This window comes from Homo sapiens, chromosome 12 (genome assembly GCF_000001405.40).
Source record: "Homo sapiens chromosome 12, GRCh38.p14 Primary Assembly".
NCBI classification, from domain to species: Eukaryota; Metazoa; Chordata; class Mammalia; order Primates; family Hominidae; genus Homo; species Homo sapiens.
This window is the reverse complement of record NC_000012.12, coordinates 12,103,585-12,573,485: the sequence shown is the minus strand read 5'-3', so window position 1 is coordinate 12,573,485 and position 469,901 is coordinate 12,103,585. Positions and strand designations below refer to the sequence as shown.

Genomic DNA, 469,901 nt, shown 5'->3' with positions numbered 1-469,901 from the left:
TCTTTTTAGCTTTTTATTTACTTTTTTCCCTACTACCACTATTTTTTTTAATTATAAAAGTAATTTTCAGCCTTTTAAAAGATAAATACACCTGAGGTTAGAAATGACAATTCTATTATTATTCATATTTTACTTCACTTTTATTAAAAGACTTGTCAAAATACCCTGACAAGAGCTGTAAGTGTGTGTTCCATCTAATACTGAAAATAAAGTTTCGGCTGTAAGTAGTAAAAATCTCTCCTGAGATTGCAACTAAGAAATTCTCATTTCTCATTTGTCTAATCCCTATTTGTTATGAATTGTTTTATTAAAACAAAACAAAACCTTAGACTGCTTGGCAAGTCATTAGGATTTTTGTAGGGTTTAAATATTCTACATCTGCCTCTAACAAGATTATCCGACTTTTCTCCTTCTCTGAACAAGCTTCTTGAAACAGTGGTTTATATTTCACAGTTTCCATTTTATTCCTTCTTACTCCTTCTTCGGCTCATTGCAATCTTGCCTTTGCAAGACTGCCTTCAGCAAAAACCACTCTCTCCCCAGTCAATTTATTGCTAAATCAAAGAAATACATTTTCATCTTTACCTTAGGGGACTTCCCTGAGGTATTAACCCACCAAAAACACACTCTTGCCCTGCTTGAAACTTTCTTGGCTCTCTTTCTGTAACAGCCATTTTCACTGCTTTCTTTTCTACTTCTCTAGTTTCTCCTTCTCAGTCTCCCTATGAGCTTTTTTTTTAGATGGAGTTTTCCTCTTTTTGCCCAGGCTGGAGTGCAATGGCGCAGTCTTGGCTCATTGCAGCCTCCGCCTCCTGGGTTCAAGTGATTCTCCTGCCTCAGCTTCCTCAGTAGCTGGGATTACAGGCATGCGCCACCACGCCCAGCTAATTTTTGTATTTTTAGTAGAGACAGGGTTTCACCATGTTGGCCAGGCTGTTCTCGAACTCCTGACCTCAGATGATCCACCCGCCTTGGCCTCCCAAAGTGCTGGGATTATAGGCGTGAGCCACCACACCCAGCCTATGAGCTTCTTTAAACCTCATAATTCCCTTGATTGCCAACATTTTTTTTTGCTTCACTTTCCCTGTGGTCACATCCGCCATTCATGTCTACAACTGAATATGGTGAATGAATCCAAAATCCTTGTCTCTTACCCAGACACTGCCTCTGACCTTCGGACATTGATAAATGCAATAACTCACTCCTCTTGAGGTTCCATAGGCCCCTTGAACTTGACATGCTTAAAATTCAATTTCTTACCTTTTCTCTTCCCAAAATAAGCAGCACCACCATCCACTCATTTGCTCAGAAACCTGGGAGTTACCCTTGACACTGCTTTTCCCCTTAATAGCTCATGTCTAATTGGTCGCAAGGTCCTTTTGATTCTAGCTTATCATCTTGTATCTGTCTTCTCTTTTCCATTTGGTTCTCTAACTCGTACAGTTGTTTCCTGTCTTGCTTTACGTCTGCCCCACCTAACCATTCTCTGTATGGAAAAGTGTGAATCTGATCTTTCTTGTTTAAAAATTTTTCAATGGCTCCTCCATTGCTTGCCTTGAAAAAAGTCCAAATCCTTTGATATTTTAGACAGGGTTTCACTGTGTTGCCCAGCCTGGAGTGCAGTGGCACAATCACAGCTCACTGCAGCCTTGACTTCCTGGGCTCAAGTGATCCTCCTGCCTCAGTCTCTGAGTAGCTGGGACTACAAGCATGTGCCTCCCCAACTGGCTAATTTTTTTTTGTTTTGTTTGTTTGTTTTTTGAGACAGAGTTTCACTTTTGTTGCCCAGGCTGGAGTGCAATGGTACGATCTCGGCTCACTGAACCTCTGCCTCCCGAGTTCAAGCAATTCTCCTGCCTCAGTCTCCCGAGTAGCTGGGATTACAGGCATGCGCCACCATGCCTGGTTAATTTTTTGTATTTTTTTAGTGGATACAGGGTTTCTCCCAGGCTGATCTCAAACCCCCAACCTCAGGTGATCTACCCTCCTCGGCCTCCCAAAGTGCTGGGATTACCTTACAGGTGTGAACCACCATGCCCAGCCACACCTGGCTAATTTTTTTAAAGTTTTTTTGTAGAGACGAGGCCTGGCTACGTTGCCCAGGCTGTTCTCGAACTCCTGAGCCCAAGTGATCTGCCTGCCTTAGCCTCCCAAAGTGCTGGGATTACAGGTGTGAGCCACTGTGTCCCACTGGCAAGTTAACTGTAAACTGAGAAGATTAATAGTTATGAGAATTAAATGAGGTAATATTCAATAAATGCTAGCTATTATTTATTATGATTAATATCCTCAGTCATGTCTTTGAAAATAGTACTATCATTTCCTTAAGATAAATTCTTTTTTTTTTTTTTTGAGACAGAGTCTAGCTCTAGCTCTGTCACCCAGGCTGTAGTGCAGGGGAGCCATCTTGGTTCACTGGGCTCACTGCAACCTCTGCCTCCCGGGTTCAAGCAATTCTCCTGCCTCAGCCTCCCGAGTAGCTGGGATTATAGGCATCTGCCACCACTCCCGGCTAATTTTTGTATTTTTAGTAGAGAGAGGGTTTCACCATGTTGGCCAGGCTGGTCTCGATCTCCTGACCTCGTGATCCACCTGCCTTGGCCTCCCAAAGTGCTGGGATTACAAGTGTGAGCCACCGCACCCGGCCAAGATAAATTCGTAAAGTAGAATTGTTGGGTATGCATTTTTAAAGACTTTCATAAGCATATTGCCAAACTGCCCTCCAGAAGAGTTATACCTGTTTATATTCTCACCAGTGCTAATGAGAAAGTCTGTTTCTCCATATTGTTAACTCAACTGTGGGATTACCGGTTTTTAAAATAACTGCCAAATTGATAAGTGAAAAATTGTCTAGTTTTTATAACTTATTGAGTCTGTTTAACAAATCTGCTGCAGAAAGATCAGATATAGACTGATAATATAGAGTGTTGGCCGGGCTGGTCTCGAACCCCTGACCTCAGGTGTCAGACTGGCCAAAATGGTGAAACCCCGTCTCTACTAAAAATACAAAAATTACCCAGGTGTGGTGGTGCGTGCCTGTAATCCCAGCTACTCAGGAGGCTGAGGCAGGAGAATCGCTTGAACCTGTGAGACGGAGGTTTCAGTGAGCTGAGATCGCGCCACTGCACTCCAGCCTGGGTGACAGAGCGAGACTGTCTCAAAAAAAAAAAAAAAAAAAAAGTGTTACTGCTATTTACTTTGTTTTGATTGTACATCTTAACATTCATGTTTTTCATCTCCTTCAGGACTGAGAACTTACACATTTTTGAACTCCTTTACTTCCCTCTTTCCTTCCAGTTCCTTAGGAATGAGCATGCACTTGTGTAATTGAGTTGAATAAAATTTAACACATATTTCCTATTAAACTTTAAAGCTCAATAGTCCAGTTTCTTTGTATACCTTTCCATGGGGAGCACAGAGTGCTGTGCTGAGTGTTGGTGACCTGTTTGGAATTCCTTTTTAGTCCCTAACTAGCTATACAACCTTGGGCAAGTCGTTTAACCTCTTTGGACCTTCATTTTCTTACATGTAATGTGAGATGGTACCAGGTAATTTCCTAGGTATCTTCTAGTTCTCACATCACGCAGGTTAACATTTTTCTTCCAAGAAGTTCCTTCCTACTTTGCTGTAAATATTGCCCTCCTCCAACATAGTGTCATCTCTGAGGCAGAACTTGCTTCTTTCTAGAACTGTAATTTGTTCAGTGTCATGAACCCTAAGATAACAGTAGCAGCTACTATCCCAGAAGTATAGCCAAGACTTTAATGTGAAGTAGGTCTTATTCACTTTTTTTGTGTGTGTGATAAAATCCTTTGAAAGTTTGTTGCAGCTGTGCATGGTGGTTCATGCCTGTAACCCCAGCACTTTGGGAGACTGAAGCAGGAGGATGGTTGAACCCAGGAGTTCAAAACCAGCCTGGGCAACAAAGCAAGACCCCATCTCTACAGAAAAAAAGTTTTATTTATTTATTTTTTATTTTTTTGAGACAGGGTCTCGCTCTGTCGCCCAGACTGGAGTGCAGTGGTGCGATCTCAGCTCACTGCAAGCTCCCGGGTTTACGCCATCCTCCTGCCTCAGCCTCCCGAGTAGCTGAGACTACAGGCGCCCGCCACCACACCCGGCTAATTTTTTGTATTTTTAGTAGAGACGGGGTTTCACCGTGTTAGCCAGGATGGTCTTGATCTCCTGACCTCATGATCCGCCCGCCTTGTCCTCCCAAAGCGCTGGGATTACAGGCATGAGCTACCGCACCCGGCCAAAAGTTTTAAAAATTAGCCAGGCATAGTGGTTTGCACCTGTAGTCCTAGTTACTTGGGAGGCTGAGGCAGGAGGATTACTTGAGCCCTGGAGGTTGAGACTGCAGTGAGCCATGATTATGTACTCAAGCCTCGGCAGTAGGAGACCTCATCTCATTAAAAAGGAAAAGAAAAGAAAATCTGTTGAAAGCTAGGGACCCACTCACAGAAAAACATGTATAAGCATATATACACAAAATTTTAGGGGGCTCTTAGACCCTCTGGAGCCCATCTATATACTCTCTAGGAATCCACAAATCCTAGGCTAAGAACATTTGACTTAGGAACATTCAAAGGATCCTTGGAGATTAACAAAATTGTCAAAAACTCTCTCTTCCTATTGGAAAAGGGAGCTGTTATATTACCTAAAAAATAGAGAATATTAAAACTGTTTTTGCTGCTGCAGCTGAAGCCATGCATATGCTCAGGCTTCAGAGGAAGTTTTCCTCTAATGTCTTTTGCTGTGGCAAAAAGAAGGTCTGGTTGGCTCCCAGAGACCAATGTTAACTCCCATCAGCAAATCCAGAAGCTGATCAAACATGGGCTGATCATCCGCAAGCCTGTGCCTGTCCATTCCCAGGCTCCTTGATGCCAGAAAACCTTGGACCATCGGAAGGGCAGGCACCTGGGCATAGGTAAGCAAGAAGGTACAGCCAATGCCCAAAGGCCAGGGAAGGTAACCTGGATAAGGAGAATGAGGATTCTGTGCCAGCTTCTTAGAAGATACTGTGAATCTAAGAAGACTGATTGCCACATGTATTACACTCTGTACCAGAAGGTGAAAGGGATTGTGTTCAAAAACAAGCGTATTCTCATGGAATTGTCCGCAAGCTGAAGGTAGACAAGTCCCGCAAGAAGCTCCTGGTGGACCAGGCTGAGGCCCACTGGCCTAAGACTAAGGAAGTGTGCAAACTTCATGACGAGTGCCTCCAGGCCAAGAAGGAGGAGATCATCAAGATGTTGTCCAAGGAGGAAGAGACCGAGAGATAAAGCTCCTCCTTTCTTGTCTATACATAGTGGCCTCAGTAATTACATAGACCATTCAAACAAAACAGGCTTTTATCTGCTTGAAAAAAAACCCAACTCTCTAAAACGCAACCTTTTATGCTTACTTAATTGCAAATGTCCTCTTCATAAATCAGATCATGTACTAACTGCTTAAATCTTTCAGAATAGAATCTGAACTCCATACACTATAAGGTACTACATAATCTGGCTCCTGCCCACCCTTGTTTTATACTTTTGTGCCCCACTGGCTTCCTTTGGCTCTGGGAACACACCAACTCTCTACAAGTCACTCTGTTTCTGCTGAACGGTCTTAGAGTGACCTGTTTTCTCTACCCTGACCACTTCCCCTGTTGCCATCCTTAAGGTCTCAGTTCAAATGTCCCCTCTTCATTTGAACTTCCCCCACCACCTTCACCCCTACCCCAAGTCACTCACTATCACCTCACCCAGTTTTTTTTCCCTGTGTAGTCCATCTTGTCACAGTCCAGGCCGTGGTTTTTGTTTATTGGCTTATTGTCTTCTCTCTCCACTTGAATGTTAGTTTCATGAGAGATAGGTAATCTTATTTATAACCATATTCCCAGAGCTAGGTGCAGTGCCTGGCACATAAGGGTAGTAGGCACTCAATCACTGTTTGTCAATGAATAAACTTCAGCCAGGGATGGATTAAGTAAGACCTTAAGAGGGTCTAAACACTAAGGATTATGGTGCTTCTCCCCCATATTTAATTCTAACCAGCAATTTTGGTGCTCCTTCCCCATATTTAACTCTAACTAAAAAACAGTACTAAACCACACACTTACATGTACTGAAGCAAAAATAGCTTCTTTCTAGATTATCTGATTGTAAACCTTGGACTCCCTGCCTTGCTGGTGCCCTAAGTGTATGTGCTCTTCCTCTGTCTTGGGGGAGTCTAGCACTCACTCAGTCCTCTAGATGTGTTGGACACTGTTTTAGTTTAAGATTGCTTATGACTACAAAAAACCTTGCTGGGATATTGATGAAAATTACGTTAACTCTATAGATCAATTTGGGAAGAAATGACATGTTTATTGATTCTTCCAATCCATGAATATAGTATGCCATTCCAATTATTTGTCTTCTTTAATTTCTTTCATCAGCATTTTATAATTTTCATCACACAGATGTTGTACATGTTTTGTTAGATTTATATGTAAATATTTCACGTTCTTTGGAGCAATTGTAAAATGGTTCTGTTTTTAATTTCTGTTTCCACATTTTTTATTATTATTTTTTATTTTTTATTATTTTTTTTTTATTGATCATTCTTGGGTGTTTCTCGCAGAGGGGGATTTGGCAGGGTCACAGGACAATAGTGGAGGGAAGGTCAGCAGATAAACAAGTGAACAAAGGTCTCTGGTTTTCCTAGGCAGAGGACCCCGCGGCCTTCCGCAGTGTCTGTGTCACTGGGTACTTGAGATTAAGGAGTGGTGATGACTCTTAACGAGCATGCTGCCTTCAAGCATCTGTTTAACAAAGCACATCTTGCACCGCCCTTAATCCATTTAACCCTGAGTGGACACAGCACATGTTTCAGAGAGCACAGGGTTGGGGGTAAGGTCACAGATCAACAGGATCCCAAGGCAGAAGAATTTTTCTTAGTACAGAACAAAATGAAAAGTCTCCCATGTCTACTTCTTTCTACACAGACACGGCAACCATCTGATTTCTCAATCTTTTCCCCACCTTCCCCCCCTTTCCATTCCACAAAACCGCCATTGTCATCATGGCCCGTTCTCAATGAGCTGTTGGGTACACCTCCCAGACGGGGTGGTGGCCAGGCAGAGGGGCTCCTCACTTCCCAGTAGGGGCGGCCGGGCAGAGGCGCCCCTCACCTCCCGGACGGGGCGGCTGGCCAGGCGTGGGGCTGACCCCCCCACCTCCCTCCCAGACAGGGCGGCTGGCCTGGCGGGGGCTGAGCCCCACCTCCTTCCCGGACTGGGTGGCTGCCGGGCGGAGACGCTCCTCACTTCCCAGACGGGGTGGCTGCCGGGCGGAGGGGCTCCTCACTTCGCAGACGGGGCGGCTGCCGGGCGGAGGGTCTCCTCCCTTCTCAGACGGGGTGGCTGGGCAGAGACGCTCCTCACCTCCCAGACGGGGCGGCGGGGCAGAGGCGCTCCCCACATCTCAGACGATGGGCGGCCGGGCAGAGACGCTCCTCACTTCCTAGATGGGATGGCAGCCGGGAAGAGGCGCTCCTCACTTCCTAGATGGGATGGCGGCCGGGCAGAGACGCTCCTCACTTCCAGATGGGGCAGCCAGGCAGAGGGGCTCCTCACGTCCCAGACGATGGGCAGCCAGGCAGAGACGCTCCTCACTTCCCAGATGGGGTGGCGGCCGGGCAGAGGCTGCACTCTCAGCACTTTGGGAGGCCAAGGCAGGCGGCTGGGAGGTGGAGGTTGTAGCGAGCCGAGATCACGCCACTGCACTCCAGCCTGGGCACCATTGAGCACTGAGTGAACCAGACTCAGTCTGCAATCCCGGCACCTCAGGAGGCCGAGGCTGGCGGATCACTCACGGTTAGGAGCTGGAGACCAGCCCGGCCAACACAGCGAAACCCCGTCTCCACCAAAAAAATACGAAAACCAGTCAGGCGTGGCGGTGCGTGCCTGCAATCGCAGGCACTCAGCAGGCTAAGGCAGGAGAATCAGGCAGGGAGGTTGCAGTGAGCCGAGATGGCAGCAGTATAGTCCAGCTTCGGCTCGGCATCAGAGGGAGATCGTGGAAAGAGAGGGAGCGGGAGCGGGAGCGGGAGAGGGAGAGGGCTGTTTCCACATATTTATTGTTAGTATGTAGAAAACCTTTCTTAGTAAAAGAAAGAAATGTACTCTTCGGTGAAGTAAACTTGTTTAGTGGTTTCCCCTTCACCTGCTGGGCAGGTAACAATCTATTTATTCTAACATTCAAGTACCTCCACAATGTGCCTCTGTATCTCTTAAATTTAACCTCATACCTAATTGCTAAATACCGATTTCTACTGCTACTGGGTTTACTCTTCTGTCACTTGAATACACCTTACTCATTATTCATTCCACCTCCATGTCTTGGCTCATTGCCATTTGCCCTCTGGAATCTTCCCTCCACTGGCTTCTTCACTGCAAACTAAATCTGAACTGTCCTTCAAGGATAAGGTCAAAACTCTTTATAAGGTGCCTTCCCTGATAATCCCAGCCTACATTGCTCCTTTTCTCCCCTGATGTTTTTTTTTGTTTGTTTGTTTTTTTTTTTTTTTTTGAGATGGAGTCTCACTCTGTTGCCAGGCTGGAGTCTGGAGTGCAGTGGTGCGATCTCGGCTCATTGCAACCTCCACCTCCCGGGTTCAAGTGATTCTTCTGCCTCAGCCTCCTGAGTAGCTGGGACTACAGGCGCCCACCACCACGCCTGGCTAATTTTTGTATTTTTAGTAGAGACGGGGTTTCACCATGTTGGCCAGGATGGTCTCGATCTCTTGACCTCATGATCCACCCGCCTCGGGCCTCCCAAAGTGCTGGGATTATAGGCTTAAGCCACCACGCCCGGCCCCCTGACTCTTTTAACCAATATTGTACATCACTCAATCATTGATTTCGTTTTTAATGAGCTTTAATATACGTCTTGTTTCCAGAAATAGATGAAATACCCTGAGAGACTTCTATGATAGCTATGATGGCACCACATCATACATTACACAAACTTAATTGTGTAACTGAGGAAAGGGGAGAAACGTTTCAAGCCATGTCAGTTAAAGCAAGGTTACTGGAACTTTGGCATGCAAAGGGGATACCATTAATTCTCATGAATCTTTCCTCCAGGCAAGATCCATGCTCTGTACCACTAGTAAAAGGACTATCTTCTTCTTCCTTCCTAAAAATCCCAACACCTCCAACAAAGGTCTACAGTTAGATTTTTAGGGGTTTCCTGGTAGAGCACAAATAATCCCAAGGAAGCTGCAGTAACACCTCCTGGCCACCAGAGGACAGGGAGCAGTGGGAGAGATTTGCTTCCCCTAGCAAAGTCTTCAAGAGGCCAGAGGCACAGGCTCAAAGTTGCTTCTCCATCTGTGGCCTTCAGGCTTTACCTACTACTGCCAGAGGTGCTAGGGTGCCTCCCATCTTCAAATGGGCTTTTTTTTTCCCTCCTATAAAAGATGGGCCAGAAGTTCCCAGGGCCATACCCCGCAACACTAACCTTCAATGATTACCAATCATAAGGAATGCCTTTAGTTGCAGGACTTAAAGGCAGAAAAGTAGTAACAGGGGTGTATTATCTTTCGAACCCACCCAAACCTGCTTATCAGTTCTTTTGCTAGTGGAAAAACGTGCTTTAGGCAGGGTGCACATGGATATCCCACAGCAAACAGTGCCTTTAGGGTCTAGTGTCCCAATCCGGCACATTGTAAATGGAATATTTGAAGAGTTAGATTATTCCTACACATAAATTCTGGCTCATGGAGCAGTCCACTCGCAGGGTGCTTTTCCGTCATTAATCACATCTTTGTTATGTGATATCCACGTGAGTACTTCTCAGTAGAAGCAGCTTCATGCTCAAATGCTCAAAGAACATTGGAATAAAGCTCCGATTGTCCTATTCAGTGATTCCAAGTCCTGGTTTGTCACCACCTCAGGTCTCTCGTTTTCCAAAGTGCATAATGTCATCTCAAAACAGACATTTTAATGAATTCAAATAATAAAATGCACGAGGTATGTGGAGTTAAATCAACAAGGGTTTTGTACCTCTCAAGAGGCGGTTAACCCCTGGTCTTATTTAAAGATGTTTCTGCGCTGCCTCCTGTAGAAAACATTTTTAAAGAAAATGTAGGCTGCTTATCCTTGTATTTGTAAATATAAGCAAAGTAAAGTAATGTAGGAACATTTATGTGGGGGCTTTCAACCATAAACATATAGATAGCTGAATGCCTGACAACAGTAGTGTGATTTTTCTTGAAGTACCTGTAACTTCTCTCCTGAGAGATGGCAGAGCCTTGCCTTTTGCATTCGCCAGACTTTTTACAGAGCGAGTGTAATTCTCTCAAATCAGTGTTTGCGTTTTTTGACGTTGGTGAGGCAGCTGGAAACAGCTCAAGGAGGAGGGAAAGGTTCTGCGTCTGGGTGAGGGAGAAAACCCTCCGATACCTGTTGGGGCGCAGCACTGGAGGCGGACACCCCGGCCCGGGGGTCGGGGCCGCGAGCCCGGGGGTAGGGGGCGGGCGCGCGGGCGCGGGAGGAGGAGGAGGAGGAGGGAGAGGTGGGGGAGGAGGCCGCGGGGCCGCCTCCTCCGGCAGCTCCGGCTCCTCCCAGCGGCGCCCGCGGAACCTGCCTCAGAGTCGCCGGACTCTGGAAGGGAACATGACCTGACCCCTCCCCGAGCGGCCGGAACGAGGCGCGGAGCCGCGCTCCGGGCTCGGGCGGCCGCGGGATGGGCGAGCGCGCGGCCCCGCCCGGCGCCCACCGCCCTGCCCTCGCCTGTCTCCTCCTTTCCCCGGGGCTCCGCTGAGTTCATTCACTGGGATTGGTTTCAAGTGACGCCATCTCTTTATTTTTAAACCAATGACCTCATCCGCGCTTGAAGTTTCCTGACCAGCGACTCTTTCTCTTTCCCCCAACCCCCCACCCCACCCCCCCGCCTTTCCCCCTCTTTCTATGTATCAGTGTTTGGGGGGCTTTAATCAGTTTTTAAACGATTATTACCACCTCTCTCTCCCCCCCAACCCCCACTTTCACAACGCGGCCCCCCACCTTTACCTCCCTAAGTTCTTCATCTCTTTCGACATTTTTTTTGAAGGCTGATGGGGGGGAGGGTGGAAGAGAAAGAGTGAAGAAAAGTTGCGAGCGTCTCCTCTCTTCCTAAGCCTCCCGCCCCAACCCACCCCTCAGAGAAGGAGAAGATAATATACTGAAAAGAAGAGGAGGAGGAGAGCGACGGGACGGGACGCGAGCGGGAGCGCAGCCGCCCTCTCGGCTCCGCGGCGGCGCCTCGCAAGTCCGGGAGGCGAGGGGGGCCCGAGGGGAGACGCCGTGACAACTTTCGTTTCCCTCTGAGGGAATTGGGAGGTCGGCGGCCCCAAAAGTAAGTGGCCTTGGCGGGCCGCGCGGGGTGTGCGGGCGGGAGGGTGCGGGGCCCGGGGCGCCCTCCCGCCCGGCCGCATGGACGCTCCGCAGCGCGCCCCGACTCCCGGTGCCGGGCGCCGCGCTCCAGCCCCGCCGTCTCTGCCTTCCCGGGCGTACCGGCCACCCTTTCGGGAGGCGGCGTGGGGGCGACCGCGGCCGGGGGCCGCAGGAGCGTTTGAAGCGGGGGTGTAGGCCTGGCCGGAGGCTGGCCGGAGCGGGAAGGGGGCGTGCGGCCGGGCGCGGGGTCGCAGTGGGTGCGCTCCCGGCCGCTGCGCGGCGCTTGGACCGGGCCCCGCCGAGAGGAGCGGCCGCCGCGGGACGCGGCACCTTTGCGGGCGAAGCTGCTCACTTCCAGGCGCGACTGTTACACAACACGCCTGCCAAGTGGGGCCCTGGCCTGACTGTTCCCATTATCCCCAGTTCGCCTTTGGTGTAAGCAGCGAGGCCACCTGGGTGGTGACGGTGCTGCTTTCTTCAACCAACCAACCGAAAAAGCCCTCAATTTTCGGACAGGGGCTCGGGTCTTGGCGTTGGGGGGCCCGACGCCTAGTGACTTCTTTATTTACACTAGCTGCAAAACGTGAGAAATAAAAAAGCCCAGGGTCTGTGTATCACGTGTAGTTTCATGTAATGAAACACCACAGAGGGAAATATTTTCAGATGCTGGGTTTATTTCCTAAAGAATACCAATAATGAACCAGAGAAAAGGCAAGTAGATCTGAAAATGAATGGATACTGCAAAATCCTAAAGAAGTTTAGGAAACATCAACTGCAAGGATTCTTGGCGTTTTGAAGTCGTGGGTGTCTCAGATTGGAGAAAGCACACCTCTAACCAGCCTGTGATGAATAAGCTGGGGAGGAAAAAAACCTGTTGCATAATCTCATTTGCCGTGGGGTTTGCTGTGCCATCCCCTTGAACCAAAGGGAAGTGAGTTAAGATGCAGGGTTTTAAAACTCTCTGAAGTTTTTATTTACCCAGCGCTCTGGCTCCCACTTCTGTTTTAAAAGATTATAAGTAAATACTCTGCTCTTTCAAGTGAACCAAACCTATCAAACCTGTTTAGAAAATAAACCAGGTATGTTTCTTTCTCTTCTTTCTTTTCCGCCTCTGTGTGTGTGTGTGTGTGTGAAATTTACCATCCATGCAAAAGTTTAGGACTAGTGTTTGGGGAACTGAGACTGTCAGAAAAATGCCTCTTTATGCCACTCACCTTATGGGGCTGATGGAGAGTCCACGTAAAGGATAACCGTTTCCTCAAAGGATTTATGCTGTTTCACCTCCATCAAGAAAAGGGCTTTTTAAAGTTAAGGTAAAATTTTAAAAGAAAAGATTTCGTACCAATTGAATTAATTACTCTTTAATACCTACTTTTCCTTGAGTATCACATATATTGGTGGATACCACTTGGGAGGCTCGTGGAGTCTATTTGGTGAAGGCAGCAGCTTGGAGAAGTAAAATGAAAAGCAGAATGTATGGCTCTGTGTAGGGATTTTAGTAAAAATGTGAGTAGGCACGGTGAAAGGTTTTTGTTTTTTAAAATTGTGGAATTTACTGAGTTTGAAGACAATGTGGAAAGTTGCATTAAAATTTTTTTTAATTTGGCTAACATTTACAGTCTTATGTAAAAATATAGGCTAAATAACACCAGCCCAAGAGTTGGATTTTAGGTAAAATAATTTTTGCACTTATCAAAATTCTACATGGGGGAAAAATTAGAAATGAATTTATTTTGAATTTTGTTAGTGTGAATAGTGTTTTGAAAATAACTCGGTTCAAGTACTATAAATGTACATTCAGATAAAAAATGTAAACTGTGGTAATTAATTTTTTTTTTCTTTTTTAGTATTAACCTCTGCTATATCAGCAACTCAAAGTACAATATCTCATTTGGCTTGATTATAGTGCCAAATGATCATAGTGCATGATTATGGAGGGGGCTAGGAACAGAACTGCAGAATTATCCAGTTTTGCTCCTTTTTCAATTTAGAATGCCCTATCCTTTCGTTCAGTTTGGTGATTGTAAGTGTGTACCTATAAAATAAAAATAGACATGTAAAATTGGGGATTGGAGTCTTTGGGCCAAAAGCTTAATGGCAGTAACTGAGAAGGCAGTAAAAGAGGAGACACTGTTACCCCGGTTCTTTTCCTTTTTCCTACACGTTTAAAAATTATTTGTGGGACAGTTGAGAGTGGAAGTGAGGCTGAGATGGGAGGGGGGAAGAGTAGGTGTGAGAAGGTTGCAGAGTTTAGGTAGGGATCAGAATAAGAGGCAGGATTTATGTGTTAGTGTGTTTTGATGCTATTTTCTGTAAATCCCTGGACTGGGAATTTAATTTCATACAGTGTTTAGCATATGGGATTAATATATTGATGAAGCAGACTTATATAGCTGTCCAGTATTAAATTTTTTCAATTTTCAGCTAATCCTAAAAATCCTACTAAATATAATTTGCTAGAATTACCAGTGTAATAATTTATCCTAGAACTCCCAAGTTTTCCTAGACAAAAATAATTTTCTACTTCGTGTTACCTGAACTAAAAATTTCACTGGACATTCAGTGTTTTTAAAATGCATTAAGTTCTCAAGCAAAAGGTACTTTAATTTGAAGAAGTAAATTAATATAGGGTGAACTGATTTGGATCAGAATCCCAAGAAAATAAGGAGATAACTTAGAGGAAATAAAACAGATTTTATGACAGATTTCAACAGATGAAAGAAACTAGTTAAAAAGATTTCACAGGAAAAACCATAGTTGGTGCTTGATTGGCTTTAAAAGAAATTTACTGATCATTTAAAACGGAGATATTCACCATCATAAAAGAAAATCCGAATGTTGGCTTAAACAAAAACATAATTAGGAAAATAAGTCTTGCCCAAAGCTACATATGATAAATTCCAAAGCCAGATGTCAATTTTTTTTTTCTGATTTTCTTGTGTTGTAGACAATCTGTTATTTGTATGCATTTCATTATCCTTGATGATCAAGGGTTGGCTGTGTGAAGAGAGGTTCATAAAGGTTGGCCGAATTTAAAGAAGCAGGCTCAGGCTTTAAGAAGAGCTGGTTCTTCTACACAAATGGATTGAGACAGGGAGTTAGAATTTTAATCAAATAAATAACTGGAGGAAACAGTGGCTCAAAAGAAGGATGTAAGACAGATTACCTTGGACAGGTACAAAGAAATAATAAAAGCTTGCCAGGAGTATGATCAGTAAGGAAGGGAACAGAATACATCTTGCCATGAAAGGAAAGAGGAATAAGTGGAAAAATGCCCTCTGATACCTCAGCAACAAGAGAGAGGAATGAAACTTCACGCCCTTCTTGACTGGGGTTAGAAACATCATTATAGGTATTGCCACAAAGTCACAAGATTTTTTTATTACATTAAAAAATGTAGGCCAGGCGTGGTGGCTCATTCCTATAATCCCAGCACTTTAAGAGGCTAAGGCAGGAGGATCACTTGAGCTCAGGTGTTGAGAACAGCCCTGGCAACAAAGACCTTGTTTCCACAGAAAATCAAAAAATTAGCTAGGTATGGTAGTAGTACGCAGCTGTGGTGCCGGCTACTTTGGAGGCTGAAGTGGGAGGATCTCTTGAGCCTGGGAGGTCAAGGCTGCAGTGAGCTATGATGGCACTGCTGCGCTCCAGCTTGGGCAACAGAGCAAGACAGTGTATCAAAAAAAAAAAAACATATAATCTTGAGGGATAGTGATTGATAGGGTAAATTATGAGCATTACTTATATGAGAATGTAAAATTTAAAATTGTCAGAAATAAAAAGAGGGATTCGCTGTAATATCATGGCCTATTTTGAGTTATTTGAAAGGGAGGGATACATTATAAACTGAAATTATTAACTGAATTTCTGGATTAACTACTGATAGGAATCAAGCAAAACATTTGTTAGCAGTATGCTGTTTACATGTGCTGAGATGGATTCCAAAAGTTGGGGACACTGGCCCATGTTATGGAGAACAGGATTATAAGAATTTTAAGGGAGATACATACATATGCAAAGATAATTACCAGACAGCTGGCAAGTGCCAAATTCAGGTACAAAAGAGAAAGAGGGCTCAGGGAGGTAATCTTCATAGAGATAATAGAATTTGACCCTGGCCTTAAAGATTGGTTAACATGTGTATGGAGAGAGGGAAGTGGGGGAGGCGAAAGGCGGAAGGTATTCACCCATCTCATTCAGCAAATTTATGCTGATCCTCTACCAAGTGCTAGACCCTGGCCATACAGTGGAAAATAAGAGAAAGTTTTTGCCCTTACGTAACTTATATTCTAGTGGGAGAAGACAGGACAATAAACAAAGACAGTAAACAAGTAAACAGTACATTAAAAAAGTGATGTTAAATAGTGGTCGGTAGTAAAGGTAATGATCAGGGTCGATAAATTGCACTTATTCTGTGAATCACTTGCTTTGCCTATGATAGTCTAATGAACAGTCTTCATGTTATAACTTTTTAATATTCATGTGCAGTCCAAATGAATTTGAATAAAAATCTACACATTAACCAGTTTTTAAAAAAAGAAATGGGAATTAAAGAAAAAGAAACCTATGTGACTTTTTTTTAGGTCAAAGCATGGAAACTTAGATTTTTTTTTTTTTTTTTTTGAGACGGAGTCTTGCTCTGTCGCCAGGCTGGAGTGCAGTGGCGCCATCTCGGCTTTCTGCAGCCTCCGCCTCCCGGGTTCAAGCGATTCCCCTTCCTCAGCCTCCCGAGTAGCTGGGACTACAGGCGTGTGCCACCGCACCCAGCTAATTTTTTTTTGTATTTTAGTAGAGACGGGGTTTCACCACGTTGGCCAGGATGGTCTCGATCTCCTGACCTCGTGTTCCACCCGCCTTGGCCTCCCAAAGTGCTGGGATTACAGGTGTGAGCCACCACACCCGGCCAGAAACTTTAAATTTTTTTTTTAATGCCTTGTTAATGTATCCACAGTTCTTTTGCTGCCATTTGCTAAGAATCTCATGTTTTTTTACAATGAGATTAATGTCATTGTTTACTGTTCAGTTAGCTTTTTCACGTATTGGGCTATATTCTTAGGTTAGACTCTCTGTTAGGAACAATAATCACCATAGTGTCATAAAGTGAAGCTAAATTCCAAAGATTGTTTTGTATGGGAACATACAAAAGAAAAGATGTACAGACAATAAACTGTTAGGCTTAATTACCAATAGGTAAAATAGGGTAAGGGATGACACCTGTTCAACTCTTGTCCCTATGGCATATTGTTCCTGTATTACTACAAAAAGTAAAAACCTGAAGCAAAGATGTTCCAAAATGGGGAAGTCTTGATCTTTCCTGTAGTTATTGGACTGCCAGGTTTGTTTTGTTATTGTTTAGAAGATGTCCTTCATAGTGGTCAACTAAAAACTGATATTATCAGGAGCTATTTCATGTTTTGGGGCACATTTTGTTCTTCTGAAGCATTCTTTAAGAAATATGTGCCCTTCACTCTTTTTGCAGTTTTTAATTTTTTTTTTTTTAATTAAAGATGGGGTCTGTCTCTGTCACACAGGCTGAAGTGCAATAGAGCAATCATAGCTCACTGTAGTCTCAAACTCCTGGGCTCAAGCAGTCCTCCTGCCTCAGCCTCCCAAGTAGCTGAGACCACAGGTGGTGCATGCCACCACACCCGGCTAATTATTATTATTTATTTTTATTATTTTTATAGAGATGGGGGTCTCACTTTGTTGCCCAGGCTGGTCTTAAACTCCTGGCTTCAAGCAGTCTTCCTGCCTTAGTCTCCCAAAGTGCTAGGATTACAGGCACAAGCCACTGTGACCAGCAAAACTTTTTTATAGGTGAAATTGAGGTAAAGGATTTTAAAAAGTGTTGATATTAAGTGTGTCTATAGAACCAAATCCCTCAAGAATTATTCTGTATGCACCTAACCAATTTTCATCTACAAAATACTTGAGATAAACCTATGGGAAACAATTTTAATACAAGGTAGGAAATTCTTTAGTGCTCTCTTGATTTCCTCCTAAACTAAATGCTTAATTTATTTAATTTTTATTTTTTTGAGACATGGTCTTACTCTGTCGCCCAAGCTGGAGTGCAGTGGTGTCATCACAGCTCACTACATCCTTGACTTCCTCGGTTCAAGGGATTCTCCCACCTCAGCCTCCCAAATAGCTAGGACTATAGGCATGTGCAACTATACCTAGCTAATTTTTTATTTTGTGTAGAGACAGGGTCTTGCTATGTTGCCCAGCTAGTCTTGAACTCCTGGGCTCAATCAATCCTCCCACCTCGGCGTCCCAAAGCATTGGGATTACAGGTGTGAGCCACCATGCTTGGCCTTAATTTAGAAAAGAATTACAGCTATAAATGCTGTGGGTCTGTGGTATGTGTAATAAAAGTTAATCTGACTTGTACTCCTCAAAAATATTTGGGAAAGACAGAAGAATTCAGGTTTGTTTTAATGTCTATGTATGTTGGGGTGGGGCAAATTGCGTTTATAGAAAAAAGATGTAATGGTATGGCAAGATAATTAATATTTAATATATCCATTATTTCTCTTAAAATAAATGGGGAAAGATGTGTAGAGAAGTATATGCTACTTACAGTGTGCGTTGTACTAGTTTTTAAATACACAGTTTATATCCCAGGATAGTAGAGTAGGCTTTTGACAAATGTTTGTCAAATAATTTCAGTCAGTTCTTACACCTGTTGCTTTTTATAGCCGTTCCATTATATCTCTAGCTTAGAGCACTGTGTTTTGAGCTTTGAGTTGCAGTTTGCAAGGGGTTGACTTATAGTCTTGGGCATGGACTCTTATTTGAGCCATGTGCTCACTCTAGAACGGGGTCTCTGACCTCACCTCCAGCTTTGACCCTGTGGCTGACCTGACTTCTTCTTTTCCAAAATGATGGGTGGTTGTTTCCAGTCACCTTTTTCGGCTCACAGTGTAACAGCTCCTTCTCTTCCCGAGCAGCTGAGCTGTGTGCTCTTTGGATCACTTCTCAGAATACTAAGGTATATGTATTGCCATGCTGGCTTATTTTGTAGTGGGTTTATTTGTTGTTGTTGCTTGGTTTTTGTTGTTATTGTTTGGTTGGTGGAAAAGAAAATTCCTCGAGAAGATAGTTCTTGACTTGTTTTGTAAACTGTACATGGTATATGAAGCATAGTATTATTTCCTCTTCCTTCGTAGCTTTAGTTAAACATCTTGGGTTGACTTGAGAAAGAATTGGTAAGAATGATATTTTGATAATACCCACCAACCAAAAACTAACAAAGACTTTTTTTTTTTAATTGAGACAGTTGGGAAACTTGAAAATGGAATATATATTAGGTGATATTTAATAGTTACAACCATAATGTTTTCAGCTATAATAGTCATATTGTGGTTATGTTAAAATATTTTCATGTGTTAAAAATACATATGGATGTACTTACAGGCAGAATAAAATGATGCGAAATGTTCATTTTAAAAAACTTCAGGATGGGCACAAACACACAGAAGTGGGAAATGAATAAAAGAGTATTGATAAATTTTTGAAAATTGTTGAAGCTGAGTAATGGGTAAGTTGGAGTTTGTTATTTTTTTTACATTTGTGTATATTTGGAAATGTCCCTAATAATGATTTAAAATATATAACCAATTATAACTGTAGGGTAAGAAATTAAATGCAATAAAATTGTGTTGTTGGGTTGGGTATGAGGGTTCATTCTTATGATCCAGTACTTTGGGAGGCTGAGGTGGGAGGATCGCTTGAGGTCAGGAGTTTGAGACCAGCTTAGGTAGCATGGTGAGACTCTGTCTCTGCAAAATAAAATAAAGTAAAATTATATGCTTGGACATTTGAGCTAATTAGCTAATCAAAAGTCTGCACTTGGCTTTTTTTTTTTTTTTTTTTTTTTGAGACCCAGTTTCACTCTGTCACCCAGGTTGGAGTGCAGTGGCGCAGTCTCAGCTCACTGCAATCTCTGCCTCCTGGGTTCAAGCAATTCTCCTGCCTCAGCCTCCCAAGTAGCTGGGATTACAGGCGTGCACCACCACACCAGCTAATTTTTGTATTTTTAGTAGAGATGTGGTTTCACCAGGGTGGCCAGGCTGGTCTCAAACTCCTGACTTCAAGTGATCTGCTTGTCTTGGCCTCTCAAAGTGCTAGGATTATAGGTGTAATCCACTGCTCCTGGCCTGCACTTGACATTTTCTATAAGTTCTGTTTTTAGTAATAAAATTTTAAGAATAAGGAAAATTTCATAGACACATCGTAAGAGGCCAGGCATGGTGGCTCATGCCTGTAATCCCAGCACTTGGGGAGGTGGGCGGATCACTTGAGGTCAGGAGTAGACCAGCCTGGGCAACATGGTGAAACCTTGTCGCCACAAAAAATACAAAAAATTGGCTGGGTGTGATGGTGCACACCTGTAGTCCCAGCCACTCGTGGGGCTCAGGTAGGAGGATCACCTGAGCCTGGCAGGTCAAGGCTGCAGTAAGCCATGTTAGTGCCAGTGCACTCCAGCCTGGGCAACAGAGTGAGACCCTGTTTCAAAAACAAAGAAACAAAACATCATAAGAAGTGTTTAAAATGCTTAACTTTGAGATCTTGTAATAATAGTGTACCTTGTAGTTTATAAATTGCTTTTACATATTTTGTCTCTTTTATCCTTGGAAGACATGAGTTACCCATTTTACAGATGAGGAAACTAAGGCCTTAGAGAGATGAAGTAATTTATTGAAATCCTAAAGCAAGTAAGAAGTGGTGCTAGAATTGGAGCCAAGATCTTCTGATTCATATTCAGGTGTCCATTCTCTTGTATACATATACTTAAAAGTGCTATTTTTTTGTGGTACTATAAACTAATGGTTTTCAAACATTTTGGTCTCAGGACACATTTATACTCTTAAAAATTTCTGAGGACCCCAAAAATCTTTTGTTTATATAGACTATGTCTGTCCATACTTAACATTAGAAATTAAAACTGAAAAATGTTTAAAATATTTATTTATTTAAAAAATAACAAACATTAGGCCAGGCATGGTGGCTCATGCCTGTAATCCCAACACTTTGGGAGGCTGAGGTCAGTGGATCTCATGAAGTCAGGAGTTCGAGACCAGCTTGACCAACATGGTAAAACCCCGTCTCTACTAAAAATACAAAAATTAGCCAGGTGTGGTGGTGGGCGCCTGTAATCCCAGCTACTTGGGAGGCTGAGGCACGAGAATCGCTTGAACCCGGGAGGCAGAGGTTGCAGTGAGCCGAGATCCTGCCATTGCACTCCAGCCTGGGCGACAGAGCGAGACTGTGTCTCAAAAAAAAGAAGAAAAAACAAAGAGGGTTGATATAAATAATATGCTTTTATGAAAAAGGTATTCCAACACACACAAAAAAATCTGGTGAGAAACATGGCATTGTTTTACGTTTTGCCATTCTCTTTAGTATATTTCTTTATAGAAGATAGCTGGGTTTGCATAATTGCTCCTGTATTCAATCTGTTGTGATATGTTGTTTTGGTTGAAATACGTGAAGAAAACCTGGCTGCACACGGATACATAGTTGAAGAAGGGTGGGGTATTTTCATAGTCTTTTCATATAATTGTGAATATTTTTGTTACACCAAAATTCAACAATTGGTAAATGCTTTTTATTTATTTATTTATTTTTTTGAGATAGTCTCGCTCTGTCGCCCAGGCTGGAGTGCAGTGGTGTGATCTCAGCTCACTGCAACCTCTGCCTCCCGGGTTCAAGTGATTCTCCTGCCTCAGCCTCTCAAGTAACTGGGATTACAGGCACGCACCACCATGCCCAGCTAATTTTTATATTTTTAGTAGAGATGGGGTTTCAGCATATTGACCAGGCTGGTCTCAAACTCCCGACCCCAAGTGATCCGCTTGCCTCGGCCTCCCAAATTTCTGGGATTACAGGCGCAGCCACCGCTCCCAGCCAGATTCTTAAATATTAGTTGCACTGCTGAATCTGAAGCCATGTCAGTGAATTTTGTGTACTCTGTAACATTAAAATCCACTGGTCCATCTTGCACTTTGAATGGATCTTTGACCTGTGTGTGATTTTGTAACTGCATACATTGATCATTCAAAAAATAATGGTTTACTAAGCTGACTGGGCACAGTGGCTTACGCCTGTAATCCCAGCACTTTGGGAGGCCGAGGCAGGTGGATCACGAGGTCAGGAGATCAAGACCAGCCTGGCCAACATGGTGAAACCCCGTCTCTACTAAAAATAACAAAAATTAGCCAGGCATGGCAGTGCACGCCTGTAGTCCTAGCTACTCGGGAGGCTGAGACAGGAGAATTGCTTGAACCTGGGAGGTGGAGGTTTCAGTGAGCTGAGATCGTGCCACTGCACTCCAGCATGGGTAACAGAGCGATATTCCATCTCGGAAAAAAAAAAAAAAAAAGGTTTACTAAGTTCTGCACATCTTTGAAATGTTGGCACATTTGATTATACAATATTAAGCAAATCACAGTCATTAATATCACCATCAGTCTCATCCAAAAAATCTTTAAGAATTGGGAAGTGGTCAAGATCTTGGTGGCGAATTCAAGTTTTCCAAAATACCAGTTTTCTCTTGAAAGCTTAATTTATATCATTGGCAACAGATAGTGCCCATTTTTTTTTTTTTTTTTTTAATACAGTCTCCCTCTGTCGCCCAGGCTAGAGTACAGTGGTGTGATCTTGGCTCACTGCAACCTCTGCCTAGCTCAGATTACACGCACCACCACGCCTGGCTGATTTTTTTTGTATTTTTAGTAGAGATGGGGGTTTCGCCATGTTGGTTAGGCTGGTCTTGAACTCCTGGCCTCAAGTGATCTGCCTGCCTAGGCTTCCCGAGGTGCTGGGGTTACAGGTGTGAGCCACGGCCAGCAGCCCAATATTGCCGGTTTTTCTTAAAGTGACAGGTTCACTTTATTCATTTTAGAGAAAATGTCTGCCAGATACCAAAGTCTGAATAAGTGTAAATTGTCTGCTAGTCAAAAAAGCAAAAATGGTGTCCTATGAAAAAAAAAAATTGTATAAATGCTTTTCCCCAAGATAATCATTATACTTAGGTATGCAGCAGAAATGCTTTATGTGTGCTTCCTATTTCATCATACAGAATATGAAAAAGGCCAAGTTCTCAAGAGTTGACGTTTTAAAAATTAATACCTTTTATTATTTTATCAAGGATGTTGTTAAGTGAGACTGGCTTTTTTTTTTAATTATACTTTAAGTTTTGGGGTACATGTGCAGCACGTGCAGGTTTGTTACACAGGTATACACATGCCATGGTGGTTTGCTGCACCCATCAGCCCGTCATCTACATTAGGTATTTCTCCTAATGCTATCCCTCCTCTATCCTCCCAATCCCCAACAGACCCCAGCGTGTGATGTTTCCCTCCCAACAGACCCCAGCGTGTGATGTTCCCCTCCCAGTGTCCATGTGTTCTCATTGTTCAACTCTCACTTATGAGTGAGAACATGTGCTATTTGGTTTTCTGTTCCTGTGTTACTTTGCTGAGAATGATGGGTGAAACTGGGTTTTTAAAAAATGATAGGCAGTAAAGAATATACAAGTATATGTTTTCTTAGCTGTCAGAGTGATAGATACATCATCACCACATACCGTGCATCCTCGACCCACTGTTGTACACTCATGAGGGAATGAAAGTGAAAAAGACAGATAACATCTTCATATTATCAAAAATAGTTTTATAGATCCCTTGAAGGGGTTCCTTCCTCATCTCTGGATCACACTTTGAAAACTGCTGGTGTAAACTAGTACCATGTGCTGACATCTTTTTAGAGCAGTCTGATACACATTTTTTTTTTTTTTTTTGAGACGGAGTCTCACTCTGTCACCCAGGCTGGAGGGCAATGGCGCCGTCTTGGCTCACTGCAGCCTCCGCCTCCCGGGTTCAAGCGATTCTCCCACCTCAGCCTCCCAAGCAGCTGGGATTACAGGCACCCTCCATCATGCCTAGCTAATTTTTATATTTTTAGTAGAGACAGGGTTTCACCATGTTGGCCAGGCTGGTCTTCAACTCCTAACCTCAGGTGATCCACCTGCCTCAGCCTCCCAGAGTGCCACTGCGCCTGGTCTGATACACGCATCTAAATCAATAAAGTAACATGTCCATCTTAGTTGATGAATTTGTCAGGGAGAAGGGACTATGTTAGTGTGTAGGATGAGCCATGTGGCCAGATACTATTATGGGTGGAAGGTCATATAACATCAGAGCGTGTTGGATAAAGGGTAGACAGAAGGGAAGAGTCAGTGAGAGCACTTTATAACATAAAAAAGTGAAAATTTGCTCTCCCTATTTTTTTTTTTTAATAAAAAAGCACTGTGGCCACATATATACACACATATCTGTTCATACTTACTTATTGTATTCAAAATCCAGGGTACTGAGTTATTTTTTTTCTTGAATGACAGAATGGGAGAGATGGTAACATATGTGAGAGGAGAACGGACTGCTCTTGGCAGTCATTTGTTTCATCCAGGTGGGGAGACTGTTATTTTTTTCTTTTGGGAGAGCTAAGGGATGGCAGAAGATAAATGAAAGAAGAATGGTAAGAGTGAATGGAGTAGGCATTAGTGATTATGGAAATAGCTATAGGCAAAATGAGGCTGTGGACAGAGAGTGGAGCTAAGCATGGAGGGCACGGAGGAAGACTCCAGGATCAGCTGGGCTCCCCCATGTGCTGGGCCTGGAAGAATGGGACTAGGGAAGTGCGGGGGTGGGTGCAACAGGAGTCATGGAGATGCACATATAATTGAAGGATTTCCATCAAAACACGGTTAAAATAACTATACTAGATAGTCTGCCTTTTAGCAACTTACCAGTATTCCATTTCTGTTAGTAGGAATTGTGTATTCAGTTACACAGGGGAAAGCAGCAGTGCCACTTTTTCAGTCATCTTGATGACTGGGTTGTATCCCTAATAATGATGTCGATGGTAAAGAGGCTAAAGCTAAAATTAGGTTTTGGGTTTTGGGCAGTTACTCATATTTCATTGAAAATGAAAGACTAATTGTATTTTTATTTTAATAGAGAAAGATATACATATGTGTGTATTGTCTGTAATTAAAGTACACTCAGTACAGTGTTCTCATTTTTTTGCCCTAGGGGTTTTTCAGCTTGGGGTCTGTCACCCTAGTCTCTGCTTTTCATAGGCTGAGGGATAAAGTCATGATCATGATTAGAAGTGGAGGACAACCCACTTGAAATCCCCTCCTGATGATTTCCCCTTTTCTCCACGATTGCAGACCTGCCCTGCTTACTCTAAGAGCAGTATGTTAGCTGGCCGCTTCTGTAGGATGGTTTGGGAGAAGGAAGATAGTATCCTGGAGCAGTTCTTGACACCTTTAGATTATTAAAGGTTGGGAGGAACACAGCAAGAAAAAGGAAGAGATCTATTGCAAAATATTTCTTTTTTTTCTTTTTCTTTTTCTTTTTCTTTTTTTTTTTTTTTTTGAGACAGAGTCTCACTCTGTCACCAGGTTGGAGTGCAGTGGTGCGATCTCGGCTCACTGCAACCTCTGCCTCCTGGGTTCAAGTGATTCTCTTTCCTCAGCTTCCCGAGTAGCTGGGATTACAGGCACGTGCCACCAGGCCCAGCTAATTTTTGTATATTTAGTAGAGATGGGGTTTCACCGTGTTGGCCAGGCTTGTCTCAAACTCCTGACCTCAGGCCGCCTGCCTCGGCCTCCCAAAGTGCTGGGATTACAGGCATGAGCCACTGTGCCCAGCCAACACTTGTTGTTTTTAGCTGTCCTAATGGGTGTGACGTGATACCTCATTGTGGTTTTGATTCACATTTCTCTGGTGATTGGTGATGTTCAGCATCTTTTCAAATAGTTGGCCATTTATATATCATCTTGGGAGAAATGTTTATTCCAGTCCTTTGCCCATTTAAAAATTGGATTATTTGAGTTTTTTGTTGTTGAGTTGTAGGATGCCTTTTTCTTTAATGTGAATCAGCTACTTAGAACTCACAGATTAGATGTGATATAGTTCAGGGATACAAAAATGGAGTGAGTGGAGTACAGTAACTGTCATCTCTGCTTCTTCTGCTATTACTGGTACTGCTTAGTCAGGGTTTCATACTCCAAAGAGGATTTGGAGGGCTCGGGTTGATTCTCTTCTTCTTCCCTCTCCTCATTATATGTAAACCAGAGGGATGGACTAGGTGATATCTAAGGTTTTTCCAGCTCTAAAATTGTAAATTTTGCAAGCATTGCCTTTTACCAGCTAACCTCTTGTGTCTAAGATTTCCTTGGAATCTCAGTATTATCTAACTTCTACACTGAGAAATCTTTGTTGCCAGCCAATAGCTAGAAGGTAGCACTCCACCAAAGCTTTGTTGGATCTTTGATTTTCTAACTTTTGATCTTACTTATTTTCCTGCTTATAGCATGGTATCACCTCAGAATCCTGGGCTTAAATATTTGTTTTTTTAATGCTGCTGTACACAAGTCCTATGGTGGATATGGCCTGGAGTAGTAGAGCTTGTACTTACCCTGGAGATACACAGTAGTATGTTTTGCTTTTTTTTTTTTTTTTTTTTTTTTTTAAGCCTACTCACAGTCATAAGGAAGTAGAAGGTGAAAAGTTCATTGGACAATGTATTTTCTTTTTTTTTTTTTTGCTTTTTTTTGTTTGTTTGTTTTGTTTGTTTTGAGACCAAGTCTCGCTCTGTCGCCCAGGCTAGAGTGCAGTGGCGCTATCTCGGCTCACTGCAACCTCCACCCGGGTTCAAGCGATTCTCCTGCCTCAGCCTCCCAAGTAGCTGGGATTACAGGTGGGCACCACCACGCCCGGCTAATTTTTGTATTTTTGGTAGAGACGGGGTTTTGCCATGTTGGCCAGGCTGGTCTCAAACTCCTGACCTCAGGTGATCCACCTGCCTCGGCCTCCTAAGGTGCTGGGATTACAGGCATGAGCCACTGCACTGGCCTGTTATTGTTTTAAATACATAGAGCAAACAAAACACCAGTCCAAATTCAGTGAATTTTTATTTCTGTTAAGAACAGCTATATTTTCATGCCAGGTATAAAGAAGTATTTCTAAACTGATTTATTTGTTGTCCATGGCTCTCATATGGACAATGATATCATGATGTTAATTAAAGGTAAGAAATAATGTGATTGTGGTTGAGGCTTAAGGGTACTGCTAAGATAAAATTATTTTTAGGTTTCAAGCACTTGATGTTTTTAATTTTTTGTGTCTTATAGATAGTATCTGACAGATAGCCAGTCTTTAGGGAGCTTATTTTAGTTATGGAGTTATATATTATTGCCATATGGTGCCATGACTTAAAATGTTCTCATGCTGACAATACTATAGGAGGAATAAAGTAAACAAGCAAAATCCAGTAAACCAAATAGGAATGGGTAAGCAATATGTAGGGTGACTCAGAATGCATGAGATGTTGGTAGTGCTTACACTAGAACACAGCATGTCTATCTAGTGTTGTCTTTGTGCTTGACCATCTGTGACATCTATATTGCTTTCTGGCCTATTGCCAGGTCTTGATTGACCATTACCAGTCCCTTCTTACAAAATACTAAAAACACCTGGGTGTGTAAATAGCGGAGGTAATGGAAGGACTGAGGCAGCTTCAAAGAACTACATTGTGGAAAGTTGCCATAATGGTCAGAGCCACCCTTGTTCATTCATTCTTAACTTTGGTTATACAGTAACTCAAGGATTGAAATATATTTGGTAGCACTGACAGTTTCATTGCAAAATATTATCTAGGCCCTTTGGGGCTACTTATCACCATCCATCCCTCTGAGCATAGGCTGGACATTTAATTGTGAAAAAACACAACCACGAAACACAGGTAAAGTAAAAAAGATAAAACTAAACCATGGGTGATCATTAGTAGACCAGAATTCATTAACATAATCATTATCCAGAGGGTGCAGAATTTCCCCCCCAAATGATAGCATTTCATAAATTTATAATATTGTATAAATAACTCTCAGATGTTTTCATTATCCATTTATTTTGCATGGGAAATATAACTTATTTTTATAGTGTAATTTCATTTGGGTTTCTAAAAGTACATGATGTTACTGTTATTACATCAATATCATTTATAACAAGTTCTTTTCCATTCAGATATTCAGAATCCACATATTAAATATTAGATTGGTACATTATGGCTCTAGAACTGTGATTTGGTTACCATTTCTCTTACCGGCTTTGAATTTGGTGGGGAAAGATTTGCCAGGAAATGAGACTGAAGCTGTCATATAGTTTTGGCTAGATTGTAGTTTATAGGATATCGTTAGACTTTATTTATCCATGTACTCTCTTATCTGTTATTAGGGTAACTTAAGATTTGACCAGGATTTGTTTTTGAATTTTTTGGAGCGATGGAAACGTTCTGCATCTTGATTGTGGTGATGGTTACATTACAGTGTACATTTGGTCAAAACTCATAGAACTGTACACCAAAAAGCATTAATTTTACTTTATGTAAGTTAAAAAATAATGCTTTAAAAATAAATGTAGTGGCCAGGCGTGTTGGCTCATGCCTGTAATCCCAGCACTTTGGGAGGCTGAGGCGGGCGGATCACCTGAGGTCAGGAGTTTGAGACTAGCCTGGTAAACATGGTGAAACCTTGTCTTTACGGAAAAAAAAAAAAAAAAAAGTACACAAATTAGCTGGGCTTGGTGGTGCACACCTGTAGCCCCAGCTACTCAGGAGGCTGAGGCATCAAGCTGAGAATCGCTTGAACCTGGGAGGCAGAGGTTTTCAGTGAGCTGAGATCATGCCACTGCACTCCAGCCTGGGTGACAGAGCGAGAATCCATCTCAAAGTAAACATAAATTTAGTAAGATTACTGGATGTGAGGTTATTATACAAAACCTATATTTCTATATAACAGTAATCAGAAAATGAAATGTTTAGATGCTGTTTATAATAGCATCAAAAAATATCAAATGCTGGTAATAAATCTAAGAAAGATACCTGAAACTTTTACAGAAGTTTATATAAGTTGATTCTAAAATTCATATGGCAGTGCAAATGGCAAGAATAGTCAAGGTAATATTAAGGAAGAACAAAGTTGTAGGATTCACACTATTGAATATACAGTGTGGAATAAATGAATGGATAATGGAACAGAATAGAGCCCTGAATCAGACCCATATATGTAGATACTAATTTATGATTAAAATGGCACTTTACAGCAATGTGGAAAGAAAGATCTTTCGATAAATGATCCTACGTCAATTGCCTATCTGTATGAAAAGAAAAAGAAAACTAATTTTGGTCCTTGCTTGCCATCACTTACAAAAATAAATTATAGGCTAATTGTAGATCTCAATGCGAAAGGTTAAAAAAAACTAAAGCTTCTAGCAGTGTTCAGCCATATTCGTCATCAAAAAATGCTGAATGAAACCACAGTGAATTACCACTACACACTGATCAGAGTAGCTAAAATTGAGAAACAAACAAAAACTTGAAAATACCAGTATCAGCATGGGTGTAGAGCAACTAGAACCCTCATGTATGGATTCTGGAATTGTAAATTGGAATAACTGTGGAAAACTGGTTGTATCTATTATACTAAAGTGTTACATACTTATGCGTTTAACCTAGCAAACCCACTCCTAGGTGTATACCCAACAGAAATGTGTACTTATGCTCACCAAAAGACATGTACAAGAATGTTCATAGCAGCACAATTCATAATAACTCCAAGCTGGAAACAACCCACATGTCCATCAGTGGAAGAATAGATAAATACATTGTTGTATATTCAATGAGATACTAGGTAGAAGTGAACATGAAAAAACTCTTGCTACTTACAACAACATAGATATGAACATAATTTTGTACAAAACAGTTCAGACACAAAAGAGCTCAAAAACAGGCAAAACTCAGCCATGGTATAAGAAGTCAGGTTCGTGGTTACCTTTGGGGAGAGAGATTAGTAGTAGGAAGACATATGAAGCCAACTTCTGGAGTACAGGTGGGTTTCTATTTCTTGATCAGGATGGTGATTACATGAGTGTGTTAACCTTATAAAAATTCTTTGAGCTGTACATTCATGATTTGTGTATGCTTATTGGCATATATGTTATACTTGAGTTTTTACGAAATTTATTTTTAAATGCTTTGAGTTAACCACAGGAGTAAGTGGCATACAAGATTGTATTAGTTTCCTTTTTCATTAGTAAAGCTTGTATTATCAATGCTGTAAGGGAGAAAATTATTTGTATTACAAATACAAATAACTGGCCTCATAAATAAATAGAACAGGCTTAGCTTCTTTCTTAACCAAATCCAAACATTCCTAGGCTTCTTGAGTTTTTTATTGGTTTTGTTTCTAGGGATAAACCAATTCTTTTTTTCTCTTCACAAAAGAATATATTTCTGGAAGTCATTCTATATCAGATAGACATCTTTCTTTTTACATGTCCATATGGTATACTACATTGATATAATAATATATTTAGCCAATTTATCACTCATTAACTTTGAAGTTGTTTCTTTTTACAGTTATAAACATGTTACAGGGAAAAGTATTTCACATAATATACTTGGGCAGGTATTTATATAAGACAAATTATTGGAAGTAGAATTTCTAGATCTCAGATTATGTGTATTCTATTTACTTTTTTATCTTTTTGTTTGAAAATAATTTTAAATTTACAGAAAAAAATAAAAGAACAGCATCTACTATTACCAGTTTGCCCCCTTTGCTTTATTACTTGCTCTCTCTTCATATTTATATATGATACATTTTTCTGAACCATAAGTTGTACACATGGCCCACTATCCTCAAGCACATCAGCAGGTCTCCGAAGAACAAGGACAGTTTCCTACCCACAGTACAGTTGTCAACCCCAGTAAACCTGACATTGATTTAATACTTCTAACTAGCCCACACGTGTATTTCAGTCCTGTAAGTTGACACAACGACATTCTTCATAGCATTGTACTGTCTAGTACAGTCTTAGTTTGCTTGGGTTGCTATAACAACCTTAGACTGGGTAGCTTATAAATAACAAATTGACTTCTTATAGTTCTGAAGGCTAAAAGTCTGAGATCAGAGTGCCAGCATGATCTGGTTCTGGTGAGGGCCCTCTTCTGGGTTGCAGAGTACCAATTTCTCATCGTATACCCAAGAAAGAGAGCTCTCTGGGGGTCCTTTTTATATAGCATGAATCCCATTCATGAGGGCTCCACCTCATGACCTAATTACCCTCTAAAGGCCCCAGTTTCAGATACTATCACAATGGACTTAGGGTTTTAATTTAAGAATTTAGTGGGGACACAAATATTTGGTCTTGCATACAGGGTCCAATTGAGGATCGTGTTCTACATTTACTTGTGTCTTTAGTTTCTTTACATCTGGAGTCATGCCTTGGCCTGCCTGCCCTTTTTAAAAATGACAGTTTATTGAGATACAATTAATATACCACCAAATTTACCATTTAAAAAAAGTTGAGATATAATTTCAGTCGTAAAATTCGTCTTTGAAGGTGTGCAATGCAGTGGTTTTTGGTATATTCACAGTTGTGTAGTAATCACTACTATCTAATTCTAGGACATTTTCATCACCCCCAAAACAAACTCTGCACATTAGGTCATACACCATTTCCCACTCCTCCCAGCCCCTGGCAACTGCTGATTTACTTCCTGTCCCTATGCATTTGCCCTTTCTGGGTATTTCTTTTTTTTTTTTTTTTTTTTTCTCTTTTCTTTTTTTGAGATGAAGTTTCGCTCTTGTTGCCCAGGCTGGAGTGCAATGGCGTGATCTCGGCTCACCACAACCTCCACCTCCCAGGTTCAAGGGATTCTCCTGCCTCAGCCTCCTGAGTAGCTGGGATTACAGGCATGTGCCACCACGCCCGGGTAATTTTGTATTTGTAGTAGAGACGGGATTTCTCCATGGTCAGGCTAGTACCTAACTCCCAACCTGAGGTGATCCGCCCACCTCGGCCTCTGAAAGTGCTGGGATTACAGGTGTGAGCCACGGCACCCAGCCTTTCTGGGTATTTCATATAAATGGATTCATATAATATGTGGTCTTTGGTATCTAGTTTCTTTCCCTTAGCATAACGTTTTTGGGGTTCTCCCATATTGTAGCTGGTATCAGTATTAATTCCTTTTCATGGCTAAATAATATTCCATAGTAGGGATATACTGCATTTTGTTTATCTATTCATCAGTTGATTAATTTTTTTGGCTGTTTATAAATCTGCTGTGAACATTTTTATACAAGTTTTTGTGGGTCCATTTCCTTTCTTAAATTATTTTAGATTTGGGGTATATGTGCAGGTTTGTTACATGTGCATACATTTTCAGTGCTCTTGTATTTACATTTTAATCTGGATGTTATATCTCACTTTACAGAATTTTTTTCACAGTTATTTCTCTCTAGGGTTTGTGGTGGAACACATGTAGACAGAGAAATAGTTGTTAGGAAGACATAGACCTGGTAGTTTGTCACTCTGAAGTGGGCTGTCAGCTGAAAAGCTTGAAGACCATGGGTCTAGACAGACAGCTCATTCCAACTACAACTATCATAGATTGACCAACTCCTGAGAATTTATGCCATTTACCTACCTTACTGGGCCTTCCAATAAGATAGACTAATTTTAATAAGAGTTTCTTATTTTCCCTCCTTAACGCTTTGTGGGAGATACTGTTGGGTGGAAATAATGTCAGTGTAACCTTGTCAAGGCCTGTACCTCTTTTATTCTTCATGTTTGTATTTGTGTGGGGCAGGGGACTGTGTGTACCTGGGGTTGAAGGGAAGATGAATTGTCTTCCCCTCTGCCTTTCCCTCTAAAATCAGTGCCACAGTGAGAATCAGCAAGTGGCCAGGTGCGGTGGCTCACGCCCATAATCCCAGGACTTTGGGAGACTGAGGTGAGTCAATTGCTTGAGTCCAGGAGTTTGAGACCAGTCTGGGCAACATGGTGAAACTCCAGCTCTACTAAAAATAGAGAAATTAGCCAGGCGTGATGGTGTGCACATGTAGTCCCAGTTACTCGGGAGGCTGAGCTGGGGGGATCACCTGAGCCTGGGAGGTTGAGGCTGCAGTGAGCCATGATCAGCACCACTGCACTCCAGCCTGGGCAATCAGAGTGAGACTCCTGGCTCAAAAAAAAAAAAAAAAAAAAAAAAGAAAAGAAAAGAAAAGAAAAAAAAGCAACTGTCTGCCTCCTGAAGAAAGATGAATCTGTGCTAAGTGGCCTCCTGGCAGGAAGCAACCAGCCTTTAGGGACCAGCTGACAGGAAGTTGCCTCCAGAATTAGTAGAAGTTTGCTGGCTGGTGGTGTCGCCGCTCCCTCCAAACCTCTTGACCAGGGGTTATTTGTGAATACAAAGAGATTGTGTAGCACCCTAAGGAGTTGGGGTAGGAGAGCGTCCAGAATAAATACATAGGTGGGATTGACCACCTCCTCACCTCCTCCTGTTGACTTCTAGATGTCACCACTTGAAATTTTTCTCTCCCACTCTTGCTATGTGATCTCACGGAGCCTTATAGATATCTTATGAAATTGCTTTAAAATTGTATCCTCCAAAGATTCCTTGAGCAAAAAGCCTTGCACAGTATAGATGTTCAAAAACTGTTGTGTAAGTGAAGGAAGCACAAGTTAGACCCACTGTACAAGGGAAATAGCTGAATGAGCATTTTCTAACCTAGTGTTCCTTGTATTGGATGTTAATATGTTACGAAAACTCCTGACTCTGGTTAAATACCATCTTTAAAAATTTTTTTAATTTATATTTTTATATATTTTAAGACAGGGTCTCACTCTGTGGCCCAGGCTGGAGTGCAGTGGCAATCATAGCTCACTGCAACCTCTATCTCCCGGGCTCAAGCTCCCCAGTAGCCTTGCAGCAACCTCCATCTCCCAGGCTTAGCCTCACTAGTAGCTGGGACTACGGGCCCCTGTCAGCACACCTGGCTGATGTTTTTTTTTAGTTTTTTTTTTTTTTAAAGTAGAGTCGGGGTCTCAGTATGTTGCCTAGGCTAGTCTCAAACTCCTGGTCTCATTTTCTTTTTTCTTTTTATGAGACAGAGTCTCAGTCTGTCGCCCAGGCCAGGGTGCAGTGGTGCGATCTTGGCTCACTGCAACCTCCACATCCCAAGTTCAAGTGATTCTCCTGCTTCAGCCTCCCCAGCCTCCCGAGTAGCTGGGACTATGCTACCACGCCCGGCTAATTTTTTCGTATTTTTTAGTAGAGACGGGGTTTCACCATGTTGGTCAGGCTGGTCTTGAACTCCTGACCTCAAATGGTCCACCTGCCTCGGCCTCCCAAAGTGCTGGGATTGCAGGTGTGAACCACTGTGCCCAGCCTTTTTTTTTTTTTTTTTAAATAACTGCTGGCCCAACCTTGAGAAGGGTGGTGACGTCCTTTATTTAATGTAATATAGATTGGCTGGAGGCCCGAATCTTGGTTTCCATCATCATCCTAAGTGAAGTTTTACAGGATTGGATTAGAGAGGAATTCTAAAGGGCTGTATGCCCTTGTGATGGTGATTAGCCGTTAGTAATGGGAAATTCCTGGGTGGAGATATTTATTTAACGTGCATTCATAAGCCGGTGAACACTGAACTCTATCTCTCCCAAGCTTTAACAATCTTTCCTTGACACATCTACACCTAAACATTTGTAGATTTTTAAGAAGAAAGATTGGAAACTAGATTGCTTCACCCATAAACCCTGTCTTATTAAACCCTAATTGGGCTCTGTGCCCCAGCATATCCTTGCAGTCTTCTGTTGGGTATCATAAGTGAATTGTTGTGCTCCTTTATTATTATTCAAATTATAGAGGCTGTGACATTGGAGAACTGGATCTCTTACATAATAAAATATTCAGAATTCCAGACTTTCAACATATAAAACATCGTAAGCAATAGATTAATCACAGTGTTACATGTGTCACCAGATTTCTCCTCTGCTCTCTCTTAAACTGCCTTCCAAGTGACCTGTCCCTTGTGACAGTTTTTTAGGAGAAGGTAAAGGATCCACCTCTGCTTGTTCGTGTGAAAAATACTGATGCCTGGGCCCATTCCTCAGAGATTCTGATTTATCATTCTGAGGTACATCTGGATATTTAAGAGCTCCCAGATGATTTTAATGTGTAACTAAGGTTCAGAGCTACTCTGTTAGCCAAAATGCTCCTCCATTTAATCATGTACTGAGTTGTTCCCTTTTTAGCAAATGTTAGAATTTACAATAGGTGGGAGGATTACCTGAGCATTTATTACATGCTTTATATTTTATTACATACTTTAACTGTCTTACTGTATTTTCATGGTGACCCAGGAAGTTGACAAGCATTTGCTTCGAGGGTTCCTCCCCCTTCACTAGAGTCCTGCCGAGGCTGTTGCCTCACCATTTGGTTCTCTATTTCATGCCTGGCATTTCATCTGTAACTTCATGGCAGGCTGGCATTTTGGTGAGGGCAACTCTCCACAGCCACACCCATTAAGTGTTTAAAAGGGTGCATTATTTCTCATCTTTTGAAATATTTTGCGTTCTGTGTTTTTCAGGAGCCTATTAAAATTTGCAGAATGTTTGGTAAGCTCTCTAGGGTTGTGGAAAGCACACTCCCTAGAAGCTATTTTCTGTCTTTTACCACTGATGAATAGTGTGACTTTGAATAAATATGTAACATTTTGTAAAAGGGACATTATTAACTTGCCAGAAGACATGCACTAGACTAAGTGGAAGTCCTTCTTTGGCTATGAAATTTCAGTAGTCTCTGACTTTCTTTAATGACGTGACATGACTGACTTCCCATTTCTCCTCTTACCATTATTTTCAACTCAAATCCAGCTTTTATGCCTCTATGTCCTCCAGGTAAGAGAGACTGAAAATCAGTAGGTCTTGACAACTGATTAAATGTGAACATTGAGAGAAAGACCAAAGATGTCTTTAGGATAGATGTCTTTAGCCAGGCGTGGTGGCGCACGGGGATGCATGTTTTCAAACCTGCCTGATTCTCTGAACCTCCTGGGACATTTGTTAAATATGCAAATTCACAGGTTCCACTCTAGACCCACGAATCAATCTCCAGAGGTGGGCCTGGTTGGGCATTTTTATCAAGTTTCTAAGTGATTCTTGTGATCAGGCAAAAGTGGGAAATTGTGCTATAGGAAATTGAATCTAGTTGGTGCTCGATAAATGAACATATATATATATATTCTACTAACTCATTTAATTTTTTTCCTGGAGTTTTATAGATTAGCTAAGATCCACACCCCAGAATTAGAAGAATGAACACTATTTGCAAGAGAAAAAACTGAACATTTATTATCGTGTTCTACTTAGAGGGGCTTTCAGTCTCTGATACTTAGTGATGCTTATGTGACACTTAAATATGTTGATAGCAAATGGTGATAGGTTTCTTTTGAATGTATTTCATAATCTGTCCAGTAGAGAATTAGACTGTGGAGCTTTGTGAGCATATTTTTAGGGTCTATGCCGTGGACTATGTTTTAGATGAGATGGTGAAATTAGATATTTTGGCATTTAGCCATTGAGTTTCTTAATAGACAGTTCTATGGTCTGGTTTATATTAAGTTTCATCAATAGCAAGCTTACTGTATTTGTAATGATTTTGCTTATAATTTTAATTTTGAATATGTGTTCTTTGATACTGAAGGTTACATTTGGCAAAGGAACATTGCCTGGTACTGAATCATATATAGTTATATTGCTTTGTGTAGAATACATATGAATGTCTTTTACCTTGTAGCATTGCTGTCATAGGGCTATGTAATTACATTTAAAAACTTTTTAAAAATTTGCTCACACTATAGTCACTGTTGGATGAATGTCATGATAGTGTATTAAAATTCATTTAGGTTTCACTTTGACTTCCACATCTTTTTTTCATGACATGACATGAGTTACGTCTTATTAAAAATATATATAGTTTTCTGTTATGAAAGTTATCTATAAAATAGGAAACTTAGAAATTACAGAAAAATATATTGAAGAAAGTCATCCTTGAAGAAATGTCAACCTTCAGAGTCTACCTATTTTTCAGCCTTTTATTTCAGCCTGTTTTTTTGAGATGGAGTTTTGCTCTTGTTGCCCAGGCTAGATAGAGTGCAGTGGCGTGATCTTGGCCCACCGCAACCTCCACTTCCTGGGTTCAAGCAATTCTCCTGCCTCAGCCTCCCGAGTAGCTGGGCTTACAGGAATGCGCCACCATGCCTGGCTAATTTTTGTGTTTTTAGTAGAGATGGGGGTTTCTCCATGTTTGTCAGGCTGGTCTCGAACTCCCGACCTCAGGCGATCCGCCCACCTCGGCCTCCCAAAGTGTTGGGATTACAGGTGTGAGCCACCGCATCGGCGTTTTTTTTTTGAGATGGAGTTTCGTTCTTGTTGCCCAGGCTGGATTGCAATGGCAGCGATCTTGGCTCACTGCGACCTCTGCCTCCCAGGTTTAAGTAATTCTCTTGCCTCAGCTTCCTGAGTAGCTAAGATTACAGGCATGTGCCACCATGTCCGGCTAATTTTTGTATTTTTAGTAGAGACAGGGTCTCACCATGTTGGCCAGGCTGGTCTTGAACTCCTAACTTCAGGTGATCCATCAGCCTCGGCCTCCCAAAGTGCTGGGATTACATGCATGAGCCACTGTGCCCGGCCTATTTCAGCCTTTTATTATGTCTAATTATTCTGGTTTATAAACAATGACCTAATTAGTAAAACTTGAGCCTGTACATAGTGCTCATTTTGCTTTACATTAGCTTATGTGAAGCTGGGACAGAATAAGACATTGAGATATTTTCAGATATTATTCTGGTGCAATAATTCAATCATGTAGTCTAGATAGCCATTTTCATGGGTACTTTCAGTGCCCATGACATATAATAAGGGTATATCTTGTGCCAGGCACATTGCCTTGGATTTAGACTATTAACAGTCTCTTGGCTCTCAGGTTTTATAGTTACCATTCTAGACTGAGCGCATCCATAGGCAACTAAAACTGTATGGTACTGTAAGGAGACTAGTCAGTCAGTCTCCTTAAATCTATTCTCACCTCAGTCCATTCTGAATAGAGTTACCAGAGTGAAATTCTCTTAGTAGTGTTCTTATGTTATTTTCATAAAGCGTACAGTGGCCTAGATGGCTTTAGACTTCAGGATTCTTTACCATCTAGCCCCTTTTACTCTACCAACTTATTTTGTTACTTGTTGACATAATCTGTAGCCAGGAAAGCCTGCATACAGTTTGTTATCCCTCTGTCTTTGCTCATGCGTTTTCTGCATCTGGAATCATCTTCCTCTCTTCTCTCTGCTGGTTCATGTCCCTATTTTCTTTCAAAACTCTCTTTGAAATTTACATTTTTCAGGAAGCCTTTCTCTTTGGCTTGCTGGACATCTGACCGGCATGTTATCTTTTCATATTTGTTCAAAATGTCATTTTCAACATTTACTCAACTAATTAATATCAAGGACTTGCCATCAATTCTCTTTTTCCCTGCATTGGGTTAGAAACCTAATTTAACTTCAACACTGACATATTGGTATTTTAGAGTGGGAAATTGAGACTTTGATAGGAAGGTGTTTGTTGCTGCTGCAGGTAATGTGCCTGAACCCAACTGACATTACACCCAGAATTATAGAGGGCCAAGTATAGTACTGTGTAAAAATGACAGAATAACCTCTTAAAAAAGAAAAAATAAAAAAGAATAGCAAATAGAAACACCATTCTCTCAAACTTTGATTTGTAGAAGCAGATGTTTTGTAAAAAAAAATTTTTTTCCCCTTAGACTCATTGATATTTATCTTCTTCTATGGGATATAGCCCATTACTATTTGTTTTGCTATTAAGATTGTTTGGGAAACCCTTCTAAAGAATCAGACAACAGCGTTACTGGGAGCTGAGGTAAGGAGAACTAACAGCTCACCGAGGCTGGTGGAGGAGGATGGGCAGGGCTGAGCGGCTGAGCACTGGCACAGGTGTCCGTCCTAATGTGCCAGGCAGACTCTTGATGAAGCCAGCTTTTTCTGCATGTGCAGAGGTTATTTCTGCTTTTAGAATCTGAGCACTAGATTATAAAATAATTCAGATCTTGTTTGTTTTCTAAATAATCTAGTGTGAAAATCCTGAGAATTTGTGTCTTCCTGTGAGGCTTAGGTGGAAGTCTGACTTAGTATCTGGAACATGAGGTATTTAAGGGCTAATATAAATGTAAAATATTGAATTGATGATCTTTACTTAGTATAACCAACCATGTGTGAAACACCAAACTGGAAAAATTTTACCTTTCTCCTCCAAAATAAAACTTTTTTTTAGAGTAACAAATCAAAGATTTTAAAGGCTGATAGATGATAAAATACCTGAATTCACGGGTGACTGTCTCAAACCAGTCTGGAAAATATTACTTGTTATAATAGCAGTACATCAAGGGACTTGGCAGTTCCTCCTCAAAAAATAGAAAATGAATGTATGATAAGAGCTTAACATCAGACAGGAAGAGGCTTGGTTATACTCATGAAGAGAGAAATTAAGATGAATATGAGGATGAAGAAACAGCAAAGCCTCTAAGGACAAAAGAAGGGTCCAGAAACTACAGTTAGATGATGTGATGGAGCCGAATTATAGAAAAAGACAGTGGAAAGGACAAAGTGGAAAAAATAACCAAGGGATGAGGACAGAGAATGTTCCGACTCCCGTCTGGGGCTACTCCGCTAGCCTTTAGTGTCCTTGCTTTCCTGTGGTGCTGTGATTCTTCAGCCTAGGTCTTGGCCTGTCACTTTGTGGTACTTTGCTCCTGATACAGCTTCCTGATATCATTAACTTCCAGGGCCCCAGCAGGGGGAAGTGTGCGGACAGATGCAATGACTTAAATTAGCACAGACTAGGATCCTGCAGTGAATGAACAGCGATGCTGTTGCTGCATCTTTCTCTGCTACCTGGCCGCCCTTTCTTTTTTCCTTACCTGGTAGAGTAACAAAATCCCCAAAGGGGTCTCCTGCATACTGTGGGATTGGAAGAGAAGTGGAAATAGTTGCTCAGAGCAAGCCTTGAAAATCCCCTGTCACAAAGGAATTACCTGGAACAGTTACCCCAGAGTTACCCGTTTTAGTTTGTGTGTTGTAGGGTATAAACTCTCACACCATAATATGACTGCTTAATGATAAGTCAGCCCTGTCCCTGTTAGGAGACTTTGCTGAGAACTGAGGCACACTTACAGCAATATCTTTTTGTTCTAAGTGAAATAATCTTTAGATATTAGTGATCACTGAATTCCTCATTATACAAGTAGGAAAAACACAGGCTTGGGGAATGTCAAGTGACACTGTATACGCCATTTTAGCATTTTAGTAGATGAGTTGAAATTAGGAACAAGGTCTCCTGAGTCCTAGTCCACAGTATCTTTTAAAAACAATAACCTCACTTGTCTCTAAATTCCTAGGGTTAGTTTTGCCCTCATGGAGCAAAGAAACTGAGCAGGCCTAGGTTGTAGGTGACTGGCACAAAGAGACTGAGAGAAGGAAGCCTGTGGTGGAGTGTTCTGTGATTTTAGAGTTTTTGTAGCTCCTGCTTTTGCTGTTGAAGCTGAGCAAGGGGCCTGCAGCTACCCCTGGGCCTGGCTGGTGTCCCATTTTTGAGGCCCCAGAGTTATTTTTAGCCGCAGGGCCTTGGAAGCAGGTGTGGTCCGGGCTTGAAGGCCACGCCTGGAATGTGTTCAAACCTTGTTGTGCATGTCTGCTTAGGAGCTGAGAATAGTGACGAAGCCATTGCATATACTTTGTTAGAGGAATTTGCACTTTTCCAAGTGAGAGCAATGAAAGTCATCTTGCGTTGCATTTGTGACACTTTAAACAGGTTTATTTTGGAAACTTTATAAATTGAATGATCTTTTACAAGTATTAGTGAATATAATTAAAAAATACATTAGCTATAAATCCTTTGTATACCAAATAAACTTTTGTATTATAAGAGTCATACCCTAACTGACCTATTTTTAAAGTCTAGCTTCATAGTCATAAACATGTGATTTAAAATTTCATTTTTCTCACTTCCCCCACCCCTCAAACATTATTGCTGTTTAAAATAATTCTTTATAAATCCATTTCAGCTTTTACCTTGAGGGTAAACATTAATTTCCATACATTACATTTGTTCATCTTCTTTGTTTTTTTTTTTTTTTGAGACAGAGTTTCGCTCTCGTCCCCCAGGCTGGAGTGCAATGGAGCGATCCCGGCTCACTGCAACCTCCGCCTCCCAGGTTCAAGCGATTCTGCTGCCTCAGCCTCCCGAATAGCTGGGATTACAGGCATGCACCACCACGCCCAGCTAAGTTTTGTATTTTTAGTAGAGATGGGGTTTCACCATGTTGGCCAAGTAGTTCTCGAATTCTTGACCTCAGGTGATCTGCCCGCCTTGGCCTCCCAAAGTGCTAGGATAACAGGCATGAGCCACTGTGCCCAGTTCTCATCTTCTTAACCTTTGCCCACCCAAACTTTTATAATGGTCCTGAGAAGAAGGAGTACAGTAGGACCTGGTAATAGTTCCTGGGTCTGAATGTATGTCATGACCTTATATTAATATTTTTCATAATTTCCAAGGTTATGGAAAAGAGTATGACAATTACGTTTAATTACCTAAGTAAAACTATTACTATGTTTTATACATATCCATCGTATGTGTTTGTATGCCTGTGGGTGTTTGAGGTTCTATTTTACCTAGCTGTTCTGAGACTTGACTTTATTCTCAATATATCATGACCATCCTTGGCTGTCAATAAGTATATTTTTACACCATCGTTTTTAAATGTTGCATACCATGTTGCAGGATTTATCATAATTTATAAGTTACTTAAGCCAGTCTGTCCCTTTCTTATACATGTAGGCCTTTTCCAGTATTTTTTCATGTGTATTTTAACTGAAAGATAAAGCACTTTCTTGTAAGTCACTTTGTTTTGTTTTTTTTTTGAGACGGAGTCTCGCTCTGTCGCCCAGGCCGGACTGCGGACTGCAGTGGCGCAATCTCGGCTCACTGCAAGCTCCGCTTCCCGGGTTCACGCCATTCTCCTGCCTCAGCCTCCCGAGTAGCTGGGACCACAGGCGCCCGCCACCGCGCCCGGCTAATTTTCTGTATTTTTAGTAGAGACGGGGTTTCACCTTGTTAGCCAGGATGGTCTCGATCTCCTGACCTCATGATCCACCCGCCTCGGCCTCCCAAAGTGCTGGGATTACAGGCGTGAGCCACCGCGCCCGGCCTTGTTTTAAGATGAGTCTCACGCTGTCATCCAGGTTGGAGTGCAGTGGTGTGATCTCGGCTCACTGCAGTGTCCACCTCCCAAGTTCAAGCGATTCTCCTGCCTCAGCCTCCCGAGTAGCCGGGATTACAGGCCCATGCCACCACATCTGGTGAATTTTTGTATTTTTAGTAGAGACGGGGTTTCGCCCTGTTGGCCAGACTGGTCTTGAACTCCTGACCTCAAGTGATCCACCCACCTCGGCCTCCCAAAAGTAGTTTAAAGGAGATTCTTGAAACTACCTCCTTGTTGTGTAGACTTTTTTCATGCATATGTCTTGCTTAACATGTATTTGATATTTTACTACGTTCCATATTGTAAAACTAAGATTCTCTTAGTAGATACAACACACTTTTGGCATTGGAAAAATTCTGGGAAAAAGTGCTGGGATTACAGGCATGAGTCACCATGCCCAGCCATAAGTCACTTTGAATTTATTCTGTGAGCCATTTTGAAATTATCTTCAGGAGAATGTAGTTCAGCATTCTAATTTTATTTATTTTAGTACTAAGAGATTTAAAATAGATTAAATTATGGAATATTACTATTGTGAGCTTGAGCTTGAGTGCAGGTGGGTGAGAAGTTTGGTGTCGGTGTTGCATTCCATTGCTTGCTCCTAGAGCCTTCCAGTCCTGTTTGGAAAAATTAAATTATAACCCCTCTCCCCTTAGACTGTGTTCCAAATTGTTCAGATGTTTACTCTGGTCTTAATACCTTTAGTCAATTAGTTCTTTGTCAACAAAGTATACTATATCTTTCATGTATTGGAATTTTGTTGTTCTGGGGCTGGTGTGGACTAAAGGAGGGGGTGCATATATTAATAGATAAAGATTATAAACTTATTTTAGTGTTATCAACCCCTTCAATATAGTAATCTAACTTGTAAAGGCCTTGTGTTAAGTATTTGATCCTTCTGACAAGGAGAGAACCTTGAAAGCATTTAAAAAATTTTTAATGTAAAGATCCTTTAAACTACCTCCTTGTATAGACTTTTTTCACACATATATCTTGCTTAATGTGTCTTTGATATTTTACTACATTCCATGTTGTAAAACTAAGATTCTCTTAGTAGATACAACACACTTGTGGGGTTGGAAAAAATGTATAATATTAACATTAATAGTAATCTTTCTTGTTACAGGATTTCTTTTCATTTCTTTGCCAAGAAATGCACTGTATAGGAACCACAGTTTCTCTCTTTGTAGTTTTAAGGAAGAAATTGTACTAAATTTTCTTATATATATGTTTTTTCACACTGAAGCTAAAAGTTCAATTGCCTGCCTCAAAAGCATGGACAACAAAAGCAAAAATAGACAAATGGGATTATGTCAAGCTAAAAAGCTTCTGCACTGCAAGGGAAACAGTCAACAGAGTGAAGAGACAACCTACAGAATGGGAGAAAATATTTGTAAACTATACATCTGATAAATAGTTAATACCTCAAAAACATCAGGAACTCCAACAACTCAATGGCAAGAAAGCAAGTAACTTGGTTGAAAAATGGGTGAAAGACCTGACATTTTTCAAAGAAAACATGCAAATGGCCAACAGGTCTATGAAAAAATGCTCAGCATCACTCATCATCAGAGAAATGCAAATTAAAACCACAGTAAGATAGTATCCCACTCCTGGTAGTATGGCTGTTTTCAAAAGACAGAAGATCAGTGTTGGTAAGGATGTGGAGAAAGGAAAACCCTTATACACTGTTAGTGGAAATATGAACTATTTATAGCCATTATGGAAAACACTATGGAGGTTCCTCAAAAAAAATTAAAAATAGAACCACCATATAATCCAGCAATCCCATTACTGAGTAAAGAAAATGAGATGTTTGCATACCCATGTTTATTGCAGTGCTATTTACAATAGCCAAGATAAGGAATCAACCTAAGCGTCTATCAAAATATGAATGAATAAAGAAAACGTGGTATATATGTACACAATGAAATTCTATTCAGCCTTAAAAAATAAGGAAATCCTGTCATTTTCTACAACATGGATGAACCTGGAGGACATTGTGTTAAGTGAAATAAACAAGACACAGGAAGACAAATACTGTGTAATTTCACTCATATATGGGAGCTGAAAAAGTTGATCTCATGGAAGTAGAGAGTAGAATGGTTACCAAAGGCTGGGATGTTTAATGGGGAGGGGAAGCCTGGGGAGATGTTGGTGAAAGTAAATAATTATTTAGGAGAAATACGTTCAAGGATCTATTGTACAGCATGGTGACCACAGTTAACGAGGATATATAGTATTCCTGAAAAATTCAAGGAGTGGATGTTAAGTGTTCTCATCACAACAATGATGGCTATGTGTGGTAATGCACTTGTTAGTAGAATTAACCATTCCACAGTGTATATCTACTTCAGAATATCGTGTTGTACATGATAAATACATACAGTTTTATCCATTAATTTAAAAAGTTTGGCCGGGCACAGTGGCTCACGCCTGTAATCCCAGCACTTTTGGAGGCCAATGTATGAGAATTGTTTGAGCCCAGGAGTTTGAGACCAGACTAAGCAACACAGTGAGACCCCGTCTCTACAAGAAATAAAAATTAGCCAGGTGTGGTGGCACATGCCTGTGGTCCCAGTTACTTGGGAGACTGAAGTGGGAGGATCACTTGAGCCCAGGAGTTGAAGGTTGCAGTAAACTGAGATCATAGCACTGCATTCCAGCCTTGGGTGACAGAGCAAGACCCTGTCTCAAAAAACAACAAAAACAAAAGTTCAGTTTCCTGGAAATGCATCATTTCCAATAGATATAACCATAGTTCTGAACAAAGCATGAACACCTGCCACATCTTTTATTGGTATTTGCCCAATTCAGCATTATCTTGGCTAGTATATTCATTGGCCCCAGAAAGCTACAATCTTCCAGGTATCCACATAGCTCAGTCTCTTACCACTCTCCTCTCTCATGTTCTCAAGGTAAGGCCTTCTGTGACTACTCTGTTTACAATTTAACAGCCACCCCCGCACACCCTTTGCTCTTGCTCTATTTTTTCTCCCTAGTTCTTATCGGCGTCTATCATAGGAAATGTTTTGTTTTTGTTGTTGATCGTGTCCCCCATCACTAAATTAGAAGCTCCAGAAAGGCAGTAATTTTTGCCTTGTTAATTTATAACCAGGCAGTACATTAATAACTTATAAATTATAATGAATACTTTTTTCATTTATTGCTACATTTTCACAGTGCCTGGCACATATTAGGTGCCAAATAAGTACTTGTTAGTTGACTGAATTAGTTACAGTAGGCCTGATGAATTATAGTGATTTGGCAGATGTTCAAGAAAACCAGGATGCACGAATTAATCCCCATCTGACCTCTGTTTGGCTTGTTCTAAATCTTTCTTCTCCTGCCTCCAGCCTACCTTTACTGAAAATACCCTTCTAAAACATTTTCTCCTCAATTCTCAGATTAAGCCAATCCCTGGCCGTATTTCCTCTTGCCCAGTAACTTCATCCAGGGATCCTTCCATTTCTACCCTCCCAAGACCACCTCCATACACCGGCCCCTCTCCCAGTAGGTAGGGTCCTGAGTTTTCAGGCAGCGTGTCTGGAGGAAGCATTAAGTGTAGAGGGGTAGGTGAAGGAGCCTGTGGGCCAGGAGGAGTGTGTCTAGGATACATACATGGGTGGCAGAGGGAAAGAGGAAGGTTGGGAGGGGGAAGGAGGAGGAGAGCTCAGGTGGGTCAGGGAAGGGGAAGCGGGTGAAACAGGTGATCATAAACAGGAAGCAGTACTAAGAAAAAGACAAGAGCTCTGATTGAGCCAATACCAGGAGGGGAGTGCTCCTTGCCCTGAACAGAAACTTTGGTGAAGGCTTCTCACAGATTTGGCCTCTGCCTGGGCTGGCCTGTGCCTAAAAGCGCAGGCATTATAGGTAGTCTTTGAAGGCTGACTGCTATTCCAGCCTTTATCTGTGGGTCCTTGAGATGTATGTAAACAACCTGAACCTCTGATTGGAGGGGCGGCTTTCAACAGTGTGGTATGTCAGTGCGAGGCAACTGGGTTCTACGGTGCGGATAACTGCTGTCTCCAGGTCTAGTATCATCTAAATAGTTTTGCTTCAAGCAGTCTCATTATTGCCATCACTTGTCAGAATATGTGTCCTCAATTTTTGGGTAAGGAAATATGATCAGACATTAATAGGCAGCTAAAAAGCACATTAAGTTTGTAGTTTTACTTTGTTTTATACTTTTATAAATAAAAGTACATATTATAAAGTATATATTATACTTTTAAGTTCTGGGGTACATGTGCAGAACATGCAGGTTTGTTTCATAGGTATACACATGCCATGGTGGTTTGCCGCACCAAGTTCTTAGCTTTCTTGATTTTGGTGAGGGTGGTTTTTTGTGTTTGTTTTTATTTTTTTAATTGAATATATTTGCCAAATACCAGAGCTCAGAATTTCTATCAAGTTTATCTTAACCCACAGCTTATGAGATAAAGTTGCTTTAATCTGTGTAGCATTGAGGCAGTCAAAGTCTAAGGAGTTCTTGTTTGCTTGCAGATATGATAGTCTCCTTTTTTCCCTTTTGATTGGTTTTTTTCCTGTTATTGAAAGCCTGTGTTTAGGGCTCTATTGAAAGGCATTTCGGTATATCTTGTTGCCTGTTTCTTCAGTTTTGTTGGAGGGAAAAAATTTAAGTCAGGCTTGTAGTTTAATAAAAGTAAACTTCTCACCTGATTATATCCTTTCCATAAACTGAGAATTTGAACTTGAGCTCTAGCCCAACCAAATAAAACTAAATCCCTCTCCTCACTCAACAGGCCTGTTAAGCACCCCATAGCTATGGGATCCTTTTCCTTTCCCTGATAATTTCTCTTTGTAAAAGAAAATGTTTAAAATGGAGTTGTGCCTCTCTGAGTGGGACCCCCCGCTTCCTCCTGGAGCCCCATCCCCTGCTGTGGGCCTTGATGCAGGCCTTGGGAGTGGGTGTTTTAGGGCAGCAGTAGCAGTAGCAGATGAAACTATTGCTGCCAGCAGAAAATAACCCATGGGTAGAAAGAAAAAAATTGTGTGTGTGAGCGATTATCACTTTTTTTCTGAGTGGGATATAGTCAGTGTCAGTATGACTGACCTAGAACCCAGGATCATGTTTGGGAAGTTGAAGAGAAAAATCATCTGGGAAGCAGAAGAAGATCCTTAATATAATCACGTAAAAATAATCTTAAAAAAAGGATTCTCTGGCTAGGCACAAATTTTGAAGTGTACAAGTAATAAAAATCGAAACAAAACATTTTCCTTTTAAGTAATTAATGGCAAATACTGGTTTTATACAGACTTTATGTTGTTCTCTTAGTTGAAACAGGCCCTACCTGTTCACTTTAACATAAAAATAGACTTACAGTTCTTAAACATAACTTATTCAGTAGCATACTTCATTGATACACCGTATTTGTGCAGAGTTGGATATAGAGTGAATTTCAAGAAATAAAACTCCAGTGATTTCTGTTATAGTCATAAATACATTTCCATAAGTAACCAAATGGAATCTAAATAAAAATAAATTACATATAAAAACAGACAAAATTGTATATTAAAGGGGGAAAGTTGTTATACAACTTGTGTTAAATATTATAAAATATAAAACATAAATCATTTGCTGAAAGGTAAAAATATACCAGAAATGGTATTTCTTTAGGAGATTTGCTGATTTTCTTCCATGATCTGTAGTCATTTTGTTATACTAAGATGTTGACTCAGTTTATCTTTATTCCTAGATAGTCTTTTAAAACCTTTATTTTGAACTTGGGATACTTTGCAGTTTTTTGTGTAGTAGCCCTGATTAAGGTTACCAGTCTTCAGTTTGATAAATACTGCCTTGCTGACTTTAGGTTATCCTTTAAAAGATAATTTCCATAACTTCATGAATGTTCACCATCACATTTTAACTTTCTTTTAAGCCAGAGTAGTTATAGAGGGTACTCTCTAACTAGTATGTCATAAAACAGGCCAGCTGTGGTGACCCCCAGCATTTAATTTGCTAACCTTTTGAGCACACTATTATGAGTTACTTGTCAGCTTCTTAGGTACTCTAGTATGTAATTCTAGGGGGGAAAATTGTGTGTGTGTGTGTGTGTGTGTGTGTGTGTATACATATATTTTTAATTTTTTGTAGAGATAGGGTCTCACTGTGTTGCTCAGGCTGGTCTTGAACTCTTGGACTCAAGTGATCCTCCTGCCTTGGCCTTCCAAAGTGCTTGGATTACAGTCATGAGCTACTATGCCCAGCTGGAGTTATCTTTTAAGTTTAAGAATTTCGCCGGATGCAGTGGCTCACACCTGTAATCCCAGCACTTTGGGAGGCCAAGGCAGGTGGATTACCTGAGGTCGGGAGTTCGAGACCAGCCTGACATGGAGAAACCCCATCTCTACTAGAAATACAAAATTAGCCGGGTGTGGTGGCGCATGCCTGTAATCCCAGCTACTGGAGAGGCTGAGGCAGGAGAATCGCTTGAACCTGGGAGGTGGAGGTTGCGGTGAGCCGAGATGCGCCATTGCACTCCAGCCTGGGCAATAAGAGTGAAACTCTGTCTCAAAAAAAAAAAAGAATTTCTACATGTTTTATTTAGATTTCCAGACATGCATATATGCAAGGCCCATGGAAATATAGATTGATTCATTTTCTAATTAAATGTTGAAAAAAATGAGATTCAAGTACTGTAAGTGAAAGAAAAAGCAAGATGCAAGACAGTGTCTATACTTTGTAACCATTTGAACAAAGAGAAGGAAAAGTGTGTATATTTGTGCTTCATTCTATATTAATTTAAAAAAATCTTTGGAATAAATTAGATGAGACTACTAAAAGTTGTTACCAGTTAGAGGGCAGGGTTGGGACCCAGGCAGATGGAGGATAATGGTAGAAGAAGGATTATGAATATATTTAGTTTTTTTTTATTTAAATGTATTTGCTGAAGTTTCAATATCGTGGCAATTTTAAACACCTTTATTGATGTATAAGTGACACAATAAACTGTACACGTTCATACTATGTATACATTTTTAGACTTTTTTTGAACCATATGAATATATTACCTATTTAAAAATCTAAAGAAAGTATTTCAACTTTAGCAGCTGGCTAAATAAATAGATAAATAGCAAAGCTGGTCTGCTCTGGATTTTGTTCTATGGACTTGAGCCTTTGTGGTTCATTGTAAAAATTTTTATTCCCCTTGACTTATAGAAATTCTGGGTAAGATTAGCTTGGTGATGTTGCAAGCAAAATATTCTCTTGTCATCTTTCAAATCTTACCTAATGCAAAGGATTTTGAAAACAAAACAGTAACTACAGAGAAATTTTTAAAATTAGACTCATAGCCAGTGATGGAGATTTAACCAAAATTCTCTAACTGTAAATGAAAGAGATTAAGGCCATTGTTACTTTACCCTCCATGATCCCTTGGCAGGGCTCTGCCTCTCACCTCACCCATTTAGCACTACAGAGAATTAGACCTTGGGCATGAAGTCCTACCAGGAGGACTCCAGCTGGCCTCAGTACAGCACTGAAAGAATGGAACTTCACCCTCACTTCACTTTTACCCCTATGCTTCACTTACATCCTCAGCTTAGAGTCACTTTGACCAGAGCCTTTCTTGGTCAGGGAAAGGGTCTTTTTATATCTGTAACTAAGCTCTGATTCTCTGGGCAAGAATGACATTCTCTGCTCTGTAGAACTGTTTGTTGTAACCTGTCTTTGGGTTTATGAGAATTGGCTGAGGGGAAGCAAAGATGAGAACTTTCTAATTCAACTTTTGCATGTTTGCTGACTTCTCCCTCCTTTTGTCCCTTGATCTGCTAACCCAGATAACTGCTTTGTCCCATCCGGATTTTATCTCTTTGAGAGGAGCCAATCAGACTCAGAGACCCAGTGCCATTGTTGGAATCAACTTGCTCTTGTTCTCGGATTTCCACTTTCTGTGCCACCTGGGTACCCTCATGGACAATTGGCATCATTCTTTCCCAGTCCAGTTCCATTATGGGAACAAGTACTTAGGGAAAACAGGGCAACCCAGTAGTAGAAGCCCTGGTTTGGGAATCAGACAATCTGAATACAGGACCTTACATTGCCGTGAACTCTGTCACTGAGCAGGCAGAACCTGATTGAGTGGTATGGCTTTGGTAGGCGCTTTGCAGAAGTTTATTAGTGGATTGACTAGGACAAATTCTCTCTTATAGTTCCTTCAGTTGAAAATAGAGATGACTTTTGTACTTCATTACCATAAAGCTATGCTAAAAATAATACATTAATGAAAGTTGTTTCTTGGAAAATAAGAAATGGAAATATAATGTATTAAATGGAGCTGGTTTGTAAAATATGGTGTGGTTGAGACAGTATCTCAGGTGCCTTCTAACTCCCTGTGTGTCAGCCTCTGTGAGAAAGGGCACAGTTTGGTTGCAGCTGTACTATAGGAGGATGGAATTACATCTGTTTTTATCTGTGAGTGATGTCTTTCAGATGCCAGATGCAAGCCAGCTTTGTTTGCCATTGGCATCTGTAGGGTATTTTTCCTCCTGTCTATGATGCATAGTTGCTTTTTTATTTACCAGCTTTCAATAAATTAGATAATTTTGTTCTCAGACCAAATTTGAAGAGATGAGGCCACTATAATGTCTCCATTTTGTAGGTGAAGAAACTGTGGTTTAGAGAGGTTATGTGATTTGTCCAAGGTTGCATAAGTAAATGGCAAAGCTACATCTCTTTATATCATGCTCCACCTTCTGTCTCCATGCTTTAGCTTCTAATTTGTAAGTACAAAATTAGGAAACATGATCTAAAGGTTTTTAAAGGCTCTGACATCCTGACCTGAAATCAGCTAATCAAATATTTATTTAGAATCTTAAACTGTTTTTGGAACAAGGAAGAATTTACCTACTATAATAATATATTGAGTATGTTATGTCCAAAGTACTGTAGAAGTAAGAAATATAATAAACTTTTGCAATCAAATATTTACCCTCTAGGCTGGGTGCGGTGGCTCATACCTGTAGTCCCAGCACTTTGGGAGGCTGAGACAGGTGGATTGCTTGAGCCCAGGAGTTTGAGACCAGCCTGGGCAACATGGCGAAACCCTGTCTCTACAAAAAGTACAAAAATTAGCTGGGTGTGGTGGTGCGCGCCTGTAGTCCCAGCAACTTGGGAGGCTGAGGCAGGAGAATCACTTGAGCCTGAGAGGCAGGGGTTGCAGTGAGCTGAGATTGTGCTACTGCACTGCAGCCTGGGTGACAGAGCAAGACCCTGTCTCAAAAAAAAAAAAAATTTACCCTCTAGAAGTTCAGTGCCAGAAGTAGACATGTAGTTTTATGTAGTAGAGGATTTCATATAAGCAGAGATGGACCAGGGGAGATAGGAATCCGAGAGTATTGAAGGTCAAGGTGAAGTCCAAGCAATAAGCGCAAAACTTCAACTAGTGTTAATTAGAAAGTGATTGATTAAAGGAGTTTGGCAAGAAAGGGAAGCACTGGGTTCAGCTTTAAGGGCTCTCTATGTCTGGGTTGCCAACTTAGAGTTCCAGGTTAAGGGGTGAGATTTTTTTAAGACTAGGAGTTAGTGATTCTCTGAAGAATGAAGCAGGAAAAAGTGAAGGATAAGCTTACAGGGCCTTAAGCAACTTGGTGGTAGGGAGATGGCCTCCGGAAGGAGACATGACAGGGCCATGGCTGTGAGCTTCAGCACTTCACAGGCCTAGCTCAGCAGCTGCTGTGACAAACATATCAGTTGTTTTTGTCCTTCCTCTTCCTTAAAAGATAGCTGAAATTTATAGAAACTCCAGTTTTCCTGCATCTTCTCTCCTCCGTGAGGGCAATTTTAAAAGGCTGCTGTTTGCGCCCTGGTACTCGCGTGAGCTCACATGTGCACACACATACACACATATACACCTACCCATTCATCGCAGGAATTCTCAAGCCATTTCAGAAAATATTTTTTTTTTTGTCCTGGTAACACAGGATTGCTAACTTTGTCCTCAGCTGCCATTCTTTGTGGGATTTCAATAAATAAGCAAATAAAATATAGGAAAACTATTTGGAATAATAATACTTCAAGCAGCTTTTTGTAGCCCTTTTAATTCAATACTACAGGTCATTTAGTTCTGAGCCCTAGGTGATTATAATTCATGATATGTCTTGTTTTGTTTTCTTTGAGTTTTTACATTTTGAGGTAAAATGGAATTATCACTAGCACATTTTTCTGAAGCCATACCAATTTGTCCTTTTTATTTGTTTGTTCAAATGAAGCAGTGCATCAAGTATGGAATTAGATTAATGGAGTAAATATTATGAATCATACACTCTCTCTAATCTGACACTCTTTCTTCTTTTTTTGACCTCACGTTTTGTTTTCTGTCTTTCTCTCTCCGCGTAGGCTTTCAGTCCAGTGTAAAGCTGTTGGAGCGCGGGAGCAAAGGTAAAGAATGATGTAATGCGCTGGCTGCTCCAAAGCATCTTTTGTTGTGGAATGGTTATTCCAGTCATCTCTTTATGAATCAAATGTGAGGGGCTGCTTTGTGGACGGAGTCCTTTGCAAGAGCACATCAACGGGAAAGAGAAAGAGACATTCACTTGGAGGGCTCTTGCTGAAAATGGGTTTAACTCTCCTTTTGCCAGTCACCACCAGCCTGACCTCATACACTTTTAGTACAATGGAGTGGCTGAGCCTTTGAGCACACCACCATTACATCATCGTGGCAAATTAAAGAAGGAGGTGGGAAAAGAGGACTTATTGTTGTCATGGCCCATGAGATGATTGGAACTCAAATTGTTACTGAGAGGTTGGTGGCTCTGCTGGAAAGTGGAACGGAAAAAGTGCTGCTAATTGATAGCCGGCCATTTGTGGAATACAATACATCCCACATTTTGGAAGCCATTAATATCAACTGCTCCAAGCTTATGAAGCGAAGGTTGCAACAGGACAAAGTGTTAATTACAGAGCTCATCCAGCATTCAGCGAAACATAAGGTAAACGCTTTCCTTTTTGCCTTTTCAAAATAAATGGACACACTGAATGAGGAATAATTTTAATTGAAGCCTCCTCTTTAAGTAGAGAAAGTAATTTGAGGAAGTTTTGGTTGCTTTTTAAATTTTGGTGCCTTGTGGTACCTCAAAATAATTTATTGTCCATATTGCCACATTTAATAATATTTCTAAACTATGAAGGATTAACTTGCTTTAGTTTGGACAAGTGCTATATTTTCTTGTGGCTTGCTAAAATGATTTTATTAAACACTATTCTATATTATCTGCAAATTTACTGAAAGGAAAGTCATTCTTTTCAAGTTCTTTGGAAAGAAAGTAGGAACTAATTATTAGGGGTGCTTTTTATGTGTCATAACACATGTGGTAACATTGGTCAAGACTTAATGATATCTTCAAGGGAAGTTATTCCTGGGATACTAAAATGTTGTCTGTGTGGTGAGGAAGTTGGTTTTTTTCTTCACAAATACAAATGAGCTCATGTTTTAATTTAAATAAACAACTGATTTCTTTGTTAAGGTGTAAAAGTCATTTTAAAAAAAGTTTGTTTAGGTCCAGGGTTATGTTTATTTTGCATATTGTTTGGTTTATTATGAACTTTACCATTTTATAGTATAAAGGATTTAAAACCAGGGAATCGTGAGATCACCTACACAGAAATAGCATCATTTTGGTTTTTAAGAGTTTTGTATGTGTCTGTCTCGTAAATTGACTACATCTCATTTTTATTCAAATTATTAATTGAAAACAGGAAGCAATTATTCGCCCCAGCACTGGTAAATGTGAGATCTTAAGCAGTAGTTTGAGATTACTTTTCTCACCTTCTTCCTAACAAGCCTCATGTTTGCATTTCAGGTTGACATTGATTGCAGTCAGAAGGTTGTAGTTTACGATCAAAGCTCCCAAGATGTTGCCTCTCTCTCTTCAGACTGTTTTCTCACTGTACTTCTGGGTAAACTGGAGAAGAGCTTCAACTCTGTTCACCTGCTTGCAGGTAAGGCTCGTGATGGAATTAAAAGGACTCAGAATCTTGCTGAGCTGTATGAGTAAGCATATTTCACTGTGAACTCAGTACAATAGATCATCCCAACTTTGCTGTGTAAAATGATTTATTTATAGCTTTTGATTGATGTCACCGTTCTATTTAACTTGAATACTATATCATTCTTCCACATAGGTCAGTGTATTTTTGACTTGGCTCAAGTGCCTCTTTGCTTGCTATTAACTGGTAGTGCCACATAGATTTGCACACCCATATGGATAGCTCAAAGCCAGCTGCTTCTGTCTGCCTTTTTCCATTCACCTGTGATGTAAGAACACCAAATGATGAACATCTCAGCTCCTGCTAGTTCCCACCCCTGTGGCAAGAACCAGACCAATATTACAGTGTCAAACTCTTACTTAACATTTATAGTTGGAGCGGACTCCAGAGATAAGCCTTATGGTCACCTTTCTGGGCATTATAAACAATGAAATAGGGGGAGAATGTGTGCAGAATGTTTCTTCTGGTAATTAGGGGAATTGTTTTAAAAGTTACTTGTATATTTTTATTTGTTTTATAATTAAAAAAAAGTCTCAACGTAGAAATGCTAAGCAACCAGATGATCTTATAAAGTGTGTGGGAAGGACCAAATATTCTATATCTCTCCTGGAGGACGGCATTGTAGGAGTTAATCCCATCAAATTCCAAAGAAGGCTATTCATCCTTTGCTTCTCGTTTTGCAAATGAAAATCCTTTCCCTTGCCCTGTGGGCTCATAGAGCTGGGAATATAGTTTGACAACACACAGTAACCTTAACATAAAGCTGCTGTGTTGGGCGGATTCAGCTTCAGTGATAGGCAAGAGTGCTTTTAAACATTTGGTCTAAGAAAAACAAAACATTAAGATTAATTAGTTGTTGGTGTGTTAATAATTTTAAACTCTGGGCAGGTTTAGATAAGATTTCCATGTCTCCAGTTCTCTCTCACAAGCTTTTCCTCAGTTCTCTAAGAACAAGGATAGTTCATCTTTTTCAGATTGTCTATCTGTACACCTTTCATTTATGCTGTGATTCCGTCTGATCTTTCAATTAGTGTTCTTAAGTGAAGCCAGCTTGTCTTAGAATGTAGTTTTCAGAAGTCTGTAACTGAGAATTATAATATTAGATTCTGTCTCTGTTGATAGACACATTCTTTTACTGGGAGTATGAGTGTGTTAAATGTAACAGCTATTATTAGCATTTCACTAAACTAATTGGGTGAGTTTAGGAACTCATTTCATGTTTCAGGTGGCCACTGTGTGAGGGACTTTACCTTGGAATCCTGTTAATGGGATCAGGGTTTTTCTTTTCTTTTTTTTTTTTTGAGACAGAATTTTGCCCTGTCGCCCAGGCTAGAGTGCGGTGGTGTGACCTTGGCTTGCTGCAACCTCTGCTTCCCAGGTTCAAGCGATTCTCCTGCCTCAGCCTCCCAAGTAGCTGGGATTCTGAGCACCTGCCACCACGCCTGGCTAATTTTTGTATTTTAGTAGAGACCGGGTTTCACCATGTTGGCCAGTCTGGTCTCGAACTTTGACCTCAGGTGATCTGCCTGCCTCGGCCTCCCAAAGTGCTGGGATTACAGGCATGAGCCACCACACCCAGCCAGAGTCTTTCTTAAAGAAGCAATATGCCAAGATGTGCTTCGTGACAGAGTGGTTATCCCACCATGTTCTTGTTTGAGTTACTTTTACCCTATGGGGAGACCTTACTCAACATCTCGGTCAAGTAGACAGCCCCCCAGAGGAGTGAGCTCACATTGAGTTTCTAGCACAGGTGCTTTAGCTACTTGTACCCTTTACTCCTTTACCAAAGAGCATTCCTTTGTTACCTGGGAAGGTTCTTAATCTATCCTGTGTAGCCTTGGGAGGGGCATTCACTGGGCAATAAGGAAGAAACAGGACTGCCTGATTAGCTATGTCAACTCTAGGGACACGTGGTGTGACACACTGAGTCAGAACACCCTGACATCCCTGTTTCAAACAGGAAGTGTTTCTTAGGCCTAACGGCAAGTCCATGGAGGCAGCACCAGGAGCCACATTAAATGTATTAGTAGCACCATATCTTCATCCATACCTCCAGAATCCTGTGTTTCTATTAGCTTAGGAGGTGACTTCAGAGTCTGAATTGCTTGTTTGGGAATTTCTGAGCAGCTGGATTTCTTGTGACACCTAAGAGAGGGTTCTAGATGATTAGAAGCCTTCCCAATCATCCAAAAGCAATTGGGGATTCTCTTGGTTAGTGAATTTTTTCGTCAGGGTAGGTAGATAATTGGGGTAAGTGGATAACAGTATTGGAGAAGGTTTGGCCATCAATTCTTGGGAAACTGTTTTATTGCAAAGGTCCAGCTGCTCAGAGGACAAGCCAGGGATGTGGGACAGAAGGACATATTGACAAAAGTTTCTTAAATATTTTGGTTGGGGAGAAATAACTGAAAAGCACCCTAGTTTCTCACAGGGGCTACTGTAAGTTACAAGGTCACTGGAGACAATTTTCACTACAAACTGCCCCTGTGACTTTCAACAGTTGGAGATTGTTGTCAGTCTCGTTTGGACATGGTAATAGAAAGACAAAGTGGTTTCTTGGAATAATTTTTCCATCGGTTTAGAACTTTCAGCCACCTTGAGAAAAGAAAGCATCAGATATGTGAGATGGTTTTTATGGTCATTAGCTATGGCAGTGAGGAATTGTGGCCCCACATCTACTCACACTCTCAGGGCTACCTTACCCACGGAAGAATGACTGTGAATAAGGAGAACAAGAGGACTCCCAAGAAATTGATAGCAGTATCTTAACGAGCTCTTTTCCTTCAAACAAGAGGAGACTGACACTTACCTGGAGGACCTACTTACATGGTCATGAAAAATGAAGGATTACTGAAGGAGAAGGAAGTGGGATTTGGGGAACCTCTACAGGAATGCAGTGGGCTTAGTTTTTTAATATGGACCAGGTCTTGTTTACCTTTGTGTTCCCGCAAGGCCTAGCCCTTCTTAAGTTTTCAGTAAATATTTTGATATTAGCTTACCTGAAGGTTTTATATTGTTTATATTTCCTATGATTTATCAGTCTAGAATATAAGCATATTAAGCAGTGATGAAGTCTGAAAGTAGAGAAAACTTCAGATTGTTTCAAAATAGGTGATTTGGAAGGTGTATTTATTCTGATAAAGCAAATATATAGCTGCGATGGGAAAATATCTAATATGAAACTTTCTTCATCCATATAAGCAGATGTGAAGATGGTATTAAAATCTGATGAAAATGCTGCTGTAGTGAAACAGTGCTAATTTTCTGTGGTCCTTAAATACTGATATTTGATAAAGAGCTAACAACCCTAGAAATCTAGCTCCACTCATAGGAATACGCAAGTCCTTGAATTCATGTTAATTGAGAACAGTCAGAATAATTATTGTATTTTTAAAAATGTAAATGTAAATTGATTGCTCTAGTCATTAGTAAATAACCTACTAACCAAGTCAAACTAAGCCATAGCATTGTTTCACTCCCAGTGGATTAAAGGGTTTAATATCAGTAGCAGCTGGGTGTGGTGGTGCACCCCTCTATTTCCAGCTACTCGGGAAGCTGATGGGGGAGGATTGCTTGAGCCCAGGAGTTCGAGGTTACAGTGAGCTGTGATTGCAACACTGCACTACAGTCTGGGTGACAGAGAGCCTGTCTCTAAAAAAACAAAACACAAAATTATCAGTAGCAATCTCATCTTAAAAAAAAAACAAATTTGGATGCTTTAGAAAGTTCTCCATTACTGCCCGGCCATGGTGACTTACACCTGTAATCCCAGAACTTTGGGAGGCCGAGGTGGGTGGATCACCTGAGGTCAGGAGTTCGAGACCAGCCTGGCCAACATGGCAAAACCCCATCTCTACTAAAAATATAAAAATTAGCCGGGCATGGTGGCATCTGCCTGTAGTCTCAGCTACTCAGGAGGCTGAGGCAGGAGAATTGCTTGAACCCGGGAGGCAGAGGTTGCAGTGAGCCAAGATCGCATCACTGCACCCTGGTGTAGGCAACAGAGTGAGACTCTGTCTCAAAAAGAAAAAAAAAGTTCTCTATTACCATTAATGGGTAGGTAATGGCAAACCATTGTTTCCTTTTTTTTTCAATTTTGAAGTCAGGTTATTGAATAAGTACAATTTAAAGACCTGCATATCTTCCCCACAACCCCCCTTGAAATTTAGACTTAAGAATTCATATTGGCCAGGTGCGGTGGCTCACACCTGTAATCCCAGCACTTTGGGAGGCCGAGGCGGGCGGATCACCTGAGGTTGGGAGTTCGTAACCAGCCTGACCAATGTGGAGAAACCCCGTCTCTACTAAAAAATACAAAATTAACCAGGTGTGGTGGCGCATGCCTGTAATCCTAGCTGCTCAGGAAGCTGAGGCAGGAGAATTGCTTGAATCCAGGAGGTAGAGGTTGCGGTGAGCCAAGATCGCACCATTGCACTTCAGCCTGGGCAACAAGAATGAAACTCCATCTCAAAAAAAAAAAAAAGCATATTAATAGAGTAAAAAAATGGGTGTAACATAAATGTATCATAATAATGATTTTATAATCTAGGATGGGCTTTTGGAAGGGAAAAATGCTGTAATTCCTATTTGGCTAAAAAAATTAACTGGGTTTCTCATAATTTGAAAAGAATCTAATTCTATTGAGAATATTTCAGGAAAGCTTATATAATTAAGTATATTAAATAATTAGAATTATAGGAAAATATTGGCAGAATAAACTATATATTTTTTCTTTTTAATAAAGTCCTTTGTGTCTGATAAACTATATTTTGAACTTGTAATGAGAAGTCATAAACGTAGAGAAGACCAACTTCCTGGGAGCAATAGGTAATCTGGGTATAGAAATTGTACAAGGTGCCAGGCATGGTGGCTTATGCCTGTATTCCCAACACTTCAGGAGGCTGAGGCAGGAGGATCACTTGAGCTCAGGAGTTTGAGACCTGCCTGGCCAACAGAGAGAGACCTCGTCTGTACTAGAAATTTAAAAAATTAGCCGGGTGCGGTGGTATCATACCTATAGTCCCAGCTACTTGGAAGGCTCACTTGATCCCAGGAGTTTTGAGGTTGCAGCGAGCCGTGATTGTGCCACTGAACTCCAGCCTGGGCGACAGAGCAAGACCCTGTCTCCAAAAGAAGAAAAAAGAAATTACACAAGGTAGAGCTAGAGAGAGGTAGTGCCATGCTCTATGCCATGTGCCGGGCCTGTTCTTGTTTTTTCTCCTGCAGATGTAAGATTTAAGATTGAGGGGAAGGGGAGAGATGGGGATTGGAGAATCCAAAAAAGGAACCATTTTCAAGGGTTGGTAATATCTTTCGTGTTACTGCTAAACTTTAGATATTGACTAAAGAAAAAGGATCAGAAAAGAGCAGGAGGAAGAAAAACTAGGTCCTAGTGGTAAAGGTATTACCTGAGCACAGGCTCTGTATCTGCATCTGCAGAAGGTTTCAGGGTCTTCTGATCAACTCAGTGCCATGCCCACACCCATTCCCTAGGTGATCTAACATCTGCATTGAGGAAATCCCTTTAAGCTGGAAAGAACAATGGACTAGGGGTCAAAGCTGTAGCCTGTGTTTTCTGTGTGTGTCTCTGCTCCTTATGGCAACTTTGGATAAGTCATTTAACCTGAATTATCTTGTATTTTTTCAGCTCCTAAAAAGAGATAATAACGCTTGCCTTATTATGAGGATTGTATTAGACAATGGATGTGAAATTTCTGTATCAATAGTCTAAAAGACTATCCTTCAAAAAAAAATAAGAAACTTATCAGTATGAGTTTGAAAACCCAAAAAATCAGTTGCCAACATTGATTTATTGAGCAACTTTTTTGGTGTTTTCAACAACCTGCAGAAAACTAGTTCTCTGAAAAATAAACTTGTTTCTTGGCTTTTACTTATTCACTATGTATCAGTTTATTCTACTTGTCTATTTCTAAGAGCGCCAGATTAGAAGTAAATATATGTGAAAAAAAGGAAAACTATTGAATTTGGGCTTTTATTTTATGCTGACATATGGAAAAGAGAGTAAATGGGTTAATTTAGTAGAAATAAAGATCAACCTGCATGTGAAAAATGCTGTTCTACTATGTCCTTCTCTTTCCCCAGTACAGCCTGAGTAAAAGCAAAAGGGCTCTGCCAGGCTTATTAATTCCACAGCACTCCCTTCTGTCCTGTGATGCAGCACAGAATAACCCTACAGCGATTGCGGGAGAAAACCATAAATGAACCACAGACTTCAGCCCTTTCATTTACAAATGAGGAAAATAACAGAGCTGCTGAGTGACTCTCCCAAGCTCTTGCTGCCCAAGGCCCACATCCACAAGTAATTCCAGAGTCTTCTGGAATTTTGTCAGGAGGCTAGATTGGGAATCAAGGGTGCCCATTTCAGATCAGGCTTATTCTGAAAGGCTCTTTTTGTAATAGCTCTTTCTCAGTCTTTTTGAGAATTTCAGTCATATTCTTCATACTTTATAGAATATAGCAATCTATAAAAATACACTGTATATAAATTGTTTTAAAGCATTAAACTATGTTAGCCAGAAGAGATCATCAAGTAAAAGTCTACTCTGTTTTATGCTGGTGTATAGCTGTGAATAAGGATAGAAGATACCATTTATTAAGAACACAGCAAAGGTCTTCGATTAATGTTTGCTATGGTTAAAGGCCAAATACTCATTTCTTCGTTTTGAGTTGAACTTAACTATTGTAGTTAGACCTACGAGTGAACAAAAATGTATTAGACTCTACACATTTTCAATTTAATAAGGATCTAGATTCTGATGACAGTTCTGTGTAATAAATGTATACTTTTGGTTTAATAGAATTGATTACTGTCCTTCCTCATGGAGGTATGATAGAACCTGATCTTCCTGGTTATGGATTTTGCTCTTTGTGCTATTACCATAAATTCTGTTATCTAGTTTGGTGTTTCTTCTCCTTTGTCTGGAGAAGGGAAATCTTCAGTAATTCCATTTCGAATCCTGTAGAACTTGGTAAATGAGATTGAAATTAATGGATTTCAGTAAAAGTATGCCAATTATTAAGGAACTGGCTGCTCTTGGGTCTAAAAAACTACAGTGACTGAGAGTCACTGAAAACAGACTAAAAATAGATGCTGTATGCACACATACACACACAATGGAATATTCAGCCTTAAAAAAGAAGGAAATCCTACCATTTTGCAACAATATGGGTGAACCTGGAGGACATTATGCTAATTGAAATAAGCCAGACACAGAAAGACAAATACTGCATGGTATCACATGTGGATCTAAAAGAGTCAAACTCATGAAAACAGTAGAACGGTGGTTACCAGGGGCTGGAGGGCTGGGGTAATGGGGAGATGCTGCTTAAAGAGTACAGACTTTCAGTGATATGATGAGTAAGTTCTAGAGACCTATTGTACAGCATGGTGACTACGGTTGACAATAAACGTACCATATACTTCAAATTTGCTGAAAGAGTAGATCTTAAGTGTTCTCACCACAACAAAAAGAGCATGGCTATGTGAGGTAAGGTAGTCATTCCAAGTGTATATGTATATCACATCATCATGCTGTACACCTTAAACAGATAAAATTTTTGTTTGTTAATCATACTTCAATAAAGCTGGGGAAAAAGGTGCTGTTTGCTCACTGGCTGCTGTGTATTTCTGGCTCTGTTTCTGAGTCTCAGTTGGCATGAATTCGTCTAAATTGGATCATCTTTTCTCCGATTGCTATCTGCCAGTGTGGAGAGTCAGTCATGTCTCTTCCCAGCTACCAGTGGCTAAGACACATGCTTGAGATTGTCTTTTGAAACAAACAGACTAGAGAGCCAACTAAAGCTTAAAGATAGTCCTTTGGTTCCCCATCCTGATATTGTGCACAAACCAAACAAAAGCATCCCAGATGACAACAGTGACATCAATCTTCCCTTGCCCCAGGTGGGGCAGCTGTGTAGTCTAGAGAAACACCAGGTCCAGCATATTCTTCAGCCCTTTCACTCACTCAGCCTCTCAATATTTGATGGGTGCCTCCATGGCTGTGCCTTGGACTGGGCTCTCGGGGGTGAAGATATTGGAAAAGCAAAAGGCTTGCCCCTGCCTTTGAGAATGTAGTGGTTAATTTGGGGAAATGCACCTAAAGTGGATGAAAGAAAGAGAAGTATATGATCATTTGCTAAAATGTATGATACAGTGATAAGGGATGATTCAGAGTAGTCTGCAGAAGTCAGGGAAGACTTGATTAGGGCAGTGGAATTTTAATCAAACCTTGAAAGATGAGGAGTAAGATTTGGGTAGGGAGGGTTCTGCGCATTCTGAGGGGGAAAGAACATGATTAAAAATGTCAGGAATGAACATAGATTTGGAGGGGCAGTGAGCAGACCAGAGTGGATTTTTTGTGAAGGAGAGAAATGGGAATTGAGAGGACATGAGATCAAATTATGTAAGCTCTTTAAATCAGAAGGAAGAATTTGTACTTTAAGGTGATGGGTATTGTGAGCTATTGGAGATATGGCTGCAATACCTGTCATCTCTTAGTCACCAGATCTTTCTTCCAACCTCTTCGGTCTGTCTGGTTTTCTGGTCTTCTGCTACCATGAAGTCAGTTGAATGTTATTCCTCCCCCAGGTTGCTCCAGGAGCCTCTTAACTGATCTGTTCACATGCTCTGTCTTGCCACCTTCCAATCCATTGCTCACACTGCAGCCAAAGTTACATTTTTATTTTGTGTTTTTAACTAATTCAGATTACATCACTTCCCAGTTTAATATGCATCAATAATATGCAGTGCTCTTAAGATAAGTTACAAAATTTTTAACTGATTCACAAGGCCCTGCAGTGGCTGGCTTCTGCCTACCTTGCTAACTTCATCCAGTGCCACTTTAAGTCCTCAGTTGTTGTTTTGCCTCAGCTCCTTAGGCCTCCTCCCTGTTGCTCTAAACCTAAGACATCATGCACCCTGGGCCTTCACAGAGGCTCTGTCCTCTGCCCTGGGCTCTTCTCTCTGCTATTTACCTAGTTGTTTTCCTGCTAGATTCAATGTGGTTGTCAAGCCTTCCCTAGCTACCAGGCAAAGTTGGTTTCCATATGCCTTTGGCCACTTACCATAATTAGTTAATTATTCATCTAATTATTTGGTTAAAGTTTATCCCATAAAACTGTCAACTCCAGAGAAGGCTCTCTGTCTTGGTCACCACTGTTCCATTACCTAGCGCTATGTCAAACTCATAGTAGGTGCTATTAAGTGTTTTTTGAACTTATATGTGAAACGCAGTTATCCCTTTCTCCCTCACTGCTCTATGACGTCTCTTGTCAAAATGTGTAGTTGGCCAAAGAGGAGGACTGTACACAGAGTGGAATATACAGAAGTGGTCTTAGGGGAGAGCCTGTGGCTAGATGGCTTAGAAAGCTTTGCGCTTCACATGGATAGCCTGAGAAGTGAGCTGTATAGTGTGATTCATGGACAGTTTACAAGTTAGTCAGATTTTATTCTTGAATAATTCTCCAGACACTAGACTTGTATTCCTTTTTCCTCTTGACTCATCAAGTTTCCCCTATGGATAATCTCATTTCATTATCCATTTTGATGATGATTATAGACATGTCCAGCAGCCACACCATCCTCATCTGGGGTATAATCATAGTTGGTGTCTCATTGGTTTCCTATGGGATGTGCCCTGATTCCCTGAGCCATGGAGATATATTACGGGACTCTCCACACCGGTGTGGAGTCCTGCGCCATTTAGGGGCATCAGAAAAAATTTTCTTTCCCTTTTATGTAAAGTCCTGTGGATACAGCAGAATCATAGTAAGGATTCAGTGTCGCTTTTGGATAACCAAAGTGACACTCGCCAATTTTATCTTTTTTCCTGTAGTAGAAGAAAAAATGTTTTTTTCTTGCCCTGTGCCTCCTCACTCACCCTGAGAGTCTTCTGGGGCATTGTGGTCTAGGAATAGGAAGCAGATTTTGTGCCCCCACCCACACCAACTAGCTTTTGGCTTTGAATGGAATCAGGAAATCCTTCGGAACACCAAAAATATACAAGACTTATGTCCATCAACAGCTATTCATTGTAACAAGGAAGGATTCAATAAACATTTATTGAATTCTAATTATGTGCCAGGCACTATGCTAAATGCTGAGGTAATTACAAAGAATTATGGATAATTCTTATCCATAAGCAGCTCACAATAGCTGGAGAAGTAAGACGGGTCACAACACATACACAGTTATTTCACAGTTACTAGGTCAGTGGTAGGTACTGCCAAATGATTGGTATAAATTTTATAGAGCCTCTAAGCTGGACCATGTCTAGATACGCTGCTCAAGGAAGTTTGTTTTTTTTTTTTCTTTAAACGCAACAGAATTAGGGAAGATAGTATCATGAAACTTTTGTCTTAGTGGTGAGTATGTGTAGGTGTTCAGAGGGTTTGAGTGTAAAATGTATTTTGTTGATCCTGGTAAAAAAATTTTGGGACCATACTGCTATAGAAGAGGTGTAACTTGTGCTTGCCTGTGGTTTAGAAGGAAATACAAAATGGATTGGAAAGGTTGACTTTTCAAAAGCCTAAAGGCGGGAAAGCACAGATGTGTTAGGAAAATAGTAGGGAGACTCTGTGACTCTGGCTCTCCTACCTACAGAGCTTGTTAATTCTGTTCAGCCAAGTGGTAGATTCTGGCTGTATTCCTTTTGATGGGTTATTCTGGTTGCAGTCTTTAGAACAATCTTTGTTTCAGGACGTTTAAGAGGAGTTTTTCTGGGCATAGTTATGTATTGCCAATTTAAAAGATCAGCAGAATAGTTACCAGTCTACATCTTCTGAGAACTCTTCCTTCTTGAATAACACATCTGGATGTTGCTGATGGAGTTGATTTAAATATTATCCTGAGTTATAAGATCTGGACATTCTGAGTCATAAGAAATTATAAGTTGCATAATTTTAGTGTTTAGTGATTTGTCTGCTGGTGCTTTGAAAATTTTTCATTCATTTGTTGTGTATGTCATAACTGTTGTGTATGTCATAACTGTTGCATATGTCCTAATACCAAAATTAGATAGAATTTCCCATTTCCCAACTGTGTCACGTGATAGGGTTGTTTAATATAGGGCAAGCTCTTTTGGAGGTGTCATTTATGGGATAAGTTTTGTGAGATGTAGGCTACTTGTCAGCCTTCCTGAAAGAGAAATGCGTATCTATCCACTCTCCTCTTGGTCTGTGCTCCAGTAGATGGGGGTGGATGGAATAAGAGCTTTAAATTAATGCTTTAGATCATTTGGGATTTTTCTCTTTAGTATGGCTCAATTGGAGAGTTGGCTATATGGGAAAAGGTGGAATGCTGCTAATGCTGTGGAAAAAATGCTATGCTCTCTACCTTCCTAGGAGTAATTTACCAAACCTGTGTGGCTTGGCTTATCCAGACCAAAGTATCTACATTGAAACATTAGTTACATATTTTGTTTGCTTTCTTTAGGGGTATGAAATTATGTTGCTTTTTTTTTTCTTTTCTTTTCTTCAACTAGTTTCAACTCTCCATGTTTACTGTCTGCTGATCCCGAAAGAATTGTGACCATACTTTAGTCTGTTTTTGAGTGTCTAGAGAATAAAGTTGCCTAAATCAGACATGTCAGACTGAGGCATAACAGAATTACTCTTAAGAGCAATTAAAGTACTTTACTGCAAAATAAACATTTTCAGTATTTTCCATTTTTAATGTTAGAGTTGTCTCCTTTGTGTGATGGTAAAGCAACAGATTTTCTTTCCAGTATGGAGAGAAGAGAGAACTGTCCTCTACAGGTGAAGGTGTACTCTAGTTTTTCACATATATTCTAAAATAAGCAAATGAAAGGATTGTGTTTATGTTACAAAAAGGGAGTTTTGTTTTACAAAAGAATTAAACTACTTGAGAACTACAAAAGAATTTAATGGCTGGGCACGGTGGCTCACGCCTGTAATCCCAGCGCTTTGGGAGGCCAAGGCGGGCTGATCACCTGAGGTTGGGAGTTCGAGACCAGCCTGACCAACATGGAGAAACCCCGTGTTTACTAACAATACAAAATTAGCCGGGCATGATGGCGCATGCCTGTGATCCCAGCTACTCGGGAGGCTGAGGCAGGAGAATTGCTTGAACCCGGGAGGTGGAGGTTGCGGTGAGCGGAGATCGCACCATTGCACTCCAGCCTGGGCAACAAGAGTGAAACTCCATCTCCAAAAAACAACAACAACAAGAATTTAACCGCATAGTTCAAAAACTGTGAAACCATATGAACTATATGCAGATGATTTAAAATACAAAAGTTAAATTTGCATATGACTTTTTAGGAAAATGTCTTCCATAAAGTAGAGCTTTATATCAATATTATTTCTTTGTATAACCATGGAATCCATTCACAATATAGGGTGGGAGGGCAGTTCTCTTTGATTCTGCCTTCCTTGAAGGCGGCTCTGCCAGTTGATAAATCCCTAGTGACTTGCTCCCTATTTAAATGAAGGCATGAGTGGAAAGGCCCTCTGTCTCTCCCTGCAGGAAACCATCTTTAAAGTCATGGAACTGCTAAAAGGAGAGGGATCTATTTTTAGAACTTTGGCCTTAAAAACATTTTAAGAATATCAGTAAGCCACAGTAAAGTGCTACTTTTGTTTATTATGTAAATATACTTTCATTTAAAGAAAATACTGTGATATATAACTGATTGCATGGGTGAGAGGGAAGAGAAAAGAGTGACTAATTGGAATTGTTTAGTAGAGTTGTTATATGTATTTTATTTTACTTGGCAGATTTTTCCCCCCCAAAATGGAATGGTGGTTCACGTTTGCTTTTACAGAAAATCATATTTATAATTGGAATTGTGAAGGAGGTGATCTTAAGGGAAGACGTTTTCATGGCTGAATTAGGAGAAGGTGTTATCTAAATGAGGAATGCCTTAGAAGCTGTACCAGATGTTTTCTGTGTCGGAAGTAGTATCTATGTTTTTATTTGTAAACATGCATTCTTTTGGTTGGATTTATGGAAGACTAACAGAAACATGGGTTTTAGCATTGCGGTCTGGCTGCCTGTGCATCCACAGCTGTAGAGGCCAAGACGCTTCTCTGCCTGCAGGGACTGCCCATCCCTGTTTCTCAGCAGGCTGGAAATAGCTGTGTATTTGTCTTCCTTCCTCTTAGCACAGATACTTCCAGAGTAGGGGGCACAGTCATTCTTAGGTTCAGGTCCATGTTAGGGAAACACATGTGGGTTACTATGACTTTGTTTTCTGCATTCCCAGATGATAAACAGCATAAAATTAGGAATAGGAGAAACTTGGCAAGATTGGACAGTGAGCCAAGTCTTCAGACAACTTTAAAAAATAGGCGCAAATTTTTTCAAGAAGCTTATCAGTTTTTCGGTACTGCTTTTCACAGTAAATAGCGGATAACGGACTGATGTTATGTCTTGTAATGGAATCTAGCTTGGAGTCCCTGGGACAACAAAGTTATGATAAGGGCAGATAAGAGGACGCTTGATTCTTTGTCTCCGTTAGCCATTTGGAGCAGAACGTTTGCATAAATGAACTTTTCTTCTGAAGTGGATCTTGTTTGTAAGAGAACTTACGAAAGGAAGAGGGACATTTTAAGCATGTTTCAAAACTGAGTTGCTGGTGAGGCCACAGTTAGTTTTTAGAGGTCCAAGGGAAATCAGGCAGTGTCTCATCTGTTGTTAATTAATGAAACGAAACTGGAGTCACTAGAGTGCAGCAGTGAATGAAAGGTCAGTGAATGGAAAAAACTGTCAATGAAGGAGGATGTCAGCAGAGTGGAACATTGTCATAGATAAAGATCAGTGAAAATGTGCTCTGGCTGAGGTAGGGTTTTCTGGAAGTGACTGGGAGCCAGTCTGGGACATTTCAAGCCAAACTGAGCACTAAATGAATGTTCTGATTGCAGCTAAATCTGTTAAATATTTTTAAATATTTGTTTGAGTTTGTTCTAGATATCAGTTGAGAAAGATTTGTGAAAAAGAGGCTTCTTTTTGTTTTATAATGTGTTTTACAGTGTAGTGTTGTTTTGTTTGGCTCTTTTGTTTTGAAGCTGAACAATGGTTTCTTTCTCTCCTTTCTGTTCTCTGTCTTAGAACTTTCTAGAGCCACACTTACTTTTGAGGTCCACTGAAATCAAAGTGATCTAGGATCACTGTACCAATTAACGATAGAACTGGACCTCGAACAGCCTGGCTGATGGCTCAGTTTATGATTATTGCAGAATTGCATCTCCTCTGAAAGTTGTTCTGTGGGGGGTGACCTGACAGCCAAGGTCTACTACCAACTTGTAAATGGTGGTCATGAACAAACCAGTGACCATATTTACATTTCAACCAGTTCATCTGTAAACTTTGTTATTGGTGTCATGTGAAATTGCCTTTAAAGAGATTCTCCTTTCTCTGTTCTTGTCGGATCTTCTTCCTTCTCCCTCATTGAAGCCTTTGAGCGATATAGCTTTGGGGAAACAAGGCTCTTCCATCAGTTTGGGAGAGGACCATGGCCTTTTTAGCCTGGTCACAGCTGGGGAGGCCAGGACCCCATGAATATCATCAGCAAGGCTGTCCCTGCATCCAAGGGAGAGTTGAAAGTAATTCCATAGGATTTAGAAAAGTAGACTTATAACCTGGCTCTTCCGGTTATTATATTACGTGATTCTGAGCCTATATTATGTGATTCTGAGCCTTATCTATAAATGGGATTAGTAGTAACACCTATCTCATAGGGCAGCTGTAAGAGTGTGTAAATACCTATAGAGTGCTTAGAGCAATGTTTGTCACGCAGTAAGTGTTCAGTACATTCTAGGATTACATACATTATTTATAAAAATAATCATTTATAAGGTTCAAATGAAATTCAAGTGGTGTTTCCTTGGATTCTCTGTTTTCTCTTTGAGAACATTTATTGGAATATTGTTTTGTTGGATGTATGTATGTATTTTTTTGAGACAGGGTCTCACTTTGTCACCCAGGCTGGAGTGCAGTGGTGCGATCACAGCTCACTGCATCATCAACCTCCTGGGCTCAAACAGTCCTCCCACCTCAGCCTCTCAAGTAGCTGGAACTACAGGAATACTCCACCATGCCTGGCTAATTTTTTCTTTCTTTCTTTTTTTTTTTTTTTTTTTTTAACAGAGATTGGGTTTATCCATGTTGCCCAAGCTGTTTTGTTGAATTTAAATGACAACCATTCCAGGAACTGTTTTAGAGCCAGAATTGAAAAATATATGAAGACAGTTCTTTAGAGAAACACCAGAACTGGCAGGGCGCAGTGGCTCATGCCTGTAAACCCAGCACTGTGGGAGGCCAAGGTGGGTAGATCACTTGTGCCTAGGAGTTTGAGACCAGCCTGGGCAACATAGGAAGGACCCTGTCTCTACAAAAATACAAAAATTAGCTGGGCGTGGTGGTGTTCCCCTGTAGCCCTGGCTACTCGGGAAGCTGAGGTGGGAGGATCACTTGAGCCTGGGAGGCAGAGGTTGCAGTGAGCTGAGATCATGCCACTCCAGCCTAGGCAACAGAGTGAGACCCTGTCTTTAAGAAAAAAAAGAGAAACACCAAAACTACATGTTAATAGACACCACATTAAAATTTAACATCATACAATTTAATTGTAATTAAAATAGTGCCTGACAGTTGTTAGGTTGGGTAGGTGTAAGAAAAGCAAAGAATGATGAGAATCTTTAACATTTATTGTTACAAGAACTACCTTGGGGAAAAAACTCACTTAAATAATGACTGTGTTATTCAATTAGAGAGACTGAAAAGGAACAAAACACGAATAGAAACAAAAGCATAAATTCTAAACAGTGGGCACTTATATACCAATATTGGCTGACCCCCTTTTTTTGAGATTGTCTGTGGGTTGTACTTGTAAGTACAGGAGTTCTGATTGACTCCATTTCAGTAGTTGCTTTGACCCTAGCGTAGCATTTTGTAAGTGTGAATTCTACTAGCTATTAATATATTTTAGGGGGAATTCCATGGTCAGATAAGTTTGGGGAAACTTACTAGACTTCAATAAATGAAACCAGTTTCTTTGAAAATACTTTTTAGAACCTTTAGTAAGTTAACATGTGCTCTGACTCTGCCAGGGAGCTAGGATATACAATATTTCTCTCACTTTTTAGACCGCTATCCTGTCTGTCAGCTTCTTGCAGGACGCCAGTGCTCTGGGGCACACTTTGGGAAGTTAACCTTACAGGCATTCCTTTTTCCACTTTTTGTCTCAGATGAATACTAAGGAGGTGTAGCTAAACAGCCGCAGCTCAAAGGTGGAGGAAGGCCCCACAGATGGCGCTAGATACTGAATGTTTGATCACCGTAACAAAAAAACGGGGAGGCCGAGGTGGGCAGATCACCTGAGGTCAGGAGTTCATGACCAGCCTGGCCAACTTGATGAAACCCTGTCTCTACTAAAAATAAAAAATTAGCCAAATGTGGTGGCATGCGCCTGTAGTCCCAGCTACTCGGGAGGCTGAGGCAGGAGAATCGCTTGAACCCGGGAAGCGGAGGTTGCAGTGAGCCAAGATCGCGCCACTGCACTCTAGCCTGGGCGACAGAGTGAGACTCTGTCTCAAAAAAAAAAAAAAAAAAAGCAATAACCAGTGATACCTCCTGAGTGCTTTACTATACGCCAGGCACAAAATACTTTTGATATACTAACTAATTATCTCAACAACTCTGTGAGATAGGTGTGATCATTATCCTCATTTTATAGATGAGGAAATTAGAGTAGGAGGGGCTTAAGTAACTTGACAAATCAGACAACTAGAAAGTGGTAAAGCCAGGACAGGAACTCAGGTACAAGGGCTTGTGTTCTTACTTCCTCTGCTGTATGATCATGGGGCTTGCCCACATGTGTATGCTGTATGTACCGTGGCTTCTACGTGTGCATGCATGGGGCGGTGTGAGGGTGGTATTCTTGGACAAGAGAACGGCATGGAAATGTGAAATAACAATGAGTTTTATGTGGCTGGAGGTCATCATTGGAAACGGTAAGAAATGAAACTGGAGGCCAAGGCAGGTGGATCACCTGAGGTCAGGAGTTCCAGATCAGCCTGACCAACATGGAGAAACCCCGTCTCTACTAAAAATACAAAATTAGCCGAGGGTGGTGGTGCATACCTGTAGTCCCAGCTACTCAGGAAGCTGAGGCAGGAGAATCTCTTGAACTCGGGAGGCGGAGATTGCAGTGAGCTGAGATCATGCCATCGCACTCTAGCCTGGGCAACAAGAGCAAAACTTCGTCTCAAAAAAAAAAAAAAAAAATGAAACCATGAAACTGTAAGGTGCAGGTATCCTGAGGGCCTGTGACACAAAGGAATTTGTGATTTCTATAATGGATCCATGTATTCTGCCTATCAGATTACCTTAAGAACTTCAGTAAGTGGAAGAGCTTTAACTGCTTCTGTGTTAAAAAATATATAGAAAGACACTTGGTCAGGTTGGAGGCCAGGCCACTCTTTTTACATTCTGCAGGTGGCATAGTTGTCAACTGCCTACCATTCTAACTTGTTGCATTGAGGACCCTGCACTGAGCCTAGACAGTAGAGACAGGCGTCTGGCTGAATTATGCTTGAATTAAACATAATACAGGGCATAATGAAAGATGATTCCCTCTCAACTTCCTGCACTTCTAGCAGTTTTCAAGGGCATATTTTGTGTGTTTCTTGAAGTGGGAGAAAGTCTAATACAATATAACTCAAAGAGATGAAGATAAATACTTGAGTCAGATTTCAGGATCTTGTTCAAGGCTCAGTTAAAAAGGTACTATCTTCTAATAAGACTTAACATGTTATTTGTTGTTTTTTTATTTTTATTTTTGTTTTTGAGACGGAGTGTTGCTCTGTTGCCCAGGCTGGAGTGCAGTGGCGCAATCTCGGCTCACTGCAACCTCCGCCTTCTAGGTTCAAGCGATTCTCCTGCCTCAGCCTCCTGAGTAGCTGGGATTACAGGCACCCACCACCATGCCTGGCTAATTTTTGTATTTTTAGTAGAGACGGTTTCACCATGTTAGCCAGGCTGGTCTCGAACCCCTGACCTCAGGCAATCCGCCTGCCTCGGCCTCCCAAAGTGCGGGGATTACAGGCGTGAGCCACCGAGCCCTGCCTTGTTTTTAAATTTAATGTTAAAAATATACGAGGATCCCGTCATCCAAATCTCCTTGATTCGGACTTAGTGAATAGCGAGGGTTTGAATAGCAAGGCGTATATCTGAAAATTTATCAGAATCTGTTTGGTGTTTGGGTTTGGACAGCAAGGAATATTTAGATTGGAAAGCAAATAACCTTACTCATTTTTTCTTTTCCCGGAGGGAGTGAAAGCACCTCCTTTGGCTACATAGATTTCACTCCATTGAGTGGTGGCAAGACTGTGACTTAGTGAAGGTCATAGAGCAGATCATTGTAAGGACAGGACTAGAAAAAACTGAATTCTTCTAATTCTGAGTTCAGTAATCTTGCCACAAAGCCTTCCTGCACCCTAAGCAATTAGTCTGTCAGCACTTCTTTATAGTGCTTGCTGAGATGAACGGGAGCTCTCCAGACATCAGTGGTAATTATGGAGACCTTGACTAACTGCCCAGGGAATCCCCAGAACTTGATAGAATATTCGTAGGTGGGAGTATGTTTGTGATACCTTTGCAGTAAAAAATTTGTATGGTAAGAAGATTTAAAGTTAGTTGTAGAAAGAATTTTTGACTCGATCAATTTTATTTTGAAGAAGTTGCATTCAGCCTCAGTTTTCATTTCTTACATCCCCATTCTGCTTCTGTGAATTATTGGCTTGGTTACTTGCTACTAACTTTAAATCCTCTTTATGTTTTACAAAAAAAAACATTTGCATGGGGAGTGGGGAGCAAATGTTGTAGGGTATGTGAAGATGAAGAGAATATCTGAGAGAGAGGAGTCATTCATTATAAGTGCCTTCAGGACTTGCCTATCCCCATGGTAGCGTTATAGGCCAGGCCTAGTGCTGGATTATGCTTCAGTCTTAGCATCAGCAGCTGTAGCCAGGAATAGGTGTGCAGTGATATCCACTTGGATTCGTGGGTTTAAACTGTTTGAGCAGTTCACAGAAAGCTGGTTTTTATTTTGTGCGTGGCATAATTTTTTATAATTTTATAATGTTTATTCTTAGGTGGGTTTGCTGAGTTCTCTCGTTGTTTCCCTGGCCTCTGTGAAGGAAAATCCACTCTAGTCCCTACCTGCATTTCTCAGCCTTGCTTACCTGTTGCCAACATTGGGCCAACCCGAATTCTTCCCAATCTTTATCTTGGCTGCCAGCGAGATGTCCTCAACAAGGTGGGTGCTTTGAAAATATCCTTCATTGCTGGGTTTATATTGTTAGCTGGAGAAACAGCAGTTACCCATTATGTCATTTGAAACACACCCCAATCTCAGGAGCTGCTATGCCATTCTCAGTGTGCTCCCCAGGTAACAGTTGCGTCATCTCTTGGAGTGTTAATTTGTTTGATGTTACTTTTTACTGCAGGAAACCTAAATTATTGTCATGTCTACTTGTTCTTAATAGGTCCAAGAGAACTGAAATAGGACAGGATTTTTCAGAAGTTTAGCCTTATATTCTTAGGGTATTAATTGATCTATTATAATTGGGCACTCTCAGGCTGTTAGTTCCTGGATTATCACACATTTAGAAATATATTTATTTATTGCAACATACTAGAAAGGGATGCAGGTTGGGCTTGGATTGAGGAAGGTCCTCATGATGACTGCTGGCTGGGGGTGGGGAAAGGTGTTAAAAAGATGGTGAGGACAAAGGCTGAAACTATGCACTGCCAGCCTCCCTGGGTTAAAGCTCTTTGGAGGAGTTTGGTTGAGAAGGAAGAGGGAAGAGCATGGATTATTGATGAAAAAGACACGGGCCCTACTGGACAAAGCGTGCCCTAATGGAGGAACACATTGGATTGAGTGAGGCCTTTGTATATGATGGTACAAGCAGAACAGCAATAGAACTATAATCTGACTCCACAGCTTGTATGCTCTTAATTAGTAATGCTGCAAAATAGTGCTCTTACTGCGTGGAAAAGTGATTTTTCTCTAAAATCTCTTAATTTACATCACCACAAATTGAAAAAGCAGTCAGAGATCTTAATTCAACTATTGGTGATTTACAAGTGCTATTTTCCTATGCAAAGGGAAGAACCCCTTAACACGTTCTCCTTGAGTAACTAGAAGAATTGGGCTGATTGTAAAAATAAGCTTCCAGACTGGCTTTCTTTAGCACCTGGAAGGCAAGGCTTTCTAGGAGGAAGAAAAATACCCGATCATCGGGTCATTGGGTAGCAATAAGGCATTCTTTTGTGAGTGTGTGTATGTTTAAAACTCCTGCCTTTTCAAAATTTTGCCTCAACACTGTGTTGTTAATATGTCTGCTTTTACTGTGAGATCTGCCGATTTGAGATTTAATAGCTTATGCTTGTACCGAGCCTTTCTGGTGGGGTCACAATGCCTTTGAGTGTGCAGTTATTATTAATTCTTTTTAGAGATAAGCAGGCTATGTTACAGAAAGCAAAATTAATTTCTTAAAGTCCCATGCATTCCTAGGGCAAAGCTGGAGCTGGTTTATTTAATCTTCAGATCAGAAAATAAAATAAAATTCCTAGTTAAGAATCCTGTTTAATCCTGGTAAACCTTAACCAGCCATCAGCAGGTCATTCCACAAGTAATTGTGTTACAGATAGTTTTTGTTACTTTTGACACTCAGTTAAATGACACATTCATTTTGCTGTATACCTTTTTCAGATTTAATAAATATGTTGGTTAAAAAAGGTGACAGCAGTTAAACCAGAATTTGGAGTTGAGGATGGGAAAAATAGTAGTTTTCTTTTTTTAACTCTGGCTTCTAAACATATACAGCACTAAGCAGGATACATAGGTAGATGTATCGAGAGGAAATATTTGCAGTGGGGAGAATGGGTTTGTGGAAGTTTATAGGACAACACCTTGGGCAAGGAGTTATTATAGAAGGCTTGTCAGGAAGCACCCCTAAAATAGATGTATAGACTTTTATTTTTATTCTGCAAGGATGGTGAGAAATAAGAATAAACTATTAAGCTGGATAGCTTTGAAAGCAGTGAATATAAATTTATATTTGTGGCTCACACACTTTGGAATCCTAGCACCTTGGAAGGGTCAGGTGGGCAGATCATTTGAGCTCAGGAGTTTGAGAACAGCCAGGACAACGTGGCAAAACCCCGTCTCTACAAAAATTACAAAAATTAGCCGGGCTTTGTGGCCCTAGCCTGTAGTTCCAGCTACTTGGGAGGCTGAGGTGGGAGGATTGCTTGAGCTTGGGAGGCAGAGGCTGCACTGAGCCCAGATTGTGCCAGTGTACTCTAGCCTGGGTGACAGAGCAAAGCCCTATCTCAAAAAATAAATAAATAAATAAATAAATAAATAATAAAAAATAAAATAAAGAAATGCATGTTTGACCTCTAGGTTCGTTGTTGACAAAAACCTTAGCGTTGAAGGAGATTTCAGAGATCATTTAGTCAGCCACCAGCATTTGATAAGTGAGGAAATCAGTATTCCAAAAATGTTACATGAATTCCCCAACATTATCCAGTTGAGTTTTAGAACTAGATTTGCCTCTTTTTTACAAATAGTATTAACTAACCTATCATCCTGCTGAACTTCGTGATTTATACTTTCCAAGAGAAATAATATGCTTCTTTTTTTCCTAAAGATCTCCAAAAATGAAAATTTTATAATCTTCCCTAACAGTACAGTTCTTTTTATTAAAATTCAGAAGTTGAAGTCTTTACAAACAGTAACCATGAGACCACTAATATTATTAGTGTTTTGTTTTGTTTTGTTTTGTTTTGTTTCTTTGAGATGGAGTCTTGCCCTGTCACCAGGCTGGAGTGCAGTGGCATGATCTCGGCTCACTGCAACCTCCCCCTCCCGTGTTCAAGCAATTCTCCTGCCTCAGCCTCCCGAGTAGCTGAGACTACAGGCACGCACCACCATGCCTGACTAATTTTTGTATTTTTAATATAGACGGGGTTTCACCATGTTTGCCAGGATGGTCTCGATCTCCTGACCTCGTGATCCGCCCGCCTCAGCCTCCCAAAGTGCTGGGATTACAGGCGTGAGCCACCGTGCCTGGCCTATTAGTCTTTTTTTTTTTTTTAAATGAAGTGCCACCAAAATATGTTAGAAGCATGTCACAGAAATTTTCTTGGGAGAATCATAATGTTTCCCATTTAAAATGCTGGGCTTTTTATATTATTGCATTTAACCCTCATAATAGGATTAGGAGATACATTTGCCCTGAGCTAAGTCACTTACCCGAGATTATGTCATGGACTTCAGAGCTAGTCAGTGGCACAGATCAAATGTAAACCGAGGCTGCTGTAATTTTAAGTCCCATGCTTATATTACACCAAAAATGCCCATCTTCTGGAAAAAGGAATTCTCTATAGCAGGCTGTTACGAAGGACTGAAATCTTAAGTCTATTGAGTCACAATGGAGAATTTCTTTCCCTGTTTTTTCTGCAACATCATCTATACCAGTACCGTCCAACAGAAATATAATGCAAGTCACATACATAATTTAAATTTTTCCAGTGGCCTTTAAAAGTAAAGAAATGGGCAAAACTAATTTTAATGTTTAAAAATAACATATTTAACCTAGTATATCTAAAATAGTATTTCAACATGCAATCAGTATACAAAATTACTGAGATATTTTACAGTCTCTTTTTGTACTGAGTCTTTAAAATCTGGTGTGTATTTTATACTTACAGCACATCTCAATTTGGAGTAGTCACATTTTAGGTGCTCAGTAGCCATGTGTGGCTTGTGGCTGCTACCTTATTGGACAGTCTAGGTCTCAGCATGTATTAATTTTTACTGATGTTTTAAAGACATGGTTCTTTTGTAGAAGACCATAAGAGGTCATCGGTACCAAAAACATACTTTTATTTTCCTTTTCCCTCACAACTGTACTTTGTTTCTCAGAGTGTGTTCTTTCATCCTCTAGTCTTTGTACTAGAGCTGAAATGGGAGCAGCTTATTGTACTAAATAAAAGTCATCTGCTGATGCCTAGTTCATATTTGAAATGAGTGGGATTTGAGAAAGAATCTCTGGTTACTCTGTGAAAGACAAAAGTTCTTGATTGCTTTTCTCTCTTATCAGTTACAATTTCAAATGCAGACTTTTGTTCACATTTAAATATATGCAGCATATGACTGACTTACCTATTGGGAGTAGTTATTAAGCAGAACTGTATCTGAGGTGAACCACTGCAGCTTCTTTTCTAAAGGAGCTCTGCTGCCTGCTCCTTCTCCATTTAAATAATCTGCTGTCAACATTTTTTGTATAGCTTCTTATTTCAGCCTCTTAACATGCAAAATTGGTTTTCCTAGGCTTTCTTATTGTTCTGCCTGGTACACAGTAGGAAGACTGACTGCTACATTCTCTGTTGTTTTCTTAGAAGAGTTAGGCAACAAATAGCCTAAACACAATATAGGCTAAGAATGCTTTCAGAGTTTCCAGTGGAAATATATGATCTAGGAACACAAAAGCGTGTCAAAATTATCAATAAAATATTTCTTCAATGTCTATGATGTCACTCTATGTAGAACACCATACAGTGTTCAAGTTGGTTAGACAAGACCTATTCATTAAACAACAATTGACATGACAAGGTGACTACAGTGTCCCTCCCAGTGTGGAAGCAGCACGGCATGATGGTTGAGAGCCAGCTTTAGGGGTGGACAGTTTTGCATCCCAGTTCTCCACCTTACCAGCCATATCACTTCAGCTGTTACTGCATCTCAGTCTCTTTACCTACACGCCACAATAACTCCGGCCTCCTGGTGTTCATGTAACATTCAAATGAAATGGCATATGCCAAGCACAGTTCCTGGTTTATAGGGACACTTGTCATTGTCATCTTAGGGTAGACTATGCAGCCTACTAGGGTGAGTAGTAGATACAGTGTGTTTTGTCGTTTGAGGAAGGCTTGATGGAGTTAAGTAGGACTTGAGGCCAGTTTTGAAGGCAAATGGATGGGCAAATGCAAAATTAGTCATGGAATTGACTTCAGAAAGAAAAATTACAATTCTTTTATCTAGAATTGAAATGCCTGTGGTTATTTAATGAGATCTCTGTCCTCAGCCTCACTGAACAGAGAGAATTTGACCAAACAGAGCAGTTTCATTAAGGCCATATATTAATCTGTTCTCTCTGTACTACTTCACAGTCTGCATCAAAGGATCATAGAACTCATATTTAGAAATTAGTCTGACTGCAGGAGAAAGCTTATTTCAGGGTTAGGAGAGAGAAAGTTTTCAAGGGAGAAAAGTTGTGAATGGAAATCATAATAATAAAATGAAATTTGTCTTGGTTTACAGATAATCATTTTTGAAAGTTTACTCAACTGTGTGTTGAAACTAGAATCACTATTTAAATCCTTAGGGGGAGTATGTCTTCACTTTGCAGATGAACCTCGCCTGCTGTATTCAATGTAATTTCCCTACTTAACACCAATTAGGAGAAAAGACAGTTTGGATTAGTGAAAAATATACATCATGGGCTTTTTTTTTTTTTTTTTTTTGTAATGGCTTTACTGAGATATAATTCATATACCATACAATTTACAAGCAATTTTTACAACAAGATAAAATAAGAGAACTAACATTTCAGGGGACCCTATATTATGTGTCAGGCACTTTATTATCCTCATACTGGCTTTACAAAATACACATCATTAGCCTTATTTTACAGGTGAGGAAATTAAAGCTACCGGAGGTTAGGTAACCTTCCCAAGATCACCCAGGCGATGAGTGGTAATGCGCTGGGCTGTGCTCTGGTTTTTCTGGGGCCGTTACCCATGTACTTTACTTTATTCCGTGCCACACTGAGATTCCACACTAACCACTAATGAATTGTTTCCAAGAAGAGATCCTTTAGGAGTTTGCTTTAATAAATCGATCAGTCTTCTCAGTATGGCATTTGATAAAGTTCTGTAGCTTGGCAGTAAAACTCTTTAGCTTGATATTTAAGACCTTCCAGGACCTAATACCACCTTTTTAGTTCTTACCTCTCCTGTTCTCTTCCTCTGCTCATCCTCTTTCAATGTCTGGACACACTCACCTAGTGAGTGCACCCCAGATATTTCTGTCCTGTCCTTGGTCTTCATTCATTTTCTATACTCCATCTGGAATGCCTCTACCGCCATCTGAGCTTCAGCTGACAATTTTAGTTCCCATTATAAATAGTCTTCTCAGAATCCTTCCCTTTGGTTTTACTCCTGTTTTCCACTGCCATTTTGTTTATCCTGCTACATTATATTCATCGGATACCTCTTTGTATCATCATTATTCGTGCAACTGTCTTACAGTTGCTAGTAGACTATTCATCCCTCAGTGAGAACACTTGCTTTTTTATGCCCCAGAATACCTTGATGCATAGTAAGCCCTTGGTGATTATTTTTCAAAATAAATAGTTATATCCTAATTTGTAACCCATGCAACTTGTATGAAATGTACATGTCCTTAAACATTAAGTAAACACACCTTCTGTTAATTTACTCAGAAAACCTTCTGTTAATGAATTTGAGAATCTAAAATTTTCAACCCAGGAAAAACAGTCTTTTTTAAATTATGAAATGAATGTAAGTTAATGATATTTTACAGTGACTTGTAAAATGAAAATGTGCAAGGAACATATATGAAGGTTTCTCATTAGAAGATGCTAATAAACCAGTTACTAGATACTGATTTTAGTCAGCTTCAGGGATAAGGGTTCGTTCATGTATTCGCCCAACAAATGTTTATTGAGCCTCTACCATGTGCCAAACAGTGTTCTAGGTGCTGGGGGTACACCAGGAAATGAGACAATAATCTCTGCTTTCATTAGCTTACATCCTAGGAGAAAGAAACTTGATAGGAAGCATAATAAATAGGTAAATTACATAGTATAGTACAGTATGAGTGCTATGAAGAAAACAGGGTAAGAGGGCTGGGGATTACCTGTGAGGTGTGGGTTGTAATTAAATGGGTGATCAAAGTGGCCTAATTGAGATAGAGGCATTTGAACAAACACTCAAAGGAGGTCAAAGAGTAAGCCATTTGAATATCTGGAGGAAGAGCAGTACAGGCAGAAGAAGCCACCAAGGCAAAGCACATGTGGTATGCTAAAGGAAGAGCGAGGCCAGTGTGGCTGGAGCAGAGTGAGCATGGGAGAGTGTCGTCAGAGAGGTAACAGGAGCAGATCCAGACAATACAAGATTTCTGCATAGGACTTGGAAAGACGGGAGCTTTTACTCTGAGAAAAAGAGTTCAGAGGGAGTCATTGGAAGGTTCCAAGCAGAGGAGCAACATAATCTGACTTACATTGTTAGGATCACTTTAGCTTCTGTGTTGAAAATAGCCTGAATTTCCTACTGGATGGAAGCAGGAAGGCCGGTTAGGAGGCTCCATGGTAATGTGTTGAAGTCAAGGTGGCAGTAATGGTGAGATTTGGGCTCTATATTGAAGGTATAGCCAATAGGATTGGATGGTAGGGGTGTGTGAAAAAGAGAGGTGTCAAGGAGACTCGGAGATGCAGTTGCCATTAACTGAGATGGAGTCTGTAGGAAGGGCAGGAGTCAGTTCTGGACACGCTGAGTTCGAAATGCCTGTTATACTTCCAAGTGGAGATGTTGAGTAGACAGATGGATGTATGAATGGGGCAGGGGGATCCCTGAAGGAGGAGGTATAAAGGTGGGAGTCATTAACATACAGACAGTACTTGATGTCATAAGAGATGATCAGATAATTACTAAGAGGCAAAATATAGATGAGAAAAGGATTGAGCCGTGAGCACTCCCACCCTGAAAGTCTGGGGAGTTGAGAATGACCCAACAAAGAATATTGAGAAGTAAATATTGAGGAAGGAAGGAAATCAAGTAATCAGGGAGGCAAATAAACAACGTGTTTTCCAGGAGGAAGGAGCAGTCGAGTGTGCCAAGTAGTACTTTAGGTCAAGAAAGATGAAGACTGAGAATTGGTCATTGGATTTAGCAACATGACTATCGCTGGTGATCATTGAGCAGTTTTGGTAGAGTGTTGGGGGTGAAAGCCTGAATGGAGTGGGTTCAGGAGATAACAGGAGGAGTGGAGCTGGAGATATCAAGTAGAAGGGGTTCTTTCAAGGAATTTCAAAGATATGGGGTAATGGCTGGAGGGAGACGCGAAGCTGAGAGGAGATATTTTTAAGGTGGGAGAAATAATGGTTTGTTTGATTGCAGGTAGGAAGAATGATCCTGTACAGTGGAAAATTGATGTAGGAGAAAGGAGAATCACAAAGCTATGTTCTTGAGCAAGAGGGGATGGATTTATTTAGCAAGCGGAGGGATTGGCCTTACGAGTATGGACAGTTCGCCCAAAACAGCAGGTGGGAAGGCATTATATCTGGGCGCATTTGCTGAGAGATGGGTAAATGTGGTGATGGAAGTCTATCAAAATTTGCCTCTGACTGTTTCAGTTTTTCCATTGTAGTAGGAAGCAAGGTCATTCTTCAGCTGTGAGTGAAGATGAGTGGGGACATATAGGGAGTTTGAAGAAAAAGGGAAACAGAATGGCATATGGGAAAGAGAAAAAGTGAATGGACTGGGGAAATACAGAGATTGCTGAGGAGTATGAATTGAAAGTTAGATCAGGTAGCATTGTGGAGTGTTTTTCTCTGGCCATGTTCAGTGGCATGGGCAGTGCTGACTAGGTGGAGAATTAGACTTAACTAGGGTTGTAATCTTGCCAAGTGAGTACGAACAATTGATGAGGGCAGAGGAAGTTGGGGTAAAAGGAAAGGAGTGATTGTAATAACTGATTATAGAATTTACATTGGGCAAGGAAGGCAGACAGACATCATGGGGATGAAGGACAGAGAAAATTAGTAGATCATCAGACTGTAGGTCCTCCTGCAGGGGTTTACAGATTCTGGGTGTAGTGTAGTATAAGAGATCTTGAGTGAGCTGGAAAGTGGAAGGGTGCATGAAATCAAGATTATGGAGGGTTTGTGGTAATTGGTAATGACAGAGACCAGGCTAGATCTCATGAGAGTGAGAGGCCAAGATGAGGAGTTCAAAGAACTGTGAGGCCAAGGTGTTGGAAGGATCTTTGAAGGCCAGTGAAGAAGGATTATCTAATCAGTAGAAAGTGTGTATTTGCAGACTTAGCACAAAGTTGAGCTAAATATTTAACAGCATATGGTGACTGCTCTCTAGAAGCTTAAAGATTATGATGTTTAATTATAGGGCAGAGTAAATATTCAGTTGTGTATGTTTTATACAGCATGCTGAAACTAAACTGAATGAATTATATAAATATCTTTTTATAATTTAGTAAGAAGTCATTGATACGTATCTATAAATAAAAGCAATCCTTATTCCACAAAAGAATCAGACTCATTCTTCATAATTATAGTTCCATCTCAGTTTCACCATTACAAACAATAAGATGAGTCAGGTATGGTGGCACACGCCTGTAATCCCAGCTACTCGGGAGGCTGAGACGGGAGGATCACTCGAATCCAGGAGTTTGAGGTTAGCCTGGACAACATGGTGGGACCCTGTGTCTTAAAAACACCAACAAAAATTAAGATCCCCTCCCAGCCATTTGTATTGAAGTTTGTAAAAAAAAAAAAAAATTAAAAAAATCAAGAGAGCAAACTAACAACAGTTACATGAAACTTTAGAAACTTTCTTAACTGACTCCAGAGATTTCACGACATCTTTTCCCCACATCTTTGGAAGGTGAATGCCTGCTGCATGAGTGGGCTCTTTGCTGTAGCACGTCTGCCTCCACCATTTGAATAGTATACTTACCAAGAATCAGTTGTGTTTGTTCTCGAACTTTAGGCCACTGGACTTGTTATTATAATTATGTATGTTAATTAAAATAGGACATACACCAATGAAATGTGAAGGAAGAGGGATGCTTTTCTGTGACCTAAGTCAGGTGTTTTGGAAAGATTCAGGAAAGACAGATTGCCATATATATGTTTGTCAAATTAGGTGGGAATAAGGGAGCTGTAAAGTATTTGGGGGACAGTTTTAATCTAGAAGGCTTTGGCACTGATAGTGTTTTACAAGTTCCTGCTCTTCTTTAAAAAATGAAAAGTAGAAGTGGTAGATGCACTTAGGTGTGATTTGCTTACGAACTCCAGTCAGCTAACCTAGAAAACAAGAAGCTGTGGTCCTGCATCAGAAATCAGTGTATTCATGCATGTTTATTTGTTTTAAGTTAAAATGATGTTTCGAGTATGTATATATCATTTTTAATGATTTCCCCCTTAACTGACTTTTTCCACTGACTACCAATCCAGATAAGAAGGCACTTATTTATGATATTTAATTTAGTAGCCAAATTATATTAAGTATTTAAGGGTTTTTTTTTGTTTTTGGTTTGTTTGTTTTTACAAATTGTACTTGTTTTATTTATCAAGTCCCATCTTACTATTCCAAAAAAATTTTCAGGTAGCATCTGGATAGTAGATTTAATCAATAGACCTTTTAAGCTAAAAATTTTATAAATAAAGCCATTGAAATTATTTAATTTTTTCTCAGTCCATTTTGCGTTTAAAATATTTTACTAGCTGCATACAGTAGCTCATGCCTATAATCCAAGCACTTTGGGAGGCCAAGGTAGGAGGATCGCTTGAGGCCATAAGTTTGAGAGCAGCCTGGACAATACAGCGAGACCCTGTCTCTACAAAAAAAATGTTTAAAAATTTGAGGGGAGCAGTGGCACATGCCTGTAGTTCCAGCTACTCAGGAGTCTGAGGCAGGTGGATCACTTGACCCCAGGAGGTCAATAATTGAACCCACATCAAAGGGTGGTTGTGAGAATTAAATGAGACAGTCCATTTAAATGCTTAATACAGTACCTGGCACATTGTAGGCATTCATTAAATGTTAGATATGATTTTCTTAATCAGTACCGTGTGTCATTGTCTAATTAAAAGGTCTCTAACAAAGGTGCTCAATAAATATTTTTTGACTTAATATAGGTTGTCATTTCTTTAAAATGTAGGCTATTAAGTTTACTTGTCAGAAGTGTACATCGTATTTTTTCTATGGAAAATCAATTTTGACAGTCCTTATTGACTTGCAACATGTTTTCTCTTAGAATTTCCTGTTGTCTTTTGATTGTGTACAGTGTGTAACACTATTAGAGTCACCTCATTTCTCAGAAACTTCTGTAATTTCTTCATTATTGAATTGAGTGGATAGGGATATTACTAATTCCTTTACTTTTAATTTAACATATCTGTAGTACCATTGGTGGAAAGGAGAAAAATGTAGTACCGTTGGTGGAAAGGACTATTGGTGAGAAAGTCCTCAAAGGCTGATTTAACTCCAGTGACCCACTTCTGTTCTTACATGAGTGATCCTGAATCAGTTTCTGCACCCTGTTGTTGATCAGATAGTACTAGATAAACTCACCTTGGGTTCACACATAGAAAAACAAATGTAACCTTTGCTACATGTACAAAAGTTTAAAGGTTGTAGTAAATACCATTAAGATCTACGTAGCCTGATTGTTAACCTAACAGAAGCATGAGACCATCAGAAGACTTGGGCTCTGGCATAGCTGAAGGGTGTTGGCCAATCTAAGAAATCCACCTAGTTCCAAAAGCTGTTTATTGACATTGTCATCTCAGAGATAAGAGATGGTTGCATACACAATCTGGATTTATGCTGTCCACTTTTTTGTTTGTGTGTTTGTTTGAGATGGAGTTTTGCTCTTGTTGCCCAGGCTGGAGTGCAATGGCGCGATCTCAGCTCACCACAACCTCTGCCTCCTGAGTTCAAGCGATTCTTCTGCCTCAACTTTCCCGAGTAGCTGGGATTACAGACATGTGCCACCACACCTGGATAATTTTGTAGTTTTAGTAGAGTTGGGGTTTCTCCATGTTGGTCAGGCTGGTTTCAAACTCCCGACCTCAGGTGATCCTCCTGCCTCGGCCATCCCAAAGTGCTGGGATTACAGGCATGAGTCACTGCGCCCGGCTGCTGTTCACCTTTTATGTAAAATAAAGTATATTTATTGTGCCAAATGTAGTAAATGAAGAGATTAGGGAACTGGCATGTTTCAGAAGGGTAATATAGGAAGAAAATTGCCCATTTTCTTTCAGGTAGTTGGAAAAGATTTGTAGAAAAGGTAGTATTCCAAGAGAAGGAAGAAATGACCAAGATTGCTTAGACTAAGATAATTATTCCAGGCTTGGAACGTCTCCTGAGAGGCAGCAGGGGGATGACTAAATGAAGCGGGTTTGTGTGGGCTTGCCTGCTAAATGGTGGATGGATGTCAGTTGAACAGATTGTTTTGAGTGCAATTCTATAGCTGGGCTGAAGGTGCAAAAACAAGACGCGGTCCAAGATCTTACTCATTACTTCATTACATAACAGGGGAGATGAGAATTATCTGTTAATGGTAACACACTATGGTAGGTGCTTAATTAATGGTGTGAACAAAGTACTTTGGAAGGACAGAGAACTGAATGGTTAATTATGCATGAGTGGGAAAGAGTTCACAGATGAGGTTAAAGTAGGAAAAGTGGGAAGAGTGTCTTCTGGAAGAAGGACAGGGCCTTCTAAGCACAGGAATCGTGTGAACAGAGGGTGGGTATACATTTGACGTTGGGGGTGCTATATGGGACAGGAGCAGGAAATGAGACTCAAGGAAATGAAAAGAATGTGGATAAAGCACCCAGCTTGGGGTTAATCATAACAAAGATTCCTCTAGTTGTTCAGAACATGGTTTGGAGAGAAAACCACTGCAAACTTCAAGAGCTCCTGGTGGCTTTTTTGGTTATCTTGGCTACTGAGCAGTGAATGGGTATAGAGAGGAGAGAGGATCAATGGAAGAGGTTATTCCAAAAGGATTTGGCAGCCATTTGGATGAGGGTCATGGGGAAGAGAAAGGAGCCCCATTTTATTCTCGAGCTTAGTTGGCTGGGTCGATGTTATTACCCTAAACCAATTTGGGGATTACAGAGAGGAGGCAGGAGTTGGGGGCAGAAAAGGGAAAAAGAGAATATGTTTAGTTTCTGACATTTTGAATGTGAAGGGCCTGTGGAACATCCTGATAGTCAGTAGGTAGTTGGAGATACGGGTTGGAAATTTAAGAGGACACACACACACACGCCATCAGCATGTAGAACTGGTAATTAAGACTACAGAAGTAAGTGCAGCCTTCAAAGAGAGTATTTAGAGTGAGAAGAATGACTAGAATTGTATCTTAGAGAACCAGCGTGTTCCGTGTGGGAAGAAAATGTTGTGTGTCCATATATTCTAAAATCATATAAACTGTTGTTTTCTTTTGTATTCTTTGTTCCACTTCTCTCTCTAGTAATGAAGATAATAGAGACTTGACTATATGAATGATGTGTGGGCTTCAAGCATACTATTTTAAATAGCGTTTGTTGTCCTTAAATTTTTTTTTTTCTTTAAACTTGTCTCTAGATGTCATTTTGCTAGGTTTTTGGACTTCACTGATCTGAATGAATTATATTTCAAGGAAACTGGGCATTTTTATCATCACATTAAACTTCACTCTTTCAGAATGATCATGTTTACTATATTATTAGTCACTTTAACTGCTACTCTTTCTCTCCATAGGAGCTGATGCAGCAGAATGGGATTGGTTATGTGTTAAATGCCAGCAATACCTGTCCAAAGCCTGACTTTATCCCCGAGTCTCATTTCCTGCGTGTGCCTGTGAATGACAGCTTTTGTGAGAAAATTTTGCCGTGGTTGGACAAATCAGTAGATTTCATTGGTAAGTAGCTCAAATAATATTGCAGGTCCTGTGGGTGATCGTCTCATGTGTAGGTGAACCCCCTCAGCCCCCCATTTTTTCTTTAGAGAAAAGGAGCCTATTTCAGAGATTTCAAAAGTCTGAAAACAGCACGTGGTGCAGCTTACTCATCTGGTGGTCAAGGTGACGTGTGTGTCACACTGTCCCTAAGGACTGGCCTTGTGACATTCTAGCTAACATTTAACACCACCAAGGTTAAGCTTCACAGGATCTGTAATTATGTATTTGCAGGTGTTTGAAAATCAGTTAAGCTTTTAGGGTTAAATTCTTCCCCCAACTTTTTCAAATCCTATACAAGCCTTTGGGAAACTTTGGTAATATTCCCTGTTGCCTTGTTGCTGTGTTTTTTACAGAGAAAAGTCAAATCTTTTGAAAACAAATCCCATTACATTTAAGTCTTTATGTCAGTGTTTCTGAGCCGGGGTCCACATGCCAATAATTTCAGGTAGTGTTTGATCTAACAGAATTTTCACACACACACACACACACACACACACACACACACACTCTCATTTGGTTATTTTCCTGGCAATGGTCTTGACGGGATCTCATCTGTGCCATACTTTGTTGTGCTTCCTGGGCTTGTTCAATTCTGGAGCTTCTCTGGCCCCTGGGTACTTACTGCTGAGGCATTTTGGTGCCACAGGATCAGATCTGCTGGGTGGTAACTTGGTGATGTGTATTTGGAATGTGGCTTTAGTGGACAGTGGCTGAGCAGAGGAGAAACACTGCTAGCTCCTGAGCAACATACCACAGTGACTCTTGATGTTCCATGTAAGGAATTTTTTTTCCCCCAGTTACATAAGTTGGAGCACCCTAATCCATAATTACTCTGAATTGGTTACCATTACCATAATTAAAAATAAAAGAACTAGTTCTTTCAAAAAAGTGGAATTGGCCAGGCGCGGTGGGTCACGCCTGTAATCCCAGCACTTTGGGAGGCCTAGGCGGGTGGATCATGAGGTCAGGAGATTGAGACCATCCTGGCTAACACAGTGAAAACCCATCTCTACTAAAAATACAAAAAATTAGCTGGGCGAGGTGACAGGAACCTGTAGTCCCAGCTGCTCGGGAGGCTGAGGCAGGAGAATGGCATGAACCCGGGAGGCAGAGCTTGCAGTGAGCCAAGATTGCACCATTGCACTCCAGCCTAGGCAGCAGAGTGAGACTCTGTCTCCAAAAAAAAAAAAAAAAAAAAAAAAGTGGAATTGGCCAGGCACAGGGGCTTATGCCTTAATCCCAGCACTTTAACAAGCCGAGGCAAGCAATCACTTGAACCCAGGAGTTCGAGACCAGCTTGGGCAACATAGCAAAACCTTGTCTCTACCAGTGCACCTGTGGTCCCGCCTACTCGGGAGGCTGAGGTGGGAGGATTGCTTGAGCCAGGAGGCGGAGGTTGCAGTGAGCTGAGATTGTGCCACTGAACTCCAGCCTGGGCAGTAGAGCCAGACCCTGTCTCAAAAACAAAAAGTGGAATTATGTATATTAAGCCCCATATTATAATTTTCACCTGTGAGGGGAATATTCTATTTAATGCTTTTGGAACTTTAAGTAATTCCAAAACACTTGCCTTTTTTTCAAGATTTCCAGGTTGCTGAGGGTTTCATCTTCAATTAGGATTCATTCTGTGAAACATCTGAAGATAAATGACTTAGTTCATATTAAAGTAATCACAAACAAATGGCCAGGTAGCTCACGCCTGTAATCCCAGCACTTTGGGAGGCCGAGGCTGGCAGATCACCTGAGGTCAGGAGTTCGAGACCAGCCTGGCCAACATATAGTGAAACCCCACCTCTACTAAAAATACAAAAATTAGCTGGGCGTAGTGGCACATGCCTGTAGTCCCAGCTACTTGGGAAGCTGAGGCAGGAGAATTGCTTGAATCCAGGAGGCGGAGGTTGCAGTGAGCCAAGATCGCGCCACTGCACTCCAGCCTGGGTAACAGAGTGAAACTCTATCTCAAAAAAAAAAAAAAAAATCACAAACAAACCCCCACAAGTTAACACACACCCTCCCATTGTACTTCTAAAAAACATTCAGCAAATCATTGTTTTTGTCTCTTTAAAAAATAACAATTGGCTGGGCATGGTGGCTTACGCCTGTAATCCCAGCACTTTGGGAGGCCGAGATGGGGGGATCACCTGAGGTTGCTGGAGTTTGCGATAGCCTGGCCAACACGTCTCTACTAAAAATATAAAAATTAGTCGGGCATGGTGGCGGGCACCTGTAATCCCAGCTACTTGGGAGGCTGAGGCAGGAGAATCTCTTGAACCTGGGATGTGGAGGTTGCAGTGAGCCGAGACCACGCCATTGCACTCCAGCCTTGGCAACAGAGTGAGACTTTGTCTCAAAAAAAATAAAAATAAAAAAAATAAATTACGGTTAATGTTCCCATTGCACGTCACTTCCAGAGACATTGGCTCTAATTTCAGCTAAAAATCAGATATCAAAATCTACCTAGAAGAGAACATGATTTTCTTAAGTCATGACAATGTGTGGGCTTTAGGAGACAAAGTTTAGTAGAAAAGAGAAGAGAATAGAGAATATGAATAACTTTGCTCCCAACTTATTTTTTCCTTTCATGGAAGATATTGGGGTCATCCTGCCACTTTCATTCATACAAAAGAACTTTAACTACTTTGCAACTTGGTTAAACACATACACACAAAATACATATTATAATTTATTTGTAATATCTGCAAATACTTATCAGTATTTCATTTGCTTGGTTCTATTAGAGCCATCATCCTTATCCCACCCAAGTAATTCAAGGCAAAATCTCCAGGCCACTTTTTGAATTCAGCCCATATTCACTACAATTGCTAAGTCTTCTCCTCTGTGGGGTTTTTTGTTGTTGTTCTTGCTTTTTATTTACTCAAGCAGAAGAAAGACACAAGAATGATAACCCACATACATACAGAGTAGTAGAATGGCAAGAGCTAATTATTCTCAAACACAAATTCTTAAAGATAAATGTAAAATTTTTTTTTAATTTTTAAATTTTTTTATTTTTATTTATTATTATACTTTAAGTTTTAGGGATCTGTGGGGTTTTAAGCCATGGTTAGTGATAGCATGTCATTTGAAGATGTACCCCCTTAATGACTTACAGGCTCATAGTGATTTTTTCTTTTTTGTTGTTGTTATTTAGATTAGATTTGGGTAAGTCTCCGGGTTGGTTGGAAGGACTCAGGTTTATGTGGAGTTTTGTCTTTTAGTTAATGTGCCAGTAACAGAGTTTGCCCGTTTGTGCTATGGGATACTCATGAGGTGCCCCCAAACCCAGCTGGCTACATATACAGCCTCTTGCTTCCTCTTCACTGTCTCCTGGGCTCTTCCTCCAGCTCTCCTCATGCCAAACTCGTGACTGCATGGACACAACATAGGGAGGTGATTAGGACCATGTATTTTGGAGGCAAACTGTCTGTATTTGAGTCCTGCCTACCCTGGTTATTAGTGAAGTGGTTTGAGTAAGTTACTTCAAACTTCTGTGCACTTCAGTTTCTTGATCTGGAAACTGAAGGTAATATACCTACCTTACAGGGATATTGTGAGGATTAAAATAGATAATGTAAAATGAAAAAAAAAGAAAAAAAGTAAACCAAAAAGATAAAATAAAAATAAGTAAAATAGATAATGTCCATTGAACACCTTGTAAAGTACCTGACTCATAATTGGCTGTTAATAAGTATTTTAAAAATTGTTATCTGAAGTTCCTCCTTTTTTCTGTCCTTTGAGCTGGACTCTGTAACACCTCTTAGTATTACTTCCTTCTTTTTAGCTTTTGTAACTTCTCATCCTCACTGCATCTTTGCCCTTTTCATTTGCAGTTCTCTCTCCCCTTTCTTAACCTAGATTTTAGCCTTAATTGCGGTAATGGCCACCTGCTTGTTTCCAGTTTTCATCATCATTGCCTTCTCGTTCTTTATTCAGAAACCTGAAGAGGCTTCTTAGTTTTCTGCGTTAAAAAGGTAGCCTTGGCCAGGTGCAGCGTGTGTAATCAATCACAGCACTTTGGGAAGCGGAGGCGGGAGGATTGCTTGAGGCCAGGAGTTTGACACCAGCCTAGTCAACATAGCAAGATCCTGTCTCTACAAAAAATTTTCAAAAATTAGCCAGGCATGGTGGTGTGCACCTGTAGTCCTAGCTGGGAGGCTGAGGCAGGAGGATCGCTTGAGCCTAGGAGCTCACAGTTACAGTGAGCTATGTTTGCACTATGGCACTCCAGCCTGGATGAACAGAGTGAGACCCTGTCTGAAAAAACAAATGTAGCCCTTAGCCTAACATTCCCACCACCCTCAAACACCTGCTTCCCACCTTTGAAACCTTCTCAAACCTTCTCTCTGGTTTCTTCTCCAAGGCAGGCTGTTTTCGAATGAGCACTTTGCTCAGTCCCACTGCAGGGCTTTCTCGCACACATTTCCCTTCTCCTCTCTGCCAGTTGTGTGTGTTAAATTAATTCCTTTGCTTGAAGACACAGTTTAGGGCTCATGTCTCCCAAGATGCATGCTGGTGAACCTCAACTCCAGTATAGTCACTTGTTTTTTTCATTTTTAAAAGACGTCATCAAAAGAGTTGTGGTTATAAAAACAGTTGTAAGCACATTGCAGAAAATTTGAAAAACAGAGAAAAGGAAACCTATAACCTCAACATCGTAACGCATGTTACTGTCATTGTTTTATTTCCTTCCAGCCTTCTTCTTTTTTTATTAAAATCTCTTTTGAAAATATGTATCAGCCAGTATCAGCTGGATGCCTACCATGTGCCTAGCGTTAAGTCTTTTGGGGGATTGTTAGAAGCAAGCAAGATCCTTCTAGGTCCTTATAATCTAGGTTTTGAGATAGATAATTATTAAAATTAATGAGAGAGTATTGTCAACATTAAAAAACAAAAACCCAGACTCCTTCCAGTAAGGATTTGAAGCAGTTTTCAATAATAGGTTAGAACCAAAAGATACACATATTCTCACACATACACATTATAATGGTATAAAGGAGCAATAATCAAGTAATAGGGGCTAGGAAATGTACAGTAACTGACAAAAAGTCTGAATTGCTACTTCTTATTGAAATTGAGTAGAAACCTTAGCTTTGAGCTTCTTAGCAGTAGGGCAGAAAGGGAAGGAAACACTGAGAGTAACGTGGGGTAAATGATAGCTGAGAAGGAAGGGGATGCTGGAGGCACAGGAAGGCATGAGACTGTGTACACGAGTTTATATGTTCTTACTTGTATAGCATGCAATTCTTTGTTTGAGTGTTGCTTGGTATTCATTTGTTAGTGTTTTATTGTGTTTGGTTTCCTGATCTAGAAGGGAAGCTGCTTGCTGCTTAATTATTCATATGCTACCCAAAACCTGTATGTTGCTTTATATATGATGAATAATTATGTTATATATAATAATCATTACACTAGAAACTTATATTTATAGCATAGGCAGTGAGATTGAATAGCTTTGTATTATTCAGCTGCCAAAGTAAGATTCTTTGCGCATCTGTTAATCGCAAGAATTTTAACACAAGGTTCAGTAGACTTTTGGTAGTATCTACCAAGAATGAAAAGGGGAGAATTCAGCTTCATGACTGAGCACACATGTAATTATTTAGAATTGAGGCAGTCATGGAACTGGCCAGAATGTTAGTAGCTTCCAGGCTGTGTGGAATAACCTCGTCCCCTGCCACATGTACATATTGTTAAGCCCCTCAGCAGTGAGAGATGGCAGCACTGCTTGGATTTCCTTGGTTCTTTGGTTCTAACAAAGTGTCCGTGAGTCCTTCCATCATGTTGTGGGGAATTGAGATAATGCCATAAGACAATAACTCCTGGTATCAAGGAAGGGATAAAAGTTCTCTTGGATCTCATTAAAGTGACCTGCTAAACCTGATTCATAGCCTATACAAGGTTTTCTTCTAAAACTCAGTAAATAAAGTTGAGCCATTTTATGACATACAGAAAAGTTGCTTAAAATAGGGAGGCCAGGGGCAGTGGCTCACTCCTGTAATCCCAGCACTTTGGGAGGCTGAGGTGGACGGATCACTTGAGGCCAGGAGTTAGAGACCAGCCTGCCCAACATGGTGAAACCGCAACTCCACTAAAAATAGAAAAATTAGCCAGGCGTGGTGCTGCACACCTGTAATCCCAGCTACTCTGGAGGCTAAGGCAGGAGAATCACTTGAATCCGGGAGGCGGAGATTGCAATGAGCCGACATCGTGCACTCCAGCCTGGGCGACAGAGCAAGACTCTATCTCAAAATAGTAATAATGATTTTAAAAAATGTAATTATATTTCTTAGGTAATCAGGGAAAAATTTGAAGTGTCAGATAACAGGAATATATTAAATATTACCCATATCTTAGGGGAAAATACTAACATAAGTCAGGAAACCTGAGTTAGTAGTAGCTTGCTTATTAACGAATTGCTTATTAACAAACAGTTTTGGACCCCAGTTGTCCTGCATGTCAGTGGTGAGGGAATTATCTTCCCCTGCCTCCTCAAAAGAATATTGCGAGGATAAATATGATATACACAGATGAGATTTGCGTAGAGGTTTTCAGGTGGAAGACACTGAGTAAGTAAATGGAAACAAGATTTCACTGCTGAACAAAATAGTTAGTAGTGACCTTTCTTGCATTTGACTTATACAGAGAAAGCAAAAGCCTCCAATGGATGTGTTCTAGTGCACTGTTTAGCTGGGATCTCCCGCTCCGCCACCATCGCTATCGCCTACATCATGAAGAGGATGGACATGTCTTTAGATGAAGCTTACAGGTGAGGGCAGGAAAATGTCTTCTGTGATTGGCTTTTCATTTGACCTGAAACATAAAGAATGATGAGGATGGGTAACCAAATTAAAGCAGATCATGATTATTTTAGTCACATTTTTTACAGGTTACTGTGGATTTTTTAATGGTCTTGTGAAGATTGGAAAAGAATGCTGTTTTACTATTTAGCATTAATTCTGCCTTCACATGTGTCAGACTCATCCTCAGCCACTTTTTATGTTTAAGGAACAACAGATCCAGGCAGAGATCTCTATCCTGTTACATGAGTTTATTGCTTTCCCTAAATGCAAAAGTATCCTTTGTTTTAATTTGCATATGATGGGGGGAAGCTCTAATAGAATGCTCACTGCAGAATCTCTGTTCTGCTTCAAACTTTGGATTGCTGGGAAGAAAAAGCCTCATAAATGCAAATATGAACCAGATTAACTGTCAGACTCCATTCTTCAGTAAAATTTCCTACATTCTAGAGTCGGCCAGATTGTGTGTGTGTGATTTTGACTGGGTTGCCTCCAGTCTCTGATTTGTCTGACTCCCCTGCATGTATCGTTGGGTAGAGATGGTTCATTTTTATCTGATAAGGAATCAAAAATATAGAGACTCATGGAGCAGGCCTGATTTAACAGTTGGATTTTTTTTTTCTCAAATTGCAAAGTTTGGAAAACAGAAATGAGCTGCCCAAACAGCTTCCCATGTTAAGTCAGCAGCCTGGAGGACGTGGGTCCTCTGGTCATCTGCACGAGCTCTCATGCCGCCGTTCAGACCTCCCTGAGGTCCTCCTGCTCCATGTAGAAATCAGAAGAAAAGGCACCCTTCTATCACGTTATGAAGTCTCATTATGAGCACCCTACATTTATACTTGTTATTCTTGAGCCAGTTATTTCTATTTTTGTGAATTTGCTTTAGGTTACTTGATTTCCAAGTTTTTTTTTTCCTTGTTCCTTATTCAAATGCAAATTTTCAGTGTAGTTCTACTCCTCCATCACCTGAAAAGTATCCATGAGGTGCAGGGGCCGCTGAAGAATTGGTCTGTCATCTCTGAGTCTTTATTTCCTCCATGAAACATGAAAGCCATCTAGTATTAGTTTTGATCCTTTGATGAATCTTTTTTTTAACATAGTGGTTACAAAAATGGACCCAGATATTTGACCAGCCTGGTTTTGAATCCAGCACCATCATTTAGTAGCTGTGTGATTTTGGGCAAGTCACTTAAGGATTCTGTGGAGCTATATGATGGGGATAATGACACCCACCTGATAAAGGGTAGTTCTGAGGATGAAATGATGATTCAGTGCATAAGCACAGTGCTTAGCACACAGAGACCACTTTGTCTTGGTTAGTCTGTCATGTTGACTATAAAAAGAAGTGTTGCTTTGATACTTTGATCATCTGATACCATCTTCTTTTTGTCATTAAATTTAAAATGTGAACTGTCTTGAGAAGTGACTGGTGACTTTAAGAGGGGATGACATTGGAAATTGAAGAAGGAGAGTGGCTGTTATACTGTACTTTTGATGGTAGCACTGGTGTGTGTGTGTCAGGGGTGTCCTTGGTGGTGAATAAATAATCATCTCTTGGCCAGGCATGGTGGCTCACACCTGTAGTCCCAGCACTTTGGGAGGCCAAGGTGGGAGAATCACTTGAGCCCAGAAGTTCAAGACCAGCCTGGGCAACACAGTGAGACCCTTTCTCTACAAAAGAAACTTTAAAAATTAAAATTAGCCAAGCGTGTAGTCCTGTAATCCCAGCTACTCAGGAGGCTGAGGTGGGAGGACTGCACGTGCCCAGGAATTCGAGGCTGCAGTGAGCTATGATCATGCCACTGTATTCCAGCCTGGGCGACAGAACAAGTCTCTGTCTCTTAAAAAAAAAAAAGACCACCACCAACAAAACCCCATACCATCTCTTATCAGCTGCATTGGGAGCCCTGGGCCTTTGAAAATAAGGAGACAAAAACTAGAGCCTTTGGGGCCCAGCTGCCTCTTCTGGCATACTCCAGGATGTGTGCAAAGCTTCCCCAGTGCCTAGGGCCTTTGTATTCTCCACCTTGAAGCATCTCCCCGAACTTGTAAACCAATCATCTTCCAAAGTTTTTGAGGTCTGCCTGATAATTCCCTATCTCATTTATTCACTTAATATTCTTAAGATAAAGTGTAGTTGTAAAATTCGGGTTTTTGTTTTTTCCTCTCTCTGCAGATTTGTGAAAGAAAAAAGACCTACTATATCTCCAAACTTCAATTTTCTGGGCCAACTCCTGGACTATGAGAAGAAGATTAAGAACCAGACTGGAGCATCAGGGCCAAAGAGCAAACTCAAGCTGCTGCACCTGGAGAAGCCAAATGAACCTGTCCCTGCTGTCTCAGAGGGTGGACAGAAAAGCGAGACGCCCCTCAGTCCACCCTGTGCCGACTCTGCTACCTCAGAGGCAGCAGGACAAAGGCCCGTGCATCCCGCCAGCGTGCCCAGCGTGCCCAGCGTGCAGCCGTCGCTGTTAGAGGACAGCCCGCTGGTACAGGCGCTCAGTGGGCTGCACCTGTCCGCAGACAGGCTGGAAGACAGCAATAAGCTCAAGCGTTCCTTCTCTCTGGATATCAAATCAGTTTCATATTCAGCCAGCATGGCAGCATCCTTACATGGCTTCTCCTCATCAGAAGATGCTTTGGAATACTACAAACCTTCCACTACTCTGGATGGGACCAACAAGCTATGCCAGTTCTCCCCTGTTCAGGAACTATCGGAGCAGACTCCCGAAACCAGTCCTGATAAGGAGGAAGCCAGCATCCCCAAGAAGCTGCAGACCGCCAGGCCTTCAGACAGCCAGAGCAAGCGATTGCATTCGGTCAGAACCAGCAGCAGTGGCACCGCCCAGAGGTCCCTTTTATCTCCACTGCATCGAAGTGGGAGCGTGGAGGACAATTACCACACCAGCTTCCTTTTCGGCCTTTCCACCAGCCAGCAGCACCTCACGAAGTCTGCTGGCCTGGGCCTTAAGGGCTGGCACTCGGATATCTTGGCCCCCCAGACCTCTACCCCTTCCCTGACCAGCAGCTGGTATTTTGCCACAGAGTCCTCACACTTCTACTCTGCCTCAGCCATCTACGGAGGCAGTGCCAGTTACTCTGCCTACAGCTGCAGCCAGCTGCCCACTTGCGGAGACCAAGTCTATTCTGTGCGCAGGCGGCAGAAGCCAAGTGACAGAGCTGACTCGCGGCGGAGCTGGCATGAAGAGAGCCCCTTTGAAAAGCAGTTTAAACGCAGAAGCTGCCAAATGGAATTTGGAGAGAGCATCATGTCAGAGAACAGGTCACGGGAAGAGCTGGGGAAAGTGGGCAGTCAGTCTAGCTTTTCGGGCAGCATGGAAATCATTGAGGTCTCCTGAGAAGAAAGACACTTGTGACTTCTATAGACAATTTTTTTTTCTTGTTCACAAAAAAATTCCCTGTAAATCTGAAATATATATATGTACATACATATATATTTTTGGAAAATGGAGCTATGGTGTAAAAGCAACAGGTGGATCAACCCAGTTGTTACTCTCTTAACATCTGCATTTGAGAGATCAGCTAATACTTCTCTCAACAAAAATGGAAGGGCAGATGCTAGAATCCCCCCTAGACGGAGGAAAACCATTTTATTCAGTGAATTACACATCCTCTTGTTCTTAAAAAAGCAAGTGTCTTTGGTGTTGGAGGACAAAATCCCCTACCATTTTCACGTTGTGCTACTAAGAGATCTCAAATATTAGTCTTTGTCCGGACCCTTCCATAGTACACCTTAGCGCTGAGACTGAGCCAGCTTGGGGGTCAGGTAGGTAGACCCTGTTAGGGACAGAGCCTAGTGGTAAATCCAAGAGAAATGATCCTATCCAAAGCTGATTCACAAACCCACGCTCACCTGACAGCCGAGGGACACGAGCATCACTCTGCTGGACGGACCATTAGGGGCCTTGCCAAGGTCTACCTTAGAGCAAACCCAGTACCTCAGACAGGAAAGTCGGGGCTTTGACCACTACCATATCTGGTAGCCCATTTTCTAGGCATTGTGAATAGGTAGGTAGCTAGTCACACTTTTCAGACCAATTCAAACTGTCTATGCACAAAATTCCCGTGGGCCTAGATGGAGATAATTTTTTTTTCTTCTCAGCTTTATGAAGAGAAGGGAAACTGTCTAGGATTCAGCTGAACCACCAGGAACCTGGCAACATCACGATTTAAGCTAAGGTTGGGAGGCTAACGAGTCTACCTCCCTCTTTGTAAATCAAAGAATTGTTTAAAATGGGATTGTCAATCCTTTAAATAAAGATGAACTTGGTTTCAAGCCAAATGTGAATTTATTTGGGTTGGTAGCAGAGCAGCAGCACCTTCAAATTCTCAGCCAAAGCAGATGTTTTTGCCCTTTCTGCTTCACTGCATGGATACAGTTGGTAAAATGTAATAATATGGCAGAATTTTATAGGAAACTTCCTAGGGAGGTAAATTATGGGAAGATTAAGAAAGGTACAAATTGCTGAGGAGAAGCAGGAAACCTGTTTCCTTAGTGGCTTTTATCCCCTCGGCATGCGATGGGGCTGATGTTTCTATGATTGCCTCAGACTTTCACATTTACTAGTAGGGCTGAGAGAGGCTTTAGTGAGGAAGGAATATTCAGAATAAAACGGTTGAGAAAGCTGAGAAGACCATTGAGTTTTGATCAGTTGTGAATAGAGTGCAAAGCCATGGCCAAGCTGTTTTTGGAAACGCTGGCCGGCGTGTCTTCAGTGGAAAAAGCAAATCAAAATGGAGCGAGAGCAAAGGGGCGTCCTCAGTCCTCAACCTACAATCACTGTATGGAATCGGTCCTGGCAGCTGAACATAGGAGGTCACTGGAACAAGTGATAGTGCAGATTGGCTTTCAAACATCCTCCTGGCTTGAGTTTTATCAGCTACAATGTGGGTCCTCTTTTGAAGCCTTAATTCACAACAGCAGCTTTTTGGGGGTGGGGCTGGGCGGGTGTTGTCATTGTTCTTTCCCTTCCTGTAAGTGTCGCTAGTTGCTGCCTCGTATCTCAGGTTTTTCTCTGTTTTTGAGAAATGGACAGTTTTTTGACCAGGATGTGACTTCATGTTTCCTATGGTGACTTCTAAAACCAGCACAGAATGATATGACTCAACACAGACCGACTTGGTTATGGGGATGATGAGCCGCACAGACCTCACTAGTTGTGCACAAATAATGTGCTATGATGGGGTGTAAAGTGAAGGCAGAAGAGGGTCAGCCGCATTGTTATGATACTGGGAAAGTGCTGGTCAACGATTTGAGTTAGTTTTTAGATATACATTGAAATCTTTAATCAGACATTCTCAAGTTTCACACAGTAGTTTTTGATGTTATGTACACACACACCAAATGTGTAACAGTTCACCACTTCCAGAGTGTGGTCATGCCCAAAACATGTTTAAGAAAGGAAAGCAGTAGCTCCTTGCTAACGATGTTTCAGGAGGTTTGGGGGACTTGGTTTTAATGAGCTTCTGTCATTTAGGGCTTCTCTTGGCCATGGTCCCCCTTCCTTCTGGAACTGTGATGTAGTCACATCCTACAGCCTTTAGTGCTGGTTCACTAGTGTCAGATAATCAGTTCTTGGAATCGAGACTGCCGTGGCGAAGGGGTGGCCTCGGAGGCAGGCTCTGGAGCTGCTTGGATGTCTTTAGGTGGGGTGGTGGCTGGCTCTCTTCAGCATGTAATTGGGGAAACCCTCGCGTCTACTAGGGGTGATACAGATGGTGATTTTAAAGAGCAAAACTAGACTTCTATGTGAGAAGTGCTGGAAAATGATTTAGGACATGTGTAAAGTTAGATGGAAAGACTGTAAATGTTTAATATGAATATAGTGTTCTTTTGAAGTAAGGCCAGCTGTTGAACGGTTAAACTGTGCATTTCTCATTTTGATGTGTCATGTATGTTAATGTATGAAATGATTAAATAAAATCAAAACTGGTACCTGTTTATACATAAATACGAGAAAAGACCTATCTTTGCAGCCATAAACTCGGTGGGAACACCACCACTCAAGTTGCCAAAGGAGGCAGTGGTGAAACCTGTCCTGTTCTCACTTAAATGAGGATTTAGCTCAAAATAAAGTGGTGGTGTCATCAGGTTTATTCCGTGTTCTGTCATTCACATGGAACACCGGATGATTAGCTAACAGTTTAGTGCCAGCCTTCATTCTTTACTGTGTACGTTAAATGCACACTACAGTGAAAAAGCCTAAGACACTTGGTAAATATTTTCTAGCTGACTGATTCCAGAACACACAAGTACATGGTAGGAAAAAAAAGGCCAGCTACACACACATGGCCCATTTCGATATAACATGTAAATGATGTTACGATTCCTACAGGAAAAACAGGAAGGGCAATTGTTGAAGAGCTGTCCTTTGTCCTTGCCACATACATCTCAACAACCTCTCTGCTCATGACACTAGATTTGATGACTTATGAGACTAGAAACTTAGTCTCATCAGTTTCATAAAAATTAGGCATTGAAGGAATAAAGCTTCAGTGCAAACAGATGGAATATTGACTACAGAAAGAATCACAGGTGACCTTGAAGTTGGTTGAGTTGAAGTTACATTTAAGAAAATTTATAAGAAAGATTGGGCCGGGTGAGCTAGACTAGAAGAGCTATCTTGGCCAGGACCCTGCAGAAAAAGAGGTGGAAGTGAGATAGAGGAATAAAGGGAATTAGAATAAATCAGCCTCCAGAGATAGAGGGTAACAGGAGGAACAGTTGTTTCAGTGAGAGGCTTCCAATGAGAAGATGCAGATCTTGGGAGAGCCTGAAGTTCAGGCCAGTTGCTGACAGTGCTCGGAGCCCCTTCATGACCAGCCTCAGCAGGCTATTGTTGGAGGACTGGTTTGGATGTGACAACTACAATTAGACCAGGAATTAAACTAAGAGGGGAGGCTGGGGGCGGTGGCTCACGCTTGTAATCCCAGCACTTTGGGAGGCCAAGGCAGGTGGATTACCTGAGGTCAGGAGTTTGAGACCAACCGGGCCTACCTGGTGAAATCCCTTCTCTACTAAAAATACAAAAATTAGCCAGGTGTGGGTGCCTGTCATCCCAGCTACTTGGGAGGCTGAGGCACGAGAATTGCTTGAACCTAGGAGGTGGAGGTTACAGTGAGCCAAGATTTCGCCATTGCACTCCAGCCTGGGCAACAAGAGCGAAACTCCATTTTAAACAAAAAATAAACTAAGGGGAAATTAGTGAGAGGTGACAGCGCACTGGCAGCCCTCACACCCCTCACTCACTCTCAGCACCTCCTCTGCCTGGGCTTCCACTTTGGCGGCACTTGAGGAGCCCTTCAGCCCGCCGCTGCACTGTGGGAGCCCCTTTCTCGGCTGGCCAAGGCGGAGCCGGCTCCCTCAGCTTGCCGGGAGGTGTGGAGGGAGAGGTGTGGAGGGAGAGGCATGGGCGGGAACCGGGGCTGCGCACGGTGCTTGCAGGCCAGTGCGAGTTCCAGGTGGGCGTGGGCTCAGCGGACCCTGCGCTCGGAGCAGCCAGCTGGCCCCACCGCCCGAGCAGTGAGGGGCTTTTAGCACCCGGGCCAGCAGCTGCTGTGCTCAATTTCTCACAGGGCCTTAGCTGCCTTCCCACAGGGCAGGGCTCAGGACCTGCAGCCCGCCATGCCTGAGCCTCCCCGAACTCCGTGGGCTCCTGTGCGGCCTGAGCCTCCCCGAGCGCCGCCCCCTGCTCCACAGCGCCCAGTCCCATCAACCAGCCAAGGGCTGAGGAGTGTGGGCACAGGGCGTGGGACTGGCAGGTAGCTCCACCTGCAGCTCTGGTGCAGGATCCACTGGGTGAAGCCAGCTGGGCTCCTGAGTCTGGTGGGGACTTGGAGAACCTTTATGTCTAGCTCAGGGATTGTAAATACACCAATCGGCACTCTGTATCTAGCTCAAGGTTTGTAAACACACCAATCAGCACCCTGTGTCTAGCTCAAGGTTCGTGAATGCACCAATCAACCCTCTGTATCTAGCTACTCTGGTGGGGCCTTGGAGAACATTTGTGTCTAGCTCAGGGATTGTAAACACACAAATCAGTGCCCTGTCAAAACAGACCACTCGGCTCTACCAATCAGCAGGATGTGGGTGGGGCCAGATAAGAGAATAAAAGCAGGCTGCCCGAGCCAGCGGTGGCAACCCGCTCGGGTCCCCTTCCACACTGTGGAAGCTTTGTTCTTTCGCTCTTTGCAATAAATCTTGCTACTGCTCACTCTTTGGGTCCACACTGCTTTTATGAGCTGTAACACTCACCGCAAAGGTCTGCAGCTTTACTCCTGAAGCCAGCGAGACCACGAGCCCACTGGGAGGAATGAACAACTCTGGACGCGCTGCCTTAAGAGCTGTAACACTCACCGCGAAGGTCTGCAGCTTCACTCCTGAGCCAGCGACACCACGAACCCACCAGAAGGAAGAAACTCCAAACACATCCGAACATCAGAAGGAACAAACTCCGGACACGCTGCCTTTAAGAACTGTAACACTCACTGTGAGGGTCCGCGACTTCATTCTTGAAGTCAGTGAAACCAAGAATCCACCAATTCCGGACATATTAGGAAGGTGTAGATTGAGATGTGAAGAAAAATAAGACAAAATTGGAGCCGAGTGTCCAAAGAGATTATGTGAAGGGTAGAGGGTGCATATGGGACTAGTTGATGGAAACTTTTTAGTCTCAACACGTTCACTGTTACTTTATCTTAAATACTCCTTTGGTTTTGTTTTTCTGAGAAGCAGGAATGTTTTAGATCTAGTAAACAAAATTTGTCTACGTAATTTTTCTGTGAATATTAGTCTTCTGCATCTAGAAATGGAAGCAGGAAGTAAACTATTTCTAGCTTCTGTGGGACCCATTCATCCTTGAACGGCCTAATTATACTTGGTTATATCTTTAAAGTTGCAGAATCAACTGGAAAATCACAGCATTGTCCTGGAAGATATTTACAAGTCAGTCATATTGTTGTACTTTATTTGCAGAGACAGCAATATGCACTTATGTAAAAACAGTTTCATTCTTTTGGTTCCAGCTCAAACACTAGAATCCGTTTGAAAATGCTGTCCCACAGGAAATGCAGGATGTGGCCGGTAGAAGCAATGTGACAGGCAAATAGGGTAACCTGAAGAGCATTCAGTAATGGTCTGTGTTCTCTGTCAGAATTATGACAATTCCAAAGACCAGAATGAAAGTACTTGGTGCAGAAAAGCTTTTCGCATAACTCATGCCTCAAGGAATGAGCCTTGATTGGTGAAGAAAATTGAGTCAACGGTAAATTCCATCAGATCTTACACTGACATTGATAACCCTGGAAAAATCCCGGAGGCATGGACACGCACACACCAGCATAACGCTGGTCATCCTGGCAGGCAACTAGATCTAGTTGCCAACTTTTTTATCTTTTTGGTTTGAAGCATGTGGATAATTATCTGGCTACCCTTTCCCTCTGTAGCCATAGCATTTGAATGGAAGAGACATGCCTGGTGTGTCAAAAAAAAAAAACCCACATGAAATTCAATGTTATTTATGACAGCAGTCCCCAACCTTTCTGGCACCAGGGACCCATTTCATAGAAGACAATTTTTCTACAGACAGGGAAGCAGGGGGATGGTTTCTGGATGAAACCGTTCCATCTCAGATCATCAGGCATTAGATTCTCATAAGGAGCGCAAAACCTAGATCCTTCACGTGCGCAGTTCACAATAGGGTTCACGCTCTTAGGGGAGTCTAATGCTGGGTCTGTTCTGACAGGAGGTGGAGCTCAGGCAGTGATGTGAGTGATGGGGAGCAGCTATAAATACACACGAAGCTGGCCAGGTGCAGTGGCTCACGCCTGTAATCCCAGTACTTTGGGAGGCCAAGTCGGGCAGATCACGAGGTCAGGAGTTTGAGACCTGCCTGGCCAACATGGTGAAACCCCATCTCTACTAAAAATAAAAAATTAGCCGGGTGTGGTGGCGGGCACCTGTAGTCCCAGCTACTCGGGAGGCTGAGACAGTATAACTGCTTGAACCCGGGAGGCGGAGGTTGCAGTGAGCCGAGATCGTGCCACTGCACTCCAGCCTGGGCAACAGAGCGAGACTCCATCTCAATAAACAACAACAACAACACGTGAAGCTTCACCTGCTCATCCGCCGCTCACCTCCTGCTGTGCAGCACACTTCCTCACACGCCACAGATGGGTACCAGTCTGTGGCCTGGGGTTTGGAGACCCCTGATTTATGGTAAGTTAGTGAACAATAATGCCACCTCCTCAGAGGCACTATATAGTTCTTAACAAAGGAATGAAGCGAAAGGTCAGGGAAAGAAAAGCAAAACTACTCTCGTGATTAAATTTCATACCTAAAAAGTCCACAAGAAGAAAAGTTTTCATTTCTCCCTAATCCATCCTTCAATCTTGAGTATCAACATTTTGAATAATTTCTGCTGAGCACTATATATCTGGGTTTGGCTGAAGTATAAACAAATCAGGAAGACCAAGTTTCCCAATTGCACTAGAATTTTAATACATGTCTGGTCACGTCTCTGACAATTCCTGGTTTTGCCTTGGGAATTACTAGGGGAAATGCCAAAGCTAAGTAAGTTCTACAAATCAACACAAAAGTGGCATACGTCATTCGCCCCAGGGCCATTAGTTTATGTAACCTTGTAAAACCGAGTTTGTAATACCTATAACGTAAGGGTAACAGTACCAACCTCTTTCATAACTGAAGAAGCCGCAAAGAAATACTCAGGATACAGAAACATATATACAGACGCACACATACATAAAATCAAACTTTTTTACTCAAAAAGCAGATTCTCCCAGACTAAACTCATTTCTAAACGGAGTTTCACTCTTGTTACCCAGGCCAGAGTGCAATGGCACGAACTTGGCTCACTGCAACCTCCGCCTCCCAGGTTCAAGCGATTCTCCCACCTTGGCCTCCCAAGTAGCGGGGATTACAGGCACCAGCCACCATGCCCGGGTAATTTCTGTATTTTTTTTAGTAGAGATGGGGTTTCACCATGTTGGTCAGGCTGGTCTGGAACTCCTGACCTCAGGTGATCCACTCGTCTCGGCCTCCCAAAGTGCTGGGATTACAGGTGTGAGCCACCGCGCCCGGCCTAAACTCATTTCTTGAATGTACTCCTATATCAGGGTATGGAGTCCTTGAAACTCATTTAATGAAATGTTTACTCTGTGCAGAGAATACTGGGTAGGTATCTAGGTTCAAAATATATTTCATATTTTAAGGATGTTATCATCTAAGACACAGGAAACTATATATGTGTGGTCTATAAAACCATATATAGCGTTACTAAGAATAAAACTTTGAGGGAAACAAAGACATGAAGGCCAGTTTCTACCAACCTTCCACTTTGACCAGGGAAACCAGGAGACTGCACATAGAGGCCTATTTGACTGTGTTCATCAACAGAAATGAACAGATTGCAAGATAAGCAAAACAGGCTCTAGAAAGAAGCAGCCAATGAACAGCTAATTTATAATTAAAAGGAAGAAAAGCAGCTGCACCTTGGGAGCTCGGAATTTAGTCACTACCAAGACCCAGGGCCACTGCTCAGAGACAAAAGGTAAACACGCTCATTGTAGTCAAGATGTATCGGAATCACAGACTTGGAATCTTAGAGCTGAAAGGGGCTTGAGAGCCCACCCAGACCTGCTCACGCTGTAGGAAGGCGGAAACTGAGGCTCAGGGAAATGAAATGGCTTGCCAAAGATTAAGGCTAGAAACGTCCAGCCAAGGGCTCTTTCACAACTCCTATCCCTGAAATATCCCATAACGGCCAGATAGGTCATGGGGTATTAACCAACAAAGAGATCCAGCATAACTGCTTCTTGAAATACAAATCACTCAGACTCCCAGGTTCCATCAGGAAATAGCAAAACATGAGAGGGAAAGGACTGGTAATGCCATGTTACCAGTCAGAGGTTCCATCAGAAAAGAACCACTAGGAATGATGTAGAAAGAGAGGATTGTGAAAGCGGTTTGAGCAATTAGAGGGGCTGGTGAAAGTCTCGGTTCGGCTGTTTCTTCTTCACCAGACCACAGGCCAGGCGGTTGGAAAGGATGGTGAGGGAGAGCAAGTACGACTGAGACCTGCAAGCCACAAGCTGGGACCTGCACCTGTCTCTCATCAGAGCCCGTGCTGGTCTCTCATCCCCAAACCTTCATCCTTGTGGCTGCAGACCAAGAAGCTGGTTCTCATACCCGGCCCAGGGTCTGGAAAAGCCAAAGGCAGAGTTCTGCGGGAGTGGGAGGAGCCGTGGGCCCAGCGGCTGCCCACACCACAAGTGCAGGAGATCCATGGTAACGTGCACGTGATGGAACAGGGCCTGACCTACATCCACTTCCAGTGAATACACATGGCTGTTGCTCTACTTCCACTTCCAAACCTCATGCAAATCTCTCTCGTGGCCAACCCTCACCAGAGAAACAAACAAGGAAGGGAATTCTGGGAACACAGTTCAGTTTAGCCAAGTTCACGACACTGCAGAAACCACAACATGCCATCAAAATATTAAACTAACTAGAATTCTTTCCGGGAGTATTGAATTTGCCTATTGTTCTTCTGCCATACTTCTCCGCTTCCACCCAGTAATAAGTAGCCTATCACCTACTCAGGACCCCAGTCTAAGTGAACCCCATGTTTTGTCTAACTTCTACTTTAGAAGTAGACACAGTTGGCTGGAGAGCTGGCTGACTGCGTGGTTTGTTTGTGCTGCACTAGGTCTGCCATCCTGCCCTGTGCCAGCCACTAACAGCTGCAGCAGTGGAAAGGCTCGGCCCTCGCAGGCTTGAACTGCCACCCACTCTGTGCTTTCATGTGTCACCTGTATTAAGTGCAGTGAGGATAATGGCACCTAAGCTATTTTTGTAGCTCTGTAAACAGCCCTTCATTCCTCGAAGCTACAAACATATCCCTGTGTTCAGAACCAGGTTCTGTATACTCCAGAAGAAAGACAATGATGGTGATGTCTTAAATATACCACTTTTTGTCAATCTAGGTGAAAGAAATATGAATATTCATTGTATTATTCTTTTGAATTTGAAAATGTAAAATTAATTAATTTTTTTTAATTAGCTGGATTTGGTGGCACACACCTGTAATCCCAGCTACTCAGGAGTCTGAGGCGTGAGGATCCCCGGAGCCCGGGAGTTTGAGGAGTCAGTGTGCTATGATTGCGCCACTGCACTCCAGCCTGAGCAACAGCACAAGACCCTGTCTCAAACCAAGATTAGAATCAGATCAAGTTTAGCCAAGATACATTAAATTAAGCGCATCAATTTTAATCTTGTGAATCTACTGAAGGCTCTTTCTGGTATCTGAAAACACACCTCCCGACGCTTGCAGGAACTTAGGGAACAGGGTACAGGCCTGCATGCCGTCCTGGCCCCAGCGACTCCCTTCAGCTCTGACTTTTAGTCTCAAGGTGTCTGCCTAGGTCTGCTCCTCACATTCCACTCTTTGCTTCTCCAGTCCTTGCTTCCATTAGAACACCTATGATGTGTAAAGTACGACACTAAGCACTTTTGTTGTTACTCAAATAACTTCCTTTCCTAAACTCCCAGAGAAATTCAGCAGCTTTTTGAGCTTTTTTCTTTTCAGAAATGAAGGCCTGAGGCTATACGGCCATATTTGTATCCCTGGCACAATATTGGACACATCAAATGGGTTCAAGAAATGTCTGTGGAATGAGACATCTCTGCAGTCAAAGAAAGCTAAACTATGTCTGCATCAAGGAAACCGGTTATCAGTGGAGATGAATCTGATGAGGGTGTGGAAAGGAAGGCTTCAGCTTCTGATGACGACTAAGGGACACCTAACCTGACAGTCAACAAAATGCCAGTGTTCCACCTGGGCAGGAAGACGCGCCCCAGATAAGGGCTTGGTGTGACGGAAACAGTCAGGGTAGAAACAGGAACAATACAGAGACCTAGATTCAATTAGTTTTTCAAGTTGACCACACATAAACCAGACAGCCTACTGAAAAGTTCATGAGGGCGTTGAGAACACAGAGCTTCGTAAAATATTTTCCCCTTGTCTCCATATTTTTATTCCGGTACCTGGACTGGACTATATACTCTCAATTAAAAAAAAAAAAAAACTAAATAAAAATAATTCTCAATGCAGAGTTCTTCAAAGAATTCCTAATAATTCACACGTTCCAGCTTCAGTTATCACCGAGAACTGGTTAGGTTCCTTCCACACCGGGAAACTGCATCAAGGAAAAGAGCTGGGCAAAGTCAGATTTTCATGCCAGCCGGACTCCTTCGCACCCACTTTCAGGGAGCCTCCCGCCAGCCTCCAGACCTGGTCAGATGATATGACCTTAGCTCCACACGTCCTCAGGGTGTCGGTGTCTGGGGCTCCCAGCCCCAGGCAGGCCGGGCAGCAGCTACAGCCTGAGCTCGCGGTCGGGCTTCATGCTGAAGGGCTCCAGCCGCTCGCCCTCGGGCAGCATGCTGTTGAGCCTGTCCAGCAGGGGCACAGTCTGGTCGATGCCCATCTGTATGCGGCGGAGGATGGCGGACATCTCGTTCACTTTCTGGATCTGCTCGGCATACTTGGCGTATCTTTTCTGGCGCTCCTGCATGAAGCTGAACAGAGTTTCTACAGACAGATCCATCTGTGGATGGGAAAGAGAAGTACATTATACCTTGTTTAATCAAGTCCTCTCCGCAGGGCCGGGTGTCCAGCCTGTGAGGGACACAGTCCCGCAGATCCAGTGGAAGCTGACAAGTTTTACAGGAAGCACCCAGGGCTAAAAAGCCCTTCAGGGACACAGCTTTATCAACTGTTGTGCCAGAACCACCTTTAGAAGAGAACTGAGAGGGGACTGTCCCTGGCTCTATGTTCTGGGAATGTGCGTTATTTGTACCTTGTTGAGATCCTGAGATTTCTATCTCCCTATATGAGGGGAATTCTGGATGTGGAAATCAGTCAGGCCAAGGCTGAATCTGGCTCTGTCACGTGTATGAGCTGCTAATGCTTATCCTTTGTGTCTCAGGTTGCTTATCTAGAAAAAAACTAGGAGCAGATGGGCGTGGTGGTGTGTGCGTGTAATCCCAGCTACTTGGGAGGCTGAGGTGGGAGGATGGCTTGAGTCCAGAAGGTCGAAGCTGCAGTGAGCCATGATCATGCCACTGCACTCCAGCCTGGGCGACACAGTGAGACCCTGTTTCTAACAACAATAACAAAAATCCCAAACCCCAAAATGCATGTTCTTCACTCAATCCTTCTCTTCCCTGGACGGCTGCAGTTTGGCGGACACTCGGGGAACACTGCAATGGAAGGGAGGCTCTCCCTGCCAGGGCCAAAAATGCAACCAAGGCTCCCGTCCTTACAACACACCACATTTGTCAAACTGTGAGGACTATCTCATGTGCCCTTCTCCCCCATTAAAGAAACTGCGGGCTCTGGGCTGCCCTTGCGTGACTTCTTCTCTTCCCCTTACAGAGGCTCTTTAGTACCCATCACCCAGATAAAAATAGAGAGAGAGACCGCCATCGTGTTGGGCACTTGCACCCCTTCCTCAGCATGGACCCCACTTCCACCCCCTCACCCCTTGTTTCTTTCCCAGGCCAGGAGAAAACAGCTCAACTACTGAGGCCCACACTCCTATCCCAAGGTTCCCAGGCTCCTCCAGCCCTTCCTTCTGGTTTATTCCTGGAGCACGCCCCTTCCCGACCTTGCATCAGGACAAGGGCTCAACACCCGGTACCAGAGAGCCTCTGAAAATGGCTTCGAGAGACACAAAAACAAACTCATGAAAACACGGGGGACCAAAGCCAGCCCCAAGAAAAAATAATTTCCCTTTTGCTATCATCTGTGGGGAGGGCAGGAGGGGCGGGAGGCGACCGAAGCACATCAGTGTTGCTGTCCTCTGGCGGGCCTCTTGCTTGAGTGCCTGCAGGGCAGGAGGAGCAGCTAGTTGGGCACGGGGAGAAGGAGAAGAGAAAAAAAAAAAAAACATGGGAGTGAGAAACTCCAAATAATGTGGAAACAATGCACACTTTCCGGGGTTCTCTGCAGCCCTGTCTGGCGCTCAGCACTTTGGAAGTAGTGAGCCAGGAGAGTCCTGTGGTCCTGACAGTCACCCGCTGGGCCTTTTCAGGGTGGCCTTGCAATGAGCACTGAGAAACACTCCACACACCTGAGAGACAGCGGGGCTCGTGGGAGCCAGGTGGAATCCTGAATTGGGAACCTTCTCGGGCATCACATTTTACTTGGCAGGGCATTCCTGGCCCTCCACCCCGCAACCCTACCAGACTAGATAGATGCTTGAAGAGTTTCTATCTGAAATGGCCTCCAAGGCTCTAACTTATCAAGTCTAAAGTCCTTGGCAGTCAATCCATCCCCGATTCACACCTGATGAAGACTGTTCACAGCCATCTTCACAGGTACTTGTCAAATGGCATGTACTTCCCTACATGTTTCCACATCCAGCTGGGGCCCGTGTTTAATGTCTCCAAAGCTTTTGTAAAGGCACTTTCTGTTAATGCTGAGATGAGCACACTGAGTTCAAACAGGTTGTTCATGCGTGCTGACATCATGTCTTACTTCCATTATGCTCCATGGAAGAAAAAAACCGCAAGAGGAAACTTGAGTTTGCGTGACTTTGAAGATCTCACAGTGACAGAACCTACACTGGACCCCAGCTCTCCGAAGTCCAGCAGCTCCCCTCTTTTACACATATTTCCTGAGCAAGACCCTGTATCACTGGTGCTTTATGAGACTTTTGTTGGCACGTGGCACTGCATTAAAGAAGACTAGATCACATGTAGGGAAAGTTATTACCTTTTAAATGTTTCCCCCATTCTTTGTTGCAAAGAAAGTCTCAACTTGGTGCAAGCAACAATGGACTATCTGGAAAAGGATGGTAAAACTGTTGATGCCTATTTTTGATGTCTCTGACCTTTGCTCTTGAGGTAACATTGTCCTTGATCCATAATCCCTACCTTTACTCCACGAACCCCCAGACACATGCTCATTGTAACACATTTGATGTGACTGTAGGCAGTAAACCAGTATCTCACACAATTCTGAATCACCATTTTGACAATCTAGGGATATATCCTTATTTGCCTTTCCTATTTCTATTTTTGGCACATGGATTCTAACAAGATAACATATATACTAATTGTCTTCTGGATAAGCAGAGGTGTTATGATATCACCTAGGGTTGCCTCACTGAGCACCCATAGCCATTCAAAAGACCCAGCTTGGCCAGGCGTGGTGGCTCATACCAGAACTTTGGGAGGCTGAGGAGGGCGGATTGCCTGAGCTCAGGAGTTCGAGACCAGCCTGGGCAACACGGCGAAACTCCGTCTCTATTAAAATACAAAAAATTAGCCGGGCGTGGCAGTGTGCGCCTATAGTCCCAACTACTTGGGAGGCTGAGGCAGGAGAATCGTTTGAACCCAGGAGGCAGAGGTTGCAGTGAGCCAAGATCGCACCACTGCACTCCAGCCTGGGTGACAGAGCGAGACTCCATCTCCAAAAATAAATAAAATAAAATAAATCCAGCTTCAGACAGGGCAATCTAACCATCCAAGCTGGAGCTAAAGGGCAACCACGAAGCTGTTTGTGAAATGGATAGTCACAATTTTTGTTCACCACACTCATCAATCCATTCATCTACCAATAAAACAACGGTTAAGATTGCAAGTTCAGGAGTCAGACCACCTAGGTTTAAGGGCTACCCTCGACCCAGTATCTATGTGATTTTAGAAAATTACCCAGAAGGCTGATTCCATGAGAGCAAGGATTTGGTGTGCTTTAAACCCTGCTATATCTCCAGTACCCAGCACATAGCAGGTCCTGAATAAATATTTGTTGAATAAATGAATGAAAATATACGTAAGCCTCGGTTTCCTCATCTGCAAGGTAGTGGGGATAACAAGAGTGGCCACTTAAAAGACTGTCCTGAGGATTAAATGAGATTCTGCAAGGAGAACATTATCATCCTGCCCAGCACACAGTGAGCACTGGGTAAGTGTGAGCTATTACCACACAGGCAACAGACAGTTATTGAGTAGCATCACGTGCCATGTGCCATGCACTATGCGAGGTCCTAGGATAGATATTGAGAACCAAAACTACTTACACCCACACAGCTTACCGTGTACATTAACATGAATTTTCTTTTCCACTGTTTCTGTTAACATGACTTTACTATTCCAGGAAACTCAGGCCCAGAAACATATAAATTGCAAATAACTTTGTTTCAGGAACTTAAGAAAAATTAAATGAATAAACTAGCTGATTTTCAAATAGAAAGTGAACAACTCTTTATTCTCCACAACTCTTGCCTCAAAACCCTCGCCTTGCCGTGACACATGACCAAGTTATAATCAGTGGTGTGTGCATGCAGAAGTCTCTCCTGGCAGCTTCCAGGCACCTTCCTGGAAAGGCAGCCGGCATGCACTCTTTGTTGCTTCTCTTCTTCACTGTCCCCTCCTCCACTCTGCTGCTGCTGAAATGCAGGTGCACCCCATGTAGACCATGAGAATAATGAAGGTTACATCTTTGAGTTGGCAGATCATGAGCTAGAAGCAGCCTGGGTCCATGAGGATGTTTATGTGTAAGAGGAGACCAGGCCTGAGAGAGATGAATAAACTTTCATTTTGTATAAGCCACCATCATTTGGGGTTTCTGTAACACTAGTTAATATAATCTTATACTGACAGATAGGAATGCTGGCCAGGTGCGGTGGTTCATGCTTGTCATCTCAGTACTTTGGGAGGCTGAGGTAGGAGGACCACTTGAGCCCAGGAACTCAAGAGCAGCCACGACGACACACTGAGTCCTCATCTCTACAAAAAATAAAATAAAAATTAGCCAGGTGTGATGGAACACACCTGTAGTCCCACCTGCTCCAGAGGCTGAGGTGAGAAAATTGCTTGCTCTCAGGAGGTCCAGGCTGCAGTGAGCTGTGATCACACCGCTACACTCCAGCCTGGAAAAAAAGAGCAAGGCCCTATCCCAGGGGGAAAAAAAAAAAAAAAAAAGAATGCAATAAAGCCTTTGTCTTCAAGGAACTCATCATTTACTCAAGCTCATACTTCAAACTTTGCCCTACAGATTCATATACCATCTCTGGGGCAGTCCATTTCAAAGGACAAGTGAAAAAGAAGGGGAGGTTATTTGAGCATAGAACTGCAGGCCTCACTAAGGTTATTAGGCATCTGTAGAATGTGCTCAAAGTTGTTCCAAATACCTTATATGGATGGTGCGGGCCCATCTGCCTACTTGGCTGGTCCACTCAGTACATGAACTCAAAATATTAACAAATAAAATCCAGAAATATACAAAAAGGATAATACATTATGACCAAGCAATGCTTATGTCAAGGAGACACACTTTTTCGACATCTGAAAAATCAATCAAAGTAACTTGCCATTTCAACAGAATAGAGGTTAGAAATCTATGATTGTCTCAATGGATATAAGAAAAAGCACTCAAAAAACTGAACATGCATTTATTATGGAAATTTTCAGCAAAGTAGGAACAGAAGGAAACTTCCTCAACCTGATAAAGTGCATCTATGAAAAACTTCCAGCTGACAATACAGTTATTGGTGAAAGACACTTTTCTCCCTAAGATTAGGAACAAGGCAAGCATGTCTACACTCTTACCACCTCTATTCAACATTGTACTATATGCAGTAGCCAATGCAATAAATTAAGTAAAAGGCAAAGAAATTAGAAAGGAATAAGCAAAAGGGTCTTTATCTGCAGATGACATGATAATACACTTAGAAAATCTTTAAAAATCTACTAAAAACTACTAAAGTGAAGTTAGCAAGGCTGCAAGATACATGGTCAGCATACAGAAATCAATTGTATTTCTACATAACAATGAATGACAGGACAGTGGAATAAAAGAATACTATTTACAACTGCGTCGGCAACATGAAATACTTAGGGAAAAATTCAGCAAAATATGTATAAGATCTGTACACTGATATTACAAAACATCGCTCTGAAAAACTAAAAGGGATCTCAAGAAATGAAGTATATCATGTTCATGGATTGTCAGATTCAACACGGTCAAGGTGCTGATGCTTGCCAAATTGATTAAGAGGTTCATTTGCAATCCAAGTAAAAAGTCTAGAAGGCATTGTTTTACAGGAATTGGTAAGCTGATTCTTAGTACACAGAATGGCCAAAATAATTGAAAGAACAAAGTTTGAAGACTTACAGTACTTGATTTCAGGACTTACTATAAAACTACAGTAATCAGGATAGTGTGGTGCTGGCATAGAGACACACAGATCCATAAAACAAAAGACAGTGTAAAAATGATCTAAAAATATATTGTTAATTGATTTTTTTATTGTTGTTACAAAGATCTCAAGGCAATTTAATGGGGGAAAAAAGTTTTTCAACAATTTGTGCTAGAATATCTAGATATCCACAAAGAGAAAGAATGAACCTGGAGCCTTACATCTCACAGTGCATACACAAGAAATTAATATGGAATGGATCACAGACCTAAATATGGAAGCTAAAACTATAAAACTTCTAGAAGAAAATATAGGAGAAAAATCTTTGCTACCTTGGCTGGACTCAGTGGCTCACGCCTGTAATCCCAGAGCTTTGGGAGGCTGAGACGGGTGGATCATCTGAGGTCAGCAGTTCGAGACGAGCCTGACCAACATGGTGAAATCCCGTCTCTACTAAATACAAAACATTAGCTGGAGGTGGTGGTGCATGCCTATAGTCCCAGCTACTTGGGAGGCTGAGGCAGGAGAATCACTTGAACCTGGAAGGTAGAGGTTGCAGTGAGCCGAGATTATGCCATTGCACTCCAGCCTGGGCAACAAGAGCAAAACCCTGTCTTTAAAAAAAAAAAAAATTGCTACCTTGGGGTATGCAAAGATTTCTAAGTTTCAAAAAGTGTTAACCATAAAATAAAAATGGTTAAATTGATTTTCATCAAAACTAAAAACTTCTCTTAAAAAGATACCATTAAGGCCGGGTGCGGTGGCTCATGCCTGTAATCCCAGAAGTTTGGGAGGCCAAGGCAGGTGGATCACCTGAGGTCAGGAGCTCGAGACCAGCCTGACCAACATGGAGAAACCCTGTCTCTACTAAAAATACAAAATTAGTCGGGCCTGGTGGCACATGCCTGCTAATCCCAGCTACTTGGGAGGCTAAGGCAGGAGACTATCTCTCTCTTTTTTTTAATTCTTTTTTGAGACGGAGTCTGGCTTTGTCACCCAGGCTAGAGTGCAGTGGCGCGATCTTGACTCACTGCAACCTCCACCTCCCAGGTTCAAGCAATTCTCCTGCCTCAGCCTCCCGAGTAGCTGGGATTACAGGCGTGTGCTACCATGCCCAGCTAATTTTTTGTACTTTTAGTAGAGATGGGGTTTCACCGTGTTAGCCAGGATAGTCTCAAGCTCCTGACCACATGATCCACCTGCCTCGGCCTCCCAAAGTGCTGGGATTACAAGCGTGAGCCACCGTGGCCAGCCAGGAGAATCTCTTGAACCCAAAAGGCAGAAGTTGCAGTGAGTCAAGATCGCACCACTGCCCTCCAGCCTGGGTGACGGAGCGAGACTGTCTCAAAAAAGAAAAAAAAAAAAAGGAAAGAAAAGAAAAGAAATAAAATGAAAAGGCAAGCAGCAGACTGAGAACATTTCATAATATTTTATTCCCTATGAAAATAATGGGCAAAAATAAACAAAGAAAGAAAAAATTTCACTATATATCAAATGACAGTCTTACATCCAGAATGAATATATCAATAACTCTTATAATTCAACATTAAGAAAAAATCCAAAATTTGGGATTGTTTCAGGAGAACTGAAAACATTACTGAATTATTGTTCTTGAGGGGGAAATATGGGCTAGAAATGGGTTAGAGGCTCAGGGAAAAGTCCTGCAGGAGATCACCTGGAAGTGGGATCTCACCTTCTTGGGACAAAGGAGCCAAGGAGGTGTTAAGAGTAAAACTATTAACAGTGTGAAGCTTGTGCCCTTGGGCACTGTTAAGCAAGATGGACTACAGATCAGGAAAACAAAACAAAACAAAACAAAACAAAAAACAGTAGGCAGATGTTACCCAGACAATTGTCACAACAGAACTCCTTTGCTAAAGCCCTGACACAGTGTGGAAAGAAAAAAATTCTGTTCAGTTTTCAAATTCCTCTAAGGACTCTGGAGACTTCTAGCTTATGACCACGGTTATCCCGAATCCTATCCTTTGTCTCTGGATAGTTACTGCTGCCAAATGAGGAGCGGCTATTCATGACACTGATGCCCACTGAGGCTGTACATCTAACCTCAGAGGGCCCTGTTTCAGGGAAGCAGCTGTCCTGCCTGAGCTGGAGTGGCAGAACAGAACTCAATTGCCTTCAGATCCACTGGCTTAAATTTGCAATGGTTCAAGATTGAGCCAGAGCTTTTACCTCCTCTGTGGGCAGACTACCCAGACCCTGCAAATGACCTGTTTAGACATCTGAAATCATTCCTGAGCTCAAGCTGAGTGACTCAGAGTTTGTGGGGAGGGGAGAGAGCTTCTATGGAGTGCAGTGGCGCGATCTCGGCTCACTGCAGGCTCTGCCCCCCGGGGTTCACGCCATTCTCCTGCCTCAGCCTCCCGCGTAGCTGGGACTACAGGCGCCCACCACCTCGCCCAGCTAATTTTTTGTATTTTTAGTAGAGATGGGGTTTCACCGTGTTAGCCAGGATGGTCTCGATCTCCTGACCTCGTGATCCGCCCGCCTCGGCCTCCCAAAGTGCTGGGATTACCGGCGTGAGCCACCGCGCCCGGCCAAACATTCCAGTTTTCTAACTAAAATATACATACATCGCTTATGGATAACGACAGTAGCATCAGACAGAACTGAGTCAAAATCTTGCTTCTGCAGATGACTGATTACCTTCATGACCTTAAGCCAGTTACTTAACCTTGCTGACCCTCAGCTGCTCTGTCCCCTAAAATTGGTGAAATTGACAATGCCTACGTCATAGGGTTGACGTGAGAATTAAATGAGATAAAATGTATAAAACTCCTAGAACAGTTCCCAGGAAAAAGGAGCTCCATAAGTGATAAAATATATGTGAACTGAAACAGAAACTCTGTCTAGAAACCTCTTTTACATGAAGAATGAAAAAGCAAGATAAGAAATGTAGTACATGAAAGCAGAATAAAAAACCGAATGACATTTTGTGATATCCAAATAGACACAACATATCTATTGTGAAGGCAGGAGCTTATGTGGACGCCTCATCTCGGTTACATTAACTATCTTCAAGGCTTACACAATCACTCAGATGACAACTTACCATTGTGTTTTTTGCTGACATGTTTTATTTTTGTTCTGTACTTCTGCTACTGAAAATCTTACAGCAGAGTCACATTACTCATCCCACAGTTTCCTGATAGAATCATTTCGCACTACGTAATAACTGAAATCATTATTTACCTACAAGTCCTTCCATGTGTTTTTAATCTATATGTTTAGCCATGAGAATAACTATTACCACTGTTTGATGCTATCCAATATGGTAAAAATAAAAATACATAGGCGTACATGCGTACATGTATATTTTTCAAAAAATATTTTGAAAGCAAAACCAAAAGCTTTAATAAATGATATCCTCTCCAACAAGAGAGTACGGTGCTTCAAAAACTTTTGTTATATAAATTTTCCTCATAAAATAAGCTTTGATGCTGGTTTGAGGCAGATGGGTCATCCTATGAAAGATGTCACTGTGGTTTGTTATTTGGAGACAGGGTCTCGCTCTGTTGCCCAGGCTGGAGTACAGTGGCCTGATCATAGCTCACGGGAGCCTTGAACTCCTGGGTCCGAGCAATCCTCCCATCTCAGCTTCCTGAGTAGCTGAGACTACAGGCACATGCCACCATGCCTGGCTAATTTTTATTTTTTGTGGAGATGGGGTCTCAAGATGATGCCCTGGCTGATCTCCAAACTCCTGGCCCAAGCCATCCACCCGCTCAGCCTCCCAAAGTGTTGGGATTACAGGCATGATCTACCACACCTGGCCTCACTATGCTTGATGTAGTTCTTTTCAAAGTAAAGGTAAATTTTCCAAATTAGTGACATACTACAAGGGCTTATTTTAAGTTAGAAAAGATGTGCAACATAACAGTAAGAACTTCATAAAGATAGTGTACAACTTTTAAATTCTAAAAACTTAAGATGTAGATATGCATGAAATGATCAAAAGCAAATTTAATAACCCTCATGGTCAAAAGAAAAATGAGTAGGTAAGCTGTGTTTCACAGTTAACAAAATTCACATCCATATGATCAATAGACTTATTTTTCTATCCCCAAAATACTTAAGTTTAAAAGAAATGTTAAAAACAAAAAAGACTGCATATGGACTTAATCAAGACTGCTTTTTTTTTTTTTTTTAAGACCGAGTCTCACTCTGTTGCCCATGCTGCAGTGCAGTGCCACAATCTCAGCTCATTGCAACCTCCACCTCCTGGGTTGAAGCAATTCTCCTGCCTCAGCCTCCCAAGTAGCTGGGATTACAGGTGTGTGCCACCACGCCTGGCTAATTTTTATATTTTTAGTAGAGACAGCGTTTCACCATGTAGGCCAGGTGGTCTCGAACTCCTAACCTCAGGTGATCTGCCCTCCTCGTCCTTCCAAAGTACTGGGATTACAGACGTAAGCCACTGTGCCCAGCTCAAGACGGCATTTAAAAAGTCACTCATCTTTCCCACCCTTTAAAGGTAATGTTTAGCTTTTAATGTGGTGTCTGTCAGTTAATGTTAGTCTCAAGGTCAATTTTTATTTGATCTCAATAGATATCTCACTTTCTCTGCACTCGTTCTACATTTAAATTCCTGTTCCCCAAGGATGTCAGTTTAGGAATATGGAGGCTGGGAGGAGGAGGCATGATGGATGGTTCAAGGTCAGCTAACCAAAGGCTGCCTCTTTTTAGGGTTCTAAATCCATTCCCAGCTTTGTTCTTTCTTTGGGTGGATTTCCTTCTGGGTTCAAAATGTAATGAGCAGGCAGTGATATGTAATTCTGCTCTTTTATTGTAAGTACTTTGTAGCTAAAGAGGCTAAATGGAAAAGTAACAATTCATCCTGTTTTACAGCTATTCAAATAATACATTCTGAAGTCAGTAACAATCTGTTATTTGAAGATGGGCATATTGCTGATTTTTAGCAATGTAAGCTCACCCTTCAAATCCCTGACATCACTAATAATTCATTACCATTAACAAAGTAAGTCAGAAGGCCTGAATTTAAATTCTACTAGTTGGTGAACTTGGGCAAATCACAAGCTGACTCTCAGCTTCTACTTTTTAAAAGTGGGGATAATAATGGCTAATATTCATCCTACCTCACGGCAGTGTTGTAATGGTTATAATGAGATAATATATGTAGGATGATCTGAAAACAGAACACTGCTATAAACATGTATGTTTATATTATTCTAACAATGAATGGCAAAGTATGCTTGGAAGTTCTGTTTTTCATGGTAGTAAAACTAAAAAGTTCCCAAATCATAATCACATTAAAAGAAAACTGCTACATATTTTATATAAAGCTTCAATATCCACCCTTCTCAGATGTTTCTGAAATTCAGAACTACCAATTCTCCCAATTAGGAAGCAGTCAGCCTAACTATATAAATCAGTACTGTCCCTAGGGCAAAATCTGGCCTTGGAATTATAACTGAAGCCATTTATCCAAAGAAGATATACAAATGGCCAGTAAACACAGGAAAAGATGTTCAACATCACTGGACATTAGAAAAGTGCAATCAAAAGCAGAAAGAATACAACTTCACACCCACTGGGATGGCTCAAATTAAAAGGCAGACAATGACAAATGTTAGTGAGGGTGTGAAGAAACTGGAACCCCTGTGCATTGCTGGTAAGCATGTAAAATGGGACAGTCATTTTGAAGAGCAGTTTGGCCGTTTCTCAAAAAGTTAAACATAAAGTTACTATACAGCCAGCAATTTCACTTCACATGTATTCCCAAGAGAAGTAAATTATATGTTCACCCAAAACCTTGTACACAAATGTTTATAGCAGCATTATTCATAATAGGCAAAAAGTAGACACAACCCAAATATCCATCCACTGAAAAATGGATAAACAAAATGTGGTCTATTCATAGAATAAAATATTGTTCATCCATAAAAAGATATGAGATACTGATATAAGCTACAACATGGATAAACCTTGAAAACATTATGCTAAGTAAAAGAAACCAGACACAAGGGCCACATATCACATGATTCCCTTTATATGAAATACCCCCAACAGGCAAGTCCAGAGAGACAGAAAGGAGACTGGTAGTTGCCAGGGGATAGGGGAATAGAGGTATGGGGAGTGACTGCTGATGTACATAGAGTTTCATTCTAGGCAGATGAAAATGTTCTGGAATTACATAGTGGTGTAGCTGCACAATCTTGCAAGAATACTAAAACCACTGAAATGCACACTGTAAAAGGGTGAACTACGTGAATGATAACTCAGTTTTAAAAAATAATAAAATAAGTGTATTCAAATACATTCAATTCCTTCTCCCAGACCCCCGACAGATACCAGTAATGCATCATGGTTATTCTTTAAATCTGACTTGGACTCAGAACCCTTCCTGACACTGAACCCCAGATGGCCACTTTCGAGTTTACGAAGATGAAGAAACCTATTTGGGAATCCAGGACTAGGCACTATGAAAGTGGCTCTAAAACAAATTGTTGAGGCTAAGTAAAACATTTTTAATCCTAAAGGAAGGTGGTAGCTGAGTCTGCAAGAGGAACAGTCCAAGGTAAAAAGCTGTGTTCATAAGATCCTGGATCTTTACATTAGCCATACCATGCATCGACTAACCCCAAAAGGAAGCGTGAGATGCCAGTTCTCAGCAATTTCCTTGAACCTTTAAGCCTGCTTATTTTTAAATGGACTCATACTGACAGCATTCATTTTTTAAAAAATAAAAACTATATATTTACAGCACACATGTTTTGACATACATATACATAGTGAAATGATTTCTATAGTCATGCTAATTAAAATATCCACCTCCTCACATACTTACCATTTTTTGCTTCTGACACCTTCTTCAAGACCTTTCTTCCAGTTTGCAAACCCGGTGCTTGTGTTTTTATACATCGGCTATCCCGATTTGGTCTTTGACTCATGGTATTAGCTGTCTCCACTCCGAAGAGTAGGAGGCCCATTGCCACAAATCAAGATATGGCACGTTCTAGCCCACCTGCCACCTCTATCCCCACCAGACCATGGCTACTTGACCTGCAGTAGAGATTCAGACAGATTATAAAGGTTAGGGTATGACAGGCTGCAACAAAACCTTTCAGGGTCAACTATGTGCTTTCTGGCTGTCCGACCCTCTCCAGATCACCACTCCCATGGAGGGTTTGGGAGTATGAATCTTTCCTGGACGCCTCTCTCTAGCACAATGGACAACAATGGGCAAATGTTTTCCTTAATTACGCCACAGGCTGAATGGCACCAATTACCACATTCTGGACACTTTGAAGTGACCTTGTTTCTGAAGACAGTAGTTTGCAATGGCAGCCTGTAAGAATAAACTCTTGCCGGCGTGCGGGAGGGAGTGGGTGGGGAAGGATCGCCGGCAAGATCACGAGGCGAGGCTTGCGCGCCGGCCCGCACCCTGGCCCCCAGTGCCTACCCGGTGGGCCCGACCCAGCCACGATCAAGGCGATCCTAATCTTAACAATCATGGGAAACCGCGGCTCTCCAAGTTCTACCAGCCCTATGGATTTGTGGAAACATTAGACAAATGTTTTGAAAATGTTTGTGAACTGGATTTGATTTTCCATGTAGACACGGTTCACAATATTCTTGCAGAAATGATGATGGGGGAATGGTATTGGAGACAAACATGAATGGGATTGTTACACAAATTGGTGCACAAAATAAGCTGGAAAAATCTGAGGCTGGCTGAGGGGGAGCTTCAGCCTGTGCTGAACCTGTATCAGCTGTAAAAAATGTGAATCTTCCTGAGATCCCAAGAAATATTAACATTGGTGACATTACTATAAAGTGCCAAACCTGCCCTCTTTTAAATAAAAATTTAAAAAGGCTACTCCCAGGTAAAATCCAGGGGGGAAAGTCACGTAAGTTTACCAAAAATAGAGGAGGACAGTCAAGTTTTGCTCTTGGATTTAAGTCAAGGTACTGTATAAAAGCTGTGTAAAATCAATATGAAAGTTCAATGCTGCTTTCCTTTTTTTTTTTTTTTTAATTTTTTTTTTTGAGAAAGAGTCTCGCTCTGTCGCCAGGCTGGAGTGCAGTGGTGCGATCTCGGCTCACTGCAAGCTCCGCCTCCTGGGTTCACGCCATTCTCCTGCCTCAGCCTCCTGAGTAGCTGGGACTACAGGCGAGCGCCACCACGCCCAGCTAATTTTTGTACTTTTAGTACAAAAAAAGTACTTTTAGTATTTTTAGTACAAAAATTAGACGGGGTTTCACCATGTTGGCCAGAATGGTCTTGATCTCTTGACCTCGTGATCCGCCCGCCTCGGCCTCCCAAAGTGCTGGGATTAGAGGCGTGAGCCACTGCGCCCAGCCAGTTCAATGTTGCTTTTCTTGCTCAGTGATTTTAAGGAAATTGAGTAGTTCCTATGTGATTTATTTATTTTTCTAAACTGCATTCCTGTGCCTACCTACGGCATGCCTCTATGTATTGGCTACTACAGTGTTTTAAAAAGTGTTTGAGATATTTCTTTAATTATGTACAACCTAAAGTGTTGGTGTTTTGTATGGATCACAAGTGCGGCATTCCTTAATTCCTTCTGCTGTTTGTCACACAATTGTTAAAGAACCAGATATGTATCGCATGAAAACATTATGACGTTTTTCTCTTAGTTTAAATAAACTCCAAGGTAACTGGACTTCTAAAGCACCTTTCTGTTTGCCTGATACCTACTTTAGCAATAATTTTTTTTACAACCCTCTGACTCAACAAAGTAAAGTATATTTTATCACTGTTAAAAAAAAAAAAAAGAATAAATTCTTGCCATGTATTCTCATAGGCGTACCTTTGATCTGTCAACCAGAAAAGAGAAATCCCTCTCTGGTAAATCTCACTCCACACACTCTAACAGAAACAAAACTGGCATCCATACTGGAGGACTATTTCTTTTGGTAATCAATGCACATCATATTAGAATGATTTGGTAGATAGAACCCAGTATATAATATACACAAATTCTCTAGTTATTTTAATTATTGTAATAAAATAATGTATAACAGTTACAGCTGCTATCCATTAAGTATCTACTAACTGTCAGATACTGTACTGTGCAGTTTACATACATTATCTTTATACCTCACCACACTCTCATAGGGAAAGTGTCCCTCTCCTATTAGAGATGAGAAATTAGAGATTCAGAGATGAGAAAAGGTGCCCAGGGTCACACAGCTCGTACTAGCAGTGAAGCCAGAATTCAAACCCATGCTTTTCGGCTCCATTTTTGCCTATTTTTTCTAAAGAGCTAATTAATTCAAAAGTCAGCTCATTTCAATTAAATACATACCATGTTGAGCAGTGTGTTTAATGCCTTTTTGAAATCCTTAAGAGATGAATTTAAATGGCAATTTGTTATGCTGTCAAGCGGAATGGAAAAACACTTTGGTGTTTACTTTTCTAATAAAAAAAATAATAAATTACCAGACAAAACATGGACAATTACAAAACAAAAACTGAGAGGAGACCAAAGGGAATAAACTGTTAGCAGATAAACTTAAATGACATTTTCACTGGCAGTTCGTCTGTACATTTTGTACTCTTGACATCTCACTTGTACAAACATTTCACAATTCTTGACCTCACCAAGGGGGCTTAGACAAAGCAATCTTCATCTGTAAAAGGAAGGAGGTGCAAGGGTCCTGAGCAACCCCCTCCTTTTACAGATGAAGGCTGCTCCCAGAGTGGGCAAGCACTATCCCTAAGCTCACACAGCTGGGACTGATGGGGCCAGGACAGAACTCCAGATCTCCTGATTCCAAGGGCCACCACACCTGTCCTAAGCGACCAAAGTCTACCAATGACATTTCCTTTTCCATAGTTTGTTCTACTATGCTTTACCCAATGAATTATAACTGTGTGTGAAAACTATGATCTAAAGTGAAGCTTTTCAAGACAATTATTTCTGACCATAAGGGAAATAAAAATCTATCATTAATCAGTGTCAAAAATCAAATGACAAAATCCAATCAGACATCTCCACGTCCATCAGGAATAGGAACCTGCTCGGTGAGCCTGGATCTGCAGTGAGAAGGGCATCAGTCAAAACTGCACACGTCTGCTTCCTTCTGAATTACGTAAACCTTCCCCGGCTCCTTATTAGTGTACCACCTCCTGTTGCACAATGACAAACAATGAGGCCGACTGTCGCCAATGTTTTCATTAATTACACCACAGGCTGAACGGCATCGATTTCCACATACTGGACATTTTGAAGTCACCCTGTTTCCTTTGTTCAAACAATGTATCTAAATGTCTCAGAAAAAGAACACATTTTATTCAGGTCTTCAAAAGAATTAAGCGATATCAGAACGGCAGGAATTTGAATTGTATGACTGTTCCAATAATTACTTTACGACTTGCCCAGTTTCCCCGATGCCTTCTTACCCTTGGCATCACGTCTAGGTGGGAAAGTGGGACAGAAATCCTAAAACCTTTAAGCAGCTTCCAAAACTAAACAGGCAGATTATACCTCCTCCCCACAAAAGGCCTTGCAAATGGCATTGATGGCAGCAAACCAGGAAAAGAAAAACATCACAAGTAAAAATAAAAGCCTGAGGGACAGAAGTCCCACTCCTCCCGTTCCTTGGGAGAGCTTTCCTCGGGTCCCATGAAAGACAGCGGTGTAGGGCACGTAGACATCTGAGATCTTTTGCCTCCTGGAAAAGGCCCCGTCTGTAACCAAGCACCCCAGCCCTTTCTGACTAATTCGAGGCTCCCTCTCTGCAACCCCTCCAGAGTGGCAGTGGGGAAGGATGAAGCTCCTAGGCATGAGTCCACTCTCTGTCTACCTTCTGTACCACCACAGTCCTCTGAGACACTGTTAAAAAGCCCCATTCTCCAAAGCACGGTTGGAAGTATAAAGAAGTTACCTGCAAGGTAGGCGGAGTTGCCACTTCAAGAACGTAAATGTGGGGTCTTCAGGGCTATTTTAAAGTGTGGTTGCATCCTATAAAGACTGCTTTTGAGATGCTAAGTATACTGTGACACTATGCAGCGAGTATTATAAAGGAATACAGGGTAAGGGAACATGCTTGAACATTGGGCATGAGCAGGAGACAGGATGAAAGAATAAGACCTTAAAGAATTGAAGACACGGCCAGGCACAGTGGCTCACGCCTGTAATCCCAGCACTTTGGGAGTCTGAGGCGGGAGGATCACTAGGTCAGGAGTTTGAGACCAGCCTGGCCAACATGGTGAAACTCTGTCTCTACTAAAAATACAAAAATTAGCCAGGCATGATGGCAGGCGCCTATAATCCCAGCTACTCGGGAGGCTGAGGCAGGAGAATCGCTTGAAACCAGAAGGCAAAGGCTGCAGTTAGCCGAGATCGCCACTGCATTCCAGCATGGGCGAAAGAGCGAAAATCTGTCAAAAAAAAGAAAAAAAAAAAAAAGAATTGAAGACAAGGTCAGGCACGGTGACTCACGCCTGTAATCCCAGTACCTTGGGAGGCCAAGGCGGGCAGATCAACTGAGGTCAGGAGTTCGAGACCAGCTGGCCAACATTGTTAAAACTCATCTCTACTAAAAATACAAAAATTAGCCGGGTGTGGTGGCAGGCACCTGTAATCCCAGCTACTTGGGAAGCTGAGACAGGAGAATCCGTTGAACCCGGGAGGCAGGAGTTGCAGTGAGCCGAGATTGCACCACTGCACTCCAGCCTGGGCCACAAAGAGCAAAACTCCATCTCAAAAAATAAATAAATAAATAAAAATAAAAGAATTGAAGACAATGGACAAAGAGGTGGAAAGGAAGCGCGGCTTTAGAGTTTCGAAGGTGGACGTTAGCTCTGAGCCTGCATCCCAGCTCCACTTCGACAACTGTGTAACCGGGAACACATTCAGGTCTCTGAATCTCAGCTGATCGTGAAATATAGCTGATATATGCAAAATGCCTATTCTAGACCTGGCACATGGTAAACATGTAAAAACGACAGCTGCAACATTATTGCTGCTGTCACTACCACATCAGGTGAGGGGCTGGAGAAGCCTCCACAGATGCAGCAGGTGGATAGTGAAGGAAAGGCTCCAAGCCACGCCACTAACCTGGACTCCCTTTTCCGATGTCCAGAATTAAAGAGAGGTAAAAGTAAGTTTGTGTGACCAAAGTGACACACTTAACATCTTAAAACCTCAGCTAAGGTAATGAAACAATAGAAAACTGGACTATGTGCTCTGTAATTCCCTCGTGTATGCACCCAAACCATGTGTGAACACAACCCCTTTTTGACTCAGAGAACAGAGCTTAGCAGTGGTGCGTGGGTAAATATTTTACAGCTAAAATCCTCCACCCCGTGCCTGAAGAAAGAACCAAGATACCGCACATGGGACAATGATGATATTGGTCTAATGATTTGGTATACTGCCACTGGGGCTGCCTTGTGCTCCCGGGCAGGATGATAGATGGCTGCTCGGGACATCAGGCTGGAGCCTGATCTAGAGTCCAGAGGCCCATGTCATTCCTCATGCAGATGGCTGAGGCACCGACTCAACTTTACCACATAAACGGTTCCAGCAAACACTTCCTGTGCACCAGGGAGGCATAAGGAAGGAGGTCCCTTGTGATCAAGGGAAACCGGGACCTCTGCATGTGCCAGGATGTTGGCGGTTGCTGATGGGAGAGCAGGATTCCTCAGGCAGAGAAGGGGAGCAGACACCAGCAGGAGGGGGCACAGCAGAAGTCAGGGAGCAGGAGTGGAGGCTGGACATTTCAGGCTAGAGCCATGTGAATTTCACGGATTTTGCAGAATACAACTATGACTATTACAATATCTGATGGAGAGGCAGGTGAGTGACAGACTCCAGAGAATCTAAGTCTCAGCAAGGGCAAAGAGAGAATTCGTAAACTTCCAGGTAGAAAGGGGAAGAGAGGAGGCTGGGGGACTTTGGGATACAGGAAGAAACCATCACTGTAATGATGCTGTATTACGCCACTAATGCTCATACTTCTACAGAATAACATTTTGCAATCCCTCCTTGTCTGGCTGCATTTGATATAAATGACTCTTACACCCCCAAAATAATCCTTTCTTTTACATAGCTCCGTATGGTCCTGCAGAGTCCTTCCACATTCATTATGCCTTTTGCTCTGGGCTGCAGGTTGGCTGTCATGGGCAGTTTCCAGCAATGGTGTGAAAGGACCTTAGACAAGTGAAATGCTCTCTACTCATGTGTAAATGAAAACTATGGAGGATCGCCAGGACGTCAACTAAAGTCTTATAATACTATAGTCAGTCTGTCAACGTGGGCAGAAGAAAATTAAATGCTGCTTCAAGCTTTAGGGACACCTCCTGATGAAATCCTTTGGGAGTCCCTGAGATCTAAAACAATTCAGATGTTTTTAAAAGGAGTATAGATCTGCAAGTCTCCTACCAACTAACAACAGAGATAGCAAATAAGACTCTAGTTCAGAACATTCAGATAAACACGACAGTGAGCAGGGTGATAGTAAAGAACAGAATCTTGGGATTTGGGGTTGCCATTGGTCAAATAACCTGATAAATTTCAGATCTAGACAGAGTTATAAAGAAGAGTCTCCTGGCTAGCTCTGTACTGACCAGCAGGTCTTTATATTAAAAGTTCCTTTCTGGGAAGGCCTTCTGTGTCACCCCATGTAAAATTTCTACCCTACTGACATTTTATATCCCCTTACTTTTTTTTTTTATTCTTGTATTTACCATCTTACATGCCATCTATCTTATTTTTTTACCGTGTTTATTGTCTGTGTCCACAATGGAATGTAAGGTCTCTGAAGGAGGGATTCTTGTCTGTTTTGTAGTGATATTTCCTCGACACCTACAACAGGGCCTGACACAGAGCTGACTAGTTCATAAATGAAGCAGACATGTAAAGGCATGTGCGTAAAAAGTTCTCAGAGGCATATTCCTATCCTGGTGAGTCAAAAAGCTGCAGGCAGGGAGATGGAACTCTTATGAGATTCACATACTGTGAGAAAACAAAACAAAACAAAACAAAACAGAAGCTAGGTATGGTGGCTCATGCCTGTAATCCTGGCATTTGGGAGGCCATTGTGGGAGGACTGCTTGAGGCCAGGAGTTCAAGGTCAGTCTGGGAAACCTAGCGAGACCCTGTCTCTACAAAAAAAAAAAAAAAAAATTAAAGTCAGCTGGGCATAGTGTCACGCACCTGTAATCCTAGCTACTGGGGAGGCTGGGGCAGGAGGATCACTTGAGCCTAGGAGTTTGAGGCTGGAGTGAGCTATGATTGTGCCACTGCACTCTGGCCTAAGTGACAGAACAAGACACTCTCTGTAAAAAAATTAAATTAAAAAATAAAAGAGCAAGTACCAGGCCCTACTCCAGACCCACTGGCTCAGAATCTCTGAAGATGGAGCCTACCCATCAGTTTAAAAAAAAAAAAAAAAAAAAAAAAAGGTATTTCAAATTGAAAAAAAAAAAAAAAAAAAGCAATGCATGTTCAAGATAGAAATCTTGTAAAATACAGAAAAACAGAAGCAGGCTAAAACAAAATACCACTGATAATCTCATCTCTAAAGGGCAACCACAATTAAGTCACTGTCATGTTACCTTCTGTCTAATCATTTATTAAGAATATTTAACATAGGCAGGCACGATGACTCGCACCTGTAATCCCAGCACTTTGGGGAGGTGGGTAGGAGGATTGCTTGAGGCCAGGAGTTCAAGACCAGCCTGGGCAATATGGCAAGACACTGTCTCTACAAAAAAATTTAAAAATTAGCCAGGTAGGTGGCACACCTGTAGTCCTGGTTACTTGAGAGGCTGAAGTGGGAGGATCACTTGAGCCCAGGAGTTTGAGGCTACCGGAAGCTATGATTGTGGTATTGCACTCCAGCCTGGGCAACAGAAGGAGACCAGGGAGACCCTGTCTCTAAAACAAGATTGTTCGGCCGTGGGCTGCATGCAGTCCAGGACAGCTTTGAGTGTGGCCTAATATAAATTTGTAAGCTTTCTTAAAATATTATGAGTTTTTTTTGTTGTTGTTGTTTTTAAGCTCATTAGCTATCCTCAGCATTAATATGTTTATGTGTGGCCCAAGACAATTCTTCCAATGTGGCTGGGAAGCCAAAATATTGGACAACCCTGCTCTAAAATAAACAAACAGAATATTTAACACAGTTGAAATCATATTGAATATAAACTATTATAGCTTGATTTTTTTTTAACTTATTGTTAGATCTGTTCCTAATGTCACTTGGTTTTCATTGGCAGGAGGACTTAAACCAAGCAAAATTTACCATGGAACCTTGCATCAGGCCTTCTGAATCTCAAAGCTGGGCTGCAGATGCATTTTAGGAATCTAAGTTCGAAGATGACACAGATGTTCAAAATTTAGTGTACCCCTGGGCACACAATAGACTGTATTTCCCAGCCTCTTTGGAGTTAGCTGTGGCCATGTAATTGAGTTCTAGCCGAAGTCATAGGCAACACTCATAGGTTTGGCCCGTAAGAACCTCCTAACTGTGCTAGTCCACTCTTTTTTCCCTTTTGCCACTGGACACTATCAGCAAGGTGGTCTTTGGGGACGGCAGAGCCACAAGATAGAAGGAAACTGAGTCCCTGAACTCAATGGAGGAGAGTCACCTGCTAACCAGAAACACCCACCTTGAACAAGAGCAACAAATAAACTTCTGTTGCATTTGATCCATTACACATCTTTGAGTCTACTTACAGCTGTAGCCTAGCTTACTCTACCTAATGCAACCCTCATAACCTTTATTTTCTCTGATAGAATGAGAAAACTTATCAGTCCCTAGGATGAGATAATTGAAGAATATAAAGTTGTTCATTAAACAAGTATTTATTCAACATCTACTACATGCCAGGCATTGTTCTAGGCACTGCAGCAATGTTCAATTTGCTAAAATTCTTGTTTCTCTTCATTGGAAGTGATACAGGACAGGGAATATCTTTTCCCAGCCCTGGTTTCATTTCCATAACCCAGGAGCCCTCAATACTGGCTAGTTGGCTTAGAGACTACAGGTGCTCTGGGGTTCCTCACAAGAGAGGAGGCTGCATGGGACCTCTGACACTGCCCGCTCTGGTGGACTGGAAATGAGCAGGGGAGGGAGAAGAACAGGGGCTCTAGAACCTGGCACTGGGAAAGCTGGCAGAGCCAGCTGTCTGAGGGCATGTCTAGGGCAGGCAAACTGGGGGGAAATGGGGCTGCTGTTCACACATGCTCATATGTCATTGTCCAAAAGCGGAATGGAGTTAAATCTCAGAGCAGTCAAATAACCGGGCTCTGCTCATGCCTTGCCAAAAAACACAAGCCTACATTTCCAACAGGCAAGTAATAAACTAGATTCGGCCCTCTTCCAGGATTTCTGGCTTTTGGCAGGACAGTGCTGGTGCAAAGGAAGTGTGGGGCCAGGCCCAAGGAAGCCCTGTGCAGCATACCTTACAGTCCGCCGAACCAGAAGCAGCCCACTCCCCCACCTGGATTTCCTGCCACCCAGGGGACCAGTTGTATTTCTTACAGAAAAGAAAGGTTGCCCAAAGGACAAGAAGGGGGGAAACTATAATTACACTGTAAGGTTTCAACCTGGAATTGATGCCAGAGTAACTTGTGACATTCTATGGGAACATAAAATTTTCTTGAAATGTCTTGCCTCAGGATTTCAGCAAAAAGAAGCCGACATCTCAATGTTCTTGTCAAAATTTGCAGCTTTGCAATAGGTACTCCCAACTCATTTTATAATTTCAGGTCAAGAAAGAAGCAACTGAAGCCAAAATATATTTAAAAGCGGCCACAGGACTCTAACAATGTTGTCATTTAAAGGAGATTCGGTTCACAGTGTCAGGGCGATAGCAACAGTTTCACCTGGCCAACAGCTCACGCTAACCAGGCTTTTAACCAAAGGAGCTCAAAGTGAATGCTAATGCCAGTTCAGACAGTGATGCTCTGTGCAACACTCGGAACTACTCATTTAATCTGGATCAGTCTCTCTCCCTGGGAGGACACACAGTACAGGAAGTCAGGTCAAATACTTGGAAAATGACTCCAGCTGGGTCTTAAACATTACGGTACCGATGACAGAAAGAAATCCCTGCCCAGCCCTGTGTGCAGGCCCATGAATGGCAACTCTCGTGCATTCCTTCAAACACCAGTTGAGGACCTACCATGTAAAAAAAGGAATAACCAAAAATGAAATGAAGGACTCCAAAGAGGCAGAACATAAGTAGTATGGTGCAGTGGAAAAGATGACTCACCTTCTAATACCATCTTAGTCATTATCTAATGGAAAGATACCCAGCAAATCCCATATACACTCGAAGATCCTTGGTTTCTTTATTTGCACAATGAAAGGGCTAAATTAGAGAAACCTTAGGGCCTCTTCATAATCCTGTGTAATCATATGGCTTTCCAAGGATTGCAAGTTTTTCTTACCAGTTCATCTGAACCCCCTCCATGCTTCATACTGGTTTATGTCAATACACTATGCTTATCAACACATCTAAGAATTAAAACAGGAGTTACTAGAATCATATCATGAATGTACTCTCAAGGCCTTCAAGCAAGCACACAGGAACTGTAACAAAATAAAGCTTGTGGCTTTATCTTAGTTACAAAGGCGTTCTAATCTATGACACATTTACCCACTGACAGCAACTAGAATGAGGCAGAAATAAGACCCAGGGCAGTGACAAGAGAAGCTCCAAAAGTCTGTGCTGCAACTTGTTCTAATCTATGAACACATTTACCCACTGACAGCAACTAGAATGAGGCAGAAGTAAGACCCAGGGAAGTGACAAGAGAAGCTCCAAAAGTCTGTGCTGCATCTTCCTGGGGCTGCGTATTTGCCACCAGCCTCATCCCTCGCCCCCAGGGAAACCACACCTGGGGAGGAAGCACACTCCTTTCTGGTTGGCTTTTCAGTTACCCCACATTTCAATGATAGATGTAACCTAAAACTAAGTGTCTGTCAACTTGAATCCTTAACTAGAAATGAGGCAATATACAGGAAATCCCCCAAATCAGAGGCAGCCATGTATCCACAGCCTAGAAGCCAAGGACTAATGGTTTGCCACCATCCAGCTTCACATTTCTCAAGACCCATGTTCCCCAGGCACGAGTATGCTATCCACAAAGCAGAATAAACAGTTAAATTCACTACAGAAATTCCAAAAACTACATATTCATGGCATGAAAGAAATCCTGCAGGGTTTGAAGGAAACCACAGTGGGCTTAAAAAAAAAAAAATTTTTTTTTTGCCTTGCCTCTATTTAGTGCTTATACTTGGGTTGTTAAGAGCAGAACTTAAAATGGGGCAATATTTAGACAGCTGCTGGTATCAAGTAATTTCAAATGGGCCAATTCATGGCAATTAGGATAGGCCTTTCTCCTTAGTCATCATTTATATTTAAAGCAATAACAAAGAGCTAACACTACAGTGTCTACTACATGGCAGGCGTGGTCCCTAGAACTGTACCAAGAATAACTCATTGAACCCTCACGAAAACCTGAGGTGGATGTCATTCTGTTCTCACTGAACAGAAAAGGAAACTGAGGCTCAGAAGAATTAAGGGACTTGCCTGAGGTCACACAGGTAGTCAGAGATGGAGCCAGGATTGAACCTTGGCAGTGTGGCTCTGGAGTTTACGCTCAGAACCATTCTGCCAAATTGTCTGCAAATACAAAGAGCAAATACAAGTTGCCCTGCCTCAGCTGAGCCCTCAATGCCTAATGGCACTCATTACTGTACCCAGTCACCATGACCACTCAACAAATGACCTCCCTCTTCTCCACAGAGGATACAAGCTGCTGGGTGTGACCGATCTGTGCCAGGGACCCTCCTGTCATAAACTTGCCTGCGTCCTCCCTGTTCTCTCAGAACAGATGTCCCACAAGGCTCCAACTCTTGCCTCCTCAGGGATCTTGCTCTAAGAATCCCCCTTTCTCCTTCATCTTTGATCTTGTCTCATCTGCCTCTTCCCCCTCATCCTGTAAACATGTTCAAGTGCACCACCTGCATAACAAAAAATCCCCTTTGATCTTCATCCACTTTTAACTTAATTTTGGCCACTACCTCACTGTGTGACCTGGGCGAAGTGCTTACTTTCTGTAAAAGCCTTTAATTTCTGCATCTGAATAATGAGAGCACTGGACCAGAGGGTCTCTAAGGTCCTTCCAATTCCAACATTCTGTGGTTCTTAATGCAGAGATTTCTCTGAGCAAGCTCACTGAAACTCAGGCCAGTTTCTTCAGTGTCCCTGAAGCCCCAAAGTTAATTTTCTTCTAAGACTGTCAAGCTGTTCCCCTGCAGCAATGCCCCCCTCTTCCTCTCATTTCCCAAATCCTGGTTTTTTTTTTTTTTTCAAAGACCTAGCTTAAACCCCGTCTGCTCCAGGATATCCCAATCTTTAACTCTTACAGAACTTTAGTTATAAATAACAAATGAGCATTCCCCTTCAACAGTGCCTTTTTCATATTTCTGTTCTGTATATCTTCATTCCCTCAGCGAGGCTAAACTCTCAAAGAGCAAGGACCATGTTACATGTCTCTGGAACCCCCAAAGGACCTCCCCACTAGGTGGGTCTGCAATAGCTGCTCAACAGTGCTGGCTGAGGGGTCAGCCTATCGCCATTAAAGAAACTAGTAGTTAAGGTATGTCACTAGACTCCCTGATTGCAAAGTAAATTACCTCCGTTCTTCTCCCTCACATACACAAATCTATAAACATAAGCTTTTCATTCAAGAGCATCATCCAAATTTAACATAAGGAAAGCTGAGCTAACTCTCTGATTTTCCTTTATCTGAATCAGAAATAGTTATAGCCATGTTTCCCTTTGATCCAGACTTAAGTGATCACAGGTACTGTAATCTTAGGGACCTCTAGTTGATCCCGGTTATATACTTCCACTAACACATATTCTCCATGGTTATTAAGTTCCCTCACTTGTCAACACATAGCATTATGTTACTTCCTCATCTTTCCAACCAAATTTCCAGGAAACATCTGGAATAATATCAGAGAGTTGGTGTTTGATCAAAATGACATCCTCTGCTTTACTCATTTGGAAGTGACTAATTTCAACCCTTAGGTCTGAGGTGAACATAGACGGACGGATATGATTCAGGAGTTTGCTAACACTCACCAACAGAGATAAGACGGACACATTACGCCACCAATGAAAGCCCCAAAACTGCACTCACCTCCTCTGCCCGAGCACGCTGCTGAGGTATTGCTCAGTACTGTGAGTGCTGGTCTCTGTTTTGCAATAATCCTGGGTAATTACTGACTATTCAAAGTGAATCCCAAAGTTCTTCAAACAGAATTTTAAACTGTTTATTTTATTTTTTGAGACAGGGTCTTGCTCTGTAGCCCAGACTGGAGTGGAGATCTCGGCTCACCGCAACCTCTGCCTCCTGAGCTCAAACCATCTTCTCACCTCCCAAGTAGCTGGGACTACAGGCACGCACCACCATGCCTGTTTGTTTTTTTTCTTGGTCTTTTTTGTAGAGATGGGGTTTCACCATGTTGCCCAGGCTGGTCTTGAACTCCTGGGCTCAAACAATCCACCTGCCTTGGCCTCCGAAAGTGCTGGGATTACAGGCATGAGCCATGTCGCCCGCCAAAGTCAGTTTATTTTTAAATGAATGCTCCAAAACACTGGTTCTCCCCTGGTTACATACTAGAATCACCTAGAGCACCTTCATAAATACCAATACCCAACATCCCACCGCCCTAACCCTATCACCCTTCAAAGATTTTGATCTAATCGGTTCGGAGTGAGACCCAGACATCAGAATTTTCTTAACAGCACCTCAGCTATGCTGAATGAATTAAGGTATCATTGTTAAATATTTTAGGTATAACAGCATTATAACTACATCTTTCAAAACGACTCAGTCATTCATTCGTGGAATTACTGGTAAAATTCAAAATAAGGCCTCCATTTAATTGCTAGTATTGTACCAAGCTAATTTCCTGGTTTTGATCATTGTACGAAGGTTATGTAAAGTGTTAACTTTAGGGGAAGCTGCATGGGGCAGGGTATATAGGTACTCTCAAATTATTTCTGTGACTTTCCTCCAAGTCTAAAATTAATTCAAATTTAAAAGTTATTTTTTAAAAGAATCCTTCACTTTTAAAGATATATACTTAAATATTTATGAATGAAATAATGTCTGGGGATTTACTATAAAATATACAGTTGAGGGTGGCAGGGAGTGGGGATATGGATAAAACAGGAGTATTTGCAAGCTGATGATTGTAGTGGCTGGTAATGAGTACATTAAGGTTCACTGTGTTACTCCGCCTTCTTTTACCCTGTCTTCTTCAGTATATGTGTAAAATTTCCCATCATATATATTGGAGGAAAAAACTTCCGAGTAATTTTAACATGTAACCAGGGCTGACAAACACTGCTCTGAAGTCTTGAAAATGTGCTATAATGAGAAGCTCTGTCTGGTACTTCCAGCTACAAAACACTTTCCCCAGCTCTCTGATATAGAGCTAGTCAGTTAATCTCTCCGTACCACACTTTACTAAACTGCAAAACAACAGATATGGATTAGAGGTTTTTGTTGTTGTTTTTCGTTTTTTTTTTTTTTTTTTTTGAGATGAAATCTGGCTCTGTCGCCCTGGTTGGAGTGCAGTGACATGATCTGGGCTCACTGTAACCTCCACCTCCCAGGTTCAAGCGATTCTTGTGCCTCAGCCTCCCGAGGAGCTGGGACTACAGGCATGCACCATCACACCTGGCTAATTTTTGTATTTTTAGTAGAGATGGAGTTTCACCATGTTGGCCAGGCTGGTCTTGAACTTAAAGGACTTTTTAAAAAGAATAAGCATCAAAAAGCCAATTTATTATAATTCTAAGATCTCCTCTCTGAGAGTTAATGTCATAGTTAATTAACTTCTAGCACAACTGTAAAAAATGGTAGAGTCTGGCTAGGGGCAGTGGCTCACACCTGTAATCCCAGTGCTTTGGGAGGCAGAGGCGGGAGGATCGCTTGAGCTGAGGAGTTTGAAAACATCCTAGGCAACATAGCCAGGCGTGATGGCATACACCTGTAGTCCTAAGCTACTCAGGAAGCTGAGGTTGGAGAATCGCTTCTGCCCAGCAGTTAGAGGTTGCAACGAGCTATGAATGTTATCACTAAACTCCAGCCTCGGTGACAGCATAAGACTCTGTTTCTAAAAAAATTAAAAAGGTAAAGTCTTATGTCTACAATAGCATTTCCCAAAGAATGTTCTAAAATCACTACTTTATGGGACATTAATAAATGTTACCTAAGATAAGTGTTCTGAGGTCAACTAAGTTTCAAAAGTCTGGCTTTCTTTATTGTGAGACTCCTAAGAACTTTAAGTGAGATAATACGCTTTGTGACTTTCCAAGGGGTGGTGAGGGAATATGCAAATCGTTTGACCTCTTTATATGGGACTAGTTTTGTAGAACTTATTTTAGAAATAGTGCTTAAGACCACTGGTTCCCAAATCCTGGGTAATAGAGGGTGGCATTGTATCATTTGGTAAACTTATGTATTAGTCTGTTCTCACATTGCTAATAAAGACATATCCAAGACTGGGTAATTTATAAAGGAAAGAGGTTTAGTTGACTCACAGTTCCACATGGCTGGGGAGGCATCACAATCACAGCTAAAAGTGAATGAGGAGCAAAGTCACATCTTACATGGCGGCAGGCAAGAGAGCTTGTGTAGGGGAACTCCCCTTTACAAAACTATCAGGTCTCATGAGACTTATTCACTATCATGCGAACAGCATGGGAAAGACCTGCCCCCATGACTCAATTACCTCCCACTGGGTCCCTCCCATGACATGTGGGAATTATGGAAGCTACAATTCAAGAGGAGATTTGGGTAGGGACACAGCCAAACCATAACATCTTATTAAAATAATGATTCACAGACCACACCTAGACTTACTGGGAGGAGGGGAGAACTCAGTATTAAAACAAACAAAAAACTCACATGATGCCAATGAATAGTCATGTTTGGAAAGTAAAGCTTGGTAGACCATAATATAGTAAAATAAGTTTATAATATTTGCAAAGCCACATCAATGAAAAGCAATATCAAAGGTCATGTTTAATAGTTTTCCAAATAATAGTATTTAACCCATGAGAGAAGAGTATATGCATGCAACATTTTATGAAAGCTAAGCACTAAAATGTTGGAGGTGTTGGCAAATTTAAATCTGTCAATATAACTAATGACTGCTTTGTAATCTCAAGGATACACTACCTCCATTGCTAAATACAAATTGTTAATCTGCAGTGATTCTTGCTCCATCACTTGTTTCTCCATGTCCATCTTCTCTCACCAGAGTTAAAGGGCCACTTTGTTAAACAAATCTGGGAGTGCCATTCACAGAAGTGGTTTCTCCAGTAAACAGCTCCTAACATTTCCTTGATATTACAGTACATCAAGGTATCAGGAATATAAAGTTTTTCTTGACTGGAAACTTTGGAAAATGTACTTACTTATTCCTTTATGCCCCTAGAACTGTGCTGTGCAGCAGCTGGTCAATGATACATTTAAGTGCTTAAAGGAAGTACCTATTTACTGAGATTGATAATTACACAACATTTGCATCATGTGCTTCAGTTTACTAAGTACTTTCACATGAATTACATTGCTTCTTTCCTTTAAAAACTTTGCGGGTTAAATAGGCGTAATTGTTTCCATAAAACCATTAAGAATCACTGGAGCTTTTCGTATCAAAGCTCCTGCTTTGAAAGAAATTTTAATCTACTGGGAAACAAAATATAAATTATACACAGGAAACAATTAAAGTCAATTCAAAGACAGAATGGTGGCTAGAGCAAATTAGTATGGCAGGACTTTACATGCACTAATAATAGCTAACACTTACTAAGCAATCTGTCACTCAACCCTTGGGGTAAGTTACTACTATTAGCCCCATTTTTCACATGAGGAAACTGAGACAGAGAAGTTAAGCAACTTGGCCAAGCAAATCAGTGGTGATCAGAATTCAAACTCTAAATTAGCCCAGCTCTGTGGACCACTTTTTTCATCATCACATTTTACTGCTGGGAAAAAGCAATCTCCTCAAAGCAATAGTGACAAATGTCAAGTCTTAAGATGGCATCCAGAGTTGCAGAGAATCACAACAACCAGTCAGCAATGTTATTTTCCCGCAGCACATTACCTCTTTGATTCGTTTAACCAAAGCATTCTGGTCAAAAGCAACGGCCTCTGCACACTGATGCAGGTGATCTTGATATCGGAGGCAGAGCTGCAACACCTGCTGAGAGTCCAGTTTCTCCAATTTGGCATTTGTTGGGGAAGTCTGGCCACTCAATAGCCCTTCAAAGGAGAAAAAAATGAAATGAAATTAAAATTACTGCTAATAAACTTGTGAATAAAGTAGTTTAACAAGTTCACTGAAGACAGGGTAAGACTTCAATTTAATCTTGCATCTTTTGTTATATGTTAATGACAATCGTTGCAATTATTATTTATGGGGCATCTGTTATGTGCCAAGCACTTTTGCTAAGTGCTTCTTGTGCACGATTTTTCGTATTCACAGCTGCCCTGGAAAGTGAGGTATTATTAGCTCCATTTACACAGGAGGAAGCCAAGACACAGAGAAGTTAAGTAACTTTCCAAACGTCACATAGCTAGTAAGTGGTTTCTCCAAGAACAGAGCTCCTGACCTTATCACATCACTTCAAGGTACTAGGAATATAAATCCCTTATTAATTGAAAATGTGGGAATATAATTTTTAAAAATAATTAAAATGGTTGTCTGAAAAACTGAGAAAAAGAAATCAAATGTATACAGAAACTGCTAGGAGATGCTAAAATGGAGACATTTAACAAGTAAACAGACTGTCAGCTAACAGGCCAGAAACTCATTCTTTACATTTTCTTTCAACACCAGCTTAGCCAGGTAACCATTAATCTCCCCTGTATTTGCATAGGGGATTATATTTTTATAGGTATGTAGCAGGGCAATTAATAGCATTTGCAGGAGAAGAAATCAATTGAAGAGGCCAAATGATGCCCACATTCACAAAGCAAAGCCCAGTCTAGAAATTAAGCCTATTGCTTTCTGCCAAATCAACAGTTCTCAATTATCAGAACCTCTACACTCTCAAAAATTACCAAGGACCCCAAAGAGCTTTTATGTGAGTTTTATCTTTTGATATTCACCTATAAAAATTAAAACTGAGAACATTCTTAAATATTAAATCATTTAAATATAATGATAACCCCTTTATACATTAACAAAAATAACATTTTAAGGAAAATATTCTTCCAAACCAAAAAAGTGAAATGATGCCACTGGTTTATTTTTATTAATGTCTTTTTAATGTCTGCCTTAATAGAAAACAGCTGGAATATCATAGCTGCTTCTGCATTTAATCTGTTGCTATTTCACATCATTTAGCCTCTGGAAAACTCCACTGGACACTTCTGTAAGAGAATGAGCATGTTTTGCAAATAATGTCTAAGTATTATTACAAACATAGTTTTGACCTCAGAGATTCCCTAGCAGGGTCTTGGGGATCCCAGTGATCGCCCTACCACATGCCAGACCATTCTGTCTCACAGCAGAGCCAATGCTACAGCACAAGGAACACAGAATACATATGACAGTAGGTCACGTGCAGGGCACAGCAAAGCTTTTTTTTTTTTTTTTTTTTTTTGAGACAGAGTCTTGCTCTGTTGCCCATCTGGAGTGCAGTGGCGTGATCTTAGCTCACTGCAACCTCGACCTCCTGGACCCAAGCAATCTTCCTACCTCAGCCTCCAGAGTAGCTGAGGCCACAGGCACTTGTTACCACAGCCAGCTAGTTTTTGTATTTTTAGTAGAGACAGGGTTTTGCTGCCCAGGTTGGTCTCGAACTTCTGGGCTCAAGCGATCCTCCCGCCTCAGTGTAAGCCACCTCACCTGGCCAAAGCTCATCTTGGGAACCCTTCCTCACCGACCCCAACCACCAATGTCCACCCCTCACTGTCCCCAACCACCAACATCCACACCACACTGTTCTGATATATTAGAGCTGAAGCCAGTATTCTCTCCCTCCAGACAGGCTGTATGAAGGGCTACCCAGCTAGGTTGTCCCAGAGAATCCTGGGAAATGCTGGTCGATGCTCTCAGATCTTCTGAGACAGAGCAGCATACAGGGCTGGAACCCGAGGCACTGCTAGGCTCCTCCACATTCCACTGCTCAGCTGCTGCACTACAAGTCCTAACACAGGAGAGCACCAGTTACTTGACCTGAACCTGCTTCCAGGCAGTATGTTTTGGTGAATCCAGTATTAGCAGAAATTGGGAATTTTTTAATTGAAATTTTTATTGAGATCCTATGTATAGGATCCCGTGTCCCCTTTACCCAATTTCCCTCAATGGAAACATCTTGTAAAACTATGGTACAATATCACAACCAGGATATTGACATAGATATAATCTGACCTTATTCAGATCCTACCCATCCCTCCCTTTTTTGGTTTAGAGATGGTATCTCCCTCTGTTGCTGAGGCTGGCCTCAAACTCCTAAGCTCAAGAGATCCTCCCACCTTGGCTTCCCAAGTAGCTGGGACTACAGGAGTATGCCGCTGCACCCGGGCAGATTTCCTTTTTTTTTTTTTTTTTTTTTTTTTTGAGACACAGTCTCGCTCTGTCTTCCAGGCTGGAGCACAGTGGAATGATCTCCTCAGCTCACTGAAACCTTGTTCAAGCAATTGAACAAGGCCCCTGAGTAGCTGGGATTACAGGCATGTGCCACCATTCCTGCCTAATTTTTGCATTTTTTAGTAGAGACAGGGTTTCACCATGTTGGCCAGGCTGATCTCAAACTCTTGACCTAAGGTGATCCAGCTGCCTCAGCCTTCCAAAGTGCTGGGATTACAGGCATGAGCCACTGTGCCCAGCCCAGATTTCCTCATTTTATTTGCACTGATTTGTGTCTGTATTTAGTTTTTTTTCCTATACACAAGTTCATGTATTCATCACCATGGTCAGATGCTGAAAAGTTCCATCACCACAAAGAGTTCTTGTGCTGCTTTTGTAACTATACCTACCCCACTCTTTCTCTCATCCCCCTTTCCATCTTTAAAACACTGGCAACCATTAATCCATTCAACATTTCTAAAATTTTGTCCTTTCAAAAGTGTTATATAAATGAAATAATACATGATGTAAGCTTTTAGGATTGAATCTTTTTAGTTGCCCAACATAAAACTTTAGAGATGTGTCTATGTTGTTGATATATCAATGGTTAATTCTTTTTTTATTTCTGAGTAGTATTCCATGGTATATATGTATCAGAGTTTGTTAAACCATTCACCCATTGGAGGACATTTGGACTGTTTCCAGTTTGGGGCTATTACAAACAAGTCTGCTGTGAGCAGTCATGTACAGGTTTTTGTGTAAACATAAGTTTTCATTTCTCTGGGATAAATGCCCAAGAATGCAATTGCTGGGTCATATGGTAATTGCATGTTTAGTTTTATAAGAAACTGTCAGTTTCCCAGAGTGCCTGTACCAAGAAAATGGGAATGCTACAGACCACTAAAATCTCCTAACAAAACTATCAAGGGCTACCCTATCACTGACAAGAAATACATTTCCAGGAACGCAAACTTGGGAGAAGATACCAAAAGCATTTTGCTGTCAATCCGAAATTGAAAGAGGAAAAGAGGAAGGAGGCACCATGGAAAAAGGAATGAACGATTTTGTGCCATTAACAGTGGACCAGGATAATGCAAAAGCCATAAAGGAAACACTGATAAATTCAACAATACAAAAACCAAGACTCCTCATGACAACAAACACAAGTTAAAATTTAAAATACAAAAAGAATACCCAAAATCTGAGGAAAATAAAAAACCTGCAGAGACCCCAGGAAGCCTTTTTCCTCCTATTGTGATAACTCATATCACATAGGGTAAACTTCCTAATATATAAAGAGTGCCTAGAAATTGCAAATAAGGCTGGGCACAGTGGCTCATGCCTATAATTCCAGCACTTTGGGAGGCTGAGGCGGGCAGATCACCTGAGGTCAGGAGTTCAAGACCAGCCTGGCTAACACGGTGAAACCCCATCTCTACTAAAAATACAAAAAGTAGGTGGGTGTGGTGGCATGCACCTGTAGTCCCAGCTACTTGAGAGGCTGAGGCAGAAGAATCTCTCGAACCCGGGAGGCAAAGGCTGAAGTGAGCCAAGATCCAACTCCATCTCTAAAAAAACAAGAAAAGAAATTGGCAAATTAAAAACTAGCAAAAGGGCCAGGCGCAGTGGCTCACGCCTGTAATCCCAGCACTTTGGGAAGCCGAGGCGGGCAGATCACGAGGTCAAGAGATCAAGACCATCCTGGCCAACATGGTGAAACCCCGTCTCTACTAAAAATACAAAAATTAGTTGGGCATGGTGGCAGGCACCTGTATTCCCAGCTACTCAGGAGGCTGAGGCAGGAGAATCGCTTGAACCCGGAGGCGGAGCTTGCAGTGAGCCGCGATCATGCCACCACACTCCAGCCTGCCGACAGAGCAAGACTCCGTCTCAAAAAAAAAAAAAAAAAAGAATTAGCAAAAGAAAGATGAACAAAAGTTATGAAAAGATATTTCACAGAAAAGGAAATACCAATACCTCAACTATAAGAAAAGATGCACAACCTCACTTATAATAAGAAAAACAAATTGAAACTTTACCACAAGCCCATTTTTCACCTGTCAAATTGGTAAAAACGAAAAGCATGAAAAATACTTTGTAGGTGGAGCTGTGAGGAAAGAGGTTTTGCTGCTTAGTGTGTAAGTTGTTAACACCCTATGGAGGAGGGCAATTTGGCATGGATAACAAAATTACAAATGCATAGCCTCTGATGCAACAGCTTCACCACTAGGAATTTACACACACAGTAGCACACAAGCTAAATGATGTATATACAAGAGTATTCATTGCAGCAGTGACTGTAACAGCAAAGGTCAGCAAACACCACAATGTCCCTGAATAGAGGGCCTGTTAATTAAATCAGGGTATATCTATAAATAGTATTACATGAACAAAGAAAAGAATGAGGGCGCTCTCTATGTACTTACATGGAAAAAAACCTCCATAAGATAAAATTTTTAAAAGGTATATAGATGCATAGAGTGTGCTATCATTGCATAAAAATGGGGGTTGGGGTGCAAGTAAACAAGAGTATATGTTCAGATTTACTTATATTTACATAAATAAACTCTGAAATGATATATAAGAATTAGATGGAGGCAAGGGGTAAAGAGGGGGAATTTCATAGTATACTTTTAACAGAACTTTTTTTAACCAAATGAATGCATTTCCCCCTTAAATATTTTTTAAATAAATAAACTCATTTTAACAAAAAGCTGAGGTTTTTCCTCATCTATGAGTAAGAACTTCAGGGCAGTTCTCCCTTCTTCACCCATCCCAAGTGCCCCCTACTCCATAAGTAAAAACCTCATCTTTAATTCTCACCAAAGTTCATATGGCCGAACACATCTTAAAACATTTTATCGGCCAGGCACAGTGGCTCACGCCTGTAATCCCAGCACTTTGGGAGGCCAAGGCAGGCGAATCACGAGGTCAGGAGATCGAGACCACCCTGGCTAACATGGTGAAACCCCGTCTCTACTAAAAATATAAAAAAATTAGCCAGGCGTGGTGGCAGGCGCCTGTAGTCCCAGCTACTCGGGAGGCTGAGGCAGGAGAATGGCGTGAACCCAGGAGGCAGAGCTTGCAGTGAGCCGAGATCTTGCCACTGCACTCCAGCCTGGGTGACAGAGCAAGACTCTGTCTCAAAAAAAAAAAAAAAAATTTTCTCTAAGGTGATTAAAGTGGTATAACAAATGGTGAGCTGGTTGAAGACAGGGACCACGTTTTGCTTATCTTTTTATCTCATGTCTAGTAGAGCACCTAGTACATAAAAGGTTCTTGATTAGGGTACGAGTATGCAGTTCTATTGCTGGAATTCCAAGGAAAGCATAAGTCTAGGAAGATATTAGGAGGAAAAAGGCTTCCCAGGATCTCTGTAGGCTGCATATATGCCTAAGAGCGAGTCCTTGTCTCAGTCTGAATCTGCTCTTCTAAGGTGCATGAGGAAGCTCTCCGGTGCTTCAGAAGACTATTGGGAGCCTGAATCGCAGAATGAAGTGGAGGAAGGCTACAGGGCCAGCCCAAGCTGCCAGGTGGCTGAAGCAGAGGGCCCAGAACCCAACCTTAGCTCACAAAACAAAACTCTCACTTCTACCTCTTGAGAAAAAGGTGGAGGGTGAGGGAAACGAGGGAAGTAGGAGGGGGATTTTGAGAAGGTTGCCAGGTCTAATAGGCACACTAGGATGTTCAAATTAAGTTGCCTAGCCAACTTCAAAATCAAAGGAATTACACTTTAAGTCATTCTTATAAATCACAATTGCAGCCTCCCTCTAACCATCTAAAAACAAAACCCAGGTGCATGACTCTATCCTCAGAATGTGCTTCCTTGACTCATAGGAATCTCCATAAACCCACCGCAAATCCTGCCCCGGGTCATAGCAGGAGCAAGACAGGACAGAGAAAATAAGAAGATGGGCCACATTTTCCATTCCTGAAGCAACAAAGTTGTGGCAACCCAGGCAAATTCTAGAGGCATTGAACACAATGTTTTCCCATCACCCTCTTGTGCCAGGAAACCATCTCCCTCTCGTATTGATAGCTACGCCTCTCCTGGATCTTCTGAAAAGAGGGAGAAGGACAGAAAGCTGGGCAAATTTAGAGACGGTAAATTTTGTCATTTTTAGGAGACCACAAACTTCCAGTCCTCTGAAGTGTTTCATTCTGAATGAGCATTAAGATTTTTTAAATTTTTGGAATGCTTTCAATGAGTTGTGCACTTGCCTGTTTGCTCAGTCCCCACCATCTCCCTCCTGTCCAATGCCCGGCAGCTCCACTCACCCACATTACCTGCCTGGCCTCTGCGGGCTTCTGGATTTATACTCCTATTTTAATTATTTCCTACCAACTCCAATACCATTAATAGAGAATGAACCTTGAAATTATTTTTTGTATAGTTTTATAAATGTTTTTTACACTTAGGATTTTTCTGCTTTACCCTTTATTATGAAAATTTTTAAATGTAGAAAAGTAGGGGAAAAATGTATACCCAAATACCCACCACCTAGATTCAACAACTAATATTTTGTCATATCTACTTCATCTCACTATATAATTTTTTTTCTTTTGCTGAGCCGTTAAAAACACCATAACATCATGACACTTCACTCCTAATACTCCATAAAGAAGAACGTTGATCCACATACTTATGGTTAGTTTTCCATGTTAAAGAGAAGAAGTTTCTAAATTACATGTTCCTTACAGTTAAGCAACAGGGCCATTGCCTTCAGTTTTCTACTTCTTCTTTAGTTTAATACGGGGATGCACCCAAAGATGTTTACTGAGTTAAAAACCTGATCTAACAGATTCCATATATTAAGGGTTAGGTTTGCAAATGGTAAATACTGGAGATATTTCCTAAGACCCTGTTTAAACCACTTTGCTTATACAAAAATGAGGAGTAGGCTCCAGGGAGTGAGTGAAGACCAAGACTGAATATTCCAGAGATCCAGCAAACTACCATCTGTACCTACCTCTTTGTGTAAAATGTTGAGTGGAAAAATCATCAGGGTTAGAAGTGTGGGAAATATTCTGCAGAGTGATCTTTTTCATTCTGAGATGTCAGGTGGGGGGAAACCCACAGTTTCTCTATAGCACAGTGCAGAGCCATATGGCTATTAGCTTAGCCTATTACCAAACCGAATTCCTTAACTCTGAGAGGCTTAGATACTTCTAGGACTAGAAATCAGTATTACAAATATTGGGACACATAACGAGCTCCATTTACTGCTACAGAATCCAGGAAGTAGAAATTAAATATAACTTTGACAAAAGTTACTGTGAAGGTATAATTAAACAACAGATTCTGAAAAAAGAAAATTCCCCCGTATGGACTGAATGTTTGTGTTTCCCCAAATTTCCTATGTTGAAATCCTAATCCCCAGTGTAATGGTATTAGGAGGTGGGGACCTTAGTGGGTGAGTAGATCATGAGTATAGAGGCTTCATGAATGGGACTAGTGTCACTAGAAGAAGAGATGTGAGAGCCTCCCCTCACTCTTTCTGTTCCCAGCCATGTGAGGCCACAGCAAGAAGATAGCCATCTGCAAACCAGGGAGCAGGTCCTCGGCAGAGGCAAATCTGCCGGCACCTTGACCTTGGATTTCCCAGCCACCAGAACTATCAGAGATAAATGCTTGCTGTTTAAGCCACCCGGTTTATGGTATTCTGTTATAGGAGCCCAAATTGACTATGATACCCCCAAAAACAATAAGAAATTTTCGAGTCTATTGGTCATAGTATATTTCAAAGATAAAAGCACTTAAGCTATATGTATCCTTTACTTAAACTCTAGTTCTCAAAGGCACTCCCTTCTCTTCTTAAAGAAAGGGAAAGTCTGGCCGGGCGCGGTGGCTCACGCCTGTAATCCCAGCACTTTGGGAGGCCGAGGCGGGCCCATCACAAGGTCAGGATATCGAGACCATCCTGGCTAACACGGTGAAACCCCATCTCTAGTAAAAATACAAAAAATTAGCTGGGCGTGGTGGCGGGTGCCTGTAGTCCCAGCTACTTGGGAGGCTGAGGCAGAAGAAAGGCGTGAACCTGGAAGGTGGAGCTTGCAGTGAGCCGAGATTGTGCCACCAAACTCCAGCCTGGACGAGAGTGCGAGACTCCCACCTCAAAAAAAAAAAAAAAAAAAAAAAAAGAAAAGAAAGAGAAAGTCTAAAACCATCTTCCCAACTTGGAGAGAATTTTGTGATGTGCGTTAGTGATTGATTCCTTCGGGATACTTAGAAAAAGTGTGCTTTCTAAGGCTGATTCCTTCAGAACATTTATCCCCACCCTGTGACCTCAGAGGAGTGCTAACCTCGAGGGGGCAACGGCAGTCATCATTGCTCTGGTTAAACCATGTGGCAGAAGAAACTGCAAGTGCAGAACAAGCCCCATGTAAGATGCCACCCACCACAATGTTTGGTGAGGATACAAACATTTCTCCCAGGACCTCCGAAACCCACCAGAGGGCAAGACAGAGGAACTTTTTAATGGAGGCAGCATGGAAAAAGCTGAATTCAGCTCCCTTATTTATTAGCTGTGTGAATCTGGACAATTTATCTTACATCTTTGAGCCTCAATTTTCTCATATGTAAAAGCAAGATAATAATCATGTCCCTTCTAGGGTTTGCCTAGCACACAATAGGATTTTGATAAAACTCTGTTCCCTTTATTCTTGCATTTCTTAAGTCTCAGAGAAGTAAAGGGTTCAAGGGAATTTGTGGTAAGCAATGAAAAGCACTTCATCCTTCTGTGTTAGGCACCCATTTGGCCATGGCCAGTGGCCCTAATTTATGGTACCAAAGAAACAAGAACAGAGGATGTCACACCCAAAAGTAGACACAGTATTTCCAAAGGTCATCAGTATCCACAAACGACACACCTCAGTGTCTTCGAGGAATCCTGTTCACTGCTATAAAATTAGCATTTCACAATCTCTACCTTTTCCTCTTGAATAATTAAGTAAAATGGAATAGGCTGTAGTTACCAACTACTTGGTATGCAGAGGTGAGAGGACTGCTTAAGCCTAGAAGTTCAAAGCCAGCCTCGGCAATATAGCACGATTCTCTGTCTCCTATTAAGTAAATGTTCAACTGCTCATCTGCCCTAAACAATTTCCAGGTTCGCAGGCTTGCTCTCTGTTTGAACTTACCAGACTAGGGAAGGGAGACCACATGGTATAATGAAAAAGTTTGGAGTCAGGTAGACCCGGAATTGGAATCCAAGGATTGCCATTTAAAACCTGTGTGATGTTGAGGGAGTCTAAATTTAACTTCCCTTAATTCAAATCCTTCATCTGTAAGTGTGACATATTAAAGGAGTATTATGGGAACTATATAAAGTTATGCCTACCACAGCACCTAGCAAAGAGGAGGCACACAATTCGTGTTAATTTCCTCACTGTCTCAAAGTCCCCAGTCACCAACTGTAGTAGTCAATTAAGCAGGCTTTCAAAAGCTGGCTGTATGACTGGCCTATCCTACCACTATAAGTGTTTACCAGGCACACACTACTATGTACTAGCACTGTAGGAAATAGCAAAGAAATGATCTCATTCCTCAAGCAGATTACCAGAAGAAGCAGGAGTTATTTATAAGGAAGGCAAATATGAAAAGGAGCTAAATTTAAAAAGATAAAACAACAAACCACACAATTGGGCAAAGGATTTAAATAGGCATTTCTCCAAAGGAGATATACAAACAGCCAATAAGCATATGAAGGATGCTCGACATCACTAATCATGAGGGAAATACAAAACACAATGAGATACCACTTAATCATTAGGATGGCTATTATCCAAACAATGGAAAATAACAAGTGTTGGCAAGGATGTTCTCCATATCCTTGGAACCCTTGTGCATTGCTGGTGACAATGTAAAATGGTGCACCTGCTGGGGAAAACAGTATGGGGGTTCCTAAAAAAAGTAACTAAAAAGGGAATTTGGGGAAGACTGTGGTAGGAAGCACCAGGAATTTATCTTCCCAACTAAATAATTGCACTGGTGCACTCTGTCTGATGTAACTATTTTGTAGCTCTAGAGTCTATTGAAGGCTTGCAACATCCAGAGGAAGGCCTGGATGATGAATTATAATTACTTTCAGTCTATTTCAGCTGTCATCATAATAGCACCAGCCATCTCAAAGCTCCCATCCCCACTGCAGGCAGCTACGCACTTATTCCTGGAGTGGCTTGCACACAGTTTGTGGGAGACAGCAGGGGAGAAAAGGACCCTGTCCTCTAAATATGAATCTATGCTCTGATCAATGTTGGCTGCTTCTGATCACAAAGGTGCAGACAGAGACACAGACGGTAATCACTGTTGTTGCACCTCCACCACACTGCTGCAAGGTCTTCCCACTCACGCTGAAGTGACTTTCAGAGGATTAAAGGGGGCAGCATTTTTTTCACCCTCCTTCACTTTTTTCTTTTTCCCTCTCTGGGACCCGGACATTAAAGACCAGGATATTCAAAAGCAACCACATATATAGGGGAAATTAGAAAGTTGCTATGCATGCCCAGGGAAGAGCACAGGCTCAGAAAAGATCTGAGGAGACCTAACATGTATACCTCTGGCTGATTCTTGGCACAGACACATCCTGTAACAATCAAAATACCAAAAATAAACCCAAAAAACAGTAAACCCAGAGAAGGGGGAGAATCTGTTTCCACAGTTACCATATTACTGGATTTAAATGTCCAATTTTCAAAAAAAAAAAAATCACCAGTCATACAAAGAAACAGAAAAGTATGGCTCATTCAAAGGAAAAATATAAACCAACAGATACTGTCCCTGAAAAAAGACAATGGCAAATCCACTAGACAAAGACTTTAAAACAACTGTCTTAAAGATGCTCAAAGAGCTAAAGGAGACATGGAGAAAGCCAAGAAAACAATGTATAAACAAATGGAAAATATCAATAAAGAGACAGAAAACCTAAAAAGAAATGAAAAATAAGTTCTGGAACTGAAATAACTGATACGAAAAATTCAATGCAGGGATTCAAAGGCAGATTTGAGCAGGCAGAAGAAAGAATGAGTGAATAATGAGTACAATGAATACTATCTAGTCTGAGGAACAGAAAGAAAAAAGATTAAGGAAAAGTGAACTGATCTAAGGGATTGATGAGACACCATCAAGTGGATAACCGTATGCATTGTGGGAGTCCCAAAAGGAAAACAGAAAGAGAAAGGGAGAGAAAACATCTGAAGAAACAATGGCCAAAAACATCCCAAATTTGATGAAAGAGATGAATACAAACATCCAAGAAGCTCAACAAACTCAAAACAGGATTCAGAGACCCACACCAGGACACATTATAATCAACCTTTAGAAAGGGCCAGGCACACTGGCTCACGCCTGTAATCCCAGCACTTTGGGAGGCCAAGGTGGGCAGATCACTTGAGGTCAGGAGTTTGACACCAGCCTGGGCAACATGGCAAAACCCCATCTCTACAAAAAAATATAAAAATTAGCCAGGCGTGGTGGCAGATGCCTGTAGTCCCAGCTACTTGGGAGGCTAAGGCAGGAGGATCATCTGAGCCTGGGATGCAGAGGTTGCAGTGAGCTGAGATTGCACTACTGCACTCTAGCCTGGGTGACAGACTGAGACTCTGTCTCAAAAAACAAACAAAAAGACAACGAGAAATTTGAAAGCAGCAAAAGAAAAACACCTTATCACATAAAAGGGAACCTTAATAAGATTATCAACAGATTTCTCATCAGAAACCTAGGGGGCCATAAGGTGGTAAACTGCTAAAAGAAAAAAAAACAAAAAACAAAAAACCTGTCAACCAAGAATTTTATATCCAGTAAAACTATCCTTCAAAAATGAGGGAGAAATTAAGCGTATCAGTCAGGAAAAAAAAAAAAAAAAAAAAAAAAAAAAGCTGAGGGAGTTTCTTAATACTAGACCTGCCCTGCAAGAAATGCTAAAGGGGGTCCTGCAGGTTGAAATGAAAGCACACTAGAGAGTTGAGTGAAGAAATAAAGATCTCAGTAAAGGTAAATATATGGCAAATTATAAAAGCCCATGTACTGTTCATGCCTGTAATCCCAGCACTTTGGGATGCCAAGGAGGGTGGATCACGAGGTCAGGAGATTGAGACCATCCTGGCTAACACGGTGGGACCCCGTCTCTACTAAAAATACAAAAAAATTAGCCAGGCGTGGTGGCGGGCGCCTTTAGTCCCAGCTACTTGGGAGGCTGAGGCAGGAGAATGGCGTGAAGCCGGGAGGCGGAGCTTGCAGTGAGTCGAGATCACGCCACTGCACTCCAGCCTAGGTGACAGAGTGAGACTCCATCTCAAAAAATAAAAAAATAAATAAAAAATAAAAAAAAAAAAGCCCATGTATTTACAGGGGTTTTTGTAACCATGGTTCGTAACTCTTTTGTAACCATGGTTTGTAGCTCCACTTTTGGCTTTCTGCGTTAAGAGACTGATACATTAAAAAAAATTAGTCTAAAAGCTAATGTTATTGTAACTTTAGTTTATAACTCCATATTTTGTTTTTTTACATAATTTGAGAGATTACTGCATTAAAAAAGTATTAGTTTATATTTTGGACACACCCTGTATAAAGATATTATCTTGTGACATTAACAACTGAAAGGGATGGAAACTAAGCTGGAAAGGAGCAGAGTTTTTCTATGTTATGAAAGTTAAGCTGTCACTGCTCTGCCTCTGGAGGTCATTCCTTATTCTTTTACTTTTTTTTTTTCTTTTGAGATGAAGACTCACTCTGTTACCCAGGCTGGAGTGCAGTGCCACGATCTCGGCTCACTGCAACCTCTGCCTCCTGGGTTCAAACGATTCTTCCAAGTAGCTGAGACTACAGGCATGTGCCACCACGCCTGGCTAATTTTTGAATTTTTAGTAGAGATGGGGTTTCACCATGTTGGTCAGGCTGGTCTTGAACGCCTGACCTCAGGTGATCTGCCTGCCTGGGCCTTCCAAAGTGCTGGAGTTACATGCGTGAGCCACCGCATCCGGCCTCCTTCACTTTCTTAATAAACTTGTTTTCACTTAAAAAAAAAAATAAAAGAAAAGAAAGCTAAGCTGGTATAAATTCAAATTATTGTGTTACCACGTTAGGATCTTAAATATAATCCTCATGATAAGTGCAAAGAAAACAGCATAAGCACTAAATGCCCACAAGAGAAAGCAGGAAAGATCTAAAATCGACACCCTAATATCACAATTAAAAGAAGCAAGAACAAACAAATTCAAAAGCTAGCAGAAGGCAAGAAATAACTAAGATCAGAGCAGAACTGAAAGAGACAGAGACATAAAAACCCTTAAAAAAAATCAATGAGTCCAGGAGCTGGTTTTTTGAAAAGATCAACAAAATTGATAAACCACTAGCAAGACTAACAAAGAAGAAAAGAGAGAAGAATCAAATAGACACAATAACAAATGATAAAGGGAATATCATCACCGATCCCACAGAAATACAAACTATCATCAGAGAACACTATAAACACTTCTACACAAATAAACTAGAAAATCTAGAAGAAATGGATAAATTCCTGGACACATACCCCCTCCCAAGACTAAACCAGGAAGAAGATGAATCTCTTAATACACCAATAATAGGCTCTGAAATTGAGGCAATAATTAATAGCCTACCAACCAAAAAAAGTCCAGAACCAGAAGGATTCACAGCCAAATTCTACCAGAGGTACAAAGAGGAGCTGGTACCATTCCTTCTGAAACTATTCCAATCAATAGAAAAAGAGGGAATCCTCCCTAACTCATTTTATGAGGCCAGCAGCATCCTGATACCAAAGCCTGGCAGAGACATAACAAAAAGAAGAGAATTTTAGACCAATATCCCTGATGAACATCGATGCGAAAATCCTCAATAAAATACTGGCAAACCGAATCCAGGAGCACATCAAAAAGCTTACCTACCACGATCAAGTCGGCTTCATCCCTGGGATGCAAGGCTGGTTCAACATACACAAATCAATAAACGTAATCCATCACATAAACAGAACCGACCACAAAAAACACATGATTATCTCAATAGATGCAGAAAAGGCCTTCAACAAAATTCAACAGCGCTTCATGCTAAAAACTCTCAATAAACTGGGTATTGATGGAACGTATCTCAAAATAATAAGAGCTATTAATGACAAACCCACAGCCAGTATCATACCGAATGGGCAAAAACTGGAAGCATTCCCTTTGAAAATCGGCACAAGACAAGAATGCTCCCTCTCACCACTCCTATTCAACACAGTGTTGGAAGTTCTGGCCAGGGCAATCAGGCAAGAAAAAGAAATAAAGGATATTCAATTAGGAAATGAGGAAGTCAAATTGTCCCTGTTTGCAGATGACATGATTGTATATTTAGAAAACTCCATCATCTCAGCCCCAAATCTCCTTAAGCTGATAAGCAACTTCAGCAAAGTCTCAGGATACAAAATCAGTGTGCAAAAATCACAATCATTCCTATACACCAATAACAGACAAACAGCCAAATTATGAGTGAACTCCCATTCACAATTGCTTCAAAGAGAATAAAATACCTAGGGATCCAACTTACAAGGGATGTGAAGTACCTCTTCAAGGAGAGCTATAAACCACTGCTCGATGAAATAACGAGATAAAAGAGGACACAAACAAATGGAAGAATATTCCATGCTCACGGATACAAAGAATCAATATCATGAAAATGGCCATACTGCCCAAAGTAATTTATAGATTCAATGCCATCCCCATTAAGCTACCAATGACTTTCTTCACAGAATTGGAAAAAACTACTTGAAAGTTCATATGGAACCAAAAAAGAGCCCGCATTGCCAAGACAATCCTAAGCAAAAAGAACAAAGCTGGAGGCATCATACTACCTGACTTCAACTATACTACAAGGCTACAGTAACCAAAACAGCATGGTACTGGTACCAAAACAGAGATATAGACCAATGGAACAGAACAGAGCCCTCAGAAATAACACCACACATCTACAACCATCTGATTTTTGACAAACCTGATAAAAACAAGAAATGGGGAAAGGATTCCCTATTTAATAAATAGTGCTGGGAAAACTGGCTAGCCATATGTAGAAAGCTGAAACTGGATCCCTTCCTTACACCTTATACAAAAATTAATTCAAAATGGATTAAAGACTTACATGTTAGACCTAAAACCATAAAAACCCTAGAAGAAAACCTAGGCAATACCATTCAGGACATAGGCATGGGCAAGGACTTCATGTCTAAAACACCAAAAGCAATGGCAACAAAAGCCAAAATTGACAAATGGGATCTAATTAAACTAAAGAGCTTCTGCACAGCAAAAGAAACTACCATCAGAGTGAACAGGCAACCTACAGAATGGGAGAAAATTTTTGCAATCTATCCATCAGACAAAGAGCTAATGTCCAAAATCTACAAAGAATTCAAACAAATTTACAAGAAAAAAACAAACAACCCCATCAACAAGTGGGCAAAAGATATGAACAGACACTCCTCAAAAGAAGACATCTAAGCTGCCAAAAAACACATGAAAAAATGCTCATCATCACTGGTCATCAGAGAAATGCGAATCAAAACCACAATGAGATACCATCTCATGCCAATTAGAATGGCAATCATTAAAAAGTCATGAAACAACATGTGCTGGAGAGGATGCGGAGAAACAGGAACACTTTTACACCGTTGGTGGGAGTGTAATTTAGTCCAACCATTGTGGAAGACAATGTGGCAATTCCTCAAGGATCTAGAACTAGAAATAACATTTGACCCAGCCATCCCATTACTGGGTATATACCCAAAGGATTATAAATCATGCTGCTATAAAGACACATGCACACATATGTTTATTATGGCACTATTCACAACAGCAAAGACTTGGAACCAACCCAAATGTCCATCAATGATAGACTGGATTAAGAAAATGTGGCACATATACACCATGGAATACTATGCAGCCATAAAAAAGGATGAGTTCATGTCCTTTGCAGGGACATGGATGAAGCTGGAAACCATCATTCTCAGCAAACTATCACAAGGACAGAAAACCAAACACTGCATGTTCTCACTCATAGGTAGGAACTGAACAATGAGATCACTTGGACACAGGGCGGGGAACATCATACACCGGGGCCTGTCAGGGAGTGAGGAGCTGGCGGAGGGATAGCATTAGGAGAAATATCTAATGTAAATGACGAGTTGGTGGGTGCAGCAAACCAACATGGCACATATATACCTATTTATCAAACCTACACTTTGTGCACATGTACCCTAGAACTTAAAGTATAATAATTTTAAAAAAAGAAAACAGCTATATAACATACACAAAAGGGAATGAGAAAGGAATATAAATGTTTCACTGCAAAAAATCAACACAGAAGACGACAGCAATACAGAAAATGACAAACAAAAAAAAGCTATAAGGCATCTAGAAAACTAATAGCAAAATGACAGAAGTAAGTGCCACTGTATCAGTTAAGTACTTTAAATGTATATGGATTAAACTCTCCAATCAAAAGACAGGGATTGACAGAATGGATTAAAAACCTGATCCAACTATATGCTTGTCTACTAGAGACTCAATTTACATCTAAATACACAAACAGGCTGAAAATGGATGAAAAAGATATTCATCCAAATAGTAACCAAAAGAGCTATACTGAAAGAGAGTCTCACGCTGTTACCCAGGCTGTAGTGCAATGGCATGATGATAGCTCACTGTATCTTCGAATTCCTGGGCTCAAACAATCCTCCTGCCTTAGACTCCCAAGTAGCTGGGACTACAGACATGCGCTATCACACCTGGCTAATTTTTAAATTTTTTTGTAGAGATGGGGGTCTAACTATGTTGCCCAGGCTAGTCTCAAACTTCTGCCTCAAGTGATCCTCCTGTCTCAGCCTCTCAAAGTGCTGGGATTATAGGAGTGAGTTACTGTAGCTGACCAAAATAGACCTTAAACTGAAAGCGGTTACAAGAGACAAAGGACATCATATATTAATAAAAGGTTCAGGCCGGGTGTGGTGGCTCACGCCTGTAATCTCAGCACTTTGGGAGGCCAAGGTGGGCAGATCACGAGGTCAGGAGATTGAGACCATCCTGGCAACACAGTGAAACCCCATCTCCACTAAAAAAACAAAAAAAAAAACAAAAAAAAAATTAGCCAGGCATGGCGGCAGGCACCTATAGTCCCAGCTACTCAGGAAGCTGAGGCAGGAAAATGGTGTGAACCTGGGAGGCAGACCTTGCAGTGAGCTGAGATTGCGTCACTGCACTCCAGCCTGGGCGACAGAGTGAGGCTCCGTCTCAAAAATAAATAAATAAATAAATAAATAAATAAATAAATAAATAAATAAATAAATGGTTTGATATAGCAAGAAGATAAAAAAAAAGAATTATAAATATTCAAATCAAGTGTGGTGGCTCATGCCTGTACTCCCAGCACTGTGAGAGGCTAAGGCAGGTGGACTGCTTGAGCTCAGGAGTTCGAGACCAGCCCAGCCAACATGGTGAAACCCCATCTCTACTAAAAATATAAAAATTAACTGGGTATGATGGTACTAGTCCTACCTACTCAGGAGGCTGAGATGGAGGATCAATGAGGAGGCAGAGGTTGCAGTGAGCCAAGATCTCGCTACTGCACTGCAGCCTGGGTGACAGAGTTAGACCCTGTCTCAAAAAAAGATTTAAAAATTATAAACATTTATACACCTAATGAGAGACCATCAAAATTTGTCAAGCAAACACTGACAAAATTGAAGGGAAAAATACTTCAATAATAGCTGGAAGTCTCAATATCCCACTCACAATAATGACTAGAACCACCAAACAGAAGATAAGTAATAAAGTAGAGGACTTGAACACACAACAAACTGACTCAACTTCACAGACAGACAGAATAATGTACCTAACAACAGAATACACATTCTTCTCAAGTGTACATGGGACATTTTTCAGGATAGGCCATATGTTAGGTCACAGATTAAGTCTCAAAAGATTTCAAAAGATAGATATTATACAAAGAATCTTCTTCCACCACAATAGAATGAAGTTAGAAATCTACAACAGAAGAAAAACTGGAAAATCCACAATTTGTGGACGGTAAAGAACATACTAAAACAACCAACAGATCAATGAAGAAAACACAAAGGACACTGAAAAAAACCTAAAGGTGAATTAAAACAAAAACACAATATACCAAAACTTATGAAATGCAGTGAAAGCAATGCTAAGGGGGAAATTTATCAATGTTTACATTAGGCTGGGCAGGATGACTCACACCTGTAATCCCAGCACTTTGGGAGGCCAAGGCGGGTGGATCACTTGAGGTCAAGTGTTCAAGACCAGCCTGGCCAACATGGTGAAACACCACCTCTACTAAAAAAAAAAAAAATACAAAAAGTAGCCAGGCATGGTGGCGCCTGCCTGTAATCCCAGCTGCTCTGGAGGCTGAGGCAGGAGAATTGCTTGAACCCGAGAGGCAGAGGCTGCAGTGAGCTGAGACTGTGCCACTGCACTCCAGCCTGGGCAACAAAGCAAGACTCCATCTCAAAAAAAAAAAAAAAAAAAAGTTTACATTAAAAAACAAGAGTTGGGTGCGGTGACTCAAATCTATAATCCCATCTACTCAGTAGGCGGAGGTGGAAGGATCGCTTGAGCCCAGGAGTTCGAGAAGAGCTTGGGCAACCTAGTGAGACTCTGTCTCTTTAAAAAAATAAGTAAATAAATAAAAATTAAAAATTAGCCAGGCATAATGGTGTGTGTCTGTAGTCTCAGTTACTGGGAGGCTGAGGTAGAAGAATCACTTGAGTCCAGGAGTTCGAGGCTACAATGAGCTATGATTGCACCACTGCACTCTAGCCTTGGCAACAGAGTGATACCCATCTCTAAAAAATAAAATAAAATAAAAAATAAAAAGAAAGATCTCACACCAGCAATCTAACTTTACAACTTAAGGAACTAGAAAAACAAACTAAACCCAAAGTTAGCAGAAGGATAGAAATAAGAAAGATTAGACCAAAGATAAATAAAATAGAGAATAGAAAAAAAAATAGAGAAAATCACCAGCACCAAAAGTTGATTCTTTAAAAAGATAAACAAAATTGACAAACCTTTTGCTAGAGTAGAGGAACTAAGAAAAAAGAGAGACAACTCAAATACTAAAACGAGAAAGTGTGTACATTAATACCGATTCTATGGGAATAAAAATGACTTTACAAGGTACTATGAGTAATTGTACAGCAATAAATTAGATAACCTAGGTGAAATGGACAAATTCCTAGAAACACAGAACTAGAACCTACCAAGGCTAAGCCACATAGAAACTCTGAATAGACCTATAATTAGTAAGGAGATTGAATACATAATAAAAAAATCTCCTGATAAAGAAAAGCCCTGGAACTGATAGTTTCACAGGTGAGTTCCACCAACCATTTAAAAGAACTAACATAAACCCTTTTTAGACTTTCCCAAAAAATTGAAGCAGAGAAAACACTCCCTAACTCATCTATGAGGGCAGCATTACCCTGATTCCAAAGCAAGACAAAAACACTACAAGAAAAGAAAACTGTAGACCAATTTACCTTACAAACATTGATGCAAAAATCCCAAACAAAATCCTAGTAAACCAAATTCAGGAGCATATAAAAGGATTATACACCATGACCAAGTGAGATTTATTCCTGGAACACAAGGATGATTCAACACACGAAAATCAATCCACGTAACAGCCTATATTAGAAGACTAAAGGGAAGAAAACCACAAAATCGCCCCTCCCCCTCCCCCTCCCCCTCTCTCCACGGTCTCCTTCCACGGTCTCCCTCTGATGCCGAGCCAAAGCTGGACAGTACTGCTGCCATCTCGGCTCACTGCAACCTCCCTGCCTGATTCTCCTGCCTCAGCCTGCCGAGTGCCTGCGATTGCAGGCGCACGCCGCCACGCCTGACTGGTTTTCGTTTTTTTTTTGGTGGAGACGGGGTTTTGCTGTGTTGGCCGGGCTGGTCTCCAGCTCCTAACCGCGAGTGATCCGCCAGCCTCGGCCTCCCGAGGTGCCGGGATTGCAGACGGAGTCTCGTTCACTCAGTGCTCAATGGTGCCCAGGCTGGAGTGCAGTGGCGTGATCTCGGCTCGCTACAACCTCCACCTCCCAGCCGCCTGCCTTGGACCCCCAAAGTGCCGAGATTGCAGCCTCTGCCCAGCCGCCACCCCGTCTGGGAAGTGAGGAGCGTCTCTGCCTGGCCCCCCATCGTCTGGGATATGAGGAGCCTCTCTGCCTGGCTGCCCAGTCTGGAAAGTGAGGAGCGTCTCCGCCCGGCCGCCATCCCATCTAGGAAGCGAGGAGCGCCTCTTCCCCACCCCCATCCCATCTAGGAAGTGAGGAGCGTCTCTGCCCGGCCGCCCATCGTCTGAGATGTGGGGAGCACCTCTGCCCCGCCGCCCTGTCTGGGATGTGAGGAGCGCCTCTGCTGGCCACAACCCTGTCTGGGAGGTGAGGAGCGTCTCTGCCCGGCCGCCCCGTCTGAGAAGTGAGGAAACCCTCTGCCTGGCAACCGCCCCGTCTGAGAAGTGAGGAGCCCCTCCGTCCGGCAGCCACCCCGTCTGGGAAGTGAGGAGCGTCTCCGCCCGGCAGCCACCCCATCCGGGAGGGAGGTGGGGGGGGTCAGCCCCCCGCCCGGCCAGCCGCCCCGTCCGGGAGGTGAGGGGCTCCTCTGCCCGGCCGCCCCTACTGGGAAGTGAGGAGCCCCTCTGCCCAGCCAGTCGCCCCGTCCAGGAGGGAGGTGGGGGGGTCAGCCCCCCGCCCGGCCAGCCGCCCAGTCTGGGAGGTGAGGGGCTCCTCTGCCCGGCCGCCCCTACTGGGAAGTGAGGAGCCCCTCTGCCCAGCCAGCCGCCCCGTCCGGGAGGGAGGTGGGGGGGTCAGCCCCCCGCCCGGCCAGCCGCCCAGTCCGGGAGGGAGGTGGGGGGGTCAGCCCCCCGCCTGACCAGCCACCCCGTCCGGGAGGGAGGTGGGGGGGCCAGCCCCCCGCCTGGCCAGCCGCCCCGTCCGGGAGGTGAGGGGCGCCTCTGCCTGGCCGCCCCTACTGGGAAGTGAGGAGCCCCTCTGCCCGGCCAGCCGCCCCGTCCGGGAGGGAGGTGGGGGGGTCAGCCCCCCGCCTGGCCAGCCGCCCCATCCGGGAGGGAGGTGGGGGGGTCAGCCCCCCGCCCGGCCAGCCGCCCCGTCCAGGAGGGAGGTGGGGGGGGTCAGCCCCCCGCCCGGCCAGCCGCCCCGTCCGGGAGGGATGTGGGGGGATCAGCCCCCCGCCTGGCCAGCCGCCCCGTCCAGGAGGTGAGGGGGGCCTCTGCCCGGCCGCCCCTACTGGGAAGTGAGGACCCCTCTGCCCGGCCAGCCGCCCCGTCCGGGAGGGAGGTGGGGGGGTCAGCCCCCCGCCCGGCCAGCCGCCCAGTCCGGGAGGGAGGTGGGGGGGTCAGCCCCCCGCCTGACCAGCCACCCCGTCCGGGAGGGAGGTGGGGGGGCCAGCCCCCCGCCTGGCCAGCCGCCCCGTCCGGGAGGTGAGGGGCGCCTCTGCCCGGCCGCCCCTACTGGGAAGTGAGGAGCCCCTCTGCCTGGCCAGCCGCCCCGTCCGGGAGGATGGTGGGGGGGTCAGCCCCCCGCCCGGCCAGCCGCCCCATCCGGGAGGTGAGGGGCGCTTCTGCCCGGCCGCCCCTACTGGGAAGTGAGGAGCCCCTCTGCCCGGCCACGACCCGTCTGGGAGGTGTGCCCAGCGGCTCATTGGGGATGGGCCATGATGACAATGGCGGTTTTGTGGAATAGAAAGGCAGGAAGGGTGGGGAAAAAACTGAGAAATCAGATGGTTGCCGGGTCTGTGTGGATGGAGGTAGACATGGGAGACTTTTCATTTTGTTCTGTACTAAGAAAAATTCTTCTGCCTTGGGATCCTGTTGATCTGTGACCTTATCCCCAACCCTGTGCTCTCTGAAACATGTGCTGTGTCCACTCAGGGTTAAATGGATTAAGGGCGGTGCAAGATGTGCTTTGTTAAACAGATGCTTGAAGGCAGCATGCTCCTTAAGAGTCATCACCACTCCCTAATCTTAAGTACCCAGGGACACAAACACTGCGGAAGGCCGCAGGGTCCTCTGCCTAGGAAAACCAGACCTTCCCTCCACTATTGTCCTATGACCCTGCCAAATCCCCCTCTGCGAGAAACACCCAAGAATGATCAATAAAAAAAAAAAAAAAAAAAGAGTCATCACCAATCCCCAATCTCAAGTAATCAGGGACACAAACACTGCGGAAGGCCGCAGGGTCCTCTGCCTAGGAAAACCAGAGACCTTTGTTCACTTGTTTATCTGCTGACCTTCCCTCCACTATTGTCCCATGACCCTGCCAAATCCCCCTCTGTGAGAAACACCCAAGAATTATCAATAAAAAAAAAAAAAAAAAAAAAAAAAGAAAACCACAAAATCATTTCAACTGATGCAGAGAAAGCATTTGAGAAAATTCAACACCCTTTCTTGATAAAAACAAACAAATAAAACACTCAACAAACAAGGAATGGAAGGAGACTACCTCAACATAATAAAAGCCATATAAAAGAAATGCAAGCAAACTTCATATTCAATGGTGATGACCTGAAAGCTTTCCCTCTAAGATCAGGAATAAAGCAAGGATGCCTGTTTTCACCACTTCTATTCAACATAATAATGGAAGTTCTGTCAAGAGCAATAAGACAAGAGAAGAAATAAAAGGCATCGAAATTAGAAAGAAAGAAGTTAAATTATGTCTGTTCACGGATGATATGATCTCATATATAGAAAACCTGAATGTTCCACAAAAATACTATCAGAACTAATAAATAAATAAATTCACCAAAGTGGCAGGATACAAAGTCAACATGCAAAAATCAGTTGCATTTCTATTCACTAATGAACAATCCAAAAAGGAAATTAAGAAAACAATTCCATTTCCAATAGCATCAAAAAGAATAAAACACTTAGGAATAAACTTAACCAAGGAGATGAAAGACTTGTACAATAAAAAAAACCATAAAATACAGCTGAAAGGAATTAAAGAGGACACATACAAATGTTAAGACACCCCATAGTCATTGATTGGAAGATTTAATATTAAGATGTCAATATTACCAAAAGTGATTTACAGGTTCAATGCAATCCCTATCAAAATCCCAGTGACTTTTTTTCAGAAATAGAAAGATCCATCCAAAAATTCATATGGAATCTCAAGAGATCCTGAATAGCCAAAACAATCCTGAAAAGAAGAACAAAGCTGGAGGACTCACTCTTCCTGATTTCAAAACTTAAAATTACAGTAATCAAAACAGTGCAGCATTGACATAAAGACAGACAAATGGACCACAGAAATGAGCAGAGGGCCCAGAACAAACCCTCACATATAAAGTCATATGATTGTTGGGGGCACCAAGACCATTCAGTTGGGAAAGGACAGTTTTTTCAACAAATGCTGCTAGGAAAGCTGGCTATCCACATGCAAAAGAATGAGGTTGGACCCTTACCTACTACCATATACAAAAGTTAATTAACAATGAATCCATGACCTAAATGTAAGATCTAAAACAATAAAACGTTTAATGTTTTTTACTATAGTTTCCTATAGTGAGAAAACGCAGGCAAAAGTTTCATGACACTGAATTGGGCAACAATGTTTTAAGTATGACACCAAAGGCACTGGCAACAACAAAAAAAGATAGATTGGACAATGAAAATTTTAAAACTTTATGCATGAAAAGATACTATCAACAGAGTAAAAAGGCAGCCCACAAAATGCAGAAAATACTTTCAAATCATGTATATTTTATTATATACATTTATTATATACATGTATATTATATCCAGAATATATAGAGAATTCCTAAAACCCAACAAAAAACCTCAAACAACCCAATTCATAAATGGGCAAAGGACTTGAACCGACATTTCTCCAAATAAGAGATACAAATGGCCAATAAGCACATGAAAGAACCAATGTGATACGGAATGGACAAAAACTGGAAGCATTCCCTTTGAAAACGGGCACAAGACAGGGATGCCCTCTCTCACCACTCCTATTCAACATAGTGTTGGAAGTTCCGGCCAGGGCAATCAGGCAGGAGAAGGAAATCAAGGGCATTCAGTTAGGAAAAGAGGAAGTCAAATTGTCCCTGTTTGCAGATGACATGATTGTATATCTAGAAAACCCCATGGTCTCAGCCCAAAACCTCCTTAAGCTGATAAGCAACTTCAGCAAAGTCTCAGGGTACAAAATCCATGTGCAAAAATCATAAGCATTCCTATACACCAATAACAGACAAACAGAGCTAAATCATGAATGAACTCCCATTCACAATTCCTTCAAAGAGAATAAAATACCTAGGGATCCAACTTAAAGGGATGTGAAGGACCTCTTCAAGGAGAAGTACAAACCACTGCTCAATAAAATAAAAGAACACACAAACAAATGGAAGAACATTCCATGCTCATGGGTAGGAAGAATCAGTATCATGAAAATGGCCATACTGCCCAAGGTAATTTATAGATTCAATGCCATCCCCATCAAGCTACCAATGACTTTCTTCACAGAATTGGAAAAAACTACTTGAAAGTTCATATGGAACCAAAAAAGAGCCCGTGTTGCCAAGTCAATCCTAAGCCAAAAGAACAAAGCTGGAGGCATCATACTACCTGACTTCAAACTATACTACAAGGCTACAGTAACCAAAACAGCATGGTACTGGTACCAAAACAGAGATATAGACCAATGGAACAGAACAGAGCCCTCAGAAATAATGCCGCATATCTACAACTATCTGATCTTTGACAAACCTGAGAAAAACAAGCAATGGGGAAAGGATTCCCTATTTAATAAATGGTGCTGGGAAAACTAGCTAGCCATATGTAGAAAGCTGAAACTGGATCCCTTCCTTACACCTTATACAAAAACTAATTCAAGATGGATTAAAGACTTCAATGTTAGACCTAAAACCATAAAAACCCTAGAAGAAAACCTAGGCAATACCATTCAGGACATAGGCATGGGCAAGGACTTCATGTCAAAAACACCAAAAGCAATGGCAACAAAAGCCAAAATTGACAAATGGGATCTAATTAAACTCAAGAGCTTCTGCACAGCAAAAGAAACTACCATCAGAGTGAACAGGCAACCTACAGAATGGGAGAAAATGTTTGCAACCTACTCATCTGACAAAGGGCTAATATCCAGAATCTACAATGAACTCAAACAAATTTACAAGAAAAAAACAACCCCATCAAAAAGTGGGTGAAGGATATGAACAGACACTTCTCAAAAGAAGACATTTATGCAGCCAAAAAACACATGAAAAAATGCTCATCATCACTGGCCATCAGAGAAATGAAAATCAAAACCACAATGAGATACCATCTCACACCAGTTAGAATGGCAATCATTAAAAAGTCAGGAAACAACAGGTGCTGGAGAGGGTGTGGAGAAATAGGAACACTTTTACACTGTTGGTGGGACTGTAAACTAGTTCAACCATTGTGGAAGTCAGTGTGGCGATTCCTCAGGGATCTAGAACTAGAAATACCATTTGACCCAGCCATCCCATTACTGGGTATATACCCAAAGGATTATAAATCATGCTGCTATAAAGACACATGAACACGTATGTTTATTGCAGCACTATTCACAATAGCAAAGACTTGGAACCAACCCAAATGTCCAACAATGATAGACTGGATTAAGAAAATGTGGCACATATATACCATGGAATACTATGCAGCCATAAAAAATGATGAGTTCATGTCCTTTGTAGGGACATGGATGAAGCTGGAAACCATCATTCTCAGCAAACTATTGCAAGGACAAAAAACCAAACACCATATGTTCTCACTCACAGGTGGGAATTGAACAATAAGTGTCCATGTGTTCATGGACACAGGAAGGGAAACATCACACACCGGGGACTGTTGTGGGGTGGGGGGAGGAGGGAGGGATAGCATTTGGAGATATACCTAATGCTAAATGACGAGTTAATGGGTACAGCACACCAACATGGCACATGTATACATATGTAACAAACCTGCACGTTGTGCACATGTACCCTAAAACTTAAAGTATAATAATAATAAAATAAAAAATAAATAAATAGATAAAAAGAATTCCTGACATCCCTAATCATTAGGGAAGGGCAATTCAAAACTAAAATGAGATGCCCCCTCACACCCATTAAGATGGCTAGTATCAAAAACAAACAAAAAAAAATGATGGCAAAGATGTAGAACCCTTACTCACTATTGGTGGAGACGTAACATGGTATAGCATAGCCGCTGGCGAAAGGGGTGTGGTGGTTCCTCAAAAAATTAAATGTAAAATTACTATATGATCCAGCAATTCCACTTCTGAGTATATACCCAAAAGAATCAAAAGCAGGGTCTCAAAGAGACATTTGTACACTCATTTTCAAAGAACATGATTTACAATAGCCAAAACATGGAAACAATTCAAATTTCCATCAATAGAAGAATGGATAAGCAAAATGAGGCATTCCTTAAAAAGGAATTCCCTTTTAAGACTGAATAATATTTTTCTATATATATACACATGTGGTATTCAGCCTTTAAAAGAAAATTCTGACCTATGCAACAACATGGGTGAATCTTGAGGACATTACACTAAGTGAAGTAAGCCAGTCACAAGCAAACACTGAATGATTCCATTTATATGAAGTACACAGAAAAGTCAAAATCATAGAGAAAGAAAGTAGAACAGTGGTTACCAGGGCTGGGAGGAAGAGAGGATAGGAAGTTGCTGTTTAACGGATATAGAGTTTCAGGTTTGCAAGATGAAAAACATTCAGGAAATGGACAGTGGTGATGGTCACACAACAATCTCAATGTACTTAATACCACTGAACTTATACTTAAAAATAGTTACAGTGGTAAATTTCATGTCAAGTGTATTTTACCACATTGTGGGTAATTACAAGGGAGGAAAAAAAATAAACATAGAATTACCACATGACCCAGCAATTCCACCTCTGGGTATGCACCCAAAAGAACTGAAAGCAGGGACTCATACAGATATTTATGTATCAATGTTCACAGCAGCATTATTCACAATGGCCAAAGTAGAAACAACCCAAATGTCCATCAATGGATGAAAGGATAAACAAAATGTGGTATATACACATAATAGAATTCAGCCTTAAAAAAGAGAATGAAATTCTGGTACATGCTAGAATACAGATGGAACCTGAAAAAATTGTGGTAAACTGAAGTATGCCAGACACAAAAGGACAAAAACTGTATGATTCAATTTACAAGAAACATACAGAATAGTAATATTTGGCCAGGCGCGGTGGCTCACACCTGTAACCCCAGCATTTGGGAGGCCGAGGTGGAAGGATCCCTTGAGCCTAGGAGTTTGAGACCAGCCTGGGCAACATGGTGAAACCCCGTCTCTACAAAATATACAAAAATTAGCCAGGCGTGGTGGTGTGCACCTGAGGTCCCAGCTACTCAGGAGGCTGAGGCGGGAGGATCACTTGAGCCTGTAAGGTAGAGGGAGGTCGCAGTGAGCCAAGATCGTGCCACTGCACTCTAGCCTGGGTGACAGCGTGAGGCCCTGTCTCAAAAAAAAAAAAAAACAAAAAGAATAGTAAAATTCATGGCGAAAATAAGTAGAATAATAATGTTTGTCAGGGCTGAGGGTAGAGATTGGGAAATTACTATTTAATAGACTTCAATTTGGGATAACGGAGAAGTTCCGGAGATGGAAGGTCATGATACTGCACAACAATGTGAATATACTTAATGCCACTGAATTGTACACTCAAAAAGGATTAAAATGATAAATTGTATGTTATACATATTTTACAATTACAAAGTCAGGTATGTTGATTTTAATTTTTGCTAAGCAAAAATATTCCACAATACCCCTCTAATAAGAAGGCCAAAAAAAAAAATGTGACCAACAGGGAACAAAATGAAAACTATAAAAGGATAAACAAAGGAAAGAATAAATTCCATTTCCTTCCCTGAAAATGGAGAGAATTGAACCAGGTTTTCTTCCAAATGTAAACTCTGAAAATTTTATGTTTGTAAGGGAAGGGGGATGAAGGATTCTTCTATAATGACATACCATGTTTCTTTTAACACAGGATCAGGACTACTTCAAAATTATTTGCAAAAAGGAATATATTCAAAGTGAGAAGGCCCTCACTCTTACTGTGAAAATAAACATTACAAACATTCACAATTCAGATGAGAAAATCTTTCAACAGCTCTCACTGAGTGAAGGCAGAAAGCCCACTTTGTCCCACTTGCCTGGAAGAATGAATGCCATCCTGGAAGAACAGGCCACTTGGGTGCCCCCCACACTTCAGCAGCTGGTGCTCACCAGACCTAGGTGCTCTCCACTTGTTGAAACATCAATAACCCAAAAACCTTAGCTTTCCAGACAAAGCAGGATGGATGGCTGCAGCACTCAGGGATTCTTTCCTTCCCAAAAGAGCTTGCTTTAAGGAGCTGAAAGTGTTCTTTTTATTTAAAAAAAAAAAGGTGTTTAACACATGCTCACAGTAGTTTGAAGTATACACAGGTTAGAAATGTAGGCTTTGCAAGGCGCACCAAGACTGATTATAAAAGAGGGGAGGTTATTTTTATATGGTTAACAGCAATCACATTAGGGACCTGACACGTTTTTTTTTTGTTTGTTTGTTTTTTGGTTTTTTGAGATTTTCAGCAAGATAAACCATAGGTCCACTTTAAATGAAAATAAATAAAATATCAGAAAAGGATGCAAGAAAAAAATCTGAAATACTAATGCCAGGACTTTTCTTGCTCAAAGGGGTAACCCTTCTTGCACGTGTTAACTCATCATGGGTTCCTTAGCTCCAATGGGTAATGGGAAACAGGATTGTTTACACTGGAGAAGACGCCCTGATCAGATGGAAAGTTCTCATTTAGTAGTAGCCTAAAAAGTTGAGGCAATACTTATAGCAGATAATTGCTAAGAACAAGATCAATTTCAGAAAAAACTAACTTTTCCACACACGAAGTCTACTAATAAGGAAAATAATCTCAACTTCTACTCAGTTTATATCCAATTAAAAGAAAATATAAACGAAGTATTTCTTTCACAGAGAGTTAAGACACAATGAGTTGGCAATAAAGCAAATTGCCACCCACTCCAGACTGTAAATAGGGGGCAAATGTTGCAAAATAGGGCCTTCCATGAAGTACATTCCTTGGTGACAGCAGTTTCTGTAAAACAGTTTCCAAGGGAGCAGTAGAAGCAATCCCTGTGGCAAAGTCCGGTCACCAATGCCAGCCAGCATTGTTTGCCGTGCAAGGCACGGCAGGTACTTGGCAGTGGCTCAGTTCTGTGGCATGATCTTGGCCATTTTACTTGGCTAGGTAGCCCAAAACACGATTCTAGAGCTCTTCTGCTGATTCTGTGAGCTATCCACATTCCTTTTAATAATTTCTTTATCTGCTTAAATCAGCCAGAAAAATCTGACCAATGTACTTAACTTCAGTTTCTGTATTAGTAAAAGAGGAATAGCACTATATACCTTGAATGTAGCTCAGAGTATTAATTGATAATACATGTTAAAAATCCTTTGGAAAACAATAAACAACATTATTATAATTTACTAAAATTTAACTACATGCCAGGCACTATATAAAACACTGTATTTCAAGAATAAGAAAAATAATGCCTAATATTAATGATGGCACTCTCTCAGCCAAGCACTGTGCTAAGCATGTTCTGTATTTTGTCTTAATTGTCAGGATGACATTAAAAGGCAGGTAATCCCCTATACTAAGTAAGTAAAGTAAAAATAATCATCATAATAAAAAAATCACAGTGATGGAAATAAGTGCTAGAACTAACAGAAAGAATAATGTTATCAATTAATGATTTTTGGTGACAGAAATATTACTGCACCTTGAGGGAGATAATACAGTAGCCAAACCATGAAAGCTCTAGAGTCACCAATTCTTAAAATTCTAGTGTCAATGATTTGGCAACTTACTTGAGGAGTTCATTTAAAATATCATTTTCCTCTTAATTCAGGCTTAAGACAGTTTTTGCTTGGTTGAGATGTGGTTATACTTTAGAATCAAGATGTTTTCAGTAGCAACACAGCTCATTTATGACTAAATCTTTACCTTTATGGGTTGTCTCTCTGGAACTCACTTCGTTGAAGGTTCACTTTCGGCATTTACCATAGAACCCTTCTTCTGTATTATTGTTGACATTCCTGCTCTCTCTTCCCAGTTACTCAGTAAGGTCCTTAAGGGAAAAAGTGTGTATGGTGCCTCGTAGACTTACACAAAGTAGTTCTCTGGCCGGGCGCGGTGGCTCATGCCTGTAATGCCAGCACTTTAGGAGGCCGAGGTGGGTGGATCACTTGAGGCCAGGAGTTTGAGACCAGCCTGGCCAACATGGTGAAAGCCCATCTGTAATAAAAATACAAAAAAATTAGCCAGGTGTGGTGGCGGGCACCTGTAATCCCAGCTACTTGGGAGGCTGAGGCAGGAGAATCACTTGAACCCAGGAGGCAGAGATTTCAGTGGGCTGAGATGATGCCACTGCATTCCAGCCTGGGCAACAGAGACTGTGTCACAAAAAAGAAAACAAAAAACCAAACCAAAACAAAAAAGTAGTTCTCCACAGACTGCTGTTGGACATGCTGAGGAGTGCTCCTATGTGGATGAGTTCTGAAACATACTATTGGTGCTTGCTATGGTTTGAATGGGTCCCTTCCAAAATGCAGGTGTTGCCAATGACAGTAATAGGAGGTGGGGCTTTTAAGAGGTGGTTAGGCCATGAGGGCTCCTCTCTGGGTAAATGGGATTAGCTGCCCTTACAAAAGGGCTCAGCAGGGGAGTTACTCCTGTTTTTTGCCCATTCTCCTTCTGCCAGTTGAGGGCAGAGTGTTCATCCACTCTAGAAGACGCAGCACTCAACAAACCTTAATCTTGAACTTCCCAGCCTCCAGAACAGTGAGAAATAAATTTCTGTTCTTTATAAATTACCCAGTCTCCAGTATTTTGTTATAAATGGACCAAGACAGTGCTCCCTTGGGCCTTGGCTAAAGATCTCTAATTTCCAAGAGGCTCAAGTGCCTAGTTCCTCCATTTCATTTCCCCCAAGCAAAGTTCTGAATTTAAATTTATTTCTCACCCGGAGCAAAAGACGCACATTCTGTTCACATCTCTCCAAATAAATGAGCTCATTTCTGTTTCTGAAGTAAATTTACGTCACCCATATTTGAAGATATGGGCTCTTCTTGTGCAAGTACTGAATGAGCCCTTATCTATAAATCACTTGCCTTCAGCCTTTTGAAGAGTCTACAAAGGCAGTTATACGGAACTACAAGATAAAAGTGATACCAAAGGTCAACAAAGCCAAGGATTAAACTTTGTTCCTTTCCTCTAGCAACTAGGAAAAAATACACAATATATCCTGCCATCAGTAAGTCAAAGCTTGATTGATCTAGGGTAATTAAATCATATAATCTAGCAAGTCCACTCCTTGGTTCTCTGACCAGGGCATCACATTCAGAGATAACATATCTGAATACTCATGTGACCATAAACACAAAGATTCCAATCCCAGGGCTGAGGGAGGGAATGGGTTTCCACGTTCCAAGTCCATCAAGCGTGTACATCACAGCCTTTGTTGAAGATACCTCAGTCATAAAAACTCAAACCTTTCTCCCTGTTTCTAAAGCACACAGCTGTGAAAACATGCTCCTTTATGGAACATGTTAGTTGATAATACTCGGGAAAAAAAAGTATGTAATTAATTGTTACCCTTTCCTCATCTCCTGCTTCAGTTTCCTCAGAAGCAGGAAGGTGCCCCCCACAGCGGACTAGGGAGATATGGGGCAATCACAGAAAGGAAATCCTTGGTGTGCCCAAGCCACGGGGAAGAGCAGCTGGGATTGCCACAGAAAAGCCAGCAGAAGCAACAGACCTCTAACAGTGAAACAGCCAAATAATCCAACATGAACATATTTTGAAGAGAAATATCTTTGATTTTATGATGCAATTAAGTCAGGGAGACAGATGTGCAAACTAGTTAAATATACAGGTTTTAGAATTAGATCTGAGTTTAAATCCTAGCTCTGCCCTTAATAGCTGTGTGACAGGAAAGGTCTTTCATCTCTCTGAGCCTCAGCACCCTCATCTGCCAAATGAGGAAAATACCTACCCTAATAGGTTGTACAAGGATTAAACGAGAAAATACATGTAACACTTTTGTGCAAAAAAAAAAAGGGAAATGTGGTTATTATTAACGAAAAAGTGGGACTGTGTATACTCAAGCCACTGCTTCTATTCAATTTCTAAGAAATAATAATGAGTAGTACCTAAACACTTTGGAAGTTTTCTGGGCACCAAGTATAAAACTATGTGGAAAGTTTTTCTATCCTACCAACGTTCACGTATACAACTTTCACTATGAAGACGTGATAAAGCTAAATTATACCTTAGAAGGAAACAAAGACTTTAAAACATGTTTGTTTTCATGTTAATTACAGTAGAAGCTAATAGAGAAATAAAGTTCAAATACTTCTGGAATTATTTTTAGGGAGACTTTTGTTTAAAAACAAGTTAAAGAACAATTGAAGGTGACAGGGAATCAAATTTGGACTTATGGGAAAAAGGGGAACTCAACTACTCAAAGATGTTCCATAACAGAGCAGATTTCCTTATATGACAACGAGCTGCTTCTGATCAGATGTTGAGCAAGTCAAGGTTAAAAGTCTACTTCAATGAGATATTCCACAAAAGACCCTCAATTCAGGAACTCTGCAGGAAGCAGAATATTGGATAAAACTCTTGAACACTACAACACACAACCAACTCTCTGGTGTCCACAGTAGGGCAGAATTTCCCTCTAATAATCATCCCTAATTAGAGAAGGGTCTCCAAATTCAGGTAAGAGACAAATTTGCCACTCAATTCAAATATGACAGAAGCTGAATTCACGAATCTCATGATCCTTAAGCATGTTGTTTTGCTCTCTCAACTCTTTTTTCTCCCTTGATGCCCTGCTTTTATCAGCTATCCAATCTAATTCCATGAATAGTTACTGGCTTCTAGAAATCTATCCCAAAGAAACAAACTCAGATGAAATTTATGCACCAAGATTTTGTACTCCAGTATCATTTTAATACCCAAAATGTCCTCCAATGGGAGAATGATTAAACTATATTTATATTTACAAAAAGAAATGTTATCCAGCTGTTTACACTTTTTTTTTTTTTTTTTTTGAGACGGAGTCTCGCTCTGTAGCCCAGGCTGAAGTGCAGTGGCGCCATCTTGGCTCACTGCAAGCTCCGCCTCCCGGGTTCACGCCATTCTCCTGCCTCAGCCTCCTGAGTAGCTGGGACTACAGGCGCCCACCACCAAGCCCAGCTAATTTTTTTGTATTTTTTTTTTTTAGTAGAGACAGGGTTTCACCATGTTAACCAGGATGGTCTCGATCTTCTGACCTCGTGATCCGCCCGCCTTGGCCTCCCAAAGTGCTGGGATTACAGGCGTGAACCACCGCTCCTGGCCTTAGATGATGTTTTCAAACAATATCCAATGACATGGGAAATGCCACAATAGAATTTTAAGTAAAATTGTGATATAAAATGACAAATTTTAATTATAAAGTAAATGTATACTTTACATAGGTCTACACTAGAAGGAAAAATATAGCAAGTTATTAACAATGGCTATGTCTAGGTAGAATTTTTAATTTTCTTTTTTGTCATTTTGTTTTCCAAGTTCCTTAAAATAATCATATATTCATTTCGTGATCAGAAAAAAAATTATTAAAAAAATAAATATGGCAAAAAAGCTATGTTATAGTTATCTTGGATTTGTAACTCAGAAATCAAAACAATTCTTTTAAAAGGAAGAAGCATGGTATAAGAAAATTAAGTTTGCATCTGACCCTATGTTTGAGATGGTTGCTAAGCACGATGTTGTCTTTAAATTAATCAATAAGCAAGGAACAGCTGGGACAATATCCGGTTTTACTGAGGATGTGGAACAACAGGAACTCTAATATATAGCTAGTAAGGCGATAAAAGAGCATAACTACTTTGAAGAGTAAATTGACTGTATCTAGTAAAGCTGAAAATACATGTGCCCTACTAGACAGCAATTTGTTCCTAGTTACATACCCTAGAGAAAACTCTCATACATGTGCAAAAGGAGACATGTACAAAGATGTCCACTGCAAAACTGTTTAATAGTAAAACAACTGGAAACAACTCAAATATTCACTAATAAGTCAATGGATACACTGTGAAATATTCATTTGATGGAATACTACGCAGCAGTGAAAATAAGTGAGACATATATCAACATGGATAAATCTCAAAATTATAAGGAAAAGAAAAAAGAAAGTTACACAAGTAGCTGAAGGATACATATAGAACACAACTTATATAAAGTCAAAACAAGTGAAAGAATATTCTACACCGCTTAGATATACAAAAACATGTAGGAAAAAGACAAGCCACGAAGAAAACACATGGGCATGATGAATGCCAAAATCAGATCAATAATTCCCTGTGGAGTGGGAGGAGGAGGGAATATCAGGGAAGGATATAAAGGATGGGGAGGGGGCGTTGTTTATTTGAAACGTGTATTTTTCTTCCTGCAGGGAAAGAGATCTGAAGCAAACATGGCAAAATATTAAAATATGACAAATTTGATGAATACACAGGTGTTTGCTATTTTTTTTTTTTTTTCTGTATGCTGACATACTGCAAATGAAAAAGAAATTCTAGGTAGCAGCTGATAATCTCTATGGAGGACAAGGCATCCTATCCACAGCAGTTTCTTAAACCCTGCTGGGTCTAAGGCCCCTCTGCAAAGCTGATGGAATCTATGGCTCCACTTCCCATGGGGTTTATTATGCTACCACCACTCCACCCTTGGTCACCTCAGGAGACATTCAGGAAAACCCATGCCCACTCTTTTGTCATGTGGTTGACCGAGGTAATTTCAACTCTTGCTAAGAGTTACCAAGGCCAGACAATTAGACAGGGAGAGAGCGTGAAACATTGGCTGCTCAGAGAAATAGCCTGTGATAAAAACAAGATTTTCACTGAATCAAGGCTGCCAGGGTAACAACTAGTGAAAAAGCTAAAAATCCAGTGGTACACATGCAACTGAATGTTTTCAAACCAACTTAAAAGGTAGGGGAAGCATTACGGAAAACATTCTTCAACTTAATTCAGCCTTGGTGCGAAGCCAAGGTTCTAAGTAGTGACTGACAACAAAGATTAGTGGGATTTGTTCATACTTCTCAAAATTTTCCTCTATTTGCACATCTTATTTAATAACATTTAATTTGGTTAATTTTTAGCAAACATTTGGCTAATGTCTATGCTTAGCTTTTCCAATAAAGCACTGTGTTATTTTCAGAAAGTCCAGATGAGTGGAAAACAATGACACTTTGAGTTACTGACTCAGTTAATAAAACCTAAGGGAAAATGGCTGCTGAGACTTAGAAGTCATGACGGAAACAACTGGTGACAGTACACCTAAATTACTGGCTAAGCACCTAGAAGGACACAGTCTTTGGCAGGACAGGCTTAAAAGATTGAAACCTACAAAGGGACATTAAATACTATTAATTCAACATGTATGTGAAGGTCTTTAACTGCTGTAATTATCTCAGAGGGTTTTTCTTTTAGAAGTTCTAGATCTGTGGTACTCAGAATTGTCCCCAAAATGCCAACATTGTAAGCTTAACAATGCCATGTAAAATCTCCTGTTTCTTTGTTATGGTCTTTCATTATCTCCATTGTATTCCATCTTTATATTCCAATCCAAATCTTTTATTCATGCCTGCCTCTTCCCTGTCCTCTCTTATTTCCCCTCTACCTTACCTGCAACCCTGACCTCCACCCCAGGCTGCCTCTTGAAAATGCAGAGCAACCACCCAAAGAGCTGGAGAGTGAGTGTTGATTTGGGGAACAATAGTGGGCTACGTAAGAAACCCTTTTGCAATTCACCTTTTTTTTTCCTTCCCTCCATCCAATTTTTCCAAACTTTTTCCCCCAATACTGTTGTTTTTCCCTGAAATTCACTCTGAGGAGTGAATAGGAGTGATAGGTTGAATGAAACCTATGCTACAGTATAAACACACAACTTCTTAAAACTTTCCAAGATCTTTATGCTAAGGAACAACAAAGAAAACTGTGCTGCTTAGTAATACTGTAAAACACATACTGTTTTAGCCCCCCTGAAACACACAGAGGTAATCTGGAAGAAGGAAGGCCTCTCCTGGCCATCGCAGAGACTGGGGCACCACTGGCAATTCAGTGGGCAGGGACAAAAATTGCCAATACACGGCAGTGACACACAATAAAGGCTGGCCCACCCAAGATGCCAGTAGCACCCCAACCGTCTCTCCCACTCTTATTATGATACACTGGACCACAGACACTCATGTAGCCAGATAACTCCAACTAATTTCAATAAATAGTTGGCTAATCTTGACATTTTCTGCCTTGTAGGAAAAGGTAAAATCAGCTATCGATTGGGCTGCCTGAATTCCCAATATCGCACAGATATCTGGGAAGGGGGAGGCAGGTGGTGGCACAAGGTCTGCACAGTATTGCCTCCTAGTGTTTGGAAATTCTCATTAAAATGACCATATTTTGAGTTTGATAGCACTGTATTCCAGAGACTTCTTCACTCATCCTTGATGCAGCATTATATTGAGCCAAAAGAGCTACAGGGGCCATTCTTCCCTGAAAATGAGTCAAGATGGTTACACAACCCTCCGCAGGGATCTGCACACAACGGCCCTCTGAGGGTGTGGGGGAGGACATGGTAAACATCTCTCCCCTTCATCAGCTCATGTTCTGACTCAGATTTTTCCTGACAAAACAAACATGGCTTTGATTACATATTAATTATTTTTGTAGCAAGCAGCTCATTCTCACATTCCTTCTCCTGCTCATTTTCCCTCCATAATTCTTTACCCTTTGCCCACAATCCCTCCTCCCAGTCATGTTGTACTATTTGTATGGAAAAAAAAAATTTTAAAGAGTTGCTTCTTGCCAAGTGTGACATCAACTCATTCTTATTTAGTGATGTCCCGCAAGAACTTGCTCTCCCAAAACGTTTGCTCAGTTTTGAGGCAACAAGATTACTCACTGCATTGTTTTCCCTGTCACTTGTTTTTGATGCATTAGTGCATCTTCTGAAACAGATGACATAACACCTAATTTCTATGACCCAAAGCGCTATACACATGTATACAAGCATCTTTTCAGACAGCTTCAGGAAGACAAAGCATTGCTCCTAACTTACTAAGAAGGAAAAAATAACACTATAACAAGATAACGATAATTTTAACCTCCCTGAAAAAGCTCTCTCTGCTTTCGGTAACAAGAAACAGCTATATGATAGTAAGGAAAATGTAAGCCCCAAATTCCATTCTAGGTGAAGAGCTTTGGTTACTTAGAGGAAAGAGAAGAGGAAGATGAAGAAGGAGTGACCCCTAAAATAGTAGGACAGACATATTACACTACTTCACGCTTAACACTTCTTAGCAAGGCACTTCTTAATGAATGCTCTTGGAAAATCAATAATTTTATTCTACACATAAAATAAGCCAAAGTTTAGAATTATTTTCAGTTAGCTCACTGAAAAAACTGGCGGTGGTATTCTTAAAATGTGTTCGACAATGATGGAATTACCAGACTATGTCAGGTACCGATCTTCTCTCATCAAAGTCTTCTTTAAAACTCTTTCCATTCCACTCCTCTGTTAATTAAAAGGTACAAGTGGGAATGATATTATTCCCTAGCTCTCCTTCCTTCAGGGAACAATATTAGCAGCACAGCAGACTTAATTATCAGAATGCAGAAGCGAATTCCCAGCGTAGGCTGTTCCTGGGCACAAATGCCAGTTCTGTCACATTCCAGTACTGGCTGACCAGGATGGCACTGAGGAACCTCAGCACGTACAAAAAACTGTGTAACAACTTGAGCATGTTCCTGGTCATTCTCTAGGATGTCGGCATTTTGGGGTTTCCACTGTCACCCTAGGGGAATCAGTTTAGATCCAACGCACCTAGAAATACTTTAGGACAGGGCATTCAAAGCTTGGGAGTCTAGGTGGACATCTAGCCTGTTCTGGGGAGTTCCAAAGTTCTCAAAGATATAAGGTTTCAAATAAACTAGAGAAGGAACAAGACAACACATATCCTCCTAGGGAACTGCAACTATTTAACAAAAACAAGGCCAAAAAGTCCATAGAGAGAAAGAAGAAAATCACAGGTTTGTGCTGCTGTCTGTGTGAGGGTGCACATGCGTGCATGTGTATTTTAGGTTAGCTGGAAAAAGACAAAGGAAAAGGCCTTGAAAGTTGTAATTATAGAAAATTGCTCAGGTGACTTCATCCCACCCACATGCTTTTGATTTTCAAAAAGTATGCTGAGCATTTTTTAAGTTAGTGTTCCGGAAAGACCGCAGCTGTTCAACACAGATTTCATATGCTCATTTAAAAACATTATTTTATTAACATAAAGGTTAATGGTTTCTAAATGAGGGTAGCAATTTCCAACATGAGTACCGTAAATTCCTATTAATATTCACTCTCAGTTTAAACATACAGACCCAGAAGGATGAACTGTTCCTTGACATTAACAGAAAAATAACATAAAGATTTATAACCCCCACCCCCCACTCCCTCCAAGAGTTTTAGCGTACCCTCTAGAAAACATTACATCTATGTTAAGCACATCAGTACGGTGACATTTGCCATGACTGTAATACTGCATTCAGCGGACCTAGGGCAAAACAAGTTAGGAGAACTGCAAACTTTGGAAGACACCTGCCCCTCCCATTCCCTACCATGCTCCTCTACCCACCCCACCCTCCGCAGGGCCTCCTTTTGAAGTGCTCTCCGCCATGGCCAGAAAAGGCATTGTGCGGATGCTAGGCTAGGGAGCATTGAGTATGCATCAGTGAAACGGCTCCTACTAGTTGTGGTTTTGCAAGGCCACAAGGCCAAAATTCAAAATTAATCTCCCACTGGGCACGGTTGCTCACACCTGTAATCCTAGCACTTCGGGAGGCCGAGGCGGGCAGATCACTTGAGGTCAGGAGTTTGAAACCAGCCTGGCCAACATGATGAAACCCATCTCTACTAAAAATACAAAAATTAGCTGGGCGTGGTAATGTGGGCCTGTAATCTCAGCTACACGGGAGGCTGAGGCAGGAGAATCGCTTGAACCCAGGGGGCGGAGTGAGCCGAGATGGTGCCACTGCACTCCAGCCTGGGCAACAGAGCCAGACTCCATCTCCAAAAGAAACAAACAAACAAACAAAATTAATCTCCCTTCCCCATTCTGCCATTATTCTGCTCCCTCAATCAAGCAACCCTATGGCTATTTCCCCGTCTTTTTATTCCTGGCACCCAATTTGCCAAATCCTGTCATTTCTTCCTTGAAAATGCCTCTCAAGTTTGCTCCTCCTTCCACTATCCCCACCCCAGCCCAGGCTTTCATCAGCTCATCACTAGGAAACTACAACAATCTCCTAACTGCATTGTCCATCTTTGGCCACTGTCATACCAATTCATTCAAAAAGCGCAGCTGTCAACATGTTAATACCCTGCTCCCTACTGCAACAAACAAAACTACAATCACGTTCTTATGGCATCAACTTCAAATTCCTTTCCCTATCCTTTAGGAGCCTCCAAATCTGGCCCTAACCTAATTTTCCCACCTTGCCGGGCATGGTAGCTCACCCCTGTAATCCCGGCACGCTGGGAGGCCAAGGCAGGTGGATCACTTGAGGTCGGGAGTTCGAGATCAGCCTGGCCAACATGGTGAAACCCCATCTCTACTAAAAATACAAAAAAAAAAAAAAAAAAAAAAATTAGCTGGGTGTGGTGGTACGCACCTGTATTCCCAGCTACTTGGGAGGCTGAGACAAGAGAATCATTTGAACCTGGGAAGCGGAGGCTGCAGTGGCAGAGATCACACCACTGCACTCCAGCCTGGGTGACAGAGAGAGACTCTTTCTCAAAATAATAATAATAATAATAATTGTCTCATCCTCTTACTCCCTCTCAAATTGCAGCCTTCTCTTTGGTCACAGAGTGATCACTCTGCCACCACCCCATCTCCTCAATGCAGGATATTCAGACCCACTTTGCTCAGACTCTCTTGCCAGCCCAGAACTCCTTCATCCACCTTCCCAACCCAACCTAACACATCACACCAAAACCCCACCTGTCCTTTTAGGTTCAGCTCAATTAATCATTCCTCTCTATATACAGTTGTTTCCTATGACTATGGTCCACCTCTTCCCCTGTGGTAAAAACCATCCGGCCTTTGGACTATGACAGACCTGAGTTTAAATCTTTTTGGAAGATGAGCAAGTTGTCTAACCTCTCTGTAGCTCAGCATTATCTATATGTGGATGATGTTAATATTTCCCTCATAGGATTGTTTTTGAAGACTTGCAAAGGTCCTGTATGAAGTACAACCAGTGTAGCACTTGGCACATGGGAAACAGGCACTCCACACAGAAGGTATGATACCATTATACACTACTAAATGAACACTATGCTTGTAAAATCCTACACTTTAAGTCAACCATGAGGTTTGTTTTCTATACTAGATTGTAATCCTCAGGAGCAAAAATCAGCCTGGCAAGATGGAATACATCTGTAGTCCCAGCTACTCAGGAGGCCAAGGCAGACACTTGAGCCCAGGAGTTTGAGTTCAGCCCAGGCAACGTACTCTGTCTCTTTAAATTTTTTTTTTTTAAAGGGCGGCAAAAATTATGTGACATCCAGTTATATCTTACTTATTTAATAATTCCAACTCCCTGAACAGCCAAGAAACAGGGAAAACCAAAAATGGCCTACAGGTCACCAAAATAGTTAAATCCCATGTATTAATTCCTGTGTATTTTAATAACAGGAAGCCCTTCAGACTGCCTCAGAGGCCTATTGGTTTGTCTTTTGTTTGTTTGTTTTTTGAGATAGAGTCTCAATCTGTCACCCAAGCTGGGGTGCAGTGGCATGATCTCAGCTCACTGCAACCTCTGCCTCCTGGGTTCAAGTGATTCTCCTGCCTCAGCCTCCCGAGTAGCTGGGATTACAGGTGTGCACTACCATACCAGGCTCATTTTTGTATTTTTAGTAGAGACAGGGTTTCACCATGTTGGCCAGTGTAGTCTAGAACTCCTGACCTCAAGTGATCCACCCACCTCAGCCTCCCAAAGTGCTGGAATTACAGGCATGAGCCACCGCACCCGGCCGAGGGCTATTGATTTTATTTTGGTTTCCAAGCTGACAGTAGCTGCTACTTGCTATCAGCAAGGGGAATGAAAGAAAAACCATAAAAAGTAAACATACACACCTGATCTGTACCAAATTGTAAACAAAATCAAGTCTAGCAATCAAAACTTCTGTTCTAATTGGTATATTAGCATGTATTATATGAGAGATAATGTAATTCTAATGTTCAAAAATAGAGACAAAGGCCGGGCGCGATGGCTCACACCTATAATCCCAGCACTTTGGAAGGCCAAGGCGGGCAGATCTACCTGAAGTCAGGAGTTCAAGAACAGCCTGGCCAACATGGTGAAACCCCGCCTCTACTAAAAATACAAAATTTAGGCAGGCATGGTGGTGTGCTCCTGTAGTCCCAGCTACTCAGGAGGTTGAGGCACGAGAATCACTTGAACCCAGGAGGCAGAGGTTGCAGTGAGCCAAGATCATGCCACTGCATTCCAGCCTGAGTGACAGAGTGAGACCCTATCTGAAAAAACAAAAAACAAAAACACTTAAAAGCAGTACCTGTAAAGTCCTGCATTTAGATGAAAAATAACCAGTTGTATAAGGATAGGGTGTGGGAAAACTGGCTCAACAGCAATTCAGTGGGGGCTTTTTTGATCTCAAGTTCAGAAAGTGGAAGCAGTAGTCCCAGGCACCTGGCAATGGTTACTGTACACCTGCGAGAGTATTCTGGGTGTCATGTTTAAGAAGAGATTTTTAAACTAGGGTACATCCTGAGTTGAGTGATAGAAGTCATTGTCCAGAAACCTTGTCTTATTATTATTTTTTGGAGATAAGGTCTCACTCTGTCACCCAGGCTGGAGTGCAGCAGCACAATCTCGGCTCACTGCAACCTCTGCCTCCTGAGCTCAAGGATCCTCCCGCCCCAGCCTCCCAAGTAGCTGGGACTACAGGCATGCACCACTGTGCTGGTCTAATTTTTTTGTATTTTTTGTAGAGACGGAGTTTTGCCATATTGTCCAGGCTGGTCTTGAACTCTTGGGCTCAAGCAGTCCGCCCACCTCAGCCTCCTAAAGTGCTGGCATTGCATTATAGGCATGAGCCACCACACCTGGCCGACCTTTTTTTATGAAGGAGATTTGAAGCAGATTACAGTTTTGGTTTGCAGAAGAGACGACTCAGAATATAACCCTCTTCTAATATTACATGGGTGCCAAATAGATACAGGATTTGATCTAATTTTATAAAGTCCCAGTGATCAGAACTGAGATCAGTGGACAGAAATTATTGGGAGGTAGAGTTTGGTTTGATAAAAAGAACTTTCTATAATAATTTGAATGGTAATTTTTATTGGGCAATTGCAATACGTCACACAGTGAGCTAAGCACTTTTCAGACAGCGTCTCACATTTAATTCTCACAGCATCCTTGTCATGTGGGTACTTTTTAGTCTCAATTTATAGATAAGGATACTGTTGTTTAGAGATAAGGATTTGTCCAGTGTTGTGCAGCTAAGAAGTGGCTGAGCAGCTGTTCTTAATCTGGATCTGACTGTTCTCAAAAGTCTATGTCTGTAACCTTTTTGCTGCCTTGCATAGTATTAAACTATCTTAATTACTAGAAATGTTTAAGCAGAACTGGAATGATTCTTTGTAACTTGGAATAAATTCCTGCAATTCATGAGAGTGCAGAGGGGCAGTGTGGCATGATAGGAAAAAGCACAGACTTTGGAGATAATTCAGAGATCGAAAACGTCGTATATTGGCCTTAGGATCTTGGTCAAGTCACCTAACCTCTTTGGATCACATTTTCCTCATCTCTAAAAGGGACACTAATACCTCTACCTCAGAAGGTTATTGGGAGGATTAATTTATTTGAGTAGTGTGTATTTGTTACATATTGGGGACTCAACAAATAATTGCTGTGTGCAGAAATCCCTTTAACTTAAACAATTATGATCGTTGGACTTAGAGCTGCACCATTTTAGCTTTGTCTCTATTTTTTTTTTTTTTTTTTTTTGAAATGAAGTCTCACTCCATTGCCCAGGCTGGAGTGCTGTGGTGCAATCTTGGCTCACTGCAACCTCTGCCTCCTGGGTTCAAGTGATTCTCATGCCTCAACCTCCTGAGTAGCTGGGACTACAGGAGCAAACCCCCATGCCTGCCTAAATTTTTAGCGTTTTTTTTTTTTTTTTTTTTAGTGACGGGGTTTCACCATGTCGGCCAGGCTGGTCTTGAACTCCTGAGCTCAAGCGATCTGCCCACCTTGGCCTCCCAAAGTGCTGAGATTACAGGCATGAGCCACTGCACCCAGCTGTATTGCTTTTAAATGTCATTGTGGTTTCAGACCATCTTTTCAGTCTGTTAAGATCATTTTGTGCCAGGCGTGGTGGCTCACGTCTGCAATCCCAGCACTTTCGGAGGCCAAGGCGGGCGCATCATTTGAGGTCAGGAGTTCGAGACCAGCCTGGCCAACATGGTGAAACCCTGTCTCTACTAAAAATACAAAAAAATTAGCCGGGCATGGTGGCGTGCACCTGTAGTCCCAGCGACTTGGGAGACTGAGGCAGGAGAATGGTTTGAACTCAGGTGGTGGAGGTTGAAGTGAGCCGAGATCATGCCACTGCACTCCAGCCTAGGTGACAGAGCTAGACTCTGTCTCAAAAAAAAAGGTCATTTTGACCCTTGATTCTGTCATCCATTGTGTCAGATATTCTGTCCAACACTTTACCACCTACCAATGTGATTGATATGCCTCTACCTCTTTATTTAAGTCCAGTCCACAAATCTTCAATAAGTATCTAGCATGTATAGGGTCCTTTGCTAAGTATGGCAGGAACCAAGCTAAGTGATATGATCTTGAGTAAGGTTGAGGCCAAGGTCAGAACCTTGCAGTATCTTACTTATGCTCCTGTTATGGACTTATCTTGAAATTTTTAGTGTGACAAAACAAGACTGACTGGATGCACAATAGTAGTCTATCAATACTTTAAAAGAGAACAAGCGCTGAAGGCACAGAGTTGGAACCAATGGATGGAAATTTTGAAATCATGGCCCCTCGTTCAATTACCCGCCTCCCCTTTTAACGTGTACTTTTTTCTATTTCTAAGCTTCTGGTACCTCTTCTGTTCTTTACAATTCATTAAAAATGGCAGTTTAGGCCGGGCGTGGTGGCTTATGCCTGTACTCCTAGCACTTTGGGAGGCCAAGGAAGGTGGATCATCTAAGGTCATCCTACTTATTACTGCTTTTGCTTTGACCATAATTTTTTTTTTTTTAAGAGACAGGGTCTTGCTCTGTCACCCAGGCTGCTGTGCAGTGGTGCAGTCATAGCTCACTGCAGCCTGGAACTCTTGGGCTCAAGCAATCCTGATGCCTCAGCCTCCCAAGTAGCTGAGGCTACAGGTGCATCCACCTTATTGAGATAAGGTCAAAAAAAAAAAAGGAGATAAGGTCTTGCTATGTTGACCAGGCTGGTCTCAAATTCCTGGCCTCAGGTGATCCTCCTGCCTCAGCCTCCCAAGTAGCTGTAATTACAAGTACATGCCACCACCCCCGGCTTTCTGACCATAACTTTCTGTATTTCTAGTTATCCTTCCTTCTACATTTAGGACACATGCTTTTAAAATTAAAGCATTTTGCAATGTTCTGTGCTTGGCCACAGTGGTCACTTCAAATATATTACCTCCTTCCTCATCATGATCTATGTAAAGATTGTATCAATTTAGGAAAGGTAAAAAAGATAATGAAGGAGATGGTCTAAGACAAACTTGCCTTCTAGTGGGATGAACTATTAGAATGTAAGCTCTTTGAAAGCAGAGATTGTGTATTTGGCTATACCCTCACCTCCTAGAACAGTGCCTAACACATAGCAGCCCTCAAATATTTGCTGAACAAATGAACAAGCAAAATCTTGAAGGAATGATAGATTAAAGGAATCTAAAAAGGAATCATTAAAGGAATGAAAAGATTTTAGCAGGCCTATGTGGAAAAGATGGCTTTTTATCAGATAGAAGGGCATGGGCAAAGTTTAGAGGTGGGAAAGCAAAGAAAACAGTCCGATTTGGCCTGGAGCTCAATACAAAGCACACAGTGGGAAATGAAGATTTAAAGACTGCTTGAGGCCAGGCGCAGTGCCTCATGGCTGTAATCCCAGCCCTTTGGGAGGCCGAGACAGGAAGATCACTTGAGGTCAAGAGTTCAAGATAAGCCTGGCCAACATGGCAAAACCCTGTCTCTACTAAAAATACAAAAATTAGCTGGGTGTGGCGGCATGTGCCTGTAATCCCTGCTACTCGGGTGACTGTGGCATGAGAATCACTTGAACCCGAAAGGCAGAGCTTGCAGTGAGCCAAGATCATGCCACCGCACTCCAGCCTGGGCGACAGAGCGAGACTCTGTCTCAAAAAATAAATACATAAAACGAAATAAATTTTTTAAGATAAAGGCTGCTTGAGATCTTCACCTCAAGCTGAGGAGCTCATACCTGCATCAGAATTGGTTGTAGGCAGGATGGAGCAACCAATTCTGCAGAGGAATCACATAACTTCAGTTGGGCTTAAAAGATACTGGCAGAGGTATATAAAACTAATTAGAATTGTAAATGTGCATTAAAAATATATTTATTTGGCTGGGAGTGGTGGCTCACACCTGTAATCCCAGCACTTTGGGAGGCCAAGGCGGGTGGATCACCTAAGGTCAAGAGTTCGAGACCAGCCTAGCCAACATGGAGAAACCTGGTCTCTACTAAAAATATAAAAATTAGCCAGGCGTGGTGGTGGGCGCCTGTAATCCCAGCTACTTGGGAGGCTGAGGCAGGAGAATCCCTTGAACCTGGGAGGCAAAGTTTGCAGTAAGCCGAGATCGCACCATTGCCCTCCAGCCTGGGCGACAAGAATGAAAATGCGTCTCAAAAAAAAAAAAAAAAAAAGTACTTACTTGTAAGGACCTAGGGGAAAAACTCTGGCCAGAGATAGTTAATATCTGGTACTTTCTATATGAACCCATAGTATTTGCCTCAACAACCTGTGTCCTGTCCCTATGCTGGAATGAGTGAGACTCAAGGAATGTCACCAAAGTAAAAGTAGGGATAAAAATGAGGCCAAAATAAATAGGCCTCGGAACTGTAGCCTCTTGCGAGAACTTACTGCAAGTCAGAGGACTGGCTTCAACCATTGCTAAAAGAATGGCTTAGGGAGTTATGCTCATATCTGGAACATTTTTTAAATTTCCATCTCATGTGTGGGGTTGCCTTGATGTTCTGTTTCAATCTCTTCCAGTATATTGCCAGGAAAGGAGAAGAACAGCAGAAAGATAGTCTATCTGGCCCCAAAAATGTCAGCCATCCTCTGGTCCTCAGACCAGACTCACAGATGGCTGTTACCTTTTCTTATATGTCCCCCCCACCCCACTTAAGAGTCTGGTTTCCTTTCATTAATTATTCATGCCTTGTCCTATTTTCCCTTTTTGTATAATTATGGAACACTAACACAATTGTTTCATTAATAATATACTTATCTACTACTGCTGGAAGACCACATCCAAAAAAAAGCAGTGGATATTATAATGAGATTTATCTTCCTTATTTACAGATACATTTCTTTTGCTTTTGAATATTAACTATCCTCGGCCAGCAGTTCCTTTTTGTTGATTTCGTCCCATCTAAATTAGGAGCAGCCATGACATTGCTATCCTATTTGAGGTTTGGGGCAGGTCTTAGAATCATTACTCTCTCATCAATGGTGTGATTTTTATGTCTCTGGTCACTGCTACCATATGTTTGGGAAGTGTGGTCTTAGGATGTGGTTTAAAGTCTCAGGAAAAACACTTCAATGTTTTAAATAAGTATAGACTAGTAATAAATACAGTTTGTGGTGATAAAATACCACAATAAAAACTGCATTAATGATATACATAATAAGCATGGTACTGATAATCAGATACCAAAAAGAGTCTCAATTAATATAATAATCACAAATGTTAGTTCTCACTAATCGCATATGAGATAGCAATTTACTTCCCACAAAAATACCAACTAGAAACTGGAAAATAAAAAAGTATTCTTAACAGAAAGAGTTCTGTGTCTGTTGACTGTGATGAGCTTTTCCCTGGATCTCTGACCTAGGTTCTGTCGTGTTAAACATTCTTTAATGACTTGAGTGAGGCCCCTCATGGTGTGTTAATCGTGGGGATTCAAAAAAGGCTTCAACAAGCTAGAAACTGAGGCTACATGTGACACTGAACTGTGGATGAATGTGAGTCTTTCACTGAAGGTCCAAAAACTATCTGCAGAAATACAGGATGGGGGAGGTGTGGCTTAATGTCAGCACATGTGAAAAACACTTTAGAGTTTTAGATGATTCGATATGACTCAAGTGCATGTGGCTGCCAAAAAAGCTACTTAAACTTGGGCTGTATTAAAAGGAATATATCATGCAGAAAAGACACTGGATCCAATCCACACCTGGAACACTATGCCAATTCTGGGGGTCATGCTCTAACAAAAGAGACAAAATGGAGTATATTTAGGTTTCGGATCAGAGGGCTGAGTGACATAAAATCATGAGCACGTGTTACTTTCATGATCAGAATAAAAGATACTTCCATTTTGGAGAAAACAAATCCTTAAGTAATGCCCAGTGTTGAAGAGGATATTATGAAATGGAAATGCTCAGATAGTATTGTTTTTACTATGAATTAGTTTATTAAATCCTTTGGGAAGCAATTCTGTCATATATTGTAACTGCCACAAAACTTATGTTGGCTTTACTTATAATCACCAAATACTGGAAACAACCCCGATTCCTTCAGCTGGCAAATGGATAGACAGTCTATGGTATATCCATAAGAAGGAAACAATAAAAGGAACAAACTATTGATACAACCACATAATGAATCTTGCTAGGCATGAGAGCTCAAACCTGCAATCCCAACTACTCAGGGGGCTGAGGCAAGAGGATGACTTGAGGCCAGGTGTTTGAGACCAGTCTTAACAACACAATAAGACCACATTTCTAAAAAAAGTATTTTTTTTAATTAGCTGGGCATGGTGGTACATGCCTGTAGTCTTAGCTATTCAGGAGGCTGAGGCTAGAGGATCACTTGAGCCCAGGAGTTCAAGGTTACAGTGAGCTATGATTGTGCCACTGCACTCTAGAAAAAAAATACATATATTCATACATAAAAATAATAACCCAACAGTGCAGATAAATATTGGAACATAAAAAGACTCAATCCTAAAGCAGACAGAAAAAGGTATGGGTGGGCAGGGAGGAAGGAATAAAGAACAGGAGCAAAGGCCGGGCACGGTGGCTGGCACCTGTAATCCCAGCACTTTGGGAGGCCGAGGCAGGTGGATCACTTGAGGTCAGGAGTTCGAGACCAGCCTGGCCAACATAGTGGAGCCCTGTCTCTATGAAAAATACAAAAAACTAGCACGTGCCTGTAGTCCAGCTACTCAGGAGGCTGAGGTAGGAGTAGGAGAATTGCTTGAACCCAGGAGGTAGAGGTTGCAGTGAGCCAAGATCATAACACTGCACTAGAGCCTGGGAGAAAAAGCAAGACTTTGTCTCAAAAAAAGAGAACGAACTAGAACAAATAAAAAAAAAAAAAATAGCAACAGTGGACTTTAACCCCACCACACTGAAATTACACTAAATCTAAGAGTGTTAAAGATATCATTAAAAAGACAGATTTTCAACATATATAAAACAGCAAGACAACTATATGCTGGCTACTTTAAAAGCTAGATTAAAAGCAAATGGGGGGCCAGGCACAGTGGCTCACACCTGTAATCCCAGCACTTTGGGAGGCCGAGGCAGGTGGATCACTTGAGGCAAGGAGTCCATGACCAGCCTAGCCAACGTGGCGAAATGCTGTCTCTACTAAAAATACAAAAATTAGCCAGGCATGGTGGCACACACCTGTAATTGCAGCTACTCAAGAGACTGAGGTACGAGAATCGCTTGAACTCAGGAGGCAGAGGTTGCAGTGAGCCAAGACTGCGCCACTGCACTCCAACCTGGGCGACAGAGTGAGACTCCATCTCCAAAAAAAAAAAAACCACATGGACAGACAAGTGGGACTTCTTGATAAATCCAAATGAGGAGATCAACATATCCTCTCTGCAAAAGGTAACTATAAAGCTGAACATAATTCATACCATTCAAACATAATTCAAACCATTTTGAGGTTTGGAAAATCAACCAATGGCATATAAAAATTTGAGAAGCATTTATGCCTTAAAAATGAATGAACTTGGCCAAGTGTGGCGGCTCACGCCTGTAATCCCAACACTTGGGGAGGCCGAGGCAGGCGGATCACGAGGTCAGGAGTTTGAGAACAGCCTAGCCAATATGGTGAAACCCCGTCTCTACTAAAAATACAAAAATTAGCCAGGCATGGTGGTGTGCTCCTGCAGTCCCAGCTACTTCAGAGGCTGAGGCAGAAGAATCGCTTAAACCTGGGAGTTGGAGGTTGCAGTGAGCCGAGATTGTGCCACCGCACTCTAGCCTGAGTGACAGAGTGTGACTCCATCTCAAAAAAAAAAAAAGAACTTGGGTAAAAATAGTGAGAATCTGTGTCATTGAGATGTGAGGCTTCTCCCAACCTTCCTGCCTCAGTTGAAGCAGATGTTGTACCAGAATGGGACAGGTAATGAGAACAGGAAGCTTTCCTGCTTTAGCAGGAAGCGGCTGCTGACTTATTTGGAACAATAGGTAGCATCCACATCCAGCGGTGTCATCAGTAGAATTGACTATCTCAGAGATGGGCAAGTGGAAAGTGCCAAAAGCTATACTAACACGAGGTTGTGGTCGTGGTCAGGGCAAGCTTACTCCTAGCTAAGGCTGTATGCATTTGCAGCAGAGACCTGAAAGGGTGCAACCAGTCACGTGCTCCTAGCTGACACTGAGGGTGTGTGTATTCCAAGGGGAGAGGTGAAAGGGTTCAGCAGTGAACAAAAGATAAGATTTGAAAATGGCCTGAACTTTGAATGTGCTACCCTGCCACGCAGAGCCATTTACAGATGACAGAAGCCTTCCTGATCAAGGTGGTTAAGTACAACCTCTGATCAATAACTGACTATTAACCCATGCAGACATATGGACAACCCCTAGGAAAGCAGATGTAAAGATATAAGCAAGTTTAAAAAGCAAGCAGACACATGGAGAGGACCTGAGACTACACAAATAAAGAGAGCTGCCCAGACGGCCCCCAGCTGCTCCAGCCCCTGTTATTTCAGCTCCAGCCACCAACTGACTGCAGCTGCATAACAAAGTCAGAACTGCCCAGCTGAGCCCTTCCAGAATCCCTGACCCACAGAAATCTGAGAGATAATAAAGTGATTGTCGTCTTTTAAAAAGGAGGGTGTGGGGTGGAAAAGTAGAGACATTAATGGCCACAAACCACAGGAAAAAGATTTCACAGGTTTGACAAACATGTTACTAAACAAAGAGCAATGAACAGACAAAAAAGTAACAACAGCAATTTGGGAGGATCAGAATCCACAGCTGCTATATTATCTAAAATGCCCAGTTCTTAACAAAAAAATTATAAGACCTACAAAGAAACAGGAGTGTGACTCGTACTCAAGAAAAAAATGCAGTCAATAGAAATTGCCTCTGAGTATTGAAGATACTAGATACAGCAGACAAAAATTTCAAAGCAATTATAAGCTCACAGAACTACAGAAAATCATAATAAAAGAAAGAAAAATATAACAATGAATCTACAAATTCAGATTCCCTATAAGGAGACAGAAATTATATATATATTTTAAAAAGCAGGCCAGGCACGGTGGCTCACACCTGTAATCCCAGCACTTTGGGAGGCCAAGGTCAGCACATTGCTTGAGCCCAGGAGTTTGAGACCAGCCGGGCAACATAATGAGACTTTGTCTCTACAAAACAAACAAACAAATACATACATACATAAAATTTTTAAAAATAAGAAACCAAACAGAAATCTTGGAGTTGAAAAGTATAATAATGGAAATGAAAAATTCACTGGGGCAACTCAATAGCAATTTGGGGATGGCAGGAAAAAGAATCAGTGAACCTGAAAATAGAAATTATCTAAAGAACAAAGAGAAAAGATTAAAGAAAATAAAACAGTGCCTTAGAGATCTGTGCAACAACAACAAACATGCCAACACATGCATAATGGAAATCCCAGAAGGAAAGAAGAGACAAACTTACCAAATCTGATGAAAAATATTAATCCACACATTCAAGAAGCTCAAAGGCCCCAAGTAGGATAAATACAAAGAGATCAAAACTTGGACTTATCACAAACTATGGAAAGCTAAAGGAAAAAAAAATCCTGAAATGAGCAAGAGAAAAGCAACTCGTCTGAAACAATGGAGGCTAGAAGAGAGTAGAATGGCATATATAAAGTGCTGGGGGAAAAAAATTGTCAACCAAAAATTCCATTTCAATCAAATTTATCCCTCAAAAAAAAAAAAGACAAAGACATTCCTAGATAAACAAAAACTGAGAAAATCTGCTAGTGAATTTGTAACATTAAATACTAACAAAAGTCTTTTCAGGGTAAAAGGAAGTGACAACGGTTGGGGACCTGAAGTCCAAGAAGAACTGAGGAACACCAAAAATTGTAAATATGTGAGTTAACACAGAAGATTCTACAAATATATTTTTATTCACACCTTCTCTTAACTTCTTTAAAAGACAAACATCCTTAAGGAAGTAACTATGACACTGTGTTTTGGGTTTACAAATATATACAGATATTATACATGAGAATAATAGCACAAAAAAGGGTGAAAGAATGAGGCTATAATGGAGCAAAGCATATATATTTTACCAGAATTAAGTTAGTATTAATCTGAAGTAGACTCTGATAATTAACATGTACACTGTAATCCCTACAGCAACTGCTAAGAAAACAACTCCAAAAAATACATAGTTAAAAAAAATCAATGGAACAGTTAAAACAGTAAACTAAAAATATGTATTTAATATAAAAGGAGGCAGTCAAGGAGGAACAGAGAAACAAAATAGACAAGAATGTATAGAAAAGAAATAATAAAAAGGCAAATCTAACCAGATCAATAACTATATTAAAAGTGAATGGTTTTTATACCTCAATCAAAAGGTAGAGAATGTCAGACTGGATGAAACATCAAGATCCAACTATATGCTATTTACAAAAGACACACCTTAGATTCAAAGACACAAAAGAGTTGAAAGCAAACAGATAAAAAAAGATACATACCCACTGGGCACGGTGGCTCACACCTGTAATCCCAACACTCTGGGAGGCCGAGGCAGGTGGATCATCTGAGGTCAGGAGTTCGAAACCAGCCCGGCCAACATGGCAAAACCCTATCTCTACTAAAAATACAAAAATTAGACAGGCATGCTGGCACGCGCCTGTAATCCCAGCTACTTGGGAGGCTGAGGCAGGAAAATCACTTGAACCCAGGAGGCAGAGGTTGCAGGAAACTGAGATCGCGCCACTGCACTTCAGCAGCCTGTCGAGCAAGACTTTGTCTCAAAAAAAAAAAAAAAAAAGATATATACCATCATAGAACCATAAGAAAGACAGAATAGTGATATCATTTGGATACTTGTCCCCTCCAAATCTCATGTTAAAATGTGGCCCCTAATGTTGGAGGTGGGGTCTAGTGGGAGATGTATGAGTCATAAGAGCAGATCCCTCAAGAATGGCTTGGTGCCTCCCTGTAGTACCGAGCAAGTCTCCCTCTATTAGTTTATGGGAGAACTGGTTGTTTAAAGGAGTGTGGCACCTCCCCCACCTCTGTCTCCCTCTCTTACCATGTGACATGCCTGCTCCTCCTTCACCTTCCTCCATGATTGAAAGTTTTCTGAGGTCCTTACCAGAAGCAGATGCTGGTGCCACACTTCTTATACAGCTTGCAGAACTGTGAGCCAAATAAACCTCTCTTCTTTATAAATTACCCAGCCTCGGGTATTCCTTTATAGCAACTCAAAGTGGACTAACACAAATGGCTCTATTAATATTAGATAAAATAGAAATAAAGACAGAGAGTAATATTAGAGAACGGTGTTTCATAATGATGAAAGTTGTTACATCATGAAGATATAATAATTCTAAATGTATCCACACCAGCAACATATCCTCAAAACAAATGAAGGAAAAACTGACAGAATCAAAAGGAAAAATACACAATTCAACAAAACAGGTTAATAATTCAGTACCTCACTCTCAATTGATAAAACTAAAGACAAAATCAGTAAGAATATACAAAACTCAAAAAACACTATCAACCAACATAACTGACATATATAAAACTCTCTACCCAATGACTGCAGACTATATAGTCTTTAAAAGCACATATGGTTTATACCTTTCACAAAAATTAAGTCAAAATGGATCGCAGACCTAAATGTAAAATGCAAAACTATGAAAGTCCTAAGCAGTAATACAAGAGAAAATCTAGGTAAGCATGGATTTGGTGATGACTTTTTAGATACAACACCAAAGTACAATCCACGAAATTAAAAATGGGACAGATCAATGGAACAGACCTAAGAGTCCAGAAATAAACCCTTACATTTATGGTCATTTTTTAAAGGTGCTGAGATAATTCAATAAGGGAAAACACAATCTTTTCAACATATGGTACAGGGTCAACTGGATACCACAAGCAAACAAACAAAGCAAAATGAACTTAGACCTTTACACAACACACACAAAGTAATCCAAAAAGGATCACAGGCCTAAATGCAATCACTAAAACTATAAAACTTCTAGGAGAAATCTTTATTAAAAATATTGATACACTGAACTTCATCAAGATTAAAAAAGTTGTACTTCAAAAAATATCAGCCAGGTCAGAAGTTCCAGACCAGCCTGGCCAACATGGTGAAAGCCTGTCTCTACTAAAAACACAAAAATGAGCCAGGCACCCGTAATCCCAGCTACCTGGGAGGCTAAGGCAGGAGAACTGCTTGAACCCAGGAGGTGGAGTTTGCAGTGAGCTGAGATCGCGCCAGTGCACTCCAGCCTGGGCGACAGAGTGAGACTCGGTCTCAAAAAAAAAAAAAAAAAATCCCCCAAAAAATGAAAAGAAAGTCACAGTCTGGGAGAAAATACTGCAAATCATATATCTGATTAAGAGATTGTATCCAGAATAAAGAACTTGTTATAATACAATATAAGTTAAAAACCCAATTTAAAAATGGATAAGAGATTTGAACAGGTATTTCAAGCACACAAAAATAATCTCAACATCATTAGAGAAATGTAAATGTAAACCATAATGAGATACCACTACACAACCACTCTGATGGCTATAATCAGAAATAAAGAGAATACTGAATTCTCATACATTGCTGGAAGGAATGTAAAATGGTAATTTTGAAAAAAGTTTGGCAGTTTCGTAAAAGTAAACACAAAGTTACCATACAACCTACCAATTCCGTTCCTAAGAATCCACCCAAAAGAAATAAAAACACATTCACATGAACACATGGTCACAAAGGTTCATAGCAGCATTATTCATAACAGGCAAAAACTGGAAGTCAGACTCAAAAGAGTATGTATTGTATGATTCCATTTAGATGAAGTGTCCAGAAAAGCTGGCCTGTGGTTGCCTAGGACTGGAGACTGGGAGCAGAATTAACTGCAAACTGGAAATAATTTTGATATGGTCCTCATTCATCTCTTTTTATCTCTGATTAGATCAAGCCATCTTCCATATATAGGCACACCTCATTCTATTCCACTTCAAATTTTTTTTAAATTGTGCTTCACAGATACTGTGTTTTTTTTTACAAATTGAAGATTTGTGGCAGGGTGCTTACTTCATGTCTGTCACATTTTGGTAATTCTTGCAATATTTCAAACTTCCATTATTATGATATCTGTCATGGTGATCTGTGATCAGTGATCTTTGATGTCACTATTGTAATTGTTTTGGGCACCACAAACCACACCCATAGAAAACAGGAAACTTAAACTGAGAAGTGTTGCATGTGCTCTGACTGCTTCACGGACCAATCATTCCCCCGGCTATCACCCTCTCCTTGGACCTACTCCCTGAAATACAATAATATTGAAATCAGGCCAATGAATTCCCCTACAATGGTCTTTATGTGTTCAAGTGAAAGGAAGAATTGCACATCTCTCACTTTAAATCAAAAGCTAGAGTGAGGAAGGTATGTTCAAAGCTAAGACAGGGTAGAAGTCAGGCCTCTTGCACCAGTTTGCCAAGCTGTGAATGCAAAGGACAAGTTCTTAAAGGGAATTAAAAGTGCTACTCCAGTGAACACACAAAGGCAAAAACAGCCCTAGTGCTGACATAAAAAGTTTTAATGGTCTGGATAGACAATCAAACTAGCTCCAACATTCCACTGAGACAAAGCCTAATCAAGGAAGCACCTCAGAGGTTCTACTTCTGGGTCTTCAAGGGAACCCACTCTTGCCTTAAGCTATTCTAGTGGATTGCTTAATGGGCTTTAGTGGATCTTAAAAGCTCTGTCGGGTAGGAGATTCTAAATTCTTTCTGTTGACATCCGACCTCTCAGTAGATAACTTAGTTCAAATACAAAATTGAAATCTTTTCTAAAACAAAATTGTATTTTTAAACTTACTATTTTTGAATAAGAAGTTTAAAAAAAGCAAAAGAAGTTAAAGAAAAGTTGCAGGCTTAGGTGTGGTGGCCCATGCCTGTAAACCCAGCACTATGGGAGGCTGAGGCAGGCGGATCACCTGAGGCCAGGAGTTCAAGACCAGCCCGGCTAACATGGTGAAACCATACTAAAGATACAAAAATTAGCCAAGCATGGTGGCACGTGCCTGTAGTCCCAGCTACTCAGGAGGCTGAGGCAAGAGAATCACTTGAACCCGGGAGGCAGAGGTTGCAGTGAGTCAAGATCGCTCCATTGCACTCCAAGCCTGGGCAACAAAGCAAGATTTTTGCCTCCAAAAAGAAAAAAAAAAAAGAGAAAAGAAAGAAGAAAGAAGAAAGAAAGAAATAGAAAAGTTGCATAAAGTATAGGATTCCAGATGGGTGCAATGGCTCATGCCTATTATCCCAAGCACTTTGTGAGGCAAAGGTGGGAGGATCCCTTGAGCCCAGAAATTCAAGACCAGCCTGGGCAACATACGGAACCCTATTTCTACAAAAAAAATTAAAAATATTAGCTGGGAGTGGTGGCACACACCTGTGGTCTCAGCTACTCAGGAGGCTGAGGCAGGAAGATTACTTGAGCCTGGGAGGTCGAGGCTGCAGTGAGTCATGATCTCACCACTACACCCTCAGCAGCTTCCCCTTAATATTAACATAGTATGTAACTGCAATACAATGATCAAAACCAGGAAATTAACACTGCTACAATATAATCAACTAAACTACACAACTATTCAAATGTGCCCTTTTTTCCCACTAACATCCTTTCTCATTCTAGGACCCAATCCAGGACCCACACTGCATGTCTCCTTAGTCTCCTTAAATCTGTGATAATTCTTCAATTGTTCCTTGTCTTTCAAGACTTTGACTCTTATAAAGAAAACCGGTTAGTTATTTTGTAGCATGTCTCTAATATTTTTTCCTCATTTAATAATATTACTATCAACAAGAATCATGTACTGAGGGTTTATTAAGTGAGAGGTACTATATACTAAGCCCTATGCCTATGTTCTCTCTTTTAAATAAAAGTGTTTGTAGTAGACTTTATGTATTTTTTTGGAGACGGAGTCTCACTCTGTCACCCAGGCTGCAGTTCAGTGGCACGATCTTGGCTCACTGCAACCTCTGCCTCCCAGGTTCAAGCGATTGTCCTGCCTCAGCCTCCTGAGTAGCTGGGATTACAGGCGCACGCCACCATGCCTAGCTACTTTTTGTATTTTTAGTAGAGACGGGGTTTCACCCTGCTGGCCAGGCTGGTCTCAAATTCCTGACCTGAGGTGATCTGCCCGCCTAGGCCTCCCAAAATGCTGGAATTACAGGTGTGAGCCACCGTGCCCGGCCTATAATAGACTTTAAAACAGAAGTATTTTAAAATCAAAGAGCAATCATCTTTAATTCATTCTTCTTCAAGTGCTATTGTTTTGTAAATTACAAACTATCATGCAACATATTATTTTCCCACACCAATATCCTTCAATGTCCCCTCCAATATCCCTAAAAAATATTAAACCTAAATGTATGCTTTAAATTCAGGGCCCTTGAGTTTTTATCTTTCTAAATCTTTACTGCCTGCATTTTCCTATCCTTAAACCTTGGCTCATTGCTTTCTTCACTTGTAACTGTCCTACTTTTGCATCTCTAAATATGCTTTCTCTTAAGGACACCTTTGATCACTACCGCTAGCTCTCAAGAGCTACTGATCCCCTGAAATACTACAGAAGCTAGTGAATGCACTACTCATTTGGTTTACATACAATACCCTGTGCTGTGGGCATGTATTATCTCCCAAATGAGACTTCTTGAGAGCAGAGGACCTGTGAGCTATCTTTTCCCCCATGACATCTAGTATACTACCCTAATGCTTAATTGCATTTACTGAGTACCTACCAAGTGCCAAGCTTTGTGCTGGGCCCTAAGAAATCCACGATGTCTAAGACAAAATCCCAACTCTTGGCTGGGCATGGTAGCTCATGCCTGTAATCTCAGGACTTTGGGAGGCTGAGGCAGACAGACCACCTGAGGTCAGGAGTTTGAGACCAGCCTGGCCAACATGGTGAAAACCATCTCTACTAAAAATACACAAAATTAGCCAGGCATGGTGGTGCGCGCCTGTAGTCCCAACTACTCGGGAGGCCGAGGCAGAAGAATTGCTTGAGCCTGGCGGGGCGGGGCTTGCAGTGAGCCAAGATCACACCACTGCACTCCAGCCTGGGCAACAGAGCAAGACTCCGTCTCGAGAAAAAAAAAAAAAAAAGGACAAAATCTCAACTCTTGAGAAACCTGAGGTGTGACGATAAATGCTTCTCTGAGTACAGAGATAGACTGAAAATCGTTTTCTCTCCAAAAAATTAAGGTCACTAAAAAGTTTCCTCCGGTAGTAAGATTTGTCCTTTTCTGTCCTGATAAACACTAAAATAAGTAATTCTAGATTACTAACGTGTCACAGAACATGTATATTTCCCAATCAGCTTGTGCTTGAAGCAAGCTGTGACTTAGTTTTATGAGAAATGCAGGTGCTACAGAGGAAGCCTTATTAACCAAAGGCCTTTGAAAAGACTGCACCAGGTTGCAGCAGTTTCAACAAGCTTACCAATTGTTTTAGTCTAGTGACATCTAGTGGTAAAAGTGTTGTTAAACACAGGACTGCTATAAATTTAATTACTACACTAAAGGAAGGCCATCTTATTTTAAAAATGGCAAAATATGAGAAAGACCTATGGCATTTATTATTAATTTGCCTTTGGCCTATGTAACTGTTAACTCTCTGTTGGATTTATTTTTTCCTTCTCCTATGGCTGAGAAAAATTAATTTTGACATAACATAAGATTTACTGAAATAAAAAGATACTGATTCTTTAAGTTAGAGAAAAGCCCTCAATTAAAAAAGATTGAAGAGCAGGCCAGGTGCAGTGGCTCACGCCTGTAATCCCAGCACTTTGGGAGGCCGAGGCAGGTGGATCACGAGGTCAGGAGATAGAGACTATCCTGGCTAACACTGTGAAACCCCCTCTCTACTAAAAATACAAAAAATTAGCCGGGCGTGGTGGCGGGCGCCTGTAGTCCCAGCTACTCAGGAGGCTGAGGCAGGAGAATGGCGTGAACCCAGGAGGCAGAGCTTGCAGTGAGCTGAGATGGTGCCACTGCACTCCAGCCTGGGCAACAGAGTGAGACTCTGTCTCAAAAAAAAAAAAAAAAGACTGAAGAGCAAAGCAATCCCAATTGTCACCTGTTCCGAAAATCCTGCAAATCAAAACAGACTTTTTGTTCATAAATATTTACTTACTGACACTTTCATATACTGCTAAAAATGTTTAGAGACAGGATTACAGACCAGGCATGGTGGCTCACACCTGTAATCCCAACACTTTGGGAGGCCGAGGTGGGCGGATCATGAGGTCAGGAGTTTGAGACCAGCCTGGCCAACATGGCGAAACCCCATCTCCACTAAAAATACAGAAATTAGCTGTGCGCGGTGGTGGACGCCTAGAATCCCAGCTACTCGGGAGGCTGAGGCAGGAGAATCACTTGAACCCAGGAGGCAGAGGTTGCAGCGAGCTGAGATTGCACCATTGCACTCCAGCCTGGGCTGGACTCCATCTCAAAAACAACAACAACAACAAACAAAAAAAACCATGATTACTAACTTTTGCTGATGATTTTCACCAGTTGGTAGAAGCAAATGATTATCTATCCAAGTGCATTCTTTAAAATGTCACTTTGCATTTCACTGGCTTTCTGTGAAACTGAATTTTGATGGAAAAAATATTTAAACGTTATTAAATACCTATGACTGTGTTGTTGCTGTTGTTTCAGAGACAGGGTCTCACTCTGTTGCCCATGCTGGAGTGCCGTGGTATGACTGGAGCTCACTGAGCCTCAAACTCCTGGAATCAAGAGAGCTTCCCATCTCAGCCTCCTAAGTAGCTGGGATTACCAGCACATGCCACCATGACCAGCTAATTTTCAAATTTTTTGTAGAAATGAGGTCTATGTTGCCCAGGCTGGTCTCAAACTCCTGGCCTCAAGCAATCCTCCTGCCTCAGCTTTCCAAAGTGCTATGATCACAGGCATCAGCCACTGCACCAGGCCAACTATGACAGTTTTAAGATTCCTCTACAGGCCGGACACAGTGGCTCACGCCTATAATCCCAGCACTTTGGGAGGCCGAGGCGGATGGATCACCTGAGGTCAGGAATTTGAGACCAGCTTGGCCAACATGGTAAAACATTGTCTCTATAAAAAAATACAAAAATTAGCCGGGCATGGTGGCAGGCACCTGTAATATCAGCTACTCAGGAGGCTGAGTCAGGAGAACTGCTTCAACCCAGGAGGCAGAGGTTGCAGTGAGCCAAGATGGCGCCATTGCACTCCAGCCTGGGCAACAGAGACTCCAGCTCAAAAGAAAAAGAAAAAGAAAAGAAAAGAAAAGCAGTATATTCCAAATACAAACTTGGTTAATAATTTTTTTTTTTTTTTTTGAGACAGTCTCACTCTGTCACCCAGGCTGGATGCAGTGACGCAATCTCAGCTCACTGCAACCTCTGCCTCCTGCATTCAAACGATTGTCCCACCTCAGCCTCCCCAGTAGCTGATTACAGCTGTGCGCCACCACGCCCGGTTAATTTTTTTGTCTTTAGTGGAGATGGGGTTTCACCATGTTGGCCAGGGTGGTCTCAAACTCCTGACCTCAAGTGATCCACCCACCTCAGCCTCCCAAAGTGCTGGCATTACAGGCATGAACTACAGTGCCCGACCTGGTTAAGAATTCTTTTTGGCATCTTTTATTTTATTTTATTTTATTTGAGACAGGGTCTCATTCTGCCACCCAGGCTGGAGTACAGCGCTATGAACACCGCTCGACCTCCCAGGGTCAAGTGATCCTCCCACTTCAGCCTCCCAAGTAGCTGGGAGTACAGGTGCACACCACCACACCTAGATAAACTTTTTTTTTTTTTTCTGTAGTACAGACAGGGTCTCACCATGTTGTTCAGGCTGGTCTCAAACTTCTGGGCTCAAGTAATCCTCCCACCTCGGCCTCCCAAAGTGCTGGAATTAGAAGCATGAGCCACTGTGACTGGCCAGCATCTTTTAAATATGTTTTAAAATATATATAGAAGACTTTTAAACTAAGAATACCCTTGGCCGGGTGCGGTGGCTCACACCTGCAATCCCAGCACTTTGGGAGGCTGAGGCGGGCGGATCACGAGGTCAGGAGATCGAGACCATCCTGGCTAACACAGTGAAACCCCATCTCTACTAAAAATACAAAAAAAAAATTAGCCAGACGTGGTGGCGGGCACCTGTAGTCCCAGCTACTCGGGAGGCTAAGGCAGGAGAATGGCGTGAACCCGGGAGGCAGAGCTTGCAGTGAGCCGAGATTGCACCACTGCACTCAAGCCTGGGCGACAGAGCGAGACTCCGTCTCAAAAAAAAAAAAAAAAAAAAAAAAGAATACTCTCTGCAACCCTGCCTTCTCTATGTAGCTACCTGCTATTCATCCCTCAAAGCTCAGCTGAATTCTACTTCCTCTAGGAAGCCTGCCCCAAATTCCCAGGCCAAATTAATAATTATCTCCTCCATGTTTATCTACTCTTTGGGACATGTGGCCAGTGTTACTAATATGATATTATTGTGAATACTTACCTGTCTAAATCGCTCACAAAACAATAAGGTCCTAAAGGGCAGCAACTATGTCTTCTATTTTTTGTACCTGCACTGTCTGACCACATCAGGCACTTAGCAGGTGCTTATCAATATGTTGCAGAAATGAATGACCAATTAAAGGCTGTTGGCAGGAGGGTCTTATAAGTAAAATGGAAAAACTGGTATCGGACAGAAAAATATGGATTAAAAAGCATTTTTTTAAGGATTTCTGCCTCTGCACATGAAGGATTAACTGCTATTATGCAATAATAAACAACTAGAAAACCAGACAAAAATATATGAAACACTCATTTCCGATACTGTATAACAGGCAGCACAGGACTTTGATCCCTGAAAGAAGGAAAACAAGCCCTACCATTTTCCCAGCTTATTACCTAAAGGCAGTTTCCAAGAGGCAGACCAGGGAGGTGTCTTGGTCGGTACAGGCTGCTACAACAAGAATACCATAAACTGGATGGCTTAAACAACATACATTTATTTCTCACAGTTCTGGAGGCTGGGAAGTACAAGATTTAGGTGCTAGCACATTGGATATTTGGTGAGGGCACTCTTCCTGGTTTGCAAATGGCTGTCTTCTCCTTGTGTCCTCACATGGCTAAGAACAGAAGGAAGAAGGAACCTCTCTCCCCTCTCTTCTTGTAAGGGCGTGACTCCCATGACATGAGGGCTCCACCCTCATGATCAAATCACTTCCCAAGGCCCCATCTCCTAATACAGCATATTGGGGATTACAATTTCAACCTGTGAATTGGGGGGAGACATAATCATTCAGTCCATAGCAGAATGGACATCAAAAAAAGCCCAGCAGCCTCACTGAGTTAGAGAGAGAGCAAAGTTTGCAGAAACTAAAGTGGGTAGGATTTACACAACAGAATATGGGAGAGAAGGGGGCAGCCTTGAGATCTGCACAGGGTACCCTTAAATCTCTGAAAACATCATCTGTAAATTTGTAAGGTGAAATTCCAGAGACTGGAGAAAACTAGAGAGAAGCAGTAGGCCAAATATTTTCTGAAGAGCTCATGTTCCCATTAGCCACAGTGGAGAGACTTCATAATACATAAGGCAACAGGTAGAGTACTCAGAAGGATTTCACCTTAGTAGTGAGATGAAATTAAACTAGGCAAAGACTGCACTAGATGAGCCCCAACGGTATTTAAAAGAAAACATGGGAAGGGTCCAAATGACTACAAGTAACTTAACCATATGTATATGCCAGAATAAAGTCTGGTATCCTTAAAGGAATAAAATGAAATCCAGGCCAGGTGTGGTGGTGCATGCCTGTAATCCCAACAATTTGGTGGACTGAAGCAGGCGGTTTGCTTGAGCCCAGGGGGGTTGAGGCTGCAGTGAGCCACGGTGGTGCCACTGCACTCTAGCCTGGGCAACAGAGCGAGATCCTGTCTCTAAAAGGAAAAAAAAAATTAGTAAGTAAATTTTAAAAGAAATGCACTCTACTCCCAGCACTTTAGGAAGCCGAGGCAGGTGGATCACCTGAGGTCAGGAGTTCAAGACCAGCCTGGCCAACATGGCGAAACCCCGTCTCTACTAAAAGTACAGAAATTAGCTGGGCATGGTGGCGGGTGGCTGAAATCCCAGCTACTCAGGAGACTAAGGCATGAGAATTGCTTGAACCCTAGAGGCAGAGGTTGCAGTGAGCTGACATCGTGCCATTGCACTCCAGCCTGGGCGACAAGGGCGAAACTCCCTCTTAAAAATAAAATTAAAATAAAATTGAAGTACTCATACGTTCAAAAAGTAGAGGAAAACATAAGCATGATAAGCAGAGAGATCAAAGACATTTAAGGGGGAGAATCTAAAGCTGAAAAATACCAGCATCTGAAATTAAGAACACCTTGGATGAGATTAAAAGCAGTACAGACATGACAGAAAAAAAGACCACTGAACATGGAAACACAGCAGTAAAAATTATCCAAAGTAAGGACAGAAAGGAAAAGACTAAAAATAAAAATTGAAAGGTGTGTCAGTGATGTGTAAGAAAATATCAAGCGGTCTAACATCGAATTGGCGTCCCACAAAAAGCAGGTGGGGGGAGCAGAAAAATATTGGAAGACATAATGACCAAAGTTTTCGATTAAAAGTACAAACCTGCAGATCAAAGAACATAGAGAACATATTAGTGTGAACTTGTCATTTTCAATATATAGAAAATATAGGCCAGGCATGGTGGCTCATGCCTGCAATCCCAGCACTTTGGGAGGCTGAGGCAGGTGGATCGCTTGTGCCCAGGAGTTTGAGACTAGCCTAGGCAACATTGGGAAACCCCATCTCTACAAAAAATACAAAAAGATTAGTTGGGCGTGGTGGCACGCAGAGTAGTCCCAGCTGCTCAGGAGGCTGAGGTAGGAGGATTCCTTGAGCCCAGGAGGTCAAAGCTGCAGTGAGCCGTGATTGTGCCACTGCACTCCAGCCAGGGTGAAAGGGCAAGATCGTGTTGCCAAATACACGAACATATAAAAAATAAACATAGGTGTAAATGTGTGGGTGTGTATCTATGGATTCCCTAGCTAAATCTTCTGAGAAGGTCCAGAAATGGATTCTAAATAAGACCCTTCACTAAAAGAACCAGGGTTCCTTTAAGAAATACCCGATTCTAGAGCTGGAGACATGGAAGAACAAAATAAGTCTGGAACATTATATTGTGCCAGAAAATAAAGACATTTTCAAAGTATAAGGGGAATATGTTAAAAGGACACAGTAGGCCAGGCGCAGTGGCTCACGCCTGTAATCCCAGCACTTTGGGAGGCCGAGGTGGGCGGATCACAAGGTCAGGAGATCGAGACCACCCTGGCTAACACAGTGAAATCCCGTCTCTGCTAAAAATACAGAAAAATTAGCTGGGCATGATGGTGGGCGCCTGTAGTCCCAGCTACTCGGCAGGCTGAGGCAGGAGAATGGCGTGAACCCAGGAGGCAGAGCTTGCAGTGAGCCAAGATCGCACCACTGCACTCCAGCCTGGGCCACAGAGCGAGACTCCATCTCCAAAAAAAAAAGGACACAGGAAGTTAGATTGAAGATGCTGTCACTGGCCAATTTTGGAACATTTTGAGATTGAAAAAGAAATAATGATAATAACAGATTACATACAACTCATTGGATAAAATAGGAGCTGACTGTTCCCGCACTGATTTGAATAAATAAATGGGGAGATGAGAAACCTATTCCTTCCAATAGAATATAAACTAATAAATGTAGAAGGAATGAAAAATTTAGAAAACAGTTATTTGGTAGCCATCACAGCATAATTAATTCAAGCAAGAATCATCAATAGATATTATAACTGATGAAATAAAGGTAGATTAAAAAATGAGATTTCATGGAGTCTCACAATATGTCTTCAAAAACTTAGTAATTACACCAAAAAATGACTTTATAACAAAAGTGGGCAAAAAAAAGTTCAGATAGATAAAAACAGGACTTTTTTCCAGCTGACCTGTACTGCAAGATATGCTAAAAGAAGTCCTTTAAACTAAAAATAAATGACATCAAATGGAAACTGGAGAAAGGGATTAGGAATTCTGGAAATGTTAACTATGTGGGTAAACATCACATTCTATATATAGTTATTTTCTTCTCTTAATCACTTCAAAAAATATATTATTAAAACAAAAACGTGTGTGTGTGTGTGTGTGTGTGTGTGTGTGTGTGTATAAAACCACTATGGGATTTCTAACGTATGTAGATGCAATATATATGAAAGCAATAGCACAAAGAAGTGAAGGTGGGCCGGGCGTGGTGGCTCATGCCTGTAATTCCAGCATTTTGGGAGGCTGAGGCAGGCAGATCAACTGAGGTCAGGAGTTCGAGACCAGCCTGACCAACATGGTGACACCCCATCTCTACTAAAAATAAAAAAATTAGACAGGCATGGTGACGCACACCTGTAGTCCCAGCTACTCGGGAGGCTGAGGCACAAGAATCACTTGAACTGGAGAGGCAGAGGTTGTAGTGAGCTGAGATTGTGCCAGTGCACTCCCTCCTGGGCCACAGAGCAAGACTTTTTCTCAAAAAAAAAAAAAAAAAAAAAAAAAAAAAAGAAGTGGGGGGTGAATGAAACCACACCATTGAAAGTTTCCTACATTTTACATGAAGTGATACAATAGTAATTCTAAATGAACTATAATAAATATCAAGACTATATTGTAACCTCTAGAGCAACCACTAAAAAAATAATGCAAAGGAGTATAACTTAAAGAGCCAGAAAAGAAACTAAAATGGAATACATACTAAAAAAAAATTTTTGTAATGCAAGGAAGCAGGAAAGGAGTATGAAAGTAACCAAAAGCACACAGCACAAATAGAAAATGAAGAGCAAAATGGGAGACCTAAATCCAACCATATCAATTTACACACCAATTAAAAAGCAGACGATAGCCTAAATACAAAAGCAAGACCCTACTATATGCTGTCTACAAGAGATGCCCTTTAAATATAAAGACATAAATCGATAAAAATAAGTAAAGAATAGTAAAAGGTATACTATGCAAATAGTAAGTGTAAGAAAGCTGGAGTGGCTATATTGATAGAAAACAAATTAGACTACAAGACAGGGGTAATAACACATAGGTAGCACATTTTCATAAAGACGGAAGGATCAATATAATAATATTTAATGCATATATGCCTAATAATAGACTTTCAAAACACACAAAGTAGAAACCAATGGAATAACCAGAATAGACAAATTAACAAAAATAGCTGGATATTTGAATACCTCTCTTTCATTAAGTGATCAAATTAATGAAATAAATCAATATGCACACACAAGATTTGAACATCACCATTTCTTGACCTAAGTGATATTTATAGAACACTATACCCATTAACTACAGAACACATTCTTTTCAAGTGTACACTACTTGCCTAAGAAGATCCAGTGTTTGTTGAATAAATAAAATGAATAAATACATAATACACAAGTGGAAGATGGAATACGCTGAATTTAAAGCGACTGTATAGACAAACAGAGCAAGATGATGGACAAACAGAACAAGGAGTTGAAGCTGGCCAGGTGCAGTGGGTCACACCTGTAATCTCAGTGCTCTGGGAGGCCAGGATGGGAGGTCTGCTTGAGCCCAGGGCTTGAGACCAGCTTGGACAACAGAGTGACACCCCATCTCTAAATTAAAAAAAAAAAAAAAATTAGCCAGGTGTGGTACATCTGTGGTCCCAGCTCCTTGGGAGGCTGAGGTTGGAAGATCATTTGTGCCCGGGAGGTCAAGGCTGCAGTGAGCTATGATTGTGCCACTGCACTCCAGCCTGGATGACAGATCAAGACCCCATCTCAAAAAAAAGAAGAAGGAAAAGAAAAAAAAGTTGAAGTTGATGACAGAGACTTAAAATCATCTTAATGGCTACATTTCAGAATACTTAAAGCGCCTTAGAATCTTGTTTTTCCAAAAGAGCACTAGGCAAAATGCTGTGCAGAGAGGAATAGAGACTAACCAGTAGATTAAAAAAAAAAAAACAAAACAGAATACCACTGGGTGGGGAGGTATCATAAACTAAAGGAAGGGAGTTTTAACAAGTGGGATAGAAACCTATGTTAAATACGGAAAAGAAGAGGAGGATGTGGACTGAGAAAAAAACTTCAAGCATGAAAAGAAAACACTAGTAATCCTCCAAAGCAGCAAATATGGATGAAGTTATGTATATGAGAGCCTGTCCAGGGGAACTTCCCAAATGGCAGAGGTATCAAGGAAGCAGGGACAGCATGTAGCACCCATGGAGTCAGTAAGTTTGGCAGCAGAAATGAGAACAGAGAAAGCGTGGTAGCCAAGAGGGCAACTGAATTGAAAGAAAGTGTTCGTCTTCTGTTTTTAAGATGGGAAGAGCTGTATATCTGAACAAGAGGAAAGAGGTCCACTAAGCTAGTTGCGAGACAAAAAGAGAAAAGGACAGGAGCAAAGTCCCAGCAAATGGAAAGAGTGAAACAGAATGGCATTAAGTTTCAGAGAAAGGCATGAATACCTCATCTGAGACTTAATGGAAAGAAACAAGAATGGATGCAGGCACACAGAGATTTATGGGAGTAAGGGAAAAGATGAGGGTGTTCTGGTGAGACAGCTTCACTTTCTCAATCGGTTGAAAGCAACCATTCACCTGGTACTTCCCACTCTTCTGAGTAAGGCTAACCCAATGCTGGTAAACAGCTATGTTTATTTTTGTTTTTGTTTTTACACACAACTCACACTTCTCTGAATAGCCATGTTTAAAAGCTTAACTGAAGAGCTATTACAAATACAAACCCATAAAGTAATCAGGAATAAGTCATCAATCTTTCCAATATGGTATTTGGGAGAAAATATACTTAGGATTACCCCTGGGTTTAGAGATTACCTTTAAGCCATTCAGAGAAGACTGTGGCTCTGATTAAGATCCATTCTCTTGTCCCCTCCTTTGGCTGCCATTTTCCAATGCAATGATAAGGTCTGACAGCTGGTAGAGGCAGACATCTGATGAATGCAAAGACTTTTATTTGTCCAGATGACAGAAGAATGTGAAGAAACTGGTCATTTGAAATCTAGCTCCATCATGCTCTCCTTATCGCCCTTTTTCCATTGCTTCATTCTTCCCTAGCTACACTTTCAGGTTCCAGTTCTCAATGTTCCATGTGATTTGAAAGCTTTCACTGCTGTTCCATGAGATTTCGCTCCACTATGAAAAGCCCCAGGCTCCTTTTAATTATCAAAATCTACTTCACATGCATCATGTTCTTAACAACCAAACACCAAACTCCCAACAAAGCTGCTTAGTATCACTTCAGTATCTACACTGTATATGTTTGATCATCCTTGTTATTAACAAAAACAGCCCCTTCCATAGGCAGCAATACAATCTCTTACGTTGTATCCAAGGTCAGTAACAAAAATGACAGATCGGTTGGAAAGAATGTCACATGCATGCATGTGTGTAAATATGCACATATTCATCTACTAAGAGTGAATAATTATTTTTGTAACTTTATATATAAAACACCAACCATATTACTTTTCTCTTGCAAATATTTCATTTCTTTAGAATGACATACAATAGAGTGGGATTCATTAAAAAATATGAGTGGTTGAATTTCAAGTAAGAAATCTATACAGGGTTTGTTAACTTCTTGGAATCTTGCTAACTTACATCAAATCTACTATTTTGCCTTTGTGTTCTGTCACAGCCATTTGTAGCTACTTTCTAATTTTCTAATCTTTCATTTCCTATAAAATGCTTTACATGTCAAAATAAATTACTAATTCAGACATTGCTATGAAAAACAGAAATCCCTTTGATAAAAAAAGGAACAGATATTTGGATTATGGAGCATAAATTATACTCTGGTATATTTATGCAAAAGGGTTAAGGCCAAAGAAAGAATCTGCTTGCTTATTAAAAATGCAAACATTACCTCAGTCATACAAATAGCCCCAAACTCGCCCAGCCACTGCCTCTGCAGATCACCCACCAGCATTAGCATTACATCATATGACATTATGAAACAATAGTGAACTCTGTGTAATACTTCAATATATTGTTTTGAAAGAATAAACTGTCATTAAGTTGAATAAAAGCTTTCTGAAATCAAACCTGGGGGGTACAGGCTTCACTGTGTGGCCTTTTTACTATTTTGAGGAATGGCCTCATCCTGAAAGCAGGAAAGGGGGAAAAAAGAGTCAGAGTATAAAGGCGACAGTGATGCCTGGCCCCTGCAGCAGCCCAGCAGGCAGAGGGTAGGGCTTTTAATTATCAGGCAGAACAACGTCAAAGCAGGAGGCTCTGCAACAAATGCTGCACCTCAAAACCCAAACAACCTCATACCCACCACGCTAGTTCCTGTATATCCTAGTGATTTCTATAATGGGCTTTGCTAGAATTGGAAACTAAGTCTTATTCTATGTCCTGATGCAATCTTAAAATGTGCTATCACTTACAGCCATGTGACTTTAGGCAATTAATTTAAGCTCTCTAGGCCTCAATATTTTAATCTATAAAAACAGAAAGAACAATAGCTATTATGTAGAAGCATGGGGGATAAGATACTATTATCATAATTAAACTTATCATTTCCACCCCCTTTGCCTATCTTTCCTAATCACGGCCCAAGATGTTTCGTCTTCACAAGTGAAACATGAGCATCACCTTCAATGCTCACTGGCTTTTTGTTTGCTATAGTCTGGCCACAGCCACATGTTGTCATTTCTAGATTCACGCCACTCTCATCAAGTGGGGGTTGGGGTGGGGGGGATGAATTATACAAACTATTTTCTATAGTATTTTTTGAAACTCGGGCCGGGCATGGTGGCTCATGCCTGTAGTCTCAGCACTTTGGGAGGCTAAGGTGGGAGGAGCACTGGAGTCCAGGAGCTCAAGACCAACATGGGCAACATAGTGAAACCCTGTCTCTACAAAAAAAAAAAAAAATGTATTTTAATTAGCCGGGTGTGGTGGTGCACACTGTAGTCCCAGCTACTCTGGAAGCTGAGATGGGTGGATCGCTTGAGCCCAGGAGGTGGAGGCTGGAGTGAGCCATGATCTCATCTCTACCTTCCTTAACCAAATCCCCGATAACCTCTTCCTATAATCTGCTCCTTACTAGCCTTCCTCCTTCCTCACCTATTCTCAATGTTCTTAATAACCAAGGCTCAAAAAGGTGGAAAAACAAAGCCAGACAACATAATAGTTGGTGGCAAAGTCCCAGTTAAAACTCATTTATCAATGCAACCAGGTCCAGTTGCATTGCATTAACTGCATCACATTAATTATTCACTTTCAGGGCACTCAGTGATGATTTATTTATTTTGAGACAGAGTCTTGCTCTGTTGCCCAGATTGGAGTGCAGTGATGCAATCTTGGCTCACTGCAACCTCCACCTCTAGGGCTCAAGTGATACTCCCACCTCAGCCTCCTGAGTAGCTGGAACTACAGGTGCCCACCACCATGCCCGGCTAAGTTTTGTATCTTTTGTAGAGACAGGGTTTTGCCATGTTGGCCAGGCTAGTCTCAAACTCCTGTGCTCAGGTGATCCAACCGCCTTGGCCTTCCAAAGTGCTAGGATTACAGGCGTGAGCCACCATGGCCAGCCCTCAGTGATGACTTCAAATCTGAGGTTAGCTTCCCTTAACACCAAGTCTTCTAGATATTTCCCCTACTAGTGATTAATCATAAAACGAATTACAGCTGACCCTTGAACAACAACATGGGTCTGAACCACGTGGGTCCACTTATACGTAGATTTTCTTCTGCCTCTGCCACCCCTAAGACAGCAAAACTAACCCCTCCTTTTCCTCCTTCTCGGCCTACTCAACGTGAAGACAATGATGAAGATCTTTCTGATGATCTACTTCCACTTAATGAATAGTTAATATACTTTCTCTTCCTTATATTTTTCTTTGAGACCAAGTCTCACTCTGTCACCCAGGCTGGAGTGCAGTGGCATGATCTTGGCTCACTGCAACCTCTGCCTCCCGGGTTCAAGCGATTCTTGTGCCTCAGCCTCCCAAGTAGCTGGGACTACAGCTGCACGCCACCACACCCAACTAATTTTTGTATTTTTAGTAGAGATGGGGTGTCACCATGGTGGCCAGGCTGATCTCGAATTCCTGACCTGAAGTGATCCATCCTCCTCGGCCTCCCAAAGTACTAGGATTACAGGCATGAGCCACTGTGCCTGGCCTTCCTTATAATTTTCTTAATACATTTTCTTTTCTCTAGTTTACTTTATTGTAATAATATAGTATATAATAACATATAACACAAAAGATGTGTTAATCAACTGTTTATGCTATCAGTAAGGCCTCTAGTAAACAGAAGGCTATTAGTAGTTAAGTTTTGGCTAAGTTGAAAGTTATATGCAGATATTTTTTTTTTTTCTGAGATGGAGTTTCACTGTTGTTGCCCAAGCTGGAATGAAGTGGTAGTCTCAGCTCACTGCAACCTCCATCTCCTGGTTCTAGCAATTCTCCTGCCTCAGCCTCCTGAGTAGCTGGGTTTACAGGTGCACACCACCACACCCAGCTAATTTTTTTTTTTTGAGATGGAGTCTTGCTCTGTCACCCAGGCTGGAGTGCAGTGGCACAATCTTGGCTCAATGCAAGCTCTGCCTCCCAGGTTCATGCCATTCTCCTACCTCACCCTCCCAAGTAGCTGGGACTACAGGCACCCGCCACCACACCCGGCTAATTTTTTTTGTACTTTCAGTAGAGACAGGGTTTCACCGTGTTAGCCAGGATGGTCTCGATCTCCTGACCTCATGATCCACCCGCCTTGGCCTCCCAAAGTGCTGTTTTACAGGCGTAAGCCACTGCGCCCGGCCTAATTTTTTGTATTTTTAGTAGAAATGGGGTTTCACCATGTTGGCCAGGCTGGTATTGATCTCCTAACCTCAGGTGATCCACCCACCTCGGCCTCCCAAAGTGCTGGGATTATAGGCATGAGCCGCAGCGCCTGGCCGGCTTTTTTTTTTTTTCTTTTGAGGCAGGATCTCACTCTGTCACCTAGGCTGAAGTGTACTGACATGACTACTGCTCACTGCACCCTTGACCTCCTGGGCTCAAGCGATCCTTCTACAACAGCTTCCCAACTAGCTGGGACGACAGGTATGTGCCACCATGCCTGGCTAATTTTTTGTATTATCTGTTGAGACAGAGTCTCATTGTGTTGCCCAGGCTGGTCTTGAACTGTTGGACTCAAGTGATCCTCCTGCCTCAGCCACCCAAAGTGCTGGAATTACAGGTGTGAGCCACCATGCCCTACTATTGTTAACTTCTTTAGAGAATCACATTATTCCTCAAAATCATGAAAACTAAGAAGATGAGTAGGCCATGCAAGGTGCCTCACGCCTGTAATCCCAGCACTTTGGGAGGCCGAGGTGGGTGGATCACCTGAGGTCAGGAGTTCGAGACCAGCCTGGCCAACATGGTGAAACCCCATCTCAACTAAAAATAATAATAATAAAAACATTTAGCTTGGCGTGGTGGCAGGCATCTGTAATCACAGCTACTTCAGGAGGCTGAGGCAGGAGAATCACTTGAACCTGGGAGGTGGAGGTTGCAGTAAGCCAAGATCAAGCCATTGCACTCCAGCCTGGGTGACAGAGCAAAACTCTAAAAAAAAAAAAAAAAAAAAAAAAAAGATGAGTAACATGATATAATGTGTTGTTTTACATAAGAGCCAGAATGTTTACCAAAGTCTAACTCTCAGGCCTGTAGGGAAGAAATTGATTAGGAGATATACCTAATGTGAATGACGAGTTAATGGGTGCAGCACACCAACATAGCATATGTATACATATGTAACAAACCTGCATGTTGTGCACATGTACACTAAAACTTAAATAATAATAAAAAAGAAACTGAAAGCTTGTATTTCCTTATTTATGAAACAGATGAAGCACTGGTAAGAATAAGACAATATATGGATCATCTATAAAGCACCATTTGTTTTTGTTTTCTAAATAGTGTGGAACAGTGTAATATAGGATTTGACATCAATGAAGAAGGTTCAAGTACAACCTCTGTGTATGCCAGCTGCCTTATAAAAGGCTTATAAGAAGCTTATCTTACCCCAATCATTGAAACACATTTAATGATGTAAGAATTAAAGGGATGATATGTGTATGAGGAGGGGCATTTTAATTCAAATAGCTATGTAAATGTAAGATGTTTTACACTGTATTATACCAAGTTAAGTAAACCAGGGCCTTATGTTCATTATTTCCTAATCTTTGGTGGGGGTGAGGGAGGAGAGAACTGAAGGACTCTTACAGCAGAAACACCAGTTAATATAAAATAATCTCCACTACTTAATAGAGATACAAAAATAATAAAGTTGTGGCCTTCGTTCAAAAGGTAACTACCACAGTATATGCTAATTGGGTGGGTAATCTCTCTTCTCAAACACACACTCTCATATAAAACTGCCGCCAGGATTAATTACGAGTGTATCAGTAGTGATGGAGATTTTTCTCTATGGATCTGAACTAGTCCACCCACTGTCCAGATCACAAATAAGAATGAAAATCTTTCCATGGGAATATAACAGGGAAGGGCCATTTCCAACCTCATTCATTCACTTAGTCCCTATCTTATACCAGATTATATTTCACGTGCTGGGAATTCAACAGTGAGCAAAAGAGAAAATACCTGCCATCATGGAGCTCACATTCTAGCAGAGAAATATAGACAGATAAAGATATTTGCAATAGGTCAATGATAATTAAGTGCTATAGAGAAAAACAGGTAGGCAAAGGGGCTGCAGTTTTAATTAAGGAAATCAAGAAAGGCTTCACTGAGAAGATGCCATTTAAGCAAAGACCTAAAGGAGATGAGAGAGCAAGATACATGGATAAGTAGAGGGAAAGTAGTAGGGCTACACAAACGTCTCCAGCAAGTTCAGATAAAACAAAACGCAATCCTTTACCTTTCAAAAGGGGCTGGAAGGTTGGAATCTCTTGCAACTTGATGACATCGGGATCGTTGCTGACGTTCCGTGAGGCCTGGGAGCCCTGAGCTACAACCACAATATCATCCATCTTGGCTCTATGCTTGGCTGGTGAAGGAGTCACTGAAAATAAAGTTACACTGCTTAGGAGATGCATATTAGGCATCTCTGCCTCACCAAAGCAGTTTTTGGTGTAGTGATTAAAAAGAATAATTTTATAAAATGTAGCTATCTTGCAGTTGGGGTTGGGGTGGCAGGGATGAATTATAGAAACTGTTTTCTATAGTATTTTTAAAAGCTCAGGCTGGAGCCAGGCACGGTGGCTCATGCATGTAATCTTAGCACTTTGGGAAGCCGAGGTGGGCAGATCACCTGAGGTCAGCAGTTCAAGACCAGCCTGGCCAACATGGCGAAACCCTGTCTCTACTAAAAACACAAAAATTAGCGGGGCATGGTGGCGGGTGCCTGTAATCCCAGCTACTCAGGAGGCTGAGGCAGGAGAATCACTTGAGCCCGAGAGGCGGAGGTTGCGGTGTGCCAAGATCGTGCCACTGCACTTGAGCCTGGGCAACAGAGTGAGACTCTGTCTCAAAAACAAACAAACAAAAACGCCACCTCAGGCTGGGTGTGGTGGCTCATGCCTGTAATCTCAGCACTTTGAAAGGCTGAGTGGGAGGATCACCAGAGTCCAGGAGTTCAAGACCAACCTGGGCAACATAGTGAGACCCTATCTCTAAAAAAAAAAAAAAAAAAAAAAAAAATTTCTTTTAATTAGTCAGATGTGGTGGTGCACACTGTAGTCCCAGCTACTCAGGAAGCTGAGATGGGAGGATCACTTGAGCCCAGGAGGTCAAGACCACAGTGAGCCATGATCACACCACTGCATGGGTAAGACAGCAAGAGTCTCAAAAAACAAAACAACAACAACAACAAAAACCCTCAGACATTACAGGATTTTATTTTATTTTGAGGCAGAGCCTCGCTCTGTCGCCAGGTTGGAGTACAGTGGTGCAATCTCGGCTCACTGCAACCTCCGCCTCCTGGGTTCAAGTAATTCTCTTGCCTCAGCTTCCTGAGTAGCTAGGACAACAGGCATGCACCACCACATCTGGCTAATTTTTGTATTTTTAGTAGAGATGGGGTTTCACCATATTGGCCAGGCTGGTCTCGAACTCCTGACCTCGTGATCCACCCACCTCGGCCTCCCAAAGTGCTAGAATTACGGGTGTGAGCCATCACGCCCAGCCCATTACAGGATTATATAACATGAATGAACTTCTTTCATAACTAAATATTTTCTTTTTCAGCACACAAAAGTATAGGCAGATTGTTTTTACTTTCTCTTTAATTCTCCTGCTATCTTGAGATATATATATATATCTCCCTATTTCTAAAATGAGAAATAAAGGGTACAAAATTTAACTGTGACTTGCCCAAAGTCAGCAGTGCTAGACAGTTAGGAAAGGAATTAGACATCTACAAGTTATTGGTACACAAGGCCCATCTCTGCGACACTGGAGTTGCAAAGCTGTCTATCCACCCTACCACATCAAGCCAGCTATGTTTAGTAAGTCCAGGAAAAAAACCTGTTCTCAACCCCCGAATGACTGGCCTATTCCCGAGGCTTCAGCCTCCTCACTCTTTTTTTTTTTTTTTTAAGTCAAGGCGGCTGGGCACGGTGGCTCACGCCTGTAATCCCAGCACTTTGGGAGGCCAAGCCAGGTGGATCACTTGAGGTCAGGAGTTCGAGATCAGCCTGGCCAACATGGTGAAACCCTATCTCTACTAAAAATACAAAAATTATCCAGGCGTGGTGGCATGTCCCTGTAATCCCAGCTACTTGGGAGGCTGAGGCAGGAAAATTGCTTGAATCCGGGAGGCGGAGGTTGCAGTGAGCCAAGATCATGCCACAGCACTCCAGCCTAGGTGACAGTGAGACTGTCTCAAAAAAAAAAAAAAAAAAAGAGTCAAGTCTCACTACATCGCCCAGGCTGGATTTAAACTCCTGGGCTCCAGCAATCCTCCCACCTGGGCCTGAGTAGCTAGGACTACAGCCCCCTCACTCTTAAAATTATAGCATTAGTCCAGGGCAAAAATAGCCAGTAAGTCCATTCTAGGCTGAGGCAAAAATCAGAAATTTGGAGGACAAAGAGGGAGATCAATTCAGGTTCCTTGGGAGAAAGTAATCCATTTGGAGGGAAGTGATTCAAATTATAAAGGACTCCCTAGACCAAGAAATCATCCTCTCCCCCAAATATCTTCCAGACTGGGACAAGAATGAATCTTTAAAGTGTTTTATGCTCTAGAAGGTAATATTCCCAGGCTCATTATAGTCATATCTCAAAGGTTAATCCAGGGATGCCATAGAACTGTTCTGCCTCCTAGAAGCTCGTCTCCGGAGGCTTGGCATTCACTCTTCTAGAAAAATCTCTGCTGCTTTTATTTCTTTTCAAGAAATATTTATTTACCTGTTTTGGTAATTTACCTAACATTTTACAAAAGCCATGCCAGAAATCTTTCCTGCTATAAATTGTGATTCCTCCTTCCCCAGATACCAGAGGAAAGGGGACTTCAAAACACTCTAGCTAACCTCTACTACTTTATCTGTAAAATGGGATTACTGCAAAAATTATATGTAAATGTATGTAAAGTACCGGGCACAGGGGAATAGGCAAATTCTAACATCGGAAATGCTCGAATGCTGTTGGTTCATGGGCAAGAAAACAAATTAAAAAGATGCCACACCGCTTCCCCCTAAAATATGTTTCTGCCCTGCCATAGAGGCAAGAATGTCAAAGGTGGCAATTATTATATTTCTTATAACAGATATGACACTCTGGCCCTTCCAAGGAAATAGAAAAACGTAGCAAAGCTAGTAGATGCTGCTCACCATTCAAAGCTGCCCCAATCCAGTCCCCAGAATGTAGGTCTGAACTAGTCTTGAAAGTCACACCTTAAAGTGAAACACCCTTAGATCTATTAGCTTGCCTATTTCTGAATTACAGCTCCTATCAAGAACAGAGAACTTCTAAAATCGGCGACTCTTTTTAGGCCCCAGATTTAACCAATTTGCGTTAGCAACCCCGGAGCTTAACCAAAGCACTCCCAGCTGTCCTAGCGTGTGGGTAACAAAAAAAGCAGCAAATGGTCCTCAATTAAACATCAGCTGCTTTATCTATTTATTGAACACTCACTGTATTGCAAACACAATAATCCTCCCATTCTTGTCTCAAACGCTTAGAGAAGTCTAAAAATCATGGACAGAGAACAACAATGGAAAACACCAGTGCCTGCTGTCTGGCCAACCTCTACAAGATTAGAAAACGGACCAAGACACCTTCTGAGAAGAAAAAGCTGTTTCTGGAGACCTTTGCACTAAAGGGTTCAAAGCAAGTGGACACCTATCACATATCCCTTCAGAAAAGGAACCTCTAACACCCGTTTTTAAGAAACAGACTGTTCTTAGAGGTCCTATAATCCATCCACTGTGTGAGCCAAATCTCACTACATCAGCCATGAGCACTAGAGCCAAAAATTAATTAGCTCGTCTTTTAAACAGGAGGCTGTAGCTGGGAGAAACGGCTGTTTTGAAAATAAATAAGGGCACTGGCGCCCACGCTGGCTTAGCTTGCAGTCACACGCACTTCCATCAGGGGAATCGAGGCCAGGACAGATGGTGACTTTTTTTTTTTCCTACTAGCACGGTGAAGGCTTTTTCTGTGCGTTCCCGTCCGCAGTCCCTGACCCTAGTCTGGGAGGCAGCCCGCTCTGCAAGGGGACAGGGCGGGCTGGAGGAGGGTGGGAGGTTAGGACACCGACCTGAGGAGTTCAGATCGTTGGGTCGGCTCTCGGCCTCGGAGCTCTGCTCACTGCCCATGGTGCCGACAGCGGTGGCAGCAGAAGAACGGCGGGCCGGGCGGTCACCGCTCCGGCGGCGGGCGACAGGGCAGGGGCCAGGGACCGGGACGGGGAGGCAAAGCAGAGTCTGGGCGCCGCAGCGAGGCTAATGTGTGGGGCTGACGCGTCCAGCCCACGCAGGGGCCTGGGCGGCGGGAGAAGGAGAGGCCCTATTTGGGGAACAGAAACGCAAGGAGGCGCGGCGCGAACGCACGCGGCTAGCCCTCCTTCTTTCCGGGAGCCCTAAGAGAACCGGCAGATGACACTGGCTTTGCCGCACCTGCGGCCGGCGGGCGGCGCCGCTTTCACTCACTGGTTCACGCTCCGCAAGCTCGCTCCTTCCGGGACGCAGATGGGCGGTGCCGGCTACGCAAGACCTTCAGTTCCGGATTAGGAGGCCCCGCCCCCCGGCCCGAGGGAGGGGCGGAGAGACCCGCTCCTGCGACTTAGGGCGATGCCACCTTAAAGGGCTTGACCTCCTCGAAGCCAGAACTGCGGAAGAGGGTAAGCCCTTTCCTGTTGTAAGGATGCGTCACCTTTAAAACACCACCCACACTATTAAGCTCTTCAATACCCACATGTGAGAACAACTTTACAAAATAGGTATTTTTAACCCTGTTTTACAGATGGAGAAAGAAACGCTAGATAGACCCAGGATTCGAACCCACAACAGCTTGGATGCAAAGCTCATTTTGAATTCTGAAGAGCTGGGAGTTTAGCAGTGGACGACCAAACAAAAAAATACCAGAAGACGGTGAAAGCAGCAGCTGGAAATGAGAGAAAAATTAAGAAATAGAAAATGCTGTTTCATGTATTAGGGAGTGCACATCTTTAAAGAGAAGTGAAGAACCTTTTTGGCTAGGCGCTTTCTGGGGACCTTGGCAGTTATCAACAAGTCACTCTGAAACTAACAGAAGGTGAGGAGGGAGTAATCCAGAAAGGAAACTGCCATTTTTGCTAGGGCAAGAAAGTAGACCTAGCAATGCAATGCCATCAAGGAGTTAGCTGGCTCTAGCGTTCTCCGAACTTTGCAACTCATTTTATATTACATTGTCTGCGTCAAGAAATTTCAAGTAAATGCCTTGAGATTTTATATGTATAAAATGTAGTCTCTGGCCAGGCGGGGTGGCTCACGCCTGTAATCCCAGCACTTTGGGAGGCTGAGGCGAGTAGATCACGATGTCAGGAGATCAAGACCATCCTGGCTAACATGGTGAAACCCCGTCTCTACTAAAAAATACAAAAAATTAGCCGGGCATGATGGTGGGCGCCTGTAGTCCCAGCTACTCGGGAGGCTGAGACAGGAGAATGGTGTGAACCCGGGAGGCAGAGCTTGCAGTGAGCCGAGATCGCGCCACTGCACTCCAGCCTGGGCGACAGAGCGAGACTCCGTCTCAAAAAAAAAAAAAAAAAAAAAAGTCTCAGAAGAAGTGTCAAGTTGACTAAATGATTTTTAAGTCCCTTCCACTCTACTATATCACAATAATTTCCCCTATTTTACCTTATTTAATTTTCACAACAACCCTGCAGCCTGTAAGTAGGTGACTCCTCCATGGTCAGCAGGTGGTCAGTGGTCGAACTATTTAGGACTATCTGATGCTCTTTCCTCTGCTCACCATTGCAATACAATGAGAAAAATGCAAATGAATCTAAGTACAGTGTTCTCTGGGAATATGAAGATAGAACTAAAAACTGCCTGAGAGATCAGGGCAGGCTTCTAGAAAGTTGTGTCTAACTAGTCTTGAGGTTTACATAAACCACACCAGGCTGATGGGACTGGGAAGGGCCCACTAAGCAGTGAGACCATTCCCTTTTGGAGAGTCCTTGCATCCCCTCCCAGATTTCCTCTTTGAGGGGAAGGTGAGAGAGGAGGTAAAAGGGGTGAGGAATGGAGAATAACTCATTCTGGTTCTTGTTTCCCCTTTTCCACATAAAAGTATATTTGTCTTGTGTTCCATACACCAGTCCATACTGATGTGATGGTGTTTTTTATGCTTCCTTTTGAATAAACATTTCATTCTTAAAAGGATAGTCTGTCGCATCAACTGATGAATGGATAAATAAAGTGTGGTAATCATGGAATATTTATTCAGCCAAAATGAGGGAAGGATGAAATCATACTGATACATGCTACAACATAGAGTAACCTTGACAACATTATTCAATATGAAAAAGGCCTGTCAGGCCGGGTGCGGTGGCTCACGCCTGTAATCCCAGCACTTTGGGAGGCCGAGGCGGGCGGATCACGGGGTCAGGAGATTGAGACCATCCTGGCTGACAAACTGAAATCCTGTCTCTACTAAAAATACAAAAAAAATTAGCCGGGCGTGGTGGCGGGCGCCTGTATTTCCAGCTACTCAGGAGGCTGAGGCAGGAGAATCGCTTGAACCCAGAAGGCGGAGCTTGCAGTGAGCAGAGATCGCACCACTGCACTCCAGCCTGGGCGACAGAGCGAAGACTCCGTCTCAAAAAAAAAAAAAACAAAGCGTATCACAAAAGACCACATATTGTAGATTTCATTTATATGAAATGTCCAGGAGAAGCACTACAGAGAGAGAAATATGTTAGTGTTGCCTAAGGCCGAGGAGGGGTACGGGTGGAAGGGAAATGTAGACTATTATTGGGTATGGGGTTTCTTTCTGGGGTTGATGAAAATGTTCTAAAATTGTAATGATGAATGCACAACTCTGAATATATTAAAAACCACTGTAGAGTACACTTTACCAGGGTAAATTGTATGGTATACAAATTCCATATCCATAAAGCTATATTCAGTAAAAGAACATATGAAGATAAAATTCCTTCCTTCACTGGCTTAACATTTCTTGGGAACCTGAAATGTTCTAGGCACTTGCTACACGTTAAAAATAAAAAATTCAACAAGGCCCAATCCCTGTACTTAGGAAGCTTACAGTCTGGTGGCAAGAAAATTAAATGAGCATTTATATAACATAAGGAGTCTGCTGGAAGAGCTTTATAGCTAGGAAACATTTCAGATTGATGTCTTTTAGCACCTTTAAAATCCCTTCTACATGAGCAGCAAACTGTGTTATTGTATATGTAATAACTAGCAATTGAACAGCCTTTTTGAGTTTACAGGTCTGCAGGTCTATATGTTAGACCTGCATAAAAAGGTCTATATTATGACCTGCGTGTAAAGTAGATACCACTTTCCTAATTTTACAGAAAAGTTAAGTGATTTATTCTTGGTCACACAACTAGTGAGTGATAAAACCAGGATTCACGTTTTCAAAACTCATCATGCCTCTGTCCACTCCAGACTGACTCCTCTTCCCGTGTCTTTATATGACCTGGTACTCCCACCCAACCAGGCTCCCAAGCCAGAAGCCTGCTTACTGTCAGCACTGCATCCAACCAATCGTTGTGTCCTGGAGAGCCTCTCCTCTTAATTTCTCCTCTATCTGCATGCCCATTTCAGGGCCTTATCACTTCCGTTTCTTGGAAGAGAGGCCTCTGGCCTCACGTCCCTCAATCCATCCCTCCTGTGGCAGGTAGAGATAATTTTCTAGAATATTAATTAGGTCTCTGGACCTGTCACTGCCCTACAAAAAGCCTTCAGGAACTCCCCATGCCTTTAGGATAAAGTTTAAGATTTAACATATGAAAACCTTCCTGCTCTGACCCCAGCCTCTCTCTCTATTCTTCTGTGTACACTGGTAACCTTCCTAACAGGCTGAATTTCCTGTGGTCATGCAGTTTCCTATTCCTGAAATATTCAGCCTTTTCCTCCTCATCTGCTAATAACTTCATTCTTCAATAATTAACACCTCTTCCCAGAAATTGGGATCAGATGTCCCTTCTCTGAGCCTTTTTAGTTGCCATCTTCTATCATAACATTTATTCTTTTCTTGGGGAGGGCAGGGACAGGGTCTCACTCTGTTGCCCAGGCTGGAGTGCAGTGATGCTATCATGGCTCACTACAGCCTCCTAAGAGCCTCCTAGGCTCTTAGGAGATCCTCCTGTCTCAGCCTCCCAAGTAGCTGAAACTACAGACGTGTACCACCACACCATGCTAATTTTTATTTTTTGTAGAGATGGAGTCTTGCTATGCTGCTCAGGCTGGCCTCAAACTCCTGGGCTTAAGTGATCCTCCTGCCTTGGCTTCCCAAAGCACTGGAATTACAGGCATGAGCCACTACACCTGGCCTTCATCACACTTAACTGTTTACACAGCCATTGATTTACTTTTTCTCCTTCTGAACTATGAACATCTTAAAGGTAGATCTCATTGGTATTACTGGTCTTTAGTTTCCCCTGCAGGTGCTTAATACATGTTTTTTTTTTTGTTTGTTTGTTTGTTTGTTTGTTTGTTTTTTGAGACAGAGTCTCACTCTTTCACCCAGGCTGGAGTGCAGTGGCTCGATCTCGGCTCACTACAAGCTCCACCTCCTGGGTTCACACCATTCTTCTGCCTCAGCCTCCCCAATAGCTGGGACTACAGGCGCGCGCCACCATACCCAGCTAATTTTTTGTATTTTTATTAGAGACAGGGTTTCACCATGTTAGCCAGGATGGTCTCGATCTCCTGACCTCGTGATCCACCCGCCTCGGCCTCCCAAAGTGCTGGGATTACAGGCGTGAGCCACTGCGCCTGGCTGCTTAATACATGTTTTCCGATTACTTTTAAAGAAATCTTTCTCCACATAGATGGGACTTCTAACCCTCAGAGAAGAGTGTCAAGAATCTCTTCAGGAAATGAAGTGACAATGGATATAATTTCTAAGTTATGACTCAGGCCAGAAATTAAAGTTTTTATTTTATTTTTAAGTAAGCCAAGTGCAGTGGCTCACACCTGTAATCCCAGCACTTTGGGAGGCCAAAGCAGGAGGATTGCTTGAGCCCAGGAGTTTGAGACTAGCCTGGGCAATGTAGCAAGACCTCATCTATACAAATAATTTAAAACACCGGGTACGGTGGGTCACGCCTATAATCCCAGCACTTTGGGAGGCCAAGGTGGGCAGATCACTTGATGTCAGGAGTTCAAGACCAGCCTGACCAACATGGTGAAACCCCGACTCTACTAAAAATACAAAAATTAGCTGGGCATGGTGGCATGAGCCTGTAATCTCAGCTACTCAGGAGACTGAAGCAGGAGAATTGCTTGAACCTGGGAGGCAGAAGTTGCAGTGAGCTGAGATCGTGCCACTGCACTCCAGCCTGGGCAACAGAGCGAGACTCCATCTCAAAATTAAAAAAAAAAAAAAAATTAAGAACATTAGCTGGGTGTGGTGTGCGTTTGTGGTCCCAGCTACTCAAGAGACTGAGGCAAAAGAATCACTTGAGCCCAGGTGGTCAAAGCTGCAGTGAGTCGTGATTGTGCCATTGCACTCCAGTGTGGGCAACAGAGCGAGACCCTGTCTAAAAAAATGAATAAATAAACAATGATATTTATAAATTAAACATATATAATAGAAAATATTTCTTTAATCATTATTTTAATCAATATCCTTTGTTCACTGTCATAACTGAAAAAATAACATATCACTTCAATGAAAACAGGTTCAGGCCGGGCACAGTGGCTCACGCCTGTAATCCTAGCACTTTGGGACGCCGAGGCGGGCGGATTGCCTGAGCTCAGGAGTTCGAGACCAGCCTGGGCAACACGGTGAAACCCCATCTCTACTAAAATAGAAAAAAATTAGCTGGGCGTGGCGGCATGTGCCTGTAGTCCCAGCTACTCAGGAGTCTGAGGCAAAAGAATTGCTATAACCCGGGAGGTGGAGGTTGCAGTGAGCCGAGATCACACCACTGCACTCCAGCCTGGGCAACACAGCGAGACTCCGTCTCTAAAAACAAACAAAACACAAAACAAAACAAAAAAAGAAACAGGTTCATTGTATTAAAGCACCGAATACGAAGTTTCTAATAATGGAAAGGTCTACTTTGTAACTAGCATGGATTACCCCATGTAGAGAGATTCAAAAACTGTGATAGCTCTACACCCTGAACCCTGAAGTGTATCAGATGATAAAAGATAAAACACACTTGCAGATCAGTCCCTTGTTGCATCAGGAAAATCACTGCAATGGGAAATTACTCTGGTGTTTACTTTTCTTTGGTAACTCTTTCAAACCTAGCTTTAGCAACATTGTAATTCAAGAGTCATCCTTTGGTTACAAGTAGAGTTAGTTTCACACAATGGACCTTTGTTCACAAGCATTCTCAGTCAACCTAATCCTCCTGTAGTTATTGGTTAAGACTAGGGTGTGTAGCTGTTGGCCGTACAGGCCTAGACTTAACTTGCAATTGCATAGCGCTTCAGGTCTGCAAGCTCTTTCAAAACAGAGGTGAAGATACTGTCAAAGGTTAGACCATATGGCAAACTAAGTGTCAATGGTTTAGTAACGTTGCATTTGTGTGTGTGTTTATGGAGGTGGGGATGGGGCCAGCAGTAATTTAGAAACTTCCACAACCTATGCCCTATGCAGTTCTTTTCCATTCATTCAGTCAACAAAAATATTTTAGTTAAATATTTACTGAGCACCTATTGTGTACCAGGCACTATGCTAAGTGTTAGGGATACAGTTTTAATATATGTTACAGACACCAGCATTTTCACCATTATTATCCTATCTACAAACAATAAATCCCGCAGAAAGCCAAATACCTTCCCTGAAGTTTGTCTTGCAGATAATATTTAACTCAAGAATTGCCATCTTTAATTGAGGACTCCATCCTCCAATTATGGAAAGAGGATTCTCAGAACTATGCCCCCAATAGGATGCACTATAAGCCCTTGAACATCAAAAAACTGCTCTCAGTGGTTGCCTCTGAGGAGGGAGACTAGGAGACTGGGGCACGGGGGTGAGGGGTAGACTTGTCTCTGTGTCTATTTTTGTACTGTTTGACATTTTCCCCATGTGCATTTATTTTAACTTGCGCGGGCCGCGAGGCAAGGCTCACCTGCAGACCCTCGGGCCACCAGCAGGGAGGCACGCACTCCCCCTCGCAGCGCGCCCAGCCCGGGGTCAGCGGTGTGGCTGAGCTGGGGGGGAGCGCGGGGCGGTGGGGGGAGCCACCTCCCTGCGGGGCTCAGCGCTGGGGCCGGGAGCCCGGAGCCTCCGCGGGGAGGGACGCGCTAATGTTGCCGGGAAGCAGCTCCGGGTTGCAGGGCAGGAACGTGCCCTTCCCCCGCGGCAAACTTGCCGTCGCTGCGACGGAAGCAGGAACTTGCTAACCACAAAACCCGCCAGGCCGGTGCGGGAGCTGCGGAGCATCCGCTGCGGTCCTCGCCGAGACCCCCGCGCGGATTCGCCGGTCCTTCCCGCGGGCGCGACAGAGCTGTCCTCGCACCTGGATGGCAGCAGGGGCGCCGGGGTCCTCTCGACGCCAGGTAAAGGGGTCTCCCCAATACCCACCCCCGACCGGCCGCAGGCGACGTCGCTACCTGCGGAGAGAGTCGGTCCCCTCCTTTCCAGGGGCCGAGGCTCCTTCACCCACACCCGAGCATCCAAAGGACCAGCTGGGGCCAATAAGGGCTGACCAGGATCCTTGAGTCGCTGCAGTATTCCAAAGGGGACCTCTAGGCGGGCTCAAGGCACCTGCCATAAATGGCTCTGGCTCTGCGTTGACATCAGAAGGAGAGGCAGAAGAATAGCTCAGTAGGCAACATGCATTTCCTCAAAGGAAGAGAAAATGTTCCCTGTTTTCTTGTCGTTGACTCTGTATTCATTATTGAAACTGCTAATTGTCTAATTCTCTGTAGAGTGTGTGTGTGTATACAGTTATAAGCATCTTGGTAAATTATAGTGTGCTGTAAGACGATTTCCAATATTTGAACTAATTACGTGCGAGTAAGTTTTAGCGACTCTTGTATGCAGACGTTAAAACTCAGGGGCATCCTCTCTCACCCGCCTGTATCCTTTTACCCCGTCTTTCAACAAGATTCAACTCGACTTCAGGCCCTTAAAGCCTAAATAATAATGGATTAGAAAACGTCGCTAACCTAATATTGCTGAGCCTCTTTAATGATATAAAACTCTTAAACACTTCTCTCAATGCTGCATACTGAAAACAACTCCTGCCCCATCTCCTTACATAGTTCAGGTTTCTTTGCAAAAGCTTGAAAAGAGGCTACATTAGAATCCATTCAAAATAAAGTATTGGCCTGGTTTTCTCTTGATTCCCTAGAGGCTTGCAAAATATGGCAGCGTATTAAGTACCTTGGCCAGAATTATTAACCTGGGGAGTCCACGATAAGGTATCCATGGATAGAATTCAGGATGTCTGTGAACTTGAGTGGAAAAAATTATTATTTCACCGACTTCTGAAATGGAATGTAGGCAAAAGCCACAGTAGTATTAGCAGTAGCTATGATTTGCCCCCTGTAAATATTGCCGATATCTTTATATCACATGACTTGTTGCACGTTTCAAAATATTATCTATACTCAATACCACGTCAAAATTATGGCAGTTATTAGATGACCACTTGTTACTTAATAGGTTAATAAAGAAGCACATATTATGTCCCACAACTTTTTGTAAGTTTTAACTAAAATGAGGATAATAATGGGATCTGTAAAGATTAAATGACATGATATATATAAAGTGCTTAGCATAGAAACTGGCATTTTAGACGCAATAAATGTTACTATTTTACTGTATACAGAATTTTGACAAACAGCAAGAAAAGTATTAGACTTGTGTTTTATTACCATATACTGGTTTGTTTCTGGGTTTTTTTTTTTTTTTGGTTTTACCTTTTTTTAAAACTAAAAGTCCATAGTTCACATAATGTTCACTCTGTGTGTTTTACATTTCTATGGGTTTTGACAGATGTTCAATAACATGTATCCTCCATTACAGTGTTATACAGAATAGTCTCAATGCCCCAAATATCCCTTGCACTCCACCGATTCATCCTCCCACTCCTGTTCTCCTGGTGACCACTGGCCTTCTTACTGCCGCTGTAGTTTGCCTTTTTTAGAACGTCATACAGTTAGATTCATATCTGTTCAGACTGGCTTCTTTGACTTAGGAATATGCAGTTAAGATTCCTCCATGTCTTTTTGTGGCTTGATAGTTCATTTATTTTTATTACTGAGTAATATTCCAATGTATGGATGTATCTCATTTTGTTTATTCATCTATTGATGGGCATCTTGGTTGCTTTTAGTTTTTGGCAATTATGAATAAAGCTACTACAAATATTCTATTGCAGATTTTTGTGTGGACATAAGTTTTCAATTCATTTGAGTGAATACATAGGAGGACAATTGCTGAATTGTATGGTAAGGCTGCATTTAGCTTGGTAAGAAACTGCCAAACTTCTCCCAAAGTGGCTGTACCATTTTGCATTCCCCAACAGCAATGAATGAGAATTTTTCCTTTTTTTTTTTTCTTTTTTGAGATAGGGTCTCACTCTGTTGCCCAGGCTGGAGTGCAGTGGCATGATCTCGGCTCACTGCAACCTCCACGTCCCGGGTTCAAGCGATTCTTCTGCCTCAGCCTCCCAAGTAGCTGGGATTACAGGCACCTGCCACCATATCTGGCTAATTTTTGTATTTTTTTTTAGTAGAGATGGGGTTTCACCATGTTGGTCAGGCTGATCTCAAACTCCTGACCTCAAGTGATCTGCCCACCTTGGCCTCCCAAAGTGCTGGGATTACAGATGTGAGCCACCGCGCCCAGGCGAGAATTTCTGTTGCTCCATGTCCTTGTATTTGGTATTGTCCATTTTTTGGATTTTAGCCATTCTCATAGGTGGGTAGTGGTATCTTGTTTGAATTTGCAATCCCCTAATGACATATGATGTTAGATACCTTTTCATATGCTTATTTGTCATCTGTATATCTTCTTTGATAAGGTGTCTGCTCAGATCTTCTGTCCATTGAGTTTCTTTTCTTATTGCTGACTTGAGTTCTTTGTATATTTTGGATACCAGTCCTTTATCACAGGGTTCCCCAACCCCTGGGCCGCAGACCAGTACCTATTAGGAAATGGGCCACACAGCAGGAGGTGAGCAGTGGGCCAGAGAGCAAAGCTTCCTCTGTATTTACATTATGCATTACTGCCTGAGCTCCACCTCCTGTCAGATCAGTGGTGGCCGTAGATTCTCATCGGCGCACGAACCCTGTTGTGAACTGCACATGTGAGGGATCTAGGCTGCACACTCCTTATGAGAATCTAATGCCTGATGATCTGTCACTGTCTCCCATCACCCCCAGATGGTACTGTCTAGTTGCAGGAAGACAAGCTCAGGGCTCCCACTGATTCTACATTATGTTGAGTTGTATAATTATGTCGTTATATATTATAATGTAATAATAGAAATAAAGTGCACAATAAATACAATGCACTTGAATCATCCTGAACCATACCCCCACAACGCCGTCCATGGAAAAATTGTCTTCCATGAAACTGGTCCCTGGTGCGAGAAAGGCTATGGACTGCTGCTTTATCAGATGTGTGTTTCACAAATATTTCCTCCAAAAAAAAAAAAACCACCTCAAATATTTCCTCCAAGTCTGTGGTTTATCTTTTCATTCTCTTTAACGGTATCTTTTGTAGAGCAGAAGTTTTTAAATTTAATGAAGTCCAACATCAAATTTTTCTTTCATGGAGTGTGCTTTTGGTATTGTATTTAAAAACTCATCACCTAATCTAAGGTCACAAGGATTTTCTTCTGTTATTTTCTAGAAATTTTATGGTTTTATATTTTACATTTAGGTCTGTGATCCATTTAGAGCTAAATTTTGTGAAAGGTGTAAAGTATGTGGCTAGATTTATTTATTTATTCATTTTTGCAAATGGATATCCAGTTGTTCCAGTACCATTTTTGGAAAAGACTGTCCTTTCTCCATTGAATCCCCTTTGCTCCTTTGTCAAAGATCAGTTGACTCTCTTTGTGAGGGTCTATTTCTGGGTTTACTATTCCATTCCATTGATCTGTTTGTCTATTCTTTTTCTAATACCATACTTTTTTGATTATTGTAGCTTTACGGTAAGTGTTGAAGTCAGGTAGTATCAGTCTTCCAACTTTGTTCTTTAGTATTCTGGACTGTTCTTGGTCTTTTCTGCATTTCCATGTAAATTTTAAAATCAGTTGGTTGATATCCAAAAAATAACTTTGGGCTTTTGATTAAGACTGTATTTAATCTGTAGCTCAAGTTGGGAAGCACTGATACCTTTTTTTTTTTGAGACGGAGTCTCGCTCTGTCGCCCAGGCTGCAGTGCAGTGGCGCAATCTCGGCTTGCTGCAAGCTCCGCCTGGGGTTCATGCCATTCTCCTGCCTCAGCCTCCCGAGTAGCTGGGACTACAGGCGGCCGCCACCACGCCCAGCTAACTTTTTGTATTTTTAGTAGAGACGGGGTTTCACCGTGTTAGCCAGGATGGTTGTGATCTCCTGACCTCATGATCTGCCTGCCTCGGCCTCCCAAAGTGCTGGGATTACAGGCTTGAGCCATGGCGCCTGGCCAGGAAGCACTGATATGTTAACAAAATAAAGTCTTCCTATCCATGAACATGTTATATCTCTCTATTTATTAGCTCCTCTTTGATTTCTTTCACCAGGATTTTGTAGGGACATTCTAAAATCTATTTTGGTAATTATATTTCACTATAACTGGCTTCCTTTGGAATCCTACATATTCCATTTTATGCATTTTTAAATATGTCTCACAAAAGAGATCCTGAGCTTCCTCAGACTATCAAAGGGGTTAATAAACAAAGGTTAAAGAAGTAGTAATTCTGCTCTAAGCTATCATTCAGCAAACAATTTGTATTCAACAAAATGTTTAATGAAATGTTAAAAGGAAATGTGGAGGTTGATAGGTGAGGATAATTTCTTGTATTGTCTTGCCAGTTTAACATTTATTTTTCCTAAAAGAACCAGCATCTCAATAGAGTTGGCATTATACATAGTGTGACTTTTGTATTTTTAAGGCTGTCAAAAAGAAAACCTGCCCCTAAACTTTCCTTTAACTGAGGCAGCGTATTCCTCCTGCTGACTGGCTAATTTCTAGAATTAGATTATTAGAGTTTTCTAACTCTGATTTGATACTTCTTAAGGAGAAGCAGCAATAGGAAAGACTATCTCAGTTTCTTCATTATAAAATGAGGAAAATAATAGCTTTTTTTTTTTTTTTTGAGACGGAGTTTTGCTCTTGTCACCCAGGCTGGAGTGCAGTGGTGCAATCGTGGCTTGCTGCAACCTCCACTTCCCGGGTTCAAGTGATTCTCCTGCCTCAACCTCCCGAGTAGCTGGGATTACAGCTGCCCGCCATCACACCCAACTAATTTTTGTATTTTTAATAGAGATGGGGTTTCACCACATTGGCCAGGCTGGTGTCGAACTCCTGACCTCAGGTGATCCGCCCACGTGACTTGACCTCCCAAAGTGCTGGGATTACAGGCATGAGCCACCGCACCCGGCCAATAATAGCTTTTTTGCAAGGTTGTTGTATTAGTCAGGGTTCTCTAGAAGGACAGAACTAGTGTAATATATATATATATATATATATATATATATATATATATATATATATATATATGGGAGTTTATTAAGTATTAACTCACATGATCACAAGGCCCCACAATAGGCCATCTGCAGGCTGAGGAGCAAGGAGTTTCAAAACTGAAGAACTTGGAGTCTGATGTTTGAAGGCAGGAAGCATCCAGCTCAAGAGAAAGATATAGGCTGGGGCTGGGCGTGGTGGCTCACACCTGTAATCCCAGCACTTTGGGAGGCCGAGGCAGGCGGATCATGGTCAGGAGATCGAGATCATCCTGGCCAACACAGTGAAACCCCGTCTCTACTAAAAATACAAAAAACCAGCCGGGCGTGGTGGCATGCGTCTGTAGTCCCAGCTACTCGGAAGGCTGAGGCAGGGGAATCACTCGAACCCAAGAGGTGGAGGTTACAGTGAGCCGAGATTGTGCCACTGCACTCCAGCCTGGCGACAGCAATACTCTGTCTCAAAAAAAAAAAAAAAGATATAGGCTGGGAGGCCAGGCCAGTCTCTCTTTTTCGCATTTTCTGCCTGCTTATATTCTAACTGCACTGGCAGCAGATTTGGTTGTGCCCACCCAGATTCAGGGTGGGTCTGCCTTTCCCAGCCCACTGACTCAAATGTTAATCTCCTTTGGCAACATGCTCACAGACACACCCGGAATCAATACTTTGTATCCTTTAATCAAATCAAGTTGACACTCAGTATTAGCCATTACAGTTGGTATAAAGATTAAAGATGGTAATAAATTAAAGAGAATAACAATTCAAAAGAGTGGTAAATTCCTTAGCACAATGTCTACCATCTAGTATATTGTCACCTATTTTTACTTTTTAAGTTTTTTTTGAGACATGGTCTCGCTTTGTCACCCAGGCTGGAGTGCAGTGGTGTAATCACGGCTCACTGCAGCCTCAACTTCCTGGGCTCCAGCGATCCTCCCACCTCAGCCTCCCAAGTCGCTGGGACCACAGGCATGCGCCACCACACCCAGCTAATTTTTTGTATTTTTAGTAGAGACAGGGTTTCACCATGTTGCCCAGGCTGGTTTTGAACTCCTGAGCTCAAGCAATCCACCCACCTCAGCCTTCCAAAGTGCTGAGATTACAGGCATGAGCTACCACGCCTAGCCCCTAGTAGATGATTTTAAAATGCTGATTGTTATTACTGAGAAAGGAAATATGCTCAAACCTATTACTACTGCTTCATCAGTGACTAGAAATGTGTGCCCTCTCCGCTCTGAGTTAGAAGAGGGAAGGATTGTAGAATTCCGAGGCAGGCCTACTGTTTATACCTGTTCCTTCATAAGCATTGTCAGCTTTTAAGCATTGGTGAGGTAGTATGTTTGTTTATGCTTATTAGTTCTTTGCCAAATGTTTAATGAAAAGTTGTCTTAAATTTACTAAAAGTGAAACAAAAAATACGTGTATCTTTTCTTCTCTAAATTGTATGTGGATCCTTTTCATTGACTTTAAGGAAATGAAATGTTTCTTCCCTTGTTTGTTAAAGAAACAAAACTCATTGATGATTTTCCATTTTTGTTCTAGAGAGAAATCTCATCATCTGTGCAGCCTTCTTAAAGCAAACTAAGACCAGAGGGAGGATTATCCTTGACCTTTGAAGACCAAAACTAAACTGAAATTTAAAATGTTCTTCGGGGGAGAAGGGAGCTTGACTTACACTTTGGTAATAATTTGCTTCCTGACACTAAGGCTGTCTGCTAGTCAGAATTGCCTCAAAAAGAGTCTAGAAGATGTTGTCATTGACATCCAGTCATCTCTTTCTAAGGGAATCAGAGGCAATGAGCCCGTATATACTTCAACTCAAGAAGACTGCATTAATTCTTGCTGTTCAACAAAAAACATATCAGGTAAATAGTGGTTTCTTGGCAATCCTTTGTTCCATGTGTTTTGTGGCTTCAGGAGCTGGGGGATGTGGCTGAATAACTTATACCAGTGATTCTCGACAGGGTATGAATATAAGTGACAAAATCACTGGAGAATTTTCTACAAGTGTGCCCTCCCCTCTCCTAAGCTGAGTCAAAGTTATTGATGAATGTATGTATATATCCCTCAGGTGACTGGGTAGACAAGAGGTTGAGAATCACTGGTGTTATATCCCAACTGGTATCTAGAATATTGAAAACAAAAATCCTATTGAAATGGTTAGCTGCCATCAGCATGGAGTATTGGAATACAGTGTGATATTACAAAGAAAATGTAAACAGAGAAAAGGGGTTGAGACAAAAAATAGAATTCTTATCTCTTGGGAAAATCAGCATTTGATCTTTAAGTTGGAAGCATAAAACCTCCACTTCGTCTCCTTCCTTGGAGCTGGTGGCATAGGATAAGTCAAAAAAAAAAAAAAAAAAAAAAAACAAAAAAACACTGACTACTAGGTAACTACAGCTTCTAGAACTCTAATGGGATGGGGAATCAATTAGTCTGGCCCATTTTCATGACACAGGAGGAAACTGAGACCCATAGGTTTGAACCAGGACTTGCATATTTTAGGATTTAAGTATTTGTACTGAAAAGAGAAGTATACTGTGTATTTTAGTAAAACCTTTTTTCAATTTTACTTATGACCCTGTCCGAGTTCTCTAAATGAAAAAAACTAAATTTCTTGAGTACTTAACACTTTGTTAGTTGCCAGAGAGAAAACAGTGAATAAGATGGACAAGGCCTTGCCATCAAGTTGCCTAGAAAAGCTAGTGAATGGCCGGGTGTGGTGAATCATTCCTGTAATCCCAGAACTTTGAGAGGCCAAGGCAGGAGGATTGCTTGAGCCCAGGAGTTTGAGAGCAGCCTGGGCAACATAGCAAGACCCTGTTCTCTGTAAAAAGTAAAAAATCAGCCAGGCGTGCTGGTGCACGCATGTAGTCCCAGCTATTGGGAGGCTGAGGTGGGAGGATCACTTGATCCTAGGGGGTTGAGGCTGCAGTGGACTTTTTTGTTTGTTTGTCTGTGATGATGTCTCACTCTGTTGCCCAGGCCGGACGGAGCGCAGTGGCGCAATCTTGGCTCACTGCATTCTCTGCCTCCCAGGTTCAAGTGATTCTCCTGCCTCAGCCTCCCGGGTAGCTGAGATTACAGGTGTTCGCCACCACATCCAGCTAATTTTTACTATTTTCAATAGAGACGTGGTTTCACCATGTTGGTCAGGCTAGTCTTGAACTCCTGACTTCAAATGATCCTCCCACCTTGGCCTCCCAAAGTGCTGGCCTCCCAAAGTGTGTGAGCCACCGCACCCAGCCTACAGTGAGCTTTGATCGAACCACTGCACTCCAGCCTGGGTGACAAAGCAAGACCTTGTCTCAAAAGATACATATTTGATCTTTGTCTCCAGTTCCTGGCACAGAACTCCTAAAAACCTTGGAATTTCCCAAGAGATGGGAGCATGTCTTTGGTTATTCATAACCAGCCCCTTTCAACTATACTTGAGTTTGTGCTAGTGAGGCTTCACCTCAGGGGAGGGACTGGAGATTGAGTTCAGTCACAGTGGCCCATGACTTAATCAATCATGCTTGTGTAAAATGAGACCATCATAAAAACCCCTAGATGATCGGGAAGCATCCAAGTTGGTGAACACATCCCAGTGTCAAGAGAATTATGCACCTCAGTTCCCCAGGGACAAAGTCTCCTGCACTTGGGACTCTAGGAGCCTCTTTTGGCTGTTCATTTGTATCCCTTATTATAAACTGTAATAGTAAATACAGCATTTTCCTTAGTTCTATTAGTTGTTCTTGCAAATTATCAAATCTGAGGGGGTAGGATCATGGGAATCCCTGAATTAGCAGTAGCCGAGTCAGGCAGAAGTGTGGGTGACCTGGAGACCTGATACTTGCTACTGGCTTCTGAAATGAGGGCAGTCTTGTGATACCGAGCCCATAATCCATGGAATCTGATGCCAGCTCTGGATAGTTGGTGTCAGAATTGAACTCAATAGTAGGATATGTGGTTATTGCTGCAAAATGGTGTGGAGAAGACACCGTATACTTGGGGTCAGGAGGAAAAATCCCTTCGATGGTCTCATTGAGCAGTGTGCTTTGGGACACTTTATGCAAGTAATTTATGGAAATGACAGAGGTTTAATTTAAATTTCTAGTTTTTCTTTAAATGTTGACATCAACATGTATGTGAAATAGAAACATCACCTGCAAGCAGGACTGAATACTGTAAGTGTGGTATTTACAGGCATCAGCAAAGCCCTGCTCCTCAATTCTAAGAAACGAGGGTTTGCTGTTTTATTCTAGAAGCCAAAGTCCTATTACTGCTTTGCTACAAGCAGAGGTACTTGGAACCTCAGTTAATGGATCTCAAACATTTTCCTCACTTCCTGAGAAATGGTTTAACCACCGAGGGTTCAAAAGGCACTATGATAACTCGATGATACTCTAGAAAAATGCACATAACACGATGGGCACAATATCTTGCATACAATTTTGAGCTTATGGACCCTCCCCTTTACCTAAGTGCTAAAAAGAAAGGTATTTCTGGTATCACATTGTTGAGAAAGGAAAAGCAGGAGTACTCCTGTTATTATCTGAGTAATGGGGATATGACGTGATAAAACTCCTGCAGAGGCTAACTAAATCTTCCTTCCCATCTCGGGAGTTGGAGTTGATCTCTCACCATTGCCTGACTAGCACCAGTGGTGGTGATGGTCGACAGAGCGTATGTTTTTAACAATTAGCCTATGTGTCTCTTAACCTTCAGCCTGACCAGGGATACGCTGACCTCCCAAAGATGTGAGACTGTACCAAATGGAGGACAAAATCAAATCTAGGCCATGATGAATAGAGGGTTTAATTTCTGTTGGACACAAGAGGAACAGAAAAAGAAGCCAGCAGCTGGGTGCATTAGCTCATGCCTGTAATCCCAGTACTTTGGGAGGTTGAGGGGGATGGATTGCTTGAGCCCAAGAGTTCAAGATCAGCCTAGGCAACATAGTGAGACCCCGCCTCTACAAAAAACAAAAAATTAGCCAGGCATGGTGGTGCACGCTTGAAGTCCCAGCTACTGGGGAGGCTGAGGTGGGAGGATTGTTTGAGCCCAGGAGGTCAAGGCTGAAGTGAGCCATGATTGTTCCACTGCACTGCAGCTTGGATGACAGAGCAAGACCCTGACTCAAAAAAGAAAAGAAAAGAGACCAGAAATTATAGTTAACAGTGAAAAGTAAGGAAGGAAGGAACATAGAAAAGCAAATATGACAAGGAGAGAGGGGTAATTGGAAGAAAAACACAAAGAATGGTACAGATAAAAATTAAAAGATAGACTGTATTCCATATACTACTCAGATCCTGTGTGGAAGGAGCCATGATATCTATGATAATTTACTGACTCCACTCATGGCTTTATTAGGCATCTGAGATGCTTTCAGAATCCAAGAGATGGCCAGGTGCAGTGGCTTACACCTGTAATCCCAGCACTTTCAGAGGCCAACTAGGGCAAACAGCTTGAGCCCAGGAGTTCAAGACTAGCCTGGGCAATATAGAGAGACTCCATCTCTACAAAAAATACCAAAAAAAATCCGAGTGTGGTGGCTTGCATCTGTAGTCCCAGTTACTCGGGAGGCTGAAGTGGGAGGATCTCTTGAACCTGGGAGGTGGAGGTTGCAGTGAGCTGAAATCATGCCACTGCATTTGCACTTCAGCTTGAGCGACAGAGCAAGACATTATCTCAAAAAATAAAAAATAAAAAAAATAAATAATCCCAGTTTTGTAGGCAACATGCAAAGCATTGTGGGCAGGGGCCAGCAGAGCGCATGCCTCTTTCTCTCCATCAGGCCTGCTCAGGGTGTAACCTTGGCCACATCAGTGTCAGAGAGCCTCTTCACAGCCTCTTTGGTGCTTGCCGGCCCTGGCATCCACAGTGAACACCAGTGTGTGGTTGTCTTCTATCTTCATAGCACATCAGTAGTCAGGGCTTGATGATGGCAGAGTGGTCAAACATGTGGGAGCACTCTTCCCGGGATACTCGGGCTGCCTCTGGAGCCACAGTGTCTTGAGCTGCTGGAGGTAAGTGACATGCAGGTCTTAGGGGTGTGTGTGTGTGTGTGTGTGTGTGTGTTTGTGTGTGTGTGGTTGTGGATGCCTTTCAGCCCTGCCTTCTTGGCCTTTAAAGACTTTGCTTTGGCTTTGACTTTAGGAGGGACAGGAGCTTCCTTCTTCGCCTTCGGTGCCACCTTGTGAAAAAAAAAAAGCTAAACCCAATGTTTTTTAAAATTGCCTTAAGCAACTAAGCTAAGGAAAAGGAAATGATTCAGCGGTCAGCAAGCAAGTGAACAAAATGAACAAAGGTGTTTGTGTTGGACTCCATAATAAGTGAAGTTTTTCCTACTTGCCCTACTCTTTAGAAAATCGCATTTCAAAATCATGCTTATGAAACCTTTCATTGCAGGGGACAAAGCATGTAACTTGATGATCTTCGACACTCGAAAAACAGCTAGACAACCCAACTGCTACCTATTTTTCTGTCCCAACGAGGAAGCCTGTCCATTGAAACCAGCAAAAGGACTTATGAGTTACAGGATAATTACAGGTAATGAAAGCATTATACTTTTTCTTTTGTGATTGGAATAATTTAAGACTGGTTCATGTGAAAGATTTTCTACAAGAGTCTAAATAAAACTACCAGAAGGGGTACCAGACATATCAGAAAATCTCATGACTGGAAATTCAATTTATTAAACCAAAATTTGATTTCCAATGAAAGCCATGGTAGTATTTGTTCTGGTTTGTTTCTGTTTTTACCTTCATGAGATAAAAGACACACAAACCTTGTATGAAACGTTTTTGAAGCACCTCTTTAGAACAAGGTCGGCAACACTGGAATAAGTATACAGGTCTCCAGGGTGATTGTTTTGAAAGGGTGAAGACTTGTGTTAATATAGAAAGTTCTAGTATATTTGTTATTAAGTTCCCATTATAATCACATTATCTGAAATCAAACTTTTTATGGCCATACCACCCTGAACGCACCCAATCTCGTCTGAAATCAAACTCACTGGATTTTATTGTCTAGACTGGAAAGGAAATTCATTCAAGAAATATTTATTAAACATTTACCATGTGCCAGATTCTGTCCAAAGCACTAGAACTACAATCTCCATGTTCATGGAACTTACATATTAATTCAGAATGGAAAATAAATAGCAAAAAAATTAATATAATTCCTGGGATATGTTTTGCTGAGACTTTGGCTTGTTAATTTTTCAAGTTGAAGTGGTTTCAGTATCAATTTTTCTTTTTTTTGAGATTATCCATATAAAAAAGGTGAAAACAAATTAATGTTGCTTAGGTAATTCTGTGGACCCTTCATAGACAGTATTTGCATAAAATCAGAATTACAGAATTTAGTGGGGTTTGTTGTTGTTGTTGCTTGTTTGTTTGCTTTTTCCGAGATGGAGTCTCACTCTGTTGCCCAGGATGGAGTGCAGTGGTGCGATCTCGGCTCACTGCAAGCTCCGCCTCCCGGGTTCAGGCCATTCTCCCGCCTCAGCCTCCTGAGTAACTGGGACTACAGGTGCCCGCCACCACGCCCGGCTAATTTTGTTTTTGTACTTTTAGTAGAGATGGGGTTTCACCGTGTTAGCCAGGATGGTCTCAATCTCCTGACCTCGTGATCCGCCTGCCTTGGCCTCCCAAAGTGCTGGGATTACAGGCATGAGTGTTGTTGTTTTTTGAGAGAGAGTCTCACTCTGTCGCCCAGGCTGGAGTGCAGTGGTGCGATCTCAGCTCACTGCAACCACCACCTCCTGGCTTCAAGCAATTCTCATGCCTCAGCCTCCCAAGTAGCTGGGGTTACAGGCACCCACTACCATGCCCAGCTATTTTTTTTTTTTTGTATTTTTAGTAGAGATGGGGTTTCACCATGTGGGCCAGGCTGGTCTCACCTCCTGACCTCAGGTGATCCACCCTCCTTAGCCTCCCAAAGTGCTGGGATTACAGGCGTGAGCCACTACACCCAGCTTCAATTTTTCTTTTATTTAAGTTTTAGAAAGTTATCATCATACTCTTGATTTTTAATATTCTACTTGTTCATTTGTTCAATAAATAACAAATATTATTTAGCATCTCCTATGTGCCAAGTACTTTCTATGCCCTAAGGAAACAACACTAAACATGAAAAACAAGGTTCTGGCCATGTGGTAGCTCATGCCTATAATTCCAGCACTCTGGGAGGTGGGAGGATCACTTGAGCCCAGAAGTTAGAGACCAGCCTGGGCAACATGATGAGACCTCATATCCACAAAAAATTAAAAAAATTAGCCGGGCATGGTGGCATGAGCTTGTAGTCCCAGCTACTTGGGAGGCCAAGGCAGGAGAATTCCTTGAGACCAGGAGGTCAAAGCTGCAGTGAGCTGTGTTCATGCCACTACACTCTAGCCTGGGTGACAAAGTGAGATACTATCTCTAAAAAAAAAATAGGAAAACAAGGTTCTCCCTTCTGGAACTTATGTTTTAGGGGAGAGAGACAATAACCATAATAAATAAATAATCAAGAAAAATATAGTCACAAGTGCTATGCACAGAATTGAGACAGGACGGTATAATAGACAATCAGTAAGTAAAGTTGTAACCCCTAAACTGAGATCTGAATAGTGAGGAGCCAGATGTGAGGAGATCAGGGGAAGACCTTCCAAGTCCAAGGTCCTCAGGCAGAATGCTTTGGAGTGTTTGAAAAACCAACACTCCAATCCCAGCTGGTTGACTCATTGTGAAATACGCAGAGAGTGATATGCAAAACGGTGGGGAGGGCCAGATCACATAACACCTTGTAAGTCATAGGAGGGAGTTTTTTTGTTTGTTGTTGTTGTTTTTGAGACAGAGTCTCACTCTGTTGCCCAGGGTGGAGTGCAGTGGCGCGATCTCAGCTCACTGCAACCTCCGCCTTAGGAGGGGCATATGCCACTACACGTGGCTAATTTTTGTATTTTTAGTAGAGATAGGGTTTCACCACATTGGCCAGGCTGGTCTCGAACTCCTGATGTCGGGTAATCCACCCACCTCGGCCTCTCAAAGTGCTGGGATTACAGGCATGAGCCTCCGTGCCCGGCCGGGAGTTTTTAGGTGTGTGGTGGGAAGCTGTTGGGAGTTTTATTTTTATTTTTTTTTTGAGATGGAGTCTCACTCTTTTCACCCAGGCTGGAGTTCAGTGATGCAGTGTCGGTTCAGTGCCACCTCTGCCTCCCAAGTTCAAGTGATTCTCCTGCCTCAGCCTCCTGAGTAGCTGGGACTACAGGCAAGCATCACCATGCCTGGCTAATTTTTGTATTTTTAGTAGACATGGTCTCGCCATGTTGGCCAGGCTGGTCTCAAATTCCTGACCTCCTGACTCATGTATGTAATCCCAGCACTTTGGGAGGCTGAGGCGGGCAGATCACAACGTCAGGAATTCGAGACCAGCCTGGCCAACATGGTGAAACCCCGTCTCTACTAAAAATACAAAAATTAGCCGGGTGTGCTGGTGCGTGCCTGTAATCCCAGCTACTCAGGAGGCTGAGGCGGGAGAATTGCTTGAACCCAGGAGGCAGAGGTTGCAGTGAGCTGAGATTGCGCCACTGCACTCTAGCCTGCACGACAGAGCAAGACTCTGTCTCGGGGAGAAGAAAAAAAAAAGGTGATTTCTCAAAGCTCACCGTAGCCGCCCTCTTGGGAATGGACAGTGACACAGCAGCAAAGTGGAAATGGAAAGACTGGTTAGGAGGCGCAGGTGAGATCTGGGTGAAGAAACAGGGAGTGGCGGGCGAGATGGAGAGAGTAGTGGACATATGGGCTATTCCGAAGTAGAGTTGACAGGACTTGCTGGTGGTGTGGGTCTGGGGAACCAGAAAAAAAGAACCATCAAGGCCAAGTCCTAGTTTTTGCCTTGAGCATCCAGATGAATGGTGACACCATTTGCTGCACTGGGGGAAACTTGAGTAGTTTTAGGGTTGTGGAATGGAATCTAGGTGGAGTGGAATCTAGGGTTCTCTCTTGACTGCATTAAGTATGAGGGGCTTCGGGGAATGATACTGCCCAGGGTGCCTGCGTGTTGACACTGCTTTGCCCCCTAGCTGAGGCTGTGTCTGAGTTTTGTTCATGTGCCAGGGAAGCCTGATGGGTCAAACATCCTCTCAAACAGGAGCGTGAAGCACAGAGTATTGTGTAAATAATTGTTGTTAGGATACGATGATAGAAATTACAGCTGAATTTGTTTTCTAATACTTCTGGAGTGTTGTTACTTTTGTAATGCACATATAAAAGAGCATGTATGGGATGAAGTTCCTTGCCAATGGGAACGGAAAAAAGGGAACTTGGCATGTGCATAAATCTTTTTAGGGCGAGTGTGAAGGTAATGAAGTGAAATTAGAATTAAACTGTTCTTGTGGCAGCCACCAGGGGGCGTTGCCGGCCCCTGAGCAGGTTGATGGACACCTAGGGGCAACGTGGCACCAACCCCGGACATAGTATGCAAAGGACTGTTTATATCTACAGGATGTGTGCAAGTTGTGTTTGTAATTCTGTGTATGAATCTGTCCATGTTGATGAATTCATATTACCCCATTAAAAATGAATTATCTGCCTCCTGCCTGGAGTGAAATTAAATACAGATTATCTGTTTGGTGGTTTGTTTCTGGAAGAACTCTATTTCTTTTTCTTTTCTGTCTCTCTCTCTCTTTTTTTTTTTCTTTTTTTTTAAGGCAGCATCTCACTCTGTTGCCCAGGCTGCAGTGCAGTGGCGCGATCATGGCTCACTGCAGCGGCGCGATCATGGCTCACTGCAGCCTCCACCTCCTGAGCTCAAGCAGTCCTCTCCATTCAGCCTCCCAAGTATTTGGGACTACAGATAATGCACCACCATGCCAGGCTAATTTTTTAAAATGTTTTGTAGCAATGGGGGGGTCTCAGTATGTTGCCCAGGCTGGTCTCAAACTCCTGGCCTCAAGCAATCATCCTGCCTCGGCCTCTCAAAGTGCTGGGATTACAGGCATGAGCCACCGTGCCCAGCCTCTATTTCCTATATCCCATTGACTAATATTTACGGACCAAGAGTTTGAAAGATGACAGTGGATTCTGTTCATTCTCTAAAGCCATTGCAGTTTGGTATTTAATCTTTTATTGTTGTTGTTGGCAGCTTCATGGCATGTCATTTTTACCAAGGACTGGAAGAATAGGAGAATTCAGACATAGAATAAATTGGGAGTCTGTTTGCTCAGCTGGGGTCCCAGTAATAGTCAGTCTCTCATTTTTCAACTCAGTGAAGTCGTTTGAAAATAAAACTCCAAAGAGGAGTTAAGGGCGCTGAGCTGCTTTGCAGCTCCCTTTGTGGCTCATCTCTGCGTGACTGAGAGGAAGCACCATGCCCCAATGGCAAACATGAGTGGGTGAGGCGAATGGAGCAGGTGTGGAGGATCCCTTTGTGGTTCTAGGACCTCTGCCAACAGAGGAATCTTATCAAGAAGTGGGACTGGCCCTAGCTTTGCTTTATTTATGAGCTTGCATGCTTGAGAAAGAAAACAGCTGTTTTGGCCATTCTTGTCAATGGCCATATTTAAGTTCTGATTTCACACACATCACAGAGTGTTTACTTAAACAGTCTTTTTCTTTTTTAACTTTAAAATGAATTATAGGCCAAGTATGATGGCTCACACCTGTAATTCCAGCACTTTGGGAGGCTGAGGTGGGCGGATTGCTTGATTCCAGGAGTTCAAGACCAGCCTGGGCAACATGGCAAAATTCTGTCTCTACAAAAAATACAAAAATTAGCTGGGCATGGTGGCATGGCATTGTGGCCCCAGCTGCTCAAGAGGCTGAGGTGGGAGGATTGCTTGAACCCAGGAGGTTGAGGCTGCAGTGAGCTGTGTTTGTGCCACTGCACTCCAGCCTGGGTGACAGAGCAAGACCCTGTCTCAAAAATATATATATATATATTTTCAAATATATTTCATTTGACCCAAATTCTACTTTAGAGTAGAATACTATATCCTAGAGCAGATGTCCACCAACTTTTTCTGCCAAGGGCCAAATAGTATTTTAGGCTTTTCACACCAGTACTTTAGGTTTTGAAATACAGAAATTTGAATTTTGTATACCTTTCCTGTGTCACACAATTTTCTTTTGATTATTTTTCAGCCATTAAAAGAAATATAAAAACTGGCCAGGCATGGTGGCTCACCTCTATAATCCCAGCACTTTGGGAGACCGAAGGGGGTGGATCACCTGAGGTCAGGAGTTTGAAACCAGCTTGGCCAACATGGTGAAACCTCACCTCTACTAAAAATAGAACAATCACCCAGGTGTGGTGGCACGCGCCTGTAATCCCAGCTACTCAGGAGGCAGAGGTAGGAGAATCGCCTGAATCTGGAAGGCAGAGGTTGCAGTGAGTCGAGATCATACCACTGCACTCCAGCCTGGGCGACAGAGTGAGACTCTGTCTCAAAACAAATAAAAATTTTAAAAAACGTAAAAACCATTCTTAGCTTGCAAGTCATACAAAGACAGATGGCAGGCCAGATTTGTCCATCAGGCCGTAGTTTGCTGAGCCCTGTCCTAGATGGACGAATAAGTGACAGAGTGACAGTGCAAAGAACCTCTCAGAGGGGTAAGGCTTAGAGAGTAGTCACGAGATGGCATGAATCCGTAGCTGCCTCTGGATCCGTCTGTAGGAAAGAGGAGACTGAGGACCAGTTTGGAAACTGGCATGGAGGTGAATTGAGGAAGAAAAAGGAAAAGAGAGCAGGAGTGAGTGGACTGAGAAATGCCAGGACATTCCTCTGCTTCTTTCCTTGTGTTTTCTGCAGTTCTAATGTGAGATGGTTAGCCTAGCAGCAGAGTGATACATGGCAATTCACCTGGTCATTCCCTGCACTTGATTGCTTGAACAGGTCTTTCCAGTTTGAGCTGTGATAAATGGGGTGTGTGATCAGGAGAAAAATTCTAAGCTTCATGGAGCAGGAGCAGGATCTGGGGCTGGTTTCTCCTCAGCAGGCATCGGGACTGTATGGTTTTTCTGCCCTCTGTGTCTACAGTGTGGTCATCATGATTTCAAATATTGGTCCCATCATCCTCATGACCTATGACATTGGCTCCAAAATTCTAATCTTTGAGAGTCCAAATGAAATCTCCCAGATAGCCTCCCTCCTCTGCGCACAGTGCTGGAACGATATATCTCTGGTTTTTTGTTGTCGTTGTTGCTGTTCTGCTGCTGCTGTGGCCTCAGTGCTCAGAGCGGAGACCAGACCCTGCCTGGCCCCTCCTCCTCCTCCCTGTCAGAGACACACCACAGGGATTCTGCTCCCTCTCTCCTGCTCTATTGCCTCATTTCCCACAGCTTCCACATACCTTTCTTGCCTGCCTCATGCCCCCACTGAAATCTCTCCTGATGATTACTTGCTCCCCATTTGTCATCTCAGTCTTAGGTGGCATGTCTTGCAGAAGCCCACACCTTCCCCCGCATTCTCCCTGCCAACCTTTCCTGCTCAGGTCACCCTCCGGCCCACTTTTTTCCCTGGCCTTGGCCCCTTAGGAAGACGGAGAACCCTTTCCATCTTTGTAAGCCTCTTGCTGCCCTGCTGAGCCCCTCCGGCTTCTCTGCTGTGCACCTCCCACCTTTTCCTTAATTTGCCTGGTCCTCCTCCACACATTTCTCTTCTCTTCTGTCCTATCATGCTAGAAATAAACCACAGCATCTGGTAGAGAGGCGGCGTTATCAGATTCTCATTTAGCAATTTGTGTTTTTCCATTTTGCACACATTTCAATGAAATGTCAAGTATCAACAGTTTGGAGATTTTTTTGTTTAAGAGACAGGATCTCCCTATGTTGTCCAGGCTGGTCTCCAACTCCTGGCCTCAAACCATCCTCCTGCCTTAGCCTCCCAAAGTGCTGGGATTATAGGCGTGAGCCACCATGGCCAACCAGTTTAGGGATCTTTTGAACAAGCTGATATGTTTGTATTTTTTTAACCTACCGTAGCATGGAGTTACATAAGCCTTCCTTTTATTTTCCATACATTTTCAGATTTTCCATCTTTGACCAGAAATTTGCCAAGCCAAGAGTTACCCCAGGAAGATTCTCTCTTACATGGCCAATTTTCACAAGCAGTCACTCCCCTAGCCCATCATCACACAGATTATTCAAAGCCCACCGATATCTCATGGAGAGACACACTTTCTCAGAAGTTTGGATCCTCAGATCACTTGGAGAAACTATTTAAGATGGATGAAGCAAGTGCCCAGCTCCTTGCTTATAAGGAAAAAGGCCATTCTCAGAGTTCACAATTTTCCTCTGATCAAGAAATAGCTCATCTGCTGCCTGAAAATGTGAGTGCGCTCCCAGCTACGGTGGCAGTTGCTTCTCCACATACCACCTCGGCTACTCCAAAGCCCGCCACCCTTCTACCCACCAATGCTTCAGTGACACCTTCTGGGACTTCCCAGCCACAGCTGGCCACCACAGCTCCACCTGTAACCACTGTCACTTCTCAGCCTCCCACGACCCTCATTTCTACAGTTTTTACACGGGCTGCGGCTACACTCCAAGCAATGGCTACAACAGCAGTTCTGACTACCACCTTTCAGGCACCTACGGACTCGAAAGGCAGCTTAGAAACCATACCGTTTACAGAAATCTCCAACCTAACTTTGAACACAGGGAATGTGTATAACCCTACTGCACTTTCTATGTCAAATGTGGAGTCTTCCACTATGAATAAAACTGCTTCCTGGGAAGGTAGGGAGGCCAGTCCAGGCAGTTCCTCCCAGGGCAGTGTTCCAGAAAATCAGTACGGCCTTCCATTTGAAAAATGGCTTCTTATCGGGTCCCTGCTCTTTGGTGTCCTGTTCCTGGTGATAGGCCTCGTCCTCCTGGGTAGAATCCTCTCGGAATCACTCCGCAGGAAACGTTACTCAAGACTGGATTATTTGATCAATGGGATCTATGTGGACATCTAAGGATGGAACTCGGTGTCTCTTAATTCATTTAGTAACCAGAAGCCCAAATGCAATGAGTTTCTGCTGACTTGCTAGTCTTAGCAGGAGGTTGTATTTTGAAGACAGGAAAATGCCCCCTTCTGCTTTCCTTTTTTTTTTTTGGAGACAGAGTCTTGCTTTGTTGCCCAGGCTGGAGTGCAGTAGCACGATCTCGGCTCTCACCGCAACCTCCGTCTCCTGGGTTCAAGCGATTCTCCTGCCTCAGCCTCCTAAGTATCTGGGATTACAGGCATGTGCCACCACACCTGGGTGATTTTTGTATTTTTAGTAGAGACGGGGTTTCACCATGTTGGTCAGGCTGGTCTCAAACTCCTGACCTAGTGATCCACCCTCCTCGGCCTCCCAAAGTGCTGGGATTACAGGCATGAGCCACCACAGCTGGCCCCCTTCTGTTTTATGTTTGGTTTTTGAGAAGGAATGAAGTGGGAACCAAATTAGGTAATTTTGGGTAATCTGTCTCTAAAATATTAGCTAAAAACAAAGCTCTATGTAAAGTAATAAAGTATAATTGCCATATAAATTTCAAAATTCAACTGGCTTTTATGCAAAGAAACAGGTTAGGACATCTAGGTTCCAATTCATTCACATTCTTGGTTCCAGATAAAATCAACTGTTTATATCAATTTCTAATGGATTTGCTTTTCTTTTTATATGGATTCCTTTAAAACTTATTCCAGATGTAGTTCCTTCCAATTAAATATTTGAATAAATCTTTTGTTACTCAGTAGTGTTCTCATAAGTAGCATGTCCAGCTGGATAACTTTCCATTTATTTCCACTAGCAAAATGATTATGTGGTGAAAATATGCGTTCCACGTTAAAATGACAACCCCCCCTTTTTCCCATCAGTGAGCAAAGAGCTTCACTTGGGAGAATCTAGCGGAATGTTAGCCCACATGGAGACAATGATAAGTCAGTTCTGATAAATGGCCATATCCACTTGGGATCTGTTCTAGTTAACTTGTGTGTGTGTGTGTGTGTGTGTGTGTGTGTGTGTGTGTGTGACAGAGTCTTGCTCTGTCACCCAGGCTAGAGTGCAGTGGCGCGATCTCGGCTCACTGCCAGCTCCGCCTCCTGGGTTCCCGCCATTCTCCTGCCTCAGCCTCCCAAGTAGCTGGGACTACAGGCGCCCGCCAACACGCCCAGCTAATTTTTTATATTTTTAGTAAAGACGGGGTTTCACTGTGTTAGTCAGGATGGTCTCGATCTCCTGACCTTGTGATCCGCCCGCCTCGGCCTCCCAAAGTGCTGGGATTACAGGCGTGAGCCACCGTGCCCGGCCTCTAGTTAACTTTTTAAAGAAGTATTATAGACATTTTCTAAACTTGTACTAAGTTAAAAATGTACCACTATTATTTTATATCCTTACTTAAATTGACCAGCAATCAGTCTAAGCTTAATTTAGAACAACATTGGAAATAATAACTAGCACAGGCCAGGCGCGGTGGCTCACGCCTGTAATCCCAGCACTTTGGGAGGCCGAGATGGGCAAATCACGAGGTCAGGAGATCGAGACCATCCTGGCTAACACGGTGAAACCCCGCCTCTACTAAAAATACAAAAAATTAGCCGGGCGTGGTGGCGGGCGCCTGTAGTTCCAGCTACTTGGGAGGCTGAGGCAGGAGAGTAGTTTGAATCCAGGAGGCGGAGGTTGCGGTGAGCCAGATTGCACCATTGCGCTCCAGCCTGGGCAACAGAGCCAGACTCCGTCTCAAAAATAATAATAATAATAACTAGCACTAACATGATGCTACAATTTTTACTGGTTACCAATTAAAATTTCTGAGAAAGGCTTTTAATAAAGTTTTCCAGACAAGTTATAGGTGAGGTAACAAAGAGTCCAGAAGTCCCCTGGGTCAGTTTGATACCTCTTTCCTCTGGACTTCAATTTGCTTATCTGCAAAACAGGAAATTTGATCCCTTCCAAGTGTCACCAGAGTTTTTAAAGATAAAAATGGAATTCAGATGCGAACTTAATACAGTGAGCACTAGAGGGCAGTAGCTGGTTAATAAGTACAGCAATTAAGACAAATGCAGGAAATGACAGAAAAGGCTTTTCTTCTCCTTCCTCCTCACCTCTTCCTTCCTCCTCACCTCCTTCCCCTCTGCTCTTCTGGTACCCCTCCCCCATTTCCCTGGTTTACACTAAGTTCATAAAGTACATTAAGAGGAAAGCTGGTCTATTGAAAATACTACTTTTCTTATATTTTCCAACTTAACAGCTTGACACAAATCTCCAAGGGGTTTACATAAGCTTTAAGTAGGCTGAATAAATAAAACCTTGAGTCAATTTAACTTAACAAGTATTTATTGAATATCCACATGTAGGCCAGAATCAGATTAGTAACCAGGTGCCTTGGAATTTTAAAATTTCTCCTCTCTTTATTAATGGATTTAGCGAGTGGAAATCAGGCTTTCTGTGATGGTTTATAAAGGTATTTTCCTGGCTCTCTTGGAGTTCTCTGTCCACCTTGCTGCAGTCTTTGTTGTGATGGGGAGACCACATGGGAGCGGTCCAGATGAGTGATGCTACGGGCCCAAACTGTTAGTGGCCGTGAGGATATAGGTTGTAGGGGACATCTGGAGTGGAAAGAGTGCTCTTCTCACACAGCTCTCTCTACTTACTGCCCCTAGGATGGTGGGTGCAACTGTGGCAAGGGCAGTCAGGGTAGGGGAATCCCTTAGAGGAATTCAGCAGTGACTAGTCTGGTTAGCCTTTCCCACAAGGCCCATTGAGTTATGAGCCCCCTCCTTTGGTTTGTAGAAAGAGAAGGTAGCAGCCTAGAACAGGTGAGAAGATGAGGTAGGTCCTTCTGCTCAAACATCCTCTCTCCGTATTTTACCAACACGATACTGACCTAGGTTAAAAAGCTACTCTTGGCCAGGCGTGGTGGCTCACGCCTGTAATCCCAGCACTTTGGGAGTCCAAGGTGGGTGGATCACCTGAGGTCAGGAGTTCTAGACCAGCCTGGCCAACATGGTGAAACCCCATCTCTACAGAAATACAAAAATTAGCCAGGCATGGTGGCAGACACCTGTAATCCCAGCTACTTGGGAGGCTGAGGTAGGATAATTGCTTGAGGCCGGGAGGGGGCGGTTGCAGTGAGCCAAGATCGCTCCATTGCACTCCAGCCTAGGCGACAGAGCAAGACTCTATCTCAAAAAAATAAAATAAAATAAAATAAAAATAAGCTACTCTTAGCCAGGCACATAGTGGCTCACATCTGTAATCTCAGCCCTTTGGGAGACTGAGGTGGGAGGATCACTTGAGCCCAGGAGGTCGAGGCTGCAGTGAGCCATGATCACGCCACTGCACTCCAGCCTGGGCGACAGAACGAGAGCCCATCTCAAAAAAAAAAACAAAACAACAACAACAAAAAAAAAACTAAAAAACTCTTAAAAAACCTGAGGACTCCTGGATGAATACTGTTATGTGCCTGTTTCTCAATTACCCCTGGCCTGAGTGAGGAACTTTTGGAACTCTTTGGCTCCCAGACTGTGGTGGGCACTACCGGTCAGCTGCCCAGCAGCCAGCCCTAGTCCCACTTCTGCCTCATTTGTTACAGGTTGGAAGTGCCAGGTTCAGGGATGGGCCTGTGACCCAAGTTTTAGCTGAAAGGAAACCTACTAGGGACTTCTAGGAGAGATTTTCTTGCTTGTAAAGGGAAGGCTGCACAAGGAGAAAAGCCCTTTCTAACCACATCCCCTTATTTCATGCTTGGGATGCTGACCATGTGAAGACTTGGTTGTTGGAGCTGTGGTGGCCTCCCTGCCATGATGAGGGGAGAAGGCACTGCCACACTGAGCGTGGCAGTGGGTACAGGAAGAGTCCAGTCTCCGGGATGCCTTGGTTAATTGACAGGACAAACCCTGGAACTGCCAACTTCCATCTTGTTCTGTAATAATAAATCTCTAATATTTGTACCACTTTCAGTCGAGTATTCTATGATTTATTACTTATTGATAGCAAACACTTAGAAAGTACTTACACTATGGGCCGGGCACAGTGGCTCACGCCTGTAATCCCAGCACTTTGGGAGGCCGAGGCGGGTGGATCACCTGAGGTCAGGAGTTCGAAACCAGCCTGGCCAACATGACGAAACCCCATCTCTACTAAAAATACAAAAATTAGCTGGGCGTGGCGGGGGCAGAGTTTGTAGTGAGCCAAGATTGCACCCCTGCACTCCAGCCTGAGCGACAGAGCAAGACTCCACAAAAGAAAGTACTTACACTATGCGCCAGATTCACTTTTACATATACTAACTCATTTCAATTCCACAACAACCTTTTGAATAATTTTAATCCTTATTCTGTAGATAAGGAAACTGAGACACAGCGAAGTTTAAGGGCCTTTCCAGAGGTCACTTGCCCAGATAGCCTGGCTCCGGAGTTGCCACTTTTTACATTCTTATAACTGGAATGATACACGGTGTAACCAAAAAGAGGTTTGCACTAGATTGGAAATGTTCTAGAAAGCTTTTTGTTGTTGTTTTTGTTGTTGTTGTTTGAGACAATTTTGCTTTGTCACCCAGGCTGGAGTGTAGTGGCGCAAACACAGCTTACTGCAGCCTCCAACTCTCGGGCTCAAGTAATCCTCCTGCCTCAGCCCCCCAAGTAGCTGGGACTACAGGCATGTGCCACCACGCCCAGCTAATTTTTGTATTTTTGTAGATACAGGGTTTTGCCATGTTGGCCAGGCTGGTCTCAAACCCCTGGACTCAAGCAATCTGCCCATTTCAGCCTTCTGAAGTGCTGGGATTACAGGCATGAGCCACCATGCCTGGCCCTAAATAGCTTTTATTTTTATTTATTTATTTAGAGACAGAGTTTTCTCTTGTCGCCCAGGCTGGAGTGCAATGGCATGATCTTGGCTCATTGCAACCTCTGCTCCTGGGTTCAAGCGATTCTCCTGCCTCAGCCTCCTGAGTAGCTGGGATTATGGGTGTGCACTACCATGGCCAGCTAATTTTGTATTTTTAGTAAAGGAGATGGGGTTTCACCATGTTGGCCAGGCTGGTCTTGAACTCCAGACCTCAGGTGATCTGCCCGCCTCAGCCTCCCAAAGTGTCGAGATTACAGGCATAAGCCTGCCCCTAGATAGCTTTTTATTTTGGTTTTTAGACGGCATCTTGCTCTGTCACCCAGGCTGGAGTGCAGTGGCACGATCTCAGCTCACTGCAACCTCTGCCTCCCGGGTTCAAGCAATTCTCCTGCCTCAGACTCCCAAGTAGCTGGGATTACAGGCACCCACCACCACACCCAGCTAATTTTTTAATTTTTTTGTAGAGATGGGGTTTCACCATGTTGGCCAGGCTGGTCTTGAACTCCTGACCTCAAGTGATCCACCCGCCTCGGCCTCCCAAAGTGCTGGGATTACAGGTGTGAGCCACTACACCCAGCCTAGATAGCTTTTAAATGGTGTTGAGCCGAATGATACCTTGAGCCGAAAGCATGGAAATGAAGAGGTCAGTGGTCTCATTCTGGAGTGGGCTTCATACACTTTCCCAGTTGCTGATCACCTGTACCAAAGTTAAGAGTGACTCCTCAGGGACACGCCGGAGCAGAGAACCCATCCTGTTTCCGTGTCCTGTCATCTGGGTTAATAGTACCGCCAGCCACCCAGTATCTCCTGTATTGAGCAACTTCAAAGTCATACTCTGTTTCTCCTGCTGCCTCAGCCTCCACATCCAATGTCTACCAAATATTACCTATTGTCTTTCAAAGACGCCTCTCAAAGTCAGCCGTCCCCACTGCTGCCTCCTGTTTGGTCTCCCTAACTTGCTTCTCCTTGCTCTGCTCCCACATCATATATTCCCTCCTTACGACTTCAAGTTACATTAAAAGCACAGCACACAGTACATGTAACTCCACGCATGACACTCTGTGCTCCCAGTACCTCTAGGGATGATTACCAGTTGCACGTGGCAGGTGTACCAAGGCTCCCCATGCACTAGCCCCAACCTAACCACACTGCAGCTACCTCTGTCCCGTGAAACCTGGGCTGTAGCTACACCACCCTTTTCAACATTTCTCAGTATTGCCAGACACTTTGACGAGCCATCCTCTTCCCTCTACTTGTAAATTCCTTTCCCCCTTGTTCACTTGGCAAATTTCCGCTCATCCTTCAAGACCACGATCACACGTCACCTCCACCAGAGTCTCCCCACACTCTCCCGGGAGACGTATCAATTCCTCCTGGGTTTCTGACACAGCTCGTGATTTATACCATTAGTGAAACACTTCCATGGAATCATAATGTATCAGGTTATATATTACCCCACTAGACTGGGATACGTTAGACAGCAACATTTCTCTGATTCCATCATGCTTAACAGTGTGTCTGGCACATAGGCATTCAATAAGTGATCATGAGTGAATTTTATAACCCGTTCATTGAAGGTCATTTCTTTCAGCAATGGGCAGTAATGTGATTTGGCTGCATACAGAACAGCTTCTATATCATGCAGTGAAAGTGAACGCACTGACGTGCATTTTGTAGCAGAATGGGATAAAATCCAGGTACACAGTAATGAAGTGTATACTCTCACTTCAACTAAGACCGTGTGCAGAGGGATGGGTAGATAAGTATTTGATTTTGTTTATTTCTCTCCTTTGGGTTCAGATAGTATAGTTTCCTTAGCCTATAGAGAGGATGAGCTGACAGAATGTGCTTTTGTTTGTGTTCTTATATTTTTGATTATTTTCCCTTTCTTTCTTTCCTTCTTTCCCTTGCTTTCTCTCCCTTCCTTCCTTCCTTCCTTTCTCCCTTCCCTCCCCTCCCTCCCCCCTCCCCTCCCATCCCGCTCCCCTCCCCCTCCTCTCCCCTCCCATCCCCCTCCCTTCCCCTCCCCCTCCCCTCCCCCTCCCCTCCCCTCCCCCTCCCCTCCCCCTCCCCTCCTCCTCCCTCCCTTCCTTTCTTTCTCCCTCCCCTCCCTCCCCCCTCCCCTCCCCCTCTCCTCCCCTCCCCCCTCCCCCCCCTCCTCCCCTCCCCCTCCCCTCCCCTCCCCCTCTCCTCCCCTCCCCCTCCCTTCTCCCTTCCCCTTCCCCTCCCCTCCCCTCCCCCTCCCTCCCTCCCTCCCTCCCTTCCTTTCTTTCATCACTCTGTTGTGCAGGCTGGAGTGCAGTGGCATGACAGCTCACTGCAGCCTCCACCTCCCCGGACCCAGGTGTCTCAAAAAACAAACAAACAAAAACCACAAAACACTAAATTCTGTAATTCTGATTTTATGCAAATACTGTGTATCAAGGGTCCACAGAATTACCTAAGCAATGTTATATTTGTTTTCACCTTTTTTACACGGATAATTGGTCTTCCCAGCAATATTTTAAATGACTGGAATATTAGCACTTCACTTACATTTTTTTTATCTGTTAGTCATTTATTGTTTTCCCCCTGTAGCTACAGCTCATGCCCATCTTTTTTTCCTCATCTAGTCCTAATTACAGTGCTATAAAGGATGAGAAAAACAGCTGAAAGCTGAAGGATCTGCCCAACCTGGTCTTCCGCCTCTCCATCCTGGCTTTTTTGCTGTGAGAAGTCCTACTGGCCCGTGCATTGTCTTGGTGATCAATGAACTAACATCTGTTAGTTTTAACATATCTAGACTCCCAACACTCTAAGGTTTTTCGTCTTTCTTTTCTTGGGACAAAAGGAAACCCAAATGCAGCCAGACAGGAATAGTCAAAGTTAGGAGTGGTGAGATCTCTCGGAGGTCAGGCCTCTACTGCCCCTTATCCCATTCATTCTCTACTCTATCTAGAACCACCCTCAACTTCTCAGGCCCTGAGACCTGCATCCCTCCAGCATCCCCTCTGCCTTCCAAGGCATGGCTTCCAGGAGAATGGGGAGATGGATGGGATGTGCAGGCTGTGTTTGAGGGGCCCATCTCCTTGAAGACTTCGCCTGTTCTCATAATCCCTGAAAGCCTGCTTCACTCACATCATCAGAGGAGAAAAGGAAACCTTCACCAACTGTGTTAGTCAGGGTTCTCTTAGAGGGACAGAACTAATATAAATAGATATATATATATATCCTATGATAGATAGATAGATAGATAGATAGATAGACAGACAGACAGATAGACAGACAGACATAAGGGGAGTTTATTAAGTATTAACCTCCACAATCACAAGGTCCCACAATAGGCTGTCTGCAAGCTGAGGAGCAAGGAGATCCAGTCCAAGTCCCAAAACTGAAGAACCTGGAGTCCGACGTTTGAGGGCAGGAAGCATCCAGCATGGGAGAAAGATGTAGGCTGGGAGGCTAGGCCAGTCTCTCTCCTTTTCGTGTTTTTCTGCCTGCCTTATATTCACTGGCAGCTGATTACATTGTGCCCACCAGATGAAGGGTGGATCTGCCTTCCCCAGCCCACTGACTCCAATATTAATCTCTTTTGGCAATAGCCACGCAGACACACCCAGGATTCATACTTTGTATCCCTCAATCCAATCAAGTTGACACTCAGTATTAACCATCACACCAACTATCACAACACTCACCTGACTACATACATTTTTAGGCCTTTAATGCAGATGGATCCATTTTCATAAGCTGAAGAAGATAAAAAGATGGAAGGCAGAGGTGGGAGGATCACTTAAGGCCAGGAGTTCAAGGCCAGCCCGAGCAACCTAGCAAGACCCTGTCTCTAAATAAATTTTTTTTTAAAGAAGAAAGGTGAAAGGATAATATAGAAGAAATAGTATTTGAAGCCAATGCATAAGTTTCTAAGTGAGTGAAGGTGAGTAGGTGAAAGACAGGATTCCAGAGATTGGGCAGATGAACCATTAGCAAACAATTGAATGTTATTGTCTTTTTGTGTTTTTTTTTGTTGTTGTTTGTTTGTTTTTCTCTTTTAGAGACAGAGTATTGCTCTGTTGCCCAGGCCAGAGGCAGTGCTATGATCAGAGCTCAATGCTGCCGTGACCTCCTGGGTTCAAGTGATCCTCCTGCCTCAGCCTCCCAAGTAGCTGGGACTACAGGTATGCATCACCATGCCTAGTTAATTTTTTAAATTTTTTGTAGAGACAGGGTTTCGCTATGTCGCCCAGGCTGGTCTCAAACTCCTGGCCACAAGCGATCCTCCCACCTCAGCCTCCCAAAGTGCTGGGATTACAGGCATGAGCCACCGTGCTTGGCCTCATTGTTTAATATTTAATGAAAGTATACATGGTGCTAAATTTATTTAGCCTCAGTCAGTGACCCCTAACAAACCACTAAGGCATTCCATGCCAGGCTGACCAGGTACAGTGGCACACAAGCCAAATGCTACTGCCACACAGCCTCCTTTTTAAATGTCCCAGAGTAGAGAGGAATAGGGACAGCTGCATTTTTGCAGCCAGCAAGGAGCTCCAGAGAGATCCTTTCCCAGCAGCCCCTGCCTTCCAGACAGGCGTTCTTATGCTCCAGTTATGTTCTGCAAATCTCAGCTTTTTTCATGTCCTCATCAGTCAACATCATCAGCAAGCTTTGCGGGGAGAAAGCCAAAAAAGTTCTTATCTTTAAAAACAAAAAAAAAAGAAAGGAAAGTCTTGCATTAGACGGACTTTGTCCAGCGCTGTTGCACCCGCCCTCCCTTCCTTCCACTCATACCTAACTTTGAAAACTGTCCCCAGGCATAATAAAATCCCCCTGGCTGGATTTACGACCTTCCAAGCTGCAGTGGAGAGGAAAAAGGCCCAACTCTGAGAAAAACAAGTATCCAGGGAGGACGGTGTGTGCTGAATTTTAAAATGTTAAATTACGGTGAAAAATTTGCTGGAAAAGAAACTATCTTTCAAATTGTGCTACATAGTAAAGTTAATAGAGCCCATATGTCCTCTACTAAAATTTAGAAAAACAAACTAAAAACAATACTTTCGCGCCTGCCAGGCTGAAATGTGATCTACTTCTTAATATTCACCCAACACAGGGTAAAATGCTTTAAGATGGTAATGATTCCAAAGCGCAGCTCAAGCTCAGTGGATAAACAACAGACCTCAAACCCTGGGGGGCTCATGTTCTCATCATAGCTCTGGGCAAGTCACTTAATCTCATGGTTCCTTCTCAATTTTCTCAGCTCTGAAACGGGGATGGCAGCACTTCACGAGGTGTTTATGAGGCATACTAAGATGGTTGTAAAACATTTTACAAATGTTTAATAACTGATGCCCTTTTCATAATTTGGCTTTATAACATCTTTCATTATTCATTCAGTGGTGTGGAAATAAATGAGTACAGGGGCTATTTACTCAGAGCTTGCTATGCTATGGGAGTCAGCTTCCATCACTTTGGCAGAAGGTCAAAGCAGGCAGAGGAGTGAGAGAATTTACAGTGACAAAAAGGGAAGGCTTCAGGTTTATCTGGATTGGAGCTTATTGGCACGAGGAAGTGGGAGATGGACTGCTTAGAAGCAGGGCAGGCTGGGTGCGGTGGCTCACGCCTGTAATCCCAGCAATTTGGGAGGCTGAGGTGGGAAGCTCACAAGGTCAGGAGTTCAAGGCCAGCCTGGCCAACATAGGGAAACCTCGTCTCTGCTAAAAATATAAATAAATAAATAAATAAGCCGGGCATGGTGGTGCGTGCCTGTAGTCCCAGCTGCTAGGGAGGCTGAGGCAGGAGAATTGCTTTAATCTGGGAGGCAGAGGTTGCAGTGAGCCAAGATCGCACCACTGCACTCCAGCCTGGGTGACAAAGCGAAACTCTGTCTCAAAAAAAAAAAAAAAAAAAAAATGAAGCAGGGCATCTTCGGTGATTAGTCTGGGGAGCATCTTTGGCTTTCTCTGGTCGGTGCTGAGTTGGAAGCCAAGTGGTTTGGCTTCCCCAGCTGGTTGCTACAAAGTTTGTGAGACTCAGTTCTATTCCCCATGGTCTGGCCATTGTTCACTGTTGGTATATTCATCCGTGAAAAATTAAAGATAGGAGGGTTCTGACTACCCCAGGAGAAAACCAGGTGCCTGCCTAGCAGCCTAGGGAGTAATTTATATTTCTTATACCTTTTAAATACTTTTAGAAGAAGCAAATTTAGAAGATAGACTGCTGAACCAACAATTTTCACTCTCTTGAGTCACTGGGCACAACGAGCTAGCAATCAGGACAATTGAGTTCCAGACATGAGTCTATTATAAGATGGGCAAAAGGGAGGTGGGAAGACTGACAAGTCACATAACCTCTCAGGGCCTCAGTTTCCTTGTGAACAGCCTGCGAGTTCCTATCTGTCTACCCTATTGCATTGTTTGGTTTTGAGGATAAGTGGCCTAATAGTTTGTAAAAGGACCCTATAAAGCAGATTTTTTTTTTTTTTGAAATAGAGTCTTGCTCTGTCGCCCAGGCTGGAGTGCAGTGGTGCAATCTTGGCTCACTGCAACCTCTGCCTCCTGGATTCTAGCGATTCTCGTGCTTCAGGATCCCGAGTAGCTAGAATTACAGGTTCACGCCACCACGCCTGGCTTATTTTTGTATTTTTAGTAGAGACTGGGTTTCACTGTGTTGGCCAGGCTGGTCTTGAACTACTGGCCTCAAGCGATCCGCCTGCCTTGGCCTCCCAAAGTGCTGAGATTACAGGCGTTAGCCACTGCATCTGGCCCCGGCTAATTTTTGTATTTTTAGTAGAGACGGGGTTTTGCCATCTTGGCCAGGCTGGTCTCGAACACCTGACCTTGTGATCCATCTGCCTCGGCCTCCCAAAGTGCTGGGATTACGGGCGTGAGCCACCACACTTGGTCCCTATAAAGCAGATAGTTTAAACCCTATAAAACAGGTATTTTAGAAGTGTGCTATGGAAGAATGTGGCATAAGCCTTTGAAGATCCACCTAGTGGACTGGAGTCTTGAAAATGCCCACGTGTCCTGTAGGAGGAATGCCAGACTCTTACAGACTCACCCTCTTTCCCATCTCTGTCTCCACCAAGGCCCACCCCTGCCCACTCCCCTGCTCCTCTGTTTTCAGTCTCTGTGAATGGAATCACCAGAAACGGGAATTTCTTTGGGCCTCTGCAGGAAACTAGCATACTTGACTTCAACCTCTCGTTAATTCCTCTGTTTATTCAAAAATAATGGGTTCCTTATTGCTATTTTAACATGAAGTAATAAATATTTTTTTAATTTCTTATTTTAAATTTCTAATATAGTGAATACTGATAGCTGTAACCAACATAAACAAAATCTCTTTAGGTCTTCAACAATAGTTGAGAATGAAAAAGGGCCGGGCAGCACTTTGAGAGGCCGAGGTGGTCAGATCACCTGAGACCAGCCTGGCCAAGAATGGCAAAACCCTGTCTCTACTAAAAATATGAAAATTAGCCCGCCATGGTGGCGGGCACCTGTAATCTCAGCTACTTGGGAGGCTGAGGCGCAAGAATGGCGTGAACCCGGAAGGTGGAGATTGCAGTGAGCTGAGATCGTGTCATTGCACTCCAGCCTGGGCAATAGAGCAAGATTCAGTCTCAAAAAAAAGAAAAGAAAAAAAAACAAGACTCAGTCTCAAAAAAAAAGAAAAAAAAGAAAAAACACATAAGAATGTAAAGGGTCCTAAAACTAAAACTTCATTAGCCACTGCTTTAGATACTCTTACCCTTTATCTCAGTGATTCTACTGCTAGGATTCTATTTTAAGGCCATAGAATTCCACATAGAAATGAACGCACAGTATGCTCGTTGCAGCACAATTATCAGTAGAATCAACCTGAGTCTCTGAAGAGGATTAAATAATTCACAGTACATTCATAAAATAAAATATTATACAGTTAATAAACATATTTTCAAAGAATTTTGATGATAGGGGAAATGCTAGCAGGGTAATAGTAAATGAAATAGCAGTACATGAAACCATACTGAGAATGCTCACAATTTTGTGTTTATGTGTATGTACAGCTTAAACATACTATATACACTAAACTGTTCCCAGTGATTCTCCATTTAGGGATTATTGGACTCTGGGTGATATTTTTCTGTATTTACATGCTGTCTACAGAAAACTCACATATTTTTATAATTAGAAAAACATAGGCCGGGCGCGGTGGCTCACGCCTGTAATCCCAGCACTTTGGGAGGCCGAGGTGGGTGGATCACGAGGTCAGGAGACCGAGATCATCCTGGCTAACACGGTGAAACCCCATCTTTACTAAAAATACACAAAAAATTAGCTGGGCGTGGTGGCGGACGCCTGTAGTCCCAGCTACTTGGGAGGCTGAGGTAGGAGAATGGTGTGAACCCAGGAGGCGGAGCTTGCAGTGAGCCAAGATCGCGCCACTGCACTCCAGCCTGGGCGACTGAGCAAGACTCTGTCTCAAAAAAACAAAACGAAAAAACATAAAAGTTACTTTAAAAATATTTATAACACCAAATATATATGTGTGTGTGTGTGTGTGTGTGTGTGTGTGTGTGTGTGTGTGTGTATTTTTTTTTTTTTTGAAACAAGCTCTCACTCTGTCACCCAGGCTGGAGTGCAGTGGCGCGATCTCACTACAGTCTCCGCTTCCCAGGCTCAAACCTCCCACCTGAGCCTTCCAAGTAGCTGGGACTATAGGGGCCAAGTAGCCAACACGCCCAGCTAATTTTTGTATTTTTTGTAGAGACAGGGTTTTGCCATGTTGCCCAGGTTGGTCTCAAAGTCCTGAACTCAAAGCTATCGCCCACCTCGGCCTTTAAATGCTGGGATTACAGTGAGCCATTGCACGCAGCTAACATTTACACTTTTAACACATAAGCTTCCAGCCTTCCAAAGGATAAGGATCCATAATTTATCTTTTTTTGTGTGTGAGGACAGGAGAGAAGGAGCATTTGCTATAGCACTTACAGGTATAAAATCCTGTCTAGCCACTATTTTAATATCCAATCATATGTCTGGTGTCTGAAAAGTCTTCTCTTTCATAATCACAGAGCCCAAGCTTCAACCAGGATAGGCCAGAAATCAGGCATACCAACAGGAACAGGCAGAGGCCACTGACTCAAATGCATAGCAAAGTCAATTTTCTTTGGCATTCACCTTGGAGAAAATGATAAGGCCAAGAGATAAGCCTGTGAGGCCAGGTGCAGTGGCTCATGCCTGAATCTCAGCACTTTGGGAGGCCAAGGTGGGAGGATGGCTTGAATCCAGGAGTTTGAGACCAGCTGGGCAACAAAGTGAGACTCTGTTTCTACATAAAATTAAAAATATGAAAATTTGCTGGGCATGGTGGCACGCACCTATAGTCCCAGCTGCACAAGAGGCCAAGGTGGGAGGCTCATTTGAGCCCAGGAGGTTGAGGCTGCAGTGAGCATGTTTGCATCACTGCACTCCAGCCTTGGTGACAGAGCAACACCCTGTCTAAAAAAAATAAAAATAAATAAAAATAAAAATAAAAGAAATAGGCCGGGCACACTGGCTCACGCCTATAATCCCAGCACTTTGGGAGGACAAGGTGGGCAGATCATGAGGTCAAGAGATCGAGACCATCCTGGCCAACATGGTGAAACCCCGTCTCTACTAAAACTACAAAAATTAGCTGGGCGTGGTGGCGCATGGCTGTAGTCCCAGCTACTCGAGAGGCTGAGGCAGGAGAATCACTTGAATCCAGAAGGCGGAGGTTGCAGTGAGCTGAGATTGCACCATTGCACTCCAGCCTGGGTGACAGAGCGAGACTTCATCTCAAAAAATAAATAAGTAAATGAAATATATATTTTTATATATTTCTTGTTTATATATACTATTTTTATATATTATTTTATATATAATTATATGTATATATATGTCACTCCTCTGAAGCAGTGTCACTGTAGCATCTGAGAGTCAGTCCAAGCAGGATTGGGAAGGCAATTGGCAGGTGATTGGAAGAAGGCTAAAGAGAAAGCCCTTGGTTACCGGGGGGATCTGTCTGCAAGACCACGGGCTCCAATCTCAGGTGTCAGAACTTGTGGATGATCTGAGGCGATTAAGAAATTAGAGCCTACAGTACCCTAGTTCAGGGTGGGGGGTGCTGCAGAAAAAGTAGGTTTCAGAGACATGGCTGAAAGACGCAGGTCAGACAGACTCAGTTCACCCAAGTGAGCTGGTGCTAATTTCTACCTCACGGGGTTGTGTTCAGGATTAAATAAATCATGGCAGGCAAAATATCCAGCACAGAGCCTGCATAGTAGAAATAAAAAGAAGTCACTATTCATCGTCATTACTGTCCTTACTGCTTTCTCAGGTCTCACAAAAATGGGGAGTGAGGTGTATATATTCTTTTTTTTTTTTTTTTTTGAGACAGAGTCTCACTCTGTCACCCAGGCTGGAGTGCAGTGGCGCAGTCTCGGCTCACTGCAAGCTCCGCCTCCCAGGTTCACGCCATTCTCCTGCCTCAGCCTCCCAAGTAGCTGGGACTATAGGTGCTCGCCACCATGCCCAGCTAATTTTTTGTATTTTTAGTAGAGACAGGCTTTCACCGTGTTAGCCAGGATGGTCTCGATCTCCTGACCTCGTGATCCGCCCGCCTTGGCCTCCCAAAGTGCTGGGATTACAGGCGTGAGCCACCACGCCCGGCCTGGGTGTATGTATTCTTATATAGGTAAGAATCAATGTTCCTTGGGGACATTTTCCCTAATGGACCAACCCTAGAAATTCTCCATAAAGACCACTCTGGGACAGATGTTCCCTCCAGGCCTGCAAGAGCTCTTGGGTCAAGGAGAACTCATAGTGACATACTGATTGTTTGATCTTTAGGCAAGACTTTTCTACCCGGAGCAGCAGCTGCTCTGCACTGCACACAGGTCCTCTCATATACAGCCTGTAAAAATGGGACTTTACTCCCTGTACTGGTTTATCTCTGGTGTAGTGGGAAAAAGCCAAAACAAAGTTCACTTGCTTCCCTTAACCTTTAGAATCCTAGCTGTTACCCAACTGAACTTGGGTCTGCTTACGCAGCACACAGGAAAAACAAACAAACAAACACTGACGCTGGGATTTACAGCAAGCGGAAGTGAGGCATTTATTGCCTGGTGCCAGGCAAGGAGAACTGGGCAGCAAACTAATGCTGAAGACTTGAACTCCCTAATGACTTACAGGTAAGGATGTTTAAGAAAGCAGAAGTTGGCCAGGTGGTTCACACCTGTAATCCCAGCACTTTGGGAAGCGGAAGCAGGAGGATAGCTTGAGCCCAGTTCAAGATCAGCCTGGGAAACATAGTGAGACCCTGTCTCTATTTTTTATAAAAATAAATAAATAAATACACACACAAACACACACACACACACACACACACACACACACATATATATAATATATATATATATATATATATATTTTTTTTTTGAGACGGAGTCATATTCTGTTGCCCAGACTGGGGTTCAGTGGCATGATCTCAGCTCACTGCAGCTTCCGCCTCCCAGGTTCAAGTGATTCTCCTGCCTCAGCTTCCCAAGTAGTTGTGAATACAGGTGTGTGCCACCGTGCCCAGCTAATTTTTGTATTTTTAGTAGAGACAGGATTTTGCCATGTTGGCCAGGCTGGTTTTGAACTCCTGACCTCAGGTGATCTGCCCACCTCAGCCTCCCAAAGTGCTGGGATTATAGGCATGAGCCACCGTGCCTGACCAAAAATATTTTTTAAATGGGAAAAAAAAAAAAAGAGGCTGGGCATGGTGGATCAGGCCTGTAATTCCAGCACTTTCGGAGGCCGAGGTGGGCGGATCACAAGGTCAGAAAATCAAGACCATCCTGGCTAATGCGGTGAAACTCCGTCTCTACCAAAAATACAAAAAAATTAGCCGGGCATGGTGGCAGGTGCCTGTAGTCCCAGCTACTTGGGAGGCTAAGGCAGGAGAATGGCGTGAGCCCGGGAGGCAGAGTTGCAGTGAGCCGAGATCGCACCACCGCACTGCAGCCTGGGCGACAGAGAGAGACTCTGTCTCAAAAAAAGGAAACAAAAGTTACAGGCAAAATAGTAAATCAATATATGGAGGTTATACATTGATTTGGCCACCAAAAAGTGGGATGTCTCAAAGCAGGAGCTTACAGGTCATAATTGGATTCAGAGACTCTTTGATTTGGAGTTGGTTAAGGAGCAAGGCTTTGTCTAAAAACTGGGGGTCATCGGAAAGGAATGTTAAGGTTTGGCCTGTGGGCCTGACTCCCTCCAGGCTGCTCAGGGAGAAATTCAGAACAGTCAGAGTTCAGTCCTTACTTCTCCCTTATCTGAGGTCTATGTGACAGTGATCAGCATTTTTCATCTGGTGGGGGTCCAGCTTTCTGATAAACAACTCAAAGAACAGGCACGGTGGCTCACCCCTGTAATCCCAGCACTTTGGGAGGCCAAGGCGGGCGGATCATGAGGTCAAGAAATCGAGACCATCCTGGCCAACATGGTGATTCCCTGTCTCTACTAAAAATATAAAAATTACCCGGGCGTGGTGGCATGTGCCTGTAGTCCCAGCCACTTGGGAGGCTGAGGCAGGAGAATGGCTTGAACCCGGGAGGCAGAGGTTGCAATGAGCCGAGATCACGCCACTGCACTCCAGCCTGGTGACAGAGCCAGACTCCATCTCAAAAACAAACAAACAAACAAAAAACAACTCAAGAACATACATTAAGATGTTGTCTTTTAGTTTCTACAGGCAACTGAAATAGCTTGTGACTCTAACTTGCTTAGAAGACTTATTTTTTAAGTTACTGCTCTCTCTTTTTTTTTTTTTTTTGAGACAGAGTCTCATTCTGTCGCCCAGGCTGGAGTGCAGTGGGGTGATCTCGGCTCACTGCCAGCTCCGCCTCCCAGGTTCACGCCATTCTCCTGCCTCAGCCTCCTGAGTAGCTGGGATTACAGGCGCCCGCCACCACGCCTGGCTAATTTTTTGTATTTTTAGTAGAGACGGGGTTTCACCGTGTTAGCCAGGATGGTCTCGATCTCCTGACTTCGTGATCCACCCGCCTCGGCCTCCCAAAGTGCTGGGATTACAGGCGTGAGCACCACGCCCCACCTACTGCTCTCTTCTTGGATTGCTCATTTACTTCTCAAGTCTAGCTAGGTGCCTGGAATCTCCTGTGAAGGAACTCAAAACTTGTCCTTTATTTTCGTGCTTGTGGTGGTGGGGGTGGGGGCACCTGGCAGGTCCCTAAGAGGAGTCCCTGCTCCATCTTCTAACATTGACAGATACCACACATTTTATGATTAAGAAACAGAGTCACACATATAGGTTATGAATCATATCTCAATTCTATTGGGTATATGTTATATAACACAAGTGAAACTTTTCTGTGGGGGTGAGGATTATAAGTATTTACTTTAAAGTGTCCAACATTATAAGATATCAACATTAACAGAAAAAAAAGGGGGGGGGAATTTCCCTCTCAATTTTTTTCCCCTTCACTCAAAGCTAAGAAAACATGCCCGCACCTTTTACTGCTACCTGTATTGTATCCTGCATTCCCTAGCCTTGTTTACTTATAGGTTCAAGTTCAACTTTGCCCAGGTCCTGAACTATAATAGGACTTAGGCAGCGGCTGGGCGCAGTGGCTCACGCCTGTAATCCCAGCACTTTGGGAGGGCAAGGCGGGCAGATCACCTGAGGTCAGGGGTTCAAGACCAGCCTGGCCAACATGGTGAAACCCCATCTCTACTAAAAATACAAAAATTAGCTGGGCATGGTGGCATGTGCCTGTAATCCCAGCTACTTGGGAGGCTGAGGCAGGAGAATTGCTTGGACACGGGAGGCGGAAGCTACAGTGAGCCGAGATCATGCCACTGCACTCCAGACTGGGGGATAAAGGGAGACTCTGTCTCAAAAAAAAAAAAAAAAAAAAAAAGTCTGGACACAATGGCTCATGCCTGTAATCCCAGCACTTTGGGAGGCCGAGGTGGGCAGATCATTTGAGGTCAGGAGTTCAACACCAGCCTGACAAACATGGTGAAACTCCATCTCTACTAAAAATAAAAAAAGTAGCCAGGTGTGGTGGCACATGCCTGTAGTCCCAGCTCCTTGGGAGGCTGAGGCAGGAGAATCGCCTGAATCTGGGAGGTGGAGGTTGCAGTGAACTGAGATCATGCCATTGGCACTCTAGCTTGGGCGACAGAACAAGACTGTCTCAAAAAAAAAAAGACTTAGGCAGCAAGTAATTGCTGTTCAGGCCTGGTGTATGAACTTTAAGCCTTGACTGGGCACGGCGGCTCATGCCTGTAATCCCAGTGCTTTGGGAGGCTGAGGTGGGCAGATCACCTGAGGTCAGGAGTTCAAGAGCAGCTTGGCTAACATGGTGAAATCCCGTTTCTACAAAAAATACAAAAAATTAGCCGGGTGTGGTGGCATGCGCCTGTAATCCCAGCTACTCGGGAGGCTAAGGCAGGAGAATCGCTTGAACCCGGGAGGTGGAGGTTGCAGTGAGCTGAGATCGTGCCATTGTACTCCAGCTTGGGCAACAAGGGCAAAACTCTGTCTCAAAAAAAAAACAAACCACGGAACTTTAAGCCTTAGGCACAGTTATACTAACTGTAATAAATATTTGTCATGTTTTTGCACCTGCCCAGTGTCCTTCCCCTTTCTTCTGTTAACACTATCCTGTGTTTTTGTTGAGGGTAGCGTATGGGACAGTGAGGAGATGGCGGAAAAGCCCAGTCCCTCCCCGGTCTTGGTATTCATGGTGGGGGCTATCACCGTGCTCTGCTTCTCCAACATGGGGATGGGCTCTGTGTTTATGAATCTGAAGGTTTTTTTCAGACTCTGGATACATGGATGGATATTTAAGCAGTAGCTGTATAGGCCGTCCCCTGAAATTCTGGTTCAATCAGGGCCGGAGCATCAGTATTTTTTAAATTCCCCAGGTGTGCTGCTGTGTAGACCGCCGAGTTGAGATCCACTGGACCAGCACAGGGAAGCCATGACATGGGGACCCTGAGACCTTCTACTCTCCCCAATTCAAGGGACCATCTTTTCCCCTGCCCTTCCTCCATCTGTTTCACTTTTGAACTTCCCTCTGGATTATCCGTATTATGAAGAAAATATTTGTGCTATAAAGTTAATACAGAAGTAAAATTTTTAGGTTAAAAAAACTCCACCAGCCGGGCATGGTGGCTCACGTCTATAATCCCAGCACTTTGGGAGGCCAAGGTGGGCGGATCACGAGGTCAAGAGATGGAGACCATCCTGGCCAACATGGTGAAACCCCGTCTCTACTAAAAATACAAAAAATTAGCTGGGCGTGGTGGCGTGTGCCTGTAGTCCCAGCTACTCGGGAGGCTGAGGCAGGAGAATGGTGAGAACCCGGGAGGCAGAGCTTGCAGTAAGCCGAGATCACGCCACTGCACTCCAGCCTGGGCGACAGAGCGAGACTCTGTCTCAAAAAAAAAAAAATTCCACCAAAGTTGGTGGATCATTTGTGACATTTTTACTATTCTCAGACCCAACTGCGGGATTGTGCTGTCCTAAACAGACTCCACAGTTCCAAGCATGACATATCTGGGTTAATAGACAGATGATTCTGTCAGTGATGTGAGAAGACAGCCAGCAGTAGGAAGCAGCAGAGGCCGTTTGGGGACATTTTCTAGGGGGTAGTGGGCCTATTCTGATATATTTCTTTTTTTTTTTTTTTTTTTTTTGAGGCAAGGTTTTGCTCTGTCACCCAAGCTGGAGTGCAGTGATGTACTCATGGCTCACTGCGGCCTCAACTTCCTGAGTTCAAGCAATCCTCCCATCTTGGCCTTGTGAGCGTCTAGGACTACAGGCACATACACCAACCCTGGCAAATTTTTTATTTTCTGTAGAGATGGGGTCTCACTTTGTTGTCCAGGGTGGTCTCAAACTCCTGGCCTCAAGGAATCCTCCCATCTTGGCCTCCCAAAGTCCTGGGATTACAGGTGTGAGCTACCATGTCCGACCATATTCTGACATTAGGACCCTAAAGTAGAAAGACATGTAGTCCAGCCAAATGAAATTGAACCTGTAATTCTGTAAAAGGGCATACTTTTCTAAGTTTGGTGCTATCTAGATACTAAAATTTTGATTCAGATACTCACAAGAGACTACTATGGTCCATGTGTTAGATATATCTATATCTCCAAAACATGTTTTAATCAGGACTTTATAAAGATAACAAGTAAATGGATTTGTTTGGAAAGACTAAGCCCATGCTCTAGGGTGCGAACCATTTACAGCTTACTCTCACAGAGGTTCATGTATAATAAACTATAATGTGATACTTTCTGTGTAACATCATTTATTATTTCTCTGGCAGCAGCAGCTGGAAATTACTGCTCAGACACTTCATGCTCTGTGATCCAAGGGCTACCATGGCACAGTGCTGAAAGTATTTAATTTGGTGTCCTGAGGTTAGCTTTTCACCTACTTTCCAGTTTAGTGACAGAGACACCTGTTGTAAACCCAGTCTAAGCTAATAAAAGCCAATGAACTCTGGCCAAAGTACAAGTTTTGTCAGTGAAATTTGAAGGCACTGCTGTGGCACTTTTCCTTCATTTCACTCACCCATTCAACAAGCATTTATGGGGCAACTTCTCTGTGTTAGGCACCTTGTTAGAACCCCCGGGGGCTGAAAAGCGATTAATACACAAATAACAAAAAAGTGTGCCAAGCATGACCCGATAGGTATGAACAAAGTTTAGTATGGAGACACCAAGTTTTCTTAGGAAATGTTAGGACTTTTTTTTTTAATAGGGGAAGTCCTGTTTGAATTGAGTCTTAAAGAGTATATAGAAGTTTCCAGGCTGGGCGCGGTGGCTCACGCCTGTAATCCCAGCACTTTGGGAGGCTGAGGCGGGCAGATCACCTGAAGTCAGGAGTCTGAGACCAGCCTCAACATGGAGAAACCCCATCTGTACTAAAAATACAAAATTAGCCAGGCGTAGTGGTGCATGCCTGTAATCTCAGCTACTCGGGAGGCTGAGGCAGGAGAATTGCTTGAACCCAGGAGGCGGAGGTTGTGGTGAGCCGAGATCGTGCCATTGCACTCCAGCCTGGGCAACAAGAGCAAAACTCCGTCTCAAAAAAAAAAAAAAAAGAGTATATAGGAGTTTCCCTAAGAGAGAAGTGGAGAAAAGTACAGATGGTCCCCAACTTATGATTTTTTTTCACTTTACAGTGGTGCAAAAGTGATTTAAATTTAGTAGAATTCATACTTTGAGTACCCATACAACCGTTCTGTTTCCACTTTCAGTACAGTAGTCAATAAATTACATGAACTATTCAACACTTTAATATAAAATAGGCTTTGTGTTAGATGACTTTTTCCAACTGTAGGCTAATGTAAGAGTTCTGAGCACGTTGAGGTAGGTTAGACTAGGCTATAATGTTTGGTAGGTTAGGTGTAGTAAATGCATTTTGACTTAGAGTATTTTCTTTCGTTCTTTTTTTTTTTTTTTTGAGACAGAGTCTCACTCTGTCGCCAGGCTGGAATGCAGTAGCACGATCTCAGCTCACCGCAACCTCTGACTCCCTGGTTCAAGCAATTCTCCTGCCTCAGCCTCCTGAGTAGCTGGGATTACAGGCATGCGCCACCACGCCCAGCTAATTTTTGCATTTTTAGTAGAGATGGGGTATTACCATGTTGGCCAGGATGGTCTCAATCTCCTGACCTCATGATTTGCCCACCTCAGCCTCCCAAAGTGCTGGGATTACAGGCGTGAGCCACCCGTACCCGGCTGACTTCCAGTATTTTCAACTTACAATGCGCTTACTAAGATTTACCCCCATCACAAGTAGAGCAGCGTCTGTACTGCAGGCAGAAAGAAGAATATGTACAAAAGCATATGAGTAAAAAAGTCATGGAAACTTTGAGAATAGTGGGAAAAATTCAGTATGACTAGAGCAATCTGTATGGGGGGATAGGATTGTAGTTGAGACAAATAATTTTTTTGAGAAGTGAGACAAGTAATTGTTTTGAGAAGAGTTTTGTAAGTCTCATTTAAGGGTTTAGATTTGACTCTATGAGTGCACAGAATACAGTTGTTATTTCCAAGCATGGCATGTTTTTGTTACAAAAGAAAATCTGCCAATCATATGAGAAAAAGACTAGAAGTGAGAGGCAGAAAAGGCAGCTCCAAGCCCTTTCTAGAGCAGTGCTTCTCAAATGGGAAATTTTTTGCCCTCCAGGGGATATTTGGCAAGATCTGAAGATATTTTTGATTGGCATGATGGGGGGGAGTATATACAGTAGAGACTAGGGATGCTACCAACATTCTACAATGTACAAGACAGCCCCTTACAACAAAATATTATGTAGTTCCAAATGACAGTAGTGCCTAAGTGGAGAAACCCTCTTCTAGGTTGTAGTGAACCTTTTCTGCTTTTTTTTTTTTCTTTTGCAAAAGAGTCTCACTCGGTTGCCCAGACTATAATGCAGTGGCATGATCTTGGCTCACTGCAACCTCCACCTCCCAGGTTCAAGCAATTCTCATGCCTCAGCCTCCCAAGTAGCTGAGATAACAGGCATGCACCACCATGCCCGGCTAATTTTTGTGTTTTTAGTAGAGTCGGGGTTTGGCCATGTTGGCCAAGCTGGTCTCGAACTCCTGGCCTCAAGTGATCTGCCCACCTCAGCCTCCCAAAGTGTTGGGATTATAGGTGTGAGACACTGCACCCGGCCCATTTTCTGCTTTTGATTGCTCAATATCCTTTCCCCCTTCTTCTTTGGAAAAGCACCTTGAGTTTTCATTCAGATGTCCACTGTTCCATATAAAACTCAGGTGCTTCAGGGAAGATGACCCCTCTCCTGGCCCCATCCCCAGAGGTGGACCCTGATTGAATTGACTCAGTCACCTTAATACAGGGTGGTCTCAGGAGAACAGAAAATTCCAGGAGGCAGGTTCACATAACTAGCAAAAGGAAACTGATGAAATAGCTACAGAAGCGAGGGGCTGATAAAACCCTGAAAAACAGGATGTGGACTGAGCTGGCTAAGACCTACCAGACCAAACATGGCACTGGATTTGACCTAGGTTTCACTGAGGACCTCATTATACACTCATTAACATACCAATCACACACCTACCAGCACCAGGACAGTTCTAGGAGGACTCATATTTGGTGTAAAAATGAGTGGCACCAGAGTTTTGAGAAACTCCACCTTTTTCCAGGAATCTTCATGAATATTCCACCCCTCGGTTAAATAAACCCATGAAGGTTAGAAACCCCAAACTCCATTGCGTGACTCTCTGTTGAGTACGCCCTCACTCCACTTTCTTGAGTGTGTACTTTTCATTTTGCAATAAATCTCCACACTTTCACTATTTTCTGACTCATTCTTGAATTCCTTCTTGTGATGGTGTCAAGAGCCTGGACACCAGCCAGGGTTGTGGTCCCACCAGCGTTTAGGGACCTTCCCTGGCCCACTAGCATCAAGCTCATCCCATTCCCCACTGGTGTATTAATTTCGGTAGAGGCCGAACTATGGTAACAAAGAGACCTGAAAATAGTGGTTTAAATAAAATGGAAATTCATTTCTGAGTACCACAAAACAGCTAGTGGTCAGATATCCAGGGCTAGCTAAGCAATTCTCTTCCACCTGCCACTAAGGAATAAGGATCGCTTTTATCCAATTGTCCTAAAGCACTGTCCTGCTCATGTGATGGAGACTAGCTCAGCCCATGTTTCAGTCCTCAGGAAGAGCAAAAAGAGTATTCACTGCAAAAAGTTTTGTCTTTAAGATGATGATCTAGAAGTTGCACACATCGCTCTCCCTCCCATCCCATTGGGCTGAACTTAGTTATATGGACATATCCAGCCAACAGAGGAAACTGGGAAGTGGCCATTTTCTCAGTGAAAACTGGGGGAAAGCATTGGTTTCTCTGCTAACAGGAAAAAGGACAGTGTGGAAACTGAGGGATGCTTAGCTTCTCTGCCATACCTAGATGGAGTCAGCATTTGGTCCAGGATCATGACTTAATATAGGCCCATGAGATATGAAAATATATGAAAAAGACATTTTCTTGGAGTTTGTAGGGGAAAGCTAGTAAAATTCTAATCAACCCAAAAATAACTTACAGGGCCCTAGTATTTTTCCTTAACCTTATTAGATCTCTTCCTCCAAACTGCATTTTTATTTCTTTCAGTTTCCACATATTGTCCTGTTTCTATCAGTGGTGATTACCGTCACATTCTCCATGTCATAATGAACTGAATAGTTGACGTTCTCTTTGTCTCCTTCCTCTCTCTAGCCCCCATAACTAGTCACTCATGAAGTCTAAGCTACATCTTCTGTCCATTTTGTTTTTTTTTTTTTTTTTTTTTTTGAGACGGAGTCTCCCTCTGTCGCCGGGTTGGAGTGCCGCGGTGCGATCTCAGCTCACTGCAACCTCTGCCTCCCGGGTTTGAGCAATTCTCCTGCCTCAGCCTCCCAGGTTTGAGCAATTCTCCTGCCTCAGACTCCCGAGTAGCTGGGACTAAAGGTGCCCACAACCACGCCTGGCTAATTTTTGTATTTTTAGTAGAGATGGGGGTTTCACCACCTTGGCCAGGCTGGTCTCGAACTCCTGACCTCAGGTGATCCACCCGCCTCGGCCTCCCAAAGTGCTGGGATTACAGGCGTGAGCCACCACGCCTGGCTTCTGTCCCGTTTATTTCTATTTTTTGAGAGGGAGTCTCGCTCTGTTGCCCAGGCTGGAGTGCAGTGACGTGATCTTGGCTCACCACAACCTCAGCCTCCCGGGTTCAAGCGATTCTCCTGCCTCAGCCTCCCAAGTAGCTGGGACTACAGGCGCCTGCCACCATGCCTGGCTAATCTTTGTATTTTTAGTAGAGATGGGGTTTCACTGTGTTGGCCAGGCTGGTCTCGAAATCCTGACCTCGTGGCCAGGCGCGGTGGCTCACGCCTGTAATCCCAGCACTTCGGAAGCCCGAGGTGGGCGGATCACGAGGTCAGGAGATCCGAGATCATCCTGGCTAACACGGTGAAACCCCGTCTCTACCAAAAATACCAAAAAAACAAAAACAAAAACAAAAACAAAATTAGCCGGGCGTGGTGGCGGTCGCTTGTAATCCCACTCCGGAGGCTGAGGCAGGAGAATGGCGTGAACTCGGGAGGCGGAGCTTGCAGTGAGCAGAGATCGCGCCACTGCACTCCAGCCTGGGCGACAGAGGGAGACTCCGTCTCAAAACAAACAAACAAAAAAAACTGAGCTCGTGATCCGCCCACCTCGGCCTCCCAAAGTGCTGGAATTACAGTCGCGAGCCACTGTGCCCAGACTTCTGTCCCTTTAACAGCTTTATTGAGATACAATTCACACACCACACAATTCACCATTTAAAGTGTACGATTCAGGCTGAGTGTGGTGGCTCATGCCTGTAATCCCAGCACTTTGGGAGGCCGAGGTGGGCGGATCACCTGAGTTTACAAGTTCGAGACCAGCCTGACCAACACGGAGAAACCCCGTCTCTACTGAAAATACAAAATTAGCCAGGTGTGGTGGCACATGCCTGTAATCCCAGCTACTCGGGAGGCTAGCGCAAGAGAATCACTTGAACCCAGGTGACGGAGGTTGCAGTGAGCTGAGATTGTGCCATTGCACTCCAGCCTGGGCAACAAGAACAAAAACTCCATCTCAAAAAAAATAAAAATAATAAAGTGTATGGTTCAGTGGTTTTTAGTATATTCATAGATACATGCAATCATCACCACAATCAGTTTTAGAACATTTGGGGTATCATCTTAAGATCCCCATGTCACCCCATCTCCAGCCTTAAGCAACTGAAAATCTACTTTCTGTCTCTATAGACCTCCCTGTTCTAGACATTTCGTATAAATAGAATCATATAATATGTGGCATTTTGTGACTGGCTTCTTTCACTTAGCATAATGTTTTCAAGATTTGTCTGTGTTGTAGCATGTTATCAGTACTCCATTCCTTTTTATGGTTGAATAGTATTTCATTTATGGACATACCACATTTTGATTATTCATTCATCAGTTGATGGACATTTGGGTTCTTTCTACCTTTTGGCTATCATGGATAATGCTACTGTAAACATTTATGTACAAGTTTTTGGGTAGACATGTGTCCTCATTTCTTTTGGGTATACACCTAGGAGTGGAATTGTTGGGTCACAGAGTAACTGCGTATCTATCATCTATCTATCTATCTATCTATCTATCTATCTATCTATCTATATATATATATTTTTTTTGAGACAGAGTCTCGCTCTGTCACTCAGGCTGGGTGCAGTGGCGAGATCTCAGCTCACCACAACCTCTGCCTCCCAGGTTCAAGCGATCCTCCTGCTTCAGCCTCCCGAGTAACTGGGACTACAGGTGCGCACCACCATGTTGGCTAATTTTTGTATTTTTAGTAGAGACGGGGTTTTACCACGTTGGCCAGACTGGTCTCAAACTCTTGACCTCAGGTGATCCAATCACCTTGGCCTCCCAAAATGCTGGAATTACAGGCGTGAGCCACCATGCCCTGCCATAGAGTAACTGTACATTTAATTGTTTCAGAACTGTCAGAATATTTTCCAAAGCACCATTTTACATTTCTGCCAACAATGTGTGGGGGAACTGATTTCTCCACATCCTTTACACTATTTGTTATCATCTAATTTTTTTTTTTTTTTTGAGAGAGAGTCTCACTCTGTTGCCCAGGCTGGAGTACAGTGGCGTGATCTCGGCTCACTACAACGTCTGCCTCCCGGGTTCAAGCAATTCTCCTGCCTCAGCCTCCCGAGTAACTGTGACTACAGGCGCATGCAATCACGCCCAGCTAATTTTTGTATTTTTAGTAGAGACGGGGTTTCACCATGTTGGCCAGGCTGTTCTCCAACTCCTGACCTCATCATCTGCCCGCCTCAGCCTCCGAAAGTGTTAGGATTACAGGCGTAAGCCATTGCACCCGGCCTATCATCTGATTTTTTGATCCTAGCCATATCCTAATGTCTCTTGCTTCCATCCCTTTTCCATTCTTGGAGGCATAAGCCTAGTCCAAGCCCTCAAATAGCCCCTTGATCCCTGACTCCAAGCCTCTTCCTGCACCACCAACTTCTTTATTTTCCTGTCCCAACCCCCTAGCTACTTATAATGAACACCTGGTATATTAGGATTTTCTTATTTATTTATTTATTTTTGAGACAGGGTCTGGCTCTGTTGCCCAGGCTGGAATGCAGTGGCGTGATCATGACTCACTATAGCCTCAACCTCCTGGGCTCAAGTGATCCTCCCACCTCAGTCTCTTGAGTAGCTGGGACCACAGGTACATGCCACTATGCCTGGCTAATATTTGCATTTTTTTTTTTTTTTGTAGAGATAGGGTTTTGCCATGTTGCCCAGGCTGGTCTCAAACTCCTGAGCTCGGGTAATCTGCCTGCCTCGACCTTCCAATGTGCTAGGATTATAGGCATGAGCCACTACACCTGTCCTATATTAGGATTTTCTAGAGAAACAGAACCAAAGGGACTTATAGATAGGTAGATAGATGATAAGGAATTGGCTCATGCAGTTATGAAGGCTGAGAAGTCTCGTAATCTACCATCTGCCAGCTAGAGCCCCAGGAAAGCCAGTAGTATAATTCCATCCATTTCCAAAGGCCTAAGAACCAGGGGAGCTGATGGCATAAATCCCAGTCTGAGAGCAGGAGAAGAAGAAATGAGATGTCCCTGCTCAAGCAGTGAGACAGGAACAACAACAACAACAAAAAAAGTGGGGGGAGGTGAATTCCTTATTTTGTTACCTTTTGTTCTGTTTAGGCTCTCAACAAATTGGACGGTGTCCATCCACACTGGGGAGGGCAAAGTACTTTTCTGAGTTTACCAATTCAAATGCTCATCTCATCTGGAAACACCCTCATCTGCCTGGACCCCTTGCCACTCTGGACAGGTCATCACCAAGGTTCTGACTGATGAATTGTAGATGCCAGCTGGACAAATAACATCACCTATGTGGATAGACTGACCAACCACAGGAAGAGATAGTTGGGGGGTTAGAGGTCCGGTGAAGGAGGCTGAGGTGTGGTCTTAGCAGCTGGTGCATTTGTGGGGACAGGTAGGGGGATGCAGGGCCCTGAAACTCCCTTCCCTGGGCTTCCAGCATCTGCTGGGTCCCTAATAAACTGTCTACTTTCTGTTGCTGCCTCTCCCAGACCACCTGGGGAGTAAGGTGGTAGTACCGAGTTCCAGACACACCTAGAAATAATGTTTAATCTGGGCATCACATTCAACACTAAGTTCCCAGTCAAGTTGACACATAAAATTAATCACTTACATAAGCCACATCTGGCTTACTACCTGGCCTTGCACTCTTGAACCAAGGAGAGAGACCCATCAGATAACATGCAGGTGAATGTCCACTCCAGAGCTGCCCAGTACTCTCCACACACACTGAATTGGGGAACATTAAAATACCAAGACTTGGCTGGGCGCAGTGGCTCACACCTGTAATCCCAGCACTTTGGGAGGCTGAGGCAGTGGATCACCTGAAGTCAGGAATTCGCGACCAGCCTGGCAAACATGGTGAAACCCCATCTCTACTAAAAATACAAAAACAGCCAGGTATTGTGGCACGTGCCTGTCATCCCAGCTTCTCGGGAGGCTGAGAGGCTGGAGAATCACTTGAACCCGGGAGGTGGAGGTTGCAGTAAGGCAAGATGGCGCCACTGCACTCCAGCCTGGGTGACAGAACGAGACATCATCTCAAAAAAAACAACACAGACACACACACACACAAACCAAGACTTCACATTGTTGCTAGGAATGTAAAATAATGCAGCCATTATGGAAAACAGCATAATGATTCTTCAAAAAAAATCAAAAGTAGAATTATTATATGATCCAGCAATCCCACCTCTGGATATATACCAAAAGGATTGAAAGCAGGCTAGGCATGGTGGCTCATGCCTGTAATCCCAACACTTTGGGAGACCTAGGCAGGAGATCATTTGAGCCCAGGAGTTTGAGACCAGCCTGGCCAACATGGCAAAACCCCATCTCCACAAAAACATTTTTAAAAAGTTAGCAAAGCATTGAGGTGTGCACTGGTGATCCCAGCTACGTGGGAGGCCAAAGTGGGAGGATCACTTGAGCCCAGGAGGTAGAGGCTGCGATTAACTGTGATGGCACCACTGCTCTCCACTCCAGCCTGGGCGACAGAGCAAGACCCTGTCTCAAAAAAAGAAAAAGAATTGAAAGCAGACTCCTGAACAAATATTGGTACACCCATGTTCATAGCAACATTATTCACAATAGCCAAGACGTAGAAGCAGCCTAAGTGCTCATCAACAGATGAATGATAAACAAAATGTGGTCTATACATTTGGAATGAAATATTATCCTTAAAAAGGAAGAAAATTCTGACACATAATACAACACGGATGAGCCTTGAGGACATTATGCTAAATGAAATAAGCCAGTCACAAAAAGGCAAATACTGTATGATTCCACTTATATGAAGTACCTGGAATAGTCAAATTCATACAGACAGAAATTAGAATGGTGGTTGCCGGGGGCTGAGGGAGGGGACAATTGGGAGTTATTGTTTAATGGGTATGGAGTTTTGGGGCCGGGCGCGGTGGCTCACGCCTGTAATCCCAGCACTTTGGGAGGCCGAGGCGGGCAGATCACCTGAGGTCGGGAGTTCGAGACCAGCCTGACCAACATGGAGAAACCCTGTCTCTACTAAAACTGCAAAATTAGCTGGACATGGTGGTGCATGCCTGTAATCCCAGCTACTTGGGAGGCTGAGGCAGGAGAATCGCTTGAACCCGGGAGGTGGAGGTTGCGGTGAGCCGAGATTGTGCCATTGCGCTCCAGCCTGGGCAATAAGAGCAAAACTCCATCTCAAAAAATAGTAATAATAAAATAATAATAATAATAATAACAATAATAATGGATATGGAGTTTCAGTTTGGAGTGAAGAATAAGGTTCTGGAGGTGGATGGTGGTGATGGTTGTAAACAACATGAATGTACATTACTAATGCCACTGAACCGTACACTTAAAATGATTAATATAGTAAATTTTGTTATGTGATTTTACCACAATTAAAAATTTTTTAATATTATGACTGCAAATATATGTACATGGAGTATCACACAACCATAAAAAGGAATGAAGTGCTGGTATTTGCTACAACGTATATAGATAAACCTCAAAATATTATGCTAAGTCAAAGAAGCCAGACACAAAGATCATATTGTATGATTCCATTTATATCAAATAGTCACGAAAGGTATATGTATACAGACAGAATGCAGGTTGGTGGTTTCCAGGGGTTGGGGAGAGGAAGAAATGGGGAGAAAGTGCTTATGGGCACAGAGTGATTCATTTTATAGTGATTGAAATGTTTTGGAATTAGAGATTGTGGTTGTACAACATTGTTAATATACTAAATATGCTGGATTGTTCACTTAAAACAGAACACTTTACGCTGGGTGTGGTGGCTCACGCCTGTAATCCTAGCACTCTGGGAGGTCAAGGTGGGTGGATCACTTGAGGTCAGGAGTTCGAGACCAGCCTGGCCAATAAGGTGAAACCCCATCTCTATTAAAAATACAAAAATTAGCCGGGCATGGTGGCATGTGCCTGTAATCCCAGCTACTCAGGAGGCTGAGGCGGGAGAATTGCTTGAACCCAGGAGGCAGAGGTTGTAGTGAGCAGAGATCGCACCAGTGCATTCCATCCTGGGCAATAGAGTGAGACTCTGTCTCAAAACAACAACAACAACAACATAAACAGAACACTATATATATATATATATATATAAAAATATAAATGTAATGTTATGTATATAAAACATTTATATATATTTCAGTTTTAAAATGCAGGGAATTCCTTTTTAGGGAGTATATATATATATTTTTTCAGATATAAGGAAAAACATATATATTTTTAGAGAATATACATATTCTCCTTATATAAATATATATATGGAAATATATATATATTCTCCTTATATAAATATATTTTTTTCCATATATATACACTTTTTTTTTTAAGAGACAGGTTCTTGCTCTGTCACCCACACTGGAGTGCAGTGCTGTGATCTTGGCTCACTGCAGCCTCAACCCCTTGAGCTGAAATGATCTTCCTGCCTCAGTTTCTTGAGTAGCTGGGATTACAGGCATGTACCACAATGCCTGGCTAATTTTTTTTTAATTGTAGAGACAGGGTCTTGCTATGTTGCCCAGGCTGGTCTTCAATTCTTGGGCTCAAGCAATTCTCCTGCTCCAGCCTCCCAAAGTGCTGGGACTGCAGTCATGAGCCAAACAGGATACCCCTTAGTGTCTGTACCTGCCGCTCCCTCAGCTTGGAGTATTGGTCCCCTGGATGTTTGCATCTCTACCCTCCCCTCATTTAGGTCTCTGCGCTGATATCCCCTCCCCAGGAGGGATTCTTGTAATCATTCTTCCTAGATTTTAAATGTCATCCACCATGATTCCCCATCTCCTTCCTCTGCCTTTTTCCCCCTTCATAGCAGTATCACTAGACTTGTCATATTTGCCTCAGATCTTTCTGAAATAAGCAATACAGTTGAAGGCCCCTGTGACGCTTAATTTTACGTGTCAACTTGACTGGATTAAGTGATACCTAGATAGCTGGTAAGGCATTACTTCTGGGTGTATCAGTGGGAGTGTTTCCAGAGGAGACTGGTGTGTGAGTTGCTGGATAAAGGAGGGAAGATATGCCCTCCATGTGGGCGGGCACGATCCGATTGCCTTGGGGCCCCCAGATAGAATCAAAAGGCGGAGGAAAGAAATTCTTTCTCTCTCTCTCCTGGAGCTGCGACACATTCTTCTGCCCTTGGAAGTCAGAACTCCAGGCTCTCCTGTCTTTGTACTCTGGGACTTATACCAGGGGCACTCCAGGTTCTCAGGCCTTCCACCTGGGATGGATAATTACACCATCAGTTTCCCTGGTTTTTTGGCTTTTAGACCTGGACTGAGCCATGCTCCTAGTGTCCCTGGGTCTCCAGCTTGCAGATGGACTGTCATGAGATTTTTCAGCCTCCATATCACTTGAGCTAATTCCTCTAATAAATCCCCTCTCATCTGTCTGTCTGTCTGTCTGTCTGTCTGTCTATCTATCTATCTATCTATCTATCTATCTATCTATCTATCTATCTACCTATGCATCCATTGATCCTGTTGATTCTTTCTCTCTGGAGAAGCCTTACTAATACAGTCTCTTTTTTCATCTTCCCTGATATCATTCTCTTTTCTTCCTTCACCAGAAGAAACTACTATCACAATTTGAGTTTCTCTGATTTCATGTATTCTTTTTTTTTTCTGAGACAGAGTCTCGCTCTGTTGCCCACACTGGAGTGCAGTGGTGCAATCTCAGCTCACTGCAACTTCCACCTCCTGGGTTCCAGCGATTCTCTTGCCTCAGCCTCCTGAGTAGCTGGGGTTACAGGAACACACCACCATGCCCAGCTAATTTTTTTGTATTTTTAGTAGAGACAGGGTTTCGCCATGTTGGCCAGGCTGGTCTCGAACTCCTGACCTCAAGTCATCTGCCTGACTCGGCCTCCCAAAGTGCTGGGATTACAGGCGACTTCATATATTCTTTTACTCTTTTTTTTTTTTTTTTTTTTTGAGACAGAGTCTGGCTCTGTTGCCAGGCTGGAGTGCAGTGGCACAATCTCAGCTCACTGCAACCTCCGCCTGCCGGGTTCAAGTGATTCTCCTGCCTCAGCCTCCCGAGTAGCTGGGACTACAGGCACGTGCCACCATGCCCAGCTAATTTTTGTATTTTCAGTAGAGACAGGGTTTCACCATGTTGGCCAGGATGGTCTCCATCTCTTGACCTTGTGATCCACCCACCTCGGCCTTCCAAAGTGCTGGGATTACAGGTGTGAGCCACCGTGCCCGGCCTTACTCATGTTTTTATACTTCTATTACATAACATGTAGGTAGAAACAATATACAATTGCTTTTTCTGTGTGTTTTAAATATTTTTATTCAGTATGTCATACTACATGTATCCCTCTAAAACATGCATGTGCACGCGTGCACAAACACACACAAATGCTTATATATATCCAGTTCATTCATTTTAATGGCTGCACTACATTCTATCAATGAATACACCTCAATTTACGTAGCCCCGTATTGATGAACATTCAGTTTTTCCCCAATTTAGAGCTACTAAAAACGATGCTGCAAGACAATATTTGTGCTTGTCCTTTTGCACACGTGGAAGTTTCTATACGGTGTGAAATTTAGAGTAGAATTGTCAGAGGCGTGTGAACCAGAGCAACTCCATCTTAAATAGAAGCTGGGTAAAATGAGCTGAAACTTACTGGAATGCATTCCCAGAAGGTTAAGGCATTCTAAGTTACAGGATGAGATAGGAAGTCAGCACAAAATACAGGTCATAAAGACCTTGCTGATAAAACAGTTTGCAGTAAGGCCGGGCGCGGTGGCTCACTCCTGTAATCCGAGCACTTTGGAAGGCCGAGCACTTTGGAAGGCCGAGCACTTTGGGAGACCTCACCTGAGGTCGGGAGTTGGAGACCAGCCCGACCAACATGGAGAAACCCCGTTTCTACTAAAAATACAAAATTAGCCAGGAGTGGTGGCGCATGCCTGTAATCCCAGCTACTCCGGAGGCTGAGGCAGGAGAATCGCTTGAACCCGGAAGGCGGAGGTTGCGGTGAGCCGAGATCGCTCCATTGCACTCCAGCCTGGGCAACAAGAGCGAAACTCCGTCTCAAAACAAACAAACAAACAAACACAGCTTGCGGTAAAAGAGCCAGCCAAAACCCACCAAAACCAAAATGGCAACGAGAGTGACCTCTGCTCGTCCTCACTGCTACAGTCCCACCAGCGCCATGACAGTTTACAAATGCCATGGCAGCGTCAGGAAGTGACCCTAATGTAGTCTAAAAACGGGAGGCATGAATAATCCACCCCTTGTTTAGCATAACCTCAAAAATAACCATAAAAGCAGGCAACCAGCAGCCCTCTGGGCTGCTCTATGGAGTAGCCATTCTTTTATTTCTTTACTTTCTTGATAAACTTGCTTTCACTTTGCACTGCGAACTCGCCCTGAATTCTTTGTTGCGCGAGATCCAAGAACCCTCTCTTGGGGTCTAGATCGGGACCCCTTCCTTGTAACATATTTCTGGCAACCCAGATGGGACTATAGTGCAGAAACCCTGACCCAATGGCTACCTTTGGGGTAGTGTTGTGGTCCTGTAACAGAATTGTGGGTCACGTGGTATACTGGATGTTTTCCATTTGCTCCTCTGATCTTCTCTTTCTTCCTCCCTGCATTGGCCCCAGGAAGCTGACCTTTATGAACTGCTAGCCATGAATTTCCTTTCCCTCTGACTTCTTGTTGGATTTGGCCTCTGGAAGATGCCAGCAGGAAAGCAGAGGGTGGGAGGAGAGTGTGATCTGGGCATTTATTCTCCTGGCTCCCGTCCTGCTGGGCCTCTGTGGGTTGGCTGCATTCCTCCACCAAAGGCCTCCTGTCAAGGAGCTCTCCTACTGCCCCTGCTATTCTCCCTGTGTTCTGCAGTTCTGATCACCATTCCCTCTCTTTGCCTCTTCAGGCCTGGGGGCAGCAATGAAGTCCCCCAGGCTCCCCTGCTATTGCTACCCTTGTTGCTTTTTAAGGTTGCCATTAACCCTGCCCACATTTTGGTAAATAGTTCTTTTATTGAATTGTCCTCAATTACCCAGGGTGAGAGCTCATTCTGTTTCCTGCCAAGCATTGACTAGAACATATCGTATGTGTGTTTTCAACTTTACTAGACACTGATAAATCAAACTAACCTTCCAGTCTCAATCTCTTCCAGGAAACTTGCTGATGAAATCTTAGATATTTTCCAACGCTACTAAAATATGATTTTCACGCTTTTTCCCATCTGAAATCTCTGCTCTGGTCAGATTGGCCTAGTCACTGGTCCATGAGCATGGCTTTGCTGTTAGGTCTTCTTGAATAGAATAGTCTTCCTTCCATTTTTCCCATTTTTTCATACTGTGATCATCCAAGCCCCTCCACTTACCCTCACCCTCTCTCAGCTTCCTATGAAGGAATCTTACCTGCTTCATAAAATCATTCAAACTGCTGAGGGGACCGATGCTTAGCACTTACCGCCTCCCACCGCCCCCACTCCCTCGGCACTCTGCTTCTCTAAATTTCTTGTATGGTTGCTTTTCATTATTAATGAGTTTTTCTTATGTATATGTCAAATGTCTTCCATTACACTTTTCTTTAATGAAACTTTCGTGCTCGTTCTCTCTGTATATATTTTTAGTATTCCCAATATTACCAAAGTTACCTTTTTAGTATTCACCCATATTGCCTAACTGCTGTTTACAGACAGGTGCTCAATTAGTATTTTAAATGAAGCACTCAATCAATTTACTGCACTAACCTCAATAACCAAGACTTAGTAATAACATATAATCTGACAACCTGAAATCTTCTCTGCAGTTCTAAATAGATGAAACTTTCATTTTCATGTCACTTTAATTTATTATGTCACATGTATCCTGTTAAATGGCCTGTGTGTCTGAGTTCAGAGAAGTATACATTTTAGTAGTGAATGAACTAATGCCTATGAATTTACTGTAGGTATAAAACTTCCATTAAAATAAAAATATTCATATTCTCATTGGAAAACAATTATTAGCAATGAAAACAATGGTGATACCCAATCAGGTTAGTTAATAGGAATCAAGGGCCTTCTATTTTCCACTTACCCCAATGTGAAAATCTGAGGTTGCTTTTTGGACTTTGAAGAATCTGTTAGTATCTGCAGGCATCCTAATGGAAATTGACACAAAATAAATGCATCCATACTATTTTTAACTCCACAGGGGGAGAAAAGGCAAGGAGAAATTAAGTTTCTCTGCATGAAAATAGGAAGAGAAGTAGTTTTCAGGAGTTTGCCTAAGCAAAAAGAAAAAAAAAATTAGTCCCTCAACTTTCATAGCAACTCCCAAATGCAACAAAAATCACCACCACCACCAATCTCTATATAACGTATACTCAGGATACAAAATATCCTGGGTAATTTTCTCCCTTTTTTAACATTGGACTTTAAGTCTTTGGAGTGCAGTGGCGCAATCTTGGCTCACTGCAAGCTCCGCCTCCTGGGTTCACGTCACTCTCCTGGCTCAGCCTCCCGAGTAGCTGGGACTACAGGCGCCTGCCACCACGCCCGGCTAATTTTTTGTGCTTTTAGTAGAGACGGGGTTTCACCGTGTTAGCCAGGATGGTCTCGATCTCCTGACCTCGTGATCCGCCCGCCTCGGCCTCCCAAAGTGCTGGGATTACAGGCGTGAGCCACCGCGCCCGGCCTCTTTTTTTTTTTTTTTTAAATGAATCTGTGAGAAGCACCGCAATTGCATTTGTAAGAAGGTACTCAGAGTAGCAAGTAGATTCTAAAGGGGTGAGCCTGGAGCGGTGGCTCACTCCTTTAATCCCAACACTTTGGGGGGCCGAGGCGGGTGGATCACCTGAGGTCGGGAGTTTGAGACCAGCCTGGCCAACTTGGTGAAAACCCGTCTCTACTAAAAAAAATACAAAAATTAGCTGGGTGTGGTCGCGGGCTCCTGTAATCCCAGCTATTCAGGAGGCTGAGACAGGAGAATCGCTTGAATCCAGGAGGCACAGAGGTTGCAGTGAGCTGAGATCGCACGACTGCACTCCAGCCAGAGGCGACAGAGTGAGACTCTGTCTCAAAAAAAAAAAAAAAAGAAAAGAAAAGAAAAGAAAAGCGGCCGGGCAAAGTGGCTCACGCCTGTAATCCCAGCACTTTGGGAGGCCGAGGCGGGCAGATTACGAGGTCAGGAGATCCAGACCATCCTGGCTAACACGGTGAAACCCCATCTCTACTAAAAATACAAAAACAAAATTAGCCGGGCGCGGTGGTGGGCGCCTGTAGTCCCAGCTACTTGGGAGGCTGAGGCAGGAGAATGGCGTGAACCCGGGAGGCGGAGCTTGCAGTGAGCCGAGATCGCGCCACTGCACTCCAGCCTGGGCGACAGAGCGAGACTCCGTCTCAAAAAGAAAAAAAAAAGAAAAAGAAAAAGAAAAAAGAAAAGCACCAGCTCAAAGAAAAAAATAGGGGATTATCATTACACATAGCAAGAAGTCTGAAGACAGGTAATTCTGGAATTGGTTAATTAGTTGCAAAATGATGTTGATAACCCAGATGCTTCTCAACGTTCTGCTTTGGCATCCTCAATGTGTTGCGTTTTGTGCTCAGATGTAAGCCTTCATTCTAACAAAATGGCTGTCACAGCTTCAACCATTCACATCTTCAGGAAAACTGTACTCAAAGGCAAGAAGGGCAATCTCTTCTTGTGCTTCTTTTTTTTAAGACAGGGTCTCATTCTATCGCCCAGGTTGGAGTGCAGTGGCACTATCTCCACTCACTGCAACCTCAGCCTCCCAGGTTCTAGCCATCCTCCTGCCTCAGCCTCACGAGTAGCTGGGATTACAGGCGCGTGCCACCACACCCAACTAATTTTTGTATTTTCAATAGAGACGAGGTTTCGCCATGTTGGCCAGGCTGGCTCGAACTCTTGACCTCAAATGATCCACCTGCCTCGGCTTCCCAAAGTGCTGGGATTACAGGCATAAGCCACCGCGCCCAGCTTATAAATACTCTTTATGAATAACAGAGTGCTAGACAGGATAAAAGAAAGATTACAAGAGGTTAAAGAGAGAATGAATGGTGAGAAAATGAAAGTAGTCAATAAAAACAATTTTTATTTTTGTATTTTTTTTGAGACAGAGTCTTGCTCTGTCACCCAGGCTGGAGTGCAGTGGTGCGATCTCGGCTCACTGCAACATCTGCCTCCTGGGTTCAAGCGATTCTCCTGTCTCAGCCTCCAGAGTAGCTGGGATTACAGGCGCGCACCACCACGCCCGCCTGATTTTTGTATTTTTAGTAGAGACGGGGTTTTGCCACGTTGGCCAGGCTGGTCTCGAACTCCTGACCCCAGGTGATCCACCTGCCTCGGCCTCCTAGAGTGCTGGGATTACAGGCGTGAGCCACCACGCCCGGCCACAAACAATTTTTGAAGTTGTAAGAAAAAGCCAGAAGTAGAGTGAGGGTTAAGGTAGCTCTGATGAGGGAAGGTGTTATTTTGTCCTCCCCACCCATAGCACAGATCTGAAAATGTCCAAAGGAGAATGAGTCCCTGAAAGGAGATTGAGGGATGTTGTTAGCAAGGAAAGAGGCAAGCCTTGAATCAAGGACAGGCAAGTTATCCGTTGATGAGAGAGAGGTGGAGTGGGTTCTGGAGTGGTGGTCCTAGAAGCATTGTCTCCAGACCAGCAGCACCACCTAGGAACTTGTTAGACATGCAGATTCCCAGGCCACATCTCAAACCTACTGAATCAGATCTCTGAGGATGGGACTCAGCAATCTCTGTGTTAACAAGCCCTACAGGTGATTCTGACGTACACTAAAGTTTGACAATAAATGTGCCAGGGAATTGTTTATATTGTACCTAACTGTAATGTGTGCCTTTGCAATTTAAACTATTTTCTTGGGTCAGGAAATGTTTCCTGTTTTGTTCTTCCACCTGTGGGCTCAGGTAGACTCAGACACTGAGGCCCTTCTAGCCCTGAGGAGGGTGTACAGAACTCTAGACATACTAGGAGGCTTGAGTGTTGCCTCTTTGTTGCTATTCTTGCTGGGCTGGTTACCTACATTTCTTTTTTTCTTGCCCAGGCTCTTATTGAGTTCATAGACAAAGGGCCACCGATTTTTTTTTTGTCCTGTTAATGACTCTCCATTGCAAACACATGAAAGCCTGCACCCCTAAGCATGGAAAGCCAAGCCTTCTATGATCTCAACTCTGCTCACTTCTTGAGTCTTCTACCTTGCTGCCCTGAGGGGAACCTTTTCTCTCTGGCAAGAGATCTGTGGAAGGGAACTGAGAAAAATTCTTACAGAGTCCTAGCACCATTTGATCTGCTTGCATAGCTTTATTACTTGCCTACTACATGCCAGGAATTCTACAACAGACTGGGATGAAAAGATGCCTTACAAAGAAGCATAACATATTCTGGAAGAGACAGCCTGTTTTCATTCAGAATGCTATCACAGAATACCATAGAGCAAGTGGCTTAAAGAATAAACATTTTAAACAGCAAGCATGTATTTCTCACAGTTCTAGAGACTGGGAAGTCCAAGATTAGGTGGCTGACAGATCTGGTGTCTTGTGAGGGCACTCTTTCTAGTTTGTAGATGGCTATCTTCTCATTGTATCCTCATATGGGAGAGAAAAAAATATCACCTCTCTCGTGTCTCTTCTTATAAGGAAACTAATACCATTTGTTTTTTTTTGTTGTTGTTGTTGTTTGTTTTTGATTTTTTTTTTTTTTAGACAGTCTCGTTCTGTCACCAGGCTGGAGTGCAGTGGCACAATCTCGGCTCACTGTAACGTCTGCCTCCCGGATTCAAGCGATTCTCCTGCCTCAGCCTCTCGAGTAGCTGGGACTACAGGTGTGAGCCACTACACCCAGCTAATTTTCATATTTTTAGTAGAGACGAGGTTTCACCATGTTGGCCAGGATGGTCTCGATCTTTTGACCTCATGATCCGTCTGCCTTGGCCTCCCAAAGTGCTGGGGTTATAGGCATCAGCCACTGCACCCACAGTAGATATCCACAAATGGTATCTACTGATACCATTTGTAAGGGCTCCCCCTTATGACCTAATCACGTTATAAAGATGCCACCTCCTACTACCCTCACCTTCAGTGTTAGTATTTTAACATATAATTGTTGGGGGGCACAAACATTCAGTTCACAATACAGTCAAAGAAACAAATGCTTTGGTGATGGCTTCGGCAGCACATATACAAAAATTGGAATGATACAAGATTAGCATGCCCCCTGCTTAAGGATGACACACAAATTCGTGAAGCATTCCTTTTTTTTTTTTTCTGTTGCTCAGGCTGGAGTGCAGTGGCGTGATCTCGGCTCACTGCAACCTCCACCTCCTGGGTTCAAACAATTCTCCTGCTTCAGCCTTAGCTGGGATTACAGGCACATGCCACCATGCCTGGCTAATTTTAGTACAGAAGGGGTTTCACCATGTTGGTCAGGCTGGTCTCAAACTCCTGACCTCATGATCTGCCCGCCTCAGCCTCCCAAAGTGCTGGGATTATAGGCGTGAGCCACCGAGCCCCACCAGCATTCCATATATATATATTTTTTAATTGAAAAAAGAAAGAAACAAGCTGGGTGTGGTGGCTCACACCTGTAATCCCAGCACTTTGGGAGGCCAAGGCAGGTGGATCACCTGAGGTCAGGAGTTTGAGATCAGCCTGGCCAACATGGTGAAACCCCATCTCTACTAAAAACAAAAATTAGCTGGGTGTGGTGGCATGCACCTGTAATCCCAGCTACTCGGGAGGCTGAGGCAGGAGAATCACTTGAACCCGGGAGGTGGAGGTTGCAGTGAGCCAAGTTCATGCCACTGCACTCCAGCCTGGGTGACAGAGCAAGACTGCGTCTCAAAAAAAAAAAAAAAAAAAAAAAGGAAAAGAAAAGAAAGAAAGAAATCAGTACCTACATTTAAGAACATAGTTTTATTTATTTATTTATTTATTTTGAGACGGAGTCTTGCTCTGTCACCCAGGCTGGGGTGCAGTGGCGTCATCTCGGCTCACTGCAAGCTCCGCCTCCCAGGTTCATGCCATTCTGCTGCCTCAGCCTCCTGAGTAGCTGGGACTACAGGTGCCCACCACCACGCCCGGCTAATTTTTTGTATTTTTAGTAGAGATGGGGTTTCACCGTGTTAGCCAGGATGGTCTCAATCGCCTGACCTCGTGATCCGCCCACCTCGGCCTCCCAAAGTGCTGGGATTACAGGCGTGAGACACTGCACCCGGCCCCAGAACATAGTTTTAAAGAAAAAGTAGGAAGTGGCTGAGAGAAGGTAGAGGTATGTGTTTTCGATAAAAAGAACAGCATAAGCAAAGGCAGGGGGTTGAAACAGGACAGCAATTGCTGGGATCTTAGAAGTTGGAGTTTGAGAGTGGCAGATTAGGCAGCTGGAGAGGGAGAACAAGAGTAACCGACTGCTCCACTTTGCCCAGAACTGTCCCAGTTTTAGCAGTGAAAGTCCCCTGTCCCTCAGTTCTGGGCAAACCAGGATGGTTGGTCACAGGAGGACAGAAGACAGGACGCAGAAAGTCTTCTGTGCCATGCCAAAGAGCACACTCTTTCTGTTGTTGTTGTTGGTGATGGTGGTGGTGTTTTTTTTTTTTTAGATGGAGTCTCACTCTGTTGCCCAGGCTGGAGTGCAGTGTCGAGATCTTGGCTCACTGCAACCTCTGCCTCCAGGTTCACACAGTTCTCCTGCCTCAGCCTCCCAAGTAGCTGGGATTATAGGTGCCCGCCACCATGCCCGGCTAATTTTTGTATTACTAGAGATGGAGTTCCACCATGTTGGCCAGGCTGGTCTCTAACTCTTGACCTCAAGTGTTCCCCCGACCTTGGCCTCCCAAAGTGCTGGCATTATAGGTGCGAGCCACTGCACCTAGCCAAGAAGCACACTCTTGATCCATCAGGATCAAGAGCCACTAAGGGTGACAGGAGGGATCTGGAAAAACATCACGGGGCTGCATTAGCAAGCGTAGGGGCCACAGTGGGCTAACCCTACACAAGACAGGGGAGGACAAATCAAGTCTCCTGGCTTTTGCTGTCCCACTCATACGGGAAAATTAAAACATATAAAAACAAAAACAAAACAAAAGAAAATATTGTTAAAGAGGGAGGAAGGCAAGGCAGGAAGGCAAGGAGAGAGGATGAGACTGGAAGTCTGGAGTTCTGTGTTCATTCTTTCTACTTACCCAAACAAGCTCTGGAAGCTTCAGTTTCCACATCTGTGAAATGGGATAACACCTACCTCCTTGGTTTGTTTTGATGATCAAACAACAGAGTGCATGTAAAAACGCTTGGTATACTATAAAGCCCTATATGAGTATTACTAATAGGACCACTGTCACTCAAAATGTACCCAACCACATCAATCTAGAAAGCGTGATTTTGGTTGTAATTTCATCACATTGCTTATTGCTTTCAACAGCACTCTGTCATCATTAATAACTCCTGCAGGTCAGCAGGCTTGAGTGGCATTGAGAGCTGCTGAGAATTGCTAGGGGAAAGGCAGTCCAGATTTTTCGTCTTCTTCTCCCACATTATACACATTTAGGCCAGGCGCTTGTGGCTAACACCTGCAATCCCAGCACTTTGGGAGGCCAAGGTGGGCAGATCACTTGAGGCCAGGAGTTTGAGACCAGCCTGGCCAACATAGTGAAACCCCATCTCTACTAAAAATATGAAAATTAGCCAGATGTGATGTGCTCCTGTAATCCCAGCTACACGGGAAGCTGAGGCACGAGTATCACTTGAACCTGGGAGGCGGAGGTTGCAGTGAGCTGAGATTGTCCCACCACACTCCAGCCTGGGCGACAGAGTGAGACTCAGTCTCAAATAAATAAATAAATAAATAAATAAATAAATAAATAAATAAATATTTAAACCAGGTAAAGTGAGATTAAAAAGAACAAGAGCAGGGCATGTGGACAGAAAGGAATGGGAAATATTTGTTCTAGACTCCAAAGTATGGGTTGATATCAAGTTGATGTTAAGTCAGATCATGCTCTGCTTATGTTCTTTTTTTTTTTTTTTTTGAGACCGAGTCTCACCCTGTTGTCCAGGCTGAGTGCAGTGGTGCGATCTCGGCTCACTGCAACCTCTGCCTCCTAGGTTCAAGCGATTCTCCTGCCTCAGCCTCCCGAGTAGCTGGGATTACAGGCCACCACACCTGGCTAACTTTTATATTTTTAGTAGAGATGGGGTTTCACCATGTTGGCCAGGCTGGTCTCAAACTCCTGGCCTCAGGTGATCCACCTGCCTTGGCCTCCCAAAGTGCTGGGATTACAGGTGTTAGCCACCACGCCTGGCCTCCTTATGGTCTTTTAATAATTACCTTTTGCCTGGAAGTTAAAGCTCACACTTCCTGATCTTACCCTTATTTACTTCTCTAGGTTCTTTTTTTTTTTTCTTTTTTTTGGGGACAGGGTCTTGCTCTGTTATCCAGGCTGGAGTACAGTGGTATGATTATGGCTCACTGCAGCTTCAGCCTCCTGGGCTCAAGTGATCCTCCTGCCTCAGCCTCCTGAGTAGATAGGACTACAGGTGTGTACCACCATGCCTTTAAAATTTTATTTTTTTGTAAAGATGAGGTCTCTTTATGTTGCCCAGACCGGTCTCAAACTCCTAGGCTTAAGTGATCCTCCCATCTTGGCCTCCCAAAGTGCTGGGATTACAGGTGTGAGCCACTGCACCTGGCCTCTAGGTTCTCTTTAGTCCTTTGCTCTGGTATAGCTTACATTCCAACCACAACAAACTGCTAGCCATGGTGAAGTTTATTGTTTTCTATTCCAGCTGTTCTTGTCCTTCTCCCTTTGTCTGACCTTCCTTCTGGCATATACCTCCACTATGAGCTCAGATGCTACCTCCAACTGAAATCGACTTTGACTTCTTCAGGCGCAATCAGACACCTGTGAGCCTATAGCATGTTGAGCTCTTTTCTAGAACAGGGGAGAGTATCATGTAGCAGAAGAGCATTGGGTTTCCAGTCACACTCTGGCTTTTAAGCCCAGATCTACCATTTTCTTCCTTGGATGAAGCATAAGAGAAGCACCAGTGTAGATTGTGAAGGGCATGGATTCTGCGGCCAGACAGCCTGGCTGTGGGACCTTGGACAAGTTACCTAAACGCTTGGTCCCTCAGCACCCACGGATGTAAAACGAAGGTGATGATATTAATGCCCTCCTCAAAGGATAGTTGTGAAAGTAAAATGAGTTAATAAAAAAAATAAAATGAGTTACATGAGAAAACACTGAGGGCTGGGCGTGGTGACTCATGCCTGTAATCCCAGCACTTTGGGAGGCTGAGGCGGGTGGATCACTTGAGGTTGGGTGATCGAGACCAGCCTGGCCAACATGGTGAAACCCGGTCTCTACTAAAAATACAAAAATTAGCTGGGCACGTTGGTGCACGCCTATAATCCTAGCTACTCGGGAGGCTGAGGCATGAGAATTGCTTGAACCTAGAAGGCGAGGGCTGCAGTGAACCGAAATCACAGCACTGCACTCCAGCCTGGGCGACAGAGGGGGACTTTGGTCTCAAAACAACAACAACAACAACAACAATTTAAAAATAAATAAATTAATTAAAACATTGAGAACAGGGCCCGACACTTGCTTGTCTGCTCTTGTTATTAATCTCACAGTTTCTTCTTTTGTGAAAAGGGAATAACACTCACTGGTGAGAGCGGAATGAAGATGACTGGAGGTAAGCAGGAGTGCTTGGTATAGAGAAGAACTCTTTTTCTTGCCCTTTACCTCTTGTCCTTGGAATTCCAATTCTTCATTTATAGGTATTTCCACCACTAAAATCTCCCAGCTCCCCCAGGGAAGAGAAAAGCTCACATCTTTGTGTCCTCAGCCTCTGGCACACAGTAGGTGCTCAAGAAATGCTTGGTGAAAGAATTGATAAAAATGTAGTAGTAGAAAAACTCAAAATGACCTTAAAGTCCTCTTAGCAATATCCTGAAAGGCCACCAAATAGGAATGTTAATCCCTAAAATCCTGTATCTTTATAAATTGGTGTGAAATTCACTGTTTATTAGGTTTTTTTTTTTCTTTTAATTTTGTGTTTGTATTTCTTGGTGTTTCCCCCCTCCTCCTGAGGTCTTCTTTCTTCTCTGTACTCTGCATTAATCTTGGACAGGGTTTCTCAGCCTTGGCACTAACAGCTTTTTTTTTTTTTTTTTTTTTTTTTTTTTTTTGAGACAAGGTCTCATTCCTGTCGCCCAGGCTAGAGTGCAATGGCACAATCACAGCTCACTGCAGCTGACCTCCTGGGGTCAAGGAATCCACCCGCCTCAGGCTCCCAAAGTGCTGGGATTACAGCTGTGAGCCACTGCGCCTGGCCTTTTTTTTTTTTTTTTTTTTTTTCTTTTTTGTAGAGACGAGGTCTTGCCCAGCTTGGTTTTAACTCCTGAGCTCAAGTGATCCTGCTGGCTCAGCCTCCCAAAGTGCTGGGATTACAGAGGTGAGCCACTGAGCTAGGCCTTTGTGTTTTTTTTAGAGACAGAGTCTTGCTCTGTCACCCAGGCTGGAGTGCAGTGGTGCGATCATAGCTCACTGCAGCCTTGACCTCCTGGGCTCAAGTGATCCTCCTGCCTCAGCTTCCTGAATAGCTGGGACAACCTGCATGCACCACCACACCCAGCTAATTTTTTATTTTTTTGTAGAGATGAGATCTCACTGTTTGTTGGCCTGGTCTCAAACCCCTGGGCTCGAGAGATCCTCCCATGTCCACCTCCCAAAGCACTAGGATTACAGGCATGAGCCATCGCACTTGGCCAACTCGCTTGTGGGGACCGTCTAGTATGTTGTAGGATGCTTAGCAACATCCCTGCCCTCTACCCACAAGATGCCAGTAGCATCTCCCACCCCGTAGTTCTGACAACCTAAAATGTCTCTGGACTTGGCCAAAAGTCAGATGGCTGGAGGGTGCAACCCTTCAGAAACACATGTCTAGGGAATCTGCTTAAGTGCTTTCACATAAAGTAAATCTTGGTAGAATTGATTTTTTTCTCTTTATCTCCAAGGCAAAAATTGGGTTCATATACTTCACCTCCCAATGGAACAGATTCTGACAGGGAAGGAAAAAAAAATATGTTTTCTCCCCTGACTGCAGTGTTCTGTATCTTCACTCTCAGAAATGCGAGGACAGGCAGGGTGGGATCAGGACCGTGTTTTATTTATCTGGACAAATGCTCCCAAAATAGCAATGGCAAGTTTTTTTCTTTTTCTTTTAGAAAACTGTAAGAATTCAGTGTTTTACAATTCAGATGAAGGCTAAAAACATATCAAGCTGTGTGATTTTCTGGGAGTGAGGAGAGGGGTGGTTCCATCATGGCATAACTGCATTAAAACTGTTCAACATCAGAAAGACTTTTTACGGCATCAAAGAAAAACGTATATGTTGAAAAAGAATATGCATGCTAAAACACATTGTTACTATAAATCCTTGAATCTGAGACACAATGAACAGTGTTGCCTTACTAATAGTACAACTTTAAAACTATTTAAGCTGGGAAATTTGTTATCGGGTGACTCATACAACTGGGGAAATCCAGTTCCTTGGTGCCAAAGATTAAAGAAAGAGATTAAGTATTTAAATGTTGAGATTCCATTCAGTCTTGTGAATGAATTAAAGTAAGCTTGGACGGGTAGAAAAGAAAGAGGGTAGCTACTCATCAAGTTAAAGATGTTAAAGAGCTCTCCGGATTTAAATGATAAAACCTTATATTTATAACAGGTTTATCTTTCAAATAGCATGCATACTTTTATTTTTTTATTTTGAAACATTTGCAAAGTTGAATAAAAAAGTTAAGTGCAGTGCAAAGGACTTTTTGTCCTTGACCATTTGAGAGTGAGGACTTGGTGCTCCACCACCCCAAATATTTTTAGTATTGTTTCCTACAAATAAAGACCTTCTCCTACGTAATCACAGTGCAACCATCAAAATTAGAAAATTAACATTGATACATGATCACTACCTAATCCTCAGATCTCACTCAAGTTTTGTCAATTGTCTCAATAAAATGTTCTGTAGCAATAGGATCCAGTTCAGAATCACACATTGTTCTGAGTCTTTATGTCTGTCTAGTCTGCTTCAGCCTGGAACAATTCCCCAGTCTTTCCTTGACGTTCATGACCTTGATACATTTGAAGAAAACAGGTCGGTTATTTTGTAACTTGTCCCTTAATTTGGGGTTTACTGGTGTTTTCATATGATTACATTCAGGTTATACACCTTTTAGAGGAATACCATAGAAGTGATAACTGCTTTCTTCTTATATCCTATCAGGTAGCACATAATTTCAATTTGTCCTATTACTAATGATTTTGACTTTGGTTCTTTGATCTGGGCAGTATCTGTCCACCATGAACCACGTAAATATCCCATTCCTCATCAAACTTTTGATGTGTGTGTGTGTATGTATGTATGTATGTATGTATATGTCTTTATGTCTGTTTGAACCCATAATTCCTTATTTTATTCAATGGGTTATAATCTCTTACTGCCATTTTTAATTTTGATGCTCAAATTGTTCCTGATTTGACCAGTGGAAGTCCCTTCAAGCTGGCATCTATGTCCTTTTCACATGTTTCTGTCATTTCTTGAGCCCTTCCTTGCTCTGTCACTACCAGCTGTTCCAGACTCATCTTATACTTTTCCTGCCTCAGATGTGGGATCAGCCATTTCTCTAAGGAGCCCTGGTTCCTTTTCAAGGAAAATATTATTTATAAGCTAAGATCTTGAGCCTGGCATGATGGCTCATGCCTGTAATCCCAGCACTTTGGGAGGCTGAGGTGGGTGGATCTCCTGAGGTCAGGAGTTTGAGACCAGCCTGGCCAACATAGTGAAACTCCATCTCTACTAAAAATACAAAAAATTAGCTGGGCATGGTGGTGGGGGCCTGTAATCCCAGCTACTCGAAAGGCTGAGGCAGGAGAATCGCTTGAACTCGGGAGGCGGAGGTTGCAATGAGCTGAGATCTCACTATTGCACTCCAGCCTGGGCAACCAGAGCGAAACTCTGTCTGAAAAAAAAAAAAAGAAGCTAACATCTTGACACTAGCTCTGCTCATTGCTATTGGGCTGTCATCTCTTCCAGGCCTGCTGTGATAGCTATGAAATGTGTCACTCAGTTCTCCTGCTGTGGGGAGCATAATTGACAGATAGCCCCAACTACTGCCTCCTAAATCTATCACCCTATTCACACTGAGGCCAACTTTTAAAGGGTTATTCCCAGTCAGTGCCTGAGCCCAGCAGGGGTACTAAGGTAGGTCTGTTCTGGCAAAATACAGGAATCCTCTAGGGGACAACTTTGGCTTGGGACTCCCAATCTGCTTGGTAAATTCATTCTTGGAACAATGCAGTAGTCCAAGACTTGTCCTACTCCAATCCTTCATTCTTCTCTCCTTCTAGAAATGTCAGATCTGCATCTCAGCGTGAGGAATCTCTCTTCCTTCTCTTACTTTCTACTGGTATTACTTACCTATTACTGTGTAACAATTACCCCCAAAATGTAGTGGCTTAAAATAAGTACAATTTGCCCTTGAACAACACAGGTTTGAACTGAGTGGGTCCACTTATACATGAACTTTTTTCAGTAAATATATTGGAATTTTTTTGGAGATTGGCAACAATTTGAAAAAACTTGAAGATAAACCATATACCCTAGAAATAGCAAAAAAATTAAGAAAAAGTTAGGTATGTCATGAATGCACAAAATATATGTAGATACTAGTCTATTTTTGTCATTTACTACCATAAATTATACACAAATCTATTCCAAAAAATTGAAATTTATCAAAACTTACACACACAAATACAGACCATACATGGCTTCATTTTCGTCTAGATAAATGTAAACAAATGTAAAGATGCAATATGAAATCATAACTGCATAAAATTAACTGTTGTATATACTGTACTACTGTTATAATTTCACAGCCACCTCCTATTGCTATTGTGATGAGATCAAGTATTGTGAGTATCTGCTTAAAACCCAGTGGGATGCTACTCATCTCTGTGTGAGCAGCTGATCTTTCCAGTAAATGGCATTTCACAGTGAAAAGTGATTTCTCGTGGATCTTGCACGTTTTTTATCGCATTTAGTGCAATACCATAAACCCTTGAATAACATCCTGGAACCCATGCAAAGTGCCACTAGTGATGCTGGAAGTGCTCCCAAGAAGCAGAAAAAAGTCATGACCTTACAAGAAAAAAGTGGAATTGCTTGGTATGTACTGTAGATTGAGGTCTGCATACCATTACCCATTACTTCAAAGTATCCATCTTTATGTAATTTTGCAATATCGATAAGCACAGTACAGTACTGTACTGTATAGTACTGTAAATGTATTTTCTCATCCTTAAGATTTTCATGAAAAATAAAATTACATTTTCTTTTTTCTAGCTTACTTTAGTGTAAGAATACAGTATATATAATAAATATAACAAACAATATGTGTAAATCAACTATGTTACCAGTAAGCCTTCTGGTTGACAATAGGCTATTAGTAATTAAGTTTTGGAGGAGTCAAAAGTTATACATGGGCTGATACGGTGGCTCAGGCCTATAATCCTAGCACTTTGGGAGGCTGAGGAGGGTGAATCACCTGAGGTCAGGAGTTCAAGACTAGCCTGGCCAACATGGCAAAACCCTGTTTCTACTTTTAAAAAATACAAAAATTAGGGCTGGGCGCAGTGGCTCACGCCTATAATCCCAGCATTTTGGGAGGCCAAGGTGGGGGGATCACGAGCTCAAGAGATAGAGACCATCCTGACCAACATGGTGAAACCCCATCTCTACTAAAAATACAAAAATTATCTGCGCGTGGTGGTGCGCACCTGTAGTCCCAGCTATTCCAGAGGCTGAGGCAGGAGAATCACTTGAACCCAGGAGGCAGAGGTGGCAGTGAGCCGAGATCACGCTACTGTACTCCAGCCTGGCGACAGAGTGAGAATCTGTCTCAAAAACAACAACAACAACACCAAAATTAGCTGGGTGTGGTGGCACATGCCTGTAATCTCAGCTACTCAGGAGGCTGAGGCAGGAGAATCGCTTGAACTCAGGAGGCTGAGATTGCAGTGAGCCGAGATTGCACCGCTGCACTCCAACCTGGGTGACAGAGTGAGACTCTGTCTCAAAACAAAAAAAGCTATACATGGATTTTCAACTGAGTGGAGGTCAGCACTTCTAACCTCCACGTTTTTCAAGGGTCGATTGTGTTTATTATCTCACAGTTTCTATAGGTCAGAAATTCTGGAGCAGCTTCACTGGCTTGAAATCTCTCATGATGTTGCTGTGAAGATGTCAGCCAAAGCATAGTCATATGGTGGCTTGGCTTCGGCCTCAAGGATCTACTTCCAAGATGACTCACTTGGTTGTTGGAAGGAGGTCTCAGTTCCTTACTACATGGACGACTCCATAGGGCATCTTGAGTATCTCATGCCATGGCAGCTGATTCTCCCCCTACAGTGACTGTTTCAATAGAACAACACAGACACTACTATGTCTTTTATTGTTTAGCCTGAAAGTCTCATGCTGTCACTGCAGTAATAGGTCAGTCCTACTCAGTGTGGGAGGGGATTTCACAGGGATGTGACTACCAAGAGGTGAGAATCATTAGGGACCATGCTGGAGGCTATCACACTCCCCCAATAAATCTCTTGCACATTGAATTCTGTCTCGGTGCCTGCTTATTAGTAGGCCTTAACTAACACATTTTCTTGGTAGACAGAGCTAGGATCTGTGCATTCATGTGTACACAAATACATGCACATATTCATATACACACTTACAACTATATTTATTTCTATACCTATCCATATATATTGAAAATCGTGAATTTATATGAATATATCCTATTAATATGGCATCACAGGGTCATTCTAGTTTTCTCTGTTTCTTTATTTGTAATTCCTGTGTATCTGTTGAGATGTTCATTTATTTTGTTAAATTTAGGAAGTTGACCAGGCGCAGTGACTCACACCTGTAACCCCAGCAATTTGGGAGACCGAGGCGGGCAGATCACTTGAGGTCAGGAGTTCGAGACCAGCCTGGCCAATATGGTGAAACCCTGTCTCTATTAAAAATACAAAAATTAGCCAGGAGTGGTAGCACGCACTTGTAATCCCAGCTACTCAGGAGGCTGAGGAATGAGAATAGCTTGAACCTGGAAGGTGGAGGTTGCAGTGAGCTAAGTTCATGCCACTATACTCTAGCTCGAGTGACAGAGTGACAGAGTGAGACTCTGTCTCAAAAAAAAAATTTAGGAAGTTTTTAAGTTATTTTTTTCAAGTATTCTTTCTCCTCCTTTCTATCCCTCCTCTCCCTCTGGGATTCCTGTTATGCATATATTGATATACTTGATGGTATCCTACAATTCTCTTAGTGTCTGTTCATTTTTCTTCATTCTTTTTTCTTTCTGCTTCTCAGACTGGATGATTTCAATTGACTTATCTTCAGTTTTCTGATATTTCTGACTGCTTAAATCTGCTGTTGAATGTGTCTAGCGAATTTTTTCTTTCAGTTTATTACACTTTTTAGCTCCAGAATTTCTATTTGGTTCCTTTAAATAATTTTTCTGCCTTTATTGATATTTTCTACTTGTTGAGACACTGTTCTCCTTTGGTTCTTTGTCCATGATGGCTTCCTTTAGTTTTTTTGTTTTTTTTTTTTTGAGACAGAGTCTCAGTCTGTTGCCCAGGCTGGAGTGCAGTGGCACGATCTCGGCTCAGTACAACCTTTGCCTCCCAGGTTCAAGCAATTCTTCTGTCTCAGCCTCCCGAGTAGCTGGGACTACAGGCACATGCCACCACACCTGGCTAATTTTTGTATTTTCAGTAGAGATGGGATTTCACCATATTGGTGAAGCTGGTCTTGAACTCCTGACCTCAGGTGAACCATCTGCCTTGGCCTCCCAATGTGCTGGGATTACAGGCATGAGCCACTGCACCTGGCCAGCTACATTTAGTTCTTTGAGCATATTTAAGAGAGTTGATTTGAAGTCTTTGTCTAGTAAGTCCAATGCCTATGCTTTCTCAAGGACTGTTTTTGTTAATTTTTTTTTCCTATGAACAGGGCACACTTCATTGTTTTTTGCATGCCTCATAATTTTTTGTTGAAAAGTGGTCATTTTGAATATAACAATGCGGTAACTCTGGAAATAAAATTCTCCCCATTCCAGGATTTTTTGTTGCTCTCTGTAGGTTGTGGTTGTTTGTTTAGTGACTTTTCTAAACTATTTTATACGGTTCTTTGAATTGTGTGGTCTCTGTTTTTTTAGCATAGTAGTCAGCTAATGGTTTATCAAAGATTTTCTTAAACTCCTAGAGGCAAAAAAGAAAAAGTACCATCAGGTCTTTGCAAATTGGCTCTGTGTTGGTGCCAATACTTCAATGCTCAGCCACACCATTTATTTATTTATTTTTGAGACAGAGTCTCACTCCGTTGCCCAGGCTGGAGTGCAGTGGCGCGATCTCGGCTCACTACAACTTCTACCTCCTGGGTTCAAGCAATTCTCCTGCCTCAGCCTCCTGAGTAGCTGGGACTAGAGGTGCATGCCACCACACCTGGCTAATTTTCGTATTTTTTAGTAGAGACAGGGTTTCACCATAGTGGACAGGATGGTCTGGATCTCCTGACCTCATGATCTGCCTGCCTTGGCCTCTCAAAGTGCTGGGATTACAGGTGTGAGCCACTGCACCCGGCTGACTAGCCACACCATTTATAACTCTGCCTTAGCCTTCACTTCTTACTTGTGCTAAGCCTAAAAATCAACCAGAGGTGAAGCCTATGGTGTTCTCAGACCTTTTCTGAGGATGTATCCTGGCCTGGGCCTTTTTGATTCCCCTACATAACCAGGGGCTTTTCAGAGCCTTTATTCCGCAAGTATATCAATCCCCAAGTTTTTCTTCTCAGGCTTTCTACAAGTGTATTTTTTTTGCCACAGCTGTTATCTTTTGCTCTAGGCATCTGGGCTTTATTCATTGGCTGTCCAATGTTTTTGAGAAACCTCTTCCACAAAGCAACTTTTCTATCCTGAGAGAGTTTTGAGGTAAGTGGAACAAAGGCAAGTACCCTGCATTAGTCCCCTTGGGGATCCCCCAAACAGATTAAAACCTATGAACACAATTTCTCAGGAACAAGATTCCCTCCATTCCCTTCTGATATAGTTTGGATATTTGTTCCCACCCAAATCTCATGCTGAAATGTAATCCCCAATGTTGGAGTTGGGGCTGGGTGGGAGGTGTTTGGATCTTGGGGGCAGATTCCTCATGAATGGCTTGGACCATCCCCTTGGTGATGCTCTTGCTCTGGGTTCGCATGTGATCTGGTTGTTTGAAAGTGTGTGGCACCTGCCCTCACTCTCTCTCTTTCTCCTGTTCTCACCACGTGACGTGCATGCTCCTGCTTCGCCTTCGGTGATGAGTAAACATTTCCTGAGGCCTCCCCAGAAGCAGATCCTGGTGCCATGCTTTCTGTACAGCCTGCAGAACTATGAGCCAATTAAACCTCTTTTCTTGTAAATTACCCAGTCTCAGGTATTTCTTCACAGCAGCGCAAGAATGGCCTAACACACCTCCCAAACTGAGAACCTGCACTGAGAGCATGGGCTGCTGTCTTCTAGACTGCTGCTGCACTGGGCAGGGGGATTGGACAAGGGTAAGGTAAAACACGACAAACCTCTCCTACCATGATTCAGTGCCCATTATCCTTATTAAGCATTAGCTTGGTTGCTGTAAACCTTTGACTATCTTCTAGAGTTCTAATAAAGTTGTTTCTCATGACTTTTGCCAGTTTTTTCAGTGTTTCTGCAAAGGAAGAGAGTTCCCTACCCTTAGAGTTTCTTACTCCACCATTTTCATTGCCATTGGCACCAAGGTATCTTTGTTGTATTTGTAACTTCCTTCTCTGATAGTTAGAAACTCTGATTCCATTATCTTTAATATATTTACTTAGTAGATTAATCCTTCTCGATGTAACCAATATTCTTTTTTTTTTTTGGTTTTTTTTTTTTTTTTGAGATGGAGTCTCACTCTGTCACCCAGGCTGGAGTGCAGTGGTGCAATCTCGGCTTACTGCAACCTCTGCCTCCCGGGTTCCAGTGATTCTACTGCCTCAGCCTCCTGAGTAGCTGAGATTACAGGCACCTACTACCACACCCAGCTAATTTCTGTAGTTTTTAGTAGAGACGGGGTTTCACCATCTTGGCCAGGCAGATCTTGACCTCTTGACCTTGTGATCCACCCACTTCGGACTCCCAAAGTGCTAGGATTACAGGCATGAGCCACCATGCCAGGCTGGATGTAACCAATATTCTAACACCGCCATCATCCTCTCCCCTGAATGGACTCCCTCCTCTGTTTTCTCTGGCTCCGCTTCCCTTTTCCAGGTTACCCTCTATTGCAGATATCCTTTCATCCTGTTTGGGACAAACGTAAGAAATTTAATGTATAGCGTTTAATTTATTTTTCATGTTTTAATAGACTTTACAGGGGGTTTATATAGCTGATGTTGAAAAAAGAAAAATATTATTGAAAACAAAGTTACTTCTTTTCTTTTCTTTCTTTTCCTTTTTCTTTTTTTTTTTGAGACGAGGTTTTGCTCTTGTTGCCCAGGCTGGAGTGCAATGGAGTGATTTCGGCTCACCGCAACCTCTGCCTGCCGGGTTCAAGCGATTCTCCTGTCTCAGCCTCCCGAGAAGCTGGGACTACAGGCATGTGCTACCACTCCTGGCTAATTTTGTATTTTTAGTAGAGACGGGGTTTCTCCATGTTGATCAGGCTGGTCTTGAACTCCGGACCTCAGGTGATCTGCCCACCTCGGCCTCCCAAAGTGCTGGGATTACTGGCGTGAGCCACCATGCCTGGCCCCAAAGTATACTTATTTTCTAATTATAGTGAATTCTTCTTAGGCATCTGATGTGATATTTTCATGGTGCAGCTAGGAACAAGTGTTATTCCCATTGAAGGAGGGAAAAATAGATGGGCCAGGCGCAGTGGCTCATGCCTGTAATCCCAGCACTTTGGGAGTCTGGAACACTTGTCCCTCAAGTCTGGATCACTTGAGGCTAGGAGTTTGAGACCAGCCTAGCCAACATGGCGTAACCCTGCCCCTACTAAAAATACAAAAAAAAAAAAAAAAAAGCCGGGTGCGGTGGCTCACACCTGTAGTCTCAGCACTTTGGGAGGCCGAGGCAGGCGGATCACGAGGTCAGGAGATTGAGACCATCCTGGCTAACACGGTGAAACCTTGTCTCTACTAAAAATACAAATAATTAGCCAGGCGTGGTGGCAGGCGCCTGTAGTCCCAGCTACTCGGGAGGCTGAGGCAGTAGGCGTGAACTGGGGAAGAGGAGCTTGCAGTGAGCTGACATAGCACCACTGCACTCCAGTCTGGGCGACAGAGCAAGACTGTCAAAAAAAAAGAAAGAAAAGAAAAGAAAAGAAAAAGAAAGAAGGCAGGGCACGGTGGCTCATGCCTGTAATCCCAGCACTTTGGGAGGCCGAGGTGGGCAGATCATGAGGCCAGGAGTTCGTGACCAGCCTAGCCAGCATGGTGAAACCCCATCTCTACTATTAAAAAAATAATAATAAAAAAATAAAAATAAAAAAAGGAAGAAAGAAAGACATTAGCCAGGCATGGTGGCACGCGCTTGTAATCCCAGCTACTTGGGAGGCTGAGACATAAGAATTGCTTGAACCCTGGAGGTGGAGGTTGGAGTGAGCCGAGGTCACACCACTGCATTCCAGCCTGGTGACAGAGAGAGACTCTGTCTCAAAAAAGAAAAAAGAAAAATAGAGGCAAGAAGGCCACTCTTCATGATATACACCACATTTCTGGTAGGGAGTTATAGCAGCATCCTCTGTGCTGTTAGAGGATCCTATAATGTGTCCTTTGTCAACTCCCTCTTCCATTCCCAGCTTCTCCAAACCTTTGTCACTTTCCTGACCTCCTCCCCGACCACCATATTCTTTCTTACTTCACTCTCAATGTAGACTTTGCTTTCTGTTTTTATGTAAATGAAGGCAATCAAATCTTGTCTCCACTATCCCTTCCCCATGAAACCTATTTATAGCTACTAGGGGCAGATTCAGGTTTTGTAGTGCTGAGCATATACAACTGGAGAAGGAGATATTTTAAAGAAAATGAATACTAAAACAATCTTGGTTTTGCAAGTAGTATAAAAACATATGACCATCCTAATCATTGCCATGGTCCCTCCCAAGGCCTCTGGAAGGAGTCTGTGAAAGTGGGAGTGGAGAAAGGAGAGCTGAAGGTCAAGCAGCCACACTGACTCTCCTCTCCTCCAGAAGTGGAAATCCTCCTGCTCCTCCTCCCATCCAAGGCTGATCCATTCTGCTAGGCTCCAGATCCTCTTGAAGTCTCTGAATCACTTTCCTCACTCTCCTTCTTTATTTGATCACTTACTTCAGGTTACAAATATGATCACATTCCTCTCAAACTTAAAAACAAAGTAAGCAATCAACCCTAACTAAGTCAACTCCCAGATTCCTCCAGCCTCACATTCCTTTCCAGCCACCCAAGTGTTCTCTTTCCTTTAACAATAAGATTTGGGAAAAACCACTGCCCTCCCTCCCTGTTTCCCCTTCATTTCTCAATTCACTGCACTTTTGCTTTGGATCTCATACCTCTGCTGAAACTGCTTTGGCTTAAAGTCACCAATGACTATTTTGTGCACTTTATCTGTGATTTTTTTTAAAAAGCAGGCTTCAGGTTCTTTTGATTAGGTTGAACCAGGAAAACTGTCATTTTTGTAGGCTTTTTTTTTTTTTTGAGATGGAGTCTCACTCTGTTGCCAGGCTGGAAAGCAGTGGCGCCATCTCGGCTCACTGCAACCTCCACCTCCGGGGTTCAAGCGATTCTCCTGCCTCAGCCTCCCAAGTAGCTGGGATTACAGGTGCCTGCCACCACACCCAGCTAATTTTTGTATTTTTAGTAGGGACAGGGGTTTCACCATGTTGCCCAGGCTAGTCTCAAACTCCAGACCTCAGGTGATCTGTCTGCCTCAGCCTCCCAAAGTGCTGGGATTACAGGCGTGAGCCACCGCGCCCGGCCAGCGTTTCAGTTTAAAGGTGTATGTATTTTACTCCCAGACTGATTTTCTAAAACACTGGCATAATGTATGTTCCCATCAATGACGTTCGAGAAAGTTATAGTCACAATGCCCTCTTTTCAGCACTTCTCACAGCAGACTCTCTGTTGTTAACAGTTAACACTGCATTTGCCATTACTAATCATACCTTCTTTAGTGGTAGCAATTTCTTTCTTTCTTTTTTTTTTTTGAGACAGAGTTTCACTCTTTTTGCCCAGGCTGGAGTGCAATGGCGCGATCTCGGCTCACTGCAACCTCTGCCTCCCGGGTTCAAGCGATTCTCCTGCCTCAGCCTCCCAAGTAGCTGGGATTACAGGCGCCTGCCACCATGACCGGCTAATTTTTTTTTTGTATTTTTAGTAGAGACGGGGTTTCACGATGTTGGCCAGGGTGGTCTCGATTTCTCGACCTCGTGATCCGTCTGCCTCGGCTTCCCAAAGTGCTGGGATTACAGGAGTGAGCCACCGTGCCCGGCCAGTGGTAGCAATTTCAATAAGTGTTTTTTTTTTTTTTTTTTTTGAGACAGAGTCTTACTCTGTTGCCCAGGCTGGAGTGTGCAGTGGTGTAATCTCGGCTCACTGCAACCTCCGCCTCCCAGGTTCATGCCATTGTCCTGCCTCATTCTCCCGAGTAGCTGGGACTACAGGCGCCCACCACCATGCCCGGCTAATTTTCTGTATTTTTAGTAGAGACGGGGTTTCACCGTGTTAGCCAGGATGGTCTGGGCCTCCTGACCTCGTGATCCGCCCACCTCGGCCTCCCAAAGTGCTGGGATTACAGGCGTGAGCCACCGCGCCCGGCCTTTTTTTTTTTTTTTTTTTTTTTCAGACAGAGTCGCACTCTGTTACCCAGGCTGGGTGGCAATGGCGTGATCTTGGCTCACTGCAACCTCCGCCTCCCGGGTTCAAGCAATTCTCCTGTCTCAGCCTCCTGAGTAGCTCGGATTACAGGCACGTGTTACCATGCCTGGCTAATTTTTCTGTTTTTAGTAGAGATGGGGTTTCACCATGTTAGCCGTGCCGGTTTCGGACTCCCGGCCTCAGATGATCCATCCACCTCGGCCTCCTAGAGTGCTGGGATTACAGGCGTGAGCCACCGCGCCCGGCCTCCACCTGGATGTTTCATAGACACCTCCAATACAAAAGAGCCATTGTTAAACTTATTACCCACTCCTTCTTGAAATACTTCTTAGGTTTTCTTTTCTTTGTAAAGGAGACTCCCATTACTCTCTGTTTCTCTCTCAATTCACAACTAAAAGTCCTGTTTTAATCTCGTATTCTTTAAATCCATGATGTCTTTTCAGTCCTCAGCGCTGCTGTCCTGATTGCCCCTTTCATAGACTTCTGTACAATGTGCAAAATTCTTCAATGTCCGCATTGTTAATATGCTAAAATCTAAACTTCTTAGCATGGCTTGAAAAGGTTTTTATTAATCAATAGCTATTTAATGGTCCTGCCTCAATTCCTGACATTCTCTAAAAGCATTCCATGCATCAGCTATATGAATCTACTTTCAAATCCCCAACATACTAAGTTCTCTAATGATTCAGTGTCTTTAAACCTACTATTGTGATTGAAATTTTTTTTCAGTCTTGTTGGCCTGGCAAAGTCTGATTTGTATTTCCAACCTCAGCGCTAGGGTTATTTTCCCTTCTTTTGTTTTGTTTTGTTTTGTTTTTTTGAGACAGAGTTTCACTCTGTTGCCCAGTCTGGAGTTCAGGGGCGCAATCTCGGCTCACTGCAACCTTCGCCTCCTGGGTTCAAGTGATTCCTGTGCCTCAGCCTCGTGAGTAGCTGGGATTAAAGTTGTGAGCCACTGCGCCTGGCCCTTTTTTCCCTTCTTTGAATTGTCTAGGCAGAAAAGCATCTCTACACTTAGCAATTTTGTCTTTTTTTTTTTTTTAGTTGGAGACAGGGTCTCACTGTATTGCCCAGGCTGGAGTGCAGTGGCAAGATCACAGCTCACTGCAGCATTGGCCTCCTAGGCTCAAGTGATCCTCCAACCTTAGCCTCCCGAATAGCTAGGACTCCAGGTACACGCCACCATGTCTAGCTAATTTTTGTATTTTTTGTAGAGATGGGGTTTCGCCATGTTGCCCAGGCTGGTCTCGAGCTCCTGGGCTCAAGTGATCTGCCCACTTTGACTTCCCAAAGTGCTGGGATTACAGTTGTATGCCACTGTGCCCTGCAGATTTTAATATTTTAATTACTCACTTTATTAATCAGTGTTTCCAAACTAGGCTGTAAGCTTCTTGAGGGTAGGGACTATGATTACTCTCATCTTTATATCCCCAACACTTAACAGAGTGATTGGTATCTGATTGGCACTTAAAAGAATGAGAAACAAAATTAGTTATGCAGTAATAATGGCATTCTCTCTAGGGCTTAAGCTTAACCTATAGATTTTCACTTAAGCATCTTTTAAAAATTTGTAGTAAATATATAGTACATTAAACAAAATTGAAGAACAGAAAAGCAAACTACATCTCATATTATTTCACCATCCTAATGCCTATTTTAGTGCACTTACTTTTGGTCTTTGCTCAAATATGTGCTATATATATGTGTGTGCATTTATGTTTGTATATTATATATATTTTTATTTTACATAGCTATAATCAAATGTACATGCACTTTCACTTTTTAAAAGCTTAACTCGGCCGGGCGCGGTGGCTTACGCCTGTAATCCCAGCCCTTTGGGAGGCCAAGGAGAGCGGATCACTTGAGGTCGGTAGTTCGAGACCAGCCTGACCAACATGGAGAAAGCCCGTCTCTACTAAAGATACAAAATTAGCTGGGTGTGGTGGCGCATGCCTGTAATCCCAGCTACTCAGGAGGATGAGGCAGGACAATCACTTGAACCTGGGAGGAGGAAGTTGTGGTGAGCCGGGATTGTGCCATTTTACTCCAGTCCAGGCAGCAAGAGCACAACTCCGTCTCAAAAAAAAAAAAAAAAAAAAAAAAAGCTTAACTCACTATAAACATTCAACACTGTTGCATAATCCTCTAAATTATTATTTTTCAGCAGTGTGTAATATCTCATTCCCCTACTTAGGTTGATAGTCTGAGGAGATTTAGGTTGTACCGCATTTTCTTTTTTATTTTATTTTATTTTTTTCGAGACGGAGTCTCGCTCTTTCGCCCAGGCTGGACTGCAGTGGCGCTATCTAGGCTCACTGCAAGCTCCGCCTCCCGGGTTCACGCCATTCTCCTGCTTCAGCCTCCTGAGTAGCTGGGATTACAGGCGCCCGCCACCGCGCCCGGCTAATTTTTTGTATTTTTAGTAGAGACGGGGTTTCACCGTGTTAGCCAAGATGGTCTCGATCTCCTGACCTCGTGATCCGCCTGCCTCGGCCTCCCAAAGTGCTGGGATTACAGCCGTGAGCCACCGTGCCCGGCCAGTTGTACCGCATTTTCTATTATAAATAGGGACAGATCCAGGCTTTGTGGGACTTGAAGCTTATACAATTTTGTATAATACAATTATACAGAAGAGGAATTCAAAATTATCTTTGTTTTGCAAATAGGACCATGTGAACATACCATAAAGGCCCCTCCCCAGACATTGGAAGGGGCCTGTGAAAGTGAAGGTTAACTTTCTTTTCTTTTTTTTTTTTTTTCTGAGACGCAATCTTGCTCTGTTGCCCAGGCTGGAGTGTAATGACGCGATATCGGCTCACTGCAACCTGCGCCTCCTGGATTCAAGCCATTCTCCTGCCTCTGCCTCCTGAGCAGCTGGGATGACAGGCGTGTGCCACCATGCCCGGCTAATTTTTTTTGTATTTTTAGTAGAGACGGGGGTTTCACCATGTTGGACCAGGCTGGTCTCGAACTCCTGACCTCGTGATCTGTCCGCCTCGGCCTCCCAAAGTGCTGGGATTACAGGCCTGAGCCACCCGCCCCCGGCCCAGTTTCCTGCTTTGAGGAAGCCAGAATACAAAACTCACTTGGTTCTTAGAAGCAGGTCATTTAAATAAACGGTGACTAGACCTCAGGTGAATTTGGGAGAAAGTGATTTGGCTGTTTCTGCTGTCCATCTACTTACAAACCTGCAGCACCTTTGGTTCAGCGCGCATTTCTTGGAAGGAGCGGAGTGGCTTAAGTCAGAGACCTGGATTGGGCTGAGGTACTGCTATTCATTACTTGAGTGGCCCTGGGTAAGTCATTAACCTCTCAGGTTCTCATTTTGCTCCTCTGTGCAATAAAGAATAAGTAACAAAACCTGCCTTTCCCCAGGGTAGTTTTGAGTGTCAAATATGATAACTTGTGTTCAAGCACTAGTGAACTCCAATGTCACTGAGGTACTTGTTAACATTGTGGTAGCAGCTCCACTTTCTTGCCCATCTGCCTCCAGGTAAGGGCGTGTGACAGCTGGGCAGGATGCATCTGATGGCTCCATTAGGGTTAACTGTTGGAGCGCCTCTGCCCAGACGAAAGCCTGGCAGGTGATTTCAGGGGGCGTCTGGGCCATTACTCCTGAATGCCCAATGCACTGGGAGTAGCAGAGGCTGTGCACAGTCTGAGATTCTAGGGAATCTTTTCCTTCTCAAGCTGAGAATTGATAATCGAAGCATGCCAAACATTCGTTATTATATGCAACTTGTAAAATCCTAAATAGTCTTGTCCAATTGTCCCTTTGCTCTTAGGTTTTGAGGCATTTATCTTGGAATTTTATCTGCCAGTTTAGAAATCTTTAGCTGGTCGGGCTTAATTCTGGGGGCAGTTTGTATTTCTGGGAAGGCGGGAGAAAAATGACAATCTCAGTTTTGAATTGGCGTTTTAATATCGTTCACCAGATCCACGCTGAAAGCCGGTGTAAACAGCGTTCAAAAATTCCGCCCTCCCAAAAAAAGGATGCTGAAACCGATTTCCAACCCCGAAGACGGAGCTCATCACCCCGCAACGGGATCCGCCGTGGCTCCCCGCGCGTGCACCGCGGCTGGGCAGTCTCAGGTGGCTGGGGGCGCGAGACCGGAGCCCCACCTGGCCCTGCCGGCGGCGGCCGCACAAAGAGCGGGGCAGACGGCTGCCCGGCCGAGCCGCAGAAAGTAGTCCCGACCACGCCGGCTCCAATGTTGTTCAACGCCGCCTCACGCCCTCCGCGGGGAGGGCCGAAGCGGCCGGTCCGGGAAAGAATCCCGCTGGAATGCGCCACCGGGAGGAGGCTTTCCCTCCCAGTTCGCCTCTGCTAGCCCAGAACCTCTCCCAGGGTCTCAGGCAGAGGCTGTGCGTGCGGTTGCCGACTCCCTTCCCTGGCCGTACAGGAGGCAGTACCGGGAGAAGGGGCTCGTTGCGCGCAGGGACACGGTCGCGGCGACCCTAGGAGGCGGTGCCGACCGTATCCCTGCGCCGCTGCGCGAGGCAGAGGCTGAATGAGGAGCTGCGCGGGGGAAGCGGGGCGCCGGGGGAGGAGGCGGCGGGATGGAAGCAGACGCTGGCGTCGCGCGAGCCCGGGGCCGAGCGGCGCGGTAGAGAGGGCGGCGGCGGCGCGCGCGGAACCTTGACGTGCCCCTTTCTTTCTTCTCTCGCTGGGAAGCTGGGAAGTATGAGCGTGCAGCCCTGCCGCTGCGGCGGCCGCCCCGGCTCCTCGCCTCCCCCACTTCTGGCCACCCCTCGCCGGTGAGAGAAGAGAACGCGAGAAGGGAAGATGGGGGCCGTCCTGAGGAGCCTCCTGGCCTGCAGCTTCTGTGTGCTCCTGAGAGGTGGGAAGAGTGGGGGCACTGGAAAGTTGGTGGGGTTCGGGGGGAGGTGGCCTTGTTGTATGTGTCTAGGGGGAGGGGAGGGACGGAGGAAGGGAGAAGGGGAGAGGAGCGGGGAGAGGCCTGGTCGTGGGGAGGGGGAGAGAAAGGGGCCCGGGAGCAGGGGCTGCGTGCACCGCCCGGCCACAATGCGGACCTGGCCTGGCTTCCCAGACCTTCCCCGGACACATCGGAGCTTCGATCCCGGCTGCTGGTCTTAGGGAACCCTTGGCACCCCATGCTGTCGGGATGACTGAGTGTCTGTGTGCCTCTCTCTGCCTGGGGTCTTCCAGGGAAAAGGGTCTTTGTACGTATTTTGGCTTTTAAAATGTTTGAGTCCGAGATGCTTTAAGGTTGGCCTTATCCATCGAAGCCCCGCCACCCACTCCCCACCCCGTTTCGGTGTTTCTTAGGTGAACTTTTAAAGCCCTCTTGCTATTTTTTCCAGGCCTTGTTACAGGTAATGATTGGCTTCCGTTTGGGATATAATGACCCTGGGTGAGAGCGCAGTTGGAAAGTGACTCCGGGGTTATAGGTCGAGCGTTTCAGCATTGGGAGCCTTCTGAGCTTCAGCCCATAATAAAATAAAACATTGCCCTTGTAACCTCTGGTATTCACGGCTTGCCCCTATTTTCGGAGTATGCAAGTGTACAGTTGGCACTAAGTAGGGAAATTCATCCTCGTGTGAAGAGGAGCCGGTCCTGGGACCAAAATGATAATTTGCTCTGCACCCCTGGGGACTGCTTGGCACTTTGGTAAATTGCATAGGCTGTTCGAGATAATTTGCTCTGGGAATCGCTTGAATTCGATGGCACTATGATGTTTTGAATTGGACTGCAAAGCTGACACATGCTCTGTGACTTTTGTGACAGTTCACAAAGATTTTTGACTGGCCCGTCGGCAGCTCTTCTCAAACTATTTAGTGTTGAACTTGAGATGGCTGTGATGGCTGTGGAGCATTTACCAGCAGAGGAATTTAAGTACTGCTCGATACGGTGGCTTGTAGTTTTGGTTTGGTAAAGTTCTTACTGGCGTTCATAGTAAGTTCTTTTCAGGCATGTGACCGCTGGTCGCTGGAGATTTTTAGGTGTTAACAAGCTAAACTTTTGTTAAGTTCTCCAAACTAATTTAAGTTTACAGAACACTAATAGTAACTAATAGTCTGTGACAGGTGTATATTTTTGCGTGTACTGTGTATATGTATTTCGGATGAGAATGATTGAGTTTTTTTTTGGAGGAGGAGAAATACTTTCTTCAGTTACTCTGTAGTAATGCAGCATTGTGTTTGCATGTTATATTACTTGATACTCTAAGCATATTACAAAGTTTTCCCACATGTAAACCCCGGAAAGGTAGTGTTCATTAGATTTTTGTGGCAGAAATTTTAATGAAGTGTTACGTACTGGAGAGGTTTCATAAGTATATACTTATTTTATTATTGGCATACTCTATTGAAAGGGGTTTTGCTGTAGCTGTTAGAAACAACTATATTTGACATAAGAATATGTATGTATTTTAAGACATAAGGTTAATAGGGCTGACAAATATGAGAACCAGCTGATTGGTTAGAGTCGTGGGAAAACTTATAACTTGGGATGTTTCTGGTTGTCTAGTTGTATTTCTTGGAGGAGAAGCGTGTGATGTAAATGCCGTTTGTTTAACACCAGCTTTGAGACCAGAGCTGGGTTTGTTCATTATTGGAATTTAGATAGGTTGCACTTATTTATGTAACAAGACCTGGAAGAGGTAATAGTTTAAATTGTCTCGTTTCCACTAGCAAAGTTTTCAGAAGTGGAGCTCTCGTTTTAAATGTGGCGAAATATGGTGTAAGGTGGTCTTCTAATATGTAACAGTACTGTACTTAGCTGTGAGTACATATTATTTGAAGTAAAACTGTCTTTTGATGTAAAATATTTTTGTTCATAATTTAGAATTAATTCATTCTTTGAGAATGTCATCCTCTGTTATAGTAAAGATATTTAGTCAACCTTGGACTCCAAGGAGAAAAATCTGATTGATTTGTTGCATTTAGGTCATTTTTTTCCCCCACAAAGAATTGGGGCTTTAACATTGGCTGGGTGTGATGGGGTATGTGAGAGTCTGGGAGACCTTCTGTCCTGTAGCCCTGTTGAATTAGTAGCAGAAAGCCAGGGAATACTGTTAGTGCTGTGTCCCTATCTCTATCATCACATGACAAGGTATAAAGGAAAGATTTGGGAATTTCAATACTAAAATCTTGGATTTAAAGCCCAAGTGTCACAACTTCATAACTTTGTGGTTCTGGTCTAGTCCGCTTCTCTAGGTCTCAGTTTCTTTACTGGTAGTGTGGATAATGATACCTGACTAGTTTGCAGGGTTATTGGGTGTTTTAAATGAAATAATATGGAGTACCTTGTTAATGTTACTTTTTGCTATAATTTTTGCTTGTTCAGGGACATATCCTCAAATGCTTTCATGATTTGAGATTTAATTTGTATAACGTTCACAATTTTTTTTTTTTTAAAGAGACAAAGTCTTGCTTCATCACTCAGTCTGGGGTGCAGTGGTGTAATCACAGCTCATTGCAGTCTCAAAGTCTTGGGCTTAAGTGATCCTCCTGCTTCATCCTCCCAAAGCTCTGAACTATAGGCACGTGCCACTATGCCCCCAATTTTTTGTAGATATGGGGTTGGTGTGGGGGTGTCTTGATATGTTGCCCAGGCTGGTCTCCAACTCCTGGCCTCAAGTGATCCTCTCAAAGTGCTGGGATTACAGGTTACAGGTGTGAGCCACCATGCTTGGCCAGGTTCACGAATTCCTATTTTTTTTTTGGAGGTAGGGTCTTGCTCTGTTGCCTAGGCTGGAGTGCAGTGGCATGATCGCTGCTCACTGCAGCCTGGACCTCCTGTGTTCATGTGATCTTCCCACCTCAGCCTCCCAAGTAGCTGGGACCACAGTTGTGTGCCATAACACTTGGCTAATTTTTATAGAGCCAGAGTTTTGCTATGTTGCCCAGGATGGTCTTAAACTCCTGGGCTCAAGTGATCCTCCCACCTCCGCCTCTCGGAGTTCTGGGATTACAGGTGCAGATTCACACATTCTTTTTTTTTTTTTTGAGACGGATTCTTGCTCTGTTGCCCAGGCTGGAGTGCATTGGTGTGATCTCCGCTCACTGCAAGCTCTGCCTGCCGGGTTCACGCCTTTCTCCTGCCTCAGCCTCCTGAGTAGCTGGGACTCATTTTTTTGTATTTTTTAGTAGAGACGGGGTTTCACTGTGTTAGCCAGGATGGTCTCCATCTCCTGACCTCGTGATCCGCCCACCTCGGCCTCCCAAAGTCCTGGAATTACAGGCGTGAGCCACCACGCCCGGCCAGATTCACACATTCTTTTTTTTTTTTTAAAGACAGAGTTTCGCTCTTGTTGCTCAGGCTAGAGTGCAATGGCATGATCTCGGCTCACTGCAACCTCCGCCTCCCGGGTTCAAGCGATACTCCTACCTCAACCTCCTGAGTAGCTGGAATTACAGGCATGCACCACCATGCCCAGCTAATTTTTTTTTTTTTTTTGTATTTTTAGTAGAGATGGGGTTTCTCCTTGTTGGTCAGGCTGGTCTCGAACTCCCGACCTCAGGTGATCTGCCCATCTCGGCCTCCCAAAGTGCTGGGATTACAGGTGTGAGCCACCACGCCTGGCCCAGATTCACACATTCTTAAAAGTGAAAGGGATCTTGGTCGTTTGAGCCTCACCAGTTTATTTGTAAGTGGGGAAACTCAGATTCAGAGATACTGTAATTTAATAAAGGTAGGTTAATTAAAGATGGGGCAGGGATTTATTATTCATTCTTTTAGCAAATATGTATGGAATACCTCCTATATGTCAGCCTCTGGTACTGATGGTGAGTAAAACAATGTGTTTCCTAATCTAACGGGCCTCACAGTTTAGGTTGCCATCCTTACCATTTTCTTAGTTCCATTCGGATACTGATGAGAAAAAATAATATCTGATCTTCTGCTGGAAGTATTTTTGATAAGAATATAGGTTTTGGAATACCATCGGTGTGTGTAATCTGTGAAATACTATTTCTTAGCTTGCTTTTTTTTTTTTTTTTGAGACGGAGTCTCGCTCTGTCGCTCAGGCTGAAGTGCAGTGCCGCGATCTTGGCTCACTGCAATCTCTGCCTCCTTGGTTCAAGCGATTCTCCTGTCTCAGCCTCCTGAGTAGCTGAGACTACAGGTGCCTGCCACCATGCCTGACTTATTTTTGTATTTTTGTATTTTTTTGGTTTTTGAGACGGTATCTCACCCTGTCGCCCAGGCTGGAGTGCAGTGGCATGATCTCAGCTCACTGCAACCTCTCCCTCCTGGGTTCAAGCAATTCTCCTGTTTCAGCCTCCTGAGTAGCTGGGACCACAGGCTCACACCACCATGCCCGGATAATTTTTATATTTTTAGTAGAGACGGGCTTTCACCATATTGGTCAGGATGATCTTGAACTCCTGACCTCAAGTTATCCACCTGCCTTGACCTCCCAAAGTGCTGGGATTACAGGTGTGAGCCACTGTGCCCGGCCTAATTTTTGTATTTTTAGTAGAGATGGGGTTTCACCATATTGGTCAGGCTGGTCTCGAACTCCTGACCTCAGGTGATCCACCCACCTCTGCCTCCCAAAGTGTTGGGATTACAGGCGTGAGCCACCGCGCCTGGCCTTTTTAGCTTTTTTTGAGGAGGCTTGTTATATAAAAATTCTTCGTTACTTTTTTTTGTTTTGGTGGGCTGGTAAATATTGTTGGAACAAACCACTAATGTTTTGCATCTTGTATTTCTGTAGAAGCGATCCTTTCTTCCTTTAAAATCAGGTGTTATAAAGTCTTGGGGAAGTAGAACAAATTTTGGAGTGGCAATCAGGAGAATTAAGTTATGGTTCTAAATTTGCTGTGTAACCTTGAGTGATCTCTGTACACTTTATTTGGAGATTAGAATTCATGTTAACACATTAAGGGTTCTGAAAAGTCCTGAGGTAAAGAGACCGGTTTTAACTTTGTTTAACCTATTATTTTCCAAACTTGTCAAGTATTACATTGATATTTGATGACAGTTTCATATAGTTAATTTGATACTGTCATTCCTGTTTACTTACCTGGCTTCAGGTTTGCTCATTTGGCTAAACAATAATTTGTCTGGTTATTAAATTTTAAGGTTTTAGCTTGTTATTATCAGAAGGGCTAATAGTGATTTCCTGTGGTTCAATTTTTTTTTTTTTTTTTGAGACGGAGTCTTGCTCTGTCGCCCAGGCTGGAGTGCAGCGGCGTGATCTCAGCTCACTACAAGCTCCGCCTCCCGGGTTCACGCCATTCTCCTGCCTCAGCCTATAGGCGCCCGCCACCACGCCCGATTAATTTTTTGTATTTTTAGTAGAGATGGGGTTTCACCGTGTTAGCCAGGATGGTCTCGATCTCCTGATCTCGTGATCCGCCCGCCTCGGCCTCCCAAACTGTTGGGATTACAGGCGTGAGCCACCGCGCCCGGCCATGATTCAATTTTTAAGAGATTTTTTTCTTTGCTTTAATTGGAAGTTTTTCCATTTGCTGTACTGAACTACTGTGTCCTTATATATGCTTTGGCTGTCAGAAAGGACTGTTTTAAATATCAAAGGAGATTCTGGGAAGGGATATATTAATGGAAAATATTTTATGAGAACGTATATTTTTTGTTTAAATATTTTGCGCATACTGGAAAAATAATGTTTAGTGCTATTTAGGCCATGGGTAACTACTCTGAGAAAGATTATTTTCATCGTAGAAATTCTATTGAAAGTTTACATTTAGAGAAGATTATATGGAAGGTACTATAGCAGAAAGACATGGCTTGTTGTTAAACAGGCCAAGTTAAACTCTTCTGCCGCTTTGTGTTCCTTTGGACAAGTTATTTCCTTTCCTGTTAGGTGGGGATATAACTTGCAAGACTTCTGTGAGAACTGACGAAATGTTTGTAAAGGGGTAGTAGAACGCACAGTCAATAGTAGACATTGAATAAATGGTTGCTATTATTAAGATGGCCGAATTAAAAGAAACATTATACTCTGGAAAGACTGGTAAAACATTTTAAGTGTCGCTATGTCCTGGGCACTGTTTTTGGCAGTTGATAGTTTTAGGCCAGTGGTTTTGGAATTTTTTTTGATTCTTCTGCAACTGGAATAAAAGCTCCATAAAATACTTTTACTTATGGAAATTTCTGTTTTGTTTGATATAAAACGGAATGACACTAAATTTTTTTTCTTTTTTTTTTTTTTGAGACGGAGTCTTGCTCAGTCGCCCAGGCTGGAGTGCAGTGGCGTAATCTCGGCTCACTGCAAGCTCCGCCCCCCGGGTTCACGCCATTCTCCTGCCTCAGCCTCCCGAGTAGCTGGGACTGCAGGCCCCGCCAACACGCCCGGCTAATTTTTTTTGTATTTTAGTGGAGACGGGGTTTCACCATGTTAGCCAGGTTGGTCTCCATCTCCTGACCTGGTGATCCAGCCGCCTCGGCCTCCCAAAGTGCTGGGATTACAGGCGTGAACCACCGCGCCTGGCCTAAATTTATTTCTAAAGGATTGCAGCCATAACTATTTTAGGTGATGATTATTATAAATAAGCTACAGAACAGACAGTTCAAATGATTGTGATACTTATTAAAGAGTTAAGCATGGGCAAAATAATTTTATCAAGACATCTAATTGAGAAATTGCATTATTTGTTTACAACAATTATTCAGTTGGTGGATTTCTTTCTGCAGGATGGCTGAATGCTATACTGAGTTTCTGCATTGCATGTTTTCACTTCGGATAAGGGTGTTTATCTTCTATAAAGTAAGCCTCACTTCAGTGAATAAAACACTGTTTTATATGAGTAACTTTGAAATTTAGTCAAATATACAGACTAGGCAATCTAAGAACAGGCTGTTTGCTCTTAAAATTATTTATTTTAAAATACAATTTGTCAGTACATAAATGCAAGGAAACAAGGTTATTTGGTATTATTAACATATGCTTTTGTTTCTCAAGCTGTTCGTGTTTGCGGCAGTGAGTATTCTCACTAAAGGTTCAAGCTGTTCGGGTGTGAGGCTAGAAACTTTTAAAATGTGCTTGGACTCTTCGGTGAAAATTATTGATACTTTGATGCTGTGATCCTTTTAGCGGTATCATAACTTGTAGTTTCTGTAATATCTTGCTTGGAAGGACCTTGTATAAGTGCTTAAATATTTTGGAACTAATTTCAGGAGGAGATTGGGGATGCAAAATGAAATTATATTTTTAGGCAGAAAACTACATTAAGTTATGTAAGTTATTAACACCAGGCCTAAAGTTATTGATGAGACTCTCAATAAAAATAACATGACCAGCAGTAGTCTTTTTTTTTTTTTTTTTTTGAGATGGAGTCTCGCTCTGTCACCCAGGCTGGAGTGCCGTGCCATGATCTTGGCTCACTGTGACATCTGCCTCCTGGGTTCAAGTGATTCTCCTGTCTCAGCCTCCCAAGTAGCTGGGATTAGTAGGCGCCCACTATCATGCCTACCTAATTTTTGTGTTTTTAGTAGAGATGGGGTTTCACCATGTTGGCCAGGCTGGTCTCGAACTCCTGACCTCAGGTGGTCCACCCGCTTTGGCCTTCCAAAGTGCTGGGCTTACAGGCGTGAGCCTGCTGCACACAGCTGTCATTTTTTTTTTCCCAAGAAAATAGTCACCCAAATATTGGAAACCTACCTTTATCAAATTATGTATGTTTAACCAGGAGGCTATTTTCTCTAATGGTCTTAGTCATTGTTTTATCACTACAAGACCCAAACTACAAGTAAAGGACTGCAAGGGATAGGAGTCTTCCTCACTAATGATTAGCTTTATTGGTACGTATAATTTAAGTACTGTATATCCATATATCCAGTTTAAAGATACTATGTTTTGCAAGTCTGAGAAAGGTGACGAGTGAACTTCATTACCATGAATTCTTAGCTACACATTATATTGTCTTTATTTGTAACCTTCTAGATTTATGCTAATGCAGAAATAGCTCTTTGATGAAAAGTTTTTGAAGAGTAGACCTTTTTCCCCTTTATATGCACCATGTACCAGAGGTTTGCACATATTGAGCACTGTAAATTTTACATTTAAAGTAATATAAAAAGATGTGAATTTTTATGACATTTATTTGGAATGCCATTTTGTGTTTTGACTCAATCGTTCATTAGCTATAGTTAAATTATAAATTTGTAACGATTACAAAGATTTCTTAGTCTGGGTCATGGTGGCTCACACCTGTAATCCCATCTCTTTAGGAGGCCAAGGCGAGAGGATCACTTGAGGTCAGGAGTTCAAGACCAGCCTGGGAAACATCTATAAAAAATTAAAAAATTATCTGGTCACGATGGCACATGCCTGTAGTTTCAGCTGCTTAGAAGGCTGAGGCAGGAGGATCACTTGAGCCCAGGAACTCAAGGCTACAGTGAGCCATGATCATGCCACTGCACTCCATATCACAGACAAAACCCTGTCTTTCAAAATAAATAAATAAAGATTTCTTAGCATAGATTAGATATGTTAAATAGACTACTAAAAAATCAGCATATTCATATCTGAGATTGAATTCAAGGTGTGGACTATGTAACGTGTTTTCTGGTTTTAGGATATAACTATTGCACTGATATAATTAGTTTTTTTTTTTTTTTTGAGACAGGGTCTCACTGTGTTTCCTAGGCTGGAGTGTGGTGTGATGCTATCATGGCTCACTGCAGCCTGGACCTCCTGGTCTCAGGCGATCCTCCTGCCTCAGCTTCCAGAGTAGCTGGGACTATAGGCACGTGCTACCACGCCCGGCTCATTTTTAATTTTTTTTTTTTTTTTTTTTTTTTTTTTTTTGTAGAGACAGGGTCTTACTATGTTGCTCAGACTGGTCTCGAATTCCTGGGCTCAAGTGATCCTCCTGCCTTGGTTTCCCAAAGTGCTTGCGATTACAGGCATGAGCCACCATGCCTGGCCTCAAGTACTTTTTTCTTTCTTTCTTTTTTTTTTTTCATTAAGCCCTTTCTATCAAGTACTTTTTTTTTTTTTTTTCCTTGAGAGGGAGTCTTGCTCTGTCGCCCAGGCTGGAGTGCAGTGGCGTGATCTCGGCTCACTGCAAGCTCCGCCTCCCAGATTCATGCCATTCTCCCGCCTCAGCTTCCCAAGTAGCTGGGACTACAGGCGCCCACCACCACGCCCAGCTAATTTTTTTTGTATTTTTTTAGTAGAGACGGGGTTTTACCGTGTTAGCCAGGATGGTCTGATCTCCTGACCTCGTGATCCACCCGCCTCGGCCTCCCAAAGTGCTGGGATTACAGGCGTGAGCCACCGCACCCGGCCTGTCAAGTACTTTTTTAAACCAAGTTTTTTGGAGCTATAATTCACATACAGTAAAAATCTCCATTTTACAATGTCTAGTTCGGTGGCTTTTAGTATACTCACAGGGTTGTAAAACATCACCACTATCTCATTCCAGAACGCTTATCATCCCCTGCTCCCTCAAAACCCATACATTTCCCATTTCTCCCTTCCCTCAGCCTCTGGTAACCATGAATTTACTTTCTGTCTCTATGGATTTGCTTACTCTGAATATTTCATATAAATGGAATAAAATATGTGGCCTTTTGTGTCTAGCTTCTATCACTTAGCATTTTCAGGGTTCATTCATGTTGCATGTGTCAGTACTTCATTCCTTTTAATGGCTGAGTAATCCATTGTATGGATATATTAAATACTTTCAAATGAGTGTGGGTTTGATTATTGGAGTCTTTACCTTGAGAAATTATTTCTGAATCTCAGCTTTTGATACGTTAAAAAAATCTGTTTTTTTTGAAACAGAGTCTTGCTTCATCACCCAAGGAGGAGTGCAGTGGCACAATCTCTGCTCACTGCAACCTCTGCCTCCTGGGTTCAAGTGATTCTCATGCCTCAGCCTCCTGAGTAGCTGGGACTACAGGCGTGTGCCACCATGCTGGCTAATTTTTGTATTTTTAGTAGAGAGGGGGTTTGGCTATGTTGGTCAGGCTGGTCTTGACCTCCTGACCTCAAGTGATCTGCCTGCCTTGGCTCCCAAAGTGCTGGGATTACAGGCATGAGCCACCACTCTGGCCTATGTTTGTTTGTTTGTTTTGAGCTGGTGTCTCTGTCACCCAGGCTGGAGTGCAGTGGCGCGATCATTGCTCACTGCAGCCTGGACCTTCCCAGGCTCCGGTGATCCTTCCAACTAAGTTTTTGTATTTTTTATAGAGATGGGGTTTCACCATGTTGCTCAGGCTGGCCTTGAACTCCTGGGCTCGGTGATACACCCGCCTCTGCCTCCCAGAGTGCTGGGATTACAGGCATGAGCCACCGCGCCTGGCCTAAAAAATATTTTAAGTTCCTGTTTTTCTGCTGGAGAAGCACTAAATAGTTTACCAGTATCTCGTGTTTCTGAATAGCCCTGTCAATCGTCCTGTTGCAGTTAAATCTTTTTACTAAATTCATATCTAGAGTAAGAAAATAGAAGAGGTATTAGAAATTACCTGGGCCAACTCCTTCGTTTTATAAATCAGAAAGATGAATGACTAAAGCCAGATTGTTTGTACTCTGGACAGTAATTTTACGTGCAGGACTTTCTGTATGTACCTTATTTTACCTGGGCCTTCTTGTGGTTTTGAAAGAGATGCTGATGACTTTGATAGAGGGAAATACATATTAATGTAAAATTTGGCATTTGCAAATAGGTAGTTTGTCATAGTACTTATACTGTAAATAAAAACAAAGCTGAGGCCAAGGTGCAGTGGCTCACACCTGTAATCCCAGCACTTTGGAAGGCCGTGGCAGAGGATCGCTTGAGCTTAGGAGTTTGAGACCAGCCTGGACAACACAGTGAAACCTCATCTCTACAAAAAAAATCCAAAAAAATTAGCCAGGCATGGTGGTGCCTATAATCCCAGCTGCTTGAGAGGCTGAGGAGGGAGAATCGCTTGAACCTGGGAGGTGGAGGTTGCAGTGAGATGAGATCGCACCACTGCACTCCAGCCTGGATGGCAGAGTGAGACTCTGTCTCAAAAAAAAAAAAAAAAAAAAAAGTGACCAAACCCAAAAGCAAAAACAAAGCTAGACTTAGGTAAGGAGAGACTTTATTTGAAAGGATTTTTGCAGTAGAAGGACATGCTTACTACAGGATCTGCAACACACTTCAAAATCAAACCGAAAAAGGCTTTTTTTTTTTTTATAGAAAGGAGAAGTAAGCAGGGCTATCAGGAACTTTGTGGGAATGTGGGCCAAATAGGTAGGGGTGAGCAGATTGCATGACCAGGACTATTTAACTGGAAAGCATTTTTTTTTTTTTCTGCAGTCAGCTAATGGTCAGAATGAGGGAAGAAGTTGTGCATCTACTTTCTTAAGCTTAGGGCAAGCCAAAGTTTAGGAATTTGTGGGGAGAAGAGAATCCTGACTAAAGTTTATTCAAGCCAAGTCAATGAGTAAGTAATGGGCAATTGTGATGTGCACTGGTCAGTCTCCCTGTTGTTTAAAACAAAATCAGTCACTGTTGACAATGGAATAAGAGTCATTGAGAAGTTGATCTCATTAGATTGGGCCTGATTATTTACATAGGTGTAGCAATAATAGTAATTTATCATATAATAGGTCTTTTAATATTGCCTTGCTGAAAGTTTTTTTAAGGAATCTGATTGGACTTTAAAATGCCTCTTGAGACTATAAAGGTAAGTCAAGAACTGACCATCAGGTTTCACTTGTAATACCTATAAATTTGGGTGAATTCCTGTCTTGAAGTTCCCAAAATATTCTAGGATTTTTGAGCCTGCCGGGAAGTGATCTTGCTTAATTCACCTGCAAGGCTGGGAACTCTGTAAGCCAGTTACCAGGCCAGTTTTCCTAAGAGGACTGTAAGCGTTGGTTCATAAAGTCAACTGTAACTTAGAAGTATTTGGTCATACCTGATTAAATGAATATTTTCAAATGTGGCATTCCAGTCAAAGCCTTGGTTGCATAAGTAATGTTTCCAGCTAGAAGGCAGACTCATTGAACCTCTGCAGATAACTATATTGCCATGAAAATAAAAATAATAAGAGTTTTTGAATTCTGGAGGAGTAAGACGGGGGAGAAAAAGATAAGTGTTTATTTCGGTTTACAAAAACATAGTCTCCTTAAATTGTTGTGAGTTATAGATAGCTTCAGAGAAAAGAGAAAGGGGTTCCTTATATCCAGAAAATAGGACGCTAAGGCATCAGCAATATTTTAAACGAAACCCATAATCATCCTTCATCAGTTTATTCAGTCCTATGTAATTAATTCTTGTTCTGCTGGATCTGTGTTAGCAGTCTCACGAACCCATCTGTTTTTCTACTAGCTGTTTGGAAATCTTGACTCAGTCCACTGGTGTGGTCTCAGAGTTATTTAAGTGATGCCATCAGACGCTTGTGTTCAGGTTACCTGGCGTAGTAGTTTTCCTTTTTCTTTCTTTCTTTTTTTTTTTTTTTTTTTTTTGAGACAGAGTCTCACTCTGTCACCCAGGCTGGAGTGCAATGGCACAATCTTGGCTCACTGCAGCCTTGACCTCCTGGGCTCAAGTGATCCTCCCATCTCAGCCTCCCTAGTAGCTGCGACCACAGGTGTGTGCGACCATACCCAGCTAATTTTGTATTTTTTGGTAGAGAAGGGGTTTCGCCAAGTTGCCCAGGCTGGTCTCGAACTCTTGGGCTCCAGTGATATGCCCACCTCAGCTTCCCAAAGTGTGGGGATTAGAGGCGTGAGCCACCACACCTGGCCCATAGCCCTTTTTTATTGAAGACAAGTGCACTCTGGCCTGTAGCTGATTTGCAAGTGCTTTCAGGGAAGCATTAGAGTAAAACAGAAAACTATCTGTAGATGACAAAATACTTAAAACGGTGATGATTAACCTATTACTGATAATCTTAAAAGTGAAAGATCTCCTATTGCAAGGACGAAAAACCAAACACCGCATGTCTCACTCATAGGTGGAAATTAAACAGTGAGAACACTTGGACACAGGAAGGGGAACATCACACACCAGGTCCTGTTGTGGGGTGGGGGGAGGGGGGAGGGGTAGCATTAGGAGATACACCTAATGTAAATGACCAGTTAATGGGTGCAGCACACCAACATGGCACATGTATACATATGTAACAAACCTGCACGTTGTGCACATGTACCCTAGAACTTAAAGTATAATAATAAAAAAAAAGAAAAAAAGTGAAAGATCTTATGAAACTTTGTTAGAAAAGATAATGAAATTGGCAAGGAAGTTTGATTTTTGTGGCATGCGAACTAAAATCAACCCAAAAAAGTGTTAGACAAAAGCATATCTATAAGCGTAATGATTAACTTTATTTTATTATTATTTTTTGAGACAGAGTCTCGCTGTGTTGCCCAGGCTGGAGTTCAGTGGCGCGATCTTGGCCCACCACAACCTCTGCCTTCTGGGTTCCAGTGATTCTCCTGCCTCAGCCTCCTGGGTAGCTGGGATTACAGGCACGCGCCACCACGCCCTGCTAATTTTTATATTTTTGGTAGAGACAGGGTTTCGCCATGTTGGCCAGGCTGGTCTCAAACTCCTCACCTCAGGTGATCAACCTGCATCAGCCCCCCAAAGTGCTGGGATTAAGGTGTGAGCAACTGCGCCCAGCCGATTAACCTTATTTTAAAGAAGAGTGGCTAGTACATGTCATTTATGAATATAGATGAATATATTCATTGCAGAGAGAAAATCTAAAGACATATAATCCTAAGATGTAATGGACCATGAATATGTCAAGAGTATATCAAGAATGTATATATGTATAGAGTATATCAAGAATGTATCAAGATTATCAAGGAAAAAGATTTAGCAGTCTGGAGTAGGTCGTTAACTTCTATATAATAGCATTCCATAAGTAAATGATGTGAATTCTTAACTGAGAACCATTAGCCAACCTAGAAGATTAAAGAAGCCAAATTATGACCAAGTTAACATTGAGGAAAAAAAATCCCTGAAATTATGACTGATGACATTATACTGTTGTCTAATACCAGGCAAAGCAGCACCAGAACTCTGATTAATAGACATGGACAATGAGGGCATTGATGAATTTCTAGGAGCTTTATACCTTCATAGAACTTCCAAAATATCCCTATTAATAACATTTTACCTATACAAATTTAACTTAAACTTAGGGAGGGTAAGCCTCTCTGGCTTTGACAGTGCTTTCCATATGACCCATAACGTTTGATCAAATAAACTATTATTTTTAACATCTCTCTTTTACAAGGTAAAGGGAATTTTGATTTTCTAGGGCCCCTTAGGGGAAATCTCAAAGACAGTTGTTGGTACAAAAGGCATCATTTAGGAGGTTTGAACATTTGATTAAATAGGATCATGGGCCACTGTGGAAAAAAATACTTGGCTACATATTTAACCAAAAGTGACCGGAAAAAAAAAAAGATTTTAGTTCAGTGCGGTGGCCCATGCCTGTAATCTCAGTGCTTTGGGAGGCCAAGATGGGAGGATCACTTGAGGTCAGGAGTTTGAGACCAGCCTGGGCAACGTGGTGGGATCCTGTCTCTACAGAAATTAGCTGGGCGAAAGATTTCATGCCTATAGTTCTAGCTCCTCAGGAGGCTGAGGCAGGAGGATCGTTTGAGCCCAGGAGTTTGAAGCTGCAGTGAGCTATGATTGTGCCGTTGCAATGAGCCATGATTGTGCCACTATACTCCAGCCTGGACAACAGGGTGAGACCCTGTCTCTTAAAAAAAATATTGAAAAAAGTAAGCATGGGAGGTAATGCAGTGGTGAAGAACCTTACCCTTTTAAGGGTGTGAATACAGTTTTAAGTAATTAAGGACATGATAAAGTCAGCATTAAGCACAGGAAATTCTGGTAAGACACAATCTTTGCCTTCTGTGGAGATTATTCAGAAGGCAAAGGAAAACCTTTAATAACTTCTTTATTAAAAGCAGACTAATGGGCGGGGCACCGTGGCTCATGCCTGTAATTCCAACACTTTGGGAGGTCGAGGTGGGTGGATCACAAGGTCAGGAGATCGAGACCATCCTGGCTAACATGGTGAAACCCTGTCTCTACTAAAAAAAATGCAAAAAAAATTAGCCGTGCGTGGTGGCGGGCACCTGTAGTCCCAGCTACTCGGGAGGCTGAGGCAGGAGAATGGCATGAACCCGGGAGGTGGTGCTTGCAGTGAGCTGAGATCCCACCACTGCTCTCCAGCCTGGGTGACAGAGTGAGACTCCATCTCAAAAAACAAAAATCAAAAAGACAAACTAATAACTGAAGAAAATCCGTCATTTTAACAGAGAAAACTAAAATCTAGTTTTACGTAACTATAATATTTGATAAGCACTTAAAAACATCTTACAAATAAACCCGTCAAATCTTAGCCGGCTTTGGCTGGGCACGGTGGCTCACGCCTGTAATCCCAGCACTTCGGAGGCCGAGGTGGGCGAATCACTTGAGGTCAGCAGTTTAAGACCAGCCTGGCTAACATGGCAAAACCACGTCTCTACTAAAAATACAAAAAAATTAGCTGGGTGTGGTGGCGAGCGCCTGTAATCCCACCTACGAGGGAGGCTGAGGCAGGAGAATCACTTGAACCTGGGAGGTGAAGGTTACATTAAGCCCAGATTGTACCACTGCACTCCAGCCTGGGTGACAGAGCGAAACCCCATCTCGAAAAACGAAGAAGAAGAAAAAAATCAAGCCAGGTGCGTTGGCTCACGTCTGTTACCCCAGCACATTGGGAGGCTGAGGTGGGTGGATCATTTGAAGTTAGGAGTTCGAGACCAGCCTGGCCAACATGGTGAAACCTGCCTCTACTAAAAATACAAAAATTAGCCGGGTGTGGTGTTGGGCGCCTGTAGTCCCAGCTACTTGGGAAGCTGAGGCAGGAGAATCTCTTGAACCAGGGAGTCGGAGGTTGCAGTGAGCCGAGATTGTGCCACTGCACTCCAGCCTGGGTGACACAGTGAGACTTTGTCTCAAAACAAAACCCCCAAAATATTAGTAAATATGTATATGATATTTCTGTGTGCAGTGAACTGTAGTAGGCATTGATGATAAAATTAGTTATAAGGTATGGTTCTTGTTTCCAAGGGCTGAGATCCTAGAGGTAGGAAGTATGCTTAAAAAAAAAAAAAGCTAATATCATGTAAGTACTAAAGACTAAGGATTAAAAGAAGTAAAGCTGAGTCAATTAGAAAGGGTTACAGAGTAGGTAAGGTTTGACTCTGGCCTTGAAGGACTTGCTTGCTGGGAGAAAAAGAGAAGTATGGAGTAGGCAGGAAAATGAATACTCTGCAATGATGGGTGTGATGTACTCCCAGTTTACATGTTTTGAAACCTGTTTGTATGATGCAGAGACTATAAAAGATTAATTTAGAGTCCTAGGTAGAAGTCATGGTGGAAGGCTGAGGTATTGAGGCATTTTGTAAATTTAGGCAAGGGGAATCAGAATGGCTTTTGAGTTGGCTAAACTGAAAGTATTAGAAGTAGAAAAGGAAAGGGGAGAATATTGAGATAACTTACTATTAGGATATTTTAGGCCTAAAGTCATGAAGGTCTAGAGTAGGATAGTGGTTTTAAAAATGGAGAAGAGGAGACAGATTTAAAGACATGCTTGTAAAATAAGAGTCAACAAGACAGTAATTGTCAGACTAGGGGAAAAGGGGAGGGGCTCAAAGATGGCTCCAAGGCATGCCAGTAAGGTTAGAATTGTGTACCATTGACTGGTGAGGGATTTTGTTGTTTTGGGGGAAAGGTGATGAATTTAATTTAACGGGAGGTAGAGATGGCCAACAAAAAGTTAGAGGGACAGAACTAGAGATGATGTTTTGGGAATTAGCTGCATAGAATTGCTTGTTGACCAGGTGAACTTTAATTAATTTATTTCCTTCCTTCCTTCCTTCCTTCCTTCCTTCCTTCCTTCCTTCCTTCCTTCCTTCCTTCCTTCTGTTATAGCACAACTTATATATTTCAAATGGACAAAAAATTAGTTTTACAGCATCTTAAGATAAATTTCCTTTGAATGGGAGCTTCCTTTCCAGTACTTTGAGGTCTACAAGACATATCTAGAAAATTTGCTGCTGTGGAAAATGAAGACTGCTTAAATTGAATGAGGGGGAAGAGGAAGGGCCTGTGGTTTTTCTTTTCGATTAATTGCTGTAACACTGTGTTGTGGTTTTTCTTTTCGATTAGTTGCTGTAACACTGTCCTTGAGGTGGCTGAGGGAGTTTCATATTTTCTTTAGACACCATTAGGCGCCAAAGCTCTTGCAGGACAACTTTGGTGCTGTGAATTCTGCCATTTTGCTAGCACTGATATGGCTCTTGGGTCCACCAATCCATTAGAACTATTAACTCCATTCATATTAATTTTTTGTTACAAATCTTACAAAGGGGGGTGCTTCTGGGTATTTAGGTCCACATTTTATTTTAAGGCTGTATATTCAGTTTTCATAAATTGTTCTTGCAGGCCCAATTATCATCCCTGTACGTCTTGTAAGTGTCACGTCTTTATCATTGTCTAGACCTCAGCTAACTGCCATCTCCTACTCCTTTCTGGCCTTCTTTGAGTTCTTCCAAAAGTGGGAAATTGCAAGGGACTTTTACCCCCGAGCCTGTGGTGGCTGCCACCTTGTGTTGCTGTTGCTTGTGAACTTTAATTTTTTATACTCTGTCATTTGGAACAACAGAGAGTCTTAGGATACCTATATATAGGAAGTGGAAGGTTTGAAACAAGACAAGAAAAAATAGGTAGTATTGTATGAGGAGAACATTCTATATAGGTAGGGATATAGTCAACAGCATTGACTGCTCTAGAGGTGTTAAGAATAAAGACTGAGAGGCTGGGCGCAGTGGCTCAAGCCTGTAATCCCAGCACTTTGGGAGGCCGAGGCGGGCGGATCACGAGGTCAGGAGATCGAGACCATCCTGGCTAACACGGTGAAACCCCATCTCTACTAAAAATACAAAAATTAGCTGGGCGTAGTGGCGGGCGCCTGTAGTCCCAGCTACTCGGGAGGCTGAGGCAGGAGAATGGCGTGAACCCGGGAGGCGGACCTTGCAGTGAGCCGAGATTGCACCACTGCACTCCAGCCTGGGCGACAGAGCCAGACTCCATCTCAAAAAAAAAAAAAAAAAAAAAAAAAAAAGAGTAAAGACTGAGAAAAGACCACTGGATTTGGTTATAAAGATTTAGAGGAAGCACTTGCAGTTGAGTGATGGATAGGAAGTTAGATAAAAGAGTAATAGCTAATGAATGGTAGTGTGAAGTATATATACCAATGTTATAAGATTTTGCAGTTAGTAGAAATATAATTATTATTCTGATGGTAGCAAGGTTAGGGTTATTAAAACAAAACAATAGCAAGGAACCTGGCGTAAACCATTGAAAATACGAGAAATACAGAACAATTGATAGAGCGAAGTTGTAGAGAGGAGGTAAGGAGGCTGAACCGAAAGTATTGCTTTAGCCTTAGGAGGAAGGCCATCTTCTCATTTGAGACTGAGGACAAGGTAAGGGAAGATGGGTGGAGAGAAAATTTTGAGAGGTATAAATTAAGATGTTGGGGATGTATGACATTTACCTTGTATCCTGCTTCACTGAGATTGTTTTATGAGATGATCTGAGGATAAAGGATTCAGGGCATGGAAATTAGTCTTTAAAAGTAGAAAAGGCTTAGAAAGGCTGGTAGAGAAAGTTTCCCAGGAGTTTAATAAAGGAAAACAAGGATTCCTGAGCACTGTGAGTGTTCCACTGAAGAGAAGTGATGGTGATTATTTGGGTTATCTGAATACTAGGCAGTCAGAAAGTAAGCTCTCTGGAATGGAAGATACTGGCATGTTCCAGGGAGCAAGTATGTGGTTCCAGTGTATCTGTTTGGTAGATAAAAACAATGTTACAAATCAAATTATACCTATCAGATATCCCATTTAATATGTTGCTGAACAGATACTGGTGACAATGTAATAGAAAGTATTCAAGCATCAGAAGGGTGGTTGGACAGGATGAACCCTGGGATTTCCTTTCAATAGTGTGGTTTATGTGCAGCAGATTTATGTACAGTCCTTTACAAATCCTCAATTGTAACCAGTATTGCTAACTTAAAAAAGATTAACTTTGCCTCCTTCACCCGTTTTCAGGAGGGAGAAGAGACTCAGAATGCTTGTGAGGCCTTAACTGACCAGAAAGCGTTTTTGGATTTTGTAGACCAAAAATATTCAGTACACGTAGAAGTGTTAAAGTTTGACTTGAAAGCAATGAAAGACATTTGGCTGCCACCTAATGTCCTATAGCTTTGATATAGTTTTCCAAGATAGTGCCATAAAGAAGGTGCCCAGTAAATATTAGATGATTATCACTCTTGAATTTTCAATTTTAAGTGTTTCGTGGGTATTCCTTAGCCTTATGCAGCACTTAGCATTGTATCCTTCACTAGTAGGGACCTTTTTTCTGATGTTTATATTTGGCCCATAGTATGAGAGACTCAGTATAGTGGGCTCTGTGGGGACTGATAAATCAGTGTGATGTGTGAAGGCCAGAAATGAATTAAAAGTGACTCTGTTAGGGAAGTTTATGAATTTGCTGATAGCTGCAGCAGATACACAGAATAAGCAGAAAGATTGGTTAGCCACTTTTTAAAAAAGCTGTCTGCCAGTTTGTTTTTGACTAAGAAAGTTGGATTTAAGCTTAGTTAGGGAAGTTTATGTTGTACTTATAGATGAAAATAGTATACATTTATAACTATTTGACAGACACAATCTATAGTGTAAACATCACTTTTTTCTTACACTTTTTTGAGATTGGAGTAATTTCTTGAAAAGGGGAATCGTTACTTCTAAATGGTAGTTGGGCTTGGCTTCAGATGACACAGTTGTAGACCCTTAGTAAGTAATTATGAAAGAAGATCATGTAGATAATTGTATCATAACTCACTCTTTTTTTTTTTTTTGAGACAGGGTCTCCCTCTGTCACCCAGGCTCACTGCAGCCTTAAATTCCTGGGCTCAAGTGACCCTCCCATTTTAGTCTCCTGAGTACCTAGGACTACAGGCGTGCACCACTATGCCTGGCTACTTTTTTAAATTAATTTTTTTGTAGAGATGGGGTTTCCATGTGTTGCCAAGGCTGGTCTTGAACTCCCGGGCTTAACCAAAGTGCTGGGATTACAGGCGTGAGCCACCGTGCCTGGCTTGGTCTTACTTTTGCTGCCTCATTTATGTTCTGCATTCCAGCCTCTAGATGTGTGCTATCCAATACTACCACTAGCCACACTTGTCTATATAAATTGGAATGAATTAAGATTATATAAAATTGGGGCCGGGCGCAGTGGCTCACGCCTGTAATCCCAAGCACTTTGGGAGGCCCTGGCGGGTGGATCACCGGAGGCCAGGAGTTCAAGACCAGCCTGGTCAACATGGCGAAACCCCACCTCTAGTAAAAATACAAAAAATTAGCCGGACCCATAGTGGTGGGCACCTGTAATCCCAACTACTCAGGAGGCTGAGGCAGGAGAATTGCTTGAACCTGGGAGGCGGAGGCTGCAGTGAGCTGAGATCGTGCCATTGCACTCCAGCCTGGGCAACAAGAGCAAAACTCTGTCTCAAAAAAAAAAAAAAAAAAAAAAAGTTTATATAAAATTAAAAATTTAATTTTGTAGTCACACTAGCCACATTTTAAGCGCTCCATAGCTGCGTGTGACTGGTGGTACTGTGTTATGCAGTGGAGAGGACATTTCCATCATCACAGAAAGTTCTGTAGGACAGTAGTGCTCTAGATTTTTAATTGTTGCTTGATACTAGGAAAGTAAATGTCAGAAGCTTGGAATAGATATTTAATAAAAACCAAAAAACATGGAATTTATACTACCTCACTCCCAACAGCTTCAACTTTCTCAAAGTTAAATGTTATTTCTGTAAGATTGGCTTTATATTTAGTTTCGGGTCTTTTCAAAGGTCATTTTAATAGTAATATAGAACAGAATAAAGTAGCTTTACTAAGAACTATTTCTGTCAAACTGTAACAGTTTTATTAAGGTATAATTGATAGACAATAAATTTTGCTTATGTTAAGTGTAAAATTTAATAAGTTTTGACATGTTTACACCTCCGAAACCATCATTATTGATAATATAGCTCATCACCTGCAAAAGTTTGCTCATGCCCATTTTTAATCCTCCCCCTCATTCTTTTGCACCTTCTTTCCCTATTTTGAGACAGCCATTGATCTGCTTTGTGTTTTTACAAAAGTTTGCCTTTTGTAAAAGTTTATATAGATGAGAGTCATGCAATATATACCTTTGTTTTGGCCTGGCTTCTTTCATTCTGAATTATTTTGAGATCCACCCATTTTTCATGTACAAAGGGTTCATTATTTTCTGTTGTATGGCAGTATCACAGTTTTTTATCCATTAGCCTGTTGATGACATTTGGGTTGATTCCAGTTTGGGTTATTACAAATAAATTGGTATGAGCATTTGCATACAAGTCTTTGTATTGACATATGTTTTTGTTTCTCTTGAGTAAATACCTAGATGTGGAATAAACAGTATCTAGCTATTGCCTTGGATTGTATAGTAGGTTGTATGTTTAACCTTTTAGGAAACTGCCAAACTGTTTTCCCAAGTGGCTGTACCATTTTACATTCACCCCAGTAGAGTATGAGTGTTCCAGTAGCTCCATATTATTGCCAATTCTTGGTATAGCCAGGCTTTAAAATTTTATCTGAGTTATTTTAACAAGAAAAGACTATCGTGGTGGAAATAGTTCCCCCCATTTCCTATGTCTTATTTTTTAAATGCTGCAAAAATAATATTTTGTGTGTGAAGTTTAGATGGTCTCCTAATGATTTATTTATTCTTTTCTTATTTTCGACAGTCTTTGCTCACTTAAACCGATTTGAAACGCAGTTTATAAGAACCAATACGTTTTCTTCCTTTTCACTTACATATTTTTCTTTTTTTGTTCTAGCGGCCCCTTTGTTGCTTTATGCAAACAGACGGGACTTGCGATTGGTTGATGCTACAAATGGCAAAGAGAATGCTACGATTGTAGTTGGAGGCTTGGAGGATGCAGCTGCGGTGGACTTTGTGTTTAGTCATGGCTTGATATACTGGAGTGATGTCAGCGAAGAAGCCATTAAACGAACAGAATTTAACAAAACTGAGAGTGTGCAGAATGTTGTTGTTTCTGGATTATTGTCCCCCGATGGGCTGGCATGTGATTGGCTTGGAGAAAAATTGTACTGGACAGATTCTGAAACTAATCGGATTGAAGTTTCTAATTTAGATGGATCTTTACGAAAAGTTTTATTTTGGCAAGAGTTGGATCAACCCAGAGCTATTGCCTTAGATCCTTCAAGTGGGTAAGTTTTTGTACAGTGTACGAAGATCATCATACCTCCTTTCGGTTTTTCTCCACTGACATACACCACCCTGACCCCTATGAGAAAAGAAAGATCGAAAACAGGAATTTTAGATTCTTTGGGCTTCTTTGTTGAGTAGACTTGAATGTGGAAAGTTACGTTGTGTTATTATTATTTTTGACAGGGTTTTTGCTTTGTCACTCAGGCTGTAGTGCAGTGGTGCAATCAAAGCTCACTGCACTGTCAGCCTCCCAGGCTGAAGTGATCCTCCCATTTCAGCCTCCCAAGTAGCTGGGACTTTAGGTGTGCGCTACCACACCTGGCTAGCTAAAAAAAATTTTTTGTTAGCTGGGCGTAGTGGCGCACATCTGTAATCCTAGCTAGACGGGTGGCTGAGGCACGAAAATCACTTGAACCCAGGAGGCAGAGGTTGCAGTGAGCTGAGATCGCACCACTGCACTCCAGCCTGAGCAACAGAGTGAGACTTTGTCTCAAAAAAATTTTTTTTTGTAGAGACAGAATTTCACCGTGTTGCCCAGGCTGGTCTTGAACCCCTGGGCTTAAGTGATCAATCGCTCTGCCTTGGCCTCCCCAAGTGCTGGGATTACAGGTGTGAGCCACTGTGCCCAGTGTGTTGTGTTCTTAGTGTTTCTGTAAATCGTTTTGGGTTTCTAATAGCCATGTTTATATTTCTTGGGTTTTCTTCTGTATTTATTTTTTGTGATATCAGAAGATAATTTAAAGAGAGAGAAGAAGGAATGAAATGAGAAGTATTTGATAGCCCAAGATGAGATAGACTAATCTAGATCTTATACCTTTTATTATATACACAATGATACTGTGATACTAGTGTTTTTTTGTTACACTCTGAAGCGTTATTTAATGTCAGTATTGAATGAAAAATAAAAATTATTAAATAACTCATTTCTAGTTAGCTAAACATATATTTGCAATAAAGGTTTATTTTCTAATGAGAAGGAAAACTTAAAGCTCTGAGTAAATCTCATTTCAGAGTGTGAACTGTATCCTCACATTGCTTCTCTGTTACTATGTCTCATTTCTACTATTAGTATACACCATTTTGTGATATTTCTTTATTGAATAAATTGTCATGGCTAGTCTGTCATGGCTAAGTATAGATAACTATCTGAACATGAACCTAAAATGACTAATATTTGGTTAAAATCCAAAGATAAATAACCTGTACTATTTTAATACTTTGTTTTCTTTAGCTTTCAGTTGTATTAGAATGCTTTAAAACTCATTTCACTTATAGAAAGGAGTGAATTCTTTTTATGTAATAAATGAGAACTTGGGGAGAATGGAAGAAAGGTTTATATGTGCTTCTTTATCTTGATATCAGGCCTGGTTACAGAGGTTGAACAGGATGCCATGTTGTAGAAAAATGAGAAGACTGATTTGACTGTAAAGGATTATGTGGGCAGTAGTATAGGGAAATTTTAGAGGGAGATGTCTGGAAATACAAATATGTATTTTTTAGAGTGAAATTAAAACGTGTTTGTTGAAGCAAGATGGTGCTCTTAAAGCACCAGGAAATATTGTAGTGGCTCTGATCGTAGGAAAAACGATTGGATGTCCTGAGGAGGAGGTCTCAGATGTAACTGTAGTTATCAAAGAATTTGGTTGTTGAGAACTTTATAGATATTTTTGAGAAACGGAGTTTGTGTTTTGCTAACAGAGTTTGTAAGGCTCAGAGGGTGTTGAAATGTTTCTGAGGTTACTGCTTTGTAGAACACATAGGATTTTGGTGCTTGTAGTCGTCATTAGGGAAGAATACCGTGGTGAAAAGATAAAGTTCTTTTTTCCCCTCTTCTTGACAAGTTCAATTTTACCACTGTAAGGGTGATGATTGAAATTTAATGAAATATCTGTTAAATGGTTATTATGTTCAGAGTTCTGCATTTTGTACTCTGGTTGGAGAGAGGGGGTTTGGTTTATCTTTACTGTTTAAGGACAGAAAACTTGGGAGAGACAACTTTTTCTTCTTCAAAGCATGTTTATTTGCATTATGTAACATGAATGTGAAGAGAGGAAGAGTGTTAAAATAATTAGAAGGGGCACAAGAGCTGTTATGAGCTTCATTACCAAATTTTGGAATGGGATCTTGATCATTTCTATAAGAGATTAATGATTACCTGATAGTACATTATTAAAGGGAACTGAATGTATATAGTTCCTCTTGACTCTTCAGGATCTAACAGTTCAGTGAGTAAATTAATCATTTTCATTTTGTTCCCCAAAACTAATGAGCTTTACTTCTGGGTAGCAGGTCTGATAAGTATCTTCTGAAGTAATTTCGCCATTTGATTAAAAAATACTTTAGAGTTTCTGTGGCTTTAATTTATCCTTGTTATTTCTCATTATTGAATGTGAGAATTCACCAAAGACTTAGCTGATAAAAAAGATTATTGGAAGAATCAGTAGCAATTTACTTTGAAGGTAGAAGGTAGTGTTATTTAGCTTCTGAAGGTGGTTCAGTGAAGAATAACTCTTTCTGTGGACTAAAGGCTTGGTCAAACACCCAGTGAAATATTTTGTATTATTTTTGATGTGTGTGGTTAATGTGGGAGGCAGAGGAGGGGAGAGTAGGGGAGAGAGAGCGGGTAAATTCAACCCCCCTCCCCAGCTTTAACAGTCCTCTCAAAATTTCTTTTAATTTTGAGAAGTCATTTTGTGTCATGGTTATTTTAAAAACGACTCAACTGGAAACAAATAGAATCTGGTCAAATGGTATATATACATTTGATATATGTACAAATGATGGAGCGTATTTAAAATTATATTTTAAACTCCTACACTGAAAAATATATTCATCAGATGATCTTTCAGTGTTAATGATCTTAGATTTGTATCGTGGATTGTGGTTTTAGTTGAAAAGTAATTATAGGTAGAGTACATCATTTGTCAAACAGAAGAGATGATTTCCAGATTTATTTTTTGGGGGAAATACGAAGTTTGAGTTCCAGACAAAGTACATGAAAACAGTGCTGAGGAAAAATGTAGACTTTTCAGAGTTCCAGGATCCTGGATTATGAGGTTCACAAGAGCTGATTGAGCTCTCTCATAGCAACTTACGTAAAGGGAAAGCTATTGAATGACTGGTATTGTTTGAGCCCTGGGAACTAGTGCAGACATCTGTGTGCTTTCGGATGTATGGAGTTCTTTGTGTAATCAGTCCATTTAGCCTAGACTGAAGGAAGATTTTTATTCCTCTCTCTAAATTTGGCCTCTATTATATTAGTCTGAGATTTTTTTTTCCTTATGATAATGACTAGCAGTATACAGTTCAGACTAAGCAACGGGAAGATGTGTGTATGAAATTGTTAGAGAAATGAACAACCAGAGTTACAGTAAACAGTTGTCTTATGTTACAGTGAGTAGAGGTGATTCCTATGTGGCTGCTCCTAATGCTGGAGCCCCTCAGTCTGATTCCACAGTTACCATGCTAAGCAACCGTACTAATCTTGGTGATGTTGAGGACCTGTGTCAAGTTTAAGGGTGTTTTGTTTGTTTGTTTAGGATCCTTTCATATTCCAAATCATTTTAGATTTTTTTTATAAAGTTAAACTTTAATGATTCAATTTGAAGTGAATTTATATTAAACAGCTTTGAATGATATTTATATTTTAAAAGTATGTATTTTTATTTATTATTTATTTATTTATTTTTGAGATGGAGTCTCACTCTGTTGCCCAGGCTGGAGTGCAGTGGCGCGATCTTGGCTCACTGCAAGCTCCGCCTCCTGGGTTCACACCATTTTCCTGCCTCAGCCTCCCGAGTAGCTGGGACTACGGGCACCTGCCACTTTGCCTAGCTAATTTTTTGTATTTTTAGTAGAGACGGGTTTTGCCATGTTAGCCAGGATGGTCTCGATCTCCTGACCTCATGATCTGCCCGCCTCGGCCTCCCAAAGTGCTGGCATTACAGGCGTGAGCCACTGTGCCCGGCCATAAAAAGATTCTTTTTGTATGGAAAGTGGAAAATGTAGCCAGTTACATTTAGGCAGATTATATAGATTCACATATGTTTGGAGATGAGGTTTTTTGAGATCATTATCTAAAAAATAAGAGTGATGTGTTAGAAGAACCACTGATCTTTTCGGGAAATCTGGATTATGGGTTTAGCTTGAATGGCATATGAATCAGGGTCTTGGAAATTAAGAAACAACAAACTCGTGGTGTGTGTCTCTTTGTGTGTGTGTGTGTACATGTGTTCTCAAATGTTAATGTAGGGTTTTTTTTTTTTTAATATCTTAACTCTCATCCAGTTTTAGTTTCTTCATATCAAGTAATATCCATCACCGTGTCTCAAATTAATAAGTTTCAATTGTATTGTCTACTTTTTTATGCTCCATATCTCCTAGCATTTATTGAAGGAATTTTGAAGGGGAGTAGTTGTAGTATAACTGAATGCCTTTACATAACACAGTATTTTAATAGCTTTGCTTTTTAATAAAAGCTTTCTTTGCTTGTAACATTGAGCTTTTCATTCATCCTTAGTAGAAGATTGAAACTTGGTGATTATAAAGAAAAGGATACCTTCCTCTGTATGGCTGGAGATGAAAAAAAAAAAAGAAAAAGAATAGGGTACCTTTATGAGTATAGGCTGCCTGCACTTGGGGATTTTGTCTACCTTCGATGTATTCCAGAGTTGATGACTCTTCAGAAATTACAATGAATCTTTAAGATTTTGGAAGGAGGGGTTTGTCAGCTAATTTGTGAACTAGGAATAAAATATGACTGTTTTTATTTTTGTAACAATTGATATTGATACTATATTTCTTTTAGAAATTTTCACTTAAGCTTATTGAGTTTTGTACTGTTTCCATTGTCCTACCACTTGGACCGTGCCTTTCCTTCCTCCATCAGCTCTTTAAAAATGGAACAGTTTAAAAGTGCATTATTTTCTTTGTTCTTTTTCTGAGATCATATCCGTTTCCAGTTGGCTTTTGCATAGAAGCAGATAGCCAATTATTTAAAATCTAAAGCTTTAGACTGGATCTTGCTTTAAAGCACTGTCCCTGTGTATGAAGGATCTTGGTGTAAACAACTTACAGTTTTGAAGGATGTTCTGTTAAATTGGGAAGGTCTGTTTTCTATCCCTTGAATCCTAGAACTGGAAGGGAATCTTAAGGATCCTCTAGCTAAATGCCTTCCTTCCCTTCTTTGGGTGAAGAAACCAAGGCCTTTGACCAAGATAAATGAGAGGGAGCTATATTCTTAGTTGAAATTTTTGAATTCCGTGTTTGGTGCTTTTTTTCTTTGTGAAAGGTATCTTACTGAAGCCATTGTTTTTTGTTTTTTGTGTTTTTTTTACGAGTTGAATTACTTTAAAAAATTGAACATGGTAGCTTTGTTTAAAGGACCTTTTAAAATAAGTTTCATGTTTTTAGGTTTACTCAGTGTAGCAATTTCTTATTTTACCATTGCTTTTTGCATCCCAGTTAATCCATTTGGATTCAGCTTCCTTTTGTTTGAAGTATGCCCTTCAGTGTTTCTTTCAATAAGCGTCTGTTAATAGTAACTCTTGGTCTTTGTCTAAAAATGTATTTATTTTGCCCTCATTCTTGAAATGATAATTAGTTGAGTATAGAATTCTACGTGATTAGTTATTTTCACTCAGACCTTTGAGGGTGTATGGCTTTAATTGTTGGTACGATTAAGTCTGTATTGCATTGTAATTTATCATTTATCTTTTTTAATATTTTTGTGGTTTTTAAAAGCTTCTCTTGATTTTTGGTATTTTGCAGCTTTGTCTACCCTGTGTCTAGATGTGGATATATTTTTATTTATCCTGGTTAGGATTCATATTTCTAGAATCTAAGCATTTTTGTCGTTTGTTAATTCTAGAGAATTCTTATCCTTTTTTTTCTTAATTTTCCTTCGTTCTCCTTAGTCTCCTTTGGAACTCTTGTTTGATATGTGTTCCTTTCTAATTCCCTGTTCCTTTCCTCTTAATTTTGCTCTTTTATCTTCTCTCTCATTATTTCTCTGAGCCACTTTCTGTTTTTTTTTTTCTTTTGTACCTGCCATCTAGATACAAAATTCTTTCTTCAGCTGTGCCTAACTTTGCAGTTTAACATGTTAATTGAGGTTTTAATATCAGTGACTATATTTTAATTTTTTTAGAAGTTCCTTGTGCCCCCTTATGAAGAAATTTCAGCTACATAAAAGTAGAGAAAACAGTATATCAGTAATTTTAGACTTGGAAAAAAAGTTGCAAAAATTGTACATAGCTCTAGTGTAACTTTCACCCAGCTTCCCTAAATATTGACATTTTGTATAACCATAGAACAGTTATCTAACCAGGAATTAATGTTGATAGAATACTGTTAACTAATCTGTAGACCATATTTGAATTTCTCCGTTTTCCCCATTAGTCCTTTCTCTGGTCCAGGATACCATTTTGCATTTAGTTATCTCCTCGGCCTTTTCTAATCTGAGATGTTTTGGTAGTCTTTCTTTGTTGTTCATAACCTGGACATTTTTGAAGATTATTGGCCAGTCATTTGTAGAACGTTCCTCAGTTTGGCTCTATTTGCTGTTTCTCATGATTTGATTAAAGTTATACATTTTTGGCAAGAATACCACAGAAGTGGTATTATGCCCTTCTCAGGGCATCCTGTCAGCAGGCACATTATGTGGATACTAGGTGATGTTACAGTTGATCACTTGGCTATGGTTTTGTCTGCTAGTTTTTTTTTCACTGTAGTTACTGTTTTTTCCCTTGCAATATATATTTGAGGCTGTGCAATTATCCTGTTTCTCATCATACTTTTATCCACAAATTTTAGCATTCCTTGATGGTTTTTGCCTGTGTTAATTATTACTGTGATGTTTGCTGTTTGCCAAATAGCGATTTTTCTAGTTCCATTATTCCTTCTGTGTGCATTATTAGCTTTCTACCTTAACGTAGAGCTGTCCTGTCTCTCTCATTTATTTATTCAGTTATTTATATTAGTGTGATATTGTGAAAATATATTTGGTCTCAGTCCCCTGGTTCTTGGCACAGAGCTTCTAAAACCCTTGTAATTTCCTGAGCAGTAGGGTTGCTAGGTGCATCTTTTGTTCTAATATTTGGTCTTTGATTCCAGTGCCTGACATGGAACTCCTAATCCCTTGGAATTTCCTGGGTGATAGGAACATCTTTTGTTCTAATGAGGCAACTCTTGATAGGCTTCTGGATGGGGGCTGGTCACCAGAAAGACCAAGCCATGATTAGAAGCTTGGAACTTTCAGCTCCACTTCACATCCTTGGGCAGGGGAGAGGGACTGGAGATAGAGCTAATAATCAGTCATACCTATATAAAAAGCCTCAAAAAAAAAATCCCTGAATTATGGGGGTTTGGAGAGCTTCTGGGTTGGTGAACACATCCATTTTCATGTTTCATTAGGATGGAATCACCTGTGCTCGTGACCCTTCTGGATCTCTCCCTATGTATCTTTTCCATGTGGTTGTTCATCTGTATCCTTTGTAATATCCTTTATAATAAACTGATAAATATAAATAAAGTGTTTCCCGGAGTTCTGTGAGCTACTTTAGCAAATGATTGAACCTGAGGAGGGGATTGTGGGAACATCCAGTTTATAGCTGGCCAGTCAGAAGCACGGGTGCCTGCAGTGTTGGAGGCAGTCTTTTAGGACCGAGCCCGTTACTGGGATCTGATGCTGTCTTCACATAGATAGTGTCAGAATTGAACTGGCTTGTAGGACACCCAGCTGGTGTTGTAGAATTGCTTGGTGTGGGGAACCCCCCCGTCACCCCGCCCAGCGATCTGGTGTCAGAAATGTTCTGTTATGTTGACCCTGTGAGAGAAGGAAATGTGTTTTTCTGATACAATTAGTATGGATTCATGGGCATTTATTTTATCCTGTAGGTTGTAATCCAAAACTGTCATGATTTTCTTGCTCAAATTGTTGCAGATTTGACCACTGGGAGCTCTTTCAAGTTGGTTCCTGAGTCATTTGTACATGCCCTCATTGTTTGTTTGTTTATTTATTTATTTATTTATTTTGAGACGGAGTTTTGCTCTGTCGCCCAGGCTGGAGTGCAGTGGCGCCATCTTGGCTCACTGCAAGCTCCGCCTCCTGGGTTCACGCCATTCTCCTGCCTCAGCCTCCCGAGTGACTGGGACTACAGGCACCCGCCACCACGCCTGGCTAATTCTTTGCATTTTTCAGTAGAGACGGGGTTTCACACCTGTTAGCCCGGATGGTCTCGATCTCCTGACCTGGTGATCCGCCCGCCTCGGCCTCCCAAAGTGCTGGGATTACAGGCGTGAGCCACCGCGTCCAGCCGCCCTCATTGTTTTTTAAGTACTTATTTACTTTCTGGCGACTCCAGGCAGTCCAGACTCATTGTGTCCTTTTTCTGTTCCACTCCTTGAATCAACTATTTCTCCAAGGAGTTCTGGCTCCTTTTATTAGAGAATGGTATTTAGAAATGAAGATGTGGAAACTAGGTATGCTCTTTGCTACTGGATTTTCTTTTTTCTTTTTCTTTTTTTTTTTGAGCCGGAGTTTTGTCCTTGTTGCCCAGGCTGGAGTGCAATGGCGCGATCTCGGCTCACTGCAACCTCCACCTCCCGGGTTCAAGTGATTCTCCTGCTTCAGCCTCCCGAGTAGCTGGGATTACAGGCATGCGCCACTATGCCTGGCTAATTTTGTTTTTTTAGTAGAGACGGGGTTTCTGCATGTTGGTCAGGCTGGTCTCGAACTCCCAACCTCAGGTGATCCGCCTGCTTTGGCCTCCCAAAGTGCGTGAGATTACAGGCGTGAGCCACTGCTCCCGGCTGTATTTTCTTTTATTGTATTTAGTTTAGTACCTCTCAGTGGACAGAGTTAGGAAATATATGATGTATGTAGACACACATACCCCTAGTTCTGTGTCTTTGCTATACGTAAAAACAAATTCATGTTATCGCCAATTCCAGTCTACTACCACAAAATTATCATTGTAGTCTTCTCCCTTTTCTTACTTGGGATATTTACTTCTATTCTGTGATAGTGAGAAACCTGGCTCTCATTATCATGATAGATTTTCTTATTTGCCCATCTTAGTGTACACATTAAGGGAGTTTTAAAATCATTAGCCTATACCACCATTGTGAGAAACGAATTTACTTTGGTGTTATGTGAAACAATTGACATGTTCCTAACAGTAAAAAATAATACAAAAATTTATACTCAGGAAAGTGTTCTTCTTCCCCATCCCTTCTATCCTAGTCCCATCTCCTACCCCCTTTTTTCCAGTCTTTCCCCACCCTTCTCTATAGGTATCTTAGTCTTAATAATTTCTGCTTTTTTCTTGTGAATTTGTTTATGTACAAATGAGTTGATACGTGTGTATATTCTTTTTTTTTCTTTTATTATATCTCCGTTCTCAGAATGTGAATGTGTATATTCTTTTTTTTTTTGAGACGTAGTCTCTCTCTGTCGCCCAGAGTGCAGTGGCACCATCTTGGCTCATTGCAACCTCTGCATCCTGGGTTCAAGCGATTCTCCTGCCTCAGCCTCCTGAGTAGCTGGATTAACAGATGTGCGCCACCACACCCGGCTAATTTTTGTATTTTTAGTAGAGGCGGGGTTTCACCATGTTGGTCAGGCTGGTCTCAAACTCCTGACCTCGTGATTCACCCACCTCAGCCTCTCAGAGTGCTGGAATTACAGGCATGAGCCACTGTGCCCAGCCGTGAATGTGTATATTCTTATAATCTTCTTTTCTTACATGAAAGAGTAACATACAGTAGATGCTCTTTTGCATGTTCTTTTTAAACTTAACTTTTTTTTTTTGAGACGGAGTCTCACTCTGTCGCCCAGGCTGGAGTGTAGTGGCACGATCTGGGCTCACTGCAACCTCCGCCTTCCGGGTCCAAGTGATTCTTTGGCCTCAGCCTCTCAAGTAGCTGGGACTACAGGCATGTGCCATCATGCCTTGCTAATTTTTTTTTTTTTGAGATGGAGTTTCGCTCTTGTTGCCCACGCTAAAGTGTAATGGTGCGATCTTGGCTCACGGCAACCTCCGCCTCCTGGGTTAAAGCAATTCTCCTTCCTCAGCCTCCCGAGTAGCTGGGACTACATGCATTCACCACCACGTCTGGCTAATTTTGTATTTTTAGTAGAGACGGAGTTTCTCCATGTTGGTCAGGCTGGTCTCAAACTCCTGACCTTGTGATCCGCCTGCCTCGGCCTCCCAAAGTGCCGGAATTACAGGCATGAGCCACCGTGCCCGGCCAAAACTTAACATTTTGAATGTCATTCCATATCATTTCATAGAGATCTTCCTCATTGTTTTTTGCCAGTGCATAGTATACCATTGTGTGAGTGTACCATAGTTTATTCAACTACTCTCTATGTGTAGGCTTTTAGGCTGGTTTTTTTTTTAATTAGCTGAGATATTTTAAAGCAGATTCACACATCGATATCTCACTTGTAAATACTTTATTTTCCATCTCTAAAAAATATTTTTTCTAGAATCATAATGCCACTGTCTTTCACACAACTTGCGATGAACAATTCTTTAATGTTATAAATTAGTCTGTTCATACTCAGATATCTGTGTCTCAGAAATGTTGCTTTATAGTTGGTTGTTTGAAATCAGAGTCCAAACATTTGGTTTACAAGTTGTATGTGGTTTTTCTAGAGCAGTTCAGTTGGTCCTCCCCCTTTCCCTTTTTATCTCTCACCTTGTTGACTTAATTGAAAAGACTGGGTCAGCTGTCCTATAGAATATCCCAGATTTTTTATTTTCATTCATTCATTCATTTATTTTTTTGAGATGGAGTCTGACTCTGTTGCCCAGGCTGGAGTGCAGTGGCATGATCTTGGCTCACTGCAACCTCCGCCTCCCGGGTTCACGCCATTCTCCTGTCTCAGCCTCTTGAGTAGCTGGGACTATAAGCACCCACCACCATGCCCGGCTAATTTTTTTGTATTTTTAGTAGAGGCGGGGTTTCAGCGCATTAGCCAGGATGGTCTCGATCTCCTGACCTTGTGATCCACCCACCTTGGCTTCCCAAAGTGCTGGGATTACAAGCATGAGCCACCGCGCCCAGACAATTTTTTTTTCTAACAAATTATTGTGGTATTTGACTTATTTTTATCCCCCTGTGTTACTTGGAAAGAAAGATTTGAAGACTTGATTAGAGACAGATTTAACATTTTGACATGAATGCCTCATAGGTAGTACTGAGTACTTTGTATTTGTCACATCAGAAGTTGTCCTATATTGTAGTGTTGCTAAGATTATTCAGTAGGTTCAGATGGTCAGATTTTCTGAGCAGTTGGGATGTTAGGTGCATCTTTTGTTATAATATTTGGTTTTTGACTCTAGTGCCTGAAAGTTACTATCTTTATTTGTAAGTTGAGCCCTTTCCTCTTGTGTCCTTAAGTTATTTGTGGGATGATCCTTTTGTATTTTGCCAAATACCTAGTTCCTTATTAACCACTCATCTATTGATTATTTTAGCATGCACTGAGGATTGCTTCTTGTATTTTCTTATTAGAGATATGTTATTGTTTGATGATGTCTTTTCTTGTGTCATATATTTTATTCCATCTTTTATGTGTTTTCATCATTTAAATATTTATAATCTCTATCAAGTTGTTCAGTTTTCTGAAGTTCTTAAAAATCTACTTCTGTTTTTTTTTTTTTTTGCACCTGCTGGATTCTTGCTTAAGGTTAAATGTTTCCTCGAGTGTTTTATATAGTTTTGGACTGTGAACAGATCTTCAGAGAGGCTGTCCTTGAGAATTCTGAATGACTTGGGGGCATATTCCTCCAGAGAGATTTTGGGTTGCTTTTGCCAAGTTCACTGGAAGTGTTTCCAGTGACCACTTAAATTTTTTTTTTTTTTTTTGAGACAGCGTCTCACTCTGTCGCCCAGGCTGGAGTGCAGTGGTACGATCTCGGCTCACTGCAGGCTCTGCCTCCTGGGTTCTCGACACTCTTCTGCCTCAGCCTCCCAATAACCTGGGACTACAGGCACCCGCCACCATGCCCGGCTAATTTTTTGTATTTTTTAGTAGAGACAGGGTTTCACCATGTTAGCCAGGATGGTCTTGATCTCCTGACCTCGTGATCTGCCCACCTTGGTCTCCTAAAGTGCTGGGATTACAGTCGTGAGCCACCGTGCCCAGCCGACCACTTAACTATTTAAAGTATAATTTATATACAGTAAATTGCACAGATCTCAAGTGTGAAGTTTGAGTTTTGTTTTTGTTTTTGTTTTTGTTTTTTTTTTTGAGGCAGGGTCTCGCTTCGTCAGTGGCGCAGTCTCAGCTCACTGCAACCTTTGCCTCCCAAGCTCAAGCAATCCTCCCATCTTAGCCTCCTAAGTAGCTAGGACTGTAGGTGTGTGCCACCACATCCGGCTAATTTTCATATCTTTTGTAGAGATGGGGTTTCACCATGTTGCTCAGGATGGACTTGAATTCCTGGGCTCAAGTGATCTGCCCATCTCAGCCTCCCAAAGTGTTGGGCTTACAGGCATGAGCCACTGCGCTGCTCAGCATGAGTTTTTTTTGTTGTTGTTTAAACAAAAACAAAACAAAAAAAAAACCGTTTCCTGGGCTGATCTAAAAACTTCTGGGACTACAGGCATGAGCCACTGTGCCCGGCTTAGTTTGAGTTTTGGTAAATGAGTTATCAAATGTTATCATTGCCTTATTCAAGCAGAAGTCATTTTTTATATTTAATTTTTGAAGTTGGGAGTTTCTGTACTATGTGGATAGAATAAATCAAACTCTAAACCTATGTAGGGGCAGTCTTATGATTATGAAATCTTTGGTGATCTTTCCTACCTTTTCAGAGCCTAGGGCAAGACAAAAAAGGCTTCCTGTGTCCCTCTGCCAGTGGGCAGATCTTTCTACTTCATTGTTCTTTGAGAGTCCATGCTTTGTGCAGGAATCTTACTTCTAACACTGTGTCTTGTGTGCCAAGATCTTCTCTGGCTTGTCATTGGAACAGAAGTTTCTCAGTTTCTGAAATCAGAAAATCCAGGGTCGTCATAGCATCAGGTCAAACATGTACTGCTTTTTTTTTTTTTTTTTTTTTTTTTTTTGAGATGGAGTCTTGCTCTGTCATCCAGGCTAGAGTGTAGTGTCACGATCTCGGCTTGCTGCAACCTCCGCCACCCAGGTTCAAGCCATTCTCCTGCCTCAGCCTCCCAAGTAGCTGGGATTACAGGCGCCTGCCATCACACCCGGCTAATTTTTGTATTTTTAGTAGAGACGGGGTTTTACCATATTGGCCAGGCTGGTCGCGAACTCCTGACCTTGTGATCTGCCCACCTTGGCTTCCCAAAGTGCTGGGATTACAGGCGTGAGCCACTGCGCCTGGCCATGTACTGCTTTTTACTTTCCTGTTCATTTTTGGTCTCAGGAGATTTCTCCTACTTTCTTGATAAGTTCTACATTTAAAGGGGTGTTTGTATATTTTATTTTGTGTATATGTACAAATCAAATAAAAAGATTCACCAGTAGTTCTAGATGTTTTGTAAAAGAAGTATTTTCTGGTTGTCTTTTTACCATATTACCAGAATAGAAACTCTGACTTACATGTTTTAAAATATTGTCTATTCTTTCATGTACCATGTGCATGATAGTTGAGGATTATTCATACTTGCTAATATGTATATTAATGACTTATTTTAATTATGGATAGGATTATATAAGTAACTTCAAGGATCATGACATGATTTATGATCTAGTATAGATCTGGGTCACTTAGTTTTTATAGCTCAAGTCTCAATGTCTTAATTAGTCACCTGTGTATGTAATTACATCTTGTAAAGGGTGAAATTTCATCCCTTTAGTCTAGATTTATTGAAACTGAACATTTTCATTATGGGAAGCCGAATTCAGATTGAGTATACTTACCAAATTAGGGCTTGTGAATATTTTGGAAGATTTGTTGTTTTATCCTTACCTAATCAAATAAATTAAATGCTTTGGATTGTAATAAAAATGTATAAAGTAAATTTGTATAAAATGGCTTGTGTGTCTAGTCTTATTATCAGTTTGAGATATTTTTATTTTCCTGGCATAAGAAATTGTGACATCTTGAAAACTTAATATATGTTTACTTGCTTTACTTCCCTCCCAGTTAAAATGAAGCTCATCTTCTACCTTTCACTCCATTTAAAAATTATTTTCCAGAAAGCATTACAAATGAATATGAGACCAGACACAGCAATAAAATTACATTTGTGTGGACGCTAATGAACAGCATATAACAGCCTGGTCCTGGTTTTCATGATTTTTGGATGAATAGCAGATGTGTATACTATTGCAAAGTGGAGCTGTGACCACATATATTTATTTAATCATTATCAAGTACATATGTTCATTCTCTCTTAATTCAAAGCCAAAATAAAGCTAATTGAGGCCAAAATAAATTAGAGGCCAAATAGATTACATAACCAGAGTTAGTAAAGATTACTGCTGAAGTGAGATTTCTTCTATATAAGCCTGTAGCCTAGCTTTTGAGAAGCCAAGGGAGATATTTATCACACACTTTCTGTTTCCCAAAGCATACTAAAATTGGCTTTAAAATATGTTGCTGATAAAAGCCCTTGCAGAATATATTACACAACTAGTTGAATTAAGCAACTTCATTGTTAAGTGCTTTTATGTGTCTACAGGTTTCTAAGGTAGATTCTAAGGTAGATTAAATACAAAAACAAAACAACCAAACCTGCTCCTTAATATTTGCACACCAATTATTATTTATTTTTTGAAAGAGTCTAAAATAAAATGAAGTAGTCAAGGAGTTTATGTCACAGTTTAATTTTTAAATGGCTGAGTTAAGGGAGAGATTTTCAAGTCTCAGTGTGAGATATTCTTCTTCTTCTTCTTTTTTTTTTTTTTTTTGAAATGGAGTTTCACTTCTTTTGCCCAGGCTGGAGTGCAATGGCATGATCTCGGCTCACAGCAACCTCCGCCTTGCGGGTTCAAGCGATTCTCCTGCCTCAGCCTCCCAAGTAGCTGGGATTACAGGCATGTGCCACCATGCCAGGCTAATTTTGTGTTTTTAGTAGAGATGGGGATTCTCCATGTTGGTCAGGCTGGTCTCGAACTCCCAACCTCAGGTGATCCACCTGCCTTGGCCTCCCAAAGTGCTGGGATTACAGGTGTGAACCGTTGTGCCGGGCCGATATTCTTCATTTTCCTCATAATAGAAAATGTTTGTGTCATATCCTAGCAGATCTTGAGAATGTTTTTTTCCCTCAGGACTTTTCCTGCATCACATCCCTGTACCATGTCCTCTGAGCAGGCCTCAGTAGCTACCACTCCTCTTGGGTTAGCTTCAGTGCTGCATCCTTGAATGCAATGAATGCCTCTTTCCTAGCTCGCTGGGGCCTATTGCCATTTTCTGCTTTCCCTAGAGCAGTGGTCCCTAAACTTTTTGGCACCAGGGACTGGTTCTGTGGAAGACAGTTTTTCCACAGGCACTGGGCAGTAGCGGGGTGGGTGGGATGGTTTCTGGATGAAACTGTGCCACCTCAGATCAGGCATTAGATGCACAAATGGAGGTGTGCAACCTAGATCTGTTGCATGCGCTGTTCACAATAAGGTTCGCACTCCTGAGACTAATGCTGCCACTGATGTGACAGGAGGCAGAGCTCAGGCAGTAATGCTCGCTTGCCTGCTGCTCACCTGCTGTGCGGCCAGTTCCTAGCAGGCCACTGACTGCTACTGGTCCACAGCCTGGGGCTTGAGGACCCCTGCACTAGAGAAGGGCACAGTCTCATAAAGCAGATCCTGAGACTAAAGACTCATTCTGCTGCTGGGTCACTGCATAAACTGAAGACATCTACTTGTTACCTTTTAGGCATAGCATTTATCTCTTCCTGTTAGGTTCTCTTTCTTTTTTTTTTGAGATGGAGCCTCGCTGTGTCACCTAGGCTGTTGTGCAGTGGTGTGATCTGGGCTCACCGCAACCTCCGCCTCCCGGGTTCAAGCGATTATCATGCCTCCAGCCTCCCCAGTAGCTGGGACTACAGGCGTGCATCAGCTAATTTTTGTATTTTTAGTAGAAACGGGGGTTTCACCATGTTGGCCAGGCTGGTCCTGAGCTCCCGACCTCAGGTGATCCCCCTGCCTTGGCCTCCCAAATGGCTGGGATTACAGGTGTGAGCCACTGCACCTGGCCAGGCTCTCTTTCTTAATCCTTACCTTGGATACATAATTTAGCTACTCTCGGGGAAATGTGCCAAATGAGGATTTGGTACCAGTCTTATTGACCACTGACCACTAAAAATGAGTGCCAAGCTTTACAGAACAGCAAACTGAAGCAGAAAGGGCTCCCCTCTTGCCTTTTGTTTGTTTTTTAAATAAAAGACCATTTTTTAGAACAGTTTTGGACTTACAACAGAATTGGCTGAAACAAAATACTCCTAATTTCTCCCTTCCATCCCCTGTATTGTTGCCATCATTCATTTCACTTATATATAAGCTAAAATCATTGACTACACTGTGCTGTTACTATTTTGAACAAACTGTTACCTGTTAGCTCAATTAAGAATAAGAAAAGGCCAGGTGTGGTGACTTAAGTCTGTAATCTCAGCACTTTGGGAGGCCAAGGCGGGTGGCTCACCTGAGGTCAGGAGTTCGAGACCAGCCTGGCCAACATGGTGAAACCCCGTCTCTACCAAAAATACAAAAAATTAGCCTGGCATGGTGGTGCGTGCCTGTAATCCCAGCTACTCGGGAGACTGAGGCAGGAAAATCGCTTGAACCTGGGAGGTGGAGGTTGCAGTGAGGCGAGATTGCGCTGTTGCACCCCAGCCTGGGCAACAAGAGTAAAACTCTGTGTCAAAAAAAAAAAAAAAGGAAAAGAAAGTTTTTATTTTACCTTCACTTATTCCTTCTCTAATGCCGTTACTTTCTTTTTGTAGATCTATTTTTGACCTATATTATTTTTCTTCCTTCTGAAGAACTACTTTTAACATTTCTTAAAACGCAGGTCTACTGGTAACAAATCCCTCAATTTTTGTTGGTCTTGAGAAAGTCTTTAGTTCTCCTTCACTTTTTAAGGATAATTTTGCAGGGTAGAGAATTCCAGGCTAGCAGTTTTTTCTTTGTTTTTCCTTTCTCTTGAATTTTAAAATATTTCGCTCTATTCTCTATTTGCTTGTATGGTTTATGAGGATAAGTTGGATGTAATCCTGCTCTTCTACAAGTAAGGTGTTTTTTCTTGCTTAAGATTTATTTATTTTTTTCATTTTCTGCAGTTTGAATATGATATGCCAAGGTGTTAGGTGGTGGTTGGTTTTGTTTTGCCTTTTCCCGCTTGTTCTCTGAGCTGACTGGATCTGTGGTTTGCTGTCTGACATTAGTTTGTGTGGAATTCTGTCATTACGGCTTCAAATATTTTCTCTTTCTGTATTCTCATTATGTGTATGTTGTACCTTTTGTATAATAATTGTCCCACAGTTCTTATTGTTTTTAAAAATATATATTATAAAAATACTAACGCTTCACGAATTTGCATGTCATCCTTGTGCAGGGGCCATGCTGATCTGTGAATTGTTCCAGTGTTAGTATATGTGCTGCTGAACTGAACGCAGTTCTTAGATATTCTGTTCCCTTTTTTTCAGTCTTTTTAAAAAATCTGCTTTTCAGCTTTGGAAGTTTCTATTGACATATTCCCAAGCTCAGATTCCTCAACCATGAACAGTATACTAATAAACCCATCAAAGGCATTCTTCATTTATGTTATAGTGTTTTTGGTCTCCAGCATTTCTCTTTGATTTTTCCCCTTGCTTACATTATCAGTCTATTCTTCCATGTTGTCTGTTTTTTCCCGTTAGCATCCTTAGCATATGAATCATAGTTGCTTTAAATTCTTGTCTGTTTATTGCAATATTCTTGCCATATTTCAATCTGGTTATGGTACTTGCTCTGTCTCTTCAAACTGCTTTTTTGTCTTTTAGTATGCCTTGTAATTTTTTGTTGAAAGCTGGATATGATATATCAGATAAAAGGAATTGTGATATATAGGCCTTTTGTAATGTGATGGTAAGCTGTGGGGAGAGAAAAAATAGTCTATAGTTCAATGACTATATTTCAGTTGTTTAGTCAGCCATTGCCCTGGGCTGTGAGCTTCACAAGTGCTTCTCAGTTCTTTTCATCCCCTTAGGTGGGACAGAATGGTTAGAGGAGGCTGGAGTTAAGTATTTCTCTTCTTCTGTGTAGACGGGGAGAGGGAGGTGGAGCTGGATATTTTCCTTCCCCCAGGTTGGTTAGGCTGTAGTAAGATGGATTTTCTTGAGGGCAGACCTTACCAGTACTATAGCTTTACAAGAACTCTCCTTGCACAGGCAGCAGTGGGTATTTTTCTCAGGTCTCTCTCTTTTTTTTTTTTTTTGAGACACAGTCTTTCTCTGTCGCCTAGGTTAGAGTGCAATGGTGTGATCTCGGCTCAGTGCAACCTCTGCCTCCCGGGTTCAAGCGATTCTCCTGCTTCTGCCTCCTGAGTAGCTGGGATTACAGGTGTCCTCCACCATGCCCAGCTAATTTTTGTATTTTTAGTAGCGATGGGGTTTTACTATGTTGGTCCAGCTGGTCTCAAACTCCTGACCTCAAGTGATCCACCTGCCTCGGCCTCTCAAAGTGCTGGGATTACAGGAGTGAGCCACCACACTGGCTTGGATCTTTACTGTGAGAACCTGGTAGAGCTCCTGGAGGTAAAACCAAAAAAAGTGTCCCTAGAGTTTTTAACTTTCAGATTTGTCTATACTAAGCCTCCAGCAAGTCATCAATCGCAATTTAGGTTTTCCTACTCGGGTGCTGGCTCCTGTAGAGAGGTTTTTGTCTGTGGATTTCTGCTTTGATAAATTATGATCCTTTGTTATCACCTTGTCTGTCTATCCAATTGTGGGGGCAGTGGTTTGCCCTGTGACCTTACTTCTCTGGTGGATCTAAGAAGAGTTGTTGATCTTTGTTGTTGTTGTTGTTTAGCTTTTTACTCACTATTAGGATAGAGTAACGATTTCCAAGCTTCTTCCCCACTGCGTCCACCCCGGCCAGGTGGAGTCTCGCTTTGTCGCCCAGGCTGGAGTGCAGTGGCGTGATTTTGGCTCACTGCATCCTCCCATCCTCCACCCACTGGGTTCAAGCGATTCGCCTGCCTCAGCCTCCCAAGTAGCTGGGATTACAGGTGCCTGCCACCACAACCGGCTAATTTTTGTATTTTTAGTAGAGATGGGGTTTAACCATGTTGGTCAGGCTGGTCTAGAACTCCCGACCTCAGGTGATCCGCCTGCCTGGGCCTCCTAAAGTGCTGGGATTACAGGTGTGAGCCACCGCCCCTGGCCATTCAGAAGGTTTTAATTTGGATTCAGGCAGGCATCCAGGGAATAGGTATGTTCTTACCTTATTTATATCCTTGGTCTTAGTCTAGTTCCCTGTGTGTTGGTATTGCATTACTGATACTGTTATTTATTATGAAAGACAATGTACCTGCAGTAAGCTGATACTGTTCAGTGGACTGGACTGATTTTGTTTAAAAATCCTTATAGTGAGACTGAGCTGGGTAAGTGAACCCATGTTATATCAGTTTATATATAGGAAGTTTGAAGTGGATGTGAAAGCAGTATAATGAATTCATAACTGTTTTCAAGCTTTCATTAATTTATTTTTGATAGACACATAAGTGTTAGAGAACTCGGTTGTAAAATAAGGATATGAAATCTGTTTTCTATATAAATAAATTTAACATTTTTCTTTTGAAGCCTAATCATGAGCAGACAACTGTTAGTAATCTTGAAAGTGAAGTTTTCTGAAATGAGTCTCCTAGAGATTGTGGGAAAAAAAAAAAGGTGGTATGTGCATGGAGATAAGCCTGCAAGCATGTAGACTGTACTGTTTAGTAGAATTGAAGATGACTGTGGAAGTATGTATGTTTGTTTGAAGAATGGTGGTAAAATTGTTTGTAAGATGTTATATATGTAGAAGATGAGAAACAGGAAAAAAGCATACTACACAGATGTCAAAACCCATAGCACTTTATAGCAGAAAGCGTGGACCTTAATGAATACGAATTTTAAAAGACCATCTTTTAGGAGGCTGGGGGATTCCAGGATGGAATGCAGATTGAGACAGAAGAATCTAATTGTATTAGAGATGTATAAAACAACCTCATTGAAGTGGGTGATGGGGGAAAACTGTTGATCTAATTAATTTTGGAGATGCATAGTGCCTGTAATACTAAAGGCAAAAGGCACTGCACATATTCTTTACTTGTAGTGTACATTGGTTGATAATATTGCTTCATATAAAGGTATAGTTAACAATTCTGATACTGCAATTCTGATACCTCTAGTAATGTATACTAAACAGTTAAGTATAAGTGGATGGTGGATTGTGGTAGCCAGATTTCTCACTGTTGGAATGGAAAGTTACAAGCAAGGAGAAGGAGGCTAGAGTGATCCATGTGGTAAAGGATTAGAATTGGAGACATCAGCGTTTAGTCCATGTTTAGCTTACTATATACAGTGTACACTTTAAATAAGGTTAGTTGATTAACCTTAAAACAATGAAAAATAATCTCAGCCTTGGAATTTATACCCATTAAAAATTAAGATAGGAGTAGTAGAAAAGTATAATTAATATTTTTAGCATTTGATTTAAAAAATACTGTAGGATTTGTCAGATCTCACAGACTGGGGGAGGGTGTTAGGCCCATACCTATGTATTACCAGTCATATTGTTGAATGACCCTCAAGATGAAAGATTGTATTGATATAAACAAGTGCAGATTCCTTCATCATAAGAGTAGTGGTTGTATTTTACAGTATTTGTAATTTTATGTAAATTATTGTTTAAATATGTGCGGTATGGTTCTACCTTAGCCATCATTCCCAAGGGGAAACACAGCAACAAGGTTTCAGTGTAGCTAATACTTGTGCCTAATTTTCTGTTAAACACTTGGTTTGTGGCAAGACTTGTAGGATGTTCATTTCCCAGTCATTCTGGGAGGCTCAGATAAATGACCATCACATGCATCTAAAAGGTTTGGGAAAATTCAGGTCTTAGGTCCTGGTTTTTTTTTTTTTTTTTTTCTGATGAAATGAAGAACTTGAGTGAAATAATTAGGGAGGTATTTCTTAAAATCCTTGGAACATCTTTATAATTGTTACTATTCTTAACTAATGGCCTGTGTGGAGGTTACCACATAGTCTGGGAGGATGATTTAAAATATTTTATTTTGGTGTTGGACTGTGTCATCTATAATTTTGGCTTCAGAGAATAGAGTAAAATATAATTGAGATTTAATTGGTGGTTTTTCTGAATTGGTCTAGGAGTGATTTGCTAAATGCTTTATATACTTATCCTAGAAATATTCGTTAGTGTTATTTTTAGGATTGTATATGTAACTTTTATTACTATACATTTACTATGTATTTTCTGATGTTATAAAGACTAATGTAAGGAAAGATAGTATTTTGGTTTTATTCTCTTATTACAGTGCAGATTCTGATTCTGTAGATGTAGGATGGAGCTTGATTGGTTCATGGACCACACTTTTGTCATAAGTATGTATATATAGGAAAAAACATAGTATATATAGGGTTTGGTACTCTGCAGTTTCAGGCATCCACCGCGGGTCTTGGAATATTTCCCCCGCAAGAATGGAATCTTTCTTTCTTTCTTTCTTTCTTTTTTTTTTTTGAGACGGAGTCTTGCTTTCTCGCCCAGGCTGGAGTGCAATGGCGCGATCTTGGCTCACTGCAACCTCCGCCTCCTGGATTCAAGCGATTCTCCTGCCTCAGCCTACCGAGTAGGTGGGATTACAGGCACCACCACGACGACCGGCTAATTTTTTTGTATTTTTAGTAGAGATGAGGTTTCACCATGTTGGTCAGTCTGGTCTTGAACTCCTGACCTCAGGTGATCCGCCCGCCTCGACCTCCCAAAGTGCTGGGATTACAGGTGTGAGCCACTGCACCCGGCCGTGATCTTTCTTTATATATAGAGGATTATCGCTATAAATATATAAAATTGGGTGCCAAAAGCTTGAAAGGTTATAGTGGAAATTTGAAAATCTACTTTTATTCTCACAGATGTGTGTATTTTTACTTAGTAAAATTTACTGCTTAGTAAAATTTAAGCAGTACTTGTGAACTTTTCAAATCCCCCTTCCCAATTTGTAGAGCTTTTGAAGGAAATGTGGAAACCCATTGTGTGAGAAGGAATTTTAGTTGTTACTTTGTTCCCCTATATGGTCTTGCACAGTGGAAGGGTATAAGTACATAAAGCATTTAGCAGATCACTCCTAGATCAATTCAGAAAAACCACCAATTAAATCTCAATCATATTTTACTCTGTTCTCTGAAGCCAGAATTATAGATGACACAGTCCAACACCAAAATAAAATATTTTAAGTCATCCTCCCAGACTATGTGGTAACCTCCACACAGGCGAGTACCAACTGGGGCTTAATGATTAGCTAATATTTAGGGTCAGTGGTTAATGAGTTAAATACATTAACACCAGCTGTGCAAGAATAGAATGCTATGGATAAACAGGTGCTTGAGAACATTATGTTCCTCTTCACTGGTTCTAAGCCCTGTGTGAGTGCATTAGAATTCCTTGGGAAGCTGTTAAAAAAATATTGATTCCTGAGTTCGAGCCCAGACCAATTGAATCAGAATCTCTGATGAAAGAACCCACATAATGGATATTTTAAAATAAATTTCTTAGGTCATTCTCAAGTGCTGCCAGGGTTGAAATTTTTTGTTGTAGGTATTTCATGATGTTGCTGATGCTGTTGATGCTGTTATTTTGTGTGTGTGTGTCAGAGAGGGAAGAGGGGGGAGGTGCATAGTCTTAAACATGCTAAAGCAACAATTCTAGTTTCTTAATATTCAAGAACTGGTTATCTTGTCATCATTATGTATTGATGATTATTGGGTTTTGAAGTTATGAAGGCATGGGTGAACCAAACTGTTCAATTGGGTTTTCTCTTACACTTCATTGTTTATGGTGATATAAATACAAAAGTTTAATGTTAAGTTGGCTTTTGCATCTGTAATAAATTGTTCCTTTTATATCAGTTTGCATCAAGATGTTGTTTTAAATGTGTGTACAGAAAGAAGGGTCAGGATGTGATTTAGCTGACAGTTTTCTGCTAACCAGTCTCACGAATATTGACATTGGTTCTTAAGGAGAGAGGGGTCATAGTAGATTGTGGGAAGAACTGAGACTGCAAACATGCCACTTGTAGAAGGTAGGGAGTTGTAAGATACGAAACTTTGTCAGAGCAAGGGTTGAAGTTACTTTATCTGAACTTTAAAGTGATGCTTTGGGATGCCGTTGTGATCTAAGAATATGTGTTAGGCTGGGCGTGGTGGCTCATGCCTGTAATCCCAGCACTTTCGGAGACTGAGGTGGGCGGATCACTTTAGCTCAGGAGTTTGAGACCAGCCTGGGCAATGTGGTGAAACCCTGTGTCTCCTAAAAATAGAAAAAATTAACCGGGTGTGGTGGCGCACTCCTATGCTCCCATTTACTCAGGAGGCTGAGGTGAGAGGATCGCTTGAGCCCAGGAGGTGGAGGTTGCAGTGAGCTGAGATTGTACCACCGCATTCCAACCTGGGTGATGGAGTGAGACCCTGTCTCAAAAAAAAAAAAAAAAACTAAGAAAAATATGCGTTAGTGTTCATAGTCTTAAATAATAGAAATCCCTCTACTTTAATCATAAATGGCTTTGTGATTAAAGAGGATATTGGGCTATTCATAGAATTTCCTAAAGGGTAGAAGAACCAGTCTTGTGCAGGAACAGTGTGCTACGTACTATACTGCAGAGCTGGTCCAGTGAAAGCATCACTGTTAGGTGACATGTTCACACTATTTGTACTTTCTCTGACATAAGGTGACAGATACTCCTAAAACTGTTGTCAGTGTTCCCTTTTAAAACTGGATGAAGGAAGAATTTTTTTTTTTTTTTTGAGGCAGGTTCTCGCTCTGTTGCCCAGGCTGGAATGTAGTGGCATGATCTCAGCTCACTGCAACCTCTGCTTCCTGGGTTCAAGTGATCCTCCTGCCTCAGTCTCCCTAGTAGCTGGGACTGCAGGCGTGTGCCACCACACCTGGTTAATTTTTGCATTTTTAGTAGAGACAGGGTTTTACCATGTTGGCCTGTCTGGTCTCTTAATTCCTGACCTCAGGTGATCCGCCCGCCTCAGCCTCCTAAAGTGGTGGGATTACAGGCGTGAACCACCGTGCCCAGCTGGAAGGATTAATTAATTCAAACTGGAGTAAATTAGCTGTTGCTGTTGCCTTCAACCTCACCAGAATGGATTGCTTATGGGGCTTGCTTCTGTCGCTGCTTCCTCTTTGACCTCTACGTCCTCCTCCTTTTGTTGATTCAGTTTTTCAAAGTCGGGGTTGGTTTGTCTGACTGGAAAAGCTCAGGACTTACACGTAACCCTGTCCCAGTTAGGAGAGAGATGTGGAAAGCAAATACCTGGTTTTCAGTTTCTTTAGTTTTAGGGCAAGGTTCTGCCTTATAAAGTGAAGAATTCTCCAAACATAGGAAAGTGGATTCGATAAAGCTGGGTAGCCCCCTCCAGTGCCATATATCCATGAAAGAACATTTTGTGAATGAAAGGGAATGGTTACAGGATTTGTGGATATCTTTGCTGTGATTTGAGTCTTGTTTGTATTTTTTCCCCCTTTCTAATGTTGAAAAATGAATGAGGTGCAATGGTAGATACAAAAGCGGAGGACAGTTGGCCTGTTGGGGTGGCTCACGCCTGTAATCCCAGCACTTTGGGAGGCTGAGGTGGGCGGATCACAAGGTCAAGAGACCGATACCATCCTGGCCAACATGGGAAACCTCATCTCTACTAAAAATACAAAAATTAGCCAGGCGTGGTGGCGGGCACCTATAGTCCCAGCTACTTGGGAGGCTGAGGCAGGAGAATCGTTTGAACCCCGGGTGGTGGAGGTTGCAGTGAGCCGAGACGGTGCCACTGCACTCCAGCCTGGGCGACAGAGTGAGACTGTCTCAAAAAACAAACAAACAAAAACCAAAAAGGGGTAGACAGTTAAGAGTATAAAATTTGTAACTAAAGTGGGCCCTACAAGTAATCTGTTGTTATTTTATTGTATTTGAGATGGAGCCTTGCTGTGTTGCTCAGACTGGAGTGCAGTGGTGAGATCTCGGTGCGATTTCACCATGTCGGCCAGGCTGGTCTCAAACTCCTGACCTCAGGTGATCACCCGCCTCGGCCTCCCAAAGTGCTGGGATTACAGGCGTGAGCAACCACACCCAGCCCCACATTGTTTTTTAAACTTGCTCTACCATTTTTATATTTCCACTAGCAGTGTATGAGGGTTTCAGTTTCTCTCTTTCCTGCAATATTTGCTATTCTTTGTCTCTTCCTGGTTTTTTGTTTTTTAAAGAGATGGGGGTATTGCTCTGTCACTTGGGTTGGAGTACAGTGGCATGGTCATAGCTTACTGCAGCCTCAAACACCTGGGCTGAAGTGATCCTCCCTTCTCAGCCTTCTTTGTAGCTGGGATTACAGGTGTGAGCCTCTGTGCCTGGCCCTCTCTCCTTTTTTAAAAAGTTATAACCATCCTAGTGGGTGTATAGGCATGTCTTATTGAGGTTTTGATTTACATTTCCTTACTGACTGATGTTGAACATGTTCTGTGCTTTGACCACTTGTAAATCTTGATTTGTGAAATACCTATTTTAAAATTGTATAGTATTATTATTATTATTATTATTATTATTATTATTATTATTATTGAGAGAGGGTCTTGGTCTGTTCCCCAGCCTGGAATGTAGTGGCATGATCATGGCTCATTGCAGCCTCAACTCCCTGGGCTCAAGCGATTCTCCCATTTTAGCCTCCTGAGTAGCTGGGACCATAGGTGGGTGACACCACACCAGGCAAATTTTTAAATTTTTTTGGTAAAGATGGGGGTTCTCGTTATGTTGCCCAGGCTGGTCTTGAACTCCTGGACTCAAGTGGTCCTCCCACTTTGGCCTCCCCAGTCGCTGGGACTATAGGTATGAACCACTATGCCTGGTAAGTCCTTTTATTATTGAGTTCTAAGAGCTCTTTATATATTCTGGAAACCAGACCTTTGTCGGACATACGATTTGCAAATACTGATTTCCTGTTCTGTGGGTTGCCTTTTCACTTTCTTTGTGGTATCTTTTGAAACACACATATAATGGAGTTTTGGGATGAAGTCTGATCTGTTTTTTTCTTTTGTTGCTTGTGGTTTTAGTGTTATATCTGTGAAACCATTCTTTTAATTCTGGATCATGAATATTTACTCATTGTCTTCTAAGAGTTTTATGGTCTTAGCTTTTACAATCAGGTCTTTATCGTTTTTGAATTAATTTCTGTATGTCCTTTAGAGGTCCAGCTTCATTGTTTTGCATGTGGATATCCAGTTATCCCAGCACTATTTGTTGAACAGACTGTTTTTCCCCACTGAACTGTCTTCACATCCTCATTGAAAGTCAATCGACCATAAATATAAGGGTTTATTTTTGGATTTTCATTTCTTTTAAATTTATCTAGATGTCTGTCCTTATGCTAGTATCACACTGTCTTGATTACTGTGGCTTTGTAGTATGTTTAGCAATAGGGAAATCTGAGTCCCTATAGCTTTTAAAGCTAAGAGTGTCTCGTAAAGCAGTGGTCCCTTACCTTTTTGGCACCAGGGACTGGTTTTGTGGAAGACAGTTTTTCCACGGACTGGGCTGGAGGGATGGTTTCAGTATGACTTAAGCACATTACCTTTATTGTGTACCTTATTTCTATTATTATTACATTGTGATGTATAATGAAATAATTATATAACTCACCATAATGTAGAATCAGTAGGAGCCCTGAGTTTTTTTCCTGCAACTAGATGGTCTTATCTAGGGGTGATGGGAAACAGTGACAGATCATAAGGCATTAGATTCTAATAAGGAGCACGCAACCTAGATCCCTTGCAATGCGCAGTTCACAATAGGGTTTATGCTCTTATGAGAATCTAATACCTCCACTGATCTGACAGAGGCGGAGCTCAGGCAGTAATATGAACGATAGGGAGCGGCTATAAATACAGATGAAGCTTTGCTCACTTGCCTGTTGCTCACCTCCTGCTGTGTGACCTGGTTCCTAAAAGGCCATGAACTGGTAGTGGTCTCTGGCTTGGAGGTTGGGGACCCCAGTTATAAAGGATTTGTGTTTACATGATACTGTATTTTATGAAAGGCAGTCTGGTAGCAATAGGCAGGATACTAGAGCCGTGAGAAATGAGGAACCAAAAGCAGAGAAACAAATTAGAAAGGCTCTTATATGTCATGCTAAGAAGTTTGGGATTCATGCTGAAAGTAAGGAAATTACATAATCCCAGATTGCAGGGGCAGGGGGAGGGAGGGGGAGGGTGTGTGGGAGGGGATGTGGTGGTAATATAATCATTAATTTCAGAGTATTCTGGAAAATGGCCTTAAGGGTAGGGGATGGGAAGTCTGGAAAGAGGCTGTTTGGATTATCCGTTAGTTTTATTGGGGCTTGAGAAAACAACCTTTAACAAAGCTTTTCTTTTCTTTTTTTTTTTTTTTAAATTTTAAGTACAGAGAGAAGACCACATCCAAGAAAACCCTATAACAAAATATCAGAATTTGTGAACAACTGTCATTCTACCTAACGGTTGCAGAAACTAAAAATCCTGAGTCATTCTAGGCCCCCACCTCCTCACTCCTCACATTTAATCAGTTACCAATTCTTGTTTATTCTGCCTTCTAAGTAGCTCTTGGATTTGTCTTCTCTTCTCAAATACTATTTACATTGTTTTCAGGCCCTCATATTTTTCAGCTGAATAAAAAGTATAATTGGCTATATTATTATCATTTTTTAAAACCTCAAATTTAAATCATTATAAAACAATGTTGCATTATGGCCATTGTGGGTAACAAAGTCACTTTGAAATGTGCTGGAAGATCCAGGACATTCAGAAATCTAATAGCTTTTGGCTTATGATAGATAGAGGGGTCTCCAAATCTTTCTGTCTTCTCCCTGTTTGTGTGTGTCTGTGGGTGGATTTAATTAAGACAGAAGAAAGTGAAGTAAAAGTCTGTTGCAGCGAATTAGGACCAGAGGAGAGGTATAGAAGACCATAACCGCTTTGAAGATTTTGAAAAAGATGAAGCAATTAGGCAGATACATTAGTCTATCACACAAATAGATCATTATTATTATTATTTTTTGAGGCAGTTTCCCTCTTGTCGCCCAGGCTAGAGTGCAGTGGCCCCATCTTGGCTCACTGCAACCTCTGCCTTGTGGGTTCAAGTGATTCTCCTGCTTCAACTTCCCAAGTAGCTGGGATTACAGGTGCTCGCCACCATGCCTGGCTAATTTTTGTATTTTTAGTAGAGACGGGGTTTCACCATGTTAGCCAGGCTGGTCTCGAACTCCTGACCTCAGGTGATCCTCCCACCTTGGCTTCCCAAAGTGTTGGGATTACAGGCATGAGCCACCACGCCTGGCCACAAATAGATTCTTAAAAGAAAACTCTGATCTTTAATACCTGAAAACACTGTCTACTGAAATCTTAAATCTTAGTCCTTGGCCAGGCACGGTGGCTCACGCCTGTAATCCCAGCACTTTGGGAGGCCGAGGCGGGCGGATCACCTGAGGTCAGAAGTTTGAGACCAGCCTGGCCAACATGTGAGGCTGAGGCAGGAGGATTGTTTGAACTCGGGAGGCAGAGGTTGCAGTGAGCCGAGATCGCGCTATTGCACTCCAGTTTGGGCAACAAGAGTGAAACTCCGTCTCAAAATGAAATAAAATAAAATAAAATAATCTTAGTCCTTACTGATTAAGGCCATTAGTAATAGTAAACAACAGTACTGTTTTTATCAGACTATTTTTATTATTTTTTTTCATTATTTCTGCACAGTTTGCTGTCCCCTCAAATCTCAGGGATCAGTGGGAGAACCTGTGATATTTATTTCCCTGTGATGTCCTTCCCTCCTCAAACTTTTCCTTATTAGGAAGTGTTTGTAAAAATGTTAACTTTATGTTTATTTGTAAGGATGTCAGAAACTGCAAATAAAAATGAGTTACCAAAACACCAGGGGTTTGGTCTAGGTCATGCTGCTCACTGCAGAGAAAGCCAGTGACTGAGACAACAAGTATTGCCATGGGTGCTGCAGCCAGGAAGATGAGAACTCAGTCTCAAACCATCTCCCTGAGTGACTAAAACGAAGGGTTCATATAGCAGGGAAGAAATGTAAAAGAAACAGGAACTAAGGCGGGCCAAGGAAGCAATCATGATGAATGAGTTGTCTAGCATCTTATTGTCTGTCTGAATGTGGTGATCTGGTGAGTTTCAGTTATTTGATACTTTGAGCAGCCTGAAGGTCATTTCCTGAGGAAGGAACTCAGGTAAAACAAATGTAAGATTCAAGCTTTAAGACCAGAAGGGTCAACTTCTATGTTTATCCAAAACCTATCTAGGGAACTAATGGGTTGGTTTCAAATGGAGAAAACGCATTCCATATTCCCCCAACCAGGAAAACTATTTTTTCTATGCTTGCTTACAGAAATAGGCTCTGATAGTTAAAGGAAAAAGAAAGTTCTCACATGACTTAGAAATTTCAAATAAATGCAACCAAAAGATTAGTCTTAGCATATTTTACAAATCAGATCATGAATTTTAAGCTTTTGCCTTTTAAGAATTAAGCTTATGTATTTATTTTGCAGGAATGTGTTTATGATGATTAAAGACTTCAGGTTCTTACTATATAACATAGTTGATTTATGAGATATCTGAAGAATGGGTTTTTAGTAAGCTGACTGGGCCTTTGAATGGCACATTGTATTCACCTGTTATGAAAAGGAAGCTTATCTTTACTGGTAAGGGGGTGTTAGGTTTAACATAAAGGAAGTATTTGTATCCAGTGCTTGTAAATATTAACTGAGATGTTTTATTAAAGAATAAAGGAAAATTTCCTTTTTCTTGTTGAGTAAATGCTATTTTGTCCTAAATTTTCTCTTGTAATATACCTGCATCCAATAAATATTCTTTTACTTATGACATATTTTTGAAAATGTGTTTTGAGAGTGGGGTGCTGCTTGGCTTCTTGGTTGGTTACTGTTATAAAATAGGTATTAGCAGGGAGTTTAGATGACTAAAAGACCCCATGGGGTGGGTAATGGTAAAAGTCTAAGAGAAGATGATAAATATGAAGAACTGTCCTGCAACCAGATCAGAGCAGAAGGGTCAAAGCCAGTAGGAAAGACACTTTTCTTTTATATAAAGTGTCTTACTTTAATCCTTACATCAACTAGTGAAGTATTCACTTTGCAGATGAAAATTAAAACTATGGTCACATGATTATCCAAGACTGGTATTAATAGAGCTAATGTTAAATCTATGAGACATTATTGGTGTAAAAAATAGATATTAAACAAGTAGATTAGGAAAATACTGTACGTTACAATTTGTAACGTGATAAAAGGAGTGGGAATCAAGAGGGAAGGGACGTCATACTAGAAGAATTTACCGTTAGGAAAGAAAAAATCAGTTTATATCAGTATCTCATGTCATACTTCAGATACATTTTAGATGGATAAAAATTTTTAAGTGAAAACTTAAACATCAAATGAAAACGTGAATGTTTAATCTTTGAAGAGAGAAGGGCTTTTTAAGCATGAAAGCAATGAAAGAAATTGCAAAGAAAAATACTGATTCAACCAAATTTTGATTCAAGCAAAAAAAGACAAAGAAAAATATTTGTAACAGATATATTAATAATAGAGTTAGCCTTGATATATAAAAAGTGCATACAAATTAATAAGAAAAATGTTTAATCCCCAATAGCTAAACTGAAAAAAATAGTAAATGTTTTTCCTACTTTGTCTCTAAAAGGATTTAAGATGTTTTAGGAAGATATAAAAAAGTGATGCAAAATAAATAAATGTATTAATTTTATAAAATAAAATTTTAAAATTGAGATGGAAATATAAGAGTATACATGTAAGATGAGACCAGGAGTGAAAATATACATACCAAAACATATGTCATTAATTCCCATATACTTCCACACACATTTGATTTTAAGCCAGATTCCTTAGGGAAGAAAGTATCAGGTATGAGTTAATGTCCTTTAGATAAAAGCTGTTCACTGAAAAAAATATTTACTCCAGATGATGAAACCAGTTTCTTCCCATTAGTCCTCTAAAGAAGCTGCTATATGATATAATGAAAAATATATTCAACAATATCTTTATAATATCCACAGTGACACATTTCTTTGGCATTTGTCCCTGCGGCATCTGGGCAAAGTGCAATTCAGTTAAAGCAGGTGAGGTGAGCTGGATAAGTTCTAATTCTCAAGACCAAGAATTCTCAAGGTCAAGGACAAAATTTTCCTCAGAAACTAATTTTGATGTATTTATTAGAAAGGTAGTTGAAGTTCTCATAGAGCATGACTGAAATAAATTTACCTTAAAAAAAATAAAATTCTCTCTATGAGACCATTTAATGAAAAAGTCAGTGAAGCATATATAGCTTCCAGATTTGAGTGACAGGATATTCTAGTATACCTTCTGAGACAAACTAGTTGCAAAATATATAAAGAGACTGATTATATAGAATCATGAATAAACCAGTGAAACTATAAGTTTTGCTATGGAAATCTGTATGGTGGGGACACAAAGGACAGAGTATTCACTTTTACTTGGCAGGGGGGCGGTGGGGATGCACTATTTTAGGGTGGTGCTTGTTAGCCGAGCAGTTGTTGGCTAGAGGGACAAGGTGTGGAAGTGGGTAATAATTTTTAGTCAGTAGAAATATTATGTGACAGGCTCTCTTCATGCTTTTGTGCATTCAAAGAAAAGCAGCTCATAACTGGAGCATAGTAGAATAATGTAATCATTAAAATAAAATTTTACCTGTATTTTTCAAGGATACGGCCTTGGTAATAAGACAGATACAAGAGGTCTCACGAGCAGGTGAGTGCAGACCATTATTAAATATTTGAGTGCTGACTGTGTACTTGGCATTATGCTAGATTGTTTTAGGATAGGGGATACAACAAAAAATAAAACAAAGTCCTTGTTTTCAAGGACCTGGAATCTAGAGTGGTGAAAACATATGAGTAAACAGTCCTAATACTGTATTTGAAATGTACAGAGATGTAGTTTGTACCTGGAGCATAGTATCAGAATAACGTGCAGGAGCACAGAGGAGAGTATGCTTGAAGGGGGCATTCCTGACAGTTAATATTTCATTTTTATTAAACTTAGAGGCGCTCAAAATGCATCACCTTTGATTCTTTGGAAAGAGGAATGACGTATAACAGCAATTTTGAAAAATTACTAGAGTTAGCATTTTCTTTGATGATAGTTGGGAATTAAATTGATGTAATCTGTTACCCGCTTTCAGGTTATAATCTTTATCTTCTAGTAGTGGTTTACCAATGTTATTTCTGAATTAAATATATTCTTTGCATTATGTCCACTAACTTTTTAAAAGTAATCGACTAGACTGGGTGCTTAAGGCTGTTCATGAGGTTCTTATTTTCTCCAGGGCAACCAGTTTATACATTCAGAATTTCATGATGATGCATACTGTCACAAGCAAGTAATTAGGTAGAATTATTATCCCTATTGAGGGACAGGTAAAAACATGGGATGACAAAGCCATCCCTACTCTGGATACGGAAGGAAAAACAGTGAGGTTAGGATGCTTCAGTTCGTCCGTATTTGAACTCATCATCTTACCGTCCCAAACCATGTCTATCTAATTCCATTCCAGACTCTCTTTTTTTGAGACGGAGTGTTGCTCTGTCACCCAGACTGGAGTGCAGTGGCACGATCTCGGCTCATTGCAACCTCCACCTCCCAGGTTCAAGTGATTCTCCTGCCTCAGCCTCCCAAGTAGCTGTGATTACAGGTGCCCACCACCACGCCTAACTAATTTTTGTATTTTTAGTCAAGTTGGGGTTTGGGGTTTCACCATGTTGGCCGGGCTGGTCTCAAACTGCTGACATCATTAGCCGCCCATCTTGGCCTCCCAAAGTGCCGGGATTACAGGTGTGAACCACTGCACCCAGCCCAGACTCTTTTATCTGGTTACTGTATATTCTCTGTAAAAACAACCACAGAAACCAACCTGCTAACATGAATGCTTTCACTATCCTCTTTTATTAATTTCTACTTGTTTTTAAAATATGATACCAACACATGATCAAGTAGAGGGGAAGTGCAGAAGTAGGTCCGATTTCTTCACAATTCTTTTTTTCTTTTCACTTCTATTAGGAAGCAGAAATCCGTAAATTCTTCAAACTCCTCTTCACTTAAAGCCTAATCTACTAACCGGAGTAAGAGAGGAACATGGGGTCAGGAATCAAGTTCAGGGGTTAGTAACAGGAAGGGTGTGAATTTTACACAACACTTTTCTTTTTCACATTAAAATCAGAACTATTTTCACTGGCTGCATTTTCAATTTGATAATGATGTATGTGATTTTTGAAGTTTCCCCCAAAATAAATTTGATGGCAACAAAATGTTTTTGAGGACCTGTGGCTTTTTATAGGTCCTTTCAGAGTTACTTACATGTGTCACATTAATGTTCTTAGAATTAGCATGGCTCAACACTTCTGGATTGACTTAGTTTCATATGCAACTCGTAATTGTGATTTATTTTGCCCTGTTACTGTAGACCAACTTCTTTGACTGTTAATATGCTTTTTACTTTATTTACCTTTTCTAACCAACTTTCACTTATTTTTACACTGATTTTCCTGTTATTCTATTGACTGGTGGTCTGGATACAGAAGGAAAAACAATGAGGTGAGGATGCTTCAATTCATCCATATTTGAACTCATCATCTTGCTCTCCCAAACCACATCTAATTCCATATTATGTTGAATGACACCAATACACACACATTCACATTTGTAAATCTTGGGAGCCATCCTAGTCTATCCTTTCTCATTCCTCTTTCATATTGATCCAGTCCTCAACTTCTGTTGCCTTCATTAGTTCTTATTTGGAATATTTCAGTTTTCTGGCTTTTTCTTGTTTCTTCTTCCTCTAGCCAGTCCCTCAATGTTATTGTCACTGGAGTCCAAGTTTCTTAGTATAGTAAAATAATACACGTGGGATTTCTTTCATTGTCAATGTACCTCACGATATGCTACAGCTCTATGGATCTTCTTGCTGTTTATTGAATATATCATGACTTCATATGCTATGTCCTCTTCCTGGAACACTATTTCCCATTTTGGCAACTGCCTAAGTAAAATACATACTTTCTCTGGTATATTTTATTGACAACTCTTACATTCATTGACTTGATTGGGTGTCACTTCTCTATACTCTCAGAGCCTCCTGTTTATACCTTCCTCAATATACTTGCCACTCCTTGTCTACATTGCGAATTTCGTAAGGGCAATAGTTTTGCCTTGCTTATTTTCATATTCCCTGTATCAGGCATGGTGCTTAGCTCCTAATAGGTGCTCACCGCTTTAATAGGTGTTCAAAACCTTAAGAAAATTGAATAATATATTGGTAACTTAAAAAATACTTTTTAAAAATTTTCTGTGTCCTAATCGCTTTTTCGGTTACATTTGTAATGAGCTTTTTAATTTAAAAGTTAATGAAAATGTTTAGTATTTATAGATGAAATCTATTCCTTTATATTTTAAATATTTGCACAAATGAAGGCACATCTGTAATCTATTTAAAAATGCTAATTTTCGTCAAGTTCTCATCTGACAAATGCCTTAGTTTCACTTATTGTAGTTGGAATCTTTATCTGGGTCTTATCCTTGAAAAAACATGACTTGATTTATTTTTTAGGGTTGAATAATGAAGGGATTATCCATTAGCTTTGGTACATAGTGGCATGCAAATACTTTTATTCATTACTAAAATCTTGTTAGGTTGACTCACTCATTTGTAACATTTTATTTCACCATAAACTAGACACTGAGTTACAAAGTTAAATGCTTAGATTAGTTACAGTTAGGAAACCTACCTAAATTATATTGTACAAGAAAGACAATAGCCCTTATTGCATTTTCTGTCTTTATAGTGTGCAAATTGCTTCTGGTCAGCCCAGCCTGTGATGGCAACATTTCAAACTTTGTATCACGTAATCTCAAGTAATGCATGTTGCACACACGGCGCAGAGTATAGATTAGTAGATATTGCAGTGAGAGTAACTTCTTATTTCTCTACACTTGTTTGTTTAAAGATACTGGTAGTTTTCATTTTATGCATTAATAGAGAAAAGATGGGAGGTGGCTAATGAAGTGTGCTGTGGACTTGTTTTTAACTGTATTACTCTATCAAGATGGAAATATCAATTGATTTGTGTATTAAAGATATCCTGAGGAGAAATCTAGTTCATATATTATAATAGACATAGGCACACAAAACCATTTCACTGTTTCTGGCTGTCCCTATGCTTAGGTTATTAACCTTTTGTACTTCTTTCTCTTCTTGTAGCATCTCATGTGTCTTCCTTTACCCATTTCAGTGTGCACTGAGTTGGGGGTTAGAGGAGAAATTGAAAATGGAAAGCACAAGGTCTGGATTCATCTTTATTTAAAAAAGAATACGTGCAATGTGCCAGTCATTGTGATGTGGTAGTGACACCTAGTCTTTACCTTTGAGTTCTTTATAGTTTATCTACAAACTCTGATAAGTACTATAGTATATAACAAAACCTGCCAAGAGCTCAGAAGAGGGAATAACTTTGCCTTAGTAAGCTGGGAAAGGTTTCTAAGAAAAGTTACCTTTGAATTAACTTCTTGAAATAGTTTATGTTTCTTATTCACGTTTTAAGCAACTTTACTGAGTTAGAATTTACATGCAAAAAATTCATATTTTTTTGTTGATTGTTAAATGGGCTTTGATAAATACACCTAAGACAAACGTTCATTACTCTACTCCAGAAGGTGCCTTAAGCCCCTTTACAGTCAATCCCTTACTCCTCCCCAGTAACTGTGAATCTGGTTTTATCATCATAGATTAGTCTTTTTGATTTTACATCTATAGCTTCATATAATGGGATCACGTAGTAGGTACTCTTTTATGTGTGGTTTCTTTTGTTCAACATAATTTTAAAAAGTCATCCTTGACATTGATAAGTAGTTCTTTTATGTTGCTGAATAGTATTCCATTGTATGAATATATTATATTGACTGGATTCTGGATTCTGACCGCTCCCTGGGCTTGTTGCCATTGTTGTGTGTTTTTGTTTAATGACTTTCCTGGATTACTTCTGTGGTCTGTTTTCCTTTTAAAATATTTCTTATGCCTGGCTTTCTGGGGGATTGCCTCTGTGTCACTGTTATCTTAGTGGTCAGCTAATGATTGCTTAAAGGTTGTTCCTGAACACCAGCAAGTTAGTGTTACCCCATTTTCCTGTGGACCTGTTTATGGTTTGGAGAATGTCTTAAAATTTTAGGCAATTTCAAATTTGACCCATGTTCAGCCAGAGACTAGCTTGCAAGTGTTCTTTCTGGTGTAGCGTTACACATGCAGACAGCCTTCCTGACTACTAAGCATGAATATCCACTTAAGGCTCTTCTTGGCAGTCTTTTTCCTAGGATCTTCCTGTTAGATTTCTGGCTAGTTTGCTATTTTGTTGCTTGCCCCCACCAGAGTCAGTTAGATAATGGCCCTCGTGATGCCTGCCACTGAAAGCGTTATTATTATTAATATTATTATTATTATTTTTTTGACGGAATCTCAAAAGTGCGGTGGTGCAATCTTGGCTCACTGCATCCTCTGCCTCCCAGGTTCAGGCGATTCCCCTGCCTCAGCCTCCCCTGCCTCAGCCTCCTGAGTAGCTGGGACTACAGGTGCACACCATCATGCCCAGCTAATTTTTTGTGTTTTTAATAGAGACAGGGTTTTTACCATGTTGGCCAGGATGGTCTTGACCTCTTGACCTTGGGATCTCCCTGCCTTGGCCTCCCAAAGTGCCGGGATTACAGGCATGAGCCACTGCGCCCAGTCCACTCTTGTTTTTAACAACATTCCTGGGTACAGATTTTTCCATGCCTCGTTCCAAATAAGGTCAGTCCCCTCTTGCAGGGAAAGGTAGCTACCACTCTTTATGGCCTGCCATGTTTGCCCACAGTAGAATGTTTATGCCACAAACCTGGCAGTATAGATGGGGATAGGAATAGCCCCTAGCTAAAATACCACAGTTCTTATTGAGATGCGGTGTATTTTTCTGGAATAAATGCTTCTCATTTTGTTGTATGACCTTTGGTCAGTTTTTGGAGGCTTTGGTGGTTAGATTTGACCTTGTTTTTTTTTTTAATTGCTTAAGGGAGAGAATTTGCTGAACTCACAGAGCCTATTGGAAGACCTGGCCTCAGGATTTTTTTTAGTTTTCCTCTAGTTTTTTCCCAAACCGCAGGCATTTTTTTCTCCCTCCTGAAAACACAAAGCCAGTCATTTCACCTCCAATTTTATTTTATTATTATTTTTTCATTTTAAAAAATAGAGACAGCATCTTGCTGTGTTGCTCAGGCTGTTCTTGAACTCCTGGACTCAGACAGTCCTCCTGCCTTGGCCTGCCAAAGTGCTAGGATTACAGCATGAGTCACCGTACCTGGCCATCACCTTTAATTTTAAAAGTCTTAAAGTGCCTTTGTGTTGTTCTCAGAATAAAAATGAAAAATTCTTTTTTTTTTTTTTTTTTGAGATGGAGTCTCGCTCTGTTGCCCAGGCTGGAATGCAGTGGCGCTATCTCCGCTCACTGCAAGCTCCGCGTCCCGGGTTCACGCCATTCTCCTGCCTCAGCCTCCCGAGTAGCTGGGACTATAGGCATCTGCCACCACGCCTGGCTAATTTTTTTGTATTTTTAATAGAGACAGGGTTTCACCGTGTTAGCCAGGATGGTCTCAATCTCCTGACCTCGTGATCTGCCCGCCTCGGCCTCCCAAAGTGCTAGGATTACAGGCGTGAGCCACCGCACCTGGCCAAAATGAAAAATTGTAACATGGTCTGGTCTACCTTCCTATATATAGTCATGTGTCGCTTAACAGTAGGGACATGTTCTGAGAAATGTTGAGTGATTTCATCATTGTGTGAACATAGTGTGTTACACAAACCTAGATGGTACAGCCTGCTATACACCTGGGCTATATAAGATAGCTTATTGCTGCTAGGCTACGAACCTGTACAGCATGCTACGATACTGAATGTGGTGGCAGTCATAACACCATGGTAAGTATTTGTGTATCTAAACATAGAAAAGGTATAGTGACAATACAGTATTGTAGTTTTATAGGACCACCATTTTATACATAGTCTGTTGTTGACCACATTGTTACACAGCTCATGGCCACAGTTTTATCCTGTATTAATCTTGTCCATACCGCTCATTCTGGGTAGTGTTTGACTGTTGTCCCCAATCTAGGGAGCATTTTGCTTTCTCTTCTTTAAAAATCAAGGCTCTGACCCATGACATACACATAGACTTCAGAATTTAAGAGATGTAGGTTTGAATTTCTGTTCTTCATTTATTAGCAATGTGACTTTGAGTGATGTGCTTACATTTCTCAGTTTTCTCATCAAAATGTGGTGATGAACAAATAATATTTTGTAGGGTTGCTTAAGGCTTAAGTAAGATAATGTATGTGAAGCCATTAGCACAGTGCCTTGTATCTAGAAGGTGTATTTATTCCCCTACATGATATTCTCCTCATCATTTCTTTGAGTAAGCAGTTCATATGAAATAGTGGAGACATCAGTATGCATTAAGTAGATTCATTTCAGTATTACCATTCCACCGATTATTTGAGTAAAACTTATACCTGAATTTCATTTGGGTTTCAACACATTTATTAAGTGCCTGATCTGTTTCATAGCACCCTCATTACCTCTTTTTTTTTTTTTTTTTTTTTTTTTTTGTTTGTTTGAGACAGAGTCTTATTCTGTTGCCCAGGCTGGAGTGCAGTGGCACACAATCTCAGCTCACTGAGGCAACATCCGCCTCCTGGATTCAAGCGATTCTCTTGCCTCAGCCTCCTGAGTAGCTGGGGTTACATGCACCTGACTGATTTTTGTAGTTTTAGTAGAGATGGGGTTTCACCATGTTGGACAGGCTGGTCTTGAACTCCTGACCTGAAGTGATCCACCCACCTCGGCCTCCCAAAGTGCTAGGATTACAAGTGTGAGCCACCACTCCTGGCTCCTCATTAACTTTTGAAAATATGCTTTTAAGAGAAGTATAATACATTAAAGAGTTTTTCTATTTTTTTTTCTTTTTTTCTTTTTTGAGACGGAGTCTTGTTGTCCAGGCTAGAGTGCAATGGTGTGATCTCGGCTCACTGCACCCTCCGCCTCCCAGGTTCAAGCGATTCTCCTGCCTCAGCCTCCCGAGTAGCTGGGATAACAGGCACCCACCACCACTCCTGGCTAACTTTTTTTTTTTTTTTGTATTTTTAGTAGAGATGGGGTTTCACCATGTTGGCCAGGCTGGTCTTGAACTCCTGACCTCAGGTGATCCGCCTGCCTCAGCCTCCCAAAGTGCTGGGATTACAGGTGCCTCGACCTCCCAAAGTGCTGGGATTACAGGCATGAGCCACCGTGCCCAGCCCAAGAGAGTTTTTCTTTTACATCAAAGAAAAATTTCTTTTTCTGTAATGAGACTTTTAGACTTCTCATTTTTTATTTTGAAAAGTCTTCAAACTTGTGGAATAGAAGCAAAAGTAGTATAGCAAACCCCTCTGTATCCTAACTACAATACAATTAGCATATTTAGGAAATTAACATTAGTACAGTACTATGCAATTTGACACTACATCAGTTTTGCCTTTTCTCCCCAGTGATCATAGCATTTTTTTCTTCCTACTTCATCAGTCCAAGATCATACACTTGATGTAGTTATCATATCTCTTTGCTCTCCTCCAGTCTAGATTGGTTCCTGACCCCCCCCTCCTTTTTTTTTTTTTTTTTTTGACTTTTATGACATTGATATTGTCAAAGACCAACTGTTTTGTAGTGTCTCTCGACTTGAATCACACTGTTTCCTCATAATTTTATTTGGGGTATGCATTTTTTGGGGGCAGGAATAATATGCAAGAGAGACCGTATAAAAGACACTATGTTCTGTAAAGGTATATCACATGAAGAGGTATATAATGCCAGTTTGTTCCCTTATTGGTGATGTTAATTTAGATGACTCAGTTAAGGTGGTATCCACTGGGTTTATTTTCTCTAAAGTTATCACTTTCTTCTTTGTTGTTAATAAGTAATCTGTGGGGAGATACATTGAAATGGTGTAAATATCCTTTTTACCAATACATTTTGATTCAGTGGTTTTTGAATCCTTGATGATAGTTGTTTGAATCAGGTATTACCAGGGCAGTTGCAAATGGTAGATATTAGAATTTCAAAATACAATTTCTAAGAGTTTTAGTGTCCCTAAAATGAGGTGTTTTTTTGTTTTGTTTGTTTGTTTGTTTGTTTTTGAGACAGAGACTTGCTCTGTTGCCAGGCTGGAGTGCAGTAGCACAATCTCAGCTTACTGCAACCTCCGCCTCTCGGGTTCAAGCGATTCTCCTGCCTCAGCCTCCTGAGTAGCCAGGACTACAGGCACACACCACCACCATGCCCAGCTAATTTTTGTATTTTTAGTGGAGATGGGTTTTTACCATGTTGGCCAGGATGGTCTCGATCTCTTGACTTCGTCATTTGCCTGCCTCAGCCTCCCAGAGTGCTGGGATTACAAGTGTGAGCCACTGCGCGCGGCCTGAGCTTTCTTTAATAGTAATAATTACAGAGTATTTGATTGATATCTGCTCTGTCATGGCTTTAATTATTTTTATGATTTTTAGGTTCATGTACTGGACAGACTGGGGAGAAGTGCCAAAGATAGAACGTGCTGGAATGGATGGTTCAAGTCGCTTCATTATAATAAACAGTGAAATTTACTGGCCAAATGGACTGACTTTGGATTATGAAGAACAAAAGCTTTATTGGGCAGATGCAAAACTTAATTTCATCCACAAATCAAATCTGGATGGAACAAATCGGTAAGATTACAAGAATTAGAAAAAACTTTTAAGAAAACTCGATGAAGCCTTGATACATTACAAAGCCTAATTTTATTAAGAAATATGTTTATTTTTGACTAAGTGCCAGAGGGGAAGAAGAATAGTCTTTTAGTTAGCTCTTTAAAAGTGCTTTAAAAGTAATTACATTTATCATCCATCTTGATAGCATTTAGAATTTACAGACTGTATTTCCTCTTTCCTTACTCTGAGCTAACTTAGTTCTTCAGTGGTTCTCCACCAGGGGTAGCATCTTTACTGCCTTTGTTTGGAAATGTGTAGAGAATTTTGTTTAACCCAAGGACTGGGAGTGCTACTAGTATTTTAGTTCCGGTGGTGGAGGGGAGGTCCAAGGTTGCTAAACATCCTGCAGTGTGCTGGGCATCAGTACAACAAAGAGTGTCCCACTCAAAATTACCAGTAAAGCCCCAAGTCCTGCTAATGGAACTTTGATAAAACTCTACACTAGGACGGGGTTTGGCCAAGATTTTCTGTAAAGGCTCAGATAGTAAATATTTTAGGCTTATGATCTCCGGTTCAACTACTTCTGCTACTGTAGTTTAAAAGCAGCTATAGTAATGCATAAGGGAATAGGCATGACTGTTGCAGCAAAACTTTATTTATTTATTTACGTATTTATTTTAGACAGAGTCTCACCTTGTCATCCGGGCTGGAATGCAGTAGCGTGATCTCAGCTCACTGCAACCTCTGTCTCCTGGGCTCAAGCGATCTTCCTGCCTCAGCCTTCCGAGTAGCTGGGACTATAGGCACACGCCATCACACCGGGCTAATTTTTGTCATTTTTGTAAAGATGGCGTCTCACCATGTTGCCCAGGCTGGTCTTATGCCCTGAGCTCCAAGTGATTCACCGGCCTCGGCCTCCGAAAGTGCTAGAATTACAGGCATCAGCCATAGCACCTGGTGTAAAACTTTATTTGTAAAGCAGAATGAGCCTGTGGGCTGTAGTTTGCTCATCTCTGGACAAGGAGAAAACCTACTGCATATACCATACATTTCAGTGTTCAAGGAAGACAAAGTCTGTAAAACATAAACATGGAATTTCTTCTCAGATTATGTTCAGATTTTTAAAGACATTTTATATTTGGATTCTTGTGTTTTAATGATAATTTTGGTTTTTGATCTCAATCTGAGACCTCACCAGATGAGAGTTTTTGGTGACTGTAGGATTTTTTCAAAGTATAATAAACATTTGTCAATTACCTGAACTAAGAATAAGGAACATTTAGAAGTATTGAAAACCAGGAAAGATATAAAGAATTCAGTTAAACTTTTTGTAATCATGGAGTTGGAGTATTTTTTGCCTTCTTTCAAAAAAGAGTGAAATGACATATAACAATGTGGTTTTAAGTAAATTTAAATGTCAAAAAGTAAGTATATGATGAATATAGAAACAACTGCTGTTTTTGACCTCAAATCTGGCTGTGAGGGGGAGTCTAGGAAGATGGATGTGGCCATGTCATAGTTTTTTTGTTTTTGTTTTTAACTAAAACCTACAGAAACTAGATAGCAAATCCAAAAACATGGATAAAGTTGACTATAGCCTTAGTCATTTGAAAGCACAACTAGATAAGGGCAAACCACCAACAGCCACAAGACCTCCATGTTATCACTGTCTATGCGAGAGTAAGCAGGGAGATTTAACAGGGTGTCTCATAAGACTTGAAAGCAGGGGAACGCCAAAATAGCCACAGCTATTTGCTGGACAAGATGGTGGGTTATTTTAAGAACAGCAGCTGAAATAGGAGGGTGGGAGGGTTGCCCACTCCAATATTAGGCAAGTGCAGTGTGACTATGGTAAAGACAGAAGAAGCTAGAGCAGTCTAGCCCCAACGAACTCTCAAAATGGAACTACTGAAATGAACCTGCCAGAGTGCTCATCCAGGACAGAGCACCACACTGATTAAAACAAAATTGAATAGGATAGAATAATCCAAATTGAGCAGGATAGGGACAATAGAATAGAGTAAAACAGGAGGGGAAGGAAAGAGAAGGTTCAGATAAAGATGGGAAGATCAACGGCTAGTAGATCTCAGAAAGCAAGCTACTAGGTTTTTGAACATTATGTGAAAACAACAGAGGAATGAATTCTGTGACGTTAGAAAAACTACCTTGAACTCTACATTATTTTAAAAGTTCAGGAACACTAATTTTACGTAGACAAGAGAAACAGAAAAGTATCAAGGTAAAATCCCATTTAAAGTTATTATAAAGGAAAAAACAAAAGCTCTTATAAATAAAAGCACCCCAGAAAAACATGACCACAGAACAGATCAAATCTCTATTATAAAATGAGCTGGAGAAGGAGGAGGCTGCGAATCACTTATAAATGACGTGGAAGCAGGACTCAAACCCTAAGTTCCAGGAGGGTGAGCAAGTGCTGTGCTTTCATGGGCTGCTTCTTTATGAAGCAAAATGTGTAAAGGTTGCCATAAAGGACAAACAAGTAAAATACTTTATATATTACAGTGGTTGGAATAAAAATTGGGATGCATGGGTTCCAGAGAGCAGAGTACTCAAATACGTGGACACCAATTTGCAGAAACAACTTCAAAAAGCCCATCAGGAGCAGTATGCAGAGGGGAAGATGAGAGGGGCTGCCCCAAGAAAGAAGACATCTGGTCTGCAACAGAAAATGTTGAAGTGAAAACAAAAAAGAACAAACAGAAAATACCTGGAAATGGAGATGGTGGCAGTACCAGTGAGATGCCTCAGCCTCCTTGGAAGAAAAGGGCCCCCGGGTAGATCCTACTCTTGAAAATGAGGACACATTCATGAACAGAGTTGAAGCTAAAAAGTGAAGATTCCTGAAGAGCTGAAACCATGGCTTGTTGATGACTGGGACTTAATTACCAGACAAAAACATCTCTTTTTTCTTTCTGCCAGGAAGAATGTGGATTCCATTCTCCAGGATTATGCAAATTGCAAAAAATCTCGTGGAAACACAGATAATGAGTATGCTGTTAATGAAGTTGTGGCAGGGATAGAAGAATACTTCAATGTGATGTTGGGCACCCAGCTACTCTGCAAGTTTGACAGACCACAGTATGCTGAAATTCTTGCAGATCACCCTCATGCACTCATGTCCAAGGTTTATGGAGCACCACATCTACTGATGTACAAATTGGAGCAATGTTGGCCTATATACCTCTGGATGAGAAGAGCCTTGTGTTTTTTTTTTTTTTTTTTTTTTTTTTTTTTTGAGATGGAGTCTCGCTCTGTTGCCCAAGTGGGAGTGCAGTGGCATGATCTCAAGCTCACTGCAACCTCTGCCTCCCGGGTTCAAGCGATTCTCCTGACTCAGCCTTCTGAGTAGCTGGGATTACAGGTGCGCACCACCACGCCCATCTAGTTTTTACATTTTTAGTAGAGGCGGGATTTCACCATGTTGGTCAGGCTGGTCTCGAACTCCTTACCTCGTGATCCGCCCGCCTCAGCCTCCCAAAGTGCTGGAATTACAGGCATGAGCCACCGTGCCTGGCCGAGCCTTGTTTTATTACTGAATTATCTTCACAGTTCCCTAAAGTACCTGGCAAAGAATTCTGCAACATTTTTTAGTGCCCAGCAATTATGAATGGCTCCTCCAGAGAACCATCAGAAAGCTGTCTGAGAGACGCTCTCACTCACTTATGTTTGGATCTCTGTAAACACATTTTTGTTCTTAGTCTTTCTTTTGTACAAATGATGCACTTTGAAGATGTTATTGTACAACAATTGATGTTTTCCTGTTTAATTTTAAACAGAGAAAATAAAAGGAGTAATAGCTCCTTTTTTCCTATCTTACCTTTTTTTTCACTTCAAAGTTCCTGCCAGTGTATTCAACAATGGACAACAGAGACACATGCTATAGAGTGTTTTATTGCCTAGTTGACAGAGCTGCTTTTGAATGCTGGTGGTCCTGTTCCTTTGACCCTACGTACTTTTATAATATGTGTTCATGCTATATGACAAAATGCTGTGATTCCTAGTGCCAAAGGTTCAATTCAGTGTATATAACTGAACACACTCATCCATTTGTGCTCCTTTTTTTTTTTTAAATGGTGCTTAAATAGCCCATTCTTTGCAAGTCATCCATGTTGTTCCTTTGGCATTTAACTTTGCTCAAATTGTTGAAGAATGGTGGCTTGTTGCATGGTTTTTGTATTTGTGTCTAGTGCACATTTTAACATGGTAGATGAGATGCATTGTGTAGCTAGTTTTCTGGAAAAGTCAATCTTTTAGGAATTATTTTTCAAATCTTCAATAAATTTTTTCTTTAAATTTTAAATAAATAAATGAGTCAAAAGTCATTGAGGAACCAATATGACATGTGAAAGGATAACATAAGATTAGAAAAATTCAGAAATGACTCACGCCTATAATCCCAGCACTTTGGAAGGCCAAGGCAGGCGGGTCACCTGAGGTCAGGAGTTCGAGACCAGCCTTGCCAACATGGTGAAACCCCGTCTCTACTAAAAATACAAAAATTTGCTGGACGTGGTGATGCACGCCTGTAATCACAACTACTCGGGAGGCTGAGGCAGTAGAATCGCTTGAATCCGGGAGGCAGAGGTTGCAGTGAGCCAAGATTGTGCCATTGCACTCCAACCTGGGTGACGAGCAAAACTCTGTCTCAAAAAAAAAAAAAAAAAAAAAAGAGAAAAATTCAGAAATGAAATGATAGAACTTAAGAAAGAATTTAAAAAATCACTTCAGAAAAGAAAACTAGAAGGGACACTAGGTTGAATAAACCAAAAAACCTTTAAATAGAGGTTGAAAAGGAGGAAAAATTTAAAGACCAAAAAGAAATACAGAAAGACAAAAGATGATTTGAGAGAAAATGATAAATACTGAAGATAGGCAAAGAAGAAACAACATACAGATAATAAGACTCTTTGGAAAGAAAAGCAAAGCAAGGGAATAGAACAACTATGAACAACTATAGAAAAAGTTTCTTACAAGAAGATTTGTGACTGGGCATGGTGGCTCATGCCTATAATCCCAGTACTTTGGGAGGCCAAGGTGGGTGGATCGCCTGAAGTCAGGAGTGAGACCATCCTGGCCAACATGGTGAAACCCTGCCTCTACAAAAAATACAAAAATTAGCCGAGCATGGTGGTGGGCGCTTGTAATCCCAGCTACTCAGGGGGCTAAGGCAGGAGAATTGCTTGAATTTTGCAGAGGTTGCAGAATCTGTTCACTGCAACCTCTGCCTCTTGGGCACAAGCTATCCTCCCACCTTGAGCCTCCCAAGTAGCTGGGACTACAGGTGCACACCACCACACCTGACTAATTTTTTGTATTTTTAGTAGAGACGGGATTTCATCATGTTGCCCAGCTGGTCTTGAACTCTTGGACTCAAGTGATCCACCTGTCTCGGCCTACCAAAGTGTTGGGATTACAGGTGGGAGCCACCATGCCTGGCCATAAATTTAATTCTTATAGTAACTACATTGTTGTGGTCATAATTAATATTGTTATTCTGAAACTTTATATTGTTGCATCAAGTAAGTGAGTATTAGGACATATATTGCTCCTGCATATGCTAGATTCTTAATGGGCAAGAGAGGAAGTATAGATGTAATACTGCAGAGGTTAAGTCAAACTGATTATTCCATATTTTAATGGAAAGTTACTTACTAGTATGCGCTTATTAGGTATTTTATCTTTCAAAAATATATGTACCCAACTGTGTTTGTTTGTTTCCTGACTGTGAACACTGAAGAGGACTAGATCAAAAATGACCAATTGAGTAGCAATTGAACATTTACAGTGCTGTGTGCAGTGAACTTCTGTAGCACCCAAATTGTGGTGTTGGGAAAAACCATTCCACCTTAAAAGAAACCAAGCCTTTCTGGCAAAATTGCTGATTCTAGGTTTTGGGCAAGAAATGTACATGCTGAGCTGGAACATTGTCATAACAGTTAGTAAGGAGGCTGTTAAAGACTATTTAGGGTCATTTCAGAAAGACTGGAGAAATGACTGTAGAATTCCCACTGGCCAGAGATCGGTAGAAACCTGTGAAGTGTGTTTAAATTCTTGAGTTCATAATGGTATTTTAAAAAGGAATTGGTTACTCTTAGATTAGAGCATGATAGGAACAAATTTATTACCTTGAACATTGGTAAATACAAGAAAGAAGCAATTTATCCTGCTTTTCCTATGTGAGTGTACCTCTGGCTAACAAAATAGTAGATATGGGAGAGCTATTTCAATTGATAAATGAAAAAGAAATGGCAGAATTGCAATACCACCATTTTATAACTTTGGTGAACGAATGGGTCTAGGTGGTGAGCGTCGATGGCTACTAACATCACAAGAAGAAAAAGAACAGACATTATTTGCCTTCTGGTGTAAGAACACACTACTGCCTACTATTTTGTCAAAGGGATCAATTCATCATGAGTCTGGTCAAGGCTGTATATCAGCTGGCCATTTGTAGGAAATACAGAGGACAGAGAAACATTGAACTGCACCATGAGAGTACATCAGCAGATCTGGACATATAAATGAAATATCTTAGGTACTTTAACGGAGAGATTGTAAGGAAGAGACAGACAGGAAAAGAGACTTGAACGCTCTACCAAAAAAAAAAAAATTCTTAGAACTGATCAACAAATTTGGTAAAGTTGCAGGATACAAAATCAACACAAAAAGATCAGTAGCATTTCTATACACAAACAACAAACTAGCTGAAAAAGAAATTAAGAAGGCAGTGTCATTTACAATAGCTATAAGAAATTAATAAAATACCTAGGAATAAATTTAACCAAGGAAGTGAAAGACCTCTTCAGATAAAGCTGCAAAACACTGATGAAAGAAATTGAAGAGGGATACATACAAATGGAAAAACATTTCATGCTCATGGATTGGAATAATTATTATAGTTAAAATGACCGTACTACCCAAAGCAACCTGCAGATTCAGTGGAGTCCCTATTAAAATACCAATGACATTCTGCACAGAAATAGAAAAAAAAAAAAATCCTAAAATTTGTATGGGACCATAAAAGACCCTGAATAGCCAAAGCAATCCTGAGCAAAAAGAACAAAGCTGGAGACATCATACTAACAGACTTCAAAATATACCACAAAGTTGTAGTAACCAAAACAGCATGGTACTGGCATAAAAACAGAAACATACACCGATGGAACAGAATAGAAAACCCAGAAATTAATCCATGCATCTATAGCCAATTGCTTTTTGACAAAAGTGCCAAGAACATAGATTGGGGAAAGGATAGTCTTTTCAATAAATGATGCTGGGGAAACTGGATATCCACATGTGGAAGAATGAAACTAGAAACCCACCTCTCACCTTATACAAAAATCAACTCAAAATGGATCAAAGACCTAAGGGTAAGACTTGAAACTATAAAACTGCTAGAGGAAACCATAGAGGAAATGCTTCAGGACATTGGTCTGGGAAAGGATTTTATGGATAAGATCTCAAAAATGCAGGCAACAAAAGCAAAAAATACCAGATGCATTATATCAAACTAAAAAGCTTCTACAGAGCAAAGGAAACAACACAGTGAAAAGACGACCTACAGAATGAGGGAAAATATTTGCAAATTACTCATCTGACATGGGATTAATATCCAGAATATACAGGGAACTCAAACAGTTCAACAGCAAAAAACCAGTTTGGTTAAAAAATGGGGAAATGATCCGAATAGACATGTATCAAAAGAAGGCATATAAATGGCCACAAACATATGAAAAAATGCTCAACATCACAAATCATCCAGGAAATGCAAATTAAATTCACAATGAAGTATCATCTCACCCTAGTTACCATATGGCTATTACCAAAAAGACAAAAAATAATACGGTCAAGAATGCACAGAAAAGGGAACTCTTATACACTGTTGGTGGGAGTATAAACTAGTACAGCCGCTATGGAGAACAGTATGGAAGTTCCTCAAAAAATTACAAATAGAACTACCATATGATCCAGTAGTCCCACTACTTGGCATTTACCCAAAGGAAAGGAAATCAGTGTATCGAGACATCTGCACCCCTATGTTTGTTGCAGCACTATTTACAGTAGCCAAGATGTGGTATCAACCTAGGTGTCCAACATCAGATGAATAGATAAAGAAAATGTGGTATATATACACAATGGAATACCATTTAGCCATAAAAAGAATGAAATCCTGTCATTCTCAGCAATATGGATAGACCTGGAGGATGTTATCTTAAGTGACATAGGACCAGGAACAGAAAATTAAACCATGCATGTTCTCACTCGTATGTGGAAGGTAAATGTTGATCTTGCAAAAGTAAAGAGTAGAATAGGGGATACTAGAGGCTGGGAAGGAAGAGATAAGAAGAGATTTGCTAAAAAATACAGAATTACAGTTAGAAAAAGCTTGAGTATTCTATACCACTGTAGGATGACTGTACTTAATAGGTAAAACATTATATAATTTCAAAGAGGATACTGAATGTTTCCAACACAGAAATGTTAAATGTTTGAGATTATGGATATGCTGATTACCCTGAGCTGATCACGGTACCTTATATATATTGCAACATTGCTGTGTACCCCACAAATATGTGTAATTATTATGTACCAGTTAAACATTTTTTAAAACAGAGACTTTAAAAGAAATAGCAAATGAAAATGGGGCTTAAGACTAAACTATTTTTCTGTGGATGCACACTTACAAAAAGCAATAAAACTATAAAGGCAAGAAAGTGACTAATAGAAAATCAGAATAATTGTTACTTCTATGGAGAGGGAGGGATTGGGACAGGGTTCATGCAGGGCCTTTTGAAGTCGTCTGGGTGATTCACCCAGATCAAGTTTTTTTCCTTCATCTGAGTGAATTCGTGGTTACAAGAGTGTTTGCCTTATAGTAACTTGTTAAGCTATATGTTTGTTTTGTATGTTTTTCTCTGTATTGGCTTTATTTTTTAAAAAAGATTAAAAATAGTCTTGAGCATGATATTACCTGTAGGTTTTTTTAATAAAGGGATTTTATCAGGTTGAGGAAGTTCCTTTCTATTCCTAGTTCATGGACAGATTTACCATGAATAATTACTGGATTTTGTCCGTTCCTTTTTCTGCATCTATGGAAATGATTATGTGGTTTTATTCTTTATTTTATGAACATGGTGAATTTCAGTAATTGGTTTTCAGTTGTTAAACCGATCTTGCATTTCTGGGGTAAGTTCTACTTGGTCGTGGTTTATACTTCTTTTGAAATGTTGTTAGATTTGGTTTGCTAATATTCTGTTGAGGATTTTTATGTCTTTAATAGTGAAGGATATTAATCCGTAGTCTGTTTTTCTTGTGTTTATTTGGTTTTGAGATTAGCATAATATCAGCCTCATAGAGTCGGAAGATATTTCCTCTTTCTTTGTTTTCTGGAAAAGTGTGTGACCAGTTGATACAACTTTTCCTGCCATCTGGGCATGGGGATTTCTTTTTGGGAAGATATTAATTACAAATTCAATTTCCTTGTTTGTTGTAGATCTATCAGATTTTCTGTTTCTTCTTGAGTCAGTTTTAGTAATTTGGTTTTTTTCCAGGAATATTTTTGTTTCATAAATTTGTCTAATTTGTTGGCATAAAGTTGTTTATGGTATTGCCTAATAATCCTTTTAATTTCTGTAAGGCAGTGTTTCTCTTTCATTCATCACTTTATTCACAGTTTTCACAATTTGCGTCTTTTTTTTTGGGTCAGTCTAGCACTAAAGGGTTGTCAATTTTGTGGGTCTTTTCAAAGAACAACCAGCTTCTGGTTTTATTGATTTTTCCCCCTTTATTGTTTTTCTGTTTTCTGTTTCATTGCCTTTTTTTTTTTTAACCCTAATGTTTTTATTTTCTTCCTTACACTTGCTTTGGATTTAATCTACTCTTCTTACAGTTTCTTAAGGTCAAATCATAAATAATTGATTTGTAATCTCTCTTCTTTTCTAGTATAGGCATTAGTATTCTATATACGTTTCCATATTTTGTATTTTCATTTTCTTTTAGCTCAAAATATTTAAAAACTTTTATTGTAATTTCTTCCTCGACTCATTGCTGATTTAGAGGAAATTGAGAAAGAAATTTCAAAAATTTAGAAAATAATTTGATTTCCCAAATTTTCTTCCGTTGATTTCTTCATGAATTTCATTATGGTCAGATAGTAGTCTATTTTATATGAGTTCAGTCTTTTTATTTTATATGAGTTCAGTCTTTTAAGATTAATTCTGTCTCCTAGCATGTGGTGTCCTGGAGAAAGTTCCACGTGTACGTGAAAAGATTGTGTATTCTTTTGTTGCATGGAATGTTCTATAGATAGTAGGTTAAGTTGGTTAATAATGTTCAAATTTTCTATATCCTTGGTAATTTTCTATCTAGTTGTTCTTTCCTTTAGTGAGAATAGGGTGTTGAGCTCTCCAACTATATTATTGAACTGCCCATTTTTCCTTTGATTTCTGTCAGGTTTTGCTTCATTTGTTCTGGGGCTCTGTTTTTAGGTACCTGTATGTTTCTAATTGTAACTTCCTGATGACTCTTTCTCATAAAACCTGCCACTGTATCTCTAGTTACCTTTTTATACTTAAAATCTTTTTTGTCTGATAGAGCTGCTCCAGCTCTCTTATGGTTACTGTCTACTGTAACCTTTTCTTTTCAATCTATTTGTATCTTTGAATGTAAAATGTGCTTTTATAAACAGCATATAGTGTAACCTTTGCTTTATTCAGTCTAACAGCCTTTGCCTTTTGATTGGTGTGTTTATTCACATTGAATGTCATTAATGATATGGTTGGGCTTATGTCTGACATTTTAGTGTTTTTTTTTTTTTAAATTATCTTATGTCATCTTTGTTCCTTTGTCCTTTGTATTAAGTAGATATTTTCTGGTGTGTCATTTTGATTCCTTGGTTGATAATTTTAAACTGTATTTTGGGGATTTTAAAGGTAATTATTTTAGGGATTGCAACGTGCATTTTGTCAAAATCTACTTTGTGGTAATATTAACTTAATTATGAAAAGTACATACATTTTACTCTAAGTATATCTCCATTCTCTCTCCCATCCTTTCTGCTATTATTGTCATTTATAGTTCATTTCTATTATATCTAACACAGGGTTATACTTATTGCTTTATACAATCTTATGTCTGTTAAAAAGGTTAAAGGAAAAAGAGAAAACATTATTTATAGAGTCTTTTTTATTAACCTGCATATTTACTATTTCTGGTATTCTTCATTTTTCCTGAGGGTTCAAGTTACCATCTGGAGTCATTTCCTTGTTCCAGTATAGTTCTGTTCTCTTCCTTGTCCTTTGTCCTTCAAATATTTTATTTTTTGAAAATATTTTTTTCTATTATGTAATATTTCTTCCTTTTCATTTTTTTCTTTATGTATTATGTTTATTCATTCTTATTTCGTAGACTTCATTTCTGAAATGATGTATTTTTGTATTTCTCATTCTTTCAAGTTCTGTCCCCTCACTTGTGAGTTGTCTGATTCTAATTTGTGTTGTTCATTTATGACTAGTATCTTACTTTAAATACTTTGACTGTTTTGAAATAAGTTATCAGTTTAATTTGTTCTATTTCTATATCTTTCTGGCATACTTTTTTATTGTCTGTAGGAATGTTATTCTTCACTTTATCCTTTTCTTATTTTTAATATTAACTTATTAATGGGATTTGATGTTAGTAATTTGTTTTCTTATTTTCAGGTGAAACTGTTTTGCTTGAACATTCAGAAGAAGGCAGAGTTCATAAGTTCTCCAGTTTCACAGAACTCTCATGTCTATGTATATGTGTTTAAAAAATAATGGCAGCTAGCTTTCTGGATTTCCTGGCTCTCCCACTTTACTTTTTCTGCTTTTTTCTGTACCTTATTTTCCCATTGTTCTCCTGTACCAATCATGCACACTTTTCAGTCCGCTCCCAGTGATTTCTCTTCAGTATGACGCTTTGTCTGGAAGGGAGCCCGGGAAGGACAATTTTGAGAGTTCACAATAGGTTAAAGTATAGTGCTAGACCTTTCAGTGCCTGACGATGAATTCATTGTATTCACTTACTCTTGAAGTGGCCAGAACACCTCATAGCTGGTTGCTGTTCTCAGATTGGTCTACTAAGCTTTCCAATGTTGTCTGTTTTATGTGTTCTGTCCTGCCAGATGTCCTATTGTTTCTTTCTCATATCCTGCAGAGGTGCCAATATCAGTCATATCTTAATGGCTGTTGGTAGTTTTCTCTACCATTTTGTATCTTGGGTTTTACCTAGCTTTGTTGTGAATGTTGTCCATGGGATTTGGGGTTCATTACCTAGTTGTTCTCTGTTTTCACATGGAGGATTCATGGAGATTTTTCCAAAGCTTTGCCATCACTGCTGACATTGTCTTCTTAGATATTATTACAGCTTCACTGTGGTGAAGGGAAGCTTCCTTCCAAGGTTAAGTTCAGATGTCAGAACTCATGACAGCAGTCCTGTGGTATGATTAAAGAAAGATTTATTACTCACACAAGTGGGCAGTTCTGAGAGAGGAGCAGAAGATGACTATCTGTGAGGAGGTCCAGAAACAAAAACTAAATGAGGGCATGCAGGTGTTTTATAAAGGATAAGTCCAGTTGGTGCAGAGTTTAAAAGAACCACTTGCAGAGTTCAAAGAATCTCAAAGAGCTAGCAAGAGGTGCCTGGGAGGTATTGGCAGTGGTGAGCTTTATCAGTAAGTTGCAGAATGTGACAGACATAGGCAGGAGATGATGCTCAGAGATTGCAAGCACTATATGAAAACTTCAGTGAGGTTGGGGGGAGTCTCTGTTTCTTTTCTGTGGTCCCCAGTTTGGTGATCCATTTTTTAGTTTCTGTTATCGTTGTGACCTACTATTGAGGAACTGGGCTTGGATCTTACCTGCCAGCTTGGTTCTTAGCAGCCATGATCAACTCCTCCTTGAAGTAACTTGTGTTTCCAGATGGGGATCAGGAGGTAGGCTTACTTGGTAATCTCAGCCAGAGAGAAGAAAGGGGAATACTCTGTGTGGTTATCCCTACTTTCAGGAACAAGTCATAGTTGGCTGGACAAATCATTATATCACCCTTGCATGATAGTGTTCTTAGTTCTGCCTTTTGTTCAGCTCTGTTAATTACATATTTTCTTAAAAACATTTAATTTTATCAAGCATCCCCAGAGTGTTTAGTAAGTCTGCCTAATTTGTACACCTTACCATTGTGTGGGATCCTTGGTATATAAATAAGCTAGAGTTTTACTCTCAAAAAGGTCATCTGTTATAGAGTTGCTGGATAGGTGAACAGTTATAAAACAGTTCACTAACTGTTATGAGAACGTAGAGAAAGAAAACTAACTTGGCTTGTGGCGGGAGGAAATTAAGAATGGCTATGAAAAGAAAGTGACATTTATATTTAGTGTTAAGGCCGGGCTCGGTGGCTCACGCCTGTAATCCCAGCATTTTAGGAGGCCAAGGTGGGCAGATCACCTGAGGTCAGGAGTTTGAGACCAGCCTGGTCAACATGGTGAAACCCCATCTCTACTAAAAATACAAAATTAGCCAGGCATGGTGGTGCATGCCTATAATCCCAGCTACTTGGGAGGCTGAGGCAGGAGAATTGCTTGAACCCTGGAGGCGGAGGTTGCAGTGAGCCAGGATCACACCACTGCACTCCATCCTGGGTGACAAGATCAAGACTTTGTCTCAAAAAAAAAATTAATATTAGTATAGTATTTACTGATTCTAATAAGCCATTGATTTTAAGAACTTACTGATTTTAAAAACTACCACATGAAATATTCACATTGTAAATGTTACCCTTATATCAGAAATGTTAAAATATTGAAAATATGTGTCTTAAAATTGAGGAATCATTAACGAAAGTGTTAAGTAGCAAGCGTAGTGCTGAATGGCTTTTGCGTATGTTATTTAATCTTCACATTAACGCAGTGAGGATAGATTATTACCTTCCGTTGACAGATGAAGAAATAAAGCTTGCAGAAATGGTGTCAGTAATAAGTGTCAAGGGGGGATTTAAGCTCACCTCTGAGTTCTAAGTTTATGCATTCAATTAATATATAAAATGAATATAGCTTTTAGGGATTTTGCCTTTTCCATATGTTTATTTTCCTATGTTTAGTTCAGTAGAGTGAATTTCAACTTTTCACTTAATGATATACAAAACTTTTTGAAGCCTTTTTTTTCCTTGAGTTTTTCAAAGCAGTTCTTTAAGATGGTGAAATGCCAAGTAACTTAGTTTTAACTACTCTTTATTTTTCATTTGTGTTACTTGTCTTTTTTGGCAGCTTTCTCAGTTCTCTCTCTGTTTCCACCATGAATTTTGGAAGACTTTAGTGTGAAATATACAGGCCTGTTTAAAATTGAACATAAACTGTGCCATCACCCTGTAAATAATATAGTCTCTTTAGTAAATTTAATAAAACTGTCCATTTAAAAAGTGGAAGAAAGCACTTCAGGAGAAGGTATTGTGACAGTTCTCTTTGGGAAATTAGAAGGAATAGTGAGCTTTTTACTTAGGGAAGAGAGGATTAAGGAAAATGAGAAAACTGGTGATATGGGTTGGCAGTGCAGGTATTTTGTCTGAATTTATAATGCTTTAGACTAAGATCATTCCATGTGCAATCACAGACGGTAATCCTGCTTACACGTAAAAATGACCTTAATTGCTTTTAATTTAATATGCTGGTAGTCTGTTAGATAGTAGAAATCATCAGTTAACCTCAAGGACCTGAAAATTGAATCATCTTCCTTAAAATATATGATACTTTTAATTTCTCTTCAGTAGCTTATGCTTTCCCTTCCCTTTTCCCTTCATTTTTCTTTCCCTTCCTCCCTCTCTGCCCATCTCTGCCTCCTGGGTGGGCTATTGGGAAACTTGGATTTATGAAAATATCAAAACATGTATTTTCTTGAATATTATTTTGACTCAAAACGTGATTTGTTCATTATTCCAGAGCATTTGCTTATTCTTTTTTTTTTCTTTTTTTTTTTTTTGAGATGAGTCTCGCTCTGTCGCCCAGGCTGGAGTGCAGTGGCGCGATCTCGGCTCACTGCAACCTCCGCCTCCTGGATTCAAGCAGTTCTCTGCCTCAGCCTTCCGAGTGTCTGGGATTACAGGCGCCCACCACCACGCCTGGCTAATTTTTTTGTATTTTTAGTAGAGATGGGGTTTTACCATCTTGGCCAGGCTGGTCTTGAACTCCTGACCTTGTGATCCACCCACCTCGGCCTCCCAAAGTGCTGGGATTACAGACGTGAGCCACTGCGCCCGGCCCTCAGCATTTGCTTATTCTATAACTCTCTCTAATACTCTACAAAGTTCTGTGCCTTAAGTACTAACTAGGCTGTCTACTTTTCCTTTTAAAAAGTATGTATTGCTTGTGAAAATTTTGGATCTGCTTTGTCTCATGAACATATTCTACCACTAACAGGACTTCTTTTTGGCTGCCTGAATATAGTGAAAAGTCAGCTAAGATGATCACTTGCTGGAGCTAGACTGGGGTTTGCGGGGAGAGTGCTACCTGCATGCCATTTTGGCCTCATGTTTATGTTTCATTCTCAGTTATCAAAACCATAAGAAGTGATGGACAAAACAGGCTCAGGTTCTTTGTTCTTCCACATCAAGAAGGAAAAAACCTATTGCTGATATAAATCTACTTCAGTGCCAACTGTAACCCCTGTGATTTTTCTCATTGCTTACCTTTCTCTGTCTGATGACATGAATTGTGTGAAAGGGTGGAAGCTGTGAGTCCAGAGATGGTAGTTGAAGAGTAGGATTTGACAGCAGTGCAAACAATGAAAAAGCAGTGCTCTCTCTCTGCCGGGTATCTTGTACTGAACTTGAGGCTGCTGCCAAGTTAGGGACTATTCCCAAATGCTTGTTTGGGGCTTTTGGACACCTTAAAAATATATATGAATTCATTATGTGAATTATTTTTTATAGGTGTATTTGACCTATTGGTATGTATTACTCAAGATTTGTATGTGTTAATGTGAACTAAGATCATTTTAATGGGAGAGGTGACGTTATGATAGAAGAAGAAAATTTAGAAATAAGTTTAAATTTTTCTCTTTATGTTAATAGGCAGGCAGTGGTTAAAGGTTCCCTTCCACATCCTTTTGCCTTGACGTTATTTGAGGACATATTGTACTGGACTGACTGGAGCACACACTCCATTTTGGCTTGCAACAAGTATACTGGTGAGGGTCTGCGTGAAATCCATTCTGACATCTTCTCTCCCATGGATATACATGCCTTCAGCCAACAGAGGCAGCCAAATGGTAAGTGATCCTTGATTTTTAAATTGCAAGTTGGAACAGCTTTGTAGCACTCTAATGTCTGGCTTTAGTGAGGATCAGGAGGAGGGAGGGCATATCCAAAGATAGTTGGCGGGAATAAAAAAGAGTTAAAATCCTACTTGGGAGGCTGAGGCAAGAGAATCACTTGAACTCGGGAGGCCGAGGTTGCAGTGAGCTGAGATTGCGCCACTGCACTCCAGCCTGGGAGACAGAGAAAGACTGTGTCTCAAAAAAAAAAAAAAAAAAGTTAAAATCCCAGCACTTTGGGAGACTGAAGCAGGCAGATCATATGAGGTCAGGAGTTTGAGACCAGCCTGGCCAACCTGGTGAAACCCTGTCTCTACTAAAAAATACAAAAATTAATGGGGTGTGGTAGTGTGCACCTGTAGTCCCAGCCGCTTGGGAGGCTGAGGCAGGAGTGTCACTTGAACCCGGAAGGTGGAGATTGCAGTGAGCCGAGATTGTGCCACTGCACTCCAGCCTGGGCAACAGAGCGAGACTTTGCTCAAAAAAAAGGGAAAATGTAAAAGTATAATTCAGGTTAGGCAATAGCCTAGACCATTTTGTAGCCTGTCACTACAGACCACCTCAGCCTTTTTGAGTCAGCGCTTTTAGAGGTGGAGAAGAGAGAGATAATTTAAAAATTGAGATAGCTTATATGCTAGGCTTATACACAAATGAGTTTTTTTGTTCATATTATTTCTTTCAGTATGTAGTTGAATGTGTTGATGTGAGTGTGTTTAAAAAACAAACTCTTGGGCCAGGCGCGGTGGCTCATGCCTGTAATCCCACACTTTGGGAGGCCAAGGCAGGTGGATCACTTGAGGTCAGGAGTTTGAGACCAGCCTGGCCAACATGGTGAAACCCCGTCTCTACTAAAATAACAAAAATATTAGCCAGGCGTGGTGGCGTGTGCTTATAATCCCAGCTACTTGGGAGGCTGAGGCTGGAGAATCGCTTGAACCCGGGAGGCAGAGGTTGCAGTGAGCCAAGATCACGCCATTGCACTTTCAGCCTGGGCAACAAGAAAGAAATTATGTCTCAAAAAAAAAAAAAACAAAAAACACACACACACACAAAAACGCCTCTTCTTTTTAAATGAAAACTCTGTTAATCTAGAATATATTTGAATTTAAGTACCTCAGCTTGCTAAATAAAATACCTACTTAAACTTTTCTGTGTACCCCTCCCACCTTGTTTTCCTTAGTTTTGGTTCTGTGTTTGGTCAGCCTTTACAATGACTCGGGCTATGACTGCTGAGAACTTGTAAGAGAGGACTGGAATTAGGTTTAAAAGGAATACGAGAATGTTAAGGGTTTGGCACTTTTGTGTAAATAAATGTCTGGCATCTGTCTGAGTGTATTTCAGATTTTATTACATAGCCAAAAATGAAGAGATTTTGCAACATATGTTGCTTTATATTAGCTCTCCATTTAGGGGGAGATAATCAAATATTGAAAGTGTTATGTTGGAATCTGATGATCATGAGCCCATAAAAATGTTTTTAAGTGTATGTGTTACTCTTCTGTACAAAAGAAAATGTTCAGTCACTTGTATGAATTTTTTTATTCTTCATAGCCCTCAAAAGAGAATTTTCCCTGTTTTTTGTTTGTTTTTTGAGATAGAGTCTTGCTCTGTTGTGCGTTTATGTGATCACGGCTCCCTGCAGCCTCGAACTTCCAGGCTCAAGTGATCTTTCCACCTCAGCCTCCCTAGTAGCTGGGACTACAGGCATATGCCACCACACCTGGCTAATTTTAGTATTTTTTATAGAGGTAGGGTCTCACCATGTTGGTGACCCAGGCTGGTCTCAAACTCCTGGGCTCAAGTGATCCACGCACCTAGGCCTCCCAAAGTGCTGGGATTATAGTCACGAGCCACCGTGCCTGGCCTCTTGTTTTTCTTTTTAAATGGCATTGTTGGTCCTTTATGTTTTACTAATTTGAGAATTTGCAGTTATCTTTCATGTTGGTTACTTTTATCTTTCATGTTCCATTGGTCTCCATCTTATGTTGATTTTTTTCTATGAGTATTGTTTGGACATATCCCTTTCCATAATTTCCAAAGTTTGCTAATTAGTTTTCTCTGATTTTCATTTTCCCCTTTTTTCTGCTTATCCCTTCTATGTTAATCTTCCCAAGGCATGACTTTTCAACATAATTACTTTTCTTGGCTTTCAGTGTCCTTCACTTTAATCTATTCCCATTCTTTGTATTCATTCAGCTTTAGTTCCTATTAGTCAGTAGAAACCTTAACCTCCAGTTATACTGTTCACCTTAATATCTTACCCAGTTTATAGCCCCCAAAGTTTTATTCAGATAGCTTTACCATACTTGAAATGTCCTCTTATCTATCCTTCCTATCCTTGAAGGCTCCCGTGCTGTATACTCCACAAAGCTCTTCTTCAATTCTTTAAACCTCAGCGGTTTTTTTCCCATTTGACTCTGTACTTATTGTCTATAATGTGCAAAATAGCACTTAGTTTTATTGGTTTTGTTTGTTTGTTTGTTTGTTTTTAGTTTTGCTTTTTGTTAATTTTGTTTAACTGACTAAATTGTAACCTCTTTTAGGGCAGGGATCTCCTGCTTTACTTCTTGTGTATTCCTCTTTGGTTACAAAATACTAAGTAAATTCACACTGATTAATTCCTGTCTTTGCAGATGGTTTGATAGTCAAGCACCTGCATGACATTTGGTAATAATTTTGGCTTATCACAGTTGTTCATGTTATGGTTGTTAACCTTTGTGTACTTAGTAATCATTGATATTAATCAATGTGATTTATATTTGACAGCCACAAATCCATGTGGAATTGACAATGGGGGTTGTTCCCATTTGTGTTTGATGTCTCCAGTCAAGCCTTTTTATCAGTGTGCTTGCCCCACTGGGGTCAAACTCCTGGAGAATGGAAAAACCTGCAAAGATGGTAAGAAGATATTATCCAAAATGAAAAATTTTATAACTATTGGAATTCTTCATGATTTGTTTTCTCTATAATCAGCTCTCTAGGTTATACTGCTTTGGGAGACCAGTCACTTAATTTCACAGTCTTCACACATGGTTATAGAATAGGAGTGTTTTGTTCTGTGGCATCACTTGAATGCTATTTTATAAATTATTTTAGTGTTTTAAATAACATATTTTTGAAAAAAGTTACGTGTTGTATCTTTTCTGTCAAATCTCATAGTCATTGATATCACAGTTGATAACTATGGAAATGAGTAGTCGCATAAGGAATATATTTTTAACAGGTAGCATTTGTGAATAAAGAACCTCTGTGAAAGAAAGTATGTTTATTAAACTTTTAGCTACAAAGAATATCATGAGATATATTTTATAACAAATTATTTAAGGATGTTTTAAATTGCTTTTTAACAACAGAGAGATGCTTTCAGAGCTGGGAAAAAAAATCCATATTTAAAACAACTTCTTTTTATACTTAAGAAACACACTTTGCCTGTTCTCCTTACTCTTAATTCCCTATAGAGAGAGGGCACGTTGGAGAAAGTATACTGATTTAGGACATTTTAAGGGACTTCCAGTTTGGAAGAACACCAGTTCTTCTGTTTTTCTTCTTAATGAGAATGTTATTCTTCATTCTCACCCCTATGGATCACCATCTGGTTCTCTAGCAACCAGCAAGACCTGGTAAGAAAATTGTTGTATTTAGCTGTGGCTTCTTTATCTAACTCTGAAAAGCAGAAGCCTGTGTTTTGGAGTGTGTTAGAGTCCCTGGCAAGGGGGCCAGGGAGTCAGAGAGATGGAATTGAGTCTGTGTACAGGATGTTTGTTATGACTTGGCATTGATAAATTATCCTCATAGTAAAAGGTGAAGCTGGCTGACTCTTGGTCAAATGGTTTCCATGGCAGACAGCAATTTGGTTTCAATTTAAAACAAAAGGTTTTTGTAATGTTGCTTTTTTCTTTAAAAATGTAGCCTGACTTTAAAACAGAGGATTTATTTTAGCAATAATGGTCTATCTGCTCCCTCACAGCAGTGCAAGTGTACATATTTAACCAGTTTTGAATTTCATGTGTGCATTTGGCATGTAGTAGCCTTAAGTTAACTGTTCTGTTTTGATCACCTTGCTCAAATTAACAGCTCTATGACTTCTTTGTGAAGTTCTAGGCTGGCTCCTTTTGGTTGTTAGCCGGGGCAGTGAATTGTACAAAGTTATTCCTACTTGGTTCCTGCAGTGGCATTTGGGCTGTATTTTCTTCAAGTTGGAATTCATTTATAATTAGCTCTAGAGTGAAAGGGCTGATATTGAGAGGCTTCACTCCTCTTCTCAGTTTTTTGACTTGTAATTGCAGATTGATTCTTGAAGTTTATATGCCAGTATTTTGTTTTGGACTCATTTATTTAGCTGGGAATCTTTTCTTATTCTTTCAGTTGTCAATTTGCTTACTGTCTTTTATTAGCTTCCTATAGTTAGACGATTTTTTGCTGGTGGTTTACTTGAACAATTTAAAATGAAAAAAAGATTGAGCTCAGTATCTTCATTCTTGGTTATGTGGTTAAGTATTTGGGGCTTGGGCTTTAAACAGTTCATAAATAAACCTAATTTAAAATTCAGTGAAATAAAAATCTGAAAATCTTTATTTTTTAATACTGTTGTTAAGTATTAGTTAATATTTCTTGAGTACTTAAATGTTCAGTACTTTCCTGAGTTTTAGATTTATCTCCTTTAATCCTTACAACAACCTTACAAGGTATAGATGGGGAAACTAGGCTTAGCGAGATTAGATATTTTCCCAAAGTTTGTGTAGCTTCTTGAATCAAATTATATTGGATCCACAACTCTTAACCACTGTGTTATGTTTATCTGGTTCCTTCCCTCCATTGCAGCTGTTTGTTTCTCCATAGCTTGCTTTGTCCTCAATTCTGTGAGGTATTGCCCTGTATTTCTCTTTGTTAAGACAGTTTTACTGAGATGTAACTTACATAGCATATAAAATCCATCCATTTTTTAAATTGTACAATTCGGTGACTTTTTAGTAAATTTACAGAGTTACGCAGTTATCACCACAATCCAATTTTAGAACATTCCTATCAAGCACAAAGATTCTTGTCCTAAATTTCTTTATCTTTTTTTAAAAAATGCTTCTTGAACAAAGGATCTATATCCTACATTTCCTTCTCCTTTAATACTGAGCTACTTAGCTTCTTAGTCATTACATAGTCATTATTCATTGTACTTTTAAATAGCTGGATTAATTCCAATGAAACCATAGAATGTATCACAACTTAATTTGGAGAGTTAGCCATTAAACAGCTTGACCTCAGAGTAGACTCTTCTATTTCACTGTATTACTTTCCATTTCCACTCTAAAGAGAGTGCACATCCTTTTGTGTTAATTTATGTATATTTTATATTTATTTTTCAGTTCTTGATTCTTTATCTAGAGCAGGTAAATTTTACCTCTGGGTTTCAAAGTATTCTTCATTTCACTTTGTTGTTCTAGGTGCCACAGAATTATTGCTTTTAGCTCGAAGGACAGACTTGAGACGCATTTCTTTGGATACACCAGATTTTACAGACATTGTTCTGCAGTTAGAAGACATCCGTCATGCCATTGCCATAGATTACGATCCTGTGGAAGGCTACATCTACTGGACTGATGATGAAGTGAGGGCCATACGCCGTTCATTTATAGATGGATCTGGCAGTCAGTTTGTGGTCACTGCTCAAATTGCCCATCCTGATGGTATTGCTGTGGACTGGGTTGCACGAAATCTTTATTGGACAGACACTGGCACTGATCGAATAGAAGTGACAAGGCTCAATGGGACCATGAGGAAGATCTTGATTTCAGAGGACTTAGAGGAACCCCGGGCTATTGTGTTAGATCCCATGGTTGGGTAAGAAGCTCTACTGATAGTAAATTCTGTGTGGTGTTTCTGTTTTTCACAGGTTCCTGAAAACATTGACTAAGATAACATGACATATATATTGGTTTCCAGTAAACAGCTCTTTAATGGCTGTCTATTTTAGGATATGGTGATTAGAATACAATCTCAAGTTTAAAAATTGCTAGTTTTTTGCCTTGGATGTCTTAGATATTTTTTCTTTCTAAATTAAGTCCATGTTTGCTGACTTTGGGTGTTGTCTGCAGATTTTGCTCGGATTGCATCATTACCATGAAAAATGTGGGAAGAAATTGTTTTCAGAACTCTTTCCCTTCCCCTAGAAGCTTTAATTCCATTTTCAGTACTTTATAGTAAGAATATAGCTTACTTTTTTTTCCCTAAATACATGAATGACTTGATTTCCAAAACTTTGCCAGCCCATGCAGCTTTACTTCTAGTTTGTTGTTGTTGTTTGTTTTGTTTTGCCATGCCACCCTGATCATAGTCCAGGGAAGTACAACTTTTTACATACTCAACAATTTTGTTACTTTGAGATTTATTCTGAGGACAAGCATAGTGACAAATTACACCTCAGTATATACCAATGCCTTAGAGCCATCTAAACATCCAGGAGCCGTAAGAATCACTTAGCACTGCAGGAAGAAATAGTTATTTTGAGAATTCAGTTTGCCATCTGACTAATACTGCTGGGATAAGCCTTTTGTGTCAGAGAGATGACAAGCCATCAAGGAAAAGAGAGAGAAAGTTCATGGAAAAGGGCACACAAAATATTTAAAAAAAAAAAAAAAAAAAAGAAGTAAAACTGTAATCTCATTATTGGGAGGCATTTTCAGGATTGGCTCTAGAACACACTGATCTGAAAATTTCCCACAATCTTATATATTGCTGGGATAAATGTCTTAAACACCTCTTCATATGTTTTTTTTTTTTTCCCCTTCCTTGGCATTAACTGATGATACCAGTGTAATAGGAGGGATGGATCTCACCTTTAGAATATCTGAAAGTTACATTTTATTATCTATTTTTAGCTCATTTTTTGTATACTTCTCTAGGTACATGTATTGGACTGACTGGGGAGAAATTCCGAAAATTGAGCGAGCAGCTCTGGATGGTTCTGACCGTGTAGTATTGGTTAACACTTCTCTTGGTTGGCCAAATGGTTTAGCCTTGGATTATGATGAAGGCAAAATATACTGGGGAGATGCCAAAACAGACAAGATTGAGGTTTGTTTTTTGCTTTTTCATTTTCAAGCCACTTTTATAATGGGTTTTGAGTCGACAGTATAATGATTTGAGTACAGATATTCTTTTTTCTTAACAGTTGTCTGGGGTGCCAAAGGTACCTTTTACAGAAATTTTACTCAACCTTCATGATTCTAGGGATAATATATTCTCTTCCACATAATCCTAGGATGGAGAGATGTATTGGTATGAGAAATGGCTGCTGATCAGTTTCTAGTCTTAAAAGCTTATGTAAGTGATTTTCCTCATTTTGGGTAAAGCCACTTTCTGAATTTCCTAGGGGCAATTTCTGCAAACCAAAATTATGTAAGATCTATACTGGAAGAACTGGCTGTCCTAAGTTAGGAAAACAAAGCCCACATGTATGTGTATATCTATATCTATATCTATATCTATATCTATATCTATATCTATATCTATATCTATATCTTTTATTGCTGTTAACTGGTGTTGGGGCAGATGGTAGAATATATTAAATATTATGATGGTTACATGCAAACAATTTTAAAATTGATTTATGGGCTGTGTGGGAACAAGACTAATTAACCAAAGCTTGGGAAAAAATATTTACCAAGTGGTAGAGTTAAGTTTGTGGCAATCAAATAGATTATGGTGAAAATAATCAGTGATTAATATTTTATCACAGTGTTTTATTAGTGGCCTATATCCCTGATATTGGTGTTAAGTCTAAAATTAACAACTTTGAATTAGACTTTGCTACAGGTCTTATGGATCACATAGATAGAACAGAGTTAGGTCTCAATTTTCCTTTGGGGGAAACTTCACATACAAGGATGGCTTTAAATGGCTCTTCAGAGAGACACTGTACACATCTAATGGACAGAAAATTCAGACTCTAGAACAGTTGTTTTGGAAAGGTATTCTGTAGAGTGCCCATGACCCTGAGGGAATAATGACTTCAAGGCCTTGCTTCCAAAATGGAAACTTGGAATAGAAGAAACCCCGTTAGTATTCCACCAGGCTCAAATACTGAAAACGGCATCTGTTGTTCTTGCAGCTGGTTTTCATTAATAGAAAATTTTGCATAGACTCCATAAATTTTCTCCCTGTTAGTATTTCACTGCCTCCCACTCTTTTCAAATCCAAGTTGATGTTTGAATCTTTTAACAGTTGGAGTGCATTGCTGATGAGACAAAGGTTATGAGTTTATGTTTCAGACAGGCTTTTAGCTTCATTTTGGTCAGCTTGAATATAGATTGCCTACCTAATCCCATCTAGTTCACACCTGTGGATTATGAACTATACATGAGTGTATAGGTACGAGTATGCTTAGGAAAACAGTTTAAAGCCCATAAGTTTTAGAAGAATATCTGTAGCAAGAAAATTTACGTAAGGGAATGCACCAAATTTATTATCATGTAGGGTTTTTAAAATTCCGTATTTGGTTTTGCCCATCTTAGTCTGCTATAACTGACTGATTAGCCTGAAAATAAAATCATTTGTTTCTTACTGGGAATATTTCAAGTCTTATTTTCCTCACTTTAGGTATAATACTTTAGATACAGAAATTTATTCAGAATAACAAATAGTTCAGAAGGGATTCAGATAAAGACATTACAATTTATGGAGGTTCTGAGTGACCATCTTTAAGAATAAAAATTAATACACTTTATATAACAATATATAACATTGATTAAATAGGATTTATTTTCCTAGTTTGCAGTGAGTGCAGTAGATTTTAAAATTAGAATTCCTTTTCTGGCCTCTTTGTTATGTTTTCTTGAGCTATGCATATATATATATATACATACAGACACATACATACAGTGGTGTCATTGGCTCCGTCACCCCTTCTTTCCTTCTTCCCTGTATGGTACCAGCATCCTTAAACCTGTTTTTAATTTTTTTCATTCATTCGTTCATTCGTTCATTTGTTCCTTCATTCATTCGTTCTTTTAATCTGCAAAGGCTCTGTCACCCATAAATCTTATTTTTAGATCCATCTTTCTCCTTCTAGGTTTGCTGGAACACAACTGCTGTTTGTTTTTTGTCCCCTTTTTATAGATTGATGTTTGTGGTAAATTTACTTCTGTATACATGAAGACCTCCCTTTATAATTTCCCCTGGAGATTCTGATGTCCTAATTCACTATTAGGACATCAGAGCCTTTGTCATTTTATTTACATAGGCACGTCTAGGAAATACAGCATATAGTTATTTATTCTCTTCTTATGTTGATGTAAAATCTGATACTTGGCAAACTAAAGAAAGAGTGCAGCTCTTCGTCTAAATTAGTCCTGCATAACTCGGGGAGAAAATCTGGGGTTTTCCATCCTGAGACTAGTAGTGATTCTAGGAGCAACTGCTACTACCAGCTTTTCATCTCCCTTGATTTGATAATACTGTGAACTTGAAAACTTTTACAAAGATGTATAATTTTAAAAATCCCTCTTTTTCCAAGAAGTGTATTTGCTAGCCTTTTGTTAGTGGCAACTGATTCCAGATACTGATCTAACCCCAGTCTGGGTGACATTCTCCCTTCTAGTCCCATTTTCCTTAGAAAGCTCCCTAGCTTTTGTCATGCCCGAGAATGAAAGCTGCTTTTCGCTGGGACTATAACAGAGTATCAGATTATGGTTGTGATAACCCTGTTCTCTTCTGAAAGACTTAAGAGTCTGTTTGGTTGGCCGGGCGCGGTGGCTCACACCTGTAATCCCAGTACTTTGGGAGGCCGAGGTGGGTGGATCATGAGGTCAGGAGTTCGAGACCAGCCTGGCCAACATGGTGAAACCCTGTCTGTAGTAAAAATACAAAAATTAGCTGGGCGTGGTGGCGGGCACCTGTAATCCTAGCTACTCGGGAGGCTGAGGCAGGAGAATCACTTGAACCCGGCAGGCAGACGTTGCAGTGAGCCGAGATGATGCCATTGCATTCCAGCCTGGGGGACAAGAACAAGACTCTGTCTAAAAAAAAAAAAAAAAAAAAAAGTTTGGGCTCACACTGTTGTATATGTGTTTATAGTACATTTGGAAAGAAAAGATAATTATTTGGTAAATTATTTATATAGCAAGGTAAGACATAGTAAACCTATGTGTCTTGAGTGGATCACATGGGAAAGTCTCACTGTGTTCATTCATTTATGCTACCTGCTCGCTTAGTGGAAATTCTTTAGATCAGCTTCTCACTTCCTCTTTTGTAAGTGGTGATGTGACCAGATGCTGGCTACATTAGGGAAACCAGGGAGAAGGAATGGGGAATTCTGGGTATTAGATGTGTTTTTATATTGTACAGAGTTGTAGAAAGAATGAATAGATTTAACCTCAGGTTTATAATAAGCTTCGGGAAGGAGGGATTGAGCGTAGGGCATTGCTAATGATGTCACATTTTTTAAAAGATGGTTGTGGTATTTGGCTCCTGCTTTAATAGAATAACATATATGTGAGGGTATGTCTGTTTTCCCTACTTGTCAGGTGATAGTGGCCACCTATCTGTAGGTGTTAAAATTTAAAAGGTGCCTGCTAGTACTTGTTTATGTCTCTTCTTCATTATGCTGAAATGACTTCATTGCCTTTTGTGGACAAACCTAGTTTACTTGTCTGCACAGTACTTCTGCCACCACCCCCCCTCCTGATTTTTACTATATTGTTGTGGGGCCTTCCCATAATAAGTACTAAAGCATTAGCAGAAAGAATAATTTTCATGTTTTTGATAGAGGAAAGATCAAAAGCCTTTATTTCTATTTTATATGACCCTGCAGTAGGCAGAACAACCTTGTTTCTTAACAGCATTCCTTTTTTTTTTTTTAGGATCAGGTTTTACTGCTGAAAACGTTTGTTGCACTGAGGGCCTGTAGTACTTCTTACTAATAGCCAAGATATATCGTTGATAATTTATAGGTTTAAAGCATTTTTGCCATGGTGTAAAATTAAGAATGTACTATTAGCTTAAATTTTCTTGAGGTTGCTTTTCTTGTTATATACCCATTTAACTGATTGACAAAATCAGTGTGTTTCTAATAGTTGGTTTTATTGAAAACAATAGTATTGTCAATGCTAAATTTCTCTCACAGTTTCTTTTTTCTTTTTCTATTTATTTATTTATTTTATTTTATTTTATTTTATTTTATTTTATTTTTTATTTGAGACGGAGTCTCGCTCTGTCGTCCAGGCTGGAGTGCAGTGGCGCGATCTCGGCTCACTGCATGCAAGCTCCACCTCCTGGGTTCACGCAATTTTCCTGCCTCAGCCTCCTGAGTAGCTGGGACTACAGGCGTCTGCTACCACGCTTGGCTAATTTTTTGTATTTTTAGTAGAGACGGGGTTTCACTGTGTTAGCCAGGCTGGTCTCGATCTCCTGACCTGGAGCTGCGTGCCTCAGCTTCCCAAAGCCCTGGGATTACAGGCATGAGCTACTGTGCCCGGCCTTTTTTATTTTTATTTTTTGAGACAGGGTCTCACTCTGTCGCCCAGGCTGGAGTGCAGTGGCGTGATCTCGGCTCACAGCAACCTCTGCCTCCCAAGCTCAAGTGATACCCCTGCCCCAGCCTCCCGAGTAGCTGGGATTACAGGCGCATGCCACCACGCCTAGCTAAGTTTTGTATTTTTAGTAGAGATGGGATTTCTCCATGTTGGCCAGGCTGGCCTCGAACTCCTGACCTCAAATGATCCACCCACCTCGGCCTGCCAAAGTGTTGGGATTATAGGTTTGAGCCACCATGCCCGACCTGTTTTTTCATTATATACTTTTTATTTTGGTTTCTCCTGCCCACTTTCATTTCTGAGTTTCTACTGACAATGCAGCAACACCTGATAGTATAGATAAAAAGAGAGATTTTCATGTCTACTGTAAGAACATGTGTATTTGCTTTAAATCTTAGAGTAAGCTTCCCTACTTTAAGAGGATACAATGTCCATAGCTAGTTTTGTACAAATCTAATTTTACCTGGCACACCTTTGTTGGGAAACAGAAACAAGGTTTATTAGAACCTTTAGTACCAAGAACTTTTGAATAAAGAAGGTATTATTTTGTATGATGTGTACTGAAAACTTGGCATTTGCTGAATGTTCTGTTTCATATTCTAAGCCTGAAATTGCAGGGCTACATTTTCCTATGATAACTTCCTTTATTTCATCAATACCCTAATAAGGAAATTTGTTTCCCAAGTATTCAAACTTCTTTTTTAAAGGAGTTTCTTTGTCTGGTATCTTAGCCTTTGTACTGTTAAAAACATATAGGAACCTGTTGATAATTTTTTTTACTGTTGGTTTGTAAGATTAATTCCTCATTAAGAAATTATAATAAATCTATTGTTGAGATAAGGCTGTTCTGATAATATGACAAGTATCAACAAGTACTTCCTTTTGAATCTTTGCCAATTTGTAACATTGTGTTTCTTAAAATTGATTATACCTTCAGTTTGAGGCTGGGCACGGTGGCTCACGCCTGTAATCCAGCACTTTGAGAGTCTGAGGTGTGCTGATCACTGGAGGCCAGGAGTTCGAGACCAGCCTGGCCAACATGGTGAAACCCCGTCTCTACTAAAAATACAAAAATTAGCCAAACGTGGTGGCATGCGCCTGTAATCCCAGCTATTTAGGAGGCTGAGGCAGGAAAATTGCTTGAACCCGGGTGGCGGAGGTTGCAGTGAGCCGAGATCAGGCCACTGCACTCCAGCATGGACAACAGAGCAAGACTCTGCTTAAAAAAAAAAAAGAAAGATTGATTATACTTCAGTTTGAGAAATATTCAAAATAACTAATTTAAATACCTAAATATTTGCCCATTTGTGCTACTTTACCACACAACATGTACTGTATGTTAGTATGGATATATATTTCTCCCCAAATCTTCATAACATATGATCAGAGAAGAATGATATTGATAAACTCCATCATTAGATTCCTCAACTCAGCAGAGCACCTGGAGTTTGGACTTAATGTTCATTGAGTTGTAAACCTGGTGCTGGCCTGTTGTGTTATTTTGTGTCTGGGGTACATCGCATAACAATGAAATTTGTGAATTCCTATTTGAAAATTGCTAGTTGATTATTGGGCACAGTGGCTCACACTTGTAATCCTATCACTTTGGAAGGGTTGAGGTGGGAGGATCCCTGGATCCCTTGAGGCTAGGAGTTTGAAACCAGCCTGGGTAATATAGTGAGATCCCCGGCTCTACAGAAAATAAAAATTAGCTGGGCGTGGTAGTGCACTCCTGGAGTCCCAGCTACTTGGGAGGCTGAAGTGGGAAGATCACTTGAGCCCAGGAGTTTGAGACAAGCCTGGGCAACATGGCAAAACCCCATCTCTATAAAAAATGCAAAAATTAGCTAGGCATTGTGGTGTGCAACTGTAGTCCCAGCTACCCTGGAGGCTGAGGTGGGAGGATCACCTGAGTCTGGGAGGCAGAGGTTGCAGCGAGCTGAGATCATGCCACTGAACTCTAGCTTGGGCAACAGAGCAAGACCCTGTCCCCCCAAAAACAAAAGAATTTATTTTAGCTGTGCTTAAAAAGAATGAGAGCAGAGAGGGCAGTTTTCCCTTGTTGACATGTTAATCTTTTCCCTATTAGGTTTTTGGGGCCTCAGGACAGTGAGGCTTTCAGAAGTGTCTTATGAAGCAGTTGAGTATAATTGACCAGGATGTTGACATTCGTCATCATGATGCCTTCATCTGGAACTCTGTTCTCAATTTTTTCGTTTCCTGGAGTAATTCAGGTTTTAGAAAGCTTTGGTCACAGTAGCAATTTTTAGCTCTAACAGAAAAAGAGCATAGTAATTGCAAATCTTTAATATTCAATGCCTGATTCCTTGCAAAAAATATTATAAAACTACCCAGAGTAACTATGATACTTCAATTCTTTTCATATTTAAAATCACTTATATGTACTCAGACTTAATGTATCTTGAAGTAGGTTAAAAGGCTTTGAATATAGCACTGTAATTGCCCCTACCTCTCTCTCAAACAGGTGTGTGGTGTCCCTTTACTTCACCTACTGGGTCCAAAGCATTTCTTTATACTTGTCATCTCAGTGAGATTTGGCATGATTGAAATGTTATTTCCGTGGATAAATATTCTGTGTTTTAAAATCCCATTTGTGTGAAATTATATTTTATGTTCTATGAAGTTGTATCAGAAAAAATATGCTCCCCAACCCTCAGTCATATCTGTCTTCCTTATGTATAAGCTTTTAATTCACTGCTTGTTTTGGATATTGTCTGGAACATTAGAAGAGGAGTGGTTCATTTTGGGCATAATTTGAGTTTCTCTTCTAGAACTTTATAGCATTCCAACTCTAGCACATTTTATGGTGGTTGCTTGGTTGTCCTCCTGCATCTGTTCCTTGAACTTGTCTTGTCAAGTGAAGTTGCATAGCAGCAATTTTGGTAGTAGACTGGCTGCATTCCAAGATTGCATGGGCAGTCCTGTCTTGACATTTAATGAGCTGATGAAATGACTCAAAAACTGGATGTGATGTCTGTAGAAGATTTGCCATTACTTCTTCTTTGTGCAGATAATGTTATGGTTAACCCACGTCTATTTCCTCTTGTAGCCTATATTCTCAGTGTGGTTTAGAATATTTCAGAATGTTAAACCAATGTGCCACAGTGTGGTCAAAGCAGCTGAAACCACTGGAGACTCTGGTTCAGATTTGGAGTTAGATTTTAGAAGTGACAGAAGCCTAATTTCAGTTTAACTAATTAAACCACTCTGAGGTAATACAGTGAAGTACACCCTTAAGAGTTGTCAGATTTAATTAACATTGGCACAGTTTTTAAAGCATAAGTGTAATCTTTTGGAATTGCCTAAAGTGGTTCATTTGTTCTGGGTTCAGAATATACAAACAAGCTTTTGCCAGGATTTGTGTTATTTTAAACATAAGGAGCTTAAACTGTATTTATAGACCTAGTAACCTGTCCAAAACTTTTACAGGAATATGAGAAATGGAATAGTGATTTCTTTAAGACAGAGCAACATGTTCTTATTTCACTATGGTTAACTTGTGCCCGGTAGAAAAAGATTGTGTGGCTGGTACAAGAGAAATACTTAGTGGAGAAGTCAGTTTTCTAATAGTGTCACCTCTACAAAAGTAATGGAAGGAAACATTTCAGAAATTGGACTTTGTGTGAAGGAAAATACATTATCTGTGTGTTTAGATGCAAAGTCTCACAGTCAGATATTGTTTAAGCTGGTGATCCCTTAATCTCTTCGGAGGATCCTTATAATTCCTTTCTATACCATACTAACAAAAATGATAATAGCGTTTATTTATTTATTTATTTATTTATTTATTTATTTATTTTATTTTTTTTTGAGACTGAGTTTCACTCTGTCGCCCAGGCTGGAGTGCAGTGGCACAGTCTCGGTGCACTGCAAGCTCCACCTCCCGGGTTCACGCCATCCTCCTGCCTCAACCTCCTGAGTAGCTGGGACTACGGGCACCCGCCACCACGCCTGGCTAGTTTTTTGTGTGTGTGTTTTTAGTAGAGATGGAGTTTCACCATGTTAGCCAGGATGGTCTTGATCTCCTGACCTGGTGATCCGCCCTCCTTGGCCTCCCAAAGTGCTGGGATTACAGGCGTGAGCCACCGCGCTCGGCCAATAATAGCATTTATTAATAACAGCAGTTATCATCATCATTATTATTTGTGTGTCCTTGGACTTGCTTCTTAGCTTTTTCTCTTCATTTTTTAAAAATTATGGAAAATGTCAGAGTATAGAAAGCAGAGTAGAGACGACCATGAACTACCTAGTTTTAACCATTGTTAGTACATGGCTGATCTAGACTGCAGCGTGTCTTAAGCAGGAGGGCTAAGGAGATGGCAGAAATGGGTTTTCTAATAATATATCTATGGTCTTAATACTTCCTTTTTGACATAGCCTAAAATAAATGAAAGAATCAGGTCTTTGTTGCTCCTTCTAACTAACCTCTTAGCTAGTGTTTTATATGTAAACTTGCAAATGTGACAAGAAGAAAAAAAGTAGTTTTTTTCATCTAAGACGTGTGTGTGTGTGTGTGTGTGTGTGTGTGTGTGTGTGTGTGAAGTAATTTTAACTTCATATTAGAATTAAATAGTATATAGCTTGGAAGAAAGAAAGACCAAATAAAAGACATTTGTTTGAAGCTTTAGTGAGCCTGATCGATCTGAGGTAAGCCTGAAGGTGACAGGTATAGAGGGGACAGTGATGTAAACTAAAAAAGGAACCAATTAATTTTATTATAGGCTGTATGTAGTCACCACTCTGAAGACTCTAATCCAGCACAGTGCAATATGTAGCCACTAATTACATGTGGCTCTGCAGAACTTAAAATGTGCCTAGGTTGAATTAGGATGTACTTTAATTGTAAAACACATTCTAAGAGACCTAGTATTAAAAAAAAAACCATAAATGTCATTAATAAAATTTTAATATTGATTACAGGTTGAGAGAAAAGAATTTTGGATGTGTTAGATTAAATAAAGTATACTATTAAAATTCTGTCTACTGTTTTATACTGTTTTTGAGATGAGTCTCATTCTTTCACCCAGACTGAAGTGCAGTGGTGCGGTGTCAGCTCACTGCAACCTCTGCCTCTCAGGTTCAAGCAATTCTGCCTCAGCCTACCGACTAGCTGGGATTACAGGTGTGCATCTCCACACCTGGCTCATTTTTGTATTTTCAGTAGAGAGGGGGCTTCACCATGTTGGCCAGGCTGGTCTTGAACTCCTGGCCTCAAGTGATCCACCCGCCTTGGACTCCCAAAGTGCTAGGATTACAGGTGTGAGCGAAAACATTCTCCTGGCATGTTTTGTACTTTTTAATATGACTACTAGAAAATTTTAAATGGACACATACGGCCTACATTGGTGGCTTGTGTTATATTTCTCCTGGACAGTGCTGTTTTAGATCCAAACCTATTGTAAAAACTACACCAGATGAGAACAAGGAGATCAGGAATTAAAGGAAACAGTGTGCTTACAAAACGTGGTTTTAAAAAAATCTTTAATAAATCTTAATTACATTGCTTAACTTGAAATAGACATGAATTGATAGATCTTGCTTTTGTATTTACGTCATTACCAAAAAAAGACCTTTTAGTTTTTGCTTTTCGAGTGAGAGAACAAGGAATGGTTGGAAGGGACTAGTGCTCAAGTGAGTAAAGCAACCAAATCATTAGTTGTGCCTTCTCAGGAACTATTTTGAGTTCTTCGCCACTGTGCCATTCTTAATACCTTCATTGTTAATACCTTTGTTGAGCTTGTTAATACTTTGATCGTGGTCTTCATTTGTTGTCCTTTCAGCAAATGTTGCTGAAGACCTTTTTCTTTTCATTGTTTGCTTTGCTCTCTTCTTCCTGAGACCCTTGCTTGTATCTAGAGCAGTATTAACACTGATCCAAACCCCAGTTTTCTCAAGGGACTGAAGTGAAGATGAGCAAAGTATTTCTGATCTATAATCCTTTATCTGCAATTCTGAAATCCAAAGGGCTCTGAAAACCAAATGCTGCTTTTGTTAATTGATTTGGTGGAAAACTTGATCTGAACCAGTGTGAGACTATTTGTAGTCTGTCCCACACTGCGGGCATACTTTTATTTATTATTATTATTATTATTATTATCATTTTGAGGCAGAGTTTGCTCTTGTTGCCCAGGCTGGAGTGCAATGGTGCGATCTTGGCTCACTGCAACCTCTGCCTCCCGGGTTTAAGCAACTTTCCTGCCTCACCCTCCCAAGTAGCTGGGATTACAGGCGTTAGCCACCACTCCCGGCTAATTTTTCTATTTTTAGTAGAGACAGGGTTTCACCATGTTTGTCAGGCTAGTCTCGAACTCCTGACCTCAAATGGTCCTCCTGCCTTGGCCTCCCAAAGTGCTGGGATTACAGGTGTGAACCACTGCGCCTGGCCGTGTTTTATTGCAGAAATATTAACATGTTTGGCTATAAATAGTGCTGCCCTGAACCCAAGTAGAGGTGATATGCTATGTGCATTGTGTTAACCTTTCTTTAAAAAAAAACAAAAAGACAAAAACAGTCTGAATTCAGGAATACAACTGACCCTGACTTTAGATAAGGGATTTTGGACCTCTCTTGCCATCTCACAGAAATTGAAAATATTTTGCTAACCATAATTCTATATTGGTTTATTTATTTTTTTCATAATTCTACATTTAAAATAAGATATTTATCTTTAACACAAGCTGAACAGGGTGACAGAGATAAATGAAGTGTTTCTGAAACATGGGTTTATTGTGTCACCCTGCTTAAAGTGCTTTCAGAACCTTCTTGCTTTCTGTAATTCTCCTTATCCTGGAATTTAATACCTGCCATAGGGTGGTATCTGCTTGATGCTGTATCCTTTGAGTCCCCCATGTGTTCGTTCTATCTCAGTCAAGGCATTTCTTTCAAAGTCAAACATGTCGTGTGCATCCTTGGCTTTGCTGTGTCTTAACTCATTTCTTTTTTTCTAGAAAATCTGTTTCTCTTTTTCTTTGTCAAAATTCTAATTCTTCAAGATGAATTTCAACTGCTATTATTTCCTGAAGTTTTTCCTGATTACTTACAGAGAGGGGATATGTGTGTAATTTTAATGTAAATATCGTTTACCTCCCCAATTAGATTGTAATACATTAGCTGGAAGAGGCCCTGTTCTAAACTTCTCAGCATTCATCAGGTCTATCATGGTGGTTTGCATTTACTAGATGTCTTTACTAATGTTGTTTGATTTGCGGGGAGGTGAGTTAGGGGTCTGGCAGAGCAGCAAAAGTGTACTCATATGAAATTGTCAAATATTTGTTCTTTTTTGTTTACTGTTTTAGTTACTTTATATCTAACTAGCAAAAGTAAACAATAAAAATGGGAGTAGGAAATGGGAGGCTGTAGCTGTGTAGTTTCCCACTGGTTTCAGGATACATAAAGGTCTCTTGGTTTTTGTCTTCAGTTTAACAGTGAGTGGTTGTTTTGGTCTTTTATTTTCATATATTCTTTTATATTTATGTATTTTTATTTTGAAGCACTACATTAAATAATTAAATACAATCATTTAGCTGTTTACATTTAGGAACTAAAGCATTTTAATAAAATGATTTTTAAAGGACAGGAACCAGTGTTTACCAGATAGTGCACCTAATACTGTGCTATATATTTAGCATTATTTTATTTGATCCTTAACTAATTCAGTGATGGCAGTGGCGCTGTCCCTTTTTTTTTTTTTGAGACAGAGTCTCACTTTGTTGCCAGGTTGGAGTGCAGTGGCGCGATCTCGGCACACTGCAACCTCTGCCTCCTGGGTTCAAGCGATTCTCCTGCCTCAGCCTCCCGAGTAGCTGGGACTACAGGTGTGCGCCACCACGCCCAGCAAATTTTTTGTATTTTTAGTAGAGACGGGGTTTCACCATGTTGGCCAGGATTGTCTCCATCTCTTGACCTCGTGACCCACCCGTCTCGGCCTCCCAAAATGCTGGGATTACAGGCGTGAGCCACCGCGCCTGGACTGCTGTCCCTATTTTATTTGTGAGACTTGCTTAAAGGTACCCACTGAGTGATAAAGCTTATATTTGAAATACAAATCTCTTTCTGCCACAATACTGTTTGCTGATCATGAGAAATTTTTTAGAGAACAGAAGAATGAAGGGAAACTGGTAAATAGAAGATGCAGAATTATGTTTACTAAAAAGGTCTTAGAATTGTGGCATTTATTATTTTTCTCACAATGATTTTTAATTTCATTCTTACCTATTTTCTGTCTTTTTAAAGATTTTTTTCCTAGGCTGGAGTTACTTAGGCTGGAGTACAGTGGCTTGATTATAGCTCACTGCAGCCTCAAACTCCTGGGCTCAAGCAATCTGCCTGCTTTAGCCTCCCTAGTAGCTAGGACTACAGGCTTACCACACCATGCTTGACTAATTTTTTGGTATTTTTGTAGAGACAGGGCCTTGCCATTTTGTCCAGGCTGGTCTTGAAACCCAAGGCTTAAGTGCTCCTCCTGCCTTGGCCTTCCAAAGTGCTGGGATTATAGGCATGAGCCACCATACCCAGCCTCATTTTCCTAATTCATACTTAATCATCCATCTTTTGTTTAAGCTATTTATTTATCAAAATAAACAAAAATGTTGGAAAGTGATATAGCTGAAAGAGAAAAGATTTTGTTGATCTCATAATAGAAGTAGAAATATAAGTGTTATTCTTTAAAAGTTTAATATTGGGCATCTAGTTTATGCTTTTACACCAGCAAATTTTAATAGGAAAGCCAACATTTGAATGTAAAGATCAGCAAAATTAGCGTAATTTATTAAATGTAAGATAATGCAAAATAAGATAGAATTAAATCTAAGAATAAAACCGAATCAGGCATATTTTAACATACCACAAACTTATAAGAAAGTAATATTTTTGTATTGTATAATACAGAATATTTATCACTCTGTGTTGGGTGCTCCCTAATAGAATGATTGAACTCTCCCTAATGCAGGACATAGGTTCACTGTTAAGTATATGACCTTTTAGATGAGGTAGCAGTACATGTTCCTGGAAATGCAATTGGAAATGCTGCAGTAGAAACTGAGAAGACCTTGTTCTGTTCTGAAAGATGCAGCAAGCCTTCCAGAGTCCCAGTGTTCAAGTCCCTACCTGAGACCATTTCTGTCACTTAAAGGGGCCTGCGTGCTGGGCAAATTAGCCTTTAGAAATGTTATTTCATACTAAAAACATGTACATGTGAACAATATCTGCTCCTACCCCCCCAAAAAAGGTATCAGATATAATCTTATATGTAAATATCAAATATTAGTTATATTATGTCAATAAAGGTATCCCAAGTAAGTCAACACTGAATAGTGCATGGTGAATGCACTGTGAATACAGTATGAATGCCAGAGTGAATTTAATAATGTTACTATTAGGTAGTTGGAAAGAGAAGGTACATCCTAGTTTCTTGAAACTTAGATGCAGAGAGGGTGTCATATAATCCCGATACTTTTGTGATTATAATCTCAGAGGAATGAGAGATTTATTGAGATCCCTTTTATCTGTTTTTTGTTGTTACTGACAACAACAACAAAATAAAAAGCATGCTAAGTGGAAAAAGTCCTGAAAAAGACATCAACTGTGTTTACAAGCTCTGTGACCTTACATGAATCTCAGTTTCCATAGGCAAAGCTCTCAAGATAAAATAAAAGATGTTATAAAACAAAATATATGATAAAATAATGTATATGAAGGTACATTATAATTTGAAAACAAATGTGCAAACTTAAGGTGATGATACTGTATTTTTAATTTTGCCACAATTGTTTAATAGAAGAGTTGCATAATCTAAAGTTGCCAGAATTTTTAGAAGGAAGAGTAATATGAGATTGGGGGGAAAAGTGGTCAAATAGAGGCTTATATGGAAAATTTGAAATCATTTTTATAAAATCATCATGTAATTTTGAGAAAGCATTGTAATAGGAATACCAAGATGACTCTTGGATTTTTATACAACAGGCAGTTGGATTTGTTATTTTTAGCTGAAGAATAAATGCATAATTCATCCCCTTCTCTTTTGAATTTAAACCTGAAGGTTATGAATACTGATGGCACTGGGAGACGAGTACTAGTGGAAGACAAAATTCCTCACATATTTGGATTTACTTTGTTGGGTGACTATGTTTACTGGACTGACTGGCAGAGGCGTAGCATTGAAAGAGTTCATAAACGAAGTGCAGAGAGGGAAGTGATCATAGATCAGCTGCCTGACCTCATGGGCCTAAAGGCTACAAATGTTCATCGAGTGATTGGTGAGTAACTCCAAAGCTTTCTTAGAAATGGGAACCAGGAATGAAAAAAGATGGAGATAGTCAGCAGTGTAAATTATTGATGTTTTGAGGCAATTTTGAAACCTTCTTTACTGCCCCCCCGCCTTTTTTTTTTTTTTTTTTTTTTTTTTTTTTTTTTTTACTGAGAAGGGACCTTTTAAACGTTGACTTACTACTCTAGCTACCCAGTTTGAATTGAAGGGCTGAATACACATGCACAGGCACACCTTCATCAAAAGAATTCAGTCTGATAGTATGAATAATATACCTTACTTTAAAGCTTACTGTGGTATTAAAGGAAAATACTTCACCATGCTTTTACTCCCTATTAATCTGCATATTACTTGTTTGTGATATTAGAATTGAAACTTGAGATTGGGAGCAAGACATAATCATAGGCATTTGTGAACCAAACGCTTAAGTAATTTAAAAGTGAAAATATGTTGAATGTATCAATGTGTGTGTCCTTCTGTGCCCCTTTTATAATTAATCTTTTAGGTTCCAACCCCTGTGCTGAGGAAAACGGGGGATGTAGCCATCTCTGCCTCTATAGACCTCAGGGCCTTCGCTGTGCTTGCCCTATTGGCTTTGAACTCATCAGTGACATGAAGACCTGCATTGTCCCAGAGGCTTTCCTTTTGTTTTCACGGAGAGCAGATATCAGACGAATTTCTCTGGAAACAAACAATAATAATGTGGCTATTCCACTCACTGGTGTCAAAGAAGCTTCTGCTTTGGATTTTGATGTGACAGACAACCGAATTTATTGGACTGATATATCACTCAAGGTTAGCAAAAGAATTGGAATATTAAAGCTAGGGACTAAAAGGGAGAACTTCTAGAATTTCTGAATCTTCATGCTGTGACCCACCTCCCTCATTGTTTGACAGGCAGAGTTCAACAAAAACCCTCAAGTTTTTTTTTTTTTTTTTAAACGGTGTCTTGCTCTGTCACCCAGGCTGGAGTGCAGTGGTGCAGTCTCGGCTCACTGCAACCCCTGCCTCCCAGGTTCAAGCGATTCTCCTGCTTCAGCCTCCCGAGCAGCTAGGACTACAGGTGCGTGCCACGACGCCCAGCTAATTTTTGTATTTTTAGTAGTGACGGGGTTTCACCATGTTGGCCAGGCCGCTCGAACTCTTGACCTCGTGATCCGCCCGCTTCGTCCTCCCAAAGTGCTGGGATTACAGGCGTGAGCCACCGCGCCCAGCCAAAACCCTTAAGTTTTTAAGTGAAGGGAAAGGCCCATTCAGTATTTTATTAGATGCTTTTTAATACAGATACTTTGCCAGAGTGTTTTAAATCTGCAAGCCATAGTCTTCCTCTACTTTCTTCCATTTGAAAATGATGAATGACATTTTCTGCAATTAGCTGAGTAAGGAAATGTGTGCTTCACGTAAAATGGCTGTTGATTTACTTTAAAAAAAAATTCGTGATTTACTTTAAACAAAATTTTAGGGCCTGACTGAGGCGGAAAAGGCCAACAATGAGTTATTCTTTATTTTCTTCTTCCTAGAATAGTTACTGAAAAGAATACCAGGATAGCCAGAGAGGAAGCTCCCAACCTATAAATCTGAAGAATAATCTTTTCTTCTTCCAGATTGTTTTGGGCTTGTTTCAGATAACTCATGTAAACTTTTTTGTAATATGCGAAAACATGGGGTGTTGGAGTCAGAGTTGGATTCTAATGGTGTTCAGTTAAATTTATTAAGTGAATAAATGAAATAAATAAATTTTGGTTTGCATTGGGTGATGTTCTAAATTTCCTCATCTTGAAAATGGGGGGTGGCTGGGTGCGGTGACTCAGGCCTGTAAATCCCAGCACTTTGGGAGGCTGAGGCACATGGATCACCTGAGGTCACGAGTTTGAGAACAGCCTGGCCAACATGACAAAACCCCGTCTCTACTAAAAATACAAAAATTAGCTGGTCATGGTGGCGCATACCTGTAATCCCAGCTACTCGGGAAACTGAGGCACGAGAATCACTTGAACCTGGGAGGCAGAAGTTGCAGTGAGCCGAGATCATGCCACTGCACTCCAGCCTGGGTGACAGAGTGAGACTCTGTCTCAAAAACATAAAATAGGGGTGATGCCATACTTGCAGGACTGTTGTATTAAGTGACAAAATCTACGGACAAAACGTACTTAGGATAATACTTGATAAGATGTATCTATTATTAGTTTGAATTATGATTTTTAAAAGTGTTATGGGACTCAGTGCTATAATGGTAGTATAATGGTTACATTCATTTATATGGTAGGCATGATGACTTGCCATAATCTTAAGCACCTTTAGAAAATTGACCACTAATTAAGATCTGTAGCATTGTGGTCACAGCTTTTCCACTTGATTACTGATAAATTTTAAAAGTAAAGTCATTCTGCTGTTAGTAGAATAAATTTTTGGTGCATTAGAGTTTTAAAATTTCTCCCCTGAATTGGCAGTAAAACTTGAAGTTGCATTTATTAGAGATTGACATCAAATTTTTCTGTGCTTGCAAGTTATGTGAATTTTAATAGGAAATAGTATGCCTCTTGGCACTTCTGGATCCTCTTGCCCCTGACAAAAACCAAACCAAACCTTCTTTCTGGATAGGGTTTAGACTTATGCCATATGACTTAGTTGTTAATGTTCTTTTGCAGACCATCAGCAGAGCCTTTATGAATGGCAGTGCACTGGAACATGTGGTAGAATTCGGCTTAGATTATCCAGAAGGCATGGCAGTAGACTGGCTTGGGAAGAACTTGTACTGGGCAGACACAGGAACGAATCGAATTGAGGTGTCAAAGTTGGATGGGCAGCACCGACAAGTTTTGGTGTGGAAAGACCTAGATAGTCCCAGAGCTCTCGCGTTGGACCCTGCCGAAGGGTAAACAGCTTTACATGTGCATTCTTTGCAACTGCAGTGTACATTTCGGGGAACATGGCATAGTTACAGATGATATTCTTAATGTTTTAAATAATACGTATTAGGAATCTGAGAACTAAATGATAGATGAACTTTTAAAAACACTATTGATATTTTGCTGATTTGAATGAATAATTATTAGCTAATTTTACTCTTGTCGTAATTAACTTTAGGTGAAGAAAGAGGGGAATGGGTTAATAAATGTTACTGATGAGTATACTGATATGTTAAGTATATATACCAAGAGGTATTATCCATCTGTAGTTGCTTGCACTCCTTCCCAGTTATACTAGATTCCAAGCCTATTGAAGTAAACCCACCGAAACAATGTTGTGAGCTAAGAAAAAACTACATTTAAAAAGCTTTATTTTGGAGTATTTATTAATTCAAAATGGATAGTTTGGTTTGATCATTATTATAAACTGGCAGTAGCTTTGTTATTACAAGATAGAATAAACTGTTCACAACATGATGTTTTTCAAGGGCGAGTGTTCCTTTTTACAAGAGTCAGCAAATTTTTTAAAGCCGGCAGCTAAGAAATCTGAAATCTAAAGAAAAATTCCACTTATAAAAGAAGTCAACAGGCCGGGCGTGGTGGCTCACGCTTGTAATCCCAGCAACTTTGGGAGGCCGAGGCGTGGGCAGATCACAAGGTCAGGAGTTCGAGACCAGCCTGGCCAACATGGTGAAACCCCGTAACTACTAAAGATAAAAAAAAATTAGCCAGGCATGGTGGCATGTGTCTGTAGTCCCAGCTACTCTGGAGGCTAAAGCAGGAAAATTGTTTGAATCTGGGAGGTGGAGGTTGCAGTGAGCCGAGATCGTGCCACTGCACTCCACCCTGGGCAACAGAGCAAGACTCCATCTTGGAAAAAAAAAAAGAAGTAAACAGTGTGAACATATAAATATGTTTACTGTATTTGCTACTTAAAATAATTTCCCTGAAGTGACATTGATTCCATGATTAGCTAGTAATTCATCTAGTCAGCACTGACATATTGTGGTGATCTTTGCTCTAAACATTAGCTGCCAGACAGATAAATTTAATAGTTGGGACTAATTGGTTGCTGCTGGCAAGTATGAAATTTCTCTCACAGTTGTTTCTCTTTGGCTCTTGTGGTGTGCACATGCCTGTCAAATGACAAGTGCAAATGCATATAAAGGCAGGACACCTTCAGTTTTCAGAAAAGCATGTTCATACATTGCTACCAAGTCAGCTATCAGCTGACAGGCTGATGAGTGAATATATGTCCTCAGGTATTTCGTGAGAGCTGGCATGTGATGTGCTTTTTTAGTTCCAGTATTCAAGAGTCTCAAAAACTAGCACCTCACTAGTTTACTTGAAAGGGCATTTGGCCAAGGATTAGGTTCTAGTTCTAGCTCTGTCATCTAACTGGCTTGAAGACATTAGATAAGTTGTTCACATTTCTTGTAGTGTTTTGGGCTCTTCATCTATAAAAAGCCTATACTGTAGGATTACTGTAAGATTAAAGTGCAAAACTCAAAAATGGAAAATAACAGCAAAGTAATTATTCTAAAATTTCACAGAGATTGTTGTAGCGTAGTGTAGTGTTCATTGCCCAGTGGACACATCAAGGGGTGAGTCGTTGTTCTTACCATATAGTATGCTCCCTTGGACCATATGACCAAATACATTTTCAAGCTTTGCTTTTGACTTCAGTTAAAGGCTTAGTATTTATAATTACCTTTCATGTACTTCTGCAACTTATTTTGAGGAAGAGTTGATTACACAAGTCAAAAAGTAAGTTCAGCATATTAAAAACTCAAATTAGTTAATATTCAAAAGTATATAAAAATATTTTACTCAGAAGTGAACCAGATTCTGAGACCAGAGCTTTAAACCTTTGCTGTTTTCTTGAATGTTAATTTTACAAATGCCAGTACTGCAATAAACTGTTGGTTTATTTCCAATTCCTAGGTTTGGATGGAACAAATGTATTGGAAAGACTAAGGAAAGCTGACTCACTTCCTTTTTGGGATATGGAAAAAAATATTTAGTTTAGGGTGCCAAAATAATTGAAAGCATTGTAGCCGTGATTTTGTTTAACCCATTTCCTTGATTTGCTGTATGTTTTCTTTAAATTTATTTAGTTACTTTGCATGAATATGACTCTTTCCCCCAGATAATAAAAAATTGAAATGTTAAATATTTATTATTTTGAATTTAGATTTATGTATTGGACTGAATGGGGTGGAAAACCTAAGATAGACAGAGCTGCAATGGATGGAAGTGAACGTACTACCTTAGTTCCAAATGTGGGGCGGGCAAACGGCCTAACTATTGATTATGCTAAAAGGAGGCTTTATTGGACAGACCTGGACACCAACTTAATAGAATCTTCAAATATGCTTGGTAAGCTTTACTACTTTTTACTCAAACAGTATATTCTTTCCATGCAAATATCAGTGGCTGCTATTTATCATTGGTTAGATACTTTTAATACAACTTCATATGAATGTGTCCATTCTTCTTCTGTTCTGGAATTGTATCCTGTTTGTTATTAATAGTGATCCAGGTACTTGGATTCATCTTTTTATTATGTGAAAGTTTCATTATTATTGGACTTGTAATGAAATTTATAACTCCCTAGATACTCCTGAAATGACTTTTGTACCAGTAAAATATATATATTTCCATCTTTTCCTTCTATAGTTCAAGAAGAAAAAGTGAACTGTAGACCCTTATATAGAGAAAATAAAACCACATTTAAAGTAGACCATTTGCAAGAATTTTAGGAAACTGAGTGATTTGTAGCAGGAATATAAGTTTGAAGCATGGGGTCAGAAGATAGATTGATTTCAGAGAATTGGTCTCGTTTTAGAATTGCTTTTAAATGAATTTTTCTATTTTAAATTGCTTACAATGTAATGTTTTATATGTTAGGGCTTTTTTTTTTCTTTTTGCCAGCAAGACACTTGTATTCTCACATATTTCATCACTCTGCTTCTCCCCTGTCTACTGCCTTTCTGAAAATAGGGCTCAACCGTGAAGTTATAGCAGATGACTTGCCTCATCCTTTTGGCTTAACTCAGTACCAAGATTATATCTACTGGACGGACTGGAGCCGACGCAGCATTGAGCGTGCCAACAAAACCAGTGGCCAAAACCGCACCATCATTCAGGGCCATTTGGATTATGTGATGGACATCCTCGTCTTTCACTCATCTCGACAGTCAGGGTGGAATGAATGTGCTTCCAGCAATGGGCACTGCTCCCACCTCTGCTTGGCTGTGCCAGTTGGGGGTTTTGTTTGTGGATGCCCTGCCCACTACTCTCTTAATGCTGACAACAGGACTTGTAGTGGTAAGCTGCATTTCCCTCCAAAGCAAGCTAGAATGAGAGAAAGCAGCATTTTCAAAGTACTTTAGTGTGTGTTTTTTCTAAAGTTAAATAGTGTGGAAATCCAGAGGGGGTTATTTGTTTGGTTAAAGGGTAGGGGAATGCAAGTGTTTGTTACTTATTACTTGTTTGATGATAGCAATTTGATGTTATAGAAAAATTAAGTCTTATGCTGGTCCATTGTCTTATGTCCGTAACCCAGCACTTTGGGAAGCTGAGGTGGGAGGAATGCTTCAGCTCAGGAGTTCAAGACCAGCCTAGGCAATATAGCGAGACCTTGCCTCTACAAAAAATAAAAAAATTAGCCAGAGTAATGGTGTGCATTTGTAGTCCCACCTACTCAGGAGGGTGAAGTAGGATGATCACTTGGCCCCAGGAGATTGAGGCTGCAGTGAGCTATGGTGGCACCACTGCATTCCAGCCTGGGTGACACAGAGAGATTCTTTCTTCAAAAAAAAAGGAAAAATTAAGTCTTTTACCCTTGGACATTAAATATTAAGTGTAAAAGTTGCATAGTTTCATGCATCATATTTATTGTAAAGGAAGGGAAGAACATTACAAACAGTAAAACAGTGAATCGCAAAACACAACTTACTTGTCCTTTGAAGTGCAAAGAGTAGGACAGTCATAAAAAATTTAAATGTTTAACAGGCCATACAGAAAACGCGTATGAGAACATGTAACCCAGTATAAAGTAACAGTTGATGAGAAACTAAAGAGAACATGCAATGAACATAGTAGGCAGTTGCAGTTTAACTGAAGCTGATGTTACCAGATCTTTTCATTTGGTCCTGAATCTAGATTTTTTTGTGTGTGTGACTCCCTCATCTCCTGATTTTTAAATACCGGCAAGTACACACATAACACTAACAACAAAGTGTGTAACAAAACATTGTTGGCTAGGGGAAACCTGGCTTATAACTTAAATATATATGAAGGCCCATTTCTTGGTGGATAGACAAGAACAAATTGGTAGATACGATTAAGAAATAAGTAGATTAAATCAGAAAGAGTAGATTATGGGAGGGGTGTAGGGTTTGGGTCAATATGATGGAAAGTAACAAACTGCTAAGGATATTAGAGGTAATTAACTATTGACATGACTTTCTTTTGTGCTTGAGAGAATGTGTCAGAATTCCCATAGGAAAAATTTGGTCTGTTCTGATGCCAACTTCAGTTGTGAAAGAGAAAGGACACAAGCATGTAGTGGAATGATTAAGAGGTTATACTTTGGAATCTCTGCCACACATTAGCTTTTTTGCTTTACACAAGTAATAAATTCTTTAAGCCTTTATTTTTTCTCATTTGTAAAATTGGAATAATAATAGTAATTGCTGTATAGGGTTGTTATGAAGATTAAAGATAATACATGGTCTGATTTCTGGGGAGAACCAGTAGCAGGGAAGTCAGTTAGACCAGTGTGGTAATGCAGGTAGACCTGGACAATGGTGGTGGCAGCAGCGTGTGTGTTGAAGAGAGGTTGATGGATTCGAGATGTATGTGGAAGCTAGAGCAAGCAGAAGTTGTTAATGAGTTCTGTGTGGGAAAGAAAGGGAGGAAGCAAGGATGACCTCTAGATTATGTGTCATAGATGATGGACTATCATCGGAGAAGAGACATGAGGTTGAAGATACAAATTTTGGGATTACCAGGATGTATTTAAAATGAATGAGGTTACCTAAAGAGAAGGTATAGTTCAAGAGCCAGCAGCTTTCTCTCATAGGCTTTGTGGGTGTTTAGGCTGTCTCACACCTGCTGAACTCTGCCCAGCTCTCGCCATGGCAGTGTGAGAGCAGCCTCAGGCAATACATTTTAAAAATGGAAGTGGCTGAATTCCAGTAAAACTTTATTACAGAAACAGGCAGCAGGCCAGATTTAACTTGTGGGCCATAACCCCCATCAGTGGGCTAACTCTGATGGAGAGAAAAGAAGGCACTTGGTAAACTATGCAACTCTGGTTGAGGAAGAGAAGTTCACAGAGAACACTGAGAAGTAGCAACCAGAGAGGTAAGAGGAAAAGCGGGAGAGAATAGAGGCACGAAGACAGAGATTAGGTTGTTTCAAAAATGAACTCTGTTGAATGAGTAAGGGGAGGTCTAAAATAGCATACACTGGATTTTTGGGTAAAGTGGTTATTAACCCTGAAGAGAGTAATTTCAGGGAAGTAATGGTGAAATGCAGAATGCAGTACATTAAAACGTGAATGGAAAAAAGGAAACGATAGTGACATATATAGACATCTCTTTTGAGAAGTTTGGCTTCTCATTTCACACAGAATAAAAACCTAGTTCTTATAATGGCCTACTGGGTCCTACATGACCTATACCCCACATTTCATAACCCCTTCTTCACTCTCACTCCCCACCACTCAGTTTTCTTCTCTAACCTCAGCTTTTACTCTTGTCTCTCTTGCTTTCTTCATTACAGCCACACTGGCCTCGTTGCTGGTTTCAGCTAGGCCGGGTACTCCCGCTTCATGACTGTTGAACTGCTTGTTTACTCTGCTTGGAGTGTTATTGCATATATTTGCGTGGATACCCTTCACGTCCAAGTCTTTGCTTAATTGTTTCCTTCATAGTGACACCTGGTCTATGCTATTTAAAATTAAAATTATGCTGCCATTCTATCCAACGTGCCAGTGCCCCTTATCTGTACTTTTTCTTTTCTTTTTCCCATAGCACTTTCACCTCTTTATGTATTATGTAATTTATATACTCTACTATTTATGTCACTTCCTTCTTTATTATATTTGTTGCTTATTGTCTGTTGGAATATAAACTCCATGAAGCAACAATTTTTTTTCTGTTTTCTTCATTGACATATCTTATGTGCCTTAGAATAACACTTAGTCTGTGGTAGATACTCAAGAAATTATTGTTAAATAAATGAATGAAGAAACAAGGCAAGGCTTGGAAAAACACATACGCTGTTTTACCCAACAGCTTTGTGACCTTGGGAAAATTATTTAACCTTTTTTTTTTTTTTAACAGTCCAGAAGTCTTTTATTTTTTTAACACCTATTATGCCATGAATTCATAGGGAATAGGTTCCAGCAGCTCAGGCTCCTTCCCACTGGTTCTCACAAAATATGCTTCTCTGGGTGGAGCAGGCTGGCGCTTCAGTTGAACCCAGGTACCTTTCTCTTTGGCTTCTTTCTTTTTCTGATCATTTTCCTTCTTTTTCTGATAACTTTCCATTTTCTGATAGCTTCCTTTAGGAAGCTATCTCGGCTCTTAGCGTGCTTAACGTGCTGAATATGCATATTAATTCTGTTGGCAAGAATCTTGCCCTTAACTTTTTTGTTTACAACAATGCCAACAGCATGCTGGGTAACATTGTAGACCCTTCCAGTTTTGCAGTGGTAACACTTGTGGGGCATTCCTTTTGAACAGTACCCATTCCCTTGATGTCTACAATATCACCTTTCTTACAGATTTGCATATAGGTGGCCAAAGGAACAACTCCATGCTTTCTAAAAGGCCTAGAGAACACGTATCGGGTGCCTCTCCTCTTTCCCTTTGTGTTCATCATTTTGGCAAATTACTGGAAGATGGCAGTTCTGGCTGAAAGACTTTTTGTTTGTTTGTTTGTTTGTTTGAGACAGAGTCTCACACTGTCACCCAGGCTGGAGTAAAGTGGCGTGATCTTGGCTCACTGCAACATCCGCCTCCCAGGTTCAAGTGATTCTCCTGTCTTAGCCTCCTGAGTAGCTGAGTTTACAGGCGTGCATCACGGTGCCTGGCTAATTTTTGTGTTTTTAGTGGAGACGGGATTTCACCATGTTGGCCAGGCTGGTCTTGAACTCCTGACCTCAGGTGATCCACCAGCCTTGGCCTCCCAAGATGCTGGGATTACAGGCATGAGCCACTACGCCTGGCCTAACCTTTCAGATCCTCAGCGCACTCGCCTATAAAATAGAGATAATTTTGTGGATTAAATAACATTTAGTATGATATGTAATATATTGGAGGTCCTAAATAAATTTTTCTTTTCCTTTCCTCGTCTCAAATTTTATTTTCTTACTTTCAAAATCATAGCTACAAGGCTCTCCTTGTCACTCAGTGCTTCTTTCTGGCTTTTTTCCCTCTTTTTAAGAGATCAGGTCTTACTGTGTTGCCCAGGTTAGACTTGAACTCCTGGGCTCAAGCAGTCCTCCCACCTCAATCTTCCGAGTTGCTGGAACTACGAGCACATGCCACTGCGCTAGGCTCTATTGCTTGTTTCTTTGTTTCTTCATATATTATTGTAATGAGTGTTTATTTATCAAGCACCTATTACATGCTGCGCATTACTTCAGCCGTTGGAAAACATAGCAGTGAATGAAATTCAGTGGAACAGATAATAAACTAAATAAATTATGTCAGGGGTTAGGTGGCAATAAGTATAATGAAGAAATATAAAGAGCAAGAAAGGGTGATGGTGACAGGGACTGCAGTGTTAACTGGGGTGATTAGGGAAGTTCTTACTGAAAAAATGACATTTATGTCAAGAACTGAAGGAAGTGAGGAAATGAGCTATGCGGATACTGGGAGAAGGCCTATCAAGCAAAAGGGGATAGTAAATGCAAAAGGTCTTGGGGGAACATGTCCGACATGTTAGAGGAACACCTAGGAAGCTAGTGTTGCTGGAATGAAGTGAATAAAGAAATTAGATCAGAGAGGAAATGGGAAGCCAGATTGTGTAATCCTTTATTCAGTACTGAAGTGGCCTCTGTGGCATCTTTGTGCAAATTGGAAAAAGATGTTTCCTCTGAGCAGATTTAGCCCTACAGGTGTATGGCGTGGCTAAGGAAGTGTGGACTGGATTTCAGTTCCTACTCAATGCCCCTGGCACAGAGCACAAATGGTACAGTCATACATGATGGTCTTGGCCTTATAGTTTATTCTATTCTTAAACAAGAGCAACACCTTTGTCTAAGCTACCAGTGAACACATATGCCTTCAGAAGAGAACTGAAAAGCTCCCTCCTACGTACATCTCATCCTCCAGCTTCTCTGATGTCTCCATTGTGGGAATGCGAGACTCAAGACAACCAGATGAGGTCGTTGTTAAAGCACCATTCTGAAGGAAATGTGAGAGAGGTGGTTAGAGTTTAATAAATTTGATAGGGTGGATTTAGGCTTTTAAAATGGCATATTCTTTGTCATTTTAAACACTGACTTGAAAATAGGTCAAAATATTAGCTGCCTTTTAGAAATAACCAGTTAATTTGTAATTTTTAATATATTTGAGTAGACTTTTTGGAGCAGGTATTTATTTGGAGCCACATATGGCTTTCTCTTAATCTGCATTTCTAGAACAACAAGATCCACAACTAATTGTGGAATCTTATTGAAGGTTAAAATTTTGCTTGGAAAAGAGAGTACCCAGCAAAATATCCTAGGAGCCAAATATATATTTGATTAATTGCTTCCCAGGCAAGAAAATATGGGAACTAAAACTCTGGGATCTTTCTTCTAAGTCTTTTAAACAGAAGGGGGTCTTGCTGGGTTGTTCAGGCTGGTCTTGAACTCCCAGCCTCAAGTGATCCTACTGCCTCAGCCTCCCAAAGGGCTAGTATTACAGGCATGAACCACTGTGCCCAGCCAATTTAGAACCTTTAAAAATTTTTTTCTTGCTTTACTAAGAAAGTAGTACTGCCAAAATATAATTCTTTTAAAATAAAAATGATAGTGGGAGACTTTTTAGCTATTCTGTGTGATGTGTTTTTACTACTCGAAGTATGGACTCCACAAAAATTGCTAAAAGTTGTTAAATCAATGTATTAGTATGATGGACTCCAGAAATGGAGATTTGTAGTAGGATCATTGGGATAACTTTCTAAATCTTCCAAGCTGAGTGTGGGTTTTTAACTAATGAAGAACTTAAAGCAGAATTGCAGTTTTGTAGATAACAAGTTTCTTTGTGAGTACTGATTTCCTTTGGGATTTAAGCCAGTATTCATTTGAGTGTAAATGTAAAATAAGCTGAGAGACCACAAATAATGGAGCTGTGAAGAATGGGGAATAGGAGGAAATAAAGCAAGGAGTCGTGGCTTGGCTATTTATGTTTTATATTCCTGAGAAGGACAAAATTCTCCTGTATTTAGGTGATGTCTAAGCACTAAGAAAATAGAGTATAATTATGAAATGTATACAGATATTTTAATGAAGATTTAAAAAATGGCCTTAGACTTTGAAGTTGTTGGTAGTCTCCCAGAAGTCATTCTTGGCCAGGCATGGTGGCTCACATCTGCAAACCCAGCACTTTGGGAGGCTGAGGTGGGTGGATCACGAGGTCAGGAGTTCGAGACCAGCCTGACCAGCATGGTGAAACCCTGTCTCTACTAAAATTAAAAAAATTAGCTGGGCATGGTGGTGGGCACCTGTAATCCCAGCTACTTGGGAGGCTGAGGCAGGAGAATCGCTTGAACCTGGGAGGTGGAGGCTGCAGTGAGCCGAGATCGCACCACTGCATTAGTTCATTTTCATGCGGTTGATAAAGACATATTGGAAACTGGGAACAAAAAGAGGTTTAATTTACAGTTCCACATGGCTGGGGAGGCCTCAGAATTGTGGTGGGAGGCAAAAGGGACTTCTTTCCTGGCGGTGGCAAGAGACAAATGAGAAAGAAGCAAAAGTGGGAACCCCTTCAGATCTCATGAGACTTATTCACTATTATGGGAACAGCACGGGGAAGACCGGCCCCCATGATTCAATTACCCGCCCCTGGGTCCCTCCCACAACACATGAGAATTGTGGGAGTACAATTCAAATTGAGATTTGGGTGGGGACACAGCCAAACCATATCATAAAGCATCTATTATTATTTTTGTAATTTTTACCTGCTCTCTTTCCATGCCGTCCTCACATAAACAACAAAATAGTATCTGCAATCCATTAAGGTTTCAGTGCCTGTTAATACCAAGTTTATTACTGCCACTACTGGTAATAAATAATTATTTTAAATTTATGGGTGGGCACAGTGGCTCTGCCTGTATTCCCAGCAGTTTGGGAGGCCAAGGTGGGAGGATTGCTTGAGCCCAGGAGTTCGAGACCAGCTTGGGCAACATGGCGAGACCCCATCTCTATTAATTTTTTATAAATAATTTTTAAGTTATTAAAAACATTAAAAATTTACATTTATATAGTGCCTTACAGTTTCTAAAGTATTTTCATATACGTTGTAAAATTCTTGTAGCAACTCAGTGAGAGGGACAAGATGACTATGACTTTTATTTTACCGCTGAGTAAACTTTGGCCTAGAGAGGCTCAGTGACTTAAGATCAAATGAGAAGGCTGAGACTAAAAATCAGCCTTCTTTTTTTTTTTTTTTTCCTTAGATGGGTCTTGCCCTGTCAAGTGTAAAATCAGTCTAGAAGTTTCTGCTTTAATTTATAAAAGCCCAGGCTTCCTGCCACCCACCAGACAGAATAGGTTAAGGGTTATTCACTTGGTAGACCAGGAGAATTTTGTATATCAAATACCTGATGGAAATGAAGTTTTCTGTGGTATCTCTGTGGACAAGATGGAGAAAAACAGGGTAGGTGGCTATGTCATTAGGTAAATTCATAACTGATTTGGTAACCAGAGAGCTGATTAGTGTTACTCTGAAGAGAGTTTTTGAGGGCATGCCAAAGAATTTTGTCCTCAGCCTTAGCTCTTCAACATCTATGTCTGTTTTGTATGAAATACATACAACAGGCTGATCAAATCATTGGATGATAGAGGATGTAGGGTAACTAGATTTCAGATTTTCTCTTTTCTTCCTTTTAAGCTCCTACGACTTTCCTGCTCTTCAGTCAAAAGAGTGCCATCAACCGCATGGTGATTGATGAACAACAGAGCCCCGACATCATCCTTCCCATCCACAGCCTTCGGAATGTCCGGGCCATTGACTATGACCCACTGGACAAGCAACTCTATTGGATTGACTCACGACAAAACATGATCCGAAAGGCACAAGAAGATGGCAGCCAGGTAATTGAGAGCTTGGTTCAAAATTCATTTCTCCTGACTAATAACTGGACTCACCAACCACTCTGTTTCACTTAAGTCTTGACTCTGCTTAAGTGTGTGTGTATGTGTGTATGAAACTGAAATTCTGGACCTAGTAGCTTATTTTTTCCTTCTGACGATATTTTGAGTAAGCAATTGTTTGATGATGATATTATGATGAAAATTGTTAGGCGTACTTAAGCTGTTGTGTTGGTAATGGCTTTGTGACTGCCCCCTACGTTTCTTTATGAAGTCTTTTTCCTTACATTTCTATTGTATGGAGTATTAGAAGCCTTGAAATAGGCCTTGGTTCTGATTCCAGCTCTATCCCTCACTTAGGATTCTTAGGAACTTTTTTAGCTGAAAAGAATGCAAAGCACATAGCTCTTATGTGTTATGTAACAGGAACTCAATAAATAACGGTTACATTACTAATTAACTATTATTTAAAAGGTTCAGAGGATATGAAACATATAACACAATCTCAGTAGGGTTAAAAACATCTAACATGTTATTAATCCAGTGGGTTTTTTTGGTCATAATTATATGGTGACTGTGGGATGGGAATGAGGATATTATCAATAAATCTTACCCATTTACATGCCAATTATGGATTTACACATCACTATCGATACTTCTTTGCTTGCTTTCTGTGGCCGAGCCCTGTCAGACTGGGATTATAATACTATAAATAATTACTTGTTGTCATCCTCATAGCAGTGATCGTAAGTTGTATCTTGAATGTATTAAAATTTAGGGAAGTTAGAGTACCGTTTTTCACTATGTCTCATCTTAAAATAAAGACCAAGGAGGTAATATATTTAGGGCTGCTGAGAGATCATTTAGGGTATAGTAATAGCTGTGTATTCCAGACACACTTTCCACCATATAGGCCAGGACTGATGGGCTGATAACTAATAGATAGAAATTAAGGAATATGTTACTTCAGAGATACCAGTAAGATACAGTTCAGATGGCACAAATGGACAAAGCCTCTCTTTTTGCTTGACTTTATTGTAAAAAAATTGCATGTGTAGACTTGAGGATCAGAAAAGGAGATGACTTGATTTGTAGCCTTTACTAGTTGCTGTTATCTCTAGAGCAGGGTTTCTCAAGCACTGTGGTCGTTTTGGGCTGGATTAATTGTTTGTTGTGGGGGGCTGCTCGGAATATTGTAGGATGTTTAACAGCATCCCTGGTCTCTGCCTGCTAGTTACCAGTTGTATTCCCACAGTCGTGACAGTAAAAAATGTCTTCATACATTGCCAAATGCCCATGGCGGGGCAATATTGCCTCTAGTTGCAATCCGCTGCTTTAGAGATATTTCTAGGGTGTGGTTTTAGCCACAGTTGTCTCCAGTTTAGAGAAGATAGTTGCCACCTTCTCACTCCCATCTCTTAATCAAGGCATTATCAGGTTCTTGGAGCAACTAATCTGACCTCAGCTCTTTTTTTCAGCAGCAGGATAACCCAAGGAACATTTGAGATGTGTATTAACAAAGAAGCACATTACCCATAAAAAAAGGTATCAGTAAGAAATACTCCTTAAGACTTGAGAGAGCCTTCTCAGCTGTGTGCCCATGTAGGTGTAAGCATTGTGACTGATTGCCTCAGGGTTATCTGCCCCTGGAGTTTAATTTTCTCTGTATTTCTTTTTTTCCCTAGGGCTTTACTGTGGTTGTGAGCTCAGTTCCGAGTCAGAACCTGGAAATACAACCCTATGACCTCAGCATTGATATTTACAGCCGCTACATCTACTGGACTTGTGAGGCTACCAATGTCATTAATGTGACAAGATTAGATGGGAGATCAGTTGGAGTGGTGCTGAAAGGCGAGCAGGACAGACCTCGAGCCGTTGTGGTAAACCCAGAGAAAGGGTATGTTACTAAAGTGGCGTTCAGATACTGTGGCTTCTGAGACTCTCCTCACCCTTCTTTTTCAGCCTGTTATTTATTTACCTTTAAGTGTCCTGTGCTCCAGCAAACAATTCAATATTCTCTATCAGTTTGTTTCTGCATTATCTTAACAGTTGTCTTACACTTTCTCTGATTTCACTGCCCAGACTTTCTTTCCTGGGCCACTAGTGCTTTAATTCTAAGTCTTAACCACACCTCCAGGACCATTTCAACTGCCACGTCCTCCAGGAAGTTTTCCTCGATCTACCTCATCCCAGCCAGATGTGATTTTTGCCCCCTCCTGAATACTCAGTACTCTGTATCTGTGCCTCTCTAAGTTATACTTAGTCCTTTCCAATTTACGTTACTTTTAATTATTTTTTAGTCTTGTATTTACCACTAGACATCAGTTTTCTTTATGATGAGAACTAGTATGCTTTCTTTCATTTAATAAAGAGCTTTGCATTTAATAAATACTCAATAATCAGTTGTATCTGAGTCAATGATAAGGTATTCAGCAAGTAAAGTAGCTTACTTCAAAAGAGAGGAAAAGGATGAAATCTAGACGTTAAATATAAGAAGTGATTTATATGTAACTTCTTTTTAGTTATTAAATAGATTAATTAGAAAGAATTTAAAATTTTGTGTTAAGGTCTCTCTAGTCACTGATCTTTAATTTGTCGTATTATTCTGAAAACATATGTGTGCCTATGTCTAACACTATTCTGTTAATCTATGAAAGCTCCCTAATAACTTCTGTGTACCTTTGTTGCTACTATTAAAAGTAGTAAAAGTGTCCCATGACCTTTTAAAAATGTAAATATATAAATAGATATGTATATATTTATAAAAGGATTTTTATCTATACACATTTATTTATATAAAAGAGGATTTATATATATATACACATATATATTTATATAAAAGAGGATATATATATATATATTTGGATACAAGGTTTGGCTCGATCACCCAGGCTAGAGTGCAGTGACACAATCTCAGCTCACTGCAACCTCTGCCTCCTGGGCTCAAGTGATCCTCCCACCTCAGCCTTCCAAGTAGCTGGGACTACAGGCACACGCCACCATGCCTGGCTAATTTTTGGGGTATTTTTTGTAGAAATGGGGTTTTGCTGTGTTGCCCAAGCTGGTCTCTCACTCATAAGCTTAAGCAATACCCCCGCCTCAGTCTCCCAAAGTGCTGAGATTACAGGCATGAGCCACTGTGCCTGGTCAAAAAATACGTATTTTAAAACTTTTAAAAACAATACTTAAAAATACTCTACCTCCATTTGTCTTAATAAGAATATCCTCATTTTATGTGGTTTCTTACTCCAGTAACTTATTTTTTTCCTCCTTTCCCTCTAGGTATATGTATTTTACCAATCTTCAGGAAAGGTCTCCTAAAATTGAACGGGCTGCTTTGGATGGGACAGAACGGGAGGTCCTCTTTTTCAGTGGCTTAAGTAAACCAATTGCTTTAGCCCTTGATAGCAGGCTGGGCAAGCTCTTTTGGGCTGATTCAGATCTCCGGCGAATTGAAAGCAGTGATCTCTCAGGTACCCAAGAAATATGTTTCCTTATTTTAATTTGAGTTTTTAAGATGATTCATCTATTGTGTTTTTCTTGCATCGTATTGTTTTTGGCACATTTCTTGGCAGTTTTATTCATTAAATGTAGTCAGCATCAGGTTGGTTGGTGAAGAGCTTTTTCTTCAACTGTCAACATGATTACTCCTCTGTTACTTAACTACCTGCCAGTTTTCTTGATCTTGGTTCTGTAAATAATATATTTCTTTTTTTTTGAGACGGAGTCTTGCTTTATCGCCCAGGCTGGAATGCAGTTCCCGGGTTCACGCCATTCTCCTGCCTCAGCCTCCTGAGTATCTGGGACTACAGGCACCTGCCACTGCGCCCAGCTAATTTTTTCTATTTTTAGTAGAGACAGGGTTTCACCGTGTTAGCCAGGATGGTCTCGATCTCCTGACCTTGTGATCCACCCGCCTCGGCCTCCCAAAGTGCTGGGATTACAGGCGTAAGCCACCGCGCCCGGCGTAAATAATACATTTCTAATGCATCCTTTCCTAACTCTTCTGCTCTAGTTTATGTTCTTGTCATCTGTGGCCAAATCCTAGCCTCTGGTTGATCTCCCTGCCAGTTTTTCTCCATGAAAGTTTACACATGGCTCCTAAATTTTCTGAAGCATGGTTTTAATGTCACTGCTTTACTTAAAAAATCTTCAGGGTAGTTTCATAACCTGTAGGAAAAAAGTCTAGTTGTACTCTTAAGTTGGTATAAGTTAGTATTCACCTTTCACAACCTCATCGTGGCGTTTACCTTTCTGGTATTTTAACCAAATTAAATTATTTGTTCGTCTTAAGATATACTTTTACTTTCACATTTCTCTGCAATCTTATGTCTGTAATTATAATTACCTCCTCTGTCCCCAATTTCTGATGTCCATATAGTCTGTGTTGGCCTCCCTAGTGATCAGGTAAATGAAATTAAAATATACTATTTGTGTCTGTCAGCATGGCAAAAATATGTTAACGTTGATTATTGCCTAGCATTGGCCAGTATGGTAGAAAATTACATGCCCTCATGTGCTTTGGTGGAAGTGGAAATTGATAGAGCCTTTTTAGAGGACAATTTGCCAGTAATAATCAAAATTTAAAATATGCATTCCCTTTGATCTGGTGATTTCCTTTGTAGATAGCTGTCTTAGAGAAAGACCGATGTAAGTGTATAAGGGTATTTGCTGAGCATTATTTGTGATAGTCCTTCATGGAGAAATACATTCTATCAGTGTATGGAATATTACAGTCATTCAAAAGAATAAGGTAGATCTGTGTGCACTAACATGAATGATTTTTAAAAATTAAATTTCAGAAAAATTCTTAAGATCTAGTTTTGTTTAAAATTTGAAACCGTATAGTATATACACTGTGTATACACAGTGTATGTATATATACCGTTAAGAAATGTGGGAACTCAGGCCAGGTGTGGTGGCTCATGCTTGTAATCTCAGCACTTTGAGAGGCCGAAGAGGGTGGATCACCTGAGGTCAGGAGTTTGAGACCAGCCTGGCCAACATGGCAAAATGCTGTCTCTACTAAAAATACAGAAAATAGCCAAGCATGGTGGTGGGCACCTGTAATCTCAGCTACTCGGCAGGCTGAGGCAGGAGAATCGCTTGAACATGGGAGGCGGTGGTTGCAGTGAGTCAAGACGGCGCCACTGCACTCCAGCCTGGGTTATGGAACGAGAACGAGACTGTCTCAAAAAAAAAAAAAAAAAAAAAGAAAAAGAAAAAAGAAATGTGGGATCTCAGATCTCAGATCTTCAGATCTCAGGTTCTTCAACAAAGAGAGAGAGGGAAAGAGAGAAGGGGGAGGGAGGGAGGGAGGGAGGGGAGAGAGGAGAGGGGAAAAGAAACAGACATACATGTCAGTATTTTCCTCAAGAAATAAGCAAATATATCTCAAGTCTGGAGCATTAGCATACTAAAATGTTGAGACTGCTTACTCCTGTATCATGTACATTTTTGTATGTTTGAATACATTTATAATTATTTTAATCTTTTTTTCACATTTTTTTTAATGTCTTCAGGTTCAAATGCCTCCCTTCCATTATGTATTCTCTGATTCCAGACAGTTAGGCACACACTTACGCATGTATAGTTACACGCCTGGTATAGTATATTCTTTCCCTCATCTGATCTCCTCTGTCTCTTATATCACCTCTAATTTTTTTTTCTGGGTACCTAATGCATTTATGTCTTTTGAATAATTGTTTTTTCCAAAATTCACCTTCTGTTGCAATCTGAATGTATTAGGTTGGTGCAAAAGTAATTGCAGTTTTTTTTTTAATTATAAGTTTTAGGATACATGTGCACAATGTGCAGGTTTGATACATAGGTATACATGTGCCCTGTTGGTTTGCTGCACCCATTAACTAGTAATTTACATTAGGTATTTCTCCTAATGCTATCCCTCCCCTAGCCCCCCACCCCCCGACAGGCCCCAGTGTGTGATGTTCCCCACCCTGTGTCCAAGTGATCTCATTGTTTAATTCCCACCTGTGAGTGAGAACATGTGGTGTTTGGTTTTCTGTCCTTGTGATAGTTTGCTGAGAATGATGGTTTCCAGCTTCATCCATGTCTCTGCAAAGGACATGAACTTATCCTTTTTTATGGTTGCATAGTATTCCATGGATATCACCTCTCATTTGTACATTAGTTACTTATGTCAATATTTTAAACTATCTTTTGTTTTTATTTTTGTTTGAGAAAGGGTTTTGCCCTGTCACCCAGGCTAGAGTACAGTGGTGTGATTATAGCTTGCTGCAGCCTCAAACTCCCTAGCTCAAACAGTCCTCCTGCCTCAGCTTCCTGAGTAGCTAGGACTATGGGCACACACCACCACACCCGGCTAATTTTATTTTTGTAGAGATGGGGGTCTTGCTGTGTTGCTGAGGCTAGTCTCAAACTCCTGGGCTCAAGTGATCCCCCTGCCTTGGCCTCCCAAAGTTCTGGGATTACAGGCATGAGCCACCATGCCTGGCAGGCAGGTCTGTGATAAAGCTCTTCATGAAAATGTTTCATTCATTACAATTAATTTTGTCCCACTGCTGCAATGAGCCATGATCATGATTGCACCACTGCACTCCAGCCTGGCCAATAAAGCCGAGACCCTGTCTCAAAAAATAACCCAAAACTGGTAACTTGAAAGTTTATTGTTGTATAGGAATTCTTTGTACATTCTAGATATGAATCCTTTGTCAAGATATATACTGCATAAATCTCCCAGTTTGTGATTTACCTTTTTTATTCTCCCAGTAGTATCTTTAGATGAAAAGAAAGGTCCTAATTTTAATGTAGTACAGTTTATTAATTTTCTTTTTACGGTTAACATCTTTTATGTTGTTTAAGAAATCTTCATGGGAGTTGAGGGATGAGAAATTACTTAATGCGTACAACGTACACTATGGTTTTACACTAAAAGCTCACACTTCACACTTGTACACATCATAGATACATAGTATATATCCATGTTAAAAAAACTTGTACCACATAAATGTATAGCAATAAGAAAAAAGAAAGAAATGTTTGTCTTCTGCAAAGGTACAAAAAGATACTTTAGTTTTTTCCCTGAAATTTCTTCATTTAACTTTTCTTATTGGGATCTGTAATCCATCTGGAATTGATTTTGGTGTGTAGTGTGAGGCAGGGGTTAAAATGCATTTTTTTCCACATTACTGTTGGATTCAGCATCATTTACTGGAAAGACTGTCCTTTCCCTACTACTCTGTAGTATCACCTTGGTCATAAATGAGGTGACTGTATTTGTGTGTGTTTGTTTCTAGACTCTGATGTTCCCTTGGTCACTTTGCCTTTACTTATATTATACTGTCAATTATTATAACTGCAATAGATTCATCTGTGTCTTCAGTATTTTTTCAGGATTACCTTGGCTATTGTTAACTACCGCAATTTCCATGTACATTGTAGAATCAGCTTGTGAGTTTCCCCTTCCAAAAAAAATCACATACTAAGATGTTCATTGGGTTTGCATTAAATTGATAGTTTAGAGAGAATTATTATCTTTATAATATTAATCTTCTAAACCATGATCATGGTAAATCTCCCTGTTTATTTAGATCTTTAATTTCTCTTAATGTTTTATAATTTTCAGCATAGAGGTCTTGCCTATCTTTCATTAGAGTTGTTATTCCTTCTTATTTGGTGCTTTTAAACGCTAGTGGTAAAGACTATTCTAAACTTAATGTTTTATTTTCTAATTGTGCCTGGAATATGGAAATACAATTTCTTTTTTTCTCCTTCTAGCATATTAGCTTGTACCACAGGACCATGCTAAGTATACTTATCTTTAGGATTTTTTATGTTATAGAATCATGTTTCTTCAAATAATGAGAGTTGTGTTTTTTTCTTTCCTTATACTGGCTGGGGTCCCCCAGTACAGTGTTGAATAGGATGATAATAGAATCCTTTTTTGTTGTTGTTGTTTTCTAGGTCTTGGAGAAGCATTCAGTACTTTTGTGATTAAGTATTCTTTGCTAAGGTTTTTCTGTAGATAACCTTTGTCAAATTAAGGAATTTACTTACTTTCCCCAGTTTACTGGGATAAATAAAATCTAGCATGATATATTATTCTTTTTTTTATTGCTGGATTTGATTTGCTAATGTTTTGAGATTTTTTTTAATCTACGCTCATGAGAAGGATTACCTTATAATTTTCTTTTCTTGTCAGGTATTTGTTGGTGTTTTGCCATCAAGGCTTTGTTGGCCACATAAAAAGAAATGTTTGTTCTTTTTCTATTCTCTGAAAAAGGTTACTGTCAAGTTGATTTTTTTTTTCTTACGTATTCACAGATAATTATGCTTTCATCCTGGGACCTTTTTCTATTTCGTATTTGTAGCCACCCACATAGCCTTTTATAGCGAATTGCATCCAGTGCATGCTTAGTTTGTTGAATAAATAAGCATATCTTTTCCTTGTTGGTTCCAGTAGCTTACTTATTTTTCACCAGCATCAAAGTAGATCAGGTCCTTACCATATCTGGGGGCCTGCAGTGACACTATTGACTTCCTTTTTTACCCAGTTGTCTACCTCAGACCATCCTTTCATTACCGCCAGCTAATCTTTAAAAATCATTCTTCTTTATTGTTTAATTTTAATTTTCATTAAAGTAATACATGTAAATATTATGGATATCAAACTGTTCTACCTGGCTTGTAACAAAAAACAAGCCTACTGCTCTACTCTGCTGCTCTCAGTTCCCATGCTTAGAAGCATTCACAACTATTTTCACTTATTTTAAAATAAACTTGCTTAAAAATGCTATTTCTTGATTTTTCTCTTTTAGACGTTAAACATTGACTTCCTTTGGAAGATAAAGATTTTGCTATCTTAAACCATATGTCGCCAAAATACACGTGTGAATTTTCTTTCCATCCTCCCCAGCATAGTTATGAACTTTCCAGAATTCGAGGCACAAGTTTGCAGATAGAAAGGACCCACCTGTGACTAGTGCCATAATTTTTTTAAGTCTAGACTTAATTACTTATTATTTATGGCTATGAACATATTACTGTTAGGTACATTTCTTTCTAAAACTTTTTTCCTCCCTGCAGAGTTAATACTTGTGTAATGTAAATATTGTTTCAATAAATGGATATGCATCAAGCAGTCCATCTATTTGTCTTCATAATTAAAATCACATCTCTGGGTTTCTTCATCATCTTGCTGCAGTCTGGATTTGCTTGGTTTCTAGGCTAACTTCATTTCTCCATTGTCCTGGGAGTATACAGATGCTGAACCTGCTATTTCCTGGACTCCATTTCTTCTGGTTTTCTTAAGAGAGACCATTTTCTAGCAGCTTCTTGAAAGGGGCTCATCATAAAAGGTTAAAATTCTTGATCTTGTTTGAATTTTTTTTCCTCCTCACACTTGGTTGATAATTTGCTTTCATGTTTTATAGCTGTTTTCTCTCAGAATTTCGAAAATAGAACTCCATTGTCTTTGAGCATCTTGTGTCATTGGGAAGTTTGATGTGACTGTGATTTCAGTCTTTGTATGCTGTCCTTTTCCTTTTTCCTCCAGAAGCTTTTAACATGTTCTTTCCCCTCAATGTCCTAGAATTTGATACTGTGCCTTTGTTTGATTCCTCCCTTCTTTCCTTTTTTCTTTCTCTCCACTCTCCCTCCCCCAGCCCTTTCCTCTTCCCCTTTCTCATCATTCCCTTCTTTTCCCCTTCTCCTTCCCCTTCTTTCCCTTCTTCTTCCTTTCTAGTCCTTTTCCCCTTGAGCTTGGGGGAAGCATTCAATACTTTGTGATTAAGTATTCTTTGCTAAGGTTTTTCTGTAGATAACCTTTGTCAAATTAAGGAATTTAACTTCTTTTCTCAGTTTGCTGGAATAAATAAAATTTAGCATGGTACATTCTTTTTATTTATTGCTGGATTTGATATGCTAATGTTTTGTTTTAAGATTTATTTTTTTAATTGGCCAGGTGCAGTGGCTCACGCCTGTAATCCCAGCACTTTTGGAGGCTGAGGCGGGCAGATCATGAGGTCAGGAGTTCAAGGCCAGCCTGGCCACCATGGTGAAACCCCATATCTACTAAAAATACAAAAATTAGCCTGGCATGGTGACGGGTGCGAGTAATCCCAGCTACTCAGGAGTCTGAGGCAGGAGAATCACGTGAAACCGGAAGGTGAAGGTTGCAGTGAGGCGAGATTGAGCCACTGCACTCTAGCCTGGGCGAAAGAGCAAAACTCCGTCTCAAAAAAAAAAAAAAAAGATTTTTAAAATCTATGCTCGTGCTTTCCCTTCCCCTTCCCTTCCTTCTCATTGAACTGGTTACTAGGTTGATCCTTTCTGTCTAGAAGTCTACACCTTAAATTCTGGAATGTTTTCTTGTGTTGTTTCTTTGATAATTTATTTTTCATTTTCCTATTTTGGAGCTTTTTATTTTTATGCTGAACCTTCTTGACTGTAGCTGTATTTTTCTCACCTATTATCCATCTCTTTGTGTTTTTGTTATACTTTCTGAGGAGAGCTTCTCAAATTTGTCTCCCAACCCTCTTGTTGCATTTTTCTTTGAAATTTTTGGATATCATGTTTTTAATTTCCAAGGGCTCTTTTTTGTTCTCCAAATGCTCTGCCCCTCTGAAGACAGCCTATTCTTTAGGTTTTTTGTTTTTTTTTTAATTGGTATTTATTTGTTTTCTTCTGCTTTTGTGTCTTTTTCTCCAAGTTCCTTTGTTGTGTTTGTCTTGGGCTTCAAATTTAAAGATAGAGGTTTTCTTTAAATATTTGGTGATCCTTAGCTGTTTGTATTTAGTATGAGGCTTAAAAATACTGAGAACATTGCTGTGTAATTTCTTACACATATTTTCAATTAGTACTCCTCTTTCAGCCCCAGCCACATAACTCCTACCTTTGTTCCATTCTAAAATACCTGGTGCTTCCACTTTCTGAGCTAATTAATTTCATTGTTAGCTTCACTGGCTGTAGGCCTTTAGCTTTCTCTGGGCTACTGTGTCATTATCCCTGGTCTATCTATTCTCCAGCTTCCAAAATTTATATCACTTTCCTGCTCTCTTCTGTTCTTCTGCCTTCTTTGTCCTTATGGGTTTATACCTTCAAAATTATTTTCTTTTTCTTTCTTTCTTTTTTTTTTCCTGAGACAGGGTCTCACTCTGTCACCCAGGCTGCAGTGCAGTGTGAACTTGGCTCACTACAGCCTTGACCTCCCTGGCTCAAGGAATTCTCCCATCTCAGCCTCCTGAGTACCTGGACTACAGGCGCATGCCACCATGCCTGGCTAATTTTTATATTTTTTGTAGAGATGGCATTTTGCCATGTTGCCCAGGCTGATGTCGAACTCCTAGGCTCACGTGATCCTCCTGCCTCAGCCTCCCAGATTACTGAGATTACAGGTGTGTGCCACTGCACCCGGCCTAAAATTTTTTCAATCACCATATTAGTAGAGTTTTAGGAGAGAATATATAAGTAAACTTGTGCTTAGCCTACCATCTGAATGTTGACTCAGGCAATGCCTTCCCATCTGGAATATCTCCCCACTTTTCTTCATTTATTAAAAAGTTGGCATTTTGCTTGCCTCTTTCCTGAAACTTTCCTTGATACTTCCAAAATATCAGCTAATGTCTTTGTTTGACTGAACTCATGACTTAGGAACCGTGAACTTTCTATAAATATTTGAAGGACTGTTATGAAAAAGAAGGAATGAGTATATTTTTTCTTTTTGAGTGAGGGAGAAACTGAATAAAGCAGGGTGGGGGGTATGAACACAGATTTTAGCCCACTGTATAAAAGAACTTTCTCACTGTGCAACAATAGCAGAAGTTGCCTCCTCAGAGTCTGGATGACTCTATGTCTGAGATGATTAGAAATAATTCTTACCTTGGGGTGAGTCAGTCATTTTTTCTAATTGTGTTCTGAGAAGCCAGGTGGGGTGAGAGTGAAGCTGTTCTTCATAAATGCCTCAGGTATACTCAGAACTCTGGGTCCACCACCACTGCTCCTCCAGAGAAGTGCCATTTTTATCTGTTGTATATATAAGTTAGGGTTTTTCAAACTACTGTTCTAAGTTCTTTTCTACATTTCTATGAACTAGAATATTTACTGCACATTGGGCACTTACTTGCTCTTGATTGCATATTAATATCTAGTTTATTGGCTGTTTTCTAGTGTATGTCTTACCATGATTTTTAAGTTTTGTGGTAGAGATCTTGTTTTTTTTTTCTTTTCTCTACCTGTAGAATCTAACTGGTAGTCAGTAAATAATTACCAAAAGTATAACTTGACCCACATGAGTCATTTCTGTTGAATTTTCTCCTTTTCCAAGGTGCTAACCGGATAGTATTAGAAGACTCCAATATCTTGCAGCCTGTGGGACTTACTGTGTTTGAAAACTGGCTCTATTGGATTGATAAACAGCAGCAAATGATTGAAAAAATTGACATGACAGGTCGAGAGGGTAGAACCAAAGTCCAAGCTCGAATTGCCCAGCTTAGTGACATTCATGCAGTAAAGGAGCTGAACCTTCAAGAATACAGTAAGTGTTAATGGGATAAAGCTAATTGGAGGAATCATGTGTTATAATAAATTAATATGTACTTTTGTGGATTTTTAAACTCTGTTTCCTTGAAGACTTTCATGCACTTTTAGTTTTGCCATTTTTTTGAACTCTCCATGCTTTTTTTTTTTTGGAGACGGAGTCTCACTCTGTCGCCCAGGCTGGAGTGCAGTGTCACGATCTTGGCTCACTGCAGCCTCTGCCTCCCGGGTTCAAGTGATTCTCATGCCTCAGCCTCCAGAGTAGCTGGGATTACAGGTGCATGCCACCATGCCTCGCTAATTTTTTTTTTTTTTAATTTTTAGTAGAAGCAGGGTTTCACCATGTTGTCCAGGCTGATCTCGAACTTCTGACTTGAAGTGATCTGCCCACCTTGGCCTCCCAAAGTGCTGGGATTACAGGTGTGATCCACCACACCCAGCCTCTTCATGCTTTTAAAGCCTTATGTCAACCTTACCCGGGAGCTTTTCCAAATTAAACATAATCTCATAAACCAGAAATGGGGGAAAGGCATGGGTCTTGCCTGTTAAAAAAGAATATTTCCTGGTACAACAATGACTGCTTATCATGCCTTGTTTTTCTCTCCTTCAGTTCCTTTGGGAATACTGATAACATAAAGCATCTATTTCTTTTCTTCCCTCTCTATACTTCCCCCCATAGCTTGAAAAAAAGTAAAAATTATATAATGATGAATATAGTTATAATGGGTTAATCTTATTCTTAGGCAAAACAAACTAAAAATTAGTGTGTAAACATAGAGAAGACTCTGTTTAATTAGTAGGTGCTTGGTTTTTTTCCCCCCCTTTGGGATAAATATTTCAATTCCCAGCTTAGAAAAATAGCCATCTCCATGAGCCCCAGGAAAAAAGAAAAGTAGCCAGAAATATTTTCTTATTTTTTTTTGAAAATGGCTAGTCATCTTGGCCTAGTTCTTAATTCATATCTGTCATCAAAATTACCCTAATCATAGAGAGGAATAAATGAGTTTATATATGCAAAACGTTTTTTAAAAAGTGCCTTCCTAGCAGTCACTACTGTTGATCATACATGATGGTACCGGGGATGCCAATGTTAAATTGAGTATGAGAGAGACAATTATTGAAATTCTGTAACTTCTCAGCTCAGTGCTTTTAAATTGAATTTAAGCATGAAAGGAGAATGAAGAAACAGGAGTAGCCCTGTACAAGTGTTCATTATGTTGGTACAGTTCATGAATTTAGAAGTAAAGTTACAAGTAATTGAGAATTAGAAAGTTAAAAATTGTTGTCATTTTATGGTATGACTTGTAGCTCAGGCTGAACATTTAATAGAAATATGATAATGATATCATACCTAAGTTATTTATTTAGTCGATACATGAATATTTTATTACAGAAAATCTCAAGATTTTCAGAATTTCAAGGGAGAGGTTTTATTTAATAACTATTTAAATATGATTGTATATTAGGTAAATCATTTTTTCAAATTTCTAATATTAAAGAGAATGGGATTTTTATCAAAAATGTCATGGAATTAAAGGTTGAGAAACACTGCTACATAGACTGTATATTCTATATAATGTGTGATGTCTGTTTTGGACAGTATGCTCATTTGTAGATAGCTGACTCCCTCAGTCTCAACACAAACTGAAGCAGAACCAATGTTATTGTGGAAGAGAGTCAAATAATAAATGGTGGCTTATATTAGATGTTCATATTTTGTGACGACAGATGTCAAGTTGCTTTTAATACAGGCTAAACAGAAAATTCCAAACAATGATTCTTTAAAAATACAACTTGTGAAACAGACTTTGAAAAGTTGCCTAGTGGTTTCTTTACTTAGCCCATGTATGAGGAAGTTAGACATTTATAGTATTACAAGTTACCTTTTGCAGTTGACCAAATAATTTTGTTTCTGAATTGTTCTGTTACATGTGCCTTTTAAGTTTTTTTCTTCTAATAACTCTTTAATTCTCAATGGATTCCTCATTAAGATACACTTTTTGACTGAAGTTGTCTTTCAGATATACGGATTTTCTGAGTTAAAAATCTTAATATAGGAGAATTCTTATATTTTAAATAGAATAATACTCAAGTTTCAGCATTCTCCCTAGCAATTTTTTGTTGTTGTTTTTTGTAGAGATGGAGTCTTGCTCTGCCGCCCAGGCTGGAGTGCAGTGGCACTATCTTGGCTCACTGTAACCTCCGCCTCCCAGGTTCAAGCAATTCTTATGCCTCAGCCTCCCGAGTAGCTGGGATTACAGGTGCATGCCACCACACCCAGCTAATTTCTTTTGTATTTTAGTAGAGACGGGATTTCACTGTGTTGCCCAGGCTGGTCTTGAACTCCTGAGTTCAGGCAATCCACCTGCCGCAGCCTCCCAAAGTGCTAGGATTACAGGCGTGAGCCACCGCACCCGGCCTCTCCCTAGCAATTTTTTAGTTTCAGTAAACATTTCTTCATATTCACAAAAATTAAGATGAGCTTTACCATTATCTTAAAATATTTTATATATAAATATATAAGGACAGTGGTTAGATAGAAGTAGTTTCTTGTAGGTTGTGTAGAGATTGAGTGAAGAATCATATTGTGTGGAAATAAAAGTCCAAGCTGGACCAACCTGACCACCATGGTAAAATTCCATCTTTACTAAAAACGGAAAAATTGGCCAGGCATGGCGGCAGTCACCTGCAATCCCAGCTACTCGGGAGGCTGAGGCAGGAGAAGCACTTGAACCTGGGAAGCAGAGTTTGCAGTGAGCCAAGATCACACCACTGTACTCCAGCCTGAGCTACAGAGCAAGACTCTGTCTCAAAATAATAATAATAATAATAATAATAATAATGATAAAAGTAAAAAAAGTCCATAATAATAATAATAAAAGTAAAAAAAAAGAGTCCAAGCTGATTATACATTTGATTTTCATAAATAGTTTTGACAGGGTTGTCCCTTTTTCTCTTCTCTCCCACTTCTCTCCCCCTCCACTCCCCCTCCTCTCCCCATCCTCACCTCTTCTCTTTGCAGGACAGCACCCTTGTGCTCAGGATAATGGTGGCTGTTCACATATTTGTCTTGTAAAGGGGGATGGTACTACAAGGTGTTCTTGCCCCATGCACCTGGTTCTACTTCAAGATGAGCTATCATGTGGAGGTAAATATGTTGTAATTTTCTTGTGCAACCCTAAATGCAAACATATTCCATATCTTAAGCCTAGACTTCTATGACTAGGCATTGAAGTTGCTCTGTCTACTAACTTAATTGGTTGCGTGTGTTCCATTCATTTGTATTGTACTAGGCTTTTCTGTTATTCTTCTCTGCCACCCTGCCCAGCCTCATAATCATCATTTTACTCTGTTTCTTTGACTTTTTTACACTCCACGTGTGAGATCATGTAGTATTTGTGTTTCTATGCCTAGCTTATTTCACTTAACAGGATGACTTCCAGGTTCATCTGTGTTGTTGCAAATGACAGGATTTCCTACTTTTTTTGACTGAATAGTATTTCACTGCGTATATATTACCACACTTTTCAGCCTGTGAATGAGTATGCTTCCTAATATTAAAGTAGCCTCCCCCCTCTCCCAAAAGGTAAAAAAATGAATTAATTCTACCTCCTGTAATCTCTCTCCACTAAATTGTAGATTCTCTAAGTTTATGTGTCATTGTTGGGAATGTGTCTGATGGAAAGAATATTCTTTTGTTCAAATCCATCAGCAAATTCCTGTTGCTTCTTTATCTAGTAAAAAATGATTTTTTAAAAGATATCACTGAGTATAGTGATACTGTTGTAGTAAAATTGGTTTAATCACTTAGCAGGTTTAACAAATAGATACATTCCATTGTTAAATTATAGTATGATGGTATCAGGCACCACAATAGTATTCATACCCTTAATTCAGATATCCTCCTTTTGGGGATAATTCTAAGTTAATTCAACTGAAGGAAAAAGACTACATCATACTATTATCTACAGTGGCAGAAATTTTTAAATGAATTTCTAATGGTGTGAAAATTATTAAGTAAAATAACTGAGTTTATACAGCTATTAAATGTTATAATCATGAAGTTGATGTAAAAATGTTGCCAAAATGACAAGTACATAAAATATATATTTCTGTAAACAAATATTGAAAGAGAATATGTATTCAACATATAAAAATTGTTGATCGGGTGGGTGGGATTACAAGTAAATTTTATTCGTCGAACTATAAGTTTTTTAAAAAATAAATAATGCATGTATTCAGTAGCAGCTATGGGCACTGTGCTTGGACCGTAGGGGATTTGAAGATCTTTGAGATAGCATACAGCGTAGTCAGGGAAATCAGATATGTACAAAGAGTTAAGCTCTGGTACTTGAAATTTTTAAAAATAGGGATTGCACAATAATGTGAATGTACTTAATGTCATTGAGCTATGCACTTTAAAGTGGTTAAATTGGTCAATTTTATGGTTACTTTACCCTCCCCCCCCCCCCCCCCCAAAAAATAGCATGTGTTTCCCTATCAGGGTGCTGGAGTGTTACTTTGAGGCAAATCCTAGAAAAATTTCTCTTTATGTTAATGATAACATGGATAAAACTGAGTCAAGGATCTCATCTTCCAGTTTGAAAATATCTTTTAAAGGGCCTTTTTTCTTGCTTGCACATTTAGCAATTATTTTTAATGTATGTATTAAAACGAGTTTTGACAGATGTATACAACTGTGTATTAGGCCATTCTTGCATTGCTATAAAGAAATACCTGAGGCTGGGTAACTTATAAAGAAAAAGTTTAATTGGCTCATGGTTCTGCCGGCTGTATTGTTCAGCTTCTGGATAGGCCTCAGGAAACTTTGATGGCGGGGGTGAAGAGTGAGCAGGCAGGTCACATGGCAAAAGAGGGAGCAAGAGAGAGAGAGTAGGCTAGAGGGAGTGCCACACACTTTTAAACAACCAGCTCTCCCAAGAATTCATTTACTATCAGGAGGATAGCACCAAGGCATGAGGGATCTACCCCCCATGATCCAAACACTTCCCACCAGGCCTCACTTCCAACATTGGGGATTACATTTCAACATGAGATTTGGAGGGACAAATATCCAAACTATATCACACGGTTTGCATGACATGCAGTTCAAAGTAGTGTCCTTTGTTTTATGTTTATTAGTTTCTTTCTATCCCCAACCAAATTCAAACTGCTTTAAGGACGTGGATATATTTTATCTACTTTAATTCTCCATACAATATAGATAGTATAGTGCTGAATACATAATAGGCTCTTATTAAATAATCCCTAAAATTCCCCATGTAAAATGTTCACCTGTAATCTGCAATATTCTCTGTTGTAAAGTTACAGGGTTTTCTGACCTATGGTCACATCATAAGGTTATGGGTTCTCTAGATAATTCACTAACAGACAAGTGTAAATAACTACTGTATAATTTACCTGTCAGTCATTCTTTCAAGTAAAAATGACATTCCATTTTGAGTTGGATTTACAACTCAAAACAAATGCTTTCCCATTAGAAACTACCACACTTAGGTTTGCAACATGAGCTTTATGCATAATTGCCATTTGATTGATCAGACTATTAAAGAGGCATACACTTGGGTTGATTTTAATATAATTTTTTATTGATTCATCAATAACATTCTTAAGTGAAATTGGTCTTTTTGTGTGTTTGTTTAAACTGTGCACATGTGGCTGTGTATAGTACAGTGATTACTAATAAAGTTTGTTGTCATTTGCCTGAGTCTGCTAAGGTACCAAGTTTTATTCACTATTTCTTTTGCAGCATCAGTGCAAAGATAGCCAAAAAAAAGCAATGACATCTTAATGTTATTATAAAAATAGTTTTTACCTAGTGGGTCCCCTGAAAGAGGTCTCAGGAACGCCTAAGGGTTCATGGACTATCCTTTGAGAAGCTTAGAGCTAGAAAACTTTTGAGTGCTAGGCTAACTTTAAAGTCTTTGGTAATTATACTGATTATTCCTAGGTTTTGTGTGAGACTGTAACGGATTGCAAATATTACAATCCTGTTTTGGATTACAAGATATGAAAAAACTTTTGCCTTATAGTTTTGCGGGCAAAAGTTTATAGTGAATGTAAAGGAAGTAATGTGAAAACCTTTATTTCTTCTTTGAATAGATGAGATAGTTATAAATCATATTTATTATAAAGTATTTTGTGTATGTTAATTATTAAATGAGCTTCACTCAGGTATGTGTTTGTACTTCTGTGTGACCATGATTGTGTTTTTGTCACTCCCCTTCTCCTTGTTCATTTGAAGAACCTCCAACATGTTCTCCTCAGCAGTTTACTTGTTTCACGGGGGAAATTGACTGTATCCCTGTGGCTTGGCGGTGCGATGGGTTTACTGAATGTGAAGACCACAGTGATGAACTCAATTGTCCTGTATGCTCAGAGTCCCAGTTCCAGTGTGCCAGTGGGCAGTGTATTGATGGTGCCCTCCGATGCAATGGAGATGCAAACTGCCAGGACAAATCAGATGAGAAGAACTGTGAAGGTATCCAGAATTCTTCAGTGCCTCAGCATGCAATCCTTTTTTCCCATTCAGTTGTTTAAACTTCAGTATTACTTGGCTTAGTGTCAGTTGGGGTTTTTCAAGTACATATGACTGTATCACTTCTGATCATAGTGCCATGTTCCATATTATTGTTTTAATTCACTCCATATGCATAAGATTTATACAAATTAATAAGCTTTGAAAATTGAGAAATGAAACTAAAATATATTAGGCCTTCAGTATATAAAAATAGTCCCTGTTTCCAATGAGCTCTGAATTAGTGGATTTATTAATTACGCTCTAACATATTTTATATTCTTCACTTTCCCTTACTAACTTTTCCCATGGTAAAAACAACCCAGCCAAGTTCTCTAGAATTCTTTAGTGAAAGAGGGAATTTAATGTAAAGAATAAGCCGGGCGTGGTGGCTCACGCCTGTAATCCCAGCACTTTGGGAGGCCGAGGCGGGCGGATCACGAGGTCAGGAGATAGAGACCATCCTGGCTAACACGGTGAAACCCCATCTCTACTAAAAATACAAAAAAATTAGCCGGGCCTGGTGGCAGACGCCTGTAGTCCCAGCTACTTGGGAGGCTGAGGCAGGAGAATGGCGTGAACCTGGGAAGCAGAGCTTGCAGTGAGCCAATATCGCGCCACTGCACTCCAGCCTGGGCGACAGAGCAAGACTCCGTCTCAAAAAAAAAAAAAAAAAAAAAAAAAAAATGTTAGGAAATTTCCTGCTGGATTTTTTTCTCCTACTCTTTTTTCTCTCTCTCAACCAATGGAACTCCAGAGAATAATATTTAAGTTATAGCTAAAAGTCTAATTTGTTTTTCATTTGTGTTCAGAAGGCACCTTTTGATTCTTGCCAGAGTTTGACTTTACATGATATTAAAAATAAGGAAACTATTTATGTTTTTTTTCCAGTGCTTTGTTTAATTGATCAGTTCCGCTGTGCCAATGGTCAGTGCATTGGAAAGCACAAGAAGTGTGATCATAATGTGGATTGCAGTGACAAGTCAGATGAACTGGATTGTTGTAAGTAGGACTGAGATCTATAAATTACTCTTAACAGAGAATTTAAACAATTTTTTTTCTTATGTGTGAGGTTTACTTATCGAGATTTCCTTTCTAAGTAATAAGTATTAATATTAAGCTAATTATTTGTGTGAAGGTTTTTTTATGTTTTGCTTTCAGTAATTCTTTAAACATAGCAGTTTTCTTATGCACAGAAATCTTCACAGAAACATTTAGTAAAGCACTAGAAAAGAGTAAATATTATTTTACTATAACCAAAGTTACAAAATTCTCAAATCATTTAGATACATAGAAATCAGCCGGGCGTGGTGGCTCACACCTGTAATCCCAGCACTTTGGGAGGCCAAGGTGGGCGGATCACTTGAGGTCAGGAGTTCGAGACCAGCCTGGCCAACATGGTGAAACCCTAGCTGTACTAAAAATACAAAAATTAGCCAGGCGTGGTGGTGCATGCCTGTAATCCCAGCTACTGGGAGGCTGAAGCAGGACAATCATTTGAACCCAGGAGGCGGAGGTTGCATTGAGCCGAGATCACACCATTGCACTCTAGCCTAGGCGACAGAGCAAGACTCCGTCTCAAAAAAAAAAAAAAAGAAAAGAATTCAATTGGTCTGAATTCAATTCAGAACTTAAGCAATCCACCCACTTTGGCCTCACAAAGTGCTGGAATTACAGGTCTTCATCTTCAAAATGAAGAGAATGATGCTTAACCTGATGCCTATAAGAAAATTAAATGATTTAACATATATATCATTTAGCCTAAAAAACACATAGCCTGGTTCATAGTAGATACATTGATTATGGAGTATAAGTGCTGTAATAGAAATCTACACAGGTGGCAGTAGAAATGAGAGAGTAGTCAGCTTATTAGGGACAAAGATGGACTTGATCAAGGAAGGCATCTTAGAAAAATGGTATTTAAGATTGGGTGTTGTGCCAGTGCGCTGGCTCACACCTGTAATCCCAGCACTTTGGGAGGCCAATGTGGGCAGATCACGAGGTCAGGAGTTCGAGACCAGCCTGGCCAACATGTGAAACCCCGTCTCTACTAAAAATACAAAAATTAGCTGGGCGTGGTGGCGGGCACCTGTAATCCCAGCTACTCAGGAGGCTGAGGCAAGAGAATCGTTTGAACCCGGGAGGTGGAGGTTGCAGTGAGCCGAGATCGTGCCATTGTACTCCAACCTGGGCGACAGGGCGAGACTCCATCTCAAAAAAAAAGAAAAAAAAGACTGGGTGTTGATCAATGAATAGTGTTCATCATGTAGATAATTGGAGAAATTTCATTTTGGGCAGAGGGAATATACTGTTCAAAAGCAGAAAAGAGTGAAACAGGCACCTCTGGGAAACTCCATGTAATGGGACTGCCAAAATACAGGCTCTGTTGAGGGGTGTCAGCAAGAGATAACATAGGTAAAGGTACAATCATGGAGGACTATGCTTTTCTTCTAAAGAGCCTAGACAATATTAACAATGGGGAGTGGAGAGTCACTGAAAATTTCAAGAAAAAGACTAGCATGGTCAAGCAATACAGAAGTTGTAAAGCCAGTGGGTTGGAGGTGATAAGCTTATAGGCAGGGAAATCTGTTAGATTGATTGCTTTCAAACTTCTGATCGCATCAAGAGGAATACAGAGATGTGAGCTCATGCATTTAAAAAGGTGTCACACAACACTTAAATATTTACCCATGTTATATAGAACACTTTCTGACATTTTCTGTTTTATTTTTTCAAAGCTGGTTGTAACCCACTAAATCATTCTCACCATTTACGAATGACTTGCAGCCTGTAATTTAAAAAGGAAGCGATTAGAGTTTAGGCAGAAGATGATAAAGATCTAAATCATGAGGAGGAGGAGTGGGGGTGGCAGGGAGAGAACAGATTTCGGAGTTGTTTCAGAAGTAGAATAAAGAGGAATTGGTAACCACTTAGCTATAGTTGATAAGTTTAAGTTGACCCACAGGTACCTCACTGAGTGACTGGAGTCATTAAATGGGATATATAGCAGGAACTGAAAACCAAAGTACCATACCACATCTTGGCTGCAGATGTAATGTTTGATTGATGTGATGTTTAATTTACATTAAATGCCTTTAGGCAGGCGTGTACTTTGCCACAAGCCCCATCACTTTTTATTATCTTATACTAGATGACTTTATTTATGGTGTCTTTACCCCTGGAATCTAGGAGAAATGACTGATCATGGTGACAGTGAGTTCAGTTTGTGATATGTTGCCTGAGAGGTACTCATGGAATATCCCACTGAAGCTCTTCAGGAAGTTGATTATAAGGAACTGTGGCTCAGAAGAGAGATTTGGTGCTCATTAGTTTATTGATAATAATGAAAGCTGTGACAGTAGATAGAATCTCCCAGGACAGTAAGAAGAGGAGGAAAATAGTAGGTGATAGATAGAAATCTCTCTGGGAAGCACCTGCACTTAAGATGCAGGCAGAAGAGAATGAAGCCAACAAAGGAAGCAGAGAAAGAATAATCAGAAATAGTAAAATTAAGAGAGTGGTATCTTGGAAGAATATTGATCAGACTTTTTTTTAAAGAGAAGACAGGAGCCAGCAGTATTGTGTAAAGAGGTTAGTGAAATGAATATATTGAATATGGCAAATAGTAGAACTTTGACTGTTGACAGAAAAGTTTCAGTGCAGTGGTGAGGGTGGAAGTCTGATTTCAGGGAGTTTATGGTGTGACCCAGAGGCTAGGGATTGAGGGTAGTGAATGTAAACTTTTCTTTCCTGAAGCTTGGCATTGCAAAGGAATGTTAGGGGACTAAAAAGGAATGAAAAGATGAGACGGTTGTTCTCAAGGACTAAGAAGAGTCTATGCTTCAGATTCCACAGACTAAATTTGTAAATGATAATCCCTACATATTATGTAACTTAGAGATGTCATTTTCACGCATTTCTTTCATATAATCTGTCAGAGGATGAGTTTAGCTATATGGATGGGAGATTTGAGGTAAGATGAAGCAGGAGGAAGTTTTTTAAAGGATCTGCAACTGTGAGATAAAATTTAACTGTTCAGAATGGAAGAATTTTCCCTCTGAATAGAGACAGTAATGCTCTAATTTCAATAAGCTCACTTTCCCTCTACCTCTGATATTGATGCCCTCTGCTTCTTAAACGGGTAGCTCAGGGATCCAGGGAAGGTGAATCCCTGGGGTGGTGTCCTCTTCTGGCAATGTGGCCTTTCTTTGTGAGTCCTCCAGTAATCAGGTATTAAAGACCTTATGTTCCTTGGTCTCAGGCAACTAGACAGCCTGAAGGCCAGCAGCATAGGGGATTTGAGAGCTGAGGCTTATCTTTAGCTTCCAGTTTTCATTCATCAGGCCTAAATGTCACTATTCAAATCTAAAATCTAACATGTGCTCAGAGCTGATTTTGGCTTCTTCACCATTCCAGGTAAAACATTTGATGACTTTTCTAGGTTTATCCCTTCTGGTCATAAATTTTTTCCCGAAATCTTGGAATACCGTTGTTCATTTGTATGGTATATAGAATGAAGTAGAATGGATTTTATCTGTTTATTTATTTAAAGCTTCTTAATGGTGTTTAAATCTGTACTTCATTTACCATCTTTGTTTCTATCTGTTTACAATTACACTTTCCAACCTATTGTTTTATTTCTGTCTTCATTTAAGGGTAGTTCATTTTGATTCCTAATGATGACATTTATTTCATATGTCTTCAGGGCGTGGTATGTATGTACTCATAAAAAAGAAAAGTGTTTATGAATTATCTTCATTAGGCTTATAGCTTCACATCCTATTAGCAAGCCCTCTTTTGATTACTATTTTGAATATACAGTTGTTTTTCTATTAAATAACCATACTGCATTCTTCATTGTAGATCCGACTGAAGAACCAGCACCACAGGCCACCAATACAGTTGGTTCTGTTATTGGCGTAATTGTCACCATTTTTGTGTCTGGAACTGTATACTTTATCTGCCAGAGGATGTTGTGTCCACGTATGAAGGGAGATGGGGAAACTATGACTAATGACTATGTAGTTCATGGACCAGCTTCTGTGCCTCTTGGTTATGTGCCACACCCAAGTTCTTTGTCAGGATCTCTTCCAGGTGAGTCAGGATGGATCCATTGAGAATCAAGTCTTTGGTCCTGCAAGACTGCCAGTTTCCATTGTGGAAAAGAATACTACCTAGAGTCTGTCTGAAACCATATTACTCTGAGTTTAAACAATTATAAGGACAAACGTTCTTTTTTACTATTAGCACCTTCTCTTTACACAGAAGGCCTTAGATATGGTTTGGTAGAAATTGTCAAAGCATATAAAGCAAATACATATGCAAGCTCTAAGCCTCTCTGACTGCAATTCTGGATGCATGCTACGGAAGGTGAATCAGCCAGTCATTTAGTGAAAGAGTTGTAAACCACAGGTTAAGTTCACCACCAGGGAACTCTAGTACTATGGAGCCCATGAATAAAAGGAGGCCAAAAATTATATAAGATTCCCTTCAGCCAACAAAGATTTGTAAATAGCTGGATGATAGAAGGGAGAATATGTCTTAAGTTTTCTCCTGACTTCATGTGCTAATAAGGGACAAAGGGCTAGTTTAGGCATAGCTGAGTAGCCAGAAGTTTTAAGCTTGGGTAGGCCGTGTTGCTCTAGGGAACTGGCCTTCTTTTTAATGTTTTCTGGTGCCCTTAGTTAAAAGACGCCTTCCTTTTAATGAATATGGAGAAGGCGGTGCCTTGCAAAAACCCTCTGAAAATAGGAACTTACTATGGGTGTAACTCTTAAGTAGACAAACATGGTTTTTAAACTGTTAATGGTAGTGTTGCTTTGTTGCCATACCTATTTTCAGTTAGTGGAATTTGGGAAGCTTCTTGGAAAAAATAGAATTTTTTCTTTAGCACTGGTAGTTTTGATTCTAGCAACATTTATATTCATTAGATGAAAAAATATTCTTTCATATGTTGTTTGTGCCCTAAAAATGTTTTTTTGTTTTCTTTTGAGCAAGTCTGGTATTTAATATGCCCTGCCTCACAACCTCTACCCTTTACAATCCTTTCAAATCCTCCAAGAGGTTGAAAAGCCCTTATTTTAAATAGCTCTGCTTCTACCAGGGGAGGGAGAAGGTGGGAGCTATTCTTGGCCTTGTTCTAGGCCAGCTCTTTCAATGGAAGCATTGACTTCTAGAAAACGTTCATTTCCTTTCTCCATTAAATGTTTTCAATTATAGGAAAAGAGTGTAAGTTATTTTAAAATCAGACTACTTCACTGTTGATATTTGTAATCCTACTGTTGAATGAAATTGCTTGATACATTTTTATATATCATACTCATCTTCAGTTTTTAACCTCCTTTTATTTTAGGAATGTCTCGAGGTAAATCAATGATCAGCTCCCTCAGTATCATGGGGGGAAGCAGTGGACCCCCCTATGACCGAGCCCATGTTACAGGAGCATCATCAAGTAGTTCTTCAAGCACCAAAGGCACTTACTTCCCTGCAGTAAGTAGTCTGTTTTCCTTTGAATGCGACATACATAAGATCTTAGATTTTTTAACTCATTTAAATGTGGGTGATCAGTGATAGTAATGTAAAAGTAGTTTTTGAATGTAAAATTTAGGCATAAAAGGCTCAAAGGACTTACCACACACCACCATCCATGCTTATAAATCTTTTAAGTTACTGTGTAGTAACCAGAATACTTGAAAGCACTGGGCATTAATTTCACATTTCAAGTAAAAGTAGAACTACTGAATGGTACCTATTGAGGGATTAGGGCCTTCATTTTATGACTTCCCAAAAGAGGAAGCACACCTGGAATTTCTCCTAAATCAATAATTTTTCTCTAAATACTTACTATTTTAAATAACCAGGACCTAAATGTACTGACCAATGATTTTTAGGTTACAGATTTTCGTTTTTGTCACTTTGCACTTTTTAGCCATGATGAGGTCTTAGGGAATGAGGAAGCCATAGTCCCAAAGTACTGTTTGAGGTCAATTCTTTGGAAAAGAAGAATTGTGCTAATAGTGTATTGTAAAGAAACACTAATAGAGATGAAGGAAGAAAAGTTGAAAGAAAGTCTGATAGTTTCTATGTTGTTATTTTAATATTTTAATTATTTTTTTCTTTTAGATTTTGAACCCTCCACCATCCCCAGCCACAGAGCGATCACATTACACTATGGAATTTGGATATTCTTCAAACAGTCCTTCCACTCATAGGTCATACAGGTAATACACATCCTTCTCTAAAATAAGGTGCAGTATTTATTGAAAGTGTTTCAGTTGTGGACCTGATATAGCCCCAAATGAGTAGACGATGGTCACCAGAGAGAGACTAGTCATCTTATCTTGATAGTACTGACATTGCCTCTACCACAAATCCTTTCCTTTCAGGACGTTATACTTTTTTTTTAATTTTTTGAGATGGATTTCGCTCTTGTTGCCCAGGCTGGAGTGTAATGGCATGATCTCAGCTCACTGCAACCTCCGCCTCCCAGGTTCAAGCGATTCTCCTGCCTCAGCCTCTCAAATAGCTGGGATTACAGACCTGCGCTACCACGCCCAGCTAATTTTGTATTTTTAGTAGAAACGTGGTTTCACCATGTTGGCCAGGCTGGTCTCGAACTCCTGATCTCAGGTGATCCGCCTGCCTTGGCCTCCCAAAGTGCTGGGATTACAGGTGTGAGCCACCACACCTGGCCTATACTTTTTTTTTTTTTTAAGAGAGTCACAAATGCTGGCTTTTATAATAATAAAATACAGCCTCAGGCTTTGGCAGTATTCTAAGGAGGAATTACCCACCAAAGTGACTGGTTTCAAAATAGTTTGATATTCTAAGAATGAAATATTGGGATAAGATTGGTTCATAGAATTGAGAGTTTAAAACAGCAACATACTCAGAGCACAGAATTTTAGAAAAGTTGAGAGAAATGTAAGTTCAGCCATTGCTTGCATATGCTATTACAATTTGGAGTGAAAGATTTCTCATGTAGTTGCATGGAATAAAGAAAGATTGAAATAAATAAAGTGTATTTGTAAGCCAAAAAAGAGAAAATTATTCCTTTTTGCTAATTTATGAGTCTATAAAGTGTGTTGAGCAGGTCAAGTACTGTTGTGTCAGCTTCCACTTCTATGTTCCTTGAAAGGCCAACAGACCATCAGTAGCTTGAGAGTTTCTATCTACACACTGAAGTGCCCAGGGTTCATGGGCATCCCTCAAGTGCCTGTTATCTTCTAGATAATCTTTTCTATCTTCTATCCTCTCTAGATAATCTTCTATTATCTTTCCTAGCATTTCAGTCAAATTGGCCTGATACGACCTCACCCATGTGTAGAAATGAAGTGGAAACCACTTAAAGTATCTCACTCAGAATTCTCATTTCAGCTTAGATAAGACTGAAATAGCCTTGGCTGTGAACTGATTGTTTTAATGATATGTTGTAATGTTGCTTTCCCTGCCACAAGTTTCTTCTTCTAGGAAGCCAAAACAGAAAAAGCAGAAGCCTGAAAATTGAGAAAGGAGAAAGATACAAAATTTTATTTTTTAAAAGTAATGTCCTTAATTCAAATTGACTAAGGCACTCATCAGAATAAACACGATTGCATAAAAAACTATTCTTGCTTAACTATTTTCCGTATAAGCCCAATTTCTGTTTCCTCTGAGTCAAAACTTACATCATTTGTTGAGATTTTGGTTTAAACTGGGACATGAAAAAATTTTATTAATTCAGTTTGTTTTCTTTTTTTTTTTTCATGAAAATAGAAGTATTTGGACTTTTAAATGTTGACCTTAGAAATTTCACCAAGGATTGACACCTGATTGGACAAAGAGTTAAACAAAACAAACTGTGACATCATGTCAGTATTGATAGTAAAAGCCTTTGAGAACTCACTCAGTGGGTCATATAACTTTTGGTCTCTGGCAGCCTTGCACCCTTTTTATTTTTATTTTTATTTTTTTTGAGACAGGGTCTTGCTCTGTCACCCAGGCTGGAGTGCAGGGGCACAATCACAGCTTACTGCAGTCTCCACCTCCCGGGCTCAAGCAGTCCTCCTGCTTCAGCCACCCAAGTAGCTGGGACTACAGGTGTGTGTCACCACGCCTGGCTAGCTTTTTTTTATTTTTTGTAGAGACGGGGTCTTGCTATGGTGCCCAGGCTGGTTTCTTTCTTTCTTTCTTTTTTAAAGACTAATCAAATGCAGTAGTAAGAAGGGGAGACAGAGTAGAACAAGGAATTTGATCTGTGACTGTGAACAATCTGGCAGCCATTTCTTTTGAAGCAAGCCAAGTGATATCAAATGGTTTGTATCCTGGGTTCCTGGGATATATTACCTGGTGGTGCTCTGTATCACTAGGTGTTTTATGAATCGTTGTATCAGTTTTTAACTTGGTTTTCCCCTTCTCTTGTAGTCACTTTGATGAGAAAGCTTATGAAAAAATCTTTGGGATAAATTTAAGATCAGCTTTACCATATTTAGAATAAACAGGTATAAGAAGTTAAAAATAGAAGTAGGAATGACAGAAAAGCCAGAACTTAGGTCAGATCTTATTTTCACTAGTATGTTTCTCTCTTTCCAATGCCTTTTTCTTTAGTTAGCAGTGCTACAAACCTAACAACTGTATGTCACTTGTAAAGATAAACAAGTGTAAGAAATAAACTAGGCCTCTGAAATATACATTAGAAAATTCACTGACCCTTTATGGGCATTTAAATTTTATCATTTTGATGTTTAAAGCTGCTCTTATGAGAGGTACTTACCTATACACAGGGAATGAAAACCGTTTCCCCCAATCACAGCAATTTCCCTTTGCTAAGATAACAACAATGGAATAGTTATGCCCCTGAGGCTGTCTACCAAAATCCAGCCTGGACTGTACAGAAATTGTACAGAATTGTACAGAAGAAAGAAATGAAGACTTCAGATGTCATTAAATTAATTATTCATCAGGTTAATTTTGGAGTAAAGAATGTTGAGGGAATGCTGACATGTTTGAGTAGTGTAAAATATGTAAAAACCCATTCTTCCCATGGGCTATGAAACTGCAGAACAAATTTGAATAGTCATTTTTTATTCTGTGATACAGTTTAACTTGAAGATGTAAGAGCACAACCAGAGGCTAGATTGAATTCACCTCTGCATTCCCATCCTGTTCATTTTCACTTGCCACTTTCTTATTTGCAAATAAGAAAGTACCTGCTATTTTCCTCAGCGAATCTGCCATTGAAAATTGCCTCTTGGTCTGTGTAAATTTAAATTGCAGTAGCTTATTGTTTTCATAGGGTAGTTGACATCTAATACCTCTATTCTGAGAGGGGAAATCATTTTTTTTTGTAAAACTAACTGCTTCTCTTTATTTTCTCCCTATACCAGCTACAGGCCATATAGCTACCGGCACTTTGCACCCCCCACCACACCCTGCAGCACAGATGTTTGTGACAGTGACTATGCTCCTAGTCGGAGAATGACCTCAGTGGCAACAGCCAAGGGCTATACCAGTGACTTGAACTATGATTCAGAACCTGTGCCCCCACCTCCCACACCCCGAAGCCAATACTTGTCAGCAGAGGAGAACTATGAAAGCTGCCCACCTTCTCCATACACAGAGAGGAGCTATTCTCATCACCTCTACCCACCGCCACCCTCTCCCTGTACAGACTCCTCCTGAGGAGGGGCCCTCCTCCTCTGACTGCCTCCAACGTAAAAATGTAAATATAAATTTGGTTGAGATCTGGAGGGGGGGAGGGAGCTATTAGAGAAGGATGAGGCAGACCATGTACAGTTAAAATTATAAAATGGGGTAGGGAATACTGGAGATATTTGTACAGAAGAAAAGGATATTTATATATTTTCTTAAAACAGCAGATTTGCTGCTTGTGCCATAAAAGTTTGTATAAAAAAAATTTGTACTAAAAGTTTTATTTTTGCAAACTAAATACACAAAGCATGCCTTAAACCCAGTGAAGCAACTGAGTACAAAGGAAACAGGAATAATAAAGGCATCACTGACCAGGAATATCTGGGCTTTATTGATACCAAAAATAAAAAAGAGGAAGAAGAAAAATTAAGTCCATCTCAGAGCAGCAAACCATAGATACATGGATGTAGCCAGATAGCCTTCAGTTAACTAACATTTGAGGGCCAACAAGTAAGAAATGATGAAAGGAAAAAAATGCAATTAATACTAACCTTGGACGAAGGGCTTTGTTTTCTCTAGGAATCCAACAGTGCTAGTGAGGAAAGTAGATATTTCTAAAAACCCATTCTGGGTGTTGCTGTTGTAGGAGAGATCAGCCCTCTGGTAAGATGCCATGAAGCTGTGTGTGTGTGCAAGTCTCTGTCCCTACCTTTAGAATCCATACCTCTGTCAAAATGAATTTTTTTCTCTAGGTATGTTTACCTTGCTGCCTCCTCCAGCAACTTGGTAAGTCATTTTGCTAAGATACCATGATTTTTTTAAGCTGAAGCATTGACTAAATGGAATTTTCTAAATTAAACTTGATTTTAATATTTCTTCTAGCTCCATTCCCCAGTAGGCTTAGCTCTTCAATTTGACTGCTGTTTTTGCATAATGATCAAAAGTTAGACATATTATTTCTCTTCTTCCAAGATTGTTTTAATGCTCATTAAAATGTCTTTTTACAACACATATAGACAATGTTTAAGAATTAAAAATTTAACCATTATGTTTTTGTTGTAAATCTCATATCCTTGCACTACTTTCAGCATATATCACAGTACGAAATCATTTATATATATATATATATATATATATATATATATATATATATATATATATATATTTTGTTTGTTTGTTTGTTTTCTGAGTAAAACATTTAAATATGTTCTGGTTAGAGACAATCTATTTAAAAAGATTTTTTTCTTATTAGGATTTTCCCTATATTAACAGTTTGTGATGTTTTCATGTTCTTTAGACCGGTTTTTCTCAGAATAATGTCTACATACATACCTCTTCTAATGTGTGACATGAATTTAATATCTTTCTGTTACCCACTGTGAATGTTAGGCTGTTTTCAAATTATCCACAAATTATTCTTGTAATCACCCAATATTTTTATGTGGGTCCTCTCTTACCCATTATGGATTAAGATAGTTTAACAAATTTAACAATGAGGATTAAATGAGAAGGCAAACTGTTAACTTCTCAGCTGTCAGAATTTGGGTGGAAGGGAATAATGGAAGCCTCTTTTGTGATCTGCCTGACCTGCTGTCATGTATGGTACTGGGGCTGCTACATCTTGAGCTATCAGGGCTGACCTGTGGAATGATTCTAGCACTTGCTCTGCCACCTTGCCAGAAGTTCGTTTCCTGCTTTTTACACATGTGTAGCACTTCTCTGCTAAAATTGAATGGTTTTAAACTAATGTATTTTTAGCTTAAGAGGTGTTGGTCAGTTAATTATTGAATTTTTTTTTTTTCTTTTTTAATTCTGTCTTGCCAAGGCCTCTCTGGGTTTCAGGGCCCAAGAGAAAACAGTGGAAGAAAGGATTCAGAATTTGGGCAAGGGTGAAGTAACTGTTCATGCAAGTTAAAAATACCTAAGTAAAGTTTTTGAAGATAAAATTGTGGTTTCAGAATAATGCTGATTGTTGGAGACTGTAAGAATCAGGTGCACTTGATTTTGCATATAAGCAAATGGTAAATCTATCAGAATCCTAAAACAGACAAGCATGAACTCTTCCCATTGCTGGAACTAAGTGCCCACAGTGTCAGACAAAATGGACATTGAACTTGGATTCTGTGATACACAGGGCACTTGATGCTTAAATGAAGATGGAAAGGTTAGCAATACCTGGGTGTCAGTTAGAATTTGAGAATTCTATATGTTTACATATTTAAATGTGCATCTTGATCTGGTGGGCTTCCCATGTGGAGACTTGCACTCTAATTAACTAAGAAGAATATTGCCTTGTTGGATCTCAGTCCACGTGCTTGCACTGCGATGGCAATGGCCTCTTCTTCAAAATACTAATTTGTGTGCCAATTTGTTTAAAATTATTTGAAGGCAGTTCAGCCTAATCTCAGTGTTCTCTTTCTGGGGTAGATGAGATGGATTCTTAATATTTCTGGGAGTACTTTTTAATGAGAGAATTGTCAAATTTGGAAAGATTTATTGAGCCTTAGGTTACATGGACAGTTAAGCTTAAGTAAACTGTATATTGATTATCAAACACAAGCTGTAATTGGAAAAGTTGAGAGGAAAAGCATGAGATCACAAATTAGGGGGAAAAAAGAAAAGGGATTTTTAAATTTGGTGTATTAAATTCATTGTCCAAGGGGGAAAATGAATAATGTTTCATTAGATTCCTTATATGCAAAAGTATTTATTTTGAACATGTGTCCTAAAATATATGCACTAACTGATGTGATTAAAATTGTCCAAGAAATAAACTTGAGCATAACATACTTTGTGTGCACCACAGTAAGCTATTCTGCATTGAAGTGGTCTTTTATAACTAAGGCCTGGACTTTGCTCCAACAGAGTCGTGGTCTTCTGAATAGTGACTTAAGGAGTTTTGTTTGCTTAAGTCAGATAATAGCACATTCACAGGGAAACAAAGAGAGTTGGTGGATAGAATTTTCTGACTATTAATTTTTCTTCCATGAAATTTTATTATGCCTTTGGCACTTTCTGCCACTCTTACAGCATATCACAAGATATCTGTTTAGCAGAAGATTATGTAGTTACTTTAATTTTAATATAAAAGTAGCTTGTGATACATTACCAAGAGATCTCTGATTCTTTAGTAAGTTTGAGAACACCTATTCTACAGAGATGATAGGTACTTAGAAATGAAGACTTTAAAGTACATTTTAATCTAATATAGGCCAGTAATTGGGGGAAGGGGCTTTGAGCAGTACAATTTTAAGATGATTTTGAGGGTTGTATTTCTTTATCATTTAAAAATATCCTAAAGTCAGTAATTTATATGAAGGAAACTCATTCATTATTGAAGGTATTAAAAATAGCCATCATCTGTATTAGGTAGCAGTTTTGGAGGATCATCTTTTTCTTTTGCTATAAAGCCCTATTAATGAAGAATACTTCCAGTAGAGTTAATAGCTGTAGCTTACCTAGTGTGTTAATGAAGTGTGTTTATTTATGTGACTTGATACCAGTAGTCATAATAGAGACTGAAGAGGTATGCGTTAAGCACGCCTACTTCTATGCAGTAAACAGGCTGCAGCTGCCTAGATTAGATTCTTAGAAATGTCATATTTTGAATTGTTTTATTTCTTGTAGGGGAAGCTTTGTCCCACTTCATTCATTTGCATGCCATAGGAATTACATATTGGTTATCATTACGTATCTAACAAGATTCAGAAACAAAAATCTTGGACTTTTCACATCCGAAATATGTCAGCTCTTAATAAATGTGTGGTGCTTAAGTCTACATATGGCATCCATAGTTGATTTAGAGTATGGATATGAGTGTGTTGACCAGTTATCAGTAGGTGGACAAATATTTGGGCATCTACAGATGAGACTATGCACTAAGTGTGGACTGAGTCCTAAAGAAGCTTATAGTCAGGTGTTGTTTAAAACATTATCAGAATTCTTAAACCCAAGGAATTTAATTTTATTTGGTATTTCTTAAGCCTAAAATGAACCAAGAGAAAGATGATTTTAGAAAGTACTTGTAGTGAAAGATGATTTTAGAAAGTACTTGTAGTGCATGTGTGGCTTCTGACTTTTGGGATGGCACCATTTTATAATAGTTTCAAAATTTAGCTTTTGAAATTCTCAACATTTTATGGTAGAAGACTTTGGACCTCAAGTATAAAATTATACGTTTATAATTTTTTTAAAATTTAAATTATAAGTATTGTGAATTCACACTCTCAGGCTATTGTCTGACTTGATCTACGTCTCATAAAGCCTGTACCTGAGTGGAGTGGAAGGTGGAGTCTTAGGTTAATCAGTTACTGACTCTACCCTCACCCTCTTTCAATTGAGGTAAACTTTGCTGTTTTTCTTTTTCATAAAGCATTCTCAAATTGTTGAGTTTATTGCTGAAAAAAATCTCCATGACTTTACAGATAGAATTACAAACTAAATGATGTCTTGTATTTAGAAGCAGAGTACAGACCTAACGAACTGTTAGATTCTCCACCATCACTTAGGGTTTGCCCAGAAGCAACACCAGAGAATTACAGACAACGCGCTTTTGCTGAACTGTCCATTTTGGTGGTTGTGTTTTTCAGTCAAATATAAGCAGGATGGGCGATAGAGATATATTTATATATAGATACATATTCTATATATCTAATGCCTAAATATGGGTATTAAAGGGAAAATTTTTAAAGTCTGATTAAATCCAATATGACATGAAATTAAATATATGGATTAGTAAGGAAAAATGTTAAAAAGTAGAGAGGATACCAAGAAGATTAAACTGGACTAGCCTTATTTGCAAGTGAAGGATCTGGTGCTGCTTTCAGATGTTTATCTTTTATTTTTTTCCCTTAAGCTTTAATCTTCGTCATTGTCTTAAAGTCAACTGGTGTTTCTTGTTCATTGACTTTGGTACGATGGTGCTTTGCAAGGATGTATTTATGTTATAATGGCCAACATTTGGTCAGCCCTTGTCCACTTATTCACTTCCCTCCTTTTGTAAAATAAGTGCTTTAATTATAAACTGTATAAAAATACCTTGTATAAACCCCTTTTTTGATTATTACAATAAATAAGCTGAATTGTAACAAATGAAATTTGATTTTTGTAATAAAACAGTGGAAAAGTAAAAGTGTCTGTCCTTTCTTTTCAGCAAGAAATTAAGACAGTAGCTGGTTGTCCTTCGCTGTTTCAGACACAAAACCCAGCTTTATTGTTTGCATTTTAAATAATACTCTGCCAGTACACCTATAGTCCCAGCTACTTGGAAGACTGAAGTGGGAGGATCACTTAAGCTGGGGAGGTTGAGGCTGCAATAAGACTCGTGATTGCGCCACTTGCACGGCAGCCTTGGGCTACAGAGTGAAACCCTGTCTCTAAATCAGTCAATCAGCCAATCAGTCTCTGCAAGAGAGATTTGCGAAGGGCTGTTGCTTAGTTCAGTGCTGGCAGCATTTGTGTTTGGGAACAAGAATAAGAAATAGCCTGTGCTTCAAAACTGCTCTTGTTTTCAGTAAACTGGAAGGAGTTCTAGTATGGACTCTGAGCACTTCCCTCTTTTCCAGGATCTTAAATTAGCTTATAAAATGCACATTGCTTTCCTGGTGAAGAGCCCAGTGTGATGTGATGATTCTTTTTCTGTGAGGGTAGGACATAGTAAAATCCAGTGAAATACCAGGTCTCTGCTTGATACTGAGCTTACTAGTTTGATAGGAAGGGAGGAAAGCTGCTTTTTTATTTTGCAGTATTTGAGCCCAAATACCAATTAAAGGGAAACCAAGTTTTAAAATGTTTTCCCTTAGCCAATGCCCTCAAATAAGTGAACTTACCTTGGTCTTTGCTGACTCCTCCCATTCTTTTTCCTAGAAGGAAAACAGAAACACGTTGTGCCATTCCCAGTTAAATGAAAGAAAGAAAAGGCAGAAGATTGGTTTGCCTGATGGAAAGGCAATCTCACGAATGGGGAAACACTGCAAACTGTTTTGGGTCCTTTTTTCCCCAGATAGGTTTTCAGCTAAGTAAATAATTAAGTAGTTTTCATTTTAATTCGTTGCCTTGTGTATGATTGCATTGTTTCTATAAATTTAATTCAAATGACGAATTACTGTCCTCAGATCTCTGGTTCCATCCATTTATATCATTATGTAATCTGCACAGTCCCCCCTCCCACAGAAAATCTGCTTGAGATTTGCATTTGCAAATTCATATTTAGTCAACATACAAAACCAGTCTTCTCCAATATGGAAGTTAAAATGAAGGATAATTTTATTAACATTCTAGCCTGCATTTACTGTGTACCAGGCACTGTGCTGCCTTTCCTCGCCTCCTGCCCTCCGACTTAAAATAATCAAAGATTGCCAGCTGTCGTAGCTTGAGCCTGTAAGCTACTCGGGAAGCTGAGACGGGAAGATCTTTTGAGGTCAGGAGTTTGAGACTAACCTGGTCAATAGAGAAACCCCTACCTGTAGAATAAAGAGAATAATAAAGTGATGAATGACCAGGCTTGACAGGAAATGCCCAATTTGAGTATGAAAAGTTCCACTGCAAAATTTTGATTAGAAATGGGTTGTCGCCAGCCGCAGCACTTTGGGAGGCCGAGGCGAGCGGGTTGCTTGAGGCCAGGAGTTCGAGACCAGCCTGACGGACTTGGTGAAACCTCATCCCTACTAAAAATGCAAAAATTAGCTGGGCATTGTGGTAGGCACCTGTAATACCAGCTACTCGAGGGGCTGAGGCAGCAGAATCTCTAGAACCCAGGAGGCAGAAGTTGCAGTGAGCCGAGATGAGGCCTTGGCACTCCAACCAGCCTGGGCAACAAGAGCGAAACTCCGTCTCAAAAAAAAAAAAGAAAAAGAAAAACGGGTTGTCTTTGGGTAGAGGGAAAAGGATATGGATTGAGGTCTAGATTTTAATCTTTATTCCACTGTAATTAATTGTCAAGGCATGTCTGGACTCATTTATCTCTCAGTATTTCTTGGTATTAGTCCCTAATGTAGAGTTTTCAGAACCTTAACTCTTTAATGAGCCGGTTGACTTTTTTTTCTTTTTTTTTAAGACTGAATCTAGCTCTGTCGCTAGGCTGGAGTGCAGTGGTGCTATCTCAGCTCACTGCAACCTCTGACTCTGTGGTTCAAGCGATTCTCCTGCCTCAGCCTCCCGAGTAGCTGGGATTACAGGCATGTGCCACCACACCCAGCTAATTGTTTGTATTTTTAGTAGAGACAGGGTTTCGCCATGTTGGCCAGGATGGTCTCGATCTGACTTTGTGATCCGCCCACCTCGGCCTCCCAAAGTGCTGGGATTACAGGCGTGAGCTACCACGACTGGCTACCACTTGACTCTTTAATTAGTCAATTCCAATACCTGTTCTAGAGAGGTACTTATACATAATGCATTTGAGGCAATGAATTGTATTACAAGGTAGAGTCCATTGAAGCCCAAACGCCTATGTGGTATCCTATTCCATGGAGATACCTATTCGATGCTTCCTTCCCCCTAAGCCCTTGCTTCACTTTCCAAAGAAAATAACTGTCAAAAAGGAGACAGCCCGATGCCCATCTTACATCACAAGCTGCATGGCAGACAAGAAGTGATTATCTTGAGGTCTTTTGACTTCTGATCATCCTACCAAAAGCTCCCCCACTACCATTACTCAATTGAACAGGCTTGAAGATTCTCGTCTTTTGTCCAGTAATTGAAGTTCCTTCTTGGGGATTCCATGGGAAGGAAAGGGTTAGGGTCCACAAGTATGCAGTGCTATGATTCCTAACTGCAGATACATATGTAACAGGAAAAATTTTAATACCTCAGTTTCTCTAATCTAGGTTATTCATATTTTCTCTTCTTAGGTCAGCTTTAGTTACTTGTGTCTTTCAAGGAATTTGTCCATTTCATCTAAGTTGTTGATTTACTGACATAAAATACGTTCTCTATCCTTTTAATGTCTGTTTTTGTTTCAGACATTGGTAATTTGTGTCTTCTCTACTGGGACTCAAAACGTAGTACCTAAAATATGACACCTCGGAATACTATTTTGAGCTGAAGGAATTGGAGAAAAATCATGGAAGCAGGATTCCTTCATCATTCTCACCTGAAGCAGTTTATAAACCTGGGATAAGTTTTCTGATCTTTCCCTTAAGCAGGTCTCTCGTGTGAGAGGTGCCCTCTCTACACCTGGAAGAGAACATTCTTATCTCTAAAGACAAAGTGTTGGCTGGGTGCAGTGGCTCACGCCTGTAATCCCAGGACTTTGGGAGGCTGAGGCGGGTGGATCACCTGAGGTCAGGAGTTTGAGACCAGCCTGGCTAACATGGTGAAACTGTCTCTACTAAAAATACAAAAATTAGCCAGCCGTGGTGGAGGGCGCCTGTAGTCCCAGCTACTCAGGAGGCTGAGGCACGAGAATGGCATGAACCTGGGAGGAGGAGGTTGCAGTGAGCTGAGATCGCGCCACTGCACTCAAGCCTGGGTGACAGAGCAAGACTCCGTCTCAAAAAAAAAAAAAAAAAAGTCACAAAGAAATCTAAACTTAGGTCTTGCTAAGTTTCCCCCAGTTATTATGAGATCATACCCTTTATGTCCTATCATATTTCTCCACAACTGTCTACTCTTCATCAAACCTACTACAAAACACACTAACACTTATCTGTTTCTTTGGGTCTTCATTTCAATATGAAGACTCCTGTACCATATAAAACATATTAAATAAATTTGATGGTTTTGTCTTTCTCCCTCTTTTTTTCTTTTCTTTTCTTTTCTTTCTTTCTCTTTTTTTTTTTTTTTTTGTGGAGACAGGCTCTTGCTCTGTCATCCAGGCTGGAGTGCAGTGACGCGATCTTGGCTCACTGCAACCTCCACCTTCCAGGCTCAGGTGATCCTCCCACTTCAGCCTCCCGAGTAGCTGAGACTACAGGCACACACTACCACATGCAGCTAATTTTTTTGTTGTTTTTTTAGAGATGAGGTTTTTTTTGTTTTTGTTTGTTTTAGAACAGCTCAGCAAAATAAAATTCCTGTTTATTGTTGGACAACATTGTTTCACACATACATCAAACAGGCCAAAAAAAAATAAACAGCAACTTCACAGACAAGGAAAAAAAAGAAACCTTTTATCTTTGGCCTTTTTAACCATCTCATACAAACCAACTACTTATAGTACAGCTAAGTACATACACAAAAAAGTTACTGGAATGCTCGGAATAAGATGGTTTTTCTGTTGTCATTTTTGCATTTTTTACAAGTTTTTTTTTCTCCTTTGAGATTATAATGAACATGGCCACACCACAAGTAAAGTGAGAAGTAGGACAGAGAACGCTCCGAAGGCTGGTTTGGTCATCCGAGATCATTAAAAATGGCCGACCCTAACAATATGTACAAAAATATAAAATGTAAATAAAAAATACAAGTTTCCTTTTTAAAGTACTTTTAAGAAAAAAAAAGCAGGGCCTTGGAAGTTTTGGTTCTTTTTCCCTCCCCTGTTGCAAATTCTCATGGTTTGGGTTGGGTGGTGGAGAGCGCGTGTCATCTGCGGGTGGCACTGCCCACGGTGGGCGGGCGGGCCCCTCTACTCGAAGGTGACCACGTTTAGATTCTGAGACGGGAAGTGGAGGGCGAATAGGTCACGGCGGCCTTTTTTTTTTAGTTTAACTTTTCCTTTTTTGCTGTCTGGTCATCCTCGTCGGTCTTCTGCTTCTGGGTATCGACATCGTCATCCTCATCATCTTCAGCTGCCCGCTTGCCCGTAGCTGACTCAGCTCCCTCATCTTCATCTCCGTCCTCTTCCTCACCATCACCTTCTTCCTCCTCCTCTTCCTCCCCACCTTCTTCCTCTTCTTCATCTACCTCGTTGTCAGCCTCCGGCTCCCCATTTTCCTCATTAGCATTCCTGTTAGCAGGGGCGTCTCTTCCATTTTCCGCCTCTTCCACAACTTCCTTCTTCTCCTTTAAGTCCTCGGTGGTGATTTCGGAGCTGGTGTCTACGGCTGCGTCTGACATGGTGGGGCACGCCGGTGACGCGATGCAGGGGATAAAAAAGAAAGCGAGAGTTCAGGGACTCTGGCGATAAAGCTGCCGGAGTCCGCGGCGGCGGAGGAGGCGCGCGGCGGAGGCGGCTGCGGCGAGCAAGGAGGCTGACGAGGCACAATGCAAAGATGGCTTTTCAGAGCAGCCAGTGGGGAGATGAGGTTTTACCATGTTGCCTAGGCTGGTCTTGAACTCCTGGGCTCAAGCAGTCTGCCCACCTCAGCCTCCCAAAGTGCTGGGATTACAGGTGTGAGCTACTATGCCTGGCCAAAAAATCTACTTATTTATAGCTCCATCCCCACCCCATTTGGTTGTTTGTAACAAAGTTATATCTTTATCCATGTTCCCCGAAACATAAACTAATAATTATTTTAAACACATTAGAATTTTAAATTATGGGCCGGGCGCGGTGGCTCACGCCTGTAATCCCAGCACTTTGGGAGGCCGAGGCGGGTGGATCATGAGGTCAGGAGATCGAGACCATCCTGGCTAACAAGGTGAAACCCCGTCTCTACTAAAAATACAAAAAAATTAGCCGGGCGCGGTGGCGGGCGCCTGTAGTCCCAGCTACTGGGGAGGCTGAGGCAGGAGAATGGCGTGAACCCGGGAAGCGGAGCTTGCAGTGAGCCGAGATTGCGCCACTGCAGTCCGCAGTCCAGCCTGGGCGACAGAGTGAGACTCTGTCTCAAAAAAAAAAAAAAAAAAAAAAAAAAAAAGAATTTTAAATTATGTAGAAAACAATGTGGAGGCCGGGCGCGGTGGCTCATGCCTGTAATTCCAGCACTTTGGGAGGCTGAGGTGGGCGGATCACCCAAGGTCAGGAGTTTGAGACCAGCCTGACCAACATGGTGAAACTCCATCTGTACTAAAAATACAAAAATTAGCTGGGCGTGATGGCGCACGCCTGTAATCCCAGCTACTCAGGAGGCTGAGGCAGGAGAATCGCTTGAACCCAGGAGGTGGAGGTTGCAGTGAGCCGAGATCATGCCACTGCACTCCAGCCTGGGCGACAGAGTGAGACTCTGTCAAAAGAAAAAAAAAAGAGCTGGGCGCGGGGGCTCACGTCGGAAATTCCAGCACTTTTGGGAGGCCGAGGCAGGCAGATCATGAGGTTAGGAGATTGAGACCATCCTGGGTAACACAGTGAAACTCCGTCTCTACTAAAAATACAAAAAATTAGCCAGGTGTGGTGGCATGTGTCTGTAGTCCCAGCTACTCGGGAGGTTGAGGCAGGAGAGTCGCTTAAACCTGGGAGGCAGAGGTTGCAGTGAGCCAAGATTGCGCCATTGCACTCCAGCCTGGACGACAGAGTGACTGTCTCAAAAAAAAAAAAAAAGTGTAGAAAACAAAAAGTAGAGTTACAAACCCTTGTCCAAATAATACTAGCTTTGGTTGAGGCATGGTGGCTCATGCCTGTAATCCTAGCACTTTGAGAGGCCAAGGCAGGCAGATCACCTGTTTGCGACCAGGCTGGCCAACATGGTGAAACCCTGTCTCTACTAAAAATACAAAAATTAGCCAGGCATGGTGGTGCATACCTGTAATCCCAGTTACTTGGGAAGCTGAGGCATAAGAATTGCTTGACCCCTCCAGGAGACAGAGGTTGCAGTGAGCTGAGATCGTGCCACTGTACTCCAGCCTGGACAACAGGGCAAGACTCTGTCTCAAAAAAATAATAATAATACTAGCTTCGGTAGTGGCCTATGTATTTACCTTCATTGAGATCTTTATTTCTTCAAATGACTTTAGTTACTGTCAAGGGTCCTTTAATTTCACCCTGCAGAGGTGACCTAGTCTAACAAACTCAATCAACTTTTGTTTATCTGGGAATTAATTTCCCCCTCATTTTGAAAGATAATTGATATGGTTTGGCTGTGTCCCCCCCACAAATCTCATCTTGAATTGTAGTTCCCATAATCCCCACCTGTCATGAGAGGGACCTGGTGGGAGGTAATTGAATCACAGGAGCAGTTTCCCCCATGCTATTCCCGTGATAGTAAGTTCTCACGAGATCTGATGGTTTTATAAGGGGCTTTCCCCTTTGCTTGGCTCTCATTTTTCTCCTGCTGCCATGTGAAGGAGGACATGTTTGTTTCCCCTTATGCCATGATTATAAGTTTCCTGAGGCCTCCCCAGCCATACTGAACTGTGAGTCAATTAAACCTCTTTCCTTTATAAATTACCCAGTCTTGGGTATGTCCTTATAGCAGAGTGAGAACAAGCTAATACAATAGTTTTGCTGAATATAGGATTCTTGGTTGACACATTTTTTTGTTTTTTTTTTGTTTTTTTTTTGTTTTCTTTTAGCATTTTGAATATATTGGCTTATTGCCTTTGGCATCCAAAGTTTTTGATGAAAAATCTGCTGATGATCTAAGGGTTCCTTGTATGTGATGAGTCAATTCCCTCATCCTACTTTCAGGATTATCTGTCATTGTCTTTCAGGCATTTGATTATAATGTGCCTCGGGGTAGGTCTCTTTCAGTTCATTGTGCTTGGAATTCATTGAGGTTCTTGGATATTTACATTCATATCTTTCCTCAAATTTGTAATGTTTGCAGCCATTATTTCTTCATGTATTCTCTGTGCCTCTTTGTCTCTCTCTCTCCTTTCCTCTGGAACTCCCATAATGCTTGTGTTGGGCAGCTTGATGATGTCTCACAACTCCCTTAGGCTCTGTTCACTTTTCTTCAGACTTTTTCTTTCTGTTCCTCAGACTTGATAATTTCCACTGTCTTATTGATAGAGGCAGGAGACAGAGAAATCCTAGGCAGATGGGCAGGTCCCCAGTGAAACCCCACATTCAAGCCAAAGAAAGTTTAAAGCCTGAGGCCAAGCTACAAGTCAAATTCACAGTTTGGATTGAGTACTGTCTTCCGGTTTGGTGTGCTTTCCTTTGATTGATCCCTACCCTTAACCTATTTTACATATACCTACCCTTCCCTAATTGTTTTTACACTGTGCCCACCTTTCACTGGTGCCTTGATTTTAACCTTTCTTGCATACTCACAAACCAGGAAGCATGCACTCCCTTATCCTGTGCCTATAAAAATCCCAGATTCAGCCACACTGAGAGAGACAATCTGACTTCAGGAGAGACAATCCGACCTTCCCACCCTCTTTCCACTGACAGCTGTTTCTTCACTCAATAAAATTATCTGTCTTTACCACCCTTTAATTGTCAGTGTGACCTCATTCTTCTTGGATGCAGGACAAGAGCTTGGGACTCACTGAATGTGGGTGGCCAGAAAGGCTGTAACACTGGCCCTCTGCCCTCAACGGTGGAGGGCAGCTTCCCCACATGATAGAAGCAGTGGCGGGGCCAAGCTGGTCCCAGAGCCACGCCAGTTCTGGAGCCCTGGGTCAGGGAGGGGCAAGAATCTGACTGAGCTGTTAACGTGCTGCCGTCCATCAGGCTGTGGACAGTGGAACTAAAAGAGCTAATTAGCACACTAACACCCCTTCTGGGGATTTGGGGTCATGGGGCACCCCTGCTTGGGCACTGTTGCGATCCCCTTAGGGCAACATACCTGGTCTGGCCGTGGGGCCTGCATAGAGCTTGCTCTTGTGTTGGCACTTGGAGCAACCAGCCAAGCCCTGCACTCGCTTGCCCATGTGCTCCCTCCTACCAGGGGCTGAGCACAGCAGGCCGAGGTGTTGGGTGCCCCTGCTGCAAGCCCAGCAAAGGGGCCAAGAAAAATCCTGCGTCATTATGTTCAAGTTTCCTGATTCTTTTTTTTTTTTTTTTTTTTTGAGATGGAGTCTCGCTCTGTCACCCAGGCTGGAGTGCAGTGGCACGATCTTGGCTCACTGCAGGCTCCACCCCCCGGGGTTCACGCCATTCTCTTGCCTCAGCCTCCCGAGTAGCTGGGACTACAGGCGCCCGCCACCTCGCCTGGCTAATTTTTTGTATTTTTAGTAGAGACGGTGTTTCACCGTGTTAGCCAGGATGGTCTTGATCTCCTGACCTTGTGATCTGCCCGCCTCAGCCTCCCAAAGTGCTGGGATTACAGGCGTGAGCCACCCTGCCCAGCCAAGTTTCCTGATTCTTTCTTCTGCTTTCTCAAATCTGTCTTTAAATTTGTTTAGTGAATTTTTTATTTCGGTAATTGTACTTTCAGCTTTCAAAATTTCTTTTTGTTTTCTTTTAAGTTGCTTGTCTCTTTATTGATATTTCTATTTTGTCCATATGCTATTTACATTATTTTTTTACTTTCTCCACATGTTCCTTTTGTTCTTTTTTGAGAATCTTTAAGACAGTTGTTTGAAAGCCTTTCTCTAGTAGATTTGCCACCAGATCTTTTTCAGAGAGTTTCTGTTGATTTTTTTCCTTTGGGTCATACTTTCCTATTTCTTTGTATGCTTTGATTTTTTGTTGTTGTTGAAAACATAGACATTTGAATCTAATAATATGGTAACTGTGGAAATCAGATTAATCCCCTTCCCCAGGGCTTGCTATTTTGTGGTTTGGGTTTGTGTGGTTTTGATTTTTAATTGTTGTACACTGTCTCTGTACCAAGGATCACCCTGAGGTATAAACTTAAGTCTTCTGAGGTCTTTTCTGAGTCTGTGCCTCTCTTTGGATATGCAAGGTCAATTTCATATTTTTCCCCCAAATACAGTTGCTTTTGAAAATCCTAGTCTCATTTTCTGGCTCCCCAAATGGGAAAAGGAGAAAAATGAAAAGGAGAAAAAGAGGGCAGAGGCCTTTTAAGTTTCCTGGGAGTCACTTCAGCTGGAGGAGGAGGGGCTTGTAGTCATGGGGAGAGGTGTAATGGGTCAGACTGACAAACAATGGCTGCCACCTCTTTACCTGCACCTCTTTGATCAGAGCAGGAGTCAGCAATCAGTGCACAGATCCCTGATATTTGGAGAACAGGGTTCTTTTTTTGCACTCTGCTTACCACAAGCTGTGTGCAAACTGCTCCAGGAACAGGTGCACCATTGCTTGCCATGGGACTGGAGTTGGGGGATAGGTAGCTGGTATTGTGCTAAGAGCTGAAATTGATTAAATTAACTGTAGTTTACCTGTCGAAGCTTTTGCCTGGAAGTTGCAAACCTTTAATAGACTTCAGAGTTCCAAAATAGTTATTTCAGATTGATTCTGTTTGAGTTATTGTTGTCTAGGTGGGAGACAGATTTCTAGTGTTTCCTACTCCACCATCTTCCCAGAATCCTTTCCTATCATTTGTGTATTTATTTATTTATTGGGAGATGGAGTCTCACTCTGTCACCCGGGCTGGAGTCTTGCTCTGTTGCCTGGGCTGGAGTGCGGTGGCACAATCTTGGCTCACTGCAACCTCTGCCTCGCAGGTTCAAGCCATTCTCTTGCCTCAGCCTCCTATGTAGCTAGGATTACAGGCATGCACCACCATGCATGGCTAATTTTTGTATTTTTAGTAGTGACGGGGTTTCACCATGTTGGCCAGGCTGGTCTCGAACTCCTGACGTCAGGTGATCCACCTGCTTCAGCCTCCCAAAGTTGGGGGATTACAGGCAAGAGCCACCACAACCTGGCCTCATTTGTGTTTTTATTGTCATAAGTTTTACTTCTGCATGTTGTAAATGCCATAATATACTATTATTATTTTGCTTTAAACAATTGTCTTTTAAATGTAAAGAAAAATACTTTTATTTATCTGCATATTTATTATGTTTGATGCTCCTTATTCCTTTGTAGAGATCTGACTTTCCATCTGCTATAATTTTCCTTCAGGCTGAGAGTTTCCTTTGGTATGTCTTCTACTCTTGGTCTGCTCATGACACATTCTACTTTTCAAAATTTTGAAAACATTCTGAAAATATCTTCATATTTTCTCCTTTTTTCTGATCAGTCAAGCTAGCGGTTTTATTGATATGCTCAACAAACCAGCTTTTGGGTTTGTAGATTTTTTTCACTATTTCTTGTTTTCTATTTCTTGAATTCCCTTTCTCATGCCTACTCTGGATTTGCCTTTTCTAGTTTAAGGTATACGCTGAAGTCATCAGTTAGTGACCATTCTTTTCTAATGTAGCTATTTAGTGCTTTAAAGTTTCCTTTGCTAAAGTGAAGCACTAAGTACTACCTTAGTGCCTCTCAGAATTACTAGTATGCTGTGCTTTCATTTTTAAGTTAAAAATACTTCTAATTTCCCTTTTGATTTGTGCTTTGACCCATGGGTAATTTAGACAGGTTTTGTTTCCAAACATTTGAGGAATTTTCCAGATATCTTTGTTATTGATTTCAAATTTATTTACAGTGTGGTCAACAAACATTCTTTAAATTACTTTAATCCTTTTAAATTTATTGAGATTTATGGTCCAGAAGATAGTTCAGTGTTTTAAATGTCCATGTGCACCTGAAAAGAATGTTTTTTTCTGCTGTTGTTGGTTTTAATGCTCCAAGTTTTCAAATCTGTACTATCCTTACTGATTTTCTGTCTACTGGTTTTATCAATCATTGAGAGATGTTGAAATCTCCAGCTATAATTGTGAAACATTTTTGTATATTGCTCCCTGCAATTCTATTAGTTTTTGCTTTATGTATTTTGAGGCTGTTACTAGATGCATAACATTAGGATTGTTATGTCCTTTGATGAATTGACTCCTTTACTATTATTAAATGACTTTATCCCTGCTGTATTAGTCCATTTTGCATTACTGTAAAGGAATACCTGGGACTAGGTGATTTATAAAGAAAGAGGTTTATTTTGACTCACAGTTCTGCAGACTGTACAAGAAGCACAGTGCTGGCATCTGCTTCCAGTGAGGGTCTCAGGAAGTTTACAATCATGGCAGAAGGGGAAGGGGGAGTAGGCATGTCACATGAAAGAGGGAACAAGAGAGAAGGGGAAAATTCCAGACTCTTTAACAACCAGATCTTGTGTGAATGCATTACTTCAGGGATCCCTCCCATTCATGAGGGATCTGCCCCTATGACCAAAACAACTCCCACAAGGCCCATCTCCAAAATTGGGAATCATATTTCAACATGTGATTTGGAGGGGACAAACATCCAAACTATATCACCTGGTAACGTTATTTGCTTTGAATCTACTTGGATTGATATTAACGTAGCCACTCCATTTTCCTTTGACGGGTGTTATGGTACATCTTTCCATCCTTTGACTTTTTTTTTTTTTTTCTTTTGGCAGGGTCTCCCTCTGTCACCCAGTCACCCAGGCTGGAGTGCAGTGACATGAACGTGGTTCACTGCAGCCTCGACCTCCTGGGCTCCAGTGAGCCTCCCTCCTCAGCCTCCCAAGAAGCTGGGACTACAGGCATGCGCCACCACACAATTTTTGTGTGTTTTTGTAGAGATGAGGTTTTGTCAAGTTGCCTAGGCTGGTCTTGAACTCCTGGACACAAGCAGTCCATCCACCTTGGCCTCCCAAAGCATCCATCCTTTTGCCTAAGACTGTTCATGTCTTTGTATTTAAAGTTTTTTTTTTGGAAGATGTGTATAAAGTTGGTCTTTCTAATCCAATTTGATAATCTCTGCCATTTAATTGGAATATCTATATCATTGCATTTATTGTGATTATTGATATGGTTGAGTTTAATAGACCACTT

The 469,901-nt window shown here is 41.3% G+C and overlaps 4 protein-coding genes, 1 long non-coding RNA gene, 1 other non-coding gene and 9 pseudogenes across 33 annotated transcripts, besides 32 other annotated features; 8 read left to right on the top strand and 7 right to left on the bottom strand.

The window, feature by feature from the left end:
• RPL19P17 (ribosomal protein L19 pseudogene 17) lies at nt 4,688-5,362 on the top strand (annotated as a pseudogene).
• Nucleotides 10,314-10,823: a silencer, noted in NCBI's record as "silent region_4258". NCBI's record gives its function as "represses an Ori minimal core promoter by ATAC-STARR-seq in GM12878 lymphoblastoid cells {active_cell/tissue: GM12878}" and the evidence as "EXISTENCE:reporter gene assay evidence [ECO:0000049][PMID:35858748]".
• DUSP16 (dual specificity phosphatase 16) lies at nt 10,623-100,204 on the top strand. 7 transcript variants are annotated; one of them, XM_047429570.1, is made up of 9 exons: nt 10,623-11,369; nt 18,827-18,950; nt 20,051-20,177; nt 52,023-52,615; nt 53,486-53,624; nt 72,804-72,967; nt 86,299-86,458; nt 93,140-93,263; nt 95,471-100,204. In XM_047429570.1, the coding sequence occupies exons 4-9, from the start codon at nt 52,388-52,390 to the stop codon at nt 96,651-96,653; spliced, it is 1,998 nt and encodes a 665-aa protein (XP_047285526.1). In that variant the 5' UTR covers nt 10,623-11,369; nt 18,827-18,950; nt 20,051-20,177; nt 52,023-52,387; the 3' UTR covers nt 96,654-100,204. The 7 variants fall into 7 exon arrangements, with proteins under 7 accessions (XP_047285526.1, XP_047285524.1, NP_085143.1 ...); XM_047429569.1 differs by lacking the exon at nt 10,623-11,369 and adding an exon at nt 12,371-12,486; XM_047429568.1 differs by lacking the exon at nt 20,051-20,177.
• Nucleotides 11,274-11,353: a silencer, noted in NCBI's record as "silent region_4257". NCBI's record gives its function as "represses an Ori minimal core promoter by ATAC-STARR-seq in GM12878 lymphoblastoid cells {active_cell/tissue: GM12878}" and the evidence as "EXISTENCE:reporter gene assay evidence [ECO:0000049][PMID:35858748]".
• Nucleotides 11,384-11,503: a silencer, noted in NCBI's record as "silent region_4256". NCBI's record gives its function as "represses an Ori minimal core promoter by ATAC-STARR-seq in GM12878 lymphoblastoid cells {active_cell/tissue: GM12878}" and the evidence as "EXISTENCE:reporter gene assay evidence [ECO:0000049][PMID:35858748]".
• Nucleotides 11,524-11,723: a silencer, noted in NCBI's record as "silent region_4255". NCBI's record gives its function as "represses an Ori minimal core promoter by ATAC-STARR-seq in GM12878 lymphoblastoid cells {active_cell/tissue: GM12878}" and the evidence as "EXISTENCE:reporter gene assay evidence [ECO:0000049][PMID:35858748]".
• Nucleotides 12,634-12,693: an enhancer, noted in NCBI's record as "active region_6013". NCBI's record gives its function as "activates an Ori minimal core promoter by ATAC-STARR-seq in GM12878 lymphoblastoid cells {active_cell/tissue: GM12878}" and the evidence as "EXISTENCE:reporter gene assay evidence [ECO:0000049][PMID:35858748]".
• Nucleotides 21,989-22,108: an enhancer, noted in NCBI's record as "active region_6012". NCBI's record gives its function as "activates an Ori minimal core promoter by ATAC-STARR-seq in GM12878 lymphoblastoid cells {active_cell/tissue: GM12878}" and the evidence as "EXISTENCE:reporter gene assay evidence [ECO:0000049][PMID:35858748]".
• Nucleotides 32,456-32,505: a silencer, noted in NCBI's record as "silent region_4254". NCBI's record gives its function as "represses an Ori minimal core promoter by ATAC-STARR-seq in GM12878 lymphoblastoid cells {active_cell/tissue: GM12878}" and the evidence as "EXISTENCE:reporter gene assay evidence [ECO:0000049][PMID:35858748]".
• Nucleotides 37,788-38,289: an enhancer, noted in NCBI's record as "H3K27ac hESC enhancer chr12:12688131-12688632 (GRCh37/hg19 assembly coordinates)". NCBI's record gives its function as "activates a minimal SCP1, AML or CMV promoter by ChIP-STARR-seq in naive H9 embryonic stem cells {active_cell/tissue: H9 hESC(naive)}" and the evidence as "EXISTENCE:reporter gene assay evidence [ECO:0000049][PMID:30033119]".
• Nucleotides 38,471-39,436: an enhancer, noted in NCBI's record as "H3K27ac hESC enhancer chr12:12686984-12687949 (GRCh37/hg19 assembly coordinates)". NCBI's record gives its function as "activates a minimal SCP1, AML or CMV promoter by ChIP-STARR-seq in primed H9 embryonic stem cells {active_cell/tissue: H9 hESC(primed)}" and the evidence as "EXISTENCE:reporter gene assay evidence [ECO:0000049][PMID:30033119]".
• Nucleotides 102,253-216,408, bottom strand: BORCS5 (BLOC-1 related complex subunit 5). 6 transcript variants are annotated; one of them, NM_058169.6, is made up of 4 exons: nt 215,977-216,408; nt 212,137-212,280; nt 137,701-137,858; nt 102,253-107,940 (listed from the first exon to the last, which is right to left on the bottom strand). In NM_058169.6, exons 1-4 carry the CDS (start codon nt 216,032-216,034, stop codon nt 107,710-107,712), a joined length of 591 nt encoding a protein of 196 aa, NP_477517.1. In that variant the 5' UTR covers nt 216,035-216,408; the 3' UTR covers nt 102,253-107,709. The 6 variants fall into 6 exon arrangements, with proteins under 6 accessions (NP_477517.1, XP_011518853.1, NP_001287671.1 ...); XM_011520551.3 differs by having other exon boundaries at nt 216,335-216,408; NM_001300742.3 differs by having other exon boundaries at nt 216,368-216,408.
• Nucleotides 115,730-116,408: an enhancer, noted in NCBI's record as "H3K4me1 hESC enhancer chr12:12610012-12610690 (GRCh37/hg19 assembly coordinates)". NCBI's record gives its function as "activates a minimal SCP1, AML or CMV promoter by ChIP-STARR-seq in naive H9 embryonic stem cells {active_cell/tissue: H9 hESC(naive)}" and the evidence as "EXISTENCE:reporter gene assay evidence [ECO:0000049][PMID:30033119]".
• AP3S1P3 (AP3S1 pseudogene 3) lies at nt 120,811-122,419 on the top strand (annotated as a pseudogene).
• Nucleotides 127,239-127,408: an enhancer, noted in NCBI's record as "experimental_25257 CRE fragment used in MPRA reporter constructs". NCBI's record gives its function as "activates a minimal promoter by MPRAs in K562 erythroleukemia cells, with activity observed for the introgressed 12:12599097 variant allele {active_cell/tissue: K562}" and the evidence as "EXISTENCE:reporter gene assay evidence [ECO:0000049][PMID:34662402]".
• Nucleotides 133,111-134,310: an enhancer, noted in NCBI's record as "MED14-independent group 3 enhancer chr12:12592110-12593309 (GRCh37/hg19 assembly coordinates)". NCBI's record gives its function as "activates an origin of replication core promoter dependent on BRD2, BRD4, P300/CBP and CDK7 cofactors, and independent of MED14, by STARR-seq in HCT116 cells {active_cell/tissue: HCT116}" and the evidence as "EXISTENCE:reporter gene assay evidence [ECO:0000049][PMID:35650434]".
• Nucleotides 133,537-133,831: an enhancer, noted in NCBI's record as "tiled region #10190; HepG2 Activating DNase matched - State 5:Enh, and K562 Activating non-DNase unmatched - State 24:Quies". NCBI's record gives its function as "activates a minimal TATA promoter and a strong SV40 promoter by Sharpr-MPRA in HepG2 and K562 cells {active_cell/tissue: HepG2 | K562}" and the evidence as "EXISTENCE:reporter gene assay evidence [ECO:0000049][PMID:27701403]".
• Nucleotides 140,777-141,071: a silencer, noted in NCBI's record as "tiled region #7135; HepG2 Repressive non-DNase unmatched - State 7:EnhWF". NCBI's record gives its function as "represses a minimal TATA promoter and a strong SV40 promoter by Sharpr-MPRA in HepG2 cells {active_cell/tissue: HepG2}" and the evidence as "EXISTENCE:reporter gene assay evidence [ECO:0000049][PMID:27701403]".
• Nucleotides 165,601-165,790: a silencer, noted in NCBI's record as "fragment chr12:12560630-12560819 (GRCh37/hg19 assembly coordinates)". NCBI's record gives its function as "represses an EF-1alpha promoter that drives an FKBP-Casp9 reporter gene in an ReSE screen in K562 erythroleukemia cells {active_cell/tissue: K562}" and the evidence as "EXISTENCE:reporter gene assay evidence [ECO:0000049][PMID:32094911]".
• Nucleotides 191,997-192,291: an enhancer, noted in NCBI's record as "tiled region #10643; HepG2 Activating DNase matched - State 5:Enh". NCBI's record gives its function as "activates a minimal TATA promoter and a strong SV40 promoter by Sharpr-MPRA in HepG2 cells {active_cell/tissue: HepG2}" and the evidence as "EXISTENCE:reporter gene assay evidence [ECO:0000049][PMID:27701403]".
• Nucleotides 214,979-215,058: an enhancer, noted in NCBI's record as "active region_6011". NCBI's record gives its function as "activates an Ori minimal core promoter by ATAC-STARR-seq in GM12878 lymphoblastoid cells {active_cell/tissue: GM12878}" and the evidence as "EXISTENCE:reporter gene assay evidence [ECO:0000049][PMID:35858748]".
• Nucleotides 215,945-216,623: an enhancer, noted in NCBI's record as "H3K27ac hESC enhancer chr12:12509797-12510475 (GRCh37/hg19 assembly coordinates)". NCBI's record gives its function as "activates a minimal SCP1, AML or CMV promoter by ChIP-STARR-seq in naive H9 embryonic stem cells {active_cell/tissue: H9 hESC(naive)}" and the evidence as "EXISTENCE:reporter gene assay evidence [ECO:0000049][PMID:30033119]".
• Nucleotides 215,999-216,078: a silencer, noted in NCBI's record as "silent region_4253". NCBI's record gives its function as "represses an Ori minimal core promoter by ATAC-STARR-seq in GM12878 lymphoblastoid cells {active_cell/tissue: GM12878}" and the evidence as "EXISTENCE:reporter gene assay evidence [ECO:0000049][PMID:35858748]".
• Nucleotides 216,419-218,078, top strand: LOH12CR2 (loss of heterozygosity on chromosome 12, region 2). Its single transcript, NR_024061.1, has 2 exons — nt 216,419-216,558; nt 216,681-218,078. It is a non-coding gene; the product is annotated as a loss of heterozygosity on chromosome 12, region 2 (long non-coding RNA).
• Nucleotides 219,243-219,678: a transcriptional cis regulatory region, noted in NCBI's record as "candidate enhancer chr12.586 targeted for multiplex CRISPR interference". NCBI's record gives its function as "positively regulates BORCS5 and MANSC1 gene expression with high confidence in K562 cells {active_cell/tissue: K562}" and the evidence as "EXISTENCE:mutant phenotype evidence [ECO:0000015][PMID:30612741]".
• Nucleotides 222,934-223,243: a silencer, noted in NCBI's record as "silent region_4252". NCBI's record gives its function as "represses an Ori minimal core promoter by ATAC-STARR-seq in GM12878 lymphoblastoid cells {active_cell/tissue: GM12878}" and the evidence as "EXISTENCE:reporter gene assay evidence [ECO:0000049][PMID:35858748]".
• Nucleotides 223,244-247,430, top strand: MANSC1 (MANSC domain containing 1). 2 transcript variants are annotated; one of them, NM_001363613.2, is made up of 5 exons: nt 223,244-223,408; nt 230,072-230,210; nt 230,313-230,394; nt 234,926-235,066; nt 242,528-247,430. In NM_001363613.2, the coding sequence occupies exons 2-5, from the start codon at nt 230,172-230,174 to the stop codon at nt 243,457-243,459; spliced, it is 1,194 nt and encodes a 397-aa protein (NP_001350542.1). In that variant the 5' UTR covers nt 223,244-223,408; nt 230,072-230,171; the 3' UTR covers nt 243,460-247,430. The 2 variants fall into 2 exon arrangements, with proteins under 2 accessions (NP_001350542.1, NP_060520.2); NM_018050.4 differs by having other exon boundaries at nt 230,072-230,394.
• On the bottom strand, nt 234,232-234,710 carry RPL23AP66 (ribosomal protein L23a pseudogene 66; annotated as a pseudogene).
• Nucleotides 247,679-248,179: an enhancer, noted in NCBI's record as "H3K27ac hESC enhancer chr12:12478241-12478741 (GRCh37/hg19 assembly coordinates)". NCBI's record gives its function as "activates a minimal SCP1, AML or CMV promoter by ChIP-STARR-seq in primed H9 embryonic stem cells {active_cell/tissue: H9 hESC(primed)}" and the evidence as "EXISTENCE:reporter gene assay evidence [ECO:0000049][PMID:30033119]".
• RNU6-318P (RNA, U6 small nuclear 318, pseudogene) lies at nt 284,157-284,259 on the top strand (annotated as a pseudogene).
• Nucleotides 289,174-289,715: an enhancer, noted in NCBI's record as "H3K27ac-H3K4me1 hESC enhancer chr12:12436705-12437246 (GRCh37/hg19 assembly coordinates)". NCBI's record gives its function as "activates a minimal SCP1, AML or CMV promoter by ChIP-STARR-seq in primed H9 embryonic stem cells {active_cell/tissue: H9 hESC(primed)}" and the evidence as "EXISTENCE:reporter gene assay evidence [ECO:0000049][PMID:30033119]".
• Nucleotides 305,799-306,435: an enhancer, noted in NCBI's record as "NANOG-H3K27ac-H3K4me1 hESC enhancer chr12:12419985-12420621 (GRCh37/hg19 assembly coordinates)". NCBI's record gives its function as "activates a minimal SCP1, AML or CMV promoter by ChIP-STARR-seq in naive H9 embryonic stem cells {active_cell/tissue: H9 hESC(naive)}" and the evidence as "EXISTENCE:reporter gene assay evidence [ECO:0000049][PMID:30033119]".
• Nucleotides 306,212-306,261: an enhancer, noted in NCBI's record as "active region_6010". NCBI's record gives its function as "activates an Ori minimal core promoter by ATAC-STARR-seq in GM12878 lymphoblastoid cells {active_cell/tissue: GM12878}" and the evidence as "EXISTENCE:reporter gene assay evidence [ECO:0000049][PMID:35858748]".
• Nucleotides 306,442-306,751: a silencer, noted in NCBI's record as "silent region_4251". NCBI's record gives its function as "represses an Ori minimal core promoter by ATAC-STARR-seq in GM12878 lymphoblastoid cells {active_cell/tissue: GM12878}" and the evidence as "EXISTENCE:reporter gene assay evidence [ECO:0000049][PMID:35858748]".
• Nucleotides 306,442-457,461, top strand: LRP6 (LDL receptor related protein 6). 16 transcript variants are annotated; one of them, NR_182264.1, is made up of 25 exons: nt 306,442-306,805; nt 328,831-329,224; nt 370,086-370,283; nt 386,367-386,563; nt 389,375-389,506; nt 392,047-392,443; nt 393,505-393,676; nt 408,191-408,407; nt 408,924-409,213; nt 411,067-411,293; nt 413,522-413,706; nt 414,331-414,657; nt 422,448-422,650; nt 424,333-424,544; nt 425,930-426,120; nt 434,952-435,161; nt 438,186-438,311; nt 441,429-441,665; nt 442,593-442,703; nt 446,565-446,795; nt 448,054-448,190; nt 448,824-448,921; nt 452,066-452,400; nt 453,083-453,116; nt 454,156-457,461. NR_182264.1 is itself a non-coding variant. In NM_001414245.1 (24 exons), the coding sequence occupies exons 1-23, from the start codon at nt 306,751-306,753 to the stop codon at nt 452,358-452,360; spliced, it is 4,842 nt and encodes a 1,613-aa protein (NP_001401174.1). In that variant the 5' UTR covers nt 306,442-306,750; the 3' UTR covers nt 452,361-452,400; nt 453,083-453,378. The 16 variants fall into 16 exon arrangements, 14 of the variants coding, with proteins under 14 accessions (NP_001401174.1, NP_001401177.1, NP_001401173.1 ...); XR_002957325.2 differs by having other exon boundaries at nt 452,066-453,116; NM_001414245.1 differs by lacking the exon at nt 454,156-457,461 and having other exon boundaries at nt 453,083-453,378.
• Nucleotides 309,612-310,112: an enhancer, noted in NCBI's record as "H3K4me1 hESC enhancer chr12:12416308-12416808 (GRCh37/hg19 assembly coordinates)". NCBI's record gives its function as "activates a minimal SCP1, AML or CMV promoter by ChIP-STARR-seq in primed H9 embryonic stem cells {active_cell/tissue: H9 hESC(primed)}" and the evidence as "EXISTENCE:reporter gene assay evidence [ECO:0000049][PMID:30033119]".
• Nucleotides 324,056-326,133, bottom strand: LOC101929053 (ubiquitin-conjugating enzyme E2 variant 1-like; annotated as a pseudogene).
• Nucleotides 344,575-345,075: an enhancer, noted in NCBI's record as "H3K4me1 hESC enhancer chr12:12381345-12381845 (GRCh37/hg19 assembly coordinates)". NCBI's record gives its function as "activates a minimal SCP1, AML or CMV promoter by ChIP-STARR-seq in naive H9 embryonic stem cells {active_cell/tissue: H9 hESC(naive)}" and the evidence as "EXISTENCE:reporter gene assay evidence [ECO:0000049][PMID:30033119]".
• Nucleotides 346,709-346,812, bottom strand: RNU6-545P (RNA, U6 small nuclear 545, pseudogene; annotated as a pseudogene).
• Nucleotides 357,400-357,899: an enhancer, noted in NCBI's record as "H3K4me1 hESC enhancer chr12:12368521-12369020 (GRCh37/hg19 assembly coordinates)". NCBI's record gives its function as "activates a minimal SCP1, AML or CMV promoter by ChIP-STARR-seq in naive H9 embryonic stem cells {active_cell/tissue: H9 hESC(naive)}" and the evidence as "EXISTENCE:reporter gene assay evidence [ECO:0000049][PMID:30033119]".
• Nucleotides 372,620-374,589, top strand: MORF4L1P2 (mortality factor 4 like 1 pseudogene 2; annotated as a pseudogene).
• Nucleotides 382,237-382,531: a silencer, noted in NCBI's record as "tiled region #15090; HepG2 Repressive non-DNase unmatched - State 15:Elon, and K562 Repressive non-DNase unmatched - State 6:EnhF". NCBI's record gives its function as "represses a minimal TATA promoter and a strong SV40 promoter by Sharpr-MPRA in HepG2 and K562 cells {active_cell/tissue: HepG2 | K562}" and the evidence as "EXISTENCE:reporter gene assay evidence [ECO:0000049][PMID:27701403]".
• Nucleotides 401,229-401,278: a silencer, noted in NCBI's record as "silent region_4250". NCBI's record gives its function as "represses an Ori minimal core promoter by ATAC-STARR-seq in GM12878 lymphoblastoid cells {active_cell/tissue: GM12878}" and the evidence as "EXISTENCE:reporter gene assay evidence [ECO:0000049][PMID:35858748]".
• On the bottom strand, nt 417,682-418,263 carry RPL21P100 (ribosomal protein L21 pseudogene 100; annotated as a pseudogene).
• Nucleotides 442,259-442,459: a silencer, noted in NCBI's record as "fragment chr12:12283961-12284161 (GRCh37/hg19 assembly coordinates)". NCBI's record gives its function as "represses an EF-1alpha promoter that drives an FKBP-Casp9 reporter gene in an ReSE screen in K562 erythroleukemia cells {active_cell/tissue: K562}" and the evidence as "EXISTENCE:reporter gene assay evidence [ECO:0000049][PMID:32094911]".
• On the bottom strand, nt 461,315-462,504 carry PTMAP9 (prothymosin alpha pseudogene 9; annotated as a pseudogene).
• On the bottom strand, nt 461,450-461,534 carry MIR1244-4 (microRNA 1244-4). The gene has a single exon (NR_128710.1). It is a non-coding gene; the product is annotated as a microRNA 1244-4 (primary transcript).

Bases quoted from the DNA above. Each gene is read 5' to 3' on its own strand.
- MANSC1 (NM_018050.4), top strand. From the start codon at position 230,172: ATGTTCTTCGGGGGAGAAGGGAGCTTGACTTACACTTTGGTAATAATT. The intron at 230,395-234,925 runs GTAAATAGTGGT...CTTTCATTGCAG, and splicing joins TTCAACAAAAAACATATCAG to GGGACAAAGCATGTAACTTG. The intron at 235,067-242,527 runs GTAATGAAAGCA...ATACATTTTCAG, and splicing joins GAGTTACAGGATAATTACAG to ATTTTCCATCTTTGACCAGA.
- LRP6 (NM_001414244.1), top strand. From the start codon at position 306,751: ATGGGGGCCGTCCTGAGGAGCCTCCTGGCCTGCAGCTTCTGTGTGCTC. The intron at 422,651-424,332 runs GTAATTGAGAGC...TTTTTTCCCTAG, and splicing joins CACAAGAAGATGGCAGCCAG to GGCTTTACTGTGGTTGTGAG. The intron at 434,023-434,951 runs GTGTGTGCCACT...TCCTTTTCCAAG, and splicing joins CCAGATTACTGAGATTACAG to GTGCTAACCGGATAGTATTA.
- BORCS5 (NM_058169.6), bottom strand. From the start codon at position 216,034: ATGGGCAGTGAGCAGAGCTCCGAGGCCGAGAGCCGACCCAACGATCTG. The intron at 137,859-212,136 runs GTAAAGGATTGC...TCTCCTTTGAAG, and splicing joins CTTCCAGCCCCTTTTGAAAG to GGCTATTGAGTGGCCAGACT. The intron at 107,941-137,700 runs GTAATGTGCTGC...TCCCATCCACAG, and splicing joins TGGTTAAACGAATCAAAGAG to ATGGATCTGTCTGTAGAAAC.
- DUSP16 (NM_030640.3), top strand. From the start codon at position 52,388: ATGGCCCATGAGATGATTGGAACTCAAATTGTTACTGAGAGGTTGGTG. The intron at 72,968-86,298 runs GTGGGTGCTTTG...TTCTCTCCATAG, and splicing joins AGCGAGATGTCCTCAACAAG to GAGCTGATGCAGCAGAATGG. The intron at 86,459-93,139 runs GTAAGTAGCTCA...TGACTTATACAG, and splicing joins CAAATCAGTAGATTTCATTG to AGAAAGCAAAAGCCTCCAAT.